Consider the following 458016-nt stretch of genomic DNA (forward strand, 5'->3'; position numbering starts at 1 on the left):
GATGAATTTCCAGTGCACTAAGAAACTAATATTGAAATTGAAAAATCTAAGTGAGATTTGGGCAATACAGAAATAATCTATACTCCAGCCAACAGAGGGATTTTCAGAACTCCCTTAGTGGAGCTGGTTATCCTCTGTGAAGAACCTCATGTTCTTTACTGTTGTAGCAAACATGGCAGCTGCAACCAGCACAGGTTCTGGGCTCTCAGTTACTTTGCCTTGGATTTTCCAGATGAAAAATCAGTGAGTATGCTGCATTTAGAAGTATTTTTCAAAGCTCTTTGAATTCAGGTGAACAAGCCTGGTGCTAACACTCCATTCACTGTACGTGCCTCCACTCTTTCTATCTAGAATGCTACAATATTCATTAGCGATTGCTCCTGTACTGTTCTGAAAAGTTACTTTCTGTTTATTGACTAACCAAAAATTTCCTGCACCAAAAGTAGTCTTCACAGAGGATGACTTATTTCACTAAAGGATTCTGAAAAAAAGCCTCAGTTGGTTAGGTTATAGATTATTTCTGTATTTCATGAGTCAAAAAGGAAAAAAATGACATTTATGCAATTTACTTATTTTTCCTTCAAAATTGTCTAGCAGTTTGAAATCACCTACACCTAGTGCTAATATTTCCAAGTATTGTAACCTACCCAGAGAAAGCAAGAACTAAGTTGTGTGAATTGTTCTTATTTCAGTACAATTTTACATTTATGCACCCATCAGAAGTAATGTGGATTCAGTACGGTCGATAGGAAGTCACAATCCAAGCTGAATAACCTTCCAGACCGACTCTTACAATTTCCTAATCACTGTCTCTTGGAATCCTTCATCTTCTGCTCTTTCTCAAACTTGAAGATGACTCTTCTCCCACTTTTTCTAAATATAATTCATTCCTTATCCTGTGAATTTTGTCTGGGAATACTTTACATTTAACAAACATAGAACACAAACTTCAATAAACCTCATGACAGAGGAACCTGAGTAGTTGTTAAAGTCTTGCCTTTTCTCCTACCCCAGAACATCTCACAAAATCATAAAGCAATCTCACTGTTCAGCAAATGTACTAGGCAGAAACGTCAATGCATGGCAGGTCAAGACTATAATCCAATCTGCGGGTGCAAATTATGTTCCTGAACTAGTCTCACTTCACTCTTGCTATTTAAGAATGCCCTCTGATCCCTTGATTAGATTATTGCTTGTAATTCCCCCACTCACATCTCTTATCCCATCGTGTGATCCATAGTCACCAGGATGAATTTATGTCAAAACACCTCACGGGGTCAATAATCTCAAAAAGCTGACATCATAGCATTAGATGCATACAATGGAATATAGAAGAAGGCACTACGTACAATAAACTGCAGTGCAGAAATCTAATAAATTATATAAAATAAACTGCAGTAAAATACTTCTGTGTGATCCTATGTTAAAAATTGTATCACAAGGCTCTTCATTTCATATGCAAAGTGGATTTTATAAGGTCTGATTTTGTAGATTTCCATTAATTCACAGATTTTGTGATCCACCCCCATTTCCCCTTCTTCCTGCTGTATATTTATCTGCTGCATATGAATAAAGTACTGCTGAAATGAGTGTTGGCAGCTTTTCCAAATGTTATATCCAAATGATTGTTAGCAAATACAGCTCAAAAGTAACTAAGTATTTTATCATTTAATCCAGACCAATAAAGCAGAACTATTATCAAAATGTCATTATCAGCATTATCATTGACTACATCAGTCAAATTTTGCTGGAGCTAATGAGATTGTTCTTCTCAGAGAAAGCAGCTGAACTCTTGTGATGTATGTTGGACTGTCCAGTGTCGCTTTCATTAACTTGTTCTTTACTGGAGATAATTCAAGGAATAACTCATCTGTCATTGTATGGTGTTTCTTCCACCATGTCTGATTGATCCTCTTCCATAAACTGACCTGGCTTAATATGCTGGCCAATCCCGGATCACATCATCTGCTATTATCACTGTAACACTTTAGCATGTGCTGTGCAACAGTTTTTTAATCTAATCATGTCTAGTATTGGATGTTTGAGGTATTATCAGAAAACTATTCCTCTATTTTTTCCTCATTCATTAATACATTTCTCCATAATTCCTGGAATATGTTTCTAATTCTTGCATTCTGAGGTTTTATCTTGGTTTTCCTGATTATATTGCCGCTTGTTATTTTTTCACCTTATTTTCCTTGACATCTGGTTTCGCTACACTGTTTTCTGTAGTTTGTATACTTTGCCCTCTGTTTTCACGGTTGTTTTCCAAGCTCTATTATTTACTGCACAAATACATATTTGTGAAGCCAAGCCACAGCCTCATTTGTACTGCTCTGAATTTGTCTGTCCTGAAAAGGATCTTCGACAATCTGTCACATTCCGTCACAATTTAAACTAAAGAATTAGCATAGAGGCTCCTGCAGTGAAGATTGGCTCTGCACAGTCACAGAACCACAGCACTGTTATGGCTCAGAAGGTCCTGTTTTCCTCCAAATCTAAAAAGGTCCTAGTACCTTAATCCATTTGTATATTACGAGAGGCAAATCATAGGGAATTTGTTTTCAGTTTCCAAAGTGTGCCTCCTCAGATGATTTACTCCACAAAGTGCTCAAAAGTAAGATGGGCAGAAGGTGGATTCACTGTGTGCTTGTTCCCACAAGATCAATGTCATAAATGGTAACTTCTATCTCATGTTTGCTAAACTTGCTTTCTAAATAACAGCAGCCTTGAAAGGCCACAAACAATTGTAAGTAAACTTTCAACTATATTGTCAGTCTTCAATTCTTAAAATATAAATAGAAAGTAGCTTGAAGTTTAAAAAGCGCTCTTTATAGAACAGCTTTGCAAATAGGCTCTACATTTTTAAGACACTCTCTCTGTAAAGAGTCACTATGCCTGCTTTATTGTTGCTCAAGAGTAGAGTATAAGACAATGGGTTGTTTCAAACAGACAAGCTGACTCTTAAGTTGCTTAGTTCTAGGTAGCTTGTAGAACCAGATGGATAATATCATTCAGTGTATCAATAACTGATGTGTTTATAGTTGGAAGGGTTTTGTGTACTCAGAAGTTAGTGTTACAGCATTAATGGTAGCTAGCTAAAATCTATGTCTCCAAAAGATGCTTTTAGACCATTTGGGTTAAAAGGATATCAGAGGAAATACCACAAGTTTCTGAAGTCACTCAATGGTGGAAAGGAGGTAGAAATGTAGAGAGTAGTTCAAGCTTATTAGCAATGGGGTAAGGAACATCAAGAAATGCAGGGATGTGTGCTTAGCCCCCTGCTCTACTTGCTTTACACCTACAACTGTGTGGCTGTACAGCTCCAATACTATATATAAGTTTGCTGATGACACCACTGTCATGGGCTGTATCAAAGGGGGTGATGATTCAGCACACAGGAGGGATTCTGAAAATTTGACTGAGTAATGCAATAACAACAACCTCTCACTCAGTGTCAATAAGACCAAGGAACTGATTGTAGACTTCAGGAGAGGGAAACCAGAGATCCATGAGCCAATCCTCAATGGAGGATCAGAGGGGGAGAGGAACAATGACTTTAAATTCCAGGGTGTCACTACCTCAGAGGAACTGTCCTCCACCCATCACATAAATAAATTGTGAAGAAAGCACAACAGTGCCTCTACTTCCTCTGGAGTCTGCAGAGATTTGGCATGTCATCAAAAGCCTTGACAAACTTCAATAGATGTGAGATGGAAAGTGTGCTAACTGGCTACATTACTGCCTGGTATGGGGACACCAATGCCCTTGAGTGGGAAAATCCTACAAAAGGTAGTGGATTCAGCCCACTACATCACGGATAACACCTTCCCAACCGTTGAAGACATCTACATGAAATGTTGCTGTTGAAAAGCAGCATCCATCATCAAAGATCCTCACCACTCAGGCCGTGCTTTTTTCTCACTGCTGCATCAGATAGAAGGTACAAGAGCCTCAGGACTCACTCTACTAGGCTCAAGAACAGTTACTACCCCTCAACCATCAGGCTATAGAACAAAAGGGGATAACTACATTCACTTAAGGACTCCTTTATCTTGTTGTTTCATACTTGTTATTTATGACTATTTATTTATTATCTGCATTTGCTCTGTTTGTTTACAGTTTACAGATCTTGTTTGCAGTTACAGTCTATAGATTTCTTGAGTACGCCCACAGGAAAATCTCAGCATTGTTCTCTGATAATAAGTTTTACTTTGAACTTTGAAACATGGAAGGCGTAGAATCCATTCTTCCTGCTTCAGTTTCAGTGATGGACAACTAGTTTGTCTACATCTTTTTAGTTTACAGGAATTGTACCTGTGTTTTGACTCCTTAATCCTTTATGTTTAAGAATTGCTTTGTACTTTGCATGTTGGAGGTGGCTTGTGTTTTACAAATGGTTTGTAATTTGTAAATGTTTAAGATAGAAATCTTCTGTGACTTTTAAATGTGTTTAAGAATGTTGTTTGGATTTAAACGTGTACCACTGTTAATACATAAACTGTGTTGGTTGGAAATATCTTCTTCTTGGTAGGGAGAGGGGACCCACCACTCAAATTGTGGGTTTTGGCAGCTAAACTCACTGTGGAGAACAAAAAGGGAAATGAACCAGTCTTTGAAGATTGTGTAGTTACAGTATAATCTCCTTTCAGTGAGAGTACTCATGGCTATTTATATCCAATAGGACTTAAAGTCTTGGTTTGACCCAATACCATCAATACCACCTGTCACTCACTTCCTTTCACAAAGTTTTGTTATTTTTCAGTAGACCCTCTCTTTTGCTCTTTCACACAAATAATTCTTCCATTTCTCTGTTGCACATCTTTCCTTTCTTTCTTATTGTAAATAAGGTGATGCACCACAGCTCTCATTTCTCTAATGGCTTCCAGACCTTCACCTGAGATGTTGAAAAAGCTGTATATTCTCATTTGAGCCTGAATATCCAGACTGCCACTGCTTACCACATTCTAAGGAAGAGTTCTGAAGCAGATCCACGGTTGCAACAACCCACCTTTCACACAGAATTCCCAGTTTCTCCTTTCACACAGAATTCCCAGTTTCTCCTTTCACACAGAATCCTCAGTTTCTCCTTTTCACCTGTTCACACTTTCACTCCCACTGATTTGACATCCTGGACTTTCATCTTTCCAGTTGGAATGCACTTTTTTATTTTATGCTCCAGTTGTTCCTTTTTAACCTAATGTACAGTACAGTATAGGCTCTTTATTTCTTTCTTTTTCATTATAGCTTCTAAAGTCGAGAGGAACACAAGACTGAATAATCAAAGGTCACCAGTCTGGCCACCAATCTGACGATGGAACAGGATCAACTGAGTGGGTAATGCAGTTGTGCGTAAAGGCACAACCTTTAAGGGCAAAAGATGAACGAATCAAACACCGAATCTGACAGACTAAGATGTTTACAAAGTAAGATCAGCTTTATTTGTCACATGTAGACCAAAACACAAAGTGAAATACATCGAATTGCATCAATGACCAACACAGTCCAGGGATATGCTGGCAGCACCCCACAAATGTCACTTCACTTCTGGGGCTAACATGGCATGCCCGGCACTCACTAATCCTAACCCGTGCATCTTTAGACCGTGGGAGGAAACCGGAGCACCCGATGAAATGCACACAGTCACGGAGAGAAAATACAAGCTCCTTACAGGCAGTGTCAGGAGCCAGACAGTCCAGCGATTTTACAGCGGGGTCTGCAAAGCACTGTGCTAACCACTCGCATACTGCCCACAGGAGGCACATACACCAGGCAACATATCAATAATTAGAGACTGCGTGGGGAGGTGTGACAGTCAAGAAGAGCGGACAAAAGTGTAGCAGATGATAAAGCAACATGAGACAGACTGGCTGGACAACTTAGGAAGTAGCTAACGGAACAGCAGTCAAAGTAAAATAAGGAAAGAACTAATAAAACAACACTTAGAATAAGCAATGATCAACAGAAGAGGGAAACAGAACAAAGAGTTTGCACAGAGAGAGAAGAAACTGAAGCAACAAATATTTTGAAAGCAGCAACCAGAGTAAACAAGGAGACCAAGGAATTAATGGGAGAGGCAGTGAAAGCCAGCAACCTAGCAAGCATCAGAGACTGAGAACTGGACAAACAATGGGGGGCGTGCATTATAGCAACAATCTGAGACAGCAGACAATGTGTTCAGATTCAACACGCAGGCGTGAAACAACAATCAGAGAGCAGAGGAAAGAGTAAGCGGGCAGCCTCAGAAATAGGGTAACAACGGGAACCGAGAACCAAAGAGAGAGTGGAGAAGACAACCGAATTCAAAAACAGTAGCCGCACTAAAACCTGAAGACCAGCAGCAATTGGAGAACACGAAGCATTGAGGCCGTCTGGAACAGGCGAGGAAAACGGACAGTGATGGAACAATCAGGCAGTGGAGAAGCAATGAGAGAGCGGGTAATGGTGCAACCACTGAAGAACCGACAACGGTGGAAGCACGAAGAAAATGGGCAAGGGTACCACAATGAAGTCTTAGGCAACAGTACAACTACCAGAGGATAGCAAAGGAGAAGCACCATACAGAACACACAGCTACCAATGAAGACTGGACAATGATGCAATCTCTACAGGGCAGGCAACAGTCTAAGCGCGCTGCCATCTGCTATGTCCTCAAGTCATCCCGATAATTAGGAATCAATTCATTCAGATTCCTTGCACAAGTGACAAAAGTGCCACTCACCAAATACGTGTACATCATTATCACATGCAGAACTCAGAGGGAGTACCCAGCTGAGGAGCAGTCAGACAGAACATTCCCAACATGAGTGTGATAGGCCAAATGGCCTCCATTAGTGTCTCTATGATTCCACGAATCAGATTGGCAAGTGAACAATGGAATAAAGTGGGGAGAGAGTGCCACACAGTAACAATGAGTAAGTGCTGAAGTAATGAATGGACAGCAACAGGAAGAAAGCAAGGGCAATAAGGCAACAGACAACTAGACCAGCACCAGAAGAGTTAACCGAAGTGTGCACTGGAACATGGATTAGACACAGCACCCTTAGAAAAACAAGCACAAAGTCCAAAATCGGCAAATTATCTCAGAGACAACAATCATAAATTATGGCAAAGGAGCAAATAATCAGTAAAACAGATACAAATAATAATGAGAGGGCAAGCAGTGGTGTAACAATAAAACGTAGAAACAGAGAGCAGGACACAGGTTTACACAATATATCAGCAGGAAATGTGGCAGGCAGAAAGGAGGCAAAGAACAAAAACAGCAAGAGAACAAGATATGATTCAACAAAATAAAAACAGGAAATAGATTGTCGGTTTGGGTACAGGCAATGTAAAAACTATCTGACAATTGGAAATGGAATCGGAGAATTAGAGACAATAATCAGAAAATAAAGGTACAAGTAGATGGAGCAGGAACAAGCAGACAACAGAGAAGTCAGCATGAGAACAGCAATCAGAGAATAATGCGACAGGAACAATCAAACAGACAACAGTGGAATAACAATCAGAGAGAGGACGTGGTGGAACAACAGTAAGAGAGCAGGCAGTGAAACAAAAATCAGAGGGAGCTGAGAGAGGAACAACAAACATAGAGAGCAGGCAGTGGTACAACAGTCTGAGAGAGCAGATAGTGGTACAACAATCAGAGAGAGTCAGGATTGGAACAACAATCAGAGAGAGTAGACAATGGAAAAACATCAGACAGAGCAGTGACTGGAACAACAATCAGAGAGAGCAGGGAATGGGACAAAAGTCAAAATGAAAAGTCTGTGAACAACAATCAGTAAAAGCAGATGGTGGAACAACAGTCAGAGAAAGTCGGGACTGGGTCAACAGTCAAAATGAGAAGTGTGTGGAACAACAATGAGACAATGGAACAGCATTCAGAGTGAAGAGTCAGTGGAACAACAATCAGGAAGTGCAGAGAGCGGAACAATAACAAGAGAGAGCAAACAGTCGACCAACAATCAGAAGGAACAGACAGTGGAACAACAATCATAGAGTCAGATATTGGAACAATCCAATACAGCAGGGAGAAGAACAACAGTCAGAACGAGATGTGTGTGGAACAACAATCAGCAAAAGTAGACAGTGGAACAACAATCAGAGAGAGCAGTGTGTGGATCAAATGATAGTGAGAGCAGGGAGTTGTACAACAATCAAACGGAGGAGGCTAATCAACAACAAAATCTGAAGAGACCAAAGAGTTGAAGAAAATCGGAAAGAACAGACAGTGGGAAATGAAGTTAGAAACAGACAAAGGAACAACAATCAGAGACATCAGGCAGTGCAAAATTAATCAGGGGGAGCAGTCAGTGGAACCACAATCAGAGAGAGAAGACAGTCGATCAACGATCAGTGAGAGTCAGAATTGGAACAACAATCAGAGAGAGCAAAAAAGTGGAACAACAGTCGGGGAGAGAGAGAGTGGAACAACAATCAGGGAGAGCAGAGAGTGGAACAACAATCGGGGAGAGAGAGAGTGGAACAACAATTGGGGAGAGAGAGAGTGGAACAACAATCAGGGAGAGCAGAGAGTGAAACAACAATCGGGGAGAGCAGAGAATGGAACAATAATCGGGGAGAGCAGAGAGTGAAACAATAATCGGGGACAGCAGACAGTGAAACAACAATAAGGGAGAGAGAGAGTGGAAGAACAATCGGGGAGAGCAGAGAGTGAAACAACAATTGGGGAGAGCAGACAGTGGAACAACAATCAGGGAGAAAGAGAGTGGAACGACAATCAGGGAGAGCAGAGAGTGAAACAACAATCGGGGAGAGCAGAAAGCGGAACAACAATCAGGGAGAAAGAGAGTGGAACAATAATTGGGGAGAGAAGAGAGTGGAACAACAATCGGGGAGTGGAGAGAGTGAAACAACAATCAGAGAGAGAGAGAGTGGAACAACAATCGGGGAGAGCAGAGAGTGGAACAACAATCAGTGAGAGCAGAGAGTGGAACAACGATCGGGGAGAGTAGAGAGTGGAACAACAATCGGGGAGAGCAGAGAGTGGAACAACAATCGGGGAGAGAGAGAGTGGAACAACAATCGGGGAGAGAGAGAGAGTGGAACAACAATCAGGGAGAGCAGAGAGTGAAACAATAATCGGGGAGAGCAGACAGTGAAACAACAATCGGGGAGAGCAGAGAATGGAACAATAATCGGGGAGAGCAGAGAGTGAAACAATAATCGGGGAGAGCAGACAGTGAAACAACAATAAGGGAGAGAGAGAGTGGAAGAACAATCGGGGAGAGCAGAGAGTGAAACAACAATCGGGGAGAGCAGAGAGTGAAACAACAATCGGGGAGAGCAGAAAGCGGAACAACAATCAGGGAGAGCAGAGAGTGGAACAACAATCGGGGAGAGCAGACAGTGGCACAACAATCAGGGAGAAAGAGAGTGGAACAATAATTGGGGAGGGAAGAGAATGGAACAACAATCGGGGAGTGGAGAGAGTGGAACAACAATCAGTGAGAGCAGAGAGTGGAACAACGATCGGGGAGAGTAGAGAGTGGAACAACAATCGGGGAGAGCAGAGAGTGAAACAACAATCGGGGAGAGCAGAGAGTGGAACAACAATTGGGGAGAGTAGAGAGTGGAACAACAATCAGGGAGAGAGAGACTGGAACAACAATCGAGCAGAGCAGACAGTGGAACAACAATCAGGGAGAGAGAGAGTGGAACAATTATCGGGGAGAGCAGACAGTGGAACAACAATCGGGGAGAGAGAGAGTGGAACAACAATCGGGGAGAGCAGACAGTAGAACAACAATCGGGGAGAGAGAGAGTGGAACAACAATCAGGGAGAGCAGACAGTGGAACAACAATCAGGGAGAGCAGAGAGTGGAACAACAATCAGGGAAAGCAGAGAGTGGAACAACAATCGGGGAGAGCAGAGAGTGGAACAACAATCGTGGAGAGCAGAGAGTGGCACAACAAGCGGGGAGAGAGAGATTGGAACAACAATCGGTAAGAGCAGAGAGTGGAATAACAATAAGGGAGAGAGAGGGAGGAAGAACAATCGCGGAGAGCAGAGAGTGAAACAACAATCGGGGAGAGCAGATAGTGGAACAACAATCAGGGAGAAAGAGAGTGGAACAACAATCGGGGAGAGCAGAGAGTGAAACAACAATAGGGGAGAGCAGAAAGTGGAACAACAATCAGGGAGAGCAGAGAGTGCAACAACAATCAGGGAGAGCAGAGAGTGGAACAACAATCGGGGAGAGCAAACAGTGGCACAACAATCAGGGAGAGAGAGAGCGGAACAACAATCGGGGAGAGAGAGAGTGGAACAACAATCGGGGAGAGCAGACAGTGGAACAACAATCGGGGAGAGCAGAGAGTGGAACAACAATCAGGGAGAGAGAGAGTGGAACAACAATCAGGGAGAGAGAGAGTGGAACAACAATCGGGGAGAGAGGGAGAGGAACAACAATCGGGGAGAGCAGAGAGTGGAACAACAATAGGGGAGAGAGAGTGGAACAACAATCAGTGAGAGCAGAGAGTGGAACAACGATCGGGGAGAGTAGAGAGTGGAACAACAATCGGGGAGAGCAGAGAGTGAAACAACAATCGGGGAGAGCAGAGAGTGGAACAACAATTGGGGAGAGTAGAGAGTGGAACAACAATCAGCGAGAGAGAGACTGGAACAACAATCGAGCAGAGCAGACAGTGGAACAACAATCGGGGAGAGAGAGAGTGGAACAATAATCGGGGAGAGCAGACAGTGGAACAACAATCGGGGAGAGAGAGAGTGGAACAACAATCGGGGAGAGCAGACAGTGGAACAACAATCGGGGAGAGAGAGAGTGGAACAACAATCAGGGAGAGCAGACAGTGGAACAACAATCAGGGAGAGAGAGTGGAACAACAATCGGGGAGAGCAGAGAGTGAAATAACAATCAGGGAGAGCAGACAGTGGAACAACAATCAGGGACAGAGAGAGTGGAACAACAATCAGGGAGAGCAGAGAGGGGAACAACAATCGGGGAGAGAAGAGAGTGAAACAACAATCGGGGAGAGCAGAGAGTGAAGCAACAATCGGGGAGAGCAAAGAGTGGAACAACAATCAGGGAGAGCAGAGAGTGGAACAACAATCAGGGAAAGCAGAGAGTGGAACAACAATCGGGGAGAGCAGAGAGTGGAACAACAATAAGGGAGAGAGAGAGTGGAACAACAATCGGCGAGAGAGAGAGCGGAACAACAATCGGGGAGAGAGAGAGTGGAACAACAATCAGGGAGAGCAGAGAGTGAAACAACAATCGGGGAAAGCAGACAGTACAACAACAATCAGGGAGAGAGAGAGTCGAACAACAATCGGGGAGAGCAGAGAGTGGAACAACAATCGTGGAGAGCAGAGAGTGGCACAACAAGCGGGGAGAGAGAGATTGGAACAACAATCGGTAAGAGCAGAGAGTGGAACAACAATAAGGGAGAGAGAGAGAGGAAGAACAATCGGGGAGAGCAGAGAGTGAAACAACAATCGGGGAGAGCAGACAGTGGAACAACAATCAGGGAGAAAGAGAGTGGAACAACAATCGGGGAGAGCAGAGAGTGAAACAACAATCGGGGAGAGCAGAAAGTGGAACAACAATCAGGGAGAGCAGAGAGTGGAACAACAATCGGGGAGAGCAGACAGTGGCACAACAATCAGGGAGAGAGAGAGTGAAACAACAATCAGGGAGAGAGAGAGTGGAACAACAATCAGGGAGAGACAGAGTGGAACAACAATCGGGGAGAGAGGTAGAGGAACAACAATCGGGGAGAGCAGAGAGTGGAACAACAATCGGGGAGAGAGAGTGGAACAACAATCAGGGAGAGGAGAGAGTGGAACAACAATCAGGGAGAGAGAGAGTGGAACAACAATCAGGGACAGAAAGAGTGGAACAACAATCAGGGAGAGAGAGAGTGGAACAACAATCGGGGAGAGCAGAGAGTGGAACAACAATCAGGGAGAGCAGAGAGTGGAACAACAATCGGGGAGAGCAGACAGTGGGAAAACAATCGGGGAGAGCAGAGTGGCACAGCAATCGGGGAGAGAGGGAGAGGAACAACAATCGGGGAGAGCAGAGAGTGGAACAACAATAGGGGAGAGAGAGTGGAACAACAATCAGGGAGAGGAGAGAGTGGAACAACAATCGGGGAGAGCAGAGAGTGAAATAACAATCAGGGAGAGCAGACAGTGGAACAACAATCAGGGACAGAGAGAGTGGAACAACAATCAGGGAGAGCAGAGAGGGGAACAACAATCGGGGAGAGAAGAGAGTGAAACAACAATCGGGGAGAGCAAAGAGTGGAACAACAATCAGGGAGACAGAGAGTGGAACAACAATCAGGGAGAGAGAGAGTGGAACAACAATCGGGGAGAGCAGAGAGTGAAGCAACAATCGGGGAGAGCAAAGAGTGGAACAACAATCAGGGAGAGCAGAGAGTGGAACAACAATCAGGGAAAGCAGAGAGTGGAACAACAATCGGGGAGAGCAGAGAGTGGAACAACAATAAGGGAGAGAGAGAGTGGAACAACAATCGGCGAAAGAGAGAGCGGAACAACAATCGGGGAGAGAGAGAGTGGAACAACAATCAGGGAGAGCAGAGAGTGAAACAACAATCGGGGAGAGCAGACAGTACAACAACAATCAGGGAGAGAGAGAGTCGAACAACAATCGGGGAGAGCAGAGAGTGGAACAACAATCGTGGAGAGCAGAGAGTGGCACAACAAGCGGGGAGAGAGAGATTGGAACAACAATCGGTAAGAGCAGAGAGTGGAACAACAATAAGGGAGAGAGAGAGAGGAAGAACAATCGGGGAGAGCAGAGAGTGAAACAACAATCGGGGAGAGCAGACAGTGGAACAACAATCAGGGAGAAAGAGAGTGGAACAACAATCGGGGAGAGCAGAGAGTGAAACAACAATCGGGGAGAGCAGAAAGTGGAACAACAATCATGGAGAGCAGAGAGTGGAACAACAATCGGGGAGAGCAGACAGTGGCACAACAATCAGGGAGAGAGAGAGTGGAACAACAATCGGGGAGAGAGAGAGTGGAACAACAATCGGGGAGAGCAGACAGTGGAACAACAATCGGGGAGAGAGACAGTGGAACAACAATCGTGGAGAGCAGAGAGTGGCACAACAAGCGGGGAGAGAGAGATTGGAACAACAATCGGTAAGAGCAGAGAGTGGAATAACAATAAGGGAGAGAGAGGGAGGAAGAACAATCGCGGAGAGCAGAGAGTGAAACAACAATCGGGGAGAGCAGATAGTGGAACAACAATCAGGGAGAAAGAGAGTGGAACAACAATCGGGGAGAGCAGAGAGTGAAACAACAATAGGGGAGAGCAGAAAGTGGAACAACAATCAGGGAGAGCAGAGAGTGCAACAACAATCAGGGAGAGCAGAGAGTGGAACAACAATCGGGGAGAGCAGACAGTGGCACAACAATCAGGGAGAGAGAGAGTGGAACAACAATCGGGGAGAGAGAGAGTGGAACAACAATCGGGGAGAGCAGACAGTGGAACAACAATCGGGGAGAGAGAGAGTGGAACAACAATCGGGGAGAGCTGACAGTGGAACAACAATCAGGGAGAGCAGAGAGTGAAACAACAATCAGGGAGAGAGAGAGTGGAACAACAATCAGGGAGAGAGAGAGTGGAACAACAATCGGGGAGAGAGGGAGAGGAACAACAATCGGGGAGAGCAGAGAGTGGAACAACAATAGGGGAGAGAGAGTGGAACAACAATCAGTGAGAGCAGAGAGTGGAACAACGATCGGGGAGAGTAGAGTGGAACAACAATCGGGGAGAGCAGAGAGTGAAACAACAATCGGGGAGAACAGAGAGTGGAACAACAATTGGGGAGAGTAGAGAGTGGAACAACAATCAGCGAGAGAGAGACTGGAACAACAATCGAGCAGAGCAGACAGTGGAACAACAATCGGGGTGAGAGAGAGTGGAACAATAATCGGGGAGAGCAGACAGTGGAACAACAATCGGGGAGAGAGAGAGTGGAACAACAATCGGGGAGAGCAGACAGTGGAACAACAATCGGGGAGAGAGAGAGTGGAACAACAATCAGGGAGAGCAGACAGTGGAACAACAATCAGGGAGAGAGAGTGGAACAACAATCGGGGAGAGCAGAGAGTGAAATAACAATCAGGGAGAGCAGACAGTGGAACAACAATCAGGGACAGAGAGAGTGGAACAACAATCAGGGAGAGCAGAGAGGGGAACAACAATCGGGGAGAGAAGAGAGTGAAACAACAATCGGGGAGAGCAAAGAGTGGAACAACAATCAGGGAGACAGAGAGTGGAACAACAATCAGGGAGAGAGAGAGTGGAACAACAATCGGGGAGAGCAGAGAGTGAAGCAACAATCGGGGAGAGCAAAGAGTGGAACAACAATCAGGGAGAGCAGAGAGTGGAACAACAATCAGGGAAAGCAGAGAGTGGAACAACAATCGGGGAGAGCAGAGAGTGGAACAACAATAAGGGAGAGAGAGAGTGGAACAACAATCGGCGAGAGAGAGAGCGGAACAACAATCGGGGAGAGAGAGAGTGGAACAACAAGCGGGGAGAGAGAGATTGGAACAACAATCGGTAAGAGCAGAGAGTGGAACAACAATAAGGGAGAGAGAGAGAGGAAGAACAATCGGGGAGAGCAGAGAGTGAAACAACAATCGGGGAGAGCAGACAGTGGAACAACAATCAGGGAGAAAGAGAGTGGAACAACAATCGGGGAGAGCAGAGAGTGAAACAACAATCGGGGAGAGCAGAAAGTGGAACAACAATCAGGGAGAGCAAGAGTGGAACAACAATCGGGGAGAGCAGACAGTGGCACAACAATCAGGGAGAGAGAGAGTGGAACAACAATCGGGGAGAGAGAGAGTGGAACAACAATCGGGGAGAGCAGACAGTGGAACAACAATCGGGTAGAGAGAGAGTGGAACAACAATCGGGGAGAGCAGACAGTGGAACAACAATCAGGGAGAGCAGAGAGTGAAACAACAATCAGGGAGAGAGAGAGTGGAACAACAATCAGGGAGAGAGAGAGTGGAACAACAATCGGGGAGAGAGGGAGAGGAACAACAATCGGGGAGAGCAGAGAGTGGAACAACAATCGGGGAGAGAGAGTGGAACAACAATCAGGGAGAGGAGAGAGTGGAACAACAATCAGGGAGAGAGAGAGTGGAACAACAATCAGGGACAGAAAGAGTGGAACAACAATCAGGGAGAGAGAGAGTGGAACAACAATCGGGGAGAGCAGAGAGTGGAACAACAATCAGGGAGAGCAGAGAGTGGAACAACAATCGGGGAGAGCAGACAGTGGGAAAACAATCGGGGAGAGCAGACAGTGGCACAACAATCGGGGAGAGAGGGAGAGGAACAACAATCGGGGAGAGCAGAGAGTGGAACAACAATAGGGGAGAGAGAGTGGAACAACAATCAGGGAGAGGAGAGAGTGGAACAACAATCGGGGAGAGCAGAGAGTGAAATAACAATCAGGGAGAGCAGACAGTGGAACAACAATCAGGGACAGAGAGAGTGGAACAACAATCAGGGAGAGCAGAGAGGGGAACAACAATCGGGGAGAGAAGAGAGTGAAACAACAATCGGGGAGAGCAAAGAGTGGAACAACAATCAGGGAGACAGAGAGTGGAACAACAATCAGGGAGAGAGAGAGTGGAACAACAATCGGGGAGAGCAGAGAGTGAAGCAACAATCGGGGAGAGCAAAGAGTGGAACAACAATCAGGGAGAGCAGAGAGTGGAACAACAATCAGGGAAAGCAGAGAGTGGAACAACAATCGGGGAGAGCAGAGAGTGGAACAACAATAAGGGAGAGAGAGAGTGGAACAACAATCGGCGAGAGAGAGAGCGGAACAACAATCGGGGAGAGAGAGAGTGGAACAACAATCAGGGAGAGCAGAGAGTGAAACAACAATCGGGGAGAGCAGACAGTACAACAACAATCAGGGAGAGAGAGAGTCGAACAACAATCGGGGAGAGCAGAGAGTGGAACAACAATCGTGGAGAGCAGAGAGTGGCACAACAAGCGGGGAGAGAGAGATTGGAACAACAATCGGTAAGAGCAGAGAGTGGAACAACAATAAGGGAGAGAGAGAGAGGAAGAACAATCGGGGAGAGCAGAGAGTGAAACAACAATCGGGGAGAGCAGACAGTGGAACAACAATCAGGGAGAAAGAGAGTGGAACAACAATCGGGGAGAGCAGAGAGTGAAACAACAATCGGGGAGAGCAGAAAGTGGAACAACAATCATGGAGAGCAGAGAGTGGAACAACAATCGGGGAGAGCAGACAGTGGCACAACAATCAGGGAGAGAGAGAGTGGAACAACAATCGGGGAGAGAGAGAGTGGAACAACAATCGGGGAGAGCAGACAGTGGAACAACAATCGGGGAGAGAGACAGTGGAACAACAATCGTGGAGAGCAGAGAGTGGCACAACAAGCGGGGAGAGAGAGATTGGAACAACAATCGGTCAGAGCAGAGAGTGGAATAACAATAAGGGAGAGAGAGGGAGGAAGAACAATCGCGGAGAGCAGAGAGTGAAACAACAATCGGGGAGAGCAGATAGTGGAACAACAATCAGGGAGAAAGAGAGTGGAACAACAATCGGGGAGAGCAGAGAGTGAAACAACAATAGGGGAGAGCAGAAAGTGGAACAACAATCAGGGAGAGCAGAGAGTGCAACAACAATCAGGGAGAGCAGAGAGTGGAACAACAATCGGGGAGAGCAGACAGTGGCACAACAATCAGGGAGAGAGAGAGTGGAACAACAAGCGGGGAGAGAGAGATTGGAACAACAATCGGTAAGAGCAGAGAGTGGAACAACAATAAGGGAGAGAGAGAGAGGAAGAACAATCGGGGAGAGCAGAGAGTGAAACAACAATCGGGGAGAGCAGACAGTGGAACAACAATCAGGGAGAAAGAGAGTGGAACAACAATCGGGGAGAGCAGAGAGTGAAACAACAATCGGGGAGAGCAGAAAGTGGAACAACAATCAGGGAGAGCAGAGAGTGGAACAACAATCGGGGAGAGCAGACAGTGGCACAACAATCAGGGAGAGAGAGAGTGGAACAACAATCGGGGAGAGAGAGAGTGGAACAACAATCGGGGAGAGCAGACAGTGGAACAACAATCGGGGAGAGAGAGAGTGGAACAACAATCGGGGAGAGCAGACAGTGGAACAACAATCAGGGAGAGCAGAGAGTGAAACAACAATCAGGGAGAGAGAGAGTGGAACAACAATCAGGGAGAGAGAGAGTGGAACAACAATCGGGGAGAGAGGGAGAGGAACAACAATCGGGGAGAGCAGAGAGTGGAACAACAATCGGGGAGAGAGAGTGGAACAACAATCAGGGAGAGGAGAGAGTGGAACAACAATCAGGGAGAGAGAGAGTGGAACAACAATCAGGGACAGAAAGAGTGGAACAACAATCAGGGAGAGAGAGAGTGGAACAACAATCGGGGAGAGCAGAGAGTGGAACAACAATCAGGGAGAGCAGAGAGTGGAACAACAATCGGGGAGAGCAGACAGTGGGAAAACAATCGGGGAGAGCAGACAGTGGCACAACAATCGGGGAGAGAGGGAGAGGAACAACAATCGGGGAGAGCAGAGAGTGGAACAACAATAGGGGAGAGAGAGTGGAACAACAATCAGGGAGAGGAGAGAGTGGAACAACAATCGGGGAGAGCAGAGAGTGAAATAACAATCAGGGAGAGCAGACAGTGGAACAACAATCAGGGACAGAGAGAGTGGAACAACAATCAGGGAGAGCAGAGAGGGGAACAACAATCGGGGAGAGAAGAGAGTGAAACAACAATCGGGGAGAGCAAAGAGTGGAACAACAATCAGGGAGACAGAGAGTGGAACAACAATCAGGGAGAGAGAGAGTGGAACAACAATCGGGGAGAGCAGAGAGTGAAGCAACAATCGGGGAGAGCAAAGAGTGGAACAACAATCAGGGAGAGCAGAGAGTGGAACAACAATCAGGGAAAGCAGAGAGTGGAACAACAATCGGGGAGAGCAGAGAGTGGAACAACAATAAGGGAGAGAGAGAGTGGAACAACAATCGGCGAGAGAGAGAGCGGAACAACAATCGGGGAGAGAGAGAGTGGAACAACAATCAGGGAGAGCAGAGAGTGAAACAACAATCGGGGAGAGCAGACAGTACAACAACAATCAGGGAGAGAGAGAGTCGAACAACAATCGGGGAGAGCAGAGAGTGGAACAACAATCGTGGAGAGCAGAGAGTGGCACAACAAGCGGGGAGAGAGAGATTGGAACAACAATCGGTAAGAGCAGAGAGTGGAACAACAATAAGGGAGAGAGAGAGAGGAAGAACAATCGGGGAGAGCAGAGAGTGAAACAACAATCGGGGAGAGCAGACAGTGGAACAACAATCAGGGAGAAAGAGAGTGGAACAACAATCGGGGAGAGCAGAGAGTGAAACAACAATCGGGGAGAGCAGAAAGTGGAACAACAATCATGGAGAGCAGAGAGTGGAACAACAATCGGGGAGAGCAGACAGTGGCACAACAATCAGGGAGAGAGAGAGTGGAACAACAATCGGGGAGAGAGAGAGTGGAACAACAATCGGGGAGAGCAGACAGTGGAACAACAATCGGGGAGAGAGACAGTGGAACAACAATCGTGGAGAGCAGAGAGTGGCACAACAAGCGGGGAGAGAGAGATTGGAACAACAATCGGTAAGAGCAGAGAGTGGAATAACAATAAGGGAGAGAGAGGGAGGAAGAACAATCGCGGAGAGCAGAGAGTGAAACAACAATCGGGGAGAGCAGATAGTGGAACAACAATCAGGGAGAAAGAGAGTGGAACAACAATCGGGGAGAGCAGAGAGTGAAACAACAATAGGGGAGAGCAGAAAGTGGAACAACAATCAGGGAGAGCAGAGAGTGCAACAACAATCAGGGAGAGCAGAGAGTGGAACAACAATCGGGGAGAGCAGACAGTGGCACAACAATCAGGGAGAGAGAGAGTGGAACAACAATCGGGGAGAGAGAGAGTGGAACAACAATCGGGGAGAGCAGACAGTGGAACAACAATCGGGGAGAGAGAGAGTGGAACAACAATCGGGGAGAGCAGACAGTGGAACAACAATCAGGGAGAGCAGAGAGTGAAACAACAATCAGGGAGAGAGAGAGTGGAACAACAATCAGGGAGAGAGAGAGTGGAACAACAATCGGGGAGAGAGGGAGAGGAACAACAATCGGGGAGAGCAGAGAGTGGAACAACAATAGGGGAGAGAGAGTGGAACAACAATCAGTGAGAGCAGAGAGTGGAACAACGATCGGGGAGAGTAGAGTGGAACAACAATCGGGGAGAGCAGAGAGTGAAACAACAATCGGGGAGAACAGAGAGTGGAACAACAATTGGGGAGAGTAGAGAGTGGAACAACAATCAGCGAGAGAGAGACTGGAACAACAATCGAGCAGAGCAGACAGTGGAACAACAATCGGGGAGAGAGAGAGTGGAACAATAATCGGGGAGAGCAGACAGTGGAACAACAATCGGGGAGAGAGAGAGTGGAACAACAATCGGGGAGAGCAGACAGTGGAACAACAATCGGGGAGAGAGAGAGTGGAACAACAATCAGGGAGAGCAGACAGTGGAACAACAATCAGGGAGAGAGAGTGGAACAACAATCGGGGAGAGCAGAGAGTGAAATAACAATCAGGGAGAGCAGACAGTGGAACAACAATCAGGGACAGAGAGAGTGGAACAACAATCAGGGAGAGCAGAGAGGGGAACAACAATCGGGGAGAGAAGAGAGTGAAACAACAATCGGGGAGAGCAAAGAGTGGAACAACAATCAGGGAGACAGAGAGTGGAACAACAATCAGGGAGAGAGAGAGTGGAACAACAATCGGGGAGAGCAGAGAGTGAAGCAACAATCGGGGAGAGCAAAGAGTGGAACAACAATCAGGGAGAGCAGAGAGTGGAACAACAATCAGGGAAAGCAGAGAGTGGAACAACAATCGGGGAGAGCAGAGAGTGGAACAACAATAAGGGAGAGAGAGAGTGGAACAACAATCGGCGAGAGAGAGAGCGGAACAACAATCGGGGAGAGAGAGAGTGGAACAACAATCAGGGAGAGCAGAGAGTGAAACAACAATCGGGGAGAGCAGACAGTACAACAACAATCAGGAAGAGAGAGAGTCGAACAACAATCGGGGAGAGCAGAGAGTGGAACAACAATCGTGGAGAGCAGAGAGTGGCACAACAAGCGGGGAGAGAGAGATTGGAACAACAATCGGTAAGAGCAGAGAGTGGAACAACAATAAGGGAGAGAGAGAGAGGAAGAACAATCGGGGAGAGCAGAGAGTGAAACAACAATCGGGGAGAGCAGACAGTGGAACAACAATCAGGGAGAAAGAGAGTGGAACGACAATCGGGGAGAGCAGAAAGTGGAACAACAATCAGGGAGAGCAGAGAGTGGAACAACAATCGGGGAGAGCAGACAGTGGCACAACAATCAGCGAGAGAGAGAGTGGAACAACAATCGGGGAGAGAGAGAGTGGAACAACAATCGGGGAGAGCAGACAGTGGAACAACAATCGGGGAGAGAGAGAGTGGAACAACAATCGGGGAGAGCAGACAGTGGAACAACAATCAGGGAGAGCAGAGAGTGAAACAACAATCAGGGAGAGAGAGAGTGGAACAACAATCAGGGAGAGAGAGAGAGGAACAACAATCGGGGAGAGAGGGAGAGGAACAACAATCGGGGAGAGCAGAGAGTGGAACAACAATCGGGGAGAGAGAGTGGAACAACAATCAGGGAGAGGAGAGAGTGGAACAACAATCAGGGAGAGAGAGAGTGGAACAACAATCAGGGACAGAGAGAGTGGAACAACAATCAGGGAGAGAGAGAGTGGAACAACAATCGGGGAGAGCAGAGAGTGGAACAACAATCAGGGAGAGCAGAGAGTGGAACAACAATCGGGGAGAGCAGACAGTGGGAAAACAATCGGGGAGAGCAGACAGTGGCACAACAATCGGGGAGAGAGGGAGAGGAACAACAATCGGGGAGAGCAGAGAGTGGAACAACAATAGGGGAGAGAGAGTGGAACAACAATCAGGGAGAGGAGAGAGTGGAACAACAATCGGGGAGAGCAGAGAGTGAAATAACAATCAGGGAGAGCAGACAGTGGAACAACAATCAGGGACAGAGAGAGTGGAACAACAATCAGGGAGAGCAGAGAGGGGAACAACAATCGGGGAGAGAAGAGAGTGAAACAACAATCGGGGAGAGCAAAGAGTGGAACAACAATCAGGGAGACAGAGAGTGGAACAACAATCAGGGAGAGAGAGAGTGGAACAACAATCGGGGAGAGCAGAGAGTGAAGCAACAATCGGGGAGAGCAAAGAGTGGAACAACAATCAGGGAGAGCAGAGACTGGAACAACAATCAGGGAAAGCAGAGAGTGGAACAACAATCGGGGAGAGCAGAGAGTGGAACAACAATAAGGGAGAGAGAGAGTGGAACAACAATCGGCGAGAGAGAGAGCGGAACAACAATCGGGGAGAGAGAGAGTGGAACAACAATCAGGGAGAGCAGAGAGTGAAACAACAATCGGGGAGAGCAGACAGTACAACAACAATCAGGGAGAGAGAGAGTCGAACAACAATCGGGGAGAGCAGAGAGTGGAACAACAATCGTGGAGAGCAGAGAGTGGCACAACAAGCGGGGAGAGAGAGATTGGAACAACAATCGGTAAGAGCAGAGAGTGGAACAACAATAAGGGAGAGAGAGAGAGGAAGAACAATCTGGGAGAGCAGAGAGTGAAACAACAATCGGGGAGAGCAGACAGTGGAACAACAATCAGGGAGAAAGAGAGTGGAACAACAATCGGGGAGAGCAGAGAGTGAAACAACAATCGGGGAGAGCAGAAAGTGGAACAACAATCAGGGAGAGCAGAGAGTGGAACAACAATCGGGGAGAGCAGACAGTGGCACAACAATCAGGGAGAGAGAGAGTGGAACAACAATCGGGGAGAGAGAGAGTGGAACAACAATCGGGGAGAGCAGACAGTGGAACCACAATCGGGGAGAGAGAGAGTGGAACAACAATCGGGGAGAGCAGACAGTGGAACAACAATCAGGGAGAGCAGAGAGTGAAACAACAATCAGGGAGAGAGAGAGTGGAACAACAATCAGGGAGAGAGAGAGTGGAACAACAATCGGGGAGAGAGGGAGAGGAACAACAATCGGGGAGAGCAGAGAGTGGAACAACAATCGGGGAGAGCAAAGAGTGGAACAACAATCAGGGAGAGCAGAGAGTGGAACAACAATCAGGGAAAGCAGAGAGTGGAACAACAATCGGGGCGAGCAGAGAGTGGAACAACAATAAGGGAGAGAGAGAGTGGAACAACAATCGGCGAGAGAGAGAGCGGAACAACAATCGGGGAGAGAGAGAGTGGAACAACAATCAGGGAGAGCAGAGAGTGAAACAACAATCGGGGAGAGCAGACAGTACAACAACAATCAGGGAGAGAGAGAGTCGAACAACAATCGGGGAGAGCAGAGAGTGGAACAACAATCGTGGAGAGCAGAGAGTGGCACAACAAGCGGGGAGAGAGAGATTGGAACAACAATCGGTAAGAGCAGAGAGTGGAACAACAATAAGGGAGCGAGAGAGAGGAAGAACAATCGGGGAGAGCAGAGAGTGAAGCAACAATCGGGGAGAGCAAAGAGTGGAACAACAATCAGGGAGAGCAGAGAGTGGAACAACAATCAGGGAAAGCAGAGAGTGGAACAACAATCGGGGAGAGCAGAGAGTGGAACAACAATAAGGGAGAGAGAGAGTGGAACAACAATCGGCGAGAGAGAGAGCGGAACAACAATCGGGGAGAGAGAGAGTGGAACAACAATCAGGGAGAGCAGAGAGTGAAACAACAATCGGGGAGAGCAGACAGTACAACAACAATCAGGGAGAGAGAGAGTGGAACAACAATCGGGGAGAGCAGAGAGTGGAACAACAATCGTGGAGAGCAGAGAGTGGCACAACAAGCGGGGAGAGAGAGATTGGAACAACAATCGGTAAGAGCAGAGAGTGGAACAACAATAAGGGAGAGAGAGAGAGGAAGAACAATCGGGGAGAGCAGAGAGTGAAACAACAATCGGGGAGAGCAGACAGTGGAACAACAATCAGGGAGAAAGAGAGTGGAACAACAATCGGGGAGAGCAGAGAGTGAAACAACAATCGGGGAGAGCAGAAAGTGGAACAACAATCAGGGAGAGCAGAGAGTAGAACAACAATCGGGGAGAGCAGACAGTGGCACAACAATCAGGGAGAGAGAGAGTGGAACAACAATCGGGGAGAGAGAGAGTGGAACAACAATCGGGGAGAGAGAGAGTGGAACAACAATCGGGGAGAGCAGACAGTGGAACAACAATCGGGGAGAGAGACAGTGGAACAACAATCGTGGAGAGCAGAGAGTGGCACAACAAGCGGGGAGAGAGAGATTGGAACAACAATCGGTAAGAGCAGAGAGTGGAATAACAATAAGGGAGAGAGAGGGAGGAAGAACAATCGCGGAGAGCAGAGAGTGAAACAACAATCGGGGAGAGCAGATAGTGGAACAACAATCAGGGAGAAAGAGAGTGGAACAACAATCGGGGAGAGCAGAGAGTGAAACAACAATAGGGGAGAGCAGAAAGTGGAACAACAATCAGGGAGACCAGAGAGTGCAACAACAATCAGGGAGAGCAGAGAGTGGAACAACAATCGGGGAGAGCAGACAGTGGCACAACAATCAGGGAGAGAGAGAGTGGAACAACAATCGGGGAGAGAGAGAGTGGAACAACAATCGGGGAGAGAGAGAGTGGAACAACAATCGGGGAGAGCAGACAGTGGAACAACAATCAGGGAGAGCAGAGAGTGAAACAACAATCAGGGAGAGAGAGAGTGGAACAACAATCAGGGAGAGAGAGAGTGGAACAACAATCGGGGAGAGAGGGAGAGGAACAACAATCGGGGAGAGCAGAGAGTGGAACAACAATCGGGGAGAGCAAAGAGTGGAACAACAATCAGGGAGAGCAGAGAGTGGAACAACAATCAGGGAAAGCAGAGAGTGGAACAACAATCGGGGAGAGCAGAGAGTGGAACAACAATAAGGGAGAGAGAGAGTGGAACAACAATCGGCGAGAGAGAGAGCGGAACAACAATCGGGGAGAGAGAGAGTGGAACAACAATCAGGGAGAGCAGAGAGTGAAACAACAATCGGGGAGAGCAGACAGTACAACAACAATCAGGGAGAGAGAGAGTCGAACAACAATCAGGGACAGAAAGAGTGGAACAACAATCAGGGAGAGAGAGAGTGGAACAACAATCGGGGAGAGCAGAGAGTGGAACAACAATCAGGGAGAGCAGAGAGTGGAACAACAATCGGGGAGAGCAGACAGTGGGAAAACAATCGGGGAGAGCAGACAGTGGCACAACAATCGGGGAGAGAGGGAGAGGAACAACAATCGGGGAGAGCAGAGAGTGGAACAACAATAGGGGAGAGAGAGTGGAACAACAATCAGGGAGAGGAGAGAGTGGAACAACAATCGGGGAGAGCAGAGAGTGAAATAACAATCAGGGAGAGCAGACAGTGGAACAACAATCAGGGACAGAGAGAGTGGAACAACAATCAGGGAGAGCAGAGAGGGGAACAACAATCGGGGAGAGAAGAGAGTGAAACAACAATCGGGGAGAGCAAAGAGTAGAACAACAATCAGGGAGACAGAGAGTGGAACAACAATCAGGGAGAGAGAGAGTGGAACAACAATCGGGGAGAGCAGACAGTGGAACAACAATCAGGGAGAGCAGAGAGTGAAACAACAATCAGGGAGAGAGAGAGTGGAACAACAATCAGGGAGAGAGAGAGTGGAACAACAATCGGGGAGAGAGGGAGAGGAACAACAATCGGGGAGAGCAGAGAGTGGAACAACAATCGGGGAGAGCAAAGAGTGGAACAACAATCAGGGAGAGCAGAGAGTGGAACAACAATCAGGGAAAGCAGAGAGTGGAACAACAATCGGGGAGAGCAGAGAGTGGAACAACAATAAGGGAGAGAGAGAGTGGAACAACAATCGGCGAGAGAGAGAGCGGAACAACAATCGGGGAGAGAGAGAGTGGAACAACAATCAGGGAGAGCAGAGAGTGAAACAACAATCGGGGAGAGCAGACAGTACAACAACAATCAGGGAGAGAGAGAGTCGAACAACAATCAGGGAGAGCAGAGAGTGGAACAACAATCGTGGAGAGCAGAGAGTGGCACAACAAGCGGGGAGAGAGAGATTGGAACAACAATTGGTAAGAGCAGAGAGTGGAACAACAATAAGGGAGCGAGAGAGAGGAAGAACAATCGGGGAGAGCAGAGAGTGAAGCAACAATCGGGGAGAGCAAAGAGTGGAACAACAATCAGGGAGAGCAGAGAGTGGAACAACAATCAGGGAAAGCAGAGAGTGGAACAACAATCGGGGAGAGCAGAGAGTGGAACAACAATAAGGGAGAGAGAGTGTGGAACAACAATCGGCGAGAGAGAGAGCGGAACAACAATCGGGGAGAGAGAGAGTGGAACAACAATCAGGGAGAGCAGAGAGTGAAACAACAATCGGGGAGAGCAGACAGTACAACAACAATCAGGGAGAGAGAGAGTGGAACAACAATCGGGGAGAGCAGAGAGTGGAACAACAATCGTGGAGAGCAGAGAGTGGCACAACAAGCGGGGAGAGAGAGATTGGAACAACAATCGGTAAGAGCAGAGAGTGGAACAACAATAAGGGAGAGAGAGAGAGGAAGAACAATCGGGGAGAGCAGAGAGTGAAACAACAATCGGGGAGAGCAGACAGTGGAACAACAATCAGGGAGAAAGAGAGTGGAACAACAATCGGGGAGAGCAGAGAGTGAAACAACAATCGGGGAGAGCAGAAAGTGGAACAACAATCAGGGAGAGCAGAGAGTAGAACAACAATCGGGGAGAGCAGACAGTGGCACAACAATCAGGGAGAGAGAGAGTGGAACAACAATCGGGGAGAGAGAGAGTGGAACAACAATCGGGGAGAGCAGACAGTGGAACAACAATCGGGGAGAGAGAGAGTGGAACAACAATCGGGGTGAGCAGACAGTGGAACAACAATCAGGGAGAGCAGAGAGTGAAACAACAATCAGGGAGAGAGAGAGTGGAACAACAATCAGGGAGAGAGAGAGTGGAACAACAATCGGGGAGAGAGGGAGAGGAACAACAATCGGGGAGAGCAGAGAGTGGAACAACAATCGGGGAGAGAGAGTGGAACAACAATCAGGGAGAGGAGAGAGTGGAACAACAATCAGGGAGAGAGAGAGTGGAACAACAATCAGGGAGAGAGAGAGTGGAACAACAATCAGGGACAGAGAGAGTGGAACAACAATCAGGGAGAGAGAGAGTGGAACAACAATCGGGGAGAGCAGAGAGTGGAACAACAATCAGGGAGACCAGAGAGTGGAACAACAATCGGGGAGAGCAGACAGTGGGAAAACAATCGGGGAGAGCAGACAGTGGCACAACAATCGGGGAGAGAGGGAGAGGAACAACAATCGGGGAGAGCAGAGAGTGGAACAACAATAGGGGAGAGAGAGTGGAACAACAATCAGGGAGAGGAGAGAGTGGAACAACAATCAGGGAGAGAGAGAGTGGAACAACAATCAGTGAGAGCAGAGAGTGGAACAACGATCGGGGAGAGAGAGTGGAACAGCAATCAGGGAGAGAGAGAGAGGAAGAACAATCGGGGAGAGCAGAGAGTGAAACAACAATCGGGGAGAGCAGACAGTGGAACAACAATCAGGGAGAAAGAGAGTGGAACAACAATCGGGGAGAGCAGAGAGTGAAACAACAATCGGGGAGAGCAGAAAGTGGAACAACAATCAGGGAGAGCAGAGAGTAGAACAACAATCGGGGAGAGCAGACAGTGGCACAACAATCAGGGAGAGAGAGAGTGGAACAACAATCGGGGAGAGAGAGAGTGGAACAACAATCGGGGAGAGAGAGAGTGGAACAACAATCGGGGAGAGCAGACAGTGGAACAACAATCGGGGAGAGAGACAGTGGAACAACAATCGTGGAGAGCAGAGAGTGGCACAACAAGCGGGGAGAGAGAGATTGGAACAACAATCGGTAAGAGCAGAGAGTGGAATAACAATAAGGGAGAGAGAGGGAGGAAGAACAATCGCGGAGAGCAGAGAGTGAAACAACAATCGGGGAGAGCAGATAGTGGAACAACAATCAGGGAGAAAGAGAGTGGAACAACAATCGGGGAGAGCAGAGAGTGAAACAACAATAGGGGAGAGCAGAAAGTGGAACAACAATCAGGGAGACCAGAGAGTGCAACAACAATCAGGGAGAGCAGAGAGTGGAACAACAATCGGGGAGAGCAGACAGTGGCACAACAATCAGGGAGAGAGAGAGTGGAACAACAATCGGGGAGAGAGAGAGTGGAACAACAATCGGGGAGAGAGAGAGTGGAACAACAATCGGGGAGAGCAGACAGTGGAACAACAATCAGGGAGAGCAGAGAGTGAAACAACAATCAGGGAGAGAGAGAGTGGAACAACAATCAGGGAGAGAGAGAGTGGAACAACAATCGGGGAGAGAGGGAGAGGAACAACAATCGGGGAGAGCAGAGAGTGGAACAACAATCGGGGAGAGCAAAGAGTGGAACAACAATCAGGGAGAGCAGAGAGTGGAACAACAATCAGGGAAAGCAGAGAGTGGAACAACAATCGGGGAGAGCAGAGAGTGGAACAACAATAAGGGAGAGAGAGAGTGGAACAACAATCGGCGAGAGAGAGAGCGGAACAACAATCGGGGAGAGAGAGAGTGGAACAACAATCAGGGAGAGCAGAGAGTGAAACAACAATCGGGGAGAGCAGACAGTACAACAACAATCAGGGAGAGAGAGAGTCGAACAACAATCAGGGACAGAAAGAGTGGAACAACAATCAGGGAGAGAGAGAGTGGAACAACAATCGGGGAGAGCAGAGAGTGGAACAACAATCAGGGAGAGCAGAGAGTGGAACAACAATCGGGGAGAGCAGACAGTGGGAAAACAATCGGGGAGAGCAGACAGTGGCACAACAATCGGGGAGAGAGGGAGAGGAACAACAATCGGGGAGAGCAGAGAGTGGAACAACAATAGGGGAGAGAGAGTGGAACAACAATCAGGGAGAGGAGAGAGTGGAACAACAATCGGGGAGAGCAGAGAGTGAAATAACAATCAGGGAGAGCAGACAGTGGAACAACAATCAGGGACAGAGAGAGTGGAACAACAATCAGGGAGAGCAGAGAGGGGAACAACAATCGGGGAGAGAAGAGAGTGAAACAACAATCGGGGAGAGCAAAGAGTAGAACAACAATCAGGGAGACAGAGAGTGGAACAACAATCAGGGAGAGAGAGAGTGGAACAACAATCGGGGAGAGCAGACAGTGGAACAACAATCAGGGAGAGCAGAGAGTGAAACAACAATCAGGGAGAGAGAGAGTGGAACAACAATCAGGGAGAGAGAGAGTGGAACAACAATCGGGGAGAGAGGGAGAGGAACAACAATCGGGGAGAGCAGAGAGTGGAACAACAATCGGGGAGAGCAAAGAGTGGAACAACAATCAGGGAGAGCAGAGAGTAGAACAACAATCAGGGAAAGCAGAGAGTGGAACAACAATCGGGGAGAGCAGAGAGTGGAACAACAATAAGGGAGAGAGAGAGTGGAACAACAATCGGCGAGAGAGAGAGCGGAACAACAATCGGGGAGAGAGAGAGTGGAACAACAATCAGGGAGAGCAGAGAGTGAAACAACAATCGGGGAGAGCAGACAGTACAACAACAATCAGGGAGAGAGAGAGTCGAACAACAATCAGGGAGAGCAGAGAGTGGAACAACAATCGTGGAGAGCAGAGAGTGGCACAACAAGCGGGGAGAGAGAGATTGGAACAACAATTGGTAAGAGCAGAGAGTGGAACAACAATAAGGGAGCGAGAGAGAGGAAGAACAATCGGGGAGAGCAGAGAGTGAAGCAACAATCGGGGAGAGCAAAGAGTGGAACAACAATCAGGGAGAGCAGAGAGTGGAACAACAATCAGGGAAAGCAGAGAGTGGAACAACAATCGGGGAGAGCAGAGAGTGGAACAACAATAAGGGAGAGAGAGTGTGGAACAACAATCGGCGAGAGAGAGAGCGGAACAACAATCGGGGAGAGAGAGAGTGGAACAACAATCAGGGAGAGCAGAGAGTGAAACAACAATCGGGGAGAGCAGACAGTACAACAACAATCAGGGAGAGAGAGAGTGGAACAACAATCGGGGAGAGCAGAGAGTGGAACAACAATCGTGGAGAGCAGAGAGTGGCACAACAAGCGGGGAGAGAGAGATTGGAACAACAATCGGTAAGAGCAGAGAGTGGAACAACAATAAGGGAGAGAGAGAGAGGAAGAACAATCGGGGAGAGCAGAGAGTGAAACAACAATCGGGGAGAGCAGACAGTGGAACAACAATCAGGGAGAAAGAGAGTGGAACAACAATCGGGGAGAGCAGAGAGTGAAACAACAATCGGGGAGAGCAGAAAGTGGAACAACAATCAGGGAGAGCAGAGAGTAGAACAACAATCGGGGAGAGCAGACAGTGGCACAACAATCAGGGAGAGAGAGAGTGGAACAACAATCGGGGAGAGAGAGAGTGGAACAACAATCGGGGAGAGCAGACAGTGGAACAACAATCGGGGAGAGAGAGAGTGGAACAACAATCGGGGTGAGCAGACAGTGGAACAACAATCAGGGAGAGCAGAGAGTGAAACAACAATCAGGGAGAGAGAGAGTGGAACAACAATCAGGGAGAGAGAGAGTGGAACAACAATCGGGGAGAGAGGGAGAGGAACAACAATCGGGGAGAGCAGAGAGTGGAACAACAATCGGGGAGAGAGAGTGGAACAACAATCAGGGAGAGGAGAGAGTGGAACAACAATCAGGGAGAGAGAGAGTGGAACAACAATCAGGGAGAGAGAGAGTGGAACAACAATCAGGGACAGAGAGAGTGGAACAACAATCAGGGAGAGAGAGAGTGGAACAACAATCGGGGAGAGCAGAGAGTGGAACAACAATCAGGGAGACCAGAGAGTGGAACAACAATCGGGGAGAGCAGACAGTGGGAAAACAATCGGGGAGAGCAGACAGTGGCACAACAATCGGGGAGAGAGGGAGAGGAACAACAATCGGGGAGAGCAGAGAGTGGAACAACAATAGGGGAGAGAGAGTGGAACAACAATCAGGGAGAGGAGAGAGTGGAACAACAATCAGGGAGAGAGAGAGTGGAACAACAATCAGTGAGAGCAGAGAGTGGAACAACGATCGGGGAGAGAGAGTGGAACAGCAATCAGGGAGAGGAGAGAGTGGAACAACAATCAGGGAGAGAGAGAGTGGAACAACAATCAGGGAGAGAGAGAGTGGAACAAAAATCAGGGACAGAGAGAGTGGAACAACAATCAGGGAGAGAGAGAGTGGAACAACAATCGGGTAGAGCAGAGACTGGAACAACAATTCGGGAGAGAGAGAGTGGAACAACAATCAGGGAGAGCAGAGAGTGGAACAACAATCGGGGAGAGAGAGAGTGGAACAACAATCAGGGAGAGAGAGAGTGGAACAACAATCGGGGAGAGAGGGAGAGGAACAACAATCGGGGAGAGCAGAGAGTGGAACAACAATAGGGGAGAGAGAGTGGAACTACAATCAGGGAGAGGAGAGAGTGGAACAACAATCAGGGAGAGAGAGAGTGGAACAACAATCAGTGAGAGCAGAGAGTGGAACAACGATCGGGGAGAGTAGAGAGTGGAACAACAATCGGGGAGAGCAGAGAGTGAAACAACAATCGGGGAGAGCAGAGAGTGGAACAACAATTGGGGAGAATAGAGAGTGGAACAACAATCAGGGAGAGAGAGACTGGAACAACAATCGAGCAGAGCAGACAGTGGAACAACAATCGGGGAGAGAGAGAGTGGAAAAATAATCGGGGAGAGCAGACAGTGGAACAACAATCGGGGAGAGAGAGAGTGGAACAACAATCGGGGAGAGCAGACAGTGGAACAACAATCGGGGAGAGAGAGAGTGGAACAACAATCAGGGAGAGCAGACAGTGGAACAACAATCGGGGAGAGCAGAGAGTGGAACAACAATCAGGGAGAGAGAGAGTGGAACAACAATCGGGGAGAGCAGAGAGTGAAACAACAATCCGGGAGAGAGAGAGTGGAACAACAATCGGGGAGAGCAGAGAGTGGAACAACAATCTGGGAGAGAGAGAGTGGAACAACAATCGGGGAGAGCAGAGAGTGGAACAACAATCAGGGAGAGAGAGAGTGGAACAACAATCGGGGAGAGCAGATAGTGGAACAACAATCCGGGAGAGAGAGAGTGGAACAACAATCGGGGAGAGCAGAGAGTGGAACAACAATCAGGGAGAGAGAGAGTGGAACAACAATCGGGGAGACCAGAGAGATGAACGACAATCGGGGAGAGCAGAGAGTGGAACAACAATCGGGGAGAGTAGAGAGTGGAACAACAATCAGGCAGAGAGAGAGTGGAACAACAATAAGGGAGAGCAGACAGTGGAACAACAATCAGGGATAGAGAGAGTGGAACATCAATCGCGGAGAGGACAGAGTGGAACAACAATCGGGGAGAGCAGAGAGTAGAACAACAATCCGAGAGAGAGAGAGTGGAACAACAATCGGGGAGAGCAGAGAGTGAAACAACAATCCGGGAGAGAGAGAGTGGAACAACAATCGGGGAGAGCAGAGAGTGGAACAACAATCTTGGAGAGAGAGAGTGGAACAACAATCAGGGAGAGCAGAGAGTGAAATAACAATGAGGGAGAGCAGACAGTGGAACAACAATCAGGGAGAGAGAGAGTGAAACAACAATCGGGGAGAGTAGAGAGTGGAACAGAAATCAGGGAGAGAGAGAATGGAACAACATTCGGGGTGAGCAGAGAGTGGAACAACAATCGGGGAGAGCAGAGAGTGAAACAACAATCAGGGAGACCAGAGAGTGGAACAACAATCGGGGAGAGCAGACAGTGGGAAAACAATCGGGGAGAGCAGACAGTGGCACAACAATCGGGGAGAGAGGGAGAGGAACAACAATCGGGGAGAGCAGAGAGTGGAACAACAATAGGGGAGAGAGAGTGGAACAACAATCAGGGAGAGGAGAGAGTGGAACAACAATCAGGGAGAGAGAGAGTGGAACAACAATCAGTGAGAGCAGAGAGTGGAACAACGATCGGGGAGAGAGAGTGGAACAGCAATCAGGGAGAGGAGAGAGTGGAACAACAATCAGGGAGAGAGAGAGTGGAACAACAATCAGGGAGAGAGAGAGTGGAACAACAATCAGGGACAGAGAGAGTGGAACAACAATCAGGGAGAGCAGAGAGTGGAACAACAATCGGGGAGAGCAGACAGTGGGAAAACAATCGGGGAGAGCAGACAGTGGCACAACAATCGGGGAGAGAGGGAGAGGAACAACAATCGGGGAGAGCAGAGAGTGGAACAACAATAGGGGAGAGAGAGTGGAACAACAATCAGGGAGAGGAGAGAGTGGAACAACAATCGGGGAGAGCAGAGAGTGAAATAACAATCAGGGAGAGCAGACAGTGGAACAACAATCAGGGACAGAGAGAGTGGAACAACAATCAGGGAGAGCAGAGAGGGGAACAACAATCCGGGAGAGAGAGAGTGGAACAACAATCGGGGAGAGCAGAGAGTGGAACAACAATCAGGGAGAAAGACAGTGGAACAACAATCAGTGAGAGCAGAGAGTGGAACAACAATCGGGGAGAGTAGAGAGTGGAACAACAATCAGGGAGAGTAGAGAATGGAACAACAATCGGGGAGAGCAGAGAGTAGAACAACAATCCGAGAGAGAGACAGTGGAACAACAATCGGGGAGAGCAGAGAGTGAAACAACAATCCGGGAGAGAGAGAGTGGAACAACAATCGGGGAGAGCAGAGAGTGGAACAACAATCAGGGAGAGAGAGAGTGGAACAACAATCGGGGAGAGCAGAGTGTGAAACAACAATCCGGGAGAGAGAGAGTGGAACAACAATCGGGAAGAGCAGAGAGTGGAACAACAATCTGGGAGAGAGAGAGTGGAACAACAATCGGGGAGAGCAGAGAGTGGAACAACAATCAGGGAGAGAGAGAGTGGAACAACAATCGGGGAGAGCAGATAGTGGAACAACAATCCGGGAGAGAGAGAGTGGAACAACAATCGGGGAGAGCAGAGAGTGGAACAACAATCAGGGAGAGAGAGAGTGGAACAACAATCGGGGAGACCAGAGAGCTGAACGACAATCGGGGAGAGCAGAGAGTGGAACAACAATCGGGGAGAGTAGAGAGTGGAACAACAATCAGGCAGAGAGAGAGTGGAACAACAATCAGGGAGAGCAGACAGTGGAACAACAATCAGGGATAGAGAGAGTGGAACATCAATCGCGGAGAGGACAGAGTGGAACAACAATCGGGGAGAGCAGAGAGTAGAACAACAATCCGAGAGAGAGAGAGTGGAACAACAATCGGGGAGAGCAGAGAGTGAAACAACAATCCGGGAGAGAGAGAGAGTGGAACAACAATCGGGGAGAGCAGAGAGTGGAACAACAATCTGGGAGAGAGAGAGTGGAACAACAATCGGGGAGAGCAGAGAGTGGAACAACCATCAGGGAGAGCACAGAGTGAAATAACAATGAGGGAGAGCAGACAGTGGAACAACAATCAGGGAGAGAGAGAGTGAAACAACAATCGGGGAGAGTAGAGAGTGGAACAGCAATCAGGGAGAGAGAGAGTGGAACAACATTCGGGGTGAGCAGAGAGTGGAACAACAATCGGGGAGAGCAGAGAGTGAAACAACAATCGGGGAGAGCAAAGAGTGGAAAAACAATCAGGGAGAGCAGAGAGTGAAACAACAATCAGGGAGAGAGAGTGGAACAACAATCAGGGAGAGCAGAGAGTGGAACAACAATCAGGGAGAGATAGAGTGGAACAACAATCAGGGAGAACAGAGAGTGAAACAACAATCAGGGAGAGCAGTCAGTGGATCAACAATCAGGGAGAGTGAGAGTGGAACAACAATCGGGGAGAGCAGAGAGTGAAACAACAATCAGGGAGAGCAGAGAGTGTAACAACAATAAGGGAGTGAGAGAGTGGAACAACAATCCGGGAGAGAGAGAGTGGAACAACAATCGGGCAGAGCTGAGAGTGGAACAACAATCTGGGAGAGAGAGAGTGGAACAACAATCGGGGAGAGCAGAGAGTGGAACAACAATCAGGGAGAGAGAGAGTGGAACAACAATCGGGGAGAGCAGAGAGTGGAACAACAATCCGGGAGAGAGAGAGTGGAACAACAATCAGGGAGAGTGAGAGTGGAACAACTATCGGGGAGAGCAGAGAGCTGAACGACAATCGGGGAGAGCAGAGAGTGAAACAATAATCCGGGAGAGCAGACAGTAAAACAACAATCGGGGAGAGCAGAGAGTGGAACAACAATCGGGGAGAGAGAGAGTGCAACAACAATCGGGGAGAGAGAGAGTGGAACAACAATCGGGGAGTGCAGAGATTGGAACAACAATCGGGGAGAGAGAGAGTGGAACAACAATCAGGGAGAGAGAAAGTGGAACAACAATCAGGGAGAGCAGAGAGTGAAACAACAGTCGGGGAGAGAGAGAGTGGAACAACAATCGGGGAGAGAAAGAGTGCAACAACAATCAGGGAGAGAGAGAGTGGAACAACAATCACGGAGAGAGAGTGGACAAACAATCGGGCAGAGCAGAGAGTGGCACAACAAGCAGGGAGAGAGAGATTAGGACAACCATCGGTAAGAGCAGAGAGTGGAAAAACAATAAGGAAGAGAGAGAGTGGAAGAACAATCGGGGAGAGCAGAGAGTGAAACAACTATCGGGGAGAGCACAAAGTGGAACAACAATCAGGGAGAAAGAGAGTGGAACAACAATCGGGGTGAGCAGAGAGTGAAACAACAATCGGGGAGAACAGAAAGTGGAACAACAATCAGGGAGAGCAGAGAGTGGAACAACAATCGGGGAGAGCAGACAGTGGAACAACAATCAGGGAGAGAGAGAGTGGAACAACAATTGGGGAGATAGAGAGTGGAACAACAATCGGGGAGAGCAGAGAGTCAAACAACAATCGGGGAGAGCAGAGAGTGGAACAACAATCAGGGTGAAAGACAGTGGAACAACAATCGGGGAGAGTAGAGAGTGGAACAACAATCAGGGAGAGCAGAGAGTGGAACAACAATCCGAGAGAGAGAGAGTGGAACAACAATCGGGGAGAGCAGAGAGTGAAACAACAATCCGGGCGAGAGAGAGTGGAGCAACAATCGGGGAGAGCAGAGAGTGGAACAACAATCTGGGAGAGAGAGAGTGGAACAACAATCGGGGAGAGCAGACAATGGAACAACAATCGGGGAGAGAGAGAGTGGAACAACAATCAGGGAGAGCAGACAGTGGAACAACAATCAGGGAGAGAGAGACTGGAACAACAATCGAGCAGAGCAGACAGTGGAACAACAATCGGGGAGAGAGAGAGTGGAAAAATAATCGGGGAGAGCAGACAGTGGAACAACAATCGGGGAGAGAGAGAGTGGAACAACAATCGGGGAGAGCAGACAGTGGAACAACAATCGGGGAGAGAGAGAGTGGAACAACAATCAGGGAGAGCAGACAGTGGAACAACAATCAGGGAGAGAGAGTGGAACAACAATCGGGGAGAGCAGAGAGTGAAATAACAATCAGGGAGAGCAGACAGTGGAACAACAATCAGGGAGAGAGAGAGTGGAACAACAATCGGGGAGAGCAGAGAGTGGAACAACAATCAGGGAGAAAGACAGTGGAACAACAATCAGTGAGAGCAGAGAGTGGAACAACAATCGGGGAGAGTAGAGAGTGGAACAACAATCAGGGAGAGTAGAGAATGGAACAACAATCGGGGAGAGCAGAGAGTAGAACAACAATCCGAGAGAGAGACAGTGGAACAACAATCGGGGAGAGCAGAGAGTGAAACAACAATCCGGGAGAGAGAGAGTGGAACAACAATCGGGGAGAGCAGAGAGTGGAACAACAATCAGGGAGAGAGAGAGTGGAACAACAATCGGGGAGAGCAGAGAGTGAAACAACAATCCGGGAGAGAGAGAGTGGAACAACAATCGGGGAGAGAGAGTGGAACAACAATCGGGGAGAGCAGAGAGTGAAATAACAATCAGGGAGAGCAGACAGTGGAACAACAATCAGGGAGAGAGAGAGTGGAACAACAATCGGGGAGAGCAGAGAGTGGAACAACAATCAGGGAGAAAGACAGTGGAACAACAATCAGTGAGAGCAGAGAGTGGAACAACAATCGGGGAGAGTAGAGAGTGGAACAACAATCAGGGAGAGTAGAGAATGGAACAACAATCGGGGAGAGCAGAGAGTAGAACAACAATCCGAGAGAGAGACAGTGGAACAACAATCGGGGAGAGCAGAGAGTGAAACAACAATCCGGGAGAGAGAGAGTGGAACAACAATCGGGGAGAGCAGAGAGTGGAACAACAATCAGGGAGAGAGAGAGTGGAACAACAATCGGGGAGAGCAGAGAGTGAAACAACAATCCGGGAGAGAGAGAGTGGAACAACAATCGGGGAGAGCAGAGAGTGGAACAACAATCTGGGAGAGAGAGAGTGGAACAACAATCGGGGAGAGCAGAGAGTGGAACAACAATCAGGGAGAGAGAGAGTGGAACAACAATCGGGGAGAGCAGATAGTGGAACAACAATCCGGGAGAGAGAGAGTGGAACAACAATCGGGGAGAGCAGAGAGTGGAACAACAATCAGGGAGAGAGAGAGTGGAACAACAATCGGGGAGACCAGAGAGCTGAACGACAATCGGGGAGAGCAGAGAGTGGAACAACAATCGGGGAGAGTAGAGAGTGGAACAACAATCAGGCAGAGAGAGAGTGGAACAATAATCAGGGAGAGCAGACAGTGGAACAACAATCAGGGATAGAGAGAGTGGAACATCAATCGCGGAGAGGACAGAGTGGAACAACAATCGGGGAGAGCAGAGAGTAGAACAACAATCCGAGAGAGAGAGAGTGGAACAACAATCGGGGAGAGAAAGAGTGCAACAACAATCAGGGAGAGAGAGAGTGGAACAACAATCACGGAGAGAGAGTGGACAAACAATCGGGCAGAGCAGAGAGTGGCACAACAAGCAGGGAGAGAGAGATTAGGACAACCATCGGTAAGAGCAGAGAGTGGAAAAACAATAAGGAAGAGAGAGAGTGGAAGAACAATCGGGGAGAGCAGAGAGTGAAACAACAATCGGGGAGAGCACAAAGTGGAACAACAATCAGGGAGAAAGAGAGTGGAACAACAATCGGGGTGAGCAGAGAGTGAAACAACAATCGGGGAGAACAGAAAGTGGAACAACAATCAGGGAGAGCAGAGAGTGGAACAACTATCGGAGAGAGCAGAGAGTGGAACAACAATCGGGGAGAGCAGACAGTGGAACAACAATCAGGGAGAGAGAGAGTGGAACAACAATTGGGGAGATAGAGAGTGGAACAACAATCGGGGAGAGCAGAGAGTCAAACAACAATCGGGGAGAGCAGAGAGTGGAACAACAATCAGGGTGAAAGACAGTGGAACAACAATCGGGGAGAGTAGAGAGTGGAACAACAATCAGGGAGAGCAGAGAGTGGAACAACAATCCGAGAGAGAGAGAGTGGAACAACAATCGGGGAGAGCAGACAGTGGAACAACAATCAGGGAGAGAGAGAGTGGAACAACAATTGGGGAGATAGAGAGTGGAACAACAATCGGGGAGAGCAGAGAGTCAAACAACAATCGGGGAGAAAGACAGTGGAACAACAATCAGTGAGAGCAGAGAGTGGAACAACAATCGGGGAGAGTAGAGAGTGGAACAACAATCAGGGAGAGTAGAGAATGGAACAACAATCGGGGAGAGCAGAGAGTAGAACAACAATCCGAGAGAGAGACAGTGGAACAACAATCGGGGAGAGCAGAGAGTGAAACAACAATCCGGGAGAGAGAGAGTGGAACAACAATCGGGGAGAGCAGAGAGTGGAACAACAATCAGGGAGAGAGAGAGTGGAACAACAATCGGGGAGAGCAGAGAGTGAAACAACAATCCGGGAGAGAGAGAGTGGAACAACAATCGGGGAGAGAGAGTGGAACAACAATCGGGGAGAGCAGAGAGTGAAATAACAATCAGGGAGAGCAGACAGTGGAACAACAATCAGGGAGAGAGAGAGTGGAACAACAATCGGGGAGAGCAGAGAGTGGAACAACAATCAGGGAGAGAGAGAGTGGAACAACAATCGGGGAGAGCAGAGAGTGAAACAACAATCAGGGAGAGCAGAGAGTGAAACAACAATCAGGGAGAGAGAGAGTCCAACAACAATCAGGGAGAGCAGAGAGTGGAACAACAATCGGGAAAGAGAGAGAGTGTAACAACAATAGGGGAGAGAGAGAGTGGAACAACAATCCGGGAGAGAGAGAGTGGAACAACAATCGGGGAGAGCAGAGAGTGGAACAACAATCTGGGAGAGAGAGAGTGGAACAGCAATCGGGGAGAGCAGAGAGTGGAACAACAATCAGGGAGAGAGAGAGTGGAACAACAATCGGGGAGAGCAGAGAGTGGAACAACAATCCGGGAGAGAGAGAGTGGAGCAACACTCGGGGAGAGCAGAGAGTGGAACAACAATCAGGGAGAGTGAGAGTGGAACAACTATCGGGGAGAGCAGAGAGTGGAACAACAATCGGGGAGAGCAGAGATTGGAACAACAATCGGGGAGAGCAGAGAGTGGAACAACAATCAGGGAGAGAGAGAGTGGAACAACAATCGGGGAGACCAGAGAGCTGAACGACAATCGGGGAGAGCAGAGAGTGGAACAACAATCGGGGAGAGTAGAGAGTGGAACAACAATCAGGCAGAGAGAGAGTGGAACAACAATCAGGGAGAGCAGACAGTGGAACAACAATCAGGGATAGAGAGAGTGGAACATCAATCGTGGAGAGGACAGAGTGGAACAACAATCGGGGGAGCAGACAGTGGAACAACAATCGGGGAGAGCAGAGAGTGAAATAGCAATGAGGGAGAGCAGACAGTGGAACAACAATCAGGGAGAGAGAGAGTGAAACAACAATCGGGGAGAGTAGAGAGTGGAACAACAATCAGGGAGAGCAGAGAGTGGAACAGCAATCAGGGAGAGAGAGAGTGGAACAACATTCGGGGTGAGCAGAGAGTGGAACAACAATCGGGGAGAGCAGACAGTGGAACAACAATCAGGGAGAGAGAGAGTGGAACAACATTCGGGGTGAGCAGAGAGTGGAACAACAATCGGGGAGAGCAGAGAGTGAAACAACAATCGGGGAGAGCAAAGAGTGGAACAACAATCAGGGAGAGCAGAGAGTGAAACAACAATCAGGGAGAGCAGTCAGTGGATCAACAATCAGGGAGAGAGAGAGTGGAACAACAATCGGGGAGAGCAGAGAGTGAAACAACAATCAGGGAGAGCAGAGAGTGAAACAACAATCAGGGAGAGAGAGAGTGCAACAACAATCAGGGAGAGCAGAGAGTGGAACAACAATCGGGAAAGAGAGAGAGTGTAACAACAATAGGGGAGAGAGAGAGTGGAACAACAATCCGGGAGAGAGAGAGTGGAACAACAATCGGGGAGAGCAGAGAGTGGAACAACAATCTGGGAGAGAGAGAGTGGAACAACAATCGGGGAGAGCAGAGAGTGGAACAACAATCAGGGAGAGAGAGAGTGGAACAACAATCGGGGAGAGCAGAGAGTGGAACAACAATCCGGGAGAGAGAGAGTGGAGCAACACTCGGGGAGAGCAGAGAGTGGAACAACAATCAGGGAGAGTGAGAGTGGAACAACTATCGGGGAGAGCAGAGAGCTGAACGACAATCGGGGAGAGCAGAGAGTGAAACAATAATCCGGGAGAGCAGACAGTGAAACAACAATCGGGGAGAGCAGAGAGTGGAACAACAATCGGGGAGAGAGAGAGTGGAACAATAATCAGGGAGAGCAGACAGTGGAACAACAATCAGGGATAGAGAGAGTGGAACATCAATCGCGGAGAGGACAGAGTGGAACAACAATCGGGGAGAGCAGAGAGTAGAACAACAATCCGAGAGAGAGAGAGTGGAACAACAATCGGGGAGAGAAAGAGTGCAACAACAATCAGGGAGAGAGAGAGTGGAACAACAATCACGGAGAGAGAGTGGACAAACAATCGGGCAGAGCAGAGAGTGGCACAACAAGCAGGGAGAGAGAGATTAGGACAACCATCGGTAAGAGCAGAGAGTGGAAAAACAATAAGGAAGAGAGAGAGTGGAAGAACAATCGGGGAGAGCAGAGAGTGAAACAACAATCGGGGAGAGCACAAAGTGGAACAACAATCAGGGAGAAAGAGAGTGGAACAACAATCGGGGTGAGCAGAGAGTGAAACAACAATCGGGGAGAACAGAAAGTGGAACAACAATCAGGGAGAGCAGAGAGTGGAACAACTATCGGAGAGAGCAGAGAGTGGAACAACAATCGGGGAGAGCAGACAGTGGAACAACAATCAGGGAGAGAGAGAGTGGAACAACAATTGGGGAGATAGAGAGTGGAACAACAATCGGGGAGAGCAGAGAGTCAAACAACAATCGGGGAGAGCAGAGAGTGGAACAACAATCAGGGTGAAAGACAGTGGAACAACAATCGGGGAGAGTAGAGAGTGGAACAACAATCAGGGAGAGCAGAGAGTGGAACAACAATCCGAGAGAGAGAGAGTGGAACAACAATCGGGGAGAGCAGACAGTGGAACAACAATCAGGGAGAGAGAGAGTGGAACAACAATTGGGGAGATAGAGAGTGGAACAACAATCGGGGAGAGCAGAGAGTCAAACAACAATCGGGGAGAAAGACAGTGGAACAACAATCAGTGAGAGCAGAGAGTGGAACAACAATCGGGGAGAGTAGAGAGTGGAACAACAATCAGGGAGAGTAGAGAATGGAACAACAATCGGGGAGAGCAGAGAGTAGAACAACAATCCGAGAGAGAGACAGTGGAACAACAATCGGGGAGAGCAGAGAGTGAAACAACAATCCGGGAGAGAGAGAGTGGAACAACAATCGGGGAGAGCAGAGAGTGGAACAACAATCAGGGAGAGAGAGAGTGGAACAACAATCGGGGAGAGCAGAGAGTGAAACAACAATCCGGGAGAGAGAGAGTGGAACAACAATCGGGGAGAGAGAGTGGAACAACAATCGGGGAGAGCAGAGAGTGAAATAACAATCAGGGAGAGCAGACAGTGGAACAACAATCAGGGAGAGAGAGAGTGGAACAACAATCGGGGAGAGCAGAGAGTGGAACAACAATCAGGGAGAGAGAGAGTGGAACAACAATCGGGGAGAGCAGAGAGTGAAACAACAATCAGGGAGAGCAGAGAGTGAAACAACAATCAGGGAGAGAGAGAGTCCAACAACAATCAGGGAGAGCAGAGAGTGGAACAACAATCGGGAAAGAGAGAGAGTGTAACAACAATAGGGGAGAGAGAGAGTGGAACAACAATCCGGGAGAGAGAGAGTGGAACAACAATCGGGGAGAGCAGAGAGTGGAACAACAATCTGGGAGAGAGAGAGTGGAACAGCAATCGGGGAGAGCAGAGAGTGGAACAACAATCAGGGAGAGAGAGAGTGGAACAACAATCGGGGAGAGCAGAGAGTGGAACAACAATCCGGGAGAGAGAGAGTGGAGCAACACTCGGGGAGAGCAGAGAGTGGAACAACAATCAGGGAGAGTGAGAGTGGAACAACTATCGGGGAGAGCAGAGAGCTGAACGACAATCGGGGAGAGCAGAGAGTGAACCAATAATCCGGGAGAGCAGACAGTGAAACAACAATCGGGGAGAGCAGAGAGTGGAACAACAATCGCGGAGAGAGAGAGTGCAACAACAATCGGGGAGAGAGAGAGAGTGGAACAACAATCGGGGAGAGCAGAGATTGGAACAACAATCGGGGAGAGCAGAGAGTGGAACAACAATCAGGGAGAGAGAGAGTGGAACAACAATCGGGGAGACCAGAGAGCTGAACGACAATCGGGGAGAGCAGAGAGTGGAACAACAATCGGGGAGAGTAGAGAGTGGAACAACAATCAGGCAGAGAGAGAGTGGAACAACAATCAGGGAGAGCAGACAGTGGAACAACAATCAGGGATAGAGAGAGTGGAACATCAATCGTGGAGAGGACAGAGTGGAACAACAATCGGGGGGAGCAGACAGTGGAACAACAATCGGGGAGAGCAGAGAGTGAAATAGCAATGAGGGAGAGCAGACAGTGGAACAACAATCAGGGAGAGAGAGAGTGAAACAACAATCGGGGAGAGTAGAGAGTGGAACAACAATCAGGGAGAGCAGAGAGTGGAACAGCAATCAGGGAGAGAGAGAGTGGAACAACATTCGGGGTGAGCAGAGAGTGGAACAACAATCGGGGAGAGCAGACAGTGGAACAACAATCAGGGAGAGAGAGAGTGGAACAACATTCGGGGTGAGCAGAGAGTGGAACAACAATCGGGGAGAGCAGAGAGTGAAACAACAATCGGGGAGAGCAAAGAGTGGAACAACAATCAGGGAGAGCAGAGAGTGAAACAACAATCAGGGAGAGCAGTCAGTGGATCAACAATCAGGGAGAGAGAGAGTGGAACAACAATCGGGGAGAGCAGAGAGTGAAACAACAATCAGGGAGAGCAGAGAGTGAAACAACAATCAGGGAGAGAGAGAGTGCAACAACAATCAGGGAGAGCAGAGAGTGGAACAACAATCGGGAAAGAGAGAGAGTGTAACAACAATAGGGGAGAGAGAGAGTGGAACAACAATCCGGGAGAGAGAGAGTGGAACAACAATCGGGGAGAGCAGAGAGTGGAACAACAATCTGGGAGAGAGAGAGTGGAACAACAATCGGGGAGAGCAGAGAGTGGAACAACAATCAGGGAGAGAGAGAGTGGAACAACAATCGGGGAGAGCAGAGAGTGGAACAACAATCCGGGAGAGAGAGAGTGGAGCAACACTCGGGGAGAGCAGAGAGTGGAACAACAATCAGGGAGAGTGAGAGTGGAACAACTATCGGGGAGAGCAGAGAGCTGAACGACAATCGGGGAGAGCAGAGAGTGAAACAATAATCCGGGAGAGCAGACAGTGAAACAACAATCGGGGAGAGCAGAGAGTGGAACAACAATCGGGGAGAGAGAGAGTGCAACAACAATCGGGGAGAGAGAGAGAGTGGAACAACAATCGGGGAGAGCAGAGATTGGAACAACAATCGGGGAGAGCAGAGAGAGGAACAACAATCAGGGAGAGAGAGAGTGGAACAACAATTGGGGAGACCAGAGAGCTGAACGACAATCGGGGAGAGCAGAGAGTGGAACAACAATCGGGGAGAGTAGAGAGTGGAACAACAATCAGGCAGAGAGAGAGTGGAACAACAATCAGGGAGAGCAGACAGTGGAACAACAATCAGGGATAGAGAGAGTGGAACATCAATCGTGGAGAGGACAGAGTGGAACAACAATCGGGGAGAGCAGACAGTGGAACAACAATCGGGGAGAGCAGAGAGTGAAATAACAATGAGGGAGAGCAGACAGTGGAACAACAATCAGGGAGAGAGAGAGTGAAACAACAATCGGGGAGAGTAGAGAGTGGAACAACAATCAGGGAGAGCAGAGAGTGGAACAGCAATCAGGGAGAGAGAGAGTGGAACAACATTCCGGGTGAGCAGAGAGTGGAACAACAATCAGGGAGAGCAGAGAGTGGAACAGCAATCAGGGAGAGAGAGAGTGGAACAACATTCGGGGTGAGCAGAGAGTGGAACAACAATCGGGGAGAGCAGACAGTGGAACAACAATCAGGGAGAGAGAGAGTGGAACAACATTCGGGGTGAGCAGAGAGTGGAACAACAATCGGGGAGAGCAGAGAGTGAAACAACAATCGGGGAGAGCAAAGAGTGGAACAACAATCAGGGAGAGCAGAGAGTGAAACAACAATCAGGGAGAGCAGAGACTGGAACTACAATCAGGGAGAGGAGAGAGTGGAACAACAATCAGGGAGAGATAGAGTGGAACAACAATCAGGGAGAACAGAGAGTGAAACAACAATCAGGGAGAGTAGTCAGTGGATCAACAATCAGGGAGAGAGAGAGTGGAACAACAATCGGGGAGAGCAGAGAGTGAAACAACAATCAGGGAGAGCAGAGAGTGAAACAACAATCAGGGAGAGAAAGAGTGCAACAACAATCAGGGAGAGCAGAGAGTGGAACAACAATCGGGAAAGAGAGAGAGTGGAACAACAATCGGGGAGAGAGAGAGTGGAACAACAATCCGGGAGAGAGAGAGTGGAACAACAATCGGGGAAAGCAGAGAGTGGAACAACAATCTGGGAGAGAGAGAGTGGAACAACAATCGGGGAGAGCAGAGAGTGGAACAACAATCAGGGAGAGAGAGAGTGGAACAACAATCGGGAAGAGCAGAGAGTGGAACAACAATCCGGGAGAGAGAGAGTGGAGCAACACTCTGGGAGAGCAGAGAGTGGAACAACAATCAGGGAGAGTGAGAGTGGAACAACTATCGGGGAGAGCAGAGAGCTGAACGACAATCGGGGAGAGCAGAGAGTGAAACAATAATCCGGGAGAGCAGACAGTGAAACAACAATCGGGGAGAGCAGAGAGTGGAACAACAATCGGGGAGAGAGAGAGTGCAACAACAATCGGGGAGAGAGAGAGAGTGGAACAACAATCGGGGAGAGCAGAGATTGGAACAACAATCGGGGAGAGAGAGAGTGGAACAACAATCAGGGAGAGCAGAGAGTGGAACAGCAATCAGGGAGAGAGAGAGTGGAACAACATTCGGGGTGAGCAGAGAGTGGAACAACAATCAGGGAGAGCAGAGAGTGGAACAGCAATCAGGGAGAGAGAGAGTGGAACAACATTCGGGGTGAGCAGACAGTGGAACAACAATCGGGGAGAGCAGACAGTGGAACAACAATCAGGGAGAGAGAGAGTGGAACAACATTCGGGGTGACCAGAGAGTGGAACAACAATCGGGGAGAGCAGAGAGTGAAACAACAATCGGGGAGAGCAAAGAGTGGAACAACATTCAGGGAGAGCAGAGAGTGAAACAACAATCAGGGAGAGCAGAGACTGGAACAACAATCAGGGAGAGGAGAGAGTGGAACAACAATCAGGGAGAGATAGAGTGGAACAACAATCAGGGAGAACAGAGAGTGAAACAACAATCAGGGAGAGCAGTCAGTGGATCAACAATCAGGGAGAGAGAGAGTGGAACAACAATCGGGGAGAGCAGAGAGTGAAACAACAATCAGGGAGAGCAGAGAGTGAAACAACAATCAGGGAGAGCAGAGAGTGGAACAACAATCAGGGAGAGAGAGAGTGGAACAACAATCGGGGAGAGCAGAGAGTGGAACAACAATCCGGGAGAGAGAGAGTGGAGCAACACTCGGGGAGAGCAGAGAGTGGAACAACAATCAGGGAGAGTGAGAGTGTAACAACTATCGGGGAGAGCAGAGAGCTGAACGACAATCGGGGAGAGCAGAGAGTGAAACAATAATCCGGGAGAGCAGACAGTGAAACAACAATCGGGGAGAGCAGAGAGTAGAACAACAATCGGGGAGAGAGAGAGTGCAACAACAATCGGGGAGAGAGAGAGAGTCGAACAACAATCGGGGAGAGCAGAGATTGGAACAACAATCGGGGAGAGAGAGAGTGGAACAACAATCAGGGAGAGAGAAAGTGGAACAACCATCAGGGAGAGCAGAGAGTGAAACAACAATTGGGGAGAGAGAGAGTGGAACAACAATCAGGGAGAGCAGAGAGTGGTACAGCAATCAGGGAGAGAGAGAGTGGAACAACAATCACGGAGAGTGAGTGGACCAACAATCGGGCAGAGCAGAGAGTGGCACAACAAGCAGGGACAGAGAGATTAGGACAACCATCGGTAAGAGCAGAGAGTGGAAAAACAATAAGGGAGAGAGAGAGTGGAAGAACAATCGGGGAGAGCAGAGAGTGAAACAATAATCCGGGAGAGCAGACAGTGAAACAACAATCGGGGAGAGCAGAGAGTGGAACAACAATCGGGGAGAGAGAGAGTGCAACAACAATCGGGGAGAGAGAGAGAGTGGAACAACAATCGGGGAGAGCAGAGATTGGAACAACAATCGGGGAGAGAGAGAGAGGAACAACAATCAGGGAGAGCAGAGAGTGGAACAGCAATCAGGGAGAGAGAGAGTGGAACAACATTCGGGGTGAGCAGAGAGTGGAACAACAATCAGGGAGAGCAGAGAGTGGAACAGCAATCAGGGAGAGAGAGAGTGGAACAACATTCGGGGTGAGCAGACAGTGGAACAACAATCGGGGAGAGCAGACAGTGGAACAACAATCAGGGAGAGAGAGAGTGGAACAACATTCGGGGTGAGCAGAGAGTGGAACAACAATCGGGGAGAGCAGAGAGTGAAACAACAATCGGGGAGAGCAAAGAGTGGAACAACATTCAGGGAGAGCAGAGAGTGAAACAACAATCAGGGAGAGCAGAGACTGGAACAACAATCAGGGAGAGGAGAGAGTGGAACAACAATCAGGGAGAGATAGAGTGGAACAACAATCAGGGAGAATAGAGAGTGAAACAACAATCAGGGAGAGCAGTCAGTGGATCAACAATCAGGGAGAGAGAGAGTGGAACAACAATCGGGGAGAGCAGAGAGTGAAACAACAATCAGGGAGAGCAGAGAGTGAAACAACAATCAGGGAGAGAGAGAGTGCAACAACAATCAGGGAGAGCAGAGAGTGGAACAACAATCGGGAAAGAGAGAGAGTGTAACAACAATAGGGGAGAGAGAGAGTGGAACAACAATCCGGGAGAGAGAGAGTGGAACAACAATCGGGGAGAGCAGAGAGTGGAACAACAATCTGGGAGAGAGAGAGTGGAACAACAATCGGGGAGAGCAGAGAGTGGAACAACAATCAGGGAGAGAGAGAGTGGAACAACAATCGGGGAGAGCAGAGAGTGGAACAACAATCCGGGAGAGAGAGAGTGGAGCAACACTCGGGGAGAGCAGAGAGTGGAACAACAATCAGGGAGAGTGAGAGTGTAACAACTATCGGGGAGAGCAGAGAGCTGAACGACAATCGGGGAGAGCAGAGAGTGAAACAATAATCCGGGAGAGCAGACAGTGAAACAACAATCGGGGAGAGCAGAGAGTAGAACAACAATCGGGGAGAGAGAGAGTGCAACAACAATCGGGGAGAGAGAGAGAGTCGAACAACAATCGGGGAGAGCAGAGATTGGAACAACAATCGGGGAGAGAGAGAGTGGAACAACAATCAGGGAGAGAGAAAGTGGAACAACCATCAGGGAGAGCAGAGAGTGAAACAACAATTGGGGAGAGAGAGAGTGGAACAAGAATCAGGGAGAGCAGAGAGTGGTACAGCAATCAGGGAGAGAGAGAGTGGAACAACAATCACGGAGAGTGAGTGGACCAACAATCGGGCAGAGCAGAGAGTGGCACAACAAGCAGGGACAGAGAGATTAGGACAACCATCGGTAAGAGCAGAGAGTGGAAAAACAATAAGGGAGAGAGAGAGTGGAAGAACAATCGGGGAGAGCAGAGAGTGAAACAACAATCGGGGAAAGCAGAAAGTGGAACAACAATCAGGGAGAAAGAGAGTGGAACAACAATCGGGGTGAGCAGAGAGTGAAACAACAATCGGGGAGAACAGAAAGTGGAACAACAATCAGGGAGAGCAGAGAGTGGAACAACTATCGGAGAGAGCAGAGAGTGGACCAACAATCGGGGAGAGCAGACAGTGGAACAACAATCAGGGAGAGAGAGAGTGGAACAACAATTGGGGAGATAGAGAGTGGAACAACAATCGGGGAGAGCAGCGAGTCAAACAACAATCGGGGAGAGCAGAGAGTGGAACAACAATCAGGGAGAAAGACAGTGGAACAACAATCAGTGAGAGCAGAGAGTGGAACAACAATCGGGGAGAGTAGAGAGTGGAACAACAATCAGGGAGAGTAGAGAATGGAACAACAATCGGGGAGAGCAGAGAGTGGAACAACAATCCGAGAGAGAGAGAGAGAGTGGAACAACAATCGGGGAGAGCAGAGAGTGAAACAACAATCCGGGAGAGAGAGAGTGGAACAACAATCGGGGAGAGCAGAGAGTGGAACAACAATCTGGGAGAGAGAGAGTGGAACAACAATCGGGGAGAGCAGAGAGTGGAACAACAATCAGGGAGAGAGAGAGTGGAACAACAATCGGGGAGAGCAGAGAGTGGAACAACAATCCGGGAGAGAGAGAGTGGAACAACAATCGGGGAGAGCAGACAGTGGAACAACAATCAGGGAGAGAGAGAGTGGAACAACAATCGGGGAGACCAGAGAGCTGAACGACAATCGGGGAGAGCAGAGAGTGAAACAATAATCGGGGAGAGCAGAGAGTGAAACAATAAACGGGGAGAGCAGACAGTGAAACAACAATTGGGGAGAGCAGAGAGTGGAACAACAATCAGGAAGTGGAGAGAGTGGAACAACAATCGGGGAGAGCTGACAGTTCAACAACAATCAGGGAGAGAGAGAGAGGAACAACAATCGGGGAGAGCAGAGAGCGGAACAACAATCGGGGAGAGAGAGAGTGGAACAACAATCGGGGAGAGAGAAAGTGGAACAACAATCAGGGAGAGCAGAGAGTGAAACAACAATCGGGGAGAGAGAGAGTGGAACAACAATCAGGGAGAGAGAGAGTGGAACAACAATCGGGGAGACCAGAAAGTGGAGCAACAATCGGGGAGAGAGAGAGTGGAACAACATTCGGGGAGAGCAGAGAGTGGAACAACAATCGGGGAGAGAGAGAGTGCAACAACAATCAGGGAGAGAGAGAGTGGAACAACAATCAGGGAGAGAGAGTGGACCAACAATCGGGGAGAGCAGAGAGTGGAACAACAATCGGGGAGAGCAGAGAGTGGAACAACAATCAGGGAGAGAGACAGTGGAACAACAATCAGGGAGAGAGAGATTAGGACAACAATCGGTAAGAGCAGAGAGTGGAACAACAATCGGGGAGAGCAGAAAGTGGAACAACAATCAGGGAGAGAGAGAGTGGAACAACAATTGGGGAGATAGACAGTGGAACAACAATCGGGGAGAGCAGAGAGTCAAACAACAATCGGGGGAGCAGAGAGTGGAACAACAATCCGGGAGAGAGAGAGTGGAACAACAATCGGGGAGAGCAGAGAGTGGAACAACAATCAGGGAGAGAGAGTGGAACAACAATCGGGGAGAGCAGAGAGTGGAACAACAATCGGGGAGAGAGAGAGTGGAACAACAATCAGGGAGAGCAGACAGTGGAACAACAATCCGGGAGAGAGAGAGTGGAACAACAATCAGGGAGTGGAGAGAGTGGAACAACAATCAGTGAGAGCAGAGAGTGGAACAACAATCGGGGAGAGTAGAGAGTGGAACAACAATCAGGCAGAGAGAGAGTGGAACAACAATCAGGGAGAGCAGAGAGTGGAACAACAATCAGGGAGAGCAGAGATTGGAACAACAATCAGGGAGAGCAGAGAGTGAAACAACAATCAGGGAGAGCAGACAGTGGAACAACAATCAGGGATAGAGAGAGTGGAACATCAGTCACGGAGAGGACAGAGTGGAACAACAATCGGGGAGAGCAGACAGTGGAACAACAATCGGGGAGAGCAGAGAGTGAAATAACAATGAGGGAGAGCAGACAGTGGAACAACAATCAGGGAGAGAGAGAGTGAAACAACAATCGGGGAGGGTAGAGAGTGGAACAACAATCAGGGAGAGCAGAGAGTGGAACAGCAATCAGGGAGAGAGAGAGTGGAACAACATTCGGGGTGAGCAGAGAGTGGAACAACAATCGGGGAGAGCAGAGAGTGAAACAACAATCGGGGAGAGCAGAGAGTGAAACAACAATCGGGGAGAGCAAAGAGTGGAACAACAATCAGGGAGAGCAGAGAGTGGAACAACAATCAGTGAGAGCAGAGAGTGGAACAACAATCGGGGAGAGAGAGAGTGGAACAACAATCCGGGAGAGAGAGAGTGGAACAACAATCGGGGAGAGCAGAGAGTGGAACAACAATCCGGGAGAGAAAGAGTGGAACAACAATCGGGGAGAGCAGAGAGTGAAACAACAATCAGGGAGAGCAGTCAGTGGATCAACAATCAGGGAGAGAGAGAGTGGAACAACAATCGGGGAGAGCAGAGAGTGAAACAACAATCAGGGAGAGCAAACAGTGGAACAACATTCGGGGAGAGAGAGAGTGGAACAACAATCGGGGACAGCAGAGAGAGAAACAACAATCAGGGACAGCAGAGAGTGAAACAACAATCAGGGAGGGAGAGAGTGGAACAACAATTGGGGAGATAGACTGTGGAACAACAATCGGGGAGAGCAGAGAGTCAAACAACAATCGGGGGAGCAGAGAGTGGAACAACAATCCGGGAGAGAGAGAGTGGAACAACAATCGGGGAGAGCAGAGAGTGGAACAACAATCAGGGAGAGAGAGTGGAACAACAATCGGGGAGAGCAGGAAGTGGAACAACAATCAGGGAGAGAGAGAGTGGAACAACAATTGGGGAGATAGAAAGTGGAACAACAATCGGGGAGAGCAGAGAGTCAAACAACAATCGGGGGAGCAGAGAGTGGAACAACAATCCGGGAGAGAGAGAGTGGAACAACAATCGGGGAGAGCAGAGAGTGGAACAACAATCAGGGAGAGAGAGTGGAACAACAATCGGGGAGAGCAGAGAGTGGAACAACAATCGGGGAGAGAGAGAGTGGAACAACAGTCAGGGAGAGCAGAGAGTGGATCAACAATCAGTGAGAGCAGAGAGTGGAACAACAATCGGGGAGAGTAGACAGTGGAACAACAATCAGGGATAGAGAGAGTGGAACATCGATCGCGGAGAGGACAGAGTGGAACAACAATCGGGGCGAGCAGACAGTGGAACAACAATCGGGGAGAGCAGAGAGGGAAATAACAATGAGGGAGAGCAGACAGTGGAACAACAATCAGGGAGAGAGAGAGTGAAACAACAATCGGGGAGAGTAGAGAGTGGAACAACAATCAGGGAGAGCAGAGAGTGGAACAACAATCAGGGAGAGAGAGTGGAACAACAATTGGGGAGATAGACAGTGGAACAACAATTGGGGAGAGCAGAGAGTCAAACAACAATCGGGGGAGCAGACAGTGGAACAACAATCCAGGAGAGAGAGAGTGGAACAACAATCGGGGAGAGCAGAGAGTGGAACAACAATCAGGGAGAGAGAGTGGAACAACAATCGGGGAGAGCAGAGAGTGGAACAACAATCGGGGAGAGAGAGAGTGGAACAACAATCAGGGAGAGCAGACAGTGGAACAACAATCAGGGAGAGAGAGAGTGAAACAACAATCGGGGAGAGTAGAGAGTGGAACAACAATCAGGGAGAGCAGAGAGTGGAACAACAATCAGGGAGAGAGAGTGGAACAACAATTGGGGAGATAGACAGTGGAACAACAATTGGGGAGAGCAGAGAGTCAAACAACAATCGGGGGAGCAGACAGTGGAACAACAATCCAGGAGAGAGAGAGTGGAACAACAATCGGGGAGAGCAGAGAGTGGAACAACAATCAGGGAGAGAGAGTGGAACAACAATCGGGGAGAGCAGAGAGTGGAACAACAATCGGGGAGAGAGAGAGTGGAACAACAATCAGGGAGAGCAGACAGTGGAACAACAATCCGGGAGAGAGAGAGTGGAACAACAATCAGGGAGTGGAGAGAGTGGAACAACAATCAGTGAGAGCAGAGAGTGGAACAACAATCGGGGAGAGTAGAGAGTGGAACAACAATCAGGCAGAGAGAGAGTGGAACAACAATCAGGGAGAGCAGAGAGTGGAACAACAATCAGGGAGAGCAGAGAGTGGAACAACAATCAGGGAGAGCAGACAGTGGAACAACAATCAGGGATAGAGAGAGTGGAACATCAGTCGCGGAGAGGACAGAGTGGAACAACAATCGGGGAGAGCAGACAGTGGAACAACAATCGGGGAGAGCAGAGAGTGAAATAACAATGAGGGAGAGCAGACAGTGGAACAACAATCAGGGAGAGAGAGAGTGAAACAACAATCGGGGAGAGTAGAGAGTGGAACAACAATCAGGGAGAGCAGAGAGTGGAACAGCAATCAGGGAGAGAGAGAGTGGAACAACATTCGGGGTGAGCAGAGAGTGGAACAACAATCGGGGAGAGCAGAGAGTGAAACAACAATCGGGGAGAGCAAAGAGTGGAACAACAATCAGGGAGAGAGAGAGTGGAACAACAATTGGGGAGATAGACAGTGGAACAACAATCGGGGAGAGCAGAGAATCAAACAACAATCGGGGGAGCAGACAGTGGAACAGCAATCCGGGAGAGAGAGAGTGGAACAACAATCGGGGAGAGCAGAGAGTGGAACAACAATCAGGGAGAGAGAGTGGAACAACAATCGGGGAGAGCAGAGAGTGGAACAACAATCGGGGAGAGAGAGAGTGGAACAACAATCAGGGAGAGCAGACAGTGGAACAACAATCCGGGAGAGAGAGAGTGGAACAACAATCAGGGAGTGGAGAGAGTGGAACAACAATCAGTGAGAGCAGAGAGTGGAACAACAATCGGGGAGAGTAGAGAGTGGAACAACAATCAGGCAGAGAGAGAGTGGAACAACAATCAGGGAGAGCAGAGAGTGGAACAACAATCAGGGAGAGCAGAGAGTGGAACAACAATCAGGGAGAGCAGACAGTGGAACAACAATCAGGGATAGAGAGAGTGGAACATCAGTCGCGGAGAGGACAGAGTGGAACAACAATCGGGGAGAGCAGACAGTGGAACAACAATCGGGGAGAGCAGAGAGTGAAATAACAATGAGGGAGAGCAGACAGTGGAACAACAATCAGGGAGAGAGAGAGTGAAACAACAATCGGGGAGAGTAGAGAGTGGAACAACAATCAGGGAGAGCAGAGAGTGGAACAGCAATCAGGGAGAGAGAGAGTGGAACAACATTCGGGGTGACCAGAGAGTGGAACAACAATCGGGGAGAGCAGAGAGTGAAACAACAATCGGGGAGAGCAAAGAGTGGAACAACAATCAGGGAGAGCAGAGAGTGGAACAACAATCGGGGAGATCAGAGAGTGGAACAACAATCAGGGAGAACAGAGAGTGAAACAACAATCAGGGAGAGCAGTCAGTGGATCAACAATCAGGGAGAGAGAGAGTGGAACAACAATCGGGGAGAGCAGAGAGTGAAACAACAATCAGGGAGAGCAAACAGTGGAACAACATTCGGGGAGAGAGAGAGTGGAACAACAATCGGGGAGAGCAGAGAGAGAAACAACAATCAGGGACAGCAGAGAGTGAAACAACAATCAGGGAGGGAGAGAGTGTAACAACAATCGGGGAGAGAGAGAGTGGAACAACAGTCAGGGAGAGCAGAGAGTGGAACAACAATCGGGAAAGAGAGAGAGTGCAACAACAATAGGGGAGAGAGAGAGTGGAACAACAATCCGGGAGAGAGAGAGTGGAACAACAATCGGGGAGAGCAGAGAGTGGAACAACAATCCGGGAGAGAGAGAGTGGAACAACAATCGGGGAGAGCAGAGAGTCGAACAACAATCAGGGAGAGGGAGAGTGGAACAACAATCAGGGAGAGCAGAGAGTGGAACAGCAATCAGGGAGAGAGAGAGTGGAAGAACAATCGGGGAGAGCAGAGAGTGAAACAACAATCAGCGAGAGCAGAGAGTGAAACAACAATCAGGGAGAGAGAGAGTGGAACAACAATCGGGGAGAGCAGAGAGTGAAACAACAATCAGGGAGAGCAGAGAGTGAAACAACAATCAGAGAGAGAGAGAGTGGAACAACAATCGGGGAGAGCAGAGAGTGAAACAACAATCGGGGAGAGCAAAGAGTGGAACAACAATCAGGGAGAGAGACAGTGGAACAACAATCGGGGTGAGAGAGAGTGGAACAACAATTGGGGAGAGAGAGTGGAACAACAATCGGGGAGAGCAGAGAGTGGCACAACAAGCGGAGAGAGAGAGATTGGAACAACAATCGGGAAGAGCAGAGAGTGGAACAACAATAAGGGAGAGAGAGAGTGGAACAACAATCGGGAAGAGCAGAGAGTGGAACTACAATCGGGGAGAGAGAGAGTGGAACAACAATCGGGGAGAGAGAAAGTGGAACAACAATCGGGGAGAGAGAGAGTGCAACAACAATCAGGGAGAATCGAGAGTGGCACAACAAGCAGGGAGAGAGAGATTAGGACAACAATCGGTAAGGGCAGAGAGTGGAACAACAATAAGGGAGAGAGAGAGTGGAAGAACAATCGGGGAGAGCAGAGAGTGAAACAACAATCAGGGAGAGCAGAGGGTGGAACAGCAATCAGGGAGAGAGAGAGTGGAACAACATTCGGGGTGAGCAGAGAGTGGAACAACAATCGGGGAGAGCAGAGAGTGAAACAACAATCGGGGAGAGCAAAGAGTGGAACAACAATCAGGGAGATCAGAGAGTGGAACAACAATCGGGGAGAGCAGAGAGTGGAACAACAATCAGGGAGAACAGAGAGTGAAACAACAATCAGGGAGAGCAGTCAGTGGATCAACAATCAGGGAGAGAGAGAGTGGAACAACAATCGGGGAGAGCAGAGAGTGAAACAACAATCAGGGAGAGCAAACAGTGGAACAACATTCGGGGAGAGAGAGAGTGGAACAACAATCGGGGAGAGCAGAGAGAGAAACAACAATCAGGGACAGCAGAGAGTGAAACAACAATCAGGGAGGGAGAGAGTGTAACAACAATCGGGGAGAGAGAGAGTGGAACAACAGTCAGGGAGAGCAGAGAGTGGAACAACAATCGGGAAAGAGAGAGAGTGCAACAACAATAGGGGAGAGAGAGAGTGGAACAACAATCCGGGAGAGAGAGAGTGGAACAACAATCGGGGAGAGCAGAGAGTGGAACAACAATCCGGGAGAGAGAGAGTGGAACAACAATCGGGGAGAGCAGAGAGTCGAACAACAATCAGGGAGAAAGAGAGTGGAACAACAATCAGGGAGAGCAGACAGTGGAACAACAATCCGGGAGAGAGAGAGTGGAACAACAATCAGGGAGTGGAGAGAGTGGAACAACAATCAGTGAGAGCAGAGAGTGGAACAACAATCGGGGAGAGTAGACAGTGGAACAACAATCAGGGATAGAGAGAGTGGAACATCAATCGCGGAGAGGACAGAGTGGAACAACAATCGGGGCGAGCAGACAGTGGAACAACAATCGGGGAGAGCAGAGAGGGAAATAACAATGAGGGAGAGCAGACAGTGGAACAACAATCAGGGAGAGAGAGAGTGGAACAACAATCGGGGAGAGTAGAGAGTGGAACAACAATCAGGGAGAGCAGAGAGTGGAACAGCAATCAGGGAGAGAGAGAGTGGAACAACATTCGGGGTGAGCAGAGAGTGGAGCAACAATCGGGGAGAGCAGAGAGTGAAACAACAATCGGGGAGAGCAAAGAGTGGAACAAGAATCAGGGAGAGCAGAGAGTGGAACAACAATCGGGGAGAGCAGAGAGTGGAACAACAATCAGGGAGAACAGAGAGTGAAACAACAATCAGGGAGAGCAGTCAGTGGATCAACAATCAGGGAGAGAGAGAGTGGAACAAAAATCGGGGAGAGCAGAGAGTGAAACAACAATCAGGGAGAGCAAACAGTGGAACAACATTCGGGGAGAGAGAGAGTGGAACAACAATCGGGGAGAGCAGAGAGAGAAACAACAATCAGGGACAGCAGAGAGTGAAACAACAATCAGGGAGGGAGAGAGTGTAACAACAATCGGGGAGAGAGAGAGTGGAACAACAATCGGGAAAGAGAGAGAGTGCAACAACAATAGGGGAGAGAGAGAGTGGAACAACAATCCGGGAGAGAGAGAGTGGAACAACAATCGGGGAGAGCAGAGAGTCGAACAACAATCAGGGAGAGAGAGAGTGGAACAACAATCAGGGAGAGCAGACAGTGGAACAACAATCCGGGAGAGAGAGAGTGGAACAACAATCAGGGAGTGGAGAGAGTGGAACAACAATCAGTGAGAGCAGAGAGTGGAACAACAATCGGGGAGAGTAGACAGTGGAACAACAATCAGGGATAGAGAGAGTGGAACATCGATCGCGGAGAGGACAGAATGGAACAACAATCGGGGCGAGCAGACAGTGGAACAACAATCGGGGAGAGCAGAGAGGGAAATAACAATGAGGGAGAGCAGACAGTGGAACAACAATCAGGGAGAGAGACAGTGAAACAACAATCGGGGAGAGTAGAGAGTGGAACAACAATCAGGGAGAGCAGAGAGTGGAACAGCAATCAGGGAGAGAGAGAGTGGAACAACATTCGGGGTGAGCAGAGAGTGGAACAACAATCGGGGAGAGCAGAGAGTGAAACAACAATCGGGGAGAGCAAAGAGTGGAACAACAATCAGGGAGAGCAGAGAGTGGAGCAACAATCGGGGAGAGCAGAGAGTGGAACAACAATCAGGGAGAACAGAGAGTGAAACAACAATCAGGGAGAGCAGTCAGTGGATCAACAATCAGGGAGAGAGAGAGTGGAACAACAATCGGGGAGAGCAGAGAGTGAAACAACAATCAGGGAGAGCAAACAGTGGAACAACATTCGGGGAGAGAGAGAGTGGAACAACAATCGGGGAGAGCAGAGAGAGAAACAACAATCAGGGACAGCAGAGAGTGAAACAACAATCAGGGAGGGTGAGTGTGTAACAACAATCGGGGAGAGAGAGAGTGGAACAACAGTCAGGGAGAGCAGAGAGTGGAACAACAATCGGGAAAGAGAGAGAGTGCAACAACAATAGGGGAGAGAGAGAGTGGAACAACAATCCGGGAGAGAGAGAGTGGAACAACAATCGGGGAGAGCAGAGAGTGGAACAACAATCCGGGAGAGAGAGAGTGGAACAACAATCGGGGAGAGCAGAGAGTCGAACAACAATCAGGGAGAGAGAGAGTGGAACAACAATCAGGGAGAGCAGAGAGTGGAACAGCAATCAGGGAGAGAGAGAGTGGAAGAACAATCGGGGAGAGCAGAGAGTGAAACAACAATCAGCGAGAGCAGAGAGTGAAACAACAATCAGGGAGAGAGAGAGTGGAACAACAATCGGGGAGAGCAGAGAGTGAAACAACAATCAGGGAGAGCAGAGAGTGAAACAACAATCAGAGAGAGAGCGAGTGGAACAACAATCGGGGAGAGCAGAGAGTGGAACAACAATCAGGGAGAGAGAGTGGAACAACAATCAGGGAGAGCAGAAAGTGGAACAACAATCAGGGAGAGAGAGAGTGGAACAACAATTGGGGAGATAGACAGTGGAACAACAATCAGGGAGAGCAGAGAGTCAAACAACAATCGGGGGAGCAGAGAGTGGAACAACAATCCGGGAGAGAGAGAGTGGAACAACAATCGGGGAGAGCAGAGAGTGGAACAACAATCAGGGAGAGAGTGTGGAACAACAATCGGGGAGAGCAGAGAGTGGAACAACAATCGGGGAGAGAGAGAGTGGAACAACAATCAGGGAGTGGAGAGAGTGGAACGACAATCAGGGAGAGCAGAGAGTGAAACAACAATCAGGGAGAACCAACAGTGGAACAACATTCGGGGAGAGAGAGAGTGGAACAACAATCGGGGAGAGAGAATGGAACAACAATCGGGGAGAGCAGAAAGTGGAACAACAATCAGGGAGAGAGAGAGTGGAACAACAATTGGGGAGATAGACAGTGGAACAACAATCGGGGAGAGCAGAGAGTCAAACAACAATCGGGGGAGCAGAGAGTGGAACAACAATCCGGGAGAGAGAGAGTGGAACAACAATCGGGGAGAGCAGAGAGTGGAACAACAATCAGGGAGAGAGAGTGGAACAACAATTGGGGAGATAGACAGTGGAACAACAATTGGGGAGAGCAGAGAGTCAAACAACAATCGGGGGAGCAGACAGTGGAACAACAATCCGGGAGAGAGAGAGTGGAACAACAATCGGGGAGAGCAGAGAGTGGAACAACAATCAGGGAGAGAGAGTGGAACAACAATCGGGGAGAGCAGAGAGTGGAACAACAATCGGGGAGAGAGAGAGTGGAACAACAATCAGGGAGAGCAGACAGTGGAACAACAATCCGGGAGAGAGAGAGTGGAACAACAATCAGGGAGTGGAGAGAGTGGAACAACAATCAGTGAGAGCAGAGAGTGGAACAACAATCGGGGAGAGTAGAGAGTGGAACAACAATCAGGCAGAGAGAGAGTGGAACAACAATCTGGGAGAGCAGAGAGTGGAACAACAATCAGGGAGAGCAGAGAGTGGAACAACAATCAGGGAGAGCAGACAGTGGAACAACAATCAGGGATAGAGAGAGTGGAACATCAGTCGCGGAGAGGACAGAGTGGAACAACAATCGGGGAGAGCAGACAGTGGAACAACAATCGGGGAGAGCAGAGAGTGAAATAAAAATGAGGGAGAGCAGACAGTGGAACAACAATCAGGGAGAGAGAGAGTGAAACAACAATCGGGGAGAGTAGAGAGTGGAACAACAATCAGGGAGAGCAGAGAGTGAAACAACAATCAGGGAGGGAGGGAGTGTAACAACAATCGGGGAGAGAGAGAGTGGAACAACAATCGGGAAAGAGAGAGAGTGCAACAACAATAGGGGAGAGAGAGAGTGGAACAACAATCCGGGAGAGAGAGAGTGGAACAACAATCGGGGAGAGCAGAGAGTCGAACAACAATCAGGGAGAGAGAGAGTGGAACAACAATCAGGGAGAGCAGACAGTGGAACAACAATCCGGGAGAGAGAGAGTGGAACAACAATCAGGGAGTGGAGAGAGTGGAACAACAATCAGTGAGAGCAGAGAGTGGAACAACAATCGGGGAGAGTAGACAGTGGAACAACAATCAGGGATAGAGAGAGTGGAACATCGATCGCGGAGAGGACAGAATGGAACAACAATCGGGGCGAGCAGACAGTGGAACAACAATCGGGGAGAGCAGAGAGGGAAATAACAATGAGGGAGAGCAGACAGTGGAACAACAATCAGGGAGAGAGACAGTGAAACAACAATCGGGGAGAGTAGAGAGTGGAACAACAATCAGGGAGAGCAGAGAGTGGAACAGCAATCAGGGAGAGAGAGAGTGGAACAACATTCGGGGTGAGCAGAGAGTGGAACAACAATCGGGGAGAGCAGAGAGTGAAACAACAATCGGGGAGAGCAAAGAGTGGAACAACAATCAGGGAGAGCAGAGAGTGGAACAACAATCGGGGAGAGCAGAGAGTGGAACAACAATCAGGGAGAACAGAGAGTGAAACAACAATCAGGGAGAGCAGTCAGTGGATCAACAATCAGGGAGAGAGAGAGTGGAACAACAATCGGGGAGAGCAGAGAGTGAAACAACAATCAGGGAGAGCAAACAGTGGAACAACATTCGGGGAGAGAGAGAGTGGAACAACAATCGGGGAGAGCAGAGAGAGAAACAACAATCAGGGACAGCAGAGAGTGAAACAACAATCAGGGAGGGTGAGTGTGTAACAACAATCGGGGAGAGAGAGAGTGGAACAACAGTCAGGGAGAGCAGAGAGTGGAACAACAATCGGGAAAGAGAGAGAGTGCAACAACAATAGGGGAGAGAGAGAGTGGAACAACAATCCGGGAGAGAGAGAGTGGAACAACAATCGGGGAGAGCAGAGAGTGGAACAACAATCCGGGAGAGAGAGAGTGGAACAACAATCGGGGAGAGCAGAGAGTCGAACAACAATCAGGGAGAGAGAGAGTGGAACAACAATCAGGGAGAGCAGAGAGTGGAACAGCAATCAGGGAGAGAGAGAGTGGAAGAACAATCGGGGAGAGCAGAGAGTGAAACAACAATCAGCGAGAGCAGAGAGTGAAACAACAATCAGGGAGAGAGAGAGTGGAACAACAATCGGGGAGAGCAGAGAGTGAAACAACAATCAGGGAGAGCAGAGAGTGAAACAACAATCAGAGAGAGAGCGAGTGGAACAACAATCGGGGAGAGCAGAGAGTGGAACAACAATCAGGGAGAGAGAGTGGAACAACAATCAGGGAGAGCAGAAAGTGGAACAACAATCAGGGAGAGAGAGAGTGGAACAACAATTGGGGAGATAGACAGTGGAACAACAATCAGGGAGAGCAGAGAGTCAAACAACAATCGGGGGAGCAGAGAGTGGAACAACAATCCGGGAGAGAGAGAGTGGAACAACAATCGGGGAGAGCAGAGAGTGGAACAACAATCAGGGAGAGAGTGTGGAACAACAATCGGGGAGAGCAGAGAGTGGAACAACAATCGGGGAGAGAGACAGTGGAACAACAATCAGGGAGTGGAGAGAGTGGAACGACAATCAGGGAGAGCAGAGAGTGAAACAACAATCAGGGAGAACCAACAGTGGAACAACATTCGGGGAGAGAGAGAGTGGAACAACAATCGGGGAGAGAGAATGGAACAACAATCGGGGAGAGCAGAAAGTGGAACAACAATCAGGGAGAGAGAGAGTGGAACAACAATTGGGGAGATAGACAGTGGAACAACAATCGGGGAGAGCAGAGAGTCAAACAACAATCGGGGGAGCAGAGAGTGGAACAACAATCCGGGAGAGAGAGAGTGGAACAACAATCGGGGAGAGCAGAGAGTGGAACAACAATCAGGGAGAGAGAGTGGAACAACAATTGGGGAGATAGACAGTGGAACAACAATTGGGGAGAGCAGAGAGTCAAACAACAATCGGGGGAGCAGACAGTGGAACAACAATCCGGGAGAGAGAGAGTGGAACAACAATCGGGGAGAGCAGAGAGTGGAACAACAATCAGGGAGAGAGAGTGGAACAACAATCGGGGAGAGCAGAGAGTGGAACAACAATCGGGGAGAGAGAGAGTGGAACAACAATCAGGGAGAGCAGACAGTGGAACAACAATCCGGGAGAGAGAGAGTGGAACAACAATCAGGGAGTGGAGAGAGTGGAACAACAATCAGTGAGAGCAGAGAGTGGAACAACAATCGGGGAGAGTAGAGAGTGGAACAACAATCAGGCAGAGAGAGAGTGGAACAACAATCTGGGAGAGCAGAGAGTGGAACAACAATCAGGGAGAGCAGAGAGTGGAACAACAATCAGGGAGAGCAGACAGTGGAACAACAATCAGGGATAGAGAGAGTGGAACATCAGTCGCGGAGAGGACAGAGTGGAACAACAATCGGGGAGAGCAGACAGTGGAACAACAATCGGGGAGAGCAGAGAGTGAAATAAAAATGAGGGAGAGCAGACAGTGGAACAACAATCAGGGAGAGAGAGAGTGAAACAACAATCGGGGAGAGTAGAGAGTGGAACAACAATCAGGGAGAGCAGAGAGTGGAACAGCAATCAGGGAGAGAGAGAGTGGAACAACATTCGAGGTGAGCAGAGAGTGGAACAACAATCGGGGAGAGCAGAGAGTGAAACAACAATCGGGGAGAGCAAAGAGTGGAACAACAATCAGGGAGAGAGAGAGTGGAACAACAATTGGGGAGATAGACAGTGGAACAACAATCGGGGAGAGCAGAGAGTCAAACAACAATCGGGGGAGCAGACAGTGGAACAACAATCCGGGAGAGAGAGAGTGGAACAACAATCGGGGAGAGCAGAGAGTAGAACAACAATCAGGGAGAGAGAGTGGAACAACAATCGGGGAGAGCAGAGAGTGGAACAACAATCGGGGAGAGAGAGAGTGGAACAACAATCAGGGAGAGCAGACAGTGGAACAACAATCGGGGAGAGTAGACAGTGGAACAACAATCAGGGATAGAGAGAGTGGAACATCGATCGCGGAGAGGACAGAATGGAACAACAATCGGGGCGAGCAGACAGTGGAACAGCAATCGGGGAGAGCAGAGAGGGAAATAACAATGAGGGAGAGCAGACAGTGGAACAACAATCAGGGAGAGAGACAGTGAAACAACAATCGGGGAGAGTAGAGAGTGGAACAACAATCAGGGAGAGCAGAGAGTGGAACAGCAATCAGGGAGAGAGAGAGTGGAACAACATTCGGGGTGAGCAGAGAGTGGAACAACAATCGGGGAGAGCAGAGAGTGAAACAACAATCGGGGAGAGCAAAGAGTGGAACAACAATCAGGGAGAGCAGAGAGTGGAACAACAATCGGGGAGAGCAGAGAGTGCAACAACAATCAGGGAGAACAGAGAGTGAAACAACAATCAGGGAGAGCAGTCAGTGGATCAACAATCAGGGAGAGAGAGAGTGGAACAACAATCGGGGAGAGCAGAGAGTGTAACAACAATCAGGGAGAGCAAACAGTGGAACAACATTCGGGGAGAGAGAGAGTGGAACAACAATCGGGGAGAGCAGAGAGAGAAACAACAATCAGGGACAGCAGAGAGTGAAACAACAATCAGGGAGGGTGAGTGTGTAACAACAATCGGGGAGAGAGAGAGTGGAACAACAGTCAGGGAGAGCAGAGAGTGGAACAACAATCGGGAAAGAGAGAGAGTGCAACAACAATAGGGGAGAGAGAGAGTGGAACAACAATCCGGGAGAGAGAGAGTGGAACAACAATCGGGGAGAGCAGAGAGTCGAACAACAATCAGGGAGAGAGAGAGTGGAACAACAATCAGGGAGAGCAGAGAGTGGAACAGCAATCAGGGAGAGAGAGAGTGGAAGAACAATCGGGGAGAGCAGAGAGTGAAACAACAATCAGCGAGAGCAGAGAGTGAAACAACAATCAGGGAGAGAGAGAGTGGAACAACAATCGGGGAGAGCAGAGAGTGAAACAACAATCAGGGAGAGCAGAGACTGAAACAACAATCAGAGAGAGAGAGAGTGGAACAACAATCGGGGAGAGCAGAGAGTGGAACAACAATCAGGGAGAGAGAGTGGAACAACAATTGGGGAGATAGACAGTGGAACAACAATCAGGGAGAGCAGAGAGTCAAACAACAATCGGGGGAGCAGAGAGTGGAACAACAATCCGGGAGAGAGAGAGTGGAACAACAATCGGGGAGAGCAGAGAGTGGAACAACAATCAGGGAGAGAGTGTGGAACAACAATCGGGGAGAGCAGAGAGTGGAACAACAATCGGGGAGAGAGAGAGTGGAACAACAATCAGGGAGTGGAGAGAGTGGAACGACAATCAGGGAGAGCAGAGAGTGAAACAACAATCAGGGAGAACAAACAGTGGAACAACATTCGGGGAGAGAGAGAGTGGAACAACAATCGGGGAGAGAGAGTGGAACAACAATCGGGGAGAGCAGAAAGTGGAACAACAATCAGGGAGAGAGAGAGTGGAACAACAATTGGGGAGATAGACAGTGGAACAACAATCGGGGAGAGCAGAGAGTCAAACAACAATCGGGGGAGCAGAGAGTGGAACAACAATCCGGGAGAGAGAGAGTGGAACAACAATCGGGGAGAGCAGAGAGTGGAACAACAATCAGGGAGAGAGAGTGGAACAACAATTGGGGAGATAGACAGTGGAACAACAATTGGGGAGAGCAGAGAGTCAAACAACAATCGGGGGAGCAGACAGTGGAACAACAATCCGGGAGAGAGAGAGTGGAACAACAATCGGGGAGAGCAGAGAGTGGAACAACAATCAGGGAGAGAGAGTGGAACAACAATCGGGGAGAGCAGAGAGTGGAACAACAATCCGGGAGAGAGAGAGTGGAACAACAATCAGGGAGTGGAGAGAGTGGAACAACAATCAGTGAGAGCAGAGAGTGGAACAACAATCGGGGAGAGTAGAGAGTGGAACAACAATCAGGCAGAGAGAGAGTGGAACAACAATCTGGGAGAGCAGAGAGTGGAACAACAATCAGGGAGAGCAGAGAGTGGAACAACAATCAGGGAGAGCAGACAATGGAACAACAATCAGGGATAGAGAGAGTGGAACATCAGTCGCGGAGAGGACAGAGTGGAACAACAATCGGGGAGAGCAGACAGTGGAACAACAATCGGGGAGAGCAGAGAGTGAAATAACAATGAGGGAGAGCAGACAGTGGAACAACAATCAGGGAGAGAGAGAGTGAAACAACAATCGGGGAGAGTAGAGAGTGGAACAACAATCAGGGAGAGCAGAGAGTGGAACAGCAATCAGGGAGAGAGAGAGTGGAACAACATTCGGGGTGAGCAGAGAGTGGAACAACAATCGGGGAGAGCAGAGAGTGAAACAACAATCGGGGAGAGCAAAGAGTGGAACAACAATCAGGGAGAGAGAGAGTGGAACAACAATTGGGGAGATAGACAGTGGAACAACAATCGGGGAGAGCAGAGAGTCAAACAACAATCGGGGGAGCAGACAGTGGAACAACAATCCGGGAGAGAGAGAGTGGAACAACAATCGGGGAGAGCAGAGAGTAGAACAACAATCAGGGAGAGAGAGTGGAACAACAATCGGGGAGAGCAGAGAGTGGAACAACAATCGGGGAGAGAGAGAGTGGAACAACAATCAGGGAGAGCAGACAGTGGAACAACAATCCGGGAGAGAGAGAGTGGAACAACAATCAGGGAGTGGAGAGAGTGGAACAACAATCAGTGAGAGCAGAGAGTGAAATAACAATGAGGGAGAGCAGACAGTGGAACAACAATCAGGGAGAGAGAGAGTGAAACAACAATCGGGGAGAGTAGAGAGTGGAACAACAATCAGGGAGATCAGAGAGTGGAACAGCAATCAGGGAGAGAGAGAGTGGAACAACATTCGGGGTGAGCAGAGAGTGGAACAACAATCGGGGAGAGCAGAGAGTGAAACAACAATCGGGGAGAGCAAAGAGTGGAACAACAATCAGGGAGAGAGAGAGTGGAACAACAATTGGGGAGATAGACAGTGGAACAACAATCGGGGAGAGCAGAGAGTCAAACAACAATCGGGAGAGCAGACAGTGGAACAACAATCCGGGAGAGAGAGAGTGGAACAACAATCGGGGAGAGCAGAGAGTAGAACAACAATCAGGGAGAGAGAGTGGAACAACAATCGGGGAGAGCAGAGAGTGGAACAACAATCGGGGAGAGAGAGAGTGGAACAACAATCAGGGAGAGCAGACAGTGGAACAACAATCCGGGAGAGAGAGAGTGGAACAACAATCGGGGAGAGTAGAGAGTGGAACAACAATCAGGCAGAGAGAGAGTGGAACAACAATCAGGGAGAGCAGAGAGTGGAACAACAATCAGGGAGAGCAGAGAGTGGAACAACAATCAGGGAGAGCAGACAGTGGAACAACAATCAGGGATAGAGAGAGTGGAACATCAGTCGCGGAGAGGACAGAGTGGAACAACAATCGGGGAGAGCAGACAGTGGAACAACAATCGGGGAGAGCAGAGAGTGAAATAACAATGAGGGAGAGCAGACAGTGGAACAACAATCAGGGAGAGAGAGAGTGAAACAACAATCGGGGAGAGTAGAGAGTGGAACAACAATCAGGGAGAGCAGAGAGTGGAACAGCAATCAGGGAGAGAGAGAGTGGAACAACATTCGGGGTGAGCAGAGAGTGGAACAACAATCAGGGAGAACAGAGGGTGAAACAACAATCAGGGAGAGCAGTCAGTGGATCAACAATCAGGGAGAGAGAGAGTGGAACAACAATCGGGGAGAGTAGAGAGTGAAACAACAATCAGGGAGAGCAAACAGTGGAACAACATTCGGGGAGAGAGAGAGTGGAACAACAATCGGGGAGAGCAGAGAGAGAAACAACAATCAGGGACAGCAGAGAGTGAAACAACAATCAGGGAGGGAGAGAGTGTAACAACAATCGGGGAGAGAGAGAGTGGAACAACAGTCAGGGAGAGCAGAGAGTGGAACAACAATCGGGAAAGAGAGAGAGTGCAACAACAATAGGGGAGAGAGAGAGTGGAACAACAATCCGGGAGAGAGAGAGTGGAACAACAATCGGGGAGAGCAGAGAGTGGAACAACAGTCCGGGAGAGAGAGAGTGGAACAACAATCGGGGAGAGCAGAGAGTCGAACAACAATCAGGGAGAGAGAGAGTGGAACAACAATCAGGGAGAGCAGAGAGTGGAACAGCAATCAGGGAGAGAGAGAGTGGAACAACAATCGGGGAGAGCAGAGAGTGAAACAACAATCAGCGAGAGCAGAGAGTGAAACAACAATCAGGGAGAGAGAGAGTGGAACAACAATCGGGGAGAGCAGAGAGTGAAACAACAATCAGGGAGAGCAGAGAGTGAAACAACAAGCGGAGAGAGACAGATTGGAACAACAATCGGGAAGAGCAGAGAGTGGAACAACAATAAGGGAGAGAGAGAGTGGAACAACAATCGGGAAGAGCAGAGAGTGGAACTACAATCGGGGAGAGAGAGAGTGGAACAACAATCGGGGAGAGAGAAAGTGGAACAACAATCAGGGAGAGCAGTGAGTGAAACAACAATCGGGGAGAGAGAGAGTGGAACAACAATCGGGGAGAGAGAGAGTGCAACAACAATCAGGGAGAGAGAGAGTGGACCAACAATCAGGGAGAGTCGAGAGTGGCACAACAAGCAGGGAGAGAGAGATTAGGACAACAATCGGTAAGAGCAGAGAGTGGAACAACAATAAGGGAGAGAGAGAGTGGAAGAACAATCGGGGATAGCAGAGAGTGAAACAACAATCAGGGAGAGCAGAAAGTGGAACAACAATCAGGGAGAGAGAGAGTGGAACAACTATCGGGGACAGCAGAGAGTGGAACAACCATCGGGGAGAGCAGAGAGTGGCACAACAAGCGGAGAGAGAGAGATTGGAACAACAATCGGGAAGAGCAGAGAGTGGAACAACAATAAGGGAGAGAGAGTGTGGAACAACAATCGGGAAGAGCAGAGAGTGGAACTACAATCGGGGAGAGAGAGAGTGGAACAACAATCGGGGAGAGAGAAAGTGGAACAACAATCGGGGAGAGAGAGAGTGCAACAACAATCAGGGAGAATCGAGAGTGGCACAACAAGCAGGGAGAGAGAGATTAGGACAACAATCGGTAAGAGCAGAGAGTGGAACAACAATAAGGGAGAGAGAGAGTGGAAGAACAATCGGGGAGAGCAGAGAGTGAAACAACAATCAGGGAGAGCAGAGGGTGGAACAGCAATCAGGGAGAGAGAGTGGAACAACATTCGGGGTGAGCAGAGAGTGGAACAACCATCGGGGAGAGCAGAGAGTGAAACAACAATCGGGGAGAGCAAAGAGTGGAACAACAATCAGGGAGAGCAGAGAGTGGAACAACAATCGGGGAGAGCAGAGAGTGGAACAACAATCAGGGAGAACAGAGAGTGAAACAACAATCAGGGAGAGCAGTCAGTGGATCAACAATCAGGGAGAGAGAGAGTGGAACAACAATCGGGGAGAGCAGAGAGTGAAACAACAATCAGGGAGAGCAAACAGTGGAACAACATTCGGGGAGAGAGAGAGTGGAACAACAATCGGGGAGAGCAGAGAGAGAAACAACAATCAGGGACAGCAGAGAGTGAAACAACAATCAGGGAGGGAGAGAGTGTAACAACAATCGGGGAGAGAGAGAGTGGAACAACAGTCAGGGAGAGCAGAGAGTGGAACAACAATCGGGAAAGAGAGAGAGTGCAACAACAATAGGGGAGAGAGAGAGTGGAACAACAATCCGGGAGAGAGAGAGTGGAACAACAATCAGGGAGAGCAGACAGTGGAACAACAATCCGGGAGAGAGAGAGTGGAACAACAATCAGGGAGTGGAGAGAGTGGAACAACAATCAGTGAGAGCAGAGAGTGGAACAACAATCGGGGAGAGTAGACAGTGGAACAACAATCAGGGATAGAGAGAGTGGAACATCAATCGCGGAGAGGACAGAGTGGAACAACAATCGGGGCGAGCAGACAGTGGAACAACAATCGGGGAGAGCAGAGAGGGAAATAACAATGAGGGAGAGCAGACAGTGGAACAACTATCGGGGACAGCAGAGAGTGGAACAACAATCGGGGAGAGCAGAGAGTGGCACAACAAGCGGAGAGAGAGAGATTGGAACAACAATCGGGAAGAGCAGAGAGTGGAACAACAATAAGGGAGAGAGAGAGTGGAACAACAATCGGTAAGAGCAGAGAGTGGAACTACAATCGGGGAGAGAGAGAGTGGAACAACAATCGGGGAGAGAGAAAGTGGAACAACAATCGGGGAGAGAGAGAGTGCAACAACAATCAGGGAGAATCGAGAGTGGCACAACAAGCAGGGAGAGAGAGATTAGGACAACAATCGGTAAGAGTAGAGAGTGGAACAACAATAAGGGAGAGAGAGAGTGGAAGAACAATCGGGGAGAGCAGAGAGTGAAACAACAATCAGGGAGAGCAGAGGGTGGAACAGCAATCAGGGAGAGAGAGAGTGGAACAACATTCGGGGTGAGCAGAGAGTGGAACAACAATCGGGGAGAGCAGAGAGTGAAACAACAATCGGGGAGAGCAGAAAGTGGAACAACAATCAGGGAGATAGAGAGTGGAACAACAATCGGAGAGAGCAGAGCGTCAAACAACAATCGGGGGAGCAGAGAGTGGAACAACAATCAGGGAGAGAGAGTGGAACAACAATCGGGGAGCGAGAGAGTGGAACCACAATCGGGGAGAGAGAGAGTGCAACAACAATCAGGGAGAGAGAGAGTGGAACAACAATCAAGGAGAGAGAGCGGACCAACAATCGGGGAGAGCAGAGAGTGGCACAACAAGCAGGGAGAGAGAGATTAGGACAACAATCGGTAAGAGCAGAGAGTGGAACTACAATCGGGGAGAGAGAGAGTGGAACAACAATCGGGGAGAGAGAAAGTGGAACAACAATCGGGGAGAGAGAGAGTGCAACAACAATCAGGGAGAATCGAGAGTGGCACAACAAGCAGGGAGAGAGAGATTAGGACAACAATCGGTTAGAGCAGAGAGTGGAACAACAATAAGGGAGAGAGAGAGTGGAAGAACAATCGGGGAGAGCAGAGAGTGAAACAACAATCAGGGAGAGCAGAGGGTGGAACAGCAATCAGGGAGAGAGAGAGTGGAACAACATTCGGGGTGAGCAGAGAGTGGAACAACAATCGGGGAGAGCAGAGAGTGAAACAACAATCGGGGAGAGCAAAGAGTGGAACAACAATCAGGGAGAGCAGAGAGTGGAACAACAATCGGGGAGAGCAGAGAGTGGAACAACAATCAGGGAGAACAGAGAGTGAAACAACAATCAGGGAGAGCAGAGAGTGGAACAACAATCGGGGAGAGCAGAGTGTGAAACAGCAATCAGGGAGAGCAAACAGTGGAACAACATTCGGGGAGAGAGAGAGTGGAACAACAATCGGGGAGAGCAGAGAGAGAAACAACAATCAGGGACAGCAGAGAGTGAAACAACAATCAGGGAGGGAGAGAGTGTAACAACAATCGGGGAGAGAGAGAGTGGAACAACAGTCAGGGAGAGCAGAGAGTGGAACAACAATCGGGAAAGAGAGAGAGTGCAACAACAATAGGGGAGAGAGAGAGTGGAACAACAATCCGGGAGAGAGAGAGTGGAACAACAATCGGGGAGAGCAGAGAGTGGAACAACAATCCGGGAGAGAGAGAGTGGAACAACAATCGGGGAGAGCAGAGAGTCGAACAACAATCAGGGAGAAAGAGAGTGGAACAACAATCAGGGAGAGCAGACAGTGGAACAACAATCCGGGAGAGAGAGAGTGGAACAACAATCAGGGAGTGGAGAGAGTGGAACAACAATCAGTGAGAGCAGAGAGTGGAACAACAATCGGGGAGAGTAGACAGTGGAACAACAATCAGGGATAGAGAGAGTGGAACATCAATCGCGGAGAGGACAGAGTGGAACAACAATCGGGGCGAGCAGACAGTGGAACAACAATCGGGGAGAGCAGAGAGGGAAATAACAATGAGGGAGAGCAGACAGTGGAACAACAATCAGGGAGAGAGAGAGTGAAACAACAATCGGGGAGAGTAGAGAGTGGAACAACAATCAGGGAGAGCAGAGAGTGGAACAGCAATCCGGGAGAGAGAGAGTGGAACAACATTCGGGGTGAGCAGAGAGTGGAACAACAATCGGGGAGAGCAGAGAGTGAAACAACAATCGGGGAGAGCAAAGAGTGGAACAACAATCAGGGAGAACAGAGAGTGGAACAACAATCGGGGAGAGCACAGAGTGGAACAACAATCAGGGAGAACAGAGAGTGAAACAACAATCAGGGAGAGCAGTCAGTGGATCAACAATCAGGGAGAGAGAGAGTGGAACAAAAATCGGGGAGAGCAGAGAGTGAAACAACAATCAGGGAGAGCAAACAGTGGAACAACATTCGGGGAGAGAGAGAGTGGAACAACAATCGGGGAGAGCAGAGAGTGGAACAACAATCCGGGAGAGAGAGAGTGGAACAACAATCGGGGAGAGCAGAGAGTCGAACAACAATCAGGGAGAGAGAGAGTGGAACAACAATCAGGGAGAGCAGAGAGTGGAACAGCAATCAGGGAGAGAGAGAGTGGAACAACAATCGGGGAGAGCAGAGAGTGAAACAACAATCAGCGAGAGCAGAGAGTGAAACAACAATCAGGGAGAGAGAGAGTGGAACAACAATCGGGGAGAGCAGAGAGTGAAACAACAATCAGGGAGAGCAGAGAGTGAAACAACAATCAGAGAGAGAGAGAGTGGAACAACAATCGGGGAGAGCAGAGAGTGAAACAACAATCGGGGAGAGCAGAGAGTGAAACAACAATCAGAGAGAGAGAGAGTGGAACAACAATCGGGGAGAGCAGAGAGTGAAACAACAATCGGGGAGAGCAAAGAGTGGAACAACAATCAGGGAGAGAGAGAGTGGAACAACAATCGGGGAGAGAGAGAGTGGAACAACAATCGGGGAGAGAGAGTGGAACAACAATCGGGGAGAGAGAGTGGAACAACAATCGGGGAGAGCAGAGAGTGGCACAACAAGCGGAGAGAGACAGATTGGAACAACAATCGGGAAGAGCAGAGAGTGGAACAACAATAAGGGAGAGAGAGAGTGGAACAACAATCGGGAAGAGCAGAGAGTGGAACTACAATCGGGGAGAGAGAGAGTGGAATAACAATCGGGGAGAGAGAAAGTGGAACAACAATCAGGGAGAGCAGTGAGTGAAACAACAATCGGGGAGAGAGAGAGTGGAACAACAATCGGGGAGAGAGAGAGTGCTACAACAATCAGGGAGAGAGAGAGTGGACCAACAATCAGGGAGAGTCGAGAGTGGCACAACAAGCAGGGAGAGAGAGATTAGGCCAACAATCGGTAAGAGCAGAGAGTGGAACAACAATAAGGGAGAGAGAGAGTGGAAGAACAATCGGGGAGAGCAGAGAGTGAAACAACAATCAGGGAGAGCAGAAAGTGGAACAACAATCAGGGAGAGAGAGAGTGGAACAACTATCGGGGACAGCAGAGAGTGGAACAACAATCGGGGAGAGCAGACAGTGGAACAACAATCAGGGAGAGAGAGAGTGGAACAACAATTGGGGAGATAGAGAGTGGAACAACAATCGGGGAGAGCAGAGCGTCAAACAACAATCGGGGGAGCAGAGAGTGGAACAACAATCAGGGAGAGAGAGTGGAACAACAATCGGGGAGCGAGAGAGTGGAACCACAATCGGGGAGAGAGAGAGTGCAACAACAATCAGGGAGAGAGAGAGTGGAACAACAATCAAGGAGAGAGAGCGGACCAACAATCGGGGAGAGCAGAGAGTGGCACAACAAGCAGGGAGAGAGAGATTAGGACAACAATCGGTAAGAGCAGAGAGTGGAACAACAATAAGGGAGAGAGAGAGTGGAACAACAATCGGGGAGAGCAGAGAGTGAAACAACAATCGGGGAGAGCAGAAAGTGGAACAACAATCAGGGAGAAAGAGAGTGGAACAACAATCGGGGAGAGAGAGTGGAACAACAATCGGGGAGAGCAGAGAGTGGCACAACAAGCGGAGAGAGAGAGATTGGAACAACAATCGGGAAGAGCAGAGAGTGGAACAACAATAAGGGAGAGAGAGAGTGGAACAACAATCGGGAAGAGCAGAGAGTGGAACTACAATCGGGGAGAGAGAGAGTGGAACAACAATCGGGGAGAGAGAAAGTGGAACAACAATCAGGGAGAGCAGAGAGTGAAACAACAATCGGGGAGAGAGAGAGTGGAACAACAATCGGGGAGAGAGAGAGTGCAACAACAATCAGGGAGAGAGAGAGTGGACCAACAATCAGGGAGAGTCGAGAGTGGCAAAACAAGCAGGGAGAGAGAGATTAGGACAACAATCGGTAAGAGCAGAGAGTGGAACAACAATAAGGGAGAGAGAGAGTGGAAGAACAATCGGGGAGAGCAGTGAGTGAAACAACAATCAGGGAGAGCAGAAAGTGGAACAACAATCAGGGAGAGAGAGAGTGGAACAACTATCGGGGACAGCAGAGAGTGGAACAACAATCGGGGAGAGCAGACAGTGGAACAACAATCAGGGAGAGAGAGAGTGGAACAACAATTGGGGAGATAGAGAGTGGAACAACAATCGGGGAGAGCAGAGAGTCAAACAACAATCAGGGGAGCAGAGAGTGGAACATCAATCCGGGAGAGAGAGAGTGGAACAACAATCGGGGAGAGCAGAGAGTGGAACAACAATCAGGGAGAGAGAGTGGAACAACAATCGGGGAGCGAGAGAGTGGAACCACAATCGGGGAGAGAGAGAGTGCAACAACAATCAGGGAGAGAGAGAGTGGAACAACAATCAAGGAGAGAGAGCGGACCAACAATCGGGGAGAGCAGAGAGTGGCACAACAAGCAGGGAGAGAGAGATTAGGACAACAATCGGGGAGAGCAGAGAGTGGAACAACAATCCGGGAGAGAGAGAGTGGAACAACAATCGGGGAGAGCAGAGAGTCGAACAACAATCAGGGAGAAAGAGAGTGGAACAACAATCAGGGAGAGCAGACAGTGGAACAACAATCCGGGAGAGAGAGAGTGGAACAACAATCAGGGAGTGGAGAGAGTGGAACAACAATCAGTGAGAGCAGAGAGTGGAACAACAATCGGGGAGAGTAGACAGTGGAACAACAATCAGGGATAGAGAGAGTGGAACATCAATCGCGGAGAGGACAGAGTGGAACAACAATCGGGGCGAGCAGACAGTGGAACAACAATCGGGGAGAGCAGAGAGGGAAATAACAATGAGGGAGAGCAGACAGTGGAACAACTATCGGGGACAGCAGAGAGTGGAACAACAATCGGGGAGAGCAGAGAGTGGCACAACAAGCGGAGAGAGAGAGATTGGAACAACAATCGGGAAGAGCAGAGAGTGGAACAACAATAAGGGAGAGAGAGAGTGGAACAACAATCGGGAAGAGCAGAGAGTGGAACTACAATCGGGGAGAGAGAGAGTGGAACAACAATCGGGGAGAGAGAAAGTGGAACAACAATTGGGGAGAGAGAGAGTGCAACAACAATCAGGGAGAATCGAGAGTGGCACAACAAGCAGGGAGAGAGAGATTAGGACAACAATCGGTAAGAGCAGAGAGTGGAACAACAATCGGGGAGAGCAGAGAGTGAAACAACAATCGGGGAGAGCAAAGAGTGGAACAACAATCAGGGAGAGCAGAGAGTGGAACAACAATCGGGGAGAGCAGAGAGTGGAACAACAATCAGGGAGAACAGAGAGTGAAACAACAATCAGGGAGAGCAGTCAGTGGATCAACAATCAGGGAGAGAGAGAGTGGAACAACAATCGGGGAGAGCAGAGAGTGAAACAGCAATCAGGGAGAGCAAACAGTGGAACAACATTCGGGGAGAGAGAGAGTGGAACAACAATCGGGGAGAGCAGAGAGAGAAACAACAATCAGGGACAGCAGAGAGTGAAACAACAATCAGGGAGGGAGAGAGTGTAACAACAATCGGGGAGAGAGAGAGTGGAACAACAGTCAGGGAGAGCAGAGAGTGGAACAACAATCGGGAAAGAGAGAGAGTTCAACAACAATAGGGGAGAGAGAGAGTGGAACAACAATCCGGGAGAGAGAGAGTGGAACAACAATCGGGGAGAGCAGAGAGTGGAACAACAATCCGGGAGAGAGAGAGTGGAACAACAATCGGGGAGAGCAGAGAGTCGAACAACAATCAGGGAGAAAGAGAGTGGAACAACAATCAGGGAGAGCAGACAGTGGAACAACAATCCGGGAGAGAGAGAGTGGAACAACAATCAGGGAGTGGAGAGAGTGGAACAACAATCAGTGAGAGCAGAGAGTGGAACAACAATCGGGGAGAGTAGACAGTGGAACAACAATCAGGGATAGAGAGAGTGGAACATCAATCGCGGAGAGGACAGAGTGGAACAACAATCGGGGCGAGCAGACAGTGGAACAACAATCGGGGAGAGCAGAGAGGGAAATAACAATGAGGGAGAGCAGACAGTGGAACAACAATCAGGGAGAGAGAGAGTGAAACAACAATCGGGGAGAGTAGAGAGTGGAACAACAATCAGGGAGAGCAGAGAGTGGAACAGCAATCCGGGAGAGAGAGAGTGGAACAACATTCGGGGTGAGCAGAGAGTGGAACAACAATCGGGGAGAGCAGAGAGTGAAACAACAATCGGGGAGAGCAAAGAGTGGAACAACAATCAGGGAGAGCAGAGAGTGGAACAACAATCGGGGAGAGCACAGAGTGGAACAACAATCAGGGAGAACAGAGAGTGAAACAACAATCAGGGAGAGCAGTCAGTGGATCAACAATCAGGGAGAGAGAGAGTGGAACAAAAATCGGGGAGAGCAGAGAGTGAAACAACAATCAGGGAGAGCAAACAGTGGAACAACATTCGGGGAGAGAGAGAGTGGAACAACAATCGGGGAGAGCAGAGAGTGGAACAACAATCCGGGAGAGAGAGAGTGGAACAACAATCGGGGAGAGCAGAGAGTCGAACAACAATCAGGGAGAGAGAGAGTGGAACAACAATCAGGGAGAGCAGAGAGTGGAACAGCAATCAGGGAGAGAGAGAGTGGAACAACAATCGGGGAGAGCAGAGAGTGAAACAACAATCAGCGAGAGCAGAGAGTGAAACAACAATCAGGGAGAGAGAGAGTGGAACAACAATCGGGGAGAGCAGAGAGTGAAACAACAATCAGGGAGAGCAGAGAGTGAAACAACAATCAGAGAGAGAGAGAGTGGAACAACAATCGGGGAGAGCAGAGAGTGAAACAACAATCGGGGAGAGCAGAGAGTGAAACAACAATCAGAGAGAGAGAGAGTGGAACAACAATCGGGGAGAGCAGAGAGTGAAACAACAATCGGGGAGAGCAAAGAGTGGAACAACAATCAGGGAGAGAGAGAGTGGAACAACAATCGGGGAGAGAGAGAGTGGAACAACAATCGGGGAGAGAGAGTGGAACAACAATCGGGGAGAGAGAGTGGAACAACAATCGGGGAGAGCAGAGAGTGGCACAACAAGCGGAGAGAGACAGATTGGAACAACAATCGGGAAGAGCAGAGAGTGGAACAACAATAAGGGAGAGAGAGAGTGGAACAACAATCGGGAAGAGCAGAGAGTGGAACTACAATCGGGGAGAGAGAGAGTGGAATATCAATCGGGGAGAGAGAAAGTGGAACAACAATCAGGGAGAGCAGTGAGTGAAACAACAATCGGGGAGAGAGAGAGTGGAACAACAATCGGGGAGAGAGAGAGTGCAACAACAATCAGGGAGAGAGAGAGTGGACCAACAATCAGGGAGAGTCGAGAGTGGCACAACAAGCAGGGAGAGAGAGATTAGGACAACAATCGGTAAGAGCAGAGAGTGGAACAACAATAAGGGAGAGAGAGAGTGGAAGAACAATCGGGGAGAGCAGAGAGTGAAACAACAATCAGGGAGAGCAGAAAGTGGAACAACAATCAGGGAGAGAGAGAGTGGAACAACTATCGGGGACAGCAGAGAGTGGAACAACAATCGGGGAGAGCAGACAGTGGAACAACAATCAGGGAGAGAGAGAGTGGAACAACAATTGGGGAGATAGAGAGTGGAACAACAATCGGGGAGAGCAGAGCGTCAAACAACAATCGGGGGAGCAGAGAGTGGAACAACAATCAGGGAGAGAGAGTGGAACAACAATCGGGGAGCGAGAGAGTGGAACCACAATCGGGGAGAGAGAGAGTGCAACAACAATCAGGGAGAGAGAGAGTGGAACAACAATCAAGGAGAGAGAGCGGACCAACAATCGGGGAGAGCAGAGAGTGGCACAACAAGCAGGGAGAGAGAGATTAGGACAACAATCGGTAAGAGCAGAGAGTGGAACAACAATAAGGGAGAGAGAGAGTGGAACAACAATCGGGGAGAGCAGAGAGTGAAACAACAATCGGGGAGAGCAGAAAGTGGAACAACAATCAGGGAGAAAGAGAGTGGAACAACAATCGGGGAGAGAGAGTGGAACAACAATCGGGGAGAGCAGAGAGTGGCACAACAAGCGGAGAGAGAGAGATTGGAACAACAATCGGGAAGAGCAGAGAGTGGAACAACAATAAGGGAGAGAGAGAGTGGAACAACAATCGGGAAGAGCAGAGAGTGGAACTACAATCGGGGAGAGAGAGAGTGGAACAACAATCGGGGAGAGAGAAAGTGGAACAACAATCAGGGAGAGCAGAGAGTGAAACAACAATCGGGGAGAGAGAGAGTGGAACAACAATCGGGGAGAGAGAGAGTGCAACAACAATCAGGGAGAGAGAGAGTGGACCAACAATCAGGGAGAGTCGAGAGTGGCACAACAAGCAGGGAGAGAGAGATTAGGACAACAATCGGTAAGAGCAGAGAGTGGAACAACAATAAGGGAGAGAGAGAGTGGAAGAACAATCGGGGAGAGCAGTGAGTGAAACAACAATCAGGGAGAGCAGAAAGTGGAACAACAATCAGGGAGAGAGAGAGTGGAACAACTATCGGGGACAGCAGAGAGTGGAACAACAATCGGGGAGAGCAGACAGTGGAACAACAATCAGGGAGAGAGAGAGTGGAACAACAATTGGGGAGATAGAGAGTGGAACAACAATCGGGGAGAGCAGAGAGTCAAACAACAATCGGGGGAGCAGAGAGTGGAATAACAATCAGGGAGAGAGAGTGGAGCAACAATCGGGGAGCGAGAGAGTGGAACCACAATCGGGGAGAGAGAGAGTGCAACAACAATCAGGGAGAGAGAGAGTGGAACAACAATCAAGGAGAGAGAGCGGACCAACAATCGGGGAGAGCAGAGAGTGGTACAACAAGCAGGGAGAGAGAGATTAGGACAACAATCGGTAAGAGCAGAGAGTGGAACAACAATAAGGGAGAGAGAGAGTGGAACAACAATCGGGGAGAGCAGAGAGTGAAACAACAATCGGGGAGAGCAGAAAGTGGAACAACAATCAGGGAGAAAGAGAGTGGAACAACAATCGGGGAGAGAGAGTGGAACAACAATCGGGGAGAGCAGAGAGTGAAACAACAATCGGGGAGAGCAGAAAGTGGAACAACAATCAGGGAGAGCAGAGAGTGGAACAACAATCGGGGAGAGCAGAGAGTGGAACAACAATCGGGGAGAGCAGAGAGTGGAACAATAAGCAGGGAGCGAGCGAGTGGTGTAACATTCGGGAGAGGAGAGAGTGGCACAACAAGCGGAGAGAGAGAGATTGGAACAACAATCGGGAAGAGCAGAGAGTGGAACAACAATAAGGGAGAGAGAGAGTGGAACAACAATCGGGAAGAGCAGAGAGTGGAACTACAATCGGGGAGAGAGAGAGTGGAACAACAATCGGGAGAGAGAAAGTGGAACAACAATCAGGGAGAGCAGAGAGTGAAACAACAATCGGGGAGAGAGAGAGTGGAACAACAATCGGGGAGAGAGAGAGTGCAACAACAATCAGGGAGAGAGAGAGTGGACCAACAATCAGGGAGAGTCGAGAGTGGCACAACAAGCGGGGAGAGAGAGATTGGAACAACAATCGGTAAGAGCAGAGAGTGGAACAACAATAAGGGAGAGAGAGAGTGGAAGAACAATCGGGGAGAGCAGTGAGTGAAACAACAATCAGGGAGAGCAGAAAGTGGAACAACAATCAGGGAGAGAGAGAGTGGAACAACTATCGGGGACAGCAGAGAGTGGAACAACAATCGGGGAGAGCAGACAGTGGAACAACAATCAGGGAGAGAGAGAGTGGAACAACAATTGGGGAGATAGAGAGTGGAACAACAATCGGGGAGAGCAGAGAGTCAAACAACAATCAGGGGAGCAGAGAGTGGAACATCAATCCGGGAGAGAGAGAGTGGAACAACAATCGGGGAGAGCAGAGAGTGGAACAACAATCAGGGAGAGAGAGTGGAACAACAATCGGGGAGCGAGAGAGTGGAACCACAATCGGGGAGAGAGAGAGTGCAACAACAATCAGGGAGAGAGAGAGTGGAACAACAATCAAGGAGAGAGAGCGGACCAACAATCGGGGAGAGCAGAGAGTGGCACAACAAGCAGGGAGAGAGAGATTAGGACAACAATCGGTAAGAGCAGAGAGTGGAACAACAATAAGGGAGAGAGAGAGTGGAACAACAATCGGGGAGAGCAGAGAGTGAAACAACAATCGGGGAGAGCAGAAAGTGGAACAACAATCAGGGAGAAAGAGAGTGGAACAACAATCAGGGAGAGCAGAGAGTGGAACAACAATCGGGGAGAGCAGAGAGTGGAACAACAATCAGGGAGAACAGAGAGTGAAACAACAATCAGGGAGAGCAGTCAGTGGATCAACAATCAGGGAGAGAGAGAGCGGACCAACAATCGGGGAGAGCAAAGAGTGGAACAACAATCAGGGAGAGCAGAGAGTGGAACAACAATCGGGGAGAGCAGAGAGTGGAACAACAATCAGGGAGAACAGAGAGTGAAACAACAATAAGGGAGAGCAGTCAGTGGATCAACAATCAGGGAGAGAGAGAGTGGAACAACAATCGGGGAGAGCAGAGAGTGAAACAACAATCAGGGAGAGCAGAGAGTGAAACAACAATCAGAGAGAGAGAGAGTGGAACAACAATCGGGGAGAGCAGAGAGTGAAACAACAATCGGGGAGAGAGAGAGTGGAACAACAATCGGGGAGAGAGAGAGTGGAACAACAATCGGGGAGAGAGAGTGGAACAACAATCGGGGAGAGCAGAGAGTGGCACAACAAGCGAAGAGAAAGAGAGTGGAACAACAATCGGGGAGAGCAGACAGTGGAACAACAATCAGGGAGAGAGAGAGTGAAACAACAATCAGGGAGAGCAATCAGTGGATCAACAATCAGGGAGAGAGAGAGTGGAACAACAATCGGGGAGAGCAGAGAGTGAAACAACAATCAGGGAGAGCAAACAGTGGAACAACAATCAGGGAGAGAGAGAGTGAAACAACAATCGGGGAGAGTAGAGAGTGGAACAACAATCGGGGAGAGCAGTCAGTGGATCAACAATCAGGGAGAGAGAGAGTGGAACAACAATCGGGGAGAGCAGAGAGTGAAACAACAATCAGGGAGAGCAGAGAGTGAAACAACAATCAGGGAGAGAGAGAGTGGAACAACAATCGGGGAGAGCAGAGAGTGAAACAACAATCAGGGAGAGCAGAGAGTGAAACAACAATCAGGGAGAGAGAGAGTGGAACAACAATCAGGGAGAGAGAGAGTGGAACAACAATCGGCAGAGAGAGAGTGGAACAACAATAAGGGAGAGAGAGAGTGGAACAACAATCTGGGAGAGCAGACAGTGGCACAACAATCAGGGAGAGAGAGAGTGGAACAACAATCGGGGAGAGAGAGAGTGGAACAACAATCGGGGAGAGCAGAGAGTGGAACAACAATCAGGGAGAGCAGAGAGTGGAACAACAATCGGGGAGAGCAGAGAGTGGAACAACAATCGGGGAGAGCAGAGAGTGGAACAATAAGCAGGGAGCGAGCGAGTGGTGTAACATTCGGGGAGAGGAGCGAGTGGAACAACAATCGGGGAGAGCAGAGAGTGGAACAACAATCGGGGAGAGCAGAGAGTCGAACAACTATAAGGGAGAGAGAGAGTGGAACAACAATAGGGCAGAGCAGAGAATGTAGCAACAATCGGGGAGAGCAGGGAGTGGAACAACAATCGGGGAGAGAGAGAGTGGAACAGCAATCGGGGAGAGCAGAGAGTGGAACAACTATAAGGGAGAGAGAGAGTGGAACAACAATCGGGGAGAGAGAGAGTGAAACAGCAATCGGGGAGAGCAGAGAGTGGAACAACAATCGGGGAGAGAGAGAGTGGAACAACAGTTGGGGAGAGCAGAGAGTGAAACAACAATCAGGGAGAGCAGAGAGTGAAACAACAATCAGGGAGAGAGAGAGTGGAACAACAATCGGGGAGAGCAGAGAGTGAAACAACAATCAGGGAGAGCAGAGAGTGAAACAACAATCAGGGAGAGAGAGAGTGGAACAACAATCGGGGAGAGCAGAGAGTGAAACAACAATCGGGGAGAGCAAAGAGTGGAACAACAATAAGGGAGAGAGAGAGTGGAACAACAATCGGGAAGAGCAGAGACTGGAACAACAATAAGGGAGAGAGAGAGTGGAACAACAATCGGGGAATGCATACAGTGGCACAACAAACAGGGAGAGAGAGAGTGGAACAACTATCGGGGAGAGCAGAGAGTGGAACAACAATCGGGGAGAGCAGAGAGTCGAACAATAAGCAGGGAGCGAGCGAGTGGTGTAACATTCGGGAGAGGAGAGAGTGGAACAACAATCGGGGAGAGCAGAGAGTGGAACAACAATCGGGGAGAGCAGAGAGTCGAACAACTATAAGGGAGAGAGAGAGTTGAACAACAATCGGGGAGAGCAGACAATGTAGCAACAATCGGGGAGAGCAGGGAGCGGAACAACAATCGGGGAGAGAGAGAGTGGAACAACAATCGGGGAGAGCAGAGAGTGAAACAACAATCGGGGAGAGCAGAAAGTGGAACAACAATCAGGGAGAGCAGAGAGTGGAACAACAATCGGGGAGAGCAGAGAGTGGAACAACAATCGGGGAGAGCAGAGAGTGGAACAATAAGCAGGGAGCGAGCGAGTGGTGTAACATTCGGGAGAGGAGAGAGTGGAACAACAATCGGGGAGAGCAGAGAGTGGAACAACAGTCGGGGAGAGCAGAGAGTCGAACAACTATAAGGGAGAGAGAGAGTGGAACAATAATCGGGGAGAGCAGACAATGTAGCAACAATCGGGGAGAGCAGGGAGCGGAACAACAATCGGGGAGAGAGAGAGTGGAACAACAATCGGGGAGAGCAGAGAGTGGAACAACTATAAGGGAGAGAGAGAGTGGAACAACAATCGGGGACAGCAGAGAGTGAAACAACAATCGGGGAGAGCAGAGAGTGGAACAACAATCGGGGAGAGAGAGAGTGGAACAACAGTTGGGGAGAGCAGAAAGTGGAACAACAATCGGGGAAAGCAGAAAGTGGAACAACAATCAGGGAGAGCAGAGAGTGGAACAACAATCGGGGAGAGCAGAGAGTGGAACAACAATCGGGGAGAGCAGACAGTGGAACAACAATCGGGGAGAGAGTGAGTGGAACAACAATCAGGGAGTGGAGGGAGTGGAACAACAATCAGGGAGAGCAGAGAGTGAAACAACAATCGGGGAGAGCAGACAGTGGAACAACAATCAGGGAGAGAGAAAGTGGAACAACAATCGGGGAGAGCAGAGAGTGAAACAACAATCAGGGAGAGCAGAGAGTGAAACAACAATCAGGGAGAGCAAAGAGTGGAACAACAATCAGGGAGAGCAGAGAGTGAAACAACAATCAGGGAGAGAGAGATTGGAACCACAATCAGGGAGAGGGGAGAGTGGAACAACAATCAGGGAGAGCAGAGAGTGAAACAACAATCGGGGAGCGAGAGAGTGAAACAACAATCAGGGAGAGAGAGAGTGGAACAACAATCGGGGAGAGGAGAGAGTGGAACAACAATCAGGGAGAGCAGAGAGAGAAACAACAATCGGGGAGAGCAGAGAGTGGAACAACAATTGGGGAGAGCAGGGAGTGAAACAACAATCGGGGAGAGCAGAGAGTGGAACAACAATCGGGGAGAGAGAGTGGAACAACAATCCGGGAGAGCAGAGAGTGGAACAACAATCATGGAGAGCAGAGAGTGGAACAACAATCAGGGAGAGCAGACAGTGGAACAACAATCATGGAGAGAGAGTGTGGAACAACAATCAGGGAGAGCGAGAGTGGAACAACAATCAGCGAGAGAGAGAGTGGAACAACAATTGGGGAGAGCAGAGAGTGAAACAACAATCGGGGAGAGCAGAGAGTGGTACAACAATCGGGGAGAGAGAGAGTGGAACAATAATCGGGGAGAGAGAGAGTGAAACAACAATCAGGGAGAGCAAAGAGTGGAATAACAATCAGGGAGAGCAGAGAGTGAAACAACAATCGGGGAGAGCAGACAGTGGAACAACAATCGGGGAGACCAGAGAGTGAACCAACAATCAGGGAGAGCAGAGAGTGAAACAACAATCAGGGAGAGCAAAGAGTGGAACAACAATCAGGGAGAGCAGAGAGTGAAACAACAATCAGGGAGAGGGGAGAGTGGAACAACAATCAGGGAGAGCAGAGAGTGAAACAACAATCGGGGAGAGCAGAGAGTGGAACAACAATCGGGGAGAGGAGAGAGTGGAACAACAATCAGGGAGAGAGAGAGTGGAACAACAATCAGGGAGAGGAGAGAGTGGAACAACAATCAGGGAGAGCAGAGAGTGAAACAACAATCGGGGAGAGCAGAGAGTGGAACAACAATCGGGGAGAGCAGGGAGTGAAACAACAATCGGGGAGAGCAGAGAGTGGAACAACAATCGGTGAGAGCAGAGAGTGGAACAACAATCGGGGCGAGCAGAGAGTGGAACAACTACCGGGCAATATAAAGATCAGATTGCAGAATTCAGAGCCATAGTGGAAGTGTAGACAATGGAACTATCAACTAACAGGTTTCATAGCATGTGTCAAAGAGCAGGTTCCAGTGTGATGATCCAAATGCAAAAAGTGAAATTATAAACAGAGCAGTTTTCAGAGTACAGGCAGTGGATGCGCAAGTCGAACGCAATATGCAGAGCATTAAATTGAATGCTCACAGCAACAACAATTCAACAAGTTTCTAAAAAATAATGGAAGAATAGAAAACGGACCAAAAATCAGAAAGGCTTCAAAACAATAAATCCAACTGTGTTTTATGGAGTAACAAAGAACAGTGCCAATCAGAACAGGCAGCAGAGCCAGTCAGAGAGCAGGCTGCTTTGTAACAGAGACAAGGCAGGAGATTCACAGCCAGAGAACAGGTTTCATGTGACAATCAGAGAACAGGCAACAGAACAACAATCAGAGCACTTATCAGGCACCAGAGCAACAACGAGTGACAATGGAACAAACATCATTCAACAATCGATCTACACAGGAAATGGGAAAAGCAGCTGGTGAGAGGGTGACAAAGCGCACAGTGGGATGATAACTCTACTTTCCAGGTACATAGGCAACAGAAACAGAAAACAGCAGTGTTTGGGTAATTGATGATGATGGGTAACACAGCAACATGGAGAGCAGGCACTGGAGCACAAATCTGTGAGAATGAAAGCAAGAATTGCACAAAAATAGTGAGCAACGGAATGACAAGCAGAGAAATCATTGGTTATAGGGCAATGGGCATAAACGACCAATGAACAGGCCTGGGAAAAACAAGCACGACTGAGAAATCCAAAAGCAGCAATGAAATGGCAATCAGAGATTGAGAAATATAAGAACGAGCGGAGAGTAACAATCAGCCAAGGGACAGCAGGAACAGAGTAACATCTTAGTGCAGGCAAAGGAGTAAAATATCAGTGAGCCTGTCATTGGAGCAAAAATCATAGAAAGCAGAGAATTCACGGAGCTGTAGTAATGGATCAACTTTCTGAATACAAACAGCAGATCATCAGCAGGAGCAGGCCAATAACTGGAACAGCTATTAACTCATTCAACATAAAGGGGTACATTCATGCAAAACTATCAGAGAAGGAATGCAATGGGTGATAATGTTTGAATTTGGAATTTCAAGGCAGGGAGTATTACCCTCAGAGAGCACACAACACAGCGACAATTAAAGAGAGGTGAATGAAGAACCGCTCGGCGAAAACGGGCAAATCAACAAAAGCAGATACTGATGCAAAACAGTGAGGGTCAGGAAGAGAGCAACAATCAGGGAGAACATGGAATGGAAGCAGGAACAGAGAGGACACTTGGGTTGACTGGGAAATAAAACCGATAATGAGACTGAGCATGTCCATGCCTCGGAGAGAGTGTACAATCTGCAGCAATTGGAAAGAAAGGACGATAAAGCAACCAAGACAGAGGAACCAGCACCACCAGATACCGGAGTGAGTAATGGACCAACAATGACACAATGGAGCAGGTATCGGAGTGAGCAGGCAAAAGAACAATGAGGGAGAGTTTTCAGTGAGGCACCATTTGAAAACAGGCAATGAATGGGCAAAGAAACACGCAAAATAGTAACAACTTGATTGATGTCCGATATATCAACAGCAACAAGTGGCTAGCAATGGGGTGATAGTCAGTGATGAAGTGTGGTGGAGCAACATGCAAAGAAAGGACCGACTGGATCAATTAACAGAAACGTTGAAAAGGAGTAACATACAGGGCTGAGGAAATAGCGCAATAAAAGAGCATCAAATTAACAATCAAAGAACTGGCTACAGAGCAGCTATCAATTAGAGGAGCAACAAACCACACAACATTCCAAGTGTAAGTGGTCAGATATATCAGGGAAGAAAACGCAATGTGGAAATACTCTGAGGCGTTGAATAATACAACCACAACTGGACAGAAACAACAGATAGTGTTGAAGCAACAATCAGAGTGGCTGACGAAACAAAATCCAGAGATGAAAGGCAATGGGACAGAAATAAGAGGAGACAGCCATGGATAAACAACAGAGAAGGGAGCAAAAAGCAAAGTCTTGTACAATGGAACAAAAATCAGATTGCAGACAGTACTCCTAGAACAGGGAACTGACCATTGAGCAAGTCTCATAGACCGGTCAATAGAGCACCAACTGGAGAGCAGGGTGAAGCAGTCACAGAAAACAGACCAACAATCAAAACCAACCAATGGAACAACAGAGAGAGACATCAATAAATAAAACTCTACAATCACTATACTGCCCAAGGCATTTCAATAAACCATGATCACAAAATCTGATATGAATCACCAAGGAAGAAATTAAGGCCAATGTTTAGTTAAGGAGTTAAGTTTTATGGAACATCTTAATAAAAAGAATTGCAGAAGTGGTGAGGTCTATGGAGAAATTTCAAAGCCTGGATCCTAAACAGACAAAGACCTATTCAAGGGAATAAGCAGCTGAACGACGATCTGACAGTGCATAAAGAAGGACTAAATAACAACGAATTGAAATTGTAGTGTATTTACACCAAAACTGAAATCCTGAGGTCATACATTTTCTTAACCATGGGAATTCTACTGGCTAGGGTACAGAAAAAAAGAACGCATAGTCCCAGGATAGTAAAGCATAGTCCCAGGTTAGGAATGCATAGTCCCTGGTTAGTAAAGCATAGTCCCAGTTTAGGAATGTGTAGTCCCAGTTTAGGAATGCATAGTCCCAGGTTAGGAATGTGTAGTCCCAGTTTAGGAATGCATTGTCCCAGGTTAGGAATGCATTGTCCCAGGTTAGTAATACATAGTCCCAGGTTAGAAATGTGTAGTCCCAGGTTAGGAATGCGTAGTCCCAGGTTAGGAATGCATAGTCCCAGGTTAGGAATGCATAGTCCCTGGTTAGTAAAGCATAGTCCCAGTTTAGGAATGTGTAGTCCCAGTTTAGGAATGCATAGTCCCAGGTTAGGAATGTGTAGTCCCAGTTTAGGAATGCATTGTCCCAGGTTAGGAATGCATAGTCCCAGGTTAGTAATGCATAGTCCCAGGTTAGAAATGTGTAGTCCCAGGTTAGGAATGCATAGTCCCAGGTTAGGAATGCATAGTCCCTGGTTAGTAAAGCATAGTCCCAGTTTAGGAATGTGTAGTCCCAGTTTAGGAATGCATAGTCCCAGGTTAGGAATGTGTAGTCCCAGTTTAGGAATGCATTGTCCCAGGTTAGGAATGCATAGTCCCAGGTTAGCAATGCGTAGTCCCAGGTTAGCAATGCGTAGTCCCAGGTTAGGAATGCATAGTTCCAGGTTAGTAATGCGTAGTCACAGGTTAGGAATGTGTAGTCCCAGGTTAGGAATGCATAGTCCCAGGTTAGGAATGCGTAGTCCCAGGTTAGGAATGCATAGTCCCAGGTTAGCAATGCGTAGTCCCAGGTTAGGAATGTGTAGTCCCAGGTTAGGAATGCGTAGTCCCAGGTTAGGAATGCATAGTCCCAGGTTAGCAATGCGTAGTCCCAGGTTAGCAATGCGTAGTCCCAGGTTAGGAATGCGTAGTCCCAGGTTAGGAATGCATAGTCCCAGGTTAGCAATGCGTAGTCCCAGGTTAGCAATGCGTAGTCCCAGGTTAGGAATGCGTAGTCCCAGGTTAGGAATGCGTAGTCCCAGGTTAGGAATGCATAGTTCCAGGTTAGTAATGCGTAGTCACTGGTTAGGAATGTGTAGTCACAGGTTAGAAATGTGTAGTCCCAGTGCAGTGTTGGAACAAGCTGCTGGTTTTCCTTTCCCATGTGTGTGTTCTGTGCTACATTTAATGGCACTATTGTATTCTATCTGAAAACAAATTCTGCTGTCATGTGAATATTTTGGTTGTGTGCAACTGCAAGAAAGCAAGTAAATTTTAGAAAGAGAGGGCTTTCTGCAATGTGGAAGTGGACAAATGTGCAATATAAATGAGAAAAGCAGGGATTTAAATATTTAACTATTCTGGTAGAAAACTACAAACTGAAAGTGCAGCCACCAAGAACACTGCAAAAAAACGTGTATTCACATTGGCAATTTTGAATCATTGGGCAGCTTTGTGCTCAGACGTAGAAACCCAAGGCACGCTTGCCAAAGACAAACGTGGATCAGTTCCCTCACAAACAAACAAGCTGTGCAAAGAATTAACAAAAAATGCCAACATTTTTGTTTTGCTGGTGACCATTCATTTTCTGAACCATTGGAATAAGATGAAATTTTATGATTTTACCAATCTTCGGTATTTACAGGAAAATAACTCATGGTAAAACTGAACTTCAGAAAGTGTGTGGTTTACATGGAGAAGTAAAATAACACAGATGCCTCCATTTCAATATTCTAGGCAGTGGCACTCAAGAAAGAAAGTGGGGCAACTTGAGAATAATGCAGTACCAAGTGACCAGCATTCCACTTAAGGTTCCAGCTTCACAACAACCTGTTTAACATTCACACCATCTTTAAGATGTGCAGATCAAACACCATGCCACTAGTTTCTGAAAGAGAAGCCAGGTCAGCCTCTAACAGTATACCCCACTTTTGTCTCACTTTACATACCAGTGTATAAGCCCATATTTATATGACTGAAGAAAAAGAGATTCAGCTTCTTTCTGATTATTAAGTGTATTATGGTGTCAATAAAGTATAGAGGTAGATTTCCAGAACCAGTTGAATCAATCTCACTCACATTTGGACAGGTAATCAAGAACAGGGCAAACACACGGTGAATAGCAGAGGGAAGGTGAAGTCCAGCACCATTCTCTGAGTGCTCAGACAAACCCAACATTGCCTTTATTTTTATCATATGCTTGAATTGATATACTCGATGCAGAAGTTTAAAGGGATAGCTCCCCATTTCCTTCCTGAGTTCACCCTTACCCATAATTCCAGAACATACATTTAAAACTTGCAGAGGAAAAGTCTTTTCATCTCCCCAGTATCATTACGGACAGAAGCACATCCTTTAGAATAATAATTTACTAAGTGTGGCATTCTGCCATTAGTAGCCTATCTCCAGAGTGAAATTATTGGCTGGCGACCACTGTGTCAATTCAGATGGAGCTGAACACAGTGGCAATTACGTTTTTTAATTTGCTGCAACTTGACATATCCGCTAAAGGAGCTAGTCCTGTCTCACACCACCACAGGATGATCGAACAGAGCAGTGAACAGACCCTGTTGTGCCACAATTATCATTCAAGATCTGTGGCTTTGTCATTTATTGTAATATGGGCCAATATGAAAATGATGCGCCTGCAGAAGTTTTTCTTTTCTGAAATGATTGTGTCATTTTGCGGCATCTGGCAACGAAGACCCTTTTGCTCAGAAGGGTCATTTCTATCACTGAGCGGAAAATGACAAAAAACAACAGAGAAGCAAGCCGGTGGCTGAAGCAGATTATTCCCCTGTTCATAGTCCTGGGCTAGCTATTGGAAGGTGAACGCCAGGGTCTGGGTGACGGCTGCTCCTAATCCACTTCCTGTGATCTGTCACAGGAACAGACCCTTTGGCCCGCAATGTTATGCTAAACTAATTAAACTAGTAACTAAACTAATTCCTTCCACCTACAAATCCATATCCCTACATTCTCCACATATTCAAGTGCCTAAGAGCTTCTCTAACATCTCTGTCATGGGGCAGGATGGTAGCATAGTAGTTAGTGCAATGTTTTACAGCAACTTGAATTCGATTCTTGCCGCTGCTCGTAAGCAAACATGTTTTTCCAATGACCACATGTGTTTCCTCCAGGTGCTCCGATTTCCTCCCACAGTCTTTGTAAATTGTCCCATGATTAGGCTAGGATTAAATCAGGGGAATGCTGGGTGGCATACCTCCAAGGGCCAGGAGGGCTGTACCTTAATATATAAATAAATATCTGATCACCCCCCCTCCCCACTTTGGCAGCGAATTCCAGCCACCCACTGCCCTTTGAGTGAAAAAACCTGCTCCAACAGCTCCTTTGAACCTTGGCCTCTCACTTTAAATGCCTGCCCTCTACTTTTAGCCGCCAGGTATGAGGACATCTCGGCAGCAAGAACAGGCCGGAACTGCTCTCTAGGAATGCAGAGGAGTAACTGTGGCTCTTTGAAGCTGAGATCACTGGAATCAGGTGTAAATATTAGACAGAAACAGAAGTTTTCACATGAATGACACAGTTTATGGAGTAATAGCAGGGGGAATTAACTAACTGAATATAATTCTTTTCAAAGAGCCAGCACAGACATGATGGAGGGATTTAAGGTGGGGGGTTATATGGGAGGCACGGTTTCAGGGTCAGCACAACATTGTGGGCTGAAGGGCCTGTACTGTGCTGTATTGTTTTATGTTCTATGTATGTTTAAAACCTTGTATATTGCATGATTCTGTGACTATTTAACATTAGCTCACCCAATCCCTGTCCAGACCTGTAATCAATTGTTCCTAGAGCCCACATCCGAGGCCATTCTGAAGAATTATCCAATCGTTTATCATTCCTTCCCTCACTTCCTCATCTGTATCAGATCTAAAAACTGCAAATCCAAACAAAAGCAGAAGATGCTGGATACAGGCTCCAGCAGCATCTTTGGGGAGAAACACACAGTCAGTGGATCTTTCATCAATTCTTCCGGCATTATCTGGTTTCAGTCCCCACTTTGATCTCCTTTCTCTTAATGTATGGTTCTCTTCAATGTGCTGAGCAATTTGTTTTAATTAATTTTCTTAATACTTTAACAATTTTCTAAATCTTGGTATGTTCTTTCTCCAGAGAGAGAGAGAGAAAAAAAGAGCAAACTTTGCATCATTTTGGCTCCAGTGGCTCTCTCATCTTATTTCAGAAGACTTTAGCTTCAAGTTCCACTACATAATCCGGTCTTTCACTTCAGTGCTTTGCAGAGGGATTGGATCACTGATGAGGGTGATTTGCAAAATTAAACTCAGGCCCCATGTGATGCTTTAGAATGTAAGGCACTATTTGAAGAGAAAGGGAATTTTCCATGTCGCTTTACCAACACTTACCCTTCCTACACTATCATTAAAACACTCTAACTACTCATTGTCATATTTGTGAATCCTGCTGCGAGCAAATTGACTTTCTATTACAACAGTGACTGCACGCCAAAGGAGTGCTTAATTAGTTCTGAAGCACTTTTGGGTGTACTGGGGTCATTTTGAGCACTTTGTAAATACAATTTAGAAAGCCTCTTGGCAGGAGCACCGACGCCTCTACATTCTGAGGAGGCTGAAGAGAGCTGGGGGCACATCAGTATTCACGGCCTTCTGCAGATGTGCAGTGGAGAGCGTCCTACCATGTTGCCTCGCTGTGTGGTATAGAAAGTGCACGGCAGTGGGCAGGAGGTCTCCTCAACAGATAGTTAAAACTGTCCAATGCATCGCCAGCACCGGCCTGCCCGCCATCAAGGACATACAGTATTTGCAACAGCACCCAAGCCAGGAGCACCAGACTCAGAAACAATTACTTCCCTCAAGCAGTCAGGCTGATCAACATCTGCACCCATTAACCCCCACACCACCACTACTTTATCATTTCTTATCAGAATAACCTCATGTACAGCATCGCTTTAGATACATACAGTCAGTCTATGTAAATGTGCATGTATAAACTAATCTTTTGTATTTATGTTTATTGTGTTTTTTAATGCTGCATTGGATCCTGAGTAACAATCATTTCATTCTCCTTTACACTTGCATACTGATGAATGACAATGAATAATCTTGAGGTCAATTTTATTCTCTCATGAAACTCGGTATATTTGATTTAACTTTTTGGTAGGAATAGCAATTCTGGGCAATTGGAGGTGCTGGGAGTAGTTTGAGGAGTCAGTATCATTCTGATAAAGCCGGATAAAAATACAAAGCATAGTAAAATTCACTGAAGTTAAGTATTTCAAATGCTGTCCCAGAACAGTTGGTGCCTCAAACAAATGCTAGTTCCTCTGTGACGAGGATTCAATTGTCTTCTGATCTTTCAGGAAAGTGCTGCCTGACTGCCTTAGCAGCATTGGTAAGAGGAAGCAAGCACTTGGGGGAGATCAAAGTAACAACGGCACGACTGACAGGGAGAACATAGTCTGCCACCCACTTGTTCATGCAGCAGGCCTGAACCTCAAACAATGAATGAGCTTCCATCAATGTTTCTATCACCCAGAACTTCCATTAGTCAGTCCTTTACAAATCAGACTCACAGGCAAACAAAACTCTATTCAGAAGCTCTGGCCAGCTTTGCTGGATATTTTTGGCGCACAGACCACGTTGTCCTTGTATGTATTCCAGTATTTCACACAGCAGGTGATTAACAGCTTCACCTTCTCAGCTCTTGTGACTGAAATGAAAACTGAAAACTTGTTGGGGAGCGTAAGCACAATGAAACTGAATTCAATGCAGCGATAAGCCTTTGGCATACAGCAGGGATTCCATTCAAAGTCAAAGGCACTTTGCAAGTTCTTTCGTAAAATAAACTTTCAGTAGGAGCCAGAGCCTCTGACATCAAAGGGTTCAAGTGGGACTCTTTAACCAAAGTGTTCTTAGTCTTGCTGCTATATTAATTACACTGAAATGTAGAAGAGGGAATGCCTATGGTCACCCAGGTAGTCAGGGGTAAATCGCCTGCATTAATCTTTTGAAAGCTCCCTTCAAGCATTTCCAAAGTCACTCCTAAACAGTGAGACAAGGGGTTAAGGCTCTCTCTTTTGAATAACAATTCACAACAGATGTACTCACACTAAGACTCGGCAATGTACCACCCACCAAGGCACAACATCTGCTGCAAGTCCACTTAATTCAAAAACTGGAGGAAGAAAAACTGCTCACTAAATTCATGCAGGAGCCTTACAGATGTTGCTTTCCATTTATCCCTGTCAACCAATGTTCTGTGAGCCTCTAAGGTAAACATGAAGCTAATGTCCTAACAATCAGATGCAAGTTAATACAGAAAGAACAGTAGATTGTTTTTGAACCCTTCAGGTTAAGCCAAATGGGGGAGGAATAAACAGATGGAACTGGGGAAATCAATACATCGTGAGAATATACAGCTAGCACCAATGTCCACAACACTTATTTGAACTATCATAAAAGTCTAGAAGAAAAACATTTGCTGAAGTATATCTCAGGTCTGTAATAGAGAAACCTCCGTTTACTACATATAGTTCTGGCCACCTCCTTCACTTTCTCAAGACTTAGCTAAGTCAATTTTAAAAACTTCTTGTAGGCAAATTGCTGGCAATAGCATAGCAAATAAAGGCAATATGATACAATGCTGTTTCAACTGTTGTTCTTTAAAATCATGACACGGTGACTTTCAAAATACCTGACAGGGAGGATGGAATCTCTTGTCTTTATGCTGTATTTCACCTGTTGTCACTGTTATAAGGTAGCTGCAAATTTCTCTAAAAAAGCAGGGTAATTGGGTATACCAATGTTTGTTGAGAACTCACTATTGAAGAAAATGAAATGCTCTTTGGACAATATTGGGTCCTTTTATATCCAGCTGAGGAGGCTTACAGTTTATGATCTCTTCAAACTAGTAATATCACATTCTGTCGGCAACATTCAGGTGACGTGGCTGGAACCTGGTGCAGGTCTGTAGGTATTGTCACTAAGTCAAAACACAGTAACAGAACCAAAACTGATCTATGTTGAGCATAAAGTTTGCTAATGAAATCATCATACCCACTCACAAATATAATAATATAAAATTTTCACTTCCTCTGAAAATCAAGCAATTCATCAGGATTCTACTCCCTACGTTTTTGTTATTTCCAATACAGAACAATGTACATCTATAATGGCTATTGAATTTCCATGCAGTCAGTTACAGACTATTCCTTAATAAATCTACAAGACAAGACATTATTAATCTCTTGTGAATTTAGCAACACATCATGTACACTAACAGCTGCTACAAGTACATTGGGAAATCAGTATTAATATTAAAGATTAAAGATTCATATAAATATATAAGTTGACTATTACAGAATTAATAAATAAACAAGAAGTCAGATTCAAATTAGACAATAGACAATAGGTGCAGGAGTAGGCCATTCAGCCCTTCGAGCCAGCACCGCCATTCAATGTGATTGTGTTGCCTTTATGGCATTTGTTTAGTTTGTGATATTTTCACTTTAGTAATTTGTTTGTTAGCATTTTCTAGTTAAAGTTAAGATTGTTTAAAGTAAATTCGTTGTCTGTGATATATCGCGGCATGCGATGACGTCACACCCGGTTTCGCCGCGTCTTGTGGGAAAATACCAGTTTGGAGAAACGGGAAGGAGGGGGCTCACATGTGCAGGATCAGCGCGAGAAAAGTTTTCTTTCTACGCACTAGAAACATCAGTGAAGCAACGCCATAAGTTCATGAGAAAATCGATGTGTTGAATGTAAAATGTTAACGCTGATTCTGTTAAAAGTAATGACAGTTGATAAGGTTTATGTTTTCGTTAGTTAAAGAGTTGCAGATAGTTTGTGTTGAAGTGTATTTAAAGCAGTCAATGGTGTAGGTAGATTCTGACTGTATGCTGCGCTTTAATGTAATGCAGTTGTTGTAGTTCTACTTTGCAAGTATTTATGATGTAAATGTGATATCAAGAAGGAAACAAATACTGTATACATTTTGTATTGTTTTATCAACAGTTTTCACCATACGTTAATGTGGAAGAGTGAACAGTAAACGGTTAATCTTACTGCGATCCTGTTTCCATTGACCAAGGTTTACCTCGGTGTTTAGTTCAGAGTTCTCTTACACCTGAGCGAGAACACTACAGTGATCACGGCTGATCATCCACAATCAGTACCCCATTCCTGCCTCCTCCCCACATCCCTTGACTCCGCTATCTTTAAGAGTTCTATCTAACTCTTTCTTGAAAGCATCCAGAGAATTGGCCTCCACTGCCTTCTGAGGCAGAGCATTCCATAGATCCACAACTCTCTGGGTGAAAAAGTTTTTCCTGAACTCCTTTCTAAATGACCTACCCCTTATTCTTAAACTATAGCCTCTAAATTGGAATAGATTTTTTGATATCATTAGCCATTAAAGCAAAATCCTCCAACCCACAGACACCTATTCATCCTTGCTTCACTCTCATGGACCTGGTAACTCCTACCACCGTCTGCAGTTCCGTTTCCATCCACCCAATCCTCATGTGAGAATGAGCTACCCTTTTCAAATACAGAAGCCCTGATCCTGTCTTCAGAGTGACTGGAGAGCTTCGTCTGAAAGTTAAGCTGGGGAAGAATACCCATTCCCTCAATTATGCAAACTTCTGAGCACCATTGAGCCTTCTTTGTGGTGACACTTCTGTGCCGGTTGCAGGACAAATCCTCTGATATGTTGATCCCTAGGGATTGAGATCTACTGACTTCCCTCCAACTCCGATCCCCAAATGAGGACTGGCTCATGGACCTCTGGTTTCTTCCTCCTGCAGTCAATAATCAGCTCTTTGGTTTTGCTGAGGTTATCACTGTGCACCCCTCAATCCGATCTCCACTCTCCCTTCTGTATGATGATTCATCTCCACCTTCGACTGGACCAACAATTGCAGTGTTATCAGCAAACTTGGATATGGCATTGGAGCTGTACTTAGCCACACAATCACAAGTACCAAGTGGGTAGAGCAGGGTGCTACAGTGCACCTGGGGAGTGTGGGGGAGATGTTGCTGCCAAACTGTTCGAACTGGGGTCTGACCCAATTGCACAGGGAGCTACCGATCCCCAGGTCTCAGAGCTTAGTGATGAGTTTTGAGGAGATGATAAAACATCCTGATGTATGCATCTTCACTGTTCAGAGCTGAGTGAAGAACCAATGAAATGGCATCTGCTGTTCACCTGTTGCTGACTCTATCCCATGGTCCCTGAAGTTGTTGACTTCTGCTAAGTCCCTTGAAGGTTTTGATCCTCAACCCTCCCTGAAAGCACTGGCTCTCTTTCCTGTCCCTTGATTGTGCTTCTGTTCAGGGAGGGACGATGCATGAGCACCCTGTGCACCTCCTGCTCTTCGCCATTATCTCAATAAGAAAAAGAACTGTGTGTTTTGTAGGCAACTTGGCATATGGGGTGTCATAATTCCACCCTATTCTATAACTGCAATCCACAAGACACACACACTGAGAAGTTCATATATAAATAATGTATGAGCAGTATACATACATCCTCAAATGCATGTGGGTTTCAGCAAAGGCTATAAGACAAGGTCTCAAAAATCAAAACAGTCCATATTCATCTGCAAAAGGAGCCGCATATTGCCTAAAGCCTTGAAAACCAACTCTCAGACTCCTTTCTGAACATCATCCTTTGAGGCAGCAAAGTTTTCTTTTGTCATCATCTTGCTACAATTTATTAAATTCAAAAGCATCTTTATTTATCAAATCAAGGTGGATCTGAAAGCACAATTCTTTGTTAAAGAAAATATAGTATTTATATGGCATTTGAATGACCTCAGTACTTTAGAAACAATGAAATATTCTAACCCGCTGTCCATCTATTTGGATATCTTGGCCGTTCAGTACCAAGCTCGTTGGGCACTGATTCTTTTAACCCTTTCAGACACCTAGGCCCTAATTCCTGCGCTCCCTCTAAGCTAACTGGGATCACTGGAAGGTTTATAATCCTACTCAGTAACATCGAAACACTTTAAATAGCATTCAAAAATCTGCTGCTCCAGCATCCAGCTCCTGAACATGCCAGATTAAAAGATTTTTACTCAGTTTATGAGGAACAATTGCTTATAACATATGAGTATTCGATCTCAAACAGTTTCCCAATATCTTCCAAGGAAATATTAGATTAGATCCATATGTTTGCATTCAAAACCATAAAAGTTGCCACTTAAAATATGTCATTAGTTGGGTTTTGAGGACAAGAATGTTCCAATATTAGAGCTAGATTAGCTGCGCTCAGCCAAAATGAATTTTGTATTTTTACTGTCACTGAGGCTTGTGGGGTTAGAGGGAAATATCCGGGATTATTTGTTATAAAACCTCACTGCAGAGTTGTTCACTTTCCCAGTTCCTTCTTGGTAAAAATGAGGTGGCATTAGTGAAAAGCTGATGTGGAAGTTAGAGCTTAGTTATGATGGCGCTAAACATCGACTCCTTTGCTCACATCTTCGGAAACAGCTCTATTTCTATCATTGATTCTCTTTTTTTCCCTCTTCAAGGTTCTTTTGAAGACCCTGACCTGGAGTTACTCTGTGAGAATGGGACTCTCTCTCAGGGCCTCAAGACTGCCCTCTTTTTGATGTCCCAAGGTCGCAGCCGGGAAAGCTAGTCTGCATTCAGGGTTCCGGATGTTCGTGGCTCTGGAGACGGGCTGATTCAAGGCCGGTGTCACTGCCTGATGCTTTGTGGGAGAACATGGAAAGCTGGAAGCAGTGGGTTAGCTGCTGGCTGTGTGCCCACAGACTGGAGCCTTTTTGGGGCCAACTCTCTGGCCATAGAGCTCGGAAAAGGGGATTGCAACAGACTTTTAACACCATAAATCAGCAAGTTGTTGGTTATGTCTCCCCTCTCGCTGTGAAATAGGGACACCGCTTTTCCCCTTATTAGGGAGAGAGAGAGAGCCCGTGGTATGCTGAATTACCAGATTAACAAGTAGTCTTTGGGGTACTGTAAGTCTGTGTCTTATCGATGCTTTGCTGCATGCTTGAGTGGTTGGTGGAGGACGCCAATGCATTTTTTGTTGGCTGGAAGGGGAGGGGTTGTTGCCGGCTGCTGCTTATGCATGTGAGGGGGGTGCTAGCAGGTTCTTTGGGGTTCTAACATTTAACTGTCATTCACTTTTTGGGGCATTCCTTTATTTTCGTGGATGTTTGCGAAGAAAAAGAATTTCACGATGTACATTGTATACATTTCTCTGACATTAAATGTACCTATTGACCTATTGGAGTTACCCCTTCTACTTTACCTCATTCACCCATGCCACCAATATTCAACAACTTTCAGACAAGTGAAGGGGAGACAATCGGAAGAAAATTTTTCTGCAAGAAAATAACAATGTCCTTTTTTTCCACACAAGACCCATACTCCTTGAGTTAGAAATCCTGACATTAAACATATACTGATCTGAGAGAAATAATATAGAACAATTTCCAAATCTTCAGGCAGTCTTCATAAACTGTAAACTTCTTTTTTGGTATTCCCCAAGCATGTTGAGTGGAGAGTTCCAGGATTTCGATTCAGCCACAATGAAAAACTGTGATATATTTACAAGTCAGGATAACATGTGAGATTTGCAGAGGAGCCTATAGTTCCTAGTCATATCATATTTATCCTGAACAGCAGATTGTGGATTGAAGCCCCAATCCCACATAAACCAGGGCTAGTGCAGCTATGTTTCTAAACCCTGATATTTTAATGAAATTCTAAAACCAAGGACCTGACTTTTCTCTTGTGCGGGTATGTGGTCACATTCTGAAGAACATTATCCCTGTTCTTCTGACAATATGTGTCCCTCAAACAAATTACTTAAAACTATTATTGGTCATTTTCAAATTGTTGGTTGAAGGTCCATGTTATCTGAAGACTATTTCTTAAATTTCTATTGCCTACATTTTGAACATACTTTATTGGATGTAAGATACATTTAGATGACCTGAGGTTACATTTGGTTCCATAAGTTCCTTTGCTTTTGAAGCTCCTGCAGATATTCATTTTTATGTTAAAGAAACCATGAAAAAATTGTTTTGAATTCTATTAAATGGTGAAAATACACAAAACTAATCTGCTGATGCAGTATAGCAGCAATCTGTGTAGTAAGTATTATTCAAGGATTATAAACCTTTCAATTCAAGCACAATTAATCTTTAACAATGCCACTGTGAAAGTGTACTCAGACAATGTGTTTGTGAAAAACTATATTTATTTAAGCAATCTATTTGCATGGCTAAAATAGTGTTCAGTAACTCATTTGAAAGAGAGCATTTTGCATGCAGACTACTGAGATATAATTACAATGTCATTTGAAAATATGTGATAGATCAAATATTATAAAAGATAGAAAAAGTATTATTCAGTAGTCAAGCAGCTTTATCTAAATATCTTAGGGGAGGATTATTTTGGAGCAATATCACATTAGATTTTTGAATAGTGCAACGCCAAGCATTATGACATTCAAATGGTAAAATACAGTGCACAACACAATGGGCAAATAAGATTTGGAGACAGGAATATTCAAAACCAGAAGGTCAGAAAAACATCACACTCCAAATGTACTCTATAAAATGATAACCACTCTGATATGAATTGTACATTACATCCCCACTCCCAGTCTTGAACAGTTCAGTAAATATGGCTAACTACTACTGTCTCTATCGCTCTACTCTATAGCCGCCTTTCAATTAACTGGTAACACAGACAATGTTGTAATAACTATGCCCAAGTACACACCTCCATTCGGGCAAAACACCTTGCAAATTTTCCATACTAAAAAATCTCAAACAGAGCACATACTTCAAAAGGGAAGGCAGAGGGGCTAGAAAACGATGTTAATAATAAAACAAGATAATTTTAAAAAGCAAAATCAACAGAGCATTCAGATTTCATTCTAGCTCCAATAGATAACCAATCATCAGAAATATCATCAGGCTCACTAAACCAAGTAATTTATGATGTGTAATTAAAATCAAATAACACACAAATAAATGGCCTACCTAAATATGGAATGAAGTTCTGAAGGTGCTGACTAAGTTGCAGAAAGGACATATAAAATTGCGGAAAAATGTATTAGTTCGTAATTTGCAAAAGTGACAAATGAGGCCAGAGATGACAGGAACAGGAGCAGAGAGTAGGGAGGTAAGGAACCTGGGAGTGGAACAAGAGAGAGGCCAGAGAACCCCGGAACAGCTTTGCTGTGGGATCAGTAATCCAGGCACAATGTGATGAATTACCTAATGTCACGGGATCCACAATATCCTCAACATCACAATTTAAGTAGGGAACAAATGGCAAGGAATTGCTTTAAATAACTTAGTCAAAAATATTTTGTAATTAATAGTCATTAACAATTACTTTTTTTTAATTTGTGGTCAACATGACTACCAGTGACTGAAGTAAGTTGTGAGAGCTCTCCATGGTAGATTCGGATGTACTCATAAACACGGGAAAGTCTGCAGACGCTGGCAACTCACACAAAATGCTGGAGCAACTCATTAGACATGAGTCCTAATGAAGAGTCCTGAGCCGAAACGTTGGCTGTTTACACTTTTTCTGTAGATGCTGCCTGGCCTGCTGAGTTCCTCCAGCATTTTTGGTAGGACATGCACATATTACATTTCGTTGACTTCTTCAGGCACCGCCCAAAAAAGCAGTAATATGCAAACTGCCTCCACCTGTTGCATTCCTCCCCTTCGTCTCTTAACCCCACACTACTCCACCACTGTGACTTTCCAGTCGCAAAGGCAAGATTGGTCATGTCAAATCTGTGTAGGACTCTGGGCAGTGACAGCATTGTTTCAGTGCTCTAGTTATCATTGTAGCAGAGCATTAATCAGTTAACATGGTGGATGGAAAATGCAATAGCTGGTGTAATGGACCTGATGAACTACCACATGGTTATTGTCAAGATACTGGCCAGCTGGCGGTGTGGTTTGCTACCTATAGTTGGAAATTGAAGAAGTGGAATCCCTTTTTAATTTCACTTTAGCAGAGCTGACAAGCAATTTCTGCAAAGCAAAGTGTGTGCAGTCAATGCCGCCCTGCAGGATGGAGAAGCCTGAGATCCCAGCAAACCATATGCTTCCTCTGTCTATGGTTCCCTGGTAAGAATAAATTAAATGCAGTTATTTCCAAGAGAGGGTTACTGACCTTCTTCACACATCAGCAGATGGAGAACTATGAGATTTGCAAACATCTCCAGTGCCAGGAACAAGATACTTTGGTGAAAAGTCCATTATTCCATTGATCAATAGCAACGTGGAGATACATTGCTCCAAAGTGGAAGTGTAACTGAGCTGGTGAAAGGTTTTTGTAAAGATATCTATACTGATGTTCACTCTTTGATCCTTGCTGAGAGTCAAGTGAGAAGACAATTCCCTAAACATACAGGCAGTGAACCCTCCTCCCTATTTCCAACATCTTGTGTAGATCACTCTCCCATTCATGGTTAAATGCATGGGAGCTGGCTTATGCACTCAGCAGTACCCTTCACTGCTTGCCACACACGTACAGAGTTTGGCAAATTGAAATAACTCTAGAAACACCACATACGTAAAATTTTAAGGATTGCAGCCAGGAAAAAAATTGACCATGGGTTAAGCAGCCGATATCTGATAATCCTTATAAAAAGAACTGATGAGGTGTGGGATTTGGAGGGGAGAAAATTTGGGGTTGTGTGTGGGGGGGCAGGGGGAGGGTATATCCCAGTAGCTAAATGCATACTCAGACTTGTGAGCCTAAGTACGAGAATCAGGTGTTCAAGTAGATATGTAAATTGATGAATGTACAACCTGCTTTCAGGTTGATCAGAGTGTCATGTGATGTGATTCACCACATAAGTACATGAATGCGCCGGGATGCCAGTTTATTCTAAAGGCACTCCAAACTGGCAACACCAGCCTGAGTTTGACCCATTTGTCTCTTACATCATCTGTCAGCTTGAACATAGAACAGTACCAGTATATCACCTGAACAGCCCCCCCCCATGCCACCATGTCTGTACTGCCCATGATGTCAATCTAAACTAATCCCACCTGCTTGAACTGTCCATTCCCTTTGTCTGTCTAACTGTCTTTTAAATCTTACCAAAGTATCTGCTTGTACCACATCCCCTGCAACACATTCCATGAACCTCCCACAGTGTGTAAAGTCTCACAAATCTGTTTTAAACTTTCCCAACCTCGCCTTAGGCCTCTGCATTCTATCATTCAATATGTCCACCCTGGGAAAAAGCTACTTTATCGATGCTAGTCATAATCTGACACATTTCTATCATGTCATCCGTCAGCCTCTGGCACTCCAGAGAAAAAAGTCCAAGTTTCCCTACCATCCAACCTCTTGTTATAGTATTACTCTCCAATCCAACAGCATCGTGAAAGGAAAGACAAAAGATGGAAAATGGTAGAATCTGGAGCAAAAACGAACAGCTGGAAGAACTCACTCAGTCAAGCAACATCTGGGGAGGCAAAGGGATAGAACCCGGCATCGAGACTCCGAGTTTAGAGAGATGGCCAGTGGATAGAAGCAAGAGGGAGGGATGAGACAGGATCCAGGAAGTGATAGTTGGAGGGGCAGAGCGAGTCAGCTGTAGGGCAAAAGAGGGGGAAGGCTTGAGACAGATGCTTGTGGGTGGCAGGTTGAAATAGATAAAGAAAAGGAAACAGGCAGATGGACCTGCATGGGGAAGGGAAGGGATAAGGCTAGAGATAAGTAATAAGTGGTGAACGTTTCATGTTTGGAGTCTCATGTAGATAGGGTGGTGAAGAAGGCTTTTGGAACGCTGGCCTTTATAAATCAAAGCATTGAGTACAGAAGTTGGGATGTAATGTTAAAATTGTACAAGGCATTGGTAAGGCCAAATTTGGAATATTGTGTACAGTTCTGGTCACCGAATTATAGGAAAGATATCAATAAATTAGAGAGAGTGCAGAGATGATTTACTAGGATGTTACCTGGGTTTCAGCACTTAAGTTACAGAGAAAGGTTGAACAAGTTAGGTCTCTATTCATTGGAGCGTAGAAGGTTGAGGGGGGATTTGATCGAGGTATTTAAAATTTTGAGAGGGATAGATAGAGTTGACGTGAATAGGCTGTTTCCATTGAGAGTAGGGGAGATTCGAACGAGAGGACATGATTTGAGAGTTAGGGGGCAGAAGTTTAAGGGAAACACGAGGGGGTATTTCTTTACTCAGCGAGTGATAGCTGTGTGGAATGAGCTTCCTGTAGAAGTAGTAGAGGGCAGTTCAGTTGTGTCATTTAAGGTAAAATTGGATAGGTATATGGACAGGGAAGGAGTGGAGGGTTATGGGCTGAGTGCGGGTAGGTGGGACTAGGTGAGATTAAGAGTTCGGCACAGACTAGGAGGGCCGAGATGGCCTGTTTCCGTGCTGTGATGGTTATATGGTTTCCTAACCCTAACCCTAAACCTCTTCGAAGCCTCCACATCCTTCCTATAGTGTGTCAATCAAAACTGTGCACAATAATCCAAGTGTGGCCTAGCCAATATTTTACACAGCTGCAACAGGACTTCTCAGCTTTTAAATTTAATACCCAACTGATGGAGGCAAGCATGCCTGATAACTTCCTTACCATCCTATCCACTTGCATTGCCCCATTCAGTGAGCTATGGACTTGTACCTCAAGATCCCTCTGTGCATCAATGCCCCTGCCACTTACTGTACACTTTCCTCTTACACTTGAGCTCCCAAAATGCACTGCTTGACACAGCTGGATTAAGATCCATCAGCCGTTTCCAACTGATCCTGCTGTATCAATGGCCAGCCTTGTTCACTGTTCTCTCCTCCACCTACCTTTATGTTACCTACAAACTTACTACTCAGCCTACTTGTCCAAATCATTTATAAAATCACAAACAACGGAGGTCCCATCACTGATCCATATGGAACAGACTGGTCACAGACCTCCAGTCCGAGAAACACCTCTCTACCATTATACACCATCGTCTATCACTAAGACAGGTTCGGATCATTGTCTGAATTGTGAATTTGATTTTGATATATGATATGAAATTTGAACATTATAGCCAGCTTTCTTATATTTAGGTAGTGGCGACATCATATATGCAGATGTTATTCCACTAGGCCTAGATTCATTGATAAAATAGTTCTTTTGCCAGAGAAACAGGTACTTCAGCAACCAAGACCACACCAACCATTTACATTGATCTTACATTCATTTTGTTTTTGTTCTCACCACATTTCCATCAACTCTCCACAGACTCTTAACACTCACCAAACTAGGGATGATATGGAGTAGCCAATTAGCCTATCAAACAGTGCAACTTTAGGATGTGGAAGGAAATTAGAATCTCAGAGGAAATCCATGCAGTCACATGGAGAATGCACTGAGGTCAGGTTTGAAGCAGAGTTTTACTTTTCTTGCACCAATTACTGCAACGTGCTTTTAGATCCATTAAATGCATCTTCTTTGAATCCATTTGCACTTACCTTCATTGCGTTTTCTCTTGTTATTCTCATTATTAGATGGTGTGATTCCCAGAATTCCACTGATGGAGTATGAAGATCCTGCTGAATCTGTGGCAGCAGATGGAACTGGAGTCACAGGCACAGAGCTTGGTGCTATGGGTGTCAATAACAACTAGGATTAGTTAGTTGAGAGACATTGTAAACCAGGATGTAAAACATCCTCCTGTGGAAAATCAGTACGGCAAAAGAACTATCATCGTTACCCGGCCAAGGAGGATTGGGTTTCAAGGACAAGAACCACTCAGGTCCATTTCTCACACTGGGCATGATCATAGTTAATCCCTGATTAGAACTGTGAATGTTCAACGTTAGGGGAGGGAAGAAATTAGTCTGACGGGCACCAATATAGGCAATGTGAAACGGAAATACCTCTTGCTCCCTTATTAGAGAGAGAGAGAGAGGGAGCCTATGGTATGTCAAATTATTGGGTGAACGAGTAAGTCTGGGTTACTGCAAGTCTGTGTCTTTACTGATGCTTTACTGCATGCTCGAGTGCTCGGTGGGGGGGGGGCAATGCTTCTTTTGCTGGTGGGGGAGGGGGATCGTTGCTTTGTTGTTGTTTACACGTGGGGGGGAGCTTTTGGGTTCTAACATTTAACTGTCATTCATTCTTTGAGGCACTCCTCTGTTTTCATGGATGATTGTGAAGAAAAAGAATTTCAGGCTGTATATTGTACACATTTCTCTTACATTAAATGTAGCCTTGCGACTTTTGAAACCTTGGAATATCAATTCTAACCAAAGATTTTATTGGTTCACAGTGTGTAGTTCGTCAAGTACATTGGAATGCTCTGTCATATTATGAACACTAGTGTATATCCAAGGAAGCTGGTGTCTGTAAAATATCTACCCTTTCTTAAACACTAAGTTGCATCTCCTCAAGGTTCAAAGCTAAAGACGATGAACAATGCCTAACACTTGGGAGTCTCTGGTCCATGCATCATAGAGCACATTTTCTCACCTCAGTGACACAGCAGACCGCTCAGAGGAGTACTGTATATCTGAATGTCAGTGAATTTACAAAGTACCTCAGCAGACCCCATGCACACATTTTGGTGTCAAGATCCGTAGCTACTTGATGTTCGTCCCCATTTCTCTGTTTGGTCATTACAGCAGTATTTAGATTCCATCACTTCACCAGATTCAGCAAAAAGCCCAGCATAGTCAATCAAAAGAATTAGACACTTGTGGCTATTTTACCTTATCTATTTTATTTAGAGATACAGTTTACCAACAGGCCTTTCCAGCACAATGAGCCCCCGCTGCCTAATTACACCCATGTCGGGGGTCGGCAACCTGCGGCTCCGGAGCCACATGTGGCTCTTTTACGTCTGTGCTGCGGCTCCCTGTTGCTTTGGGAAATAATTGGTCAGTATTTAATTAAAATGTATTTTATGTTAGTTTGTTAGTTTTTGAAATGTAATTCTAAATTTGAAGATTATGGTGATCTTGTACAATCTAAATAAGACGTTGTGGCGACCCATTTCCTGACACATCCGAACCGGCTCACAATTAGCCAGCGTTCAGGCTAAGGGAGATAGCCTACGGGGGTTTGTGAGTACGTGTCTTTTGCAGCATCCGCGCCCATGGGGGGCGGGTTGAGGGAGGCTTAAAAGCAAGGCTGTTTAGTTCGAATAAAGCTATCTTTGACTGCAGTTTACTGACTGCGTGTAAAACACCACTACAACGTGTTTTTATCGCTGGCTGTCCAGAGGAGAGCTTTGTCGCGTGTCTGGAAGAAGTGAAAACTTTTCTGGGCAGCAAAGGGCTCACCTTTCCTGAGCTGGAACAGCCAGAGTGGCTGGAAAAGCTACACTTCATGGTAGACATGACAGCGCACCTGAACACGCTGAACACAGCTCTTCAGGGGTAAGGACGTACAGCCCTGCACATGTTGGAGGATGTTTTGGCATTCGAGTGCAAGTTGACAGTGCTTGCCAGAGATTTACAGAAAGGCACATTGTCTCACTTCCCCAATTTGAGAGAGTTCAAACAAGGTCACGACATGATAAATTCGGAGTATTTACATTCTGCAATCATCGCAATGCAAACATCGTTTGGGAAACGCTTCTGTGAGTTCAGAGAGGAAAAAAACACATTATCCTTCTCGGTCACTCCCCTAAGCATCGATCCATCCCTACTGAATACGACTGCATTGGCAGGTGTGAGTCAACCTGACCAAGTATGATAAATATTTTAATTGCCTATTATTTTACGTATATTCATATGTTTTCATTGTTCAGTGAAATAGTCCTTTTATTTTTCAGGTTGATAGCTGGCTGACGTTATTTTTGGTTTGCTGCTGGCGGCAAATTTAAGTTTGGCGTTTTTCATAAATACAAGAAGGACTCAAATAGACGTTGAGTATTTTACTTAAAAGTAACCTTCAACCCAACGTCTTTTTTTCGGAGTTCAAAATGTTTTTGTTGCATGCAGAAATGTAATTTCATTTTCTCTGCAGGAGTTCATCAATTTCATAAATGCAACACATTATAGTTTGTTTATACATAGCATAAAGGCAAAACAAAACGTTGTATGCAGTATTATTTCATTTTAAATGTCAAACGGGTTTTGCGGCTCCCAGTGTTTTCTTTTCTGTGGGAAACGGGTCCAAGTGGCTCTTTCAGTGGTAAAGGTTGCTGACCCCTGACCCATGTGAACAATTAACCTACAAACCCTTACGTCTTGGCAATGTGGGAGAAACCAGAGCACCCAAAAGAACCCATGCAGTATTGGGGAAAACGTACATACGTACGTATTCCTACAGGTCGTGGTGAAATTCAACCACTGGCGCTGCACAACATTATGCTAACTGCTACACCTCCGTAGTGCCCAAATTTACCCAACCAATATTGGAATTTTGTAGATATTGATTAAATTCACCACAAACCAGCGGGTATTGGCTGAACGAATCGATCAGAACTCAGTTCATCAAACCCAAAAGAAGCCATTGAATATTAGCCCACTGAGACTCTAAGAAGCACATGACCCACTGAACTCTTGAGAATTTATTGACAGAAACAAAATACCCCAAGTCAATCATGCACAAAAATAAATTGCTGAAGTTTACTCTCTGAGAAGACATATAAAAATAAGTATCCTGAGTACACTACCACTTGTAGAACTGCAAGCAAGCATGAGAACAGGGTATAAAAGAGTGCCAAACAGAGCAAGAAGGAATGAGCTTCCGTACACTGTTATTAACACGGCTATTAATTTTGCCTCTATTTTGCATGTAATCAGAACCTAGATGCAAAGAGGAAGTCCTTCAACTAAATCAACTTTGCTTTCGAATACACAGTGACCAAAATTGTTCCTTCAGAAGAAGTCAGTTTTCCATCTTTGCTGTATGTAGATTCAAACATACAGTGCATAAGCACATAAGCACTTAAAATAAAGGTTAATTTAATGAAAAAAAGTTCAATTTTGGTGGCGACTTAAATCGTGTACTTCAAATTGCAAAGGCACGATCAACACTGAAAGAAACTGAGAAAAGGGAATTAAAAGAAAATAATAAAACTTTCACAACTTCTTAGTGCTTAACGATGCAGAAAATGTAATATAGTTTCCTTTATGGATGTATTGCTTTAATTACATCACATTTATGGCCATTCTATTGGCACTCCAAGTTTTGGATTTCAATTTCGTATTATAATATGAAATCTTTTTATTGAAATAATCGTCAGACTTCAGAACCCAAGTGTACTGCATTTGAACAAAAAATTACTTAGAAACACTGAGGCAGTGGAGAAGTTGAAGCATTATGATTGTCAGATGGAATAAAACAACAGTAATAACAATCAGATTACATTACAGTTATTGCCCAGCTGAGTGATAACTAATTAGAAGTTAATCCTCTATCCTGTTTGAGCTCAGCTATAAAATGATCCAGAGTGAATATAATAGCAATCTGATATATAATTCTATAAAAGCATGATATATCCTGGAGCAGGAGATGTTAACCAAATAATTTTGTCCTCTCTTTGTTCAGTAAAGATATTAGAAGATGCGGTCCTTTAATATCTGGACAGATTTAAAGTTGTGAACTTTAGAAGGGAATCAAAGTAGTATTTTGGGGGGGGGGTAAAATCATTCTTATGTTGGATTAGATATAACATCTCAATCAACAAACATTCAAGAGAATCAGATGTTAAACTTGGTTCACTTCGAATCAATTACAGTCACAGTAATGTTATTACAAATGAGCGGAGAACAAACTCTGGGCCGTACACAACCAGTGAGTATTAGAGGTTTCAAAAGACTTGCTCACAGCTTCCCCAAAAAAACAACTACCACTTAAGAGCCAACCTAACTGTGAAGAATTGGCACCTTACACAAACCCCAACCAAAATAAATTGCTACAATGAGGAAGGACAGATATAGGTTTAGATGCCAATGGATTACATCTTGGGAAATCACAGTTCAGGGAGGGATTGACAGAGAGAGCAAAAGCTACTTCTACTCATATTAGTTGTTCTAATGCAATTAGTCCTCAAAGTAAATACCAATTCTTCAAGATTTAGAACGATGTATGCCTTACAGAAGTGGAACAGCAGTTTATCAATAACACTTACCTATAGTATGAGAGGAGACTGGCGATTGTTGATTCGGAGGCTGCTGTACCTTTGTTCGGATAATCCTGAATAAAATTAAAGAAGTGTTTTTAACACTAAATCATGTGTCAGCCAACATAGTCCATCCAATCTTAGGCTCCTAACTTCAATATTATTAAGCTAGCTGCAGAGGATGTGTTAAATAACCACTAGAGAAAATTCCCTCTTATCTTCATTGTGACTAAAGTGCTTCAAAATGAATTAAGTATTTTTCAAAAGTATTTACTTTTATAAAGCTTCTAGAAATATTTACAAAGGAAGCAACTAGCAAAAATAAACACTTGTCCCCTCAGACAGTGGGATGGGTGAATTAATATGGGGGGTTAGGGAAATAACAAAGATGTTAAATAAATATTTTGCACCTGTTTGATGAAACAGATGGATGATGAAAAAAATGCCAAAAAATTAAAATATCAGAAGCAAACAAAAGCAAAAAATTAAAGTATCATCATCACTAGAGAAAAATGGTAAACAAGCTAATGCCCCAAACCTGATGACCTGCATTGTAGAATTCTAATGAAATAGAGGCTGTGGGTACATTGGCTATGACTTTCATAAATTCACTAGATTAGGAAAAGTCTCAATGGATCAGATAACTGGAAATATCAGAATATATCAAAAAGAAAAGGAAGGATGGAGAAAGTAGGGAACTCTAGGCCTATCATCATCATCATCATTATGTGTCACGTCATATGATGCGGGCAATCATTGTCTTCCATCTCTCTTTAACCTGATCATTGCCTGTGAGGAAAACCCCCTTCACGCTGTCATTCTAATTCTTTTCTCTATCCATGTCAATGATTGTTCTTGGCAAATTTTTCTACAGAAGTAGATTGGCATTGCCTTCTTCTGGGCAGTGTCTTTGCAAGACAGGTGACCTACAGCCATTATCAATACTCTTCAGAGATTGGCTGCCTGGCATCAGTAGTCATATAACCAGGGTTGTGATATGTACCAGGTGCTCATACAACCATCCACCACCCGCTCCTTTGGCTTCACGTGACTCTGATCGTGGGCAGGCTAAGCAGGTGCTACACCTTGCTCAAGAGGGACCTACAGGTTAATGGAGAGAAGAAGAGACTTACACCTTCTTTGTTAGAGACATATCTGCTCCCCACCAGCCAACAGGTTTATTATCTCAATTGAAAAATTACTGAAAACTATTATTAGCAAGAGGTCGGTCAATCACAAACAAGAGAAAACCTATAGATACTGGAAATTGGAGCAACACACACAAAATGCTGAAGGAACTCAGCAGGCTAGGCAACATCGATGGACAAAGGTACAGTCAACATTTTGGGCCGAGACCTTTTGGCAGCACTGCAAACTAGTAATCAGATAATTGGGAAATCATGTCATTGGGTACAGAAAACATGTTTTTTATGAAATATAAATTTTGTTTGACAAATTTAGTCAAGGTCACTGCAGAATGGACTTTGGGAACTAATGGCTGGAGCATATTCAGATTTCTAAAAGGTATTCATTAAGTTACTGCACAAGCAATGCTTTGATAAAGATAGGAGATAAGAAAGCAAAGTGGAAGGATACTATTCATCTTCAGGTTGGCAAATTATAACTACGGGAGTACCCACTGGGATGAATGCTGGATTTTCATCGGTTTACAATTGATAGTAAAGAATCGGCAAAGGGATTGGATATATTGGATCATAAATCTCAGCTGTTACAAAGATGGGTGGAAAATAAATTATGACAAGAACATTAAGAGTTTACAACGATCAGGCCGGCAGCACATCTTGCGCATCAAGTCGCTGTCCGCATCTCCTATGACCCAGATTCAACTCTGATCTCAGATGCTGTCTGTGTGCTGTTGGAACATTCTCCTTGTAACCACTTGGGTTTGTTCTGGGTGGTTGGGCTTCCTCCCACATCCCAAAGATGTGCAGGATGGCAATTTAATTGATCACCAGAAACTGCTCCTGGTGCAAGCAGTTGGTAGAATCCAGAAGAACTGATGGAAAGAGTAAAGTGGTATTAGTGTAAATGGATGTTTGATGGTTGCTGCAGAGTTGGTGTACTGAGAAGACTGTTTCCATGCTGCTGATTCTATGACTCCATGAATAGCATGGCAAATAGTGTAAAATATGGAGAAAGTAAGCTATTCATTTTGGTTGAAAGAACAGAGTATTAGTTAAGTAAACTTATTTTTGAAAACTGGTGCTCATTGAGACTTGATTTCCAAATTGGGATGTTGACCATTTTTGCAAGGAGATTGCACGGAGCTTGTGCTTCATCTGTACAGGATTTTCTGATGCCACACTTGAATGCCGCATTGGTAGGACTATGCTTGTTGTGGAACCAGAGCAGAGAACTTTAACTTGATTGTAAAGGGGATAAATAATGAAAAAAATATCATTAGATTGGGCTGACTCTGGAACTTAGAAAGAAACAACAGTCTAAAGGGGTGTCACAAGTATAGATGTCAGAACAATGATTCCTCTAGTGGTGGAATCTAGAACTGGGTATATTTTTAAATCTTAGAGGAACTCAGCAATGGTGGAGATTAAGCCAAGATAAATGTGGTCATTATTTCATTGAATCATGGGACATGTATGACAGGCCATAGCCTACCCCTGCTCCTATTTATAAAATTCTTATGTGCTCAAATGTTGTTCAAAAGCCAATAAATAGCTTCAGAAATTGTTGTACTACTACTGACCTAAGGGTCTAATCTTCAACGCAGACTCTAACATTGTGCCTCGAGTGTTTATCATGATTTCGGACATCCTAACTGCCGCGCAGACTGATCCACATTATTGATCTCTGAGGTCTCCAGTATTTGCCTATAAAGTGCACTGCAATCGCTTGCTTAGGCTACTCCGACAACACCTGCAAAACCTGCAGCCCCAACACCAAGGAAAAAAATGGTAGCAATACCGTATGAACAGCACTACAACATTCTGAATGGGAATATCGTTGGGTCTAAATCCTGGAATTCTCTCAGCATAGCAATCGGGAAGCAGCTTCATCAGAACTGGAATGCTTCAGGAAGGCAACTCACCATCATCTTCTCAAAGTCAATTAGGAAAGCAGAATAAACATTCACCTTGCCTAGATCATAGAGAATAAATAAATATTCTTTCTGAAAAGTTAGTCTGCACCTCGTTTTGGTGGTGGGGGGGGGGAGGTTAGAAAGCTTTCTGCTCCAAATCCAGGATCTCAAAAAATATAGACTCTTTGTAAAAGAGATGCAATTGGATGTTACTTTTCTTTTAATAAGAAGAACTATTACAATTTGATGTGCAGACATGTTTTGTGGAGACCACATTACAAAGCATTTGTGTTGAATATTGTAGATTTTATTAAGACTAAACCATAGCCACCACTGTTACAAGAAAATGTTACAATGGTGAAAATATTCCTGTTTTCATCAGTGAACCAGGGTTGGGACTTAAATTCAGTCTACATTCTGCCTATTTGTATCCAACTGTATCAACACCAGTTTTTCATAAGACATTCAACTAATGTTTCTGATAGATTTAATCTTTTTTCCCCTGTTACTCTCTAGGCTGTTGCAGTGTGTCTAATCTGGCACATTTCAGCTGGCTACATTTTTCATACCTGCAACAAATGTAAAACTTTTAATTTCATTAAGAACTCTGCATGTTGGTATAGATGAGATGAAGAGAACATAAAACATAGAATGTCATTTTAATGAAAGAGAAAAGGCCTAACATGAGGTACCTGTTAGTTTAGCATGTCAAATTGTAATAAACCTTTAAAACAGGAAACAATTGTCATCAGAGTTGAGTTAGACCTCTGCTTTAATCCCTTATTCTGAATTAGTGAGGGCAAAGAATTAGACATTACATTTGATCTTGTTTATCATGCGATAGGAAAGGTTATTTAATATATTTTAATATTTAAGTATGGTTGCTAAGATTTCTCCATCTGTGTTGCTCTGAAGTCTTTGTACCATAAATACTTTTCTTCTGTAGGTTATTGCTCCTCTAAACCAAGATTGTTTTCAAAAATGTAGGAACTACCTTCACAGTACAGGTCAACTCAACAATGATTTGCTTTTATATCACACTTCAGGCATAAATAAAAATCCTACAAGGCATTTTCATGAAGTAAAATCAAATAGTAAACAATGCTAAAACGTATGATGAGGTATAGGATGGATGGTTAAAAATGTGAATTTTAAGGAGGATTTTAAAGGTGAAGAAATACTATATCATGAGGCAAAGGGGTATAGAATTCACTGAACATTTGCAATTAACTTTTGTGATCTCATACTAGGACTTTGAAAGTGATAGGTACAAAAGGAGAAACATATGAGAAACGTAACAACTTTATTGTTCTGAGAAACCAAAGCAATCATTTTGAGAAATAAACAGCACTATTGTTAATCTCAACACAGTGAGAATCCAGGCAGGTTAAAGGGTCATGGTAGTCTTTTTTGCACCACTGAAGTGGAGAGGAACTGCTCTCAGTTATTTGGATAAAATAGATAAGCACATGGCTAATAGAGTGAAAATGATCACAATTTGTCTAGGAATGCTAGGAAGAGTGGTGTTTGAATCTATAAACAAATGCAGGCACAGAGAAGTAAAGAGTAATTGATAAGGAAATGCCATGAAAATATAAACCAGTCTTGGACTCAATTGAGTAAGAGAAGGGTGTGTACATTTTGAAGTTCTGGCAGATAATTTGGTCGTATATGTGAATATGGGCATGAAGCCAAACTTCCAGCATGGAGAAAGTCTAGCTAGAAGACAAGTGAGACTGGAGATGATGGAATCTGGAACAAAACAAACAAACAAAAAATAAACACTGGAAGAACTCAATGGGTCAAGCAACATCTGCAGATGCAAAAGATGCTTCAGGTCAAGATCCTACAACAGAATAGAGAAAAGATTGCCAGTAGACGTAATTACAAGAGAAGATGGGATACAGGCTGGTAGGTGATAAGTGGAGCCGGTTGAGATGGGGAAAGGGCTGATGGACAGATGCAACTAGCTGGGGGAGAGGAGTCAGAAGGGGATAACAACGATGAACAAAAGGAGGAGAAACCTAGATAGACAAGTGAGATATGTATGTGAGATCAACACTATGAACATTAGTTATTTGGAATTGAAAAATTCCATGTTTGTACCATTGGATTGTAAGCTACCTGAGGGGAATAAGAAATGTTGGTTTTCTGATTTATGTTTAGCCTCACTGTGTCAGTGGAGAAGGCCAGGGACTGACAGTAGAAGGGAAAGAGAATTGAAATAATGTGCATTAGCTTGAAGTGGCCTTGTGAACTCTGCAAGAACAATCATCTAATCTACAATTGGATTCACCAATGTGAGCAGTTGACCAAATTGGAAGACCTGCAGGTAAATAATTGAAAGAACTACATTTTATGATCCCAAAATGACTGACAGGAGAAACATGGAGAAATAATTATTCATAAATTGTACATTAAAAGCAGTGGATGAAGCTGATAGATGAAGCCACAAAGGAGGAAACAAGTTTACAATGAGAGAAAGAGTTTTGCTATGAAACAGGAACAAGTGAAAATGACTTGGAAAGTCAAGGAAGGTGTCACAGCCTAAGGAATAACTCTTCAAGTGCAAGATAAGAATTGTTTTGCGCTCAAAGAGCAGTCCCGTTTAAATTGTTAGAAAACAAAATGGAGGCGAAGGGAACTAACTATGTATTTACTTTTCAATGTTCGGATGTTTTTAATCCTCGCGCCCACCTCTTCCAAATATCCTTTGGACATTTCAAAAGCTATTTTAGGGTTACGGTGTTATCAAGGGTTGAGGGCCAATTATCGTTTAATGTTGGAAAGTGCACCCCCTATGGGTAAGTACCTGTTAATAGAACTGACACTGGGCACCGTATCATTGTCACAGACTCGTTCTGCCAACAGTCTGTCTCGGATCTCCCAGGCAAACATGGTGGGATTTTGACGCTTGTAGTCGGCGATTTTATCTACCACTTTGGGTGTAGCGACCTTTGGCTTAGATCCTCCAATGACTCCCGGCTTTATACTTCCAGTTTCATAGTACCTTTAACAACCAAAAGAGAAAGAGCGTTACTTGAGATTGTGCATAATACTTGTAAACCGGAATTGGGATTCTCGCAGAATTTGTTCAGGGGGTCAGCTCCAATCATTCTTCAATCTGACCAACAGTCTGTACAGAACTCTTTGTTCTGTTGGAATAAGAAATAGAAAACCATTCGTCTAATTCTAAAGACAATAAAAACTGCGGTTCTCTTCTAAATAGCGTTTTGGGAAATTTGATGAACAGAGCTGATTGAACGCTGGAATATTAAGGGATGACAGAACCCGATAAGATTCTGAGGGCTGTTGGCAGGACAGTTCCCAGACAACTGGCGCCAATTCCTGTTGGACTCATTTTCTCCACACACGCTAGCCCTTCTTATATACATTCGTGCACGCGTGTGTGTATACGTGAGAGCATCTACACAAGGCGTAGATAATGTGTTAAATATATATACGCGTTACACAAAAAAATGCTATCAAAAATGCTATCAAAAAAATGCTATCAAAAAAATGTTCCTAATAATGACATTTCAAATTAATCACTTGCATAGTAGTCACTTCCAAAACAGCAAGTTCCTTGAAGAGGTAGGTAAGATTTTTCATATTTGATGTTTGCCGGAGTGAAATCTTGATAATCATTTTTTTTAAAACCTGCGCCCTAACAGCTGAACTGTCATCGCAAAAATAATTACATAATAAAATGCAATAATCAAAGCACTAGATCCTTTTTCAATCAAGTTTTTGTTAAACCTTTATTCTGAAAAAATACAGCAGCAAGTAATTGAAGAAATACGCCTCTAGAACTAGAACATGGAGAAATTCTGCCTGAAATATTTTAAGTGATTATAGCTGCTTCAAAATTTGTACTATTATAACCCGATTTAACTTCTGCTTTGCCATTATGATTCGATTATTTTATTATGTGGGATTATTTCTGTCCCTTCGGTGTTACAAGCAAATAAACTAGAAAGAAATAGAGAGAACCAAAACAACCATGGCAAGAAAAAGACATCGTCACAATTAACTGATACTCAAATTAACACAGAACTAACTGCATTTCAAGCAAGGTCTTAATCAAGGGGACACGTCACCAATGCTTTCATCTATCAAATCACAGAACATATGTAAAAAGTTTCCTAAAGGATTAACCAGCATCGTACTTCACCTGCCCAGTAACCATTGTGCTGTCCTGTGGAATATTGGCGTGTACCATACGTTTCCAGCTACAACCCTACACCTTCAGATCCTAGTTACGGAATCCCTTGCCAGCGCAGTCTCGCTTTGCCGGAGTGACTAGGATAACACCAGGGTTGCACTAAAAATAAGGAAAGAATTTATGCCCTACTTATTCTTATCCCTGATACATGGTTCGTTCACCAACGGCTTTAACTAAGAAATCGTATATAAAGATTAATATCTATAATTTCAAGTTGTCTTTAGTGTAGCTGTTAATGATGGTGATAGTCCCCTTCCCTAAATCTCACACCATTCCACTACAGTTAAAATATCGAAAAGGGTTTAGAATAAAGGAATGGCAATACTTAATTAGCGATTTAATTTTTGTGGATCACAAAATCACAGGCAGCTGATATTCTAGTAAGGTTTAGGCGTAAATTATGTGAAGCAGCAACACATTAAAAAGGCAAAAATAATCGTAATTACGTCAATCTTTTGATTGCCTTTTATTTTTAGATAGAGGTTTGGGAACGGTGAGCACCTTTCCTCCCGCCATTCTTCAGTCCGTTCCTTACAGATGGCTTGTTTCCGTCCTACTCACCCCCATAGCACCCAGGAGATCCGGTCACTTCTGGCTGGATTTTTCTATTTTAGTGTTTTATCATACGAGTTTCGCTCCGCTTTTGAAACCAAGGGCGACGCTGATCTAAGATACAGTCCGAAACCTCCTGATAATTTTGACCTTTTGCCCATTTCGGGGCAGTGATTTAAAACAGTCAGCCCAAACTTCCAGCTGGGCTAGATTCCAGAAGAAGAATAGCAAGGACCTCGTTAGCAGAAAAACTCAGATACAGACAAACAGAACCTAGTCGGAGTACAGAGAAAGAAACGAAGAGAACGAAAAATGAAGAAAGAATGAAACAGATAGCTAATAAGGAGGAAAAGTGAGAAGGGGAGACGGAGGAATTAAAAACAACTAGCCCACGCTTCCCATTCAAAACGGATCACTCGCATTGACAAACACTTTGAACATATTCAGTGATTTTAAAAAAAGAAAGAAATTTAGTGTGATTGATAACTTGAAGGCAAAACTTGCATATGGAAGTTACTTGGATGTCCCTTTTTTAACGTCTGTTCCTGACTATGGAAGCAAAACTGCGAGCCTCCACAAGGGGCTGAAGCATGTCCAGAAGATTATAAACTGGCTAGAACGACGTTTCGCCAAGCAGAGACACCCTCAGGATGTTCCTATTAATAGCTTACTACAACTGCTTCCCAGGACCAAGCTGTTAGGAGCTTACCGCTCCATGCAATCAGGAGCCGGGCACTGTACAGCTCGGGACATCCACCAAATCACTTCCGGCAAAAAACGTCCTTTCTTCTTTAAACAGAGTGGCTCAAACTGGCTAAATTATTGCACTCTTTTTAACTTACTCTATCGCGCTCTCTCCTCTCGTAAACATACACGCACACGCGGGTGCAGTATATTTCTTTCCGCCTTTTTCTGCCTCATCCTCCCGTTTGGTGTAATTCAGTGTGTTTCTAGGTCCTTCTCTCTCTCTGTCTACCCCCCCCCCCCCTCTCCCTCCCTCTCTCTCTCTCTCTTCCCGCTCTCTCCTCTCTCTCTCCTTTCCTCTCTCTTTCTCTTCCCGCTCTCTCTCTCCCCTCTCTCTCTCTTCCTCTCTGCCCCCTCTCTCTCTCCCTCCCTCTCTCTCCCCGCTTTCTCTCTCTCTTCCCGCTCTCTCTCTCTCTCTCTCACACACACACACACACACACACACACACACACACACAAAATACATCTGACACGTTCAAGGTCAGAAGTATTCTCCGTGAAGTACTGTCCAAGGACAGGTTTCCGCATAATTGATTTAAGTCGACAATGAACAGTCTTAAACTGAGATGCCACTTGTGTAATAAGGCGAGGAAGATGTCCTTTGAAACCACAACAACGCAGATAGATCCCAAAATGAACTAAATTGCCTAGGAATTAGACCCCTATTGGTCTAGCGGGATAGTTAGGAATAAAAATGTCTTTATGAGCTATTGAAACTCCGGAAAAATACATGAAATTTTAAGCATTTTCTTGCGTTCTATGTCCGACCTTCTATACGTCCTATGAGTGGATATGGCGAACGGTCAAACTGCTCGCGAAGCAGTCAAGAGGAAGTTTCCAAAGTAACGCTTAAAAAGACAATTATTTTGCTTACTAAAACAATGATGTACATTGCCCTTCACACTGGGTAATAGATCAATAAATCGCTAAATATTTCTGACAAACAATTACAGTTTAATTCAAAATTATGCACCCTCTCTAAACAGGATCAAGAGGCAAAGGCACTCACATAAGAATTGCTCCTATTCCTGCAAGATGCGATTGGAGTGGATCTTCCGATCTGTTTTAAGTGGAGTGAAATTGAATGCAATAGCATCTTGAGCCTCTTAACAAATCTTGCTGGGAATAAATGTGTGTATTAGAGGCCGGGAAGAGAATGACTGGTAGTAACGATGGACTGCTGGTTGTGCTTAAAGCTTAGTCAGTGGGGACCTGAATGCTAATCCCTGCTTCACTGCGCTCCCACCGCCCTTCCCTCCGTGCGCTTTGCTTCTTCCTGAACATTCAGTTTCTCTTTCTGTTTCCGCTGAGACTGATCTAAAGCCAGCAGCTTTCCATTATTACTCAAGGACCAGCTAGAAGAAGTTAGAGGCGGCGAGGAAATGAGAATTTAGAAAATATTCCGAGATATTTTTTTTTTGCTCGAATACATCATTTTTCCTTGTAGACGAAACGTGAAACTTGCTTAGGAAAATGTCATGCTTTTATCATCACAAAAGACAATCTAACTTTCAGTTAATTGTTACATTAATTACTAAATGATTAATCATGTCAAGTTCATTGAGATTTATAACCCAAATTGAGCCGATAGCAAATACAAGCGTTGAAGTGGTTACTGAAATTTAATCTAGTTTCTGCCAGTATCAACTCTCCAAGATTTCATAACTTACAAAATAAGAACCGTTTTGCCCTGATGTATAACATTGCTTAGAAAGTGCTTCATCATTCGTTTCAAGCCTGGTTCAGGAGTCAAGTGAACTGACTACAGTTTAATTATGCGTCAGTTAGTGAATTGGAAGTTGTGCAAGAACAAAGCAAATGTGCAAAGAAAGGGGTGCGCGGTGCGAGGGGAACGACGATCCGGTTTAATCCACCGAGAAACAGTTGCATTCTCCAAGTTTGATCAACTAATGCAGCGGGCCTGGCTCCATCCGCGGCTAAATTTAAAGGACTTTTTTTCAGGTCCTAATATTTCGTTTCATTGATCTGATAATTAGTCATGTTAAGAGTTTTTTAAAAATTGTGTTTTAGCTATAAACTCCAATTTTCCATCTTCCAGTAAGTCAATTAATAAAAAAAACAATATTGTCTCACCGGGGCCTGCAATAGGTCAGTCACGCTCGTCCAGGGAGAACAAAGTCATTTGGAACACTGCAGATTTCAAATCCCTGGAAGATGCAATGGAGATCTTGCATATGCAAGGGGAAATAAGAATTAACTTACTAGGGTAAAAAAAAGTTTCTGGTGTTCACTGACCCAGGCTCTGGCAGGGCATCAATAAAAATAAAAGTTCATCTGCCGCTTGTGCTTTGATAAATTGATCTGACTTGGGTAATGACGTCCCATCTGTACCCCAGGCCCAGCGTCCATGCACGTGTAATTGCAATTTTAAATCGTGGCTTTAGATGATAGAAGGGTTTAATCTGCCCAAAACTCACGTCGCACACAATATCTGCATTCATATTTCTTCACCACTGCGTGATAGTTACTCCACTCCCACCCCACAAGGATAAATCGTGGAACTTTATCAAATTTATTTCCTAACATTAATAGTTAAGCAATTAATTCATAGAGGAACTTTCTTATTTACTGTGCAAATGAACAATTTCTACAAAACACGACATCGTCAAAACGTATGAAATATGAACACAAACAGTTCGAGTGCCCGGCATTAAGAGAACCCCCAAAATCGTGTTTATTTGGATTTCTCTTCCAAAATGTGAAGTTGGATGCGAATTTGTTTTTTCGCCCTTGTAAATAAGTACTATTTAGCTTGTTGGCTTCATGAAGGATTGAGGGCCGGGTGTTCTGGTGCCAATGTGTGCAACTACCGATTTTTCTGAGTGCATTTATCACCTGGCATAATTTAATTTTAGCTGGGCATTCGAGGCGAGGGGTCTTGTTCGGAATGTTTGCGACTTTATGTATAGGTATGGCATTATATGTTTATATACTCTTCTACACCTGGGTTCGACGCACTCGTCCTTTGTAATAGGGAACGCGATGTGAATCCCTTTTAAAGGCTGCTAGGGGTCAGGACTGCCGCGTAAGGTGAGGGAACAGACTGTGGGGTAGAATGAGGTCTCACTGTCACTCTAGTCTCTGCTCAAAAAAGTGACTGCAGAGATTGACACTGAAACAGCAGCAGCGTCTATAATAATTGCCATGTGCATTAATATGCGTTAACTGTCTCTACGCTTTTCCTGGGCATTTCTAATATTTATCTTTGTACCTACCAGCTATTTACTGTCTGCACGGAAGGGCTGACATATATTAAAGGATTATTTTGCTTCCTTTTAACCTAGGGATTTCTTCTGTATTGTGAATGCCTTTTACTTGTTGGGGTTTTGGGCGAATCGTTTTCTGCTTTTCTCCGATATCTGATTCTCTTAATTTAAGGATTACCTTGTTGTTATATCCATTCTGACGGATTACCTGCAGGAAAGGCTTTGTCTGGGATATGTCTCTCTTGGATTATTTCTGCTCCTCATATCTGTAATGTTAGGTTTGAATTACTTCTGATTCTCTTGCCTCTAACACAATTTCTCATTACTTTCTTGCCTATAAGATTGCTTCCATTATTACTATTCCACTGAACACTGCCCAATGATGAACGATTTCCTGGTTGTTTCTGATTTATTTACCCTTTTCGCTTCACCCTCAATGTTCGGCCTTGTGCCAAATGTATACAATTTTAAAATGTATTTCTATTCGTCGTCTTGTTGAATTTTCCTTCAAATATTATTCTGCAGAACAGTAATTATCAGTTTGGGCCCCATTTGGTTCCAGGCATAAACCATGTTTGACATTCCTATCTGCTTGGCTTCTTACCTGCCCAGAATCTTGCTAACGCAGCCGTGGCTCACTCTGAGCTGTCTGGAGATATCGCAAGGTCTCACTCCTTGGTGGGCCAGTTCTACGATTCGCTGCCGGACAACATCGGGGAGAGGACGGCCGTTCACAAAGACTCCTCCGAGCTGATTCACCCCGCCATGCCCTGTATACAATACACAAAACAGAGAGAGAAAGAAACACTGCAGCCATACAGTAGGCACTCAGTCCTTGCCCCCATCGGCATGCACGAGCAAAATAAAATGCGGGGGATGAGGAGTTCAGAGCCCCATGCTCCTCAGGCTTAGGGTTGGGACAACGCAGAGTGGACAACGGTTTTGGAATATAACGCACGGACCGGAGGAGAGCAACGGGCCGGGCAAACTGCCGCATTTGGTTAGAAGGAGGCACTTCTAAGGAGGCAAGTACAAATTGGCTTTCTGGAACACATAGCGTCCACACGCTCTCAACCAACAACTGCCCCTCAGGATAGGGGCAACCCCACACTCTAGCAGATTGTAAAATTAACGTAATATAGGCCAACAGTATCTTCAGCCTTAAAATGCCCAGGAAAGATTGTTGCTGTAAGGCAGAAACACGCGAGAAATTCACCGAAAGTGAAAGTGGCCCACTGAATTCGGAACAGAAAAAAAAGCGCCCCTTTCGATGAAATTTCAGCTTCCTGTCGCTCGGAGACTTCAGTACAGATATTAGTCCCGTTCACAGTCTTCTGGGAGCAAGACACGTTCCTTTTGAGTAATCGGCTGCAGAATTGCGAACGGTTGGTTTGTCACAGTAAATGTAACAGGGTGGTTAGACATTTACCACACAGTTAATGGTAGCTCGCAGGTTATCTTGCAAAAGAAAACTGTATTTTTTTTATCCTAAGGCGATTCGAGAATGCGAGTGGAAATAATAAATCCTAATTCGGAATCAATAATTATTAAAGTGAAAAAACACTGCATTCCAATTTGAGTTCAAGGGATCTGCATTCGGAATTAAAATACGTCCCTAAGTGTTAATAAATGAAGATCGGTAACGAAATTGTTTTATGCAAAACTTGGAATATTTGACATAAATCGCCCCTTAGAATTCTCCAGGGTTTTTTTTAATTAGCCAGAGGGACGGAAAGTTATAACGAGAATGGATTGATACCTGCAGCAGAGGGGCAAACTACGCTGAGAGGTACTTGATGTCTTTCGTTGGTACTTTTACTGGATCTAGCACTAAGTGAAATTAACGCTTTGCTAATGAGCCAAAAAATATGTATTACTTCCGTTTCGTTGTCAGTGAAAGAGTGCCTCATTTCAGCCTCAGGAGCTGAAAACTGCTAACTGGAAAAATAGCAGATTTTTTTTCAGAGAAAAGGAAACATTCGATTTCACGCCAGATCGGAATAAATTCCTTTTCATTTTCCAGATTTTTTTCCTGAGATTGTAATCTCTTTTTTTTTAAAAAAAGGCATAAAATGAAACTTCGGCTATTTCCTACTGCAAACCGACCAGGATTATTAAATATATAATTCAGTCTTGGAAAAAGGTTAATACCAAATGGGACTCTAATACATGACTTTTATAACAATATCTCTTTATACAAATCAATAACATTTGCTTCGGTCTGAAATTTAGTGTCTGCGCAGCAGCTTCATCTCACTGTGTTGTAACAATTTTAAATCGATACATTTTGATTTGAATCGGAGGGATAAATTTAAATCTGTTTTATACTCAGTAAACCTGGCCAACGAGGTGCCATTCCTAAAGTGTGTAGACCCTTCTACAATATGATTAGTTCGAGTTGATAAAGCATCTGTTTACAAGCTGTAGGTATAATAACACTTAACACACCGTGATAAGATGTGTCATTTCATATAACAGCGACCAAATGGACAAGTCCCAGCCAACTCTGTCAACCAAAACAAATGTGCTGGAGATTTCTGCGTGGTCCAACTCCATCAATGAGACTTTCTCTGCTTTACCTCGGCTTATTACTCGTCATATTTTCACAACAGTAAATACAATTTGGATATTGCGAAACGAAACAGGCGTTGACCTTATTTATTGCCCTGGTTAATATTCCTTCGCAACTTACTGGCAACTAAATCATTTTGCTTGGTTCAGGAATGATCTTCTTCTAAAGGCATTGGCGTTCAATACAAACCCTGTTCTTCACAGAAAGCAACAATACCATATCTTATTTCTGAGTAAAAGTATAGGCAATTAAAACAATATTGTAACTGTCCACTAATGTTGCTGCTTTCTATTTAATTATGAGAATTAAGAAATCGATTAATTAATTTGTTTTTAATTCAGGAAAATGGGGATGGTAGTAAAATTAGCCGTGCACGTGTGAGTCGGCTGTGATTTTCACCAAAACATGTTCCTTCTCCAAGACTTCGCGTTGCTCCGGGTCCAGGGACATCTGAGCATCGATTTGAGAAACCGGGTACTCCAGCACTCCTTACACACTCTCACTCACTAGGAACCGCCAGACGAGCCGGGGAAGGAGCTGCCTACTTACTATGCATTGCTGCAAACGGGTCGTGCTTACAGTGGATTTCCATGAAAAGGCGCAGCCGATCTTCAACTCGGAGAAAACCTCGATGTTCTGGTCTGGATTTAACCCCTTCACCTATACTCCCAGAAACAAAAGAGGGTGAGCAGCGCCCCACGCAAGCCCAGAAGAAGATCTCGATCTCAGCCACTAATTGTAGGTTCTACAGCTTTGTGATCCTCAAGGTTTCAGACCGATTGTGCAAGAAACGTGAAAGTTAAGTTTATCAGATGCAATGCAATGCCCCAAAAAATGAATCCAATTGCTACTCAGTGACAGCAGTGGATTTTAACTTCGAAATCGTTCACACCCGGAAAAAATCCTTTCCAGAATTCCAGTTTCTCTTTTTTTTTGCGTTTTCCTGTGCAATTTGTCCGCTGCGTGTGTAAAGGCGGGTTCCTGTTTCCCCGGAGTGCGCTGGCCCCCTGCTCTGTATTCAGTCGCGCTCAGTCTCCTCCATAGTGTTTAAATGTGGCTGAGCCCACAGTGATTCGGCGCTGATTCGCCCAAGGATCAGCTCTGCGGGGACGATGCACGGCCCCGGCTACTGTCAATCATATCAAAACCAGCCAGTCAAGCAATCTTCTCCATTCCTATTGACCAATAACGCAACATCTTGGCCAATCACCCTGCGAGCTGCTGATCCATTCACCAATAACCCTCATCCTTATCTGCGAAAGCTGACCAATCGTAGGTAAGTGATTTTTAACGTCCACCAATTATCTGCAAGTTGTAGCAGGCAGTCGTTTTTATAACTGGTTATCTCACAGTGTATTCTGATTGGTCCAATCTCTTAAACCCTGGAGGAACGTCTCTCTATTAAAGAAATTCATTCAGATATCCAAAGCGGAATCTAATTTTTCATTTGAATAATTTTAGACAATTATATTTCAAAGTAAATCCTTTTTTGCTCTTTTTTGTTTATATAAATAAGTCATTCATTTTTTATTCTAAGTCAAGGAGTCTGTAAAATTCTAGTGCCTGACTTTAGTGGCATTGCCAGATTTAAGAAAGCAAAGTAAGAGTTGACACTTACGGCTAAGCAACATTAGCTAGGTGAATACAACGAAACAATTACGTTACAAAAAATTAAAGCATTATTGGAAAAATATTTACAAAATTATTCTAAAAAACGACTACATGCAATGTTGTTAATAATAAACTGTCGATTTGTATGCCACATTAAATTAAAGGATGTTGAGTATTTTGATTAATCACTTCCCGCATTTAATAACCTTTTGTAGCCAAAGAATCAGTTTCATAGTCAGTTAACAGGTGTCAGATCCAATTTTACTTCATTGTCTTTTCGGCTAAATGTAACGAAAATACTGTAATAATTTGCAACATATGTAACTGTGATAGAGTATAAAATACGTGTTCTATAAAATTACTTGGAAAACATCAACACCGAAATCTGGGAATTTATGAATAAGTCATCCCGAGATGAATTAATCGTGCATTGTAATTCCATCTTCATTATTTAAAATACATTTTAATGGTTATTCGCACATACTTAATTGTAATGTAGGTTAGCCCTACTCTGAAATGCACTTTCACAGTAGAATTTCCATCTGCAGCAGGAGGCTATCTGTTCTTTTCCTGCTCTTGCACACATTCAGGTAGACACGGTAGTTGTATCACACTTACATTTGCACTTATTTACATGGCGCACTTTTTATTGGAAGCTACTGAAACGTTTTGATCAAACTTGTCTTAATCAATAACAGTACAATAGACCAATATTTCATAAATTATTGCATTTGTTAATTGGACATTTCAAATATTAGCACAGGCCCATCGATGCGTGGAAAGCATGCTACTTATGTATGTATCTGCCAGTCGAAATTCACGGAAACAAGTCACTCCGGAGATCACCAAAAATTTTCAGGAGTTTCATGGTAATAGTCAGCAAATAAAAATATTTTAAAATGTAATTTATATTATAAATCAAAGTTAATTTGGGTTTGGCGTGCGGCTTTAATATTGGCATAAAAATCTGTCTGTATGTAAGATAATGGTGTATAAAGTAATTCTTTATATTTTATAAATATTACTCTAAGAGAAATGTCACCGGTACCAACTACGACCTGCTGGATAAGATATTTTCTCATTCAAATATTTTCACAAATCTAATGCACCTGCGTAATCGTAAACGAAATTTTTAATTCGTATTTTGTTTTAATTCAACGCTCGAGTTACTGTGGAGCATATTTTTTTTAAAAAAAACGAGACAGTCAGCTAGAAGACTGAATTTCATGGGGTTTTGGAAACTTCCATTGAACTGGAGGAACATGGGAAAATGTTTGAGGCTGGCTCTTGCTGAACTGTGTGTGAGATAATCGGACCTACCCTTTCAAACAGGAATAAACTGCATTTGGTGTGATATTGCAATCCCTTTGCGGGGTTCAGTGTACTTCCTTTATCTAGTTCAGCGTTCCTGAGCCTAAGTCTTGAATAATTTTAATATTCTGGGGCGCCCTTCCCCCATTTTAGTGATTTTGCTGAAGCAGTGTGTTTTCACCTGCGGCTGTGCATAAATGATTTTAAAGATATGACTTTGTTTTCACATAAGCAAGCTCGCATTTTCCTCTCTAACAGCTATATAACGCCAAGAATGATGTGTTAGTGAACACAGTAAATATTTCGACAGGAAAGAGTCAAAATAAACTTCTTTGAAGTTATATTTTTTCGAAGGTCTATAAGCTTTTTTGCGATGATACAAATAGTTGTGTTATTTCTAAATGTGAATGAGGCGTCATCCGAGGCCTTGACAACTAGGCCCGCTTTCAAATGGGTCAAATTGGGATACAAAAGGGTATTTATGCCTTTTTTTTTTGGACGTTGAAACTCGGAAGATTTGGTACTAAGTCGCCAGCTCTTCATGCAAGGAATGGAAAAAAGCAGTCTGTTCCTCTCAGTAATTTTGAAAAGCCTTGGTGTTACAAGCCATTAATGGTACCACCAACCAAGTAAAGCATTTAAACGCCCTTCATGAGATTCTGCGCGCTGTCAAAAGAGAACAAATCGAGACTAGCTTTTTTTCTCTATTCCAGTTCGTAGTTGCTTGTATTTCTCCAGCTATGAAGAAACAGAGGCTCAATTTATAGCTACATTTTAGCCCAACGCTCAAATTATTCGGCCAACGAGTGCAGAGAGAATAGGCGGCAGGATGAAGAACGTTCTCGCTTGAATGCCTTTGGGTCTAGCCAACCCCACCATCCATAAGTCCAGAAATTCAATAGGAGAGTTCCTCTGAGTCGGCATTTCCTTGTAGGGCCCGTCTGCCAGTATCGCGGGACGAAATTATCTAATTCGAGAGACAAACTAAATTTTGATTGATATTTTCTTTGCCATTTGCTCTTGGAATAGGCAAAGTGGGCGTGTTAGATCGTTGGTAAGCTCGTCCCGACTTCAGTGGCAGTGAATACCAGCTGCTTGTGTTGCTCTGAAAATTGTTGTATTTCCAACAGAATCTGCATTTTATAAGGCAAAGTGTCAAACTATTTTTCCAACACTTTCAAAATGAAATTTTAAAAATCCCTATAATTGTCAGTTTAAATAATCAAACTGACTAACATACATGGTGTTGAAGCAAATCGTCCGAGCTCTCTAAAGTATACAATAGTCCCTAGCTAGAGGCCTTTTCTGATTAATGAGTCAAACCTATAACTTCCGGCATAGAAACATCCCGAATAATAACATACCAGTGTTGAATCTTTGATCGCGTAAAATTCAGAGAGCAATACAGCATACTTCATTTTACGAGTTCAAATTTATCTCTTCAGTTACCGCTCAAATTGAAAGTATTTTTGGGAAACTCTTTGCATGATTTCATGGTAAGACAATAAATTACTTATCCCAGAACACGAGCTAAATACCTCAAGTGCCTGACACAAAATTCAATTGATCGAGAGAAATTTAATTCTAGGTGCCATCGGAGCAGCCTAAAGTATATTTTTTGTGGGGACGCAAAAACAGCGGCAGCAAAATGAGCGAGTGGGGACAACCCTTTGTACTGCGGGAGGCCAATTAACGCCTATCGCCATGCTGGTTTAGCGGCAGGTTTGGTGTGCCCCTGTATATGCACAGAATACCTGCCACGAAGCACAACCATTGCTCCCAATGAGGAGATATTACAGTCCGTAACTATATGTGCCTTGGAGTTGAGGATTAGCTCTGATTGTCAAAGGTCAGAGCACGAGCTTATGTAAAGGTCCCCGTGCTCTTGAGGAGTTGAGTTTTTTTTATTTGTTTTCAGGATAAGGGGGTTGCTGACAAAACAAATTATTCCTCGAATAGAATAGCATTCTGGGTTAATAGGCAATTCGGGGGAGCGTTGAAGAGCTGACCCGTCCCCTCCACCTTGTTCAGTTCACATATCGACCGTACGGGAAGTGGAACTTGTTTATATCTTTTAAAAGGAAGTAATGAAGCAATTGCACATTATGACACGGACTGTTACTGAACACTTCTAATGACTGTTTATTACGAGAAATAAAAATTCTATTTTTAAAACAAGTGACAACTTTCTCTTGCCTTGGTTCCAGTAACGTGACTCCTGGCCACAGGACTATGAGCTTATAAAATAGGAGCCGGAGTTGTTACTGGGTTGTTACAGTCTACTCCACCATTCAATAAAATGGCCATTCATCTATCTCAATGCCAACTTCCCGCTCTCTCCCACATGCTTCGATACCATTTATGTCCGACTACTACTTCCCCACAAACCTACGGAGCTGGAGAATCCACAGCAGACCAGATGGCTTCTGTGGATAGAGAAACAGTTAGCATGATCAGGACGGCAGCTTGAAAGTCGTTGACCTCAAACGTTAGCTGATTCTTTCATCACAGATACTATATAAAGTCCTTCTAATGCGAAATTTCTATTGCGTCTGTTGTGCCTTTGCGTGGAAGGGAGGTATTTTTGTTTTGTGTTTGCAATCCGGAAAGGCAGCAGCGTGGCTCAGAACTCCAGCTGGATGAGGGGCTGTCAGATCGGTTCTCCTTTCCATATGTCCATGTTTTACTCAACATTGCTAATGATCCTGGTTTACATAGTGTATAGAGCTATCGCAGTCAACTTTCATCTTCATTCTGTGCCAGTGACAACAGAGTGCATTCACTGCTGAGTATGGATCAAATCGGAAGCATCTGAGACCAGAAATACATAGCAAAATTTTAGCACCATGTCAGCCTTAGTGGTAGAGTGCAACGTAACTTGGAAGTCAAATTGGCCATCTGGTTCCAAAAGCAAGAACTGAGCGATTGGTTGAGACAGATTAGGCACAGAGGGTGAACTATTTGCAAAAGTGCTTGCAATTCTTCTGGGGACATTTTAACTTTAGAAACTTTTCATTAGATTTTAATGCTGACATTTAACTTTCTCTCTCTCTCTCTCTCTATCTGTCTGTCTATCTATATATATATATTTTTATATATATACATGCGCGTTGCAATCTGCGAAACAGTTCTGAAAGATAATGCAGGAAAAACATCTGTCTAATATTTCTAGTGTAAAGTCAACCTCAGATAATCTAGGATTTTCTGTGCGCGGAATATTTGAAACTCGAATCCATGCATTCTACTTGGGGGAACATCACAACTGAACATGATCTTTTTCAATTTAATCCGCACCGCAATATAGATGAAGCTCCTGTGTCCTTCGTATCGTGAGGGAGATATTTCTGGCGACACTTCCGTTTCCAGTTTAGATGCACGATCCGACTTTTTCTTTAAACTCCTGAGTAATCGTTGACACTGGGGGAGGGAGCGGGGTGAGAACGATGGGGAAGAATGCAGCGTTTATGCGAAGTCGTACATTGGAACCTTCGACAGAGGGCACCAACATTCACCAACTACAGTTTGTCACTTTCTCTTCCCTTCTTCGTGTTTCCTTACAGAGACATTCCTTCTGACCTTCGACACAATTTGTACTAGTTTTCTATATCGATTCTATTACTCCCGCATAGTTTCAACACCCCCAGTTCATCTGGAATCGTTGTTTTAGTTGCATTTAACTGTTTGTTGTAGAAACGTTACTCGTCAGCATTTGGGGATGGTCTCTGTGAAAGCAACCGAGTCGCTTCGTCACCTTCACTTAATGGCCCGAAGATTGCTGGCAGTGACAGATCAGAGGGATGTTGCTGCTGTTAGCCCAGCAAAGGAGACATAATTTTGATCTTAATAATTTGTCATAGTTTAAGATTATGAACATTTCTGATCCTAAACGTTGGGCCAATCAATAATCAAATTGAACACGACGCTGAAGTAAAACCTTAAATTTAGGCAAGTATTCACAGAAAACCACAAACCAAAATCTCTTAGTTTAAGTTTCCTTCGTAAATCAGCGCATCCCGACATGTTGATGCAATTTTAGTTAAACACAGATTGCATAGTGATGTAACCCGAATCCCAGGTCTACAGTGAATAGACGGAACCTAATCAAGCACATATGAACTTTCCTTCCGAAATTTTACTGTACGAAAACATTTTGTGCAAAATTGATCGAGGTGCATCATTTTCAGTAACAAAACGCCAGTTTGAAATGGAGATGAGGTGATATTTGTGACAATTAGGACAAAATTAACCCGCTATAATAACCAAGAATGGTTTGTAAAGAAATATTGCCAGTAAATAGATTGGGGTATTGATGAGTTCTTCCCTGTTATTGGGTATGGCGGTGATTCAAAACGAAGTTAAGGCTTTGATGATGGTCACGTGAATTGCTTTCTTGGTTTATTTATTATTTGCATATTTTGTTATATCCCGGGAAAAAGCAAAATGATGCAGGAGTTATCTTTAAGCAGTTATCCTTTCAACGTTACCAGCGAAAATGACAAAAGTCATGTTGAAAGGCATTGGTTATTCACCTTTGGCAGTGTCACTTGCCCTGGATTCACTCAGACCTACACGAAACGCACGATGCGAATGACAAGTTGTATCAATCACCTTTATATAACCTTGCTGGCACTGTACCTTATAGGCTTGATGTTAGATCTCTGATCCGCTTTTCACTATTTACAATATTTCATATTAGGGTTCGGTGGAACACGTAAAGGGGATGAATTATAGAAAGAATTGTGACGGCATCTATCGATTCTTTGTGGATGATATAGATAGTACTTTGAAAGGTCTAGCTAACTTATGTTGTCTTGAAGACTGACAGGTGACTGACACTTGCCACCTCAAAAATCTAATCTTCGTACGCCAAGAAACATATCTGACCATTGATTTAAGGGAGACATTGTAGAAGAAGCTGGGATGATAGTCAAAAAATGGGATTTTTGTCTGGGCAGGGAGATCTAGGCCTCGCTGGAAACTAAAAATGACAGTGTTTCCCTACAGCTTGTAACATCTGAATGGTTAAACAGCAAAGAGAAAACTGCAGTACTCACTCTTTCTTTCTTGCATCCTCCCTAGTCTGCTGGGTCTAGCTATAAAGCAGCAGAAGGTAACCTTGTTCTCTTCAAGAATTGAGGGCTAGCTTATTGCGTTTCTGTTGGAAGGAACTGCTGCTCGTTTCCTCGGCACGTTTTCTATTTTTTTTAAAAATTTTTGGTGCGGGGAGGGGTGAGTCAGAAAGGATAGTTGTGTGCTAAGAGGGGTTCATTTCAGTGAATAGCTTTTCTCCTTCCATCCTGTGGGGGACATTCCTGCTCCACGTTTTCTGGACCGGAAATCTGGCTGTCGATGGCCCATTGAGTTAGTTTGAAATGTGAGGGTGTGTGTGTGTGTGTGTGTGTGTGTGTGTGAGTGTGTGTGTGTGTGTGAGTGTGTGTGTGTGTGTGTGTGTGTGTGTGTGTGTGTGTGTGTGTGTGTGTGTGTGTGTGTGTGTGTGTGTGTGTGTTTCGTCGCAAGTTCTCTAATAGGTATTGATCGCCAGTGTTTCGTGTAGGAATCTCAATTTTAAGGTAACACCTGGCCCACGATTTTAAACTACATCATTGTAAACCAGACTAGGTTCATTCAAAGGCCATTTAGTTAGTTAAGTGTACACTTTCGGCATCTATTCTGATTTCAACATGTAGAAATCCTGTTAACTATTTCCCAAGGATATCCTATTTGTTTAAGTAAGGAACGAGTTCCATAAAGGAACATACTTATTTCATCCTAACTACTAACTTTATTTCCAATTTTTGTATATTATTATAATAGATCATCGAATGCAGTTTCTCTGCAAGCTAACAGTTTAAACGTCTCTGTTTGTGAGCACAAATAGTGCAATGACAGATACCCAGTTAGTTTATTTAATCTGCGATTATGCACGCGGATGTTGTAAAGTTCATCATCAAAAGGACAACTAATGAACTAAAAGGCAGCACCTTAAAACAGGCCCGACCACACCGAACACGCGTGACTCGCACGTGCTGTTACAAAGGCTTTCGACACTGTCATCTGTCAGCCAGAAAGCTGAAAGTAAACAATGATATAGATTATTTCACGGGTCACAGACAGGGAAAGCAGCTAATGTCCTAGAATGGCACAAATTCATTCTTGTGTCAGGCACGGCAACTAGTGCCCTTTATGATCGATAACTGGGCAGGATCCTTTCGAAAGCTGAACTGGGGAAGGCTGGAGGGGTCAGTCAGGGGGTGAAGGGAGCAGGATCCCATATCCTGTTTCTTTGTTTACGGTGATTCCACGTGAACTATGCGACAGATTTCAAATTAATACGCTGCGTAGTTGAGGTCAACATGTGGGATGTTTGCCTTTATATTCAAACATTTTGGATCCAGCCTGCGAATCGTCCATTCTGTGTCTTTTATTTTAACGCATTGTCATTGAAAGGAAGAGCAGTGTGCCCTGTTAAAAGAGCTCCCCGTAAATCATTTGACTACAGACAGCCTTGTTATTTTAAATAGAGGAAGTAGCGATAGGCAAACTGCGATTATAAGCATGCCATCGGTTAAAGGCTTGGACTTCCTGCATTAAGAATTGGAACTCGCGATTGAGTTTCCTTGAATTACTCGAACCTCCCGACATAAACTGTCGTCTATTATCGGGAGTAAATATTTAAAAGACTCGGGGGCAGTGGGAGGCCGAGAGAGTGAATGGTAAAGGGTGAGGGAAGATCCCCCAGCCTGGACCATGACAAGTCAAGTAATGGATGTTTTGGCCTTGACCCACAGAATGATGAAGAAACCTGTTGAATTTATGTTTAAATGAGAGAAAAACGGGTCATGAGATTCTCAGAAACTTATACGCCGTTTCACACGATGACACATACCCTGTTATTTATTGCTATGTGCGCTCTAACTTCCTCATAGCTCACAGCAATAAGATCTCAGCGTCCGTTTTGTTTTGGCTCGGGTCTTTTAAAGCAATTGATATAGGTAACGATTTAACGCTATTCAATGGAGATGGCGTCGTCTTTTAGAATCAGTTGGGTCTACAGACGAGATGGCATTTCGAAGGTAAAACATTTTATTCTTTTACGGTTTGAACACAGAAGAAACACCTCACAAATTTAACGTTCCGGTTTCAACATACGTGCAGCCCAATTTCCTAGACCTGTACTATACCAAGGCACGGTTGTGTGGAAATAGATTCTTACACTTCAATATTTGCATTTCATTGTAATAGGAAATACCCACAAGCGATGAACGATGGGTTTACCGGAGGAAACGGGGATCGGCTGAGTGCTGCGTTGACAAATTGATTCGAGGGCCGTGAAGGAACGTGATTTACCCTAAGGGTTCAGTACGCCCTGGTGTTATGACGAAAGTTATTGGCAAATCCATCTACTTAGCTGAAAAGCACACGGTTAGAAAGCTCGAACTGGCAGCTGCGTGGTTTAAAATTGCAGATACAACTTTTAGAATTATTCAAACCACGAATATTGGCCAAAGAAAGTATGAACAAATGAAAATCCAACAAGCAATTTAACAGTATAATTTTCCTATCGAGGCACCCGTCTGCACAGAACAGGGTCGTGGAGCTGGATGATCATAGGTCTTTAGAGGGAGACGGGCCATAGATCTTCAGAGAAAAGGCTAGAGCGTTCTTCAGAGACGGTTTAGTATTTTTTCGTGTTTTGTCCTTTTGAGACGCTGTGTCTTAAATGTTTATACTAAATCGGATCTACACATTTGAACGGAATCGGTTAGTTGCTTGCGAAGCCCCACGCCCTGATTTCACGTTTCGAGTTTTTGTTTCAGAAAGAATGTCGGTACTAACTAACTTAAAACAACTGTAGGGACGGAATGGAGGAAAGCAGATATTCGCCCACAGGTCAGTCACAGCGATTCCCTAATAACCTCCCAAACAGAATCAGACCGAGAGCCAATTCCATTCCCTCCCCACGCGATGAATCAATAGAACTGTACACAGATTCGAAAAACGAATGCACAAAGCAAATAGGACAATGACGGGGCGCCGCGTCAGCCATTAGACACACCGTAGCTATTTTTAAGTTGCGAAACAGCACAAAATAGAACTTGATAAACATTCTCAATGAACCAGCGAACATGGTCATATACACAATCGACAGCTCAGCCCCATCCTCCCGCACTTGAAAGCAGCAGTTTGTGCCAATTGGCAGTTTCTTTCATTCCTGGCACTTTCGGTTGCAGACCCGAATCTTACAGTTCCGTCTTGCACAGCGTGACAACCAACATGTCGTAAATATTCAACAAACAACAACAAATTTTGTTTTTAAAATATAGTTAACTGACTGGACTTCAGAAACGACCTTGACTTATGTTAACCGCACTCGGAATCCCCCACAAAGGGTAAAAAAATGCCAAGCTCATTTTTGATGGGGAAACTAATCTTAATCTACTGTACACCAGACGCCGTCTTAAAAAGCGTATGTTTTGTCAGTGCCGTCACCGTAATCCAAAACATACTTCCCCTCTGAAACTGCTAAATATCCATTTTAAGTTTTCGTAGAACATTAAATTTACTTTAAATGGTTTCCAAGACTTGAATGTTTATTAAGTGGATCTTGATTATTTTACTTTTTAAAAACAAACTGTCTTAAGTTTTCATAGTTTTTTAAAACTACTGAATACTATTTAACTGCACAATACTATTTAACACTCGACTGTTGATAATGCAGCCGCGTCATGCTTTCAAATTACTTGTATATTTCACAGAAAGATCTATAAACCTACCTGATCGGATACTCCTGAGGGCGCTGCCGCTTTTTTCCATACTGGATATGGTATTTCGAATCCTTTATGAAAAAAAAACTGATGGAAAAGTTTCTCTCTTTCGCTGTGTGTGTGTGTGTGTGTGTGTGTGTGTGTGTGTGTGTGTGTGTGTGTGTGTGTAGTCGGCTCCGGATAATTTGACTCTTCCGCTACCCCGTCGCGTCTTTGGTGCTGCCCATTGATCCGAAACTAAACGTTTTAGGTGGAGAAAAGGCTCTGAACAAACCGTGAAATGATTAAGGAACTAAAAGAGCTCGCTACATGTGAGATCATGTCCTGTTCGCTTAAAAAAAAATCGCCAAGTCCCTCGACACAGCGTAAAGAAAGTAAAAGTCTCACATCTGCCGGACAAGTCACTCCCACCTATGGCACCCGGTAACTTTTGGGTTGTCTCTTTCACCTCCTGATTCCACCCTATTTACAATGCCCGGCATTTGCAGCGGAGGATCAGTCGGAACAGGGATTCAGAAACAGCGCATCACACGCCGATCAAAGCATCACTCTAACATTCTGAATAATCAAAGGCTTTTCTCACCACTTCACTCTCTGCCTACCCCCTCCTCAATTTACCACAAAACACACACATGCTCACATCAGATGATTCATATACAGTCGGCAGCTGAATTTTGCGCCCCCAACGCGAAACCCTAACCAGAAGCAATGTGGTACAGTGCACAGTCCCGCCAGCTTTCGGTTTTCTTCTTAAATACGACGCCACTGTTTACAAAGTGTATCGAATTGACTCGTAACGGGAGGGGGCATATTACCAAACGTCCGCTCATCCTCCAACCCCCATGCTCGTACGGTCGCGGAAAATTGATTTTTTTTCCTAATATGAAATAATATTTGCTCCCGTTATTACTACATGTTATAATAGACTGTTATCTAATTCCTGTACCCACGGTTGGTCATTGGAGAAGCGGACGCACTCGGCCATATTTCTGTCTGCAGCACAAACTGAAATTAATTCAAAGTTGGAATAGGAAAAATATACAATTGCTAGCTCAGAAGTAATGCACTTGTTCACAAGCAGTTTAGTTGTTCGGTTACTGCCGTACTTGATCTTTTACTGGTGACCTCAATACAACTTTAAAGAAATTCTAAATACTGATTCATTAACGTCAATAGCAATGTCTCGCTGCAGTTCAAATACCAACAACTGCCGGTGAATTTACACATCTATCTCTTATACAATAAATTAATTTTGGGCGTGTTTACATCGTACTGCAAAAACGCAAATGAGTTAATTAAAAAATTCAAGTTACTGAAAGGTGGGTCGCTTTAACGACACTTGGAGCTTTGACTTTACATACATAACACCATAAAAACGCCAATTCAAACTCATTATGTACAATATGAAGGCAATACTCAGACCACGCGTCCTAACTGGGTATAACTTCATGGGAAAGCTCAGCGCCTGATTTATAGCAACTCCAGATTTCGATCCACATTAATTACTCTTAAAATGTGTATTTTATTATTTTAAAGGGCTAGGATAACCGGTAGAAGTGTGTATGATCAAAAAGACAATTTATGTCACCACCCTAACGGATTTCAGCCCGAAACATGGATTACCCGTTTAGCAAAGAACTGCTGGTAGGCTGCTCCTTCGCTTTTACGAGTTTCTGAAAAGCACTCAGATCAGAGATCCAGTCAAGGAATATAAAGTGCCCAACTGTTATAGCAGTACGTACAACTTAACCTAATGGAAGTAAGGCATCGCCAATATTTCGTCCTGTAATGAGAATACATTAAGATCTAAAATAAAATATTTTAGATGATTGTCTTAATAGTATATTTAAATGTTCATTCATGGACTAAAACAGGTGGGTTTCGACAGGATCTACGCTCAAATCCTGATTACCTGAAATGTTTTCGGAAGCAAGTTAATATTATCATGCAATCAAAAATAGTTATTGAACAATTGGCACAGGATTGAGCTATTCGTAAGTGCGTGAAACAACTAAGTATTAACTGTAAAAATTGATGCAAGAAATCAAAGAACATGCACACACTCGCCGGATGTCTTGCTGAATCCTCAATCTGAAATGCTGATAAATGGGAAGCTTTATCTAAACTCACAATGTCAGAAATTGAAATTCTTCATTCTAAAACAATTTATATGCCATTTTGTTTAAGAGCTCAATGCAACTAAAAGAGTAACCTTAACAATAATCCTAGCAGCTGAAGATCGCCAATAGTTTGATGAAAGGAAGTGGACCAGGGGTGGTTGTTCACTTAAAGCTATACTGGAGCGCTCACAGCTAACTCGTAACATAAAAATTAAATGATCAAGCCTAATGCTGTGTTAAATGTGAAAGAAATCCCACCCGCTTTTCCATAGTAAGACTGAGTACAAATAGATCCTGACCTTGAACAGTTTTAGATTTTTGGTTCTAAATGGGAAACACGTTATTTACCGAGTAAACACATAGACGACCTCATCTTTTTACAAACGCATTTTATACATGTATAAATATAATTACTATTATAACTTATTTAATTCCAACATTCACATTGATCTTTTTAAATTTGACATTCAGTATGTGAGTGCAATGTTTCTTCTTTAATTGTGATCACCTGTTTTAGCCAAATATTCAAAATGTTGCCGTATAAATATCTGGAATGTGATTAATAAAAAGTCGTGAATAATTACCCGCATCGCATTAAAATGTATTGTGTATAATGACGCCCAAACTGATATCGGGTTGTAATAATTATATGAAACTATTGCCATCGCTGCTCCTTTCTATTCATTAAAATATATGGCGTGAAGCAGGATCATAACTAACCTTTATTTATCATTGTATTAATATAATTGGTTTCATTTATCACACCGGGTGTTCTATTATCTAAATATATTAAGTTTTATCCATTTTTATATTCCTTAAGCGCAGCAGCTTACGTTTACAACTTTCATATTCTTGAAGTTCTTTTCACAACTTTCAACTGATATCAGTGAGAATAATCCAAATTGTCTGCATCTGAGTGTTCACCACTGGCCATATTATTACTCCCGCGTTCGATAAAGCCATGTGTATTCATCAGCAACCCAGGTTCTTTCTGGTTGTGTGGCCTTAGTTATCAATTCGTTATTAAGATCGCAGCTAGCAGTGAAAGGATATGTAGCTGTTAATCCTTTTGATTATTTCGGTGTATTCATATTTTGTCAGTGTCACCATTGGTAAAATGAAATAAAATAAAATAAAATAACCAAGCATATTAAAAAGTTACTCCAATGTGATGGCCTTTGTTGATTCAGAAAACGGATGATTGATAAAACTGAGCTGGGCCTTAAGTTTTCAGAGTAGTTCATTTAGTATGCAGGTAATTAAAGGGAAAATGTGACCAATCTGTATGAGTCTTTAAAATCCCAAATTCTGGGGTAGACAAAGGTTATGTTTGCAGTTTAACAACCTGTTTTGCCACATTTATCTTCAGCTACTTCTCAAAATGGCATCGATGTCTGTTCTAGCACTTCCAGAGGATTTCAAGAAATACCACCGATCCACTGATTTAGGCTCTAATGTGACCTTTGACCTGCTGTAGTGTTTCCAATGGAGCTTTTTTTCCTCTTATGGTGTTATGAACGGAAACAGAGATGATGAATATAAGTGGAATATATAGACTTACATCGTCCTGGAAAAGGATCAATGAACCGAGGTCACCCGAAGACAGTTTGAATAACCTCTTGCACCTAGTCAATAAGCAAGCAGGGAAAATGGCAGTCTTATTGATGATTCTCACTACAGTGAAAGCAAATAGGCAGAATATACTGCCCAGGTTATTTTAATGTGAATACCCTTTGCAATTATAGATATTGGCATGTCTCTATTCTAGAAGCAAGTATGTGTTTTTTAAAAAGCTATAGAAATATGAGCCGCCATGAAATATATATGAACAGAACGAGTACTAATTTGCAGTTTATTGCTTAACTATTTTGCTTTGGTCAAAATTTAAATGCCACATGGACAGATGTTGACATTGAATTTTCTATATTCGATGTATCTATTTTTACTGGTCCGGAAGGCTTTCACCTACACAAAATATTTAGGTGTATGTACGTCTCAAAAGTATGATCAAAATGATGACCTGTCATCATTCCGCACTTCCAGCGATCAGAACTCAAAGTTGCAAGTCCGTGTGTTAAAGCTCGGAATGCCTCAAAATCTACTATACCAAATTCTAAACACTTGAAAATAGAACTTAATTTTTAAAATCGTTATATCAGAAGCAGAAAATTTAGCCATCCTGTTGCTTAGCCTCGAGTGACATAGCGCAGGAGATCGCCTCGAGGAGATATTCAGCGTTCAGAATTCGTTATGTGGGAATCAATGACGAAGTCAACTTAAATGTTCATGTTTGAATTTGTTGCCTCTCCTTGATAACATTAATTAACACGTACACATCGACTAAGTCACTAATCTGCTGTACACGATATGTAACGGAATAGAAAAGTGAATTGTCCGTCATAAACAGCTCCAAAATATAGCACAGTGTTGCGAGACAACTAAGTTGTCTCTGTTAAAACCATCAATTCAAATGTAAATATAATGTGTTTTTAAAAAGGGTTTCCCTGTCCATCAAAGTTAAAATAAGCCAACTGACAGCAGATCAAAATGCAATATATATATATATATATAAAATTGTTGAATAATAAGCTGTTGTTCGCACTTAGAAAACAATACTACAGAAATTTAATAGGAAATGTCATATGAATCACCTACTTGGGAAAATAATAAGAATTAAAAGTAAATAGCAAAGAGACAAGCAGACGAGCGTTCAGATCATGGCATTTGATAAAATCGCGATCTGCCAGTTAACCAACCATCAAAAGAAATCGTGCCAGGAACTAAAATGAAAAACTCAAATTCTACACGGTAGCTGGAATTAGTATTAGTTCTGTCATATAAGTTTATATACTGAATACAGAAATAAACCTGACCGTCCCAAAATCATGAAAAACCGAATCCTGTTCAGGCTGGAAAGTAAATTCACAACAAGAGGCTATTCCAAACTTTGTCAAGCTGGCCTTTCCTTTCTTTCCTCCTCATAAGAATCTCAGAATCTGCTCAGTATCTCCCTACAGTGAGAATGGCTAAATTGTTGAAAGTGAATAGACCCTTCTATTCTTATGTGCAATCGTCAAACTGTCAAATTATAATCTCAAATACAGTACTCAAGTTTTTTTATTTCTTCTGTGACAGTCTTTTATTATGTTAATCCCTCAATTTTTCTTTCATGGAATTATCACCTTTCCACTAATGTTCTAATAGAGGTTCAATACAATCCAATCCAATACAGAAAAAGAGATGGTATGTGAAACGCGGAAAAGCCTCACATCTATATAGCACCGTTCACCTTCTTCTCATCGTCATTCCCCTCGCCCAGCACCTTACAACTATTTAACCGTTGTGTTTAACCAGTTAATACAGTGTAGGAAACCCGCCAGGTATTTTAATTTTGCTTTCGCCAATAGACAGTTGTATGATCAATTATTTTTATTCGTTGTGATGTTGGTTGGAGAATAATTGTTGGCCGGGCACCGAGGAGAACTCCCCAGCCCTTTCCAAAAAAAAAGTATTATGGCATCTTTAATGCCTTTAGTAAGTCTCGGTGCCTCCGTTCCCCGTATCTTCTGGGAGAAGCCACATCTAACGATTCAACTCTTCTCAGGCTTCGATGCTCAAATACTCCCAAGTGCGAAAAAAATGCAAGATCTGGAATGCAGAAATAAGCAAAGAGCGAAAGGTGTGTGCTAACCTCAATTTTTATTGGCAAAACGCTAATTGAGTCGGACTTTCTTCAACGCAATTTAAACTAATCTGACATTTAATTTATTAGATTGCCGAATACTGATCGCAAAAGAAATCTCAAAGATTTTGTCGGGATGGGACATATTGGCTCTCTGTTTTTCAAATATTTTATCCACTTTTCCACTCTGCCATGAGTTATGATGATAAAAAACTAGGTCGGCTAGACGTTTCTAAACCATTCCGAATCAACTGCTGGCAGATACTCAAACGTGACTTTCCTCTGATATTCTCTCTCTCTCTCTCTCTCTCTCTCTCTCTCTCTCTCTCTCTCCTTTCGTGCTGTCCAAATGATAAGTCAGACCTTCACTGTTTTGTGCAGTGTTAACGCAATGGGAATGGTGTGCTCTTGCTGATAGACAGACACTTCAAGACATTGATATTAATAATCCATCATACTGCCTTCAGTTTCAATATGATAATATCTTAATAAAAATATAACGGAAATGAACAAAGGCAATATTTTCTTGGGTTCGGCACTAAAATCGTTAATATTCGCACATGTATACATTAATGATCAACGTCTATGCCCTTTACAAAAGTCAAATAAACAAACATTGTGAAATCTTACCGACAAGGAATTTCAGTGGACTGTGCTATGATTTCATCCCAAGCCTGTAAGCTTCAATGAACACAGAAAGCATATTTCACAAATATTTATTATGTAACCGATTTGAATTGATTTGGGGGGGGGGGGGAAATGTTTTGTTAACTTCGAAGCATATTCCGTGCACGATTTGGCTTATGTCACAACTGGCTGGAAAACTAAATCAAATAGTTCCAATGGCTGACTTTTGACCTGTGGGTGAAACGCATTTTTTTTGGGGCATTCTGTATTAAGACATATATAAACTTGATAAAATATAAAAAAAAATTACTGCAGTTCACTATTCATCAAATTGCCATTAAAGAAGGACTATTTCTGTTTTACACACCAATGAAAAAGAACAAGTAGCATTGCATGTGACAACAATCTTAACAAACTTGTTCGATTGTTTTCGTTTCTCTCCATTCTTTCCTTGGAAACAACCGTGATGTAGTGGGTTTCACTGGGTGATTGACAATCCGACAAGTAGCGAACTGAACACTCCTCATGCTACCGGATCCGCCTTTACACCAGTCAGAGGGGTGGTTCGTCCTTCCAAATGGGAAGGTTTACGGACTCCACAGTCCACATAATAAGAAGCGTGCAGGGCGGGGGATTATCCAAATCCACTAATCAGAAGTATCCCACTGATTACAATGCTCTCTTCACGCAGAGACCGCACCTTCAAGTTAAAGTCGACGTCGAGTTTATTGTCAAATTCACAAGTACAGGTACATGTATACACAGGTGCAATGTAAAACTTAACTGCAGCAGCACCACGGGCACAAGGCACCAGATGCACAACACTCACAAACAAAACATTAATTGACCACATAAATTGCACAAGAAGAAACACATTCAGAACAAAACTAAACCATTGCTTAGAGCTGTGCAGGTTGGTTCAAGAATGCTTCTAATTCAAGTGGAAATTAACGTTCAATCAAGAGGTTAGATGATGCTGCAAACACTAGTCAAGATTGTGCTGTTCATTAACATGACCTGAAGAATAAAGTGAAATCATATTTGTGATTCAGTTTCTTTCTATAAATATTAGAGGAGTTTTGTTTAATTTTGCTCTTTCTTTATTGTCAATGAAGAACATACTATATTTTAAACACCAGGAGTTTCAAGCAGTTGTTAAAAACACTTCTAACCATGAGCATTATATAAATACCTGTAAAGTTTCCAGAAGAAAAAGACAACATGTTGTCTTAATATAATTGTAAAATCATTCATATCAATATATTCCTATGTTCCCCTTTTCCTCATTCAACTTCTTAAATATAATTTTGCCCACTGGGGACATGTGCAGGAATGAATTTGGCCATGCTGCTCCATGGATCTACTGTATAAGATTAGGGATTATTGCAGAGAGAGAATCGAAATATCTGCAAACACTTCGTGTCCATGCTCAACTACCACACTGCAAAATATTGTTAATGCAAGTACAGAAGAAGGAAGGGGGAAAACAAGTGGAGAGGCCTGGTAAAGTATGGAAGTTTAAATAACAGAAGGAATGAAGGTAGAAGGTAAAAGAATGTTAAGGACATCCAAAGAAAGAAAAGGTGATCCAAGAGATACTCCAAGAGGTAGAGCTGTGAAAAATAATCCCTGATGATGTCATTTGCATTTTAAACTATAGATTCCATCTGCAAGCTAATCTTATGTCTTTCATCCTCAAGGATATAGGGGCGTTTATTTTTAAAATAATTGAAATGTTAAGTATATTGTTGTGAAAGAGGGCAGGATTCAGGCAAAAGGGTGCTCAGCAGAGCTGTCAAGAAGCACCTTTTTGGCTACCATCGCAAAAAGCAAAATATTGCTAATGACAGAAATTTTAAAAATAATAAAATAAGTTGCTGGAAATAGTAGGCCAGGCAGGGTCTGCGGACTGAAAAAATCAGGTAATATTTCAGGTTGATGACCTAGTGTAAGAATATAATTTTGTTAGGATCTGGAACTATAGTTGGTTGATGTGTCTAATAATTTGTGCCTTTTCACAATTTTTTCAAGAAACTCTTGCCTTATTACTTGTGGCCATTTTTTTCTCTTACAGCCTGGTCCTCAATGCCTTAGGAGAAATACTAATGCACAAGTGGATCTCGGGATTTATCCAGGCCTCTCCTGAAATATTACATCCATTCTGGGCACAATCAGCGTGCAGAATAGATTTATGAGCATGGTATAAGGGATGTGGAGAGACTGGAGAAGGTGGGGTGTTCACGTAATTTAACAGATATGTTTAAAATCTAGAAGATTGTATTAGATTAAATGAGGAGAAATGGTTTCTAGTAGCAGATGGTTAGATAAACCAAAGTATAAGAAATTGACAAGAAGCAGAGTAGAGGAGGAGGATATTTACAAATGGAATCTGATAAATATTATAAAGAAGAAATGTTACAGGACCATTAGGAATGGGGAGGACAGTGGGACTAATTGGATAAACCTTTCAAAGAGCAGTCAAAGGCATGATATTTCAAATTACTTCTTCCTGTATTATATAGTTGGAGAGATGGAAGTTTCAGTTTTAAACGAAGAAACAAAGAGAAGCCAGGGTTCTTTTTAACAAGATGACATTTAGAAAGAGATTCAATAACACAGTCAAAATTTAGAGACACTGATAAGATAAATGAGTAGCTATTTCAACAGCAATTGTGTTAATAACTAGCCCATTCATAAAATGAAAAAAATTGGAATTTAACTTCTCATTTCAAAGAGTTGCAATGAATGCAAGGACAGCTAGTTTCAGCTGTGCAATTCTAACTGTATTTCAAACGAAGTCATACAGTCATATACACTACAGCACAGAAGCAGGCCCTTTGGCCCATCTACTCCTTGCTGAACCATATAAACTGCCTAGTTCCATTGATCTGTATCCAGACCATAGCCTTCCATACCCCTACCATCCATGTACCTATCCAAACTCCTCTTAAGTGTTGAAGTCCAAATTACACTCACCACTTCCACTGGTAGCTCTCCACACAGTTCCACACTCTCACCATCCTCTGAGTGAAAAGGTTTCCCCTCATGTTCCCATTAAATATTTCACCTTTTACCCTTAACTCATAACTTCTATTTGTAGTCTCACCCAACCTCAGTGGAAAAAAGCCTGCTTGCATTTACCCTATCTATACCTTCTCATCATTTTGTATACCTCTATCAATTCTCCCCTCAATCTTCTATGTTCCAGGGAATAAAGTTCTAACCTATTCAATCTTTCCTTATAAATCAGGTCCTCCAGTCCCAACAAAATCCTTGTCAATTTTCTCTGGATTCTTTCAATCTCATTCACATCATTCCTGTAGGTAGGTGACCAAAACTGCACACAATACTCCAAATTAGGCTTCACCAACATCTTACTCAATTTCCACATAACATCCTAACTTCTGTACTCAAAACTTTGATCTTTGAAGGCCAATGTGCCAAAAGCTTTATTTACGGCCCTATCTATCTGTGATGCCATTTTCAACAAATTATGGACCGTATTTCCAGACACCTTTGTTCTATCACCACTCACTGTATAAGACCTACTCTGGTTGATCCTCCCAAAGTGCAACACTTCATACTCACCTGCATTAAATTCCATCTGGTGCAGGTCCTGCAGCAAGCTGTGATAGTCTTCCTCGCTGGTCCACTACACCCCCAATCTTGGTGTCATCCACAAATTTGCTGATCCAGTTAGCCACATTACCATCCTGATTGTTGATAATAGATGACAAACAACAACAGACCCAGCACTGATCCCTGCAGTACTCCAGAAGTCACAGGGCTCCAGTCAGAGAGATAATCATCTACTATCACTCTCTGGCTTCTCCTGCATAGCCAATGTCTAATCCAATTTACCACTTCATTTTGAATGCCAAATGACTGAACCCTCTTCACCAACCTCTCATATGGGACCTTGTTAAATGTCTTGCTGAAGTCCATGTAGACAACATCCACTGCCTCTCCTTCATCAACTTTCCTGGTAATTTCCTTCAAAAACTCTATACACTTAAAAATGTAACCAAGGCAAGTACATGCTTGATATAGCTCTTTAGAAAAGGATATAATTCAGATAATGGTAGTAGAATCATTTCAAGCATGTATAAGGGGTTGTCAAATCTTAAAACATATTTGACTTCATACATTAAAACAAAATGGGAAAAGGAAGGAGGGATAATTATATCTGAGGAAGAATGGACAACGATATGGAGATATCAATGGAAGTGTAATGGTTCACAGAAATGGAGGGAGTTTGGATGGAAAAACTTGATAAGATATTTTATTACACCCTCTCAGAAATCCCATTATGATAGTAACCTCCCTGTTTGCTGGAGAAATTGTGGAAATCAAAATGCAAATCATTATCATATTTTTTGGGACTGCCCTGTTATCAAAAACTATTGGAGGGGGATACACAATGCCCTACAAGACATCTTTAAATGTGAAATACCCTTAGAGAGTAAGACCATATATTTTGGATATATACCTCAAGAATGGTTGAAAAGAGATAAATATTTAATGAATATACTGTTGGTGGCTGGTAAAAAGACTCTTACTAGGGAATGGTTATCACAGGAGAGCCCAACTTTAAATACATGGATGGAAATTACAAAGGACGTTTACAAAATAGAGAAGATAACAGCAGCTGTTAATCATAAGCTGGAACAATTTGATTCATACTGGGAAAAATGGTTTAACTACATAATGCCTCATAGGCTTGATTTTATTCTCACAGACCAATGAATCTGTTGTTAAAAAAAAAGATCACTCCCTACTTGTACATAGCTCTTTCCTTTTGCTTGTTTTTTCTTTCCACTCTTTTCTATAAGTGTACACCTCAGATAAATACTTTGTGGAGATTTGTGATATATATGATTATATGATATATATGTACAATGTCTGAAATACATCTTATGGAAATGTTTGTTTGATGATGAACTTCAATAAAAACATAAATTACAAAATAAAAAGAAAAACTCTATAAGATTGGTTAGACATGACTTACCACACCACATGCAAAACCATGCTGATGGTCCTTAATCAAAATCTGTCTATTCAAATACTCGTATACCTGGTCCCTTAGAATACCTTCCAATAGCTTTTCCACTACTGATGGCAGGCTCACCAGCCTATAAATTCCCAGTTTATTCCTAGGGCCTTTCTAAAAAAAACAGCAGAACAACACTATCTATCCTCCAATATCTCACCTGTTCCTAAGGATGAATTAAATATCACTGCTAGGACTTCTCTGATTTCTGAATTTTCTTTCCACAGGGTCCAAGGGAATGCTTTGTCAAGCACTGGGAATTTGTTCTTCCTGATTTGCCTCAAGACAGACAACACTTGCTCCTCTGTAATATGCATAGAGACTAAGACCTCGCTGCTGATTTGCCTCACTTCTATAGACTCTGCACTCATTTCCCAAGTATATTAAAAAAATCCATAAATATCCTCCATCTTGCCTGCTGCAGCAACCTTCTGCCTTCTTTTAGAAATCTTGATTTTTTTTCATAAGTGTTCTCTTGTATTTCTTATACTCAAGTATCTCATTTGCTCCTGCCTGCTATGCACCCCTTTTTTTCTTTACCAGGGCCTCAATATCTCTCAAAAACCAAGGTTCTCTAAACCTGTTATCCTTGCCTTTTATTCTAACAGATACATACAAACTTTGTACTCTCAAAATTTCATATTTAAAGGACTCCCAAATACCAGCCTCAACTTTGGAAGGAAACAAACTATCCTAATCCACATTTGCTACATCCTTTTTCATACCATCAAAGTTGGCCTTTATCCAATTTAGAATCTCAACTCAAGAGACCAGATTCCTTTTCCATAATTAGTTAATTATGAGCCTTCTCGGTACATCAGGCCGGTGCTCATGCTGGTTTTCATGGTATGAAGTGATTGAGAGTATGAGGCTCCCCACCCCCCCCCGCCCCGAAACCTCACCAGTCTATCTTAACCCCCAGCATTTTGCCAGTACCCATTTTCAGCTGGGTGGACTGGAGCAATATATGATTAAGTGTGGACACAACATACTGCCTTGGCTGGGGCTCGAACTCACGATCTTCAGATCGCTAGTACAACGCCTTAACCACTTGGCAACATGCCACTTTTCCATAATTACCTTGAACTAAAGCATTATGATCACTAGATCCAAAGTGTTTCCCTACACAAACATCTGTCACCTGCCCTGTTTCACTTACTGATAGATCAAGTTAGCACTTCTATGTACCAATTAAGGAAACTTTCCTGAACACATTTGACAAACTCTATTCCATCTAGTCCTTTTACAGTATGGGAGTCCCTGTCACTATGTGGAAAGCTAAAATCACTTATTATCACAACCTCATGTTTCTTGCAACAGTCTGTGACCCCTCTATATATTTGCTCCTCTAAATCCTGTGTACTGTTGGGTGGTCTATAATATAATCCTACTAATGTGGTCATACCTTTCTTATGCCTTACTTTCCAACTGTAACGCTGCACTGGATGAATTCTCCAGTCTGTCCTGATTGAGCACTGCCATGACATTTGACTTGACTAGTATCGCCACCCCATCTCTTTTAATCCCTCCCAATCCATAATGTCTAAAGCCAGAATATTGAGTTGGCATCCTCCATAGCCTGCAACCTAGTCTCACAAATGGCTATAATATCATAATTCCATGTGTTGATCTATGATGTGAGCTCATCCTACAATACTTATTGTATTGAAGTATATGCAACTCAGAACATTAGTCCTGCCATGCTCAACCTTTTGATTCCTGACTTTGTTTGAGGTCTTAACAACATCTGACTCCACAACCTCTCCACTGTCTGTTGTGGAACTGGTTCACATCCCCCTGCATCTCAAGTTTAACACCCCCCCCCCCCACTCACATGCAGTAGAAGCAAATAATGGGAGAGCAATACATATAGCACTGATGTTGAGCATTTGCAGCCGAAGATGATTTTCTCCTCTAGAAATCCATAACTACTTGTCCAAATCCATAAGAATTTAAAAAAAATGGTGAATTGCTCAAGATTATCTTTTGCAATGTTCCAGAGAAGGGTAAGGTCAGACTTAAGCAACTGACTTTTCCAGAGGTAGCATAGCCTCAAAGGACTAGATGATCTCCCTCTATGCTATAAAATTCAAATTCTAGCCACTTACAGATATTCTTTATCATTACAAGATGTTTGCATTCTTGTGAATAGGTAGAAAGTTTGCTAAAGCCTACTATTCCTTTCTTTAAGACCTGAATAACATTTGACAGCCATTTGCAGTATTGTGGAGAGTGATCTGAACAAATAGAAGAATAAATCAAAAGGGTCTTTGTTATTGCTATGGCAGTGACATCAAATTGATTAAGATCAAAGATGGAAGTAAAAGTACAAGGTCACAACAATTTATATAGGTAAGAATTTTTTGGAACTTAGATTAAAGTCTAAGTCAAAGATGAATTGATGTCAAATGCACAAGTACAGGATTGGCAGGGGTTTAGGAAGCGGAGTGTGAGGTCAGATGATGAAACAGATGGTGCAAAGTAGACACAATCTGCAGAGCGACTGTGAGGAAGGACAGGCAGTGGATAGGGCATTAATTCATTCTGCTGAGTGGGTTGAAATCTGGTTATTTTAATGTGAGAAATATTCAGTAAAAAGGAGATGAACAAAACATGGATTCGCACGTGGAATTATGATGTTGTGGTTATTACAGAGACTTCACTGATGCAAGGGCAGGATTGGCTGCTTGATATTTCAGGGTTTAGGTGGTTCAGAAGGGAGGTAAAAGAGTTATGGGAGGGGGGAGTGGCATTGCTAATTTCACAGCTGCAGAAAGGAAGGATGTCATGGAGGGATCATCGACAAGTTAGTGTGTGTGGAAGGCAAAAACAGGAACATAGAACAGTACAGTACAGGTCCTTTGGCCCATGACATTGTGCCAGTCCTTTAACATACTCCAAGATCAACCTAACTCAACCACATGACATTGTGCCAGTCCTTTAACATACTCCAAGATCAACCACATATCCCTCCATTTTGCTTTCAGCCATAAGCCTATCTTAGAGTCTTTTAAATATTCCTAAAGTATTTACCTCTACCAGCAGCACATTCCACACACCTTCAAATCTTTGTGTTAAAAAACTACCTCTGACATCCCCCCTATACTTTCTTCCCAACACCTTAAAGTTATGCCATCTTTGTTTTAGCTGTTTCTGCCTTGGAAAAAGTATCTGACCGTCCACTTGATCTAAACCCCTCATCATCTTGTATACCTCTATCAAGTTACCTCTCATCTTCCTTTGCTTCAAGGAGAAAAACCCTATCTCATTCAACATATCCACATAAGACATGCTTTCTAATCCAGGCATCATCCTGGTTAATTTCCTCTGCACCCTCTCTAAACCTTCCACATCCTTCCTAAACCTTCCACATCTTTCCTATAGTGAGGAGACCAGAATTGAACACAATATTCCAAGTGTGGTGTAACCTGAGTTTTATAGAGCTGCTAACATTACCTCGTGGCTCTTGAACTAATTCCCCCAACTAATGAAGGCCAACACACCGCATGCCTTCTTACCTGCTCTAACAATTAGCACTGCATCTTTGAGGGATCTATCGATGTGAACTCCAAGATCCCTCTGCCCCTCCACACTGTTAAGAATCCTTCCATTAACCTTGTATTCTGTCTTCAGGTTTTATCTTCCAAAGAGAACACCATCCGTCACTTCTCAGCCTAACTCTGCATCCTATCGATGTCCATTGTTATATTCAACAACCTTCTAAACTATCTACAGCACCTTCCTGTCATCCGCGTATTTACTAATTGACTCCTCCACTTCATCATCTAAGTTACTTATAAAGATCACAAGGATGGTCCCAGAACAGATCTGCATAAGAACATAAGAAATAGGAGCGGTAGGCCATCTAGTCCATCGAGCCTGCCCCACCATTCAATAAGATCGTGGCTGATCTGGCCATGGACTCAGTTCCACCTACCTTCTTTTTCCACATGAACATTAATTCTCCTACTATGCAAAAATCTATCCAACCTTGTCTTAAATATATTTACTGAGGTAGCCTCCACTGCTTCATTGGGCAGAGAATTCCACAGATTCACTACTCTCTGGGAAAAGCAGTTCCTCCTCATCTCTGTCCTGAATCTACTCACCTGTATCTTGAGCTACGTCCCCTAGTTCTAGTCTTACCTACCAGTGGAAACAACTTTGCTGCCTCTGTCTTATCTATACCTTTCATACTTTTATATGTTTCTATAAAATCTCCTCTCGTTCTTCCTGCAGAGTACCACTGGCCACCAACCTCCAAGTTGGTGATCCTCTGACTTCTGTGGGCAAGCCAATTCTGAATCCATGCAGCTAAGTTTCCCTGGATCCCATGCCTCCTACTGACACCATGACTCTACTGGAAGTATTTTATGTACCTCCTAATAACCACTGGGATACCAAGGAACAGAGAAGTAGGCAGATTTTGGAAAGTTGCAAAGATAGCAGGGTTGTTGTCATGGTGACTTTAACTTTCCTAATACTGATGAGCATGTTCTTAGTGCAAACGTTTAAATGTGGAACCACAGTAGTGTGGCACTATTACAGCTCAGTGCCTCAGAGTTTGGATGTCAATTCTGGCATCCTCTGTAAGCAAGTTTGTATGTTCCTTCCCATGTGCAGCAAAGGTGTACAGGTTAGAAAGTTAATTAGTCATTGTAAATTGTCCCATGATTAGGCACAAATTAAATTGATGGGGTGCTGCATGGTGCAGCTTGAAGGGCCTGTTCCACACTGTATTTCTAAATAAATTTAATTAAATTAAAAATTTGCTTGACGTGTCCACTATGGCTTCCTGACACAGTATGTGGACAGGCAACTAGAGGAGAGGCCAAACAGGATCTAGCACTAGGCAATGAACCTGGTCAGGTGACAGATCTCTCAGTAGCGAGCATTTTGCAGATAGGGACATCTACTCCCTCACCTTTAGCATAGGCATGGACAAAGAAAAGAGCTGATGATATGGGAAAGTATTGAATTGGGTGTGGACTAATTAAGATGGTATTAGACTGAAACTTGGGAGGATAACTTGGAAACAGATGCTGTTAGGGAAATGCACAATATAAGTGTGAAGGATGTTTAGGGACCACTTAAATGGGGTTCTGGATAGGTTTGTCTCACTGAGGTAGGGAAAGGATGGTCAAATGAAGGAACTGTGGTTGACAAGAGGAAGAAGGTAGCATTCTCAAGGCTCAGGAAGCAAAAATCTGGCAGGGCACTTGAGAATTATAAGGTAGCCAGAAAGGTCTTAAGAAGGAATCTAAGGGAGTTAGAAGTGGACATAAGATGGTTTGGTAAAAGGATTAAGGAAAATCCCAAGGCATTCTACACACACATGAAGGACAGGAGGATGACTAGAATCAGGGTCAGGGAGTTACAAGTGCCTGTAGGAAGAGAAGGTGGGGATTTCTTTAATGTATACTTTGCTTCACTGTTTACCAGGGAGATGGACATTGACAGTGTAGAACAGGCCAATGTGCTGAACCATGTTGCAGTTCAGAAAGAAGCAGTGTTAGAAATTCTGAAAAACATTAGGGAAGATGAGTCCTTGGGAACAAATGGGATTGTTCAGGTTGCTAGGGGAATCTAGAAAAGAGATTTCTGAGGCATAGGCAATAACATTAATGTCTTTCCTGACCATTGAAGTGGCACCAGAGAACTGGAAGATGGCAAATATTGTTCTGGTGTTCAAGAAAAATAATATGGATAATCCTGGGAATTATAGAGCAGTGGGTCTTATATCAGCGATGGGCAAAACATTGAAGAGGATCTTTAGCGACAGGGTTGATGAGCATTTAGAGAAACATAGTCTTATTAGCGATAGCATGCCTTTGTAAGGGGCAGGTTGTATCTCACAAGAAGGTAACAAAGGAAAGGTACAGCAGTGAATCAGAAACACAGGAGATTCTGCAGACATTAGAAATCCAGAGCAACACAGACAAAATACTGGAGGAACTCAGCAGGGTGGGCAGCATCTATGGAGAAGAACAGACTGTTGAAGTTTTGGGCCGACGCCCTTCAGCAGAACTGGAAAGGAAGAGAAAATAAGCCCGATAAAGAAGGTGAGCAAAAAGGAAGGAGTACAAGCTGGCAGGTGATCACTGGATGTGGTGTATATGGATTTTAGAAAGGCATTTGACAAGTTTCCCATGCTAGCCTCATCCAGAATGATGTGAGCCATGGGATCGATGGAAGTTTGACTGAATGGTTTTGAAATTGGCTTGCCCACAAAAGGTAGAGGTTGGTAGTAGATTGAGTGTATTCAGTGACTCGTAGTGTTCTGTGGGGATCTATTCTGGGACCCTGGCTTTTTGTGATTTTATAAATGATTTGAATGAGCAAGTGGAGGGGTGGATTGGTAAGTATGCTGATGACATGAAGGTTTGAGGTGTGGATAAGGTAGAATGTTATCATAGATTACAATGGGATATAGACAGGATGTGGAGTTGGGCTGAGAAGTGGCAGATGGAGTTCCCTCTGGAAAAGTGTGAGGTGATACACCCTGGAAGATTGAACTTTAAATCAAAGTACAAGAGTGGACTGCACGGGAACAGAAAAAGATAAAAAGTCAAGTTTTAGTTTCAAAAAGAGCACTAATCTGCATGTTGTTAATGAAAAATTTGATAATGATGAGTGACACAGGGCTGAGTAGCCTTGAGATTTACAATGTGAAAACTAACAAGACACAAGCAATATGCTTACACCAGAAGTGAACAGCAAATCACAGATACTGAACTGAAGCCTGCAGACATCCAACTAAGAATTTATACTAAGAACTTAGACAATATAGCTTCTGTAGGAATGACATTTATAACAGTGAATTACAACAACTAAAGCCACATTGAGCTTGCATGTGGTAAAAATGGAACAGCCAACATTGTGGGGCCATGATTTGCTGATACAACTACAATTGGATTGGAGATCCATCTGCCAATGCATGCCACGTTCCTGCAAAAGTTAACTGAAAGTGGATTAGAAAAAGGTATTGGATGATGCCACAGCAGTGTTCAAGAATGGCATTAGAAAACTCAAACATATCAAGAGTAAAAGAGTATTAAATGAAAGTGCCAGACATATGTTTTACAAAGCCGGTCTGTTCTTTATACCATCCATGATAAAGTAGCCAGTGACCTAGATCGAATGGAGGCTGAAGGAACTCTTTTCAGGGCTGAGTGGGACCCATGGGCAATGCCAGTGGTCCCAGTAGCCAAGAAGGACACGTCTGTCAGGATCTGTGGTGACTTTAAGATCTCCATCAACCCAGTACAGAAAGTAGATCAATACCCTCTACCCAGGATAGAGGATATCTTTGCAAATTTTCTGGAGGGAAACACTTCAGCAAAGTGGATAGGAGAGGCCTACCTACAGATGGAGATGGAAGAAGAGTCCAAAGTGTTTCTCACCATAAACTCACAAAGGACCTTATCGCTATAATAGACTTATTTTTGGAGTGACATCTGCACCTGCACTTGGGCAGAAAGCTATGGACCAGGTGGTGCAAGGCTGCCCAGGCACTCAGTGTTACCTGGATGACATCATTGTTACTAGAAAGGATGACAAGAAACATCTTCAAAATCTCAAGACAGTGTTAAGAAGATTAGTAGATTATGGGCTCAGAGCATGACACAACAGGTGTGAATTCTTTAAGCTAAGCATTATTTAACGTGGTCACACCATTGACACACAAGGATTACACAAGTGTGCTGAAAAAAATTCAAGCTGTGATAGATGCTCCAAGGCCAAAGGATTTGTCACAGTTGTGGTCTTTTTTTGGGATTTGTCAATTACTGTAACAAGTCCCTGCCAAACCTGGCTTCTGTGCCATATCCCTGAACTCATTACTATAAATCAGGAAGAAATGGCAATGGACAAAGCTGTGTGAGGTGGCTTTCCAATGGGCAAAGGAAAAGGTGATGTCAGTCACTGTACTCACACATTATTATCCAGCGAAGCTTATCTGTGATTTACAGTATAGGTGCTGTCATGTTACATGTTATGAGTGATGGAAGTGAATGCCCATAGCCTTTGCATCATATTCTCTTACCACTGCAGAGAAAAATTACACACAGATTGACAGAGAGGCCTTGAGTCTGGTTTGCAGTGTAAAATGTTTCAATCAGTACGTGTATGTTAGAGAATTAACTCTCATTATTGATCATCAACCACTGGTGTCCATTGTCAATCCACACTAACAACAGCAGTATGAATGCAGAGATGGGCTCTGTTTATTGGAGGACACAATTACAAGATTGAATTCAAGAGGATAACCAATCATGAAAATGCTGTTTTCCATTTCCCTTAAAAATGCAAATACCTGAAAAATTGACAAAAGAGGACACTCCTCTTTACGTATTTTCCCTAATGGAAATCTAAAGTCTCCCTATGACGGAAGAGATGATCCAAGGGAAACCAGAAAAGACCCCATGCTACCTCAGGTCTACATGGCAAACCAAAATGGCTGGAACGTTCAGCAGATAATCTAGTTACCCAATTTTTACCAGCACTGGGATGAACTTACCCTTGACGGAGTTTGCCATATGGGGATTGAAAATTGTTGTACCATCCAATCTGAAAGCTAAAGTGTTCGAGGAGTTACCTGCCGGTCATCTAGCCATGGTCAAAATGAGCGTGTTGGCTTGATGGTTTGTCAGCATATTGAGCAGCTTGCCATGTACTGTTTGGGATACCAACACATCCAAAAGATGCCAAAAGCAGTGCTTCTCCATCCCTGGGTATGACCTGCACTGCCCTCACAAAGGATTCATGTAGATTTTGCTGGACCATTCATGAGCACATATTTCTTGGTAGTAGTGGATGCAGCAAGAGTGGCCAGAAGTGTTCCCAGTAACTCCCACTACATCCTCTCTCACTGTTGATGTGTTGTAAAGTCTCTGCTCAAGGACTGGTGTCCCAGAACACTTAGACAATGGACCACAGTTTGCGACAGAACAGTTTCAGTCATTCCTGAAAATGGATGGAATAAAACATATTATATCTGCACCATACCACCCATCTACAAACAGGTTAGTGGAAAGATTTGTTCAAAGCCTAAAGAACACACTACACTGACATTGAACCAGAAATCTGCCAGTTTCCTATTTGCACATTTCAATGCAGCACACTCCACAACAAACAACTCACCAGCTATGCTGTTCCTGGGTTGTCCCTTGCACTCGTGCTTGGATCTCCTCAAACCCAATTCCAGAAGGATTATGCAGGACAAACAGCTGAGACAAATTGAGGGCTCCTCAAACAAGGAGGTTAGATGTTTCACTCCTGGACAAACAATCCTGGTGAGGGACTACAGGGGTGATCAAAAGTGGGTACTTGGGAAGATTAAGGACAGAACTGGACCACTCTCCTACACAGTGGAGATTGTATCTGATGTCACCTGGAGATGACACATCCATCAGTTGAGGAGAGAAGAGTCAATTGTTTAAGAAGAAAGGAATTCGGAGCTGTCAGAACCACTTCCTGCAGTCTCAGAGTCAACTCCGACAACCACCATGGGGGAGGCCCCAGAAACTGAGATTGTTTCACGGCCACAAGTCTCACCTGCCAAGCAGAGTGACCCCAACCCCCATCAGGAAGGACATGGTCCTACAAGAGTAAGAAAGCATATAACATGATGGCATAACGATTAAATCTTTAGGCCTGAATGGGACAATTTAAAATTTACTATGTTGTGGATGTCTATATTGTGGATGTATTATATAGTATAGGTGTGTGTGTGTGTGTGTGTGTGTGTGTGTGTGTGTGTGTGTGTGTGTGTGTGTGTGTGTGTGTGTGTGTGTGTGTGTGTGTGTGTGTGTGTGTGTGTGCGTGTGTGCGTGTGTGTTTGTGAGGGAGAGAGACAGAGATTAATTCTATATTGAGTCGCAGTTGAAAGCTAAGTCGGTAGGAATGCAGTGTATTCAAAATTTCAGTAATATTGTAAATGTATTGTTTGATTAAGCATTCTCTGTTTGTTTACATAATTCATTATTGGTTATAAGTAAGAAGGAAGTGAATTGCATACATCATTATGCCATCATGTTATATGTGAGTGCAGTACTAAATTCTAAGTAGGTGTAATAAATACTGAGTAGACAAATTCCCAGCTCCTGTGATTTTCTTTCAATAAGTTTCTGGAGTTACAAAACATAATAATATTGCGCTCAGTTCTGGTCGCCTCATCACAGGAAGGATATGCAAGACAGGGTGCAGAAGAGAATTATCATGCTGCTGATGAGATTAGAGAACATGTCTCATGAGGAAAGGCTGAGTGAGCTTGGGTCTTCCATTTTGGAGCGATGGAGGATGAGAGGTGACTTGATAGAGATGTTTAAGATTATGAGAGACATTGATAGAGTGGACAACCAACACCTTTTCTCCCAAGTAACAATCGCTACTACCAGAAGGCATCTGTTTAAGGTATATGAAGTAAAGTTTTGCAGAAACATCAGAAGTAGTTCCTTTACACAGAGAGTGGTGGGTGTCTGGAATACACTGCAGGAGAGGGTGGTGGAAGCTGATATAGTTGTGACCTTCAAAGGACTCTTAGATGGGCACATGGAGGATTCTGTCCAGAAGTGGAGCGCTGTGTAGGAGGGAAGGTATAGATTGTTTGTGAGTATGTTTGCATCGATCGGCTGAACGTTGTGGCTGGAAGGCCCATACTGCACTGTGCTGTTCTATGTTCTATGTACATATATGTACAGGTGCATTGAATAACTTGCAGCAGTATTACAGGCAGATCCATAAGCAAAACAAAAGTTAAACATTAATTAAACACAATTTTTATAAGAATTAAATACAATTAAGAGTACAGAACACCAAGTCCATTTTAGTGTAAAATGTTCAAAATGGTCATGGTGCTGCTAAACTTCAATGTTCTTGTGCCAATTAGTTCAAGAGCCAAATGGTTGGACAGAAGTAACTGGTCTTAAACTTGGTGATGTGGAATTTCAGGTGTCTGTACCTCTTGCCTGATGGTAGCTAAGAAAAGCTGGTATGTTTAAGATGGCGGGATCTTTGATGATTCACGTTGCATTGTTAAGGGAACACTTCCTCTACGTACTACTGATGGTGTGGAGAGCTGTGTTGTAATGTATTACGGGCCTTATGATGCATCAAATAAGTATGACATTTTATACAAATAAGATTCAATGACAGTTAAAATCAACAAACATATCTGGCTCCCTTCATGCTCACTTGATTTTACAGAAAATTAGACCAGTTAAACTCTTATAATCTTTTACTGAGGAAGGGTAAATATACTTAGCAAATGAATAGGTAGTATATATGTTGTTGTAATAATTGCATCTATGTGTGTTACATGTGTGTGATAACCACATCCACATTTTTAACATACTAGGTTAAGGAGACATGAATTTATATTTAGATACAATAGTCCTCAACTTATGAATTGTGAAATATTAATAAGCAAATTATATTTCAAAATCAAAATTTTAAAAATCTTGTAAGTTTTCTTGCCAAATTAATATAGTTTAAAGGGCCCATTAACTCCATCAAGTCTATGTTGGTGCTTTACAAGAAAATCTAAAACTGAACTGTGATCCATTTACTTTACTTTTTCTGCCTTTTCTATTGTCACAGTAATCAACTTTTACATTCAAAAATGGATTTATTTATATCTCTTGACTCCACACAGGAAATTATTTGATATTCCATTATTCTTCTAACCCTCCTTCCTCTCTAATTTGGTGATTTTATATTCATCATCACTGTCTCCTCAAAACCGAGTCTATAATGCTTCTCCTTGAAAGTCTTTAGAACTGAAAAAAGCTCTTCTCTATCCTAGTGGAAATGGTCCCATTACTTTAAATTCCTATTAATTTAGTTCTGTATTTTTTCACAGGACTGATCATTGGCAAAGGAAGATAATAGAAAATATGTCTAAGCTTTGTCATGACAACACCATACATGATAGATTCATTCTTAGCAAAAAATAGTTGGTGAATTATCGATAGGCTTGGGGTACATATTTACACTTGGAATTTAATTTTGAGGAAACTTATGACTTCATGAAAGGAATTTCAACAATTGTACACAAAATACTGATGGAAAAATTAAGGCAATTCAGAGGAAACCAACAACAGGCTGAAACTGGAAAACAGCAAGGTAAATTACAGTGAGATAGACCAAGGACAAAATGGATATGATAGATATGTAAAGGAATTCTAAAAGGTGAGAACTTGGTGATTAAATGTTCTTAATTGGCTGGAGAGAAAGGAAGGCTTAGCATTAGAACTCAGAGTGGAAGGGGAGATGAAAGCAAGTAACACCATTGGAGAATGCAGAAGGACAAAGCAAAATCATGAATCACAAAAGGTTTGCAAAAAAGGACAAGGATGGTGAAGGCAGTTTATCAGTGAGTGTGGGTGGGACTGGGAAGTATGTGGAAGTGAGTAAATAGTGGAATTTAAAAGAAAACAGAATGCCAATTTTCAGATGTTTCTCATGTTAGGTGGAAGCTGAAAGATCATTAAGGACATTTTTTCAGTCTAATCCTGAATGAGATGTTCATTGAGGGAAATTGTAGAGCCTGCATGGTAGTGTAGTGGTTACCGGTGACCTGGGTTCAATTCCCACTGCTGCCTGTAAGTTTGCACATTCTCCCTGTGACTGTGTGGGTTTCCTCCCACAGTCCAAAGACATACTAGTTGGTCATTGTAAATTGTCCTATGATTAGGCTAGATTTAAATTGGGGTTCGCTGGGTGGCACAGCTTAAAGGGCTAGAAGGGTCTACTCCACGATAATTACAATAAATAGATAAATAAATGCAAAACGACTAGAGTTGCTAATAAGCTAAAGGTGACGTTTGCTTCTCAGCTGGTCAAATGATATAATCTGTGATGTCAAAGTGTAAAACCAGTGGATAAAGTCTTAAAATAAGGCAAAACCACATCCCAAACAGTTGGTTAACTATTTCTCAGTTGTAGTCACTAATAATGTTTTGTAGAGAAATGGAGGACTCAACTTGCACACAACTTTTATCAGCAAACAACAATCTGGATCTGAAACTGGATTTGTGATCTGAAGCAGAAGGCGACAGAGAAGGATTGTTTTGCAAATCCTGCACTGTATTGCAGGGATCAGTGTGCTGGGAATATATATATATATATATATATATATATATATAGATTATCTGGGATGTTAATGTCAGAGGTACAATTAACAAGTCTCCTGTAGGGATGAAATTGGGAATATTGTGAATAGTAACTAGGATAGCCCTTGTTCATGAAATACATTGAAACATTTGTAAGATAGGCAGAGTAATGGCAGGTGGGATTTAATCCTGAAACATGTGTCCTGGTGCAATTTTGGACGTATATACGACTATGATATATAGTTTGAATGATAGCACCTTGGGGAATTTGGGAACAAAGGGACCTGGGAGGACCTGTCCAAAAATACTCCAAGGCTGCAGCACAAGTAGGTAAGATCTGGGATTCATGCCTTCATTTTGAGAGATATACAGTTGGTTATAAGGGCATGAACAGTATTGGGGAACTTTATAAACCATTAGTGATCCATGGTTTATTGTATGCAATTCTAGTGGCCCTTCTACAGGGAGGAGTTGATTGTACTGGAGAAGGTGCGCCAGGATGTAACTTTCTGCTCTGATTAAAGACAAACCATTCCATAGAGTGGTTAATGCGGGAGAAGTATTCCAATTCAGTTATACAAAATCATATAGGCTGTTGTTAAGTAGTTATGAGAAATGTCTCCTTTAGCAAAGATGGCTAAAATCAGAGAGGTATGCGAAATTAATAGAAAATTTGATGAAGTTTTTTTTTCATCCTGAGCATGGTTAAAACCTAGAATGAGCTGCTTTCAGGAGCCAAAAGTATTCTCATATATTTAAGAAGTATTGAGATAAGCTTTTAAAACACGATGGTGGGGTACGGAACAAGGGCTCGAAAATGGATTAGTTTAGATAGCTACCTGATGACTTGCACGGACAGTGTGCGCTGAAAAGCTAGTTTATGCGCAGTCCGTTGACTTTATGTTAAAATTGTCCTTCCATGTAGTTGTACAATGAATGTACACGATTGCACAACCAAGGAATACTTCATGGTTGGCTAGCTGCCTCAGAGACTGGCGGAAGCAGGTCTTGCCGGCACAAACGTCGTGGAGCATCACGGTCGGCCAGCGAGGATGGCAGCGTGAGTGAAGGTAGGACTCCCTGAGCGGCTTGCTCCTGATGTAAACAGGTTAGTGTCAGCCGTATAAACCATTCTTGAAGCCGGCTTTCAGACACGAGTTAGTTCCTCGCGGGGACGATGGCGGACGTGGGTGTCACGAACGTCGGGCCACGTGGGGAGCCCGCGCCGGGGTGAATGCTCGGGCCTGGCCCCCAACTCCAACCCCTTCGCGGCGATCAGCGCAGCACGTGGGGGTTGGCCACGTTCCCGCGCGCGCGCCCCGGGCCGCTGAGCGCGCACGGCGGCGGACACGCGCCCCGGAGTTGTAAGTAAAGATGTTGTTAGCCTGGAGTTGCGGCGAAGTTCATTGCGGGCATGCACCGGGTTCAGGACATTAATCTACCTGACAAAATCAGAATTAGTTTTATTGTCACTGACTTTAGTTGTGAAATGTGTTGTTTTACGGCAGTCGTTAGTGATGGGGAGGCTTGTGCCTATGTGGCCGAGTCTATAACCCTCTGAAGCCTCTAATGATTCTGTGTACGTGTGCCTTCATACCAGGTGGTGAAGCAACCAGTCATAATGCTCTTCCCTGTACATGTGTAGAAATTTATAGTCTTTGGTAACTTAACAAAACCTCCTCAAACTTCTAATGAAATCTGGTTTCTGGTGTGCCCTTGTCGTGATTACATTATTGTACTGGGCCCTGGATAGAACATTTGAGACGCTGACGCTCAGGAACTTGAAACTGATCACTCTTTCCACCATTAACCTCAGTGAGGATTGGTGTGTGATGTCCAAACTTCCCCTTCCTTAAGTCCACATTCAATTCCTTGGTGATCACAGTTCGATGTTTTCCTTCTTGGAAAGAATATATTCAACTGGATGGATCATAAGAGGATTTTAAAGAGTCGAGGTTGCGTTTCATAGCCAGATCTGACTTCAAATCCTTCATCAGGATTGGATTGGATCTTTTGGTTTGGAAGAAAGAGACCCTGTTTGGCTTTGTGCCTGTTGCACTAGAGTCAGAATCAGGTTTAATATCACTGGCACATGCTGTGAAATTTGTGGCAGCAGTACAATGATAATATAGAACAAAACTGAATTTCAGTAAGTATATATTATAGGTAATCTAAATAAGCAGTGCAAAAAAAGAAGTAGAGGTAGTGTTCATGGGTTCAATATCCATTCAGAAATTAAATGACAAAGGTGAAGCTATTCCTGAATCACTGAGTGTGTGCATTCAATAAGGTTATAATTGATTACCTCATAATTTCAGCAAGGCCTTTCTACTTTTGTACTCAAATCTTCTTGCAATAATGGTCATGGCTCCATTTTCCATTTCAGTTGCCTGATATACCCAAATAATTTTGAGAGATTCTACTACAATGGCATTCTGCTCTGAGCAATACCATATTTCAGTCTCTCACCATTTAAAATTAAATGCCCTGGCTTTCATTTTTAAAAATCAATGTCGATGACCTTGTGTTCGTCCACATTGGACTCCATTTGCTGTGCTATTGCTCATTTAACATGTACTGGCATAAAATCCAAGCTTCAAACTGAAAGGGGCCAAGTTAAAGGAAATTTTCCTGGCAAGTTTTTCACACAGAGTAGTAGATGCCTGGAATCTGCTGCTAGGGGAGGTAGTGGAAACAAATAATGTTTATTTAAGAAAAAATTCAGTAGGCCCTTGACTAAGTAGGGAATTGAGGGATATATATCATGTGCAACTATCAAGATTAAATTGGCATTCTTGTTGTTTCAGACATCAGGCCTGAGGGTTTTTTTCCCTGTGCTATGTTCATCTATAAACCTGACAACAAACATATAACTTGCCTTTTGAATTGGACAGGCTTGTACTAGGTTCTCTTGATGTCAAGAGGAAATCATAAACCAATCTGTGGCTGCTGTGCTTTGCACCATTTGATCAAATGCTGAGATAAAATGGTACTATAGGTTGTACAACTGTCTCTCTCCTCCAGCAACCCCAGTTTGACTTCAGCCACTTGGGCTGTGTGTGGAGTTTGTGAATTCTCCTGTGACCATGTATGTTTCCTCTGCATGCTTTGGTTTTCTCTCACATCTCAAAGATGTGCTGATTAACTGGTGTAAGCTAATACAAGAGCATTGGCAGGGAAGTGTTGTTAATGGGCATGTATAAGAGAATGGGTCATAGTGTCTGATAAAGGAATGGGTAACATGCATGGATGTCCTAGATAATACCTGGCTGATGGCACAGATGATTTGGACTGTGAAGATATCAAAGTTAGAGATATATTAAATGATGGCGCTGCTTGAGATGTTGATGTGTTGTAATGTGTAATTTGTGACCAAGGCCATCCAAGAAATGCTTGGCCTTGACTTTTTGGCACTGAACTGAGAACTTGTTTTATATCACCTGAGATTGAGTGGCTTCCTCATTGGTGCCTGCAGTTTGCCTTTCAAACCTTCGCATCATGATTCGAAGTTCTAAGTAAAATTTATTGTCAGAGTACGTACACGTCACCACATACAACCCTGAGGTTCTTTTTCCTGTGGGCATACTTAGCAAATCTGTAGAATAGTAAATGTAAACAGGATTAATGAACAACAAACTGCAAATGCAAGTATAAATAACGAGCGTGAAATAACAAAATAGAGTCCTTGAAGTGAGACCATTGGTTGTGGGAACACCAGAAGTAGAATGAGTGTAGTTATCCCCATTTGTTCAAGAGCCTGTTGAGGGGTAGTAACTGTTCTTGAACCTGGTGGTGCGAGTCCTGAGGCACTTGAACCCTCTACCTGCATGGCCTGAGTGGTGAGGATCTCTGACAGATGCTGCTTTCTACAGCAGTATTTCATCTGTGTTCCAGTGTGTACATGACAATCACTTGTCCTCTGGAATTTTCTGTGATCTTCACCTTGTGTCATCTTCATGTGGATTTATGAACCCTTCCTCACAGACACCTGTACTTGTTCCTGTGAATTCCGGAACCTTCTGGATTGCCATCCTAGGACTCTGTTTGTGTAAGGCTTGGGAGGAACTGTTTCCAGACCTCCACAGTTTGTGAGCAAAGATGCATTGCATTGTTAATTTTTGGTTAGGGAAGCAATTGTTTTATTTGTCTATATTTTGGGTAGGTATTGAAAATATATTTGTTTAACATTAAAATCTGCATCTGTGTTCTATTGCTGCTGGCATGTAACAATCCAAACATTGTTGCAGCAGAGAATCCATTACATCAAGCCAGTATCTGGCTGATCAGCTAGTCAGTCAGAAAGTGGGTTATGGGTGATGAATGGTTGCTGCCGACCCGGGGCCTGGACTGTTGTTGGCAATCGGGACAGTCCCTTTGCCAATGATCAGAGGTAGCATCCTGTAACCCTAGCGCTTGCTAAAGGTGGTTGCTGGGGTCTGGATGGTGGAAGTCCATAGTTAATGTTACCCTTAGGCATAGGTTGGCCGTGGAAATTGGGTGGTGGTGCATACGGGGGTCCATGTGTTGGGGCTCTGGGACCAGTGGGATGTGTAAGGTACCTGCCTCTGGATTTTGATTGACTCCTGGTCCATTTGAGAGGTATGCGGGATCAGGGGGTATATGGGTGGAGTGGGGCAGATCATCCAATCCTCCTCAGTTTCATCCGTATCATCATTTTGAAACAAAAGGGGCAAACCAGACATGTCAGGAGGTACCTCCGCTTTACCTTTGTGATCACCATTTTTATTTCCCTGCTTCTCTTTCCTTTCATGTCTTTCTCCCTGTCGACATTAATAATTTCCACCTTTCTGCAGACCCCCATTTCCACCTTTCTGCAGACCCCCATTTCCACAGCGCTTCCTCTGCTTTGGAACATTTATCCAAATCCCAGCTGACACCTAGTGGCTATATCTCATTCCCTAGTTTTTTATTCAGTGACACCGACAGTCTGTGGAAATCATTTTCATCCCCTGGGTTGTCTTTACAAAGTCTAAATATAGGGGTGTTAGACCCCGATTTATCAAGGGTCTGACCCATTTCAGAATTCAGATTATTCACCCTTTTGTAACCTAGTGCCGTGTCTCTCTGCACCCACTTCAGGTCCTGACCTTCGCGTGGGGGATTTTCCCTCTTAACAACCAGTCTAAGGCAGGGTGTCCGAGACAAGCACTTTCAAACAATATTATCCACTATACTTCAAAGTTCTGAGGACTCTAACCCTAGATACCTTAAGTGTGAGGACTCGAACCTTATCTTATACCTTGATCTTGAGGACTCGAACCTCACCTTCTGAGTTACCATAGTGCTCGGGTAGTTTAACTGTGGTTCTTCAGGAGCTCGTCAGAGGGTCACCCATCAGATGAAAGGGTCACCAAAGTGTCACCAAAGGGTCAACTAATGAGAGGGATCGAGGCAAATCTTACCTTGTGGGCCCATCCACCTCGAGTCATTGCCACAGAGTCGACCACTGACACTGTCTTTATGGATGTACCTGGTCTTGAGGTCCCATCTGGGGTGCCAAATTGTTATAAACTTCTTTTGATCTACCCGATGCAAAGACACCACGTACTATGCTGAAAGTAACTTCAACTCTTTATTAGCAAGTTACTCAAAAGAACCCTCCTTAAGCACTCTCTCTCAGAGGCTGCTTCAAGGATCTCTGCCTCCTGAAGCAAATACAGTTCTTTTTATATCATGCAGTCACGTACACAGATACATGTGGGATCACCCCCCCTTAGTTTCTCTACAGATGAGTATTGTTAACGTTATCAGTCATAAATTGTTCGTATAACAGTCTTAATTACTATGTCTGGCTACAGACATGCACAAGCCCACCACCCAAAGTCAGCTGCCCTTGTAAATAGTCACTCCCTCTAATCGCTTATCTTGCAGATGCCATAAGAAACACAAAACACAATATGTTTCCCACACCAAGGCTACTGTCACTTGCTCAGCTTATCTCATGAGAAAGCATTTGTGCATTTATACTCTTTTTTCTCAAGCTCATAGCTGCTATGACTTTTAAAAAATAGCCAGGGTCACAAGCGGCCTACGAGATGCTAACTTCCATTCAGGTCCTGGGGATTTATCTACTCTGGTTTGCCTCAAGAAAGCAAGTATCTCCTCCTCTTCAATCTGTATAGGTTCCATGACCTCACTACTTGTTTGCCTTATTTCCATTGACTCCATGCCAGTTTCCTTAGTAAATACAGATGCCAAAAACCCATTTAAGATCTGTCCCATTTCTTTTGGTTCCATACATAGCTGACCACTCTGATCTTCAAGAGGACCAATTTTATCCCTTACTATCCTTTTGTTCTTAATATACGTGTATAAACTCTTTGGATTATCCTTCACCTTGACTGCCAAAGCTACCTCATGTCTTCTTTTAGTCCTCCTGATTTCTTTCTTAAGTATTGTTTTGCACTTTTTATACTCCTCAGGCACCTTATTTGCTCCCTGTTTCCTATACATGTCATACATCTCTCTCTTCTTCTTTATCAGAGTTCCAATAACCCTCGAGAACCAAGGTTCCTTATTCTTATTCACTTTGCCTTTAATCCTGACAGGAACATACAAACTCTGCACTCTCACAATTTCTCCTTTGAAGGCCTCCCACTTACCAACGACATCCTTGCCAGAGAACAACCTGTCCCAATCCACGCTTTTTAGACCCTTTCTCACTTCTTCAAATTTGGCCTTTTTCAAGTTTAGAACCTCATTCCGAGGATCAGATCTATCTTTATCAGTGATCAAGTTGAAATTAATGGTGTTATGATCACTGGAACCAAAGTGTTCCCCTACACACACTTCCGTCACCTATCCTAACTCGTTTCCTAATAGGAGATCTAATATTGCATCCTCTCTAGGCGGTACCTCTATATATTGATTGAGAAAACTTTCCTGAACACATTTTACAAACTGTAACCCGTCTAGACCTTTAACAGTATGGAAGTCCCACTCAATAGGTGGAAAATTAAAATCTCCTACTATCACAATTTTATGTTTCCTGCGGTTGTCTGCTATCTCTCTGCAGATTTGCTCCTCCAATTCTTGCTGACTTTTGGGTGGTCTATAATACAACCCAGTTAATGTGGTCATACCTTTCCTGTCTTTCAGCTCCACCCATATGGCCTTGGTAGAGAAGCCCTCTAATCTGTCCTGCCTGAGCACTGCTGTAACATTTTCCCTGGCTAGCAATGCCATCCCCACACCCTTCATCCCTCTGCCTCTATCACGTCTGAAACGTCTGAACCCTGGAACATTAAGCTGCCAGTCCTGCCCCTCCTGTAGTCAAGTTTCACTAATGTACACTCTTGTACACTCAATTCTGGTTTCTGCCAGCTCTGAATCTTTTCATCTCTAATTGCCGATAAGACATCAACCATCTTGATTTCAACACTCCTCTCTCCTCCTCAAATCTGATCCCTTCCAGATGAACTGCCCTCCACACTCTCTACACTAATCCCAACCTTATCATCAAAACCACAGACAAAGGGGGTGTTATTGTAGTTTGGCGTACTGATCTCTACTTTGTTGAGACGAGGTGGCAACTCTCAGACACCTCCTCATACCTGACCCTTGGGAAGGACCCCACTCTACACCATAAGAAAACTGTCTCCAACACACCATTACTGACCTCATCCACTCCAGAGAACTTCCAACCACTGCTACCAAACTCATAGTTCCCTTACCCAACACTGCTCGCTTCTACCTCCCAAAGATCCACAAACCAGACTGACTTGGGTAAGCCTATTGTATCTGCCTGATCCTGTCCTATTGAACTGGAGTCCTCGTATCTTGATTTCATTTTATTGCCTTTAGTTCAGTTCCTTCCCAACTACATCTGCAACACTTCTCATCCCCTTGATTCCAGTAATTTTCAATTCCCTGGCTGTGACTGCTTCATCTTCACCATGGATGTTCAGTCCCTATATGCTTCCTCCCCCATCAAGAAGGCCTCAAACCTCTTGGCTTCTTGCTTGACAAAAGAACCTCCACCACCCTTCTCCATCTGGCACAACTGGTCATCATCCTGAATGATTGTTCCTTCGGCTCCTCCCATTTTCTCCAAACTCATGTTGTAGCCATGGACATTCACATGGACCCAAGCTATGCCTGCCTCTTCATTGGCTAAGTAGAACAGTCTATACTTGAAGCCTTCCCTGGCTATACTCCACAACTCTTTCTCCACTACGTCGATGACTGCATTTGTGCTACTTCATGCACTCATGCTGCACTTGTCAATTTTTCCAACATTGCTTCTGTCTTCCACACTACCCTTAATTTCATTTGGTTTGTCTCTAACACCTCACTTCCCATTCTTGATCTCTGTCTACCCACATCTTTTATAAACCTATTGATTTCCATAGTTATCTCGAGTACGCTCTTCCCACTCTATCTCCTGTAAAAACGGGATTCCCCTCTCTCTACTATTTATGTTGCCCTCACCCCCATCTCCTCCATTTCACATACATCTGTACTCACCCCATTTTCCCACAACCATTATAGTGAGAGTCCTTCTTGGCCTTGCCTATACCCCCATCAGCCTTTGCATTAAACACACTATACTCTGCAACTTCTGCCATCTCTAAAGGGATCCTACTCCTAAACATATCTTTACCTTCCTTCCCCCCTCCCCCCCCTACTTTCCCTAAGGATAGCTCCCTCTACAATTCCCATTGACAATTCATCCCTCTTGGTACTGGCACTTTCCTTGCAACTGGCCCAAGTGCTACACCTGCTGATACACCTACCTTTTCCTCATCTCCATTTAGAGTCCTAAACAGCCCTTCCTGGTGAAGGAACACTTCACCTGCAAATCTGCTGGGGTTGTCTATTGTGTCCAGCGCTCCCGATAAAACCTCCTCTACACTGGTGGAGTTGACCACTCTCCTATCAGATTCTTTTTTCACTTTCTTGAGTTATCATCTTTTAAATGTTTTAGGTGCGAGGGAAGCCAGTTTCCATGATGGAGCTGGCTGAGTTTACAAATTTCTGCTGCTCCTGTACAACGGTCACTCCTTGCTGAATGGTTATGCAACCAGTTAGAATGTTTTCCACAGTACATATGTAGAAATTGGCAATTGTCTTTGGTGACATACCAATTCTCCTCAAACACCTAATGAAATATAGCCGCTGTCAGGCCACCTTTGTAATTGCATCAATATGTTGGGCCCAGGATAGATCCTCAGAGATGTTGTCACCCAGAAACTTGAAGCTGTTCACCCATTCCTCTTCTGATCCCTTGATGAGGACAGTGTGTTCCCTCAACTTACTCTGTCTGAAGTTCACAATCAAATTTTGGTCTTACTGATGTTGAGTGCAAGGTTCTGCTTCGAAACCACTTAACCAGCTGATCTATCTTACTCCTGTACGTCTTCTTGTTACATCTGGAACTTTGCCAACAGTAGCTGTGTCGTTGGCAAAATTAGATGCTGCTTGTAGACCTATTGTGGTGATAGGCAAATCACAGTGGGTCCCAGTCCTTTAGGCAGGAGATGATTCTAGCCATGACCAACCTCACAAAGCACTTTATTGCAGAGTGCCACTGGGTGATAGTCATTGAGGCAGCTGACCCTGCTCTTCTTGGGCACTGGTATAATTGTCACATTTTTGAAGCAGATGGAAACCTCCAGCTGTAGTAGTGAGAGATTGAAGATGTCCTGCCAATTGGTTGGCGCAGGTTTTCAGAGCCCTGCCAGGTACACAAGCAGTGGCTGACACCTTGCAAGAGTTCACTCTCATAAAAGATGTCTGAAGTTGGCCTCAGAGTCAGAAATTACAAGTCACTGGATACTGCAGGGATTCTCATAGATGCAGTTTTACTTTCCCTTTCAAAGCATGCATAAATGCCATTGAGTTCATCTGGGAGCCATTGATGTTAGGTTTCACTTTGAAAGAAGATAACGGCCTGCAAACCCTGCCATAGATGATGTGCATCTGATTTCGTCTCTTAACCTCAATCAAGATTGTTTTTTAGCTCTTAAGGTAACCTTCTGTAGGTCATATCTGGACTTCTTGTATAGTTCTGGATCACTGGTCTCAAATGCCACAGATCTAGCCCTTAGCAGGCTAAGAATCACCTGGTACATCCATAGCTTTTGATTGGATATGTCAAGTATGTTCTCGAAGGCACACAGACATCCACACAGGTCATGATGAAGTCAATGACAACTATAGCATGTTTATTCAGACTCAAAGATGAAACCCTGAATATTTGATAGTCCCACAATTCAAAGTAGTCCTGTAAGCACTCCTTTGCCTCCACCATATTTGCTTGGTTCTCACCTCTGGTGCTGCGGTCTTTGGTCTCTCCCTATATGCTGGGAGTAGAAGTAGAGCCAGGCGATGATTCTTTCCAAAATGTGGGTATGGGATTGCATTGTAAGTGTTCATGATGTATAATACTGGTTAAGTGTGTTGGCTCCTCTGGTTACATAGGTGATATGTTGGTGGTAGTTGTTCAGAGACTTCTTCAAGCTGGCCTGGTTGAAATCAAGTCAAGACAAGTCAAGTCACTTTTATTGTCATTTCGACCATAACTGCTGATACAGTACATAGTAAAAATGAGACAACGCTTTTCAGGACCATGGTGTTACATGACACAGTAAAAAAAACTAGACTGAATTACGTTTAAAAAAAAATCTCCCCACAATGATAGGGAAGGCATTAAGGTGTGCTATTTCATGCCTGTTGATTACGGGGCTTAGCTCCTCCTGTGCTTGCCTAATGTTAGCCTGAGGTAGAATGTACACTGCTACCAGGATGATGGTAGAAAACTCCCTCGGCAGATAAAAAGGATGAAATTTGACTGCTAGATGTTTTAGCTTGGGTGACCAGGACTGAGATAGAACTGCCAGGCAGTGCACCACAGTGAGTTAATTATAAAACTTATTCCACCCTCTCTGCCTTTAAAGGACTAAGATGTTCTGACTTTACTGTGAATGGAGAAGCTATCGAGCTGCAGTGCTGCATCCTAAATGTCAGGGGATAGCCATGTTTCTATGAGGCAAAGTATAAGGCAGTCCCCGATGACCTTCTGGTGCAGTAATTTTGCACTGAGGTTTTTAGTTTTATTTTCCAGAGACTACATTCATCAGCTGGATAGTAGGGAGTCGGAGGAGGGGGTTTGAAGGTTTTGTGTTTCAATCTTACTTACAGCTCAGCTTCCTCACTTCATTTTTTTTGAAAGGAAACTGCACTCGTGACCTGAACCAGCAGTCTGCAATCCATTGATTTTGAGTATCGATATATACTTTTAAACGCCGTAAAACGATGTTGCATACTGAAGTACCCAAGGCTCTGACTGGATTTCAGCTGTAGTAGGGAATATTTCAACAAGAATATTTGATGATTCCCATCTGAGCTTCATGCATTGTTTAGCCCTTATCATTGCCATCTTGGCTCATCTTGACTTTTCTGTTGATTTATTTAAAAAAAAATATCAGCTTCCTTTTAGTTTTACTTTCTGAGAAATATTTAGGGGATCTTGAGTTTTATCATTGGGAAAAATAGATTCTGTGCGGGAATTTCCATCGTCTAAAATTCGACCACAGTCGAATTAGATTGTTTTGGGAGAAGTGGATTTGAATTCAAGAGACATTGGCACCCGTATTGGGTGTATTCTTTATAATTACATCAATATGTTGGGCCAGGAATAAATCTTCAGGTGTTGGCACCCATGAACTTGAAGCTGTTTACCCTTTCCACTGCTAGCTCCTTGATGAGAACTGCTGTGTGTTCTCCTGAAGTCCACAATCATTTCCTTGATCTTACTGATGTTGAGTGCAAGGTTGTTATTGTGATACTTTTCAAGTAGCTGATCTGTCTCACCTCTGAACACTTCCTCATTACCACCGGAGATTCTTCCAACACCAGTTATGTCATTGACGATTTTACAGATGGAGTTTGAACTGTGCATTGCTACACAGTCATGAGTTGTGGGCTAAGCACACATCCCCTGTTGATTGTCAGCACAGGAGAGATGATATTTCTGATATACACTGACTGTGGTCTCGATGAAGAAGACAATGATCCAGTTTCAGAGGGAGGCACTTAGGTCCAGGTTTTAAAACATGGATTAGTACTGAAGGGATGATGCTGTTGAATGCTAATGAATGAACAGCAGACTGATGCAGGTATTGCTGTTGTCCAGGTGGTCCCGAGCCAAGTGGAGAGCCAGTGAGATTACATCCACTGTAGACCTGAAAGCAAATTGCAGTAGGTCAAGAGTTAATTCTGGCTATGATCAATCTCCCAAGGCACTTCATTACAGTTGATCTATGTGCATCTGGGCAACAGACATTGAGGCAGCTCACTCTACTCTTCTTGGGCACTGGTATGATTGATGCTCCTTTGAAGTAGGTGGGAACCTCTGATTACAGCAGTGAGAGATTGAAGATGTCCTTGAACTTTCCAGCCAGATCTTTGGTACAGGTTTTCAGTGCCCTGCCAGCTACGGTATTGGGGCCTGATGTCCTCAGAGGGTTTATCCTCGTGAAAGATGTTCTGATATTGGCCTGAGAGACAGTTATCACAGAACTGCCAGATGCTGCAGGGATTTGCACAGGTATAGTGTTACTCTCCCTTTCAAAGCATACATGAAAATTGTTTGGCTTATTGGGGAATTAAGCATCACAGCCATTATTGATGTTTGGTTTTGCCTTATAGGAATCAATGGCTTGCAAACCCTACCATAGCTGACGTGCATCTGATTTCATCTCAACTTCATTAGGAATTGTTTTTTTGTTCTTAAATTGACTTCCATAAATCACACCTGGATTTCTTGTAGAGTTCTGGATTACCAATATTGACTGTTACAGATCTAGCTCTCAGCAGGCAGCCAATCTTGTGATTTACCCACAGCTTACTAAGCAAGATGGCGCTGGTGAACTATAGCAATGTTCCGCGGACTACATACAATATTTCTAAATGTACCTCTTTTGAATTACTCTCATTGCAATCTGCAGCAAGTAATTTCCCTTTAAGCAATATATTTTTAAATCAACTTAAAGAACCACAGATTCACAGACTTCCAAAGGATTCAGTGGACTTAACTCTCAAACAAGCAGATAGGTCACCTTTAAGCTGACGAAGGTTCATCCCTATGGCCAGAAGCGAGGCAGGAAAGGGGACTAAGCCAAGCTGAAACAGAGAGGAATGGGCCCCCCTCTACCCTGTATATTGTTAGCAAATGTGCAGTCAGTGGAGAACAAAATTGAGGAGCTGAGGGCAAGATTGCTGTATCAGAGGGAAATGAGAGATTGTTGTATTATGTATGAAATTGAGACATGGCTTACTCCCAGTACAACAGATATGGCAACCAGATTCGAAGGCTTCTCGATTCACAGGATGGACCAAACTGCTGATTTGGAAAAGGCAAAAGGTGGAGGTGTGTGTTTCATGATAAACTCGTGGTGGTGTTCTGATGTGCTGGGACTATAGCCAGGTGATTAGGTTTGCCAAAGTGTGGGTGTGGGATGGCACAGTAAGTGTTCTTGGTGGCGGTGTAACAGTGGTCAAGTGTGTTCACTTCTCTGGTTCCATAAGTGACATGTTGGTATTATTCATTGAGAGACGTCTTCAAGCTGGCTTGTTTTAATTTCCCCCCGCAAAGATTGGGAAGGCATCAAGGTGATCTATCTCCTGACTGCTGTAAATGGTGTTCAGCTCCTTCAGTGCCAGTCTGATGATGGTCGTGGGTGGAAAGTACACTGCAACCAGGATAACAGTGGAAAACTCCCTTGGCAGGTAGATGGATGATGCTTGACTGCCAAATGTTCCAGTTCAGGGGAGCAGGACTGAGATGGATCCACCGTGTCTGTGCACCATGATGAGTTAATTATGAAGTAAACATAGCTGCTTTTGGTGAGCTGTGCACTTGTATTCCCAGCTCCCTCTGTTCCATAATACTCATCAGAACAGGAATGGCAGGAGTTTCTGGGAGTAATTCAGAAGATGCAAGATCATGTCATCCTAAATAAGAAGCATTCTTAAAGGGAAGATGAGGCAACCATGGTTGGCAAGTGAGGTCAAAGCCAGCATAAAAGCAAAAGAGAGGGTATAAAGTATTGTTAAAACTAGCAGGAAACTAAAGGCAATTTAAAATAAAAGCAATGAGAAGAAAAGATGAAATGTAGAAGTAAGTCTGCTTATCATATAAAAGAGGATACCAAAAGCTTTTTCAGATAAACAAGGAGTAAAAGAGAGGCAAAAGTAGACATTGAACTTCAGGAGTAGTAATGTAGAGCAAAGAAATGGCAGATAAACTGAATAAGTATGTTATGTCAGTCTTCAAAGTAAAAGACACCAGCAATATGCTAGAAACTTGATGGGGGGGGGGAATGCAGAAATGAGTCACTAAGTCATAGTATGGAAACAAGCCCTTCAGCCCAACTAGTCCATGACAACTATAACATCCTTCCCACTCGTCCCAGTTGTCTGCATTTGGTCCATGACCCTCCAAACCCTTTCTGTTAATCTACCTATTCAAATGCCTCTTCAGTGTTGCAGTTGTACCCACCTCAACCACTTCCTATCACAGCTCATTCCAGGTAACAGTGTGAAGAAGTTACCCTTCAGGTCTCTTAGATCTCTTCCCTCTCGTAGATGTGCTTTCTAGTTTTGGACTCCCCAACCCTGAGGAAAAGACTATATAACTGTTCATCTTAAACTTCTTTGAGGTCACCTCTCATTCTCCTATACTACAAGGAATAAAGTCCAGCATGATCATTCTCTCCCTTAACTCAGGCCTTTAATCCAGGTAGTATCTTTGTACCCCTCCAGCTTGACAATGTTTTTCCTATCCAGGGTAACCAGAACTTTACACAACACTCCAATTGCAGTCTTACCGACAACTTGTAGAACAGCAACATTATGTCTATACTTTTAAACTCAGTGCCCTGAGTGATGAAGAGCAGCATGTTGATTGCCTTCTTTACTAAACTGCACTCCCAGATGCCTCTGTTCCACAACACTCTTTAGTGCCCTGCCATTCACTGTATGTCCTACCTTAATTTGAATGTCCAAAATGCATCATTTCACATTTATTTAGGTTGAAAATCACTTGTTCTTCAGCCCATCTCCCTAACTGATCAAGATCTCTTTATAATTAATTGTAACCTTCTTCACTATCAACAAAATCCCCCAATTTAGTATGATCAGCAAACTTATTAATCGTATCATGTGCATTCACATCCAAAGTGTTTATTTAAATAATGAATGACGTGATATCCCCAACACTGATTCCTGAGATAGTCCACAAGTCACAGGTCTCCACTCAGAGAATTGTATTTCAACCGTCACTTTGCTTCTTATCATTGAATCAATTCTGAATACACTTTGCTAGCTCCCCCAAATCTCAAACGGTCTAATCTTCTGGATCGACCATGTCAAACACTTTATTAAAATTCATATAGGCAACATCTACTTCAAGAGATTCCATAAGATTAATTAGATATAACCTCCTATGCACAAAACCATGCTATCATGTTGATTAGTGCTGATCAGCCCTTGATTATCCAAGTGGTGAAAGATACTATCCCTTAGAACTTTCTTCAGTAAATTCCCTACGACTGAAGTCAGGTTCTTCATCCTGTAGTTCCCTGCCCTGTTCTCGCTGCCCTTGAACAAGTTTAGCTGCTGAGTGAAATCAGCTTGGCTTTCTTAGAGGGAGCTCCCGCCTGACAAATCTGTTGGAATTCTTTAAGGAACTACGAACAGAATAGATGGCCTATGACAGAGTAGTGCACATAATGAATAACCTCCTCTCAGGCTTCCAGCCAGGTGCTGGCATTACTTATAGCCGACATTTCGATGACAAACTCTGCCGTCTTCATCAGGGATGAAGTGCCGGGCATGTCTAGTCCAATGCTATGTATATCCCTGTCATGTGTCCCTCCTTATTGTTAGTCCTCATCCAATTAGATTTCTGTTGTCCCACCTTGTTTACAATAGAATTCCAGTACTTAGAGCGAGACATTCGTATTTGGTAAAATTCTTTTCCTTGAGTTTTATTTCAATGGCTTCCTTCATTAGGCAGTCCAAAGAGTCATTGGTGTGGCACAGTAGTTTTGTGCTATTGAAGTCAATCCTGTGGCCATTGCTTATGCAATGTTCTGTTACCGCTCATTTCTCTGGGTAACCCAAATGGATACACCTCCTATGCTCATTGATGTGGGTCTCCCCTTGTGGCCAATTATATGCTGCTCTGCATTCACAGGGAATCCTGTAAATGCCAGCTGTCATCTTTGACCCACATAAGCTGGGATTTCAGCTTCCTTACGGGTTTGTGGATGGTATTAATCCAGTACTTCTTCAGGATCCTGCGATCCTCTAGAAACCTTTAACATATAGGGAAGGCAGGCAGTAGTGATGGATTCCTCCTCATTTTTGGGTTTCCCGGTTTTTTCGTCTTAAGGGCCAGATAGATTTCCTTCACCTTGTAGCCATTTTGTAGGAATGTTGTGTGTAATCATCTTATTTCATCATGAAAATACAGGATTAATACTATCCACAAACCTGTAATCTCAGTTTATGTGGGTCAAAGATGACCTGGGACTTAGTTTGGCTAGAGTTTACAGGATTCCCTGTAACTGTGGAGCAGTGTATATCAGCTTTACTGTGGAAACCTGCATCACTGAGTATCGGATGTATATCTGGGTTACCAAGAGAAATCAGCAGTAGCAGAATATTACGTACACAATGGCCATAGGATTGACTTTGATGGCACAACACTAATGTGCTGCATCAATGGCTTTTGGGACCATTTGGTGAAGGAAGCCATTGCAATTTCTAGAGAATAAGAATTTTAACAAAGACGGTCTCGTTCTAAGTAAGAACTGGAATATGATTATAAACAAGGTGGAATAGCAGAAACCTGATTGGTTAAGGACTAACCAATTGGAATGGATGGATGACATCGAATTAGATTTGCCTCAGCATTATTCCTGATGAAGATGGCAGAGTACATATACCTGTACCTGGCTGGAAGCCCGAGGAGAGTTTATTCATCATATTCGCAGGGAAAGCACTGGATCGTTTAAACACACATGAGACTGCTGAACAAAATAGGAGCCATTGAATTATGGGAAAGGTACTAGCATGAATAGAAAACAAGTGGAAGGCAAAGAGTGAGAAAAAGGGGTCTTTTTCTGGTTGGCTGGTGCTCCCCAGGGATCAGTGTTGGGCTCTCTACTTCTCATGTTATATTTTGATGATCTGGATGATGAAATTTATGGCTTTGTGGCCAAGTTTGCAGGTGATGTAAAGATAGGTGGATGGGCAAGCAGTGTTGAGGTAGCAGGAAAGTATGCAGAAGGACTTGGATGAGTTGGGAAAATGGGCATAGAAGTGGCAGATGAAATAGAGTGTATGGTCATGCACTGGTAGAAGGAATAAAGGTTTGGCCTATTTTCTAAATGGGGAATGAATTCAGAAATTGGAGGTGCAAAGGGACTTGGGAATCATTGCAGGATTCCCTAAAGGTTGGTAGTAAGGCAGATGCAGAGTTAGCATTCATTTTGAGATGACTGGAATATAAAAACAAGGATATAATGCTGAGGATTAATAACTCAGACTGCATTTAGAGTTTTGTGGGCAGTTTTAGGCCCCATATCTCTGAAAAGATATTTTGGGCATATTTTAAGCAGTGGTTAATAGGTTCTTTATTAATAAGGGTGTGAAAGATTATGGGAAGAAGGCAGGAGAACAGGGTTGAGAGCGAATACTAAATCAGCCATGATTGAATATTGAAGAAGACTCGAAGGACCAAATTGCCTATTTCTGCTCAATATTAATTTATTTATCATGTGCACATTGATACATTAGTAAAATTCACCATTTGCATTAACAGTCAACAGACCCAAGAGTGTGTAGAGGACGCCAACATAATGTGCCCATAATGATCAGCAAATAACACAGGACATACTGAGCAACAAAACAGCAACAGCAATACAAACCCCATTTTTCCCCCTCCTGCGCACACACGTACACAGTCCCCTCAGGATTGGCTGTCTTCTTCAGCCTCCAGACTGCAGCGGAGTAGGACTCTGCTCAGAAAGATTGGGCTTCAACTTTCCCAGTGGATGTGCAGAGGTTCACAAACTTGGGACTCTGGCTAACAGGCCTCGACTTCCAGACATCCAATTCGATCCTTGAGCTTTGATTCTCGGCATGGTCCCCATGCTCTGAACTAAGCCTTGAATTCCTCTCACCGATTTGCAAACCCAGGGTGCCATCAGACCTTGTTCCTCCTGCCTACATGGAGCATTGTATCCAGAACCTGCTTACAACTCATTGACCTTAAGAGGGCTATCAGCCCTTGCCCATGTTGGTCTGCCGGCCTGACATCTGGCTGGATATTTAGACGTGGACCATAGATGTCCCACATCTATGTCGCTTGTGTTCAAACATGGAGTGGACGATTAACTCTAATTTTCCCTCATCTTTGTTTCTAATCCTTCACTGACCCCTAATTCCCCTCTCTGTCCTCTACAACACTTAAAAAAAGCAACTAGGAAGCAACTAAATTCTAGCTATGATTTTAACAGCTCACATCAGTGCTATCTTAAGTATCCCATGTCTTCTGAAAAATTTTCAATGTGTTTTCAATCTTTGTATGTCAGCTTGCTGCTAATTTATGTTGCAAGCTACAGTTGCATATGTATGTCATTAGCTGTGGATATCAGGGTTAAGGGCACCCAGAAGAAATTTTGTTTGCAAATCAGTTGTGGGGGGGGGGGGGGAAGATTAAATAAATAACTGCCAAATTTTATTAAAAAGGTATGAATAATTCTGCATATCCTGATCTGCCCTTTCTCATCCATTCCACTCTATATTGTTACGAACCCCGTAAACTGGGTCACTTACCAGCAAAGATAGAGAGGTCCATTGAAGTCTGATGATACTATTTTTAACAGTATTTATTAGTAAAAATACACAAAAATAATATCAATGCAAGTATACAGATAATATACATCATCAATACTAAATCTAAAAGTGCGGGTATAATAATAATCAATAGAAGCACTATCGTTGTCTAGGGGATAATGTATTGTCCGATGGAAATATAAAGTTCACCAGTTCATGCAGGCTGCAGCCGTTGGGGACCGCTGGGTTGCAATGGTTGGAGAGAGAGAGAGAGAGATTTGGAGAAAAACTTGACGGCTTTCCTTTTATGATTTTGATCCGTCAGGAGTCTCGTTGTTGTGGCCGTTCACTTGTGGTCTCTCCTTTAGCTAAGTCGTTCTTCTGTGATGAGCCCGCCACCCCGGCAAGGGAGGACGCACACGGGGCCTCACCGGTGATCGCTATAAAACGCTATCACGGGATTTCTAGCATTTCTCCTGGTGCGTCTAAAGAGGTTGTTCCCCAGACCCCTCTTTTATATTTACTCACGGGGTCTCAGATGTCAATCAGATTGGGATGATGCAATCCCTCAACCAGACCACTCTGGTTGTCCCCTGAGGGTTTTCAATGAATAGTACAGTACTCAATACACAATTCCGTCTCCAAGAGACAATGGGCATTATCAGTGGTTCCGTGCCAGGACACATTCCTAATCTTGTGTATTCTGCGTGTGTCTCTCTCATTTCCTGGGTCCCAGACCCGAATTAATAGTGATCTTGCGATTCTCAAAAAGGAGGGGGCGACTTTGTACCCTTCGGCCCCTCAGAGTTGCGTCACATTCATAACAATATAAACAGATAAATGATCATTAAAAGATGGGGTCAGAACTGTAAGGTTTCATTTATTTTAAAACTTTGACCATTTGTGGAACCTAAAATATATCTCTATGACATAATTGTTGGGAATGACATGCATAGAACTGGCAGAAATTAAATTACATGAAAGATAGCATTCATCATTATGTATGACATTGAATTGAATGGATTTGGAACATATAGCAGCTTGAAACCAGAGCTTCCTTCTAATTTGTTTTAACAAAGGATGAGGGGAGATCTTATAGAAACATATAAAATTATGAAAGGGATAGATAAGGTATAGGCAGGTAAGTTGTTTCCACTGGTAGGTGAGACTAGAACTGGGGAACATTCAGGGGAGTAAACTTAGTTTGAGAAGAGAGGAACTGCTTTTCCCAAAGAGTAGTGAATCTGTGGAATTCTCTGCCCAATGAAACAATGGAGGCTACCTCAGTAAATATATTTAAGATAAGGTTTGATAGATTTTTGCATAGTTGGGGAATTAAGGCTTAAGGGGAAAAGGCAGGTAGGTGGAGATGAGTCCATGGTCAGATCAGCCATGATCTAATTGAATGGCGGAGCAGGCTCAATGCACCAGATGGCTGACTCCTGCTCCTATTTCTTATGTTCTTATGAAAGGGATTTTTTCACTGGTGATGGTTCAATTCCATTTGCAGCTCTGCAAATAAGACAGTCCTTGCATGCGGAAGGCTTGTAGAAAATTAAGGGGTTGTCTGATGAATGGTAAATGAGAGTTGCTGTAACACAGTGCTATGCTTGACAATTACTGTGACCATCAATGTTTCCAATGCTGAATCTTTCTAAATCTGTTTTGCTTGGCAGGGTGGGGGGGGGGGTACATTGGAATGGGTGAGTAGTGGGAGAAGAGGGAACTCGGTATGGTCAGAGTTGATTAGAAAATTAATTGAATAAGTCACATAACTACTACAGCTACAAAAAGTTAAAAATTTGAATTTCCAATGGTAAGTGACTAGTCTTCTGATTTCTTCAAAGTCTTCCCAGTATTTGAGATATAAATCAGGAATGTAATGCTTTCTGCTTGCTGAAATAACGGCATCACCAATACCTTCAAAGGTTGGCTTCTTTCAGGACAAAACAGCATTGACAACTCAGCCACCAACCCAAAGATACACTCAAAACACAGCACATCTCAGTTTCATTACATCTATAAAGTGCACTGCAGAATCTTACTTAGTGTACTTGTATCTCCAAAGCTCACGATGTCTGTACAGAAAAAGGACAGGGGCAGCAGACTCATTGGAAATGCTATCAGCAACAAGTTCTTCTCCAAGAAGCACATTATTCAGACTGGCTTACTGTCTTCTTTGATAGTATCCTGGTACTTCAAAAAGATGGTTCATCTCCAGCATTGTTAAGAATTGACAGTAAAGGCTGATCTTCCCAGGAATGCTTACTTTTTAAAACTGAATTTTTGTGATGTGCAATGCATTGGTTGTTTTCATTTGTTATCTGAAATAGGCCATTAAATTGTTTCCACCGGAGGATATTAAAGGAAGTAGCTGCAGGAATGTATTAATTAATTATAATTGTTCAAAATGTATTATTTTTCATTTATAAAAGGTAGTAGGAATTGTTTCAAATCATTAATTCCTTAGATCCATTAAAGAATACCATGTAGAATACGTTACCGAGCTACATGAACCTGGTGTTGATAGTGTAACTCTCACTTCAGCTAGCGGCTTAATATAGGGGATGATAGTCCCTGGCCTGGCCAAACTTAAGAAATCTTGTTTGGGTGGATGCTGTGCGATGTGTTCCCAGTTACAAATTGGTACCATGAAATAACAAATAGTACACAATATGCAATTAAATGACTGAGCTTTGTAATTCTTAATTTGACTATATGTTTAGTAAAGAAAAGAAAAAGGGTCCATTCTCATGAAACAGTCTATTGTGCAAGGGTGGAGCTCACTGATAAGCCGTTTGTCCACCATTGACCTCCTCCGATCGTTGCTGACCTTCAGACCCTCGCTCCAAGTCCACTCCATCTGGCGGTCTACCAACTCTTTCCATTCACTTCTTCTCTCTTCATCTCTTCCTGGCAAAAGACCTCGAATTCCTGGCTCCCAGACACACAAAGAACAACCTCCTGCTCATCGGTTAGCATGCCTCGTTAGCTCTAGTCATAACCCAAACATTGCTGCTACAGAGAAACCATTACCTCAGCAGTGGAACATTACAGAGGAGCCATTACATTAACAGTGAAAACTTACAGCGTGTTACAATAGTGAGAGAATGTTTTGGAATACTTGAGAATAGTATGTGATTAGGGAGTATCCGCTTGTTTGACATAAGTAAAATCACTGAAGTGGAGACACGAGACTGTAGATGCTGGAATCTGAAGTGAAAAACAATGCGGGGGAACTCTGTAGTTCAAACAGCATCAATGGAGGCAAAGAGGTGGTTGATGTTTTGGGTCATACTGCTGAATTGTACTGAGTATAAAGGGAAGATAGCTAGTACAAAGATGTGAGAGGGAGGGATGAGCCAGGCAAGGTGAAGTTTGATTGGGGAGGGATGGGGGTTCAGAGGGAAGGTGATAAATGGAACCAGATAGAGGAGAGATGGTAGACAAATGGAACAAGATGGAGGAATGCAGAGGAAGGGTAGGTCAGGGTAGATTGATGTGTAAATCATGGCAGCAGGAATTGTGTCATTATGTTTGGATTACCAAAGAAGACTATAGGATTTTGTTCTTGTAGTTTACATTTTACCTGTGGCTATGGAGAAGGCAGAGGACAGACTGATCTTTACAGGAAGAGAATTGGAGTAATATGCAACCATAAGCTCAAGATGTCTATTGGAGACAGATTGCAGTGGTTCTTAAAATGATCACTTTGCTTATGTTTCATCTTCCTGATGTGGCCTTATCTGCATCGAGAGCCGTGACTGTAGCACATAATGTTGGAGGAGGTGCAGTAGACAAAGTTCAAGGAGATGCATGTGAATTTCTACCTCACCTGAAAGAGGTATTTAGGTCCCTGGATGGTGGTGAGGGAGGCACTTAGTTCACCCTAACTTAATCTTACTATCCCCACCGCACCAGTACCTCTGTCCTCCCAATCTGTTTCCATCTGCCCTTCATCCTTCCCTTGTCTGGTTCCACATAAACTTTGAGCCTTCCGCTGGTTCCCCCCCCCATAGCCTGGCTTAATCTGCCTATTTCTTCTTGTTTCATTTATTTCCACTTATCACCTATCAGCTTGTATCTAAGCTTTGCCCTTCCCCTTTTCTCCTGACTCTGCCTGCCCATCATCTCCCACCACGGTTGATACCCGCAATATCTACCAATGTAAGTATGACCCTTTGTTCTCTCACATCTACATCCAGCCTGTCTTTCCTCTACGCTCTCAGTCCTGATGCAGAAAATGACTAAAGTTTTGAATGAAGAATTTGAGGTTTTGAGTTCAATACTTAGTTTCTTTTTAATCACTGTTGGTCACTGAAAAGATTACATTGGTATCTTTTGGAAGAATCATAAGATTAAATGCTTGTATCTTTTTTTAAGAGGTCTTAAATGTTTTGAAAATGCCTTATTATGGAACTTGCTGAAAAATGTGCAATGATGAACAGTGATTTATTTTAAACTTTTTTTTTGCTTCTATTTTATACAGGATAAATTTTTTTTCACAATGTTTTGTTGTGATGACTTGGAAGCCTATGAAGATGACCTGTATCGTGAGGAGTCTACTAGTGAAGCAGAAATTGATAGTGAAGTGGAGTTCCAGTTATACAGTCAAGTGCACTATGCAAACAATATTACTGAAATGAAGATGGATGAAAGGAAGAATACAGATAATGTAAATCTGGATACCACTTCAGTAAAAGATGATGAAAAGCAGTCAGCAAGACCTAGAAGACAAAATGTTTCCTCTGATCATGATTTCATACTCATTTCAGATAGCTCTGATGTCATCATTCTGTCAGACTCTGAAGGCGATGATAGTATTTATACACACAAGGATGCTAAATCCACAGAATGTTACCTTAAGCAAGGAAAAGATCAATCTTTAGGAAAGCATGCACCAGGATCAGACACTGGTACAAATAACTCAACACCAGATGTGAATAGATCAAATGAAATGCAGAAATTGTATCAGTTGAAGGGCAGAACTTGTCCACAAATCCAAGAGAGTGAAAGTTCTGGAGCAGAGAGTGATGATGAAGAGATAAAAAGTTGGACAATACTGGGAATTGATAGGGAGGAAAATGATGAAGACAATATCCAGATCAATGTTGTTAACTCTGAAGCACTGAAGACGAAAGGAGGTAAGAAGTTTTTTTTTGAACAAATACAAATACTTTATTGTCACCAAACAATTGATACTAGAGCGTACAATCATCACAGTGATATTTGATTCTGCGCTTCGTGCTCCCTGGAGTACAAATTGAAGTAAATATAATAAAAATTTAAGTTATAAATCATAATTAGAAAATACAAAAGGGAAAGTAAGGTAGTGCAAGTCAGGTCCAGATATTTAGAAGGTACGGCCCAGATCCGGGTCAGGATCTGTTCAGCAGTCTTACCACAGTTGGAAAGAAGCTGTTCCCAAATCTGTTCCCAAATATGTATCCTCATGCTCCTGAACCTTCTCCCGGAGGGAAGTGGGACAAAAAGTGTGTTGGCTGGGTGGGACTTATCCTTGATTATCCTGGCAGCACTGCTCCAACAGCATATGGTGTAAAGTGAGTCCAAGGATGGAAGATTGGTTTGTGTGATGTGCTGGGCTATGTTCACGATTTTCTGCAGCTTCTTCCGGTCTTGGACAGGACAACTTCCATACCAGGTTGTGATGCACCCTAGAAGAATGCTTTCTATGGTGCATCTATAAAAATTAGTGAGGGTTTTAGGGGGACAGGTCAAATTTCTTCAGCTTTCTCAGGAAGTAAAGGCATTGGTGGGCCTTCTTGGCAATGGACTCTGCTTGGTTAGACCAAGTCAGGTCATTTGTGATATTCACCCCGAGGAACTTAAACCTTTTGACCTGTTCCACCTGCGCACCACCGGTGTAGATGGGGTCGTGCGGTCCGCTACTCCTCCTGAAGTCAACAGCCAATTCCTTCGTCTTGCTGACATTGAGGGATAGGTTATTGTCTTCGCACCATGCCACCAGGTTCTTAATATATACAGCATATCAGAATGTATAATTGAATGCAAGCAATGTTTCTAATCATTTATACTAAGAATCCTACAAATCATATATGTCAAACTCAAGGCCCGCGGGCCAAATCCGGCCCGTGGTGGAATTATCTTTGGCCCGCGAGATAATATCTAATTACTATTAAAGCTGGCCCCAGTAATCGAAGCGCCTATGGCGTATGATATGGCTAATGCTGAGTTTATTCAGGTACCAGGTTTTCAGGGTTTTTAGTGTTTATTCGGTTTCCCTGGTTTATTTCCTGAATATCATTAATGAATAAATTTTTTTTCTATTAGAGCTGGCCTGCGGGTATATTGCATGCACCACTAATACTACAAATCCCACAATGCACTGCCAGTGCATTGCTCGTGCTTGCCTTACTCTCTCATCAGCATTCTTATGGCGCTAGTCATGTGTGGTCAACTTTCAGCTATCCCTCAGCCCAAAAATGGCTGAACGAAAGGTGGACTTTGAAAACAGGGGTTTTCAAGGCAGGTGGGAGGCAGAGTATATGTTCGCAGATATAAAGGGCAAACCTGTTTGTCTTGTGTGCGGAGACGGTGTGGCTGTAATTAAAGAATATAACGTAAGACGACACTATGAAACGAAACACCACGACAAATACAAGCATCTGGACAAGAAACAGAAGCCCGCGATGTGCGGTCAAAAGAGTGGATTGGTGGGCAGGACCCGGGAGAAGATGCGGGAGAAAAACGGCGCAGGTGAGCTGACAGCTTATCACTACATCATACACCAGGAATCGTTGTGTGGCAAAGCCTTGAAAATGGAACATATAATGAGCACCATAACACGAGCAGTTAACTTCATAAGAGCCAAAGGTTTAAATCACCGTGAGTTCAAGTCGTTTCTGGAGGAGTTGGGTTCAGAATATAATGATTTGTCCTATCACACAGAGGTGCGATGGTTAAGCCAAGGAAAAGTGCTGAAAAGATGTTTCAAGTTGCGTGAGGAGATCTGTCAGTTCATGGAAAGCAAAGGGAAAGACACAACAGAGCTCCGGGATAAAAAGTTGCTTTGTGAAATGGCGTTTCTGTGTGACATCACGAGCCATCTCAATGCGCTCAACCTGCAGCTTCAGGGGCGGGGTCGTGTGATCACAGACATGTACGCTGCAGTGAGGGCTTTTAAAAACAAGCTGCGCCTGTGGGAGAAGCAGATGCAGAAAGAAAACTTGAGCCATTTTCCGTGTTGCCAAACTATGAAAGAGCAGGTTTCTACCGCAGTGTTCCCACATGCAAAGTTTGCTGAAAAACTTAGCATACTTGGTGCCGACTTCACACGGCGATCTGCCGACTTTGAAGCCCAAAAAAGCAGGTTTGAACTGCTCAGTAATCCATTTGCAGCTGACGTGGAAAGCACACCAACCAACATACAAATGGAGCTGATTGAACTCCAATGTGGTGACACACTCAAGGCAAAGTATGACTCGGTGGGCGCTGCACAGTTTCTACGTTTCATTCCCGACACCATGCCCCAGCTGCTTACCCAAGCTGCTCAAATGCTCTCTATGTTTGGCAGCACATATCTGTGTGAACAACTGTTCTCTTTGATGAAGATAAACAAAACATCACACAGGAGTCGTCTTTCTGATGAACACCTTCACTCATTTCTGAGAATTTCCTCAGCTCAGAGCCTGACTCCAAACATTGATGAACTTGCATCCAAGATGAGATGCCAAGTATCTGGCTTAGACTAGTGTGAATCACAGAGTGTTGGCCTGTGGAAAAATGTTTTCATTAGAAATTACTCTGGAAAAGCTGCAGATAAAGCCATAAGAAATAAATGCAACTGATTTTTTATTTATTTAATGTTCAATGTTGTAGGCAATAACCTAAGCTTTGTTAGTTCCAGGTTAATATGTGCAATAAATTCATTTCAATAAGTTTTGCAATAAACGCCGAACCAGTCCAGCCCTCGACTTGTACCGATTTTTTTAATTTTGGCCCACTGTGTATTTGAGTTTGACTCCCCTGCTACAAATCAACAGTTGAAATTGCCAGAGGAAAGATTTTCTGCTGGTGAGAATTCAAAAGTAGGCATTGATTTTTATGATGATAAACTAAATATAATAATGAAACCATTTCTAAATTCCACATCAGTAACCACAGGAAATGTAAAAAGTAAAAATGTACACTACTATTAACATGTTAATTGAGATAATCAGTGGAGTATGTTTAAAAACATTATTTTTAAGGTCATTTTGTTAAGTTGGACTAGATGTAGAAATGCTGCAATAAACCAAAATATGTGGATATAAGTAGAATGTCTTGAAATAGTCAACTGTAGCTCAGTTCAGTGATACCATTCTTGGTTTGGATCATGCCTCATTCAAGGACTTGAGTATAAAACAGTAAACCAAAATATTACAGATTCTGTAATTGTGAAAATAGGAATTGATGAATGTACTCAGTAGTTCTGTGCTTGACCATTCTGCTGTCCATTCTCTATTCACTTAGCAGATCTGAGTGGTGGTTTCATAAAGTATATTCGTAGGGGGTGAGGGTAGAAATCAAAGGCAGCAGGAACTGAAACATAGCCTTGCTTCATTTTAATATCAGCATAGATGAAGGGTCTTGACCCGAAAAGTCAATTCTTCATTTCCCTGTACAAATACTGCCTGACTTGCTCAGTTTCTCCAGCCATTTGTTTTATTTTCTTGCTCTGGATTCCAGTATCTGTAGTCTGTTGTGTCTCCCTGTCCTTCCTGTTGTATGACAACTAGAATGGTACAGTCGGCCCTCCTCATCCTCGGGAGATTGGTACAGAGACACCCCCGCGGATACCAGAAATTGTGGATGCTCAAGTCCCTTATTTAACCTGAGTCAATGCGGTGGACTTTAGGACCCAGCGGCACCCCGGACTTTATTTAATATGTTCAGTGTGGTGGACATTAGGACCCGTCGCAGCTCTGAATCCGCAGTGTTTCTGTTCACGAAAATAGTGACGATCACGATTGAAAATGAGGTGGAAGTAATAAAGTGATCGGAAAGAGGTGAAACGCCATTGGTCATTGGAAAAGCGTTAGGCTACAGTCAGTCAATGATCGGAACAATTTTAATGGAGAATGTGAAAGGCCCTGCCCCAAGGAAAGCTGCAATTATTACTAAGCAACGCAGTGGTTTAATTATTGAAATACGTATGTTTCTTAAGTGTTTTATATGCATAGAAAGCTAAAATATGTACTATATACTAAGAAAAACGTTTGACTAACTGACACTAAATAATACCGGATGTACCTGTTCCGACTTCAAATCCGACTTAGTAGACAGACTCAGGAATGGAGCTCATTCATAACCCAGGGACTGCCTGTACTTTTAAGTCATTTCTGGATTACTTATATTATCTAATTCAATGTAAATACTATGTAAATAGTTGTTATACTGTATTGTTTAGGGAATAATGACAAGAAAAGTTGTCTGTACATGCTCAAACAATGAGTGCTGGAGAGAGAACTTCCGGGTTTTCCCGATCCACGGTTGGTTGAATCCACACATGCAGAATCCACGGATAAGGAGGGCTGACTGTATGCAGTACTCCAGTTGTGGCCAAATCAGTGTTTCGTAACATTGTGCTCATGTATTCTGTGCCCTGACTAATGATGGCAAGCACGCTGTATTTCACCTTGTCTGTCTGCATTGACATTATTGTATGAAGGTTCCTCTGTTCCTTGATACTCTTGGGGATCCTACCAATTATCAATATCTTAACCTTATTAGTTTTCCATATACGTATCACCTTCAACTTGTCAAGTTGTTTTATCTGTTGTTGCTCTGTCTTTCTTCCTAATTTATCAATATCGTCCTGCAGCCTAAGATCACCTTCCTCAGTATCAACACCAAATTTTGTATCATATGTGAACTGTTAGGAAATGAAACAGAAAGTCCACTATGCAAAGGGATGGGAACATAATCATGATGTTATGGAGAAGAAGAGTTAATGGGTGTGCCAATGCCTATCAAATGCTTTCATTCTATATTCCAACTGATCTGAAGAACACATTGGTGTACTGTCATGATGTAGAGTGCTGTGTAGAAGCACCACATTTCACGATGTAGAGTGCAGTCTATCTGCCAGATATTCCAATGCATTTAGTATTTGCTTCTGTATACATTATTATTCTGCAGCTTGGTCCATCAGAATGGCTCAGAAATACAGAAGGGAGGACAAATAACCAGAGTTCTGAAGTTAGTTTCAGGCAATGTTGCTGAGTATCTGGAAGGGCATAATCCACAGTGTATTTTGTGATAATTATCATACTTCAATGACAATTAGAATAGTTTGAGAAAAGTAATTGATGGCGTAGGGTTGGATGACGTAAACAGTTGGTGGTGTTGCTGATGTTAAGGAGCATAGTCTTAAGCTACAGGATATTGAGGAGTGTTTAAGATGGGAGACGGAATTTAATCCTAGTAATATCAGGTGGTTATCTAGCTGGTGGTGTAGTGCCATCAACTCTGGGTTGTTCTGGGTTCGAATCCAGCCCGCTCCTTGCATGCTTTCCATCCATGCTGGGTTGAGCATCAAGCTAGCAACTCATTCTCATTAAAAACAGACAAAATACTGCCCAAAGTTGCCGCCCGATGCACCACAAAGTGCGTGGAGGAATAACAAGTATAAGGTGGAACCCTTTGGGACGAGTAATAAGGGTAGCACATACACTGTGAATAGTAGGGCAATAGAAACATTCCTATTTGATAAGTGTATCTGCATGTCAGCTTTAATGATTTACTGTCTATACAAGGACACTTGGGTCTGTATGAACATCAATGCTTTTTAATCACCCACTATTTAAAAGAATTCTTGGATGACATATCATTTTGCCAAGTTGTCTTATATTTGTTGGGTCTTAGCCCATTAATTTAGCTTCTCTTAATGCTTATTTGAAGCTTCTCAGTATCCTCTTTACACTGTCATCCATCTTTGTATTATCTGAAAACTTGAATATATATGATTTGTTCCCCTCATCCAATTTGGGCATGCAAAAGTGAATAAGGTGTAATGAACCTTTTGTAATAAACTATTTAATTTTTGCAATTTTGTACTCAGTTCTGGAAACTACATTATAGGAAGGGTATTGACTGTGATGAAAAAGTGGAAACTATTACCAGAAAGGGATTGGGATGAAGAAGTTAAGTTCTATAGAGATATTTTAATGAAACTTTAATTATGGGATGACAAATCCTTGACTTAAGAAATAGTAAGGACCACTTGCAGATGGCCTAGTTATAGTCTTCTGTAGATCTTTAGATTCAATAGCCGTTTCAAATATGTTGCTCCACTATTTAAGAAGAGAAAAGAAGAAAACCAGGTTATTGCAAAGTAATTTAGACCATAAGACAGAAGAGCAGAATTAGGACTTTAGGCCCAAAGAGTCTGCTTTGCCAATTCATCATGGCTGATCCATTTCCCTCTCAACCCCATTCTCTTGCTTTCTCTCCATAAAATTTCATGCCCTAATCAAGAACCTGTCGAACTCTGCCTTAATTACACTCAATGATCTGGCCTTCACAGCAGACCGTGGCAGTGAATCCACAGATTCACTGCCCTCTGGCTAAAGAAATTCCTCTTCAGGGTTAAAAGTTGGAGTGAGTCATGGTTTTCAAGGGATATTGGAAACTTGGTTAGGAAAAAGAGATATTTACAATAAATATAGGCAGCATGGAGTAAATGAATATAAAGGAATATAAAGAATGTAAGAAAAATCTTAAGAAAGAAATTAGAAAAGCTAAAAGAAGATACGAGGTTGCTTTGGCAAGTAAGGTGAAAATAAATCCAAAGGGTTTCTACAGTTATATTAATAGCAAAAGGATAATGAGGGATAAAATTGATCCCTTGGAGAATCAGAGCTGACAGCTATGTGTGGAGCCGAAAGAGATGGGGGAGATTTTGAACAATTTCTTTTCTTTGGTATTGACTAGGGAGAAGGATATTGAATTGTGTAAGGTAACAAGTAGGGAAGTTATGGAAACTATGATGATTAAAGAGGAGGAAGTACCGGCGCTTCTAAGGAATATAAAAGTGGATAAATCTCCGGGCCCTTGAGGGAGGTTAGTGTAGAAATAGCAGGGGCTCAAACAGAAATATTTCAAATGTCATTAAAAACGGGGATGGTGCCGGAGGATTGGCGTATTGCTTATGTGGTTCCATTGTTTAAAAAGGGTTCTAAGAGTAAACCTGGCAATTACAGGCCTGTCAGTTTGACGTCAGTGGTGGGTAAATTAATGGAAAGTATTCTTAGAGATGGTATATATAATTATCTGGATAGACAGGGTCTGATTAGGAACAGTCAGCATGGATTTGTGGAGGAGTCTAGGACCAGAGGGCCCAGCCACAGAATAGAGACATGTCCACTTAGAATGGAGATACAACCATATAACAATTACAGCTCGGAAACAGGCCATCTCAGCCCTTACAGACTGTGCCAAACACTTACTCTCACCTTGTCCCACTGGCCCGCACTCATCCCATAACCCTCCATTCCTTTCCTGTCCATATACCTAACCAATTTTACTTTAGATGACAATACCGAATCTGCCTCCACACAACTACCACTCTCACAGTAAAGAAATTCCCCCTCGTGTTACCCTTAAACTTTTGCCCCCTAACTCTCAACTCATGTCCTCTTGCTTGCATCTCCCCTACTCTCAACAGAAAAAGCCTATCCATGTCAACTCTATCTATCCCCCTCATAATTTTAAATACTTCTATCAAGTCCCCCCTCAACCTTCTACACTCCAAAGAATAAAGACCTAACTTGTTCAACCTTTCTCTGTAACTTAGGTGCCAGTATGGTGGTGAGGGAGGAAGTGTTACATCTATTGTGAAGGCAGGGGATACTGTCAGGGGTAAGGGAAGGTTGGGTGAGGAACAATGAGTGAACCAGGAAGTCATGGAAAGAGTGATCTCTGTGTAAGGCAGAAAGGGGTGGGGAGGAGAAGATGTGGGATTTTATTGCAGCTAGCAGAAATGTGAAAGAATGATTGCCAGATATGGGGACTCATCGGGTGAAAACTAAGGACCAGGGGACCTTTGGGAGGAGATTGAGTGAGAGTAGAAGTACAAAAAAGGCAGGAGATGTGAGATTGGGCAGTATTGACGACAGCAGAAAGGAAGCCATACTTCTTGAAATAGTACATTCCAGGTTCCCCAAAATGGAAAACCTCATCTTGAGAGCAAATGTGGTGAACCAAATAAACTAGGAGAAAGAATGACGGACGTATGTGTTGGGGAGCACTTTGGGTCCAGTGATCACAATATCATTAGTTTCAATATAATTATGGAGAAGGATAGGACTGGACCCAGGGTTGAGATTTTTGAGTGGAGAAAGGCTAACTTTGAGGAGATGCGAAAGGACTTAGAAGGAGTGGATTGTGACGGGTGTAATAGAGAAATGGAGGTAATTTAAAGGTAAAATTTTGAGGGTACAGAATCTTTATGTTCCTGTTAGGTTGAAAGGAAAGGTTAAAAGTTTGAGAGCGCCATGGTTTTCAAGGGATATTGGAAACATGGTTAGGAAAAAGAGAGATAGCTACAATAAATATAGGCAGCATGGAGTAAATGAGGTGCTCGAGGAATATAAAGAATGTAAAAAGAATCTTAAGAAAGAAATTAGAAAAGCTAAAAGAAGATACGAGGTTGCTTTGGCAAGTAAGGTGAAAATAAATCCAAAGGGTTTCTACAGTTATATTAATAGCAAAAGGATAGTGAGGGATAAAATTGGTCCCTTAGAGAATCAGAGTGGATAGAATAATGAGGGGGATAGATTGAGTTGACGTGGATAGGCTTTTACTGTTGAGAGTAGGGGAGATTCAAACGAGGACATGATTTGAGAGTTAGGGGGCAAAAGTTTAAGGGTAGCACGAGGGGGAATTTCTTTACTCAGAGAGTGGTAGCTGTGTGGAATGAGCTTCTAGTAGAAGTGTTGGAGGCAGGTTTGGTATTGTAATTTAAAGTAAAATTGGATAGGTATATGGACAGGAAAGGAATGGAGGGTTCTGGGCTGAGTGCGGGTCACTGGGACTAGGTGAGTGTAAGTGTTGGCACAGACTAGAAGGGCCGAGATGGCCTGTTTCCATGCAGTAATTGTTATATGGTTATATGGACGTCCTTGCAAAAGACAAGCTAGGAAAGTTTCTCTCCTGAGATGGAGACCGAGATCTAGAAAAAAGAGAGGTATCAGAAATGATCCACATTAATTGGAGAGTAGGGTGGAAGTTGATGGCAATTGATGAGTTCTGCACAGGTACAAGAGGCAGTACGAATGTAGTCATCAATGTAATGGAGAAAGTGTTGGGGAGTAGTACCACAGAAGGTTTGGAATAGGGACTGTTTCACTTAGCCAACAGAAAGGCAGGTGTAGCTGGGGCCCATTTGAGTGCTTGTTGTGACTGTGATTGAAATTACTGGAGAGACATTGAAGCAGGTGATTCAATATAATTTCAATGGTTACAATGACATTGTTTACTTTCCTACACTTAGGGTTGACAAATGATTCCTTTGAGATATTTATTTACAATGGAAGTGCATTGTAATTGATAAGACACCTCTGAAGGTTCAAACTTTGCTGAGGGAAACCAAAACTTGACGACAGAGAACTAATGGTCTGGTGCTCGCAGAGTGGGTGCTCCCGGTTTGGCCTCCTGTATATTGATGAGACCCAATATAGATTGGGAGACTGCTTCACCGAGCACCAAGGCTCCATCTGCCAAAAGAAGCCAGATCTCCTAATGGCCACCAATTTTAATTCCTCTTCCCATTTCCACTCCAAGTTGTCAATCCACGACGTCCTCTACTGTTGCAATGGGGATATACTCAGGTTGGAGGAACAACACCTTATATTCTGTCTGGGTAGCCTCCAACCTGATGGCATACACATCAGTTTCTAGAACTTTGATAATCACCCCCCCTTCACCATTCCCCATCCCCTTTTTCCTCTCTCACCTTATCCCCTTGCCGGCCCATCGCCTCTCTGTGGTGCTCCTCAACCCCTTTTCTTTCTTCTGTGGTCTTCTGTCCTCTCCTATGAGATCCCCCCTTCTCCAGCCCTAAATCTCTTTCACCAATCAACTTCCCAGCTCTTTACTTCACTCCTTCCCCTCTAGGTTTCACTTATTATCTTGTGTTTCTCCTTCCCCTCCCCCCACCTTTAAAATCTAATCCTTATATTTTTTTCTCCAGTCCTCCTGAAGGGTCTCGGCCCGAAATGTGGACTGTGCTCTTTTTCCATCGATGCTGTTGAATTCCTCCAGCATTTGGAGCTAAGTGATAGTACCAGAACTTGTTTACAAAGGTGCAAATTATTTAAACCCTACTCAGACCCTGGATTGATGTATAGCTGGGACACAGCCCCATTGCTTTAACATTTGGCTGATGCATATGCAAGCATCTAATGGTTACCATTTTGCAAACCATACCTTTTGTCTGTGCTACACAGAGAGTATTGTTTATTTGCAAAGATGTGCTTTTAACTTCAATTCAGTGCTTGCAATTTACATTAAGAACTAAAGACTGGTTCTTGCTTGAATTAGCATCTGCTATATTTACATAATTCTAGAATACTCACTAACATAGCCTCTGATTTGTAGAAAGTGAGACGAGTCAGAAAGAAAGTTAATTAAGGTAAGATCAAGTTCTGTGGGCAGCTGAGAGTGTTGGTGGAGGAGAGTATATTTTAAATTGCAGGTGCAGGAAATCTGAAAATAAAACAAAATGTGCTAGATCTGCTAACTCTTCCTAGCATCTATGGAAAGAGAAATGATGAGCATTTCAGATCCTTTGTCAGCATAGGGAAAGAGAAAACATTAGTTGTCAGTAGCAGAGAAAGTGGATGGAGATGGGTAGAACAAAAAGAATAGCTCTCATAGGGTAACCTTAAATGACTAAGTTGCTTTGTCTGTGTTACAAGTTCTAATAAGGCTCTGGGATGTGCCCACCAGGGCAGGCTGTGTTCACTGATGGAGTGGGATGGGGTTGTGGTTGGAAATAAGCCAAAATGAAGATGGCAGAAATGGCCAGTTTTGATAAACTGTACATACACACATCAAAGTAAAATGGACTTCTAATTACTGTATTATCATTTGATGTCTTTCTGTCAAAAATATTCCACTTGTTTTGCCATCCTTCCCCATCATCTCTGCCACTGAAAACTGACTTGCTCCCTGTTTTTCCAGTTTTAATGAAGGGTCCTGGATATTAAATATTAACTGTTTCTCTGTCCACAGATGCTGTCTGGCTTGCTGAATGTTTCGATCATTTTCTGATTTTGCAATAAGTAAAGCTACCGTGTTTCATTGTATGATTACTCATGGTTGTAAATGTTGGTGTTTGTCATTTTATTGCCTGAAAGATGTTGCTACTGAAAATTGTCTTTTCAAAAATGCAGAATATTAATTGGAAAGTCTTAAAATTAATATCACTTTTTTACTTGATTTACTCTTCTCTTAAAGCAAAAAGTAAAATATGATTTTATGTTGAATCATGTTTGTATCCTGGTAAATTTTTAGACAAAGTAATCCCTTGGCTTCCTGTTTAACACAATTTCCAAATCCCCTGAAGAGGGCGCCACTTTGTTTTAGATAGCTAATGACTCCAGGTTGTCACTCAAATGCCCACCAAAGTCTGGATACAAGTACACTGTTCTTTGCTGCTGACAACAAAATTCTGGCCTTCCCTATTTTAAAAATTCATATGCTTTGATGTAGAGCATTGCAATTAATTGCTTTAATCATCATTGTACCAAATTCTGTAAGAAGTTAATTTTTAGAGGTAATAAATTTGCATGCCACCAGGAGGGAGAAGTCTAAGGCTAAATTTGAAGCTGCAACAGTACTTGTAACAAAATATATTCAGCTATCAACTACTCTATAGAGTAAAGTAAAATAGTTTTAGTTGGACTGCCAAAACTCTAAAACAAAATGAACAAATTGGACTGGTACATTGGGGGTCATATTTTTTTGAAACATGACTAAGCATCTCAGTTTCCTATAGTTAAAAGTGCATCCATTTGGTCCTTTTAGTAATGGTTGCAGAATGGTTGTTCTTTCTGTGCTTATCCAGGTCAAAATTGTTACTAACCACAAATACAACTTTTTTGAATTTCCAGAATGCGATCAAACTTTTCTAAATCAAAAGTAAGTGAATCCAAGTAAATGTGAATCAGTCTTTAGCCTACTAAATAGCCTACTAAATCTTCTTGAATAAGATTGCATATTGTGTGCTAATTCATGCTTAGTGCTGGGTATTTGTAGTGGTTACTTGAAAACAAACCAAAACCACTGAGAGACTCGGCCAGGATACTTAACACTGTATGACATGCTTCTAAATAACGAATTTCTATATTGAAAAAGATAGGTTCAATCCTTTATTACAAAGCCAACAAAGACGAATGATCTTGTGGTGATTTAAAATGAAACTAATGAAGATAAATTAGCGATATAACAGTCTAACTTGCTGACTGATAACAATATTAGTGTTTGGATAGTGTAACCAAATGTTCTAACATTGTTCCAATTAGCAATCTAGTTAGCAAAATAACAAAGTTAGTGTAACTGGTAAGTGTATTTAAGTGGTCAACATAAAAAATATAATTTCCCGTAGCTCACACCCTTTGCCTAACAACCAGATTTCTATAATAAACGTGCCACAAAATACAATACAGACAGAAAATAGAAGAACTAGAATCTGGATCAAGTTTATTGTCATTGCCATTAGTCATGAAATGTGTTGTTTTGTGGCAGCAAGACTGTGCAGGCATAACAAATTACTATCAAGTTAAAGTTTTTTTTAAAGTACAAGAGAGGAATAGCATGGACCATTCAAGATCTGATGGCAGAGGGTGTGAAGCTGTTCCTAAAATGTTAAGTATGTGTCTTGTACTGCATTTTGAGTGCTAATTCACATTGAGTTGTGTATAGCTGAAGCAAGGCAACATAGCATCCTTGTACATTGAGTTCACTCTTCTGGTTGGCCCTTCAAAAGTAACAAATGACTTACCTTATGCAATCTTCTGAGTGGTTTGACTATACAGCCACCTGAACTTAAGTGGCTGGCACTAAGCATCACCATAGGCTTGATACCCAATCCTCTTCAACCTTTTTCATTTCTTCAAATGTGTACAGCTGGGACACTTTGTTCTTTTGCATTCAAAGATAATAATACAAATCGTAGTCCTGGTGCTACAAATTCTGAAAGGTATATGGAAAATATGCTCTCTGTTTAAAAAAAAATCTACTATAAATCAAGGAGAGTTTGAAAATAAAGATTGCAAATTATTTTGCATGTTCTGAGCTGACAATAATACATCGCAAAATTCAGTGGAAGTTGGATTCCTTCACTAAAACAAGGAGAATATGGAAGTTTTTGCACTGTTACATGAAATGTCCAAACAATGTTAGCGATTTTTTTTTCCATAAATAGTGATTTGTAATGTACAGCACCCAGATATTTTCTGTTTGGAAAACAAAACAACTATCACCTAATTGATCTACAAACAATGAATAACAGAGTAATGAAAGGTATCATCAACAGTTCTGCATTAGATTATTGCTGAATTTTGTTCCGTGAGATGAATTTCAATTTGGGTTTCTCCAGGATGAATTGACTTAAGCAATCATTACAATCTTGGTCTAAGTGTTGAATTCATAAACTGAAGTGAAAGTGATAGTCCTCTATAGCAAGGCTGTATTATACCATATAGTGTCAAGAAGCCCAATAAAAAGTTAGTGAGGACTCAAACTGAAAATGCTCTGATAGTCAAAGTCTTACCTAGATTCTGGATGGTGTTACTGAATCATAGCCTCACAACATTTCTGCAAGGATTGCTTAGAGTTGTGTCATGGATCAAATCATTGAATGAGGTAAGAACTGGAAACATTTACTGATATACAATTGTTTTTGCAGTTCCTTGCAGCAAGAGTTTGCCCGGCACTTAAGCAAGGTTTGAAAGATATAAAATAATTTTGTGCTGCATGAGTGCTTGTCAGTGAAATCTCCAACAAGATTAGTTAACTCTAACAACACACACAAAATGCTGGTGGAACACGGCAGGCCAGGCAGCATCTATAAGGAGAAGCACTGTCGACGTCTCGGGCCGAGACCCTTTGTCAGAACGTCAACCACCAGCACTTTGTGTGTGTTGTTTGAATTTCCAGCATCTGCAGATTTCCTCGTGTTTGTTATTCAATTTCATTGCCATCATTGAATCACCACATTTAAATAATTATGTGGCTGGCCCAGTTGAGTTTCTGGTCACTGAGAACTACCAGGTTGGGTTTATTTTCGGGCAAGCGACTTCCTGCCTTCCTAATGCCTTTCCATGATTTAAAAGGCACAAGTTATGGGATGGAATGCTCTCCTTCTGTTGGATATGTCCAACTCTAGCAGTACCAAGTAAGCTCAGTTATATGGAAGAAAGATAATGTATCTTTCTTAACACTCTGCTTGATAAAACCTGTTTAAAAACTACTCCTATTCCTGTGACCTCAACCTCTTTGACTGTCATCACTTGCAGGAATTCTTCAGTTGCACACATTGTGAAATATGGGAATGTATTGCTTACTCTTTTTTTTGTTTTAAATTTCGGAGCTTCCAGGTTAAGATCATTTTGAGAGTACCTTGAATCCCAGCATGCTAGTAATTCAAGAACTGTAGATAATGGGCAATAAATGCTTCTTTGCCAGAGAGGAGCACAGGATAAGTAGATAGAATCTTTTTCCCAAGGTAAAAATGTCCAATAATGGAAAGCAAGTATTTTGGGTGAGGGAGGAAATGTTTTAAAGAGATGTGTGATACTGATGAAGGGTCTTGGCCTGAAATCTCAACTGTACTCTTTTTCCATAGATGTTGCCTGGCCTGCTGAGTTCCTCCAGCATATTGTGTGTGTTGCTTGGATTTCCAGCATCTGCAGATTTTCTCTTGTTTGTGTGTGGTGCAAGTTTTTAAAAAAATATACTTAAATAGTTTGAAAGTTGAGTTGAAAGTGCTGTATTTGTTTGAGGACTTAATAAATAACAAGAGTTGTAAAAGGATTTAATGATTTTGAAATTTAGAAGAGTTCTAAATTATCTTATTACTTTGATTTAATTTAAAAATTCTGAAGCAAATAAGCAGTTGTAATTTGATGTGTGCTCTATCAATAAAATTATATAGAGAATATACTGGATTCACTCTGAATGTGAATGATTTTGTAACACAATAGCAGAAAAAATAAGTCCAATTGTATCAATGCCAAAGGAAGGAACATTTCAGACGAGAACATTTTAATTTGCAGTATGTTAACACTGAAAAGTGTAATTTTATGTGGGCAAGTTCAAAAGATGTATTTATTTAATGTATCTTAAAGTGACTTGGCTTGCACTACAGCCTGAATTGTCAGTTAATTCAAATGTCACATTCGATTATGGGAAAAGGAAAACTGAAGGTGTCATTTAACAGCTGCACATTTGGGAAAATGTTTTCAACAAAATAACTTGTTCAAAGCCAAATTCAAGTGTGGCATAAGTGTGCTGTATGATTGAATTTTATTAAACAGCCTTTGATAAATTTAATCAGATATTTAAGGAACTGCTGGAGCATGTATGGATTATTTCTTCAGGACTTCCATGTGTATGACATGCATTCTAAGGGACATCACATCTTGTGTAACCTTTGAGTTTCTCTTGCCAGCAGACAGGATTTATTGAGTGGTTTATGGTGGTGGAGTCTGGGATACTGTTTGAAAGATAGGATTCTGTGAAGGTGGCTACGTTGAGCTTTTGCTTGAATTGTCTGTCCTAATTTGAAGCCAGTCATCATGTTCATATGGATGACTGCAAGGTAGATTAGGCTAGGAGCAACTATGCTGTGATTGGATGTGGTATGTAGTTCAAGATTGGGTCATCATCTGGTTTTATGTATTAGTGTGCTTCAGTTTTAAAAAAAACAATCTGAATGGCTTTGCTAAACTATTTCTGAGGGTACTTGGTATCAACCACATAGCTGTAGGTCTGGAATAGGATACACTAGATAAGTCCAACAGATTTCCTTGCCTAAAGGTTATTAATGAATTAGATGGAGTTTATGACATTTTGATAGTTTAATTGTCACCATTACTGCAACTAGCGGTTTTAAAATTCCAGATTATTTAATTAACTAAATTTAAATTCTCCAGCTGTTGTAGTGGGATTTGAGCTAATTTGAACTACCAGTTAGATTGTTTGAGATGCTGTTCATGTTCTGCTGAAAGGGTACACATGGGAACTGTTAACGTGTCTTGTCTCAATATTTATCCTGATTGGTGTGTTGGATGCTTATGGCATTTTATGTCGTGCTGCACTTTTGGTCCTCGCCTCTGTTCCTTTTCTGGTCATCACAGAAAAATGTGAGGTTTGTGGGGTGCTCTTATTGCAAAAAATGCCTCATTAAAAACATATATGCATGAGGATGTCCTTGTTTGACAAACAAAAGAGAAAATTAATTGGGTTTCTGTTTACAAAGTTGCTGATCAAAAGCCAGTTGAAATTCCTGTGCAAGAAAAATTAGACCATTTTATATGATTGCAAGCATCTAAATTTCTCCACACGAAAGCTGTCAACTTTCTAGAAAAGCTAACTTTCTTGGGGGATTTTGATCGGCTGGCCTAATATTGGGGAGGATAAAAGAAATAATTTGTTTTTAATCTGCATTTGTTTTTGAGCATTTCTTGAAGTCAACGAAGGTAAGAAAAAGCTTTACCACATAAGAATGAACTGAAACCTTTAATGATTATGTGAAGTTTTCTGCACCACATACAGTAGAGGTTGGAGCTCTGCTCTTGTACATTTCTGTCTATTACATGATATTAACTAGAGCAGAAATAAACAAAATAATTTGTTTGCAAATTTAACATGCATCTTAAATGATGGGAATGCAGGTAATCAGGTCTATTGCAAAGGACTTCTAAATGTTCTTTGTTTGGCTGATATATACAAAAGAGTAATTAAAGCAACTGAACAAAAGGAATTTCATTTTTAAAGTTTTTAAATAATTGTAAAATTGATAATGATTAATACTTTGAAGTCTCATTGGGATAATTATGCAAAGCTGAAGTATATTGGTGATTGTTCTTAGCTGTTGCATTAGTATAGCTATTAGAACATAGAACAATACAGCACAGGAACAGGCCATTCGGTCCACCATGTTGTACTGAACCAGCTAAAAAGCAACTAAAAATACCCAAACACTAATTCTTCTTACCTACACAATATCCATATCCCTCCATCTTCCTTACACCCATGTGCCCATCCAAACATGTCTTAAAAGCCTCTAAGGCAACACGAGTGAATCTGCAGATGCTGGAAAAAAATAAAAAACACAAATTGCTGGCAGAACTCAGCAGGCCAGACAGCATCTATGGGAGGAGGTAATGACGACGTTTCGGGCCATCACTACCTCCTCCCATAGATGCTGTCTGGCCTGCTGAGTTCTGCCAGCATTTTGTGTTTTCTAGAAGTCTCTAATGTAGTTTCCTCCACCACCATGCTCTGCTGGATGTCCTTGCACAAAAAAAGACTTTGAAATTCTGCTGTGTACATATCCAACACTTCTAAGTGCTTCCATGTGTAAAACAAAATAATTAAAAAAATTAAATCATTAAAAAGTAAGTTTAGAACTAAAATATGAATTATCTGAATTTGCAGAATCAAGGTCACATGCATATATTAGATTACAACAATATTTCTGTCTTCATAGATTAATTTTCTGATATAAAGATAAAAATTATTTCTGTCATAGTTCCTTTTAAAGTATAACTTGTGATCTATTATTGATTAATTGATTTAATAACTTTAGAATAAATTGAATAAAATATTGATTCAATATGTTTTGTATAAAGAGATTCCTGATGTATATTGTGGATTCCTCTTTTTCACTTATTTATTAAGTACTTTTAAAGTGTAGATATTTCATGGACTACTATGAAATGAGTATGTGGTAATAATGTTCATATTTTCATTGCAAACACCAATTTTGTAACCTCAAGCATTGACGATTTTACTTAGTTCATCTACATATTAGCATATAGCAAAGTATTCTCTACAGTGCAAGTAAACAAAAAGACATTGGCTAATTTTTAAAAATTAATAGATCTTTGAAACAAGTAATTTTTCTTCTGATCAGTATTCAGCCTACTGTTATTCTGCTGCTGTATAATACCATGACTAACTAGAATGGACATGTTGGCTTATTTTGATTGTTTTTCAGCAAGTGTATATTTCAGTATTTGATCCAGAGTGTTTTCACATGTTGCATTGGGATATACAATTCTTTTTCTTTGTTCTGTCTTTTTTTTGTTGTTTGAGCAGTTTTAAATTAATTAAAGTTTGCAAGTATTGCTGCATCTATCCATGTTTAAAAATCTGTTCACTGAAGAATTTGCTCTCCACAAGGCAAATTGTATGTTGTGAGTTTCATTCTCAAATGCTAGGGGGAGTGTACAAAAAGTGACTAATATTCTCTGGCTTTGTATAATTTGTGCCTCCTGCTGTCTGATTGTTATTAGGGCATGGAGAATTGAACAGTCCAGACTAGCCCCACCCCCTGATTGAAAAAACGATACTTAGCAACAAGAGGTGCAATGAAGGTTAACATGGAAAAGAGCATAATCAATGCAAAATATTTTAGAATGCACCACTGTGAACTTAGAATAAAGAATTTCACTTCAGTGCATGTTCACATCACTGGTTAGTTACTTTATCATTTAGATCAAGTAATATTTTGATATCTGTAATCTTGTTATTCACCAAAGGGATAATTACTTAACTTTCAATGCGATCTGAGGTTGACTAAATTGCATTGATTACATCACAGCAAATAACTTTTTTCAGTGAAGATAACATCACACAATAATTGGATAAATTATTCTGGCTGTTAATAACAACATGGGTCCTCTGGCAGCTTGCTGAAAGGTAAAAATCAAACACCTTTGCTTTTAAGTATATTTGTTTTTAAATCTAGAATCATAGACTCCCTGGGAACGACTTCAAGGCTTCCTGTCATGTTTCAATTTATCATGTACGCAATTAGATATAACTATTCAATAATCAACACGGAGTATCACATGGGGCGCAAAACCTTGATTGCAGGAATATAGATGGTTTGACAATGCGCAAATAGTTTGTAATTTTTCTACTCCTTCATTCTCCCAACCTATGCAATGTTGAAGAGCAAATCCCTTTTGTATGTATTTAAGTGCAACTTTTTAAATTGACCTTCACACCAATAGTTCTGTTAATTGTTAATCAAACCCCTTGGTAATAGTGAAGTAAATGCAAAGATTTGACTAAAATCTGGAGCTTCAACCGTCTCTTTCATCTTTTTAAGATTCTCCAGTCCATTGTAGAGTGGGTTTATAGTAATTTAAATTCCCTATGGCTTTAGTTTGCTGACTAGTTTTCTGCAAGATTGCTCATGCTTATGTGGTCATATATGTTCTGCTACTTGCATTCCTTTTTTTTTTGTCCCTTTCTAGTTTTATCGTTTATTTGGAACTGGGTGGTTTAGGGTTTTAACTTAATGCCCTTGCACATTCACATAGTCAGCAACATTTTTCATGTATATTTTTCATATTACTTCTAAGGTGAGGTAAGACAATCTTACCATGGAATTTTATAACCTGTAATTACTTACTCTTTTTGATTTTCAAATGACAAATGTTGCTTCCCTTTTAGTGCCAAAAAACCTTCTGGTTAACGGATGAGGTGAGGTGGGAGAAAGTTTGATCATCTGATGACACCATTTGACATGGTAGTTGCCGTCGGTTTATTACAGTGACTGTGACCCCTTCACTTTAAAAATGGTATTTCTTATGGTAAACAAGCTGTATTTCTTGTGAAAATTGGAAACTGCTCAAAAGATTGATTCAATCATTTTATTTATCATTATAGATTCTTTATAGAGTTTACACTTTAGGAAATTTAAAATACACAATTTTTAATAAGGCTGTGCTTCCTGATTTTGTTTATCAGCACTTTGTTTTGCTGTGGGATATATCTGAACATGAGAAAGAGCAATACCAAAATTTAATGTTGGTTTACTTTTGCACTTAAAACATACATTGACACAATAAGACTTGCTAATTTAGTTAATTATCAACACTTTTACTTATATTTGTATTTGGGATTTTCAATTCATAAGCATACTTTATGCTGATTTAATCCTTGCTATTACAACAACTCCTCCCTTTCTCCCCCCCCCCCCTCCAAGCTTTGCCCAAGCCCAAAGTTTCTTTCAAGTTTGGCTCACTGAAGTGAGCACTGATTATGGATGAGTGTTCCCACTCTTTGCAGAGCTAAGCTTTCTCAACCAACTGTAAAACTCGTGTCATGACAACCACTTGGGTCATTTGTGTCTATCTCAAAAAACTTGAAACCCGTTATTAATTAAGCAAGTGAGACATGGAAGTCCTCTTAGTTTCCTGACTTTCAATTGTATCAGTTTTAGTTATCAAGGACTCCTATAAGGTAAGGCATAGAAGTTTGTTCAGATTGATTCAAGACAATCCTGAAATTGCCTTTTATTTTTTTAACAAGGGTGAACCACTACGAATATCTTACAAGCAGATCCATGTTGTGTAACTCTAGTCTAAGCTCAATTAAAATTTCAGTTGAAAGCTTTATAATTTTGAATTAATCTAACAATATAACATTGTATACACTCGTGCTGTCTATTGGTCAGTCTAGTCTGTAAATGTTTTGTCAGATTTCTCTTCCTTTTTATCTTCAGCTTTGATGAATTTTGCTAAATTTCACCTTAGGTATTGATTAAATTAAAATGAACACCCATTTTTGAGAATTTCATTATAATTTTTATATACTGCTTAAAAATTAGTCATGCAAACAATCAGATTGTTTTTCATTTGCCAAATTTCTTATCAAATACAAATTGCATCTATTACATTGAAGTAATAAAAATATTTAAAATATATTTATTTTTGGGTGCAAGATTTTCGTCATGAAGTGTTTTCATGTCAAAATGAAGAGTTTAATTTGGTGTTTTAAATGGTTTAACAAATGAGGGTGAGATGGTAACTGATACCTTTCATCTTCACCTATGTTCACTTATTCTTGTTCTGTTTCTTTAAGAAATTGAAATGTATATATTTAATGTCTTTTCAATAGAATTTTAAAAATGCTATAAATCTGTTATGGGTTAATTTGTATTAAAATCCATGAAATTAACTGATCTGTTTTTTGAACTTGACCTTGTTTGAGGGCTGGTGCATGTTGAGTGAGAGTTCTCACTTTTGCTATTGACATCATTATGTCATTTTCAGTGATTGGCATTTAGCATGTAATAAATAATATTTTGTACTTAGTGCATATAAATTATGGATAGATCATCTTTATTTGGCTGTCAATTTTCTGAATATGCAACTTGAACCTTTAAAATGTGCCCCAATCTGCTTTATAACCATATAACAATCACAGCACGGAAACAGGCCATCTTGGCCCTCCTAGTGAAGGGATCCATTTTTAAGACGCTTCTAAATTTTTTTAACAGACTCTTTTTACTGCAGAGTCAATTAAATGATGGGTCATTAATTTAGGTAGAGAGATTTGTTAAAACATTTGTGGAGATTGTTGTCTGCTTAAAAAAATTCTTCAGTTTCAGGTTTCTGTGTACTTTAATCAAAATCTCTAATCAGAATTAAGTGTCAGATTTCTTCATTTAAAAAAAAAATAATTGTTTCAAACTATTCAGAAATTGTTTTGAAAGTAGTAGTCTTATATGAAAACCTTCCTTTGTTAAATTCTGCTGTGAGGTGGTCCAAGTCTTTAATACTTTAATGTGGGCCAGGTACTTCACACACAGAACAAGCACCTATCTAGGTTCGGTGTATTTGGTAGATACATTTCTGTTTGGAAAGTATTTTCAAACCAAATCCAGAGAGAAAAAGATGAATAAATATTTACCTAAGGAAATTTCAATTTAATTTGTTATTTATATTTCTGTATGTTATGTAATACATTATGTATCAATGTAAATAATTCATTTGTGGTATTCTGAACAGAATCCATCACTTGGGCACCTTGAAGTTACTTTTAAGATTGGTAACTTCCTGTGTACATTTATCTAGTTGAAGCTTCTGTTACAATTTATTACTTTTTTTCAGATTATTTTTCAACCTAATAACAGCAAAATGTAAAATTAACCTTTTATTTAGATAATCCAGATGTTCTTCAACAAGACAAAGATTCTGGGACAATGATGAAATTATAGTGGGAGTTTAATCACGCTTTACGTTCTAAACATATTACAGTGTATGCTGTATTGAAGTTGCAAAGACAGTATTTAATCAGATAATTGCTTAATCCAATGATAATCAAAAAGTAAAGTCCAGGTAGGGTTTATAATTATTGAACATTTAATCAGTGAATCAACACAACAGCACTTCTGCTCTATTTTGAATCATACATTTTTTTGAAGAAAGCTGTACAGAGCAATCCAATTTTCTCAACAAAAATTACATGTGCTATCCTTTTTCTCTTCAAGTATCATAATATTTATGCTAAATTATTGCAATCATTTATGTCAGACTTTTGTGACGGGTCTTTACAGGTTAAATTATGCAGCAGGAATATTGTTTTGTATAAAGAAGATAACAGTTGAATGCAAGTCATTTCTGAGCTATGAAAGTGAGATTGTACATGGATTGGTCAGGTGAGGGGCTGCCATGTTTGCAATATTCATAATTTGGATGACATTTTAGGAATTCTTTCCTTTTTTATGGGATCACTTCAACAAGAAATTCTTGGTGTCTTAAGTAATAGAGATAGGAATATTTTGTTTTAGTGTGGGCAAGTGCTCCTGAGCTTAGAAAAAAACATGAAGCAAAATGTACTATGGATGGAAGATTTCTGACCATTGTGCCTCGGACAGTGTCAAGTCCGTGATTGTAGACCTCGGATCCTTCAGGCTGAATCTTTTTATAGTTATCCATTTAAAATACTTAACCAATTCAGCTTTAATTTGCATTTTGGCACTGGCAGAGTAACAACATGTTTGGTCATCCCATATTCCTAAACGGTTGTGTAGAAGAAACAGATCATCTTCCAAACTCCAGTTGTGGTGTAATTAGAGATGACTGATGATTTGTAGTCACCACAGGCTATGCTATTAGACAAAAGTAATATATAATAATAAAGATCTTTTTCCAGAACTTATGTGAAGGCTGCTACATATGTGTAGTAGTGCTGGGATTGTGGATGGTAAGGAATTTCTGAGAAGAGTTTTAAGTTTAAGCTTGTTTTAAGAAAGCTTTATTAACTGTCAACCTACAAAGCTAAATGAACATGTTTTCACAAAATTTGAATTAAAAATTACTTTAAAATATACTTTTAAAGCTATTTGACTAGATTCAAATAGTTGCTTTTCATATTGGTCTAAATGTGTACATGACAACAAAGCTATAGCAGAGCAACAGACAATATAATCTATTAATTGCTCTTGTGCTTATTTTTATGATACTGCAGAAATCAGTTTATTTTGGTTTTAAATGCAAGATAAAAGCATATTTTTCTGATTTTGGATTGTAATTGTACACAGAGAAGTTAATTGGAACTGTTAATGCCTATTCATCAGTATTTATATTTGCCACTTAGTGAATGCAACTAAGAGAAACTTAATTTCAAATAGCAACCTTAAAAAAAATAAAGACAGGAAAATTTTTAAAAAAAAGTAATTTCTATCAGGCTTGAATAAAACTATTTGTAATCAGCCAAATAAAATATTTAAATAAAAGGGGACTTCCTCATGCTTATTCTGCGTTGCCTCATTTTTGATTATAATTTTATTAAATTCCAGTTTTGTTTGGTGCTATGACATTTTCCCATTTATTTAATATGTTTTCTCTGATTTGCTGAATGGTTATATAAAAAATTAAACAGTAGATTAGTGGGCAGAACAATAATGATTTTTATCCACCTGTAAATGATAAGTATATAGGGTTGGTGAACCTCCTAGTAAATATAAACTACCTCGCATGTAGTGCTCTGCTTTTGATTCTAATTCACTACCCTTACAGAGGAATGAATTTGAAATATCAACAGGTGAATGAATTATTTCATACTACATTGCAGGACTATCAATGTACAATTTTGGCACCAGTGTTCTGTGATTTCTGTTTGCATTGCACTTTTCAGAAGTATTACATTAACATTTTAGCTTTGCTGTTTTGGCAAATCTACAAATTACCTATGATTGCTGAGGAACTGATGGAAATCGAGTATTAGGTATAGTACTTCGTCAGGTGATGGCTGGAGTTCTGCGGAGTTGACCAATGAAAATTAAAATTGCCTTATTAATAAATGAGTTGCTATTAATTTACTGCAAAATAAAGATTAGTAATCTTGTAGACTAGTATCTCCAATGTGCTTGAGCTCAATTTTCCAATTTTTGATGTTGAAGCATAAAATTACGTTCATGTCTTGTTTGCTATTTCCATTGTGTACTGTTTTTGACCGAAGAGTGACATAACCAATTTGTGCAATACCTTCACCATTTTGATTGTGATATTGTACTGTATACCAAAGAAGTAGGAAGGACCCGACAGCATTGATGCTCGATTCTTCTCCCTTGGGGAAGTACCTGGCATTTTTAGAACTTTTTGAAGCAGTAGATGGAGATAAAAATTTCAGAACAGCTTGTGTTTTCATTAATTAATCAAAATGTTTATTGTGCTTACTTGCATCTTGGATTCAACAAATAAAGAAGTTGCTAGAAGGAATTGCTAGTTATAGGGTGGGGGAGTGGTTGTGGGGGAAGGGCTGATTTGCTTAACCTTGCTGGTGATGCCTATATGGAAGGAAACATTAGCAAAATAATAATACTTGTGGACAAAGAATAGACGTTATGACTCGATAAGCAAAGAATAAATCTGCAATCAGGAATGGTTTGAAAGAATGTGTTCCTTGGTGAATATTTTAAAAAGTAAAACACTGCTGATTAACAATATAAAATTAAGAGATCCACCAGCAAATTAATGAATGAAAACCAGCTGAAAGGATGGCGCAATTGCTCTGATATTAGCTTGTGTGGAAAAATGATAACTAATGCCCAGTACACTAGCCCATTTGTTATCAATGGTCTATAATCTTTGCTGCTAGTCATGACACAGGGTAGTTGGTGCTTTCAGAATTCTGAGTATTACAAACACTGTCTGAACAAAGTTAATTGTTATGTTGCTACGTTATTTATAAATGTGAAATTTGAGAATTATAAATTGGCTGGATCGGCAAGCTGAAAACTTTCACCTTATCAGTCTTTTTAAAGATCAGGAATGAATATAATGATTCACAGATTTCAGGAAAAGCTACCTTGTGTCTTGTTTTCAAAAATAGAGGCAGGGTCGTCAATTCATTTCCAGTAGCTAGGGAAATGGGGAATACTACTTTTCTACAACCTGAGAGAAGACCACCAATTATGCTGCTGATTGCAATAATTGCTGTATAATACAAACCGAGTTCTTCACATCACTTCATAAAACATTTCCATATTTGAGATAATAAAGATCCTTAAACTATTCTCATTTTAAAATGTAGAGCTTAAATTAATGCTTCTGTTGGGGATGAGTACATGACACATTTAGTACCAGTGTTACCTATAAGCTCTTGGAGAGCTCTTAGCAGAAACCCAGTTCTTAGAAATGTTTTTATCTTACTGTAATATGTATCATCTACAATACCCACAGATGTTTTGACATCAGTTGAATTGAAAATGCACTCACAAAGCCTTTAAATGTTTTATTGATCAGTATATTCAACAGCTGAAGGATTTTATCATAAGTGAAGTTGATTTTATTAGATGAGTACCAATAAATTATTTCCAAACTGGGTGTCAGTCCCACAGTCGTCATTACTTTCTCACGCATGAAATTCAAACAGAACTTGTGCTGAATGCCTGGCCATCTGCTGTAGCAGTGTTAGTAAAGCAATATGTTATGAAGATGCTTATGTGATTGGTCCTTTAATGTATGTATGACAAAATTGAGTTGAATTTTATGTTAGTGAGGTATGAGTTAGTTACTATGCATTCAAATATTATGTTTTTTTAACATGTTTGTTTATACAATATTTTGAATAGTCCTTGAATAAATTGGAGGAGAATAAATTAGTTTTCATTAATTAACCTGCCTCAGCTATTTAATAATCCTTGCCATATTTCATTGAAAATAATTGATTAACTGACATAGTAACTATATTATAATTTGTTCAATAATATAGGTATTTTATCTTCTGTTATTATCAAATATTGAGGAAATCATAACAAATCAAAATAGTTTTTGTGAAAAAGATATTTGAAGACACCTGCAAATAATTTAGAACCTTGAATAATGCAGCATAGAAACAGGCTGTTCAGCCCAAAATGTCTGTGTTGAACATGATGCCAAATGAAACTAATAGCTGCTATGTAAACTATGCCCCAGTTACACCATTGCTATCAATTTTTAGTAGCATTTCAAGTAAAGAATTATCATTTTGATATTGTGTGCTGTTGGAGTAATATGGTTGGGAGAAGTGTAAAATGTGCACCATGGATTGCTTACAGTATAAATGCTATTTAGTGTCTACGTTGCTTCTTTTTAGGTGGGCTTGTAATCAGAGATCTGTGAAAATTACTGTGGTTTTAAAGCACACAGCATACTGATCTTCTCAAATTTTGATACCAAGTAGGAACATTATAGACAGCATTAGGTTTTTGCAGAATGCTCCATTGGCTTTTATTTACTTCACCGGGCAATGCAAAGTTGCATCTAATGATCTAAGCTGCTTCTATCTTCTGATAGCTGTTCAGATTGGCAGAGTTGGTGAATACTGAGATAGTCATGCCTTATTTTATAAACCTCTCAGACTGTATATGGTTTGAATTTTCTAAGTCTGCCTTCAAAAAGTATTTCTTTTACTGTACAAGTGTAGAGGAGTATTTACCATGTGCAGAACAATAATTGCCTTTGTTTTTTGTCAGTATTTAGATTATTGTACAATGCTATTAACTGCATAATTCATGACTATAAAAATCAAAATACCTGTTTTGCCTTTAAAGAGATCACATTTTGACCTCTTTATTCCGTATATTAGAAGATGAAAAAAATCATTTAAATCATTTAAATATCTTCATCCTTTTTTATAGTTCGCTCTTTGTGAAATTTTAATTTGAAAACTATTGAGTCAAAAATAAACAGTCATTAATCTTATCGTAATTATGTGAGTTTTATTGTGTGACAAGCATTTTTATTTTGGAATAATGAAGAAGCAATAAAACATTAATGTTGAACTACTTGAGTTCAATTTCATATTTTTTTTTACTTCCTCTCCATCCCAAAAACCATTGGGGGGGTGGTGGTAAAACAGATAACCCAGGTATTAATGAAATGTTCAGTTTTTCACATTAAAGTTTTGTTGGTTTGGAGCATTAAATTGTGCTGAATAGTCAGGTGATTCCCATCAGAAAGAACTAGAAAGTCAATGAGCAAGTAGTATGGTGCAGTCTTGTGCACTAGAGATTTGCTTTAAATATTCATTGCTAGAGTACTGTTAGCAGCCTTGCTCTGTTGGATGGTAATGTTATAGCTGGAGATTTTTCTCCTATTTAGAATTATTTAAAGTTGATTCTAAATGTTTTAAGAGTGCTGAGAGAATTAACCGAGGTCTTTAATTGACCAAATAAGTTCTGTTTCAAAAAAGTCACTAAAATTACTGCTAAGCAAATATTAAGCCACAGTTTTTCATGATTCTTATTTCCAAAATAAGAGTGATGAATTTGTTCATTCTTAGTACATGGAGACAGACATGCAAGAAAAAAGAACTCATTTGGAGGAATCAGTTATCTTAACTCTAATTGCGCAGAATTTTTTTCCACAGAATATTTTTAAAGACAATAGAAATTGATTTTATTTTTATTCTAATTAATCATAAATACATTTCATAGTCATAAGTGCACTTCCAGAAGATTAGAAGGCAGATTGATGCACATGCTACATTAAGATTTGAAATTTTTGGAAAGATGTGCTTTCTAATCGTGTTTATTCTGTGCTTGTATCTGCTGCATGTTGCATTGTAAGTAGTATTGGAAATGTATATTAATATTGAAATGACAAGCAAGAGGTGTTGTTAGTCAGAGCATAATGATGTATGAAAACCCTTCTGGTACCAGAAATTCAAGCAAGATATGCTAGCCCACAATTCTCTTTTAAAGCAAAGTATATTAATAAGCATTCTATCAGATAATCACAATCAAAATATATAAAACTTGTTTTATATATGTCAGTTTGAAAAAAAGTTTATAATTAACTTCTGCAATCATTTTGAAAAGAGGCATTCTGGAATCTAAGATTGATCTGCTATCTGTAAGTAAATGCCAGTGTGTCACCTTGGTAACTCCGAAATGCTTTCTTTTGATTTTCACTGAACTTGATGGGCAACTTCCTTTCTTTCAACTTGAGTTACTTTTGAAAATGAACATGCTGGGAACTGCCAGTCTGTTCAACTAATCCATGAATAATCATTTATCACCTCACATATTTCTTTTAATGCCGCAGAATTTTCTCAGGTTACCTGTGTGCTAAAATAATTCTTATAAAGCCTTTGGATTGAACATTGAAGTAGTTTCTTTAAAGTGGATCTAAGAATAGCCTTTGATGGGAAAAGTACTCTACAAGTGCTAACACTTGAAATTTGTGTAATTAAAGTTGACTGATAAAACGTTGTTAAGGTTGTATATATTAACCATATTAACTCAATAATTTAAGTTCTACTATTGTCTATTGAAGTGCAATTTAGCATATTAACCATATTAACTCAATAATTTAAGTTCTACTATTGTCTATTGAAGTGTAATTTAGCATATTCTGAATACTTTGAACTATTAATTACACTTTCATAGTGAAAATATCCTGAATGATTCAATATAGTCAGAATTTGCTACAGATGGGCATTGCACAGTAAATGCTGTGTATAGAACTTGTTTCCTTTCTTACTCCACTGTGTCACATCACAAATGTGAATTGGAAATAAGACTATAGTTAGGGAAAGATGGAAAAAAACTTAGGTTTGGAGAAAGAAGAAGGTTATTTGAAATTTGCAGTATTTAATTCTACCAGTTAATGTTATAACATAATTAATTTCAACTGCAGTGTGAAAGAAATAGGTGAACCTAATGAGAAAGTCAACATTTAATTCTATTTGATCTAATAAAAATATGCAAATTGTAGTCGTGTGACTGAAAGCAAATGTACTGATCTAATGTAATATTGAAATGCAGGTTTGATATACCTCATGCTGGGATTCAGCTATGTCACATTGGGAAGATGCTGAATGGAACGTTGGTGATTTTCTAGGGCAGAAGAATTGAATTTGAAAGGAAAATCTTTCCACCTATGTTACTTAAGTAGCATTTACAATAACTTGGACGAAGTTTACTACCTTTAGCTAGAAAATGTGAAAAAAGACTGAAGTTTTCAATCTTGACTGGAGTCAGCAAGTGTTCCTTGTCTTTTAATGATGTATCTAGCCTTCATGTTGTAATTTTGGCCATCAAAACTAGGCTGTTCACTACTTCATTGCTTTTTCACTTTTCGATAAGATGGATGGGCTTGGTGCAGTTATGTCTTCTCAACATCAGAAGGAGTCTCAGATCCCTATGTTAAGTCTGTTTTCTATCTTTGAAAGAAGTTGGGAGACTGCACTGAAACCGTACTTCACTAAAGATAATGGTGGAAAGCCAGTAAAGAACATATTGATCTTTTTCCACAGTGCAGGAAAGCGTTCAGAGATTTCTTTTCTGAAACCAAGTGTCTTGATATAATTTTTTGAACCACAGCTTAAGCTCAAAGTCATTTTGTATTGAGATCAGTTCTTCCTCCATTCTTCCTGTTAATTTCTCATTACAAATGTTCAGGAATAGATTTTTTTTACGCTAACTGGAATTTGGATCGAGTGAAAATCTTGAAATTTCTCTGTCATATCTTTATGCAGCTCACCTAGGTGGGCACAAAAAAATTGAAGATGATCATATGGTATTCTTTTTTTTCTCTTCCGACTCAGAGAGGGATGGAAATTGGAAAAGGTTGTGTCAGCCAATTCTGTACTTAACTAGGGTTAATTTAGACAGAAACGTGGAGATGACTGATTTTATTTTGATAAGATTCACATCATTTCCTTGTAATTGATGATTGATTTCATTAAATTTTGCAAATAATTCTGACAAATGAGCAATGTCATGCCTAATATTCTTGCGTTAATCACTGAATGATGTATTTCAGTCTTCAGAGTTTTATCACAGTTTCAAAAAGCACATAAGAGCATTTGAGGCAGTTTCTTTTTGAGAGCCATTTGACTTCTGTGTGCAACGTCAAGCATTCAAACTGTTCCATCACTCTCAATACAAAGCTCTCGAAATAATTTAGTGCATGGGACATGATCTTATTCACTGCTGTGATAACAGTATTTAGTGATTTGTCTTGGTTTCTTTTTGAGGTAAGATGTCTGTGAATTATACAGTGAATGGTAAATATGTTAGCTACAGGTTTTTTTTAAAAGAAATTAATAACATTGCAGTGGTATTCTGTCATTTATAGTGCCCCATCTGTTGTACAAGCGAGAATGCTGGTGAGTAGAGTATCCTTCTCTTTGAAAAATTGCTCCGCAACCTGAAATATTGACTCCCCCTCTGTATCCCTACTGTCCTTGCAGTGTGAATAAACAAAGCTATGCAGTGAGTTAAGCAGCTTCTCAATAATCACCAGAGATGGAAGCTTACTTCAGATTTTTAATGAGATCTTATTAATGAAGTTGCAGAGAGTTAAGTAAAATACATAATATATTCAACACAGAATCACCACATACCTTAATATACTAATACTGTCAATTATTCTCGCAATTGGTGTTAAGCAAGGTTATATATGCACACAACACTCCATAACTATGCCGTGCAAGCAAGAGTAAACTTGTGGCCCAACAATAGTGATAAGCAATAATATTTCCTTCAAAATATATCTATTAAATGTTTACCAATATCAACAAAACAATACTCACAGATATTGCTGTTCTAAGGGCAAATAAAGAGAGGTCGGAGATGGATGTCTTTCCATGTGCTTCTCGTTGAATCCAAATTAACTCATGCAGAAAATTATATAAAAACAGCTTACAAATAGGAAGTGATATTCATACAAAATAAACTGTATACAAAACGAATTGTGCGTCTTGAAGCCAGAACACTCCCTGTCTAGCATCCATAGGTTGTCAAACTTAACTAAAGAACCTAAAAGTCAAATGATTATTTCATTAAATCTTTGGTAAAAGAAGGATCGTCTCAAAGAGTAGTCCTGAGAACAGTCAATACTGCACTGTCTTTAACTGTTCTCACTTCACAATATCCCTACTGGGATTCAGTGAGAATTGCTAGGCCAGTTAATCATAAGGAGTAGTCGAACTGAGCATCTTGGAGCCTTTTTGTGATATGACCAGCCAAGTTGAGATCAGTAAGAACATAGTTGCATTGGCTGTTTGGGTTGATCACCTGATATGCTGGATCCTGTTACGTACAGAAACATGGAACGTCCTTGCTTCATTAAGTATGTAACTGAACACAACCTCGCTGTTGATAAAGAACCTGACATCTCATGCTGTGGCCAGCCCATCGGTTATCATCTCTGCCATCTCAACTGCTAGAACAACTGTACTGAGTTCAAACCTTGGTATGGTGAGATCTGGTCTGGGAGCAAGCTTTGCTTTGCACAGGATGAATCTAACTTCATTGTCTCCTGAAGCGTCTGTGAACTTCAGCTAAGCCACAGCAGCAATAGCTTTAGTTGACATGTCACAGAAGATGCAGACCTTTTTTTGAAGTTCAAAGAAGTTCAAAGTTCTAAATATTTATTATCAGAGTGCATACATGTCACCACATACAACCATGGGGTTCTTTTTCTTGTGACATAGCAAGTCTATAGAACAGTAACTGTAAACAGGATCAATGAACAACAAACTGTGCAAATGTAAATATAAATAAATAGCAATAAATAACGAGAGCAAGAAATAATAAGATAAAGAGTCCTGAAAGTGAGACTATCGGTTGTGGGGACACCAGAAATAGAATGAGTGTAGTTATCCCCATTTGTTCAAGAGCCTGATGTTTGTGGGGTTTTAACTGTTCTTGAGCCTAGTGGAGTGAGTCCTGAGGCTCTTGTAGCTTCTACATGATGGCAGCAGGCAGAAAAGAGCATGTCCTGGGTGGTGAGGATCTTTAATGATGGATGCTGCTTTTTTACGGCAACATTTCATGTAGATGTGCTCAGTGGTTGGGAAGGTTTTACCTGTGATGTATTGGGCCGAATCCACTACCTTCTGTAGGATTTTCCACTCAAAGGCATTGGTGTTCCCATACCAGGCTGCAACGCAGCCAATCAACACACTTTCCACTACACATCTATAGAAGTTTGTTGAGGCTTTTGATGACATGCTGAATTTCTGCAGACTCCTAAAGAAATAGAGGCACTGAAATGCTTTATTTGCAGTTATATTTATATGATATCCCTTGATAGCTGTAGATAATGGAATTGTTGTGTAAGTTCTTGGAATTCTCAAGCCTTTAAGATCCTGAAGAGAAGAACACTACTGCTACTGCTCATGTTTCTCTGTAGGCAGTGGGACAGCACATTCATAAGTGTCTAAGTCAACTCTCTTAACGTGAAGCATCCCTGTATTCTGACTGAAGCAGCAAATCCAAAAGGGTCAAATAGGCTCTTAGTAGTTGATTGCACACCATGGCATGTAAATGTTCTTTTGGTATCAGCAAGCTGGAAAGTAAGGGTGTTGGTAACAAGGTCCCATCCAAGGCTCATAATGTGCTGCATGGGAGGGAGATCCTATCCAAGATCAAGATTCTATAGATCTTTGGCTAGATCTTCAGACGGGAAACATTCCATGACCTCAGCACTTTTGGATGCAGTCTGAGACTACATATCTTGTGCTGCTTTCAGCAGGCTGACTGTTGTCTTCTGCACAAGAAAATGATTTAAGACCACCATCAATATAAAAATGCCCCTCTGTGTACCTCAGTGCTTCTGTCACAAATTCCTTCTCTCCCTTGATTACAGTTCTCTTAAGGTCATTGGTTGCCATGGCTGACGAGGGGCAGTTACAAAATATATGAACTCTCAAGTGACAATCCAGGTTCTCATTGTCCATTTGGTGGTCATGAAACCGTAAGAGTCTGAGGTTGTCTCAGTGATACTCTCTCAGTAGGAAGCTGTGGACCATTTGTTGGATACTGCGACAGACTCAATTCTGAAGCACTTAAGACCCTGAGCTGATTGTTATTGAGGAATGAGCATGTTGTTCAGTGGTACGCCTTTGAACTGTGCGCTTGAATTAAAGACAATTCATATTAGTGCAGGTTTCTGGGATTGATAAACATCAAAGTTGATCAAATATTTATTTGTTGGGATCTGGTGACGGTATTAATTCAGTATGATTGTTCCTGAAGAATCCCTCCATGAACTCTGCATAATGATCTTTCATTTCAGGTTTCCTTCTCAATGAGTCTCTGATGGACATGAGTCAACTAAGGGCCTGCGCTCTATTGTTTGGCAGGAGTTGTCATGGAGGGCAGAAAGGAAGGTACACTACCCAATTGTCTCGTCTTTGACTCATCTTTGCTAAACTTTATGATTTGAAGGAAGACCTCATTTTTGATGGAAGGTGCAGCTTATAATTATCATCTGAGTGATAGAAGATCAGCTTGCCCAAGTGTAGTTGAGCAGAGGTAAGTATGTCAAGGTGCTTGGTTTGCACCTTGTATGCATGGATGGTGTCCCTGCCAGGCAACAAGAGAACCAAGTAGTGGAATGTTGTCAGCTATGGGCTTAAGATGTGAATGACCATATGCAGCTTCAGGAGTTGGGAACATGGTCGCATGGTTGGGAACAATGAGGGTTGACAAATCCACTGGCTCTTTTTCTGGCAATTTCTAATTTTCCAGAACTTGTCCTTAGAGTGTAAGGGAGAAACAGAACCATAAATACTGAATGTGTCAAAGAACGTTGACTTTCCCTGAGGCACATTGCTCTGATTGTCCAGTAATCACATATGCCCTTATTTTTTTTGCTCCAGATGTCCTTTCGGGTAGATGCTAGACATATTTTAGAGCAGGATTTGCCTTGGAACATTTTCCTGCATGTCTCTGTACGTGAGTAACTATCTACGTCTGAGTAGCTGGCTCTCTACTGTGCTCTGCTGTGGGTGTGCTGGAACCAGTAGTAGTCCAAAGTGCTGGCCCTGAATTAAGTGCTAATATGTGTTGGTTACTGTTGCATTCAGTGCAGTACGCACGGACACCACTTAACGTTGAGGATGCCTTCCATGGAGGTGGAAAATCAGCACTATGTGGGGTCGTTATAACATAATGTAAATGGACATGTGTGGCTGATTATAAAGAAATCATATCGAATCATATCACAGCTGCAGCGGAGGAAAGTAGGTGGTGGCTACATCTTAGGCTGTGGCCCTCCTCTAACTTTGGCTTCTTCTTCAAGTAGACATCGAGATTTGACTGCCTTTCTTAAGTTTCCTCTCATGAAGGAGTTCTCAGTAGCAGGAAATCATGTCGAGAACACCTCTCTTTGCCTTATTGCTTCGCTCCCAGTTAGGGTCATTATCAATGAACTGGTCCATGATCTGTGCGATTGTGGTGATGCTGGTGCTGAGGAATTTTGCAGTGAAGTTTCTTGCTGGTGTATCTTCTCCATCCGTGTCCTCAGATTCACCCAGGATGAGTTGCTCTGCAAATTCTTTAAGCTGTTCATTATTAAGGCTCTTGCTGTCTGCACTAGTCACTTCACTAGAGATATGTATGCTATGGAGGTTACTATGTTGTTTAAATCTATCAAACCAACCTCTGCTGGCTGTGAATGTTACAGATGTATCTTCTTCTTGAATATGATTGAAGATGCTTCTTACCTTTTCCATTATTATCACCTGACCTAGAGGCATGTTTCATTGTGTTTGATCATCCACTTATATCTTTAGTCTATTTACCTTTTTTTTCAAACAAATGGCTCCTTGAACAAGTCACCTTCATTGATGATGATTTTGAGGTCGTTGTTGCAGAAGCTTTTATCTTAGCTGCTTTTTTAAAAAATATAATTGTTCTAATCGTCGATGTAGCCAATTTCAAAGAAGTGTCAACATTGACCTGACACTTATCAGCTTCCAAACGCCGTATCACTTGCAGTTTCACGTCCACACTAATGTTTTCCCTAGACATCGTAGATGTACTACCCTCACTGGAAGTTGCAGACCGTTTTCCAGACATTATGGATGGAAAATAATGGAATTGCGCACATGGGGGAAGCAGAGCGTGAACTAATACATCATTGGCTGTGAGTACCTCAGGGTGTATGTAAAGTGCTTTCATTGGCTGATTGAATGGTTATTGTAATGGCAGCCACTTTTGAGAAGTTGTAAGTTTTTTTTTATGTCATTTAAAAAAATTTCAATGAAGAATGACCGCATTGTAATGAATCAGCACTATGTGGGGTAGCATTATGCAGGGTCTGAGTGTACATGATAGCCTCACAACGCTGAGTGCTCCTTTCGCTAGTGTGTTCGGTCTGCAAAAGTTTTTTCTGTGAATCCTCTGCATTTCCTTAAGAGGTGAGGTTTCTTATGGACAGGGCATTGTCTATTGGGGTTCATGATGGAGTTTTCTACGTAGCTTTTGTTGGTGTTTCAGGGTTTTGCTGAAAACCTCTTTTTGAATGAGATATTGCTGGAAGTTGAGAACTTAAAACTAGGGTCATCTTGGCATTCCTGCTTGACAGCAAATTAATTCCACAAAGGATGAAAATGTCAGATATTGGGCATGATGTTTCATTTTATACTTAAAACCTTTAGTTATCTACTGTTCTTGGATATTGTTTTCTAGTTTCTCCACTTCAGGATTTATTCCTGTTTCTGTGTTGAAGACACTCCGCCTTGGTAGGTAATGTTTGTTTTTTTGGCTTGCAGTTCCAACAACAGATATGTAAGCTCCTGTAACTACGGCAGTTCTTTGTGTGAGAGCTTTGGAAAGTTATTAAGTGTACTGAAGAGAGAATCTTTGATCGCCTCTGGAGAGCCATGACATTTGGCCAGCCTCTGCCACAGTATTAGTAAACCTTAGCTGAATTGCTAATGTGAACTGACTAATCCTTATTACATGTTGTAGTGACTCCCCACCAAGCCACATACAGAGAAGGTCTACTCTTCACTAGGTTTGAGACTTAGTCCTTCCATGGCATTGTAAAAAGTTGACTTCAACTGGCAGACCGGTTGTCGAACATTTTCATTTCTGTTGTGACTAGATCTTGATGAGCCAGCTAAATCTAAACCACTTGCAACTCTTGAATGAATGAATTGTGGAAACTGGTTTGCCAAATCTTTGTCCTGGGATGATGAAAGTTCAGTCTGTCCATTTCAGTGCAGATAGAGTTGGTATCAGTATCAACAACTGACTGAAGTCTTTGCTGCTGTACACCTTGACTGTCAATACCTGGATTATGTGAAGGGCATGTTGGCTGTGTGGTGTTATCAGCTTCTTGTTAGAGCTGGAGCTCTGTCTTTATTTTACAGCCAAAATGCATTTGGACATACAGGTTTCCCCTGCTATTCGAAGGTAGAGCGTTCCTTTGAAACGGTTCGTAAGCCGGAATATCGTAAAGCGAAGAAGCAATTACCATTTATTTATATGGGAAAATTTTGTGAGCATTCGCAGACCCAAAAAATAACCTGCCAAATAACACATAAAACCTGAAATAACAGTAACATATAGTAAAAGCAGAACGATCTGATAAATACACAGCCTATATAATGCAGAAATACTTTTCTACAATTATTGCAGCACTGTCCACTGCAGCGAAAATCTCACACAAGCACTCTCGGCAGCACTCGCTGTAAAAACACACAGTGCAAGTGCTCCTGGCAAAAGCACTCTTTCCAATAACCTTTTTTTGTAATTTATTTTTTTATTGAAGTTCATCATCAAACAAATATTTCTATAAGATGTATTTCAGACATTGTACATATATATCTTATAATCATATATATCACAAATCTCCATAAAGTATTTATCTCAGGTATACACTTATAGAAAAGAGTGGAAAGAAAAAACAAGCAAAAGGAAAGAACTATGTGCAAGTAGGGAGTGATCTTTTTTTTTTACAACAGATTCATTGATTTGTGAGAATAAAATCAGGCCTATGAGGCATTATGTAGTTAAACATGAAGCTACCGAATAACACATAAAAATACACAGCCTATATAAAGTAGAAGTAATGTATGCCCAGTGTAGTTTCACTTACCGGAATTGGGAAGACAGTGAGGACACTGATGATGGTGTGTTAGGCTGAGTCGTTGGAGGTTGGGGTGGTGGGAGGTAGAGGAGACTGGGGTGTCATCTCACCGTCGTCTGTTTCCATCAGGGCAGGCAGGTCACCTTCTTCTATGTCTGCCTGCCTCGATGTCGAAGGTCGAGTTTTGTCGTCTGCTGTGGCTGATGTGGAATGATTGAAAAACGACAGTATGCTTGACTGCTTAGCCTCACGCATTTTTCTGTCATACAGTTCTTTGTAAGCACTCAGACCATCCTGCAAATATGCCCTAAACCTACGTACCCTTTCAAAGTTAAAGTCATACTTTTCTGCAGTCATTGCAGTGTTGTCAATCGCAGTGAAAATCTCACGCAGTTGCTTCCAGTTCAGTTCCTGGACGTCTTCACTTTCGGGCCGTTTGCTACTGCATTCGGTTTCAATTGGTATCCTTTCCCCTTCAGCTCTTCATCTCTCAGTTCTTGGTCATGGAATGCCAAAACTTCTTCAACATCATCTTCGTCAACTTCCACAAACACTTAGCCAAACTCACTATATCCTTACTTTGTTCGCCACGATCGAATGCTTAATTATGTCTAGTTTTACGCTGAGTGTAACACCCTTACGAGCTCTTTAAGGCTTTTCTGATACCTTAGAACTCACCTTGTTAACGGATCCACAAAATAAATCGACATAAAGCACAGAGGCTCACAGGCACGTGTTTAAGCAATGCCGGCAAGAATGCAGTTCTGGGGGAGGAACTTGGCTGCTCGGCGCGCAGGCTTTTCTTCGTAATAGTGAAAACACCTTCTGTTAGCAAAAACAGGTAACTAATGTAGGTCTTTCATAACAGCGAGTTGACGTAAAGCGAACGTTCGAAAAGCAGGGACACCGGTACTTTTCAGTAAGCTGCATTGGCTATTGTGATGGCAGGAAATGACTGATTCTGATTATAGATTCATCACTGTCTAAGTCAGCTGCTGCTTCATACAGCTTTGCCTCTTCTAAGGCAGCCTCAGCTTCATTCTTCTCCTTGAGCACATTTAATGTAGCCTTTATATATGCTTTCTCCATGTCTATACTTGGTTTCTCTATGTCTATGCGAGCCTTCTCCAATTACATCTCAACTTCATGTTTACCATAAGCCACCATGCTAATCATGGATTCACTGAGTGCCACGTTCTGACCTAACTTCGAGATCTCGGCGATTGACATTGCTCGAGTAGGAAGTTGACATTGTTGTGTATGGCGTTCAGGCACACCTCCAGTCCACTGCCAGTTTTTGAATTCGAGTTGGTATCTTTTACTCTACTGCCCTTGCAGTGCAGTTATACAAAGCTACAAAGTGAGTTAAATGTCTTCTTAAAAATCTCCTGAGACAGAAATTTCCTTAAGGGTTTTTGATGAAATCTTACTTACAAGACTGCAGAAAGTTTAAGTAAAATAGAAACCCGATAGGAATTTATTTGTCATATAAGCCAGGAAGGCACTAAATCCTTTTTCACTTACCTCTATGGGGAGGAAGTTCAGCACAATATTCGTCACTTTGAATTATTGTGTAAAAAGGTGAGGCTTCTTTGTTCTTTAGACTTCTTTCTGTGATAGCAGGACATGGATATCATCCAGGCATCTTCCCTGATGAAGATGGTAGAGTTTGTCATAGAAGCATTGGTTAAAATCGATACCTGTGCCTGGCTGGAAGCCTGAGAAGAGTTTGTTCGTCAAAAATGCCATGAAAACATTAGTTCCTATTTTTAAGTAAAATACATATTAAATTCAATACAGAATCACCATGTGCCTGAATATACTAATACTGTTGATTATCCTCACAATCAAGTGTTAACCAAGGTAATACACACATAGCCTTCCATGACTATGCCATGTAAACAAGAGTAAACTTGCGGCCCAATGATATCTTAATTGTGATGAGCGATAAACATAATATTTCCTTCAAAATATATCTACTAAATGTTTACTGATATTAACAAAACTTGAGACTCACAGATATTGCTGTTTTAAGGGCAAATTAAGAGAGGATAGAAATAGATGTTTTTACACCATGTGGTTCTAGTTGAATCCAAATTAACACAATGCAGGGAATGATATAAAAACAGCTTACATATAGGAAGTGATGTTCATATAAAAAAACCTGTACGTCTAGAAGCCAGGACAGTATCTGTTTGTAGTCCTCTTACAAATAACAACTCTTGAAGCAAGCTTTCATCTTTTACAAAGCCAGCATAACCAAGAAGCAAAGGTTTGTTGCTTAGCAAAGTTGACTGATCCAACTGCAGATCATATTCTGTTGTTATGTATTGCACAATATGTCTTCACATTTTCAGACATTTCATCTATCCGGGTTTGAACATAGTTGTTGCTGAGAGGAATTGTTTTAATTATTTGGTGTGATGACTTACGCAAAACTGTACTCAGAACCTCCATTACTGCTGGCAGAATCAGTTCTTCAATTGTATGAGTCTTTTCAGATTTAGCAATGAGCAATGAAATGTATGAAGCAAACAAACCATCATTGTTTCATTGTGAAGTGCTGGCAAATATGTTTTGCAGTGTTTCTCATTTCTGAAAATTTTCACGAAGTCATTGCAAATAATCCAAATTCTTATTTGCTGTGTTAGAGTGTATTAAACTCTTCAAATGTTCAAGGAACCTGGACAGTTTCATTGTCTCATTTGAATAAGGTTGCTGTTGGTTGCTTGGTAGCAATATCTTGGTTGGACCATGGGCCAAAGAAATGCAGTCATGTCTATTCAAAAGGGAGTTTCTGAACTTCACCCATTGCCTGCCATATCCTAATTCACAGGAATTGTATCACTGCATGATTAGAGTATGAGAATGGTACTACATGACACTGTACTGCAGTAGTGAACGGCAATAGTGAAATTCCTAGCTCCATAGAAAAAAGGACTCAATGAAACAAGACAGGAATCAACCACCAGAATTACTTAACAATATGCCATATGAGTGTTTTGACAAAGTGAGTGAGAGGGAGAGCGACGATAAAATCCATTTTTCTAGTGCCGATTTCTCATGGAGCATTGACTCCAACTTGGACCCAGTGACGCACCAACTCCATTGCCTCTTTTCTGGGAGGCTGTAAGTAGGTGGCACTGCAGCTTGAGTCCTAGTCCTTGCTACGACTAATACTACTCAGCTCCCCCGCTGTCCATACCTGCCATCAGTCAATAAGTCAGTGAATTGGACTTGCAGCATTCTACATTAACACCTTGCAGGGTGAGAGCCATTTGAAAATTGCAAGGCTCCTGCCTTGCAAGATGTTGCTCTCTCACTTGCTACTTCAAAACAGTGACTCACTCCTGACTAGGCTTACAGCTTTCAAATGGCTCCCACCCTACAAGATGTCGCTCTCTCTCACTAGCTTTGTCAAAATGCTCATATGGCATATTGTTGTAATTCTGGTGGTTGATTCCTGTCTTGTTTCATTGAGTCCTTTTTTCTATGGAGATAGGAATGAGTTTTATTTAAGCCAATGAACGAAAAGAGCAGTCACAGTTTGAATGGGCCAGTGCTGGAGTGGTCCGGCTTTGGCTCAACAGGCTTGGCTCTAAATAAGTTACTAGTATTATTTTTTTCTGTTAGTACGTAGCTATTGGAGTGAGAGTGGGTCCAGGGTTAATGAGAGTGGGTCCAGGGTTAATGGTATGTTCCTTGTATGAGATGTGGAAACTTTGGGAGACCTCCAGTCTCCAAGATAACTATATCTGCACAAAGTGCACCAAGCTGCAGCTCCTTAGAGACCATGACATTAAGGAATGGGAGCTGCAGATCGATGACCTTAGGTTCATACGGGAGAATGAGGTGATAGGAGCTACAGGGAGGTAATCACCCCTCAGTTGCAGGAGGCAGGTACCTAGAATACTAAGGAGAGGGACTGTCAGCCAGTGCAGAGTACCCCTGATGCCATTCCACTTAATAAAAAGTATACTATTTTTGATACTGTTGGGGAGGATGACCAACCAGGGAGAAGCTGCAGTGAGCACTGACTTTGAATCTGTGGCTCAGAAGAGAAAAGGAGGAGATTAGGTGAGTCTTAGTGTTTGGGGACTCATTGATTAGCAGAACAGAAAGGAGGGACTGTGATTGAGAAAGAGATTCTTGGATGCTTTGTTGGTCCTGGGTGCCAGAGTCAGGAACATTTTGATTTCGTCCACAGTATTGTTAATTGGGAGGGTAAGCAGCCAGAGGTTGTGGTCGGATTGCTTCCCATGCCACATGCTTGTGATGCCAGAAATAGGAAGATAATACAGTTTTACACATGGCTAAGGAGATGAGCAGGAAGGGAGGACTTCAGATTTTTAGATCATTGGGCTCACTTCCAGGGAAGGAGGGACCTTTACAGAAGGGACAGTTTGCACCTGACCTGGAGTGGGGACTACTAACCTCCTCGTAGAAAGGTTTGCTGGTGCTGCACAGGAGAGGGGTTAAATTCGAGTTGCAAAGGAATGGGAACTAGAGTGCCAGAACAGATAGTGGTTGGGGAGAGAGGTGTTATTAAACCTATATACAAGAGCAGAATTCAGAAGGTTAAGTTGGACTAATGGTCTGAGCTGCATATATTTTAATGCAAGGAGTATTGTAGGAAAGGTTTGGAGTATGGATCAGCATGTCAAATTTAGACATTACAGCTGTAATTGGGATTTGGTTGCAGGAGGGGCAGGACTGGCAGCTCAATGTTCTGATGTTCTGTTGTTTTAGACATGATAGAGTGGAAGGGATTAAAATGGGAGGGGTGGCAGAGGAAATGTCATGGCATTGCTCAGTAAGGACAGACTGGAGAGTTTTTGTGGTAAGGCTTTATGGGTAGAATTGAGGAATAAGAAAGGTATGACCACGTCAATGGGATTACATTATAGATCACCCAGTAGTACACAGGATTTAGTGGAGAAAATTTGTAGAGAGATCACAGACTGTTGTAAGATAGTAGGTGATTTTAACTTATCACATATTGACTGGGACTCCCAAACTGTAAAAGGGTTGGTTGGAAAACCATTTGTCAAATGTGTTCAGGGAAGTTTCCTTAATCAGTACATAAATGTCCTAACTGGAGAGAGTGTGAAACGAAATCTCCTATTAGGGATTGAGACAGGGCAGGTGACAGAAGTTTGTGAAGGGGAACACTTTTTGCATTTAGTGATCATAATACCATTAATTTCAAGGTAATTATGGAAAAGGATAGATGTGGTCCTTGGGTTCAGATACTAAATTGGAGAAAGGCCGATTTTGATGTTATCAGAAAGGATCTGGCAAGTGTGGACTGGGACAGGCTGTTTTCTGGCAAGGGTGTACTTGGTAAATGAGAGGCTTTCAAAACTGAAATTTTGACATTGTATGTTCCTGTCAGTATAAAAGTTGAGGATAATAGGTTTATGGAATCCTGGTTTGCAAAAGATGCTGAGGCCCTGGTTAAGAAGGAGGAGCATTGCAAGTATAGGCAGGCAGGAACAAATGAGGTATTTGAGGAGTATTAGAATCAGAATCAGGTTTAATATCACAGGTGTAGGTGGTGAAATTTAGAACTATAGAAACATAGAAAACCTATAGCACAATATAGGCCCTTCGGCCCACAATGCTGTGCCGAACATTTACTTACTTATTTACAATTACCTAGGGTTACTCAAAGCCCTCTATGTTCTTCTAAGCTCCATGTACCTATCTAGGAATCTATTAAAAGACCCTATCGTATCCGCCTCCACCACTGTCACTGGTAGCCCATTCCACGCTCTTTGCATGAAAAGCTTACATCACCTCTGTACCTACTTACCTACTTCCAAGCACCTTAAAACTTTGCCATCTCATGCTAGCCATTTCAGCCCTGTGGAAAAGCCTCTGACTATCCACATGATCAATGGCCTGTCACCTCTCAGGTCACCTCTCATCCTCTGTCGCTCCAAGGAGAAAAGACCAAGTTCACTCAACCTATTCTCATAAGGCATGCTCCCCAATCCAGGCAACATCCTTATAAATCTCCTTGCGCCCTTCCAATGGTTTCCACATCCTTCCTTTAGTGAAAGTGACAAGAACTGAGCACAGTATTCCAAGTGGGGTCTGACCAGGGTCCTATATAGCTGTAACATTACCTCACGGCTGTTGAACTCAATCCCACGGTTGATGAAGGCCAATGCACCATATGCCTTCTTAACCAGACAGTCAAACTGGGCGGTAGCCTTGAGTGTCCTATGGACTAGGACCCCAAGATCCCTCTGATCCTCCACACTGCCAACAGTCTTGCCATTCTGCCATCATATTTGACCTACCAAAATGAACTACTTCACACTTAACTGGGTTGAACTCCATCTGCCATTTCTCAGCCCAGTTTTGCATCCTATCAATGTCCGGCTGTAACCTCTGACAGCCTCCACACTATCCGCAACACCCCCAACCATTGTGTCATCAACAAATTTACTAACCCATCCCTCCACTTCCTCATCCAGGTCATTTATAAATATCACAAAGAGAAGGGGTCCCAGAACAGATCCCTGAGGCACCCCACTGGTCACTGACTTCCATGCAGAACATGATCTGTCTACAACCACGCTTTGCCTTCTGTGGGCAAGCCAGTTCTGGATCCACAAAGCAGGGTCCCCTTGGGACCTATTTATTAATGCCTATTTATTTTCTCAATAAGCCTTGGTACCTTATCAAATGCCTTGCTGAAATCCATACGCACTACATCTATTGCTCTACCTTCATCAATGTGTTTAGTCACATTCTCAAAAAAATTCAATCAGGCTAGTAAGGCACGACCTGCCTTTGACAAAACCATGCTGACTATTCCTAATCATATTATGCCTCTCTAAATGTTCATAAATCAAATCTCACAGGATCTACTTCATCAACTTACCAACCACTGAAGTAAGACTCACTGGTCTATAATTTCCTGGGCTATTTCTACTCCCTTTCTTGAATAAGGGAACAACATCAGCAACTCTCCAATCCTCCAGAACCTCATCATTGCCAGAGGCTCAGCAATCTCCTCCCAGTCTCCCATAGTGGCCTGGGGTATATCTCGTCCGGTCCCGGTGACTTGTCCAACTTGATGCTTTCCAAAAGCTCCAGCACATCCTCTTTCTTAATGTCTATATGCTCAAGCTTTTCAGTCCGCTGTAAGTCATCCCTACAATCGCCAAGGTCCTTTTCCGTAGTGAATACTGAAGGAAAGTATTCTTTAAGTACCTCTGCTATTCCCTCCTGTTCCATACACACTTTTCCACTGTCACACTTATTGGTCCTCTTCTCTCATGTCTTACCCTCTTGCTCTTCACGTACTTGTTGAATGGTTTGGGGTTTTCCTTAATCCTGCTCGCCAAGGCCTTCTCATGGCCCCTTCTGTCTCTCCTAATTTCTTTCTTAAGCTCCTTCCTGCTAGCCTTATAATCTTCTAGATCCCTATCATTACCTAATTTTTTGAACCTTTCTTAAGCTCTTTTTTGCTTCTTGACTAGATTTTCAAAAGCCTTTGAACCATGGTTCCTGTACCCTACCACCCTTTCCGTCTATTTGGAATGTACCTATGCAGAATGCCACACAAATATCCCCTGAACATTTGCCACATTCCTGCCATACATTTCCCTGAGAACATCTGTTCTCAATTTATGCTTCCAAGTTCCTGCCTGATAGCTTCAGATTTCCCCTTTCTCCAATTAAACGCTTTCCTGACTTGTCTGTTCCTATGCTATGGTAAAGGAGATAGATTTGTGATCACTATCTCCAAAATGAACTCCCACTGAGAGATCTGACACCTGACCAGGTTCATTTCCCAATACCAGATCAAGTACAGCCTCTCCTCTTGTAGGCTTATCTACATATTGTATCAGGAAACCTTCCTGAACACACCTCATAAACTCCACCCCATCTAAACCCCCTGCCCTAGGGAGATGAAATCTCCTGCAATGAGAACCCTGTTATTATTGCACCTTTCCAGAATCTGTTTCCCTATCTGCTCCTCGATATCCCTGTTACTATTAGGTGGTCTATAAAAAAAACACCCAGAAGAGTTATTGACCCCTTCCTATTCCTAACTTCCACCCACAGAGACTCCGTAGACAATCCCTCCATGAAGTCCCCCTTTTCTGCAGCTGTGTCACTATCTCTGATCAGCAGTGCCATGTCCCCACCTCTTTTATATCCCTCCCTGTCCTTTCTGAAACATCTCAAGCCTGGCACTCTAAGTAGCCATTCCAGCCCCTGAACCATTCAAGTCTCTGCAATGGCCACCAGATCATATCTCCAAGTACTGATCCATGCTCTAAGCTCATCCGCTTTGTTCATGATACTCCTTGCATTAAAATAGACACATCTCAAACCATCGGTCTATGTGCATCCCTTCTCGGTCACCTGCCTATCCTCCCTCTCACACTGTCTACAAGCTTTCTTAATTTGTGAGCCAACTGTCCCTTCCTCCGTCTCTTCAGTTTGATTCCTATCCCCCAGCAATCCTAGTTTAAACTTTTCCCAATAGCCTTAGCAAACCTCCCTGCCGGGATATTGGTCCCCCTCAGTTTCAAGTGGAACCCTCCTTTTTGTACAGGTCATGCCTGCCCCAAAAGAGGTCCCAATGATCCAGAAATCTGAATCCTTGCCCCCCCCCCCCCAAATCCCTCAGCCACGCACTTATCCTCCAACTCACTCTATTCCTGTACTCACTGTCGCGTGGCACAGGCAGTAATCCTGAGATGACTTCCTTTGAGGTCTTGCTTCTCAGCTTCCTTCCTAACTCCCTGTAATCTGTTTTCAGGACCTTCTCCCTTTTCCTGACTATGTAGTGGTACCAATATGTACCATAACCTCTGGCTGTTCTCCTTCCCAGTTCATGATATCGTGGATGTGATCAGAAACATCCTGTACCCAGACACCTGGGAGGCAAACTACCATCCATGTTTCTTTCCTGCATCCACAGAATCGTCTGTTTGAGCCCCTAACTATAGAGTCCCCTAATACTGCTGCCATCTTCCTTTCCCTACCCTTCTAAACCTCAGGACCAGACTCTTTGCCAGAGGCACGGCCACTGTTGCTTCCCCCAGGTAGGTCATTTTCTCCTCCCCCCCCCCCCCCAACAACACTCAAAAGTTATTGTTAAGGGGGACAGCCACAGGGGTACTCTCTAATACCTGACTCTTCCCCTTCCCTCTCCTGACTGTTCCCCATTTATCTGTTTCCCGAGATTCCAGTAGGACTACTTGCCTACAGCTCCTCTCTGTCACTTCCTCACTTACCCTGACCAGACGAAGGTCATTGAGCTGCATCTCCAGTTCCCTAACTCGGTCCCTAAGGAGCTGCAGCTCAACGCACCTGGCACAGATGTGGCTGTCTGGGAGGCTAGGAGAATCCAGGACATCCCACATACGACACCCAGTACAGAATACCGGCCTCATAGATATACTTCCTATTCCTATTCTTCACAAGTAACTTAACTCACCTCGACCCATTATTGCCAAAGCCCTCCTACTCTGACTCTCTCAACTCCATTGCCCGCTCCTCTGTCACATGCTCTATCTGTTTTCTTTTTAAATTCTTCCTACCGGTCTAACTCGCTGACATCCATGCGCCTGCGCAGTCATGCCTCGATTAAATCGCTTTTTTTGCACTTGCATTTATGTGGAAGACAGACACAGGGTGTAAAGAAGTGAGGAAATGCAGCAGCACGATCATGTACAGTCGGCCCTCCTTATCCATGGGGGATTGGTTCCAGGACCCACAGCAGATACCAAAAAACACAGATGCTCAAGTTCCTTATATAAAATGGTGTAGTATTTGCACATAACCTACGCACATCCTCCTGTATACTTGAAATCATCTCTAGATTAATTATAATACCTCATACAATGTAAATGTTATGTAAATAGTTGTGAAACTATGTATTGTTTAAGGAATAATGACAAGAAAATAAAGTCTGTACGTGCTCAGTACAGATGCAACCATTGTAGCTCTTCTGGGAATGCTGATGCAGCCTCGGCATTAGCCGATCCTGGTTCTCCCATGGTCTTTAAGTTCTTGAGGCTGTAGCGCTTTACATAACTAGCCAGCCAAACCTCACTAGCTTTAAACTCCTTCCTCTCGCTCACAACATAAGCAGGGAATGAACAGGACGCGAGGCGAACAATGCTCAAACAACGAGTAATACTTTTAATCATCTCTAGATTACAGTACTTATAATACCTAATACAATGGAAATGCTATGTAAGTAGTTGTTGCACTGTATTGTTTAGGGAATAAGGATGCTTTGGAAGAGGCTCAATAATACTAAGGTCAGGATCTGGAGGTTGAGGTCTGAGGACCACTTCGGCAAGCGACATGCCACTTTTCTAAAGATCTAAGATTTCTACTTTCTTGCCAAGAGTTAGCATTTAGCTTTTGAGAAATTGCTTTGACCACTTAATTGCTTTTTAGGAGCCATTTTTTCACAGAAACAAAGCAGCGACTGAACGAGACGTGAGGCAAGCAATGCTCAAACAACGAGTGTTGGAGAGAGAACTTCTGGGTTTTCCCAATCTGTGCATGAGGAACCCACGGATAAGGAGGGCTGACTGTACCCTATAGAGATTACAAATTAGGGTGGATAATACCCAAGGACTGATAAGATGTTCTCTCGGACCCCTGTGCGAGGCTCGTGTAGTAATTGCAGGGACTCTAGCCATGATATTTAAAACATCTTTAGCCATGGGAGGATCGAAAGAAAGCTCATGTTGCCTTGCTTAAGAAACCTCTAAGGACAAGCCAGGAAATCATAGGCCTGTGAGCCTGACATCAGTAGTGGGAAAGTTATTGGAAAGTATTCTAAGGGACTGAATATAAAATTATTTAGGTTGACAGGGACTGAGTAGGGATAATCATCATGGGTTTGTGCGTGGTAAGTTGTATCAGACCAATCTTGTAGAGTTTTTTTTTTGAGGAAGTTACCAGGAAAGTTTTTGAAGACAAGGCAGTGGATATTGTCTACATCGACTTTAGCAAGGCAGTTGACAAGGTTCCGCATGGGAGGTTGGTGAAGAAGGTTCAGTCAGTGGGCATTCAAGATGAGGTAGTAAATTGGATTAGATATGGCTTTGTGGAAGAAGCCAGAGAGTTTCCTGTCTGACTGGACACCTGTGTCTAGTGGTGTGCTGCAGGGTCATCTGGATGATAAACTGAATCAGCAAATTTGTGGATGACATCAAGATTGGGGGTGTAGTGGATAGTGAGGAAGACTATCAAAGCTTTTAGTGGGATCTGGACCAGCTGGAAAAATAGGCAGAAAAGTGGAGGATGGAACTTAATGCAGACAACTGTGAGGTGTTGCAGTGTGGGGTGACTTATCAGGGTAGGTCTTACATGGTGAGAGTTGTGGCACGGAGGAGTGCAGTAGAACAGAGAAATCTGGGAGCAGAGATCCATAATTTCTTGGAAGAGGTGTCACAGGTAGACGGGGTCCGAAAGAAAGCTTTTGGCATGTTGGCCTACATAAATCAACATATTGAGTACAAGAGTTGGGAGTCTATTATTTTGACAGATGAAGATCAGACCACATTTTATGAGTAATTAATGTAGAAAACCGGATAATTGTAAAGGGTTCACAGACTTTTTCTTGCAACTGTATGTCAGTTTCATTCACTGTGTTGGGATCTACCTATGTGTCAACTCTTTACAACTCATGTTCTCAGTATTATTTCTTCTTTGCACAGATTTATCTTCTTTTGGACATTGGTTGTTTGTCAGTCTTCATTTATGTTTATAGTTTTTCATAAATTTTATTGTGTTGTATTTCTTTATTTTTCTGTAAGTGCCTGCAAGAAAATGAATTTCAAGGTAGTATATGGTAACTTTGATAATAAATTTTAATTTGAACTCTGAACTCTGCTGCAGATCCTTCTCTACAAACATTTTATAGTGTTAAGGAGGTACCTTTGCCATTAGTACAAAGTTCAACGTAAATTTATTCTCAAAGTACATGTATATCACCATATATAACCCTGAGAAACATTTTCTTGCAGGCATATTCAATAAATCCATTATAGAATAATAACTATAACAGAACCATTGAAAGTTTGCACCAATTTGGGTGTTCAACCAGTGTGCAAAAGGCATCAAACTCTGCAAGTGCAAAATAAATAAATAAATAAACCCAATCAATAAATAAATAAATAGATAGATAGATAGATAAAATAGATAGATATTGAGAACATGGTGTAGAATCCTTGAAAATGCATCCATATGTTGGGAACATTTCAAAGATGGGGCAAATGAACTTGAGTAAAGTTATCCCCTTTGGTTCAAGAGCCTGATGGTTGAGGCATAATAACTATTACTGAACCTTGTGGTGTGAGTCCTGAAGCTCCTCTACCTTCTTCCTAATGGCAGCAGTGAAAAGGGAATATATCCTGGGTGGTGAGAGTCCCTGATGATGAATGCTGTTTTCCTGTGACAGCGTTAATTGTAGATGTACTCTGTGGTAGAGAAGGCTTCCTCCCTGCTGGCCTGGGCCATATCCATTAATTTTTGTAGGACTTTTCAGTTCAAGGGCATTTGTGTCTCCATACCAGGCTGTAATACAGCCAGTCAATACATTCTCCACCACACATCTATAGAAGTTTGTCAAATTTTTAGATGTCATGCTGAATCTTGCAAGCTTCTGAGGAAGTAGAGGTAGTGTCGTGTTTTCTTTGTAATTGCATTTATGCGCTGAGCCCAGGACAGGTCCTCTGAAATGAAGCTGAGTAATCAGCCAGTGGATAATGTAGCATGATGGAGACCTTTATAGATCTAGTGACCAAGATTCATTCCTAACCTTGGATGTTGTCTATGTAAAATGTATGTATCCTTAACCATGAACACATGAAGTTTCTCTAGGTGCTCTTGTTTCCCCATTTTCCAAAGATATGCTAGTAAGTTACCTGGCTTTTGTAAATTGTCCATATCATAGCCATATACTTTTATCTTTGTCTGGCTCTGTAACAATTCCTACCTTTTTGCTTATACCAGGGGTCAGCAACCTTTACCACTGAAAGAGCCACTTGGACCCGTTTCCCACAGAAAAGAAAACACTGGGAGCCGCAAAACCCGTTTGACATTTAAAATGAAATAACACTGCATACAACGTTTTTTTTTGCCTTTATGCTATGTATAAACAAACTATAATGTGTTGCATTTATGAAATTGATGAACTCCTGCAGAGAAAACGAAATTACATTTCTGCATGCAACAAAAACATTTTGAACTCCGAAAAAAAGACGTTGGGTTGAAAGTTACTTTTAAGTAAAATATTCAATGTCTATTTGAGTCCTTCTTGTATTTATGAAAAACGCCGAACTTAAATTTTCCGCCAGCAGCAAACCAAAAATAACGTCAGCCAGCTGTCATCCTGAAAAATGAAAGGACTATTTCACTGAACTATGAAAAAATATGAATATAAGTAAAATAATAGGCAATTAAAATATTTATCATACTTGGTTAATGGGATTTCTGCTCCTGGACCTCAGCGCACAGCGTCTGCACATCAGGGCTGTATGATGTCACCTTCATCTTTACACAGGATCGCAAGCTGTCATCTGTGAGGTTTTCAATATCACTCCATTTGTGTTTCTGAGCAAGAACGGCCTTCTGACGGGCAACATCTTCAAGGTCTGCTGTCAAGCGTCTAAACTTGGACACCCATATGTCTTTGTCGGCTATGTCGGCCAGTTCCATCTCAAGATCAGGTTGACTCACACCTGCCAATGCAGTCGTATTCAGTAGGGAAGGATCGATGCTTAAGGGAGTGACCGGGAAGGATAATGTGTTTTTTTCCTCTCTGAACTCACAGAAGCGTTTCCCAAACGATGTTTGCATTGCGATGATTGCAGAATGTAAATACTCCGAAATTATCATGTCGTGACCTTGTTTGAACTCTCTCAAATTGGGGAAGTGAGACAAAGTGCCTTTCTGTAAATCTCTGGCAAGCACTGTCAACTTGCGCTCGAATGCCAAAACATCCTCCAACATGTGCAGGGCTGTACGTCCTTTCCCCTGAAGAGCTGTGTTCAGCGTGTTCAGGTGCGCTGTCATGTCTACCATGAAGTGTAGCTTTTCCAGCCACTCTGGCTGTTCCAGCTCAGGAAAGGTGAGCCCTTTGCTGCCCAGGAAAGTTTTCACTTCTTCCAGACACGCGACAAAGCGTTTCAGCACCTTCCGTCTGGACAGCCAGCGATAAAAACACGTTGTAGCGGTGTCAGTAAACTGCAGTCAAAGATAGCTTTATTCGAACTAAACAGCCTTGCTTTTAAGCCTCCCTCAACCCAGCCCCCATGGACGCAGATGCTGCAAAAGACGCGTACTCACAAACCCCCGTAGGCTATCTCCCTTAGCCGGAATGCCGGCTAATTGTGAGCCGTTTCAGATGTGGCAGGAAATGTACAAGATCACCATAATTACATTTCAAAAGCTAACAAACTAACATAAAATACATTTTAATTAAATACTGACCAATTATTTCCCAAAGCCACAGGGAGCCGCAGCACAGAGGTGAAAGAGCCACAAATGGCTCGGGAGCCGCAGGTTGCCGACCCCCGGCTTATACAGTAAGTCCAGAGAGAGGGCTTTTACAACTTACCACCTTTCCTTCACTGACTTTTAACTGGTGTGAGGCCTTTGAGGTGCCTTTCTGTACCGTGCATTCTGTACTGAACATAACCAGTAAAATTTAATAATCACAATTGCAATTTATTTTGTTATAATTTGACATGCCGGCCGATCTTCATTGATGATATCACCTCAATGATTTTTAATTTATTAAAAACTATTATCTTTAATATGTTACGAACCCCGTAACTGGGTCACTTACCAGCAAAGATAGAGAGGTCCGTTGAAGTCTGATGATACTATTTTTAACAGTATTTATTAGTAAAAATACACAAAAATAATATCAATGCAAATATACAGCTAATATATGTCATCAATACTAAATCTAAAAGTGCGGGTATAGTAATAATCAATAAGAAATAGCTCTATCATTGTCTAGGGGATAATGTATTGTCCAATGGAAATATAAAGTTCACTCAGTTCATCCAGGCTGCAGCCTTTAGGGACCGCTGGGTTTGCAATAGTTGGAGAGAGAGAGAGATTTTTGGGAGAAAAGCTTGCCGGCTTTCCTTTTATGATTTCGATCCGTCGGAGTCTCATTGGTGTGGCCGTTCACTTGTGGCCTCTTCTTTAGCTAAGCCGTTCTTCTGTGATGAGCCTGCCACCCTGGTAAAGGGAGGACGCACGCAAGCCCTCACCGGCATTCGCTATAAATCGCTGTCACTGGATTTCCAGCGTTTCTCTTGGTGCATCTAAAGGGGCTGTTCCCCAGACCCTCTTTTATCCTTACTCACGGGGTCTCAGATGTCAATCAGGTTGGGATGATGTAATCCCTCAACCAGCCCACTCTGGTCGTCCCCTGAGGGGCTTCAATGAATAGTACAGTACTCAATACACAATTCCGTCTGCAAGAGACAATAGCCATTATCGGTGGTTTTGTTTCGCTGAGGCCAGGACACATTCCAAACCTTGTGGATTCTGGATGTCTCTCTCCCATTTCCTGGGTCCCAGACCCGAATTAATAGCGATCTTGCGATTCTCAAAAAGGAGGGGGCGACTTTGTACCCTTCGGCCCCTCAGAGTTGCGGCACATTCGTAACAAATATAATGAAAGAAGGAACACTGTTCAGTTTTGAAATGTTTAAGGAGAAACACTTATTAGAAAAACAAGACTTTTATTGGTATTTGCAGATGCGACAGTATGTTAATAGGAGGGTTAAGAATGTAACCAAGACAAGTACATGTTTGATAGAGCTATTTAAGAAAGCATATAATTCAGATAATGGTAGTAGAATCATTTCAAGTGTGTAGAAGGGTTTGTCAAATCTTAAACCACATTCGACTTCATACATTAAAACAAAATGGGAGAAGGAAGGAGGGATAATTATATCTGAGGAAGAATAGACAATAATATGGAGGTATCAATGGAAGTGTACCAGTTCACAGAAATGGAGGGAGTTTGATGGAAAAAACTTAATAAGATATTTTATTATACCGTCTCAGAAATCCCATTATGATAGTAACCTCCCTGTTTGTTGGAGAAATTGTGGAAATCAAAATGCAAACCATTATCAGATTTTCTGGGATTGCCCCATTATCAAAGACTCTTGGAGTGGGATACACAATGCTCTACAAGACATTTTAAAATGTGATATACCCTTAGAAAATAAGACCATATATTTTGGGTTTATACCTCAAGAATGGTTGAAAAGAGATAAATATTTAATGACTATACTGCTGGTGGCTGGTAAAAAGATTCTCATCAGGAAATGGTTATCACAGGAGAGTCAAACCTTAAACGCGTGGATGGAAATTACAGTGGACATCTACAAAATGGAGAAGATAACAGCATCTGTTAATCATAAGCTGGAACAATTTGATTCATACTGGGAAAAATGGTTTAACTACATAATGCCTCATAGGCCTGATTTTATTTTCACAAATCAATGAATATCTTGTAAAAAAAAAGATCACTCCCTACTTGTCCATAGTTTTCTCCTTTCGCTTGTTCTTTCTTTCCTCTTTTCTCTACAAGTGTATACCTCAGATAAATATTATGTGGAGATTTGTGGCAAATAAGAATATATGATATATATGTACAGTATCAGAAATACATCTTATAGAAATGTTTGTTTGATGAACTTCAATAAAAAATAAATTTCAAAAAAAAGAAGCTATTATCTTTTCTATACCTTGTGAAATATCCAAGCATTAATTTTTGATATATGAGAAGATCTGTTGTTTCCTATTGGAAGTATCCTCTTTGTGGACTTACTACTGTAGTTAATGTGTGCTTGTGAACACAACAATTGCATGTATCTTGTTTTTTCTTCAGTGCATGAGGGAGTCCCATTAGTCAGAATGACAGACGATTTCCAACTGTTTAATTAATTTAGTGAATGATTCCATTATTATATATTCTGTTAATAATTTGACAGGTCCTAATTTAAAAATATATATATATTGCAAGAATTTGAAAATGCTGCTGCAAAATGCAAAATTGTTACAACTTTTAGTTTTGGTTTATGTTCTTTCATCAAAGGCAAAAATGACATTTTTTGCTATTTGAAAGCAATTACTCTCCAAATTTCGAACTTAATAGTGTATGTTACCGTACACTACCTTGATTCATTTTCTTGCAGTAATCTCCAGGAAAATGAAGGATAGAAACAAAGACTGACAACCAATGTGCAAATAAACAAAATACTGAGAACTCGAGTTGTAGAGTGCTTGAAATGAGACTGTAGGTTGTGGAATCAGATCAGAGTGGTGGTCAGTGATGTTATCCATGCTGGTTCAGGAGCCTAATGGTTGTAGGCTAATTACTGTTCCTGAACACAGTGATGCGGGATTAGAGACTCCTGTACCTTCAGCTTGATGTTAGTAACGAGATGTAATGGGAAGTTCCAACAACTTCGTTCTTCCCACCCCTTCCCCACTCCCATGCAAACCAGTCTTCACATCCTATGGACTTTTATTTTTATTCTGATTATAAAGAATAATCTTGTATGAAATGCCCTCTATCCAGCTGCTGCAAGACCAACAACTTGAGCAGATCTACTTGTATCGTCAGAGAGAGCAGTAGTTACTGATGAGGTGCTTTTTTGCAGAGACCAGTGAAACTCCATGTAGTTTTGATTTCTAAATGCCATTTGGACACTCACTGAAATCATGAGCCAAAACTGTAGAATGGTACTTCTCGAACATAGAAAAATCTGTTCTGCACAGAATCAGTTTACCTCCCAAACTGCGTAAATCTGAAAACTGTGGTACTTTTTTTGTGTGGATGTGTTTCTAAGGGATGTTTTGGTTAAGTTGCATATTCTCTCAGTGAATGTACTGTGGAGCTGTTGATAGCTGCAGAGCAGTTGTTTGGAACAAAAATATTCCTGGCAACCGTAAGATTAATGGAATGCGGAGAAAGGATGTGAACATTTTGCATTGAAAGCACACCGGTGTTAATGCTTTCTACAGATTAGCTATGAAATTAACATAAATTTGTTTAAAAGATTTAATCCCAAATGGACGAGCAATGTCAATGTAAAACAATCTTTTAAAAAAAAACAAAATAGAATACTTTTGAACTATATTATGTTTGTTCTTGGATTATTACTTCTGATGGGAGGCTAGATGGAAAATTGGAAAAATTTTACATAATTGTATTTGTTGTAATGTAATCTGTGTAGAGCCAACAGGAATTTAAAAGTCTGCGATCTCGTTGTACGGCTTTTGGTTGAAATTGGCATTCGAAATGCTGTGTCATTTATGGGGGCTCCAGCCCATACATACAAATGAGAGCTGGGAATCTGGCAGAGTGAGTCAGTTGCTGCATGGTTGCAGCCATGTAGGAATTCTGTTTGTGGCTGCATGTCTAACTTGTAAACTGACCAAGTTACAAACGGGCTTTATACCTCTTATATAATAAAAATGAACTCTTGACCTCACAAGCCACCTCACATGGCCCTTGCACCTTATTATCTACCTGCGTGGCACTTTTTCGGTAACTGTATGGTAGTGTAGTGGTTAACGCAACACTATTACAATTTGGGTGACGGAGTTCGGAGTTCAATTTCAGCGTCCTCTGGTAGGTGTTTGTACTTCCTCCCTGTGAATGTGTGGGTATCCTCTAGATGCTCCACTTTCCTCCCACATTCCCAAGGCATACCAAATAGGCTAAATGGTCATTGTAAATTGTCCTATAATTAGGACAAATGTCAGGTTGTGCCATGTAACGTTTAACCTCCTGAACTTAACTTTTGAATGAAATCTTCCATGAAGTTGCTGAAGTGTGGGTTAAAAAGTAGTGCATGAAAGAAAGGAAACTGCAATCTGAGTGCACACAGGAGCCAGCAAGTAAATGGGCCTAAAGAACTATAATGAGGTATATGAGACTGGGAGAGCATGAAATAAAAAGCATCAGTTGTAACTCAGATCAGATACAGAAAGAGAACCAGAGGAATGAATGAATAATAGACAGACAAAATAAAAAAAATACAAAAAAGATAAATTTGATTTGATTTTTTTTTAGAAGATTTTCCTTTTCCAAATTAATTCCTGAGAAAATGAGGCACCACGCTAATTGAGGAAGAATAGCCCTTAACTTGGCAGTGGAGTTATCAGGGCATCGTCATGACTGTGTTTCCATAGCAAGCTATTCTTCTTTTTACGAGGCCGAGTTGCTAGCTCGACACTCAACCCAACTTGGATTTGAACTCGGGAACCTTCGCTCTGGAGTCTGATATTATTGCACCACCAAGCAGGACACGCTAATAGGTTGTCAGCATTTAATATTTAGCATAGAGATACTTGGGGTAATAATGATGACTTAATTTTGTAAGCAGTTTAGTTTATAGGCACAGTGCAAAAACAACAACTGCATGATAATGCTAATAGGGCAGACAACAAAATGCATTCTCACTAATAGGACAGCCATGTGTGGATATTCCTCTTTTACCTAGCATCTTCTCCTCAGCTGAAGCTTGAGAGCATTACCACATTTAATAAGACTGTTATTTACTTACTTATGCCCATCACCCCTACTTGGGCATAAGTGGCTGACAGTAATTTCCCAGAGTCCTCTGTCCTGGGCCAGTTTTTCAAGTTTTCCCCAGATGTATCCCATTGAAGGTCCTTCCTCTCCCAGGGATGAGGTCTTTGGATCTTCTGTTGACGTTTCTGTACACTGTTTTTACGACATGGGTTTGCTAGTGCCATGCCCAACCCTCCCTCTTTCGCAGCCGACTTGGGACAGTCCATGGCAGATTTAAACACTGTTATCTTTGCTCTTAATTAGATAGCATATTCTTTCTTGTTTTATTTATTTTGTGTCCTCCTGCTTTCTTCACCACAGTGACTTTCAATAATGTACTGGAGCAAAGAAAAATCAAATCTCATTACCCACTCTCAGAAATGCTTAAAATATGGAATGCATACAGCACTAGCTGAAACTGGAAATGTTTATAAAAAATAAAGCAGTGACTGCTTTTATTTAGTTGGCTTGAAACACTTTGGAGCAGCCTAAGGTTGTGTGATGCAATAGTTAAATGCAACTTTTTCTGTATTGTCAAATTCGATCCAAAGGATTAAACAAAAATTAAAATAGAAAGTTTTTTTTATTATACACAGCCACAAAGGTAAGCCTATTTATTAGACACTGCACACTGGAATATATTATGAATTTCAATTCTATACCTATTTCTGGAAAATATGACCAGCTTGGACCTAGTTATTTGTATTTTAAATTAGACATGGCAATCTCCTGAAATTTTGCTATCATGTTGTTTCATATTTTAAAAAGTATTTTCACTCTTTCTGGATTCTTGGCCTATTTTAACCCAAAACACAATAAACAATGCAGGACTTTAAAAAAAATTTAAAGTACTTTGTTCATACATTTAAAAAGGTAACTACAGAAAGTTCTAATTGATATTTTCATCATTTCATACTTAACATTTACCACCAGTTATCATACATATACAAATTTATAGTTCATGGGACTTAAACACAAATTTTAACTGGCACCTCTCCTCATGGAGTCTCTACAGTTATTTTTTAATATGTTAATTTTATTGGCATTTACAAAGCTCCAGAAATTTTACTTTAAAATGTGATCCTCACTTTCCAGAATGCACTGAAATTACTGTGGTCTCTGATTCTGGAAGTCCTCCGGCAAGCACCAGGAATTGTAAACTAGAAACTGTCTAAGAAAACATCTGAATTGAGAGCTTGCTTGAAAGAGGCTCTGATATTTTAATAATGTGGTTTTACAATTTGAATTGTTATTGGTAAATATGAGAGAACTCTGAAATATTCCTTTAATTAATTCTGATATTATTTCACTAGTTATACTATCAACTGCAAAAATAATTTCACGTTTGAGTATAAACTCTTTAGAATTTTTAATTACCATAAAGTGTGTTTTTAAAAAATGGCACAAATATGGATTTAAAGTCTTCCTTCACTTTGCCTCTTTAAAGAACTTACAGACTTTTAAGATGAATGTTCAGAGATTCTCCATTGATGGTGTTGACTTTAAAACTAAATTGGTTGAATTGATAGTAATCTCATGGTTAAAAATAATAATCTCCTTGATTTTGTATAAAGAGAAGTGGTATCATGTTGCCTCTGTTCTTAAAAATGACCTATGAAGCAAACTTCTGCTTGCAAGTTATCAGACATTGTGGATACCTGGGCTGTTCTCAAAATACTCAAATTGGCTGAACAATCAAGAATTTTTAAAAATTCATAATAACTAGGAAATACAAAAGCATGCTTTTCCAAATACTGATCTTCATCACAGGGCCACCTTCCCTATACCACTGATTTGTGTTTGACAGTAGCTCAATGAGTCAGCATGATCCCATGCATAAGTAACATGCCATCTGTAGGCATAGTTCTCATTCATCTATCTAGATCTATGTGATTTCCCTCCTTGCAGTCTCCCACCTCCCAATCCTGCCAGTGCAGCACGTAGCAATTCAGTAGCAATGCTCCCAGGTAGCTGGCAGAGTCTGCTTGTTATAAGAACTGTAAAATGTTAGCAAATCTTGGCAAGTTGGGCAGAATTTGTAGAAAGAAAGGGTTAACAATTTAAGTCGGAGACCTTTAACTGCATGGATGTAAAGTATCTAATCTAAATCATTAACTCCTGTTTCTCTTTCCACATATACTGCATGGGCTGTTGCATGTTTTTGGCATTCAGATATTTTTTTTAATTCAGATTTCCCACATTTGCAGCTTTTTTTGTTTCCTGGTCTTGCATTTTTATATGACTCTCATGCTAAACTTCAGCTGGCTCAACTATTGTACAAGCTGTTTGAAAATGCCTACTGAAAACAGCAAGAATTTGCTACAGAATGTTGTGCTGAGATGTATGGTGTTATTCACAGAAACCTTTAACTGCTATTTCATAAACCACAGACTAAAGTTTATATGGCCTTATTTTTAAATGTTTTTTGACAGGAATGGCAGTTCATGTTCATAATTTTTAAGGCTGTTTCTTTAATTTGCTGAAGAATATTTATGACTTGGTGCACATTTAAAATCTCATTTTCAAGGCATTTTTCAGTAAGAATATTTCATTAGAGCGATGATTTTCCTTGAAGGAGGTTGCAAAACTGCATAACTAATGAAGGATTGGTGAATTGCTGAAAGCATCATAACAGTGCATGCGTGTATTGTGGATGTCAGATGGGTGATTCTTTAATTAGGGTAACTTTTCTGTCCCTGGGGTAGATTTTCATTTAAAAATAGTTTTTACAAAAACAAGTACTGTAGTTTTAAAAATTAGGTAATAGTAACTCTAAACTTTTTTCTGTGTGTTTCATAAATAACACTTCCTTAATTTTTTTTTAAGTGAGTTTAAAAACTTGAATGTGCCAGAATCTCATTATTTTGGGCTTGTCCCCTACCCAGACTCTGTAACTTTGTCTTCAAAATAAAGTAATAACAAGTATTAAATTCATGAAACTTTTGGTTTGCATTTTCTCACAAGAATTTTTAATCTCAAATTCATGTGGGTTATTTTTATACAATTTGTACATTTTTTTGTGACAAAGACGCTGTTTCCAACACTTCTGTCATTAACAACACGCAACACATTTTTGAGACCAATCAAGTTTTTTCAAACAACTGCTTATGTGGTTGCCATGGAAATGAGAAGTGATAGGGGAACGTGTGGCTGTCATGGCAGAAGACTGACATTTTGATGTCCAGAAATGTGAGAAATTTAAAGATTTATACCTCCTGATCTGAGAGTGTGCTTATTAAATGTCATTACCAAATAAGTTACTATCTGAGTGCTTTAACTGCGGAAAAAATAACCAGTTTATTTCTGTATATTTAAATTACATTTACAAGCTTGCTATCCAGTTGAGTTAGCAAGTGCGAGACTTAGCCAACTTTTTCTTTAAAAAGTGAGAAACGTCATTGCCATCACTTGTCATTATTGCACATCTGGCTGTGATAGTAAAGACAGTGGTGGCACAGCCAGCTCATTAGTTTATCCACTTCTATTAAAGTATAATTATAAGATGTAAGTATAATTTAAAATTACAGTGAATTTAATTAAATTCAGCAATTTTCCACTTGAGTATTATGGTTGAGCACACCCTAAAATAAACATGTGATTTTTGTTTGAAGTTGTCACGATGGTCCCAAAATCATCAGCAGACCGATCAAAAAAAATACAGAGACACAATTAAAGACCCAGTGAAATATCCACAGTACCTTGAAAGAGAGAGATACAAAAAAAATGAAGGGAGACAGAAAAACTTAAGATCATCTCACAATTACCAAAGCACAAACAGAGACTGAAAAGACTACAGTGAAGAGTTAATCAAAGAAACAAAAGGGCTGCTGACAAGAAAAGACAGGCAATATGAAGTTTGGTAGCAGGGAATACACAGCCAGAATCTCCAGTAGGCCAACAACAATAACAGAGTGATCCCCATCTTCCTGAGGCTTCACCTATACACTCTGACAGGTCTAACATAGACTGGGAAATGCCTCACAGGAGTGGCCGGAAAAAAGTGAGAGCAAACAGAGCTAACGTATACTGTGATCTCCCTGAAGCTAATGTGTAGCTTGTGATGACGCTTTGAAAAAGATGAAGAGGTACTAGAAAATATACAACAGGCTGTCCCAGAAGCTGAACACTTCAGAATCCCCAAAATGCGTCTTAAGTCTCAAGGGCCTAAGGAAAACGCTGCAAAAGTGGTGCTCTCTGAGTGTAACCCACAGGCAGTGGTCATTCATGAAGGTGAGCCAAATACACCCCAGGGAGAATTACCTGTGCATCTGCAGGTACCAGAGATGGACCCACAGCCAACAGCCTTGGTGCCAGTTTCAGAGGTCACAGATCAACTCATGGGACAGTGGTGTGTTGTCCAGTATGACTAAGATATATATCTTGGTATCATTCATGATGTAGATGCAAAAAGTTGTTGCCTTGGCAAAACAATGAGCTGAATTGGGAAAAATTATTTCTTTTGTCTTATAAGGATCTTCTCTGGTATTCGCTACAAGATCTACTGGGCCTTGTCCCAGAGCCTCAACCAGTGACAGAAAGATACATGGTGCTTCCTGTGAACATGTGCGAAAAGGTGTGCTTCCTCAAGGAAATTTGATTAATGAACTAATGGAGACTATAAGAAGGTGTTCTAAGTTTCAAGTGCAAACACGAGAAAATCTGCAGATGCTGGAAATTCAGGCAACACACACGAAATGCTGGTGGAACACAGCAGGCCAGGCAGCATCTATAGGGAGAAGCACTGTTGATGTTTTGGGCTGAGACCCTTCGTCAGGAACCCTTCATTCGTCTCGGCCCGAAACATTGGCAGTGCTTCTCCCTATAAATCCTGCCTGGCCTGCTGTGTTCCACCAGCATTTTGTGTGTGTTGCTAAATATCAAGTGTTGCTTTCTTCAGGGTTGTTGAGATTTCTGTAAGTGTGTTGGAAGTCTTACTGATTAAAAAAAACTGTGTAGAGGGTTGAGTAAATGTTTTGTCAGTGTTAAAAAGTTTTCTCTCTTATGGACAGTTGAAAAATAATGATCTCCATAATCTGTTTGAAATTTGAATGCTGCTTATTCCAGAGTTGGGGAAGGTTGGCTGATGTTTTGTAAGCATTATTGCTTTTTTTTAACAAGGCTTGACAATGCCTAGTTTAGCTGGACCGCCTATGTTCATGTTTCACATGAATGTTTTAAACAACCTAGAAAACTGTGATCGTTGATGGAATTCTGATAAATAGTGCAGACCATAAGGAGTTGCTTTTAATTGTAAGTGTTGCTTCTTGTAATTGGACAGATGTTTTGTCAGAGTTAATGTTAAACTAAAACCATTGTTTGTCAATGTTAAAAATATTTTGTCATTACATCACAGTGCATACTTTGATGAGAAATAAGGTTTTGTTTAGTAACATTGGTCTGAACGCATTTGCTGGAGTCAGTGCTTTGATGCCAAAATCAGCATTCTGTCAAAAAGGGTTATAATTCCAATAGTCTAATTAATAAACATATGTTTCATTGTTCAGCCAAGAAGAAAAATTGACACCTAAGAAAATGTGTCTCAAAAATAAATTCTGAATGTACTTAAAAATGAGTTGAAGTAAATTTAGTAAAGGACATGTTTTTAATTTCCAGGATTGATTTTGAAATCTTTGTATGTCATTTCATTTTTAAATTAAATTCAGTATTTTGATGGTGTGATGTTAATGACACTGATCTGTGAATCTCTACAAAAACATCTTAAAATGTAAGAGTTCTCCTAAAGGTTGATTAATGCCAAGCTCCAATCTTCATTCAAGAGCCTATAGTAAAGGTTATAACATAAACAAAACAGAGTTTCAAGAAATTACATCTTTCAGAATCTTAAGTAATCAAAAGTGCCCTTAATTGAAGAACCACCCAGATATTGATGATGGTTTTAGGATATAATGATATGAGAACAGTTTGCCATCATCACTGTGGAAATTTCAGGCTCAATTTTGAATGTACTCTTCTGATTTGGAAATGTTCTGGACAAATAATGACTAGCTATTCTTTAGTCATTTTAATTATACAACAATGGTATAAACAGAAAGAATCTCGTCCTCCATGTTTTACTTGGAGTCTTGAATTTGTGCTATTCTTGGACTCCTGAGTCAGTTTGCTAAATTGCTGGTTTGTTCTGTTCAGCTGCTGTCCAGTTCACTAACGGAATGGCCCCTGTGGAATTAGAGGAGGAAACAGCAGATGAATTTATCATCTGTGTAGGTGGTAGATTGAAAGGGCTTTATTACCTACAGTAAAAACATTTACAGAGCATTGTGGCATTAGATGCCTCCAGTTAGTGTGTATGACTGGATGGGTGAAATTTGTTTGTTACGAAAGATACTGCCTTGGGTCTCATGCTGGTATATTAAAAACAACAGTATATTTTGGTATGTACTTTATATCACTTGGAAATGAGTGGTTCATATGCACATCCTATCTCTGTAGCTATCCAGGGAAAATGTCATTGTGACTAACTAATCACCCACTTTGTCTCCTTTCTTACCCCTTTCCCAGCATTCTGTTTACTTTTTACCCGGCACCTCACACACCATAAATTCCTGGTTTGGTGACAATAGGCAGTCTGATTTAAGCAATGTGGTTATAGAATTAAATGAATGGGAGGTACAGATAAAGAATTCAAAATAAAAAGTCAGGCTACAAAATACAGTAGATGGAAATGTTTGCAAATTACAAATGATGAAATACTGTAAAGTAATATAATTATTGCATTTGATATTACTTTGATTATCAAAATGGCAGCAAATGTCATTCTCAATGAACTTTAGCTATATACGTAATTTATACAGAAAGTTAGCCACCTGAGTTTGAACTCAGATATGGATTGTTATAAGAATAAGCACCTTTCATTATAGATCAACTATCTGGAAGTATGACCTTCTGAATATTATTTGCATAATAAAGCATGGTGCATTATATCCACAGGAATGAATTTTTCAGAAGTGTGTTTTGATCAATATATCACTATGGATGTTGAATATGAAATTTAGTGAAAATAATTAAAACATAAAAACAACAGATGTCAAATGTTTAAGATGTAGAATAAAGGGTTGTTGCGGTACTAATGTTCAGTTTATGTTATGATGACAGCTGTTCTGACAGAGGGGCTTTGCAAGGAAGTAAGAGTATGTTTATAAATAGACCCTCGTTTGCATGCTGGAAAACTGTCACATTCATATACAATTAACAGGTAACATTCTTTTTGCAGAACCACTATAAATAGAGATTAAATAACAATTCTTTCAGAAGATTAGTGGTATTCAAGTAACAAGAGAGCATAAATTTAAATAGCAGAATGATATTGCTAGATTTCTTGTGTGGTGTGTTTCACTAATTTAATCATTAGCAGTTTTGGATTTCAACCAAAGTTTCAACTAGCAATTAAAATGTTTTTAAAATGATCACAGTCATGTTGAATTTATTGGTGCTCGATATTATGAGGAATCTTTTCTGATGCAGTAGCCACTATTTGTCTCAGATAGCACTAATTCTGAATCCCAAAAGCAATCAAACGGCTAAGCTGAGAATTTTCTCTCAAAAATGAAGTAGCTGTTTGAATGTGCAAGATCTTGCTACTCAAATGGCTGAAGTGATAAAACGTGCAGTACTGGTGTTTTCATACTGAGCAAGATGCTTATGAGAATATAGGCCTATGATTTGGATTTTGCACTCTGTATTTACAGTTTAGCTTATTATGTGTACTGAGTTGGTATGGTTTAGTCAGCTATAAAGGTGAATATTTTTCTGTAGCTTATGTATTTTAAAATTATTTGAAATATCAGTAGGAAACAAATTTATAAAATTTGCTGAAATAAAAGCAAATGGATCAATCTTGAGGTTATATGACAATTGACTAATAACCTGTTTTATATCCTGTTAGATATTTTTAATATATATTTAAGTTGCCATTTTTTTACACAGTACATTGGTCTCCTGGCTTTGAATTTTCCTTGTATGCTGTCATGCAAAGTCAGTGTTATTCACTCTACTCCAGAGTCATCAGAGAGAATTTTTAACCTCAAGTAATGATCAGGAGTTAGTTAATAGCTGAAATGCATGATTTTTATTTAAAAGTAATGATGAGTTTAACAGCTACATTTGGATGCAAAATATGTGACATGAACACATTTTTTTCTTTGGATTTCATTGATCTTTAAAATTATCTCCAGAACAGTTTCAGAATTTGGCCAGAGAAACAAATGGAACAATGAACCATGGTCTGAGGGCTATTTTAAAGATGCGATTTTCCTCTTTGAATAAAAGCCCAGGTATTGTACCTCTGGACTTTGGCACTGTGTACTTTGATTGACTTGAACTTTAAGCCAAGTTATAGCATTCTTGATAACCATGAACTCACTATTGGTCAGTAGGCATTCATCCACAATCTCAACTTTGGTTTGCATCCCAACTCGACTTCATAACCCAAGGATGGTGGTTTCCTGCAGAAAGTCTGAAGGTGGAAATAGAGGCCATAAAGAAATATCAGGTTGAAATTAGGTGAATGAACATTAGGATCTGTGGCAAACCACTATTTGTAGGATTGCCTCTGACAAGTCATACTGTGCAACCTCAATGACAAAGAGTATTATATTGCTTCTGGACTGAAAAATGTTATTGAACAGAGTTAGGCTGTGTTAGTCCTATCTTTTGAGCAACTTGCTTTTGTATTCTCACCTCCCATGTAAGGAGGAATAATGTGGTTTAGAACTGAGAACTTCATAATCTGATGCACATTGACAAATGTTCATCATTACATTTTTCCATTGGTCAGATTGCTATGTGCAGACATGTGGATGTAACTCAGCTTGGCTTAGTTTTGCAAAAATGAATCTTTTTCAGAATAGTAAAGTCAGGATGGTAAATGCTTGGTTATGTTTGTCAATACATTGGAAGTGACAGACCATTGCCATCTGTCGTAGAGATTTGTATGAGCATGTGTGCAGAAGCAAAGTGTAGAGAATAGTCCCTGTTAATAGAAGATAATAGGTGTAATATAACAGTGCATGTGTAGATTTTCAGCATTTTTGATCTATGCAAATTAGAGAGAACCTTTCTCAGGCTGAGATTTTCATATTGGATGGAGTCAAGTACAGTTGCAACCCACATTTAAATAGCATTAAGGTCAGATTTTATGAGTAATTAATACAGAAACAAGGTAATTGCAAAGAGTTGACAAACTTTTTCTTGCAACTGTATCTACAACCTTGTAAAAATCTTTGTAACTGCTGGAGCATTAGAGTCGGCTTTGAAATTCTCTGCTTTCTTGCATTATTTTGGTTTTCACTTTTGATTTTGAATATCTCATTGTCTGCTGCACATACTGTACATGCATATGAAGCTTAGAATATATTTGCCTTGGCTGGAGGGGATGTAAACTTACATATAATAGAGAAAGTCAGAGTGTGTGAGCATGTTTGACAAACCAGGTGATAAACATGGTAGACATAAGCACTTGTCCTGACTTGGATTCCAGCATCTACTGTCTCTCATGGTTCCAGTCTTTCAGTTGACTTGATGCACGTGCGCACTCAAAATCTTTGGCTGTACTGTCACAGCATATCAGCTACTTCCATTTATTTTCACTTTCCATATATTAAAAATATCTCGATGTTTTCAGATAAAATAATATTTTTTTTATGTTAGGTGAATTATGTTAGAACAGATGACCGAAATCTTGGTTGAAGGTCTTTAGTGAGCAATTCTACAATTATCCTGGCAGTTGTCAAGATTTCTTTCTTTTTTGGCAGTTTTCAGTGCTGACTGTATTTAACCCTTCAGGGTAAGATAAATGCTAACAGCTGGGCAGTAAAATGTGGCAAGATTCTTGTCCAAAGCACACAGAGCATATGAGCCATTTTAGTACCAAGGAGCCATTTAGAGAACACCATTGTTGTTCATTATCACAGCTTTTGTTTGTCTGGATCACTGTGGCTGGCTCCTGTCAAATTCAAAATAAAATGCTGTAATTACTCAGCAGGTCAAGCAGATAACAGGAGGCTAAAAAGAAACAAGAGTTAATGTTTTGGGTCATTGACTTTCCCTACAGTATTCCCTTCAATACTCAGCTGAGTATGTATGAGCGTTTACATTGATACACTGCACACCTGATTGTTATGAGAGGATGTTTTTCATACCACCTAAGCAAGAACTTGAGATGGCAGGAAGCTGAGGGGCATAAATTTATTTATTTATTGAGATACAGCGCAGAGTAAGTCCTTCCAGGCCTGCGAACCACACCACCCAGCAGCCCCTGATTTAACCCTAGCCTAATCACAGGACAATTTACAATTACCATTTAATCTACAAACCGGTATGTCTTTGGACTGTGGGAAGAAATCCTCACATTCCACAGGGAGGATGTACAGACTCCTTATGGATAACATTAGAATTGAACTCGGAACTCTGTCGCACTATCTGCTACGCTAATGTGGGACCCCAACTCTGAACTCCGGAACGCCCTGAGCTGTAATAGCATTGTGCTATCCGCTACACTAACTATGATACCCATGTATATAAGGAAGAGAAGGAGAAAGCTGATAAATAAAAGGAAGGAACAGTGCAGTTTAGGGAGTTTACCAGCTTCTACATAGTTGAGTAAATTTATTGATACTAACAATCCCACACCACCCCACTCACCAGCAATCCCACACCCATTGCTAATCACCACAGTTATTGTCTAGATCAAGGGTTCCCAATATTTTTTTATGCCATAGATCCCTATCATTAACACTAGGTTGGGAACCCCTGGTCCAGATGAAGCTAATGAACATTTAAAAAAAATCAGTGCACACTTAAATACAATTTGTAAACTAAATCATTGTATAATGCATATGGAAATAAACTATTCACCTTTATTCTTTCGCCTCTGTAAGTGCAGTGACTTGAGTAAGATTGGGTAAGAAGAGTGTAGATAGCTTAGGAACTACACACACACACACACACACACACACACACACACACACACACACAATGCTGGAGGAACTCAGCAGGCAGAGCAGCATCTATGGAAAAGAGTAAAGATTTGAAATTTCGGGCCGAGATGTTGACTGTTTACTCTTTTCCATTGATGCTGCCTGGCCTGCTGAGTTCCTCCAGCTTTTAGTGTGTGTGATGCTTAGATTTCCAGCATCTGCAGATTTTTTCCTGTTTGAGATAGTTTTGGAGAGTAGCTTTAAGAAGTTTGGGCCTAGAAACTTTCCTTTAGACTGTATGATTGTGCTTTGGGAAGTTTGGGGTACTAAGAGCAGCAAGGTTGAGAGGATCCTAAGGCTGCATACCATGGATACCTCCTGGGGATGTACAGCAGCAAACGTGTTAGAACACAGCACAGTACAGCACAAAGCAGGCCCTTTGGTTCATGATGTGTGTGCAGACCATGATACTAATCCAAACAAATCCTATTAGCTTGCTAGTGGTTTATATTGCTCTTCCCCCCCTGTTTATGTAAATGCTCCTTAACGATTGTAATTTTATCTGTTTCCATCATTTCTCCTGGCAGTATGTTCCAGGCACTTTTCTCTTTCAGTGTAAAATATTTATTTTAGAAACTTGTTCAGTAAATCTCCTTTAAAATATCACTCCCTCTCTCCCCCCCCCCCCCCCCACCTTGTAGCTATGCTATTTGTATTTGACATCCACATCCTGGGAAAAAGACTCTTGACTGCCCACCATGTCTGTGCCTCTTGTTATTTACATGCTTCTCAGGTCACCCCTCAGCCTCTGATGCTCCAGAGGCTCCAACCTCTACTTATAGCTAATTCAGATTTGTCCAAGTTTGTGCAACCTAATGGCTTATTGATCTGTTGAACTGCCACAGTATAAAGCAATGCACACGTTTCACTTTGGTGAGGGGATTTATGAATGTACACCAGTAGTTCTGCAGAGGACTTCAAAAGGATAAGCTTAAGAAGAAGGATAATGGTTTGGTGTACTGGAAAGCATTTGCTCAAGGTCAAGGAGCATGAAAGGTTCTGACAGTGAATGGGCACATGGCATTGGATAGAATTTAGAGATCATGATTTACATCAGCACAGCCACTGCTGTTCTTGTTACATTTATAATATAAAATTATCTGGTTATGGGATCCATCAGCAAACTTGGCATTCATTGCTCTTGCAGAGAGATCACCGCCACTTTCTGTCATCTATCTGGAGAAACTGTTCTTACAATTTGAAGTAACAGATAGGAAATAACACTGAGTGTCATATCAGGGAAGTTGATTTGGAGCAGTCCTTGGGAAAGATTATATTTCTATGTAACATGCCTTTGTCTTCCTCAGCACTTCAGATTTGATCAAAGAAGTGTATCTAGATTTTGTATTACATCCTCAGGTTGCAACCTATTTCAGCCATGGGCCCTGGGAATCAGGATGCATATATAAGTTGATGGATGGGTGCTTTTGATTTCCTCAAGGATGTTGAATATTATTGCAAGTGCACCCATTTGGAAAGTGAAGAATATTCCATCGCCCTTGCAACTCTTCACATGGATATTGGAGCAGATACGTAAGTTTGGAGATGTGTCCCCTGTGGTGCAATGTACAGTAGTTCTGCAGTGTTCAAAGGACATACATGGATTATTGGTGATTTTCATGGTGCTTTTGCTTTAAAATGAGATTGGGATATCATTAGATATCTTGGGTACATAGGCATTCAGTTGCAGATGTTTGTTGCCTGGCATGAATATTGAATGGCCAATAACGCAAGAGCAATGAATAAACTATTTAAATTATATTTTAAAATGCATCGATGAAAATAATAATTACATAAACATTGCTGAAGGAAAGATGAATGTTAGTCTGGAACCAATCAATGTTACAGTATTCTTTCGTGATAGTTTGAATCCAGCTGCATTGCCCTGCTGTTGTGGCCACTGATGAATGGAATCTAAATCACAGAGCTTATCTGTCCCTTAGACCCATTGACCAGGAGTCCACCACTCGGATTCTTAAATATGTTCTGGCACTCATTTAGGTTAGGAGTTCCCAACCTGGGGTCCATAGACCCCTTGCTTAATGGTAGGGGTCCATGGCATAAAAAAAGTTTGGGAACCTCTGAGTTAGATTATTTTGATCTGTTTAACCTGCCTTTGTTTCCATATGCCCTAAAAATATGTAATTTAAATGATTGAAATTTTGAACTAGGCCAATACTATCTGCCTTTTGGAGAGTGTTCCAAATTTCAACAATCTGTAATTTCAGCATAAAGCTCTATGATGTCCCACGAGCATGCCCAACATGCACTTTCAAACTGGTTCCTTGTTCTAGATTAATCCACCAGAGTATGTAGTTTATCCTTAAGTATTCCTTTTAATCAGTACTTTTTTGAATGCAATTGGATCATCCATCAATATTCAGAACCCAAGGCCATACAGACCAAATATCTTAATAAATTAATTTATTAGGTTTTGTTGTCAATCTGGCTTCTGTGTAATACCTCTTCCTAGGCTAATGTATCTTTCCTGAGGTGCCTGCTTGACAATTGAGTGGGACTGTGCTCAAATAAAGCATAACCTTACAGTCTTGGTTTGTATCTCAAGGCATTTGTAATATAAGAATTCCATCAACTTCTTTGATTGCTTTTTGTACCTGTTGATTAGCTTCAGTGATTATCCAATTATCATTGCTCCTCTTAACTCAGAGTTCCTCTTCATTTAAGATATTCCTGAGATCTCACTTCCAAAGAAATGGAGAGTGACCAGCTATTTACATTCCTTAGCATAAATTGAAAAGATGTAAAGTATAGTGCCTTGAAAAAGTATTCAGCCTCCACAATTATTTTCATATTTTACTGTCTCATTTTCTAAATTTAAATTATATTGAAGTTGGATTTTTTGAGCTAATCTACAAAGCACTGTGTCAAATCAAAAGAAAAATTCCAAAACCTTTCAACAATTTACAAAAAAATAAAAACCAAAATTGTGAGGCTGAAAAAGTATTTATCCCCTTTGTGATTACTATGCTAACTTGCCTCAGGTGCAATGTTACCTTACCAACACACCCAGTTTGATGATGAAGAAAATTGGTGGATCACCTGTTTTCAATGAATACATAAGAATAAATACACACGCTTTCTGTAAGGTCCAGCAGTATGTTACTGCAGATTTTCAACAGACCAAACCAAAATGAAGACACAAGAGCATTCAAGGCAAGTCAAGAAAATGATAATAGAGAAGTACAGATCTGGGAAGGGGTACAAAACCATCTCAAAGGCACTGAACATACCTTGGTGCTCAGTGCATCGTGAAAAAATGGAAAAATATGAAACTACTGCCACATTGCCTAGGTCAGGCTGCCCCTGTAAACTTAGTTCCAAAGAAGGATATCACTTGTTCGAGAGACTACTATGCAGAAAAATTTAGTCAGAGGATGGTAAATCTGTGGAATTTGTTGGCACAAGCAGCTGTGGAGGCCAAGTCATTGGGTGCATTTAAGGCAGAGTTAGATATGTTCTTGATTAGCATCAAAGGGTATGGGGAGAAGGCAAGGGAGTGGGGGTGGCTAGAAGAATTGAATCAGTCCATAATTGAATGGCAGAGCAAACTCAGTGGACCAAATGGCCTACTACTGTTCCTAAATCTTATGGTGATGTCAACAGTCACTCTGAATGAGCTACAGAAGTTAATGGCCGAAACTGCAGGTGAAGTTCATGGCTTCACAATCTTTAAGACCTTGCACAAAAGGGGTATTTATGGAACAGTGGCATGAAAAAAGCCCTACCCAAAAAAAAATCCTTTTCTGTAAAGACTTTGCAAAACATTGCTTAGAAAATACTGTAAAGATGTGGAATAAGGTCTTGTGGTCAGATAAGACTAAAGATAGATAGATTGATAGATATTTTATTGATCCCAAAGGAAATTACATGTCTCAGTAGCATTACAAGTGCACAGATATAAATCTTAGAAGAGAAGTAGAAAGAATAAAAAGTAAGTTACCACAAACAGTTTTACAGGAGGGGTTCATCACTTCCCCTGCTGTAGGTTGGCTCATTATAGAGCCTGGATACAGAGAGATCTTGGATTAAATACCTGCTAGCCTCTGGAGAAAGCTTAAACTCGGGAGGAGGTTTGTCTTTCAGCAGGACAATGACTCAAAGCACACTGTCAGAGCAACTATGGGGTGGCTTCAAATTAAGAAAATTGATGCCCTCAGGTGGCCTAGTCAGAGTCCTGACTTTAACCCAATCGAATATCTCTGTCAAGACCTCACAACTGCTGTCCACCACTGCTCCTCATCTAACCTGAAACAACTTGAACGATCTTGCAAGATGGAATGGGCAAATCTTGCTCCATCACATTGTGGAAGCTAACAGTTTTATCCAAAAAGACTACTGAGTGTAATAGCTGCAAAAGGTGGTTCAATTAAATACTGAGCAAAGGGAATGAATAATTTTGAACTGCCGACATTTCAGTTTTTGGATTTTCAGTTTTTCGTGCTTTACATTTTCGCTGTATTTTCAGCTCTACTCTGTAAAAAGGAGTATGTAATAAAAATTCTCAGTTAAGTTGATCAAAATCTCTGGTTGTAATACTCATTTATGTGAACTAAGTTTTGGGGGCTGAATACTTTTACAAGGCACTATATTATAAGGAATGCTCCAATCTCCTTATTCATTTCAACTAAGACCTTGTTATTTGGGTCATCAGAATATAGCAAAAAATCTATTGCATAAATGATATGAAATATTGTTTAGAAGTAATCTAAAAATGTAATATTTTCAATAACAATCCAATTAGCAATATTCCAAAAATCAACGAATAAAACAAAATCAGTTGATATTCTTTGTTAAAAATACAAGATTATAAATAGATTATACCCCATGATATGTTAGTAGTCCAGGTGGCTGCTGAAGTCATATTGGAACTGATATCCAGGAAAGAGTCTCTTATCTTTCAAGAACTAATTGCTGTTAATGGACATCATAACAAGATGCACATGGGATTTTAGTTTCACTTCCTTTAAAACTGCAAAAGAGGAAGTCATTTTTTGAAACATATCAAAATTCATACTATGCAGAAATGCAGTTGCTTATTTAAAGCTAACTTCATTTGAATTCTTATTTCCTAAAGATAATTTATTGTTGCTTGTATTTGGTTTTGGCCCTGACAGTAGTTTTATTTGTTGCATCTCTAAGAGTAATAGAAGTCATTTCTTTTTATGAAGTAACCTCTCATTCCCCATCCATTCCAAATTGCTTCACAGGCAGTAGATTTTAAAAGTTCAAAACATGGACGCAGCTGATACCTTATGCCCTTCCCTGGTTGCTATGATTTGACACATCTCGATGGGACTGGCAGAGTGAACCAACGAACAGGCTGTAAGAAGTAAACTATACAATGTAAAACTGGAGATGTATGTTGTGAATATCTAACCACTACGTAAGCTTTTAAGTGTAGAGTCATTAATCTCCTGCCTTAAACTTTCTTAAGTTCCTTCAGTTCACTTCAGTTCTGAGTTAAGGAACTCAACCTTAAGCCCCTTAAGTTTGTCAAAGCTGGAGGAGGTCATGGGGATAAGCTCCCACTACCTATTAAATGCTTCCAAAACTGCATTTCAAATAGCCTCTGACAACCAAATCCAGTTCCTGGCCTTTACGTGTGGCTTAGCTACTAAGCCCAGTGGAGCTGTTTCTATTGACAGGAGAGGGGGCAAAGGCATGATACCGGCACCTTAAGACCAGTCGCTTTGGACAAATGGGGCTCATCAGCTCATTTAGCAGAAGGAAAACTCTGATCTCAAATCTTGGCTGCTTTTCAGCTATACCCATTCATGGAGAAGGCTGTGGAAGTAAACCCTGATGAAAAATCCAGACCTGGAGCCCCTAAAACAGTCCTACGTTAAGTTCAACACTGACTAGCAACTCCTGCCACATCAGTGGTGGCAGACTGTATTTGGTTTCTACTATTCCTTTGGATTCATCAGCTGCATGAAGAGGGGGAGCCTGCTGCATGGGCAACAGCTTGCTCTCCATATCGTACTGCCCTGTCTTGTGCATCACATAGCTAGCTAGGATGCAGCATTCATAGTTGACCTCAACTTTTGCAGTTGGTACTGTAATGCGGATTTACTAATTAAATTGGATAGCCCTTCCTTAACTCCCGTCACCTCTGGGTGTTACCATTTGTTCTATTTGCAGCTACTGTTAATTGATAATGTTAAGAATTGAAAAGTTTACCATGGAATTATTCACAGTATGTTATTACATAACTTGTAAACTACAAATCAACATAAGATTTCCTATAGTATTGGTTATATTGTCAATGAGTGACTAAACATTTATTGATGATATAATACAAATTTGATATAAGGGTTTTCACCCAAATGTTCCAGTGTAAAGTGATTATGTGCAACAAGATCTCTCAAACAGAAAACTTAGCATAATATTACTTTTAATGGACAGGACTGCATCACTTTTCCCTGTAATGGAGTCCCAGCCTGGGATATGCACCAGATCTGGAGTAAGGCTTACATGCCCAGTGTCTAACTTAAATGCAGGAATGCATTTGCAAATCCTTGTGATGCTGTAAGTCTGCAAACTTTCAAGTTTTTCCACTCTTTTTCTGCTTCTTGAGTTTACTTTTCTCTTTCCAAGTATTTTCATAAGAGCATAAGAAATAGGAGCAGGAGAAGGCCATCTGGCCTGTCGAGCTTGCTGTCCTATTCAGTAAGATCATGGCTGAGTTGGCTCATCTCCACCTACCTTTTCCCCATAACCTTTAATTTCCTCACTATGCAAAAATCTATCCAACCTTGTCTTGAATATATTTACTGAGGTAGCCTCTACTGCTTCATTGGGCAGAGAATTCCTCAGATTCACCACCTTCTGGGAAAAACAGTCCCTCCTCATCTCCATCCTAAATCTACTCCCCTGAATCTTGAAGCTATGTCCCCTAGTTCATTTTTCACTTTACATTGTAATCTTTTATCTGAGAATAATTAACAAAAATGTTGTTTCTGCATGACCATTGAGCTTCTCTTTGTTGTAACTAGCTGGGAATATTGCACATGAAAATATGGATAATGGAATTTAATAGCTTTGTTGATAGTTTCTGAAGTCTATGTATTTTCTTTAATCTTTAGTGGGATGACATTCTGTGTAATTGAATAAGGTACATTACAGTCACAATTTATACTCCGAAAATGGCCTGATTTAATTTGAAAGTGATACAGTAGTTTTTAAAAGTTACCCAGTCAACAGTTTGCAAATGCTTATGAGGCTGTGAGTTTCCATAATGAAACCTACTAATTTCAGTTCCATAATATAACTTTGATTTATTGGAATGTCAGTCCATTGGCCACAGACCACAGTCAAAATAACACCCTTCCACCACTACTTTCTTCTATGAGCAAACCAATTCTGTATCCAAACTGCCAGGTCATATGAATCCCATGCATCTTAATCTTCTGGATCAGCCTAGTACAAGGGATCTTTTCAAATGCCTTACATTAGCATTTCTCCATCCAGGCAACATCTGGGAGTTGGGAGAGAAAGAGGAAGTGCTCATGCTCCAGGTTGAAAACCTGATTAAAGGATTGCATGTTAGATCATGTAATCTATCTCTCCTTGTGGTTTGCAGAAAGAAATTCATTTTACTCTGCATGTTCACTTGTTTGCTCTTTCAGTTACTCTAGTTTTTCTGTTACTATTTTCAATGTTTTCTAAAATTCCAAACCATTGTTGTCCACAAATTCAGAAACTTTGCACAGCCATATCCAAATATGGATGCACAGTTTATCATCAGTCTGACAACCAAAGGTTTCCTTCTTCTTCCTCCTGCCTGTAAGCTAATATCCTATCCAAGTTGTGATTAACTCTTCTATTTCAGGACACCGGTGTTGCTAACAAGCCTTTCCTTCGGGATTTTATCAGTTGGTTTCTGAAGATCTATGTAGGCTTCATTTATTTCATTCCCTTTATGTATTGACCTTCTGTATTCCTCCCACGATGATGAAAATTCAAAGTCCAACACAATTTGCATGCATCCAATCCATGCTTGCCTTCCTTCATCAATTCAAATAAAAGTTTTCCATAATTAATATTTCCCCATAATCTAGCTTAAATTGACTGAGCCGTGGTTGCTGGGCATGCTTGGCATTGGACAACAGCTGATGGCCTACAGTTGATAACAAAAGTCTTCTATATCGATCTGACTTTCAGTCCTTTCCACTTACAAATCATTTTAATAACTAATTTTCATATTGAGTTTAACTAAGTTATTGTTGCTTATCCTATTCGCTTTATTTAGTTACTTTTTCATTTCCATTTCTCAAAACAAAGGCAATGGAAACATTGCTGGAAACCTGAATAAGTTCTGAGTATCTTCAGGAATATTTTGCACTTTCATTGCTCTTTTTATAATCAAATTCATCCCCTTTCCATTTATATCATCATCTCTCTGAACTGCAAATCTTTCTCACTTATCTCATTTCAGTGTGCTTTATTTGTGCTATGGTATTTCCCTTCCAAACTTTATCTTGTCTCCTCTTACTGCTTAACCGCGTCACTTTTATATGCAACCTTGTGGAATTAATTTAATCTAAGATATTTTTAAAAAACTCAAAATTAGGTAGCTGAAGTTTCCAAAGTAATAGTTTTAAAGAGATGATTTCCTGAACACTTGGTATGCAAACGGTATTTTCTGGTTGATTTATTTTTGATGCTAGTTTTTCTGATTTGTAACCATGTACTTGAATAGTATTTATTATGGAAGGATGATTATTAGCTTCATATCACTTTACAAAGGTGAGATTCTAATCTGCAGTAATGCAGAATAAAGACACTAAAAGAAACACCAATAAGATAAATTGATCCAATTAATTAGAAGGAAATACTGTAGAAGAAATGGATTTTTTTTTAGTTCTTTACATTAAGTGTTCACAAAACCAGAACAGCATCCCAGTTTCTCCCCTTGATGTATATACAACTCTGGAAGAGAAATGGGAACAAATGGGAACATTATGAAGATGCTCATTTTATAACTGAATTATTTACCATTGCTACATATCTGGTGAATCCACTCTGGAGTGACCTCTAGTGGCATCAATACTTATTTTATCCCACAGATGGGCTGCATTTCTGTTTTAAACATTTTATCTATGCTTTTTAACAGCTAGTTAGTTGAAGGAGCCTTGTCACATCACATAGGATGTACATCACAGGAAAAGTCACACAGTTCATGCAGTCTATGATGGGTTAATAGTTCACTCATGCCTTCTACTGTTTTTTTCTTATCTAACATTGTAATCCTCTATTCTTCCAGATTCTTCTTAAATGGATCGACATTTCCATGTTTCAGCCTGTCTCTGATTCTCACTGCTTTGGATTAAGAGCTACTCCTGAACTCCCTAAGGGATTATATCAAGCATCTGCAGGCAGCTAAAGCAAGATTGTTTTTTTCCCCCCTGCCCCTCCCTTCCTAGGGTGCCAATGATTATGCACCTGCTATTTTCACTGCACCCTTTAAAGAAAAAACTCTGTTTCCTTCAGCTTCCCTTCTTCCATATGACAAGAGGGACATTTGATTTGTTTCCACTCCTCATTGGTGTGTGTATCCTATGGACTGAGATCACTGCATACCTGGCATTGCACCTCATTATAGGAAAAGTCTTAAAACAATTGTTCTTATATGTTAAATTTTGTTGACGTGTCATTTGCCATTCCACTTCCAGCCCTTTGACAAGCTCTTAAATTAAAATCAATATAATGGGAGAGGGGAAATCATCATCTTTGATCAGGATAATTTGGTAAAACTGGCATGTATTGCATTCACCAAGCTTCGCTCTAAATTGTCTAGCATTACAACTTGAAAACTTAACACCTGTCTTATATGAATATTGAATGCAGTGCTGCATCACAGCAGAAGTCCCAAATGATCCTGTCTATATAAATATTCAGAATAGCTTATATTAGATTTCCCTCTCTTCTTTTGACCCTATACAGGAACTGGAGTACCTCAATAGATCTTTGAAGTCTTTTAGATCTTTCACTGCAGCCAGTTCAAAGATTTATATCCTGATCAGCTCCTCCTAATATTTTGCAAACTTCAAACTTGACATTTATAATTACAGTTTATTGAATTTCTTTTCATTTGTTGACCTTTGAAATCTAGTTATTAATCTGATGAACAGATACCAAGCATGGTGCAATTGCCATTTTAACTTTCCTGAAGTATGCCATCCAGAACTGAGGAATTTAATTCAATGGAGGTCCTAACCAATGACAGTTTAATTTCTTCTTCTTTGTATACCAGCTTCCTAGGTTTGGTTATTTTCTATGTCAGGGACATTTTAATGATACCTACCTGGATTCCAGTAACATTGTAGCCTTCTGTTTTAGCTTCTACCTCTTAGAAAGTGTTCTGTTTTGTTTTTTGATTTAAAGTGGGTTACTACAGATTTGACTACATTTGACTATATATTAACACTAGTCTAATGCTGCACTTGTAAAGCATTTTTGGAGAACATTTCTAGTTAAATCCAAGCTTCCAGGATAAAATTCCAGAAAAAAATCCAGTTAATCTGTAAACTTTCTACAATAGAGTCAAATGTTCCTCTGTGTCCCTGAAATACCCTTACTTTGTATGAAGTCCGCACCATAGTCACCGATGAAGATTTTGGCTTCAAATTAATATATGCTGTTGTTCCATTTGTGGTGCTTGCGGGAATTTGTAACTGATAGCCAACTCGTTGTGGATCCTCTATGTCCTATCAGAAGTGTTACACTTTACCAGTTCTTTCCTTAATCTAGGATCTAATATGAAGAGGAAAATTGTAGTTAGTTGACTTTTCTTTGCCTGGTGTATTCTTGATTAATTTATTTGGAAGTCTTGAACTATCTGTTAATAAATCCTTTTGTGATTGCATTATTTGTTTGGGATCTGATTCCTCACTCCTTATGCTCAAAGTTTTTAGTTTCTCACTGTTTAAAAATACCGTTTTCCCATTTTTTCTACCAAAATTAATTATATGACATTTTCACGTTATGCAGGTTATTTTCAAATGTTTACAAGAGAATTGTTCAATTATTGTGAAGCATATTTTGGCTGCTGAGTATTAGTAATATTTGGATTACTTCTCTGCATGATACTTAACCTTTTATTTTTTTGCTAAAACATTGGATTTATATCTTTTTTAATTTGAAGTGCTTAATCAGGTTTGTTGTCATCGTCTTAATAATATTCCCTCTAATTTACTCTAATGACCTCTTTTCTCATCTGGTAGGTGGTTTGATTTTTCTACAGTTCATTTCTCTAAACAGACTGAAATTTACCATCAATCATGTCTTTACCTGAAATGATACTATTCTTGACACATCTCTTGAAATCCATTTTTTTTTGTTTCTATCTTCTCATTTTGCCAACAATTTCTTCAGTTTCTTATTTACCCCTACTATATAGATTAAGCCAACTAGCTTTTACATAGCATGGGATTACATGGGAGAGTTGATAATTGTACATAAAATGGTGCCTTTGGATTATGTCCAACATATCTCTAAAATTCATACCTCAAGTACATAATAACTGGTATTATAAACACTCATGCTTAATTAATTAAATGTTCATAAAACATTATTATAATCATCATTGGAAAAAGTTCCAGTCATAACAAATAAAGAATTGTGTCAGCAAGTTGATAGCAGTCTAAGGGGGCAGAACCAATAAAATCACTCAGACTAATGCTTCAATATCATTCAGTTTTTGTTTAAGTTAGTAATGGAAAGCTAGGGGTAGAGAATAGCCTAATGCCTTCTATTTAGTTTTTGTCATTGGCAAGTCTCAATCACACATAACTTTTTGATACCTGTTACTTTTTGTTTTGATACTGCCTGTTCAGATGCTTCATCAATTTTTTCTTTTAATTTCATTGTGTCTGCCTCGGTATTTGCCTGTGGTTGAAATATTCTATCTTCTAATACCTCTTGAGAAAGTCTATTTAAAATTTTCATTTTCTTGTAATCTTAATAATCTTTAGTTTATGTCCCATTTTTCAATTAACAGAAGCAACTTTCTGTAATTTTGAGAATCTCCATTGTTAGACTGAAAAATGCCTCCGATTCTTGGTACTGTTTAATGAGTTTTCTATATCCTTTTCATTACCTTTAAAGTCAGCTGTGCCGTTCAATCAGATTACAGCTGATCAGTACCCAATCTCACTTTGTTCTATCACTGCTCCTTATTGCTAAGCATCTTTACCAGTTAATAATTGTTGATTTCAGTTTTAGGGTAAGTGTTCAATCGTTTGGGGTTATAGAGTTTTTTGTATGGGGAAAATTGGCTTCTGATTATATTTGCATGTTTCCTAAATTTATTTTTGCTTGTTGTTCGTCCTCACATTGGAAAAAATTGTTTCTACATGCCTTCCATATCAGTGCACTTCCAGTGCTACTGTGACACTGTAATTCCCTTTGGGATCAATAAGATATCTATCTATCTATCTACCTTATTAAATCCTCTTAATATTTAGGCAACTCAATTAGCACATCTTCACTTTGTATGTTTTATGGAATAGAAACAAATTTACGTAACTAATGCTGACTGAAGTATTAAGTGTGCTGTTTTAAATATAATTTGATTGACTCATGGTTGATATTAGAGTTCTTGCTTTGTTTACAAAACTGCATCGCAGTACTAACTCAATAGACTGTGGTGCATTACTGATTTAACTGGTGTACTGTATTAGCAGAACTATTATTCTCATCGGCAGACTGTGTATTGATATTGAGTGAAATATTTTAATGTAATATTGGACCCGACTATAGTATTGATTATAATGGTATTTTGTAAAGGTGATTAGACTCAAGTCTCTGGAGTGCTGTTTGACATAATGTATAGTGTTAATGATCTAGTTACTGCATTTTGAAGTTTTTTTTTACTTATGAGAATTCCATGAACTGAACAAAAAAATTATATTTACCTGTTAATGTTATTTTACTTTTGAGATTAAAGCAAAGTACACTGAAAGTATTCAGAAAGTCTTAGACTGCATTTGCTAAAAGGAAATTAAGTTAATGTATAGTCACTGAAATAATCGTTCAGATTTTATGCCAGTAATGATGAGGCACTTTGATGTTGTTGTGCCGTAAAATTGACAACAGTTTTGGTATTTTTGTGCTCCTAAAGCTTGACACAAAAATCCAAATTGTTGATGATCCTGTGAATCTTCACAGGCTGCATTGTTTGCAACCATCTTGAGTTTTTTAATAGCCTACTAAATAATACTTTAATTAATTTTAACATTTTTAAAAATAGATTTTGAAAAAATTTTGTAAAATATTTATATTTGAGAGCTCAATTGTTACTTCAATGACATGCATGTTCAGACCTAGCATCATGCTTTCCAATATTGAAGTATTTTTTGTGATCAGCTTTCCATATGGTTATGTGGTTTAATTACATCAGGGCTGTTGGTTTGGATACCACAGGGATTTTGATGCTGGGGGTCTGGTGGTGGGGGGGAGAGTGGGTTTTTTCAAGGTCATTGGGATTATCACTGCCTGATCACTGATCCACATTCTTGGCTTTTAACTGTGTTTCACTCTCCGTAGATGCTGCTTTCTGTATATTTTAAAGATATTTTGCTTTAATTCATGCTTCCAGCATTCATCAGTTTTTTGTTCCATTCTGGAAAAGTGTTGCCCTTCATTTCATTTGTAGTTGTTGGATTAGCTATCTTTCACTGTCAACTAAATGTAAATAACATGCAAAACAGCAGATACAAGTCACAGAATCAGTTCGAAACTTGGCACAATGCAGAGCATGCTTGTTTTGTACCACATCTTCCATTTTAACCATTTCAGTATCTCCACCATTTATGCATTGAGTGCAATGTGTATCAATTTGCCAATGTATCATGGCACAACTTGAAACCTAGTATCTGAACTTTCCAGGACTAGGGAAGCAGGTAATTGGAAACCAATTTCATTCATTTGTGCACCATCCTGACTTGGACAAACATACTGCAATTCTTTCATTGTCAAAAGGTCACAATCCAGGGCAACCTAAATAGTAGCACTGTGTGAATAACCTCCCAACATGGACAAAATGGTTCAAGATGACAGCTGATTGTTTTCAGGAAATTAGGGATGGTCCATTATGGCAATATCCTGTAAATGAATTTTTAATATTCAGTGTATACAAATATATTGCTGCCTGGCCTGCTGCATTCCACCAGCATTTTGTGTGTGTTGCAAATATGTTTACACACTTTCTATGGCTGTATTGACATAGTTTGAGGAGTGTTGTAACTAATATAATTTTTTATGCAACTGCATTTATCTACCTCAGTGGATAAAGAAGCCAGAATATCTCCTCCTCTTCCCAAATCTTTTCACTGGAACTGTTCATCCACAAGATAGGCCATTCACCAAATGTATTTGGAGACTCTGGTCCTGTATCCTTACAAAAAACTTAACCCTAATGTAAACATTTATTTTAGGATTATTGATTAGATTATTCACTTAATCAAATGGATGGGTCATCCAAACCAAAGTTTGACATTTGGGCATCATTAGGTCAATTAAGATGTCCCATTTCCGCAATTTTCAACCACACTCCTGGTATTTACATTTTTCTTATTTTAAGTAATAAGAAAATATGGAAGATGTGTCAGACTCCCTTTCAGCTTTAAGTTACATTTTGTTTGTCTAGAAAAATTGGGCCAGTCAGGTAACACTTAAGTCTGAGTACATATTTCTGAATATTTTTCCTGAAATCTTTTAATGTTTTTTTTTACCTCTAGTTCAATTTCAAACACTTTTAGGATAGTTTTGAGTCCACAATAACAATTGCATAAGGCTGCATGGTTTGTTAAATTTATTGATCAGCTCATGTTCAAAATTAGGTGCATGCCAGTTTCATTTATAGTTTATCTTACTTTAACATTTGGCAGAACATCGGCATATTATTTACAGAATAAATATTTAAACATCCAAGTGTCATAGCATCAATTATATATTGATTTGAGCAATAAAATCTTGTCTTTTATTTGGGGTTGGAAAATATTTTTAAAAAATCATAGAGATTTTAAAAGTTCTGTTCTTTGATCATGGATATTTGAATTGATGCAAGAAGCATTTCCTATTTGTAAGGATGGTTTGGGAAGAGGGAGCTCTAAGGATAGTCACTGGTCCTGAATAGTTGAGTCTGGATGATTTATCTCATTCTGCCCTGGAACATCTTGACCTAGAAATGTTCACGGATTGATGTAGCTTTGCCTACAGCCTCAGTCAGTGACTGTTGCATTATTTAGCTTGCTGCTGTTAGTTTGCTAATGAACTGGTGTTACAAATTTTCCACTGTGTAATCCAGGGTGGGTGAAGGATTATATGCTAACTGAGACGTGGGTTTAAGAACTAATATTAGGGATAGGGGAGATTGAGAGCTGGTTCATGCCTTGGTGTGGTATAATGTAGCATTGCATAGAGTGGGTATAAGACAGAAGAGGGAGATTTTTTGTGATTATAGGACTGGAATATGGGAGGTTTGACAATTTGATTAGCAGTTGGTCAGTGATCAGAATGCAGACCAGGGAGCGTCTAATGGAGTCAGAAGGTGACGACAGTGAATGGCGAATTACGTGGCAGGTTCTAGTCCTTGCGCTGTGGTCACAGTCACATGGAACTTGGCCTGTGGTTGTTATGGTTGTTCTCAAACAACCATAAAGAAGCTCAATGCAATTCACACCCAAGCAGTCCAATTAACTGCAATCCAATATAAAGCATGGCATTGCTGCTGAATGGCCCCGATTGACTTAATCAGCACACCTGTCAATTTGCTGGTAATTGGCGGAATTAAATGTCTTTGACGTTTGAGAATAGCAGATTTCCCAGTGTGCAAGGTAGAAGGCAGTATAATATCTGTGTTAACCCAGCTTGGCTAATTCTGAACATAATTTTTCAGGAATATATAGTCAGAAAACTGTTGGGGCTTTTGTGTTTGCTGCGATGTTGCTGGCTCATACATTCCTTTAAACTACATAGAGGAAATCAAATTAACTGAATTCACTGGGTATTTCAGAGGAGACTGTGATAAATCGTCCAATCTGGAATAAAGATGAATGTAAACACTTAAGCCTAACTGTTCTGCTATTTCTGAGAGAGGTAGTATTCCTGGTACCAGTTGGTCCTGTTAAAACTGTAAAAATGTTCACAATTGAAGGTAACACCACTGCAGTGCTTTGACATTGGTTAGTTTCGAGATGCTTAGCTCTGTTTACAGCAGGTGCTGTTGTTATTTTGCATATATGTAGGCAGTCCTCTGTAATACTTGTTAGTTATGACTGCTGCTGCTTTGTTTACGATACTGCGCTTGCAGTTAATCAAGGCTCCATCTAAATATTTTTTCCAAAAATATCCCTCAAGAGATAGATTTGAGTATTGTTTCCTTCTCTTTGAGTGTTTATTATACTACTTTCTCTGTTTCAGTTTCCAGTTTGAACACTTCTTACTATAATTTACTGGCTTATATTTACCCTTGCTGGTGTCATTAGTTATCTTATGTTAATGTATGTAATCAACACAAAAGCAAATTAGTATGTATTTTAAAAAAACTAGAACGTTTACCGATGCCCTCACTCACACATTTTCTCTCACTCTCACTTTTTTGTTAGCTTGATTTTGGATACCAGCATGACAGTTGCCCTCTTTATTGAATTGTGTGGTGCCCGTGCCTGATTTATGTGGTTTCTTGGTGACAAACTATTTCCTGGAATTGTTCTGAATCCTCAGCTTGCTCTGCCCCTTCTTCCACTTTCTGCTGATGCCATTGGGTTAAAGTAAGCTGCCTCCACAGTGGCTGGTGATTAAGCTGTGCTTCCATGGCTGTAAAATAAAATCAAAATCCTGAATTTTTGCACTGAAAAATATTAACAGCTATAAAGTTTCCATAGCTTTTAAATCTTTTCAAAATCAAACCCCTTAACTATTTAATTAAACTCAATCAGAAGCAATGTAAGTTATTAGTATTCTATTATTATTTGTGCAATTTAAAACTACAATTAGTTTGGGATATTGTAAATCATAATTGTGATTTTTTTTTAGTATAATCACTCAACAACCCTAATCTATATGGAAGTTAATTTCCCAATTACATATACATTCTGCAAGTCTTTTTAATATCCGCCCCTATTTTATTATAGACTTCTTCTGAATTAACTGCAAGCCTCTGTTTGTTGTCATCTACATATTTTGACTCTGATTCTTATATTAGCATGTATAAACAACTTTGATCTAAGGATGAAAACAAGTCACAGGGCTGTTACTTTAATTACAGAGTAGCACATAATGTAGACTTGAGGATGCTAGGAAATTCTAAAACCTTCCTCGGAAGGAGAACAAAGTACGAAATTATTGATCAAATTTGGATAATTTCCTCTTTATTGTTACACATATTAAAATGAATCCATTGAAGAAACATTGTGAATGAATTGAAGATGCAAGTAATCCTTTTGGTAATTTCTAAATTTGCATAATGCCTCTTAAAAATAATCTGGACTATGGCATTGTTGCAAAAGCAAACTGTTGTTGCTGATTTTTTAAAAATTGGAAATGGACAGTTTCTGCAAAAAAGTAGTTGATTCTTTTGCCCTTTATGCCACTGGTGTTTAAGGCAGCAATGAAGGTCCTTCATCTCTGGCAGCGTTCATAGCTTCCTTCATCGTGTCAGTAGCTTCCTCTTGGTTTACCATCAGTCATGCAAGTCCCGTCGGAGACTCGGGAATACTATCATACTCAGATCAAAAAGGATTCTTCACTGAAGTTTCCATTACAGTTTTGTTTGACCAAGCAAAGTGGTTAGCCCTGAGCTGAACCCCTGAGCCTGGAGGATCAGTGGACCACTCTTAGTCTAGCCTCTAACCTTTGACCTCTTTGGCATGAGTGACCTTACCAAGGGCCAATGCGTAAAACATGACCCCAGCCAGCTTAACTGTCTAGGTCATTGAGGCACACAAGCTTCCAAACCACGACAAGGTTGTGGTCCTCTTGGATGTTCTATACATTAAGAATACCTTTAATTTTTTTTTCATTTGAAAATGTAATGTGGTGTATTTCAAGTCATTAATATACAACAGACTCAACAGCTTGTTGTTGAAGTTTGTCAGACTTCTTGGCCACTGATAAACCTGGGAATCCTTAGTTCAAAGGCACACACACAAAATGCAGATGGAACTCAGTAGGTCTGGCTGCATCTATGGAAAGGAATAAAGAGTCAATATTTCACTTTGATTTAGCAATGGAAAGTCACAGGACTGTTCCTTTAATTAGAGAGCAGCACTTGAGGAGGTTAGGAATTTTAAATATACCTTGGGGAAGGAGAACAAAGAAGTAAAATATTGATCACATTTGGACAATTTCCTGTTCACTGTTACACATATTAAAACAGATCCATCGAAGAAACAACATGAATGAATTGCGGATACAAGTAATCCTTTTGGTAATTTCTAAGTTTTCATAAAGCCTCATAAAAATAATCCTGACTATGGCATTGCTGCAAAAACAAACTGTTGTTCTTGATTTTAAAAAAATGGGAATGGACAGTATCTGCAAAGAGAGAAACAGTCTATGTTTCAGTTTCATGGTCTTTGCTAATTCTACTTGGATCACCTCACCACACTGTATGTGGAGTAAATTCACATTACCCATACATCTTTTTGGGTTTAATTCTGTTTATTATTTTTTCCCCCAGATGATTAGAGGCAATAATCTGTGATACACTATTTAACTGTGGTTCAGCATCGGGCATTCTGGCACACCAGGTAATGTTTGCTGCACCCTAGAAAACTAGAAATATAATGGACCATCTCTGCAATTTACCTAACGCCACAATAGGTCTACTGCAAATGTGATCTCAATGTTTTTGGTACCAAATTGTATTGGCCTCTGCCATTCCTTTGGGTTCATTAAATGTGTGGAGAGGGGGAGCTTGCTCTCCATATCGTACTGCCCAGGCTTGTGTATCTAGAGAGCAAGGACGCAATATCCATGGTCAACTCTGATCGACGGAGACCAAAAACGAAGAAGAGAGTTTGTTTTTATGCAATTATTACTGTAAGTGCTCTCTGTTCTGTTGACACATACACAGAGAATTATTGATTGCTGTGATGTTACTACCAGTCATTACTACAGATCATCTACAGATTATCTGTCATTGATTAACTGACCTTCCTTTGTTGGTATTTATTAACTAGCACTGTTTTCAATTTTCTTGAGCAGTATTTATGCCTCAGCTAACTTTGATTTTGGAAAGTATTGAGAAAACAAAGATGCCAAAGCAAAAATTGTGCCCAATAATGATTATTGTATGTAATCTTCATTCTTTTTTATCCCCAAGTATTTAGGGTGCACAACTACTGTATCCAGCTTTCTTTTAAAATTTTAGTGACTTGAATCATAGTGTGATGTGGCAGGGAGCAAAGAAAATTCAAAGAGAAATTTATATTCTTTATGGACTTTGAAAATTATTTGAATGCTTGATCACATCAAATAGGGTATAATTCTATTCATGCTTTTTTGCTGTAAGAGTTTATCTTGTACACATGGTGCAATGAAAATATTATCTGTTTTCTATTTATTTGTTTGTTTATTGAGATACAGTGCAGAATAGGCCCTTCCAGCCCTTGTGCAAGCATACTAGGTTAGCATTCTGTTGAAGAAATTCTGTTGCCTTTTGTTGATATTGTTTCATATTGCATGCCTGACCACTTATTACAACTTCATCAACTGGATTTGTGCAGCTTAAGTGTTTGATCATGCAAGTAAATCAAAAATAATCTTGCAAATTCTGACAGTGTTGATTTCTCACAATCATTAAAAATATCTTTAGTTATCTACAATTTTGTTATTATGGGAATGTTGGCTTTTAATGATAAGTGGTATATGCTGAATTAAAATTTTAATCATCATTTAGTTATCTAAATGACTTGAAGACCTGTGAAAAGTCAGTTGGATTCTTTTCTACAAATTGTATAAAGATAAATGACATTATGGTGAATTCCACTTAATGACAAATTTTTAATTTTCAGAACACAGTCATTTCTTGGTAGTGACTAAAGAGCTAATTACATGAAGATCTGTACAAAAATAACTCCTCATTTTGAAAGATAATAGAAAAGAAATGTTGTCGATTAATGAAACTATTTATCTTTTTAAAAAATTCTATCTTTCTTGATGAAAGCAGAGCTCCCCAAGGAAAATATTCATAAAATGAAATTAAAGTCGCAACTTAATAGGTTATTAAAATTGTTGAGCACATATTGCTTTGGTTTGCTGTAACTGTAAATTTAAATTAAAGGTTTGCAGTGTTTCTGAGCAGTGCATGTGGTTTTATGATGTTGAAATAGAGAGTGAGCATTCATCTTGGTCAAAAGATAATTTTGAATTTGACTCTGATGGTGGCTTTATAAAAGAATGAGCTGAAAGGAAAGCATTGACAGCAAACACAGCATGTTTGCTCATTCTCATTAGAGCAGTGCTGTTCACAAGGTTTTTCTTTTGTCAAATCTTTGGGTACTTTGTTGTAACACTCTTAGTCTGTGCCCTTTAGTGATTCTTTGTTGACTAGTACATCTATTTGGTGGACCTAGTGACCCCCACTTTCAGCCTCAAAGCATTTAGCTAATTTATGAAAACATAGTCTGATACTCATTTTTATCAAGTCATTCTTTAGAGAGCAGGACAAAAACTCTGCTGACTGCAAACTTTTTCTCTGTAAAGATTTCTACTCTATAATTGCATATTGCATTGTTGAAATGTATTTCCCTTCGATAAAATCAATTAAATTTTTAATCTATTTTCTTGGTGTATGAATTGTTTTTATTATTACCAGTTTTATGGAAATCTTGGTCAGGTTGTGGTGATAATTGAAATAAAGCTGAGTAATAGTAAGTGGTATCTTCAACAATATAAATTAAATTTGAAAATGATACTTACTTATTAGTGTGTTATTCAGACCATTTGGCATTATTACTCCATTTCAGTTCTCTTATAGGGGAACAATTTGAACCATGTAGGGGGAGATATGATAAACATGAAAAATAATTGAAATTCAGCTACCTTGGATTTTTAATATGACTACACACACCAGCCAAGTGGTTTTGTAGATACTTTTGCCAAGAGCCTGGCCTATTTCTTTTCCAAGTCTTACTATATGTTTAAAAATATGTCATCACTAGGTGGTGAACCTTTGAATTTGTATTAATGTTATATAAATGTATGACATTTGATCTCTTTTGAAAACTGTGGTGCTCATGCATTCAAATGGGTGTATACTCTTGTCACTCCATTTGCCTACTGTGCTGAGAGTTAGGCACTGTGAAGTCACTAATTGCTATTATTTTTGCATAACTCTGTTAAAATGCATAATGGTAACTACAGTGATTTTACATTAAAAGATATTTGGCTATTAGATTTTACTTATTTTGCTATAAACTTGTTTGTTTCAAACACGGAATGTACCTTTTTTCTCCAGTCCTGCTGAAGGGTCTCTGCCCAAAAGGTTGACTGTACTCTTTTCCATAGATGCTGCCTGGCCTACTGCATTTTGTGTGTGTTGCTCGGATTTCCAGTATCTCCAGATTTTCTCTTGTTTGTGATTGTATCAAACACAGTAATGTTTCTCATATGCTCAATATTATTGTAGTTGAAATTCTTTTGCCCATTTATATCCCTGAAGTTGAGTGTATTGAATTTTATTAAACTGTACAATTCTCAAATAATTAATTTTCCACATCAAAGCTATTTAGCAAAACTGAGCGAGTCTTCTGTTGTCTTCCATTTATGATAACTGTTGATTTTAAATACATTACCTTTCTAATGAATGTATTTCATTTTTAAACTAGTAAATAGAAAAAAATTGTTCTATTTTGACCCATGAAGTAAGTGAAGTGCTAGATCAGGGGTGGGCAAACTTTTTGACTTGTGGGCCACAAAGGGTTCTAAAATTTGACAGGGACCAGGAGCAGATGGACGGAGTGTTTTGGTAATACACCTCATAAGAGAAAATAAAATATCATGAGATATGTAGAAGACATGTGCTTTAATTTCAATTGAAAATGAACAAATGCATTACAACAAAATATCTGTCTTTGAAGTCCCATGGTATTTAGCTATTTATTGAAAGGACTTTTAAAACACTGAAAATTAAATGAATAAAATACAGCTATTTTTAATAGTAACAGTTATTATTTTAAAGCACTGAAAATTCTGTTATCCTTCAAGATATTATCATCATCACTCTCCTCCTGACTGTCTTTATTTCAAAAACGGTAGGAGATGCAGGTCTACTTGTCCTGCTCTTCTTATTCAATTGTCCCCTGTGCCAAAACTCAACAATGACCAGCACAAGGACAGAACAGTGACAGCGTGCCAGTATGCGGAGCGCGTTATTTGATCTGGAGCGCATTTTTTATTTTGAGAACGTACGTGAACCTGCGCACTACTCATATCCATCACTTAACAGAAATGACATGTAACATGTAAGGCTTATTGAAAAAAATATTTTCAAATGCATTTTTTACATAACACAATGAAGAAACTTATTTTTAATTTCAGTGGGAACAGTGTTGTTGGTCTCCCTTTTTAGCCAGCGCATCAAAGTCTGGATTTAGTTTTGTTGTGGCGATTCTCAGGATGGATCTGAGGTGTTGGTCAGTTAACTTGGATCTGTGGCTGGCTTTGTTGATGTTCATGACACTGAACGCCTGTTCACACAAATAGGTTGAGCCGAATAAAGAGTAAAGCGCAAATGTGGAGTAATACGCTGCACCTCAACAAAGGTCAATGTATATAGAGTGCGTCATCTATTGGGAAAATGCCAGAATTGCGGAGAAAAAACGTTAACAAGGCTTATTAATATAATTTCATCAAGTTCTGCGGGCCGGATTAAAAAGCTTAACGGGCCGCATATGGCCCCCGAGCCGTAGTTTGCCAATGCCTGTGCTAGATAATTATACACACAAAATGCTGGTGGAACACAGCAGGGCAGGCAGCATCTATAGGGAGAAGCGCTGTCGACGTTTCGGGCCGAGACCCTTCGTCAAGACTAACTGAAAGGAAAGATAGTAAGAGATTTGAAAGTAGTGGGGGGAGGTGAGAATCTGAAATGATAGGAGGACCGGAGGGGGTGGGATGAAGCTAAGAGCTGGAAAGGTGATTGGCGAAAGTGATTCAGAGAAGGGAAAGGATCATGGGACAGGAGGCCTTGGGAGAAAGAAAGGGGAGGGAAGCACCAGAGGAAGATGGAGAACAGGCAAACAACTACCTGGGTAGCCTCCAACCTGATGGCATGAACATTGACTTCTCTAACTTCCGTTAATGCCCCTCCTCCCCTTCTTACTCCATCCCTGACATATTTAGTTGTTTGCCTGTTTTCCATCTCCCTCTGGTGCTTCCCCCCTCCCCTTTCTTTCTCCCGAGGCCTCCCGTCCCATGATCCTTTCCCTTCTCTAGCTCTGTATCACTTTCGCCAATCACCTTTCCAGCTCTTAGCTTCATCCCACCCCCTCTGGTCTTCTCCTATCATTTCGCATTTCCCCCTCCCCCCTCTACTTTCAAATCTCTTACTATCTTTCCTTTCGGTTAGTCCTGACGAAGGGTCTTGGCCCGAAACGTCGACAGCGCTTCTCCCTATAGATGCTGCCTGGCCTGCTGTGTTCCACCAGCATTTTGTGTGTGTTGTTGTTTGAATTTCCAGCATCTGCAGATTTCCTCGTGTTTGCTAGATAATTATGTTGCCTCTGATACTATAGTCATTTTTTAAAAGTTATGATGCATTATATGATCAGTCCAACTCTCTGCTGACTGCTGGGCCATGAAAAGGAAAAAAAAATTCAATAGTGTTAAGTTGCTTGTGCTTCTATATAGGTGAAGCATATGGCCTTACGACAGCTGAACGAGTTATACTATTGTATATTCTTTTAATAAGATTATATACTCCTCATATTCAAGTAGATATTATAAGGGATACTTTAAGGGATTAGGTGGTACAGCATTAAAATATACCTTCTAAATAAATCTAAACTACCTCCTATTTGGTTCTGTGTGGTATCTGGCATGACTATATTGATTCGATTTGCAAGCAACAGTGTCGGAAATGGTAAACTGTGAAAAAAAGTAATTAAAGTACAAGTAAATCTATTTCCAGATCTCCAGCCTTACCTTGGCACCACTTCCCTCAAACCCTTTGCTGCCTCTTAATTTTAAACAAGTCACTTCCAAAGTCAGTATAAATATATAATAGAATGTCACTGTCCTGGACAGTACCTTTTCCATTGTTAAAGATGACAGAGGCTTTTCTAACAACATGACAAGTATTTGTAGATTAGAATTGGTAGAGATTTTTAGATCATCAGGTACTTATTCCAAGATGGATCTTTATTGAAAACAGTTTTGAGCAGTAAAGTGTTACTAGCCCCATTATTTCTATATTGAAAGCTCTTTGTGTCATTCCTTCCCAAATTGCATGGCTACCATTGAAGCCTAACTAAAAAACTTCAAATAAATAAATGCAGAATTTTGGTTAAGTGGGCCATTGGTTAACTGGGTCAGCCACTTATTTGGGATCTCTCTTAACAAACAAAAACTAATTCAGAAAATAGCCAGGAATCCCTTTGTTTATTGGGACACTGTGCAGGAGACTGTTGCCAAACAGCTTCTAACTAGCATCAGTCGCATGCATGTTGTGTGGCCATTAGATACTACACCATACTTAGAGTGAGCAGTTTTTAAATGGCGTTTGTTGCTTGTACTCGTCTTCAAAAAGCAGCGATGTTTGTCATTGATAGTTGGTAAGAAATAAGCAGTAAGACAACTGCTTTGCTGATTGTAGTTTCAAGTATTCAGGCTTGGAGTTTCCAGAAACAGCCAGAAGGGAAAATGAAAAGATTTCACTACTTCAACAAGTTAGGAATCAACAATCATCTTAAATGTTACAGTAAAAGTGAAGATTTGGAAGATGCAACTGTCGATAGTACTGCATGAAGGTAGTCCATTATCTACACTGGGGTGTGTGTGTGTGTGTGTGTGTGTGTGTGTGTGTGTGCGCCCGCCCACCCTTAACTCCTTGTGGAGTCGTCGGGGTGCCGTCATGACAAGCTTTTTGCGCCAATCTTTTTGGTGTTTGCTCATCATATGTTGTGTCTTGGGCATCTGAAACCTGGCGGAGCCCATCCCTCTCCAGGTTTTTTTTTTAACGAGGTCGAGTTGCTAGCTCGACACAACCCGGGCACGGATGGAGAGCGTGCAAGGGAGCCGGCCGGATTCGAACTCGAGACCTCTCGCCCCAAAGTCTAGTTACCAGCCGGCTATACTAGGTGCCTGCACTAATTTTGTTTGTTTACAGTCTATCATAAGAATATGGCAACGTACACTGGATGAACTATTAGGAACTAATACACAGTTTTATAATACAGTGGTAGTACTTACAGTGTTCTTATTTGTTCTGTATTTCATTTAACTATGTAATTTGCTACTCAGTTAAGCAGTAGTATGTCTTTTTTATATACCTTTTTAATTATTTCCATGAAACTTTGGCTAATTGGGGTAGCCACTTAATTGGGTCAAAATGTATTGGTCCCAATGTGTCCCAATTAACTGGAATCCACTGTATGTAATGGAGTTTGGAACATTAAGAGTAATGGTCAGCTGTCTTTTAGGGACTGGTATGTTCTCCACTAATATTGGTAAGCTTTTTATCTGCAATTCCTTTTTTTAATGTCTTAGATTGAAATGCATAGGGACCTGGAAATATATCAAATTATAGTTTTTTTCCCTGTTTTTTTAACATATTAAAACATATTAGGTGTATTTTTATTTGTAGTTCTTGCACTTTATTTGAACATTTAGAACAAGGGTTCCCAGCCTTGTTTATGCCATGGACCTCTACCATTAACTGAGAGGTCCATGGACCAGATTGGGAACCCCTGATTTAGAGTCATAGTCATAGAGGTGTTCAACACAGAAATGGATCCTTTGTAGCCATACACTATTCATGCTGAACTGTTTGCTTTTTACACAATTTCCATTTCCATGCACTGGGTCTGTATGCTTTGTCTGTTAAAGTGGCAGTCTACATGTCTCTTCAACATAGTGATCAGAATCTGACTGTACAACCACTCTGGCAGTGAGTTCCAGATATTAACTACCACGTGTAAAAGAGAACTTCTCAGTCAAATATCCTTTAAAATTTCTTCCTCTCACCTTAAACCTGTGTCCTCTTGTTTTCGATACCACAACTATGGGGGAAAAGTTTCTGAGTATCTACTCTATCAGTGTCCTTTACAAATGTTTATACCTCTATCAGCTTAACTCCTTTCCTCCAGGGAAAACAAAGCCACCTTATTCAATCTCTCCATAAATTAAAGTGCTTCAATTGAGACAATATCATGGTGGATCTCATTTATGCACTCTCATAAGTACAGTCTTCTTAATGTGTGGTGTTTTGTAAAATTGTAACAGACTGCCTGCTGCCTGTGCTACGTACCAGTGAGGGTAAGAATAGGATGATTTGACAGGTAAATGTGTGGTTGAACAACTGGTGCAGGGGGTAGAGGTTTAGATTTATGGATCATTGATCATTGGGATTTCTTCTGGGAAAGGTATGACAAAAGGCGCAGGTTACACCTGAACCAGATGGGGTCCAATATCCTTGTGGGCAGGTTGGCTAGACTTGTTCTGGAAGGTTTAAACTGATTTGGCAGAGGGATGGCAAATGGAGTGGTAATGCTGAAGTTGAGGTAGTTGGGTTACAAACAGAGGCAATATGTAGTGAGACTCCTAGCAAGGAGAGGCAAAAGTGCAGTCAACAGAATGAGTTGCAAAGTAAAAGATGGACAAAATCAGAAAGGTTGAATACGGGATCGAAAGTATTATATGTGAATGTGTGCAGTATATGGAATAAGACAGATGAACTTGCAGTACAGTTGCATATTGACAGGTATGATTCAGTAGGCGTCACTGAATCATGGCTGAAAGAAGATTATAGCTGGGAGCTTAATGTCCAAGGATACATATTGTATTGAAAGGATATGCAGGAAGACAGAGGGGATGGTGTAGCTTGATGTAATTAAATCATTAGAAAGAGGTGACACATGGTCAGAAGCTGTTGAATCATCATGGATAGAGCTAAGGAACTGTAAGGGTAAAAAGACCTTGATGGGAGTTGTACACAGGCGCCCCAAACAGTAAGAAGGATGTGGGCTACAAGTTACAACAGGAGATAGAAAATGCATACCAAAAGGGCAATATTAGAATGGTCATGGGGGATTTCAATATGCAGGTAGATTGGGAAAATCAGGTTGGTGCAGTATTCCAAAAGGAAGAATACCTAGAATGCCTATGAGATGGCATTTTAGAGCAGTTCGTGGTTGAGCCCACTAGGGATCAGCTATTCTGGATTGGGTGTTGAGCAATGGACCGGAATTGATTAGAGCGCTTAAGGTAAAGGAACCCTTAGGGGTAGTGTGATCATAATATGATCAAATTCACCCTGAAATTTGAGAAGGAGAAGCTAATGTCAAATGTATTAGTATTACAGTGGAATAAAGGAAGTAACAGAGGCATGAGAAAGGAGTTGTCCAAAATTGATTGGAAAAGAACACTGGCAGGGATGACAGCAGAACAGCAATGGCTGGAATTTTTGGAAGCAATTTGGAAGGCATAGGATATATACACCCCAAAGAGGAAAAAGTATTCTAAAGGCAAGATGATACAACCTTGGCTAACAAGGGAAGTCAAAGCCAATATAAAAGCCAAAAAGAGGGCATATAATAGAGAAAAAAGTGGGAAGTTAGAGGATTGGGAAGCTTTTAAAAACCAACTGAAAAAGGTAGTAAAGATGGAATATGAAAGTAAGTTGGTCAATGATATTAAAGAGGATATCAAAAATTACTTCAAATACATAAAGAGTGAAAGAGAGTCGAGAGTGGATATTAGACTACTGGAAAATGATGCTGGAGAGGCAATAATGGGGGACAAGGAAATGGCAGATGAACTGAATAAGTATTTTGCATCCGTCTGCACTGTGGAAGACCCTAGCAGTATGGTGGAAATTCCATGTGTCAGGGGGCATGAAGTGTGTGAAACGACCATAACTAGGGAGAAGGTTCTTGCGAAACTGAAAGGTTTGAAGGTAGATGGTCACCTGGACAAGATGGTGTATACCCGGGGTTACTGAAAGAGTTAGCTGGAGACACTCTGGAGGCATTAGTAATGATCTTTCAAGAATCACTAGCTTCAGTCTTCCCAGAAGACTGGAAAATTGCAAATACCACTCCACTCTTCAAGAAGGGAGATAGGCAGAAGCAAGAAATTATAGGCCAGTTAGTCTGACCTCAGTGGTTAGGAAGATGTGGGAGACGATTATTAGGGATAAGGTCTTGGGGTACTTGGATAAAATAGGCTGTAGTCAGCATGGTTTCCTCAAGGGAAAGTCTTGCTTGAAAAATCTGTTGGAATTTTTTGAAGAAAAAATAAGCAGGGTAGACGATGGAGATTCAGTTGATGTTGTATACTTGGATTTTCAGAAGACCTTTGACAAGATGCCACACAAGAGGCTGCTTAACAAGCTATGAGCCCATGGTATTACAGGAAAGAATCTAGCATGGACAAAGCGGTGACTGATTGGCAGGAGGCAAAGAGTGGGAATAAAGGGAGCCTTTTCTGGTTAGTTGCCAGTGACTAATGGTGTTCCACAGGGGTCTGGGTTGGGACTGATTCTTTTCATGTTATACACCATGATTTGGATGAAGGAATTGATGGCTTTGTTGCAAAGTTTGCAGATGATATAAAGATATGTGGAGGGGCAGATAGTTTTGTGGAAGTAGAGAGGCTACAGAAGGACTTAGATTAGGAGAATAGACAAAGAAGTGGCACATGGAATTCAGTGTCAGGAAGTATATGGCCATGCACTTTGGTAGAAGAAATTAAATGGGTGACTATTTTCTAATTGTAGTGAAAATACAAAAATCTTAGCCACAAAGGGATTTGGGAATCCTTGTGCGTGATTCCTTAAAGGTTAATTTGCAGGTTGAGTCTGTAGTGAGGAAGGCAAATCCGATGTTAGAGAGGATTGGAATATAAAATCAAGAATGTAATGTTGGGGCTTTATAAGGCACTGGTGAGGCCTCACTTGGAGTATCGTGAGCAGTTTTCGGCCGTTATCTTAGAAAGGATGTGCTGAAACTAGAGAGGGTTCAAAGGAGGTTCACAATAATGATTGTAGGATTAAACCGTGTGTCATATGAGGACCATTTGATTGCTCTGGGTCTGTATTGTTACGTATCCCGTAACTGGATAACTTACCAGCAAAGATAGAGAGGTCCGTTGAAGTCTGATGTCACTATTATCAAACTTTTTTTTTATAAAGGGGCACAAAAGTAAGGTTAATACAAACATTCAGATAATTCACGTCATCAATACTCAATCTAAAGCGCGGGTATAGTACTAATCATCATTAAGAAGTGAGCTCTACTGTTGTCTAGGGGTTAATATATTATTCGTTGGAAATATAAAAGTCACTCAGAAGTCTGCAGGCTTCAGCCTTTTGGGAATCGCTGGGTTTCACGTGGGGCGACCGAGAGAGAGAGATTGGGGGAGAAGAGGAAAAACTTGCTGGGTCTTTATGAAGCTTCTGAGGAATTGGGGAGCATTGGTTCCCTCTCCCCGATGTTAGTTAAAAGCAGTTTTCCGTGATTCCAGCCACAAATTCCAATCCCGGAATCTAACGCACGTGGCTTCCTTCAGAATGGCTTCCCGCTACTGCTGGATCACTCTCGTGTCTTCTTGGTGCATCTGAAGGGGCTGTTCCCCTTAGACCCTCCTTTATACTTCCTCACGGGGTCGCAGGTGTCAATCAGTTTAGGATGATGCAATCTCTCTCTCAACCAGCCCACCTTGCCCGAGGGCTTTTCACGTGGTCTCCATGAGACAATAGACACTGTCGCCTTATTTTGCATCCCGGGTGGAACAGCAATTCGGTCTCTCTCTCTCTCTCTCTCTCTCTCTCTCTCTCCTCTCTCCTCTCTCTCCCCCTCCCCCCTATTGAACCCCCCCCCCCCCCCCCCGACGGGTGCTCTTGCGATTCTTACAAAGGAGGGGGCTGGGATCATAACAGTATTCACTGCAATTCAGAAGAATGAGGGGTGACCTAATTGAAACCCATTGAATGGTGAAGGGCCTGGATAAAGTGGATGTGGAGAGGATCTTTCCTATGGTGGGCATGTCAAAGAGAAGAGTATACAGCCTCAGAATAGAAGGGCATCCTTTTAGAATGGAAATGAGGAATATCTTTAGCCAGAGGGTTGTGAATGTGTGGAATGCGTTGCCACAGACACCTGTGGAGGCCAAGTCTTTATGTATGTTTAGAGAACAAGTTGATAGATTCTTGATTGGTCAGGGCATGAAGGGATACAGGGGGAAGGCAGGAGATTGGGGCTGAGAGGAAAAATGGATCAGCCATAATAAAATAGTGGAGCAGACGCAATGGGCCAAATGGCCTAATTCTTATGGTCTTGTATCATCCCGTCTTTTAAATTCTATACCGGATTAATGAAGGCTTCTTTGCCACATTATCAGCTTGTGTTGCCACTTCTGAGGAACCATTGACTGAACCCACAAGGTTTTTCTGTTTATCAGCATTCTTTCATGCCCTACAGTTTTAGGTATATGACCTCCCCCAGAATGGTTATTTGGCTTCCCTTTGACTTGCCTTTTATTTGTCAGGATTCTAAGTTCCATCTGGCAACATTCTGTCAAACTCTTCATTTGACATTAATTGTATAGTGTTAGACAATCTTCCTCACTCTCGGCAACACCACCAAATGTCATATCATCTGCAGACTTACTGACCATACCTCCTACATTCCCATTCAAGTTGTTAATGTATATCATAAACAACAATGGTCCCAGAACTAATCCCTGAGGTTTACCACTGATTATGGCTTTTTAATCAGAAAAGCCTCCTTCAGCTGTTATCCTCCACTTCTATCAGCAAACAGATTTTGGACCTAGTTAGCTAGCTTGCCTTGGATCCTGTCCATCTTAGCCCTCTGGACCAGCTTACTAATGGCACCTTATCAAACACTTTATTAAAATCCGGATAGACAGTGCCCATTGCTCGGACTTTATGCTTCTTATTGGATACCACCTCAAAAACTCAAATTAGTGAGGTAGGGTTTTTCTTGCCCAAAAACATGTTGGCTATCCTGATCAGCTTTCGCTTTTCTATATATATTTAAATACCATCCCTTTGAATTTTGTCTTAGAAAGTTAATGTACGACTCACTGGCCTGCAGTTACCAGGCCTATCCCTGCTGTCCTTCCTAAATATTAACTATACTCTAACCTATTGACATCTCATCTCAGTGGATGAGATCTTAACAAAATCTTAACAAAGATGCAAAATTCTTGTCAGCACTCCAACTATATCTTTTTTTGCACCCTATAGCAATGGGATTGATCTCATCTAGTCCGGGGATTTATTAATCCTTGAATGTTGCATAACATCCAATGTCTGGGTTATATTCATAATTCTCCCTGAGCGTGCCATCTTCCATTGAAGCACAACCAATTGCAGTTGCTGGAATTTGGAGCAACAAATAATGTACTAAAGAAACAATTTCTGAAATCTCACAGATGCTGCACGACTTGCTGAGTTCCTCCAGCACATTGTTTGTCACCATCTTCTATGCCCTTCTTGGAAATACAGATGAGAAGTACTCATTTAGGATCTTGTCTGCATCACCCGGTTCTGCATTTAGGTTAATCCTTTGGTTCCTAAGGGTACTCACTCTTTCCCTGGTTACCCTTGTTGTTTCTGGTATACATATGAAGTGTCTTGACTCATTGCCAACGATACTTCATGGCACTTTTTGCCTTACTAATTTTTTTCTCAAGTTCGCTTCTATACTCTATTTCTTGAGAGTCCTTCAATCCCAGTTACCTATATCTGCTATGTGTTTCCACTTTTCAAGATCAAACCTTCAATATCCTTCATCATCCAAATCTTGAGATATTTAAACTTCGCCTTTACCAAAGCGTATTGGCTTCCATTTGTCAGCTGTCATTTTATCTGAATGTGTTCTACTTTCACCATATCCTATAGTATGCTATTGAAATGAGCCTTCTGCCAATCCAAACCTTCCCAAAGTGTTTCTTTACCAGCTGCCTAGTCTCATTTCTAAGATAATTTGGACTCTTATTTATTGACTATAGCTCTGCCTTCAACACCATAATCTCAATCAATCTCATTTCCAAACTCCTGACCCTAGATCTACAACCTACTGTGCATCATGATCCTTCCTGCTGTACAGATTGCAATCAGTAACAATAAACAACATCTCCCCCATAGTTACAATACCAGTGCCTCACAAGACTGCCTCCTCTCCCCCTTGCTATATTTCCTGTGCAATGATGACTGGGTGGCCAAATTCTGCTCTAAGTCAATTTCTAAGTTTGTAGATGCCACAATTTGTAGTGCTGGATCTCAAAGTATCTGCTGGCCACAGACATTTTCATTGTAACCATTTCTTTTCTACACTCATTGCATTGCCTAACTGTATGTTAATTCAACTAAAATAAACATTTTAATTATTTTTTTCAATGTACAAATAATTACATTTTAGTTTTTATTGTTACCAATTTTATAGATAAACCTGGTCAAATTACTATGGCAATTGCAGTTTTTATTGAAAAATACCAAGTGGCAGCTTCAACAATATAAAATAGTAAGCTAAGTTTTAGAGAGTAAATTCTATCCCTGAGAATTTTCTCCAAAAAGTTCACTACCACTGATAATAGATTCATGGGTCTATAATTTCTTGGTGACTTTTGAAACAAAGAAACAACATTAGTTATTCTTCAGTCCTCTGGGACCTCTCCTGTAGCAAAAGAGGGCACAGAAATCTCTGTAAGGGCCCTAGCAATTGCCTCTCTTTTACCCTCAGTATCAGTATCTCCCTCCCTGATTTCACTGTCTTCCATGATCTTATCAGCAAATACACATGCAAAGTACTAATTTAGTATCTTGTGGCGACCCATTTCCAGGCACATCCGAACCGGTTCACAATTAGATAGCCTACGGGGGTTTGCGAGCACAGAGCTTTGGAGCCTCTGCGCCACGGGGGGCAAGTTGAGGGAGGCTTAAAAGTGAGGCTGAGGATTTCGAATAAAATTTTTTCCTTCGACTGCAGTTACCGACTCCGTGTCGTAATTTTAGCGCTGCGTGTAGCACACCGCTACAATCTCACCCAGTTCCCCTGGCTTCAGGCATAAATTCCTCTTTGTCCTTACGTATTCACACCCTCTTCCTAACTACCTACATGTTTGTAATGTATGTGTAAAATGTCTTGTGATTCTCCTTAATCCTACTTTCCATGACCCTTAATCCTACTTTCAAGGCCAATTTATCCCTCCTGATTTCCTGTTAAGTTCTATCCTGCTTCCTTTATATTTCTCAAGGGCCCTGCCCAATTTCAGCTTCCTAAACATTATATATGTTACATTGTAGTAAAAATTCCATGTTGTAAAAGTTACATGTAGTAAAAATTTTTCCACTACAAGGTCCATGCTTGTGATTCTAGATGTTACGTAGACTGAGCTATTATGAACAAACCCTGTATGTCTATCAAATTAACATTTTCACTCTGCTCCAGTTAGAATGCATAAATTGGCATCTCTCAAGAATTCTATTTCCTATGGTAAAACTAAGTAACACTTCAATGGAAATTGTAGATTTTACTCGGTTTTGTTGTTGAATAACCTTGGTGTTTTTGAATGAAGGACTTTAACATCCATCACCTAGATGGACGTTACAGTATACTGAGCTAGCCAGGTCCAGAATAATAAAGCTTCATGCTGAATCTATAGTAGGTGATGATAGAACTAATAAAATAAAGTGAACAAAAAACAAAAAAAATACTGGGAACACTCAGTGGTCAGGCAGCACACATGAAAAGAAAATAAGGTTTAAAAAATTTTTTTGAAGGAGATCTTCAACCCAGAATGTTAATCCTGTTTCTCCTTCCGTAGATGCTGCTGCTCTTCTGAGTGCTCCTCGCATTCTGTTTTCATTTTTGACTTCCAGCAGCTATTTTTATTTTACCTTTTTGTTCAAAGAGATGAACCTACTTCGTCATTCTCAGCAGTATATCTGTTGCAAACATACTTTGCGTGACTTCATTGGTGGAAATGACCGTATACCTAGGACAAGAGCGGAAGGCAAGTGAGTGTTCGGCAACATCCACGAGCCTCTCGCTCGCTGCTCCCTGTGCTTGAATGATCTCTCTCTCTCCCTCAATACTGTCAGAGGCTGGTGCTGGAACAAAGTATAATCAACACGATTTGTGGCTTACACTGTAGTTCACATTATGATATGTTTTCTGGTTTCTTTTTCTGTTGTCATTTTGAGCAACTTTGAATCGGGACAGCCTGCAGATAATGAACACTGAGCTGATCTGAATATGGATCTATTTTTGTGTTTTATATTCTGTGTTGTTGCTCGTTCTTTTTTTGTTGCTTTTTGCATGGGAGGTGGTGATGTTTTTCTTTGAACGGGTTTTTTGGTTTCTTTGTTTCATGGTTGTGGGAAGATTCAGGATTGTATACTGCATACATACTCTGATAATACTTTCAATCCTTTGAAAATAGCATTTGGGATACCTTTAGGTACGTCGGAAATGATTGTATGGAGGTGACCAGAGAAACCATTGTTTGAAAATATGCTGATGATGACAGGATTTGCATTAGACAAAGCTATCTTAAGAAGTTGGACCTTGGAAAATTGAATTGAATTGACTTTATTTCTTACATCCTTCACATACATGAGGAGTAATAATCTTTATGTTATGTCTATGTCTCAATGTGCTTGTGCTATTTTTAGAAATTTGTAATAAAAAGTATGTATAACAGGACAGTCAATATAGCATAGAAATACAATTGTATCAGAGTGAATTAATCAGTCTGATGGCCTGGTGGAAGAAGCTGTCCTGGAGCCTGTTGGTCCTGCCTTTAATGCTGTAGCACCATTTCCCAGATGTTAGCAGCTGGAACAGTTTGTGGTTGGGGTGACTCAGGTCCTCAATGATCCTTCAGACCCTTTTTGCGCATCTGTCTTTGCAGGTGTCCTGAATAGTGGGAAGTTCACATCTACAGATGTGCTGGGTTGTCTGCACCACTCTGCAGAGTCCTATGATTGAAGGGAGTACAGTTCCCATACCAGGCAGTGATCCAGCCACTCAGGATGCTCTCAATTGTGCAAAGGGAAAGTCTGTAAGATTTGAGGACTCATGCCAAATTTCTTCAACCATCTGAAAAAGAAGTGCTGTTGTGCTTCCTTTCATTTTACAGCTGGTATGTACAGACCATGAGAGATCTTTTGGTGATGAGTATGCCGAGGAACTTAAAGCAGTTCACCCTCTCCACCCCAGATCCACTGATGTCAATAGGGATTAGCCTGTCTCCATTCCTCCTGTAATCCACAACCAGTTCCTTTGTTTTTGTGACATTGAGGGAGAGGTTGTTTTCTTGACAGCACTGTATCAGGATGATGACAACTTCTCTGTAGGCTGCCTCACTATTATTTGCGATTAGACAGTGTAGTGTCATCAGCAAATTTAATTAGCAGATTGGAACTGTGGGTGGTGACACAGTCATGGGTATACAGAGAGTAAAGGGAGGGGGCTTAGGACACAGCCCTGAGGGGCACCAGTATTGAGGGTCAGAGGGGCAGAGGTGTGGGAGCCCACTCTTACCACCTACTGGCCATCAGACAGGAAGTCCAGGATCCAGCTGCACAAGGCAGGGTGAAGGCCGAGGTCTCTGAGGTTGTTGAGCCTGGAGGGAATAATGGTGTTGAGTGCTAAACTGTAGTCCAACAACATTCTCACATAAGCATCCTCCTTCTCCAGATGTGTAAGGACAGTGTGTAGAGCAGTGGCTATTGCACCATCTGTCTATCGGTTGTGTTGGTAGGTGAATTGTAGCGGGTCCAGTGTGGGTGATAGCATGCTGCAGATGTAGTCCTGACCACCCCCTCGAAGGATTTGCTTATTATTGAGGTGAGTGAGACTGGACACCAGTCATTCAGACATGTAACCTTGGACTTTTTAGGCACAGGAGCAATGGTGGATGTTTTAAAGCAGGAGGGCACTCTACGCTGAGAGAGGGAGAGATTAAAAATGTCTGCAAACACACCTGCCAGTTGTGCCGCATACATCCTGAGTGCCCAACCCTGAGATGCCGTCCGGTCCTGCGGCCTTGCGACTCTCCACTGTTGGAAACACCTCACATAATTCAGCCTTCGAGATGACCAAGCTGCCGGTTGTTTCTGCAACTCTTCTTGGGGGTTCAGTTGGCAGCATCAAACCAAGCATAAAAAAAGATTTAGCTCATCAGGGATAAGAGGCAGTGATGTTGGCAGCACCATTGCGCTTAGTTTTGAAGTCTGCGATGGTGTACAGACCTTGTTGTTGGTGGAGAGTTGTGTCTGGATCTTGTCCCTGTATTGTTGTTTCGCTACTTTGATGACTTTGTATAGATCGTAGCTGTATTTTTTGAGTTCCAGTTGGTTACCAGCAATGTAAGCTTTCTCTTGTGTGAAAGGTGCTGCTTACAAGGAACTGTTGATGCATGGTTTCTGGTTTGGATAGACCCTGACCGATTTCTGAGGACAACATCCTTGATGCACTTTCCAATGATGCTTGTGACCCCATCTGTGAATTCAGAGACATCCTTATCACAAAAGACATTCCATTTGACATCATCAAAGCAGCCCTGTAGCATGGAGACTAAGTAGTCAGACCAACAGTGGACGGTTTTAATAATGGCCACCTCTTGTTTCAGCTTCTGCCTGTACATTGGCAGCAGCAAGATGGAGGAGTGATCTGACTTTCCAAACAGCGGGTGGAGGAGCATTTTGTAAGCATTATGGAAGGGAGAGTAGCAGTGGTCGAGTATGCTATCTCCCCATTTGTTCAGTTGTACATGTTGACAAAACTTCAGAGAGACTTTAGTCAGTGACGCTCTTTTAAAGTCTCCGGTGACAATAAAGGCAGCCTCTTGGGTGTGCAGTCCCTAGGGTGCTGATGGTCTCGTACAGAGATGGGTAGATGGGTTGTTGGCTGGATCCCATTGAATGTAGAGGACTGATTAAAGAGTATGTTGTGTAATTATCAGAATTGCACAGATTTGTGTTGGAACAGGGCAGTTTCAAAGCTCTGAGTTGCCAAAAAAAATGAACAAAGAATTTATTCAGGGAACTAGAGAAACGAGGATCCTGAATTTGGGGGATAAACAGTAAATTTAAGCTCATTGGACATAAGATACTAATATAGAAAAGAATTACAAACGTTAGCTATAAAGCTTTTAAATACTGTACTGTATATAATTTTTCACTTCATTTTTTCAAAGGAACATCAAGTTCCATTATTGTGCTGTGATGAGGTGTTTCCTTTTTAAAACCTTATTATTGAAGATGTTTTTGATATAATTTGCAGCAAAATTATTTTAAAATATGTTTTCTTAATTTCTTATTAAATACTTTAAGTTGGAATTGGGATTTCAGTTCCTTTTGCATTAACTAGCTTCAGTAATAAAATTCATTGTACCATGCCTTTATTGAAAGGACTGCATTGAAACTTTTTTTTTGCCTCAGTGGGTATCTAAGCTAAAAATTGACCATGATTTTCTGTTCTCTCGGCTTACTCATTTCTCATACCCACTGCTCTTATCAAACTGTTCTGGTTTTATTTTTGCAACTAATTTTGGTTTTTCCACCAGCGGCAGTTTTGATCTGATGCTTTGATACTAATAATTTTTTTAAAAACTTTTTTTTATTAAGTTTTCAGATGATTACAGAAAGGCTCGAAGTTGGGTTTGGATTTATCCAGTTACCTTGTTGCTCCCTCTGTATGTACGTACACCAGCATAAATACATACATACACACACACACACACACACACACACAAATTCTTTTGATAGGTTGTGTTAAGTGTACTGTGATTACTTAAGATATTTGTATTTATGCCATAAAAAATATCTCTTTTTATATTCTTAGATGATATGACATTTTCCTATATGCAAAATGTTTTAATTACTAAAATCTATCATTTCTAAGCAAATACTTTATTACTTAAAGATCGTTGGGAATAATTTTTAGGAAAAAAATTGATTTCAACAGAAATTATTATTAAATATGACACAAAATTAATCTTAACAATTTCACTAATATTCATCTTGATTAACGTAATGGTGAAAGCCTCCACTGGCCTTCCTTTTTCTGGATGAATGAAACTGGAAGAAAATTAGCCAAGGTTCCCTTCAAATTATAGCTTATCTTTAGACAGCACCTGCTGGAGTAGGCACTAGATAATGCATTATTGAAGTTTATAATTCTTTTCTTTAAAGAATCCATGTGTAGTGCTAATTGCACATGGTATACTGTAACAGTAATTCATCCGATAGAGTCCATGAGCTGAAATGTTTGTTAATCTTATTTTGCCTTAATTTGAAAGGAATAAATTCTAATTATTTCTGACATGTGTACATCCACACAAAATGATGCTCTGTGTAAAAAAAAAGGAACTATCCAGTATACAACAAATTCAAAGATGTTTATCCATTCATTGTGACTGGAATAAATAACAAAATAATGCGATCATTATTGATAATCCTTTTTCAATATAATGGATGAACAAGTGAAGGGACGTTTAGAATTATGATAAACAATTATAATGTAACTGTTGATTTGGTGATTTGAGTATAAGTTTATTTCACCCAGGTAACTTTTATTTAAATCTGCAGAAACTCTCTGGTGCTTTTTCACAAATATGAGAGCTTCACACCCAGATGATTTAAAGCACATATTTTGTGGTAAGGTAAATATCCAGCCAATGTTCACACAGCAAATTAGATAAGTGTAAACAATCCATTTATTAGATTGAACATGAGTACTTGCCAAGAAATAATTTTGTGAAAGAAGTTCTACAGATTTGTTTGCATCCATCTCAAAAGTTAGGCAGGACCTCAATTTAACTTCACATCTAAAATCCAGCACCCCCAAAGCTCTTCTTGAAGCATGGATCCACAACCTCTGACACACATATGTAAGTGGTACAACAGAGCTAGTTTGACATTTACTCTTGGAGTGTCCTAAGGAAAAATCAAATTGATCAGATACAAAGTTAATACCTTGAAACTTAAATTGGACTGTTGAGCTGCAATCAGCACTTAATTTCATTTCATTTCATTTCATATCATTTCATCCCTCATCCATTCCTCCTACTCTCTTCAAAAAAAGAACCCAAATGCCTCATTAAAAATAGATCTGAGTTTATTGTTCTTCAGAACATGTTTCTTAGTTTTAAGAATTACTGACTAGTTGACTGATTGAAACAGGTACGCATTGTATTCTTGAAGGAACTGGGTAAAGCAATATTGTTCTATGCCACTGCATTTTGCTTCACATCTTTTGTTATGTATTAGTTTCCTAATCCTTGTGTTCAAATGTATCAGACACCACCTTTCTTGGGTGCAGTTAGCCCACTCTTCCGCTTTCTTTGTCAAAAGTTGCCTTAATAGGAGAAGTCAACAGGGAGGACAGAAATGCATTGAAAGTTCCATTTAGTCAGGGTCAGAGAGGTGGTGTTCGGAGTGACAGGCCCACAGGCAGGCCGTTCTTTGAAGCATGCCGACGCAGATGGTCCCCAAGCGTTTAGCTAGCTGAAGAGAAAGAAATCCAGAGCAAGCTATTGTACAGCAGCATTGTTACAGTTGAGGAGGGTTGCCAGGGGTAACTGTAGTGTATCAGTATTGTGTGATCACTAGTGTGTACCATCCCAAAAGCCTGGATTGTGAAGTAGATTGCATTGTTTTCACTTTTTTGTGTAAAACACAAAGCAAAACTGCTTTGTGTGTGTGTGTGTGTGTGTGTGTGTGTGTGTGTGTGTGTGTGTGCGCGCGTGCGCACACGCACACACACATGCACGCGCTTTATCTACATAATATATAAGTGCTTTTCAGGAATCTTTTAAAATCACATTTTTAAGAATGTACATGCTCAAGCACTTGATTAAGATTTGAATAAAAGTAAAGCATAGCGTGTGTCACACAAAATCTGCCCTTAACCTCATGATAAAATGCAAACATACAGCAAAAAACACAATGAAGGTTTTGACATTGTACGTAAGATTTTATTGAAACGTATGCATATTGCAATGAAATTGGGTGATTGTTCACTTTGAAACCTTTGCTTAATGAAGGAGATGAAACAGTGTTCTGTAATTATAATTTACTTTAGTGAAGTGATTATTTTCTTGCAAGTTTACTCCCCTCTTGAAGTTGTCAGTTTTTTGGTGTAATTCTGTTCCATTAGAGCACCTTAAGTGGCATAGACAATGACTATCGCCTTCTGTTTGATTGTCTGATGCAGAGACAAACAACATCACAGTGGAGTCGGATTCTGTCCTTTCTCTTTGTTAATGTATTCATATGTCCAGCTACAGACATTGAATTGAGATTAAGAGCAGGTGATCAGTCTTTTTTTCTCCATTAACCTAGCATAGTTGCAAACACTTGTAGCATGCCTGTTATTATCCTATTAGAAATCAGTCTACACTTTGAGCAACTCATTGCATACAACCCCTATTGATGGAACTGTCATGAATTTAGTGCATCTTACATAAATATTTTGAATGGAGTATTAAACAGGGGTTCTGTAGGGTTCAGATGGCTGGTGTTTTAGAGTTGGTTCCTATCATCCCTCTTGAAAACCCTTCTGTGGATTTTAATTCAGGATTTGTCTTCTACTTGCTGTTATAAATTCCTACTTGAAGTAGGCTTCATTTCTCTAATACTTTGTAAATCTGTTTCTAGCTTTATAGACTTTTCAGTACTGAAGGAGGTTGTTTGGCCCTTGCACCCATCCAAATGTAGCACTAATCCCATTCCTTGCATGTTCTCTGTTTTTCTTTACATTCTCTCTTTTTAATTACTTACACAGTTACATTTCAAAAGATACAATACTCCCGGTTTTAATTATTAGGGAAATATTCTATATTTTAATAACCCATGTGAGATTCAAAATGATCGCACCATTATACTGAAATCTGATTTCTTCCAGAAATTCACCCAATCTAAAAACTATTTATCTTCTCAAAACCTTTAAAATACTTAAAACCCTAATGATTAAAAGCTGTATTGTTCTTGCAGAAAAAACTGAAAATTCTCTATGTATTGGTCACTGTAAAATCCAGCGCCACTGGTTGGATCAATTATGTATCTGTGGAAGGAAAGTACAGACATCCAATTTACAATAATTAGCATTTGGTTATTTTGGATTTGAAATTCTCTTCATTTTCTTAGGACTTTGAAACAAGTCTAGTCTAGTACGTTGTGCTTGACTGAAGTGATTCCATTTAGTAAGTTGAAGTTGTATATTTACATTCCATTGAGCATATGTGGATTAATCTTGGAACTTAGCATATATCTTAAGCAAAGTTCATTCTTAACAGTAATTCAGAAATTGTCTGTTTAAACTGTTAAGATGTAATTGCAGCTTCATCCCAAGGAGGAGTTATTGATCCACTGAGATGTTCTAGCGCTATATTAACAGGGCACATAGGAACATATAATGGAAGTACATAAAATTACAGAATGTATTACATATTTAGAAATGGAAACAATTACATTTGTCCTGATATGTTCCAAGTTCCCAGTCTTGTAACTCCATTTTACTTCGAGTACTCTTGGTCTTGATCCTCTGTACAATGTGATGTTTTATCTTTCTATTTGTCCCTCTGTTTTTCTAACAGTCTGTCTGTATCTATCTGTCAATCTATATGCTATCTATTTATAGATCTATATACCTATATTCTACCTCTACGTTTTCATGACAATGTAGATTGTAGCCAATCAGTTTTCCTGCTACTTTTACCCAAAGTGAGACTTCACATTGAAACTAAAAGTGACTTGTGAAATTTAAGCGTTTGTGTATCTATGTACGTAGGCAGACTGACCATTCCACATATGAATTGTTCAGTTGATATTGATGTTCATTGAAGAAGATGCTCTGTTTTTCAAATGTAATATTAATTCTTAAGAGCAAGCCCACCCAGTGACTTTACTGTTTCGAAGTCACTATACTCTTTGGACATGATTATAGAATTCTGATGCCAAGGATATGTGATGTTTTGAAAAAGTGACAGGGAAAGTGGGAATTATATAATAATAGTTCTTTTCAATCTATCACCAAATTATAGAGGAAAAAAAGTTGTTTGAAAATAAGATTTAATTTAGTTAAAATTAAAGGTTTAATTATTAAAAACCATGAACTTAAAAAAAGCTATATCAGTTTACTAAGGCATGTCACAACAGACAATTTACAAAGGTCTTATGTCATATAGAGCTTAGAAAACTAAATTAATTCACTACACTTGTAGTTCCTTTTCTTAACTAACTTTTTCTGAGAAGACGTAATATTACTTTTGAAAATAATTTAAAGAAAATACTTGATTTTACAGCATTTAGAAATCCTCAAATCTAGAAGCTGGTCAAAGTGTTACATTTCAGACTAATTTATGTGGATCCAAAGTGAACATTGTCGCTGTTTACACAGTGCACTACATTGTCTTTTACACAGAGTCAGTGAATTGAGTCAAATCCAAGCTGTGTGACCCTGACTCAGGAAATTACCCATGTGCATGTGTCATTGAGAAGTGCTAGGGGATTATTGCATTGTACCAAGAGGGTGGTATCGTCCTCATCTTTTTTTTAACGGAACCTCCTGTAAAGGAGCTTGTTATGTGATTGTCAGGTATGGTTGTGAGTGGACAAACCCATTCTCCTTAACAGAATTGTAGAAAAATGGATCATCAAAGCAGTGTGTAGTTTACAATGAGGTAGGTACTAGGAGAGAAATGATCTGATATTTTTAAATTGAGTAATATTTGGATTTTATTTCAATGAAACTGTGAATTTTCCCTTTTTTTAATAACATTTTGTGAAATGGGGCCACTAAGAGTTGAGCAATACACTTGCAAGATATTTCAGCATAGATTAATAAAAATCCATTTTCTTCTCTAATTATCTGTGTTAAATTGTATGAAGTCTACGTCCAAATGCTGAAAATGTAATATGATCACCTAGTATTTAACTGTAAAGAATGGGCCACAGTTCAGGAATGGATTTTGGCAATCTTGTATTAGCAAGACCTGTGGCAACTTCTTTATTGTATTAGACCGAATGAAAGAATTGAAGGAGAGAAAAAGGGAAAATCCAGCATATAGCTAGCTGTATTCTACTATTTAATCACTTTTTCCATGAATGGTTCTTTTGGAGGGACAAAGTACTTTTGTCATCTTGAATATGAGCAGAATTAAAATGTATGAGATGTAAGGAAATGTAATGACCATTACTGGTTAAATAATGCAGCAAATTGTGCTTTAGCATGGTAACAGTTAGCTTTGAATATCGTATTTACCACTTGATCAATTGCTTATTTCAACCAAAACCTGAATAATGAAAGCTATGGTTATGGTTAAGTGCGAGGGAATTTCTTGTGTAGTTATCTCAGTGCAAAATTTGTGCATGATCTGAGAAAAGGAAGATGGCATATGGCATGAATTACATATGGCATATTGGCATGAATACAAATCATGAATTAAGAGTATATGAAACATGAAAATTCAACTCTTTATAAAATTAACAGTTGTAAAAAAGGTAATAAAAGAAATTCAGTAATAAAAGAACTGTGTTGTAAGACTGAATCCAGCTGGGTAATATCCTTTCATCAATTGCATGATTCATAATTATTCCACATATAAATGTATAGTAATAGTTAATAGAAACTTTTGTTAGGCATATATGTTATAAGCACACAAAGCTGTTTGAGTTTAAAACTCAGTTGAAATATTCACTCCAAGCAGTACTATGTGCTATTAAAACCTTGAGCTAAGATGATTGACAACAAGTGGTGGGCAGAACTTTGGTTTTGCTTACCATTTTTACTGACTATGATATGAAACAGATATTCTGGGATATAATTTTTTTTAACTTATTGTTAGTTACTGTTTTCCTTAATCATAGACGAATAATTATTGATGGGGTAGATTTTGTTTTTAATCACGTATTGACTTCTGGTCATGCCATGACAATAAGCATTGATTTTTAAATTCTTATGTGGTGTTTGAAGTCTGATTCAATGTGCTTCATTAAGGATTAGTTCTGTAAAGGATATTTATTAGAACCATGAAACCTCACTTGCTGCAGTCATACTGGACGCAAAATTTTCAAAACACTAATAGTTGGTACTTAGTTTCTGATAAGCATATACTGATAGGGTAATCTTAGAAGCTTGTATGGCTGCGAAAGAGCTTCACTCCATGCTCATGTAGGCACATTTAGTTTTCTGAGAATATCTTACTAAGGTTAAAAAGATAGGTGTAAGCAAGCTTTACAGAAATGTGGAACAAGACAGATCAGATTTAACAGTTTTCAAAAACTATATTTTTAGAGTTCTTTACCCTATTATTATGTAAAAAATGAAGATGCTGTAAATGTACCATTCATTCTTGATTTTATGCATGCTGAACATTTCCAGTCCAATTATTTACAGCATTCACATTTTATTTCTAATTCAAATAACTCTGCACAAAGTCCAGGCTGACGTTTCTGTGGTGTGAATAGGGAGTTGAAGGAGGATCACATGATACCATATTAGAGAAGACCAAAGGCCACCTATGCCATGACCACTATTAATGTCTCAGTCGATATCACAAAAGTGTAAGTTATCTAATGATACTCTCATTTCTCTTTGCAGATGTTTGTGTACTTTGCTGCCTCATTCCCTACATTATTCCAAATTATAAGTCTTGCCCTTAAATGCCTTAAAGTTAATTGAGGCTACATTTGGTCCCTTGTAAATTAAAGTCTTGATTTCTATTAATTGGTCAGAACTCTTGAAAGTGGTCAGCTAACTGATTTTTACACCTTTACTATGAAGGCCAATTAAAATGCAGTCCAGTAAGGGAGCTGCACCCTGAAAACTTTTAAAGAAACACATAATGAAAAATGTCTTAATGATTTTGCTATCCTTGATGTATATGTATTCAGAGGAGGAGGTGCGGGGGGGGGGGGGGGGGATAGTTTGGTGAACAGTTCCGTTACAGAAATAAACTCAGTAGTCTCAGATGTTGTGGCATGATGATGCATGTTATCTAAAGTTTGATCAATATATTTAAATTATTTTGTCATTATGGATGATAGATTGCAAACCATAGTTTCAAATAGTGAAATTGTGATCTGAATGCAGTACTGTAAATACATTAGATCACGCTAGGGTTAAAAGGTTCTTGAATTTGAAGAAATTGCCAAACCTACTACTATTTAGGAGCTTTTGGTTGGATATTTTTTTGAATATGATTTAGAATGGTTTAAGTTTATCCTGCTGTGCAGAAAATCAAATCATTTTCCAATTCTTAGCAAATGCCATTCAGAAAATTGGATCAAGTGCCACCATAGTCTTCCCAAATTGTTTAAGCTGACATCAAAAGAAGTATTAGGTGGATAACCATGATATATATCAATTCCATTTGGCTTAATAAAGAGCAAAGCATAATGCACAGTAACTGTAAAACAAACTGTGACCAACTAGATTTAAACCTTAAAATCAAACTTGGGTAGTCATCAGAATTGACTGTTTCTGAAGCACTAAAGATACATTATCATTTTGAGGCTTTGGAGCACAGAGTTTAATCTATTAGTGCAATATTTTTGACTATATTAAAAAAATTAAGATAACTTTCTGCTGACATAACACTTAATGTATTACTTAAAACTGTGGAGGAGCTTTGTAGAATTCATAATAAGAGTGCTGTAATTTTCTAGTCAAAAACTAGTGTGATACTACTTGTAAAAATGTCCTGAAAGTAGTTTGGAAGCAAATAGTAAGATATTTACTGGTATTTTGGCAGTTTATTTCAAAAAATATCTACATCAATGTAAATTAAACAGTCATAGAAAAATATTGAAATGGTGCTGAAAATTGCATTATTTCCGATTTTGTTGCCATTTTAATAGGGCTAATGTTTAAATATTTGACACTTTCAAGGTAACTTGCACAACCATTACTGCAGCAAATCATTAAATATTTACCATGCAAATAAGTATGTCAAGGAAAATGTAAGATGATATACACAGTGCATGTGTGTTGCAGTGTTGGTTTTTTGATGCATTCAATGTCATTTAACATTGGTTTAACATTTGAAGAATTAAGATGACCTTATCTTTACAATCTGCAAAAGGTTAGAGTGTAAATTAAACTTCATAAATTTCTTTAATGATCAATAATAATCCAAATTATATAAAGATTAAAACATAATATCTTGTTCTTTACTCCAGAGATTTTGTGATTGACAGTAGACATTGTGCAGCACTTAAACATTTGGTAACAGGCTGCATATATTGAGTACAGTAAAGCATTTTGCTGCATGCATCACTACGGAGGCAGAAAATTGCAGGAGCTATACATTAACTGTGTTCATTAAACATAATAATGGTATTGGTTGAAACCTAGAAATATGAATGCTGGGCAAAAGTGTACAGGACTCTTGAAATAATTTATCAGCAAAATATAGTTGCACTGCATATCCATTTAAGATGAATTATTTTTACATTTGGAGATAAAAACACTTTTGCTAGTATGGGCCACCCGTGAGTAATGGACAGGTTCTGTTTTTACAGATGTCCATAAGTCAGCTGTTCATAACCCAGAGATGGTCTGTAGTTGTTCTAATGTAGATTTTTCTTTCTTTTTCATCTCAGCGTGTTCACCTTATTACATTCCATGACGTATGGTTCTGCACATTGAGTACTAGAAATTACAAATTTAGTTTTGGTCTTCTGCACTTTTTTGAACTAATACCATTCAGTCTTAAAAATTATCTTTGCATTCGGAAGATCTTCATGATCATATTAGGTAAAACACTACAAAACGATTAATTAAATAATCAACTATAAAGGTAGCAAGTACAGTATTTGCTAAACATGATGCCTTCGTAACAAAAGGGATGATATAACGTTAGAGTTGCAAATTTGTGCATATGGTACTAGAATCCTGAGAAGCAACACTGCAAATGGAGTTAGGGATTGTCGCTCTGCATATTTACCCAACAGACCAGAGAAATAGTTGAATGCTAACTCTCTTTGTCTTTTTATTTATGTTTGATTCTAATAACAGAAGGATAGTGGTCAGTAAATGCATTATATGTAAAGGGTTAATACTGAAACCCTCCATTATGAAGAAACCCTATGTGACGCAATATTCGATCATATCCTTAACAAAAATAAAGTGAGTTCAAGAAAAGGAAAAAGGTCATTCCTGTTAAGAATATTAGGAGCATCTAACAGGGCCTGAACCTAGAAAAGGTGAGGCCAAAACAAATAAAGGCCATTTCTAAGCAGGAACTGCGAAATGAAATGAATAAGAGAGAAAGAAATCATTGGTGAGGATATTAGTTTATATGGTAATACAAAATATGGGTCCCAAAATATATCTGCATAATAATAATTTGCTGCTAACATTTAAATAGGCTTGCTACATTTTAGAAATCTGATCTGTTTCCTAGTAAATGTTATCTGATAGTATTAAAACCTGCATCGGTTTACTGTCTTGAATCATATAGAATTTGTTAAAATTTAAAATATATTACTTTTAAAATTTACAGGCAAATATTGTATTAATTGTTACACTGGTGTGCTCTCTGTGCTATCTTAGAAGAAGGCAAATGTTAAAGCATTGTTCAATTTCTATGATGTCTTGTGAGGCTAGGCTGAATATTTTGCATCCTTGGCCACGTCAATCCACATATCATTTACTTTTGTTTAAATACTGCTTCCCCTCCCTCTTTTGTCATTCATAGGTGAGAATTGGTGGAAGTATACATTTACTATTATGTTCTTAATAATTCTCTTTTAGTGAAAATACTTGATATTCAATACGTAGAGATTTGTGGTGCTTTGTTAATCTACCTGTTTTAAGGGAAACTATTAATATCAGAGTCAAAATCATCTTTTCATCCTTTTGTTCTTTTGTAGCGATTTAGGCTATGAAAAGAGTTATACCGTTTTCAAGAAAATACTGATAGCTAAATGGATATGTTAGAGCTTTTTATTAGAAAATTTGTTTTTAATGTAGTTTTTTATTCAAGACTGATTTTGTGTGTAAAAGTTTATTGGAACATATTTGATAGTTGCTATTTACTTACATGGCATGAATAAAATAGCTGCAAATGGTTGTTCTTCTGTTGAGGTGAGTACACCGATTGGAGAGTTACATCTAAACAAAAATTAAAGTTACTTAATATGCAATTTTATAGTTCCAGGGTGAAATAAGTGTGCAAATTTGCAATGCCAGTGTCAATACATGTTTCCATTCTTTTTCTACCTCACCATTTTGGCAAACCCTAGCATATTATTAAAACATGATTTTGTGAGGGAAATTTTAGTAGTTGCTGCATTTTCTGTATTGATGATAAATTTGTAATAACATTGCTAAATGGGTTAAAAGGACAATATAAATTGCTCTCTTAATGATTTAACTTCACCAACTTATAATGTTTGCCAGATGTCTTAGCAATTTAGGACCTTCCAGACACTTGAAATGGATGTATTGGGTGCTGTTTATCACCCCATTCATCCTTGCAGCTTTATCAGCTGAAAATTGTATATATTCTGACCGCAGAAATCATTTGCTTTTGCTTGAGTTAACTCATACAATTGAGTATTTTCTACTGCACCTTCTAATGTTTTTCTAATTAATTTTTATTGATGTTGTGTTCCCAATGTATGTGTTTAGTTAACTTTGTGAATTATTTCTGATTACTAAAATTGACTTATGCATTTCATTTGAAATCTGCTGATTTACAGGATAACTAGAAATTAATATTTTCATTAGAGTATGGTACAACATAATTCAGTTAATGTGATTAAGTTTATCCAATTAGTTAGACTTTACAGTGAAAGCATAAGCTGCTATGAGAGTTCAAACACAAGATATCTTTTGACATTATATGCATAAAAATACTCCAATCTTCAGTTTTAAATCAGTACCATAGTTTACTCTGTAGTCTTAGCTTCTAAAAAACATTGCAGATTCTGTGAATGTTGATGTATTGAGTTAAGTATCAATGTTCATTCTTAAACTATGCTAAACATTGGATGTGACAAATCCTACTGATTTTCAACCAAATTTCTAACTTTTTGTTAAAACTTGTTTTATTTTTCAGGTAACGTTGATTTTCACTGGTTCCTCTGTGAAAAGGATCTACAGGTAGGATTTTCTAAAACAAGGGCATTATGGAATACAATTGCCTTTATCTCTTTAATGAAAAAATCTCTAAACTTTGTTAAACTTCTTAACTGAGGTAAAACACTGCTAGTGATACTCATATAAATTTACCAAGTAAAGCTTTAATCTAGTATTCTTGAGTGCAGGGATGGGTTTTGTTGGATCTGACTTGTATTAAGCGGTGATCTGAGCTACCAATTTGAACTAACATTCCCAAAAGAATTCTTAAACATGGTTAAAGCCTACAATAGTGAATTTGCATAGTGCTGAAGGCTAATCCAGTCAAGTTACTTTTGCATTTTAAATCTGTATGCTCTTGAGTTTTAATAGGATAAGTTATTTTAAAGATTGAACGCAAGCAACGCACACAAAATGCTGGAAGAACTCAGCAGGCCAGGAAGCATCTATGGAGAGGAATAAATAGTTGAGCCAAGCTGAGACCCTTTATTAGGACTCACGGAGCATGTTTAATGTATATATTAATGAATTAGATTGAAATGTAGTGAGTGCCCTAGAGAAATCTACAGTTGTTACAGAAATTGGTCAACTGGTTAATGGTGAAAAAGACAGATGTATATTATAGAAAGGTATAGATGATGTGTATATAGCAGGTGGCGGGGTGGAGATATGACCCTACCAAAGGAGATGTAAGGTGCTCCCTCACTCCGCTAACCTGCAAGTCACTCTCGGGCAAGGTGTAGCAGCTGCTTACGCCTCCCCCCCCCCCCGATCAGGGTGACGTGAAGCCATGGGATCTGCTGCTGGGTTGTTGTATGAGCAGCTGGTGCATATCACAAATCCTGGTTATGCAACCACTGACACCAGGCAGATGATCTCTGAAGAGTTCTGATAATGGCTGGTGTCACCTGTCTTGTAAAGAAACTGCCCAAAAGAAGGCAATGGCAAATCACTTCTGTAGAAAAATTTGCCAAGAGCAATCATGGGCAAGACTGCAATCGCCCACATTATACAACATGGCCCATAATGATGATGATAGACGGTCTGGTCAATTGAACAGAAAAATGGCAAGTGGAATGTAATCCAGGTAAATGTGAAGTAATGCATTTAGGAAGAGGCAAAAAGCCAGGGGAACCCAGAATAAATGTCAGAATATTCAGTGGTGTGGAGAGACAGAAGGACCTTGAACTGTGTATAACTACAGACCCTTGAAGGTGTCAGGATGTCAATGTGTTAGTTAAAAAGCAAAACACAATATACTTCAAATTATTTTGATATGAATGTCTGCACACTAGCTGCAGCCTTAACTGCTTGTTATGTCTATATGTTTGCTTTCAGTGACTGATATACAAGGGCACCAAATCTCTTTGTACATTAGCATCTTCTAACCTAACAGTATTGCTGCCTGGCCTGCTGTGTTCCACCAGCATTTCGTGTATGTTGTTTGTATTTCCAGCATCTGCAGATTTCCTCGTGTTTGCTCTTTAAATAATATATAGTCTTTCAGTTTTTTGTACCAAAATGACTTGCCTAATATTCATCCATATTACACATCATCTTATATTTTTCTACCCATTTGCTCAGTCTTGAAGTTATTTTGCATCTTTTTCACAATTTGTAATCCCACCCACTACATTATTAAAATATTATATTTTGTTACCTCAGCCATATTGTTACTGTATACAATATATATTGATGCTCAAGCAATGATACTTGACATACCAGACTAGTTAGGTATCACCCAAAATAACTATTTTTTTCTATCCCCATTTCCTGTTCATTAAACGTTTTTCAATGCATTCTGATACATTTGCCCCCTTTGCATACACATTAATTTTGTGACTAACCTTTCACATTGGCCTTTATCAAATGATTTCTGAAAATCCATATCCACCTATTGATTGTCCCTTATTTAGTTTTCCAACTATTCTTAAAAAAAAAACTCCAGTAGGTTCATCAAACAAGATTTCTCTTTCAGAAATTCATTTTGACCTGTCTAATCCTGTTGATGTATCCTATAACCTAATTTATAATGACCTCAATTTCTAGCTGTTTTATTTTCTAGTTTTCCTTCCTATTTCTCTTTTACTACTTCATTGACAGATTGAACTAAGCACAATCACAACTATTTGGCAAGCAACTCTTTCATAGAAATAGCTGGACAAGTGGATAAAAAAACAAGAAACTGGATGCCTACAGCAGTAGTGCATGAAAGGGCTGAAGAGATGAGTACATGATTAGTAAGCTCTATACTGACAGGTGCTGAAAAAATCCACTTCCTGGTTATTTTTATTACTAAGCAATAATTTGTATTCCCTTCTAAGCGTAAATTGTTATTTTTGCAATACTTTAGTAGGTACTTAATGTCCATTAATACCCTATTCCAAGCTGTACTGAAGGCTTTTGTCTTTTTAAGTTATTCAACAGCAAGTTACAGAAACAAACTGCACAAATAATATTTTCATAACTGCTTGATGTGCAGGTCTGAAGTGTGAATCATTAATACTATGAGCTCAGGTCAGTTTGTTTGGTCAGTATTGAATTATTTATATATTTTGAATTGTATATGTAGAATTATATCTGAAGCTTTAGCTCCCCCAATGGTCTAGTGGATTAAAGTACTGCCAAGGAAAATATGCCACAAAGGTAGCAAGTTAAATCCTTGATTATTGATTAATTACAGATTGTGAGCAGGAAGACATTTAAGTCACTACAATTAGTCTCAGTACATTAGATTAGAAACCCTATTTCATATTCCTGATTGTTGCATAAAGGCTTTTTGTGCCTTTTGGGGAAGAGGTGCTTTACTGGTATCTTAATGAGTTAAGGAAATAGTATTAATAAATTGACACACAGTAAGTCAGTCCAGATCTCTGGAATGAATATTGTATATCATATGGGGCCCTAGAAAAGTGCAGCTGCAAGAAGTGTACACTAGGACAGATCATACAGCTAGCAGGTGGTTTTATTGAGAATAGAATCCACAGTAGAGGGCAGTCCTCTCACTTCTTAAATTAAGGAGCTGATGAGGCATTTACACTTCATATCTAACTTATCTGAAGCAGTGCCATCCTAATGGGTATCAGCCTTAATTTAAAAAGTAAATGAAAATTTTAAAACTTCTTTACATATTTATATTTTAGTTAATGATTAGTTTAATACATTTCAAAACAATGTTAATTATTTAAATAAATAGTTGTCCAAAACTTCTAAAATGCAAAGTAGGTCTTTGTCAGGCTAGTTCTGGCAGTGCAGCCTCAGGAAACATTTTACTGTTGGGCTTTGTTTTAACCTGCAGCCTCATCTGCTTACACCCTTTAACTTGGAACTGTGCAGTTGTGCAAAGAAATTAAATGATAACACAAAGCAATTTTTCCTTTATTTTTCAGAAGCCATCTGTGGATTATCGCAATCGTTATTATGCGCAAAATTTCAAGAATGTGGACTGCAGAAACTGTGGCAAGAAAGGACACCTATCCAAAAACTGCCTAGCTCCTAAGGTAGTTTGTTAATGTTTAATGCAGTTCTTTCTAATATTTCAAATTCATGTTGTCAAGTATGCAGTTTGATTCTTTTTGCTTGTTCATTCCAGTAAACCATTCATTTTATGCTTTGTCCGTGACTTTTACCAGTTCCACATTTGTGTGCTGAGAGATTATCTTGGTTAAAGATGAAGGCCTAAACTATAATGGGCCAATTTACTGTGTTGACTAAGTTGCTTTTTAATAGAGGACATCCAGTTTAATCCATGTACTCTTTCTGGATCTTTGGCCAGTTACACGGAACATAAATAATCCCATTGCAGTGTTTGAAGTTGAGTGGGGTCCTCTTCTACTATACCAACCAATTTTTATCTCTGAAGCAACATTAAAACAAATCAGTTCTCTCATTTATTCCATTAATGTTTGTGGGAGCCATTGGTGTACAAATAAGAGATAGGAAAGAAAAGCTCTTGGCATCATGCCACATCCAATGGTGTTCAAAGAACAACCCTCTGACCTAAAACTCAGTGAGGAATACTGTGCTTCAGTAAGGACACCTTCACTGATAGCTGAGCACTACGGCAACCTCAATACAGGCTAGGATTGCCGTACATCTGACTATCGGTATGACTGTTGAGGTACTTGCAACATCTCGCAGTTTGTCCATCATCCACAATTACATAACAGAGCCACTGACCTTCTCTATTCAGAGTTGACTGTATTTCATTCTTTGTTGCCAAAATCTAGCAGGCTGAGAGAGGATGTGAATTTGTGAGGAGTAAATACTTGTTTTCTGTTTCCGTCAAATGACAATGACTCAAACACATAATTTTGCAGTAGTTGTACTGCAATGTAGGAGATTGGAGAGAGTGACATGATAGAGGTATGTAAGATCATGAGGGGCACAGATAGGGTATGCAGTCTATGACCACTAGCTAAATAGCCATGAGGTACAGGCATTACGTTGTAGCAAGCAGTGGTGCTGCCTCAAAACCTCAGGGACCCAGGCTGCTCGGCTGCTACCTGTGTGGAGACTGCATGTTCCCAATATTTATGTTTCTTCAAGGTATTTGGTTGCCACCACGTTCTAAACACATTTAGAGATGTTGATTGGCTGTTGCAAATTGTCACTAGATGAAGTTAATGGCAGAGAAACGAATCAAAGGGGAATTCATAGATATCTTGAGAAAATAATTTGCTGGGTTCAGGGAAATAAAAGGTAGGGATTGGGACTTCTGAAATTGCTCCTCCGTGAGGCAAATGGCCTCCTTTTAATATATGCTTTGAAATAAATCCTTTCTAAGCCCATCAATCTGTTGGGGTGCAGCCTGGCAGTTGGAGCGACACCTTTACAGCTCAAGATGTTGGAGTTCAGAATTCAGTTCCAGTGCTGTCCACGAGGCGTTTGTTCATTCTCCCTGTGACCACATGGGTTTCCCCTGGCTGCTCCACTTTGCTCTCGGTCAAAGATGTACTGATTAATAGGTGAACAGGTCATCGTAAATTGTCATCTGATTAGGCTAGGGTTAAATGGGTTGCTAGGTAGCGTGGCTCGATGGCTGGAAGGGCCAGTTCCACATTGTATCTTAAAATAAAATAAACATGTATGTGTGTTTTTAGAGGGGTTGGTTGTTTGCTCTGTTTCCAATCAGACATACATTTACTGGAACAATGTTGACTAGCATATCTTTGCTTGAGTTGTGCGTAGATGTATATTTTTAATTAAGTAAGATATTTTGTGAAAAGAAAGACATACTTGTAACTCTTACTTGTATTTGTCCTTCCTATCTTTTAAGGTTTGTTCCAAAGCATTTTACAACCAATGAAGTGCTTTTCGAAATGCAGCCATAGCAGTAATTTTTGAACCCAGTTTATGCACAGCTTTATGGGAGCAACATGATAATCTAATTTTAATTATACTAATTGGAGAAAAAATATTGTGAAGAATGATTTCCTGGTTTCTCATCAGAATTGTCCAATAGAAGATTAAGATAAACTTCCTTGTACTGACTGAAGTTAGAATGTTGGAACTTGCTGTCTCAAAAAACTGATTTAAAGTAATAAAAATAAAGGTATATATGACAGGATTAGATAGGACAAAACTGACACTGAGAGAAAAAACAAAATAGCTGACTTTATTGATGTAGCTTACTGTAACAGCTATGAAGTACTGTATGTGATGAATTTTGTGGTAAATACTTATATTTCAGAACTCATAAGAATGTGAAATAAGAAAGGAATACTATATCACCCCTTCAAATCTAAGTCTCTTCTCCATCTCTGCATGTCATATTTCTGGATTCCTTCAAGAGTCAATTTGTTAGCCCAGGTCTTGAAATTATTTAAGACTGACTATCCATAGTGCTCTACATTTGAGAACTCCAACGTATCGCAATTATCTGACTGATTTGCTCCTCATCTGAAAGGGCTATCCCTCATCCTAAGATCACACCCCCCATTCCTAATTGGAGATCTCCAATCAGGGCAGTCTCTTCTCAGCATCAATCATATCAGCCTTTCAATCTCCTGAACATCATAAATCTGACCTGCCTCTCCTTGTGGAACAACATTAACTCTCTTTCCTTTCCTGGCTCTTTGCTGCTTAGTTTACAGAGACAGCAATGTTACAAGTGCACTACTGTAAATTCTATCTGCTTGACCTTTTATAAGACCAGAAGACATAGTAGCAGAATCAGACCAATATTTTCCAAATTTTACTTTCTCTGTGTACATTTATGCTATTAGAAGGGAAAAGTGAAAGGACTTGCATGGGCCAATGTTAAGATTGCCATGGAGATTTTTTTCCAAGTTGACATGTGTAAAACAAGTTCCTTTCAATGTCAGTGAAATTTATCTTCAGCTGAGCTACTCCATTTCATTGTTTAAAAACAAATATGTTTATTGTAGATAGTTAAGTATCACATTGGCCATTCATGCTGAAGTTTTAGATTAAGTTAAATGATTGAAAGCTTTAAAATTCAGGATTCAATCAGTTAACTATGGTATGTGATTCCTGCCTTAAACTGGAATCTTGGAATATGAATGGAATCCAAAATACAGTTAAACACTATTTTATATAGGTTACTGATTTAGAGAAGGGAGAGCCCTTAAAACATTACATTGATCTATTATTAAATATTAAGGAAGCAAGTGAAATGGGTTTAGTACAGTAAAGTAGCAGAGAGGTGAAAGAAATCATAATCATGTTGAATGGCAGAGTCAGCAACAGCAACCAATTAGCCATCCTTTTCCAACTTTTAGAAAAGAGTGTAAGAGCATCAATTTATGTACACGCAATAACTGACATATGTGAATAATTTCAAGGCCAGTGGTTACTAACTGGAGGGATGCCTATTTATTGTTAAAGATGTAGCCAAACTTTAATTGATAATAAAGTAATTAAACTAGGAGAGTGAAATGACTCATTTAAGGTTAAATAGATGGACTAGTAGTGGTAGGTAGTTTAAATACGTGATATGGTGACTGTTATTATAACATCCCTGTAAACTAGAAACCAAATATGCATGTTACAAGGAAAGGTGAGGAATATAGGAGACAATTTTGGCGATGAAGGATTAAACAGAAAATAGTGTGATAAAATAATAGATTTTACGTGTGTAAAATCTGGGCCAAATTGATGGGAATGTGGGGAGCATAGGTTACAGGGGAAATGAATGTGGAATTGCATTGCCCTGTGAGTTGAAATTAGCAGTGTCTGGGGAAGGAGGGAAATTCTAAAGAAATATTTACTGGAGTTATGTGAGCAATAGATTCTTCATGTGAAGAATTAAGAAATAGCAAAGGAATTATGTTTGTAGTGGCATTAGGCACAGGGCATATCATGATAAGTATGTAATGGGCACATCTAGAAAAGCAGATTAGATAAGTATGCAATAACAGGCAGTCTTTTTTAAGATCTGTTTTAGCTTTCATTCGTATTAGGATAAGCAGAATCTCTTATGACAGGAAAATGTGTTTTCAGCATAATTTTCTGGAACTCTTTGTACTAAAACAATAGAGCAGGCTGTTTTATGAACCTGTACAAGCTCAAATCTGTGATGTTGAAAAAATAAAAAGATGCAAGCAGAATTTTTAGATGCAAATAACACTGACATCTCTGGGACAAAACTTTTCAAAGTAAACTCGTCAAACATGTCAATGAGTAAAAGGACAAAAGTTCATAGTTGGGGCATAAGATCATTACTTAAAATTATTAGAATCTGTATTTAAAAAGTACATACACTGTACACTTCGAAGAAGTAAAGCTAATTGGATTACCAATATGGGTTTATAAAGGCAGTGTTCAGCGAACCAGGTAGCATAAGTGGAATATGTGAATGGTGATCTTCCACAACAAGGTCCCAACAATACACTATTTTATAATAGGATAGAAAGCTTCAGGTCCAAGTTTGCTAGTGCCACAAAGATGAATGACATTATAAGTGGGTAGACTGAATGCTAAAATTCCATTAAAAAAATACCATTATAACATGAGTGGGAAAAATTGAAGCAGATAGACTTCATTATAAGCAGATATTTTTCTGGATAATGAAAAGCCAGATCTGGTAGAAGTTCAAAGAGGTTAAGGTTTGGAGCTCAAAGATCATTAAAATGTCAGTGGTAGGATGAGGAAATAAGTTGAAACCTTGAATAGAGGAATGCTGCCCATTGCAATGTAAAAAATTGCTGGAGGATCTCAGTAGGTCAGGCAGCATTCACAGAAATGAATAGATGTTTTGAGATGAGACCCTTCTTTACACATGGATGAGAAGGAACATGTATCAATTTTTAACATCACCAATTTTTATCGATGCACCACAGAAAGCAGTCTGTCTGGATGCATAATGGTTTGGTATGACAACTGCTCTGTGCGATTGAAAGGTTACAGAATGATTCAGTCAACATTGTCAAGATATCCAGACAAACTGATGGGCTAAGTAGAAAGAATTTACATTCTTTGGTAACTGTAGGAGTGGAGGGCGGGGTCTAAAATTAAACCCAGGTCTTCCAGAAGTGAAGTTAACACATAGTTCTGTGTGCAAAGGAAAAAATATACTGCTTTTATCTACAAATGGCATTCAGTATTACATCCCAGGTTAATGTTAAAACTTGAGAGGGGTTACAGATCAGTTATCTCACGGGACTAAATCGCCAACTGCTTTTCCTTTAGATGAGCCGTAAATTTTGTTGGCCAGAGTTGTTTTTGAGAACGCTATGACAAATTGAGGAGGTGAAGATATTCAATGATTTGATAAATAAATGGAAATAACCAACCCCTTCTGTTTTACCTCCAGTGTTATTCACCATGCCTACATAAACTCCTGAAATGACAGTTGTATCAGAAAAAATTTGCGTTGTGACTTAATACAGATTCTGAGCAAATGTTGATCATTATAGTTAGCTTTCATTTCTTCCTTCCTCTTAAACCTATAAAATCCCAGTGGAGAATGAACAATAATTTGCTGTTCAGCACTTGCCCTACCAAACCCGCCCCCCCCCCCCCCCCCAAAAAATTGGTCCTGAAAAATTGAGATGCAGAGGTAGCTTCTCAGATAATTTTATAAACTGTGCCCACAGCCAATGTAAAAGGATGGTTGGCAGGAGCTTCAAGTCCACTTGCTGGTAATTCAAAGCTTCCTATTTTAAACGGACTTGCAGGATTAATAAAGGCTAAATGTAGTTTTGCTTTCTGCCAACAACATTCTAAATGTATCGGACTGCACAATAATTGTTTGACAGGGAATGGGAGACGGTGTGAAAGAATTAAAGGGACACCAATTAAGATGAGAGTGATAATGAAAGATCACATTAAAATTATATAGTATGCCTATGAATTTTGCATGTCTGTGTACCAGTCGGAATAATAAAGGAGTAGTTTGGCACAGTTCTCTACAGTTCAAATGTTTCTGTTGATAAACCAATTCCTGTAATTGGTTAAGGCACATAGTAGCTCTGGTGTATGAGTGCTAAAAATCCAATCGTAAGGTAATAATAGAATTATCTGAAAATAGTTCCAGCTGAAAGACTTCTAACATCATGCAATATCCTAAAGCACCCTAAGGAGCAAGGTCTTGCCCAGTGTTTTAGCTGTAAGCCCATGTTAATAGTTTGCAAGCAAGATTTAACATTAATGACAATACTTGTATGTGTAATGAAATTTTTTGGGAATATTCAAGAGATTCAAGATTGTTTAATGTCATTTCCTTTGCACAATTGTAAGGAGAAGAAAATAATTGTTACTCCGGATCTGATGCAGCACAAAAAACAACACAAAAGGTAAATAAAACACACACAATAAATATAAATGCATACATATCTACAACATAGATCAATTGTAGGTGCATAAAATGATGCTAGGCCGTACATAAAGTAACTAATGGGACATAATAAAGTAGTGGTGGAGTTAGTGGGCAGAGGTGTTGATCATACTTGGAGCCTGGGGAAAGTAACTGTTATGTATGTGTATACGGATGCTATGTAGCCTCCTCCCTGATGGGAGTAGGACAAACAGTCCATGAGCAGGGTATGTGGAATCCTTCATGATGTTACTAGCCAGCACCTTTCTGTATCTAAGTCCTCGATGGTGGGTAGGCTGGTCCAGTGATACGCTAGGCAGTTTTGACTAGCTGTTGTAGAGCTTTCCTGCCCACTGCAGTGCAGTTTCCGCATCAAGCCGTGATGCAGCTTATCAGGGTGCTCTCTACTGTGCATCTGTAGAATGAAGTGAGTATGGGTGTGCAAAATCCAATTCTTTTCAACCTGCTCAGAAAGTAGAGACGTTAGTGATCTTTCTTGACTGAGTTCAGTGACCATGAGAGGTTGTGTGTGATATGCACTCCCAGGAGTTTGAAACTGCTTGCAGTTTCCACTATTGTGTTGCCAATGTAGAGAGGTGTGAGTGGTGCAAGTCTTCCTGAAGTCAATAACCATCTCCTTTGTCTTGTTGACATGAAGGAAAAGGTTATTTGCCTAGCAACAAGCCTCAAGCTCTTCCACCTCTTCTCTGCAGGCAGTCTCTTTGCTGTTGGTGTTGAGGCCCACCACTGTCATGTCATCAGTTTGTGACATAAGTGTCCTTGTTTTTCTAGGTGCGTCAGGGCCAGTTGCATGCCAAATGCAATGGCATCTGACATAGAGTTGGCTCTGTCAGTGAGCGTATTGGTGAGTGTCCAATGTGGCAGGAATGGAGTTCCTGATGTGTGCCATTATCAGCGGATCAAAGCATTTCATGATGACTGGTGTCAGTGCCACGTGGGCATAGTCATTTAAATCTGAATGTGTAGAGTTCTTTGGTACAGGGATGATGGTGGCTGATTTGAAAAGTGGAGGCAGCAGCCTCGAAGTGTTGAAGATGTCCATGCAGACGTCAGTGAGCTGCGGTGCACATTTCCTGAGTACTTGGCCTGGAATGTTGTCTGGCCCACCTACCTTATGGTGGTTGACTTCCTCCAGGGTCCTTCTCATGTTTCCTGCTGTTATAGGCAGTGGCTGTATACCTAGGAGATACCAGTTTTCATGGCTGACATTGTGTTGCATACCTCAAAGTTGTATAGAGCATCAGGAAGAGAGGAGTTATGGTACAGTGATGCTGTTTTTTCCTTGTGTGCTCAGTAATGCCCTTCATGCCCAGCCACATACACTGATATCAGACAGGTATTCCTGAATTCTTTATGCGTAGGCAGTCTTTGTTGTCTTGATGCCTAAGATGAGGCGTTCCTGGCTGTTCAGAGAGCTGACTTGAAAGCGGCATCCCAGGCTTTTAGTTGAGAGCGCGCCTCTGCGTTCAGCCAGGGCTTCTGGTTGGGGCCGTGAGATGACGGTTCTTGAGGTACCTTCAGATGCTTTGAGATTGTTAGTTTGTCAGTGATCAACAGCACACTACTTTATCTTTTGCAGTTCATGGCGCACAGTCTACTGCTCAGAGGCCACTTCCAGCACATCAGTGTGGCCTAGGTTATCTTAGCACAAGTTGCTTGCTAAACCAGTAGGACAATCTTGACAGCTAGTGAGCCCCCACACTTAAATTTTTACTCTCTTACGTAAGGCTTTCTTCAATATTCAAAGACATTCAGAGTTAATTAAGGGCCAATTTTGATCTTCAAAAAACTTGAAATATTCTTGATGCTACCTTTATTCTTCTGACCTCAAAAATCAGTGGGTTATAGTAGCCTATTGTTAGTTCTTTTGAATAATTTTCTCTCTTTCTTCCTGCTTTTTCCAGCTGTCTTAGGTACACACTTCTCCACTGTCATTCTTCTAGAAGTCTCATCCTATTTCCTTAGTAATTTGCTTAACCTCTTTCTATCCTTTTCTTTCTTTGATAAAGGAGATTTACATACTGTAGCTGTACCAGTATCCCTCTACTTGAGTAATTTGGAATTCTTTTTCAAACAAACTTACTAAGAGCCAGTTAACTTCTGTAATGAAAATACACTTATTGAAATTAAAGTCCCAAGTTTTTATTTGGAATTGAGAAAAGTATTGAGGGAATTTGTGGATAGGGAATTTTAAAGTTGCAATTTTCTTACAAATTTACTGACAAGGTAGTTTCAAATATTAGGTTTCTCATTTGTCACCAGGTCATATTTACAAGCTTTCTGTGTGTCAGAAGAATGCAGCTTGGAAAGGGGCTGGTGGGAGGGGGTGGATTTTGTTGGGATGGTTGAATCTGCAATGGGCTGAGATGCACACCGGGGAAAGAGGGATATGGCAGCATGAGTTGGAGATACTGGAACATAGGAGTGAGGATTGGAACTGAGAGGCAACAATCAATTCAAAACCATGGGGCCTTTTAACTGTTGTGACAAATAAACATGACTTTATGGCGTGTTAGCCACTTGTTATCTCTGAAGAGAAAATGCTTCTACTGACCTTCAAGTACATACAAAATCCATGTCCTGAAAATTGAGTTCAAAGAGGATAGCACTTTTCTTAAAAGGTCTGTTGACTAGTCTCTTCTGAGTATTCACTGGTGTCCTACCCACCTCTTGTATACCTGAAAACTGGTGGATTAGGATGGGGAATGGACATTAAAAATGAATTTCTTCCTTGGGAGTTGCAAATATTGTTGCTTTCCCACCCCTGAACATGACCCTTAAAATGCAGCTACAAAATGATGAGAGCTGTCAATGTAATATGTAAGCCACCATGTGATCCGTGGGACCCATTTCTAAAGCTTTGTGGGCATTATTGGCTCTGTCTCAGAACACTTTCATTTTTGTAAATGATTTTTAATTGCCTCAAAATTGGCCATTCAAGTTGCCCGATTGTTTTTGTCCAGTTTTTCTAGTCATGAATTATTTGCCAATTCACATTGCCCCCTTTATCCTCATTTCTTTGAGAAATGTTTTTCTTTTCAAAATCAGGGCAATGCTCATGCACCATTGTTCCAGTCTTTCAGTGATTTTTTTTTTCTTTCCACATATTTTCATGATAATTATTTGTCATAAAGCTGCATATTCTAAGTCATAGGATAGGAGCTCTACCAGTTAAATATATTATTCAGCTGTTTGCAGATACAAAATGAAATAATACATATCAACAATAAAGCTTTAATCCCATTATTTGCCATTTTGGCAAAACGCAAAACAATAGGCTGCACCGATAAAAGATAATTCTTGAAAGAGCCTATGGTTTAAATTCATTAAATATACTTTTCAAGTTTACAGCATTTTATTCGCATTTATATAGTCTAAATTTATAAACACAAAATTGCGTTGTTTCTTGTCTTTGACATTTTTACTCCTATTTTCATGTTTAAATTTTCAAGAACAGTCACCAAGTAGCTCAAATTAAAGCTAAAGGAAATTAAGGTGAATGGCAGTTCTCAGTTCTGATGTCTGTTTACAAAGTAATATTTTATAATCTGTTTTATTTTATTTGTTAAAAGTGGTAGTTTCTTTCCCTTGCAGAAATTGCCTTCTTGCTGTCTGTGTGGAGTTAGAGGTCACCTTCAGAGATGTTGCCCAGAGAGATATTGTACAAACTGCAATATGCCTGGTCATTGGTTTAAGAACTGCATTGAAAGGGCATACTGGAAAAAACGGTGTCATCGTTGTAGTATGACCGGACACTATGCTGATGTAAGTATTTTAATTCGATTAAGACACAAAGATTGTCGATGGTACAGCTATTTAAAATGAGATGGGAAAAGTCATGAAATCAGTTTGGTCATATATCTTTGTTTATATTTGTGTTCTTTCTGTTTACTAATTGCAATATTTTTAAAATTCTGACCTGCTGTTCATGGGGAATGCTTTGATACTACATTCGGATTTATACTTCCACATTGCAATGCTTTTTAAAATATGAACGCTGGTACAGCACAAAATAATTTTAAAGGTATTTAGATTTTAAGGGTATGGGTTGATTAGATGTATTGCAGCACTGAAGTGTAAAACAAATTCACTGATTCCCATAGAGCAACTTCCAGAGGGCTTGACCTTGCTGTGTTGAGCTGACTTACAGCATGCAGTGGGGCATTCTGAACAAAAAGCAAGCTGACAAAACACCAGAGATTGCAGTAAAAATAGAAATGTAAGTTGTCTACAGTGATTGTAGTCCTGGTGCCATGCCACAGATCAGTTAGTGCTGCAAGACTTTTTCTGAGTGGAACGGATGTAGCTGCAGGGTCCCAAGTCTCCTGGGCAAGTCGCTCACTCATTAGGACCTGCCATTACCAATACCAATGTTATGCATGTATGTGACGTGCATTCTGTTATTGTAAGCTCTGCATGTCAGTGTGCCGTTTCCTGACACTCACTTATGTCACTCTTTATTCAGAAAGGAAGAAGCTTTTGATAATTTGACAAGACAAGCTCTTAAACGATCTAGGTCATGGCCTTCACTGTCTGTGATTGTGAACATATTTTCTGAAAGCCCTGTCAGTCATCACAGCAATGTTTTCTTCCAGAGACCTACCGGCAAATTAGAATTTTTGCTAATTTATCCATTTGCAGTTACAAGTAATAAAGTTCGCTTGTTTGTATATGAATTTAGGAATTTCCTTTTCCTGCAAGTATCAAAACAGTGGGTTAAGATTTCCTCTGTTCTTTTCCCAGCAGGATTTTGTATAAAGGTCCTCTAGTACAAGACAGACGACTGTCTAAGGATAGCTGGATGAAGGAAAGGCCATTTAGTGCTGTTTTGTGTTTGTTCATTGTTGTGGAAATATGCGAACTGGTGGCAAGGGCCCTGTCTATTGAGCACTCAAGTCTCTGTCAGCTGTCGGGGCCTGTTCAAAATTGTGTTTTTTATTTTCTTTGATGTTCACATTTGAGAGAAGGGAAGTAGGAATTAAACAGCAGATGAAAAGGCTGTATTTTATTTTTTTTTAGAATTGTAATTCACACCTAATGAATTATACAGAGAAAATGTGAGCTGAGGCAGAAGAATTTTTCTGCAGCGATATCTTGAAAACTTTCAAATGTACTCATCCTGCAGAAGATACAAAAATAAATACTTAGCACACACCAAAAGAGCAGAAAATGCAAATTGAGTGAACACAGTTGTGTTTAACTGTAAGGAGAAAAAATAAGGGAGAATTGACAAAATCAACAACAATTTTGTGTTTATATAAAGACAATATTTAGATGGAAGGCAGATGGAGCACCCCTTATTTATCTCAGCTATGATCTGCTGTCACTGTTCAAGAAAATGGAAGGAAATTTTGATTGTGATTCAAGTGTTAACGTACATTTTAAATTAACCTCCAGCAAGAAAATGTGTCCTTTATTACTTTGTTTTTTTGATTCTAGCTTCACTTGTAAGGCCAGCATTTATTATCCTTCTGCTAATAGCTAATGATAATGAATGAAGAATCAGAGGGTAGTTTAACCCATGCATCTTCTTAAAAGCCGGCCTGTAGTAAAGACAAATCCATGTTTTTTTAAAAATGGGTTCCATTTACAAAAAGGATAACACATGTATATTCTGCATTTTTGTAGTGAAGCAGATGATGTCATGTTGAATGTCTGAAATGCAGTAAACAAAAGGTTTCATTCATTTTTTGAAAAAATTGAATGATTTCATCATTAAATTCATACATCTATGTTAAAGATTCAAATTGTTTAAAAATGGGATGAAAATCAAATAGTATTTTGGGAAATCTGTTGATCTATTTCTGATAGAAATAGAAATATTTTCTATTTTATGATCAGAGAAAACCAGATCAACATCTGAAATCACAAAGCAAAGTTTATTATAGTAATTGATTCATTGTAAATTAAAGCTTTTGTTCCTATCTAATTAGGATATAGATGTTCCCTTAGAGGATTAATTTTTCTTATCCATTGTTGCTTTTAAAAAACAAAATTTGAAGTTGCGTTGTAAGAAATTTAAAATTAATTTTATCAGCAATGTCTTACTAAAGGAGTTCCTAATCTCCATACATGTTCTACATTTTGCACAATAAGTGGATGCTGTTTTGATCAGAAGTAAAATTGAATGCTTCAAATAATCCTTTGGAATATTTGAGTTTAATAATGTAAAATACTGTTTAAGTAATTTGTTTTTACTTAAGCAGTTAACTTAAAACAATTTCATATGCAAGTCTCAGTAGGTCATTCCATTAGTTTGAAAATACACAGAATTCTTAATGAAACACTCATTTTTAGGAAATTTTAGAACATTTTTAATGACTTGTTGCTCTTCATTAGAAGGTTACTACTTGTTATCCTTCTGATGAGATTCAGAGTTCACTTCAAGTACTGTATTTGTCTGTATCTGATGATCATTTGACCAGAATTGACAGTTTTTTTTTATTTTCCCTTTGTCCAGACCCTCCACTAAATATATCAAAGAACTGCTGTTAATTTCCATTGGCTACCTTAGATCCTTGATATATTAACAATTGTCATCTGAAATGATATTGAACTGTTAACTGCTCAGAAATGCTTGCATTTCTAAAGCTCCAATGAAATCTTTTTCTGTCAGACCATTTTCAAATAAAGATCAGTGGCTGTTTATTAGACAAAAACATCTGCCCTGATAAGCTGGTGTATCTGTTGCCCTGAGCTGATTGTATTTTCCCCCTTTTTCTTATAGGCTTGTCCTGAAATATGGAGACAGTACCACTTAACGGTAACCATTTTAATACCATGTCCTCATTTTAATTTCACTGTCGTTAAAGTATGTGACAGCATTTTTAGTTTTAACCATGTATTATTACAGGCAAAGTTAGTGATTTTATATTCATATGCTATGACTTGGTGTTAAAGTATTTATAATATTGTGTCAATGAATGGCATTACACTGGTGAAGCAGCAACTATGTGTATTTTTTTCAGGCAATGTTGAGTTGAATCCATGGACTAAAATGGACATATGTTAGTACTGCTCATTATATAACAAGGTGGCATATTTGTCTGTGATGTATCTTCATTTTGGGATGAAATTAATTTCATCTCATGTTAAGAGAAAAGTCCTCCTTGCATGTGCACATATTTTCAATCAGATTGTTCAAGAAGAACTCAATTTCATCTGTGGTTCTTTTACCATACTAGAGTACATGCCTTGGTGATACACCTATTTTCTGTCCCTTATTTTATCCAGCATGTCATAACTTGTATGATCTATGTTTAAGGGTATTCAAATGACTATACTAATGGTTAAAGGGAAGGAATTATGTTTATTCTATGTTCATGTTAACTTCTAAAACCTGTATTATGGATTTTATTTTATGTTATTTATTAGCTGACTGAAATTAATTGTTGCAAGTGAATAAAGAGTCTTGGCCGGGTCAAAACAGCAATATCCCAAAGCAAAGTAAGCCCTCTAACGAAGTTTCTTAGCAAAATTGTTTCTCACCAAAGCAACCATACCTTTTATTCATGCAAAATGTGAAGCAGTGTTTTTGTTTTTTAAATTTAAGCCTACTTAATTTAATAACTATTAGAATTAAATCATATGAAGGAAGTAGCAAAAATATGCTTCATCTATATGCAGAATCATTTCAAAGCAACAGGATACTTTTAAAAATTCAAAGTCTGGTGTACTTCATCTTGAAGGGTCTCCTGAAAATTAGCTTGATCTAAGATTTTAAAATAATGAAGGTTGATTGGTTACATTAATGATTTGGTTGACAAAGCAAGAAAGCACATTGAAGGAATAACCAGATCAGTAAAAATTATGTGTTAATTGTATTGTTTTTACTATAGCATACATACTAAACTAGTCCATAAATGTTGAAAATAGACTGTTGAATATATTTATACGTTCATTTTTATGAAAAAGGATTTTTAATGTGTATTGTTTTGATGTTTTTAATTGAGGCAGATTTGTACAGCTTTAATGTTCAGGGAAAATACAAATAATGAAATGCATCCTTATATTGGAGATGGTGAAGACTGAGGTGTTGATCACATCTTCTACACATAGAATTAATGGCACAGTCAATACCTCATGACTTGAAACTGATTTGTAGTAGATACACTGTAAATGCCTACTGCAAAAGTAATGCATTAAAATAATTGGGAATTGGTTAGATTTGTCTTAGTGACTGACCTTTAACACTGATTCCTGTGATTTTTGTTTTATCCCAGGATCTATCCTGCTAATCTATTAGCATCCTAGCAGCAGCAGGTAAATTAGACCCTCAAATAAGCCCTCCAATCTTTCCTAAAGATGGCAATTTAAATGACTAGTATTTAAGCAACATTTAAAAAAAAAATGAGAGCCTGCAGCATATTAGATAAAAGAGGGAATAGCATGGTTAAGCTCTCATAATAAGTAAGATCCTCCTACAGCACACGTTTACATACTAAAGCTTACTGAAAACCAGGGTCTGAATTAACATTCTGAAAGCATAGAGGACTTCCACAGATTCTGATGTCTGTACTTCCAGATATTTGCTATAAATTTAAAGTATAAACAACAGAACAACAGATTTTTTAGTAGAATTCATAGTTCTAGATCTTATGAATAGATAGAACTTCCGCAGTTTCTGTTAAGTCTGTACTTCTATCAATTTAATGTAAATGTAAAATATAAACAATAGACTATTAGTGGAATTCAGAATTCCAGAGCTTATGAATAGCTCCACAATATTTTGCTCTGAATAAACAGAAACAACTGATATTTGTATTTGTGTAAACATGGGTTATCAATTCTCAAAGAACTCAGCTTTTTCTTTATCTTACTTTTATTAAAATACTGAACTGTAACTTATCTATTTTTGTACTCTAAATTAATTTTGTTTTCTGAAACTATATTTAAACAGGTGATGTGTAAAATTCCTATATGAAATTCATTAACTTCAATTGTTAAACACATTAATATTGTTTTCTGTATTCAGTGTCAGACCATGTGAATTTGATTTTCTTCCTTTTTTTAAGTTAAGCAGTCAACCAGAATGTTTATTCAATGGTTTATTTAAAATGTTACTGTGGCATCAATAATTGTGTAAGAAGGTACATTAAGATTACATTGTTTCACACAATTAGTTGTACACAATGTATTTCAACATTTGCATGGTATCCAAGCTTTAGGAGTTCAATTTGCTTCTGTGAACTTGGTTTATTTTAATTCCAGCCAATTACTACAAATCAATAGAAAACAAAAGTTAAAATAGCTATTAAGTAAATGCTGATATACATATTACAGTATTAACCCATATTTTAACTTGTGTCATAAGGTATTTTGTGCAACACTATCCATTAGAAGCACATTTCATTCAACATTGATGTTAAACCATTTTCACATAAAACAGAGACTTTCATACATTTCCTCCATATTATCCAGTTTACATAAATGTGCTTAATCCATATAAGCATGTTTCATTGCTGAAACTCTGATAAAAATTGCCAGAGTTTTTTTCTCTCAGAAAGCAAAGGGAACAGCTTTCTTGGGGAGGAAATTCAGAATTTCCATGATCCATTATCTGACAAAGTCCCCTCACTCAATGTCAGCAGGACCAAGGAGCTGATTATTGATGTCAGGAGTCCATTTGCCGGTGTTATCATTTCAAAGGACCTGTCCTGGGTCCAGCACATGAGTGAAATGACGAAGAAAGCATGACAGTACCTCTGCTTCCTTAGAAGTTTGCGAAGATTTGGCAAGACATCTAATACTTCGACAAACTTCTATAAATGTGCAATGGAGAGTATACTGACTGGTTGCATTACAGCCTGGTATGGAAACACCAATGCCCTTGAATGGAAAATCCAGCACGTAGTAGTAGATATAGTCCAGTCCATCATGCGTAAAGTCTTCCCCTCAGTTGTGCACATCTACGCAGAGCACTGTTGCAAAAAAGCAGCATCCATCATCAGGAACCCCCATTTCACACTGCTGTCATCAGGAAGAAGGTACAAGAGCCTCATGAATCACGCCACCAGATTTATGAACTGTTATTACCCCTCAACCATCAGGCTTTGGAATAACTTTACTTTCCCCATCACTGAACTGTTCCCACAACCTATGGACTCGCTTTCAAACACATTTAATCTCATGTTCTCAATATTTATTGCCTACTTATTTATTATTTTCTTTCCCTTTTGTATTTGCACAGCTTGTTGTCTTTTGCATACTGCTTGTTTGTCCGTCTTGTTGGGTGCAGACTTTCGTTTATTCTATTATGGTTCTTTGGTTTACTGAGTATGCCCACAAGAAAACAAACCTCAGGGTTGTATATGGTGATGTATATGATCTTTGATAATGCAAATTCAAAGTTCAAAGTAAATTTATTATCGCCATAGTGTGTACACAATCTTAGACCATAAAGCATAGGAGCAGAATTAGGCTATTTGGCACATCATCTGATCCACCATTCGATCATGGCTGTTTTATTATTCATTTTAACCCCATTCTTCTGCCTTCTCCGTGTAACCTTTGACACCTTCTCAAGAACTTCCCAACTTCCGCTTTAAATAGACCCATTGCTTGTCCTTCACTGATGTCTGTTGCAACAAATTCCACAGATTTACCACCTTCTGACTAAGGGTATTGATTTGTTTATTGAGACGTGCTACTTTGTAATGGCCTCCTTCTGGCCCAGCGAGTATGTGCCACCCTAATTAACCTCTGGGAGGAAACCGGAGCACCTGGAGAAGACTCACTTGGTCACAGAGTGAACATACGAACTTCTTAAAGTCATAGGTGGGAATTGAACCTGAGTCGCTGGCACTGTAATAGCTTTATGCTGACCGCTGTCACCCTTTAACCTTAGTGTCTGTATCTAAGGCATGCTCCATGTTGGGTGTTAACAAGACTTTACAAATGAGGATTGCTGTCTTGTGACTTGTTGATTTTGAAAAAGGTAGAAAATGTTAAAAGTTAACTCATGAAATTCAAAATTAACTGGCTTCTGCAGCTGAGGTAAAATCTGACCAGGTAATGTTGAAGGAAGTCTCAATGCTCAGATTAAGATTAATGTAGCTGTTAGAGGCATGCATTGTGTGTGGTACTTTCATCTGCAGTCAGATTTCACTCCAGTGACATCAGTATGTGCAGTGTGTGCCTTGTTGTTTAATGCATGTGTGTATTATATACACTGAGGTGACTGTAAGTACAGAATTTGTTTTTTGTATGCCAAATAAAAGCACTGAAGTTCTACAGCATTTTCGTGCATCATAGTTATGTAAAATAATCTAAAATCCTTAGAAGGGGCACAGAAGAGGCATACCAAAATATACTGTGGGATGGGAGACATCATTTAGGAGGAGAGGTTGGAAAATTAAGACATATTCTCATAGGAAGCAGGAAGGTTAAATTTTAACCTAATAAGAGAGTTTTGATAGTGAGGAGAGGATAGTAGTTTTGAACAACTATTTGACAATGATTTGTTATAGAGTTACAATAAAAAAAGATGTGACATTAAGCATAACTGCTCTTTTGAAGAACCAGCAGGTGGGCTAAGGGCTGAATAGCTTCCTTCAGTTCATGGCTTTCTGTGATGCCATGATGTGTTAATATGAATTACAAGAAGGCACAACATTCCATTATCCTTTCCGTGCATGGTTCTTCTCAGTCTTTCAAAGCTCCTTATTTACTTCTTGAGTAAATATTTCAATATCTCTTTCAGAACAATAGTCAATGACATTCTGTTGCACCTGTCCCAGCATGTCCAGTTCACAGCATCCAAGTATGTTTCACTAAAAGTTCCCACTTCTTTTCCATACACTTAGAATGCCATTTTTTCCTCTTTTGAAAATATAACATGCTGTATTTCAAGACATTAATATACAAAAGTCTCAACAGTTTGTTGTTAATTTATCCAACTTCTTGGGCACTGTAACTGATAATCTTACTATCACTCACAAAATGCTGGTGGAACTCAGCAGGTTCAGCAGCATCAATGGAAATGAATAAAGAGACAAAGTTTCACAGATACAGCCTGTAAAGAGTGGCATGGTCCTGTTATGAAGTGTCTTTGACTGTTTATGCCTCTCCATAGATGCAGCCTGACCTGTTGAGTTCCTACACAACTTTCTTTGTGTTTCTCTGGATTTCTAGCATCTGCAGAATCTGTTGCGCTTATGGACTGTAGTTCAGTTTTTCTCTTTTCCTCTTTCAGATTGTATGAGTGACATCTGCAGTTTTCCAAAAGTGGGCACAGTTCATAAATCTAATGAGTATAGGAAATTATAACTAATGTAGCTGCAGTCTGTTTATTTCCACTTTTGGTAAAGAAAGAACTAAGGGGTAATCTTAAGTCATCTTAAGTCTCATTATATTCTCAATGATCATGTTTTCATTTTCTATTAAGTTACTCTTCTTGACATATTTTAGGTAGTGTTATTTTAATATCATACAAACTCGCATATTTCAAAGACGTAATGGCTGGTGGATAAATTGCTCACTGTAAATTTTCCCTGTAGTGTAAGTGAGTAGAAAAACCTGGGAGAAATTAAAGGAATTGTGTGAGCATATAGATAGGATTACTGTAAGATTGTTGTAAGTGGGAATTTGTTGGTGTGCTGAAGCATCTGTGTCTGTGCTGTCTGTCTCCATGATTCTGTTGAGAGAGCATCAACTAATACTTTTTTTCTGTACTTTTTAACATATAAGCTGCTCTAGTGTTCCATGGTGGCTCTTCAGGCTAGCACAAGATTGAATGCTTCATAATTTAGATATTCTCTGCCACCTGCTGGAGAGAAGATTCCTTGCATTCAAGCAAAGAATTTCAAGGCTTTGTTGACTTATCTTGTCTCAACCAATTCCAAATATGTCCTTTAAAGATCATTTTTGTTCATTGTTCCTGTTATAATTGAAGATATACATTTCTAAATGGGAAACAATGGTGTCTATGTTACATATATTATCTTTAAATGCATATTGTTTGTATGCATCAAATGCTGCTCATTTTTAGATGAATATTTTATCTTCCATATTCTGAACCTCGTGTAGTTGTAGCCCTGTTGTTAGGTTACAATTAATGTGGTGTAGTTTTGTTAGTCTTGTTTGCTTTCTGGAGATTAACCTGATTACATTATAACTAATATTGTTTCCAAGTAAATATCTGTCAAGTGAGAAGCAACCTTTAGCCTTGGGCCTGCAAGTAAAACTCTTTTGATTTGCCTTTGGTAAAAGTAATATAGAGCAGTTAGTTTGATACCACTAGTGTTAGAATCATGGATTCACTTTTTTTCTATAGAAATAGAATGCAATCAGATAAAACTGGGGCTCATTACAGTAACCTGTGAGGGTCAATATAGCCATAGGTCAGCCTTCCCTTAAAGAGATAGTGCCTTCTAGGTTGTGTCTCAGCTTTCTGGGATGGTCTTGAACCCACAATCTTTTAAATGGGTACAGGATTCCCCCCCCCCCCCCCAATCTGAAGGTAGAGCGTTGCTGTGAAACCGTTTGTAAACTGAAATGTTGTAAAGTGAAGAAGCAATTACCATTAATTTACATACGCATACATATGCATGTGCCTACACACGTACACGCATACGCACGTACAAATGCGCAAACAACTGCCCACACAAGGTTTCACGGTCATTGTAGTCTTTCTCGGGGTAAACACCTGGATAAAGCGGGCGTCTTTTTTTTCCGTAAAAGCGAAAATCCTCTTTGGTTAGCAAAAAGAGGTACTACTGTAGGTATTTCATACCAGCGAGTTGTCGTAAAGCAAACGTTCGAAAAACTGGGGGCACCTGTACAGGGAATAACATTAGAGCTTGCTCCCTAATGTTCCATCCTTAAACCACTTACTATTTTTTCCTCCACCTCTTTAAAAACCTCATTACCACTTCAAAGCTTTTAGTCAACTTTGTAATCTTTATTTATTGTTTAAGAATCCACTTTCCTAAGAATTTCTTCTTACCTTTTATGTTAAACTTGGTACATAACTGCAAGATGTTGCTGCTGTTGTGACAAAGCACACATCAGGGTGTGGTGACGTAAATTTATATAATCATTAAAATTATTTATTTGAACTGTTGATTTGAACTATGGACTTTGTAGATCCACAGTAGAATTAAGAACTAAGGTTTTCAGGGGATTTAAATAAAAGATGTATTCTGACTCAAGGTTGCTAGAACTTTTATATGTGTGTTGGAAAGTTGGTTCATATTTGCAATCAGAAGTTATTTTCACGGAAATAGACAATCCCATCACCTTGATAAAAATGAGTAGGAAAATAATTCTCATGCCTTTGGCAATTTCGACTTACCATCATTAATTATTGGTAGGAAATGCATATCCTCGGAGTTGGATGGGATATACCCTAGGTTATTATGGGAAGCAAGAGAAGAGATTGCTGTGCCTATGACAATGATCTTTGCATCCTCACTGGCCACAGGTGTAGTACCAGTTGATTGGAGGGTGGCAAATGTTATTCTTTTGTTCAAGAAAGGAAGTAGGGATAACCCTGAGAATTCTAGACCAGAGATTTTTCTTCAATAGTGTGCAAATTATCAGACAAGATTCTTAGAGACAGGAGTTATAAGCAGATGGAGAAACATAATCTGATTAGGGACAGTCTGTATGGCTTTGTGAGGGGCTGGGCATGCCTCATGTGCCTGATTGAATTGTTTGAGGATGTGACAAAGCACATTGATGAAGGTAGAACAGTGGATGTGGTGCATATGGATATTAAAAAGACAATTTGGTATGGTTCCTCATGGTAGGCTTATTCAGAAAGTTAGGAAAGCCTGGTTGTGTGGGTTCAGAATTAGGCTTGCCCACAGAAGGTAAGGTGGTTGTAGATGTAACATATTCTGCATGGACAATAGACAATAGACAGTAGGTGCAGGAGTAGGCCATTTGGCCCTTCTAGCCAGCACCGCCATTCACTGTGATCATGGCTGATCATATACAATCAGTACCCCGTTCCTGCCTTCTCCCCATATCCCTTGACCCCGCTATCTATAAGAGCTCTACCCAACTCTCTCTTGAAAGCATCCAGAGAAGTGGCCTCCACTGCTTTCTGGGGCAAAGCATTCCATATATCCACCACTCTCTGGGTGATAAAGTTTTTCTGCATCTCTGTTCTAAATGGCCTACCCCTTATTCTTAAACTGTGGCCTCTAGTTCTGGACTCAACCATCAGCGGGAACATGCTTCCTGCCTCCAGTGTGCCCAATCCCTTAAAAATCTTAATGTTTCAATCAGATCCCCTCTCATCCTTCTAAATTCCAGTGTATACAAGCCCAGTCGCTCCAATCTTTCAACATATGACAGTCCTGGAATTCCGGGAATTAACCTTGTGAACCTACGCTGCACTCCCTCAATAGCAAGAATGTCCTTCCTCAAATTTGGAGACCAAAACTGCACACAATACTCCAGGTGGGGGTCTCACCAGGGCCCTGTACAGCTGCAGAAGGACCTTTTTACTCCTATACTCCAATTCCTCTTGTTATAAAGGTCAGCATGCTATTAGCTTTCTTCACTGCCTGCTGTACCTGCATGCTTGCTTTCATTGACTGATGTACAAGAACACCTAGATCTCATTGTACTTCCCCTTTTCCTAACTTGACCTCATTTAGATAGTAATCTGCCTTCCTGTTCTTGCCACCAAAGTGGATAACCTCACATTTATCTACATTAAACTGCATCTGAAATACATTCGTCCACTCACCTAGCGTGTCCAAGTCACCCTGCATTCTCATGACATCCTCCTGACATTTCACACTGCCACCCAGCTTTGTGTCATCAGCAAATTTGCTAATGTTACTTTTAATCCCTTCATCTAAATCATTAATGTATATTGTAAACAGCTGCGGTCCCAGCACCGAAGCTTGCAGTACCCCACTGGTCACAGCCTGCCATTCTGAAAAGGACCCGTTAATCACTACTCTTTGTTTCCTGTCAGCCAGCCAATTTTCAATCCATGTCAGTACTCTGCCCCCAATACCATGTGCCCTAATTTTGCCCACTAATCCCCTATGTGGGACTTTATCAAAAGCTTTCTGAAAGTCCTGATACACTACATCCGTTGGCTCTCCCTTGTCCATTTTCATAGTTACATCCTCAAAAAACTCCAGAAAATTAGTCAAGCATGATTTTCTCTTCGTAAATCCATGCTGACTCAGACTGATCCTTCTACTGCTATCCAATTGTGTTGTAATTTCCTCTTTTATAATTGACTCCAGCATCTTTCCCACTACTGACGTCAGGCTAACTGGTCTATAATTCCCTGTTTTCTCTCTCCCTCCTTTCTTGAAAAGTGGGACAACATTAGCCACCCTCCAATCAGCAGGAACTTATCCTGAATCTATAGAACATTGGAAAATGATTACCAATGCGTCCATGATTTCTAGAGCCACCTCCTTAAGTACCCTGGGATGCAGACTATCAGGTCCTGGGGACTTATCAGCCTTCAGACTCAACAGTCTATCCAACACCATTTCTTGCCTAATATAAATTTCCTTCAGTTCATCCTTTACCCTAGTTCGTTTGGCCACTATTACATCTGGGAGATTGTTTGTGTCTTTGCTAGTGAAGACAGATCCAAAGTACCTGTTCAACTCATCTGCCATTTCCTTGTTCCCCATAATGAATTCATCTGTCTCTGTCTTCAATGCCCCAATTTTGGTCTTAACTATTTTTTTTGCTTTTCACATACCAAAAGAAGCTTTTACTATCCTCCTTTATATTCTTGGCTAGTTTACCTTCGTACCTCATTTTTTCTCCGTATATTGCCTTTTTTGTTATCTTCTGTTGCTCTTTAAAAGCTTCCCAGTCCTCCGGCTTCCCATTCATCTTTACTATGTTATACTTCTTCTCTTTTATTTTTATACTGTCCTTTACTTCCCTCGTCAGCCACGGCTGCCCCTTACTCCCCTTAGGATCTTTCTTCCTCTTTGGAATGAACCGATCCTGCACCTTCTGCATTATTCCCAGAAATACCTGCCATTGTTGTTCCACTGTCTTCCCTGCTAGGGTATTGTTCCATTGAACTTTGGCCAGTTCCTCCCTCATAGCTCCATAGTTCCCTTTGTTCAACTGTAATACTGACACATCCGATTTTCCCTTCTCCTTCTCAAATTGTAGGTTAAAGCATGTCATATTATGGTCACTACCTCCTAATGGCTCCTTTACCTTGAGGTCCCTGATCAAATCCAGTTCATTGCACAACACTAAATCTAGAATTGCCTTCTCCCTGGTAGGCTCCAGTACAAGCTGTTCTAAGAATCCATCTCGGAGGCACTCTGCTGGGGGTCAGTGATAAGTAGTGTTTTGCAGGAATCTGTTCTGGGACTCCTGATCTTAGTGATTTTTGTAAATGACCTGGATGAGGAAGTGGAAGGGTGAGTTAGTAAGTTTGCAGATGACATAAAGGTTGGTGGAGTTACAGACAGTGTAGAAGGTTGCTGTAGGACATCGACTGGATGCAGATCTGGGCTAAGAAGTGCTAGATGGAATTCAGCTTGGAAAAGTGTGAGATGATTCACTTGAAAGGTTGAATGTGAAGGTCGAATTCAAGATTAATTGTAAGATTCTTAGCAGTGTCATGGAACAGAGGGATTTTGGGATCCATGTCCATAGATCCCTCAAAGTTGCCGCGTAAATTGATGGGGTTGTTAAGAAGTTGAATGGTATGTTGGCCTTCGTTAAGTCAGGAGATTGAATTCAAGTTGCGGCTCTGTAAAACCCTGGTTAGACCACACTTGAAATATTGTGTTAAATTCTGGTCACCTCATTATAGAAGAATGTAGAAGCTTTAGAGAGGGTGCAGAGGAGATTTACCATGGTGCTTCCTGGATTAGACAGCATGCCTTATGAGGATACTTAGAGCAAACTCTAGAGCTTTTCTCTTTGGAGTGAAGGGGTAATTTGATAGAAGTATACAAGATGATGGAGGCATAGATTGAGTGGATAGGCAGAGATGTTTTCCCAGGGTGGCAATTGCAAATACAAGGAGGCATAGTTTTAAGGTGCTTAGAAGAAAGTGTAGCAGGGTTCATCATATCCTGTGTGGTAGTCTACCTTTTTTTCCCTTTTGGAGTTTTGCCTGGACATATACAATGATGCTGCTTAGCCTCAATCTGTATTTGGGTGTTTGAAGATATTATTATAATTGTTCTGTTGTAAATATACTGTGATAATGACTATGGTCTGATATTTATATTTTAATAGTATAGTATTCGTGCTTCTCAGTAGGATTAGATATTGAGTATGTGCTTCACAGTTTTTTTTGTTTATCTAAATACTTGTTCAGGTGCTAGTGAGGCCTACTCTGCTGTCAATACACAGTGCTCCAGAAGTGTTTTATGGAAACTAGATAGACGGATGTTGAGAGCATTTTGGTTTGGCATCTTCCAGGAAACTAGTTGTGGTTATGTGATTCTTGTGTACAAGTGATAAGTCAACTATTTCATAAAGACGCTATTGCAAATAATTGCATTGACCACATGATTACTTTCTGGAAGTCCATCATGGAAGGTGTAAGATGAAAGCTGCTGCCTTTATGTATGAGAGTATTTTCAAGGAAGAAGAAAATTACCTTGCAGCTGACAATACTTCGAATGTGCAATGTTACAGTAAATCATGAAGTGTCCACTGGTGGCAAAGTCTTGCGTCTTGACACTTCACACTGCTAAATTTCTGTTTTCAGCTGCGTGCAATAAATGAGGCTGAAGAAGATTCCTATCATGAGTGGAAATTGCCTCAGATGTTACTCTGTGACTAGTCTTCTGTAATTTCTGACTAATAGTTTGCTCTGAAGTATTTAGGTGAAGGAGTTGGATTGAGACAGAAGTTGTATATTGAGCGAGCAGCCAGTTGAATAGCATGCAAGCAGTCCATTATAGTTAGCTTCATGAAGTATGCAGAATTAAAAATTTGCTGTTCTTTCATTATCTTTTGCTGCAGTAAGAAATTGACTCTGTATAAAGAGCAATCTATTGATTGAATGTGTGAGCGTGGTGTGTAAATAGACAAGATCAGTTAAGAAGATTTAATTATTCTATTTTAAATCCTGAGCATAGGAGAATCTGTCCTAGAATTGTCCTCTCAATACCCAAGAATGTAGAACCATGAGAACTGTACAGCACAGAAATAGGCCCTTTAGCCCCAATCATTCATGATTAACAGGACGTCTGTCTATGCTAATCCAATTTGTCTGCATTAGGCATGTATCCCTCTAGAGTCATAGAGTTATATAAGTTAATGCTATCTGCCAGCATTTGACCCATAACTTTCTAAAGCTTTTCTATTCATGTGCCTATCCAACTGTTTATTGAACATTGTAACTGTATCTGTCTTTACCACATCCTCTGCCAGATCAATCCATATAACTACTACCCTCAGTGTGCAAAAATTAGCCCCAAGATCTCCTTTCAGTTTCTCTTTTCTCACCTTAAACCTATACCATGTAGTTTTAGATATAGCAACCTTGGGAAAAAGACTGACTGTCTGCACCTCAAAATCATATAAACTTGTATAAAGTCATCACTGAGCCTCCGACATACCATCAGAATTAAGTTTATTATCACTGACCTACAGTATGTCATGACATTTGTTGTTTTGTGGCAGCAATACAGTACAAGACATATGTAATAAATAGTGCAAAAGAAGTGTCATGAAGTAATGTTTATAGACCATTTAGAAATCCAAAGGTAGAGGTGAAGAAGCTGTTCCAAAACGGTTGAGTGTTGATCTTCAAGCTCATGTACCTGCTCCCTGGTGGTAGTAACAAGAAGCAGACTTGTCCCAGATGGTGAGGATCCTTAATGATAATCAAACTCAGCTTATCCTATTTCACCAGAACTGTACATGGTATTCCATGTGTGGCTGAACAAAGTTTTGTAAGCCTGCAACATGTTGTTACACTCTATGCCTTGGCCTTTGAAGACAAGTATATCAAGTGCCTACAGCCCATTTCTAAAACACAAAGGACAAAGGATTTCCAAAACACGGATATGTTACGTATCCTGTAACTGGATAACTTACCAGCAAAGATTGAGAGGTCCGTTGAAGTCCGATGTCACTATTTTCAAACGTTTTTATTTATAAAGGGGCACAAAAGTAAGGTTAATACAAACATTCAGATAATGCACGGCACCAAAACTAAATCTAAAGCGCAGGTATAGTAATAATCATCATTAAGAAGTAATCTCGGCTGTTGTCTAGGGGATAATATTTTTGTCCATTGGAAATATAAAAAGTCATTCGGAAGTCTGCAGACTTTAGCCTTTTGGGGAATCGTTGGGTTTCACGTGTTTTAGAGGGATCGGTGAAAACGAAAAGAAAACTTGCCCGGGTCTTTATGAAGCCACTCCGTTAAATCAGGGGAGCGTTGTTTTCCCCGTTGTTGGTTCGAAGTCCTTCTCGGTATTAACAGCCACCCGCTCCCTAGGCCAAAGGGGTTAGGAGCACACGTGGCGTTGAGTGGCTTCCAGCTCTCACGGGAGCGTTGAGCGAACGAGTTCTTCTGGTGCATCGCTAGGGTACTGCCTCTCCTGCAGTCCGCTTTTATCTTGACTTGCAGAGTTGTAGATGTCCATCAAAGTAGGGTGATGCAATCTCCACCCCCACATTGCCTGAGGGTGTCCATATCCATGGTAGCTGTCACGTAGCAGGGACATGCACGTCACACAGGTGCCTCTAAGAGCAATGGCCAAAACCGTTGCATTGTCTCTCACTTCCGAGACCCGAATGAATAGCGATCTTGTGATTCTCCGGAAGGAAGGGGCTGCTCCCGCTCCTTCGGCCCCTCAGAGCTGTGGTACATTTATAACACCTCCCCTCTAAAAACAGCGTTTTTTACCAGCAGTTAAAAACGGAGTTGTACAGTGTCTTACAGGATTTTTAATCTAACACAATACCCCAAGCTTTTACTCTTCACAGAATACTACTGTCATACATTCAAGTCAGTATCTAAATAGTTAACGATTACAGTGTCCCTTTCTTTAATACCTTAACATCACGTACTATACTAAAGTCTTGTAGAATCAGACTTCAATTCAATAACCACCTATTTTTTTTTTTCGCTACAAAACTAAGGAGGTGTGACCTTAGCTTAGGTGCATTTACAAAAGTTTATGCGAACACTGATCGTTTCAGTCGTTTTACGTAACTGGCAGGTCTCCAACGGGGCTGTCTTTATTATTCACAGGCTTTGGCGCAAACCCGTTCACCCTGCTTGGCTGTTTAACAATGGCATCTCCATTAACCATCGCCTCTTTTTCGGCGAGCTCCCCCGTGGGGAACTTGAGTAATTTTTCGTGGTGAACTCCCGCCAGCCTCGTTCATCAGGGTTAATTTAGCAACACCATGCCCCAAACTTAGACCATTTCCACCCAACTCTTTGCTTTTACCCAGGTGGCTGGCCCTTTTATCAGTCCCCTTCAGGCTATTGGTGTTTGATTCGAACTCTTCACTCAAGTAGCATGTCGAAGGCAGCCTCTTCACACCCCATCCTGGCATAACAATAGAGTGGGGGGCCCCCGCTATCCCCCGGCTCACTCTGTGAGCAATCTGCCAGGTTTAAGATTTCTTCCTTTGATTTGGAAACTACAGACTTTCCGTTTCCTTCAATAACAATCCTCATCCCCCCATTCTTAAATTCTGCGTTAACTTTGAACCCACCTTCGAGTACAAACACCGGGGAACTCACACTTCCCCCCGGTTACCAAGGTTAACCCTTTTCCCACTGAACTAAGTCTATCTGACCCACAAGGACGGCCGCCCCGTTCCACTGAATCAGGTACCTCAGACTTCTTCTGAGCTCCGTTACCAGGTTCAGCACCACGTGCATCCCCATCTCGGACACACTCAAACGGGACATTGGCCTCTTCCAGGCTTTCAACACCCGTACCTTTTTCAAATTCTACCATCCCCCGATCCTCCCAGTTACTCTCTGGGCAGCTCCCACCCGGGGAAGGCGCAACCCTGCGAGCTGAAACAACCTCCTCGGCCCTTCGTACCTCCCACTTTTTCATGGACGACCTCACTTCTGCGAGGTTCAACCCCTTTGCTAAATTTAACAAATCTGATTTGGTGGCCGCCTCTAGCGCCCCCACAGTCGGGTTTTTCATAAATTTACCCACGTCCAACTTTGCTGGTTTCCCGACTGGCTACCCGCGTAACCAGATTCAAGTTTTGGACTTACAAGCCCAATTCACTGGCCTCCCAATTTGGTGTCAAATCTCGAGCCGAGAACCCCAAGTTGTTACGTATCCCGTACCTGGATAACTTACCAGCAAGGATAGGGAGGTCCGTTGAAGTCTGATGTCACTATTTTCAAACGTTTTTATTTATAAAGGGGCACGAAAGTAAGGTTAATACAAACTTTCAGATAATGCACGGCACCAATACTAAATCTAAAGCGCGGGTATAGTAATAATCATCAATAAGAAGTAATCTCGGCTGTTGTCTAGGAGATAATATTTTTGTCCATTGGAAATATAAAAAGTCATTCGGAAGTCTGCAGACTTTAGCCTTTTGGGGAATCGCTGGGTTTCACGTGTTTTAGTGGGATCGGTGAAAACGAAAAGAAAACTTGCCCGGGTCTTTATGAAGCCACTCCGTTAAATCAGGGGAGCGTTGTTTTCCCCATTGTTAGTTCGAAGTCCTTCTCGGTATTAGCAGCCACCCGCTCCCTAGGCCAAAGGGGTTAGGAGTGCACGTGGCGTTGAGTGGCTTCCAGCTCTCACGGGAGCGCTGAGCGAGCAAGTTCTTCTGGTGCGTCGCTGGGGTACTGCGTCCTGCAGTCCGCTTTTATCTTGACTTGCAGAGTTGTAGATGTCCATCAAAGTATCAAACAACACTTTATTTTGTTACTTTCAATTAAGGGCTTATTTAAGAGAAAAATTAGGTCAAACAATGTTATTGCCGAAATCTAATGAAATAGAAATTTTAATTCAAAAAGGAAATATCAAAAAATTTATATCTTGCATGTATAATTTGATTCAAAGACAGGTAATTAAGCAAGGAGTCCATAAGTCAAGACAAAAATGGGAAAGTGATTTGAATATCAAAATTGAAGAAACAAATTGGTCAAGACTATGTCTTGACAGTATGACAAATACAATAAATGTTCGGTTAAGATTAGTGCAGTATAATTTTCTACATCAATTATATATTACACCACAAAAAATAAAAAAATTTAATCCAAATTTATCGGATCAGTGTTTCCGATGTAACCAGGAAACTGGTACTTTTTTACATTCGACATGGTCTTGCTCTAAAATTCAACCTTTTTGGACAAATTTAAGACTTTTACTGGAACAAATTACAGGAACACAATTTCCTCATAATCCAATATTATTTTTACTAGGTGATATTGAAGGGATAAAACCGAAACTCAAACTAAATAAGTATCAGAAAGAATTTATAAAAATTGCACTGGCAGTAGCCAAAAAAGCTATTGCAGTTACTTGGAAATCGGATACACATTTAAGTATAGATTCTTGGAAGAAAGAAATCTATGGTTGTATTCCATTAGAAAAAATTACTTATAATTTAAGAGATAAATATGAAACATTTTTGAAAATTTGGAGCCCTTATTTACAAAAGACAGGATTAAATATATAGATGCTTTGAAGATGAAACAATTGGTTATTAGGGGAAAGAAATAAATATACATATTAAAATTATTACGAATTCCATGGAGCATGTGGAGATCTTCCAACCACCAGGCATTCTCTCTTTCTTTCTTTCTTTCTTTTTTTTTCTATAGGGCAGTTAGGGGGGAGGGGTTAAGGGGAGGGGGTATGGGTTATATACATTGTTTTTTCATACTTTGTAATCATTTAAAAACGCAATAAAAAATTATTTAAAAAAAAAGTAGGGTGATGCAATCTCCACCCCCACATTGCCTGAGGGTGTCCATATCCATGGTAGCTGACACATAGCAGGGACATGCACGTCACACAGGTGCCTCTAAGAGCAATGGCCAAAACCGTTGCATTGTCTCTCACTTCCGAGACCCGAATGAATAGCGATCTTGTGATTCTCCGGAAGGAAGGGGCTGCTCCCGCTCCTTCGGCCCCTCAGAGCTGTGGTACATTTATAACAGGTACCATTCCTATAAACTAAAAAGACATACCAACGATGCAGACAGACGGTTTTCTCATTGCAGAAACCAAAGCCAGAGGAATAGATTTTAGTTCAGCACATCCCTTTCATGTTCCTTGAAGTTCCTTGTCCTTTTCCTAATAAGCTGGAACTGTTCTCTATATTTAAACCCTTTTTCTTCACCACTGGGTGATTTCACACCTATATGATACTTCCTCACTTACCCTTTTTCCACAAAAGATCTAAAAGCATCTTGAAGATCTAGTTCCCACCTTTCCACTATTAATGCCGTAAAGCTAACTTCCTTGAGTACATGAAACTCCCAACGTTAATAGATCAGTTATTTGATGTACTAAGTGATATTATCCATCTGGTTTGAAAGCTTCCTTGAACTAAGCAACTTAGCTTTGTCTTTAAATAACCTATTCTCTTATACTGCACTCTTGAGCTGCAATAAACCAAGTGTTGTTGGCTATATCTTACTTTCCACAGACAGTGTCTGCTATATGCAGAGCTTGTTTGCAAACATGTATTTTGAAACTTAAAGTTGATTACTGTTTGCCATTTACATTTTAAAAACTGAAGACATTTAAGAACTTGAAGCTAAACAAAGCAATATGAATTAAAGGTTTTCTTGCAAGTGTCAGGTGCTGTCTTTAGAAAGTGTGCTTGGCAAAACATGGGCTAGGAAGCAAATATTCATCACAACTGTGGAATAATAAATATATATGGCTACTTGCTTTTCCATATATACTGTAAGTAATGCTCTGTTTGATTAAAAACATCTGTTTATGCAGCACCTGTACATATACCATATATGCAACATTTCATGGCCTTTGATTTGTGCACCCAGCTGTGCATTAGGGAAATATAACAATTATTTGGCAAATAGGAAGCCACTTTCATCCCCATATATAAACAGTGTAGTCACTTACCAGCTAATTTATTTTGGTAATGTTAACTGTTTAATGTTGGTCAGCACAACAGAAGAACTTGGCTTGTGTTTTATTTGACTATTTTCATCTAAAGGATCTTTGCTGTCTACTTGTGCAGGAAAATATTTAACCAGATTTTCTGAGAGTTGGTTTTGTCAACAGTGTGGCATTCTATCTTTACTGCTGTACTCAAACTTCTGAAATATAGTTTGTCCCATGACCTCCTGAATAAAATGTAGGAGTCCCAGCTGAGTAGTGACTCTCTTGCTAGCTTGATTGTATGCATTCACTGTTTATGGTCTTCTCTACCAGTGGATAAGAGGGAAATTAACCAATATGTAGATTAGTTTACCACTTATCCACTTGTACTGAGCATGACTTAAGTGAAACCAAGGGAAGCTCTGTATTAGAGGTCACATGTTCATTCCTATTTACTCCAAACACTCATGCTTGAAAAATGCCTAAGAGACTATCCAAGTCCAGCTAACATTGGATGTTGCCTAAATTAGAGATTATTAGTTACAAGGAGAGCATGAACAAACTTATTTTCTTTGGATCATTCATTAGCGGCTGATGGAGGTTTATAAAGTTATAAAAGTCTTGGATAGGGCAGCTAGTCAGAATACTTTTCCAGTGGGTAGTAAAGTCAAATACTTTAAAGTGCAAGGGGAAAAATTCAAAGGATACGTATCAGGTGATTTTATTTACAAAGTAAGTGGTAGTGCATGGAATAAGCTGCCCTGGGTGGTGCTTGAGACATTTAAGAATGGAGAGATATGAATCATGTGCAGGAAGATAGGTTTCATTTAATTTGTAATGATCAGCACAGTCTACATGGTCGGAAGTGCCCGTTCCTGTGTTGCACTGCCTATTTTCAGTGTAAAGGCCAATGCTTCCCTTCTTAACTTGGTTCTGATTAAAAGAATAAACAGTGTCCTTACAGATTTAATATATGAGGAAGAAGGGCTTGGGGAGAATATGGTGATTTCCAAAACAAAGCAGAAAAGTAATCTAACAGCAACAATATTTTAAGCACTACTGGTTAAAAGAAAACTAGGGAACGTAAAAAGCTGAACCAAGAAAGAGAAATAGGAGTATGCCCGGAAAACTTAAAGAGTAGTTTGATGTCAGGTTGCAGTCGTTTGATCACAAAATCCTTGCCTTTAAAAATTCAAAATAATGCATGTAACCAGTTGGAATTTAATATTTTTGATCCAAGGCTCTTTTGAAGTCAATAAAGAGGTGTAAAATCTGTTGCTCCCAGACTAAGCACTAAGAGAACAAAGGAATTGGAAACATAGAATAGCAGAAGTATAATAGCTAAGAACAAAGAATAGAATTAGACTAAAGATGGCAGGCCAACATGTTTAGCTCTTCTGTATCATAAATAAAGAGACCTTCCATTCAAATTTGTAGATTGAGTTAGCCAATCAAATAGCGCCTTTTCAAATAGTGTGATACCAAAGGAGCTTCCAGAATAATACAAAGAATGTAAATGCTAGGGGCACAATGAATAATTGCATATATGCACTGTGACCACATGGAAACATAATGAGCATATTGTCCAGGTAATTACATAAAATACAAGCAGGAATGAAAAGTTAAATTGCAAAGGAAATAACAATTATACATTCTAATCCAACATTTCCCCCCATTGATTCTAAATCACACATTTAGGATTATTACATCTGAAAATCCAGAGGCAGAAAAATGTGGTGTCTATGTTAACTTTAAAATGATCAAAAATTACCTAAGTTATGGAAGTATCAAAGGATATTCAGAGGATTATGTCACAGTTAGGCAGATTACTAGGCATACGTATGAACTACTCCATTAATAATCACCCTTGTACAAGTAAAAAATTGTAAATTATGATAAAGCATATCCGAAGAAGTATTAGTACTCATTGTAAGTAGGGAAAATCGGCAAAAATATAACAATAGCAACTAATATTAGAATAAACCATAATAGCCAGTAGCTGTTGGCTCTGTTGGACGTCTTCTAGCTGCTTAGTGATCTGCTTATTGTAATCCAGAACCTTGGGCACTGAGTCAGTGGAAGTCTTCTATCTTATCCTGGTTGGTACCACTTTAGCCCACTTGCAGTGGCTAGTGTTTATCCACTTACTTTTACCAGTGAGTTAGTAACTAACGGCATTTGATAAGGACCTTTCCATCGAGTTTCCAGTAGTTTCTTTTGCATTTTCTTAATCACAGACCACTCAGGAACCACTCACCAGAATCAGGGTGCATCCTCCCTCTGTTGGCTCACTCCAAGCAGCAGAAACCTGTTGAAAACAGACTGGACAGCTTGAGTTAACTTCACACAATAGTTAACTAAACTCTCTTCTTTAAACTTTTGGAGCATAGAGGGTTGAGGGGGGACTTAATAGAGGTATTTAAAATAATGAGGGGGATAGATCGAGTGGATAGGCTTTTTCCATTGAAAGTAGGAGAGATTCAAACAAGAGGACATGATTTGAGAGTTACAGGGCAAAAGTTTAAGGGTAGCACAAGGGGAAATTTCTTTACTCGGAGAGTGGTAGCTGTGTGGAATGAGCTTCCAGTAGAAGTGGTAGAGGCAGGTTCGGTATTGTCATTTAAAGTAAATTTGGATAGGTATATGGACAGGAAAGGAATGGAGGGTTATGGGCTGAGTGCGGGCCAGTGGGACTAGGTGAGTGTAAGCATCGGCACGGACTAGAAGGGCCGAGATGGCCTGTTTCCGTGCTGTAATTATTATATGGTTATATGTATATCAGCCTCTCTGAGATCAAGAGCTCCCGGCAGTGACAGGATGCATGCTCTTACCATCAAATGAACTTAATTTGGTTTACTTGTCTAGGGTTACTCTGACCATAGGAAGAGGCATAAGCCATGACACGTCTTCCTCAAGATACTTCCGGTCAAGATGGCGGGAGCAAACAACAATTCTTCAGGCGACATCTTCCAGATAGCAGATTCCTCCAATTATTTCACTTTTTCTATACCCTCTGCTTGTTCTTTTCATCTTGTTTGTGTTCTGGGAACTGTGGGAGCCTGTGATGTACAGTTTGGAACCTGATCCAAGGGTGCAGCGCTCTGCTGTGTCCGAAGAGCTGCCTTGTGGAGATCAGAGACAGGCGTGGGGGGAGGGCAGTCATGCAAAAAGGACTGAGAGCACGAGCTGACATGTGGAAAAGGCCAGAGACAAGGCACAGGGTTTTGAACAACTCCACCTAGGAGTGGCGAGGGTGATTGAAGCATTGAGGTGAATGAGGAGGGGATCGGCGATGGCTACCCAATGGAGATCACTGGGGCAATGATGGTCAGCAGCTGGGTCACCTTGATTGGACCCAGGTCAGCAGTCACTCTTTACAGAAGGACTGCAGCCACTCTCCTCAATGCAGACAAAAGATGTTTCCAAGATTCTGCAATTTATGTGATTATTGGATTGAACTTTATATTGGTTTTCCTTCAGTTTTTCAGTGTTTTCTTTCTTGTGGCCAATTGGCAGATGGGTGATTTGTTAATATTTTGTGTGGGGGTGGGTTGGGGGTTTTGATGCTATCGCCACTGTTCTTTTTTGCAAGTGAGGGATTCAGGGATATCATTGCTGTGTTTTTTTTCTGTGAATGAGGGGTTGCTGTGGGGTGGGGGGAGGAGTGAGGTATTTTGGGATCTCTGAGTTTTGTTTCTTTTTATTTTCGTGCCAGGGAAGAGGTAAGCTAATGTCTTTTTTTTCATTGACTACCATGGTCTTTCAGAATTTCATGGCTGTCTGAAGATGACTAATATCAGAGTTGTGTTGTACATGCATACTTTGACAATAAAATGAACCTTTGAACCTTTTTAGCCACTGATTGATAGTTCCATTCATCCATTCAGCTTGTCCTGATGACTCTGGGTAATGTGAACTTGAAAAGACCATTCAATGTTCATCAGTCAACGTAATTCCTGAGAACCACTCCCACTGAAATGTGTTCCTTGGTCAGAGTGGACGTGACATGGAATCCCCATCTACGAATATAGTATTTGATCACAGTTTCTGCTGTGTAAGTGGCAATGGCTTTCCTTGCTGGAATAGCTTCTGCCCATCTTGCTGGTACTGTACGCCTGAGTATCATTGACACTGTGGCAAAGTAATGTAATCCACTTGGAAATGTAAAAATAGATTAGGTGAGGCAGGAGCTCTTAATTGTGATAGCTTTATCACTGCTCCAGGAATAGTTCTCTGGCATGTCATGCATCTTTCAAGCATTTGTCAAGCTTGTGCCCTGAACTTTGAATTCCACCACTATTAGACAAATCCGTAATTTACCTTTTCCTAGGAAATATATCTGCTGGGCCAGATAAAGAAGCAATGTAGTTGGAGTTACTAATCTGTGAATAGTGCCATATCTCCATGCTCCATCACGTTGTAACTTCTCACCATTATCCATCCAGGACCACTTTTTCTGGATAGAACATAGGGCTTCCATCTCATGAATATCTTGTATGTTCATCTGTGATACAGAGACCAACTTCACTTCCATAATTTCAGTTGTCATGTTCACTGCATATGTTCTTTGATCTTTTAATCTTTTACTACTTTTATTTTTTTCCTCCTTCCCATGTTGCCCTTTGTGCCGTTTCATCCATGAATGCATTTCCACAGCTTTCCATTGTAATCATTGTGGATTGGCTTTTACAGTTTAATATAACAACTTCTGACAGCAATTGTGTGATATTCGTGAATTAGTGTACTAGTTGGCCATTCTTGATTGGGGTTCCTCCAGCCATAGGAAATCCCTTTTGTCTCCCTAAGTTTCCAAAATTCTAAACAACCCCAAAAGCATATCAAGAATCAATGTAGATATTAGCTGATCTTCCTTCTGTCAACTTACAAGCTTCAATCAGAGCTTTCAATTCTGCCTGTTGTGCAGAGGAACCAGAAGCATTTCAGTTTCAGAAACAACAGCCTATCCAGCCATTCAATTTCCTCTCTCAATCATTGAGGAACCATCAGTGTATAGAATCAGATATAGGTTCAGTAGTGTGTTTCCTTCTAATAATTTGCTTCTTCATGGCAGGTTATTGTTCTTGCACAGTCATGATCATCATAGTCTTCCATATCCAACGGTAAAAGTGTAGATGGATTCACTGTACTCATTTGAAGACCACTTGGACCATCAAGTAGCTGTTCCTTGAGAGGCCCTAATCGTAATCAATAAAGTGTGTACTGTGTGTGGACATTGAGCATTTAGAATTTGATCAAGTCCAATACTAGAAACAGTCATGACTGTTAGATAGGTTCCCTGCACTGCTTGTAAACGCGGGTCCCATTCTAATGCTACATTACCCAATTTAACAGGAGGTTGTCAGACTCCATGTTGAGTTAATTTGCCATCATATAGCTATGTCTGTCATTGACGTACAGAGTAAATGGTTTATCTGTATCATGGATTCCTAATACAGGTGCTGTACACAGAGTTCCCTTTAAAGTTTGAAACATTTTCAGTTGTTCTTCATTAAGAATCACAGGGTTGTCTGAGAACTCACTATCCTTCAGCAAATTGTTCAGTAGTTGGTCAGTTCCAGCATACAAATTGACCAATGCTGTGTTGTAGTTATTGTAGTTACACAAATCCAGAAATGATCGTAGTTGCTGGACTGTTGTAGTTAGCTTTGCTGACTTAACAACTTTTGCACGATCCTCAGTGATTTCCCACTTAATCTGAGAAATTTTCTGTCCCAATTACTACTTCTTGTTGTAATTGTGTCTTATTTAGATTTGCTTTGAGACCCTTGCAGGATAGATAATTGAGCAAATAGAGCACATCGTGGTCATGCTGGTCTGCTGCTTCGGATGCAATCAGGACATCACCTACATATTGTATGATAGTCAAATCACTGGCTCGTAAGTCCCTCAAATGTTGTCTCAAAGTCATGTGATAGATCTTTTTATAGATAGATCTATAGATATAGACAGGTTCTTATAGTCTTATTATATTTAAAGTAGAGGTTGATAGGTTCTTGATTAGTGAGGGTGTCAAAGGTTACAGGGAAAATATAGCAGAATGAGATTGAGATGGATAATACATCAGCTGTAATGAAATGGTGGAGCAGACCTGATGGGCCAAATAGCCTAATTCTGCTCCTATGTCTTATGGTCACCTGATGTTGTGGTGCCCTTGTGATAGCTTCGTCCACTGGTATTGTTGACCATCAACTGTGAAAGCCAACCATGATTGACGTTCAGTTATCAGTGATATGGACCAGAACCTACTGACCATATCAATAACTGTAAACCACTTTAGTGATGGCTATTGACAAATTTCCCCCCACCCAAGTGGTAGATCCATCACTGCATATGTGATGGATCTGTGACTAGAAGGGTAAGCTTGTCAATACATTACTTAGTAACCTGGCAATCTACTGTCAGTCTCCAGGTACTATTCACTTTCTTAACAGGCCAGACTGGACTTTATGACAACAATGAGTATTAAAGATGAATCCCTGGCTCCTCCAGCTGGTTGGCAATAGGTTAAATACCTTCTAAAGATGTTCTAGTCAGAGAATATTGCTTAGTACAAGGTGGAATTTTATCAGTAAACTCAACAGGATTCATTTCCAGTAGACCGCAGTTGTTTTTGTATTTTGACCATATGAAATGTTTGATTAATTTAGATTTGGCAAACTGCATGAGATTCTAAAAGACTTTACCTAAGAGTAGAGTTTAAAATTAAAGACATCCATTCCGAAAAGTGTTTGCAAGAATTTTATTTCTTGTAGGTGAGGACAAAGTTGTACAACAACGAATTGCTTTTGAACAGTGTAATTCTTTGTCGTCCTGCACCATATGCATATTTACAGATATCAGTCAATGGCGTTTTGCACCTTGGGGAAAGAATTTTGTTATACATGTTAGCTCCTGCATCCAGTAAGAACTCAGCACATTCATTTCCAATCAATAAGTTAACAGATAGCCAGTAGTTTTTTGCACTTTCAAGGCAAGCTCGGGCTTCAGGGAAAGATATCATCCTTTCTCGTTTGACTGTGTCAATACATCCATTACATCCACCATTGCTTGTTGAATCCATGTTGTCAAATTCGAATCTTCTGACTTCTGAAGTACAGGATTCAACTTGCTGTTGAGCTTGTTTCTGTTTCCTGTTCCAACAATTTTAAGCCCAATATCCTTTCTTACCACAGAAGTGACACTGTGCTTCAAGCAATTGGCCTCAGAAATGTGCCCCAGACTGAAATTTCTGCAATATACACGACGATTTCCAGTTCAGCTTCTTTGGTTGATTAATAGATGTTTGCTGTTGACTCACCTGCAGTAGCTGTTGCCGTAGGCTAGAGAGCAATGTCTTGATATATGGCTAGTCACTATTGATCAACAAGTAACTAGCCCATCTGTAATGATAGTCTTCAGATTTCAATATTTTGTTCCATTTGTTTAGCCACACACTAGTTCACTATATGAAGCAGCATCGTCATTCCAGTTCAGTTTCGTCAGCTTCACCATTTTTGCAGCATCTGGTTTCAAGCCATCCATAAAAGTTGACTTCAAGGGACCATATGCAGAGTTTTCTGTTATCTTTTATGACTGGAACTTTTGAATAGTCACCACATTGTCCTGTAGGGTTCTTCATATTAGAAAACATCCTCAGAAATCTTTTACTTGCAATCAACCACTTTCCTCCAATCAGTCCGCATTGGGATCTTTTCTTCCAGCCACGTCTTAGTAGTACTCTAACCACCATGTGAATTTTGTTTACCATCTCCCATGCTGCTGTCAGCTCTATAACTCAACTGTCTGGTTTGCTGAGAAGACTATTTAGTAGCCAAAATTTGGATGCCATCATATGGATGCACTTTGGATATGCCATTAATATGTTCAAATTCAGTCAAGATCCTTAAACTTCTTTTTATAGGAGGTGGAATTTCCTTGGACCACTTATTAATCTTTTCTGCTTCAGGTGGTTGATGGTAAACCATCTATATCCATTTTTAGGTTCTATCTCCATGTTAACATGTCTTCACTCTCTTTGATCTTTATTGGGGCAAGCTGTGACATAGCTGCCAATCCTATTGCTTCATCACTGTCATTCTCGTTTGACTTGCTGGAGGCTGCCATAGAATCCGTGTTATGTCCAGGCTTTAATTTCTTGGAGTTCTCGTGATGGCGCTGTCTCAGGGAAATTTTCAATATAGGGGGTGTTTTCCAGGAAGAAGCATCAGAAGAATCACTGGCAGGACCACCAACCTGAAGCCCCTGCTATGCTTTCTCATATCATATCACTTCGTTTTGAAGTTCAAAACACAGTACTTTGATTCAATTACACTTTATCATGTTGTTTTCTCACTTGTTCAGTTAATGCAGAAAGTCTTCTTACTGTCAATATCGTAGTATTTTTATAATTTATCACACATTTCTTTCTCTTTCCCTAATTGGTCAATTAATTCATTTACTTGCCAAGTTAACTCATAAATTCAATTCCCAAGCTGACCATGTGCAGCTTAAGCTGTTCTTTTAACACAATGCATTTGTACCTTCTTAACTGAGATAAAACTGCCATTGCTTAGGTGGCCTTTTTTTCTTTCGCTTGAAGTAATTTTCTGGATCTTATCCCATACTTTTCAAATATAATTTAAGAGCCATATTTCATTAGACTCAATATTAATGGTATATCTTGTCTGGATTTTTCATTAATCTTATCAAACTGAAATGTCTTATTTATGTAAGAGCTCAAACCCTTGGTCATCTGTTTACAAGTAACTGGAGATTCTGTAATTGGTTTCACAACTTTGGCCATTGTCTTAATTCAATCACGTATAACACTTATACATACTTTGACCGCAGTTGCAGCTGATAGATTGACCTGCAACCAAAGTATTGTTCCATTAGCCACTGGCTGGTATGGCTGAGCATGGCATTAATTTTAATGCTCTTTTGTTTCACAGATCTGTTTTTTTTTTACAGAGTAGTAACTATAGTGGTTTCCTCACTCTTACACTTGCACCAGATAGTGAATTGAAGCAAAGCTAGGTGTTTTTGTTTCTCAGACAATTTGGAATTGAGGATGCTCATGCCTATTTTTAAGTTTAAGCGCTGAAAATTTCCACTTGGTCTAGGATTCTGATGTTTTTGATCCAAAGTTCTTTCGAAGTCAAGAAAGATGCATAAAACTTCTTGCTTCACAATCATTGTATTAAGAGCTAAAAAAACAAAGGAATTGAAAACATAGAGTAACAAAAGTCTTATTAGCCAAGAATAAAGAACAGAAATGACTAAAGATGGTGGGCCAACGTGCTCAGCTCTTCTTGTACCATGGATAAGAGACATTCCATTCAAATTTGTAGATAGGAGTTAACCAGTCAAATAGACTCTATTCAAATAATCTGATACTAAAGAAGCTTCCAGAATAATGCAAAGAATGTATCCACTATGGAGCACACTGAACAATTACATGTACATACTGTGACCACTAGGAAACATACTGAAGAGTTACATGTATATAGGTAGTCATATAAAATACAAGCAAGCATTAAAAGGAAAGTTATACAATCTAATCCAACAATCCTAACGGCTATTATTGAGCCATTACTTACTGTTAAATCGGGGGAATATATATACCAGATTATAAAATAACAGGGCAGATACTGAAAATGATAGATGTGGATAACTTACAATTAATGAAATATTATCAATGATTAAAAAACAAAGTTTGCAACAGGACTCGTGATAGAACCAATCCATAGAATATAATTTAAAACTTAAGTGGACAGTGCTGTAGTACCACAGATGAAGTGATAAACTCATGCAGAAGTTAATAAATAAAGCTAATTTTAAATCTTTAGGTAAGCTCATATGTGAAACTTATAGAATGTGTTTAAGGCGGTTTATGCAGCAATGTGCTATACAACCATAAAAGAAGCGAGTCTAATTAGATTTAGTAATAAGTGTTAAGCTAGATTTGGTTAACAGCGCCAAAGCTCTATAACCATTTAACTCATCATTGAATCCAATCCAATGCAATGTACAAAATGGAGAAGTTTGAAATGATTTTCGAAGATCCAAGTTTGGCTACAAAGTGAGAGCTCCAAGTAAGCCAGCTATGGATTACGAGATCAGAGACAACATAAAACTAAGAGAGAGAAGACATTAAAAAGGTAAAAACTAGCAAAGGTGTGATCTAATCTTTACAAGTTCTGCAGGTGTTCAGCTACTTTATCCTTTAATTGAATCAGGTAATTTCCAAACAGCAAATGTTAACTAATTTAAAGTTCTCGGATGCTCCTCAGTCACATTTCTAAAATAGATGCTGTGACATACACAGAAATCCAATCTTAAAAGCCACATTCAAAATCAAGATAACTTTTGAAATTACAGTTAGGGTATCTGCAATACATTCTCAAATAAATTTTCTAGGATAGCCTAATGACTCAACTAGATGCTCATCCTAGTAGGCCAACAGCCATTTCAACTATCAGCTCTTGACTTTAAATGTATTTCCCTTTAGCCTTCCACTTTTATTTTGGGTTGAAACAAAATATATTTTGAGTTGAAGTGAAAGGGTAGAGTTAAATCTTAATAGTGGTGAAAAGCCTAATTTAGCATATGTTAAAGCAGATTGGTGGGAAAATCAGAAATCATTTTTTGGGTGAATGAATAGGAAAAGAGAAGAATTGTGATCATCCTTATGAGGAGTTTGAGCACCATGGCTTTTAGAGAAATAGTTTCTGGAAAATGGACAAAGTTCTGATTGGCAGGGCACACAGGGATCTGAATAAAGCCTGCAATAGTCATAATGTTTAAAACTATTTGGATGACAAGGTAAAAGACCTTATGGGTATATTTTTTAAGATGCAAAAGTAGGTAACAGTTTAAATAACGTAAATGAAAGAATAAGTGAAAAACTGGAGTACAGGAAATAGAAGTTGTGCAACAATTATACGAAGCCTTAAATGGCCTTTGGTCAGTGCAATGTTTTTAAATTATCTAGCAAAATTGCACGATCTAAGATTGTACTTGGTAAGATTGTACAGGTGTTTGAATTTTTCAAGGTGTCAAAACTGAAAGGAAATGTTATCAGCCAGAGTAAGCCAGTTGGAATGGCTCCACCATTTAACACTATCATGCCTGATCTGATTGTAACCTCAAATCTGCATGCAGTTCTTCCTACCTTTGCTAACATTTCACCCTCTATCTTACCAAGAATTTATTTATCTCTGCCTTGAAAATGATCAATGATTTTACCTCCACCATCTGACTTTGGTCAGCCCATGGACAACTAATATTTGTCTTATATTATTTTGTCCATTATTTTTAAATAGTGACCTTTAGACCCAGTTTCTCCCATTAGAGGAATCAACCTCTCCATCTCCACACACCACATATAAGCCTAGTTATCCAACTTTTCCTTGAAAGACAACTTGTTCAGGCTGAGTATTAGTCTGGTAAGCCTCCAAGCTGCTCCCATGTATTAACATTCTATCTAAAATAGGACTAATTCTGCCTGCAGTCCGACAGATATAGACTCAACAGTAATCTGAACATGATCGCACTACTTTTTCCTACTTTTGTTTTAGTTTTCTTCACAGTAAACATTCTACTGGCAGCCCTTCCTTATTGGTTGGGTAGGTGTATTTGCATGCCAAGAAAATAGTCGATATTGTGATTTTCCAGAATGTGAAGCCATATTATCTGCAAGTTTATGAAGAAATGTGAATTGGAAAAAATGTGTTGGCTTATTTACTTTTTTCCACATAGAACTGGGGTTAGATTCATCATCACTGACTTGGATAATGAGAACTGTGTTGTTTTTGGCAGCAGTATAGTTACAAACACAAAATTATTATAAATTGCAAAATCATGCAAAGAGGAGAAATAATAAGCTCATGTTCATGTGTTTATGTGCTATTCCTGTACATCCTTCTCAATGGTAGTAATGAAAAGAGGGCATGTTCTGGATGGTGAGAGTCCTTTGTGATGGATGCTGTCAGATATCATCAGGCTTTCAGTGGAGAAAGTTGTGCCCGTGATGTGCATTGGAGCCTCCGCACGAGGCTGTGATGCAACCAATCAGAATACTCTTCACCATACATCTAAAGAAATTTGTAAAAGTCTTTGGCGACATGTCAAATCTGTTCAAGCTCCCAATGATGTAGAGCCATGATCTTGCCTTCTTCATGATTGCATCAATGTGTTCAGCTCAGGATAGATCACCTTAGGTGTTGACGCGCAGGAACTTGAAGCTGCTCACCCTTTCCACTGCTTACCTCTCAATAAGGACTGGTGTGTGTTCTTCTGACTTTGCCCTTCCTTTTCACAATCAATTCTTTAGTCTTGCTGAAGTTGAGTTAGAGGTTATTGTTGCAACACCACTCAACCAGCCAATCTATCTCACTCCTGCACACTTCCTCAATCATTTGAGATTTTGTAACAACAGAAGTGTCATGGCAAATTTATGGATGGTGGTTGAGCTGGACTTAGCCACACAGTCATGATTCTAGAGAGAGTAGAGCAGCGGGCTAAGAACACATTCTCAAGGTCCACCTGTGTTGATTGTCAGCAAGGAGGACACTGAATTATTCCATAACTTAAATGTTTGGGTTATGATTTGTGAATGATGTAAGGGTAAATTTCCGTAACCCAAAGGGATGTAACTTTCCTAATCACTTACTATCTTTGCACAGTAACTTTTGGAAGTATTTCAATAAGACAACCAGAGCCACCACCTCAGAATTTTGAAATCCCTCACCATTTAGGCAACATGGTTTGATTTTACATTCCCTACTAAAAAGTACAATATCAAAATTTTTCACATTCTTCATTGGCCAGATCATTACTTCTACTCATTGACTGTAAAGAATCCATTTGTGGTCTCCTTTTGTCTTCTCCACAATTTCCTTTCCTTTTTACTTTTTGCATCATCAGTAAATTTAGTAGCCATACCTTCAAGCCTTCAACCAAGCCATATGTATAAGTTGTAAAAAGTTGACATCCTTATGGCATATCTTAGCAACTTGAAAATAGAGCCATTTATGCCAACTTTGTTTTCTTGTCATCCAATCAATTTTTTTTTCACACCATGAAATTTTATTTTCCGCAATAAACCTTTAAATACTTTTAATATGGCAGCTTTTTGGATGCCTTTCGGAAATTTCCATTCCTATTTATCCGTGGAACCTGTTACCTCAGGAAATTTAACAAATTGGTCAAGTATGATTTCCTCTTCATAAAATTAATTTTTGACTTCGGCTAATTACTTTTGATTTTTTTCAAATCCCATACCCTAAATTATTTCTTTAAAACTTACAGCATTTTCCTAGGACAAATATTAAGCTAACTTGTCCTGCTTTTGATCTTCCTCCCATCTTGAGCAATTGTCAATAGAATTTTATAAAAATGGCTGATGGTGGATTTGAAAGGTGTCGATTAATTGACTGTGCTGATTAACCCCATGATCAGCCTAGGGCTCTTTAAGTCCAGTTCCAATGTCAGCTCTGTTGTACTTTTTACCAGAACACGAGAGTGAAACACGAGATAACTAGTCCTTTATTGTACTTGCTTGGGCAAGAAGCAAGACCATCTGGTACCAAGGACGCACAATGCCATCAAAGATTGCCTATCATATGGAAGCATTAGTAATGATCTTTCAACAGTCAGTAGATTTTGGAATGGTTTCAGAGAACTAGAAAATTGCAAATGTCACTCCACTTTTTAAGAAAAGAGGGAGGCAGAAGACAGGAAATTACAGGGGATTTAGCCTGACTTCAGTGGTAGGGAAATTGTTGTAGTCCATTATTGAGGTTTTGGGGTACTTGGAGGCACATGATATAATAGACCAAAGTTAGTGTGGTTTCCTTGAGGGGAAATCATGCCTGACAAATCTGTTGAAATTCTTTGAGGAAATAACAGGCAGGATAGACAAAGGAGAGCCAGTAGATGCTGTTTTCTTAAACTTTCAGAAGACCTTTGACAAGGTGCCGCTCACTAGGCTGCTAAACAAGATAAGAGCCCATGGAAAAATACTTCCATAGAAGAATGGCTGACTGACAGGAGGCTAAGAGTGGAAATAAAGGGAGCCTTTTCTGGTTGGCTGCCAGAGTCTATTGGTGTTCCACGGGATTCATTGTTGCGTCTGCTTCTTTTCATGTTACATGTCAGTGATTTGGATGATAGAATTGATAGGTTTGTGGGTGATACAGAGATAGGTGCCGGGGCTGTTGTATTGAGGAAGCATGGGTCTGCAGGACTTAGACATAGAAGAATGGGCAAAGAAGTGGCAGGTGGAAAACTGTGTAGGGAAGTGGATGGTCATGCACCTTGATAGAAGGAATAAAGATGGAGCAAATTCAGAACTGAGGTCTAAAAGAACCTGGGAGTCCTCAAGCAGGATTCCCTAAAGATTAACACGAGAAAATCTGCAGATGCTGGAAATTCAAGCAACACACACAAAATGCTGGTGGAACGCAGCAGGCCAGGCAGCATTTATAGGAAGAAGTACAGTCCACGTTTTGGGTCGAGAACCTTCATCAGGACTACGGAAGAAAGAGATAGTAAGAGATTTGAGAGTGGGAGGGGGAGACCTGAAATGATAGGAGAAGACAGGAGGGGGAGGGATGAAGCTAAGAGCTGGGAAGTTGATTGGCAAAAAGGATACAAGGCTGGAGAAGGGGGAGTATCATAGGATGGAAGGGCTTTGAAGAAAGAATGAGGGAGGGGAGCACCAGAGGAAGATGGAGAACAGGCAAGGGGTTATTGTGAGAGGGAAAGAGAGGGAAAAAAATTAGTTAAAAATTAGGGATGGGGTAAGAAGGGGAGGAGGGGCATTTTTTCTCTCTTTCCCTCTCACGATAACTCCTTGTCTATTCTCTATCTTCCTCTGATGCTCCCCACCCCTTTCTTCCAAGGCTTTCTGTCCTATGGTACTCCCCCTTCTCCAGCCTTCTATCCCTTTTGCCAATCAACTTCCCAGCTCTTAGCTTCATCCCTCCCCCTCCTGTCTCCTCCTATCATTTTGCATTTCCTCTCCCCCTCCCACTTCCAAATCTCTTACTATCTCTTTTTTCTGTTAACTCTGACGAAGAGTCTTGACCCAAAATGTTGACTGTATTTCTTCCTATAGATGCCGCCTGGCCTGCTGCATTCCACCAGCATTTTGTGTATGTTGCTTCCCTAAAGATTAACTTGCAGGTTGAATTAATGTTAAGAAAGGCAAATGCAATGAATGCAATGTTAGCATTCATCTTGAAAGGACTGAAATATAAAAACAAGAATCTAATACAGAGCCTATATAAGGTATTTGAAGTATTGTAACACAAAAGGTACTGCAGATGCTGGAAATCTAGAGCCATACACAGTGTGCTGGAGGAGCACAGCAGGTCAGGCAGCATCTATGGATGGGAATAGACAGTTGACATTTCGGACCAAGACCAACATTTCTGCAGTCCTGATGAAGGGTCTTGGCCCGAGCTGTTGACTGCTTATTCCCATCCATAGATGCTGACTGACCTGCTGAACTCCAGCACATTGTGTGCATTGCTGGAGTATTGTGAGAAATTTTGAGCTCTTTAAGTAAGAAAGAATGTGCTAGCTTTGGAGGGGGTCCAGAGGAGGTACACAACAGCGATCCTGGGAATGAAAGAGTTAGCATATGTGCAGTGTTTGATGGCTCTAGGCCTGTACTTACCCGAGTTTAGAAGAAGGAGGTGGGGGATCTCATTGAAACCTGTTGAATATTGAAAGGCCTAGACCAGGGGTCGGCAATCTTTACCACTGAAAGAGCCACTTGGACCCGTTTCCCACAGAAAAGAAAACACTGGGAGCCGCAAAACCCGTTTTGACATTTAAAATGAAATAACACTGCATACAACTTTTTTTTTGCCTTTATGCTATGTATAAACAAACTATAATGTGTTGCATTTATGAAATCGAGGAACTCCTGCAGAGAAAACGAAATTACATTTCTGCATTCAATTTAAACATTTTGAACTCCGAAAAAAAGACGTTGGGTTGAAGTTTACTTTTAAGTAAAATACTCAATGTCTATTTGAGTCCTCCTTGTATTTATGAAAAACGCCAAACTTAAATTGTCCGCCAGCAGCAAACCAAAAATAACGTCAGCCAGCTGTCAGTCTGAAAAATAAAAGGACTATTTCACTGAACAATGAAAAAATATGAATATACGTAAAATAATAGGCAATTCAAATATTTATCATACTTGGTTAATGGGATTTCTGCTCCTGGACCTCAGCGCACAGCGTCTGCACATCAGGGCTGTATGACGTCACCTTCATCTTTACACAGGATCACAAGCTGTCATCTGTGAGGCGTGCGCGATGTTGTTTTTAATAAAGTTCATGTTGGAGAACACCTGCTCACATACATATGTGGATCCAAAGATCGACAGGACTCCAAGCGCATACTTTTTAATGTTTACATAAATGTCGGGGATAGCATTCCATGTTTCGAACACAAGTTTGTCCGGTTTGGGGAGGTTTTCAGTATCACTCCATTTGTGATTCTGAGCAAGAACGGCCTTCTGACGGGCAACATCTTCAAGGTCTGCTGTCAGGCGTCTAAACTTGGACACCCATATGTCTTTGTCGGCTATGTCGGCCAGTTCCATCTGAAGATCACGTTGACTCACACCTGCCAATGCAGTCGTATTCAGTAGGGATGGATCGATGCTTTGGGGAGTGACTGGGGAGGATAATGTGTTTTTTACCTCTCTGAACTCACAGAAGTGTTTCCCAAACGATGTTTGCATTGCGATGATTGCAGAATGTAAATACTCCGAATTTATCATGTCGTGAGCTTGTTTGAACTCTCTCAAATTGGGGAAGTGAGACAATGTGCCTTTCTGTAAATCTCTGGCAAGTACTGTCACCTTGCGCTCGAATGCCAAAACATCCTCCAACATGTGCAGGGCTGTACGTCCTTACCCCTGAAGAGCTGTGTTCAGCGTGTTCAGGTGCGCTGTCATGTCTACCATGAAGTGTAGCTTTTACAGGCACTCTGGCTGTTCCAGCTCAGGAAAGGTGAGACCTTTGCTGCCCAGGAAAGTTTTCACTTCTTCCAGACACGCGACAAAGCGTTTCAGCACCTACCCTCTGGACAGCCACCGGACTTTGTTGTGCAGCAGGAGATCAGAATATGCGCTTTCCAGCTCGTCCAGTAACAAACAGAATTGACGGTGATTTAAACTTTTTGCCATTATTTTATTGACAATCTGAATGACAACATCCATTACTTCTGTGCGTTCCGGAAAAAATGTTTGAGCGCACAGTGCCTCTTGGTGCAAGATGCAGTGAAAAGTCAGCAGCTTTCTGTCCAGCGACTTCTGCAGTAAAGCCACAAATTCCTTGTGCGCTCCTGTCATACTTGGTGCCCCATCAGTAGCTACTGACACCAGGTGGGTGGTCTTTATTACTTTGGCTCTTAAACAATTCAAGACAGCCTCACAGATGTCCTCCCCCCATGTTTGGCCTTTTAGAGGTATCAACTCAATCATTTCTCCCTGTGGCCCGGCAAAGTTTACATACCGGCAGAACAGCGCTATTTGTTCAATATCACCTTTGTCTTTAGACTCGTCACAGGCAATCAAGCACGCCACACTGAATTGATGTCTTTAATTTACTGTCTTGTGATGTCTTCTGCCATTTTTATGGTTCTGCCTTTGCAGAGAGGGGCATATCCCTGATTTTCTGCACAATTTCACTCTTGTTTATAAGAGTCTCGTCAGCAGTGAAAGCAAATGAATCTGCCCACGTATCATTAAACGTTCTGTTTTCTTCAGTCACTTTTCTTTTTTTAGAATTCTCCATAGTTAGCCTACCTTGGATCGAAAAATTAAAGAAATCGCGCACTGGCGGGTGTCAGGCATTGGCAGTGGTGACGTATATTAATAGCGACAAAAAACACGTTTTTTTTTAGATTGTACAAGATCACCATAATCTTCAAATTTAGAATTACATTTCAAAAACTAACAAACTAACATAAAATACATTTTAATTAAATACTCATCATTTATCTTCCAAAGCCATAGGGAGCCGCAGCACAGAGATGAAAGAGCCGCATGCGGCCCCGGAGCCACGGGTTGCCAACCCCTGGCCTAGACAGAGTGGATATGGAGAAGATGTTTTCTATAGTGGCTGAGTCTAAGACCAGAGGGCACAGCCTCTGAATAGAGGAACATCCATTTAGAACAAATATGAGAAGGAATTTCTTTAGTCAGAGATTGGTGAATCTGTGGAATTCATTGCCACAAACAACTAGATGCTAAGTCTTTGGGTATATTTAAAGTGGAGGTTGATGTGTTCTTTATTAGTGAGGATGTCAAAGGTTACTGTGAGAAGGCAGGAGAATGATGTTAAAAGGGATAATGAATCAGACATTATGGAATGATGGAGCAGACTCAATGAGCCAAATGGGCTAATTTCCTATATCTTATCTTTTGATAATAGTCATGTAATGAGTGATAATACAGTCGGGGAAAGTTGTTCAGATGTACCTTTAATTGTCATTTGCAGAATCATGGTTCCTAAATAGCGCAATAGGAAAGGGAAATTTATCATTAAGTATTATTTATCAGAATCTTACCATGCTTCTAATAAATGGCAAGGTCAAAGCCTTGGATGTCTAGCCTTGTTAAATGTCTAAATGTCCAGCTTTATTTAGTGTTCTATATTATGACAGCAACAAACAAGAATTAAGAAATAGGCCAACAGTAATGACTAGATTTGAACCTGTAATTTAAATTGCTCTTAAACTTCCTAATATCTGAATTATTTACTTTATTGAGTTGCACTGAGATGTAATTTTTTATATTCTTCATGCTGAGATTTATTTCAGGAAATGCAATTCATGGGAGTTTTTACTATTTTAATTACTGATTAATGATACTTCAATAGCTGTGAAGTTTGGTCTGTACAAATGAAATGGGTGCAGAAGTTCCATGTCTCTTATAGAATTATTTAAGATTTTTTCTTCATCTTCTGATTTATCTTTTTATGGTATTAGAACACTTTTGTTCATTTAAAGCACAAAATAAACCTTCTGCTACTTATTTCAAGTGAATTCTGTCAGAGTCATCCACTTGTCCATCATTGTTTGTGGTCAAAACAGTGAAAAATATTCTGTCAGTGATCCAGAGTGTTTGAATGACTGTGCCTTCCCGGACAATCAGCAGAGTTGCTGAGAAATATTCCTGAGAGGATTATTTAACCTTTCAATTTAGAGGGCACAAAGCCACAGTGATTAATGAACTTTCTGATTGCAGCCGATAAGAGGATCTATTTCTTTATTTCCGACAAAAGGATTCCTTCCACACTCTGATATTACTATAATCTTAAACATAAAATGTGGCAAACAGATTAAAAAAACAGCACTAAAGAGTTTATCTCACCAGCAAACTGAAGCAGCAAATTAAAATTGGTAATGAAAGCAGCCTTGAAAGTGGCTGAGCTGCTGTATGTGGTTTTAAATGCATCCTGTATTTGAAGAGACTTATTCCTTCTCTGCCTGGTAATGACTGCTTTGGTGCACAGTCAGACCAGGCTTCTGTTATCCAAAAATTAGTTGTGTTATCTGGATGACTGCAGACACATATGCATTCCCTTTTCTTACTGCATGGGCAGACAAGGTCGATAGCATTACAAAGTATTTGTGGCAGTGCTTGTTTCAGTTTTCATAGCTGCCAGTTTCTGGCCAGATTTGAATTACAAAGGAAGAAGCTGGCATGGAAATTGAAGGGGGTTATCGGTGGTCTGTAGCCTCAGAGTAATGTGCTTATTTATACAGTCCATCTGCTCCTGTAAGTCTGAAAAGGAATCACAAGCCCAATGTAAGGCCACAAAGACCAAGATGTATTTAGGAAGATAAATCTTTTTAATATTATAGAAATAGATCCTTTTTAATCTATTAAAGTGTGCCCTGAAAAGTTGTTTATATTTTTGTGTGTGTTTAAGTGTGTCTTGTCAATTGAAAATTACAACTTGAAAGTAAAATACCAAAGTGTGTACGCTGTAGTGATTCTTGCAGGACTCGGTAAATTTATAACTTCAAATTCATGAATTATTTGCTGAGGAGATGATTATGTCAGCTGAAGTTATATTAATTAAATATGGATATTTTTTACAGATCTATAATACAATACTTTATTTGTAGGTTACTTGTTATCTAGAGGGGTAGCAAGCTCTTCAGTTTGACAAACTCCAACACAAAATGACATTTTCCATATTCATCCTGTTGCTAATGGGTCATACTATATATTAAAGCAGATGTCATTATGGTATTGCTGTTCTAGTATGACTATTCCACTAGCGCTTGAATATTTAAATCATGTTACCACCTTTTTGACCCTTGAAGGGTCAATAATTGTTTTATTCCTACCATTTATTGTGCCTTTAAAAATAAAATTGATGGACACAATATTTTTAAATGCACAAGGATGAGATGTCAGAAATTTAAGTTGATTATTTCATTTATTTAGTGATACAGTGCAGTGACCCTTCAAACCATGTTACCCTAGCAACCCCACAACCCTGTTTAACCCTAGCCTAATCACAAGGCAATTTACAATGACCAGTTAACCTACCTGGTATGTCTTTGGACTGTGGGAGGAAACTGGAGCACCCGGAGAAAACCTACACATCTCATGAGGAGGATGTACAGAATGGCACCAGAATTGAACTCCAGGCTGTGGAACCCTCTGAGCTGTGACAGTGTGCTAACCACTCCACCTCCATGGTGCCCCAGGTGCCATGTATTCACAGCCAATTCAGTACATTCAAATGGACATTTTTTTTTGAAGTCTTATCACCTTATCACCTTTTTGGACCCTATTGTCACGTTATTTTGGACAGAAATGTGAACAGAAACTATTTATTAAGGTTACAAAATCAAAGCAGGCAAAATAAAATCTGAGATTACCAAGAACTCAGCAAGGTAAGTCTATTGCATATTTTGCTGAAAGAAAATTGTTAATTGGGTGGGAAGGTAGTCCGGCTGTGTTACTGTTCTGTCAGGATAATTAAAATGAATTGTAAGTTGGGAATGTTGATACCTGCTTTAAGATTTCTTTTTAATTTGGACAACTGGCACATCGTAAACGCAACATTATCAACACACACACACGCACACGCACACGCACACGCACACACACACACACACACACACACACAGACACCAAAATTGCATTTCTAATTCACATTCTCTACACCCTAATTAACATACATACGCTCATAAACATCACAATTTGCAGAATACACAGGTACATAATTAAGGTCAATCTAACACTCCCCTTCAACTCTAATCATTCAAATCAATCAAAAAGGCAATCTGCCATACTCACTTTCTTTATCCAGGTAATATCAAGAGTCCAACAGTAAAGTTTTGTGATTATTTAGAATGATGGTGTGAGCAGGGCAATTTGAAGGAGATGGAAACTCCAACTTCTATCTTTAGAAGATAGAATTTTATGCTAATATTTATGAAGCGTAATGTCACAAGCCATTTTGAGTTCAACAAACTAGGTTAGCTGAGACTTTATAATATTGTATCTCCTGCACAATGCTCTGTGCCTACGCTGTCTAAATAACAATGTAAAGTTTTTATTGTTTTTTATAGATATGAAAGATACATAGTAAGCAGAGAGAGCAGTGATGACTCAATACATGTTCACAAACTTTGTATGGTATCAACTAAAGATCCAGTTGCTTTTTTTTCCCAAATCATGTTGTGGGACTTTATATATTTGTTCTTACAAATGATACTCCAGTTTGATATCTCATCAAAAGGTTTGTAATACCACATGCTGTGCTGGTCTGTTAACTTGGATTATATGCTCACCTAATAATATTTGAACTCAAAGCTTCTTACCAGTGGTGAGAGTCTTGCCATTGAAGAGCTTGACATAAATATACATTGTATACTTCATATAAATGCCTTATATGGTAGTTTTAATATAAGTAGTCCCTGGGTCTAATTTTAGATCTTCATGTACCAACTATAGAAGCTTTACTGCAGCAAGAAAAATTGGTTCATGCTGATCTCTAACATAATTTTTGCTTGGGATCTTTTCTGATTTTGATGACTTCAGGTGTCATATTTGTGTTTTAATACAGCCTCACACAAGGCAGTAGAGGTCTGTACTCTGTGCTCCTTTATTGGAAAGAAAAAGAATTAAACTCTGAAATTCTTTTATTTTATTTTTCTTAAAAAGATTTTTACTCATATTGCTCAAGATTTTTTGATTTTACATTTTTTAGAGCTAATTGTCATCTTTGTTGATTCCTTCAATGGGGCAGGCTGTGAAATTATGTCTTCCTTTTAAAGAGAGCAACAGGATCCAGAGACGAAATATGTCATTTAAAGCTATTATGACTAATATAAGGCAAAAGAAAGAAAAGACAGATAGTGGGGACAAAGAACCAAGGCTTTCCTTGCCCAAAGGCCACTCATCCACAGATATACAACAAATACAACTAATTCAAGTGTTCAACACAGTCCAAGATTTGATGAGGTCTTCTTCAAAGACTGAAGCAGTAGTTTCACTATTCATTCAGCCAAGAGCTAATTATACTTCCAGAGCGCTGTAGCCTTCTGTACAAATATTTAATGTCACCCAGGAAAGCTGGTTGTTACTAGTTTACATTATAAGGTACTTGTAGAGCTTGTGACTACACTAACATTTTCAGTATTCCATGCTCTTGAGTAGTAACTCAATAGCAAAATGAACTAGTTCACTTGAGCTCGTAAGCAATTAAAGTGACCTTTGATCCAAGGCAAAGGGAAAAGATTGTCAGTATATTCAAATACCTAGGCAACAATTCTGTTTGCTGGCATGGCAAACACACAGCAGCTTTCTAATTAGCTCCCACTCTTGTGTATTAGATTAGTTTAACTCTATTTCGCAAGAGTAGACAAGGTTCAAACAGTTGAGCTGAATTTGTGGAATTACTGATTGATTGCTACCTTACAAGACAAAATCCCCAAAGAACTCAGGATAATCGGGATAGAGAATGTAAGATATCTAAAGCCATACATTTGAAATAATTCTTCAAATAACTTTATCAAGTACTGTCTTGGCCTGCCAAGCTGGATCTGTCATATAACTGAATCTACAGTTATACAGTAGTCACTCCTAAATTGCAGATGGCAGGTACCTGGGTGACTGTCAGAAGAGAGAGAGGAAATTGGCAGCTAGTGCAGAGCAGTCCTGTGGCCATTCCCCTCAAGTATACCACTTTGGATACTGTTGAAAGGAATGGGCTACCATGGGCAAGCCATAGCACCCAGGTCTCTGGCACGGTGGCTCAGAAGAGAAGCAGGGTGGGAGTGGGGGAGAAGAGGACTGCAGAAGTATAGAGGATTCCATAGTTAAAGCAGTAGATACAAGATTTTGTGAACATGAAAGAGACACCTGGATTGTGTGCCGCCTCCCAGGTGCCAGGATCATATCGGGTCCACTGCATTCTAAAAGGGGAGGGCGAGCAGCAAGAGATCTTGGTACATGTTGTCACCAATGATGTATGTAGGAAAAAGGAGGAGGTCCTGAAGACTGAATTTGGAGAGTTAGGTAGAAAGTTGAAAAGCGGGACCTCCACGGTAGGAATCTCTGGAAGGCTGCCTGTGCCACATGGCAAGGTAGAAAGCTGAAAAGCAGAACCTCCAGGGTAGTAATCTCTGGATTGCTGCCTGTGCTACACACCAGTGAGGGTAAGGATAGGACTATTTGGCAGATAAATGCATGGCTGAGAAACTGATGCAGCGGGCTGAGCTTCAGATTTCTGGATCGTTGGGGTCTCTTTTGGGGAAGTTATGACCTGTACAAAAGGGATGAGTTACACCTGAACCCAAGAAGGACCAATATACTTGCAGGCAGGTTTTCTAGGGCTATTGGGGATGGTTTAAGCTAACTTGGCAAAAGGATGGAAACCAGAGTGATTGGGCTGTGCAGGGGGCAGTTGGTATACAAGCAGAGGCAGTGTATAATGAGGCCATCATGATGGACAGACAGATGGGCAAAATTGCAGTTAGTGGGAAGCATTCCAATGTAACATAAGGACTGAATCGAAAGCAGTGACGAATACAGGACTGAAAACGTTATGTTTGAATGTACACAGCGTACAAAGTAAGGAAGATTATCTTGTAGTGCATTTTTAGATTGGCAGGTATGGTGTTGTGGGCATCACCGAGTCGTGGCAGAAAGGAGATTATAGTTGGAAGCTTAACATCTAAGGTTACACAGCAAGTACAGGTCCAGAGCCATCAAACTCTCCTTTTACAATAACCCTTACATTCTTGGAATTAGTCTCATGAACTTCCAATATCAGCACATCCTAGTTGTCTTGAAACGAATGCTATCATTCCATTTGCCTTCCTCACCACTGACTCAACCTGCAAGTTAACCTTTAGGGAATTCTGCATGAGGATTCCCAAATCCCTTTGTGCCTCCAATTATGAATTGTTTCCCCATCTACACTATTATTCCTTCTATCAAAGTCCTTCTGCAGCCACCCTGCTTCCTCACTACCTGCTCCTCCACTTGTACTTATTTCGTCAGCAAACTTAGCCACAAAGCCATCAATTTCATCATTGACATATAACATAAAAAGAATCAGTCCCAGCATTGACCACTGCAGAATACCACTAGTCACTGACAGCTAACCAGGAAAGGCTCCCTTTATTCTCTCCCTGTGTCTCCTGTCAATCAGCCAATCCTCTATCCATGCTTAACATGGACTCTTATCTTGTTCAGCAGCCTCACATGCAACACGTAGTCAAAGGCCTTCTGAAAATCCAAGTACATGATATCCTCAGATTCTCCTTTGTCTAAGCTGCTTGTTATTTCCTCAAAGAATTTCAACAGATTTGCTGGGAAAGATTTTCACTTAAGGAAATCATACTGAGCTTGGCCTATTTTATCATGTGTCTCCAAGTACCCTGAGATATCATCCTAATATTTGACTCCAACATCTTCCCAACCACTGAGATCAGGCTGACTAGCCTATAATTTCTTTTCTCTGCCTTCCCCCCAACCCCCCCCCCCCCGAAGAGTAGAGTGAAATCTGGTGATTCTTGAAAGATCAATACCTTCATAATTACTTTAACTACCTATATCAGATGCCGAGGGTGTAGTCTATTTGGCCCAGTTGACATACCTACCTTCAGACCTTTTAGCTTCCCAAGCATCATCTTCTTAGTAATAGCAACTGCACTCACTTCTGCGGCCTGACACTCTTCCAGCATACTGCTGGTTTCTTCCACAGTGAAGGCTGGTGCAAAATGCATATTCAGTTCATCCATTTCCTTGTTTACTATAACTACCTCTCCAGCAGTACAATAGTGTGTCAAATGTCCGTGCTGCAAGTTCTACTGCAGGCAAAGCATCTTCTATATCTAATACCTCCTCCATCTGCATTAAAACAGAGGCTGATTTAGCTGCATTAATCATGTGTCTACTGTTACTGAAGGACAAACATGCACTAGGAGAGCAAGAGGAGCAGATGGAAGAGCAGCTACGGAAAAGGAAGCAGCAGCTTAAGTTGTAGGAAAAAAATTGCCGCGCAGATGGCCAAAGTTAATGTGCTGAGGGTTTCAAGTGAGGTGAATGCTAAAAGTGCTCCAGTATGATAGTCCTATGGTGAGAGTTCCCATATTGCTAAGGCACAGAGAAAACCCAACACATTCAATGTCAATGTTGATTAATTTGTTTCTCAGCTATCTGTGAAACATGAGTTAGAACCCCCCCCCCCCAAGAGGTAGTTCAAGGTGTTCATCACGCTTTATCTTTGCCTGAAAAGGGAGATTTAAATCTTTGGGGGAATCCATTGCAATATCATGCATTCATGAGGGCTTTTGAAAACAGTTGAAGTTAAGACTGATTGCCATGGTAACTGCCTCTAATTCCTTGAACATTACACTGGGGGTCGCTGTAGAGAACTTGTCAGAAGTTTCAGCATGTTAACCCTAAGGAAGGATATTTAAATGCTCTACTACAGGGACATTTTGGTACTGAACAAAAAATTACATTCACCTTCATGCAAGAGGCTCTTTCTTGGGTACCTATCAAATCTGAAGACGTGAAATCTCTTCAAGGCTAGTCTTTTTTCTTAGACACTGTTGTAATACCATGGGAAAAGTGTAGTACATGTGAGAGCTGGACATGCCTGCCAATATGTCAATTGTCATAAAGAAATTGTCCTATTACTTCAGGATAAATGGTGAATGGTGGTATGTGAACTGCAAGAAAGACACAACTCTGAGACTACTTTCACTGACATTGCTGATTTTATTGAAAGGAAAGTCAAGATTACGTCACATCTGGTGTTTGAAAATATACAAGATGCTACATCACCGGCAATAAGCAAAGCTGTGAACAAAACTAAGTCACAACTTAATTCTAAGGCTAAAGGAAGCAGCTTTGCCACAAATGTCGTTTCTGTGAGAAGTAAAGCTAAAACCAAACCTGGAACTAATGAAAGAGAAATGGTCTCATCAGACGAAGGGGTTTGTCTGTTCTGTAAAGGTGAACATGCATTGGATTCATGCCCTAGGCTGGAGAAAAGGGCTCATGGTGAAAAGATAGCCTAAAGGAAAATGGTGCCTGCTTTGGTTGTTTTTGTACAGGACACATCAGCAAGGATTGCAGAAATCGTCTTTCATGCAAGGTATGCAGTGGCAAACATCACAGCATACCTCATATTCACTCTGATGAAAAGGATACAGAATCAAAACAAGCCATGAAAGAATCAGGCACGGCAGTGAGCAGTGCTGTGGTGTCTGATGGCCTTACAGGGGCTGGCAATCATGATTATAAACTTCCCATGGTTCCAATACAAGTGAAATCTAAGAAGGGTAACAAGATAGTGGTTACTTATGCTTCCCAAGATAAAGGAAGTACAGCTGTGTGATGCACTGTGGTCCTCATGACCAAGCTCAACCTCACAGGAAAAAGGACACATATTCTTTTACACACCATGGATTAAGAGAAGGTCATGAGTAGCTGCATTGTTTCAGGATTGGAAGTAGCCTGGTTAGATAGTGAAAACCTTTGTGAACTACCTAACATCCACAAACAGGAAAGTATGCCTGTCCATAGAAGAACCTTCCACGGCAGAAGGATCTCCAGGGATGATCTCACATGAAGTATGTCCATTTACCAGAGATTGGTTTAGAAATTGAGCTGCTGATAGTGACAAACGTGCATAAAGCATTGGAGCTTTATGCAAAGTGATTCACAGTGTTAATGATGGACCCTATGCAATTAGAACAATGTTGGGTTGGACCGTGAATGGACCACTGAAAGGAGACTGTGGTGTTGGAAGAAACTGTACTCAGCCTGAGCTGACAGTAAACAGGATCTCAGTTTTGAACTTGGATTAGCAAAGCAGTCTTTCCTGAATGCAGGTAGTATGAACAACCTGGTTTGTCAAGTTCATGGAGTTGGTTTTAAATTCTACAAAATTGGTGGATGGCCACTACCAGATCAGTTTACCTTTGAGAAAGAAGGAGGTTAACATGCCTATTAATAGAAAGATTGCTGAACAGTGTGCTCTAAATCTAAGGAATAGGTTTAAGAAAGATTCAACATTTCACACTGACTACACAGCTTTCATGAAGGATGTCATTTCCAAATGTTATACCAAAAGAGAGTCAGTAGAGGATCTGGAATGTAGTCATTGTAAAGTCTAGTATATTCCATGTCCATGGTATTTACCACCTCAGAAAAGGGAGATTTGTGTTGTATTTGATTGTGGAGCGAATTTTCAGGGATTATCACTTCATGCTCAGCTTTTACAGGGACCAGATCTTACTAGCTCACTGATGTGAATCATAACCAGATTCAGAAAAGAACCAGTGGTGATCATGGCAGATGGTGAATCAATGTTTCATCAGGATAAAGTACCAATGGAAGATGCGGATCTGCTGCGGTTTCTCAGGTGGCCCGATGGTGACCTCAGCTAAGATATGGTGGACTTTACAATGGTGATACATCTCTTTGGAGCAACCTCTAAGCTGTACCAACTTTGCTCACAGAAGACATTGAAGATTAATTTATCCGCAAGACGGTGGATAAGGTTTTGCTTTGCTTCTATGTTGACAACTGCCTTGTTTCATCTGAGGAAGAAGCGATGTCTCTCTATTGTGACCTTGTATCCATTTCTGCTAAAGAAAGTTTTCAACTAAAGCAGATAAGTAACAAACATTGTGTACTAGCTGTAATTCCCAAAGAATAAAGAGCGAAAGATACAGGATTTGCATTTGGATCAAGATATTCTTTCAGTGCAGAAAGTACTGGGTGCACAATGGTTCATTCAGTCTGAAATTTTCAAGTTGAAGATCACAATCCAAGATAAACCACTCACAAGAAGGGGGTCCTCTCCACGCAACACACACAAAATGCTGGTGGAACGCAACAGGCTAGGCAGCATCTACAGGAAGAAGCATTGTTGATCCTCTCCACAGTTAGTTTTATGTATGATCCCTTAGGAGTCTTTAAGTCTGGTCATCTTACCTGCTAACAAGATTATACAAGGTCCATTTAAGAAAGGATTTGGCTGTGACACTATGCCAACATCAGTTGCTCATGAGTGGACAAGCTGGCTGGAAGAACTGTGTCAGTTGGACAACTTCAAGGTTGTTAGATGTATGAAACCCTTGGAGTTTAGAGAAGTTACTGCTGCACTGTTACACCACTTTACAGACGCAAGCTATGGAGCAGTGACTTATCTATTGTTGCAGGACATATGCTCTCAATTGAACAGTGCTTTTATCATGGGAACATTTGGGATAGTTCCGTTGAAGTTAGTTTCCATCAGTCTGATGGAGCCTATCACTGCTACAGTGGCAAGATATATGGACAAATTGTGAAGGAACAAGTTGCACGTGTAGCATCAGAGCTCAGCGTTTTAGACTGATAGTACTTCTATGTTAAAGTATAACAAGAATGAATTTTACAGGTTCCAAACCTTCATTGCTAACAGAGTTTCATAAAATCTTAAGGTCTCACAAGCATCTCAGTGGAGGTATGTAAGCACTTCAAGCAACCCTGTAGATGTGGCCTCTAGAGAGCTGAAAGTGAAATCTTTTCATTAGAATAAGACATGGGTGTCAGGCCTTAGTATCTTCTTCAGCCTGTAGATGGATGGCCTGTGAATGCCAATTGTTCTGGAGAACTTCTACTAGATGATCCAGAAGCCAAGAGGAGTGTTACGATAAATGTCATGCAAATTGAAGAGGAGGTGGACATGGTAACACATCACTTGGTCCTGTTTGAGGAAGACAGTGGCCTGGATTCTAGGACTTAAGATCCTACCCTTGTTTCTTAATTGGAAGAGGAAGTAATTGAATATCGTTCTTGCTCAGTCTGACTTGAATGAAGAAGAACAAGGTTATTCCTTAGGGAGAGAGATTGAGAAAGCCAAAGGTCATATTGGCCAAGATTGTCTCTCAGTGGAGGAGCTCAAAAAGGCTGAAATGGAGGTTTCTGCCAAAAATATTTTCAGATGAATTCTCAAATTTGCAAAGGGGAGCAATTGTGAAAAGGAACAGCCATATTTTCAAGCTCAACCCAGTACTTGAAGATGGTTTCTTGGGAGTTGTTCAACAGCTTAGAAGAGCAGCCATACCTGAAAAGTCTAAACATTTTGTTATACAGGCCAAGGATTTTCATATCTCAGACATTATTCTAAGGCACGTACATCAGGAGGTAAGAAATGGTGGACGTAACCACATGTTATCCAGTTTGTGTCAAAAATACTGGATTCCCAGTGCTAGTACAGATATAAGAAGATTCCCGACTAAGTGTGTTGTTTGTCAATAGTTGCTTGCAGCTCCAGGCTGCCAGCATATGGCAGATCTATCTCCAGGTGAATCTCCGTTTACACCTGTATGGGTGGACTACTTTGGACCTTTGGAGGTGAAGAGCAGAAGGAGTTCAGTGAAGAGGTATGGGTCCATATTTACCTCTGTAGCTATACGAGCTCTTCATATTGAAGTGACATCTTCTTTAGACACATATTCCTTTGTTAATGCACTTTGACACTTTATAGCAAGACGAGGACAGGTTTGTGAACTCTGCTCTGATATTGCAACAAACTGTGTTGGAGCTGAGCATGCATTGAGAGAAGCCAGTGAGAACTGGAATCATTCACAGATCAGTGATGTCCTTTTCAAAAAGAAATTAAGTGGATTTTTAACCCCCCCCGTGGCTGGTTCATATCATGGAGCAACATGGGAGAGATTGATCATGTCTGTGTGAAAGGTTCTCAATTGCACCATGAAGGTACAAAATCTTGACAGAGGGTTTCCACACAGTTCTTTGTGAAGTAGAGGCTATTCAAAGGTCAAAGTACATTTATTATTAAAGTCTGTATACATTATACAACATTGAGATTCATCTCCTTATAGGTAGCCACAAACAAAGAGACACAAAAGAATCCATTAAATTAAGACTGTCAAATACCCTATGTGCAGAAAAAAAAACAACAAATCATGCAGACATTAAAACAAGCAAAGAGCATTCCAAGCTGATGTCTGTAAAAGAGAGTCCATCCACAGCCTCAGTTTAGCACAGAGCCGAGTAAATGCTGTGGAGCAGCAAGCTGAACACCAACCTGTCCCTCATCTCAGTGGCCTGTCGAATTAGTAAAACCTCATCTAATCCCAATGATTTGGAAGCATTGGCACCAAACTATCTCTTGCTTCTGAAAAGACCTCACTGTCCTTAGAACCAGGAGAGCTCCAATATGCAGGTAGATTGAGAAAATCAGGTTGCTGCTGCATTCCAGGAGGGGCAATGTCTAAAGTTGCCTACAAGATGGCTTCTTAGAGCAGCTCATGTTTGAGCCTTCTAGAAGATCATCTGATCTGGATTGGGTGTTGTGTGATGAACTGGAATTGATTAGAGAGCTTAAGGTAGAAGAACCCTGAGGAGAAAATGATCATAATATGATCGAATTCACCCTGAAATTTGAGAAGGAGAAGCTAAAGTCAGATGTATCAGTATTACAGTGGAGTCAAGAGTTACAGAGGTATGAGAGAGGAGTTGACCAGAATTGATTGGAAAAGAGCAACGGCTGGAATTTATGGAAGCAATTCAGAAGACATAGGATATATACATCCCAAAGAGGAAGGCGTATTCTAAAGGAAAGGTGACACAGCCATAGCTAACAAGAGAAGTCAAAGCCAATGTAAAAGCCAAAAAGAGGGTATATAATAGAATAAAGATTAGTAGGAAGTTATAGGATTGAGAAGGTTTTAAAAACGAACAGAAGGCAACTAAAACATTAAGAAGGTAAAGATGGAAAACGAAAGTAAGCTAGCCAATAATATTGGATACCAGAAGTTTCTTAAGATACATAAGGTGTAAAAGAGAGGCGAGAGTGGATATTGGACCACTGGAAAACAATGCTGGAGAGATAGTAATGGAGGACGAGCTGAATAAGTACTTTCACTGTGGAAGACACGAGCAGTATGGTGAAAGCTCCATGTGTTGGGGCATGAAGTGTGTGAAGTTACCATAACTAGAGAGAAGGTTCTTGGGAAACTGAAAGGTCTAGAGGTAGATAAGTCACGTGGACCAGATGGTGTGCACCCCAGAGTTCTGAAAGAGGTGGCTGAAGTGATCATAGAGGCATTAGTAATGATGCTTCAAGAATCACTAGATTCTGGAATGGTTTCGAAAGACTGGAAAATTGCATATGTCACTCTACTCTTCAAGAAGCAATAGGGGCAGAAGAAAGGAAACCATAGGCCAGTTAGTCTGACCTCAGTGTTGAGAAGATGTTAGAGTCAATTTTTAAGGATGAGGTCTCAAGGTACTTGGAGGCACATGATGAAATAGAAAACTTTTGCCTGACAAATCTGTTGGAATTCTGTGAAGAAGTAACAAACAGGATAGACAAGCCTTTGACAAGGAGCCACACATGAGGCTGCTTAACAATCTACAAGCCCGTGGTATTACAGGAAAAATTCTAGCATAGATAAAGCAGTGGCTGATTGGCAGGAGGCAAAGAGTGGGAATAAAGGGTTCTGGTTGGCTGTTGGTGATTAGTGGAGTTCCACAGGGGTCTGTGTTGGGACCAATTCTTTTTATGTTGTCAATGATTTGGATGATGGAATGCCTGAAGCATCTAAACATCCTGTTATACTGGCAAAGGATCATCATATCTCAGACATTATTCAAAGGCATGGAACTGTTGGCTTTATTGCAAAGTTTGCAGACGATATGAAGATTATTGGAGGGGCTGGTAGTTTTGAGGAAGTAGAGAGGCTCCAATAGGACTTAGATGAGGAGTATGGGCAAAGAAATGGCAGATGGAATGTAGTGTCGGGAAGTGTATGGTCATGCACTTTGGTAGAAGAAATGAAAGGGTTGACTATTTTCTAAATGGAGAGAAAATTTTGAAAAAACTGAGATGCAAAGGGATTTGAAGGTACTTGTGCAGGATTCCTTGAAGGTTAGTTTGCAGGTTGAGTCTATAGCGAGGAAGGCAAATGCAATGTTAACATTCATTTCGCAAGGACTAGAATGTAAAAGCAAGGATGTAATGTTGAGGCTTTATAAAGCACTGGTGAGGCCTCACTTGGAGCATTGTGAGCAGTTTTGGGCCCCTTATCTTAGAACAAATGTGCTGAAACTGGAAAGGGTTCAAAGGAGGCTCACAAAAATGATTCCAGGACTGAATGGTTTGTCATTTGAAGAGCGTTTGATGACCCTGGGCCTGTATTCACTGGAACTCAGAAGAATGGGAGGTGACCTCATTGAAACCTATCCTGTGGTGAAAGGCCTTGGTAGAGTGGATGTGGAGAGGATGTTTCCTATAGTGGGAGAGCCTAAAACCAATGACACAGCCTCAGAATAGAGGGGCATCCTTTCAGAATGGAGATGAGGAGGAATTTCTTTAGCCAAAGAGTGGTGAATCTCTGGAATTCTTTGCCACAGGCAGCTGTGAAGGCCAAGTCTTTACGTAGATTTAAGACGGAGGTTGATAGATACTTGATTGTTCAGGGCATGAGGGATACAGGGTGAAGGCAACAGATAAGGGTTGAGAGGAAAATTTGATCAGCCATGATGAAATGGCAGAGCAGACTCAATGGGCCAAACAGCCCAATTCTGCTCCTACAGTGCCTATAAAAAGTGTTCAACCCGTTTCCCCCCCCCCCCCCCCCACCGGAAGTTTTCATGTTTTATTGTTTTACAACATTGAATCAGAGTGATTCAATTTGTTTTTTTTGACTCTGATCAACAAAGAAAGACACTTCCATGTCAAAGTGAAAACAGATCTCTAGAAAGTGAAGGTTTTTGCCAGAATACTCTCACCAGCAGATGGACCTTCCAGATATGGGTGTATTTTTACTATAATCAATTGAAACACCTTGACTGTACACAGGTGATCTCCATTTAACTAATTATGTGATGATTTGGTGTGTCATATTAAAGGTGGGAGGTTAATACTTACGCAATCAATTATCTTGTGTTTTATATTTGTAATTAATTTAGATCACTTTGTAGAGATCTGTTTTCACTTTGACATGAAAGAGTTTTTTTGTTCATCAATGTTGAAAAAAAAAACAAATTTTGTCCACTTTGATTCAATAAAACTTGATGACTTCTTAGGGGGTTGAATGCTTTTCAGAGGCACTGTATACCTTATGGTCTTATAAAAAGAAGATATTTATGCTCATTGTAGCTAAAAGCAGGTCCAATACATGTCAAACTTGTTTTGGAAACTAGGTTAAGCTGTATTTACTACAGCTACAGGAACGTTAGAAATAGGTATGAAACACAATTTCCTCCCAGGAGACATTGTGCTTATCATTGATGACATAGTGCCTCAAAACTCATGAATCATGGGAAAAGCCATTCAAGTCTTTCCAAACAGAAGAGGATTTGTGGGGCACATCAACACCAAGACCAGCTGTCTGGATCAGCCAAGATCTCTCTTCTACGGGAGACAGAGGTTTGAGGAGCTACATTTCTAAAAGCTTCATGATTGCAACTTAACTTCTGACCTGTCAAAGAATGGTGGTAAAGATCACGTTGTACTGGACTAAGGGCTGGTAACCCATGACCCAGATGTCTGGAAGAAGAAAGAGAACATTTGTATAAATGTTAAGCTGCTTATCCTCAAAGGTTTCATGTCTCCTATGTAGTTGTAATTATTATAGTATAATTAGGGGCTGGGATGTGGGAGGCTTCTATTTATTTTCTGTCTGTATTGTATTTTGTGTTGTGCGTTTATTATGGGTATTCTGTGACGCAGTAGAAGTGAATGAGTATAGTTACATATTTACGCATTGTCTTAAGTTCAGATTAGTCTGGTTAGAGCCAGGGATTTTTGCTTATGCTGACCACTTAAATATAATGGTTTTGGTTTGTTTTCAAGTAAACGCTACATGAAGTATGGTTAATCTGTGGAATTCATTCGTACAGGCTGCTGTAGCAGCTAGTTCATTGCTTGTATTTACAGTGGAGGTTTTAAAGTTCTAGATTTGTCAGGTCATGAATGGTTACAGGTAGAAGGCAGGAGAATGAGGTTGAGAGGAAAAATGGATCAACCATGATGAAATTGCAGGGCAGACTTGTAAGAGAAACATGATTTTGTTTAAAGTTTTGTGTTTAAAATGATTGAAGAATTATCTCAGTTTTTAATTTTTGCCAAGGAGATGGCTCCAGAGTAAAACTGAATGTGATCCAAGGTTAATGGAATTCTGCTGAATATAACTGAAGTCAAACATGAACTGTGCTCTGTCTTCACAGATATTGTGATGAGGATAATCGTACTGTGTACCAGGATGTAGATGGGCTGAGTGAGTGGGCAAAAACCTGGCATATGGACTTTAAAATGGGAAAGGGTGAACTCATGCACTTGGGTAAGAGGAGTCAAAAGATAGCCTATAACCTAAATAGTCAGAAAGATTGCATATGAGTGAAGTACAGAAACCATTAAAAAATGGCATTCAGGTGCAGCAAGTGGTTCAGAAGGCAAGGATGTTACATTTGTGGTACTGAGAAGTCAGGTGGCCATGAAAAACTCACGAGACAAAGGTGAGGAAGAAACGTGCAGCTGTTCATTTTGCTTGGAAGTCATCCACCCAGAATACCATCTCAGATTACATTCAGTACATAACACACAGGGAACCACCGGTAAGGGTCAAAGTATAATTGAATACATAACATATCCCTCCCCCCCTTATTTTAAAGGTTTCTCCCCCCTCCCATACACAGACTAGCTGCTGAAATATTAACATTCAATTGAATAATCATCAAATTCAACCAACAACAAAAAACATTTTTTATTAAACTAGGGAAAGATAGTAGAGGTCCTCTATTCCCAGACATAACCCTGGGGATTATTCTGCCCTGTGTGCCGAGGATTAGTCACTAAACTAGAGAATTACTCTGTCTGGGGGCCACCTGTTTCTGTGAGGGTACTGATGACCCAGAAGTGTTGGTCAAAGTCATTTTGTCTCTTGGTGTATGTGTAGATCTTTGCTTGGGTACTGCATTGTCAGTAGGAGGCACCACAGAAAGCTCAACTGATGGGGGAGCACTGACTGTGTCATTTGATCTTAATAGTCGCTGACTCAGAATACTGTCTCATTTCTACAACTGGATCCTGCTGAAGGGTCTCAGCCCAAAATGTTGACTGTACTCTTTTCTGCAGATGCTACCTGGCTGGCTGAGTTCTCCCAGCATTTTGTGGGTGTTGCTTGGATTGCTAGCATCTGCAGATTTTCTCTTGTTTATGACTGGATTGGGCAGGTTGTGTTGGTTTTCAGGTAGCCTCAGAAGTAGGCAACAGCTGATCAACGTGCCTTCTCCAGATGGGCTTACGTGTTTCCACTGTGTACAACACAGGACTAGTTTGTGCCACCACTGTTTACGGCTACCCACTTTGCTCCAGAGATGTAATTCCAGGCTCTCTCTCCTGCTGTGAAACCTATGCACTTCACTTTGGCATGTTTCTCTGCTTGGGTTCTCTGTTCATTTAGCACAATTTGTTTTGTGTTTGGGGATCTGAACGGGTTAAGCTGGGTACAGTGCTGTCATCATCAGTATGGTGGCTGGAGCCATTTTGGTGGTGGCCTGAGGTTATTGCTGTAGAGAGAGATAGAAATAGATAATAGATAAATTATTTATCCCAAAGGAAATTACGGTGTCACAGTAGCTTTACAAGTGTGCAGAAATATAAATATACAAATATGAGAAGAGAAGTAATAAAGAATCAAAATAAGTTACCTTAAAAATAAGGGGTACAACATTTACAACTCAAAGACTGCAAGATCGTTTCCCTGGTTATAGGATTCTTTATAGAGCTTGATGGCCGAGGGTCAGAACGATCTCATATAGTGCTCTTTGGAGCAGCACAGTTGTCTTAGTCTGTTACTGAAAGTGTTCCACTGATGGCATGCAGGGGGTGAGAAACATTGTCCAGAATTGCCAGGATTTTCTGGAGGGTCCTTTGTTCTACCACAGCCTCCAGTATGTCCAGTTTGACTCCTATAACAGAGTCACCCTTTCTAATCAGTCTGTTGAGCCTTTTGGCATCACCCATGTTGATGTCATTGCCACAACACACCACCATATAGAAGATGGTACTAGTGACAACAGACTGGTAGAAGGAGTGGCCTGCATACTCCTAAGGGCCTCAGTCTCCAGGAAGTAGAGACAACTCTGGCCCTTCTTGTACATAGACCCTGAGTTGGTGCTCCACTCAAGTCTGTTGTCCAGGTGCACCCACAGATACTTGTAGGTCGTCACCATCAATAGTAACAGGGACCAGTGCAGGTTTGGTCTTCCTAAAGTCCATTAACATTCAAAAAAAGGTCTCTACCAGGACTCTGTATTCATCCTCCTGTCCTCCCTTTATACACCCAACTATTGCTGAGTCATCAGAAAAATTCTGCTGATGACATGACAGTGTTATATCTAAAGTATGAGATTTTCAGGGTAAACAGAAGGGGAGCCAATATAGTTCCCTGTGGGGCCCCAGTACTGCTTATAGCCATGCCTGACACATAGCTGTGAAGCCGTACAAACTGTGGTCTGCCAGTCAGGTGGTCCATTATCCAGGATACAATGGAAGTACCCACCTGCTTTGAATGGAGCTTTCCCCCCAGCAATGAGGGCTGTGTGATATTGAAGGCAAAAGAAAAATCAAAAAATATGATCCTCACAGTGCTGCCCTGCTTATTCCAATAAGAGCAGGCTCTGTTCAGCAGGTAAATGACAGTATCATTGACTCCAATGTGCTTTTGGTAGGCGAACTGCAGGGGTTCAAGGGCTGATCTGAAAAGGGGTTGGAGGTGATTCAGGACCAGCCTCTCTGAGGTCTTCATTACACGTGAGGTCAGGGCCACTAGATCATAATTATTTAAGACTTTCGGTTGGTCCTTCTTGGGTACTGCGACCATACATGATGTTTTCCACACAGTCGGGACCATTTCCAGTCTGAGACTCAGATAGAAAATGCGCTGGAGAACTCCACATAGCTGCTCAACACAATCCTTCAGGACCCTGGGGTTCACACCATCCGGTCCCAATACTTAGCAGTGTCTGTGTTTCCCCAGAGCCCTTCTCACCTGCTCTGTAATGAAGGTGAGTCCATGATGACTGGGGAGTTGGTGGACAGTGGAGGCTGGGGGAGGTGAAGATTGGGACAGTAGCAGTTGGTATGTGGAGGTATGGATGTGCAGGGGAAGGAAGGGATGTTTACTGGTAGCTTGTGTTGTTCATCCATGTGTTGAACTGGAGGGAGGAGGGGAGGTGTTGGTGCTGAGAGAGCATTGGGTGCCTCAGCACCTGGGCTGGTGTGCTGAGGGGGATGTGAACAGGAGAGCAATTGTCAAACCTGTTGAAGAATTGGTTTAACTCATTAACCCATTCATGGCTGTATTCCATATTCCAAGGCTCTACAGCTAGGCTGATTGAAGCCAGTGATGTTCTTTATGCCTCTCCACACTGCCCGTGTGCTACTCTGCCCAAGCTTGTTCTCCAACTCTGTCCTGTTTTCCTCTTTAGCCACCTTGATCTTCTCCTTTAGCTCCCTCTGCACATGTTTTAATTCCTTCTTGTCTCCTGATCTAAAGGCTCTCTTTTTATGGTTGAGAAGAGCCTTCAGATCACTGTTGACCCGTGGTTTGTTGTTAGGGAAGCAGCAAACAGTCCTGGATGGTACTGCAGTGTCCACACAGAAATCGATGTAGCCAGTGATGCAATCAGTAGGTCTGTTATTGTCCTCCCCATATGGTTCACAAAGCACATTCCAGTCAGTAACCTCAAAGCAGCCCTCAAAACCTCGATGGCCTTTGGAGACCATTTCTTTACTGTCTTTATAGTAACTATTTGTTGCTCTACTTTGGGCTTATACAGGTTGGCCTTCCAAGTGAGTGCAGAGCTGTGGAGCTGTATGCATCTTTAACATTTGCATACAAGAGAACCAGGGTTTTATTTTCTCTTGTATGACGTTTGACAAACTGATCAAAGGTGGATAGGGTTGTGGAGAGAGAAACATGATTGCATACTTACTCAACTCACTTCAAGTCAATATTTAGTAGATGCACCTTTGGCAGCAATTTTAGTCTTTGTAGACAGGTCTCTATCAGCTTTGCACATCTGGGCACTGCAAATTTTCCCCCATTCTTAACAAAACTGCACAAGCTCTGTCAGATTGCACGGGGATCCTGAATAAACAGCCCTTTTCAAATCCAGCCATAAATTCTCAATTGGATTGAGGTCTGGACTCTGACTTGACCACTCCAGGACATTTAACTCTTTTTTAAAGCCATTCCTGTGTAGCTTTGGCTTTGGTCATCGGCTTGCTGAAAAACAAATTTTCTCCTAAGACTGCATCAGGTTTTTCTCCAGGATTTCTCTGTATTTTTCTGCATTCATTTTACCATCTACCTTCACAAGCCTTCCAGGACCTGCTGCAGTGAAGCATCCCCACAGCATGATGCAGCATGCTTCATGGCGGGGATGGTGTGATTTTGATGATATTCATCTGCTATAAACAAATGTTTGTGTAATTCCTAATTATGCAGACCACATCCAAGTCTATCACGTAATATGTCATTTAACAATTGCCCAATATCATGATGTTCAGACAATTCCTTCAGCTGCACTACAAATTGTGAAATTGACACCCTCCCTTTAATTCCTTTTATGAAATCTAAACCTCTCAGCAATAAGCAAAGGTTTCGGTGAATAGTGGTGCTTTAAGACTTTAATTATGTCCTCATAAAACCTATCACCAGGCTTAGCAAGTTGCACTAGACTGTGTATTAAATCAAATACTTTTGTACCTATCATGGTCAGAAGAATTGAAACACGGATATTATCTGAAATTAATTTGTCGGTGCAAAATATTCAAATATTTTGGTATATGAACATTGCTGTGTTATTTCGTCATATGGCCCCATACTTCCAAACATTGTCACCAGTTTCAAACACAAATCACATTCCAGAAAAATTAACTGGTCTTACTCATCTCTCACACTCTCTTATTTGTTATATTTAACCATCCCATTTTTGTTTCCCCACCTTGGATTCTTCAGTCACCATCTTTCCTGCACCCGCTTACTCGTGCCGTCAGCGTCATAAGACATAGGAGCAGAATTAGGCCATTTGGCCCATTGAGTCTGCACCTCCATTCAATCATGGCTGATCATTTTTTTTCTCTCCACCTCAGCCCATTTCCTGGCCTTCTCCTCATAACCTTTGATACCATGTCCAATCAAGAACCTATCAATCTCTGCCTTAAATACACCCAACAACCTGGCCTCCACAGCTGCACATGGCAACAAATTCACCACCCTTTGGCTAAAGTAATTTCTCTCCATTTCTGTTTTGAATGAACGGCCCTCTTTACTGAGGCTGTGCCCTCTTGTCTTAGACTCTCCCACCATGGGAAATACCCCTTCCACATCTACTCTGTATGTGCCTTTCAACATTTGAAAGATTTCAATGAGATCCCCCCACCCCCCCACCATCCTTCTAAATTCCAGAGAGATCAGACTCAGAGCCATCAAACGATCCTCCAATAATAACCCTTTCATTCTTAGAATCATCCTTATGAACCTCCTTTGGGCCCTCTCCAATGTCAGCACATCTATTCTAAGATGAGGAGTCCAAAACTGTACACAGTACTCATGGTGAGGCCTCACCAGTGCCTTATAAAGCCTCAGCATCACATCACTGCTTTTGTATTCTAGACCTTTTGAAATGAATGTTAACATTGCATTTGCCTTCCTCATCTCTGACACAACCTGCAAGTTAACCTTTAGGGTGTTCTGCACAAAGACTCCCACGTCCCTTTGCATCTCAGATTTTTGGATTTTCTCCCTGTATGGAAAATAGTCCACACGCTTATTTCTGCTACCAAAGTGCATGGCCTTCCATTTTCCATTATATTTCATTTGCCACTTTTTTGCTCATTCTCCTAATCTGTCCAAGTCCTTCTGCGTCCTGCCTGTTTCCTCAATACTACCTGCCCCTCCACCAATCTTCGTTTCATCTGCAAAATTGCAACAAAGCCATCTATTTCATCATCTAAATCATTTATATACAGCATAAAAAGAAGTGGTCCCAACACTGACCTCTGCGGAACACCACTAGTCACTGGCAGCCAACCAGACAAGGATCCTTTTATTTCCAGTCGCTGCTTTCTTCCAATCAGCCAATGCTCTAACCATGTTAGTAACTTCCTGTAATACCACGGGCTCTTAACTTGGTAAGCAGCCTCATGTGTGGCACCTTGTCAAAAGCCTTCTGAAAGTCCAAATATACAACATCCACTGCATCCCCTTTATCAATCCTACTTGTAATCTTCTCAAAGAATTCCAACAGGTTCGTCATGCAGGATTTCCCCTGAAGAAAACCATGCTGACTTTGTCCTATCTTGTCCTGTGTCACCAAGTACTCCATCACCTCATCCTTAACATTTAACTTTGACATCTTCCCAACTGCTAAGATCAGACTAACTGGTCTATAATTTCCTTTCTGCTGCCTTCCTCCGTTCTTAAAGAGTGGAGTGACATTTGCAATTTTCCAGTTCTCTGGCACCATACCAGAGGCCAATGGTTTTTGAAAGATCATTGCTAATGCCGACACAATCTCTAACACTACCTCTTTCAGAATCTTAGGGTGCAGTTCATCTGGTCCAGGTGACGTGTACTTTCAGGTCTTTCAGCTTTTTGAGCCCTTCTCCCTTGTAATAGTAAATGCATCCGCTTCTCTTCCTTCATGCACTACAACATCTGGCACACTGCTAGTGTCTTCCACAGTGAAGACTGATGCAAAGTACTGATTTAGTTCACCTGCCATCCCCTTGTCTCCCACTATTATGTCTCCTACCACACTTTCTAGCAGTCCTATATCCACTCTCATCTTTTTTTATTTTTTACATACTTGAAAAGGCTTTTACTATTATTTGCTAGCTTGCTTTCATAATTAATCTTTTCCCCTCTAATAATTCTTCTAGATGCTCTCTATAGGTTTTTAAAAGCTTGATTTCCCCATTTGACCTGCATGTTAAAATCTCCCGTGACTATCATAACATTGCCTTTTTGACACACCTTTTCTGTTTCCTCTTATCATCTGTGGTCCACCTCCCAGTGACTGTTGGAAAGCTTGTATATAACTGCCATCAGGGTCCTTTTACCCTTGCAGTTTCTTAACTCAACTCTCAAGGATACAACATCTTCCGATCCTATGTCACATCTTTCTACTGATACTTTTTCAGTAGAGCCACACCTCCCCCTATCCCTACCTTCCTATCCCTCTGATACAGTGTGTAACCTTGGACATTCAGCTCCCAACCACGACCATCCTTCAGCCACCATTCAGTGATGGCCACAACATCATCATCTTCTTTTTGTTCATACATATTACACGGCAGTACAAAGCCAGCACACGGACTTTTCTTGCTAGAAGGAACAAAACTATATCACGTGAAGACTTGTCACCTCTTCACCAGTTGTAATATTTGAGGTTCTGAGAAGCTGAATAACACACAAGAGACGGGAGAGGAGAGGTGAGAAACGTGCAGCTGTTTATTTGCTTGTAAGTCATCTACCCGGAGTGCACTCTCACACAGCAAAGTTTGACAGCAACCCATAAGAGTCAAAATATACATACCTGTAAATACATAACAAAGGGCACATTGACATTCATTGTAGGGAGGTTTGAGTTTAGAAATAGGGAAATAAAATGGTTCCAGTGACGTCATCGTCAAGAGTGGCAGCTTAAGTCACCGGCTCCTCCGGAAAAACGCGTATTAAGCCCCGTTATTGCATCAAGTATAATATTTTTTGAAAAATATTTGAACTGAAAAGAGGGACAAGAATGGGGAGAAGAAATGGAAATTTAAAAAGTGACACTGCGGAGCCTGCATCCGAGAGGAGTGCAGTGAGCGGCTCTCCTACCCGAACACGTGCTAGCGAGGCGGCTGCTGGGCCTCGTTCAGACAAAGTGGCGAATATCTTCGAAATCCTGAAAGAGATAAGGGAAGTCCAGAAAGAAATAAAGCAGCAGCTCCATTATTTTAAATCATAGCTCACCAGCGTTAATCAAAAAATAGCGGTGGCAGAGACTCGAATTGAGAAGGTAAAAGATCGCATTCAAAACGTGGAACAGATACTGAGCAAGACCATAAAAATAATACATCACCAAGAAGGTAAACTGCTTGACCTGGAGGGAAAATCATGGCAGAAAAATATCAGAATCTACAACATTCCCGAAGGAGCGTCTTTGACGGAGTTTGTCGGAAAGTTACTACGGGATGCGCTGGATCTTCCCTCAGCTATGGAGCTGGAAGTCGAGACAGCCTACCGCGCGTTCGTTCCAAAACCTACCCAGGATAGAAAGCCATACTCAATAATAATTAAATTCCTTCGGTACAGCACCAAGGCGCAGATTCTACAAAGGGCCTGGGGTAAGAAGAGAATGTTTTACGATGATAAATTAATATATTTTGACCAAGATTACCCCCCCCCCATGGTCCTGCAGAAACGCAAATACTCTGAAGTAAAGTGAGTACTAAAGCAAAACAAGATTAGATTTCAAACTCTGTACCCTGCTAAACTTCGAGTGTTTTATGACAACGGGACGTGGTTGTACCAGACAGTGGAAGAGGCGACTACAGATATGAAGGCCAGAGGGTTGCCCATCAGCATGACCAAAATGAAGGAAAGTCTGGCTGAGGAATTATCCCGCTCCGCTTGGGAAATAATGCGAGAATCGAGAAGGCAGGAGACGGGAGGAGGCCGAGAGAAATATATCAGGAAGAGACCGGGAGTTTCCCAAAGACAGTCCTCGCCCCCTTCAGAAGAGTCATAAGGTTTGGCTATCTTTAAAAATGTTGAGAAGCTAAACGGAAGCAAACGTACACGGTGATATACCTAACTCGAGAAATACTTATTATGATGTGTATTTTATATTACTCAGTTGTTATTCTTTATTTGCTCACTTACTCCTTTTTCTCCACCAAAATGAGAATATATATATGCGTATGTAATGTGTGTGTGTATATAAGTGTGTGTGTGTGTAGGAGGAGTACACAGGGAAATCTTTTCTGTGTAATGGATTTGTTCACTGACTTTTATGAATACTGCATTGGGGGCCCTCAACTCACAAGTAGGAGGGGTTATCCCCCACAGCTAGATATTTCCTCTAGCTCAACGCAGGGTCATCTATTAGAGACCTCAGCCTTGGAATCACATGTTCGTTGCCATTTTTGTTATTATTTGCGTTTCTTGGTTCTTATTTGTTCAGGGAGTAGATCGATTAAGTTTTATTCTAATTTCAATGGTACATTGACAGATAAATACAAATGGCTAAGGACAAGGTAAAATTCATTTCTTTTAATGTCAATGGGCTATTAAATCCAATCAAACGTAAGAGAATTTTATCCAATTTGGAACAATTTGATTCATACTGGGAAAAATGGTTTAACTACATAATGCCTCATAGGCCTGATTTTATTCTCACAAATCAATGAATCTGTTGTAAAAAAAAGATCACTCCCTACTTGTGCTTAGTTCTTTCCTTTTGCTTGTTTTTTCTTTCCACTCTTTTCTATGAGTGTATAACTCAGATAAATACTTTGTGGAGATTTGTGATATATATGAAATAAATCTTATGGAAATGTTTGATGATGAACTTCAATAAAAAAATAAATTACAAAAAAGAAATAGGGAAATGTTGTTGCAATTGTGCAGTATTTGAAGTACAATGAACAATAAGGTCCCTCTACTTAAGAATGGATGTGCTGGTAATGGAAATGGACGAAAAGAGATCTTGTCTATTTCTTGGCAGGAGAGGTTTGTCCTATCACAGAAGGCTAAAGAAGTTGTATGAATGAGGGTGACCTTATTGAAGTACATAAGAGCCAGAGAAGGTTGATGGCAGGTTGATGAGTATTGCATTGAAAAAATGGTAATTGTCACAAGATTAGGGAATGGTCATTTCAACCTGAGGTGCACAGTAATTTATTTTTGCAGTGATGGTAAATCTTGGGAATTCTCTACCTCAGAGGGCTGTAAGTATCTAAAGAAGAAACATAATTTATTTGAAATATTGGTGCATTCAGAGCTACCCGAAACTAGCACAGAGAAGTTGAGGCATGGGCAGATCAGCCATAGTATACTGAATGGCATGGGAGGATTGAGGAGCTTGATGTCTCACACCTGCTATTTTCATGTATTGTCTGCTGTAGCACTTCTGAAATTCTGTTTTTAGTGTACCTTTTCCTTTGCCTTTGAGATATTTGGCATGACTTGTTTATTTATCACTGTAGAATGATGTGTTTGGGGGGTGGGAGGTATTCAAGGGCTTAAATTCTAGACAGCAGAAGGCGCTCCCTAAAGGTTAACTTGCCACAAGGTCTTTAGGCTGATACAGCAATTAAATTTGAGCATGCAAGAGTCCAGGATCGGAGAAGTGAAGTATTACAAAGGAGTATGAGTGAAAGAGGGAGAGTAGGGAAAGCTGAAATTTTGGAGTGAGGCTGAGATTTAAAAAATGGGGTTCCTTCTTAGGAGGAGCTAGCAGGAGCTAGTGAGAGTAATGGGTAAAGAAGCTAGAGTAAAAACTAAAATGTAGGAAGCAAGGTTGAATGTATAGAGTGCAGAATATGGAAAGCCAGTCAGGATCACTTCCAAGTATTCCAATAGAGGATTTAGAAAAGCATGAATTAAGGATTTTCTCAGCAGATAAAACTGAGATAAGACTTGAGGTAGTTAATGCTATAGGGTTGGCAATAGGTCATCTTAAGGTACGACTAAGATACTATGTCTTAGTCAGATTCATTCATTTTCCCTAATATTGTACAAATTTTTTTCTATTCCAGTTATAGGTTTTGGACAGTCTGAAAGCTTAGCGATAATGCTAGGGTCAAAGCAGCTGATGGTGAAGTACAGTGATTCTGAGTTTCTTGGATTAGTTGATATGGTGTAATATGTAGGTTAGAAGTAAGAGGCCATGGTTAGAATTTACATGATGTGGACCATGGGATTAGCTGACTGGGCTATGCCCAAAAACATGAAGGCAGAACCAAGTTAGTTCAATCTAGTCAGGTGCTAGAAATGGTTCACTTGTCAACCTTGTCAGAGGTGCTTTGGAGACAAGGTGGAAAGAACAAGGAGTGATGGATTACCTTTATCACAGTCACATTGGATGGCATTCCAGACTCTGATCAGAACAGATTTTGAACTATATAGGATAGAAACCAAATTTGAGAGATTTGGCAACAAGTTCCAGATAAGATGCAAACCCTCATTAACACACACACAAAATGCTGCAGGAACTTCGCATGTCAATATCTATGGAGGAAATCCCCTGCATAGATTCTGCCTGGCTTCCTGGGTTCCTCCAGCATTTTACAATATCAGTGTACAATATCACTGTTAGTGTTAAGCAATTCCATCCTTAATCAGTTCTTAATTTCTCCATCTGCTTTCGCAAGGTTCTGGCATAAGACTTAGGAACAGAAGAATTCGGCCACTCAGCCCAATGAGTTGCTCCGCCAATCCATCATGGCTGATTTATTATCCCTCTCAATCCCATCCATTCTACTGCCTTGCCCCTGTAACCTCTGACACCCTGAATAACCAATTTATGAAATGGCTTGGCCTCCATAGATATCCATGGCAATGAATTCCACAGACTCACCAACCTCTGGCTAAAGAAATTCTTCCTCATCTCCTTTCTAAATGGACATCCCTCTATTCTGAGGCTGTGTCCTCTGGTCCTAGACTCACCCACTATAGGAAACATCCTCTCCATATACACTTTGGCTATGTCTTTCAATATTCAGTAGGTTTCAATGAGATCCCTCGCCCTTATTCTTCTAAATTCTAGCTAATACTGGCCCAGAGCCATCAGATGTTCCTCATACATTAACTCTTACAATCTCATGAACTTCCTCTGGATCCTCTCCAATCCGGCACACCTTTAGTTAGATAAGGGGCCCAAAACTGCACATATGCCTTATAAAACCTCAGCATCACATCTGTACTCTTACAGGTATATTCTAGTCCTTTCAAAATGGAAGTTAACATTGCATTTGGCTTCCTTACCACCGACTCAACCTTCAAGTTAACCTTCAGGGGATCTTGCACAAGGACTCCCAAGTCCCTTTGCAGTTCTGATTTTTGAATTTTCTCCCCATTTAGAAAATAGTCTATGCTTTTATTCTTTCTACCAAAGTGCATGACCATACAATTCCCTACACTATATTCTATCTGCCATTTCTTTGCCTGTTCTCCCAATCTGTCCAAGTCCTTCTGTAGACTTCCTGCTTCCTCAACACAGTCTGTCCCTCCACCTATCATTGTTTCGTCTGCAAACTTTGCCACAAAGCCATCAATTCCATCATACAAATTGTTGACATATAACGTGAAAAGAAATGGTCCCGACATCGACCGAGTGGAACACCACTTGCCACCAGCAGCCAACCAGGAAAGGCCCTCTTCATTCCAACAAACACACACAAAATGCTGGTGGAACGCAGCAGGCCAGGCAGCATTTATAGGAAGAAGTACAGTCAACATTTTGGGTTGAGACCCTTCGTCAGGTCTAGCTGAAAAAATTCCACGTCCCATTCCCATTCCGATATGTCAATCCATGGCCGCCTCTACTGTCGAGATGAAGCCACACTCAGGTTGGAGGAACAACAACTTATATTCCTTCTGGGTAGCCTCCAACCTGATGGCATGAACATTGATTTCTGTAACTTCTGTAATGAAGTCTAGCATCTGCCCAACCACCGAAGTCAGGCTAATTGGCTATAATTTCCTTTCTTCTCCCTCCCTCCCTCCCTTTTTAAAGAGTGAAGTGACATTTGCAATTTCCTATTCTACCAGAGCCTTTCCAGAATCTGGTGATTCTTGAAAGATCACTAATATTGCCTCCACAATCTCTTCAGCTACCTCTTTCAGAACTCTTGGGTGTAGTCCATCTGGTCTATGTGACTTAGCTACCTTCAGACCTTTCAGCTTCCCAAGCACCTTCTCCTTACTAATAGCAACTACACTCACTTCTACCCCATAGTGTTCTCAAATTTCTGATATACTGCTAGTGTCTTCCACAGTGAAGACTGATGAAAACTACTTATTAAGTTTGTCTGTTGTTTCTTTGTTATCCCATGTCTTACCTATCCAGCATCATTTTCCAGTGATTCAATATCCACTCTTGCCTTTCTTTTACTCATTTTATATCTGAAAAAAAAACTTCATAAATTGTCTAACCAGTTTGCTTACTTCAAAGATGAGCCAATCTTTCATTCTAACCAACTCTAAGCTGAGCGTACAAGCACGTATCCTCTCTTTCACAAAGATCCCAGTTTCTGACAACATAACCACTTGTCTTTCTTCAGCAGCTAGCCTAAACTTAAGGATCTTTCGTTCTGGGGCCATGCACGCTACATTCCCACCCAAAAGACTTTTTAAGTCAAACATCCAAAATCCTGTATACTTACTTGCTATTCTCTCCAACTCTGAATTCCTAGCTGGTTCTAGCCCCTAAAATCTCAAATTTAATATTCTTGACATTTTAGCTTTTAAATGTTTATGAAGTCATTTGGAGTTGGAACTGCCTTTGTAACCATTCATTGCATCAATTTCATTGGTGGGAAGATATATACGATGCAACAAATTTACAAAAACTGTTTCCATTATACCTGTACATGTAAGCATTTATAAGCAATACGGTAAAGTGTAATACTTTAAATTAGAGATCAGGGTTGTGTCATGTCCACACATCATGTACTAACTATTCTTACTCACTAATTTTTGTTGTTATCCAGTATTCTAAGGAAGAATTCAAAAATTAAAAGAACACTATTGTGGTTACATGGTGCAAATCATTTGATGGTGGTATTTCTTATAATAACGTGTATACGTTTGTAGTCAAGCAATCATTTTAAACATACAAACAAGACAAATATTCAATAATGCAATTTAAATTTGTCAGCCATTGTTTATTCAGCTTTGTTAAGCTACTAGTATGAATTGTACACTTGTTAATGTACAGTGGCAAGAAGTTGATTCATAGCTATTTGTTCTTGTTAATGTATTCAACACTTCTACCCATACTGAAATAATGAAAATAAAATAGCTGCATATTAAATAAAGATCAAGGTGACCATACATTTTGTTGCACAAATTCAATGACTAGTTAGCAATGACATTGCAAGAGGAGGAAAGATTAATTGTTTTTATTTTCCCACTCTTGAATCATTAACGATGTATAATTATATTACCAACACATGCAAATTAAAGAAAAACATTTGCTGGTGGCAAGTTAAATTTATAGAGAAGTTAATCCTTTAATTGGATGCAGATTACTAGTTTAAACTGAGAATGCAGGGAGTAAATATCAAGTCATTCAGTATCAGGAAAGGGAAAAAAAAAGTCATGGCATTTAATACTATCCTCAAATTTTCGATGGAATAGTGTTTATCAGAAGTTTTTATGAGACTCTGGCCCTGATGAAGATAGATGTATCTATACTTATTTCTGGTGTTCGAGCAAAATTGTGCCCTCTGGTTTTAGGTTTTATTTTTATTCATTCAGAAAGCCATGCTGACTGTAGTCTTCTGGTTCCAACATTTACTGTGTCTTCAAGATTTCATTGGCTTTAGACCAAGTAATTGTCAGCACAGCGTTCTTGTACCAGTGCACCAATGGAAAGTAAGACCTCAAACTCCATTTACTTCTGAAATCATTTATTAAATAGTGGTCCGTTAAGAATTCTGTATGCTCAAACTGGAGAATTTAAATTTTTGGTCTAAAGAAAGACGGGAGCACCATGTCTGATCCCCAAAACAGAATTCTATATAAAATGATTTCCCCCTAAATGATATTATATGCCTCTTGTTAAAGATACCTGCTGGCAATCATGAGTTTTATTTGAAGAGAACGCTAATCGAATTGAAGTCAGTTTTGATATGAATAGCTCAAGGTCACCCAGGGAACTGCCCGACAAGTGCATTTACATAAAAAATTACTTGCAAAGATGGGTTGCCCAGACAGCCCGTGCATTTTGTCCCCTAGTTCTTTGTCATGGAGATTCCAATGTAAGAGAAGGAGGGAGGCTAGTGTCGCAAGATAATGATTAACTGTTTTAATGACATTCATTCAATCCGTAGTAACTACTCATGCAGAAAAAGGGTTATGTAAAATGACATTAGGAGAAAATCATTTGTAATCGCATCGGGCTGCACTTTCAGGAGACATTAGAAGCAAATCCATGGCGTAGTTGGCTTACGCTTTATCTTCTGATATTTACTGAGTTTACTGGTGCATGAAAAGCTTTCACCAAGGATAGCAGATGGGATGAATCGTTTATAGGTATTGCTATCTTCTGACTTATTACTTTTATATTTTGATAGTGTGGTAATCTGCAAGATATCAGTCTGCAAGTACAGATTATTTAAATGTTTGTTAAAATTATGACATGGAGGTATTTTCACCAATAGATTCTTGTTTTATCTGTGCCTGTAGATAAATTTTGAATTGCATTGTTCTCCAATGGGAAACAAAATCAAAACAAATAATTTTATTACTATTTTGACATGCATAACTATGGACACAAAAATTTGCTGTTTTTATGTACTATGTAAATTAGTGCATGTATCTGGTTATTTCATTAAATTTTCTTTTTGTTAATATTGACAGTATTAAAGAAAGATTTATATTTATTTAACATCTACCTTGATCACAGGGCATCTCAAGATGCTTTGTACCAATGAAGTACTTTTGAAGTATAATTACTACATTGTACTTGAGATAGGAAACTGGCCCTTGGCTTAACATCTCAGTTTAAGGGTGTTTCAGGAATGAGACTTCATCACATGACTTACTGGCTGTTGAGAGTACTGTCATGGTTGGTAAGATGCTTGTAACAAGACATCTTTACAAAACAATTTCTTGCAATGTTGCAAGATAAAAGCAGGCAGATGTAGTTTTACTTTCCCCCCCCACCCCCCCCCCCCCCAGCACCCTGCAAGGAATTGACATAGAAACTAACTTTCAACAGAAGGTGCATTCGTTTCAGTACAAGATCAAAAGTTCCAGGTACTAAACACCAAATGATTATACCTCAACTTGAAATTCTTTCATTCTACTATAAGTGGGAAATATTACAGTGGTGCTAGAAAATTTGTGAACCTCTTTCTTCATAAATATGACCAAAAATGTGATCAAATCTTCACCCAAGTCCTAAAACTAGATAAAGAGAACCAATTAAATAAATAAAACAACAGACATTATACTTGTTCATTTGTTTATTGAGAAAAATGATCCAGTATTACATGTATTTGTTGGAAAAAGTGTGTGAACCTCTGGGGCAATGCCTTCTACAAAAGCTTTTTGGACTCAGGTGTTCCAATCAATGAAATGAGATTGGAGGTGTGGGTTACAGAGGTGCCCTGCCCTATAAAAAAGACAAACAAGTCAGCTTACTGCTTTTCTCAAGAAAGATCTGTTTATATGCATCATGCCTCAATCAAAACAGAGGCCTTGAGAAGAAGAATTGTAGAGATGCATGAAGCTTGAGAAGGCTACAAAAGCATTTCTAAAGACCTGACTGTTTATCAGTTCTCAGTAGGAGAAATTGTCCACAAATAGAGGAAATTCAGTACTGTTGCTGCTTTCTCTAGGAATGGGCATCCTGCGAAGATCAGACCAAGAGCACAACATACAATGCGGAAGGAGATGCAAAAGAACCTAAGGGTAACTGCAAAAGACCTGCAGAAATCTCTAGAACTTGTTAAAGTCTCAGTTTATGTGTACACTGAACAAGAATAGTGTTCGTGGAAGAACATCAAAGCAAAAACCACTGCTTTCCAAACAAAAACATTGCTGCACGTCTCAAGTTTGCAAATGACCACCTGGATGTTCTACTAAGCTTCTGGGACAGTGTTCTGTGGACAGATGAGACAAAAGTTGTACTTTTTGGCAGAAATATACACCGCTATGCTTGGAGGAAAAACGGCACCACACACCAACACCAAAACTTTCAACTGTGAAGCATGATTGAAGGAGTATCATGGTTCCGAGCTGCTTTGCTGCCTTGGGGCCTGACAGTTTGCATCGTTGAGGGAACAATGAATTCAAAATTGTATCAAGACATTTTACTGGAGAATGTCATGGTAGCAGTCCGTCACCTGAAGCTTAAAAGAAGTTGGATAATACAACAAGACAATGATCTGACGGAAGAAAATTCATGTTTTGGAATGGCTGGGTCAAAGTCCTGACCTTAATCCTATAGAAATTATGTGGAATAACCTGAAGCAAGCAGTTCATGTAAGGAAAAATGGTTTAAAATTCCTCAAAGCTGACGTGCAGAACTGATCAACAGTTCCCAGTAACATTTGGTTGAAGCTATACAAGACACCAGTTAGTGAAAGCAAAGGTTCGCATACTTTTTTCAACAAATTCATGAATATTGGATCATTTTTCTCAGTAAATAAATGAACAACTATTACGTTTTTGTGTTATTTATTTAATTGGGTTCTCTTTTATCTACTTTTGGGACTTACATGAGGATCTGATCACAACTTAAGCCACATTTATGTAGAAATAGATGAACTTCTAAAAGACTCAAACTTTCTAGCACCATTGAGCTATATTATATAAATATATGTACTTTTTAGTTCTTTTCCTCAGTATCTGCAGTGCAGTAATATGTTGTAGTCATTAGAGCTAGTTTTGTTAGCAACAGTGTCTTTCAAAAATGAAGGTATTTCATATTAGCTGTTTGGTTTGTTTCTTCATCCAGGTACTTTATACTTTTTTTTAAACTGGATTCTCATGAAATATTTATTGGTTTGGAAATTCAGTCTGGGGTGCTTTGGATATTTCTGTTTTGTGCTAATCATAAATGCAATATGCACTTTGTTCCATTTCCTTGATAGCTTTTGAGTGAAAATGATCCAGATTTTCATATAACCATGCATGGCATCATTTGTTGGTTTCACTCCTTAAAAGCCAATCTCAAATTTGTTCTCTTATTTTTACTTTAAATAATAGATACAAAGATTGTATGTACTATTCTGGATTGTATCACTAGATAGATTAATTAACACAAGTTCTTTTCATTTTAAACACCTTAAATTCTCAAATCCAAGAGAATGCAAGCCCAGCTTATGCATCCTTTCCTCATAATTTAAAACCCTTTTATTCTGGCATTGTTCCAGTGAATCCTTCCTTTACTATTCCATGGACAATCTATTATGACGTTTAAATCTAAATGCAGATATCCAGAGGATAATCTGACCAAGGCCTTTTGCTACTTTGTGCATGAATTGCTGAACTTCCTAACAGAATAAATAGCACACTTGAAGATATAATTCTGTTGTTCATCTAACTGATTACTGCACATGATGAAAAGCTGAAGGTGACACTTGATTCCTAGGTATCATCATTTCTCATCTCTTGTCAGTTGGAGAACATATCTTTTAACCCTGCTCTCTTCGTTCTACATTCTAACAAATTACAGTGTCTTTTCACAAAATGTCTCTTACTGCAAATTGTTGACCAGTTTTCTTTTGGCATTTGGGCTCCCTTGTTGCTTCCTAAACATGTTGTTTCAAAACCCTGCCTCCAAAATATGCCAGAAATCTCTAGGTTCTATTCATTGAGCATCTGCTATCCAGGTAACAAACAAAATTTCCCACTAGAACCACATTATTTCTTCTACATCCTTTAAATTTCTATTTGCACATTACTGTATTTCTGCTCAAAGGTTCATTTGTTATCAAAGTGTACAATTTCTTTTCCGGGTAGCCGTGAAACCAAGCAAGTAAAGAAAGCCAGCACAATCATCAACCCCCAAAACCTTCCCTCTCCACACAAAAAAAAATGAACAAAGATGGATCAGACACACCAGCCACCAAATCCCTCCTCCTGAACAAAAAAACAAAACAGAACAGGCACCTTAACCCCCAAATCCGTTCTCCCACGCAAAAAAACAAGAAGGATCAGGTGAAAAACACAGAATATAAAAAACCATAAAACTGGAAAAAAAAAGCCTATAGTCCAAGTCCACATCCAAAATACAGAAAAACCTGGGGGACACTCCCTGGGCCCAGTGGCAGAGCCTTCCTGTCTGTAGCAGACCAACTGAAAGTCAGGCAGCTGGTGCTCACCCGCTGCACTCGCCTTGATGCTTCAATCTCCTTCAAACTTTACTTGGCGAAATGAAGCCAAAAAACAACTTCTGTCTCATCCAACAGCCTTCTCACCATGAAGTTTGCGCACACTGTCCCTGTCTCCCAGCATCCTCTTGGAGACTGCAGAGCACTGAAGCACCCAAATGATCTCCAAGTTTCCTCATTCACCTCAATGTTTCATTCTCCCTCATCACTCTAATTGCCAAACAATGGAAGCTTTAATCAGCTCTCTGTGCTCTGTAGATTATTCATTTGTCCACTGTGTATGCATCATAGGTTGGTATGTTAACTGTTCTGCCCAAAACCGAAGAAACTGTAGAAAGTTGTAAACACAATTCAGCACATCACAGCCTTCATGAACTCTGTCTACACTTCTTACTGTTTCAGTAGAAGAGCCAATGTTATTAAAACCCTCTTTCCACCAGACATTCTCACTTCTTCCCGTCCCATCAAGCGGAAGATACAAAAGCATGTACCAAAGGGTTAACACATCAAATATAGAATATAAAGGAAGTTAAGATTTGGCAGCCTTCAGGGTGTGGGTGCTTAGAGTCACAGAACACTACAGCACAGAAACAGGCCCTTTGGCCCATTTAGTCTGTGCCAACCAGTGCTCTGCATAGACCATCAACCTGCATCTGGTCCATAGCCCTCCCATCCATGTACTTATCTAAATTTCTCTTAAATGTTGAAATCAACTCTGCATCCACCACTTGTGCTGGCAGTTCGTTCCACGCTCTCACCACCCTCTGAGTGAAGACATTCCCCTTAAACATTTCACCTTTCACCCTGAACCCATGTCCTCTAGTTATAGTCTCACCCAACCTCCTTGGGTGAGACTGTAACTAGAAAAAGGCCTGCTTGCATTTATCCTACCTATACCCCTCATAATTTTGTATTCCTCTATCAACTCTTCCCTCAATCTTGTACGTTCTAGGGAATAAAGTTCTAACCTATTGAACCTTATGCTATAACACAATTCCTGAAGTCACATCAACATCCTTGTAAATTTTCTCTGCACTCTTTAAAACTTATTCTCATCTTTCCTGTAGGTAGACCAAAACTGGACTCAATACTCCAAGTTAGGCCTCCCCAACATCTTACACAATTCCCTGTACTCAGTACATTGATTTAAGAAGGCCACTGTGCTAAAAGCTTTCCTTACAATCCTGTCTACCTATGACACCACTTTCATGAAATTATTCTATCTACCGCACTCCTCAGTGCACTACTGTTTAAGACCTGGTTGGTCCTCAAAAGTCGTCATCTCACACTTGTCTACCTTAAATTCCATCTGCCATTTCTCAGTCATTTTTCCAGCTGATCCAGATCCCACTGCCAGCTTTGACAGTCTTCCTTGTTGTCCACTACACCTCCCATCTTGGTGGCATCTTCAAATTTGCTGATCCAATTCACCACATTATCGTCTAGATCATTGATATAGCGGAGAAACAACAATGGACCCCACAGCACACCATTAGTCACAGGCCGTCAGTCAGAGAAGCAAATATTTACACCACTCTCTGGCTTCTTCCATGAAGCCAATGTCTAATCCAAACTACTACCCCATCTTGAATGCCAAGCAACTGAACCTTCTTGAACAACCCCCCCCCACCCCCATGCAGGACTTTGTCAAAGGCCTTGCTAAAGTGCATGTAGACAACATCCACTGCCTTACCTTCATCGACTTTACTGGTAACCTCCTTGAAAAACTGTACAAGATTGGTTAAACACAACACCGTGTACAAGCCATGTTGACTATCCCTAACCAATGCCTGTCTATTCAAATACTTATATATCTGGTTTCTTAAAATACTACATTCCAATAAATTACCTACTCCTGATGTCAGGCTCACCGGCCTATAATTTCCTTATTCTTAGAGCTGATCTTAAACAATGGAATAACATTAACTGTCCTCCAATCCTCCGGCACCTCATCCGTGCCAAGAATATTTTAAATATCCTGCTAGAGCCCCTACAATTTCTGCACTAGCCTCCTACAGGGTCCATTGTCAGGCCCTGGGGAGTTATCGACCCTAACTGTATAGGGTCCATGACTTTGCTGCTGCATTGCCTCACATCTATACACTCTGTGTTCATCTTCAGAGTAAATACAGATGCAAAAAATCCATTTAAGATCTCCTCCCCCCCCCCCCATCACTTTCAGCTCCGCTCATAAGATTACCATTCTGATCTTACATAGGATTAATTTTGTCCTTTGCTATTCTTTTGCTTTTAATATCTCTGTCGAACTCAAGATTCTCCTTCACCTTGTCTACTGGGTCAACCTTATCTTTTTTTAGCCCTCCTGATTTCCTTCTTTAAGTGTTCTCTTATATTTCTCATACTCTTCAAGTACTTTGTGTTCCTGCATGACTATACCTGCTATGCACCACCTTTTTCTCTCAAAAACTAAGGTACCCTGTACCTGCTATCCTTGCCTTTGATTCTGACAGAGACATACAAACTCTGTGCTCTGAAAATTCTACTTTTGAAGGCCTTCCACTTATCAAGTGTACCTTTGCCAGAAAACAAACTGTTGCACGTGTCAGGTCCTTTGTTTAACTTTCTGTCCATACAAGTGTGCATGTGTGTTTATATCATGCAACATAACCAAGTTTCCAGTTGTCCCTATCACTGGAGACTTGACTTTGCTTCATGATATTAACATAGATAATTTATTTTCCCCAGCCTTTGCACCTCCTTTTTTTTATTATTATTATTAGTTTTTCAAAACATTTTACAAATTAAAAACCCCAAATCCCAATGAGGAACATTAAAACAGTGCAAAATTAAGCATACAATAACAATATGCTACAAAGGAAGAGAATTTAACAAAAAAAAAGCACCTAAATTAAAGACAAGTAAGCTTAGTGTCCTCCCCAAGCCCCACAACACAAGAAAAAACAACAGCAACTCCAGACCAACCACAACACAATATAGAGAGTATAAGTCAGGACAGCCAAACTGCCAGACTGTGAATAAATACACTCAGCAACAGAGGATAATAATGCCTTCTATCAGAAAAAAAAAGGAGCTGAAAGCAAGGGACCGAAAAGAAAAAAAAAACCCAGTCAAGAGGAAGGTTATGAAAGTACTCGATAAAAGGTCCCCAGACCTTATGGAACTTTAGATCCGAATTGAGAACCGAATAATGAATTTTTTCGAGGTCTAAACAGGCCATTGAGCATGAGTGGGCGGAGCAACATCTCTCCATCTGAGGAGGATCAAGTGTCTAGCCAGGAGAGAGGCAAAGGATAATATTCGGCATTTGGTCGGACCCAGACATAAATCTGTCTCGCCCCAAAAACCAAACAGAGCAATTAAGGGGTTTGGTTTTAGGTGCTGATTCAGAATACACGATAACGTAGTGAAGACATCTTTCCAGAATTTCTCCAAGCTAGGACAGAACCAGTACATATGGATGAGAGAAGCCACACCCCTCTTGCATTTATCACAGAGCGGACTAACGCTAGGGTAGAATCGAGATAGTTTAGATTTAGACATATGGGCTCTATGAACAATCTTAAACTGTAAAAGGCTGTGGCGAGCACAAAGAGAGGTTGAGTTAACCGATTTGAGAACTGAATCCCAGCTCTCCTCAGATAAGGAGATATTTAAATCCTGCTCCCAGGCCATTTTGATTTTATCCATGGGGGCCCGTCGTAAGGCCGCTAGTTTATCTTGGATAATTGATATTAAGCCTTTACCTAGTGGATTCATGGAAAGAAATAGGTCCATAGCATTTTTCGCAGGCATTTCAGGAAAGTTAGGAATTAAAGGAGCAATAAAGTGTCGGATTTGGAGATATCTGAAAAAATGAGCATTGGGCAGATTGAACTTAACAGAGAGCTGCTGAAAGGAAGCGAAGCGATTATCAATGAAAAGATCTTCAAAATGTCTAATGCCCTTCCTATACCAAACCTGGAATGCTGAATCGTATGTAGTAGGTAAAAAAAGGTGATTATGAGCAACAGGGCTGGAAACGGAAAACCCCTGGAAACCATAGCATTTCCTGATCTGAGCCCATATACGCAAAGTGTGTCTAACAAGAGGATTAGCTATTGATCTGGGCAGACTACTAGGGAGTGCAGAGCCAAGAAGTGCAGAGAGATAATTCTTTAGTGGAGCTCAGCTCCATCGCCACCCAGTTAGGGCACTCGGGTTGGCCATGGAAGAAAGACCAGAAGGTAGCACAACGTATATTAGCTGCCCAATAATATAAATGAAAGTTAGGTAAAGCCATGCTACCCTCTTTTTTAGATTTTTAGAGATGGATTTTATTAATTCTAGAGCGCTTATTCTGCCACAGATATGACAAAATAATAAAGTCTAAGGAATCAAAAAAAGATTTAGGAATAAAAATTGGGATAGATTGAAATAAGTATAAAAATTTGGGGAGAACGTACATTTTAACAACATTAATACGACCTACCAAAGACGTAGATAGAGGTGACCATTGTACCAGACTCTGTTTTATAGCATATGAAAGATTGGCAAAGTTTTCACGAAAGAGATCTTTAAACTTCCTTGTGACTGTAATTCCAAGATAAGTAAATTGATTATGGACTACTTTAAAAGGGAGATCACGAAATGTTAGTTCTTGTGCTTCTTTATTAATTGGGAGAAGTTCACTCTTATGTAAATTAAGTTTATAGCCAGAGATCTGGCTAAACTGGTCAAGAAGTGAAAACATTAGAGGTAAGGATGTAGACGGATTTGAGAGAAAGAGTAATAAGTCATCAGCATAGAGAGAAACTTTATGCTCAACACCCCCTCTCCAAATCCCAGTCAATTCAGGGCAGCTTCGAAATGCTATCACCAGAGGTTCCATAGCCAAATCAAAGAGAAAGGGACTTAAGGGGCATCCCTGGCGGGTGCCACGTTTGAGATTAAATACTTGGGATTTCTGAAAATTGGTTAAAACAGAGGCAGTAGGACACAGGTACAGCAATTGAATCCAAGAGATGAAACTTTGGCCAAGGTCAAATTTTTCTAAAACTGCAAAAAGGTAGTTCCACTCTAAACGATCAAATGCTTTCTCCGCATCGAGGGAAATAACACATTCAGGGATCCCAGTTGGAGGTGAGTATAAGATATTAAATAAACTCCGAAGGTTAAAAAAAGGGGGACGGTTTTTAATAAAGCCTGTTTGGTCATCAGAGATAATGGAGGGAATGACGGTTTCTAATCTATGAGCCAAAACCTTAGCTAAGATCTTTACATCAACATTGAGCAGGGAGATCAGCCTATACGAGGAACACTCTGTTGGGTCTTTGCCCTTTTTTAAAAGAAGAGTAATAGATGCCTCACTGAAAGAGGGTGGCAATTTGCCGTAATTAAACGAGTCAGATAATACTGAAAGTAACTGAGGAGAAAGAAGAGAAGAGAATGATTTATAAAATTCTACAGGGAATTCTACAGGTCCAGGAGATTTCCCTGAGGACAGTGCAGAAATTGCAGTAGATATTTCTTCTAATGACATAGGCACATTGAGTTTGGCTTTGAAATCAGATGAAAGTGAGGGGATATTCAGATTCTGTAAAAATTGATCAACAAAGATATTGTCATTCAGAGATTCAGAGGAATAAAGCCGAGAATAAAAATTTTTAAATGCGTCATTAATTTCTAAATGATCCGATGTAAAGTCTCCGTTCTCCTTCCAGATCTTTGTAATATGTTGTTTGGCTTTGGAACGCCTCAGCTGATTGGCTAGGAATTTACCAGACTTATCCCCATGAATGTAAAAGCGACTCTTGCTTTCGAGAAGTTGGCGTTCGACAGGTTGAGTGGACAGAAGGTTAAATTTAGTTTGGAGTTCAACACGCTTCTTGTATAATTCAGGGTTCTTATTTTGGGTATATATTTGATCCAATTCTTTAATCTGGTTAATGAGGTCTAATCGATCTGCATGGGATCTTCTGTTGAGATTTGCTGTGTAAGAGATTATTTGCCCCCCTCAGATATGCTTTCATGGCATCCCAGACAATCTGGGATGGCACTTTAGGTGATGTATTAGTGTTAAAATAAAAGGTTATCTGATCCTTAATAAATTTTAAAAAATCATCCGATAGTAAAGTTGAGTCAAACCGCCAGTGTTTATTCCTCTGAGGGAGACCAGGCAAATTCAGAGAGAGAGTAATTGGGGCATGGTCAGAGATCAGTATACTCTGATAGTCACAAGAGTAGGCAAATGGAATAAGTTGGTTATCGAGTAAGAAATAATCAATTCTAGTGAAGGTATGGTGAACATGTGAGAAAAAAGAATAATCTCTCTCCGTAGGATGGAGGAAACGCCATATATCAGAGATACCATAATTAGAGAAACGATTGGATAGCTAAGGCAGATTTAGTAGGTGGTCTAGCAACAGAGGACGATCGATCCAAATTAGGATCTAACCAACAATTAAAGTCACCACCCAGTATAAGAGAGTATGAGTTTAAGTCTGGTAGTGAGGAAAAAACCTGTTCAAAAAAATTAACATCATCAAAATTGGGGGCATACAGGTTTGCTAGTGCAACATTAGTGTTATATAGTTTGTCAGAAACAATAATAAAATGGCCATTTATATCAGATATTTTATTATGGAGTTCAAAAGGAATATTTGAGTTAATAAGAATGGAGACTCCCCTAGCTTTAGCGGTAAAGGATGAATGAAAATGCTGACCCGCCCACTTTGACAAAAGCCGGGAGTTATCAGAACAACGAATATGAGTTTCTTGAAGGAAAGCAATGTCAGTTTTGAGTTGTTTGATATGTGAGAATACCTTCCTCCTTTTAACAGGGTGATTCAATCCCTTTACATTCCAGCTCACAAATTTAAGTGCACTAGCCATTATCGATTACTAATGCATGTAAAAAGTCAAGCAGTACAATAGCAGTCTGGGAGCAGAGATGTAAACATAGATTCGTAAAATCAAAACATATACATGTCCTGAGCAATAAAGAGATATATACAGTGAGTGATGTTGGAACTAGAAAATCCACCCCACCCACACAACCCAAAACTAGACGGCTACCAAAACAAGTAGCTAGTTCTACCAAAAAAATTAACCCAAATACAACTTCCAGATCTATGTCATTAACAGCAGTTCCGTGTGAATACTATAACAAATAGTAACTAGTTTATGCACTAAAAAACATTACTACAGATTAGAACACCTTCTGCAGGAATATAAAACTTAATACAGAGAAGATTGGAAGAGGACCAAAACTAACCTGCCAGCGAAAAAATTTTAGAAGAATAAAGTAAGAGAAAGGGGAAAAAAAGGATTAAAAAAAAGGGAGAGGAAGGGGAAAATTATAAATTCAAGACGAGTATTTATCAACCATTTACAGAGAAGAGAGAAAAAAAATTCAGAAATTAGAAAAAAGGGGGTGAAGAAAAGAAAAAAAGTATAATAAAATAAATAAATATAAAAAGAAGGAAAAATAGATTGGCAATTAAACTGTGAACCAACAAACAGGAAGGCCTTCACTGAAGACTTCAATCCTCCAAAACAAGTTAAAGTCAGTTGTAGAACTCTAGATAAAGTTGTACAGCAATAAAAAATAGATTACACACACACCAAATCCAGGGAGAGATTGTCAACAGCCCTTAGAGTTTCGATGAATAATGTCTGAATGATTCAAGTAAAGTCTGAGTCCAGAAAAAGTAATTTTACTACGAGAAGTACTTATCCACCATCTTAGGAGGTCTGATCGGGTTCCGAAGATGGCTGGATAGCCGGAAGACTTGCCACAAATGCTTCAGCTTCCTTGGCTGACTTAAGCCATTTGTATTTCCCAGTGTTAAGCTTGATTCGTAGATCAGCAGGGGAACGAAGAGAGGGTTTAAAACCACGATCAAAAAGCACTTTCATTGCGCCTTTAAACTCAGTGCGCATCTTTAAGGTCTGGGGTGCAAAATCTTCCACAAAGCGAAAGGTTGTATCCTGGAAAATAAAAGAACCTCTGCGACGTGCCTCTACAATCAGATGGTGTTTTACCTGGTGTTGATGGAAGCACAAGATGCATCTCCTTTAAATGCACAGAAATCGACTGCTGAAAATGGCATTCAGGACCTTCATGCACAGCCATTGTGATAGCAAATCTATACTTGTCTCGCACAGAAGTAATGATGTTTTAACAATATCATTATCGCTTTGAAACATTATCTCAGGCAAGAGATCACCAGCTCAAAGAATATGCTAGGTAACACCATTTTCTGGAAAGGCAAACTAGAAGAAGAATGCCATCTTCATGTGTTGTGAGCTTGGTCATCAAGAATGGAAAAATTCTGGCATCTCAGCAACTCTTGTGACCCTCCTACTCACTCCAACATAGAACCAGCATATACACCAACCTGGATCCCAAAGAGCATCAGTCCAATTCTTTGACTCATCCTTCTCAAGTATGGCTGCAATAAAAGTTCATCGCCATCTTGCACCCTATTATATGATGACTTTAAGCACTGTATTCAGAGTGACCTAATCTTGGTTCAGAGCAGTACCAATCAAGGCTGCATCATTTCCTCAACACCCCACTTTTAGTTAATGTTGCACTTCAGTCTAATAAGCTTACTGCTGAAGTGAAGATAATGTTGGGGAAAAATGATCAACCTAGTTCAACACCATGGACACAACAAGCCCCTTCACCAGAGGTGTCATATCCCTCTCACCTCCACCACAGGAACAAAATCACCATAACTCCAGTCATCAAGCTGCAATATGCAAATAACATTTATATCTGTGTCTGCTTGGAGGCTGAACACCAGGTAATCATTGACTCGTTAACAGTAGCTAATGAGACAATCTGCAAAACAAAGGTCCTCTGTCCTCTGTCCCTTTTGTACAACACTGCTTTCTGAGAATAAATATCCACTAAGAACACTTAGTCAGTGACAATGGACCACAGTTTGTTGCAGAATAGTTTGTCATTCCTGAATATAAATGGAATAAGACATATTACATCTGCACCATATCACCCAAGGGTAAGATTTGTACAAAATCTAAAGAATGCTCTGCAAACAATGTCAGCTGAACACACTACAGTCAGCCCTCCTTATCCGCTGGGGATTGGTTCCGGGACCCCCCCGCGGATACCAAAAAATGTGGATGCTCAAGTCCCTTATTTAACCTGTCTCAGTGAGGAGGTCTTAACTCTGACCTTATTTAACCTGCCTCAGTACAGTGGTCTTTAGGACCTGGCGCAGCTCTGAATCTGCAGTGTTTCTGTTCACGAAAGTAACCACGATCACAATTGAAAATAAGGTGGAAGTAATAAAGCAATCAGAAAGAGGTGAAACACCATCGGTCATTGGAAGAGCGTTAGGCTACAGTCGGTCAACGATCGGAACAATTTTAATGGAGTATGTGAAAGGCCCTGCCCGGATGAAAGCTACAGTTATTACTAAGCAATGCAGTGGTTTAATTATTGAATTACATACATTTCTTAATTGTTCTATATGCATAGAAAGGTAAAATATATGCTATATACTAAGACAAACGTTTGACTAACTGATGCTGAATAATACTGGATGTACCTGTTCCTACTTCAAATCCGACTTAAAGACGGACTCAGGAATGGAACTCATTCATAACCCAGGGATTGCTTGTACTTCAAAATCATCTCTAGATTACTTATAATACCTAATACAATGTAAATGCTATGTAAAATGGTTGTTACACTGCATTGTTTAGGGAATAATGACAAGAAAAAATAGTCTGTACATGCTCAAACAACGAGTGCTGGAGAGAGAACTTCTGGGTTTTCCCGATTCATGCTTGGTTGAATCTGCGCATGTGGGACTCGTGGATAGGGAGGGCCAACTGTATACTAACACTGAATCAGAAGTTCACCAATTTTCCTCTTTGCGTATTGCAATGAAGCACACTCCACAACCAACAACTCCTCAGCAATGCTGTTCCAGGGTCGTCCCTCGTACTCACACCACATGTCAGAAAGACCAGCTTTAGGCCTGAATGGGACAATTTAAAATTTACTATGCTTTGGATGTCTATATAGTAGTTGTATTATATTGTATGCTCTGTGTGTATATATAATGACTAGAGAGCAATATGTTATATGTTTGAATTGAGATCCAATCTATATTAAGTTGGAGTGTACAGCTAAGCAGGGAGGAGTGTACTGTATTTAATATTAGAGTAATATTGTAAATATATTGTATGATTAAGTTTTCTTTGTTGTTTACATAATTCATTATGGAGTATATGTAAGAATATGTATGAATGACATACGTCATTATGCCACCACAACATGTGTGCGCACCTCACTAAGAGAAAATCTAAATAGGCAAAATATATCATAGCTCCTGTGTTTTTCTTTCAATTAGTTTCCAGAGTTGCAAAACATAACACAAGGTACTACTGCATTTTTCATTAATAATGAGTGCTATAACATAGCATTTAGCGCAATACTATTAAAGCTTGGGATGTCAGAGTTCAGATTGCTATTTAGATGCCATTTGTAAGGAGTCTGTATATCCTCCCTGTGGAATGTGTGGGTTTTCTCCAGGTGCTCAGGTTTCCTCCACAGACCAGAGATTAATTGGTCATTGTAAATTATCCCATGATTCAGGTAGGGTTGATTCGGGCGGCTCAGAGGCGGCATAGTTCAAAGGGCTGGAAGGGCCTACCCTGCTCAGTATCTCTAAATAAAATAATGTTTTTTGTGATATTTTGAATGATTCCACAACTACTTTGAAAAAACTTGCTTTCAAATTGAATGTTATTAACTTGCTTATCTTTAAAGATGTCCCATGCTTTGACTAAAGATAAATAGACAGCATAGTGACACAAATGCGAGGAAATCTGCAGATGCTGGAAATTCAAGCAACACACACAAAATGCTGGTGGAACACAGCAGGCCAGGCAGCATCTGAGGGAGAAACACTGTCGACATTTCAGGCCAAGACCCTTTGTCAGGACAGTGACACAGCTAATGCAGCTGCTGTATACAGTACTGTGCAAAGTTCTCTGGCACATTTGTTTTATTTAGAAATACTGCATGGAAAAGGCCCTTCTGGCCCTTTGAAAAAGAGTTCTGCATAGTGCTGTATATTGTTTAAAATTGGAAGGTGAAAGGTGCTGAGGAAGTACCTAGCTTTGTATTAATGCAGTAGTATTTAGTGTTATTTGGTAACTGGAAAGGGATAATATACAGTAGCTATATATATGTGTGTGTGTGTGTGTGTGTGTGTGTGTGCGCGCGCGCCTAAGACTTCTGTTCAGTTCTGTAGGTGAAGTTTGGACATTCTGCTTGTGATCATATGGGTTTCCTGTGAGTGCTCTGGTTTCTCCCAGATCCCACATTGATAAGTTAATTGGCCACTGGGTGTAGGTGGTGGCATCCTGAGGGTGAAGGAGGGAGGTGACAGTTGATGCAGTGTGGGGAAAATACAGTAAGTTTGGATAGGATTAGTATAAAAATAGTTGTTTCATTATTGATATTAATGTTAATGATCTATGGAAAAAAATTGTTTATTCCCTCACAGCATTGTTAACTTTGCCATTAAATATTCACTAAGAATCTTATTCATGTATTCACCTCCGGGCATACATTGTCTTTTTGGAATCTATCGGCCGTATTCACTCATTAGTCATGGGCTGGAGTCTATATATTTTTTTAAGTTTTACTTTCCGGTGAATTGTCTGTGAATTTTCTTTTCAGCCTTCGATTATCCTAATCCTGGAGAGCTCCTTGACCCCCTATGGTGAAGGAATTCAGGATGCCAGCTGTCTTCTGTTTTGTAATGTGCTGTGCCAACTTTCATAATCCATATACTATATGTACAGCTATAACATGACATGATAGTTCTTATAATCATTGCCAAGGCTGAAGAAGCCAAAAATGCAAAATGCCTTTTTCACTATCCTATGCAACTGTGTTGCCATTTTCAGCCAGCTTCAGACTTGCTTTCTGAGCTCTCTGCTATTTATTCTTCACTTCCTACCAGAATGTGACTTATTATTTTCTCACTTTCCTGGTTCTAATGAAATGGTTCTTGACCCGAAACATGTTTCTCTTCCCTCTGATGCTGATTGACCTGTTGAATACCTTCATATTTTATGCTTTTATTATCACAGCATGTAGATAGACGCTAAAGCAATAAACAACATGATTAGCAGTACCTGACGGCTAAAGGAAATTTTGACATTCCAACTGCATATTTTCTGCATTGCCCAATGTCATTCCTCACCTTCACCTGCTCCTTGATCACTCTAATGATAACAACTTGCAAAAATGTAAAGTAGCTTTGATATACATTAGATGAGCCCAAAAATGGATCCTTTTTACATTCAATGACAATAATTTTTATTTAAATATCTTGAGGTATCATAATCTTGTTGCTGGTTTCTGAATGATTATAAAAATTGCTGTTTTCCGTGTTGCAGACCAATCAAGGACCAATAATAACTGGATCTAACCAGCCTGCTGCAAAGAAATCTATGTATTGCTACAATTGTGCAAAAAGAGGGCATTATGGTTATGTAAGTGTCAATCATTAACCTATAGAGAGAGTATCATTTTTGTGCTTCAAGTGTAATGCAGTTAAAACGATCATTGTCAAGTTGTATTAAAGTCAAAATGTATAATCTGAAGATTTACTGTCTCAGAAAAATAAATTTCTCAATTTATTTACTGTAATGTTGCATATTTGTAACACAAACATTAAAGTGTCAGCCTCTAATGGCATCCATTGCTCTAATATCTAGACGACAAATTTAACAGGATAAATTTGTGCAAACCAACAAATTCTGTATTCTGGATCGAAAATATATTATGATTTTCTTTATACTAAAGAGCTATGGTTTGGTAATTTGTAGGAATGTTCAAGCAGTTGGATGCATAAGCACATCTTTCCTACGTTACCACACGTGAAATACTATGATACTGAGAAGGACATAAAAAGAAGAGAATGGAGGATTCAGAGGAAAGTTGAAGGTTAGTCATTTTTAATGTTGGAGATAAAATTTGTATCACTCTCTGTAAAGAAACTGATCTTTTTTTTATTTGTAATGTACATTAGATTTCTGTGGAATGCAGGGACTTAAGTTGTGCCGCCAATTGTGAAAGAATTATTTGATAAGAGACAAGATAAAGAGAACCAACAATGGGCCACTGTCACCAGACTGAAATCAACTGGCTGATGAACAACATCAATGGAGCACTGGAAGACTAGTGTAGCCATTGATTAAAATCTATCAAATTCTATATTGAATATTTTAACTAAACTGGTATCCACTGCATTTTGAAAGTAACTTACTAGATTTCAATTAGCTCTTGGGTGGGGACAATATCCTATCTGAATTCAATCCTGAATGACCTGACAGTAATTTTGGCTGTTCTGAATGTTCTGTTAAATGAAATAGATTTCTTGTACTTTCTCAGTAGGATCCGTGGAATCCCTTTCCAATACCGCAGTTGGACTGTTTGTATATTTCAGGGAATACAAACCAAGGCTATGCTGCCTCTTACAACTGATAATTGGCTCACAATCAATTCAATTATCCTGATATCCCAGTGGTCTTGACTGCTGATCCCACTGTTGCATATTGGAGTGTTAAGTTCATTGCATTGGGTAACAGCCTTATTGCAAATCCAGAACCTTGTGACTCAAACTCCAGACATTGGAGTACAGAAATCTAGGCTGACAGCTCTGTATAAGAGAATTCTGAATTAGCTTATAAACCAAGATTGCTTGCATTCCACTAAATTGATGATTTATTTTTGATGCCTTGATCAACATCCCTAAAATCAGATCATGTCCTTTCAAATGTGATACTAGATTTATTCAGTAAGATTTACAATCTATGGGCTTTTTCCAGAACACTTCTACAAAGCCATTAGATAGTTGCTTCATTAAATTCCTCTACAGAAAGGAATCTGACTTCTTGGTTAATTCATAATTCCCAAGGCATACTAGGGATGACCCATCCCAATGGCAAATTAGAAAGAATTTTTTTGAACCAAATGTTCTTCAATTAGTTTAAACCTAATAATAATTATAAGTATTGTGGCCCATAGTTGAAAATATCGCAATCCTGGCATGATCACTGCATAGATGAAAAGTAATGGAAGTTAAGTTTCCTAACTTGACTGTTTTTCCTGCAGAACTTCAAGATGCCGGACTTCTTGAAATCAGCTTTCCTGCTAAGAAACAGTGCAAGGAGTCTGCAAGCAAAGATTGCCTTTCAAAGAAAGAAAAGAAAAAATGGAAGCAAGAGTTGCTGAAGAAAAGACCTAGGGAACAAGAACGAGGAGAGATCACCAGAAATAGTATGATGACAAAATGCAAAACAAAACTGCACCATCGTTTTTCCCCTGTTCCACAAAGGCTCAGTGACGGTGCTGAGGAAGATTTTCCAAGGGGACTTGGAGCGAGGTTAGCAGCATCCAATACTGCTCACCACAGAAAACACCAACGCTTTCTGTTTGTACACAGTAACCCACCACAGTCTGATGGACTACTGGATCAGATGAAGAATAAGAAGAACAAGATAAGGAAAAAGAAAAAACACTTAACTGCTTCTTTAAAGCATATAAAGAAAGGGTGGAAAAAGGCTAAAAAAACAAAAGTATCTGTTGTAGATAGTACAACATCCCCCATCCCAAATAATGTTTTAATAATAAAGCAGGCAAAAAAGCGCAAGAGGCTTTCTAAATTGCAGGAAGTGTAGACCAGTTAAAATAGTAAATAGTTGCATTTGTTTCTGGGAAAGTAGATGTCACATGGCGACAATTAAATAATGTAAACACTGTTGGTGTTAATTTAATTTGACATGGCATTCATGAACACATATCCACAGAATTCTGTGTATCACCAAGCCACTAGTGATGCTAACCAAAAAATGTGTGGATGAATAATTTGACAATCTTCCCAGGACTGCATTTGCATGTTCTGAGAAGAAAGAGACACCAAAACCAAAACGAAGGCAGTCCACATAATGGTTAAGCAAAAGCCTAAATTACTGTATAGGAAAGGAGAAACGTGTTATTTTTTAACTGGATTAGTAGTTTCACTTAATAAAGACTTTAAATTTTTTCATTGCAGTTACATGCTGTGAGGTTATATATTGTTCTTAAAGTTATGACCTCCAGAATGACATATTGCTTGTGCTATCACTTTACAAGTTATTAAATACTGAAGTATTCCTTGTTTAATAAATTTCTTAAAGTGAAATTTTCAGCTTCACCACAAGATTTATTGTCTTTTCCTGTTTATCCTGAGGAAAAATCTTCAAGATCCTGATTTTTAATTTACATCTTAATTCTGCATAAAAGATGTTTTATGAATGTTACTTGTCAAGAATGTATGAGAGGGAACATTATGGAAATTGAATGTTGAAAAAATGAATGGTATGGAATTAGTCACATTTGGTTGAATTAGCCTGTGGGAAGCTTATCATCATCTACTCACACTACCAAATCTGTCACCCTCCCTGGCTAAATCTGCATTGTCAGATCCTTTACAATTTTGACATCTTTTCTGAACCAGAGCTGAACTTGTAAACACAAATCTGGAACAACATTTAAGATCCTGGAGAAAATCTGGCTCAGACAGCAACTATAGAGGGAAATGAAAAGTTATTGTTTCTCCCGATAGATGCTACCTGACCTGCTGTATTTCTCCAGCATCTTGTGTGTTGCTCCATAGGCAAGCTTGACCTCATTTAGATCTTCCTTTAAATTCAGCTCTTGACGAAGCTTTTGATTACATCCCCTTTAGCACTTCCACTCTTGGTCCATAATGCTTCTAAAAAGAAGCACTTGTCACTGACTTGCTCACCTTCTGTAAGAGGGTTTAAGAGCAGATTTACCAACGCCCCTCTCTTAGGCACAATATATTTACCTGTACCCCCATAGTGTAAAAACAAGTCTACTATATGCTAACATGAGAAAAATAATTCTGTTTTAAATTTTTATTTGTCTTTAAACGTAGCTTACACAGTCCCTGTGCGCTGTGCAGCAGCTTCAATATCAATGTGATCCTTGATGGTTTTTAGCAAGAGTTTATCTAGTTCAAGTTGTGTCAGCAAAAGCCTTAAGTCCCCACAAATAACAATGTCCAAGCAGTTTCTGTTTTTGTGAGTATGTGGCTCACTGCACTGAAGCCTCTTTCAACAAAGTAGGAAGATGGAAATGCAATGAAGAGAGGTTTAGCTCTTCTCCAAACATCAGGAAACTTTGTATGACAGTGTAGCCACATACCACAAAAGCCGACTTTTCGAAAAGCATTTTTGGTATTTTCATCATTCTGAATTTTGATAATTTCTCGCAAGCTCTCTTCCTGTTCTTTTATCTTGCAAAGACACGAGTTAATTACCCAGTACAGAATTTCCAGATCGCTCAAATCCTTGAATTGATTCTGAAAATCCTTCTTCAGTGACTGCAGGTGTAAGCAGTGCTCTGGCAGATCACCACCTGTGAAAGGGAGTGTCATACTTCCCATGCAGGGAAACTGTGAGAACATTCTTCTCCTGATATTTTGCTTGTATATTTCCAATTTTTCAATAAAAAGGCACTTTTTACTTGGATTAAATTCCAGACAATACTGGCATTAAAATAGGAGGAAGAACCATCAGTAACTTGAGATACTTAGATGGCACGGCCCTGCTAGACACAACAGAAGAAGACCTACAAGCACTACTCAATAATGTTGCAAAAGTCTCTGCTGAATTTGGATTGCTGATAAATGGCAAAAAGACCAAAGTTATGGTGATAAGCAAAACTGCAATTCAAGCTGACATCTACATCAGAAATGACAAGATCGAACAAGTGTCCTCCTTTAAATACCTTGGTGCAGAACTAAATGACACTAACAAATGCAGCAAGGAAATAAGGCGAAGGCTAGCAATGACACGCACAAGCACTCCCAAACTCTGGAACAATAGGAAAGATAGATCTGTGAGCACTGACACCAAGATACGCCTCCTCAAGAGTCTCATCTGGCCAGTAACCCAATATGGCTGTGAATCATGGACCCTAAAAACAGCTGGTGAAAAGAAGTTGACAGCATTTAAGTTGTGGACATACAGACGGATCCTCAGGGTATCATACATTGAAAGGAGATCCAACAATTTCATCCTGGAAAAGATTGGCACGAAACCAATACTTCTGGAAACTGTTATCCAAAGGGAACTTCATTATTTTGGACACATTGCAAGAACTTCTGACGCACTATGCTTGAAGGCAGAGTAGAAGGAAGCTGCTCCCGAGGCAGACAGATGACAACCTGGATCAACAACATCAAGAAATGGACTAGCCTCACCGCCAGAGATGCAAAAGGTTTGACTGCCGACAGATCGCAGTGGAAGAAAGTGGTCGCGGAGGCTCTGGCAGAGTATGGCACATGATGAAGATGATGAAATTGAAATTCTCACCCTGCAGTTTCATATTTAGAATGTTCATTTTGTCATACAGATCGGCTAGGTATGTCACCTATGCACATAGAATTTCAATCTTGTTTCCCAAGCTCTTGTCAACTTTGAGCAAAAATTCAACCACATTGTCAAAAAAGATCAAAGAAATGTTTTAAGTAGCAGCCTTTTCACAGCCAATATACCTCAGTGTGAAGAAGCAAGCGTTCAAACACTTCATCATTATCATGGCATACTGGTTAAATATTCTGCTATTAAAAGATGAGTTTTAATTTTATTGATAGCAGATACTACAAGAGTCATGTTTGAAAAAAAGACACCTGCTTAAGTTTTTGGATGTGAGATGTTAACAATGGATTACAAACAGGCTTTTTTCATAAATGCCACTAAACTAGCATGGCGAGCTGACATATATGGTGCTCCATCTGTTCCACAAGAAATCATGTTTCTAAACATGATAATATTTTTATCCTCAATATATATTTGAGCTTCTTGTAGATTGATTCTTCTTTGATATTTGTTTTTAGCTTATTACAAAAGCGAATCCCTTCATAAACTTTTGCTTTTTTGATAAACCATACATATGCCATTAACAACGTCTTGTCTCGCACAGTCTTGTCTCATCCAGTTGTATCCTAAATTCTGTTTTTTTGTAGCTCTGTGCATAATTGCTACTCAATGGCTTCGCTCATTTATTCATCAATATGACAAGCTACAGAGTTATTACTCAGAATAATTTATTTTAAGACACTGGTATCTATTTTGAGAACAGTGGTGAGCACTTCTGATACAGCAGGCATTATTAATCTTTCTCCAATTGTATGAGATTTTCCACACTTTGCTATCATTTTAGAAATGTTATAAGCAGCAATGAGACCACTGTCAAGGTCATTTTTAGATTTCTTGGCAAGTAACTGGAGTGTGCAACATTTTTCAAATGTTTCTTTCATTTTCTGGAACTGAGTATAAGTAGTCTTTTCAGGGTGTTTTTTATGGAAGTATTCCTGCAATCTTGATGGCTTCAGTCTTCATTAGATGGTACAGTATTACAAATAAGACACGTAGGGTATCGCTGATCTGACGGAAATGGAATAAAACTATACCCCGGGTATGTAATATGGTATTGATGCACTTTGTTTCTTAGCAGGATTAGAATTCAAGGCTTTGCTGCTTTCAGACTCACTGCTTGTTTCCAGCCAGTGCTATATCATTGCGCTACCTGTTTTCCATAGATCTGTAAAGAAAGTTGAGAGGGTGTACTTACCAACTGTTAAAATTGCATGAACTCACTCTATGCTGCCAGTCAAGGGGAACTGTTGGGTACCCTTGTTGCTAATTTATGCATCCCTAATAATGTCTGTTTGGTTGGTAAGGTTGGATAACATTGCTGGATTTCAGTCACATTGTGACGATGAATGCTCACCATCTGCAGAGCTATGGTTCCTCCTGTGTTCCAGTGCCTCATCCTTTTTTTTTGGAAGTGCCTGCTCTCCTAACGGTTGTTCAGGTCTCATGCCTCAAGTCAAGATGCTTACCAATTTCCACCCACCCCCCCCAAATAATCTTGAATGCCCGTCAATGACTTCTTTTTCCTCTAATGCCCCCTTAGGACACGTAACTGTCCCATTGGGAATCACTGATCTAATTACTCCTTCTGAACATAATGGAGTAATTTTTAATAATACATTTGCATTATGCATGCCCTTAACTGTAGGCATTTTGATAGGTCACATCCATCTTATAAGATTTAAATGGCAGCTGAGAGATTTCTTGAAGAGAATTTTGGTAAGAATTTACAGATCGGGCGTATGGGATTTGATGGCTTCCCTTCAAAACATTTGTTGAGATTGGAGAACCTTTTATACAGATTTCAAGTAGGAGTTGGCAGATCTTTTGTAAAGTAAGGCTGCACAATGGTGCACTGCTCTCTTGTAGCTCCAAGGTAAAGGATTCAATCTGAGTGCCATGTGCTCCAATTTCCTCTCACATTTCCTGGCTGATCATTGCAACCTCTTAGGTAATTTGCAATGAGACAAGAATAGGACTAATGGAATTAACCAGCATGGATTTAGCCAGATGAGATACCAGAACAGTGTTAAAGATTTTAAAGGAGGAAAGAGACGGAAAGGTTTAGAGAGAGTATTCTAGACCTAGGGATTTAAGGGCTAAAAAAAAATTATTATGGGGAAGAGCTGAAATTGGAAAGTTGGGAACTGGGGATTGGCTACAGACTTTAGAAGTTGCAGCAGTTAGAGGAACACATCCAAAAATCTTTTTGCATCAATATTGGAGCAAATATTGCTACTACAGTTTGGGGAAAGGTTGTTGCTTGTATCTAAGAGAAGGTTAGGAGTGCATGAGTAGCACATTGCTGGAGGGGGAGAGTTGAATGGAGGTGATTTGTCACTATAGCTGATTATCCTAAGAATACCCAGTGACAGTTCCAGGGCAATATGGCTCAAAAGTAATGTCATTGTGCACTCCCCAGATACCAGGAATTACCCAGATGAAAAATCTGGGTTGTGGAAATCAGGAATCAATTTAAATCTGCTAGTACAGGAATATGAGTGAATGGGATGAGGCATTATATGGGCAGTATTTTTGGATGAGCTCATGTTTGAGGGAATGTGGTGAGAGAGGTACCAAAGGGTAATGATTTCAGCCACAGAGTGCTGAGTTTGACAATGACATGGAGTCGAAGGTAATTGGTCATGGTAGTAGAATAGATATAGAGGCACAAGGGTGTAGGATGCAGGATTCAAATATGACACCGTGTTTATAAATGGTCTAGACACAGAACGGTACAAGAATGCAGAGGATAAATGGAAATTGTAGCTCTTGTAGAGCTCTGGGAATGAAAGGATCTTGTACTGAGTTCCGTGTGGTTAACAAAATTCTTATGGAGGACTGCACTTAGCTGCTTTTACAGATGAACAAGAAACTTTATACTTCAAAGCCAAATGTTACTTATGTAAGATTTTGTTATAAACTAATGGAGCCCCGTCTACTTCTATGGCAGAAAGCCAGTGGCTTACACAATTCTTGTCAAGTTGCTCTTATTCGCTAATTAATGCTTAAGTTAGGAAAATTGGCTTATATAAATTATAGAGTTGTTACATTATCAAAGGAGACCATTCAGTCAATGCTGACTGTTTAGAAGAATCCAATCAGTACCAGCTTGCTATAGACCAATCAAATTAGTCCCAGTCGATGGTTCTGCAAATGATTCTTTGTTCAATTATCTTTAACAGTTCCTGACTTGTTCATTTCTAACACCTTCATAAGCATTGAGTTCCAGATCATAATCCATGAGTTCCAGTTCATAATCCCTCAAAGCATAAAATTTGTCCCTTGCTTCTACCCTGTTCTTTTTCCTGTCAATTTGATTATGTGCTTTCTGGTCCCTAGCCCAATTACTAATGGAAATAGCTTCTATTCATCCTGAGGGTGACTAAGAAGCATACAGAAATGTGATTGTTCAGCTGGTTGAGTGGTGTCATAACAACAGCCTTGCACTCAGTATTAGTAAGACCAAGGAATTGATTGTGGGCTTCTGGGAAGAGAAGTGGAGAGAACACACATCAGTCTTCATTGAGGAGTCAGCAGTTGAAAGGGTGAGCAGCTTCAAGTTCCTGGGCATTAATATCATAGAGCATCAATCCTGGGCCCAACATATTGATGCACTTACGGAGAAGGCATGCCAGCATGTATATTAAATTAGGAGTTTGAGGAGATTAGATAAGTAAGTCACCAAGGGTTTTTATAAATGTCTATAGATGTATAGTGAGAGCATTCTGGCTGCATCACAGTCTGGTATGGAGACTCCATTGTCACTAAAGATTTTAGCAAATTTCTACATATATACTATGGAGAGTATTCTGACAGGTTGAATCGCTGTCTATTATGGAGGTGTCAATGCACAGGATTGGAAGAGGCTTCAGAAGATTGTAGTCTCAGCCTGTTCTATCATGGACATGAGCTTCCCTGCTCTGGAGGATTACTTCAAAAGGCAGTACCTCGAGAAAGTGGTAACTACTTTTAAGGAACCTCACCATCAATGACATGCCTCTTCTCATTACTACCATCAAGAAGGAGATACAAGAGCCTGGAGACACACATTCAACATTCAAGAACAGCTTCTTCCTCCTTGCCATCAGATTACTGAATGGTCCAAGAATTGTATCTCAACTATTTTGTTCTCCTTTTGCATTTACAGTAATTTTTTATGTATTGCACTGTACTGCTGCTGCAAAACAACAATTGTCACGTCAGTCCAAGCCTATCATGAATTTGTACATTTCCTTAAAGCTCTCCTCAGTCATCAGTGCTTCAAGGAGAATCATTCTGACTTTTTCCAGCATAATACTGTAGGTGAAATCCATTATCACAGGACAATTCTATTTGGTCAGAATCTGCACACTTCTTATTTTCTATCATTTCCCTGATTAAGCAAAAGTGTGAGTTTGAGTTTTTTAAATATATTTATTCAAGGAAAATGGGCTTGGCAGACTAACCCAGTGTTTAGTTATCCATCATAGTTGTCCTTGAGAAGGCAATAGTGAACTTTTTTTTTGAATTGCTACTATCCTTGTGGGCATACTCACAATGCTGTTCAGGGGAAAGTTCCAGGAGTATGATGCAGCAGCAAAGAAATTGCAATACACATTCAAATCGTATAGCCTGAATGATAGGATTTGGAGGCCAATTTCCAGGTGGTGGTGTTTCCGTGCTTTTGCTGACCTGACATGATGTCAAAGGCAAATACTCTTACTTCACCTCTAGTATTCAACTCTTTTGACCACAGCTGTAATGTGATTAGGAGCTGAGTGCCTTTAGCAGAACCCAGACTAAGCTTCTGTGAGCAGGTTGTTGATAAGCAAGTACCACTTGATAGCACTATTGATTATCTCTTCCATCACTTTGTTGACGATCAACAGTAGATGAATGGGGAATATCTGGCTGGTTTGGATTTGTCCTTTCTGTTGAGGACAGGACATACAGTACCTGGACAACTTTCCACATTGTCAGGTAGGTACCAGTGTCATTGCTGTACTGGAACAGCTTGGCCAAGACACCATGACAAGTTTTGGAGTACAAGTCATTAGTACTATACTACAGTGTCATCAGAGCTCATGGTTTTTGCTATAACCAATGCCTTTAGCCATTTCTTGGTATTGGCTGAATTCTGGCATCTACTCTGGAGTAGGCCAAGGTGGACCATCCCCTCAGCACATCTTGCTGAAGATACTTGCAGCGTTTTTCTTTTGCACTGATGGGTTGTGACTGAAAGGGGTGTGTGCACCGAGCCGCTCCTTAAAATTAGCCTGACATAACTGGAAATAATTTTTGAATATGCACCGCAGTCCAAATACCATAGACTTGGAGGTGTTACGCCTGTGACCCCCCTCCTTTTTGAGAATCGCAGGATCACTATTAAGTCAGGCCAGGAGACCCAGGAAATGAGAGAGAGACGTTTGGAATGTCCTGGCCCTCAGTAATACAAAGCCACGGAACAGGTCATTGTCTCTTGGAGACGGAATTGTGTATTGAGTACTGTACTTCATGGAAGCCCTCAGGGAATGATCAGAGGGGGTTGGTTGAGGGATTGCATCATCCCAACCTGATTGACATCTGAGACCCTGTGAGTCAGGATAAAAGAGGGTCTGGGGAACAGCCCCTAGACACGCACCAGGAGAAACGCTAGAAGTCCTGTGACAGCGTTTAATAGCGACAGCCGGTGGAGGGCCCACGTGTGTCCTTTCCCATTGCCCCGATTGAGGCCCTACCACGGAAGGCGGCTTAGCTAAGGAAGAGATCACCACCGACGCTATTTCAAAGGATCGACATCATAAAACGGAAACCGGGCAAGTTCTAAACCTCCATCTCTCTCTCCAACCAAAAGCTGCCGCCTGAATGAACTTGAGTGACTTTTATATTTACATTGGACAATACATTATCCCCCTAGACAACGATAGAGCTATTTCTTATTGATTATTATTATACCCGCTCTTTTAGATTTAGTATTGATGACATATATTATCTGTATGTTTGCATTGATATTATTTTTGTGTATTTTTATCAATAAATACTGTTAAAAATAGCACCATCAGACTTCAATGGACCTCTCTATCTTTGCTAGTAAGTGACCCAGTTACGGGGTACGTAACAATTGGGGTTCTCATCTCGGGATTTGACACCAAATTGGGAGGCCAGTGAATCGGGCTTGTAAGTCCAAACCTGGATCTGGTATGCGGGTAGCCAGACGGGAAACCAGCAAAGATGGACATGGATAAATTTATAGAAAACCCGACTCTGGAGGCGCTAGAGGCGGCCACCAAATCGGACTTGATAAATATGGCGAAAGGGCTAAACCTCGCAGAGGTGAGGTTGTCAATGAAAAAGCGGGAGGTGCGAAGGGCCATAACTCAGTATTATATTGGGAAGAATGTGTTTGCAGCTGAGGTATTGGAAAATATCCCTGAAAAGGTACCAGCTAGTGGGATGGCTCAGTTAGAGCGGGAGAAATTAAGGTTGGAACATGCAATTAAGTTAAAGCAGCTGAGAAGGAGAAAGAAAGAGACGAGAGAGAAAAAGAAAGGGCCGACAAACAAAGGGAGTATGCGCTCCAGCTAAAGGAGTTAGAGGTGAAACGGGAGCATGAGCTCCAGCTAAAGGCGTTAGAGGTGAAAAAAGAACAGGACAGGGCTGAGAAACAAAGGGAGCATGAAATTCAGTTAAAACAGCTGGAAGCAGCTGAAAAGGAGAGAGAGAGGGTGAGAGGGCCGAGAAAGAGTGGGAGAGAGCCGAGAAGGAGAGGGAGGCAGAGAAACAGAGGAAACATGACTTGGAGAAGTTAAGGCAAGAGCGAAGAGATCAAGGGTCAGACCAAGAGGAGTGGTTTAATGTTAGTCGGGAGTTGAGGTTAGTACCTCCATTCGAGGAGACGGATGTTGATAGTTATTTCTTGCTTTTTGAAAAGGTGGCAGTGAATCAGAAGTGGCCCAAAGATCAGTGGGTGGCGCTGTTACAAAGTGTGTTAAAAGGGAAAGCACAACGAGCATATACGGCGTTGGCCATGGAGGAGGAAGAGGTGGAGAGTTATGACAAAGTAAAAGCGGCCATTCTCCGGAGTTATGAATTGGTACCTGAAGCGTATAGACAAAAGTTCAGAAATTTAAGGAAAGGGTGGAATCAGATGTATACGGAGTTTGCCTATGAGAAGGGTGTGCTCTTGGATCGTTGGTGTACAGCAGAAATAGTGGAAGAGGATTTTTGGCATCTCAGGGAGTTAATTCTGATTGAGGAATTTAAAAGTGGTGTTTCAGAGGATATCCGGATGTATTTGAATGTGAAGCCAAATAAGTCCATCTCGGAATTTGCTCGGTTCGCAGATGAATATGCCCTAACCCACAAGACAAAGTTTTCCTCGAATATAAGTTCCCAGAGAGACCGTGGGAACGATAGAGAAAGCCCGCCGGCTGAGGCAGAGGTCCCGCCGGGAGCTAGTGGTAAGAGTGGGGAGGAGAGGCAAGACGGCCAGAGATTTCCAGGCTTGACCTGTTTTAATTGTGGAAAGGGGGGACATATTGCATCTAGATGTTTTGCTCCGAGGAAGGAGACAGGAAAAGGGAAAGCAGCAGTCCCTGTCGGATGTGCCATGGTAATCAGTAAATCAACAAGAGAGCCCCGGGTAGACGGTACGAGAAGGGTCTGAAACTTGTATGTCAAACGGAACTGTGTCTGTGAGAGAGGGAGACCCACCAGTTCCCTTGTGAATCTGGAGAGACACGGGGGCTGAACTGTCATTGATTAGCAGTAAGGTACTGGATTTTGGTCGCAAGACGGGAATGGTAGCTGTGAAAGGAATAGGAAAAGGGACGGAAACGGTGCCCTTGCATAGGATCATTCTGAATTGTGAGCTGGTATCTGGACCAGTTGAAATGGGGGTGCGATCAGAATTCCCAAGAACTGACGCGGACGTCCTTCTGGGTAATGATTTAGCCGGTGGTAAGGTTTGGTCAGCAATGAAGCTGACGAGACAGCAGGTGGAGGCTCCGCCCCTAGATCCCAAGATCTATCCAGCATGCGCGATCACTCGCAGCATGTCGAGAAAGGCAGCTGAGAACGAGAGCAGTTTAAATCCGGCCAGTATCGAGTTGGCCGAGACGTTTTTACCAACCCTGTACCACGAGGGTTTAGATGGTGGTAAAACCAAGAGTAGTAAAGTGAAAGAGAGTAAGGGAGAGGAGGCAGACCTGCCCTTAGCGAGGAGAAAAGTTCTAGAGGCACGAAATAAAGATGAGAAACAGATAGAGCTGTTAAAAGGTCCAGGATTGGACATGGATGATCTGTCTGGTTTGGCAGAACTGTGTGAAGAAGTGGAAAATTCTAAAGGTGTCGCCGATAATGAAATGAGGGCAGTCCTAGATGAAAAGGGTGCCCTCACCTTGAAGAAGTCTGCTGGGTTGGCAGATGAGGTTGTTTCAGCCCGCGGAGGTGAGTTTACTCCAGAAGGGAGTTGCCCAGAGAGTAGCTGGGAGAATCAGGGGAATTTAGAATTTGGACCGGGTATGGGTATTGAAAGCCTGGAAGAGGCAAATGTCTCGTCTGAGTGTGTCCAAGATGTGGATGCACGTGGTACTGAACATAGTAATGGAGCTCAGAAAAAGTCTGAGGTATTTGATTCAGTTGAAAAGGAATGCAGTCCTTGTGGGTCAGGACTTGGTTCAGTGAAGAAAGGGTTAACCTTGGTAATAGTGGGAAGTGAGAGTTCCCAGGTGTTTGTGCTCAAAGGTGTGTTAAAAGTTAGTGCGGAGATCAAAGGTGGTGAGGTGAATATTATTATTGAAGGAAAAGGAATATGTGTAGTTCCCAAATTGAATGAAGAAAATTTAAAGGCTGGACTGATATCAGAAGCAACAACCAGGCTACAGAGACAATGGCGTGGTACCACAAAGCCTGTGAATCAATTACAGGTTGAGTTGGAAGATGACGGGGGCCCCCCATGCTATTGTTATTCCAGAGTGTGGTGTGAAAAGGCAGAATTTGAAATGCTGTTTGAACAAAGAGTTCGAACTGAAAACTAATAGCATGAACGGTCCTGAAGAGAAAACTAGCAACTTGCGTAAAATTAAAGAATTGGGTGGAAATTCAGAAGATGGTCTAAAGTTTGGAACACATTGTTGATAAAATAACTCCAATGCAAGGAGTGGACGAAACCCTATTTCGCCAGGGTGCACAAGCTCCCCACGTGGGAATTAACCCAAAAAGAGGCGAGGGTTAATGGGGACGCCATTTTTAAATAGCAGAAGCCGGTTTTAAGGGATTTCGACAAAGCATGTGAATAATAAAAGACAACCCCCATGGAAGCCTGTCTGTTAAGTTTGAAAGCAACATAAAGATTAGTATTTGCATGAACTTTTGTAGTATACCCGTAAGCTAAGATCACAACTCTTTAGTTTTTGTTTGCTAAAGAAAAATAAGACCTAAAAATAGGTGGTTATTAAATTGGAGTCCTTCTGTATGGTGTTAGATTCTAAAATCCTGAAAGACTCTGTATTACTTCGTTTTTTTCCGATGGCAAAAAACGCGGTGAAGAAAGAGGGTGTTACACCTGTGACCCCCCCCCCTCCTTATTGAGAATCACAAGATCGCTATTAAGTCAGGCCAGGAGACCCAGGAAATGAGAGAGAGACGTTTGGAATGTCCTGGCCCTCAGCAATACAAAGCCACGGAACAGGTCATTGTCTCTTGGAGACGGAATTGTGTATTGAGTACTGTACTTCATGGAAGCCCTCAGGGAATGATCAGAGGGGGTTGGTTGAGGGATTGCATCATCCCAACCTGATTGACATCTGAGACCCTGTGAGTCAGGATAAAAGAGGGTCTGGGGAACAACCCCTAGACACGCACCAGGAGAAACGCTAGAAGTCCTGTGACAGCGTTTAATAGCGACAGCCGGTGGAGGGCCCATGTGTGTCCTTTCCCATTGCCCCGATTGAGGCCCTACCACGGAAGGCGGCTTAGCTAAGGAAGAGATCACCACTGACGCTATTTCGAAGGATCGACATCATAAAACGGAAACCGGGCAAGTTCTAAACCTCCATCTCTCTCTCCAACCAAAAGCTGCCGCCTGAATGAACTTGAGTGACTTTTATATTTCCATCGGACAATACATTATCCCCTAGGCAACGATAGAGCTATTTCTTATTGATTATTATTATACCCGCACTTTTAGATTTAGTATTGACGACGTATGTTATCTGTATGTTTGCATTGATATTATTTTTGTGTATTTTTATCAATAAATACTGTTAAAAATAGTACCATCAGACTTCAACAGACCTCTCTATCTTTGCTGGTAAGTGACCCAGTTACGGGGTACGTAACAGGCAACACACACAAACTGCTGGAGGAACTCAGCAGGCCAAGCAGCATCTATAGAAAAGAATACAGGTGATATTTCAGACCAAGACCCTTTGGCAGGACTCCAGCATTTTGTGTGTGTCTTCTGCAGATTTTCTGATGAGATTTGGAGGCACTCCCTTTGATATTAATTTGGGTATCCCATCAGCTTTTCCCTCATGGTTGGTTGGCTATGAGAAGTCAGCCTTTAAATATAAATATCAAAAACAAACACTAGAAACCTGTAGTAAAAAAGCAAAGTGCTTGAAATATTGCATCAGACAACATTCTGTAGAGAAAGGAACAGAGTAACTTGAAATGTTGAATGTTCTGACCTTTAGTCAGAACTGGAGAAATGGGAAAACAACTGTGTTTAAGTTGCAGAGAGGAGTGAAATGTGCATTGAGGTTTCGTGGCTTCTTCAATGGTTTTGAAGCCCTCTAGTTAATAGATAATGAGGGCAATTAGAGGGAGAATAAGCACATAGGCACATACTATAATTGTAAGAGATAAGACCACAGTTACTGCTGGGATTTTGAAAAGTTTTTTCCCAACTTTACAGAATGCTGGAAATATCCAGATCATTTGTGCAGATAGGAAAAGCAGAGTTATGATAGATAACCGTACAGTAGAACTAGCTTTTGTACATGTTGTACACCAAAAGCAGGTTTTCTAAAATAATTGAATTCAGTAGTATATTCTTAAGACTGAAATGTGCCTCGACAGAATACAGGATGTTGTTTGAGCGTATAAGGGTTTGTTGGAAAGCAACAACAGAAGTGGAAGTTAGATGGAAAGTTAGAATGGCAGGTAACTAAAAAGCATAGGGTCAGCCTAACAGACTTACCTGTGACTTACTCTGCAACACAGTCACCCAAGTTCTTTTTGGTCTTTTTAGACCATAAGATACAAGAGCAGAATTAGGCCATTTGGCCCTTTGAGTCTGCTCCACCATTTTATCATGGCTGATCCATTTTTCCTCTCAGCCCCAATCGCCAGTCTTCTCCCTGCAACCCTTCACGCCATGACCAATCAGGAATGCATCAACTTATGCCTTAAATATACATAATGACTTGGCCTCCACAGCTGCCTGTGGCAAATAATTCCAGAGATTCACTCTCTCTGGCCCCTCTGTTCTCAGACTGCACCCTCCGGTCTTAGACGCACCCCCCCGAAAGGAAACGTCCTCTCCACATCCACTCTACCAAGACCTTTCACCATTCGATAGGTTTCAATGAGGTCACCCCTCCTCCTTCTGAATTCCAGTGAATTGAGGTCCAGAGCCATTAGACGCTCTTCATCTGACTAGCCGTTCAACCCCGGAATCATTTTCGTGAACCGCCTTTGAATCCTCTCCAATTTCAGCAAACTTTAATCCATGCTGGCTCGAAGGGAACAGACTTATTCTTTTTCACACACGGCCATCAAGTCTATCATGATTCCTTTTTGTCACTGAGAACATTGAAGTAGTTAAATTAACAAGCAGAAAATCTTTCGGATTATGGGAGGAAAGTGGAGCATAGCGTCCGTACGGCAGCAAAATTGTTCATTTCTACTGCATGTTTAGAAAATGCCCCGATAATGCAATGAAAATCGTTAATTTTACTCCAGGTGCTTGCTTTCAGTGCCTCTTGACAGAGGTGAAGCTGAGCGTCTCCTAGCAACTGGCCGTGCGTTGATTGGTGCGTTTGGACGGCGCCAGTTTCAAACGGAGGGGCGGTGGGACCTTCCGGTCTAGCGAGTCGCTGCTGCCGATCGCACCATTTCTCCATGGCAATGAGCCAGGCCGATCTGGCAGCACAGGAGGACAGGAGGTCGCAGCTGAAAAGCAACTCCTCGGCTCCTTCGAGCACGTGGGGGACGACGGCCTCCGCAGGCGAGTTGCAGAGGTTGCACACTCCCTCGACAGCGCCCTCCTTGTGATGAAGCAGAGACTGCACCCTGGCCTGAACATTTAGTACAATACGCAAGGGAATCACTGATGCATTTAGGAGGATGTTGGGTTTCCTGAATTTGTGAAAGACGAGTTGCCACTCGTATGATTGGGAAGTCCTATAACTAAAGAAATGGTCAGTGAAAATGAAACAGAAAAACTAGTAAAATCCATCAGCTCTTCCTCATTTGAGTGGATTTGGTATATCACAGTACAACTTGCAGATTTCTACAGACAAGAGGGCATTCTGACTGGTTACATCACAGCCTGGTATGCAGCCTCTAATGCACAGCATCCATCATATGCCCTTCCCACCATCAAGAATAACTTCAAGAGGCAGTTCCTTGAGAAGATGGCATCCACTATTTGGGACATCCCTTCTCTTTACTATAATCTCTGAGGAGGTACGGGATCCTAAAGACCCAATCACAACATTTTAAGAACAGCTTTTCCCCCTCTGCCGTTAGATTTGGGAACAGTCGGTGAACATCATTGTTCCTCTTTTACACTATTTTTGTAGCTTTTATGTCTTGCTACTTTGCTGCTGTTGAAAATCAACAGATTCTATATTAACAGCTAACTTCATATATCAGTTTTAATAAGCCTGATTCTGATTCATATAGCCAGATAATTGACATCCAATATCCACTGTGTCATCTGTCAACCCTTAGTCTCCATTCTATTAGACTTTGTTCATTCCACTCATCCCACACCACAACTTTTATATCGATTTTTTTTCCCCACTTCTCCAGTTCTGGTGGAAGATCATTGATCTGAAATATTAGTTCTGTTTCTGTCCATACAGAATGCTGCCTGAACTGATTAATAATTCCAGCAATTGATATTTTTTAGCTTTTAAATATGGCCAGACTGGTAAAGTGATTGCCATGTCCCCATAAAATTTACATTTCATGGAAGTAAAACTTCATCATTAATGAAGATTTACATTTGAAGATGTTTTTACCAATTCACCTCACAGGTACAACAAAAATGAGCAGTGGCTTATATTAATGAGAAATGCAACTGTAGAATATCTTTCAAGTGACTTCTTGAGGATTGTTGGACAAGTGATACATGTAGCTCAATAAATTGGTTCACACAAATGCTTGAAAAGTGCCATTATTCCTTGCATCTGGATTCCTTGCATATAAATTGCACAAAAGATGCATTGCTAAAATTGCCTGAGAAAAGTCAGGAACTCCACCACCCTTATTTGGGAAAATCATCCCACTCATCAGACTTTTACTTGAAGGACTACAATAATCCCTCTGGTAGAATCCTACACATGCAAATCCCCCAACCAGGAGTCACTAAAAAACCTTATTTCTTTTAAAATTCTAATATGCAGTTGTGTTCTGCATTTAAGGCAGAACTTAAGCGAGGATATTCCAGCAGACTGTCCAGTGAAGGATCTCAAAAGTAAGAGAGTGATTATTTTGATGGGATAGTACTGTATAGCCATCCCACAATGGTCAGCAAGAAATAGAGGAAGTTGCAGAAAGCTGTAAGAGTAACAGGGCTGTCATAGTGATTTTAACTTCACTGACTGAGTCTGCCGTAGTGCTGAGTTAGGATGGTGCAGCAGTGCATCCAGGAATATTTTTTTCTGTCAATCTGTAAATGGCTTTACTAGAGAGGGGCCATACTGGACCTCTAAATGGGAAATGAGGCAGGGCAAGTGACTGAAGGAGCACTTTGAGATCAGTGACCATAATACTATCAGTTTTTAAACAGGACTGCAAGTTAAAATCCTAAATTGGGGCATGGCTAATTTTCATGTCATTAGGCTGGAACTTGCAAAGGTTGATTGGGAGAGCCTGTTTGCAGGTATAAAGCTATTTGGCAATTGGGAGGCTTTTTGGAGTGAGCTAAGAAGAGTTCAGGCCAAGTATACCCCTTTTAGAATGAAGGGTAAAGATGACAGAATTAGGGAACTTTGGTTGACATGGGATATTGAAGTTTGGGCAGCTGGGATCAAGCAAATCCAATTAGAAGTATGGATCTAAGAGAGAAATCAGAAGGAGAAAAAGAGGACATGAGATAGCTTTGGAAGGCAAGGTAAAAGATTTCTTATAGATTCTATAAGTATGTTAAGAGCAATAGAGTAACTAACAGCCCCTTAAGCAACTTTGTGTGGAGCCACAAATGACCAGGGGGTTATATTAATATTTCTTGTTATTTAAAAAAGATAAGATCATGAAAGCTAGGGAATAGTGATTCTTGAATCATAGCCGTGTTACAAAAGGGGAGATGACAGGAGTCTTAAAGTGCATAAAGGTGAACCTCCAATTGGGAAATCAGGCAGGACATAACCTGACCAAGTATATCCTTGGGAAGGTAGGGAAGAAGTTGCTGGGGTCTGGTAGTTATTTTTATCAGTTACCAATGTATGGGGTGCTGGAAGGCTGGAGTATAGCTAAGGTTGTGCCTTTATTTAAAAAGGGTTGCAAGAATGAGCCAGGGAATTGCTGGCTAGTGAGCCTAGCTAATTTGGCAAGGGGATGGGAACCATCATGAAAGGGCTGAGGGTGGGGCAGCAGGTGTACAAGTAGATACAGTGTGCAGTGAGACTGGGAGGATGGACAAGCAGATGATAGGGCAAGACTGCTGTCAATGGGATGAGTTGAAGTGTAACATTGAGACAAAATGGAAAAGGGTAATGAATATAGGTGCTAAATTGAATGCACACAGTATACATGATAAGGTAGATGATCTTGTAGCGCAGTTAAGAGAGTTGGAGGTATGAGGTTACTGAGTCGTGGCTATAAGATCATAGTTGAGAGGTTAACATCCAAGGATGCACGTTGTATTAAAAGAGCAAGCAGCTAGGCAAAGGGGTTAGGGTGGCTCTGTTGGTAAAGATGAAATCAAATCCTTAGGAAGAGGTGACATAGAGTAGGATGTAGAATCACAAGATGTAGAATCCTTGTGGGTAGAGTTAAGAAACAACAAGGGTAAAATTACCCTAATGAGAGTTATCTGCAGTCCTCCAAACAGGAATGTGGGATACAAATTATAATAAGAGATAAAAAATGCATGTGTAAAGACAATGTTACAATAGTCTTGGGGGATTTCAATACACAGGTAGCTTAGGAAAATTAGATTGGTACTGGATCCCAAGAGAAGAAATTTGTAGAATGTCTATGAGATGGCTTTTTAGAGCAACATGTGGTTGAGCCCACTAGGGAAAAAGAAATTCTGGATTGGGTGTTGGGCAATGAACCAGATTTAATTAGGGAGCTTAAGGTAAAGGAACCCTTGGGAGGCTGTGATCGTAATATGATAGAATTCACCCTGCAGTTTGAGAGGGAGAAAAGAAGCTAAAATCAGCTGTATCAATATTGCAATGGAATAATGAGAATTACAGAGGCATGAGAGAGGAGCTGGACAAAGTTAATTGGAAGGGCACACTAGCAGGGATGACAGCTAATTTCTGGGATCAATTCAGAAGATGTAAGATAGATACATCCCAAAGAAGAAGAAATATTCTAAAGGGAGGATGAGACAGCTGTGCCTGACAAGGGAAGTGAAAGCCAGCATAAAAGCAAAAGAAAAAGGCATATAATATAGTAAAAATTCTGTGAAGTTAAATTGTTAGAAGTTTGAGGTTTTTTTAAAAAAACCAACAGAAGGAAACTAATAAAGCAATAAAGAGAGAAAGATTAAATATGAAGGGAAGCTAACCAATAATATAAAAGGATAGCAAAAGTAGTTTTGTTTTCCAGATACATAAAGGGTAAAAGAGAGGCGAGAGTAGATATCAGAATGCTGGAGAATGACACTGGAAATGTAGTAATGGAGGACAAAGCAATGGCAGGCGAACTTAATAAGTAAACACAAAGTGCACTGCAGATGCTGTGGCCAAATCAACACGTACAACACGCTGGAGGAACTCAGCAGGTCAGGCAGCATCCGTGGAAATGAGCAGTCAACGTTTCAGGCCAAGACCCTTTGTCAGTACTTAATAAGTACTGTGTTTCAGTCTTCACTGTAGAAGACACCAGGAGTATGCCAGAAATTCAAGAATATCAAAGGAGGGAAGTGAGTGTAGTTGTTATTACTAGGGAGAAGGTGCTTGGGAAGCTGAAAGATCTGAAGGTAGATAAATAAGATGGTCTACATCCCAGATTTCTGAAAGAGGTAGCTAAAGAGATTGTGGAGGCATTAGTAGTGACCTTTCAAGAATCACTAGATTCTGGAATGGTTGCTGAGGACAATTCTCTCCTTAAGATAGGTGGGAGGCAGAAGAAAGGAAGTTACAGGCGAGTTAGCCTGATTTCAGGCTAAGATGATGTTGGAGTCTATTAGGATGTCGTTTCAGGATACCTGGAAGCACATGATAAAACAGATCAAAGTCAGTATGGTTTCCTTGAGGATAAATCTTCCCTGACAACTCTATTGGAATTCTTTGAGGAAATAAGAGGCAGGGTAGACAAAGAAGAGGCAGTGGATATTCTTTACTTGGATTTTCAGAAGGCCTTTGACAAGGTGCCACATATAAGGCTGCTAAACGAGAGCCCATTGTATTACAGGAACCATACTATCATGGATAAAAGATTGTTTGACTGGTAGGAGGCAAAGAGTGATAGATAGATAGATAGATAGATAGATAGATAGATAGATAGATAGATACTTTATTGATCCCAAAGGAAATTACAGTGTCACAGTAGCATTATAAGTGCACAGATATACAAGTATTAGAAGTAAGAAAGAATAAAAAATGTTACTTCAAACATTCTAACAGGAGGTGGTCATTACTTCCCCGGCTATAGATTGATTCATTCTAGAGTCTGGTAGGCAAACTGCAGGGGATCGAGGACTGATCTGACCAGGGGCCAGAGATGAACCAAGACCAGCCTCCTCCTGTACTGATGTGTGAAGTCAGCGCCACTGGACGGTAGTTATTCAAGACTTTCAGTTAGCCCTTCTTGGGTACTGGGACCACATCCGTTTTCCACACAGTCGGGACCTTTTCCATACTGAGACTCAGATTGAAAACGTGCTGAAGAACTCTACACAGCTGCTCAACACATTCCTTCAGGACCCTGGGGTTCACAACATCCGGTCCCAACGCTTTGCTGCGTCTGAGTTTCCCCAGAGCCCTTCTCACCTGCTCTGTAATGAAGGTGAGTCCATGATGACTGGGGAGTTGGTGGAAGGTGGGGGCTGGGACAATAGCAGTTGGTATATGGAGGTGTGGATGGTAGGTACAGGGCAAGGAGGGGATGTAGACAGAGTGTTGTTCATCCATGTGTTGAACTGGAGGGGAATAAAGGCAGCCTTTTCTGAATTTTCTGCTGGTGACTAGTATTCTGCAGGGGTCAGTGTTGGGACCGCTTTTTTCATGTTATCTGTTAATAACTTGGATGATGAAATTGATGGTTTGCGGACGATATGAAGATAGGTGAAGGGGCACATAGTGTTGAAGCAGCATGCAAAAGGACTTGTACAGATTAGGATAATGGGCAAAGAAATAGCAAATGGAATGTGGTGTAGGGAAGTGTATAATTATGTACTTTGGTAGAAGCAACAAAGTTCAAATTTAATTTTCATTCAACCACTCATGAATTTAGCCAAATGAAACAATGTTCCTCCAGGGCCAAGGTACAAAATATATTACCAAAAGCACATAGCAGATACAGTTACAATTTCAGAAAAAAAGTCACAAAAAGAAAAAAAGTAACAGCCCAAGTCCCAATGTGGCATGACTAGATTGTTGTAACTTATCCTGGTCCAGCTTGTTCTTCCACTGAGCAAACACTGGAGGGCAGCACCGCCTCAGCCTCTCCTCTCCTGTGTCACTGCCAAAGGCAACCCTGCGACCTTGGCCTAGGACTAGCCCTCACCACAACCGAGGCAACACAACGCCCCACCATCAGTCTCTCTCCAGTGAAACAGTGAACCAGATTTGCAGTATTGTATGTTACTAATGTCAAACAGAGTTTGCAACCACAATAAAAAATGTCCTAAACAATCACCTGCACTGTTTTGTAAGAAATTACAAACCCTAATTATTTATTTATTAAGATACAGCGTAGAGTCGGCCCTTCGATTTACAACGACCAATTAACCTACCAACTGGTACGTTGTTGGACTGTGAGAGGAAACTGGAGCACCTGGAGGAAATCCATGAGGCCACCGGGAGAATGTACAAGCTCCTTACAGACAGCAGCGGAAATTGAACCCATGTCATTGGTACTGTAAAGCATTGTGCTAACCTCTAATCTTAACAATGAAAGTTTTGTGATTGTCACCTTTTCCTGCCAAAGTACAGGTGACTGAACACCAATGCCACATTTAACAAAGCAATTGAAGATTTGGTATTAATTTATGAAAAGACATGAGAGAAAAGCCCATCAACCCTCAAATCTTAACCTTGTCTAATCTGCAGTTTTAAGCTCCATAATTTGCCAATCATCAAGAATATGAAGAAGTAAATTTTTAAAAAGGCTGGACTAGTCAGAAAAATGCCAACTTAACTCCTTGTGGCAAAAAAGCAAACTCCAACAAACAACAGTTTTCAAATAATTTGAGATGAGAAAAGATCACCTCCTTCTGGGAAACTGGTTTCAAAAGGGTCAGAGAATTCCTTACCTACTAACTTTGATAACCTTCTGCACCTTCACTACCAACAACTCATTTTTCTTTCAGAGAGATGTTTCTCTGTGCGAGGTGAAGCCAGCAAGTCTTTGGATGCTGGAATCTCAAACAAAAATGTATGTTGTAAGAACTCAGCAGGTCAAGCAACATCTGGAAAGTAAAAAGCTTATGTTGACATTTCAGATCAAGACCTTCCATTAGGACTGAAATGGGAAAAGCAAATGGTACCAGCTCCAGAGGGATCCCGCCAGCAATCACATCTTACCCTCCCATTAGGACAACTCTCCACTAGGACCGCTCTCTTTGGGACTCCCTGGTCTGCTTATCACCCCCACCTAACCCTCCCTTGATTGGACCTTCCTCTGCAACCATTACTACAGCATCAGTCTCTTTATTTTTTCCATCACCACGAACATAGATGTAATGAGACGTGATGTAATCTCTGTAAGCTCTATAAAACTCTAGTTAGGCCACACTAGGAGTACTGTGTCCAGTTCTGGTCGCCTCACTATAGGAAGGATGTGGAAGCATTGGAAAGCGTACAGAGGAGATTTACAGGATGCTGCCTGGTTTAGAGAGTATGCATTATGATCAGAGATTAAGGGAGCTAGGGCTTTACTCTTTGGAGAGAAGGAGGATGAGAGGAGACATGATAGAGGTGTACAAGATATTAAGAGAAATAGATAGAGTGGACAGCCAGCACCTCTTCCCCAGGGCACCACTGCTCAGTACAAGAGGACATGGCTTTAAGGTAAGGGGAAGGAAATTCAAGGGGGATATTAGAGGAAGATTTTTCACTCAGAGAGTGGTTGGTGTGTGGAATGCACTGCCTGAGTCAGTGGTGGAGGTAGATACGCTAGTGAAGTTTAAGAGACTACTAGACAGGTATATGGAGGAATTTAAGGTGGGGGGTTATATGGGAGGCAGGGTTTGAGGGTCGGCACAACATTGTGGGCCAAAGGGCCTGTACTGTGCTGTACTATTCTATGTTCTGTAGCCGTTTCAATTGAGGCAGAGGTTCGCCTCTTCCAACCTAGTCTAGGCAGGTGCTCAGCAGGTGCCTCCTCTACACTGACAGAACCAACATAAAGAGGAGCAACATCTCATATTCTGTTTGGGTGGCTAACATCCCAATGATACAAGTATTTTCATCTCCTTTCCCCATCCCCAGGTGGGTCCACCATTCCCTGTCCATCTGGTTCCACCTACCAACCTCTGTTCCAGCCCTGCCTTACTCTGTGAATACTGGCATTTTTTTCTCTTCACTCTCTATCCCGATGCAGGGTTTCAACCTGATGCATCAGCATATACTTTTTGCCTCCACAGACGCTGTTTGATTGGCTGAGTTCTGATAGTGTTCTGTTCTTTGTTCTCAGTGCAAAACTTCCTGTCCTATCAAAGATAAAGTGTGTCAAAAAATATCACAAACACTTTAACAGAAGCATTCTTTCTTTTATCACATTACTCAAGCTGAAACGTAGGAGAGGTGATTGATGAGTTTGTGGCCTAAGGCAGAAGGAGACAATTTTAGAAAACCGAGCACATTTATTTTTCACCCTCCCCTAGTGTTGCCACCATGTCCCCGTGGACCTCCTTGGGTGATAAGCCCTTGAGATCGAGGTAGTGGATGACTGCACAAAGGCCGATGTCCATTTTCTCAGACAGTGCTTACTTGCAATTTTCAATTATCTGAAACAGAAATACCACAAAAGTTATTAACTTCAAACATTCTGCATAATCACTCAGAGTTGAACTGCATGTACATGTAACGAGAGCTGTATAACACCTCCTTCTACCTTAGGCCACGAACTTATCAATCACCCATGCTGTAGACCACTTTCTGCAGGTCTAAAACACCAGCTTCTACAAAGAAGGGATCCGTATGCTCCACGACCACTGGACTAAGTGTGTAAATGTAGGAGGGGACTATGTTGAAAAATAAATGTGCTAGGTTTTCTAAAATTGACTCCTTCTACCTAAGGCCATGGACTTATCATTCACCCCTCGAACATGACAAAGTACTCATAAATTTCATAAAGTTGTATTGCATTATTTCAACATATTAGAATAACTCCAGCTCAGTTTAGTCCTTCTCAAACAAGGAAATCCTTTGTGTTGGAAGTTAGAGATCACAGAAGACATGTGCTGGCCCAGTTTGGTACTGCAGCTGAACCTCAGAACTATTATTAAATCTGCAGATAGGTATAATTTGCGCACCAGTTCAGCTCAAACCAAAAAAAATCACCAAAACACAAACCACTGTAGAAAAGCTTGAAAAAGAGAGGAAAAAATACATACTAGAGAAGGAATGCAACCACAAGTAATACACATTTCGTCTCACTCAAACTCAAATTGCACTGGAAAACAAATATTATTGCTTCCTTGATATTTTTGGGTGTATCTTCTGGATTTGAGGCTACTGATCATGAAAATCACCATGTAATTTCCCCATCATGCACCACCTTTTTTTATATAATCGCCTACATATGTTATTTAAGTTCATAATTCAAGTCAATTAAAATGTTGCCCGCAATGTAAGCTGAAAAGTTTTCTATCTTGTCCAGGCATGCTTAGGCAAGGTGGATACTGCATGGCAGGACAGGTTTTAGAAAGGCTATAGAAGCATCATGCACATGCTGTTCTGCACATTGTGTCTGCATGTATATTGGTTTGCTATCACATTGATGCACACACTCTACACACATAGCATATTGAGTGTACTCATTATAATAAAGTATTTTCACGAGTACTTGTGATAGCAAAATGTCTCGCCAACATTGCAACAGCCTTAGTACATTCTGTTATATTTGTGGCGAATATACGCTTAAATCTCAGAGACAGAGCATTACTCTTCTTATTAAGAAAGTCTATGAGATCTGCTTTGGGTGTATGATTGGTGACCAAGACAAAGTCTGGGCTCCTCACATTTGTTGCATTCTCATTTAGATGACTTCTCTGCAAATCTTGGTGCTGTCAGTGACAAGCATGGTGAAAGGTTTCACCAGGACATTGCGGTCATGGAGAAACAACATCAGGCCAAAAGAACTCCATCAATGCTGGCTGATTCTTGTTGAACACAAGTGAGAAACCTCAGACACTGATAGAAACAAAAATCATCAACAAAACATTTTTAGCTTGGTTGAACTATTGCAAAGTGTCAGCACTGTTATGCAATTAAATGCATTATACTCAATAAAAGTTAATTTCTTGTTTCTCTAAATTCCTACGTGATACAAGTGATCTGAAATTATAGTTGTCTTCAACTTCAACAGTCTCTCATAACCACAAAAAAAATTCTAAAGGAGCAACACTTTCAAAAAAATTTCCAGTGTTGTTGTAAGCTATATCAGCATTGCAAGTCAAATTGTTTATAACAATTACCCGGCACTGATAAGGTAACTCCCCTGTACGGGTCCACATATGCCTCTTCAGCTCAGACAAGTAATAGCAGTCAGAACTTAAACTGGAACTGTAAACAAAGAGCAGAAAAGGTATCATAGTAGCATAGAGTTAAAGAGTAATCTAGCATGGAAACAGGCCCTTTAGCTCATGCCAGCTCCAGCATCCTCCCCACTAGTCCCAGTTCCCTGCATTGAGCCCATAACCCTCCAAACCCTTCCCCTCCATGCACCTATCAAATGTTGCAGTTGTACACGCCTCAACCATTTCCTTTGGCAGATCATTCCAGGCACTCACTAACCTCTGTGTAAATAAGCATCTTCTCAAGTCTATTTTCAATCTCTCCCCTCTGATCTTGCACCTGCACCCTCTAATTTTGGACTCCCCAACCCTGGGGAGAAAACTAAGACCACCCACCTTATTCACAGCTCTCTTGATTTTATATAAGGTTCCTATACTTTGAAGAATAAAGATCCTGCATAGTCAACCTTTCCCTATAACACAGGCCCTCTAATCCAGACAGCATCCTCATGATATCTCCAGCTAGACAATGTCTTTCCTATAGCAGGGGGGCCAAAACTCTACACAATACTCCAAGAGCAATCTCACCAATGAATTATGTAAGTGCAACATAATCTCCCTACTCACCAACTCAATACCCTGAGTGATGACGGGCAGCATGTTGAATGCCTACTTCACCACTCTGCCAACTTGTGCTGCACGTGTACTCCCAAGTCCCACTGTTTGACAACACTCATCGATGACCCACCATTCACTGTATAGGTCCTACCCCAGTTTGAATGTCCAAGATGCATCACCTCACACTTAACCACTCCTTAACTGATCAAGATTTCTTTGCAATTCATTGTAACCCACTTCACTAACAATAAGCAAACTTGCTAATCATAGCCTATACATTCACATACAGATCATTTACATAATAAATCCCAAAGGTCCCAACATTGATCTCTGAGGCACCTCACTAGTCATAGGCCTCCAGTCAGAGAATCAAACTTTAACCATCACCCTCTGTTTCCTATTATTCAGCCAAATTTGAATCCACCTCCCCCTGAATGCCACGTGGCCTAACCTTCCAGAACCGCTTGCCATTGCAGAACTTTATCAAAAGCCTGACTTGAAGTCTAGAAGACAACATCCACAGCCTTACTTTCAACTATACTGTTAGTTACATCTTCAAAACACTCCAAAAAATTCATCAGAGATTACATCCTATGCAGAGTCAAGCTGACTATTCCTGATCAAGCTTTGACTGACTTTGTCTCTCAGAATTCCCTCCAGTAACTTCCCTACAACTGAAGTCAAACTCATTGGCCTATAGTTGCCTGACTTGTCCTTGCTACCTTTCTTGAACAATGGAACAGCATTAGCCACCGTGCAATTTTCTGGAATTTCTCCAGTGACTAATGACAAAGCAAATAACTCTTCAAGCACCACTATGATTTCTTCCCTGGCTTCCCCTAAGGCTTAGGGGTGCGCTTAGTCAGATCCTGGGGATTTGCTCACCTTCCAGGATGCAAGCACCTCTTCCTCATGATATGCATATGTTTTAACACCTCACTTTACTGACCTTACTTCTTTGGCATTTATGATATTCTCCTTAGTAAACACAAAGGAAAAATACACATTAAAAATCTTGGCAACCTCTTATGGCTCTACACATAGGCAACTTTGATGGTCTTTAAGAGGACCTAGTCTCTCCCAAGTCACTCTTTTAATGTTAATATATATAACTAAACAACCTCTCAGGATTACCTTTAACTCTGCCTGCCAAACCCGTTTCGCACCTTTACTCTAACCCTGGTCCTTGAGATAAACACAAGCCGGGCCTGATCAACCCTGGCTGGGTTGCCTCGGGGAGACTGTCTAATGATTAAAGACCTGAAATACCCAACAATCTGAGGATGCATTACTGATGATATGTCCCAGTGCACACCTGGTTCGTTGAACCAAGTGGTGTTGGACCACAATAATGAAAGGCATAGGCCAGATTAACCTGGTTTCACCACACGAGTTTATCCGTCATAGCACCTTATACCTCACCACTCAAAACTCTGCAGCCTTACCTCTCCCAGACACATATATACTTTAACTTACTTTTTTACTTTATACTTTATTGTCACCAAACAATTGATACTAGAGCATACAATCATCACAGTGATATTTGTTTCTGTGCTTCCATCCACCATACATCCACCAGCCCAACACTCAAACCTAATCCCAAGGTCCAAGGGGGCATACACCAACACAAACCCTAGGCACATCCTGATTAACCCTGGCCACACCCCGATTAATTGGTGTGGAATTCATTTGTATCCAGCTGCCTAAAAGAGATGTATGCTTCCTTCTTTTTTCCTGACCGGAGCCTCAATATCTCTCGTCCGCCAGGGAACACATCTACCCTTCAACCTAACAGGAATATGTTGCCCCTGGACTTTTGATATGACCCTTTTCAAAGTCTCACACTTGCCAATTGTTTATTTGGGTTTAAAGTCACCCTGTTAACCCCGCTACATCCCGTCTGATGCTCAAAGTTGGCCCTGCTCCAGTTCAGAACTTTAACTTGTGGGCCTATTCTATTTCTTACCATAACGATTTTAAAATATGGGTTTGTGATGAATAACATCCAGAGTCTAGGCCTTCACTGTGTTTGAAGGCCAGCAAAGTGGACGTGTAACAAAGGACATTGGTGGATATCGGGCTGGCAGGTGCAATGGGCAAGGGCCAACAAGGATGAGAGATAGTAGTCCACTGGGTTAGCTAGTGTCCTCAAGTTGGTGGGCCCCAGATATCCATACGAGCAAGGAACACAAGAGCCGGTGACCCCCTAAGTCCACTAACTCCAACTCAGCAAGTCAGGAGTTCGGGATCTCGCCATCAACCAGACCGAAGATGCCCTTAAGTCCAGAATTCAAAGCTCAAAGGCTGAAACCCCGTGTCTGCGAGTCCAGTCCACTGGGGAAACTGGAGGCCTGTCCCAGGGTTGTGGGGACTGTCTGTGTAGGTATGAGGGTGGGTGGAAGGGAGAAAAGGGGTTTGTTTTGCTCATGTCGTTCTGCTGCTGTTTGTGTTCTATGTCATTCTGCTGAGCATTGTGAGCATGTTATGTTGGCGCTGGATTGTGCGGTGACCCTTGTGGCTGCCCTTACACCCTGAGGTTGTGCTGGTTATTAATGCATTTCACTGTATGCTTCGATGTACCTCTGATAAATGAATGAATAGGAATCTGAATCTTATTGGAATTGTGGTCACTAGACTGAAATTGCTCCCCAGCTGCCACTTCAGTTACTTACCCAGCCCTACTTCCTAAGAGGAGGTCTAGTATTGCTCTTTCCTGTATGCCATATGAGGAAGCTTTATGAGGACTTGTTTCCTTAAGTCTGAACTATACATCAACTAACTCAAACTCAAATCTCAGCAGCTGGAGAAATTAAATTCAAGTAAAAATCTATTTTATTCTAATATCCTTATGCACTCTAGCCTTTATTAAGACTTCAGGCTAATCGATGTGGTTAACCCTTAACCAACCTGTGAATGACTTACCAAGTCACTCATTTCAAGAAGCAAAAATTGAAGTCAATAGATGACTTTCACCACAATGATGCAGTGAAATATAATTGTAAAAACACCAGTACAGATTCACCTAAAAAGTAAATGAGCAACCAGGTGTTCGTACTTACTTTTACTTTGTACGCCTTGTCACACAGATTGCATCAATGGTAGGCCACATGGCCACGCAGTTTCTCATGGATTTCAGCTGTTTGCCATGCTGGTCACGTTGATCTAACTTCTTGCTGTGCTGTGGCAACTAGAGAGATAGTAACTTTCATCAGGCACTTTATTAAACAAAAGAATGGTTAATAACAAAATGTCATTACGCTTTCAATCAGAGGCAATTGAGCTGTGTACAGAGAAAGAGGAAGAAGAATAAAAAAGAAAATGGGAGGAAGTATAGTCTCAAAATTGCCAGAAAGTCCATGACCTGACTGCAACTTAATTAACGCAGACAAAATGCTGGAGGAACTCAGCAAGCCAGGCAGCATCTATGCAAAAAAGTAAACAGTTAACATTTTGGGCTGAGACCCTTCCTCAGGTCCTGATGAAAGGTCTCAGCCTGAAATGTCAACTGTTAACTCTTTTCCACAGAGGCTGCCTGGCCTGCTGAGATCCTCCAGCATTTTGTCTGCGTTGCTTTGGATTTCCAGCTCTGCAGATCTTCTCGTTTGTGCAACTTCTTTATGTGTGTTCAGTAATTGTGTTTGAAAGCAAATCATCTGAAAAATGAAAATCATATTAAATATCAGAAAACATTAAATCCTTTTTCAATCTGAGGTTCTCTTTTAAAAATAAAAAATCCAGTTTACATACCATTTGGCCCAATATTCTCAATTCCTCTCCAAACTTATATTGCTACTTTTTTAAAAAGCCCAGAAATATTACAACCAATTTACATTGTTACTGTTCAGATGGTACTGGATACTAAATCACAAACATGAGAAAGTCTGCTGAAGCTGGAAATCCAGAGCAACAACACAAAATGCTGCAGCAACTTAGCAGGTCAGGCAGCATCTGTGAAAAAGGGTCAACAGTTGACATTTTGGGCCAAGACCCTTCTTTAGGACAGGCCTTGGCCTGAAACATCAACTATTTACTCATTTCCACAGACACTGTCTGGCCTGCTGAGTTCCCCCAGTATTTTGTGTGTGTTTATTTGGATACTGTTCAGATTTACTTGGACATCACAGTACTTTAAAATACTTCCCTGAACCATTTTACCCAGAAATAAACAGGTTAGCAAAATTATATGTGACCAATCCACAGAACTGAGAATTGTATACTGGTCACTCTTATTTCTATTTAATATAGGAAACATTAACTCACTGGGTTTCCTTACCTATGTTTGACCTAATGCAATGTGACATCATGGAATCCAGGGTCAATGTGCAGCACTCCCAGCTCAGTCCCTCCCATCCAGCTAACTTTGCCACCATCTTTGGTGGTCCATCTCACCAGATGTACAACTCAATTCTCACATTATCTGGGAAAATCCACATAAAGGTTCAGAAGGCACAGAATTCCTAAATACTATTCAAAACTATTTCTAACCAATTCTTATCAAACCCCAGAAGAATAGGGAGCCATTCTGAATCTATTTTAGGGAATGGAAATGGGACCAAGGACATTTAACTCAGTTACATTTAGCAAAAATATGACTTTTTTTAAACACTGGGATAAAGCCAAAACTTTACGAGGCCAAGAAGTAATTCCTCAAAAATGGATTGGAGTCTACTACTTTAAATTTAAACTAAGATTCAACTTTGGATTCCCCTAGGATACAAATTGCAAAAGCAATAACATAAAGCAAGAGGGAAGCTTTTGTTAAATACTGAGAGCTTAATACTGCAGAAAAGCCTGGAAGTTGTGAAGACTGGAAGACTTTCTTGGCCCAAAACGTTGACTCTTCATTCCGCTCCACAGATGCTGCTTGACCTGATGAGTTCCTCCAGAATTTTGTGTGTGTTACGTTGGACTTCCAGCATCTGCAGAATCTCTTGTGATTATGAGGTGGATAAAGTTCTTAACTTTAAACAAGTTGATAATCGGTTTATTATTCTGACATACCAAGGTACAGTGAGAGACTGTTTTGCGTGCCATTCATACCTAACACTTCACCACATCAGTACCTCAATGCAGTACAAGAGAAATCCAATGCAGAAAAAGGTGTTGTGAGGTCAAGAGCCCATCTTAATGTATAAAAGATTTGTTCAATAGTCTTACAACAGCAGAATAGAAGCTGCTCTTGAGCATGGTGGTACGCACTTTCAGGCTTTCGTATCTTCTGCTTGACAGGATGAGAAGGGTCTTTGATTATACTGAGGAAGTGAAAAGTGCTTAATGAATATTGTGCGGCTTTCTTTACAATGGAGTGGTGATGCCAGTTAAGGAGGCAGAATATAAAGTACTGTATCAGATTAACATGGCAAGAAGGAACTATTACTGGATTTAGGAACTTTGAATTTATTTATATAAATTGACAGACCCATATGAAATATATTTCAGGCTGTTAAGGAGAAAATTGCAGAATCTAACCATCGGGTTTCCAGTGCTCTATGACTACAGGAGTGATGCCAGTCGACTAGAGACTGGTAAAGATGCACAATATTTAAAAAGGGAGGAAGGAATGAACTGAGTAATTACATAACAACTTAACTCTGTAGTGAACAAATGTTGCAATCCACTTTAAGAGACAGCACAAAAGTTCACAAGGAGGGCAATGCACTACACAAGACACCCTAATAGTAGCAAGGGGAAATTAAGAAAAGCATTTTCACTCAGTAGGGCATGGAAATCACTGACTGACAGAGTCATAAATGGCAGAAATTCTTAACTCAGTTAAATGGTATTTGAATGTTTATTTAAAGAGTCATGCTCTACACAACTGCAAACAAAGGCTCTTTCAACTAGCACAGATACAGGAGTGAAATGATTTCTTTCTAACTCACCAATGTTCACTGATCCTCTGCTGTCCAGAGATTGTGATTGAGCAATCTAGAATGTAATTCCATGTGCAAAACAACTCAGGTTGTTAATTGACTAGTGTACAGAACAGTTCTCAAGAATCCAAGTGTTCTTGAGATATTCTTGCTGGTGTAAACCTCGTGGGACCATCTTTGTGATTTCCAAATCCAGTACCTAGTTTGAAAATGAATGGTGGGTTCAATATTATTCTTATCATGTTTAAACATAGGTGTTTGATATAACTGAAAATTATTTCAGAGGATAACTACAAGTCATCCACATTGCTATGTGATTAAGCCTGTCTGAGTTTGCACATGTGTCCAGGAGACAGTATCCACTTCTTGATTTTTCTGAAAGAAAATAGCATCCACAAGATGCAAACAAAAAAACTTGTGTTTCACTAATGTACATGTAATTCAGAAAACATATTCAAATTTCATCATATCGGTTTAAGAATCTAAATGTATTTTTTCAGAGATCTGAAAGCATCATACCTGTACTTAGAGAGCAGATCCTGGAGGATCCAACAAGGCCAAATGGGTAGAACTTAGAAGGAAGAGAGTTGCAATAACTGTTGGGGTTACGCTATAGATCTCCAACTAGTCAGTGGGAATTAGATGAACAGATATGTAAGCTAATTGCAGAATTGGGTGAGAGCAAAGGGTTATAGTAGTGGTGGGATCCTAACTTAACCAATATTGATTGTCAATGCCTGAGTGCAGAGGCTTACCTAGATAGAGCAACTTGGATATCCAGATCACATGATTCATAAAAACTGGTGGTGTCATGGATCTGAAAGAAAATTGTCAAAGGCCACAGCAGGATTTAGATCCATTGGAAAGTTGGGCAGAGCAATGGCAGATAGAAGTACAAGGTGATGGATTTTGGGAAGTCAGATACATGCGGTAAACGGTAGGGCCCTTTGAACAGACATTGGGGTAAAAGTCCTTAGTTCTCTGAAAAGTGACAAGATAGTTAATAGGTGGTGAATAAGGTATATGGCACATTTGTCTTCATAGGTTAAGGCATTCGATATAAGAATTGGGACATCACATTGCGTTTTACACAGCACCGGTTAAGTTGCTCTTAGAGTGTTGTGTGTAGTTCTGGTTGCCACGCTGATTTTTTTTACACAGAGAGTGATCGATATCTGGAACTCAATACTAGAAGTAGTGGTGAAAGTATATAAGAGGCTTTCGACAAGCAGTTCAATAGGCAAGGATACAGATGTAATACAGGCAAATGGAATTAGCGTACTTTGGCAAAACAGTCAGCATGGATGTGGTAAACCTTAGGATTCTTATACAACTCTATGACTCTTAAAAAGTTTTATTAGTAGAAGTGTAAATTAAGTTGCAGGATAATTATAAAATCCAGTTTTGTTGCCTCTCACCATTCTTACCTATTATACCATATGGTGAACCTCTGACAATCTGCTTTGAGGAGTTGTCCTGTAATATCCTGAAAGTACATCCCAGTGATACCCGTGTGGGCTGGAAAATAACAAACTGGCTGCAAAGAGAGATACATCCTTGTCAATAGGAATGTGAGGGCCTGTACTACAGTGAGCCTGGATTCCATAAAGGGAAAAATCTCACCTGTAATTGAAATATTTCTCACAGACATCACAGCTGAAAGACACCTCACCAGCAGAAACCTGATGAGAAAGAGAGTGAGTGTAAGTCAGTAACTTCTTACCTTCACGCCTTCTGTGTTTCCTTTCCAGAATGTTATCTCCAGCTCCTGCGAGGTCTTGAGTTATCAATACTGAGGCTTCCAATGTTCTGGGCCAGTTACTCTCCATTGCTGGTGAATATTCCACATTTAAGGATATTAAAAGATTGCTGATTTTCCTGGCATTATGATGTATTTCAAAGCTCAGGTCTATTGCTTCCAGGGGTGTGTTTAATGTTCTAGATGAAGACTTTTACTGAGAACCGTTTGCTTTTACTTTCGTCCACAAACATGGAAATATGCAATGACCAGACTACATCTTTCTCTTGCCTCTTCTTCCTCCCATTTACATGAACTAGCCTGGCCTGAGGCTGGGGCATTTTTCTACTACAAGTAATCTGGCAGTCTGCATTCAGGTTTTGATTTTAGTCAAGCAAGCTTCACATACCTGTTTTTACTCATAATTGATCCATTTTCCACATCACTTGTGCACCGCAGGCTCATTGTCTCTACAGGATTCTCCTTCTTTGTTCTGTTAAACAGCTCGAGATCTTCTAAATTTAACTCCATTTCTTGGTTATTTATAGAAATATTCCATATTTTACAAGCCTCTTGGTTTGATCTTAATCTATTCTCATTGATATCATCAGTATCAATGTGAAGCTTTGTTGGTACAGAAACATTCAGACTCTGAGCAGCAGAAAGAAAGTGGTTCATGTGACAGCCTGGGACCTCAAAATTATCAACAAAAAACTCTTAACAAATGACTAAAACCATCCAAGCTGACTATCCAAAAATATGGTGCATTCTTTGTTGTTCTTGCTCAAGGTTGTGTAAAAGTAACTGCTATATGCAAACAGGAACATGAAATTTCTTTCCCTCTATATCAACAGCTATGTCACAAAACAAGCCCATGTTTCGCTGTTCATAAAGTTTTTGAAGTATAGCTTGATAGTGATTGTAAAATTCCTTGATGCAGGGTGGGTGATCCATTTTTACCCAAGAAACATTCAATTAATCCAGATTTTCATCAACTCTTATTAAGACACATCACTAAAGTTTGAAAATAGCCACTTAGTACTTGAGAGAATATTCCTTAGAGAATACAGCTCATTCATAACCTATGTTCTGAAAGTAAACCATGAAAAATAGCCATGAATAATTATATGTAATACTCATTACTTTAAATTCCTCTGAGTAAACAACATCTTAAATCATATTTGTGCATCTACATCTGATTTACTTATAATGATACAGGAGGTTACACAACCCATCAGTTCCATGCCTGCTCCCAGAGATGCAATTCCTCTTCTCTATTCTTTGTAGTCTTCAGACTTATTTTTTCTCTCATAAACATGTCAGATCCTGTTTGATTATTTTTGCCATTAACCCATTGATGATAGCCAATAAACCTTTGGGCTCCAAGAGGAAACCAGAGTATCTGGAAAATAACCCATATGAGCACAAGGGGAAGCATAAATTCCACAAAGATACACCTGAGGTTGGGATTGACCCTGTCTGTATCCCTGGAGTTGCAAGATGTCAGTATTCCTGCAGTTTCACTGCGCTATGCTCGAGTAAATGTGCATAAGCACAAAGTTCCTTAAATGACTACTACAGCACTGGCACTCTAGGGTCTTAGCCTCAAAGTCTTATTCAACCATTCATTGTCATGTTTTCCTTGAATTTGAACAATAAAACTTAAATCTTAGCTATTCGGAAGTTTGGGTTGAAAATATGTAGTCTAGCCCATCATTCCTCTCAAAAGTATCACATCTTCTGGTTGTTTGGAAACTTTATTACCAAAAGGTTGCAAGTGCCAATAGAGGTTTATAAAACAAGATTGGTAATCATATTTGGAAGCCAGGTTTTCAGCATTTTAGACGTAAGAGAATTTCCAATATTTCCCAGAAACACCAGAATCAGGTCTAATATCACCAGCATATGTCATGAAATTTGTTGTTTTGCGATAACAGTGCATTGCAATACATAATAATCAAAAATCTATAAATTACAATAAGTATGTAAAAATTAAATAAATAAACAAGCGAGGAAAAATAATGAGGTAGTTTTCATGGGTTCATTGTCCATTCAGAAATCTGATGGAAGAGTGACAGGCTGTTCTTGAAACACTTGATAGCCATGAGAAGAGGGTACATCTTGGTTGATGGGGTCATTAATGATGGATGCCACCTTCTTGAGAAATCACCTTTTTGAAGAATCCTCAGTGCTGGGGAGGCTAGTGTCCTGGATGGAGACTGCTGAATTTACAACTTTCTGCAGCTACTTTGCAACGTTATTATCATACCCTCTCCACTGGTAATCCAGAAATTGTGCTCATTTAGAAAACTCATGCAAGCTTAGTCCACAGTCACTTGCCTTTACAGCAGAATTAAATCTGTTTTGTTTCCGTTCAGATTAAAAGAGATATTGGTTCATAGGTCTCAAACTTTGTGTGGTGTTCTCTGCAGTGGCATAAGATATTTTAATAGCGTGGAGGTTGCTTTTAATCAATAATTAATTTAGGAGGTAATCTTCCTATTCCCTAGTTTCAGTTTATAATTGTTGAGGTCTGGAATATTTCATAAACTAATGTGGTAGGAAAAATATTCAGTATCTGGAGGGGCTGATGCTGTAGTTGATTCCTTGGCTCCAGGTCACTGGGTAATGGTGAAAAGCAAACATGAAGTGAAGTGACCATGGGACTTCCTCATCAGACGAAGAAGCGTTCCACAGGTCCAAGCTGCCGCTGTTGAGCTCAGAGTCCGCCCTTTCGCCTAATTCTAGCCCACTGTAAAGGTCTGCCAATGTGCAACCGTCAACAAGGTCTGGAGGGCACCCTGGATGCTACAATTATGTTGCAATCGTATTTCCTTTGTTGTAAAATATTAAAAACTGCGATTTCCTTGTTTCTCGTTAAATTATACTTTATTAAGAAGTCGGTGTTTCAACTACGCAGCAAATTTCCCACATTTTTTCTGGAGAATGACACCTGAGCCGAATTAGGGCTAACAAACACCAGCGAAGCTGCGCTGACCCTGAGCCCATGGGTCCTCCGCACGGCCCCCGGAGGTGGGAGCAGCCCGGCCGCAGCTCCCGGTCTTAGGGTCGGTATTCGTGCCTGGACTCCCCCGCGGCCCTGTAAGCCCCGCTTCGCGGAAGCCGGCGGTAGCGGTTGCTAGGAAACCGGGATGGTGTTGCGAGAGGAACTCCGTTCCGCTGTGGGACCTGCGGGGGCAGGAAGTGGATTCGCCACACTGGTGGTGGTGGGGGTTAATTAGTTGGCAGCGGAGCGGATGTTTGGAAGGATGAGCGGTTGCTAAGTGCAAACTGTTGCTTGGGCACCGGGTTCACGGTGGGCGATGGTTGCAAGGGAGACAGAGGGTAGTTGCTGTGGTAGTTGACAGGTGACGGCCCACAGGAGAAGCGGTGGTTGCTTTGTGACCGGATATACTGGGTGATAGTGGGGACAGCACTTCAAACTGACTGCTGAGAAAATACTTTATAACCTGTGTACAGTGAGGTCCTTCCCAGCAGACTGTGGTGATTGACTTTCTAACTCTCAGATCAAGCACCTTAGTAGAGATGTTGATAAGAACAGGTAAATACAAGGACGCAGATAAGAAAGGGTAAGACACCCCCCCCCCTTCAATTTTAACCACTTCAGTAACTATGTTGATTAGTCTCTGCAAATAATGTCTATTAATTAGCCTGCAACATGTTTTAGTCGGCAAACACGAGGAAATCTGCAGATGCTGGAAATTCAAGCATAACACACAAAATGCTGATGGAACGCAGCAGGCCAGGCAGCATTCCACCAGCATGTTGTGTCTGTAACATGTTTTAGTGATGTTAATTGAGGAGGAAAGTTAACCAGAACATTACATTTCGTAACTAGATGCAAGTTTACAGGGGTGTAGAGGTCAATTTACAATCTTACACAAAAGAAACATTGATCAGAATGCTCACTACCTCTCTAAATACTACATGATATAAATAATAGGACTTCAGGAGGAGGAAGCTGGAGATCCATGAGCCAGTCGTCACTGCGGGACCAGAGGTGGAGAGCAGCACCAACTTTAAAATCCTCTGTGTTATCATTTCAGAGAACCTGTCCTGGGCCCAGCACATATGTGCAATTATGAAGAAAGCACAGTAGCACCTCTACTTAAGAGTTTGTGAAGGTTTGGCATGACATCTAAAATTTTGACAAACTTCTATAGATGTGTGGCGGAGAGTATATTGACTGGCTGTGTCACAGCCTGCTATGGAAATACTAATTCCCTTGAATAGAAAATCCTCCTAAAGTAGTGTATACAGCAATTCCATCACGGGTAAAGCCCTCCCCACTACTGAGCACATCAAAACAGATTGTTGTTGCAGTAAAGCAGCATCTATCTTCAGGGACCCCCACCACCCAGATCATGCCCTCTCATTGCTGTCTTCAGGAAGGAGGTACAGGAGCCTCGGGACCCACACCACCAGGTTCAGGAATAATTATTACACTTCAACCATCAGGCTCTTGAACCAGAGGGAATAACATCACTGAACTGTTCCCACAACATATGGACTCACATTCAAGAACTTTTCATCTCATGTTCTTGATATTTATTATTAACATTTCTTTATTTTTGTATCTGCACAGCTTGTTGTCTTCTGCACACTGGTTGTCCACGTTGTTGGTGTGTCTGTCATTGATTCTATTATAGTTAATGGACTTATGGAGTATGCCCACCAGAAAGTGAATCTCATCATTGTATGTGGTGACATATACATACTTTGATAATAAATTTACTTTGAAATTTGAACATTAAAGTGCCAACAGATTATGACAACACTAAAGGAGGAGAATGAATCCTTGATCTGCTGGCTCAAAGGAAAGCAAATTGAACCAAGCTAATAAAAATTAAAATGTATTTGTCTTTTCTTGCCGCTTTGCTATTCAATAAGGTCATGTACGGCCTATTACCTCAGTGACACTTTCTTGTACTAATCCCTCATACTTTAATTCACTTAATATCTAAAATTCTATCAATCTGTCTGTTAGATGAGTCAACAAATGAATGGTCACAAATATTGCCATTCCAAATTATGCCTCTGATATACACTCAGTGACCACATCATTATGTACCTAATAAAGGGACTACTGTATGTATATTCCTTGTTTACCGCTGTAGCCCACCAGCTTCAAGGTTCAATGTTAAGCATTCAGAGATGCTCTTCTGCGCACTACTGTTGTAAAGCATGGTTACTTGAGTTACTGTCACCTTCCTGTTAGCTTGAACCATCAGACCATTCTCCTCTGGCCTCTCTCATTAACAAGGTGTTTTTGCCTGTAGAAGTACCACTCACTAGGTTTCTTTTTGCACTATTCTCTGTAAACTCTAGAGACTGTATTCATAAAAATCCGAGGATTTCAGTAGTTTCCGAAAGATTCAAACCATCCTCTAGTGGCACCAGCAATCATTTCATGGTCAAGGTCACATTTCTTACCCATTCTGATGTTTGGTCTGAACCACAACTGGAGCTCTTGACCACGTCTGCATGTTTTTATGCATTGAGTTGCTGCCACATGATTGGCTCATTAGATATTTGCATTATCAAGCAGGCATACCTAATAAGTGGCCACCGAGTGTATTTTATGTCAATATGCAATTTGATACAAGCACTGAAATTAAATCAATGTTAGTTTTTAAAACTTTTCTCCAAGATAAGAAATTATAGACAAAATAAAATATACACATCTGGAACCACAGTATACATAAACTTGTTCTCATAATTGCTTTCTATTGGTTCTGTGAGAACAATGTGTATTCCGCCTGAATAGAGAAGCTAACTTTGGAACTAAGGCTGAATTTGTTTATTAATTCTTGAGTGGATGTGGACATTTTACGACCTGTAATATTTGGCAACTACAGCCAACATTCTGATCATGGAAACTCTGACAGATTCCAAACATGCAGAAACATAGAAACTAAATGGAAATTGAAATGTCCCAGTAATATTCATTTCTGGAAAAAAAATTGCATGCCTGTATGACCAAGTCAAGTTTGTTCACCAGTGGGATCCTGGGTTTGTCTGGTCTATAACACCGTAGCATAAGGCCAGAATGTGTAATTCTCAGCCAGAGATTATCTAGAAATGGTTACAGATGCAGAGTAATACAGAGATAAGTTTGAATTTTGGTGGTGTTAAAATAGTCAAGGACATCAGAAGTAAAAGGAAGATCAAAAGGAACTAGATTACTAGTTTAGAAGAATTGGGAGAATGGATAGGTCTGTTTTTGAAGATCGAGTTTATTGTTCTGGCCTCTAGAGGCACAGTTCATTTTGTATGAGCATCACTTCCTGCGCAGGTAGATTTTTATTCTGATTTGAACTACTCAGTGGAAAAGCATGCATCGTCATCCATTCTTTACTTGCCCTTGAAACAGCAATACTTTTTCAAAAAAATAAATCTCTTTCAAAACCCTGAATGAAAACGTTTATGTCAGGTGATTTTTGTGAATTTGTTTAGCTTGGGTTGTGTTGCTGTGTTCACACACACAGTGAGGGCAGTGGAGTCTTCAAAGGCATGGCCTCAGGCTTGAGACACGACCGACTTCTATAGACAATAATGTCAGCTTCTGACCCGAGCAATGTCAATTTTGAAGACTTGGAGGTCAGGTCAGAATGTGGCTCATCTACCGCTCAAGTGAAACCACAACTAGTATTGTTGCAGCACAAGCTATTACCAAAGCTGAAGTGGCAAGAATGAGATAAGTATAGGCATGGGCAAACTACGGCTCGGGGGCCACATGCGGCCCGTTAAGCTTTTTAATCCGGCCCGCAGAACTTGATGAAATTATATTAATAAACCTTGTTAACGTTTTTTCCCCGCAATTCTGGCGTTTTCCCAATAGATGACACACTCTATATACATTGACCTTTGTTGAGGTGCAGCGTATTACTCCACATTTGCGCTTTACTCTTTGTTCGGCTTGACCTATTTGTGTGAACAGGCGTTCAGCGTCATGAACATCAACAAAGCCAGCCACAGATCCAAGTTAACTGACCAACACCTCAGATCCATCCTGAGAATCGCCACAACAAAACTAAATCCAGACTTTGATGTGCTGGCTAAAAAGGGAGACCAACAACACTGTTCCCACTGAAATTAAAAATAAGTTTCTTCATTGTGTTATGTAAAAAATGCATTTGAAAATATTTTTTCAATAAGCCTTACATGTTACATGTCATTTCTGTTAAGTGATGGACATGAGTAGTGTGCAGGTGCACGTAAGTTCTCAAAATAAAAAATGCGCTCCAAATCAAATAACGCGCTCCGCATACTGGCGCGCTGTCACTGTTCTGTCCTTGTGCTGGTCGTTGTTGAGTTTTGGCACAGGGGACAATTGAATAAGAAGGAGCAGGACAAGTAGACCTGCATCTCCTACCGTTTTTGAAATAAAGACAGTCAGGAGGAGAGTGATGATGATAATATCTTGAAGGATAACAGAATTTTCAGTGCTTTAAAATAATAACTGTTACTATTTAAAAAAGCTGTATTTTATTCATTTAATTTTCAGTGTTTTAAAAGTCATTTCAATAAATAGCTAAATACCATGGGACTTCAAAGACAAATATTTTGTTGTAATGCATTTGTTCATTTTCAATTAAAATTAAAGCACACGTTTTCTACATATCCCATGATATTTTATTTTCTCTTATGAGGTGTATTACCAAAACACTCCGTCCATCTGCTCCTGGTCCGGCCCCCCTGTCAAATTTTAGAACCCTTTGTGGCCCACAAGTCAAAAAGTTTGCCCACCCCTGGATAAGTACATGTGAAGCTTGAGATGCAAGTGGAGAAAGTACATATAGAACACATATAAAGGCAACGTTAAGTATGCTCAGGGCAGAGGCAGACCTGTTTGAAGCTGCAGTTGACTTAGGCAATTGTGAGTCCATAACTGGTATCAGTCATGACTTGTCAACATGACAGCCTATGCATCTTAGCAAAGAATATGTCCAAACACACAAGGTTTACAGCAGCAAAGACCCATAACACCCCTGATGCAGTTCCACCATCCATGCACTTAAGGTAAGTGAACAGCACAAAGATCAACACAACGCGCCTCATGCCCATTGATTTGACCTCGGTTGGGTCCAGACCTCAATAACAGTCTGCTCGGGGTCTCATACACCTCAGAACTGCCTCTGTCCCAATGATAGCAGACATAGAACAACTGTTCTACAGCTTCTTTCTGAGAGAGGATTATTGTGGTTTCATGACCACCAACTGGACAACAAGACTCTGGAGTACCATGTGAGAGTTCATGTATTTGGCGACTGTCCCAGCTGTGGCAACCTATGGCCTTAAGAGGACAACTATTGAGGGAGAGAAGGAATCTGAGACTGAAGCACAGAGGCACATAGAGAAACATTTCTATGTTGATGATGGTCTTAAATTATTTTCTGTTGCAGAGAAAGCAGTCAGTGAGCTGAAAGCAGTGCAAGACATGTTAGCACAGTCTAATAGACTGCATAAGATTGCATCCAATGATGCTGAGGTCATGCAATGTTTCGCATCTGAAGATCTGGCCAGAGGTTTACAGAATCTTGATCTTGGATTGCACTCTTATGCAGCTCAATCTTAGCCTTGCATGAGACCTCATTACAAATACCCTTTCTTTCCAGATCCCTGATACAGAAAGACCCTTTACATATCATGGCTTGCTATTGACTATCAACAGTTTATCTGATGCACTTGGATTTGCTGGTCCAGTCTGTATCCAGGAACACTCCATGTTAAGAGAATTGACATCGGACACTTGTGGATGGGATGTCCCACTCCCTAAAGAGAAATATGAGCAGTGGCAGCAGCGTTCTTCCCTTCAGAATCTTACAGGCTTGAAAATTCCAAGAACCTAACAACAATTCCACTACCTGCAGTCCAAAAGAAAGAGGTTTGCATCTTTTGCAATTTGTTCACGAAAGCTATTACTGCTGGCGCATACCTGAGGGTCACGCATGCTGCTGGATGCAGTGAAGTTGATTTCATCCTGGGCAAGGCAACGCTTGCTCCCAAACCAGATCTCATCATATCAAGGCTTGAACTCAGTGCAGCTGTTCTTGCAGTTGAGATGATAGAGTTGATAACTGAAGAGCTGAACACAGAACTCGATGATATCAAGTTCTTTATCAACAGTAAGGTTGTTCTTTGTCATATATTTAATGAAACAATATTCTTACTGATCTAAACCCTGCTGATCAAGCCACACAAGGACTCCAAACTAATCTACTTACCTTCTCCTCTTGGTTAACTAGCCTAGCATTTCTTGCTGATCCTCGCAGGAACATAGTCAGCAGGAAACTTTCGACTTGATTGAGCCTGAAGCTGATATAGAAATCCTTAAGTGTCAACCAACAGCACTCATTTATCACAGCTCCAACTTGGCAGTGCACGCTTTGAGTGTTTTTCAAGCTGTAAGCCATTGCCAGATCTCACGTATAGCTCATTCCTTTGCGCAAGTAGCCAAAGACTGCCATTGCAGTGGTTGGCATATCTGTAAACAATCTCTCAGTGCAGAGCAACTGAATCGGGCAAAAGTCTCATTCAAAGACAGGTTTATGCAGAAGTGCAGTGCGTCGCAAAACAGGAACCTCTCTAAAAATGAAGTTCCCTGAGTAAACTCTGTCCCTTTCTTGACTCTGAGAGGCTACTGTGAGTTGGAGGATGTATAGAAGGCATAGCTCACTTCAGAGGTAACTCTACCAGTGGTCATTTTGGGTAAGCTCCGAATAAGTAATAATTATTTAATTATTTATTTCTACACTACTCTTGGTTGGTGCGACTGTAAGGAAACCCAATTTCCCCTGGGATCAATAAAGTATGTCTGTCTGTCATCTATCTGCTCATTAGACACTACCATGATTAAGTATGTTGTCAAGGCTGGCAATTTATTATTATTCATTTTCTTTAGAGGTACCACATGGAACAGGCCCTTTCGGCCCAGCCAGCTGCAATCCATCTATTTAGTTCTGGCATAATCACAGCACTATTTATAATGACCAATTATCCTACTAAACGATATGTTTTTTGACTGTGGGAGGAAACCAGGGCACCTGAAGGAAACCAATGCGCACACAGGAAAATGCCCAAACTTTCTTGCAGAGTACGCTGGAACTGAACTCAGAACTCCAACTCTCCAAGTTGTAATGCCATCATGTTAATTGCTAGGCTACTATGGCACCCCAATCCTCCAATTTTAAAATAGGAAAAAATTCACTATTTTTGAAGTGAAACCATCAGTGTAGTAAGACTTTTTTTCAGACCGTCTCTGAGATTATCCTTTTGCCAAAGACTTAGTGAAATGATCATGTGACCTTTAGTTTCCACAGTTAAGGGTAACATCCTATGGATGCCAGACAGGGAATGTTCTAGCCTCTAGAGGTGCAATTTATTTTGTATGAGCATCACTTCCTCCGCATAAGCTGTTATTTTTTAAATTCTGATTTGAAGCACACATTGAACACATTCATCTCCATCCACTCTTTATTTGCCCTTGAAACAGCAATATCTTTTAAAAAGGAGAAATGTCATTAAAAACACTGAAGGAAAGCTAAATCTCGGGGAATTTTAAGAAGTTGTTTAGCTCGCTGCATAGCTGTGTCCAGAGTGAGGACAGTAGATTTATGTTAGGGCTTTTTGTAAGAAGGCAACAGTGCTCGAGGGGAATATAACATTTCATAAGTCTGAACAGGGTGATTAGTAATTTGCTGGTAATTGAGTCAAAGGTACAAGTTGTGATTCCCATGGACAAAACCAGGTTTTAAAGGTGAAGGTGATAAAGAAGCTACAAGAAGATAAGGATCAGAGCAGGAATACAATCATTGGGAAAAGTCTGGATTGGTTGGCAAAGATGAGGGGACTTAGCGAAGGCAGCTGAAGTAATTGATCATGTAACAAAGGAGACCATAGGCTTCATACCTTTGGCTGGAGTTGTAAGTGAAAGGTGTAAAGAGTTACAAAGGGTGATTGGTTCTCCATGATTATTTGGAGGATGGGTGACTTTGATAAAAGAAACTTTTACCCGATACCCTTTATTGTTGATGAAATCCTTCAGATCCAATAATGGATGGTGAAACTATTTATTTTCCAGACATAATCAAGTCTGTCACTCTTAAGATGTGAGGCAAAATCATATAAATTAAATGGCAACATTTTAAAGAGGATGCAGGAACAGAGGGACACATGGTACACAAAGGGAGTAGGCAAGGTAAGGAAGCTATAGGAAGTATTAGGGGCAAGTAGACTTGTAAACAGATAATTATCCTAAACAGTCATAAAATACTGGCACCAGCTGGAATAGTGTAACCATCTCCAGGCGCTATATTATGAAGTGTATCAAGGCCCTACAGGAAGTGTGGTGGGTATTTACAGGAACAGTATCAGGCATGTTAGACTTCAAATACAAGAAGAGCCCAGAGGATCTGAGCTTGTCTGGGTCAAAACGAGGAAATATTTGGTAAAGCTATTCAAAATATTAATTAAATATTTGGATATAGTAAATAAGGAGAAACTATTTTACTTTACAAAAGGGTAACCAGAGGATGTAGATTTGATGCAATTAAAAAAAGCACTTGATAGCACGAGAAGTATTTTTGATTAATAGATTGTTATGATCCTAAAACACTGAGGCAAGAAAACAAAAGTGGATATTTGTAGTTAGCATGGAGAGAACTTTTCTAGGCTTCTCCGCAAATGGGGTAGTTGTGGGGCCAGGTTAAATGGATCGTACAATTACAAGAAATTATAAAAAGTGTCCCATTGAAGTAGAAAAGCCACTTGTGCTGTTGGAGATAATTGAGGACCCAGAGGAAATTTTAAATGGAAAAAACACAGATGCTGGAAATCTAAAATAAAGAAACAGAAAATGTTGGGATTTCTCTGCCAGTCAGACTGCATGTGTGGGAAGAGAAGCAGGGTTAACATTTGAGGGCAAGTATTTGCAGCTTTTTCTGTTTTCATTAAAGGACACAGAGGGGTTGGGCTGGATAATGGGAGACTTCTTTGGCCTACAGTATGAATAATAGTATAGTACATTAAGGGCAATCGTCTGTTTCTATGTTATATTCATATAGCTCTTGCAGAATATTTATTAATTCCATGACAGCATGCTAGTTAGAGGTGGTGAAATATACAACTCACAGCAAGCAGTCTATTATGCACCAAGCAAAGTCAATTTGCTCAGTAAACAGAGTGGCTTAGAGATTCATTTGCATAATATTTTGGCTTTGTTGAATGTCTCCACAATACAGTTTTAATAAGTTCTTTATGATATTCGACAGCCTCATTGTAAACCACCCTATGGAGCTTCCTTGTTATATGTCATGCTGCTTTAGAAACAACAGGCATTACTGGCAAGCTCTAATCAAATTTTTCCCTACTGCTAGTGCTTAGATTTGTACATGACAAATTATCAGCTAGTCCTTAAAGGCACGCAAAGACAATACCATTTGCACTCTTCCAGCTACTGGAGGGTGAAGCTTAGTTGCAGATAGCAGGCGGCATGTTCCTAAATTGACTGGGAAGAGGCAAATAGATCACCCTACTTAACTAACTAATCTAACTAAGATGATGCTGGAGAGGGGAAGCTTTTTGTGTGCAGCTCCCAAAAGAGTTATGAAATACACCTGCTTACAGCCAACATCTGCATTTCACTTGCATTGATGAATGTGTGCCTTCAAGATCATACTGAATCTTCCCAAGCCAGAACTTCTGGAGGTCTGCATTCTGATGAGGCTAGATCTGGGGCATTCAAGACCAGCATTATAGAATCTATAGACTGCCATTGTGAGAGCAAAAGGCAATTCCATGTGAAGTTAACTGCACAATCAGATGCATGACTGCCTTGGCAGGGTTTGCATTCCAAAACTTTCTATAAGGTGAAATCTAACAACATAAATGGATGCAATCCTTGGCGAGCTCAATGCCTTTTATGCATGCTTTAAGGAGAGAATAATACTACATTTGTGTGAATCCCTGCAGTATCTGTTGACCCTGTGACCTCTGTCCTGGAGGCTGATTTGAGGACATCCTTCAAGAGAGTAACCCCTCACCTGGCATCAGGCCCTGGTGGTGTATTTGGCAGGGTAGCGAAAACCTGTGCCAAACAACTGGCTAGAGTGTTCAACAACAACTTCCACTCCTCACTGCTGTGGTGTGAAGATGCCACTTGTTTCAAAAGGGGCATCCGTCATTCCAGTGCTCAAGAAGCACCTGGACTAAGGCAAAACATATGTCAGATTGCCATTTATTGATCAACCCCTCAGTACTAATCAACAAGCTCCGAAGCCTGGGCCTCTGTACCTCTCTCTAAAACTGGATCTTTGACTTGCTTATCAGGAAATCACAGTCAGTGGAGATAGGTAATAATATTTGCTTCTTGCTGACAATCAACATCGGTGCATCTTAGGGATGCATGTTTATCCCTCTCTCTACTCTCTCCATACTCAATACTGTGTGACAATTGTCATCCATAAAATTGGCTGATGACACCACCGTTGTTGGTAGATTGTCAGGTGGCCTACAGTGTCCATGGCCGGATCAGCCATGAATGGCCAACTCTTGCTCCTCCGTCTTATTCTCGAGTTCTTATGTCAATATTTTAGGCTGAGACTTTGTATCAGAACCAGGAGTGAAGTTGAAAGATAGTATAAAGATCTGGGAGAAAGTGACGAGGTGTGGGCTGATAGATGATTAGTAGAATCAGGTGATGTGGGGAAAGAGCCAATTGGGTGAGGGGGCATAGTTGAGACAGACGCTTGTGGGTGGAAACAGGTAAGGGAAAAAGAAATTTAGTTTTTCGTTTTATTTAGAGTAGGGGTTCCCAACCTAGGGCCCATGGACCCCCCGTTAATGGTAGGGGTCCATGACATAAAGAAGGTTGGGATTTAGAGATACGACACAGTACAGACCCTTCCAGTTTAGTGAGCTGCCCTGCCCAGCACCCACCTTTTTTGACCCGAGTCTAATCACAGGACAACTTACAATGACCAACCAACCTACTAACCAGTACATCTTTGTACTGAAGGAAGAAACCAGAGCGCCTGGAAGAAACTCACGTAGTCAGGGGGAGAGAATGTACGAAATCCTTACAGAGAGCGCTGGAAATGAACACCAAACTCCGATGTCCCAGGCCATTATGGCATTGTGCTAGTGTACTACTCTTCCATAGACACCCTCCCCTCCCCCTGCACAGATACAGCCAGGTTGTGCAGTTGGAACCAGGTTTGGGTAGGCTGGCCAGTGACATGGAACCAGATGAGGGAAGGACGATGGGCAGATGGAATCAGGTGGTGGTGGGATAGGAAGGATGAATGAAGGATGAAGAAACCCAGGTGAATAGGTGTGTGGGTGATGAGCAGATGCAATCCGATGGGAGAAATTAGCAAATCTAGCTAAAGGGGGAGGCAACCCAATGAGGACATGTAAGTGTGGGAAAAGAGCATAGTGAGTGTGGATTACCGGAAATGGGAAATGCAGTGTTCATAACATTAATTTGTAGGTTACCCAAATCGAATATAAGTGCTGTTCAACTAGTTGGTGTTTGACTTCACCGTAGGAAGAGAGAGGACTGTGTGGGAATGGGAAAGGGAACTGAAATGATATGCACCTTGCAGCACAAGGTGGCCGTAGTGGATGGACTGCAAGTGCCCAGCAATATAGTTACCTAATCTATGTGTGAGCTTGCCAATGTAGATGAAGCCACTTTGAGAGCACTGAATGAATGAAATTTAAGGCAGAACTTAGAAGAGATGGCGCTAAATGGTGATTCCTTTGCTTGCATCTTTGGAAACAGTTCTATTTCCATCTTTAATATCTCTATTTTTCCCTTTCAGGGTTCTTTTGAAGACCCTGACCTGGAGTTACACGCAGGCTTCGGTTCTTTGTGGGAATGGCACCCGCTCTCGGGGTGTTATGACTGGCTGTTATCCGACATGCCAAGGGTTCGGCCTAAGAGTTCAGTTCGCCTTTGGAGGCCTAGGATCTCGGGGCTCTGGAGACGGGCGGATCGAAGGTCAGTGTCCTGGACCGGTGTGTTGTGGGAGTGGGAAGATCAAAGACCTGAGATCTTTGGACACAGAACTCGGAAAAAGCAACGCAACTGACTTTTGAAATCGTAAACCAATGAGTTGTTTGTTATATCTCCCCTCTCGCTGTGAAACGGAGAAATTTCTTTCTTCCTTTTTAGGGAGAGAGAGTCTGTGGTATGTCGAATACCGGGTGAAGGAGTAGTCTTTGGGGTAACTGCAAGTCTGGGTCTTTGCTGTTGCTTTACTCACACTTGAGTACTCGGTGGCGGGTGCCTATGCTTTTTATTTGTAGGTGGGGGGGAGAGGAGATTGTTGCTCGCCGCCACTTATGAGCAGGAGGGGGGAACGGGGGGGGGGCTTTGGGGTTCTAACATTGAACTGTCATTCATTCTTTGGGGCACTCCTCTTTTTTCATGGATTGTTGCGAAGACAAAGCATTTCAGGATGTACTTTTATATATTTCTTTTACGTTAAATGTAGCTTTGAAACCTTTGAAATGGGTGAGGATGGAGAAGGTGCATTTCAATCTTTGCCCCACCAGAGGGGATAACTTCACTCACCCATCACTGAACTATTTCACAACTTACAGACTCTCTCAAGGACTCTTCATCTCAAGTCCTTGATAGTTATTGTTTATATATTTATTATTATTTTGTTTCTTTGTTATTTTTGTTGGCTGTTTGCCCATCTTGTTGTGAGTGATCTTCCATTTGATTCTATAGTGTTTCTTTGTATTTACTGTGAAAGCGCCCAAGATAATGAATCCCAGGATTGTATATGGTAACATATATGTACTTTGAAAATAAATTCACTTTGAACTTGGAGCTTTGCATCTCTTGTCAATTAAGTGGCACACAAGGGCATACACTTACCTTAATTGCATCACTCCACATTAATTTTCAACACTGCAGATCTAATTCTTTCTTTTGTTCTTAGGCAGACAGATTTTTGGCGTGCAGCTTCTTTAGAATGTAGAGTAAACAGAAATTGCATCACATTCCACTTATTAAAGCGAGAAAGGTCTCCAGAGGTTTGTATCAGAGAAGATTAGTTGTACTTACATCAGTTGTTTTAATCACCCCAACCCACTTTCAGCAGTGTGAATATGCGTTGTATTGAGGGTGTACCCTAATTATCTTCATTCTGCCCGACAAAGTCATTAATACAGCATAATTACTTATTACAATTCATCAGGCCCATGCTACTCCTGGCAGAGAATTTCCCTTTCTCTTACCTCCCCTGCAACTTATGAGGCACCATGATAACTTAACAGTTATCGGAAAGCTACTATAGCTCAGCACGCAGAGTTCAGAGTTCAACTCCGGTACTGTCTGTAAGGAGCTTGTACATTCCCTCCCCGCTATCACATGGGTTTCCTCTGGCTGCTCTGGTTTCCTCCCATAGCCTGAAGATGTACCCTTTAGAAGATTGGTTGGTCATTGTAAATTACCCTGCGATTAGGCTAGGGTTAAGTACGTGCGTCTCTGGGTTCCATGGCTCCTTGGACCGGTAGGGCTGTTCTGTGCTATATTTCTAAATCAATAAATATAAAGCATTTTCTGTCATTCACCCACCAACTATCTTTAAACTCTTTTGAGTACTGTGCAAACATTTTAGACACATATGTATAAGTCTAGAATGCCTAAGAATTTTACACAGTTCTGTTGTAATTTTATGTATTGCACTGTACTGCTGCCACAAAAATAAACCATGACCTCTCTGAGTGATGATAAACATCATTCTGATATGTGTCTCTGTTGTGGGCTGAGAGTGGGAAGGAGGCAGGAAAAGAGGAATCATTGATGGGAAAAGTGGGAGGGAGAAGGAAGGAAGTGGGAAGTACCAGAGAGACATTCTGTAATGATCAATAAACCATTTGTTTGGAATCAAGTGACCTTGGCTGATGTCTCAGGGCTCGGTGTGACTGCACCCGCACCACCCTCTCCCTGGCACTCCTTCTCTGCCACCTGTCCCACATCCCTCTTTCAGCACTCCACCCTCGCCATTCACAACATCCTTTGCTCCACTCGGATTTGCAAACTCTCTCTCTATGTTGACAAATGCTAGAGCTAGCTATATGTATGTGCCTAAGGCTTCTGCGCAGTACTGTAGATGGTGTCTACTCACAGAAAATGATTTTAGAGAGAATAGAGTAGTAGGCTAAGTGCACTGCCTTGAGATGCAACTGTTTTGATTACTAGCAAGGGGAAGTGCTGTGTCCTCGTATTTGGAAAAGGTGTTACGCTTGGAAATAGGGGTGGTTTGATAGCTCAAGTAGCTAAGTTCTTGAATCACATCTAAAATGTTTTCCAATTAATTCTTGGGTTGGTTGTCTCTCACATTGACCTGTTTCAATGTTACCAAGCTGTGAGAACATAAGAAATAGGAGCAGGAGTAGGCCATCCGGCCCATCGAGCCTGCCCCGCTATTCAATAAGATCATGGCTGATCTGTCCATAAACTCAGCTCCATCTACCTGCCTTTTCCCCATAACCCTTAATTCCCTTATTATGTAAAAACCTATCTAACTGTTTCTTAAATATATTTAGTGAAGAAGCCTCAACTGCTTCCCTGGGCAGAGAATTCCACAGATTCACCACTCTCTGGGAAAAACAGTTTCTCCTCACCTCCATCCTAAATCTTCTCTCCTGAATCTTGAGCTTAAATCCCGAGCAGCAGTCAAATGTTCCATTGGCACCCTTAATTTTCACTTTCAGAAAGCAGACCAAAGTTAAAATGCTATAGAAAACATACAGGGAAATAAAAGAGAAGTTATATATTTTAAATTATCAAAGTGTGATTTAAATAGTCTGCACAATGCAGCCAAAATGTTAACAGGGCAGAAAGCTAACCATCTATTAACAATAATGTTACTGATTAAACGAAGTCAAATTTGAAAAGGCTGAATGTTTACATAACCCCGGACCAATGTAGAGAAATGGTTGGATGTTCAAGATTCAAAGTACATGTATTCTCAAAGTACATATGTAACATATACTCCCTTGAGATTTATTATCTTGCAGGCATTCCCAGTAAATGCAAAGAAACACAATAGAATTAATGAGAAACCATACATAGCAAAGAAACACAATAGAATTAATGAGAAACCATACATAGCAAAGACACACAATAGAATTAATGAGAAACCATACATAGCAAAGACACACAATAGAATTAATGAGAAACCATACATAGCAAAGACACACAATAGAATTAATGAGAAACCATACATAGCAAAGAAACACAATAGAATTAATGAGAAACCATACATAGCAAAGACACACAATAGAATTAATGAGAAACCATACATAGCAAAGACACACAATAGAATTAATGAGAAACCATACATAGCAAAGACACACAATAGAATTAATGAGAAACCATACATAGCAAAGAAACACAATAGAATTAATGAGAAACCATACATAGCAAAGACACACAATAGAATTAATGAGAAACCATACATAGCAAAGACACACAATAGAATTAATGAGAAACCATACATAGCAAAGACACACAATAGAATTAATGAGAAACCATACATAGCAAAGAAACACAATGTGCAAAAGGCAACAAACTGTCCAAATACAAAAAAAACAAAGTAATAATAAATAAATAAACAAACAAATAAGCAAAAAATATTGAGAAATGAGTTTTCGATTTCTTGAAAGTGAGTCGGTTGTTTATGAAATCAGTTCAGTTCTGAGGTAAATTAAGTTATCTCCTCGTTTTCAAGATTCAGATGGTTGAGGAGAATTAACTGTTCCTGAACCTGGTGGTGGTGTGGATCCTGAGGCTCCTGTACCTTCTTCCTAATGGTAACAGTGAGAAGGGAGCATGTCCTGGGTGGTGGGAGTCCCTGATGGTGGATGCTGCTTTCCTGCAACAGCGTTTTATGTAGATGTACTCAGTGGTAGGGTGGGTTTTACCTGTGATGAAGTGGGCTGTATCCACTACTTTTCTAGGCTTTTCTGTTCTTGGGCATTGAGTGTTCCATACCAGACCGTGATGCAGCCAGTTGGGATACTCCTGTGGGCCTATAGAAGTTTGTCAAAGTTTTAGATGACATGCTGAATCTTCGCAAAATTTTTATAGAAAGTGGAGTGGCTGTGTTGCTTTCTTTGTAATGACAGTTACGTACTGGACCCAGGACAGATCCTCTGAAATGATAATGCTGAGGAATTTAAAGCTGCTGACCCTCTCCACCTCTGATCCCCTGATGTGGACTGGCCCATGGACCTCTGGCTTCCCCCTCCTGAAGTCAATGATCAGCTCTTTGGTTTTGCTGGCACCCCTCAGCCAGATTTTCAGTCTCCCTTCTATATGCTGATTTGTCACCACCTTTGATCCAGCCACCAACATTGGTGTTGTCAGCAAACTGAAATATGGCATTGGAGCTGTACTTAGCCTCACAGTCATAAATATAAAGTGAGTCGAGTAGGGGATAAAGCACACAGGCTTGTGGTGCACTTGCTCTGGTGGTGTTTGTGGGGGAGATTTGTTACCAACCCAGAATGACAGCAGTCCGCAGGTGAGGAAATTGAAGATCCAGTTTCACAAGGAGATACTGAGGCCTGGGTCTTGGAGCTTGTTGATTAGTTTTGAGGGGATAATAGTGTTGAATGCAGAGTTGTAGTCAATGAAGAGCATCCTGATGTACACATCGTCACTCTCCAGAAGTTCCAGGGTAGAGTGAAGAGCCAGTGAAATGGCATTTGCTGGTGACCTGTTGTGATTGTTGGCAAATCGAGGTGGGTCCCAGTCATTCCTCAGGCAGGAGTTGGTATGTTTTGTCACCACCCTTTCAAGATACTTCATCACCAGGAATGTAATAGTTACTGGACAATAGTTACCACATTCTTCTTGGTAAAATTGAAGCCGGCTTAAAGCACTGCCAAAGCAAGAGATTAAAGATGAGTGAACACTCTAGCCAGTTGGTTAGAACCGGTCGCCAGGCACCCCATCTGGATGCCTTCCATGGGTTCACCCTTCTGAAGGCTGCCTCAGAGACTCAAATCATAGGGTGGTTGGGGGCTGTGTGAGCTTTCGAAGGTGCCTTCACGTTCTGTCAGTCAAAGCAAAATGAGCTCATCTAGGAACAAAACCTTGTTTTCACATATATCGCTTGGTTTTATCTGATAGGAGGTGTTAACATTCAAGCCCTGCCACAGCTGTTAAGCACCCTTCTTTAATTCGAGGTTGGTCTGGAATTGCTACTTTGCATGTGAGATGGCTTTCCAGAGGTCATACCTGTATTTTACTTGGTCGCCAGATCTGAACGGCCCTGCTTTGACCCTCAGTCGATTGCGGATCTCTTTGTTCATCCAGGGCTTCTGATGGTGGAAGACACACTCATCCATGACAGACTTTATGAAGTCCATGACAACCTTGGCATATTCGTTCCGGTCCTCTAATGAGTCCTTGAACATTAGAGGGCCAGAGGATGTCACTATATAACCAAGGCAAGGCATGCTAAATGCAAGATTTAATCTAGGACTTGTTTCTTAATCAAACTGACTTAACATTCTTTTACTTCTGTTTGTGTTTTTAAATTTATATTCTCAGTGTATGGAATATGTCGTAAAACAGAAATGAACTTGAAAGTTTGGATCTAAAGTGATGATAGTAGGCAAGTAGATGTAATTCTAAGTACAATATCCCACATAATTACAGCTTTTCAAATACTCTTGAATTGCTCAATCTGAGGACAGATCATACACAAAGTTTCGATAGAACTATCATGAAACTTATCTTCTGCTGTATTTCTCTGCTATCACTTAGATTCACCAGTCAGGCACATGCAGAAAAAAGGAACTGTCATGATGTATCAGTACAGCTCTTTCACATTTAATATTCCATTCAGTATCTTCAGCTGGTGGAATTTCAACCCACCCGCTGTGATTGAAACCAGGTTGGTGGGTAAGTAAAAGATAAAGCCCTAAAAGAACTTAGAGGATCAAGCAATCAAACACACAGAGACACTGCATGGGAGATCCAAAGTGTGACAAGATGTAGCTCACTCAGATTTGCCAATTGATCACATAAGGTATCGACTCGGGACAGTTTGGTGTGTTGAGTTCCGGATTGATATGCAAGAACAAATTAAAGTGGATGGAATGGCCATCGTTGGGATGGACAGTGCTGGAGTGGGGATTCTGAGACTTTCCCTGCTCCAGGCTCCAGTGAGAAGAGGCTTGAACGCTGTGGGTAGATTTTTTCCCCACAGCTTATTTATTGTTTTTCTTTAAATTTGCTCAGTTAGAACAGTAGGATTGCCAGGCAGGTTAGTTAAATGCTCTTCTTGAAGGATGTGGGAAGGCCGGGAGACCTCCAGTGTCCCTGACCACTCCAGCTGTGAGAAGCGTATCCAGTTGCAGCTTCTAACGCTCTGTGTTAGGGAGTTGGAGCTGGAACTGGATGAACTCAGAATCATATGGGAGGCGGGGGTGGTGGTGATAGATAGGACATACAGTATAGTCACCCAAGGTACAGGACACAGGAAACTGGGTGACAGTCAGGAAGGGGAAATGGCTGAACAGCCAGTGCAAAGTACCCCGATGGCCACCCCCCTCAACAACAGGTACCACTTTGGATACCGATGGTCTGGCAGGGGATGTCACAGCGGTCAGTTTTCTTACACTGAGGCTGGCTCTGTGACTCGGAAAGGAAGGGGGAGAAGAGGCAAGCTGTGGTGATAGGGGATTCATTAGTCAAGGGAATAGAAAGAAGGTTCTGTCGAGGGAACAAGATTCACAAATGGTATATTGCCTCCTGGGTGCTTGGGTCCAGGACATCCCAGATCAAATCTTCAGCATTCTTAAGTGGGAGGGTGAATAGACAGTGGCTGTGGTCTCTTAGTCAGGACTGACCGGAGAACTTGTCTAGTGAGGCATTATGGG

At 41.0% G+C, this 458016-nt stretch overlaps 4 protein-coding genes and 2 long non-coding RNA genes across 10 annotated transcripts in view; 3 read left to right on the plus strand and 3 right to left on the minus strand.

Moving 5' to 3' along the window:
• Positions 1-133994, minus strand: part of pax5 (paired box 5) — a 507795-nt gene extending 373801 nt beyond the window's left edge. Inside the window, exons 1-5 of one of the 2 annotated variants that reach the window (XM_059969114.1) lie at positions 133893-133994; positions 120229-120394; positions 113689-113886; positions 107824-107892; positions 103215-103339 (exon numbers count right to left, since the gene is read on the minus strand). In XM_059969114.1, the coding sequence (XP_059825097.1) occupies positions 103215-103339; positions 107824-107892; positions 113689-113886; positions 120229-120394; positions 133893-133932 (598 nt within the window). In that variant the 5' untranslated portion in view covers positions 133933-133994. Of the gene's footprint in view, positions 1-103214; positions 103340-107823; positions 107893-113688; positions 113887-120228; positions 120395-122745; positions 122789-133892 lie in introns of those variants that run through there. The other variant, XM_059969116.1, reaches the window with a different exon arrangement.
• Positions 133995-159507: 25513 nt separating this feature from the next.
• Positions 159508-403164, plus strand: zcchc7 (zinc finger, CCHC domain containing 7). 2 transcript variants are annotated; one of them, XM_059970058.1, is made up of 9 exons: positions 159508-159582; positions 181834-182488; positions 299612-299655; positions 303021-303131; positions 313025-313195; positions 316158-316193; positions 400506-400601; positions 400938-401055; positions 402226-403164. In XM_059970058.1, exons 2-9 carry the CDS (start codon positions 181852-181854, stop codon positions 402789-402791), a joined length of 1779 nt encoding a protein of 592 aa, XP_059826041.1. In that variant the 5' UTR covers positions 159508-159582; positions 181834-181851; the 3' UTR covers positions 402792-403164. The 2 variants fall into 2 exon arrangements, with proteins under 2 accessions (XP_059826041.1, XP_059826042.1); XM_059970059.1 differs by lacking the exon at positions 159508-159582 and adding an exon at positions 159701-159838.
• Positions 232728-234226, minus strand: LOC132394199 (general transcription factor II-I repeat domain-containing protein 2-like). The gene is made up of 2 exons (XM_059970060.1): positions 233188-234226; positions 232728-233102 (listed from the first exon to the last, which is right to left on the minus strand). Exon 1 carries the CDS (start codon positions 233792-233794, stop codon positions 233192-233194), a length of 603 nt encoding a protein of 200 aa, XP_059826043.1. The 5' UTR covers positions 233795-234226; the 3' UTR covers positions 232728-233102; positions 233188-233191.
• Positions 403165-405770: 2606 nt separating the features above from the next.
• LOC132394200 (uncharacterized) lies at positions 405771-418888 on the plus strand. 2 transcript variants are annotated; one of them, XR_009512212.1, is made up of 2 exons: positions 405771-406599; positions 417507-418888. XR_009512212.1 is itself a non-coding variant. In XM_059970062.1 (2 exons), exons 1-2 carry the CDS (start codon positions 413339-413341, stop codon positions 417554-417556), a joined length of 699 nt encoding a protein of 232 aa, XP_059826045.1. In that variant the 5' UTR covers positions 405771-413338; the 3' UTR covers positions 417557-418888. The 2 variants fall into 2 exon arrangements, 1 of the variants encoding a protein (XP_059826045.1); XM_059970062.1 differs by having other exon boundaries at positions 405771-413987.
• Positions 418889-422581: 3693 nt separating this feature from the next.
• On the minus strand, positions 422582-436068 carry LOC132394201 (uncharacterized). Of its 2 annotated transcripts, XR_009512214.1 has the most exons (6): positions 435963-436068; positions 435767-435876; positions 434349-434538; positions 431526-431653; positions 427810-427897; positions 422582-426117 (listed from the first exon to the last, which is right to left on the minus strand). It is a non-coding gene; the product is annotated as an uncharacterized LOC132394201 (long non-coding RNA). The 2 variants fall into 2 exon arrangements; XR_009512213.1 differs by having other exon boundaries at positions 435767-436051.
• Positions 427384-451321, plus strand: LOC132394202 (uncharacterized). Its single transcript, XR_009512215.1, has 3 exons — positions 427384-427508; positions 433324-433410; positions 450924-451321. It is a non-coding gene; the product is annotated as an uncharacterized LOC132394202 (long non-coding RNA).
• Positions 451322-458016: the final 6695 nt, after the last annotated feature.

Source organism: Hypanus sabinus, chromosome 5 (genome assembly GCF_030144855.1).
Source record: "Hypanus sabinus isolate sHypSab1 chromosome 5, sHypSab1.hap1, whole genome shotgun sequence".
Classification (NCBI taxonomy): domain Eukaryota; kingdom Metazoa; phylum Chordata; class Chondrichthyes; order Myliobatiformes; family Dasyatidae; genus Hypanus; species Hypanus sabinus.

Coding starts and splice junctions, on each gene's coding strand:
- zcchc7 (XM_059970058.1), top strand. CDS start 181,852: ATGTTTTGTTGTGATGACTTGGAAGCCTATGAAGATGACCTGTATCGT. Junction 299,656..303,020: donor TCTGTGAAAAGGATCTACAG/GTAGGATTTTCT, acceptor TTTATTTTTCAG/AAGCCATCTGTGGATTATCG. Junction 316,194..400,505: donor GGAGACAGTACCACTTAACG/GTAACCATTTTA, acceptor TCCGTGTTGCAG/ACCAATCAAGGACCAATAAT.
- LOC132394199 (XM_059970060.1), bottom strand. CDS start 233,794: ATGGTAGACATGACAGCGCACCTGAACACGCTGAACACAGCTCTTCAG.
- LOC132394200 (XM_059970062.1), top strand. CDS start 413,339: ATGGTAGCTGTGAAAGGAATAGGAAAAGGGACGGAAACGGTGCCCTTG. Junction 413,988..417,506: donor GGTTGTTTCAGCCCGCGGAG/GTGAGTTTACTC, acceptor ATTTTACTCCAG/GTGCTTGCTTTCAGTGCCTC.